We start from the raw sequence: 576,716 nt of genomic DNA on the forward strand, positions 1-576,716 counted from the left end.
CTGGCCACCTTTACTGTGGTTACATGTTCAGTATATGTATTGACCAGCAAACCCACTGCAGCCAACCTCACCAGCTCTCATCCCTGCTTTGGACAATGAATAGCATGAATCTCGTACTTTGCCCTTTTCCTTTATGGTTGAAATTAACGAAGAAAGGAGATATTATCTGTCTCTCTCCTACAGGAACTTTGAACTACCAATTATTGTAGATAAATATATCATATATAAATATTAAAGAAAAGGGTAAACACAACACTGGACTGAACCCCCTAATTGTCAAACTAATAATAATGTACAACAATATAGAAGATACATGACTAGAGGATATGCAATATGGGTGTATATCCACTGTATGCTTCTTAGGTGTGTAATTGAAATGACCAAGGAGCTATTGCAAATGTGAAACTATGAAAAATGGACGTTACACTGCGTGATTTTACAGTACACAAACAAGAGTGTGCAATATAGAAGGGTAGTCAGCGGACATTAGGTCACATGACCAAGGAGCTATTGAAATTCTAAATGTTGAAAAATTCATGTAAAACCATGTGAGATGAAAATGGACAAACTAAAGGGTGTGCAATGTGTAGGCCCACTGAGTGGACATTCTGAAACTTGTTTGAAGTCACTAGGTCACAAGACCAAGGAGCTATTGAAATTCTACATTTTGAAAAATTATTTTAAAATATTGTGAGATGAAAATGGACACACTAAAGGGTGTGCAATGTGTAGGGCCACTGAGTGGACATTCTGAACCTTGTTTGAAGTCACCAGGTCATATGACCAAGGAGCTAATGAAATTCTACATTTTGAAAAATTTGTATAAAACCATGTGAGATAAAAATGGACAAGCTAAAGGGTGTGCAATTTCGAAGGGTAGTCAGTGGACATTCTGCACCTTGTTTGAAGTCACTAAGTCACATGACCAAGGAGCTATTGAAATTCTACATTTTGAAAAATTATTTTAAAATCTTGTGAGATAAAAATGGACAAACTAAAGGGTGTGCAATGTGCGTCTATGCCATCGGGTTAGCTACAACCAGTTTTGAAAATGTTTGGAGTAATGGTTAAAGAGCTATTGAAATTCGAGAAATGTGATTTGTCACTATGTTGACGGTCCCTAACTGCTGTTGGTGGACGTAAGGAAAACTACAGGCGAATATCCAACCTGAAACTGTCTTTACCTCGGTGTAGGATATGGGATCAAACTTTTGCATCCGTCACTCTCCTCGCCCCAACCTGTTATTGAACCAGGGACACTCTGCACACATCAACAAGACACCATCGAAGCATCGTTACCCATCGCGCCATTTGTGGATTGGTGATTTACATTTGTGGAAAGTGATTTACATTTGTGGATTGGTATCTTACATTTGCGAATACATTTGGCATGATATTGATCCCATAAATCAATCACGTCGAGCGGTGATGACTCAAAAAGCAGTGACAGTCTCTACGCCCCCTGTGTATTATCGTAGCTAACAGCTAACTTAAGCAGTCACTCAACAGCAAACGGACTCTTAGTGATGATAGCTAGCTAGTTGCCTGGGGACCAGACTGAATTTCTAAATACACCGTCTGGAACATGACAGTGTTTGATTCTGGAAATGGTCCTCTCAGGTCATCTACAACTGTCAAACACTTATGTTCCAGACGGGGTATTAATAAATGGGTAATTCCACGGTAGTAACAAAATAAATACCAATGATTGCAAAGTTAAACGAACCATACAACTCTATGCACAAGGACTACTTACAAATTAGTGCTTACAAATTAAGCACTGAACCATACATACCAAAAGTAACATATAATACCAATGAGTGTTCCAGATGTACATTTATTATGTTACGTCTTGTCTATGAGATCAGGCTGAATACACAGACTCCCGATGTAGTGTCCCAAAGCTAGGAATAGCCCAAACTCCTTGTCTTGTCACCAGGGTAAGGTAAACCGCAACATTCAAACAAGGCTACAAAGAAAACTAATGGGACTGTAAGCGACTGTGTTGATGTCAAAATCGGGGGTGTGAACTAGGTTTCTATTCAGCGTTGATCAACATGGTAATGGCTCTATTGTATTGGAGAAAAGTTGAAAGAAACTGACCCTCCGTTACATCTTGACGTGTCATGTCGTAACGTACAGCACGCATAAAGCTACTTTTTCTGTCTTACAATCTCTCTCCACCAGGTGTAGCACTTCTATCATCCTTTAAAAACAAGAAATGGACAGTGACGGGGTAAGGGGGGATACCTAGTCATTTTTTTCACCATCATTGCATGGCGGTGTTCGCCTTAGCAATCTCACTAGGATAAAGACCACCTCCATTCCTGTCATTATTGAAAGAGATCATGATACCTCACATCTCAAAATAGGGCTACTTAATGTTAGATCCCTTACTTCAAAGGCAATTATAGTCAATGAACTAATCACTGATCATAATCTTGATGTGATTGGCCTGACTGAAACATGGCTTAAGCCTGATGAATTTACTGTGTTAAATGAGGCCTCACCTCCTGGCTACACTAGTGACCATATCCCCCGTGCATCCCGCAAAGGCGGAGGTGTTGCTAACATTTACGATAGCAAATTTCAATTTACAAAAAAAAAAATGACGTTTTCGTCTTTTGAGCTTCTAGTCATGAAATCTATGCAGCCTACTCAATCACTTTTTATAGCTACTGTTTACAGGCCTCCTGGGCCATATACAGCGTTCCTCACTGAGTTCCCTGAATTCCTATCGGACCTTGTAGTCATAGCGGATAATATTCTAATCTTTGGTGATTTTAATATTCACATGGAAAAGTCCACAGACCCACTCCAAAAGGCTTTCGGAGCCATCATCGACTCAGTGGGTTTTGTCCAACATGTCTCTGGACCCACTCACTGTCACAGTCATACGCTGGACCTAGTTTTGTCCCATGGAATAAATGTTGTGGATCTTAATGTTTTTCCTCATAATCCTGGACTATCGGACCACCATTTTATTACGTTTGCAATTGCAACAAATAATCTGCTCAGACCCCAACCAAGGATCATCAAAAGTCGTGCTATAAATTCACAGACAACACAAAGATTCCTTGATGTCCTTCCAGATTCCCTCTGTCTACCCAAGGACGCCAGAGGACAAAAATCAGTTAACCACCTAACTGAGGAACTCAACTTAACCTTGCGCAATACCCTAGATGCAGTTGCACCCCTAAAAACTAAAAACATTTCTCATAAGAAACTAGCTCCCTGGTACACAGAAAATACCCGAGCTCTGAAGCAAGCTTCCAGAAAATTGGAACAGAAATGGCGCCACACCAAACTGGAAGTCTTCCGACTAGCTTGGAAAGACAGTACTGTGCAGTACCGAAGAGCCCTTACTGCTGCTCGATCATCCTATTTTTCTAACTTAATTGAGGAAAATAAGAACAATCCGAAATTCCTTTTTGATACTGTCGCAAAGCTAACTAAAAAGCAGCATTCCCCAAGAGAGGATGAGTTTCACTTTAGCAGTGATAAATTCATGAACTTCTTTGAGGAAAAGATTATGATTATTAGAAAGCAAATTACGGACTCTTCCTTAAATCTGCGTATTCCTTCAAAGCTCAGTTGTCCTGAGTCTGCACAACTCTGCCAGGACCTAGGATCAAGAGAGACACTCAAGTGTTTTAGTACTATATCTCTTGACACAATGATGAAAATAATCATGGCCTCTAAACCTTCAAGCTGCATACTGGACCCTATTCCAACTAAACTACTGAAAGAGCTGCTTCCTGTGCTTGGCCCTCCTATGTTGAACATAATAAACGGCTCTCTATCCACCGGATGTGTACCAAACTCACTAAAAGTGGCAGTAATAAAGCCTCTCTTGAAAAAGCCAAACCTTGACCCAGAAAATATAAAAAACTATCGGCCTATATCGAATCTTCCATTCCTCTCAAAAATTTTAGAAAAGGCTGTTGCGCAACAACTCACTGCCTTCCTGAAGACAAACAATGTATACGAAATGCTTCAGTCTGGTTTTAGACCCCATCATAGCACTGAGACGGCACTTGTGAAGGTGGTAAATGACATTTTAATGGCATCGGACCGAGGCTCTGCATCTGTCCTCGTGCTCCTAGACCTTAGTGCTGCTTTTGATACCATCGATCACCACATTCTTTTGGAGAGATTGGAAACCCAAATTGGTCTACACGGACAAGTTCTGGCCTGGTTTAGATCTTATCTGTCGGAAAGATATCAGTTTGTCTCTGTGAATGGTCTGTCCTCTGACAAATCAACTGTAAATTTCGGTGTTCCTCAAGGTTCCGTTTTAGGACCACTATTGTTTTCACTATATATTTTACCTCTTGGGGATGTTATTCGAAAACATAATGTTAACTTTCACTGCTATGCGGATGACACACAGCTGTACATTTCAATTAAACATGGTGAAGCCCCAAAATTGCCCTTGCTAGAAGAATGTGTTTCAGACATAAGGAAGTGGATGGCTGCAAACTTTCTACTTTTAAACTCGGACAAAACAGAGATGCTTGTTCTAGGTCCCAAGAAACAAAGAGATCTTCTGTTGAATCTGACAATTAATCTTAATGGTTGTACAGTCGTCTCAAATAAAACTGTGAAGGACCTCGGCGTTACTCTGGACCCTGATCTCTCTTTTGAAGAACATATCAAGACCATTTCAAGGACAGCTTTTTTCCATCTACGTAACATTGCAAAAATCAGGAACTTTCTGTCCAAAAATGATGCAGAAAAATTAATCCATGCTTTTGTCACTTCCAGGTTAGACTACTGCAATGCTCTACTTTCCGGCTACCCGGATAAAGCACTAAATAAACTTCAGTTAGTGCTAAATACGGCTGCTAGAATCCTGACTAGAACCAAAAAAATTGATCATATTACTCCAGTGCTAGCCTCTCTACACTGGCTTCCTGTCAAAGCAAGGGCTGATTTCAAGGTTTTACTGCTAACCTACAAAGCATTACATGGGCTTGCTCCTATCTATCTCTCTGATTTGGTCCTGCCGTACATACCTACACGTACGCTACGGTCACAAGACGCAGGCCTCCTAATTGTCCCTAGAATTTTTAAGCAAACAGCTGGAGGCAGGGCTTTCTCCTATAGAGCTCCAATTTTATGGAACGGTCTGCCTACCCATGTCAGAGACGCAAACTCGGTCTCAACCTTTAAGTCTCTACTGAAGACTCATCTCTTCAGTGGGTCATATGATTGAGTGTAGTCTGGCCCAGGAGTGGGAGGGTGAACGGAAAGGCTCTGGAGCAACGAACCACCCTTGCTGTCTCTGCCTGGCCGGTTCCCCTCTTTCCACTGGGATTCTCTGCCTCTAACCCTATTACAGGGGCTGAGTCACTGGCTTTACTGGGGCTCTCTCATGCCGTCCCTGGAGGGGGTGCGTCACCTGAGTGGGTTGAGTCACTGATGTGGTCATCCTGTCTGGGTTGGCGCCCCCCCCCCCCTTAAGTTGTGCCGTGGCGGAGGTCTTTGTGGGCTATACTCAGCCTTGTCTCAGGATGGTAAGTTGGTGGTTGAAGATATCCCTCTAGTGGTGTGGGGGCTGTGCTTTGGCAAAGTGGGTGGGGTTATATCCTTCCTGTTTGGCCCTGTCCGGGGGTGTCCTCGGGGTGGGCCACAGTGTCTCCTGACCCCTCCTGTCTCAGCCTCCAGTATTTATGCTGCAGTAGTTTATGTGTCGGGGGGCTAGGGTCAGTTTGTTATATCTGGAGTACTTCTCCTGTCCTATTCGGTGTCCTGTGTGAATCTAAGTGTGCGTTCTCTAATTCTCTCCTCTCTTTCTCTCTCTCGGAGGACCTGAGCCCTAGGACCATGCCCCAGGACTACCTGACATGATGACTCCTTGCTGTCCCCAGTCCACCTGGCTGTGCTGCTGCTCCAGTTTCAACTGACCTGAGCCCTAGGACCATGCCCCAGGAATACCTGACATGATGACTCCTTGCTGTCCCCAGTCCACCTGACTGTGCTGCTGCTCCAGTTTCAACTATTCTGCCTTATTATTATTCGACCATGCTGGTCATTTATGAACATTTGAACATCTTGACCATGTTTTGTTATAATCTCCACCCGGCACAGCCAGAAGAGGACTGGCCACCCCACATAGCCTGGTTCCTCTCTAGGTTTCTTCCTAGGTTTTGGCCTTTCTAGGGAGTTTTCCCTAGCCACCGTGCTTCTTCACCTGCATTGCTTGCTGTTTGGGGTTTTAGGCTGGGTTTCTGTACAGCACTTTGAGATATCAGCTGATGTACGAAGGGCTATATAAAATAAATTTGATTGATTGATTGATGCGATCATCATTCTCAAAGCCGCTGTTTACTTCTAAGATCACTTTAACACCGCCCTAAAAACCTGATTCAAATTCGACACAAACCTTCAAATAGGTATGTAATGACACATTATACTTTACAGTGTTTTATTTACATTTGAGAGGTGATAAGTTGGACAGATCGAGTTTAAAAAAAAGCAATTTTCCCACACGAGTCTTATTAGTTTCGCTTACCCACCCGCCATTAAAAAAGACCCGACGGGGCTCATTGCCTGCTTGAATTATGCAGATACGGGCAGCTTTTAGGTCATGTAATTGATTCTGTTGGAAAGGGGAGAAATTGTGCTTTACACTGGTATTGACATTACAGTTGATCTGGAAGTATTACGTTTTTGGGGCGCTAAATTAAGGGAAATTGTACGGACCAAGGCGATGTACGAGTTTACGTTAACTTACCTAGCTAGCTAAGGTAAAGGCGAGTTAGCTTGGTAGATTGATACGTTATAGTTATACAGCAATAAAAAGCTAGTGTATACATCTACGAAAAACGTAGATACCGGTAACAACACCAAAGGCCAGGCTCAAAGTGAATCGCAAATTTGTTACAACATGTTAACCTAAATGCAATGGCTTTACCCTCATCTCTGCGGACGAAGACACACTGAAAGAGACACAACAGGGCTGTCATCATTACGTTTATTCTGTTGCAAAACGTTTACTCCGAAAGGAAAACGTTTTGCAATGAAAACGAGATTCTATTGGACAAATTCAGGTAAGTCCCTCGCCGTTTCATTACCTTTAGCTTCCGTTTTGTTCTTAACGGTTTCCGTTGTAAGACGTGATGACTGTGTATTCATCACGTTTTACAACGGAAACCGTTAAACCCAAGCAGCGAAGTCGGCAAGACAAAAGTTACGTAATTAGTAGGACTCTGTATTTTCATATGCTAAAGTGATGTTTTTTTATTTAAAAAAAATGCTTTATCTGCTTTCCCAATGAAAATATGTTTGAAAATTGTTTCTGGACATTGTTTCTGCTGGTAACATTGTTGAGCTGCACAGATTACTGTTCGATTTGAGAGCGCTCCTCCCTCACCGCTTTTTCGAACTCTCTCCATGACTCCAGCCACTGGGTGGTAGGAAAGACAACTTTTTTTGTTTTGTCGGTTGTTGATGATGATGAAGAAGAAGAAGCATTTCCGTCCGCCATATTGCAGTGATACAGCGAGATTTCCCATTTGTCTCAGCAAGTTGAAGAGTTCGGGTTTCCTTGCTAACTGCTATAATGTTTACGCAAGTTTATGGAGATAATGGGAAAATGAAGGAGTATCACTATACTGGACCAGTAGAGCACCGATTCTCTCCATATTCCTTCAACGGAGGGTAAGCGTCAATATCCAACTAACAATCGTTTTGGTAGCCCAAATGATAGCAAGCTACAGTAACGTTACCTAGCTAATGCTGTACATAATTGTGTTCTGCAGAATGGACACTGACTGGAGATAGCGTCTGACTAGTAATATGTCATTGTGCAAATAGCTAACACTTCATCAATAGATGTTCGTAGTTAAGTAACGTTAGCTAACTACGTGAACAACAATACATGTTTATCTGGTTTCGATTTCAGTTAGCTACAGTAGCTAACGTTAATTATCTGGTAGTTGAGTTAAGGTTTTGCCAAAACTAACGTCAACTTGTTTGTTAGGGCATCATGTCAACTGCCACTTAACTTTTTTGTGTGTTTTCAGGACTGTGCTTGCCGTTGCAGGTGAAGACTTCGCCATTGTGGCCTCAGACACCCGTTTGAGTGAAGGCTATTCAATCCACAGTCGTGACTCTCCAAAATGTTACAAGTTGTAAGTCAAGTGCACACAACTGTATTTCCTAGGATTACCGAAGGCAAATTGCCAGATGGTGTGGTTTAACCCCATTTACTGCCTCACTATTGCTGTGTTTAGACAGGCAGCTCAATTCTGATATTTTTTCACTAATTGGTCATTTGACCAATCTGATCAATCACAGATCTTTTTCTGAGCTGAACAAAAAAAACAATTAGTTGTGGAGAAATCATAATTGGGCTGCTTGTCTGTGCTTGTGAACATCATAATAAATTACATGTTAAATATTCCACCACTAAGTTACGGTGCTGTTACTAATAGATGTTTAATTTCTCACAGAACAAATACAACTGTCATAGGCTGCAGTGGATTCCATGGGGATTGCTTGACTCTGACCAAAATCATTGATGCAAGATTAAAGGTGAGATCATTTTGAGGCTGTTTCACTTTCATAATTTTCTTTCAAAATTGTTAGTTGAGCTGAAAGTTAACATTTGTAAATGTATAATTTTCTAACATCAGCCAATATCTGATGGGAAAATGTATTTTTAGATGTACAAGCATTCAAACAACAAGAGCATGACAAGTGGAGCCATCGCAGCCATGCTGTCAACAATCCTGTACGGTAGAAGATTCTTCCCCTACTACGTTTACAACATCATCGGTGGCTTGGATGAGGAGGGTATGACTCCTGCTCTATTGCTGCTATTACTTTTATCAGATGCTTGGTTCCATATGTGTAAGGTATTCACTGCATGTGTTAAGTCTAGTCCACTATTTATGACTCTCTAAACTGAGCTGGTTTGTTTTTGCTTTTCAGGTAAAGGAGCTGTTTACAGTTTTGACCCTGTGGGATCCTATCAGAGAGACACATACAAAGCTGGTGGCTCAGCGAGTGCCATGCTGCAACCTCTGCTTGACAATCAGGTAAATAAACCAAAAAGTGGTATAAGTTGAGCATTGCTATTAGCTTTTGAGGGCTTTGTTCCCCCCCAAAGCACCTATGTCCAATTTGACAGCACAATATGGCTTGAATGTTTGTATGCCAAATGTGTATGCAGAATTTAGCAGTGGCAAGGAAACCCTAGACATTCTAGTGACCAAGATATCTTTGGTTCGGGACAAACCATCTCTTTGTTTCTGTATTGCCCCTTAGTCTGTCTTTTATTCTTAATTTACAATTAGATTGGATTCAAGAACATGGAGGGTGTGCAGCACCTGCCCCTGAACCAGGAGAAGGCTGTGCAGCTGGTCAAGGATGTCTTCATCTCTGCTGCTGAGAGAGACGTGTACACCGGAGATGCCCTCAGGATCTGCATCGTCACCAAGGAGGGCATCAAAGAAGAAACAGTCCCACTCAGGAAGGACTGAACAACCTATTTCTGCCACCATTTCAAGCTACTGCTTTTGTCTGGATTTTTCATATTTTGGACCCTTCCCCTGCTTTTCTCTTTACATTCTTGCTGAAGAATAAAAATGTTCCCTGTAGTTTATTTTCTCATGTCAGTATATTTTTTTTTTTAAGAAACATGAAATGTTAAATGTATTTGATTACAATGAAGTCTGAACAGTTTCCAAATGTATCAAGACAATTCTTGCTCAACATACACTACCGGTCAAAAGTTTAGAACACCTGCTCATTCTAGGGTCTTTATTTGTACTATTTTCTACATTGTAGAATAATAGTGAAGACATCAAAACAATGAAGTAACACACATGTAGTAACAAAGTGTTAAACAAATTAAAATATATTTGAGATTCTTCAAATAGCCTTCATGACAGCTTTGCACACACGCTTGGCATTCTCAACCAGCTTCATTTTTTTATTTTTTTTATTTCACCTTTATTTAACCAGGTAGGCTAGTTGAGAACAAGTTCTCATTTACAACTGCGACCTGGCCAAGATAAAGCATAGCAGTGTGAACAGACAACACAGTTACACATGGAGTAAACAAACAAGTCAATAACACAAAAAGAGAGTATATACATTGTGTGCAAAAGGCATGAGGTAGGTGAATAATTACAATTTAGCAGATTAACGAGTGATAAATTATCAGATGGTCATGTGCAGGTAGAGATACTGGTGTGCAAAAGAGCAGAAAAGTAAATAAAAAACATTATGGGGATGAGGTAGGTAAATTGGGTGGGCTATTTACCGATGGACAATGTACAGCTGCAGCGATCGGTTAGCTGCTCAGATAGCAGATGTTTAAAGTTGGTGAGGGAGATAAGTCTCCAACTTCAATGATTTTTGCAATTTGTTCCAGTCACAGGCAGCAGAGAACTGGAAGGAAAGTCGGCCAAATTAGGTGTTGGCTCATACAGGTGTATCAGTGAGATACACCTGCTGGAGCGAGTGCTATGGGTGGGTGTTGCCATCGTGACCAGTGAACTGAGATAAGGCGGAGCTTTACCTAGCATGGACTTGTAGATGACCTGGAGCCAGTGGGTCTGGCGACGAATATGTAGCGAGGGCCAGCCGACTAGAGCATACAGGTCGCAGTGGTGGGTGGTATAAGCTGCTTTAGTAACAAAACGGATGGCACTGTGATAAACTGCATCCAGTTTGCTGAGTAGAGTATTGGAAGATATTTTGTAGATGACATCGCCGAAGTCGAGGATCGGTAGGATAGTCAGTTTTACTAGGGTAAGTTTGGCGGTGTGAGTGAAGGAGGCTTTGTTGCGAAATAGAAAGCCGACTAGATTTGATTTTAGATTGGAGATGTTTGATATGAGTCTGGAAGGAGAGTTTACAGTCTAGCCAGACACCTAGGTACTTATAGATGTCCACATATTCTAGGTCGGAACCATCCAGGGTGATGATGCTAGTCGGGCGTGCGGGTGCAGGCAGCAAACGGTTGAAAAGCATGCATTTGGTTTTACTAGCGATTAAGAGCAGTTGGAGGCCACGGAAGGAGTGTTGTATGGCATTGAAGCTTGTTTGGAGGTTAGATAGCACAGTGTCCAAGGAAGGGCCAGAAGTATACAGAATGGTGTCGTCTGCGTAGAGGTGGATCAGGGAATCGCCCGCAGCAAGAGCAACATCATTGATATATACAGAGAAAAGAGTCGGCCCGAGAATTGAACCCTGTGGCACCCCCATAGAGACTGCCAGAGGACCGGACAACATGCCATCCGATTTGACACACTGACCTCTGTCTGCAAAGTAGTTGGTGAATCAGGCAAGGCAGTCATTAGAAAAACCGAGGCTACTGAGTCTGCCGATAAGAATATGGTGATTGACAGAGTCGAAAGCCTTGGCCAGGTCGATGAAGACGGCTGCACAGTACTGTCTTTTATCGATGGCGGTTATGATATTGTTTAGTACCTTGAGCGTGGCTGAGGTGCACCCGTGACCGGCTCGGAAACCAGATTGCACAGCGGAGAAGGTACGGTGGGATTCGAGATGGTCAGTGATCTGTTTGTTGACTTGGCTTTCGAAGACCTTAGATTGGCAGGGCAGGATGGATATAGGTCTGTAACAGTTTGGGTCCAGGGTGTCTCCCCCTTTGAAGAGGGGCAGCTTTCCAATCCTTGGGGATCTCATACGATATGAAAGAGAGGTTGAACAGGCTGGTAATAGGGGTTGCGACAATGGCGGTGGATAGTTTCAGAAATAGGTAGTCACCTGAAATGCACCATAAATTCATTTGTGGAGTTTCTTCCCTTAATGTGTTCGAGCAAATAAGTTGTGTTGTGACAAGGTAGGGGTTGTATACAGAAATGTTCCTATTTGGTAAAAGACCAAATCCATATGGCAAGAACAGCTCAAATAAGCAAAGAGAAATGACAGTCTACTTCGAGTCAAGGTCAGTCAGGAAAATTTCAAGAGCTTTGAAAGTTGAAGTGCCGTCACACTTGGGGCTCCCAAGTGGGACAAGACGCTGCATCTCAGTGCTAGAGGCATGACTAGTGAGAAACTGGTTCAAATCACAACCAGCTGTGTCACAACCAGCTGGGATTGGGAGTCTCATAGGGTGGTGCACAATTGTCCGAATTTGGCTGGTATAGGCCATCATTGTAAATAAGAATTTGTCCTTACCTGACTTTTTAAAATTAAATCAAGCGTGATGCACCTTGGTCTGAGGAAACAGATAATATACATTTCAACCTACTATGTGTGCCAGTAGGTGTTCCTCAGGAATTCCAGGCCCTAAACAGGAATGATGGTTTATGGCACCTACTACCAATTCTTGGCCCTGCTATTGTGGATGCCAAACAGACCTCATGGATAAATATACTATAATCAACAACGTTTTGTTAACTATATCTGCTCTGTCCTTACTGGTATGGCTGAGCAATTGGAGGCTACTACCAGGACCGCCAGGCAGAATAGATTGACTTTAGATATGATCCTGGCCAGTCAGGGAGGGGTTTGCAAAAATTTTGGTGAACAATGTTGTACATTTATACCTAATAATATCCCAGATGGGAGCATATCAAAAGCATTGGTTGGGTTGGACGAGCTTTCGGCAGAAATGAAGGGCGTGGCTGGGGTGGAGGAGTCTGGCTGGATGTCTTGGATGGGGGTGTGGCTTGGTGAGTATGCATCACTGGTGGTTACTGGATTTCTGACCCTAATTCTTGTATTTTTATTATTGATGTGTTGTGTTGCTTGCATCATACCTTGTTTGAAGAAGTCTGTTACAGATGTGGTACAGGCTTCAGGTATGATGCCCTTGCTTGATGCTCCTGAAGGAGATGCAGATACGGAATCTAACTTCCGGAGAAAGATGGGGCTGACTGAGGATGACCCCTGGTTTGCTGTGGGTGAGGATGGGGCTGACTGAGGATGACCCCTGGTTTGCTGTGGGTGAGGATGGGGCTGACTGAGGATGACCCCTGGTTTGCTGTGGGTGAGGTCGTGGAATGATAACTTCTTAAATACATAACGTGTACGATATAACTTGTCCTCTCTTATGTGAAGGTTTAGAGTCCCTGGGTGGCAAGGAGCCCACCTGGTACAGGATAGGAGTAGCTGAGAGGACCAGATGGTTTATAATAATGCTTTGCTCTGCTTTACTCTGCTTTCCATGACCAAAGTTGTATCCTATATCTAACATGTCAATAAACAATTAAGTTTTATCCTATTTTTGGTAAGTAACACCCTTGTGGGTATCAAAAGGGGAGTCGAAAATAATATATAATTTGTTGATTTTTTTTCTGTTTTTCTGTAAAAAAAAAAAAGAATAATAAACTTTTTATTATTTTCATGAAATGCTATTAACATATTTGGGACCGCTGAAATAAAGGATAATGATTGTGGGTGTCAAAGGGGGGAATCAAAAACTCCAGTTTATATATATGTTAATCAACAAAGGGATGTGCATCACTTCATGTATTCGCAAAATAAGGTTTAAAGTTCTTGGGTTCATCAGCAACCTGGTATATCGGATGGTGTGGTTACACCCCACAGGGGTGTAAAAAGGGGGATTGTGAGGTTCTGTGTTATACACTATAGCCCTTACCATATCATATGTGATGGAATATTATTTGCTGTTGGCTTGTGTGGGTATATGTGTTATGCAATATAGCTGACTTGAGACATTGTTAACAGTTTCAGGGCCATGGGCCTTTCTTGTGATGGAAAAATACAGAATAACTTGAAGACAGGAACTGTGCAATGAGTTGTGAGGGCACATTCAGAATGTAGTGTTGCGGGAACAAACTGTCTTTTGTTAGATAACAGGAGCCAGGTGTGAGATAACTGTATTGAGTGTATAAGCGCATAGATATTCTACACAACTACAACGACTGACCGCTGAAGCGCCTAGGAGGCTGGGACCAGCCTGTGCACCAACAATCAACGATAGGCTGGGTGAGTTTAAACCCGCCCAGTCTCTGCTCTGACAGGCCGGCTCGGAAGCAGGAACTACTTCTGTCATCAGAGTATATTATGATATCTTTGTCAGGAACAAGTCAGTTCTCTGTTTGCCGTGCGAGGTGTGACAGAGAGCCCATATATACAAAAAATTGCATTTACCACTTATTGCTTAGCTAATAAGAAATACATAGCATACAATGCGGTGACTCATTGTCATATTTATCCTGATACCAGATTCGATTGACGCAACCCTAACAGTGTCAGAAGTGAAAGGTTGCGTCAATCGAATCTGGTATCAGGACAAGTCACCGATTTGATTCTATGTCGGCTTTTTATTAAGTAAGCAATAAATGGTAAATGCAATTTTTCGTATATACGGGTTCACTGTAACACCACGCAGGGTAGAACAGAGAACTGACTTGTTCCTGACAGAATTATTATAATATACTCTGACAGAGGTAGTTCCTACTTCTGAGCCGGCCTGTCAGAGTAGAGACTGGGCGTGGTTTAAACTCACCCAGCCTATCGTTGATTGTTGGCGCCCGAGCTGGTCCCAGCCCCCTGGGCGCTTCAGCGGTCAGTCGTTGTAGTTGTGTAGAATATACAGTTATCAGGCACCTGGCTCCTGTTATCTAACAAAATACTGTTTGTTCTCGCAACATGCACAGTTCCTGTCTTCATGTTATTCTGTATTTTTCGATCATGAGAAAGGCCCATGACCCTGAAACTGTTAACAATGTCTCAAGTCACCTATGTTGCATAACACATACATCCACACAAGCCAACAGCAGATAATATTCAATCACATATATGGTAACGGACTATAGTGCATAACACAGAATCCTCACAGAAGTAAAAACGTTGATAAAAGTTAGCCAGCTAGCTAGCTGACTTATGTGGCTAGCTACAGTAGGTGAGAACGGGGGTTGAAAATGCTTCGAGGGAATCTGAAAGTGAAGGTGGAGGTAGGGGACGATTATGACCAAGGAGGTGTGTGTGCATGGACGTCGGAGGATCTGGCTGAGGAGATCGCCAGGGCGTCGGAGCCCAGAGGCCGCTTGAGGGAGGACGTTAGAGTGATGGCGGCTGAAGCGGGCATGAGTTCTTCGTCGACTGTGTTTCGCACCGATTCTGGTGGGCGGCCCGAAGGGGTGACGTCGACGCGGCGGGAAGAGGAATCTGGGGCTCAGGATGTACAGAAACATAGCGGCGCCCAGTTCCCGGCTGCAGAAAGGGCACTGCAGTTGGCTTTATGCCTCACGGATGAAGCTCTGGCCTGTTTGATATTGATTAGCCCAGAGGACAGACATGATTATGGTGCTTTAGTGGGAGCACTGAGGAGGCGCTATGGACAGTGTGTACAGCCCGGGCTACTGCGCTCCGAACTGAGTAATAGACGCAGGCAGCCTGGAGAGCCTCTACGGGTGCTAGCTAATGACATTGAGAGCCTCTCTCGGCGGGCATATGCTCACATGCCCCCCTCCGTGCAGAGCGAGCTAGCATGGGACCAGTTTATACAGGCGCTCTCTCCTACGGAGCTGCGCATACAGACCCAGCTGGCGCTGAGTCATTGCAGATAGCCTTGGAGATGGCTTTGGAGAGGGAGCTGGTGTGGGCTTCAGCTGGGTCTTTGGTGGGGGTGCAGGGAGACAGACCTTCTGTACGAGCTGGGGGGCAGAGCAGACCGGAGACGGGGAAAAGCCTGCATGGGTGGCTGAAATGACAGAACTCATTCGTGCTGTGTCGCTATTAGGCGGCACAAAACACACGCCCTGGTCCCAGGGTCTGCTGGGGTTGTGGCCAGCCAGGCCATCTGAGCCAAGAATGGACCTGTGTTGGGGACTTTTGTCATGTCCCTGTCACTGTGGAGGGGGTGCCCTGCTCTGCCCTGGTGGACACTGGGTCCACAGTAACCCTGGTGAGGCCAGATATTGTGCCAGGTTAGACTCAGTGTGAGCCCACAACTGTGCAGCTCCGCACAGTCACAGTCGAGCTGGCACCCATGAAAGGGAAGGGACTAATGACTCTGACAGTAGGGGGCAGGTCTGTGCGTCATCCTGTGTGGGTGGCGGTGGTGCAGGACACTTGTATACTGGGGTTGGACTTTCTTAGGAGCACAGGCTGCCATTTAGACCTAAATGGGGGCACACTGAGCTTCCAGGGAGGGCCGGCAGTCACCATGGCCCCCCCTAATGTCACATTCACGCAACCCAACAAACCCCCTTTACCCCAACAGTTAAAGCAGCAAAGACTCATGGCTGCCCCCCCTCCCCCTCACATCTGTGTGTGACTTTTCCCCAGCCCCCCTGTCACCTACGGCTGTGTGTTACATTCCCCCAGCTACCTCCACGACACAGCCCTCTGTGAGCCCGGGCCGCACCCCCCCCCCAGCCCAGCTTCCCCAGATGGGAGAGGAGAGGACACTGTCTGCGGTGAGGGAGATATGGGGGAGGAACTGTGTTTGTCTTGACCCCGAGCAGCAGGAACGGTTGTGGCAGTTGCTATTTGAATTCAGAGACAGCTTTGCGCTGAGTGAGGAAGAGGTGGGTCAGACTCATCTGGTGCAGCATGAGATCGACACAGGTGATGCTCAACCCATCAAGATGCGTCCCCGCAAGGCTGTGTTGGAGACGCAGCGGGCAGACTTCATCAAGCCCTCAGACAGCCCCTGGGCGGTACCAGTCGTCATGGTTCCGAAGAAGGGGGGCAAGCTGAGGTTCTGTGCGGACTACATGCGGCTGAATGAGGTAACCAGGAAGGATACCACGTATCGATGAGTCGCTGGACCTGGTTAGGGGGTCATCCTGGTTTTCCTCACTAGACCTCCGCAGTGGCTACTGGCAGGTACCCCTCTCCCCAGAGGCAGGAGCCAAAACTGCATTCTCCACTAACAGAGGACACTGGCAGTTCAAGGTCCTGTGCTTCGGCCTGTGCAACGCTCCAGCTACTTTTGAGCGTTTGATGGACAGGGTGCTGGATGCCATCCCCCGGCAGCAGTGTTTGGTATACCTCGACGACATCCTGGCCCATGGCAGCTCCTTCCAGTCAGCCCTGGGGGCGCTACGGCATGTGCTGGAGAGGGTGGCTGCCGCAGGTCTGAAGCTCCACCCCGAGAAGTGCCACTTCAAGAGGAGAGAGGTGTCCTTCTTGGGCCATCGAGTGGGGAAGGAGGGGATCAGCACCATGGAGGACAAGGTGGGGGCTGTCAGAGACTGGCCCACCCCCACCGACCAGCGTCAGCTGAAGAGCTACCTGGGCCTGGCCTCGTACTACAGGAGGTTTGTACGGGGCTTCTCAAGCGTCGCTGCTCCCCTGAACAGCCTGCCGCCGAAGGACAAGGCCTTCACTTGGACAGTGGAGTGTGAGGAGGCGTTCAACTGCCTCAAACGTGGACTGATCGAGGCAGACAGTGGTGCACAGGGCAGCGGCACGCCAGTCCAACGCCATGTCCCGTCGGCCCTGTACTGCAGACGGCTGCCGCCACTGTGAGCGGAGAGAGGGATGGGAGAGAGACCTGTGTGCAGAGGAGAGGGTCTGTGCCAAAGTGTGTCGGGCGAGCGGGCCTGTCTGCTGTGAGCTGCAGACTGTCGACGTGGCTGAATGGGGGCAGCAGCAGGGACGGGACACAGACCTACAGCCAGTGTTACAGTAGGTAGAGGCGCAGGTGAGGCCACCATGGGAAGCGGTGACAGCGCTCTCACTCGCGACCAAAGGGTTGTGGTCAAAGTTTGAGAGAATGCGGCTGGCTGATGGCGTGCTACAGCGGGCATGGAAGGAGTCAGCTACAGGAGAGGAGAGGTGGCAGGTGGTGGTCCCAAAAGCATTGCGGGAGGCTGTGCTCCAGAGTACTCGTGGGGGGGTGGGGACTGGACACTTTGGGGTCACAAAAACACTCCACCGCCTCCGTCAGGGCTTTTACTGGGGGCAGCACAAGAGGGATGTAGAGGACTTTTGTCGCCGCTGTGACAACTGCACGGCGAGAAAGGGCCCTCTAGGCCGCACTCATGCTGAGCTCCAACAGTTCCCAGTGGGACCTCCCATGGAGAGGGTGGGAGTGGATGTAGTTGGGCCGTTCCCCACCACAGACAGTGGAAACCGCTGGGTGCTCACGGCCATGGACTATTTCACAAAATGGCCCGAGGCCTATGCTCTGCCTAACCAGGAGGCAGAGACCATCGTCGACGCCCTGACAGCGGGGATGTTCAGCAGGTTTGGAGCTGCGGAGTCCATCCACAGCGACCAAGGCAGAAACTTTGAGTCCCGTGTGTTCGCCACCATGTGTGAGAGGCAGGGTATGCACAAGACCCGCACTACTCCTCTCCATCCTCAAAGTGATGGCCTTGTGGAGCGCTTCAACAAAACGCTTGGACAGCAGCTGGCCATCGTCTCTTCCAAACACCAGCGTGACTGGGACAAGCACCTGCCTATGGTCCTCATGGCATGCCGCTCTGCTGTCCAAGACTCCACCTCCTGCACGCCTGCCCTCCTCATGCTGGCGAGAGATATCCGCACCCCTGCGGAGATGGCGTTTGGTCGGCCCCTAGATAGCCCTCATGTTCCCCCGGGGTCGGAGTATGCCCAGAGAATCCAGGACCGCCTGGAGACAGCCCACACCTTCGCCAGAGAGCAGCTGGTGAATGCAGTTGTGAGGCAGAAGAGGAACTATGACGTGCACACCCGGGGAAGGCACTTTGTGGCTGGGGAGCTGGTCTGGGTCTACAGCCCCCTAAGAAAAAAAGGCAGATGCCCCAAGTTGGACAGTCACTGGCTGGGACCCTGCAGTGTCCTGGAGAGGGTAGGGGAGGTTGTTTACCGGGTGCAGCTTCCTCCCAGGGGGAGAAAGGTGACACTGCACTGGGACATGTTAGCCCCATACAGAGGGGCCTCTTCTCCCCAAACCCCAGGAACCCCCACAATTCCCCTCTCTGGCAATGACATTCTCCAGGCACCCATCCCCAGGTGCCGCAGACAAGGCTCCAGACAGCCCACTCCCCCTGTCTCCCCCATGTGTCACCGCGTGGTTTACCCGTTCCCGCTTCCTTGTCCCCCATATCCCTGCCTTCATCCCCTGGTTCCCAGAGGAGCACGGCCACGCAGGCAAAGGAGACCTCCGGGTCGCTTCAGAGACTTTGTTTGTTCCCTCGGGGATGAGGGACTTTGTAGGGGGGGGGGGGGGGGGCAGCTGTGTGTTATGTGTTAGGCTAGTAGGTGGTTGAGTTGTACTTACCAGTACCCAGTGTTCGCGGGGTTCGACATGCCAATCAACCTGCTATCTGCCAATCACAGTAATCCCTTGAAAGTTATGATGCTTGGCATCCTGGCGGTTGGCGGAGTGGAGTGGAGAGGGGTTGGGCAGGGGGATGGAGCATTGGAAGTTAAGACCAGGTTTAGCCTTTGTTCTCTCTCTTACGTCTGGGCTTCACAAGAGAAGGTCACGATTGGCTTGTGGGTTATCTTTCATTTATTTGGCGTGGGCTACAGCCAAACAGTAGCCTGTGTAAAGTTGGTTTAATAAACCGTCAATTCGTAAACTCAAACCTCTGTCTGGACAATTGTTCCTTTATGATCTAGTCAGGTCATTACAATATAGACAAGAAAAAATGCAATAATTTGTGTGTTATTAGTTTAAGCACACTGTTTGTCTATTGTTGTGACTTAGATGAAGATCAGATCAAATTTGATGACTCATTAATGCTGAAATCCAGGTAATTCCAAAGAGTTCACATACTTTTTCACATACTTTTGCCACTGTATATGCCATCTTTCCAAACATTGGAAGTGTCTCCTTAGACGAGAATTGGTTAAGGCTTGCAATAATACTTTTAGCCAAATAGGGGTGTTTAGAGATTGAGCTTGAAAAGCGGGGACTGAATCTACTACCACCTGTGCCATAACTGACCAGGGGGCGGTTGTCGATAGTAATGGAATTTAGGTTTACGAGCTTTTTAACGATGCATCTTTCCTTCACCCGCCGAAGCTGTAATTCCGCATTCAGATGCTAGTCAGAACTAGTGTTGATGTTTAACTACGAGAGAAGGAGACCAAATCAAGACGCTGGACAGAGTGGAATCAAGTATAGCAAAAAGGCAGTTTATTAAAGTCAAAAGATATCTTGTCCTGCAGTTTAACGTGCACGGACCTATTCATATAGCTCAGAAGGAGTTAGCTGAAAAAGGGACCTAGACAAAGGTTGCAGCAGATTTTATACATGGAATCATGTAGGTGGAGTCTTGTCGTGTTGGTCTTCTGACTGGTCCCGAAGAGTTGGAGGCGGGCCTGCTCCAGCCAGAGCAGGCCCCATTGGTGCACAGCAGAGTCCTCTGCTCTTGGCACTCGACCAGTAGAGGGGGGAGTGAGGTGTGTGTGTTCGTGCGATGAAGTGTCTGTGTGTCCAGGAGTCGTGAGATAAGGGGAACTGAAACTGGCAGTTTATGGCTGGGGCTAGGGTGCTTCCTGTTTGGACAGGGGTGCGTGAAATGACTTGAGTCAGGCGGCTTAATATATGTGCTTGATATATGAGCTATGTATATGAATATGTGTATATATGACAAATCCCCCTCTTCACATCTATTAGACGTGAACAATAGAAATAGAATATGGAGCAACCAAACAATTTGGTAGAAACCACATTTTTGAGTCCCCCTCTTCACGTCTTTTAAGACGTGAAAACTATATAGAACCGAGAAGGAGGAGATGACGAAAACAAAAACCCCCTCTATTATGCAGCGAAACTAGGCAATAAAACAAGGACCAGAAAAGGCAACACTAGTGCTACACATGGAATGGGCAAGAGGAGAAGTCAGGAGGAAGGGGTTCCTCAAAAGGTGCAAACACTGCCTCAGGGTCATCACCCCCAAAGCGGGTACATATGGGCCTGGTCTGTAGGCATTGGGGTAATGGCAGTGGTAATCACTCTAGTGGCCAATGTGCGGGCGCAAGGAATACAGCAACAACCGCACAGGGTTAGGATAGCCACAAAAACAGCTACGGACACTAGGACAGAGGAGATCAGGGTCTTATATTTACCGAACGCATCCATCCAGGAGTCCCACATAGAGGTGTCTACCCCGGAGTGGTGCTTCATCTTCCCATTAAGTGTACGAAGACCCTCTAGGGCAACAGTAAGACTACCATCAGTTGCTGTGTTATTGGGAATAAAAGTACAACATTGCTCACCGAACATGTCACATACACCACCTCGTTCAGCCAACAGCATATCGACTGTGATTCTGTTTTGGAAGGCCATTAGGGATGTGACTGGAGAGAGTGATGTTAGGGACGGTGTCAGGGATAGGGGTAGGGGTAAGTGGAGTGGCAGGGTGAAATAGGTGTTCAATTAACCATGTGAAAGTGCCCAGGGACACCCCAAATATCAGTAGGAATATCACAAATAAGGGGCCAGATATCCCTAGCCTTGCCCAGGGAGAGAGAAATATCCCTCTAACTGGGCGAGGTTCCTTTGTCAGGGGAGATGGAGTTTGATACTCCATCACCTGAGTCAGGAGTGTCTTCATTTGGTATCGAAATTAGGCTGCTCAAATCATCTCAGACTTCAGTCAGTGTTCTGGAAGGAGTTGGGGCTGGAGTGCAATGTGTGAGGTGGTGCCAAGGTGCGCCTGATTTACCTTTGACCTGGACAGAGTGTGAAGTAACCTCCTTCACTTCGTACGGTCCAGTCCACCTGGGTTCCAGCCACTTTCTTTTGTGGACTTTAACCCTCACCCAGTCACCAACTTTTACCTTCAGTGGTGGCGTGTCCCCCGGCAGCTCCCCCTCTTGGACCTTGCGAACCTGGGTAGAGAGTGCTGCAGAGAGAAGCGTCAATTTTTTCACATAATCAGACATTACAATTTGTTGTACATCAAGAGCGGGCATATGACCTCCCTCCCTTGGTGGACCAGGCATGACTCTTCCAGTCATTTTCTCATGAGGAGAGAGATGGGTGCCTGCTCCTGGTGAGGCTCTCATAGCCATCAGTGCCATAGGCTTTAGCTATCTTAGCTTTCAGCTTTTGGTTTGACGTTCCACCAGATCCTGGGACCGGGAATGGTACACAGAACCGAATCTGTGTGTTATGCCAAATCTTTCTTCCACCTGTCTTAGGTGTTTGTTACTGAAATGTGAGCCACTGTCAATATACCTGGGTATTAGTTTGGTTTGTAGCCACTTAATGACCGACCTAGCATTCTCTGTTGCTGTTAGTATTGCTTCTAACCATTTGGACACCTATCTACCACAACTAAGAGATAGCGTTTTATGCTACTGTCCTGAAAATATGCATTAGGTATGTTTGATATGGTTTCTTCGGGTTGTGTCTGCCACAGATGCTGCATTTGTCACAAAATAAGTCAGTCATTACTTTAATTTGAGGGTGCCACCAGATGTGCGAGACCTTTTGAAGGGTCTTTAGTTTCACCAGTCCTTTGTTCTTTGTTCTTTGTTCTGCTTCCTTTCTGCTTCCTCCCCCTCTTGTTTCTGGAAAAGGACGGATGAGGTGAATTCGTCTTATACAGAAACATCCAACCGCAGATAGATCTGTTGTCAGTCGTGCAAAACCTGTTGATGATCCGGGTGCGAGGAGGTTCATTGGTATGGGGTAAAAAATTTTGTTGTTGTTTTTTTTCAGTAAGTTGGCTCCCTTCTCCTGCAGCGGGTGTGGGACATCTTCATTGCCAGGGCATAGCGTTCCCTGCCATATCTTGCTGTTGCTGTATGTGGCTGGATCCTGGGTGGTTGTATGTGATGTGTAGAGGAGGGGGTCCTCCTCTTCCTCTCCCTCTTCCTGGTGCTCCTCCACGTCCTGATAGTGAAGGAGGACAGAGTGGCATGGTACCTTTCAGTAGGGTAAGATCTGCGCAGTTCATCCCATAAAATGGTCCTGAAACGATCTAGGGGCAGGGTGGGTGGCTGGTCTCTGAGGTCGGCTGCTGTCATGATGCCGTTCATGGTGCCATGGTTGGTGGCTCTGGCTAGTAGTGCTTTCATGTCTCCTAGGCAGAGATCCAGACCGGAGGTCAGAGTCTGCAGCTGGAATAGCCATGCAGAGGCTCCTCCATGTAGGCTGGGCATCTGTTCCATCAGTGTGGTCAGGTCAGTCATTTTCCAGGGTTGGTACTCTACGTAGCGTGGATCAGCTGCTGGGCGTAGGGGAAACATGCAGGCTCCACCCCGTTTGGAGTCCCAGTGTTCTCTGGCGGTCACTCCTTTAGCTCTCAGTCCGGCCTGCCGGGCAGACATCCGGGTGGTGGTAGCCCTCTGGGTGTCGTCACGTCCGTCACCTTTCCCTTCACTATGCCTTCGATGTGGTATTCACCCATCCCTTCTCCTTCGACGCCCATCAATCCTCTTGCTAGGGCTATGGATTTATTCAGTTGTCTTCTTAGGTCTTGTATCTCATATTCTACCTCTACACTGGTGGGTGCGTGTCTGTTACTGTCCTCATCATCTTCCATTGCCTGGCTCACCTGGCTCTGGCAGGATCCTTCCTCAGCTTGCAGGCTGTGCGGGGAACACTCTCGGTAGTAGGCGGGGTTAGGAGGTGAGAGGAAGCGCACACCGCCATCTGTACTCTTCGGACTCGTGAGAGAGCGCACAGACCCCCTGAGGTCTATCAGGAGTGGTCCGGTTCCGGGGAAAGCCCCGGAGTTGCATTGTTGGTCCTGTTCCTGGGAGGTGTTCCCTGGACCTGGAGTACTGGTGGTGATTTGCTCACACATAATCTGCCCTCCTGTTATTCCAAAGCTCATAGCCCCTTTCAGCTGGCCTACCTGTACACTTAGAAGAGGGGCCTGAATTGCGGGCTGGGTCCTGGTGAGGAAAGGGTTGCCTTTGAACGGGTTGTGAGACGGGCCACGTTGATTGTGCCCCATTGAATATGGTGGAGGTTGGGCCACCTCTATTTGTATCTCTGGGTATAGTGAGGGAGGAGCAGACTTGGGGGGCTGTGGGAGAATAATCGTGTGGAGCTTTGGTATCTGCTGACGTTGCAGAGACCACGCCCATTATGTTTGGTTTCTTCTGCGGTTGCACCCTCCTACTCTCCTCTATCGCCCATGTCCCTATCTTTAGCTCTGCTTCTGCTCTCTCTCTCTCTCTAGTGCCTTCTTTTTTTGAACATGTGTATCTTGTTCCTCTCCGTCTCACTCGCTCTTGCTTTTTCTACTGCGTCCTCTAGCTCTTTCTGCAAAGATTGGAGTTTCCCCCCTGTAGGAGGTCCCCCGCTAAAGTAACCTGCTTGTGTCCATTTAAATTTTATCCGTTCCCACACTTTCTTCACTTTACTATACTGTTCTTTCCCCCCCGCTCTATCAATCATACTCTGATCTAAATATTAATTGAATTTGAGTTTGGGCGTGGTGGCTGCAGACATTTTATCTAGTTCGTCTGATAATGTGTATAATGCGTTATTTAGGTATATTCAACCCTTACTATGTGGTGTTTATTTCTATCGTTGTATGCTTAGCCCGTCCCTGGTCGAAACCAGGGATGTATTCGCGGTGTCGGCACAGAGTTATCTCTTGTGTCTCACCCTCGCACGCAAAGATTCATCAGTATGTGGTGCCAGCCACGTGTGTGTTTCTCCGGTAGTTTATTTGAATTTGTTCAGCGATTTATTTAGGTATTTTCTAGAAATGATTCGGTGATTTCCTTTTGGAACAATATATTAGTGAAATCAGGCGATTCCATAACAATTGTCAGAATAATTTTATCACTTTGGGAACCGGTATTTTTATTCGGATTTGTTAAGTGAATTATTTAAATACTTTCTAAAAATAATTCACCAATCACCTTTTGGAACAATATATTAGTAAATTCAAGCGGTTCTATAACAATTTTCAGAATAATTCTATCTCCTGGGGAATACCAACAGCAGAAAAAGGAAAATAGCAACCAGTCAGCATTCAGCACGGCGGCTGGGTTAATTCGCAGCTCGGCGGCTGGTATGGGCAGTATTTGGGCTCAGCGGCCGTCAATTTTACACCGTTTATGTATTCACAGTATGGCAAATTATTCCCCAACAAATGTTTTCTCTGAACTGGGCACAACAAAATTGCGGAACGTCAAAACTGGTTATATTATGTTATAGTTTGATGTGCAATGGTCACATCATTCCCGATCACTGTCTTGTGGAACGCCAAACTTACATATACTATTTCTACTCGACTACACCTCTTACACAACCTATTAGATAATATACAACTCATTTAATAGGACATTTTACATGCAGATTCGGTTCATTTAACCACACCTCATACAAGACCTATTCGATAGTACACAACGTATCAATAGGACATTTTACATGCAGATTCGGTTCATTTATAAATTAACTACACCTCTTACAAGACCTATTCGATAGTACACAACGTATCAATAGGACATTTTACATGCAGATTCAGTTAATTTATCTGTTAACTACACCTCTTACAAGACCTATTCGATAGTACACAACATATCAATAGGACATTTTACATGCAGATTCAGTTAACCAGTCTCTATTTATGCAAGATATCTTTTAACCATGCCTTAATTTCTTAAAAGTAATTTAACAGCAATTCATACTCACGCTCAGTACTACTGATAAAAAATTTGGCAATTGACTAAAATATAATATGCAGATTTTTGATTTAACAGGCTCTGCTTACCTTTTATGTCGAGCGCTCTGATCAGTTTCCTGAGGCAAGTTGAATGGCCGATGTCTCCTGGCGACAGGTCACTCTTCCGTCTGGTTTGCACCCAATGATTTGTCTCCTCTCACATCAACTTGTCATAGATCGAATTCAGATGTTGAGAACCATCCTCTGCTACCAAGTTTGGTTGATGTTTAACTACGAGAGAAAGAGACCAAATCAAGACGCTGGACAGAGTAGAATCAAGTATAGCAAAAAGGCAGTTTATTAAAGTCAAAAGATATCTTGTCCTGCAGTTTAACGTGCACGGACCTATTCATATAGCTCAGAAGGAGTTAGCTGAAAAAGGGACCTAGACAAAGGTTGCAGCAGATTTTATACATGGAATAATGTAGGTGGAGTCTTGTCGTGTTGGTCTTCTGACTGGTCCCGAAGAGTTGGAGGTGGGCCTGCTCCAGCCAGAGCAGGCCCCATTGGTGCACAGCAGAGTCCTCTGCTCTTGGCACCCGACCAGTAGAGGGGGGAGTGAGGTGTGTGTGTTCGTGCGATGAAGTGTCTGTGTGTCCAGGAGTCGTGAGATAAGGGGAACTGAAACTGGCAGTTTATGGCTGGGGCTAGGGTGCTTCCTGTTTGGACAGGGGTGCGTGAAATGACGAGTCAGGCGGCTTAATATATGTGCTTGATATATGAGCTATGTATATGAATATGTGTATATATGACACTAGGAAACTGACATTTCAGATTTGCTAACTGGTTGTTGTTATACACGTGCCGCGTTTAATTAATCAGCAAGTTGGACATTTCCTAGTTTCAACTAGTTTTTGAACGCAGCACAACATACATTTTCCAAAACAACAAGCAGAGAAAACGAACGTTTGCTAAGTGCGTTTTTGAAGCATGTGTCGGTACTGATATCGGATCAGTTTTCTCCATTCAGATCTTACCAATTACCATACCACTATAATTATTCCACAATACTGAGGAGGGATCAGCTCCAAGAAAGATATCACCTATGGCTGCAAATATTGAGTCGGCTTATTGCTTAACCTAAAATAATGCACTAAATCAAGATCATTGCGCACGCTAGGCTACACATGAAATATAGACACATTAGCCAACAGAGCATACAAGTAGCAAAATATAACTCAATTTATTGAGCATGAAATTTGTCAAATTAATGTAAGTATGCCTATAACCTATTGTATTATTTTATTGCAGTCATCTCGGTTTTAATTTGAAGCATTTTTTATACGTCGCTGGCTTGTTTTATTTGTAAAGACATTGGCAACTTTATTTGTAGTCAATTTTGTTCTGAAGTTATCGCGGGAACAGAGGCTAATGAACCACATGATTCTATGTTCAGTGAATATCTTGTGTATAAAGTTACACGGGAGGGCGAAAAATAATCGACCGATGCGTTTAGCTGTTCTACGAGTGGTCTGAGGCAAGCGTTAGATTACGAGCGTTTTCACATGCAACGTTAATAATGATGGTTTTGGGATACAGCTAGGAGATTTAACGATGGTCCTACGAAATAATGTATTATTTAGTGTTGTGTAGTGGCTTTGCTGGCATGCGTCCCACATATATTTTTTTGCTCCACCAAGATGTACATGCTAAAATCGGTACTGCCCCTATGCAACCAGGGGTAACGCTTCTGACAAAGGCCAGAAACCAGGGATAATTTTTCTGCTGCCACATATGTAAGGGTTGAGGGGGACTGCTGAAACAGGGATTGAAGCAAAGAAAATCACGAAAGAAAATGCATAATGCCAACCGTTTTTTCTTGAACAGCAATTTATTTCTGTTTTGAATTTTGGATAACCTTTGCCTTTGCTCCTGCCAGATAAAATAACCAAAAATGTTATGTGAACTTTGACACCGGAAGTGTTTAAGTACCATACCGGATATAACTTTTGAGCGAGTGAGCGCATGAACCAGTGAAAGCAGCGGCTAGGTTTTTAATGTGACATTTTAAGTGCCGTTTTAGGGACGTGGTGAGTATTTGAAAATGTTGTCCCATCTCAACTTCACCACTTAGTGTGCAAAACACTTATGACCACATGAGTGTTGACATGGAAGTAGCTAGCTAGCGTAAATACTACGCTAACGTTAGACTGGCCAGCTCTGCCAATCATCAATTCAGTTGCGATTTTTGCGCCAAACAAGTTGTACGCGTTCTGTGAACATTGGATTTAATTATTCCAATGTGTAATGTTAGTGCTAGCTATATTAAGAGGGATTTCGTGCGCCACTATTGCTGTCTGTAGCTAGCTGAAGGTTTGCAAAGGCTAAGTTTAACTAGCTTGCTAACGTTAGCGGTCAATAGTTTTTCGCTAGCTACTGCTGCATAATGTGGTCTAGTTGAGTCATGATCAAGTTTCTTGACAGCAGGGTTACTTGGTATCAATTTCACCGGTCTCGATGCTTAGCTAACTTTATGTATGTTTTTTTTCTTCTAATATTATTTCAGGTCAAAATTATCTAGCTAAGGGGTTCCCTGCTACGCTCCGTTCCAACACATGACTTTTGTCGGCATTTTCAGAATTGCTCCTAGTCCTAGGTCTCTGAATTTATTTCCTTTGAGAGGGTCAACCAACTGCCCACCTTCATAATTTGAGGACATGGAGCAGAACAACAGTTTGCCTCCTTTCCAGGGTCTTGCCTCCCCTCAGGTAACTAATTTGACTAATAATACATGTCAGTGAGATGTTTTTGTTGACAACACAGCTTTGCTCACATGTTCTAGATTCAACTAGCCTAATGGAGGGCTTGTTCTCACGTCTTTTCAAGGGGGCAATGACACCTGGAATGCCCATCTTCAGCCCCATGATGCCCTATGGCAGTGGTCTGACTCCCCAACCTGTGACGAACACCAACAGCCTGTCTCTCCTGGAGGAGCAGCATCGGCAACAACAGCAGCAGCAGGCTTCGACTCAGCAGGGTGGGGTGTCAGGGAGCTCGGGACAGACTCCACAGCTTTATCACTCCCAAACGGTCACCACCACCACACTGCCAGGAAACACCCCTCTCTACACCACTACACCGCTAACCCCCATGACACCCATCACACCTGCCACACCTGCCTCTGAGAGCTCTGGGATTGTCCCACAACTACAGTAAGTGTTCTTGAATAATGTGTTAGTCTCAACCACTATGTAGGTACAGCTATAAACCTGAAACACAAGAAGCTAAAAGATTAAGGTGAATAGTGATGGTTTGAATATGATTTTTATAGTGATGTGACCATATCAATAAGGAGAATCTCCCATCCTGATTGCATGGTTTATTTCCTTCTCTCTAGGAATATCGTATCCACTGTGAACTTGGGCTGTAAACTTGACTTAAAAACAATAGCACTCCGAGCTAGAAATGCTGAGTACAATCCAAAGGTAAGCATATTGTTATTATTAATTTGTTGCATACACAGATTAGCAGATGCTAACTATTTACCGTTGTGTGAATTGACCATGGTAGCAATAGAAAGGGAACAGTTTAGAGGTTATTGGAATTTTGGCAACAGTTCATCTGACTCATGACTGAAACTAAACATTACACTGTTGATTTGATGTGTATTTTACATTTGCTGTACTATAACTAAATCTGAAAATACTCTGAATACATTCAGTAACATAAACAATAACTGTGTTTTTTTGAGAGGACTAACTGGTGTCTCCAAGTGGCCACACACCTCTCCAATGTGCACAATTCCAAAGTAATTTCAATGCACTTTTATGACTCAGTCTTAAACTATAAGGTGCTTTTTATTTTTTTAGCTCTCCTGGCTGTGCCGTTGAGGAACTAGAGCAGCACACTTGTGGTTGTTTTGTTTGGACCAAATTCCCGCCATCACACAATTACTGTTTATGCAATCCAAAAGTGGTCCATTATAAATTGCAATCTGGGTCAGATGGGCATCATTTGAAAACCTGTTCTCTTGTCAACATGACTAGCTAAGTTATAATATAGGACACAACAGTGTTAGGCTTTCACAATGCAATTCAGGGAAACGGATCATCATTTTGGTGCGCATAGGGATCATGAGTGCATTCAGGTGTGTGTGCCGCGGTGAATTTTCTTCAACAGACTAACATTCTGTTCAGAACAACCCAGGGTATGTCGCCATGTAATCCTGTACATCAAACATTGTGATCATAAACCTTGACACTGTATATGAGTTTTTTGATCTGGAAATGTGAAGTGCACATTTGGACTCACAGGTGTTTGGCTTGCTTGTTTCAAATTATGTTGGTCACAATACACATGGTTAGCAGATGTTATTGCAAGTGTAGCGAAATGCTTGTGCTTCTAGTTTCAACAGTGCAGTAATATCTAACAATTCCACAACAAAAATCTAATACACACATGTCTAAGTGAAAGGAATAACAATGTATAAATATATGGGTGAGCAATGTGAGAGTGGCATAAGCTGAGATGCAATAGATATACTGTATTCTATGCTATGAGATGAGTAATGCAAGATATGTAAATATTGATGTATGACATCAGAGGCATTTATTATAGTTCTCAACATCTCATATTTGAAAATACATAGAGTCCTCTTAATTTACAGCATTTACCACAGACAATTATTTTTTTTTGTGCATAAGTTGCGGGAGGGATGGAGGCAATGTCTTGTCGTGGGAAGTGCTCAAGCTCTGAACCCATACAGTGCTGTGAAGCGCAAAGCCAGAGCTCTGATGTCATGTATGGCATTTTACTCTACAGCCACTGCATTCCAATTTAGCTGTTTATCAGTGCGCAAATCTCCTGTTTTCAACCCGCATATGGGTACGAGTGTAAAGTTAAAGCAGGTGCAGCGAAATGCTTGATTCTAGCTCCAGCAGGGTGTGTCCAAAAGTACAATGCTTAATACACAAATAATCCCCCCCGGCTTTGACAAAAAATAATCAAGAAATATCTGAAGAAGCAATGTCAGTCCGTAATATAAATATGCAGTGTGTGTGTGTATGGACAATATATAAGTAATGGGTATGCACATCAGTAGTCAGGTAGCCTAGTGGTTAAGAGTGTTGGGCCAGTAACCGAAAGGTTGCTGGTTCAAATCCCAGAGCTGACTAGATGAAAAATCTGTCTGTGCCCTTCAGCAAGGCACTTAACCCTAATTGCTCCTGTAAGTCATTCAGGATAAGTTTGTCTGCTAAATTATTAAAATGTAGTTAGTGCATTCATAAAGTATTCAGACCCCTTAACTTTATACACATTTTTACAGCCTTATTCTAAAATGGGTTATATTAGATGTTTTCCCTCATCTACAGAATCTTTTATAAAGTTTTATTTCAAGCTATACTATTTCAAGATACCTTATTTACACAAGTATTTGAGACTCAAACTTGAGCTTAGGTGCATCCTGTTATTATTGATCATCCTTGATGTTTCTCCAACTTGATTGGAGTCCACCTTAATTCAACATGATTTTTAAAATTTTATTTTTACCTTTATTTAACTAGGCTAGTCAGTTAAGAACAAATTCTTATTTTCAATGACGGCCTAGGAACAGTGGGTTAACTGCCTGTTCAGGGGCAGAACGACAGATTTGTACCTTGTCAGCTCGGGGGTTTGAACTTGCAACATTAATTCTTTGGTACCCTTCCCTAGATCTAACGCGCTAACCACTAGGCTACCCTACCCCTGATTTGGAAAGGCACACACCTGTCTATATAAGGTCCCAAAGTTGACCATGTATGTCGGAGCAAAAACCAGGCCATGAGGTCGAAGGAATTGTCTGTAGAGCTCAGAGACAGGATTGTGTCGAGGCACAGATCTAGGGAAGGGTACCAAAGAATGAATGCAGCATTGAAGGACCCCAAGAATGCAGTGTTCTCCATTCTTAAATTGAAGAAGTTTGGAACCACCAAGACTCTTCCTGGAGCTGGCTGCCTGGCCAAACTGAGCAATCAGGGGAGAAGGACCTTGGTCAGGGAGGTGACAAAGAACTCAATGGTCACTATGACAACTCCAGAGTTCCTCTGTGAAAACCTTCCAGAATGACAACCATATCTGCAGCACTCCACCAAGCAGGCCTTTATGGTAGCGTGACCAGATGAAGAGAAGCCACTCCTCAGTAAAAGGCACATGATAGCCCACTTGGAGTTTGTCAAAAGGCACCTAAAGGACTCTGTGACAAGATTCTCTGGTCTGATGAAACCATGATTAAACTTTGGCCTGAATGCCAAGGGTCAAGTCTGGAGGAAACCAGACACCGCTCATCACCTGGCCAATAGCATCTCTACGGTAAAGCGTGGTGGCAGCATCATGGTGGTGGCAGCATCATTCTGTGGGGATAATTTTCAGGGACTGGGAGACTCATCAGGATCAATGGAAAGATGAAAGGAGCAAAGGACAGAGGTCCTTGATGAAGACCTCAGACTGGATTGAAGGTTCACCTTCCAGCAGGACAATGACCCTAAGCACGCAGCCAAGACAATATAGGAGTGGCTTCAGCCAGAGCCTGGACTTGAACCCGATCAAATATCTCTGGAGAGACCTGAAAATAGCTGTGCAGCGACGCTCCCCTTCCAACCTGACAGAGCTTGAGAGGATCTACAGAGAAGAATGGGAGAAACTCTCCAAATACAGGTGCCCCAAGCTTGTAGCGTCATACCCTAGAAGACTCGAGGCTGTAAACGCTGCCAAAAGTGCTTCAACAAAATACTGAGAAAAGGGTCTGAATACTTATGTAAATGTGATATTTCAGTTTTAAATATTTGCAAACATTTCTAAAAAGCTGTTTTTGCTTTGTCAATATGGGGTATTGTGTGTAGATTGAAGAGACAATTTAATCAATTTTACGTTATAGCCTTATTCTATACATGTGGAAAAGGGGATTCGGAAAGTATTCAGACCCCATGTCGAGAATACACAGCTCATCCTATATAATAACTAGTGCTGTACATATCTTTTCCAAATCATTGTCAGGGCCCAGGGAAAGGTGAAATGGGACCAAGCTAAAATGCCAACTAGAATGGGCCTGAAAGGCATGTTGCTTCTGGTCTGAGAATGTCCCACCAAGACACTGTTGTTCTATTGAACAAATTCACAACTTTGTCTTACAGCGATTTGCTGCTGTTATCATGAGAATACGAGAGCCAAGAACAACTGCACTTATCTTCAGCTCTGGGAAAATGGTGTGCACAGGAGCCAAAAGGTTAGTATCTTCTTTCAACAAAGAAAAAACACAAAACATATGAGAACATCTATTTAAAGGCATCATGCTTCCCCTTCCCAGTGAAGAACAGTCCCGCCTGGCGGCCAGGAAATATGCCCGAGTCGTGCAGAAGTTGGGCTTCCCAGCCAAATTCCTTGATTTCAAGATACAGAACATGGTGGGCAGCTGTGATGTCAAATTCCCCATTCGGTTAGAGGGACTTGTACTAACTCACCAGCAGTTCAGCAGGTTTGTAAAATTCACTACTGCAATATTAAAGTCTGTAATAGCTGAGGAGATGCATTGTCATACTTGGAATTCTGTCATTTTGTTCATTATTTATAATACTGCGTTTGGTATTCCTAAAGTGATTTAGTACTGAGAGCAAAGATCATGTTTTTCAGTTATGAACCGGAGTTGTTCCCTGGGCTAATCTATAGAATGATCAAACCCAGAATTGTCCTGTTGATATTCGTTTCAGGCAAAGTTGTATTAACAGGTGAGTTTTTCTCCTTTTCCTAATGACATACAGTGCCTTGCAAAAGTATTCACCCCCTTGGTGTTTTTATTTTGTTGCATTACAACCTGTAATTTAAATAGATTTGGATTTCATGTAATGGACAAACACAAAGTCAATTGGTGAAGTGAAATTTAAGAAACTAACTTGTTTAAAAAAAGATATATGGAAAAGTGGTCCGTGCATATGTATTCACCCCCTTTGCTATGAAGCCCCTAAATAAGAAATTGTGTAACCAGTTACCTTCAGAAGTCACATAATAAGTTAGATTGCACACAAGTGGACTTTATTTAAGTGTCACATGATCTCTGTTCTGAAATGCCCCACTACCAAGCAAGCGGCACTATGAAGACCAAGGAGCTCTCCAAACCGGTCAGGGACAAAGTTGTGGAGAAGTACAGATTAGGTTTGGGTTATAAAAAATATCAGAAACTTTGAACATCCCACGGAGCACCGTTAGATCCATTATTAAAAAATTGAAAGTATATGGCACAACAAACCTGCCAATAGAGCGCTGCCCACCAAACTCACAGACCAGGCAAGGAGGGCATTAATCAGAGGCAACAAAGATAACCCTGCAGGAGCTGCAAAACTCTACAGTGGAGATTAGAGTGTCTGTCCATTGGACCACTTTACGCCATACACTCCACAGAGCTGGGCTTTACGGAAGAGTGTCCAGAAAAAAATCCATTGCTTAAAGAAAAAAATTAGCAAACATGTTTGGTGTTTGCTAAAAGGAATGTGGGAGACTCCCGAAACATATGGAAGAAGGTACTCTGGTCAGATGAGACTAAAATTGAGCTTTTTGGCCATCAAGGAAAATGCTATGTCTGGTAAAAACCCAACACCACATCACCCTGAGAACACCATCCCCACAGTAAAGCATGGTGGTGTGGATGTTTTTCATTGGCAGGGACTGGGAAACTGGTCAGAATTGTAGGATGGCGCTAAATACAGGGACATTCTTGAGGGAAACCTATTTGTCTTCCAGAGATTTGAGACTGAGATCGAGGTTCACCTTCCAGCAGGACAATGACCCTAAGCATACTGCTAAAGCATCACTCGAGTGGTTTAAGGGGAAACATTTGAATGTCTTTGAATGGCCTAGTCAAAGCCCAGACCTCAATCCAATTGAGAACCCATCCAACTGCTGGAGCAGTTTCGCCTTGAAGAATGTGCAAAAATCCCAGTGGCTAGCTGTGCCAAGCTTATAGAGACATACCCCAAGAGACTTGCAGCTGTAATTGCTGCAAAAAGTGGCTCTACAAAGCATTGACTTTGGGGGAGGGGGGGGGGTGAATAGTTATGCACACACGTTTTTTGTTGTCTTGTTTCATATTTAAAAAATATTTTGCATCTTCAAAGTGGTAGGCATGTTGTGTAAATCAAATGATACAAACCCCCGCAAAATAAATTTTATTTCCAGGTTGTAAGACAACAAAATAGGAAAAATGCCAAGGGGGGTGAATACTTTGGCAAGCAACGGTAGAAAAAGGGAATTTGTTGTCAATTTTTGTCAAATGTAACTTGCGTATTTTACTATTGTTGCTGCTTATTTCAAGGTGCAAAGGTGAGAGGAGAAATTTATGAAGCATTTGAAAACATCTACCCGATCTTGAAAGGATTCAGGAAGACGACGTAAATATTTGTCTGACATTATTTTAAAAATTTGTTTTAATAGTCACGGGGACACTTGTCCTTTTGTTGTGACCCGTTCCATTGGGACTCTGATTGTACCTGTACAGTTTAATCAACAAAGCAGGGACCACTCCTATTCACCTTAAAGGGATACTTCTGAGATTTTGGCAATGAGGCCTTTTATCTACTTAGTCAGATGACCTCGTGGATACCATTTTTATGTCTGTTTCCAGTATGAAGGAAGTTAAATGTAGTTTCTTGAGTTAATGCTAACTAGCTTTAGCATGCTAGCAGATACCCGTAGATTTCCAGTCACTGCACTAATGCTAGTTAGCATTGGCTCGCGAAAATACCTTTTAACTTCCTTCATACTGGACATGCATGGTATTTATGAGTAGATCTGCATCTGGGGGAGTAGATAAAGGTGATACTTGGAGAAATGCTGTATTTTAGCTTTTTTTTTTTTTTTTTTTAAGTGACTCTTGCTTATTAAATAAGGCAGTCTTGGCTGGCTCTTTAATTTTTCTAAAGTAGGTTTTATTGTTAACCTACAGTTTTTCAGTGCATCTTTGTCCACACATTCCCTACAGACATTTTAAGATTCATAATTTAAATGTTTTTTAGTCTTTTTCATTGTTGTATGAAGAATTTCACTTGGGATTGTATTGCAGCAAGGCTTAACTACCCAATTTGTCATTATTTTAACATCGTTTGGACGACTGGTACTGAAGGCAAGAAAATGGAACATTAATGATGCAGCCTTAGTCTGCATCTTAGGAATGTTATTAGTCATCTGTATGTACCTCATGTCTTATTTCTCATTCAGTTTTTGGTCATGATTGAAGAACCCTCATGTTTTAATGCTATAATGGACTAACTAGCCTAATTCACCATGGATTTTGTTTCATTTTACACACTATTTTTGGTCTACCATGAAAGCCCTGTCAGTAATTTGTTTGTTTTAAATGTTATTTTTCTACCTTGTGCACAGTTAAATGTTTCCTTACTAATTCTGATCTCCCTCCTTTAGTTTAAAAAGCTTTGTCTTCAGGGTATGGTAAGATTTACAACAATCCAGGGAATGACTACATGGATTTGAGATAGCATGACCAGTTTAATGAATGGACTCACAATGTCACATGACATTAACATGTTTTAATTTGAGCTTTAATGCTCAAAAGGACATTGCATTACATAAATGTTTTTAAACCAGTTGAAGCTATGCAAACTATTAGTCCTATGGCAAAACAAATGACATGTTTTTTTGCTTATGGTGATAAAGTAAGAATGTAACAACCTGAAGTAAGATTCCTCAAAACAAAATGTATGAGCGATTTGGAACAGATTGTGGCTGTTTATGCGTAGTTTCTCTAGGAAAGGAAATAGCCACTGAGACAAAGGGACAGTATAACTATGCAAAAACCCCACTAAATATTTTCTTAACTAGGTACATTTGGATTTTAATACAATTATTTCTGTTCTGTGAAATCTTGTTTCCAGATGAATTCAGAAGAGTACTTGTTGCCTTGGTCACAGCTGTCAGCACATGTGTAGACAGCCAAGGTTCCCCAGTCTATACTGGCATCAGGGCTGTCCACTTTCAGATCATTCAGTAGCTGGGGCATGACCTGTTGCGATGCAAAACACTATCAGCACATTGTCATTTATAAACAGCAAGCCTTAGACATCTGAAACATTAAGGTCTGGTTTTCCGGACCCAGATTAAGTTCTGTCCTGGATCAAAGATCTCCACTGAAAGTGTGGTTTAGTCCAGGATTAGGCTTAAGGGGTGTATTCATTAGTCGCAAACCACTGCAAAACATTTACTCTAGGATCTAAACAAAGAAATTGAGGGACCTACCTGAATTTGTTTAATAGAAACGGTTTCTGTTGCAAATACCTGAAATTCAAAGATACGCCTGGAACCACATGAACAATGTGGGATGCCCTTCTCCACAGGAACATGTTCAGACGAAACCCAAAGAGGAGAGCCATCTCTGAAATATCGCAAAACCTACAATAACACAATATTATGGTCTTCAGTAATTTAGGAAACCCAGAACTAAAATAATTTAATCAGATGCTTGATTAAGTTCTGAGGGAGATGTATGAAAATATACTAATAAGTCTCCACCCGGCTAAATGGAAACTCTCAGCCAGAGCATTCGCCGAATGTCACCTCTCCTTATGAAATTTGAAAGCTGTGAATACCTGCTAAATCGTGATTTGTCCAAATGATCAGTGACAGAAAAAAATATGAGTCTTTGCATCTGTCTTGACAGAAGCTACGATACCATCCTAAATGATGTGCGTCTGTGCACAAGCGATTTGTTTCAATTAAAAAATGATTAATTTCAGAGTTATCTACACGATGGTCAAATATATATTTGAGTAATTATGATGCTCTTCATGTCTGATGATTCTGCTTGAAGAGTTATGTTACCTGATGTGGCTCTGATGCAATCCTCCGTTTAAACTTCTGGAACACTTTGCCATCTTCTGTTTCTTGCATGGCCATGTTTTCAAGTTCTGTCTCAGCCAAATCTGTGGAATAGAAAGCATGATTTTATACAACAGAAATTGTAATCATGTATAGACTGCTATTTAGGTTGGGTCCAACGTCAACATTTTCTCTCATCCTCCTTTTGGTGTCTTAATGGATCTGAAAAGACTAGGCATGTAAATGCAATGCAGTCTAACTTCTTACCATCAACTAAGGAGGAGCATTCCACATTATTCTGTGCATCCCCCACCGTTTGACTAGACTCTTCTTTCTGATGTTCCTCAGGCTCTGTGACCAGTTCCAACTCGGGGAACAGGAATGGGGAAGGCACTGCACTGGACGGCACTAAACATGTATTGAAAGTTGAATTTTTATGTTTCAGGCGAGCAGAAAACACAATTTCATCATTATTACAAATAGTGTGACAGTTTATGGTAGCAGTATAATTACCTTGTTTGCAACACTCTTTCTTGTGACAGTGTTTCCAGTCTATGGTCTGGTGTTCTTTGCTGCAGTAGGACACTGCATGGCATTTAGAGCAAACTTTTTGACCAGGACAGCCACAGAGCTTGCATAGTTTAACCCCTGAACTGTGGACACAGGGGTCACGCTCAGTCCAATTGGGGTCTTCATCAGATGGAGGATTGTAGGGATAAAAGTCGTTTCTCCTTGGCAACTGGCTACGAAATACTAGAAAAGAGTAATCTCAATGTCAGCTTGAGCAGAATAAAAGCAGAGGAACATCATTCGTTTTATTAGTCGTATGTATAGGATAAACATGGTATACGCTGTCTTACTTGCAGGTTCCTTCTGGACAATGCAACAAGAAATAAAATAACATTAACATAAATGTCTCAATAGAATAAACATTTTAGCATAAGTATAATACAGGAAGGGACAATTTTATAGTCCAATATGTATGTGTATTGGGGAAGAGAGGGAATTGGGGGATAAGTGTTTAAATTGTGCAGTATTAGCAATAGTAATTAAGCGTTTGCTAGCAGCCATTGTGGTGTGTGTGCAGAGTCAGAGCAGGTGGTCAGTCCAGTTCAAGTGTTCAGCAGACTCTGCTCTAATGGCTTGTAGATATAAACTGTCTCTGAGCCTGTTAGTATCAGACCTCATGCTCCAATACTGTATGCCCAATGGTAAGGGAATGAATAGCTCGTGGCTGAGGTGTGTAGGGTCCTTGATGATGCTGTGGGACTTCCTCGGGCATTGTTTCAAGTAGATGTCCTCGATGGGTGGGAACACGGCCCCAGTGATGTGCTGGGCTGTCTTCACCACCTGCTGGAAGGTCGTGGACAGAGCAATTCCCTGTCCCAGGCTGTGATGTAACCGGTCAGGAAACTCGATGGTGCAGCAGTATTTGGAGAGGTCCCGGGGTGGCATGCCAAATTTCATCAGCCGCCTTTGGAAATATTGACACGGGTGTTGGTCCATGTGAAGTCCTTGGTGATGTGGACGCCAAGGAACTTAAAATTGCTGACTACTGCAGTCCTGTTGATGTGGATCGGGAATATTCCTGCCTATAATCACTAATGTTGCACATCATAACTACACTCAAGGCTCAGCTGGATAAGGAGATAAGGTTGCTTTTTGCAACTACCAAACCGCTTCCTCTTGCCAAGGGATGGATCTGGACCTTTGGTAGTGTCAAAGATCTGTTTAACTCGCCTATGGCCAAAGCCTGGAATTTTAAAAGGGAGCAGAGGGGGCAGAGCCAAGCAGGAGCTAGCGAGATCCTATTGGTGCGTTGTAGCATGTATTTGCATTTTTCTGTTAGGGAACGCCTACTCTGAAGTGCACGTGTGAAATAACTCAACGTGCACTACTTCTAAACTTTTTTTTTTAACTTTGGAAAAAGGTCAAATCTACTAAACTTAGTCCACCCTGTTTGATTATAGTTTTGAGAACAGAAAACTATTGACGTCAAACGTTTCATCCTTGAGTAAATTGGCATTATATCGGCCAAAATCCACCTGGCTCCATCTTCCACTGCCGACCACTGGGCTTCCTCTCACCATATTCCACTGCCGACCACTGGGCTTCCTCTCACCATATTCCACTGCCGACCACTGGGCTTCCTCTCACCATATTTGGTAGTGAGTGGAAACGCCAACCGGATGCTTCACACATCCAATCGGTGAAATATCTGGCTCATTGCTCCATCTGTGGTAATGTGCTTGCCCTCTAACAGGTTTGCAAATTCAAACCCCACTCCAACTGTTGCACCGCTGTAGCTAACTTTACACTGGTGGGAGCGGTGGATAATCCCAGCCTTTTAGTGTGCCCCTCTCCTTCCCTGACCATGTGACTATGGGTGTGATGTTGATGGAAATGCAATAGCTAGTTTGCTAACAGCCATTTACCTTTCAGACAACGGCTGTCGTTTCGTGAATAGCAGTCTGGTGTCTTGCAGCAGAATACAAAAATAGTTCGGTGAAAACTTCTATCCTGTCCAGTTATTGGAGCGTAAACTTGCATGAGAAATGCGGTAGGAAGATGGCATTTCCCACATTCTAACTCGGGAAGACCTGGGATGTCCAACTGACTCAACCATGCAGGTTTGCCTCCAACTTTGCTGGGGAACTGATGACTCTGTAGTTGCCAGTTTTCGGCCTCCTCCAAAAAGCCAAGAGCAACCCCTGTTTCTGCCATAGTGTTAATTTTACTAATTTGATCGTACTCTTTCAATCGCTGGCTAGCTGTCTCACAACAAATTCCAACGTGCGTCACTGTTGTAGCTTTTAAATATGTCCGGAGTGGAACAGTACTTTTAGAAGGCAAACGTTCCGTGTAACTCGCGCTCCTGCCATATCGCCTATTTGCAATTAAAACACTAGAGAGGGAACAGTGTGATGACCTTATTATAGTTGAAGAGTTCAATCGAATAAATGAACACCTTAAAAATCAGTCTCCTGGGACTGATGGTATATCTGCTGAGTTTTACAAACGTTTTATCAACAGTTAGCCCCATTTCTGTTGGAGGTCTTTTCTAAAAGCATTGCAAATAATGCTCTCCCAGTTTGACTCAAGGTCTGATTATATTAATACCTAAGTCCAATACATATTTGCTTCTCGATAATTGGCGTCCAATCTGTCTGCTCAATAACGACTACAAAATATTAGCCTCTATATTTGCAAAAAGAATGAAGGCAAAGTTGGGCTCAATTATAGAAGATACCCAATCTGGCTTCATGAGGAATAGACATATATCTAATAATATCCGACTGGTGTTAGACCTTATTAACTATTCTGATCTAAACTTCCATGATAGCTTCATTGTATAATTAAACTTTTATAAAGCCTTCATTACTGTGGAACTTGAGTTTCTATTTCTCTCCCTTGAGAAATTTGATTTTGGGGAATTATTTTGTAGCACTATTAAAATTATTTATATGAATGGGACAGTTCCATTAAATTAAAGCATGGCACTTCTAGATTTGATTTGAAAAGAGGAATTAGGCAAGGATGCCCAATTTCGATTTACCTCTTCCTGCTTGCAACCCAACTTCTTACCTGTTTTTTTTTAAATCCAGCGATATAAAATGGATCTCTATTGTTGACAGATATTATCATGTGAGCTTGCAGATGACCACTCTATTTTTGAAAGATACCAGGGCTCGAGAGTCCCATAGGGTGGCGCACAATTGTCCCAGCGTCGCCCGGGTTAGGGGACAGTTTGCCCGGTGTAGGCCGTCATTGTAAATACGAATTTGTTCTTAGAGATTTTCAATATAGCGTCTTTCATGTCACAGTCCACAAGATGGCAGACTTGAGCTACTGTATCATCGCTCAGCCATTTCATCCGAGAGAAGTATTGTTGGTGAGATCAAACAGGTTGAGGGATACAATTGTAAGAATTGTGCCCAATTTATGTAACAATTTAACCATCAATAGTAGAGCATTGGAAACCATTGAACAGACGAAGCCTTACAAATTAGTTCATAAAAAAAAACATTTTTGCACAAAAATAATCAAATTCTACCCCCAGAGTAGGATATTTTTGCAATCTACGGGGGGGCTTGCTTGTTGCTATTGGTCAATGGTGCAACGTTTTTTCTGACTCAGTGGTGTTTGATGATGTCATGTTGCTCACGAGTAGAAGGCTGAGCTTTTTTTTAGAGTCATAGGGCTGAGTAGGTGAGTGGAGTGCAAACTACAACTTTCGAAAATATTCAGGAAATACATTTCTTTTCATACGGGGTGGAAACATTTTCACCTATTGGATTTATTGCTTGAGGAATTTATTTCTGTACAATGGGGAATTGTCATCAAGGTGTCTACATCGTCTTTGTAGAAAGGCAAACCTTTTTCCAGCCATGGAACACTACAGAATATAAGGGACAGTTCTTGTGAAAGTCCCGTTGATGTCAAATCTAGGAAACGAATCGTTTGGCGTAACTAGGATTAACTGGTTGCTGGACAGTTCCATTGGCGATACCACAAGGCGATGCCACCCCAGGGCGACGGAGATTATAAACCTGTAGCGGGGTCGGCGGCGGTCCCACCGGTTCCTCCTCGGAGGGTTCGGAGCAGAGAGTCGTTTTCGGGCTCCAAGTGTCGGCCGGGTGGCGGAGAGCGCAAAGTGAAGTGTGTGCTTGTCGGTGACGGCGCAGTTGGGAAGACGAGCTTGATTGTCAGCTACACCACAAATGGATATCCAACTAAATATGTCCCAACTGCCTTTGATAATTTTTCAGGTAACTTGACAAATATGTGCCTTTTTTTAAGTCGGGTAGACTATTAGGACCTGTTGTGGTATTGGGCTATGCAATTAATTGTTTTTATCTGGCACTTTTAACAGCACAGGTGTTACCTGAAAAACAGGTATTGTTTTCTATGAATTCTATATTTGAACTGAGCCTGACTTACAACAATCTAAGTTTTTTTTTTTAAATTTCTGTCAACTGTCTGCTGCCTTACATTGGCAACAGGAACACCATGGTAATTGTTATACTCAATAGTTTGTCCATAACAACACTATTCTGGCCTTAACAGTATTTAATTGGTTGTGGTTACCAATTTATTCTTTGTTATATTGGCTGATTTAAATGTATAATTTGTTGTATTTTTTTCTTTCAGCGGTTGTGGCAGTTGATGGCAAGCCAGTGAAACTGCAGCTTTGTGACACAGCTGGGCAGGTTTGTCATTCAAATACACCTATAGGCCAGTTTCATGTGATCGCTACAACCATGGAAGTGTAAAGGATTCATTAAAAATAAACAAGTTGACCTTTTTGCTGTTCCTAAATGTCTCAAACGTCTTCTAACCCCCTAGGCAACTACACGTACGGAATGGGTTCAAATGGTCTACTAGTGTAGGGAAGATAAGGGATCTGTCTGTCTAAATTGATGCTCTACAGTAGTGTTTTTGTCCAGTCATGAGTCTGCACCAGAAATGAGCTTACTCAGATAAATACTGTCTTCCCCACATGTGAGGGGGTAACAAGCTTGGGGGGATTACAGAGAGGAAACTTTATAAGTGTAATGAATTGAATCTGAGCCTGGAAAGGAAACGCGAGATGGGTCTGTTTCTGAGGAGCAGAGCATGCTGGAGAGAGTCCGCAGTGGAAAACAGCCCAGGAAAGCAGGCAAAGAGAGTCAGAGTGGTTCTGTCTAGACACAGAGAGAGTCCCTGGCTGGAGGCTGAGCTCTGTGGGTTCATAGGGTTCTGCTTTGTCTCTTTGCAGAAAGAGCAGCGAGGCTCTGAGGCGATGGGCTTTTCATTAGACACCAATGATCTTTTCAATTGTTTTGAAATAATGTTTTACAAGACAATGCAAGCAATATCATAGTTATAACTTTGTTAAAACATAGTTAAACCTTGGTTACATTGAAATATAATCAAGATTACATTTCCGTTTGCATTAATATTTTGCTTTCATGAAACAGTCCAAAATAATTGTGAAAGCACATGCACCACCTGCCCGCCCAACCCCATGATGTGCTACAAATATGAGATAATGGCTGAGCCAATTCAACAAAATAATAGTTATTACCTTTTCAATGCTCAATGTCACCCTGCTCCTCTGGGCATAACTGAGTCCATGTAATTAGCATACTAAGCATGCAGAAGACTGTCTGAATACCAAATACAGGAACCTTCACTGTCAATGTTTTAGTATTTTATTGGGATCCCCATTAGCTTTTGCTGAAGCAGCAGCTACTCTTCCTGGGGATGTTGTTGACCTCATTGGGTTCCTGATACCACTAATTAACTCCCAGCCAATCAGAAATGATCTGGAGACCCTTTGCTGCTACCATCTGAGGAGGGAAATGCACTATTAAAATCTCAGGAAGCAATGGGTACACACAAGCTGGGTGTATCAGAGAAACAGATGAGAGTGATAGAATGCACTTTTGTCAATTAACAACAAAATATAATCTCAGTGGAATGCCACCGTTATCTTGCCTCCTATAGAACTAGATGTATTGGAGATGTGCAAATGTAATATGAACGTTGTGTAATAAGTTTGCCAGATAAAATGGCTAAACACATATTAGCGAAGATAAGCACACACTTATACCTGATATAAATGATGTCATCGCTCCACTTGGGCTCTAACTGGTAATGTAAATCATGTCACTGCTCCATTCAGGGGCTCTTTAACTGGTAATGTAAATGATGTCACTGCTCCATTCAGGGGCTCTTTAGCTGGTAATGTAAATGATGTCACCACTCCACTCAGGGGCTCTTTAACTGGTGATATAAAGATGTCACCGCTCCAGGGGCAGACAAAGTGTGGACTATGGTTCATGGTCTTATGTATACTAAACAAAAATATAAAGTGTTGTTTTCATGAGCTGAAAAAAAAAATCCCAGATATTTCCCATATGCACAAAAAGTTTGTTTCTCTCTAATTTTGTGCACTAATTTGTTTACATCCCTGTTAGTGACAATTTCTCCTTTGCCAAGATAACCCACCCACCTGACAGGTGTTGCATATCAGGACGCTGATTAAACAGCATGATCATTACACAGGTACACCTTGTGCTAGGGACAATAAAAGGCCATATGCAGTTTTGTTACACAACACAATGCCACAGATGTCTCAAGTTTTGAGGGAGTGTGCAATTGGCATGATGACTGCAGGAATTTCCACCAGAGCTGTTGCTAGATATTTGAATGTTAATTCCTCTACCATAAGCTGCCTCCATCATTTTAGAGAATTTGGCAGTCCGGCCTCACAACCACAGACCACGTGTAACCACACCAGCCCAGTACCTCCATATCCGGCTTCTTTGCCTGCAGGATCATTTGTCAAATCCATAGATTAGGGCCTAATTTCCTCATATGAACTGTAACTCAGTAAAATCTTTGAAATTGTTGCATGTTGCGTTTATATTTTATGTTCAGGGTAATTTTTTAAATCTATAATATAGTCATATTCTAGCAATTTAACAATGCTCTTTCTCTACAATTTAGCTATTGGTAGTTTTTCTATTTAGCCTTCATGCTAGTGTATTATATGCTGGTCGGCATGAACAGTACCTTCATTACTAAATTGCATGTCAGTCGGCAACATTAGAGGAAATTAAAATCAACTGTAGGCTACGCTGAAAGAGCTGTCCCTAATCAGAACCACTACGGCATGTCACGCTAACTGAAACTGATACAGGTGTCATGGGTTTTCAGGTTGTGGACACAGATTGTGTGTTCCTGCTTGCCAGAGACACTTTGTCATGAGGCTGAGGCGCCACTAGTTACAGACATGCACATGGTGACATAGCCAATGAGGGCAGGATTTTCCTTCTCTTGGCTATGATGATGCCCTTGTCAACCCTATACACTCTTGGAAAAAAGGGTTCTTCGGCTGTCCCCATAGGAGAACCCTTTTTGGTTCCAGGTAGAACCCTTTTTGGTGTTAGGTAGAACCCTTTTGGGTTCCATGTTGAACCTTCTGTGGAAAGGGTTCTACCTGGAACCATAAAAGGTTATTCAAAGGATTCTCCTATGGGGACAGCCAAATAACCCTTTTAGGTTCTAGATGGCACCTTTTTTTTCTAAGTGTACTCAAAGACCTTTTCACAAGGAGGGCTATTGAGTTGAGATTGCCCATTCTTGGTTCTGCTTGTTATCATGTCGTGTCATGAACCCCCCTCTCCTCTCCATTCCTCCCTGCAGGATGAGTTTGACAAGCTGCGTCCGCTCTGCTACACCAACGCAGACGTCTTCCTGCTGTGCTTCAGTGTCGTCAGCCCCTCCTCCTTCCAGAACGTAACAGAGAAATGGGTGCCGGAGATTCGCCGGCACTGCCCGCAGGCGCCGGTGGTTCTGGTGGGCAACCAGTCAGACCTGCGGGAGGATGTTAATGTTCTGATTGAGCTGGCCAAGTACAAAGAGAGGCCAGTGGAGCCCCAGGAGGCCCAGCAGTGTGCCGAGGACATGAGGGCCGTGTCATACATGGAGTGCTCCTCACTCACCCAGAAGAACCTCAAAGAGGTGTTTGACGCAGCCATCGTGGCCAGCATCCAGCACTCCGACAGTCAGCAGCAGCAGCATCGACTGAAAAGACGGACTCCAGACAAGATGAAGAAGCTTTCTAAATCATGGTGGAAGAAGTACTGTTGTGTGGTTTAGCCTCTATCTGTGTGTGTGACAGGACGGACGCATAGGTTCCAATTTTGCTTCCATGTCAGCACGTTAACAGACTTCAGGGGCAGTAAGGAAAACAGTGACTGGAATATGGACGCAGGTCTGGTCTGGAGTATCTGAGTTATGTGTAGGTTAGGCCTCAATGACCCCATGCTATTTTTGCTTTACCAACGTGAGCTGCACTGGAGACAGAGCTGACTTCCCTCAAAGAATACTCATTGACTTTCCACTGCCTTATATCCATGATCCTAGGGGGGACACAGCTTCTACATGGACGACTGTGGAAGATGAAGCCCTCTTGATTACCATTATGTTGTTATATCATTGTTTTATTAACCTGGTTTACTCTGACCTTTCCCATGGTAAGTGTACAGTATGTAAACTCAGATTCATTTAGCATATGAGATTGAGTCAACTTTCCGATGTGGGATTTACCATCTCTTTGATTTAGCTGTGTCTATGGTAAAAATAAAAACAATCTGTGCAGTAATCAGATAATGCGAGGAGAGTACTGTGTAACGTTCATTATTTGAATGCTTGTTCTTCCAGCCCATATTGGAGAGCCTCATTTGGCTTGTTGTCTAATGTACAAACCACTCAGAAACCTAATTTTTGTTTTCAAAAATAGTTTTTCAGAATTTCTAACTGTTGTTTACATTAGGACATGGGTTCTGTCTAAGCTCATATGAGGGTCACAGTCTCTAGCTATGTGCTGGAATTCTAACTAGACTTGTTGACCTTTGGTTCACTTCAACATAGCACCACCTGAGGAGTTTCAAACAAACACCTTACTCTGTACAGGGCTGACTGCAGCTGAGTCAACGTTAACTCTTAACTACCTTACTCTGTACAGGGCTGACTGCAGCTGAGTCAACGTTAACTCTTAGCTACCTTACTCTGTACAGGGCTGACTGCAGCTGAGTCAACGTTAACTCTTAACTACCTTACTCTGTACAGGGCTGACTGCAGCTGAGTCAACGTTAACTCTTAACTACCTTACTCTGTACAGGGCTGACTGCAGCTGAGTCAATGTTAACTCTTTACAGCTAGCAGAGTAAGGTAGTTATTAATGACTGAGCAAATTATTCAATATCTTTCTGAAACTAATACACTGGAAAGAGTATGTTAATTGTCCCAAGCAAGCTTAACAATACCATAATCTTTTATTATGTTGAAAAAAAGTTGTCAATACCTATTTTCCTATCACTGTGGCATGGGATGTCTACCTCTGTCAATGCAGTGTTCTGATTTAACCTATAGAGTTGAGGTTATTAGAATTTCAAAATGATAACCATAGAATTAGGAATTAGAATACTAAAATGGACATGAACATTCTTAAGATGGTCCAAAGGTCAGCCATTTTGGTCAGGGAGTTGGTCAACTATGGTTTGACAGTGCTGTGATAAGATATGGTGTGAAACAATGAATGTGTAGAATTTATCTGCACTGTGTGTTAGTTAGCTAGCTAGCCAGCCAGTTTTAGAGGAATTCTTCCATTAATTGTTCAAATTAAATGCCAATATGCCAACATTCCATTCAAACAATGCAGTCAAACCACAGCCGTACACTGGCCGAAATCAATCGATGATAGGACTGAGACAAGTTGTAAATGCAACAACTACTGATACTGCATCATAAAAGCACTCACAATTTTCCAAGAAAATAACATCCGAGACATTTATGGTCAGTTTACATATATTTTAGAGGCTATTTATACAGAAAGTTGGTATAAAACCTGTATAAACTCTATTTATAATTATGTGACAATATTTTTTGTTGATTATAATTCTATTTCTGATACATGCATCTCCTATGCCTCTACTGCCATTCATTCTAATTACACTGGTCTTGTCACGACTTCCGCCGAAGTCAGTCCCTCTCCTTGTTCGGACGGCGTTCGGTGGTCGACGTCACCGACCTTCAAGCCATCGCTGATCCATTTTTCATTTTCCATTGGTTTTGTCTTGTCTTCCATCACACCTGGTTCCAATCCCATCAATTACATGTTGTGTATTTAACCCTCTGTTTCCCCTCATGTTCTTGTGGGTGATTGTTTGATTGTATGTTATGTGCAAGTTATGTTCTGGTGTGCGACGGGTTTTGAACCCACTTTTATTATTTTGTATATGATGGTTTTCGGAGTTTGTGAGCATTTATTAAACGACTCCGTTTATACCAAGTTCGTTCTCCTGCGCCTGACTTCCCTGCCACCAGCACGCACCCCATTACAGGTTTTGTATTTCTCCCTGACCAATATGGCTACCATTTTGACCCCATTCTGTACCTTTGAGGTTTTATGACAGCCCCTGTAGTAATGTAATAGGATCTCTATGGTGATAACTGTCACCTCTTTCAGAGATTTGTTTTTCAAGCATTGTAACTCAAGCCTTGTAATAGCTCTTCCAGTAGAATGCCAAACTAAACCTTGGGCTAAACAATACAGTTTCATGTATGATCAGGTTCACCTCCTTAGATGTGTGATGGACCTCTGAAAGGGAATTATAGTGGAAGACAGACAATGGAGAAGTTAATGTTTTACTGGATCACTCTTAGTCGACCATGTTGCCTCAACGGTCAGTTCAATGTTAATCATAACCATGAATAAATAATATATACAGCTAGTGATTTTATCTCCTCCTTATGAAATACAAGGTACATATTTTCAAACTTCTTCCATGTCCAGTTTCTCAGTATTGCAGTATTTTGTGAGTCAAAAGTGTGGACACGCCTACTCATTCAACCATCAAGCGCTATGGTGAAACTGGCTCTCACGAGGACCACCACAGGAAAGGAAGAACCAGAGTTACCTCTGCTGCAGAGAATAAGTTCATTAGAGTTACCAGCCTCAGAAATTGCAGCCAAAATAAATGCTTCACAGAAGAGTTCAACAGGCACATCTCAACTGTTCAGAGGAGATCGAATTGTTGCAAAGAAACCCCTATTAAAGGACACCAATAATAAGAAGAGGCTTATTTGGACCAAGAAACACAAGCAATGGACATTAGACAGGTGGAAATCTGTCCTTTGGTCTGATGAGTGCAAATTTTAGGTTTTTGGATCCATCCGTTGTGTCTTTGTGAGATGCAGAGCAGGTGAACGGATGATCTCCGCATGTGTGGTTCCCACCGTGAAGCATGGAGGAGGAGGTGTGATGGTGTGGGGGTGCTTTGCTGGTGACACTGTCTGTGATTTATTTAGAATTCAAGGCACACTTAACCAGAATGGCTACCACAGCATTTTGAAGCGATACACCATCCCATCTGTTTTGCGTTTAGTGGAACTATCATTTTTTTTTAACAGGACAATGACCCAACACACCTCCAGGCTGTGTATGGGCTATTTGACCAAGAAGGAGAGTGATGGAGTGCTGTATCAGATGACCTGGCCTCCACAATCACCCGACCTCAACCAAATTGAGATGGTGTGCCATGAGTTGAACTGCAGAGTGAAGGAAAAGCAGCCAACAAGTGCTCAGCATTTGTGGGAACTCCTTCAAGACTTTTGGGAAAGCATTCCAGGTGAAGCTGGTTGAGAGAATGCCAAGGTTGTTCAAAGTTGTCATGAAGGCAAATGGTGGCTACTTTGAAGAATCTAAATTGTTATATATATTTTGATTTGTTTAACACTTTTCTGGTTACTACATGATTCCATATGTGCTATTTCATAGTTTTGATCTCTTCACTATTATTCTGCAATGTAGAAAATAGTAAAAATAAAGAAAAACCCTTGATTGAGTAGGTGTGTCCAAACCTTTGACTGGTACTGTATATCCTCAATACGAATGCATTTTACGACGATGCATTTCTTCAAATGCTTCTCTTTGTAACAGTGCAAATCACATGGTGTACTATACTCTTGTACTATACTGAGTGGACAAAACATTAATATTGAGTTGCACCCCCTTTTGCCCTCAGAACAGCTTCAATTCATCATGGCATGGACTCAACATGTTGTTAACAGCATTCCACAGGGATGCTGGCCCATGTTGACTCCAGTGCTTCCCACAGTTGTGTCTATGTCATGGAAAGAGCAGGTGTTCCTAATGTTTTGTACACTCAATGTATTTCCAAGTAAGCTATGACTTCCAGCAAACGTGGAGGTTCAAGGATCTCTGTTCAGGGCTCTGTAGGGGCTGGCGCTGTGGTGAAATAACAGCTTGCATTCAGTGTCATGTTAGGACAAAGATCCCGTTTGTCTGTAGTTTGATACCTTCGGAAAATAAAGAATGTTTGGTATACATGCTGGATTTTGTGTTTGTTACATTGGAATGGATTTGTTTCGGGTTTTGCCTCTGAAGCTCTTTTCCTTTGTGAGTTTTGTAATTACGTAGTTATTACAACTTAATGCTTGATTGATCGACCAACTATGGCTCAATAGTGGATAGTTTAATTGTACTAACAGAATCCATATACAGTTGTGCTTAGATCAATATTGTAGAAATGTAGTTCAATAAGGAGAGTTTATGCAGTTGAAATGGAAATATGAAGAAACAAGTTGATTTGGAAAGCCCTCTTATGCTTTCACTTGTAGTCACTACTCTATGAGCCGTTAGGCCAATTCATCTGGCGTCTGTGTGAGTCACTCAAACGTTCAGTAGTCTGCTCTTTTTTTCTCAGCCTGTAGCTGGCCCTGCTTAATGACTGAGACATTTTAAGGCCACTTTTTTGTGATTGTTTCATATTGCAAAGATGTGTGTGTGTTGGCGGTGCAATGTGTAGAGGTGTTGGCGGTGCAATGTGTAGAGAGAGGTGTTGGCGGTGCAATTTGTAGAGGTCTTGGCGGTGCAATGTGTAGAGGTCTTGCCCAACCATACAAAACCACATGACAAATAACTGCCTCAACTTAGAACAGAATACATGTGACAGATGTTTAGATGGTACAGATAACATGTTTTGACGTATGCACACTGATGCCCACAATCACCTATGAAGAAAGTCCCACAAGACAAGTTCCATAACTTCCTAAAGAGTGGGGGAGAGATACCGGTGGCCTGATAGATTTGCTAGAGTAGCTGTACAGCACAGCTGCAGAAAAGCCAAACGGTATCCCAGAGTTGCAAACGTGGTGCATAGAGCTGCAAGCAGAACAGAGGGACTTGGCAGATCAAGTAAAGCTGTGACTTCTAAGAGGCTCAAGTCTGGATGGATGTTGAAAAGTTATTGGGCTGCTGGCCAGGTCGTCACTAGCAGGAAGTTATGATCCACTTGTTTCTCTTTGCGTGACAGAGAAAGGCAACATTGAGGACTTAGTCTGAATACCCCAGACCTACTAATGCTCTTCTTTGAATACAGTGTATAAATACAAGATGGGTGACATGAGGGAAACATCATATGAAATTGTATTAGTCACATGCGCTGAATACAACAGGTGCAGACCTTACAGTGAAATGCTTACTTACGAGCCCCTAACCAACAATGCAGTTTAAAAAAATACGGATAAGAATAAGAAATAAAATTAACAAGTAATTAAGCAGTATAATAACAATAGCGAGACTATATACAGGAGGGTACCGGTACAGAGTCAATGTGTGGGGGCACCGGTTAGTTGAGGTAATATGTACATGTGGGTAGAGTTGTTAAAGTGACTATGCATAGATAACAACAGAGAGTAGCAGCGGTATAAAAGAGGGGGAGAGCAGGGGGGGCAAAGCAAAAAGTTGGGTAGCCATTTGATTAGGTGTTCAAGAGTCTTATGGCTTGGTGGTAGAAGCTGTTAAGAAGCCTCTTGGACCTAGACTTGGCGCTCCGATACCGCTTGCCGTGCGGTAGCAGAGAGAACAGTCTATGACTAGGGTGGCTGGAGTCTTTGACCATTTTTAGGGCCTTCCTCTGGCACTGCCTGGTATAGAGGTCCTGGATGGCAGGAAGCTTGGCCCCAGTGATGCACTGGGCTGTTCGCACTACCCTCTGTAGTGCCTTGCGGTCGGAGGCTGAGCAGTTGCCATACCAGGCAGCGATGCAACCATGCTCTCGATGGTGCAGCTGAAGAACCTTTTGAGGATCTGAGGTCCCATGCCAATACTTTTCAGTCTCCTGAGGGGGAATAGGTTTTTTCATGCCCTCTTCACGACTGTCTTGGTGTGCTTCAACCATGTTAGTTTGTTGGTGATGTGGACACCAAGGAACTTGAAGCTCTCAACATCCTCAACTGCAGCCCCGTCGATGAGAATGGGGGCATGCTTGGTCCTCTTTTTCCTGTAGTCCACAATCATCTCCTTTGTCTTGATCACATCGAGGGAGAGATTGTTGCCCTGGCACCACACGGCCAGGTCTCTGACCTCCTCCCTATAGGCTGTCTCGTCATTGTTCGGGGTTCAGGCCTACCACTGTTGTGTCATCGGCAAACTTAAAGATGATGTTGGAGTCGTGCCTGGCCGTGCAGTCATGAGTGAACAGGGAGTACATGAGGGGACAGCAGGCACCCCTGAGAGGCCCCTGGGGGCGGCCCGTCAGGAAGTCCAGGATCCAGTTGCAGAGGGAGGTGTTTTGTCCCAGAGTCCTTATCTAATTGATGAGCATTGAGGGCACTATGGTTTTGAACACTGAGCTGTAATCTATGAATAGCATTCTCACATAGGTGTTCCTTTTGTCCAGGTGGGAAAGAGCAGTGTGGAGTACAAAAGAGATTGCATCACCTGTGGATCTGTTGGGCCGGTATGCAAATTGGAGTGGGTCTAGGGTTTGGTGTTAATGGTGTTGATGTGAGCCATGGCCAGCCTTTCAAAGCACTTCATGACTACAGACGTGAGTGCTACAGGTCGGTAGTCATTTAAGCAGGTTACCTTAGTGTTCTTGGGAACAGGCACTATGGTGGTCTGCTTAAAACATGTTGGTTTTACAGACTCGGACAGAGAGAGGTTGAAAATGTTGGTGAAGACACTTGCCAGTTGGTCAGCGCATGCTCGCAGTACACGTCCTGGTAATCCATCTGGACCTGCGGCCTTGTGAATGTTGACCTGTTTAAAGGTCTTAATCACATCGGCTGCGGAGAGCGTGATCACACAGTCTTCCGGTACAGCTGGTGCTCTCATGCATGTTTCAGTGTTATTTGCCTCGAAGCGAGCATAGAAGTAGTTTGGCTTGTCTGGTAGGCTTGTGTTACTGAGCAGCTGTGCTTCCCTTTGTAGTCTGTAATGGTTTTCAAGCCGTGCCACATCCGACGAGCATTGGAGCCGGTGTAGTACGATTCAATCTTAGTCCTGTATTGACGCTTTGCCTGTTTGATGGTTCGTCGGAGGGCATAGCGGGATTTCTTGTAAGCTTCCGGGTTAGAGTCCCGCTCTTTGAAAGCGGAAGCTCTAGCCTTTAGCTTCGTGCAGTTGCCTGTAATCCATGGCTTCTGGTTGAGGTATGTACGTACGGTCACTGTGGGGACAACGTCATCAATGCACTTATTGATGAAGCCAATGACTGATGTGGTGTACTCCTCAATGCCATCGGAAGAATCCCGGAACATGTTCCAGTCTGTGCTAGCAAAACAGTCCTGTAGCTTAGCATCTGCTTCATCTGACCACTTTTTAATTGATCTAGTCACTGGTGCTTCCTGCTTAAATTGTTTTGCTTGTAAGCAGGAATCCGGAGGATAGAATTATGGTCAGATTTGTCAAATGGAGGGCGAGGGAGAGCTTTGTATGCATCTCTGTGTGTGGAGTAAAGGTGGTCCAGAGTTTCCCCTCCCCCCCTCTGGTTGTACATTTAACATGCAGATAGAAATTTGGTAAAACGGATTTAAGATTCCCTGCATTAAATTCGCCGGCTACTAGGAGCGCCGCCTCTGGGTGAGCGTTTTCTTGTTTGCTTACAGTGGAATACATCTCATTCAATGCTGTCTTAGTACCAGCATCTGACTGTGGTGGTAAACAGCTACGAAAAATACAGATGAAAACGCTCTAGGTAGATAATGTGGTCTACAGCTTATCATGAGATACTCTACCTCAGGCGAGCAATAGCTCGAGACTTCCTTAGATATCGTGCACCAGCTGTTATTTACAAAAATAGATACAGTGCCTTGCAAAAGTATTCGGCACCCTTGAACTTTGCGACCTTTTGCCACATTTCAGGCTTCAAACATAAAGATATAAAACTGTATTTTTTTGTGAAGAATCAACAACAAGTGGGACACAATCATGATATCCATAAAAAGTGTTGTTTAAAGTTTGCCACAAGCCACCTGGGAGACACACCAAACATGTGGAAGAAGGTGCTCTGGTCAGATGAAACCAAAATTGAACTTTTTGACAACAATGCAAAACGTTATGTTTGGCGTAAAAGCAACACAGCTGAACACACCATCCCCACTGTCAAACATGGTGGTGGCAGCATCATGGTTTGGGCCTGCTTTTCTTCAGCAGGGACAGGGAAGATGGTTAAAATTGATGGGAAGATGGATGGAGCCAAATACAGGACCATTCTGGAAGAAAACCTGATGGAGTCTGCAAAAGACCTGAGACTGGGACGGAGATTTGTCTTCCAACAAGACAATGATCCAAAACATAAAGCAAAATCTACAATGGAATGGTTCAAAAATAAACATATCCAGGTGTTAGAATGGCCAAGTCAAAGTCCAGACCTGAATCCAATCGAGAATCTGTGGTAAGAACTGAAAACTGCTGTTCACAAATGCTCTCCATCCAACCTCACTGAGCTCGAGCTGTTTTGCAAGGAGGAATGGGAAAAAATTTCAGTCTCTCGATGTGCAAAACTGATAGAGACATACCCCAAGTGACTTACAGCTGTAATCGCAGCAAAAGGTGGCGCTACAAAGTATTAACTTAAGGGGGCTGAATAATTTTGCACGCCCAATTTTTCAGTTTTTGATTTGTTAAAAAAGTTTGAAATATCCAATAAATGTCGTTCCAGTTCATGATTGTGTCCCACTTGTTGTTGATTCTTCACAAAAAAATACAGTTTTATATCTTTATGTTTGAAGCCTGAAATGTGGCAAAAGGTCGCAAAGTTCAAGGGGGCCGAATACTTTCGCAAGGCACTGTATATCTTGAGTCCACTCTCAGATCACTCTGGTAGAAGTCTACATAAGAGCAAACAAGACACCCCATGACGTCTTTAAATGGGTCCACATCAGACATTTTTGGTTATCCTCAAAACTCTACCCTGAAATTCTGCAAATACACAGTGTGTGCTGTTCAAGAGACTGGACCCATAGTTGTGGCAAACAATTCCAGTATATGTGATTGTTTATGGGGAGTTAGCACAGCTAGTTATTGGATCTGAGAGGCAAAGTTTGGGCTGTTAAAGTTAATAGTGGTTGGAATAACCACAAAACAGGTTGTGTGTGTGCGCTACTTTAATCAATTCCAAATGTTGGATGAGAAAAAGGCCCTGTTCATCATTTCCCTGAGGAGGAGAGTAACAGAGTAACAGATGGCTGTTCATCATTTCCCTGAGGAGGAGAGTAACAGATGGCTGTTCATCATTTCCCTGAGGAGGAGAGTAACAGAGTAACAGATGGCAGTTCATCATTTCCATGAGTAGGAGAGTAACAGATGGCTGTTCATCATTTCCATGAGGAGGAGAGTAACAGGTGGCTGGACTACCCCCTCTGCTAGCCTCATCTATACCGGATGTGCTGGAGATACATTTTGTATAACTGCTTAAGTAAACTCTTAATTTCCCCTCAAATCATATTTTTCTTTCCTTTTTTGTCTGTAACTCAGCTTTTATCTGTTAACCTTACTGTTCAGGTATGTATCATGTGTAAAGGTCATTGTGTTATTTGAATGGTCAATGCCTGCTTACTCTTGTAATACATTGCATCTGAAACGCCATAGGCTCAGTAGGAAACACAAGTCCTTTAATGCAGGCATGTTTTGCCTCTAAACTATGCCACAGTAACAAGTAGTCTAGATAAAGACCCATTCCCATGTAGAGAAAGGGTATTTTCAGAAAATTTCCAACTGCTCTCTTTCTCCCTCCTAGAATTACAGAATGCAGAATTTGCTCGGTACTCTGTAAACTGTAATGACACAGCACAGCCAGGGCAACATGCATTCTGACACAGGCCAAAAAGGAGGGCATTGCAGACCATTATGGTTTCAGGCACAATTACAACTCAACCAGTTATATGATATATAACCAAGGGAGGAACCAGGATCTTCACAGAAATGTTTTTTTTTATGGCCGAGGAACTAAAAAAATGATATCGGCCAGACATAACTCACATTGCAAGGCCCCTTAGTTTTGAAGATAGTGTAATACATGTGTTGCCATGTCATTTGGATGGAGTAAAAAGAACACTGAAGATGTAATAGCTTATTTAACAATTTGTTATTGTTTTGGTTTATTGTGTGTGTGTGTGTGTGTGTGTGTGTGTGTGTGTGTGTGTGTGTGTGTGTGTGTGTGTGTGTGTGTGTGTTAAATGAACGGGTCAAAAGACCTAGCCCAGGGAGACTGGCAGCAGATCATTTGTACTAGCATTGGCAAACTGCCATCTCTTTCAACCACCACCAACATAATTGGGTCCAGGCTTTTCAATTGTGTGGACAGTATCCACTTGAAATCATGAAAGAAAGCCTTTAGAATTGCCCTGTCCTCCTTGAGTTCACTGTCTTTAATAATTCCATTTAACTAACAATTAACCACACAACAATAATGTATTTATTAAGTTATTCTACAGAAGGGAGGCTAATGTAGAGAGCCAATGGCTCTCACACTACAATATCGTGTAGGCTATTGTCAACCCTTTGTGATGATGAAAGGAGCTTTACTAACTGCGCTGTTGATCAAACTTCACACTGTTTGAACAGTTTGTTATGCTTTGAGGCCTACAGCTGTGCTTAAATGTGGTAGGAATTACTGTAAGATAGTAAACAAGTACTAGCACCTTGCATGTTTCATAAGACAAACATTTCATGTTTGCAGCAAGCGGAAAAAGAAAAGGCGATTCCAATTATCACAACATCAAATTCCTTGAACAAACTCAGTATGTTTGTAAACTTCATACCAGTCGTTTAAACTCAGTATGTTTGTAAACTTCATACCAGTCGTTTAAACTCAGTATGTTTGTAAACTTCATACCAGTCGTTTAAACTCAGTATGTTTGTAAACTTCATACCAGTCGTTTAAACTCAGTATGTTTGTAAACTTCATACCAGTCGTTTAAACTCAGTATGTTTGTAAACTTCATACCAGTCGTTTAAACTCAGTATGTTTGTAAACTTCATACCAGTCGTTTAAACTCAGTAGGTTTGTAAACTTCATACCAGTCGTTTAAACTCAGTATGCTTGTAAACTTCATACCAGTCGTTTAAACTCAGTATGTTTGTAAACTTCATACCGGTCGTTTAAACTCAGTAGGTTTGTAAACTTCATACCAGTCGTTTAAACTCAGTATGTTTGTAAACTTCATACCAGTCGTTTAAACTCAGTAGGTTTGTAAACTTCATACCAGTCGTTTAAACTCAGTTTGCTTGTAAACTTCATACCAGTCGTTTAAACTCAGTATGTTTGTAAACTTCATACCGGTCGTTTAAACTCAGTAGGTTTGTAAACTTCATACCAGTCGTTTAAACTCAGTATGTTTGTAAACTTCATACCAGTCGTTTAAACTCAGTAGGTTTGTAAACTTCATACCAGTCGTTTAAACTCAGTAGGTTTGTAAACTTCATACCAGTCGTTTAAACTCAGTATGTTTGTAAACTTCATACCAGTCGTTTAAACTCAGTATGTTTGTAAACTTCATACCAGTCGTTTAAACTCAGTAGGTTTGTAAACTTCATACCAGTCGTTTAAACTCAGTATGTTTGTAAACTTCATACCAGTCGTTTAAACTCAGTATGTTTGTAAACTTCATACCAGTCGTTTAAACTCAGTAGGTTTGTAAACTTCATACCAGTCGTTTAAACTCAGTAGGTTTGTAAACTTCATACCAGTCGTTTAAACTCAGTATGCTTGTAAACTTCATACCAGTCGTTTAAACTCAGTATGCTTGTAAACTTCATACCAGTCGTTTAAACTCAGTATGCTTGTAAACTTCATACCAGTCGTTTAAACTCAGTACGCTTGTAAACTTCATACCAGTCGTTTAAACTCAGTACGCTTGTAAACTTCATACCAGTCGTTTAAACTCAGTATGCTTGTAAACTTCATACCAGTCGTTTAAACTCAGTATGCTTGTAAACTTCATACCGGTCTTTTAAACTCAGTATCCTTGTAAACTTCATACCAGTCGTTTAAACTCAGTATGCTTGTAAACTTCATACCAGTCGTTTAAACTCAGTATGCTTGTAAACTTCATACCGGTCTTTTAAACTCAGTTTGCTTGTAAACTTCATACCAGTCGTTTAAACTCAGTATGTTTGTAAGCTTCATACCAGTCGTTTAAACTCAGTATGTTTGTAAACTTCCTACCGGTCTTTTAAACTCAGTATCCTTGTAAACTTCATACCAGTCGTTTAAACTCAGTATGTTTGTAAACCTCATACCAGTCGTTTAAACTCAGTAGGTTTGTAAACTTCATACCAGTCGTTTAAACTCAGTATGTTTGTAAACTTCATACCAGTCGTTTAAACTCAGTATGTTTGTAAACTTCATACCAATCGTTTAAACTCAGTAGGTTTGTAAACTTAATACCAGTCGTTTAAACTCAGTATGTTTGTAAACTTCATACCAGTCGTTTAAACTCAGTATGCTTGTAAACTTCATACCAGTCGTTTAAACTCAGTATGCTTGTAAACTTCATACCAGTCGTTTAAACTCAGTATGCTTGTAAACTTCATACCAGTCGTTTAAACTCAGTACGCTTGTAAACTTCATACCAGTCGTTTAAACTCAGTATGCTTGTAAACTTCATACCAGTCGTTTAAACTCAGTACGCTTGTAAACTTCATACCAGTCGTTTAAACTCAGTACGCTTGTAAACTTCATACCAGTCGTTTAAACTCAGTATGCTTGTAAACTTCATACCAGTCGTTTAAACTCAGTACGCTTGTAAACTTCATACCAGTCGTTTAAACTCAGTATGCTTGTAAACTTCATACCAGTCGTTTAAACTCAGTACGCTTGTAAACTTCATACCAGTCGTTTAAACTCAGTATGCTTGTAAACTTCATACCAGTCGTTTAAACTCAGTATGCTTGTAAACTTCATACCAGTCGTTTAAACTCAGTATGCTTGTAAACTTCATACCGGTCTTTTAAACTCAGTATCCTTGTAAACTTCATACCAGTCGTTTAAACTCAGTATGCTTGTAAACTTCATACCAGTCGTTTAAACTCAGTATGCTTGTAAACTTCATACCGGTATTTTAAACTCAGTATGCTTGTAAACTTCATACCAGTCGTTTAAACTCAGTATGTTTGTAAGCTTCATACCAGTCGTTTAAACTCAGTATGTTTGTAAACTTCCTACCGGTCTTTTAAACTCAGTATCCTTGTAAACTTCATACCAGTCGTTTAAACTCAGTATGTTTGTAAACTTCATACCAGTCGTTTAAACTCAGTATGTTTGTAAACTTCATACCAGTCGTTTAAACTCAGTATGTTTGTAAACTTCATACCAGTCGTTTAAACTCAGTAGGTTTGTAAACTTCATACCAGTCGTTTAAACTCAGTAGGTTTGTAAACTTCATACCAGTCGTTTAAACTCAGTATGCTTGTAAACTTCATACCAGTCGTTTAAACTCAGTATGCTTGTAAACTTCATACCAGTCGTTTAAACTCAGTATGCTTGTAAACTTCATACCAGTCGTTTAAACTCAGTATGCTTGTAAACTTCATACCAGTCGTTTAAACTCAGTACGCTTGTAAACTTCATACCAGTCGTTTAAACTCAGTACGCTTGTAAACTTCATACCAGTCGTTTAAACTCAGTATGCTTGTAAACTTCATACCAGTCGTTTAAACTCAGTATGCTTGTAAACTTCATACCAGTCGTTTAAACTCAGTATGCTTGTAAACTTCATACCGGTCTTTTAAACTCAGTATCCTTGTAAACTTCATACCAGTCGTTTAAACTCAGTATGCTTGTAAACTTCATACCAGTCGTTTAAACTCAGTACGCTTGTAAACTTCATACCAGTCGTTTAAACTCAGTACGCTTGTAAACTTCATACCAGTCGTTTAAACTCAGTATGCTTGTAAACTTCATACCAGTCGTTTAAACTCAGTATGCTTGTAAACTTCATACCGGTATTTTAAACTCAGTATGCTTGTAAACTTCATACCAGTCGTTTAAACTCAGTATGTTTGTAAGCTTCATACCAGTCATTTAAACTCAGTATGTTTGTAAACTTCCTACCGGTCTTTTAAACTCAGTATCCTTGTAAACTTCATACCAGTCGTTTAAACTCAGTATGCTTGTATACTTCATACCGGCCGTTCAAACTCAGTATGCTTGTACACTTCATACCGGCCGTTTAAACTCAGTATGCTTGTACACTTCATACCAGTCGTTTAAACTCAGTATGCTTGTACACTTCATAACGGCCGTTTAAACTCAGTATGCTTGTACCCTTCATACCAGTCGTTTAAACTCAGTATGCTTGTAAACTTCATACCAGTCGTTTAAACTCAGTACGCTTGTAAACTTCATACCAGTCGTTTAAACTCAGTACGCTTGTAAACTTCATACCAGTCGTTTAAACTCAGTATGCTTGTAAACTTCATACCAGTCGTTTAAACTCAGTATGCTTGTAAACTTCATACCAGTCGTTTAAACTCAGTATGCTTGTAAACTTCATACCGGTCTTTTAAACTCAGTATGCTTGTAAACTTCATACCAGTCGTTTAAACTCAGTATGTTTGTAAGCTTCATACCAGTCGTTTAAACTCAGTATGTTTGTAAACTTCCTACCGGTCTTTTAAACTCAGTATCCTTGTAAACTTCATACCAGTCGTTTAAACTCAGTATGTTTGTAAACTTCATACCAGTCGTTTAAACTCAGTAGGTTTGTAAACTTCATACCAGTCGTTTAAACTCAGTATGTTTGTAAACTTCATACCAGTCGTTTAAACTCAGTATGTTTGTAAACTTCATACCAGTCGTTTAAACTCAGTATGTTTGTAAACTTCATACCAGTCGTTTAAACTCAGTATGTTTGTAAACTTCATACCAGTCGTTTAAACTCAGTAGGTTTGTAAACTTAATACCAGTCGTTTAAACTCAGTATGTTTGTAAACTTCATACCAGTCGTTTAAACTCAGTATGTTTGTAAACTTCATACCAGTCGTTTAAACTCAGTAGGTTTGTAAACTTCATACCAGTCGTTTAAACTCAGTAGGTTTGTAAACTTCATACCAGTCGTTTAAACTCAGTATGCTTGTAAACTTCATACCAGTCGTTTAAACTCAGTATGCTTGTAAACTTCATACCAGTCGTTTAAACTCAGTACGCTTGTAAACTTCATACCAGTCGTTTAAACTCAGTACGCTTGTAAACTTCATACCAGTCGTTTAAACTCAGTATGCTTGTAAACTTCATACCAGTCGTTTAAACTCAGTATGCTTGTAAAATTCATACCAGTCGTTTAAACTCAGTATGCTTGTAAACTTCATACCGGTCTTTTAAACTCAGTATCCTTGTAAACTTCATACCAGTCGTTTAAACTCAGTATGCTTGTAAACTTCATACCAGTCGTTTAAACTCAGTATGCTTGTAAACTTCATACCGGTATTTTAAACTCAGTATGCTTGTAAACTTCATACCAGTCGTTTAAACTCAGTATGTTTGTAAGCTTCATACCAGTCGTTTAAACTCAGTATGTTTGTAAACTTCCTACCGGTCTTTTAAACTCAGTATCCTTGTAAACTTCATACCAGTCGTTTAAACTCAGTATGCTTGTATACTTCATACCGGCCGTTCAAACTCAGTATGCTTGTACACTTCATACCGGCCGTTTAAACTCAGTATGCTTGTACACTTCATACCAGTCGTTTAAACTCAGTATGCTTGTACACTTCATAACGGCCGTTTAAACTCAGTATGCTTGTACCCTTCATACCAGTCGTTTAAACTCAGTATGTTTGTAAACTTCATATCAGTCATGGTTTCTAAGAAAGCAGTGATAAAATCTTAAAACGCCACTAATAATTGTGCTACAACTGTTTTGCAAAAAAAAAAAAAAAGGTGTAATAATTTATTTAGACAAGTAAAAAATATCTTTGTCCAAAAAATATCTTTATCCCTTTTGCCCCTCAAGCTCCCTCGAATGTATTCAGTTGTACAACTGACTAGGTATCCCCCTTTCCCATTCCATTGTCCTTATTAAAACCAGACTGGTCTCATAGACTAGACGTAACATAGTAAACGTACATTTGGGGCACCAAATTAGTATGATATGTTATGTTTGGTATGGTTACATAAGATTGAAGGTTATTTAAGGCAAAACGAAAAGAGGGTGGATGATCTAGCAACCCAAAGGTTGATTGTTAAAATCTTACCACAAATAACTTTAGCATTTTAGCTAATTAGCAACTTTGCAACTACTTACTACTTTATAGCTACTTTACAGCTACTTCGCATGTTAGCTAACCCTCCCCCTAAACTGAACCCTTTTAGCTAACCCTTCCCTTAACCCTAAACTTCACCCCTTTAACCTAACTCCTAACCTTAACCCCTAACCCTAACCTTAACCCCTAACCCCTAGTCCTAACCCCTAGCCTAGCTAGCGTTAGCAACCTAGCCACCTAGCTAACGTTAGCCACAAGAAATTGGAATTCGTAATATATCATATGTTTAGCAAATTCATGACATATTGTACGTTTTGCAAATTCATAACATATTGTAGGAATTTTAATTTGTAACATATTGTATGAAATGGAAGTATGGACATCCACAAATTAATACATACCATATGAAACAAATCATACTAAATGTAGTGTCTCGGATTTAAGTACAAAATGATACGAAATGCTCTGAGACCAGGTTGCAGCAACTGTGAGGAACCTCAAATGTTGTTTTTCTTGGATGGGATGATTACATAGACTAGAGGTTGTTTATTTCTGTGTGACTTGTGCATGTTTACTGTGTTGGCGGAACAGTTGGAAAGTGTCCCAAACACTTTTCAACAGCGTACCCTTGCCTTTAAGATGTCACTACCACTGTACTTTATCTTAAACCTGTCCCTTGTCTCACTGTCTCAGCAGTCATCCAAAAATAACTTCTGTACGCTTCTTATATTATATCCTTCCCAGAAAAATGAGGTGAGGATTCTGACATATTCACCTTTTGAAATTGTAAAGCAGCAGAGTGTGTAGACACAAAGTGTTGCTGGGAAAAGAAGACAAAAAACAGCCTCCCTCTGGTTTATTAAGTTTTGGCCTAGAAACCAGATGTAGCCACCATCAGGTCGACCCCCTCCACCCCCTCCTCTATGCCCACTGTCAGAGTCATGGCACTGGACCAGAACCAGTCAGAGTCATGGCACTGGACCAGAACCAGTCAGAGTCATGGCACTGGACCAGAACCAGTCAGAGTCATGGCACTGGACCAGAACCAGTCAGAGTCATGGCACTGGACCAGAACCTTTGTCTTGTTTTCCAAATTTGTGAGCTGACTCAAACGAGACAACAGGCAAGGCTTTTGAGGGAAAAACGAATCACCTACGTTCTCCTTCTTTAACCTCATAGCTTATGGCTCTCACATCCTCAAAGAATAGGCTCTGCAGAAAACAAACAAGATGAGAAAACAATTGGCAATCCTATTTGCATCCTATGAATATAGTTTTTCCACGACATACACATTTTAAGATCACCATATCTCCATCATTTTAGCAGGAATTATTTTAAATGAAAGATTATTGGAGAGAGTTGACACAACTCTCACACACTGCTAGGAACTATTGGTGTAATGAAATCCCAAACTGCATTAAACACATTGAATTACAGTATAATGCTGACTGAGACTGCAGTGTTTTGTCTATCTGATCCTTTTACCCCATATGACCAGCAAGTGGTTTACAATCGGTTGCCCCCATGTTCTTACTGGCTAATACTTTAAGCCACTGAGCCTCCAATAAACTGTCAGTTGGGATCTGATGACCTGGTATTGAGTGACTGATCTTGTGCTGATGAAAGGCAGGTATTGTTAACCCCAAGGGGTTAAGACATGATGGAACAATGTGAGTTGAATTTACAGTTTGAGCTGAATTTGACCCCAAGATTGGGAGGAATACGTTACAACCTCCTGGAGATGCCTGACATCAACATGTTTAGTTCATTTTCTATACCGGTTAGTTCCATTTGAATACATTCAATGAACTGATGTGATCAGACGTCCAGATCAAACGGAGCAAACCTGATCATCTGGGCCTGACCAATAGAAAATTAAGTATGAAAAACAATTTTGAATCAATGGATTACTCAAGCATATTAGTACCTGGGGTCAATAAAACAACACTGAAATGTATATGCATTAATTTCGATATTTCCATGCAGATACAGTGCCTTCGGAAAGTATTTATATCTGTTGACTTTTCCACATTTTGTTACGTTACAGCCATTATTTTATAAATGAATTTATAAAATGTATTTAAATTAAATATTCTCAGCAATCTCCACACAATACCCCATAACGACAAAGTGAAAACAGGTTGTTATAATTTTTCACTCATTTATATATATATAAAAAAAACGTATTTACATAAGTACTCAGAAACTTTACTCAGTACTTTGTTGAAGCGCCTTTGCCAGCTATTACAGCCCCGAGTCTTCTTGGGTAAGAATCTACAAGCTTGGCACACCTGTATTTGGGGAGATTCTCCCATTCTTCTCTACAGATCCTCTCAATCTCTGTCAGGTTGGATGAGGAGAGTTGCTGCACAGCTATTTTCAGGTCTTTCCAAATGTTTGATCAGGCTTAAGTCCGGGCTCTAGCTGGGCCACTCATTTTTACCTATGGTGTATTTTGTGTAGATTGATGAGGGAAATACATATTTAATACATTTTAGAATAAGGCTGTAACCTAACAAAATGTGGAAAAAGTCAAGGGGTCTGAATACTTTCCGAAGGCACTGTAAGTATGGTTGTATATGGATGCACACAGAAACAGACATTTGCTAAAAGCAATACCATCTTAAAAATGTCCACATCACTGGCACATTTACTGGAATTTTTACCTCTAACCATGAATTTTTCAGATCCTATAAGTTGTCACAAGTATCATTGTTTTCCATGGGCTGCACCCAGTTCCTCTATTTTGATGATTTTGCCCAGCACAGTGTCAGGGGAAGGGAGCTGCAGACAGCTGTTTTCTGCATAGATAGTGCAATGACCTAACCAGGAGAACGGTGATGGGGCCACGATTGGGCGGCAGGGGCTGCTGCCAGGACAGACCGTGTCTGGAGGCTGCAGACAGCATGTATTCCAACACTGCTCACAGGACCCAATCTGTTATCTGCAATGAGGTGGCTAATACAGTCATTCCACTGTCTTTCCCCTCTAATTTGGACATGATTATCTGGTGGTAGTTTGTTACAGCAAAAATAAAGAGGTGCCTCGGAACCTGGTGGACCAATCAAATCAACAACCTGGATTTTTATGGTAGCTTGTCTATTTCCTGTTTCTGGTGTAAATATGTGTGTCTACATTTATTCAACAGCATTTTTTTTTTATATACATTTTCAAAAACCCTTTACACCCTTCCCTGGTTTTATGAACTTTGATCCACTATGACCTGTGGGGTGAGAAACCTGCTGGGGCATCTCTTTTATGTAACTATAACAAATGTTAGACTTCAGGGTAGCCTAGTGGTTAGAGTCTTCGACAAGTAACGGAAAGGTTGCAAGTTCAAATTCCCAAGCTGACAAGGTACAAATCTGTCGTTCTGTCCCTGAACAAGGAAGTTAACCCACTGTTCCTAGGCTGTCATTGAAAATAAGAATTTGTTCTTAACTGACTTGCCTAGTTAAATAAATGTAAAATTAACCCACACTTTAAATGGAATATAGAGAGTCTCAGTGTGTGTGGTGATGATGTATTGAGGTGTGCCCAGGGGTTGATATCACATGCACTAGACTGATTGTACACACAGTTACCCTCTTCTACCAGATAGATGTTTGTAGGGAAAGAGCAGGGAGCACTGCTTTGTCACAGAATGTGATTGTCACAATAAAGGGAAGTTTCTGCTCCATCTTGTTGGAAGTGTCACCATTGTGCATTAGACAGGCCTCTGCGTGAACAATCCCTCTGTATGACGGGTTGCGGAGTAACAGATTACATGTAACAAAGACAATAATATTAAAAGGCCAATGTTTATACTGAGGGGTTGGTCTTTTAAATGAATTACCACAATCATGAATAGATCGGTTGGCTGAAATAAAAGGCTTTGTTGTCGGCAATACCTTAAAGATAAAGATATATTGGCAAAAAGTTGGAGGGAATGCTCAAGTTGGCCGGTTTTCATCTTTGTCAAATGTGATTGAATTTAGGAGAGGGAGGAAAAATGAAAAACAAATTGTATGGTTTATTGAAACCATCTACATCGCAGTCAAAACCACTTGATATAATAATACATATGTCTGTGATTATATTCAACGGTCTGTCTGCTAAAGGGAATTTGTAAGAACAAGGGGAATCCCACAAGTTGAATGTTCTTCATTGCCAATGAATATTCATATTCATTCAAAACTCACTGTAGCCCCTTGTTTGTGTCATGATCAGTCTTAACAAATTGCATTGTTAAGTCATTACACTTACATCATAAAATGGAGAAATCACAAATGTTTTTGTATTAGAACAGATCACTCTGTCAAAAAATATGTTTACCCTGCTGCCCTGAGTCAAGACCAATGTGAATTTCATGTTGAGTTAATATCATCTAAAGTTATCCAACCTAGTATAATAAGAAAAATTGACACGTTTGGATTTAATGACTTATTGAGTGAACTTGAAACTTTTAGTCATAAGTAGCATTCTTGTCAAATTTGTCAATACAATTATTACAAGTGTGCCCACTTTGGAGTCATCCTCATCTGGGATTTGAACTCACAACCTCTCAGTTGGGAAGCAACTTGACTTTCCTGCTATGCCACCAGCACCAGGTCTGTGGGTATGAAAGCGTTTGGCCACAGATTTATTGCCAAGAGTACATTAAGCACTTTGCTAAAACACTGTAAATGTTTGTGTTGAGTCACCTTAAAAAAGTGTGTTTCCCTGCTACCTTAAAAAATTAAGTCAAATCCAATCCAGATTTAAATTAATCTAAAATGACTTCAACCTGCTCTTACTGAAAAAACACATTTCCAGGTGATCACTTGATCTTATGTGAAGTTAATGTGATAATATTTGGCAACATGTAAAGCAACATTTGATAACATGTGAAGTTAATGTGATAATATTTGGCAACATGTAAAGCAACATTTGATAACATGTGAAGTTAATGTGATAATATTTGGCAACATGTAAAGCAACATTTTATAACATGTGAAGTTAATGTGATAATATTTGGCAACATGTAAAGCAACATTTGATAACATGTGAAGTTAATGTGATAATATTTGGCAACATGTAAAGCAACATTTGATAACATGTGAAGTTAATGTGATAATATTTGGCAACATGTAAAGCAACATTTGATAACATGTGAAGTTAATGTGATAATATTTGGCAACATGTAAAGCAACATTTGATAACATGTGAAGTTAATGTGATAATATTTGGCAACATGTAAAGCAACATTTGATAACATGTGAAGTTAATGTGATAATATTTGGCAACATGTAAAGCAACATTTGATAACATGTGAAGTTAATGTGATAATATTTGGCAATATGTAAAGCAACATTTGATAACATGAAACTACACGTGATCAAATGTAAAGTGTTCCAAAAACACATTAATTAGATTTTTCTGCAGGTCATAAAATCATGTAATCGTTTCCAAAGAAGAAAGCTTCAGTTTCATGTTATAGAGCTGAATGCCATTAATTACAAGTCTGTCTTGGGGAATAATGTCATTTCAGACTTCAAGGCTATGAAAACAAGTGAATCCACAATCACTAGGGAGATCTGTAAATGGTCTTTTTCACCTGTAGAATTTACATATGTTTTCATGTACCGTCTGACTCCTGCTGAACATGTTTATGATTTACGACACATTGTTTATTACATTATCATCAAGCCACTGTGTCATATCTCTGGCCCACTCTTGTGTTTTGGAATGAGATTCAGATAGCGGAAAGCCTGGGACATGACGTAATCTGCCAAGCACGTCCACAACAGATCTGTCAGATGTTTTTGTTTCCACATACTGAATTTTATCTTCTGTATCCCACACACTCCCTGCCACCCCCCCAGCCCAATACAGTCAAGCTTATGTGTGAGAAGGACATTCCAACAATACGACTAAGGATTTGTTCTCCCAACAGACTGGAGGTTGAAAGAGCAACTGTGTCTCTCTTCAAAATGCCAGCTATTGAGTCAACACACCATCTCTGCCTGAGGCTCTGCAAGAAACCAGGTCCAGTTGCTTTGTTAGATAGAGGACAAGGAACACTGTGGAAACCAGCTCCAGTTCCTTGGTTAGATAGAGGACAAGGAACACTGTGGAAACCAGCTCCAGTTTCTTGGTTAGACAGAGGACGAGAAACACTGTGGAAACCAGCTCCAGTTGCTTTGTTAGACAGAGGATGAGAAACACTGTGGGGAAAGCAGAAGACAACTGAGGTTCATGAAAAAAGCAGCAGGTTATAATGACAGTATTTCAACAAATGCGTGTTCCAATGGCCAAAGAGTCTACAGGAGACTAGACACATTTTCACATTCAACCCTAGAAATGCTAGAGGTGAGGCTGACAGCAGAGACATCCTAACTGTAACGAATCTCTTCGTCATCTGAGGAGGAGTAGGAAGGATCGGACCAATATGTAGCGTGGTAAGTGTCCATGTTAATTTATTAGACTGAACACACAAAACAAAATAACAAAGTGAATGGAAGAAACAAAACAGTTCTGTAAGGTGACATACACTAAACAGAAAACAACTACCCACAAATCATAGTGGGAACACAGGCTACCTAAGTATGGTTCTCAATCAGAGACAACGATTGACAGCTGCCTCTGATTGGGAACCATACCAGGCCAAAAGCAGAAATACAAAACCTAGAACAACACATAGAATGCCCACCCCAACTCACGCCCTGACCAAACTAAAACAGAGACATAAAAAAGGAACTAAGGTCAGGACGTCCCATACTCACACTCATCATCCATTCTGGTAATGGGGGGGTGGAGCCCATAGCATGTGCTACATTGGGACAGAGGGTGATTGACCATGAATGGAGGAAAATGAAGATAGGCTGAATTGGTTGGTAAATGAACCTGTGATGTCGTAGACCCTCTAATCCCTTCATCTTCGTTGTCAACTGTTTCTATGTGGTCTTCATGCTCCAACAGGCACTCCCCTAATGCTCCCTCAACTTCCCTTGTTAGATTCTAATTACAGCACACTGGGACTGTTCCCCCAGCCTCACTCCCCCTAATGCTTAATGAAATCTGAAAGGTCAATGCGTTCTGCACTGTGACGCGTTTGCATGGAGGAGGCGGCGAGGACTTTGTAGTCTCAACGGCAGAGCAGCACATTTGCTGTGATTTAGGGGTGTCTTGATTCAGACATTTTCATGTGAACCCAATGGAAGCCTCAGCCTCTTTCTCACTCTCTACAGGAATGCTTAGAGAACGTCCTCAAGCAGACCAAGCTGCAGTTAGACTGTTATTCTAGATGTTGCAACAAATGTCGAGGATCTGTACTACCGAATAAAGGGAAATGTTACTGTGAAGTTCTCTTTTGGTTGGAAGGTAACTTTGACCTGAGTAGATGGTCAACTACCTAACGGTCAAGTCTTTAGTGTTTCCCATGGATGTGTGTGGGTGTGTTGGGGGATGCTTCTATTCTCAGCAAGGGTGACCTTTAAAGAGAACTCTCATTGATCTAGTAAACAAGAATCCAAAGCTACATCTCATTGAAATCACCACATCTGATGAAGAGAATTACTGGTTCTATTGTTTTCCCAAGCACATTTTGCCTGCTTGAAGCCAGAGTACTACTACAGCACTTCCCCATCTTTAATCTGGCTATCACTGAGTTAAGTCAATTTGAAGAGTGTCCTCATGGGGAAACTATTTCCATTGACTATCCTACCCCACTGACAGCACATACCTGTCCTCAGTACGTAAGTCCTGAAAACAGTCTCCCATGAGTGTGAATGGGCGCAGGCTCTTTTCACTCCGCAGATCACCCATTCTAAAAGGGCTCAATAGGGCCACCAATGAAACAATTGACTTTTGGATCAGTAGGCTGAGAGCTGCAACTGCCCCATTTCATATTCACATCTCAGATGAGGGGGCCCTTGCTTGGTCACATTTTTTGCACAGTGACCGGTGTTCAACTTAATACACATTGTCCATTGCAGGGTGTCATGGTGTCCTTGGTCCTCAGTGCCCCCAACTATCAAACATTTACCAGCCAGCATCACCCAGCTCAAAGCCACTGCCCTCTGATGCTCAAACAATTAACTAGAGAGGGTGGAAGGAGGGTGGGTGAGAGATGAGGGGTTGGTGTGGTAGGCAGACAGGGGAGAGGCCATTCCTGTTATTGTGGAAGCCTCTGCTGGACTTTGTATCAGGCTCTGTCTTACTGACAAGGATGACACACAAAGTAGATATTCCATCCCCCAGCCCCTTCAAACACGGGGTATGACATGACAACGACAGGATGGAAATCTACCCAGGCTGGCGGTTTACGAATCAGCTCACATGACAACTTCCTGTTTCCTGTCTGACCTCTTAAGATTAGCAGTGCCAAGGTCCCCATCAGGACCCAGAATGCTCCCAGTGACCCTCAGTAGACATGCCAAGTGATCCCAGTTCCCTTTGTGTGTGTTTAGTGAACACTTAAGTGATCAAAAAGAGTGAAGTCACACGCCCTTGCTCTCCTCTTCCATGGTTGACTTTTTTGATGCTCTCTGTCCACTGCCTCCCAGGCTGTCCATCCCCCAATATTGATGTGAGGTGGAACAATGGCAAACTCTGTGTACCATGAAGGACTGTGGGGGCATCACTGCCTGAAAGAAGACATTCGATGGGCCTTTCAGAGCAGTAGGAGGGAATGTTTCTTTGATTGTTAATTTCCTTTCTGGTAATGCCAATTTAATGGAAAATACTACCGGCATCGATTCAAATGGATATGTACTGTACATGTAACAGTATAGCTTCCGTTCTTCTCCTCGCTCGAACCAGGGACCCTCTGCACACATCAACAACAGTCACCCACGAAGCATCGTTACCCATCGCGCCACAAAAGCCCCTCTGCAAGGGGAACAACTACTTCAGGTCTCAGAGCGAGTGACATCAACCGATTGAAATGCTATTTGTGCGCACCACCGCTAACTAGCTAGCCATTTCACATCGGTTACACTCACCCCCCCAAAGTTTAACTTCCGTCCCTCTCCTCGCCCCATCCTGGGCTCGAACCAGAGACCCTCTGCACACATCAACAACTGAAACCCACAAAGGATCGTTACCATCGCGCCACAAAAGCCGCGGCCCTTGCAGAGCAATGGGAACAACTACTTCAAGGCCTCAGAGCGAGTGACGTCACCGATTGAAATGCTATTAGGGCACACCACCGCTAACTAGCTAGCCAATTCACATTGGTTACACTCACCTCCCTTTTGACCTCCTCCTTTTCCGCAGCAACCAGTGATCCGGGTCAACAGCATCAATATAAAAGCTTAACTTCCGTCCCTCTCCTCGCCCCATCCTGGGCTCGAACCATGGACCCTCTGCACACATCAACAACTTACACCCACGAAGCATCATTACCCATCACGCCACAAAAGCCTCTGCAAGGGTAACAACTACTTCAAGGCCTCAGAGCGAGTGACATCACCGATTGAAACGCTATTAGCGCGCACCACCGCTAACTAGCTAGCCATTTCACATCGGTTACGTACAGTACATGTACTGAGTGCTAAAACTGTTTTGAAACTCTAAGCTACAGGTCATCATAGCACATCTAATATGTGGGATATTTGTCGTTATGCAATACAAATATCCCACATCTCGTAAGGTCTAAAAATACCAGGCAGACAGTGTATTATAATGGACTGGGAGGTCTGCAGATTGCAGTGACTATGAACATCAAGTCTTGTTTGCTTGTATCTGTCTTAAAAATATTCAGCAGACATATTTTAGCTGAGTAACTTGAGGAAAGCATTTCAGTCAGACTTCTCTAAATCTGGACTGCTGGGGGATCAAGAGGGGATGTACTTCCCTGACAAACTTGGGATGCAAGTAGTTTTCAACAAAATTAGACACTACTGGTTTGGAGTGGTCTTGACGCCAAACCATTTCAAGTCATCGTAACATTACAATATTATTGTCCAGGCATTACAAACTGTGGGCTTTTACAGGCCAGATCAGCTTATGAACACCTGCAGTGTGAGCCATTAAAGAGATGTTGTTGGCAGCAGACATTTCAAGCTGACTGTGCTCCTGTGATCCTAGGTTCCTAGTGCTCTGGGGTCCGTGTCCAGAGCAATCTGTCAAGTTTAAGGACAACTTGCAGTTTCTCTGGAGCCTGTACAAGGAGACCATTCAGGGCATCTGCGTCACTGTTTGACACTGGTGTTAAGAGTGCTAGGCTTCAGCTCTCCATCAGTTCCAGAGGAGTCATTCTTCTGTAGGGTAAATAAGGTTAATACCATTAGAGGTGGCCAGTTTGCCTGTGGGAAAGCAGCCCATCATATCCCAGCAGGGGTCAGCAATGTCTGCAGGCAGCTCAACTATGAGCCATCATTATTCATATACTGCCAGGAGTCTTAAGGTCTCCCCCAGTTTAAGTAACAAGTACTGTTTTGTTCAGTGTGGTGTCGAATGACCACGAGTCATATATCTTGTATGGAGGGTGTCTTTCCTCAAATCACTATCACCTGTTAAACATGACCAAAGAAAGATCATTATTTAGATTGCTTGGTTGTTTGGAATTTCTGTCACAGTGTTGATACTGTTGACAGTCTGGTCCCTTGTGGCAATGGAGAGCTGGTTGTTTTGAATTTCTGTCACAGTGTTGATACTGTTGACAGTCTGGTCCCTTGTGGCAATGGAGAGCTGGTTGTTTGGAATTTCTGTCACAGTGTTGATACTGTTGACAGTCTGGTCCCTTGTGGCACTGGAGAGCTGGTTGTTTTGGAGGGGCTATTTGTTTAAAGGGACAAAGTCCATTGGTGTGTTTATATTCACACTATTATTTCAAAAACATTTCTACAGTAACCCTAACTACAGAGGGCTTACAGTATTATGTTACAGGACCCAAGTCTGTGTGGTGAATGAGAGAGTATCACAACCAGTTCTACTCTGAAGATCTGAATAAGAAATTATATTAGTCCGTTATATTTGTTATATAGTTACGTACATCTGCCCACACAGGTAAAGCAACATCATTTACAACTCCGTCCCATTTCTCTGTTGCTCTTCCATAGCTGGAATATATGATCATACCCCAATTTAGATATTAGACCAGAAATAGATGTAACAAGTAGGAGCATATAGACAATGTCCACCACCCAGTCATTACCATGGTCTTTCCAGACCTTCAGTGTGCTCTACCCCAGGGTCTGACCTGAACACAGATGCTAGCCTCTCACTGATTCACAGAAAGAAATTTCCCATATTTTGGAACAACATCCTGATGACATTTTTAGATTCCAAGGACAGGTCATTTCCCCTCTTCCTGGTTTCTATTGTTTTCTAGTGATACCATTGGTCCTCGGGGGGAGCAGGTTCCATGGTGTTAAACCAGCTTACAAGTTGTGAAAGAGAAGACCTCCGTTTTAATTTTCAGGCTCTACAGTGGCCCGGTCTACTGTATATTGAGACTTCAGAGGCTGTTCTCAGTACGGCAGAAAGTTTGTAGTTTAATGTTACAACATGCTGGTTGTAATAATATTATATGGTTGTACTGTAGCATGAAGTAGGAGCCAACATCATTCATTTCCCCACCTAGAAATAAATAGCATCAAACTATTTTCTGTTGCAAAGGGAAAAGATTGTGAAAACATACAACACTAGAAGCTATCCAATGATAGTTTTGTCTATTTAAATACATTAATTTTCTCAAAACCTAGAGGTGAACTAATTGAATTTTGGATATGTTCTCTTTTTTTTTTTACCCCAGTGGCATTGGTAGTCTGCATTCTCTTATCTCAACATATTCGTAGTAGCACTTATCAGATCTCATTGAAATGTCAAGCAGATGTCCATAACATATACAGTACATTCAGGAGAGTCTGACTAAACAGGAAATCTGACATAGCGACAGTAAGACTTCTTTACACATCCTTAGGCATGATGTAACATAGCACTCCTATTCATCTGGGGATAGGCTACCTTGTTTATTGAATACTTGACAAAACAACTACTGTAGAATTAAATAATTTAATTGGCTACCAATAAACCCATTTTAAATCTCAAAATAACACCTGAGGTCCTGTCCTCATCATTTTACATCTGGGTGGGGGGAGGTAAGTGGAGGCTTGGGATGTCTAGTTATAACAGACCTTCATAGGTGTCATTCAGTACCTTTTCAAACCATAGGACCCAAGCCCTCAGAATTTAACACACCAGCTATGTGAAATCCAAAGGCGTGAGCAGTGTCCACATGGTGGTTCCTCAACCACTCTTTCCCCCTGCCTTAAGACATTTCTGCTTCTGTTGATTTTACAGAAGAAAAAAAAAATTATGGGGCCTGGATGTTGCCATAGGGGTCCTTGTGAGTCTTATCTGGGAAAGACTGGGTATGGTGTACAGGAATTTGAAGCAAACTGACTCATAGAATATGAATATGGCGGATATAGCTAAACTACTAGTGCACCCTTGTGGTGGTTTGGGTGTCTGCATTAGGATACTTTATTGCATGGAGTATTCACTTCACTCCAAATTTTGAACCATAAACATCTAAAAACATATATAAATATAATAACGTTGACGCTGCCTGAAGAAGATTGTCGTCAAACCGTGTTGCATGCGTCCTGATGTCTTGTAAACTGTAGGCTATATTTAAGCAATAAGGCGGGGTGGTTTGGTATATGGCCAATATACCACAGTTAACATTCCTGGACACAGCCCTTAGCCACGGTATATTGGACATATATCACAAACCCCTGAGGTGCCTGATTGTTATTATAAACTGGTTACCAACGTAAAATACTTATTTTCCACCATAATTTGCAAATAAATTCCTAAAAAATCCTACAATGTGATTTTCTGGATTTTTTTCTTCTCATTTTGTCTGTCATAGTTGAGGTGTACCTATGATGAAATTACAGGCCCCTCTGAGACTATCACAGTGCAGGTGCATTTATACGGAGACTTGATTACACACAGGTGGATTGTATTTATCATCATTAGTCATTTAGGTCAACATTGGATCATTCAGAGATCCTCACTGCACTTCTGGAGAGAGTTTGCTGCACTGAAAGTAAAGGGGCTGAATAATTTTGCACGCCCAATTTTTCAGTTTTTGATTTGTTAAAAAAGTTTGAAATATCCAATAAATTTCATTCCACTTCATGATTGTGTCCCACTTGTTGTTGATTCTTCACAAAAAAATACAGTTTTATATCTTTATGTTTGAAGCCTGAAATGTGGCAAAAGGTCGCAAAGTTCAAGGGGGCCGAATACTTTCGCAAGGCACTGTATATCCTTTTTATGTACATATTCTTATTCATTCCTTTACACTTGTGTGTGTATAAGGTCATTGTTGTGAAATTGTTAGGTTAGATTACTCGTTGGATATTACTGCATTGTCGGAACTAGAAGCACAAGCATTTCGCTACACTCGCATTAACATCTGCTAAGCATGTGTATGTGACAAATAAAATTGTATTTACTGAACCCACGATAGAGCGGGTTCAGTAACCACATTTGCCAAATCTGTATATTGTATCCCTATACAATCAGAGCCCACTGAATAAGGCGGCTGTTCTGATTGTACATTTGCCTAAGAAACAATAAAGGATTATGGTCCGTGAAGACCAGTACAGGCTAGGCACTGGAGCCTACATATTACTCAAACTGTAAGGCTAGCAATAAAGCCAGTGTCTCTTGTTCAATGGCGGAGTACCTTGACTGACATGAGTTGAACTTACAGGAGAAGAAACTGACGGGCCGATCCACTCCCTCTTCATCTTCCTGCAAGAGAACCGCACCCACCCCCACTATACTAGCATCTACCTTCAACTTAAAAGGTTTGTCAATGCTGGGGCGGCAAGCACTGGGGCACTACAAAGTAGCGCTTTGGCAGATTCAAAAGCATAGTTAGAGTCCTGGGACCACTTAAATGTTACTTTAGGACTGAGCAGAGATGAAAGGGGAGCTACTATCGTTGAAAAATTCTTACAGAACGTACGATAGTACTCTACCATCTCCATGAATCTGCGCAACCGGGGGAGAGTCGTGGGAGAAGGAAAAGCAACAATTGCTTCCACTTTGCCAGTTACTGGGCGCACTTGACCTCATCCCACTTGCTTCCCTAAGTTACAGTAGCCTTCGCAAACTCACACTTGGCAATATTGAGGGTTAAAGAAGCATTCTCCAACCGCTGAAACACACTTTAAGGTGGCGAGATGATCAGACCAAGTAGATGAATGATTCACCACATCGTCAAGGTAAGCAGTACAATTTGGCACATCCAAACAATGTTAACTTGGTGCTGAAAAGTAGCAGGTGCATTACACATTCCAAAGGGCATCACAGTGTATTGTACGAAGTTATCAGAAAGCCGAGATGTCAGAATCTCGAGAGGCCAGAGGCACCTGCCAATTCTTTCAATGCAGTCATCTAAGCGAGGTAGAGGAAAATAATCAGACTTTGTAATGGCATTTACACGACGATAGTCCGTACATAAGCGTTCACATTGTTGTAACGTATGGCGTAACTCCAATCCGTCCTCCTTATCCTCTTGGTCCCAGCCAGGCTTCAGCACCACTGCATACACACAGGAGATGGCGGGCTGGTCCGGCTTACCTGAGGAGCTGTCTGGAGAGTCAAGCATATGATATGCTTTCAGCATGTTAACATGACACACATGGGAAGAACACCTACAATCTGGGGTCTTTATCACATAATTGGTGTCACCGAGTTTCTTTTCCACAAGATATGGCCCAGAAAAACGTGCCGACAGAGAGGAGCCAGGGATTGCAAAAACTATAACTTGATCCCCTGGTGCAAAAGAAAGAGAAACCTCTTTGTCGAGGACGAGGAGAGAGACTTTTTGGCTAACGCACATGCGGCGTGCAGTCTCTCCTGCATCTTACTGACATAATCCAACACATTTTTAGGGGCGCTACTTGGTGTAGGATAGGATATGCTCCTTCAAAACTTTTAGCAGACCCAGGGGGTGTGTCCAAACAAGGTCAGCAGGGCTGAACCCTAAGGACTCTTGTATTGTTTCCCTAATAGCAAATACGACAAAGGGCACCTCCTCATCCCAATCGGTACTGGTATCCATGCAATACTTGCGTAGCATCGCCTTTAGCGTCTGATGCCAGCGTTCGAGGGCCCCTTGACTCTCCGGATGATACGGACTGGAGACCTGATGGGAAATACACAGCGTCTTATATATAATTGAGAACAGTTCACATAAAGATGGTTCCCTGATCAGTTTGGATTACTACAGGGAGTCCAAACAGAAGAACTTCACTTGTGCCTTCACCACAGTTGTAGCCATTATAGTGCGGAGAGGGATAGCCTCTGGGTATCGAGTAGCACTGCACATTATTGTTAGTAAGAACTGGTTACCTGACCTAGTTTTCGGAAACAGACCTACACAATCAATTATCACTCTACACAATCAATTATCACTGTTCAAACAGTTCCCCCACCACAGGAATCGGGCAGAGCAGTGCACAAGGAACTGTTTGATTCGCTTTCCCAGTGAGTTGACATACATGACATGTTCTAAAAATTGGACCACGTCAGACTTCAACCTGGCCAGAAAAAATGTCGAAGGACTCGGTTATAGGTCTTCATGATCCCCAAATGTCCTAACCACGCCTGGTCATGGGCGAGTGACAGCACTTGATGTTGGAACGGCGTAGGAACAACCACTTGACTCCAGTCACTAACGGTGTCATGAGCTGCCCATTTACGCATCAAAACTCCTGCTTCCTTAAAGTAGGCGATCTCCCTAGTTTTAGCTTCCTCAATGGAAATTACCAAAGCAAAACTTGCGAAGACCGGTGTCTTCTTTTTGACATTCAATCACCTTCTCGGGGTAACAGACAAAATAATGCAATGTAATTGTGGCGCGATTTCGCTTTTCCCTGCCTTAGTTTAAGGGGGTAAAAACCAGAGGCCTTGCAGAAAGAATACTCGGTACCTTGTCTTCTACCTCACCATTCTCAAAAATGGAACTAGACAAATCCACCACATCTCCCAGCTTGCGATATTGTGCCCTCATTAACACACAAGCAGAAAAAACATTGGGAAATGCTTGAACCAATTTATCATCTGCAGTTTTGATTTCTGGGTTGTCACAGGACTGACATTACCACCAGCGATATTGTTCCCCACTAGCAATGTGACTCCTCTTACTGGCAGTGTAGACACTCACCAACACGGAAACGTCCTGATACCAAGTCTGACTAAGTGGACCCAGTGTAATGGTACAAGTAAGGTTTTTGTCTCTATACCCTGAAATATGACATGTGAGCCCCAATACGTTTCAGGAGACCAGGGTAAAGCATCAGTAATGATTACTGACTGTGCTGCCCCAGTGTCTCGTAAGATTTGTATGGGCTTTTGATGAGCTTGTTCTCCAGTTAAGGAAACACAACCAGCAGAGATAAAACGGAGCATAGATAGGATCCAGTTTCCCAAATGCTGAATCAATAACTCGGTCCAACGGATGAGCCAGACTGGACTAAACCTATGCTTTTTAATTTAGGGGATGGTAATAGGGACTGTTTCGGTTTATTTTTCAAAACCAGGCAGTCCCCAATCACGTGACCCTTTTGGTGACAGTAAAAATATTCACGGAATTCATGCGACGGCTTAGGGTCGTCGGAGTAAAAGCGACTTCTGATGGCGTAATCGTTCGGCCTTCAAAACGAGGCGCACCAAAGACAGTCTTGCGTGTCAAAGCATACTCATCTGCCAACACTGCTGCCTGGGCCAATGTTGACACTTGGTTCATTTAAATGAACTACAATTCTATCAGGCAGGTTGCTTCTAAAATTATCCAACAGCATCAACTCCTGAATATCAGCAAATGTGTTAGCTTTGCTGGCTAAACACCAGCGATTAAACAGAGACTCTTTGTCCCTTGTAAACTCAAAAGTACGATGAAAGGGTTTTTTGTGGTTACTGAAGCGCTGCATATAAGCTTCAGGCACCAACTCATAAGCCAGCAACACGGTTGTTTTAACTATATCATATTGTAAACTGTCTTCCAGGGAGAGAGCGGCTACTACTTCCTGGGCTTTCCCAGACAATTTACGTTGCAACAGGAGCAGCCAAACCTCGAGTGGCCAATGCAGCGCAGCGGCCACACGTTCAAACGTAGAGAAATAGGAATCAACTTCCGACTCCTGGAATGAAGGGACTAAAGCAATATTTTTACTTACATCGAAGCGGGCTTGATGATGGGCAGGTTGTGGAGTCGCACTGGAGCCAGCGTCTAGCTCCAGTTGTCGGATCCTAACCTCCTTGTCGGCTTCCATTTAAATTTTCCTAATTTCTAAGTCAAACTCCATTTGTCTAAGGCGCTCTTTATCTTTTTGCTCCATTTCCAAACGGGCCAGCCTCACCTTTAGTCTATCGGTCCCGTCTGAACAACCCGATGCAGAAGATAGAAACGGGGCAATGTAAAAGGGGTATGACCAACCACTTCCTCCGTGGCGTCCGCTGACTTGGCATCGAAAGATCTACCAGTCTCCTCTGCTGAAGCCTCCCTCTCACCTTTCAATGAGAACATTTGTTTTCTCACTAAACCCTCCCCGATGAGCACCAAAAGCTCAGACTTAAGGGCTTTCTCAGGGACGAAGAGTCCATAATGGTCAGCTATAGCGCAAAGGTCTACTTTACACAATCCTAACAACCGATCAACAGGGGCGCTTCAATAAACTGGGAGACGGCTGAGGCAGCCATGGTACACAGCAGCCTATTAATCACACGCAAACAAAACAAGTCAGCCAAACTCACAACCTACCATCACACCTCAATCATCAATCACAGGGAGCTCAGAGCGTCGGGATCCGATGGGTTTAAAGATGCCATTGTGTTACCTACGCCTCTTGGAAGAGGAAACGCAACACCCTGCTACAACTCAACTCCCCATAGAGTTTAAGAGGTATGTGATTGTAGGTGCCGGTAAGGATGACAGAGGCAGAGAATATTGCCGTTAACAGGGGATTTATTTCCATAAGGTAAATGTGGGGAAAAGGGGCTGGACGGAACCAAAGCAAAGAAAGTAAAAATTTGTTTTTTTAAAACACACAAAAAAAAGTCCTCTCTCCTACCTTACCTGCCTACCCACTACTTACCTATTCTTAACGCCACGTATGTCCGCAGGCCTCTTGCCTAAACACTTCCAAGGTTTCTTCCCCTTCACCCCAGGGAACAAATTAAACAGAATAAGTCACCAAACTCAGTGAACAATTTGAATAAACCAAAAACACTAGGTACTATAGCAAACACATACCCCTGCTGGACCGGCTACAAAATACTTTTCAGCAAATTTACCAGACCAACAACCGGCACAGCACATACAAAGAAGCTCTCCTAACAAAGGAACACTGGCTTTTCAAGCTGCAGAAGGAGTTGGTAATTGCAGACAGCTGTATCCCCTGACGAGAGGGCAGGGTCAGAGCGCCAATCTGCAACGGGGCCGACCAATCAGCTGCTTGGAATCCAGGAAACCATCCTGAAACACACACACACAAACACATTCAAACCCAAAACAGCACAGAAACTGGGGAACGTAACAATATATAATACTGGATTAAATAATGATGTTGTAATAACTGCTTACTCACTTCTCTCCACTGATCTCCACAGTGACCTGCTCAAAGGGTTCCAGGACTCTGCACACCTCCTCCACCACCTCCCATTCCTCTAGGGTCAGAGCATCACCAGCTGTATTGACAATTGTCAGGGTAGAGATGATGGCATCATTTTACTCAATAAACCACTTCAACATATAAAATGTTGAATTCCACCTTGTAGTGCAGTCTTGTTTAGGCCTCAGCTCAGGCATCCCCACCTGTCGTTGTGTAGACTTTAGTTTTTCAGCACTTACTGTGCTTCTGTGGAAGTATTCCACAGCTGCTTTCACTTTGTCCACAGTGGGCTTCATCACCTTCAGAGCATTTCTTACAATCAGGTTGATTGTGTGGGCAAGACATGGATGATGGGTCCATTTAAACATTTTCATGGCTATGGTTATGGTAACTGCTTTGTTGCTAACACAACAGACCACTTTTCCATCAACTTGCCATTCTCTGGCCACTCTCAACAGTTCCTCTGCCAAGTTCTCTGAGGTGTGTCTGTCGCTGAACTCAAAGAAGTCCAGAAGACCGCTAGACATCGAAAAATCTTTAATGAAGTGACATGTAACTGACATGTAAGATGTGGTTACCCTTGATGTCTTGCAGTCAGTGGTAAGGCAAACTGCAGTAGCTTTTTGGATTATTTCCCTGCTCTCCTGCAGTTGTGGAATAAGTGATTTTGAAAGGGTTTTCCTGCTTGGAATTGTGTTCATTGGATTTAGACGATTGCTATAATTTCTAAAACCTCTCTCCTCCATGATCGAAAATGTCTGGAAATCGGTGGCAATCATTTTAGCCAATGCACTATCAATTTGGCCTTGTTTTGCTACAGACATAGACATTGGCATAAACTGGTCCATGGAAGACTGTGTTGCTGTGGGTCGTAGAGTAGGCCTACTTGACTGAGTGGATACATCTCCACGTGTGGAGGTGCTGGCTCCACCAGTATCACTAGCAGGCCTGCTAGTTTCTCGAAGCTCCGCTACAGCTAGCTTCACAGTTGGGTGCACAGTTCGCATATGCCGGTGTAGGTTGTGCGTAGAACAGGCTTTATATGAGATTTTGTTTTGGCAAATTCTACACTGTGCTCTAACATTGTCTACATTATTAAAATGCATCCATGTGCTACAGTGCTTCCGACTCATTTTCCAGCTGTTGTTTTCACAGCTGTCCTTTCTCTCTCTCCTCAGCTGCTAGGTGTGACTGTGAGTGAGAAGGCTCGGCCCTCCCTCACCTCACATATCTTTGGTTCATTGGTTGACACTGCGTGTCTGATTGACAGGGACAACAGGTCTATTGGTCTGAGCAGACAGTCAGAACAAATGTGTGCGCTTGAGCATTTAGGCCTATATTATTACATATATTTTTTCGTTCTTTGAATTAGTTCATTCTATTAATTTAAATCTTTTGATTATTCATATCTTAATTTGTTACATTTTTTATAAATAGATTAGGGTCTTCTGATATGCTTCGCGAACTACCCATCACTACAGCAGACTTTATTCATTCTTCAATGCGCTTCCCTTTGATTTTTCAGTGTCGCTGGACTATTATTGCCCTGCCAGAAGTATTTGGGTTAACATTTTAGTTAAAGGGAGGTTGCTTGCAAGTTTATTGTGTGTTGTTATTTGAAATGTATTGACATGTGGCCGAGGAGATTTTGGACACTTTAAGGCCTTTGTTTTGTCTATGAACACCCACAACACACCCATTCATACAGATTATTGCAAATCCTCAATTGTTGTTTACTGGGTTCGTTCTTGTCAATTATTTCTATGAAGTTTCCATTAAATTGCTTTGCCATTATTATTGTATGAAGTATTATTGGTGGGGTTACCCCTGTGCTGTGATGTGTCTTTTCTCTCTACTGGCTATCTGGAAAACAGGCTACAGTCTAGGCAGTCTCTTCTGCTGATGTGTGTGTGTGTGTGTCTGGTAGTGGTGCTCTATCCTAATATTTTCCTTTCGGCAGGGTTAATACCTGCATGGCGCCTGAAAGTTTTTATTTCAGCTTTTATTTCTTTCATCACGTTCCCAGTGGTCAGAAATGTACATACACTCACTTAATATTTGTTAGCATTGCCTTTAAATTGTTTAACTTGGGTCAAACATTTTGGGTAGCCTTCCACAAGCTTCCCACAATAAGTTGGATGAATTTTGGCCCATTCCTCCTGACAGAGCTGATGTAACTGAGTCAGGTTTGCAGGCCTCCTTACTCGCACACGCTTTTTCAGTTCTGCCCAAAATTGTTCTATAGGTTTGAGGTCAGGGCTTTGTGATGGCCACTCCAATACCTTGACTTTGATGTCCTTAAGCCATTTTGCCACAACTTTGGAAGAATGCTTGGGGTCATTGTCCATTTGGAAGACCCATTTGCGACCCAGCTTTAACTTCCTGACTGATGTCTTGGGATGTTGCTTCAATATATCCACATAATGTTCCTGCCTCATGATGCCATCTATTTTGTGAAGTGCACCAGACCCTCCTGCAGCAAAGCACCCCCACAACATGATGCTGCCATCCCCGTGCTTCACAGTTGGGCTGGTGTTCTTTGGGTTGCAAGCCCCCCCCCCCCCCCCCCCCTTTTTCCTCCAAACATGGCAATGGTCATTATGGCCAAACAGTTCTATTTTTGTTTCATCAGACCAGAGGACATTTCTCAAAAAAGTACGCTCTTTGTCTCCATGTGCAGTTGCAAACCGTAGTCTGGGTTTTGTATGGCGGTTTTGGAGCAGTGGCTTCTTTCTTGCTGAGCGGCCTTTCAGGCTATGTTGATATAGCACTCGTTTTACTATGGATACAGATACTTTTATACCCGTTTTCTCCAGCATCTTCACAAGGTGCTGAACGCGTCTCCTTCCTGAGCGGTATGATGTCTACTTGGTCCCATGATGTTTATACTTGTGTACTATTGTTTGTACAGATGAATGTGGTACCTTCAGGCGTTTGGAAATTGCTCCCAAGGATGTACCAGGCTTGTGGAGGTCTATAATTTTTTTATCTGAGGTCTTGGCTTATTTCTTTTAATTTCCCCATGATGTCAAGCAAAGAGGCACTGAGTTTGAAGATAGGCCTTGAAATACATCCACAGGTACACCTCCAATTGACTCAAATTATGTCAATTAGCCTACCAGAAGCTTCTAAAGCCATGAAATCATTTTCTGGATTTTTAGAAGCTGTTTGAAGGCACAGTCAACTTAGTGTATGGTAACTTCCGACTTCAACTGTACCACTATAGGCTATATATACCACTGAAGACTGAACTTCTCCTACTTATATGTATTCTTTGCATATATTATCTGTAAATGGTTTACTATAGTTTTCTGCATCGTATTGGCAGCCTACTTAGAGAGTCTATAAACATTGTGTGCAAAAGGCATGAGGAGGTAGGCGAATAACAATATCAATTTTATTCTGAGGCAAACATTATGCCTAGGTCTATACAGAAGCTCATGTACAATCTGATTCAATCATACATGAACCATAACTTGTGAAGTAATATTTATGTAATTGCCTTTGCATTTCACCTTCAATGTACATGTTCTTTACTCTGTAGGAATAGGGCAAACCATACAAGAAAATGACCTATAAACAAACAACCTGTTCTGCAGTATTAACTGTGTGGCACCGAGCCCTGAATGCTGATTGGCTAACAGCCGTGGTATATTAGACCACAAACAACCTGTTCTACAGTATAACATGTTTACCACCAAGCTTATATTCTTATGAGAAGCTGCAAGCAGCAGGTTCTTTATGTACTGATCAATCTTAATAGCTATCCTTTATTATAGATAGGCTGAACTAGACATCTAAATATAACATAGACCGAGACTAGACAAGCTAAATAGCTAAGTTCATTATATATTTAGGTCTAGGCCAACTAAATCAAACCAATCATACCAACTAGACATCTAACTTGTCTTTAGTATATCAGTATATAGACCAACATACTTGGCCTCCAGCCCTAGATCCAGACCAACTAGATTTAAGATTGTGGCTGTTGAAAGCCAGTCTGTTTATGCCATCATACAGATGCTTTGTCACTCATTGTCATGCCAAACATGTGTGGCTTGACAATGATAGCAGATCTGAGACCAGGCTAGCTCTAATCAAGACAAAATGCGAACAGCATGTCTAGCTAGACAATACATCGAAAACCAATAGTAATAGTTGAATAAAGCACACACATTTTCTGAATAAAATGTACCTATTCCAGTTTAAAATATAGATCTGGGTGTTAGAAATAGAAGTAATACAAAAGTAGCCTAATCCGATTCCTCTAAAATAGTAATACATTAAGTTAAATGTCTTTCAACATAACTGCAGTTGCTATAATATATAGATATTTTTATGTTGATTGATGCGACTTTTATTTTGAAAAAGCGTTCTACGGGAAGTGAGAGTGAAAATCCAGTAGGATTCACGGATATCATTAGGGATTTTCCTTCAATTATTATTTTTATTTCAAAGCTGCTTTGCCTCAAGAAAAACAAGTGGACATAACTATTTTAACTAGATAACAAAACACAACCCTGGCCATGTCTGAGACATACGGTAGGAAATCTTCACTAGTACAGTAAGGTCGCATTACAGTAGATATCCAGTTGCGACGATGGAGCAGGTGTAACGTCATGGCTATGTCTCTATCAAAACAAATAGCCTATGCTAGCTAGCTAACGTTAGGGTTTCCTGTTTACTCGTTGATGGGGCTATAGCTTTAGCTAGATAGCTTGCATCTCTGTCAAATGTCATCATTAGCTAATTGGTTTCTTATCTAGACAATCCTCTACATTTCAGAGAGCGACAGTAGCTAACGTTAATTAACTAACGTTAAATGTCGGCGAAAAAGTAGCTAGCTATACATGAAGCAAAAATAATGCGTTACTTCAGCTAACGTAAATTGTAGCAAGCTGATTAAGCCAGGTGCTGTGCTGCTGGATGATTGTTATTGCAAATGCGTTGTTTGTGTACACATGTTAACTAGCTAGCTATCCAACTAGCCTAATGAATATGCATGATCTAATGATTACAATGAATATGAAAAATGAATAAAATGAAGTTTGTTTTCCCTCTTCTAGACTTCCTGTTCAAATTCCTAGTGATTGGGAATGCCGGAACTGGAAAATCATGTCTTCTTCACCAGTTTATTGAGAAGAGATGTAAGTCCTGTCCAATGCCTGGATTCTACTCAATCAATCAATCAAATTTATTTTATATAGCCCTTCGTACATCAGCTGATATCTCAAAGTGCTGTACAGAAACCCAGCCTAAAACCCCAAACAGCAAGCAATGCAGGTGAAGAAGCACGGTGGCTAGGAAAAACTCCCTAGAAAGGCCAAAACCTAGGAAGAAACCTAGAGAGGAACCAGGCTATGTGGGGTGGCCAGTCCTCTTCTGGCTGTGCCGGGTGGAGATTATAACAAAACATGGTCAAGATGTTCAAATGTTCATAAATGACCAGCATGGTCGAATAATAATAAGGCAGAATAGTTGAAACTGGAGCAGCAGCACAGTCAGGTGGACTGGGGACAGCAAGGAGTCATCATGTCAGGTATTCCTGGGGCATGGTCCTAGGGCTCAGGTCCTCCGAGAGAGAGAAAGAAAGAGAGAATTAGAGAGAGCATATGTGGGATGGCCAGTCCTCTTCTGGCTGTGCCGGGTGGAGATTATAACAGAACATGGCCAAGATGTTCAAATGTTCATAAATGATCAGCATGGTCGAAAAATAATAAGGCAGAACAGTTGAAACTGGAGCAGCAGCACAGCCAGGTGGACTGGGGACAGCAAGGAGTCATCATGTCAGGTAGTCCTGGGGCATGGTCCTAGGGCTCAGGTCCTCCGAGAGAGAGAAAGAGAGAAGGAGAGAATTAGAGAACGCACACTTAGATTCACACAGGACACCGAATAGGACAGGAGAAGTACTCCAGATATAACAAACTGACCCTAGCCCCCGACACATAAACTACTGCAGCATAAATACTGGAGGCTGAGACAGGAGGGGTCAGGAGACACTGTGGCCCACTCCGAGGACACCCCCGGACAGGGCCAAACAGGAAGGATATAATCCCACCCACTTTGCCAAAGCACAGCCCCCACACCACTAGAGGGATATCTTCAACCACCAACTTACCATCCTGAGACAAGGCTGAGTATAGCCCACAAAGACCTCCGCCACGGCACAACTTAAGGGGGGGGGGGGGGGGGGGGGGGGGGGGGCGCCAACCCAGACAGGATGACCACATCAGTGACTCAACCCACTCAGGTGACGCACCTCCTCCAGGGACGGCATGAGAGAGCCCCAGTAAAGCCAGTGACTCAGCCCCTGTAATAGGGTTAGAGGCAGAGAATCCCAGTGGAAAGAGGGGAACCGGCCAGGCAGAGACAGCAAGGGTGGTTCGTTGCTCCAGAGCCTTTCCGTTCACCCTCCCACTCCTGGGCCAGACTACACTCAATCATATGACCCACTGAAGAGATGAGTCTTCAGTAGAGACTTAAAGGTTGAGACCGAGTTTGCGTCTCTGACATGGGTAGGCAGACCGTTCCATAAAAATGGAGCTCTATAGGAGAAAGCCCTGCCTCCAGCTGTTTGCTTAAAAATTCTAGGGACAATTAGGAGGCCTGCGTCTTGTGACCGTAGCGTACGTGTAGGTATGTACGGCAGGACCAAATCAGAGAGATAGATAGGAGCAAGCCCATGTAATGCTTTGTAGGTTAGCAGTAAAACCTTGAAATCAGCCCTTGCTTTGACAGGAAGCCAGTGTAGAGAGGCTAGCACTGGAGTAATATGATCAAATTTTTTGGTTCTAGTCAGGATTCTAGCAGCCGTATTTAGCACTAACTGAAGTTTATTTAGTGCTTTATCCGGGTAGCCGGAAAGTAGAGCATTGCAGTAGTCTAACCTGGAAGTGACAAAAGCATGGATTCATTTTTCTGCATCATTTTTGGACAGAAAGTTCCTGATTTTTGCAATGTTACGTAGATGGAAAAAAGCTGTCCTTGAAATGGTCTTGATATGTTCTTCAAAAGAGAGATCAGGGTCCAGAGTAACGCCGAGGTCCTTCACAGTTTTATTTGAGACGACTGTACACCCATTAAGATTAATTGTCAGATTCAACAGAAGATCTCTTTGTTTCTTGGGACCTAGAACAAGCATCTCTGTTTTGTCCGAGTTTAAAAGTAGAAAGTTTGCAGCCATCCACTTCCTTATGTCTGAAACACATTCTTCTAGCAAGGGCAATTTTGGGGCTTCACCATGTTTAATTGAAATGTACAGCTGTGTGTCATCTGCATAGCAGTGAAAGTTAACATTATGTTTTCGAATAACATCCCCAAGAGGTAAAATATATAGTGAAAACAATAGTGGTCCTAAAACGGAACCTTGAGGAACACCGAAATTTACAGTTGATTTGTCAGAGGACAGACCATTCACAGAGACAAACTGATATCTTTCCGACAGATAAGATCTAAACCAGGCCAGAACTTGTCCGTGTAGACCAATTTGGGTTTCCAATCTCTCCAAAAGAATGTGGTGATCGATGGTATCAAAAGCAGCACTAAGGTCTAGGAGCACGAGGACAGATGCAGAGCCTCGGTCCGATGCCATTAAAATGTCATTTACCACCTTCACAAGTGCCGTCTCAGTGCTATGATGGGGTCTAAAACCAGACTGAAGCATTTCGTATACATTGTTTGTCTTCAGGAAGGCAGTGAGTTGTTGCGCAACAGCCTTTTCTAAAATTTTTGAGAGGAATGGAAGATTCGATATAGGCCGATAGTTTTTTATATTTTCTGGGTCAAGGTTTGGCTTTTTCAAGAGAGGCTTTATTACTGCCACTTTTAGTGAGTTTGGTACACATCCGGTGGATAGAGAGCCGTTTATTATGTTCAACATAGTAGGGCCAAGCACAGGAAGCAGCTCTTTCAGTAGTTTAGTTGGAATAGGGTCCAGTATGCAGCTTGAAGGTTTAGAGGCCATGATTATTTTCATCATTGTGTCAAGAGATATAGTACTAAAACACTTGAGTGTCTCTCTTGATCCTAGGTCCTGGCAGAGTTGTGCAGACTCAGGACAACTGAGCTTTGAAGGAATACACAGATTTAAGGAAGAGTCCGTAATTTGCTTTCTAATAATCATAATCTTTTCCTCAAAGAAGTTCATGAATTTATCACTGCTAAAGTGAAAGTCATCCTCTCTTGGGGAATGCTGCTTTTTAGTTAGCTTTGCGACTGTATCAAAAAGGAATTTCGGATTGTTCTTATTTTCCTCAATTAAGTTAGAAAAATAGGATGATCGAGCAGCAGTAAGGGCTCTTCGGTACTGCACAGTACTGTCTTTCCAAGCTAGTCGGAAGACTTCCAGTTTGGTGTGGCGCCATTTCCGTTCCAATTTTCTGGAAGCTTGCTTCAGAGCTCGGGTATTTTCTGTGTACCAGGGAGCTAGTTTCTTATGAGAAATGTTTTTCGTTTTTAGGGGTGCAACTGCATCTAGGGTATTGCGCAAGGTTAAGTTGAGTTCCTCAGTTAGGTGGTTAACTGATTTTTGTCCTCTGGCGTCCTTGGGTAGGCAGAAGGAGTCTGGAAGGACATCAAGGAATCTTTGTGTTGTCTGTGAATTTATAGCACGACTTTTGATGATCCTTGGTTGGGGTCTGAGCAGATTATTTGTTGCAATTGCAAACGTAATAAAATGGTGGTCCGATAGTCCAGGATTATGAGGAAAAACATTAAGATCCACAACATTTATTCCATGGGACAAAACTAGGTCCAGCGTATGACTGTGACAGTGAGTGGGTCCAGAGACATGTTGGACAAAACCCACTGAGTCGATGATGGCTCCGAAAGCCTTTTGGAGTGGGTCTGTGGACTTTTCCATGTGAATATTAAAGTCACCAAAGATTAGAATATTATCCGCTATGACTACAAGGTCCGATAGGAATTCAGGGAACTCAGTGAGGAACGCTGTATATGGCCCAGGAGGCCTGTAAACAGTAGCTATAAAAAGTGATTGAGTAGGCTGCATAGATTTCATGACTAGAAGCTCAAAAGACGAAAACGTCTTTTTTTTTTGTAAATTGAAATTTGCTATCGTAAATGTTAGCAACACCTCCGCCTTTGCGGGATGCACAGGGGATATGGTCACTAGTGTAGCCAGGAGGTGAGGCCTCATTTAACACAGTAAATTCATCAGGCTTAAGCCATGTTTCAGTCAGGCCAATCACATCAAGATTATGATCAGTGATTAGTTCATTGACTATAATTGCCTTTGAAGTAAGGGATCTAACATTAAGTAGCCCTATTTTGAGATGTGAGGTATCATGATCTCTTTCAATAATGACAGGAATGGAGGTGGTCTTTATCCTAGTGAGATTGCTAAGGCGAACACCGCCATGTTTAGTTTTGCCCAACCTAGGTCGAGGCACAGACACGGTCTCAATGGTGATAGCTGAGCTGACTACACTGACTGTGCTAGTGGCAGACTCCACTATGCTGGCAGGCTGGCTAACAGCCTGCTGCCTGGCCTGCACCCTATTTCATTGTGGAGCTAGAGGAGTTAGAGCCCTGTCTATGTTGGTAGATAAAATGAGAGCACCCCTCCAGCTAGGATGGAGTCCGTCACTCCTCAGCAGGTCAGGCTTGGTCCTGTTTGTGGGCGAGTCCCAGAAAGAGGGCCAATTATCTACAAATTCTATCTTTTGGGAGGGGCAGAAAACAGTTTTCAACCAGCGATTGAGTTGTGAGACTCTGCTGTAGAGCTCATCACTCCCCCTAACTGGGAGGGGGCCAGAGACAATTACTCGATGCCGACACATCTTTCTAGCTGATTTACACGCAGAAGCTATGTTGCGCTTGGTGATCTCTGACTGTTTCATCCTAACATCGTTGGTGCCGACGTGGATAACAATATCTCTATACTCTCTACACTCGCCAGTTTTAGCTTTAGCCAGCACCATCTTCAGATTAGCCTTAACGTCGGTAGCCCTGCCCCCCGGTAAACAGTGTATGATCGCTGGATGATTCTCAAGTCTAATACTGCGGGTAATGGAGTCGCCAATGACTAGAGTTTTCAATTTGTCAGAGCTAATGGTGGGAAGCTTCGGCGTCTCAGACCCCGTAACGGGAGGAGTAGAGACCAGAGAAGACTCGGCCTCTGACTCCGACCCGCTGCTTAATGGGGAAAACCGGTTGAAAGTTTCTGTCGGCTGAATGAGCGACACCGGTTGAGCGTTCCTACAGCATTTCCTTCCAGAAACCGTGAGAAAGTTGTCCGGCTGCGGGGACTGTGCCAGGGGATTTATACTACTATCTGTACTTACTGGTGGCACAGACGCTGTTTCATCCTTTCCTACACTGAAATTACCCTTGCCTAGCGATTGCGTCTGAAGCTGGGCTTGTAGCACAGCTATCCTCGCCGTAAGGCGAGTACAGCGACTACAATTAGAAGGCATCATGTTAATGTTACTACTTAGCTTCGGCTGTTGGAGGTCCTGACGAATCGTGTCCAGATAAAGCGTCCGGAGTGAAAAAGTTGAGTAGGAAAAAACAAAAATATAAACGGTAATTAAAAAGTAAAAACCGTAAATTTGTCAGGTAGCAAAACAGGTTGGCAACAAAACGCACAGCAACTCAAAAACAAGTCTGCAAGTCGTGACATGTTCTTCCTATCTAGCTAGCTTTAACATGTATTTTAGGTACAAGCTACACTTTAAGGTTAAAAGAGCTTTGAATCAATAAATATGTTGTGATCAAATTATGTGTTGTGCTATTATTAACATGAAACCATTTAATTTAAATCACAGTCAAAGACGATTCGAATCACACCATTGGAGTGGAGTTTGGCTCAAAGATAATCAACGTGGGGAACAAATATGTCAAACTCCAAATCTGGGACACTGCAGGACAAGAGAGATTCAGGTATGATACAAGACAGCATTTCACATACCTACTCATACTGTGGAAGGGCAACAGACATTTTATTCAAACCAGATTGGACCGTTTCATCTCCAGCTGACCATTAGAGAACTGGTGCCAGATCCTTAGAACAGTAAGGGAATAAATAATGGCCGATATGGCCATTATTTATTTTAGCGCTGCTAAAATGCTGATGTCGGGGAATTACTAATGTGGAGTGCAGCTAAAATTCTGAAGCACTACTACTGAGCACCATGTAGGATTTTATTTTGTGACTTGGATGGCACCTGATCATCTTTGGAGGACCGCACTAAATGCCGTTATGTATAGCTAGCGAAATTTGGAGTAGGAGATAGATAATGTCAATTTAATAAATGCAGTTCTGATGTGTAAAATGTCCCAGTTGGTACAATGATGTATTTCAAAGTGATGTTACAATTGCTATTCTCTCCCAGATCTGTGACGCGGAGTTACTACAGAGGCGCTGCAGGAGCGCTGCTTGTGTATGACATCACCAGGTAAGAGGAGAAATAATACATGCTTTATTATGGGTTACCTTCAATACACAAAATAAAACAAAATAAAACAAAATCCTATTAGGTGGTACATGTATAGGAAGACAGCATATCGTCATTACAAGCAGTGTAGTTAAGCCAAAAATAAATATTGAGTGGAGTACAGCACAGAGTAGCAGCAGATCGTCAACCCAGTTAGCTGTTAGTGTCTTAACGACCGTTCCACAGGTCATTAATTGGTAATGGTTCAAGCATTGGAAACAGTGTTTAAACCCTTTACAATGAAGATCTGTGAAGTTATTTGGATTTTTATGAATTATCTTTGAAAGATCGGGTCCTGAAAAAGGGACGTTTATTTTTTTTCTGAGTTTAGATATATGACTCATTGTTAGCACATTGGCTCCTGTCATCTTTTTTTGGAAAACACCGCTCTAACCTTTCTAAAGTCAAATTTGATTCATTTAAACAGAACCATCTCATCTGTGTCTTCACTGCTCTCGTCCTCTCAATCTATTTTATCTATCTGACCTCATCGTCCTCAGCCGGGAAACCTACAACGCCCTGACCAACTGGCTGACAGACGCCAGGATGCTGGCCAGCCAAAACATTGTCATCATCCTGTGTGGTAACAAGAAGGACTTGGATGCAGACAGGGAGGTCACCTTCCTGGAGGCGTCTCGCTTTGCTCAGGAAAATGGTGCGTTTTAGTATGAATGATGATCCCTCTTAACACTGAAATCCAACGGCTGTATATATCGAGCGTCTGACTGGGAGTGCTGATTTAGGAGCAGGTCTTCTCTGTAATTTTATTAATTGTGTTCAAGAAAGCTAAGCTGATCCTAGATCAGCACTCCTACTCTAAAACGCTTGTTACGTATCACCCAAAAAAGTAGCTCCTACCCTCTAGACACTGCTGTAGACCTGAACATCTTGGAATTCCACAGACACCAAGGTGAAGCGATTACCATAATTTGAGTGTTTTCCATGCCCCACTAGAGGTCACTGTAGGACATCACTGTGTGAACTAGTGCACACAGAACCTTGGCAGTTTCATGTCCTCCACAGCTAAATGCTGATTTAGGGCTCTATTCAATCCGTATCACAGAAGTTCAGTGTTGCAGCGTGATTGAAATTTAAAGGCATTATCAGTGACTGTATTCATGGTAAACACTGCTTATGTCCGCTCCAGGTAGAGTCACTTTAACTCTGCCTGCATGTACATTACCTCGACAAACCGGTGCCCCCGCACATTGGCTCTATACCCGTATCCCCTGTATATAGCCTTGCTATTGCTGCTCTTTAATTATTTGTTACTTACATTTTTTATTTTTTTACTCATCTAGTTTTTACTTAACACTTATTTTTCTTAAAACTGCATTTTTGGTTAAGGGCTTATAAGTAAGCATTTCACTGTATTTGGAGCACATGACAAATAACATTTGATTTGATTTGAATCCATTGTGCATTCTGTATCACTTCAGCTTTACTTATTGAATAGAGCCCTGGGTTTCATATCCATCAAGGATAGTCAATGTTAATATTGTGTCCCGCTGTCTTGTCTGTTTCAGAGCTGATGTTTCTGGAGACCAGTGCTCTGACAGGGGAGAACGTGGAGGAGGCCTTTGTGCAGTGTGCTAGGAAAATTCTCAACAAGATAGAGTCGGGTATCTCTCGGCTATCAGTGTCTTCTCACCTTAACCAACAGCAATGAAAGCATAGATTACCAGCTGAACTGTTTCAGCTCAGGGAATTTATTTCAACCTTCCTTTCTCTTTCTCTCTCTCTCTCTTTGAATCTCTCTCTGTCTCTTCTCTTCCAGGAGAGTTGGACCCGGAGCGGATGGGATCAGGGATCCAGTACGGAGACGCGGCGCTGCGACAGCTGCGCTCCCCTCGCAGGGGACAGGCCGAGAGCGCCCAGGAATGTGGCTGTTAGTGAACAAGCTCAGTGTGACCAGATCCAAGGTGAGAGACTGCTGCCTACTGCAAAGGATTCTGGTCTGGGACTTGTCCTGGCGTTATCACACTAGTAACTCAATTAATAGCTCAGTTTAGTGACATCCAAACTGCCGCCTCTCAAAATAGCAGGCACAGATAAAGTTGTAATCGTAGATGTTGCTTTTCACGTGTTATATAAGAGGCCATTCAAAAGTCTTCTCCATTTCACAGTTGAGGCTGTTTCATTGCATGGGGCATTTTGAGATGCAAATCCATGAGCTTTAAAGATTTGTCCATAATTCACCAAATGCTGAAAGACTACTAGTTTGATCTCCATTATTGTTGTCAGTTTCATCTGTTAATTCAAGCTCATCACATGCCCCCTCGGAGACGGGTTCGAGCCCTTAACTACTTCATGAACCCCTCTCTATATCTGTTCGTACATTAAAATGGGGATCAGAACTCAAATAAAATAAAACATCGCCAGAATGCTGATACATGTTCTTCCCAAATGGTTACCCCCAATAGTTTGCAATGTTTTATTTTCTGTTGCTCCAAGGCGATCTCTGAAACTACTTCAGGGCTAAGTGTAAGGCTGTATCCCAAATGTAACTCCCTAAGTCTAGAGCCTCTTTATGGTACTGTGTCTCCTGTGGTAATGGGGGGGGGGAGTTGGATTGAGGCCAGGGGGCTGTTTTTAGGTATCTCACAGAGGGAGGAGCCATCTATTTATTTCGGTCCTCCAGCTCCCAAGTGGCTAATGTGTCGGTGATACAGAACCATAGCCATCCAAACCGACTCCACCTCTTTTGGTAGAGGGGAGGGTAAAGGTCATGAGAATGACGAGCCTCCCTACTAAGAAGCTGTCTGTATGCGGCTCCACACAACTGGGGTCGATACAGTGTTCCCTCTGGGCAGATATATATTTAACCCGGGATTCTCCTGACTCCTGTTGGGTAAAGGGTGTCTGAAGTGCCTTATTTGGGTGTTGTAGTATTTCACAAAAAATGCCAGGCATAAATAGAGGGGTACAATGTCTGCAGACAGGAATCATCAATTAGCTTGTTAATTACAGAGCGTAGAGTTGAGTAACTGCCAAGTATTGCCAGCCCGCAGTTGTAACTCTGTTAATTGCACATTGACACAGATGTGTATCGGCTAAAGGGGCTAATAAAGGGGCTACAAGATCCCTACTCACCTGTGTTCCTGGGTGTGTATTGGATTCAAAGCTCTCTGTCCTTGTTTCCAGGCAGGTTGGTGAAGACTCAGATGACAGATGTAGGGAACATGATACATCGTGGCGGAGCAACTCTTCCCTGACCTTTTTCTAACTTCCCAACTTCCGGATGTTCCATCAGTGATCCATAGAGAGTCCCGGATTTTTGGCCCCAATCTGGAATGCTGAGCTTGTTCCTGGACCCCTCAGACACAGGCAGAGATGCCCCTGTTCCAATCTCCTTTAAGAGTGGACCAAGCCCTTCAATCATCTAGGCCGTATTCGTAATGCGTCTCTAAGTCGGAGTGCTGATGTTATTTATTTTTCCTCTTAGATCATAATGAATAAGACAACATGGACAAGGGGACCTGATCCTCGATCAGCACACTTAATCAGAGACGCTAAATGATTACGGGCCCTGGAATTTTACTTACACCCCTGTACTGCTGCCCTATCCCTACCCACAGCATCTTGCATTATGTACAGTACTATCTGTATAAAGAATATATCATTTAAGTACCTCAAAGCATGTTTTATGGACTGAATATCACAGTATTTCATTATTAGCTGAAGAATAATCTATCGATTATGACATCACATTTTCCTTTGTCATGTTACAGTGAGAATTATCAATCAGCACTGTCTCATGCCTGCTGGTTTCATCGACCTGTTGTTTGTCATGTTACAGTGAGAATTATCAATCAGCACTGTCTCATGCCTGCTGGTTTCATCGACCTGTTGTTTGTCATGTTACAGTGAGAATTATCAATCAGCACTGTCTCATGCCTGCTGGTTTCATCGACCTGTTGTTTGTCATGTTACAGTGAGAATTATCAATCAGCACTGTCTCATGCCTGCTGGTTTCATCGACCTGTTAGTCATGTTACAGTGAGAATTATCAATCAGCACTGTCTCATGCCTGCTGGTTTCATCGACCTGTTGTTTGTCATGTTACAGTGAGAATTATCAATCAGCACTGTCTCATGCCTGCTGGTTGCATCGACCTGTTTGTCATGTTACGGTGAGAATTATCAATCAGCACTGTCTCATGCCTGCCGTTCCATTGACCCGTTTGTCATGTTCTTTGTGTTGATATTATTAGTTGTTTTCCCTAATTGTTATGACTCATACTTTAAAAAATTGATTCTCAATAATATAGCTACTCTTTTTTTTAAATAAAGTATAACAAAATTGTGTGACAAGGTGATTCCTCTCACTTTATTACGTGTGTCTGTAATATCCATTTCGAATACTTGGTAACACTAAAAATGAAGTTGATGTTCTACCTGTAATAAAACTGTAATTACTATAGTAAGTCTACCTGTGTAACACTAATTACTATAGTAAGTCTACCTGTGTAACACTAATTACTGTAGTAATATTCTACCTGTATAATAACACTTCCTATAGTAATATTCTACCTGTATAATAACACTTCCTATAGTAACATTCTACCTGTGTAATAACACTTCCTATAGTAATATTCTACCTGTATAATAACACTTCCTATAGTAATATTCTACCTGTATAATAACACTTCCTATAGTAATATTCTACCTGTATAATAACACTTCCTATAGTAATATTCTACCTGTATAATAACACTTCCTATAGTAATATTCTACCTGTATAATAACACTTCCTATAGTAACATTCTACCTGTGTAATAACACTTCCTATAGTAATATTCTACCTGTATAATAACACTTCCTATAGTAATATTCTACCTGTATAATAACACTTCCTATAGTAATATTCTACCTGTGTAATAACACTTCCTATAGTAATATTCTACCTGTGTAATAACACTAATTACTATAGTAATATTCTACCTGTATAATAACACTTCCTATAGTAATATTCTACCTGTATAATAACACTTCCTATAGTAATATTCTACCTGTATAATAACACTTCCTATAGTAATATTCTACCTGTATAATAACACTTCCTATAGTAATATTCTACCTGTATAATAACACTTCCTATAGTAATATTCTACCTGTATAATAACACTTCCTATAGTAATATTCTACCTGTGTAATAACACTTCCTATAGTAATATTCTACCTGTATAATAACACTTCCTATAGTAATATTCTACCTGTATAATAACACTTCCTTACAGTAATATTCTACCTGTGTAATAACACTTCCTATAGTAATATTCTACCTGTGTAATAACACTAATTACTGTAGTAATATTCTACCTGTGTAATAACACTTCCTATAGTAATATTCTACCTGTATAATAACACTTCCTATAGTAATATTCTACCTGTATAATAACACTTCCTATAGTAATATTCTACCTGTGTAATAACACTAATTACTATAGTAATATTCTACATGTATAATAACACTTCCTATAGTAATATTCTACCTGTATAATAACACTTCCTATAGTAATATTCTACCTGTATAATAACACTTCCTATAGTAATATTCTACCTGTATAATAACACTTCCTATAGTAATATTCTACCTGTGTAATAACACTTCCTATAGTAATATTCTACCTGTATAATAACACTTCCTATAGTAATATTCTACCTGTATAATAACACTTCCTTACAGTAATATTCTACCTGTGTAATAACACTTCCTATAGTAATATTCTACCTATGTAATAACACTAATTACTGTAGTAATATTCTACCTGTGTAATAACACTTCCTATAGTAATATTCTACCTGTGTAATAACACTAATTACTGTAGTAATATTCTACCTGTGTAATAACACTTCCTATAGTAATATTCTATCTGTGTAATAACACTTCCTTACAGTAATATTCTACCTGTATAATAACACTTCCTATAGTAATATTCTACCTGTATAATAACACTTCCTATAGTAATATTCTACCTGTAGAATAACACTTCCTATAGTAATATTCTACCTGTGTAATAACACTAATTACTGTAGTAATATTCTACCTGTATAATAACACTTCCTATAGTAATATTCTACCTGTATAATAACACTTCCTATTGTAATATTCTACCTGTGTAATAACACTAATTACTGTAGTAATATTCTACCTGTGTAATAACACTTCCTATAGTAATATTCTACCTGTGTAATAACACTAATTACTATAGTAATATTCTAGCTGTGCAAATCACCAAATACTATAGTAACATTCTACCTGTGTAATAACACTTACTAGTAATAGTAATTAATTACAGGTAGAATGTTATAGTAAGTCTACCTGTGTAGATCATCAAGGACATCAACCACCCGAGCCACTGCCTGTTCACCCCGCTATCATCCAGAAGGCGAGGTCAGTACAGGTGCATCAAAGTTGGGACCGAGGGACTGAAAAACAGCTTCTATCTCAAGGCCAGTAGACTGTTAAACAGCCATCACTAGCATTGAGTGGCTGCTGCCAACATACTGACTCAGCTTAAACCATTTTAATAATGGAAAAATTGGATGTAATAAATGTTTCAATTGTCACTTTAAACAATACCACTTTATATAATGTTTACATACCCTACATTACTCACCTCATATGTATATACTGTACTCTATACCATCTACTGCATCTCGCCATCTTTATGTAATACATGTATCACTAGCCACTTTAAACAATACCACTTTATATAATGTTTACATACCCTACATTACTCACCTCATATGTATATACTGTACTCTATACCATCTACTGCATCTCGCCATCTTTATGTAATACATGTATCACTAGCCACTTTAAACAATACCACTTTATATAATGTTTACATACCCTACATTACTCATCTCATATGTATATATTGTACTCTATACCATCTACTGCATCTTGCCTATGCCGTTCGGCCATCGCTCATCCATATATTCTTATTCATTCCTTTACACTTGTGTGTGTATAAGGTAGTTGTTGTGAAATTGTTATAATTACTTATTAGGTATTACTGTATGGTCGGAACTAGAAGCACAAGCATTTCACTACACTCGCATTAACATCTGCTAACCATGTGTATGTGACCAATAAAATTTGATTTGATTTAATAAAACTATAGTAACAGTCTAATTAGTAATATCTGTGTAATCATATAGTTATGGAGTTGTGCAGGTTTTGTTATTAAATAGGTGGATAAGCTGGCTCACAGACAGGAAGCTAATGCACGGTGATCTACTTACCTTTTGACACCTTGCACCAAAGTTAATATTGACGCCAGTCATTTCATTCAATGACCTTTTTCCCATTGCAGATCGGGACTTTTCAGTTCCCTGTTAGAAATGGCAGTCTCCAGAATGTCATTCCTCTGCTTAGATTGAAGTTTGCAGGAGCAAGATTGCGATATATTAATATGGTTCCCGAGACATGTAACACTTCTCCAGGCTCGACGTGACTGCAGAAATGACAACCTGCAATGCCACCATTGAGTTGAGATGACTGACAGTAAATCCACTGACCCCCCCCCCCCCCCCCAGGGTAGGACCGATCTACTACAGTTTTTTGAAGGTGATGACGTTCATCATGAGAGAAGGCACTGACAGTTACAGTACAGAAAATGCCCATCACTACTACATGATGGTATGTCCTCTCCCCACCTTCCCTCTTGTCCCCTTAATGTAACACATGAGCATAGTAATGGATGGCATTATTCATATTTTTGTTAATTGATATTCCAACATTAGATATAATTTGAGGCATATTTGTGGTTGTGCTGACGAATTGTTGAGTATCCAGGTGAAATATGCCTTTCAATCTCATTACTGTAATAAATATTTTCTGGTGGATGTTTTCCAAGTCACACATTTCAGTAAAAAAAAGTAGTTTATTCATTATTTTAAGCATAGCACACAATATCAAAATGCAATCTGATCTCAGTATCAGTACTTTTAAATGTGTAAAAGCGTAAACATTTAAGTTTGAACATACAAAATAACACTTTAACAAGAAAATAGTGGTGAGATTTTGAATCTGTTGGAGCTGGACATGAGCTCCCTCCTTACAGGTTGTCTGTGATCTAGACTCACTAGTCCTACTGGCTTTATTCCAAGTAATGTAGCCTCACATAAACATATTCACTTCAGCACCGACAGGTCATTATACTGACAGGAAGATGTCCCAAAGCTTTGAGTAAATCAAGACCTCCATGTAATGGCTGCAGTAAATTGTTATTGTTCTATACTTCACAACATGGACATTTTGTGTACTGCAGCTTACTCACACAGATATCAGTGAATCAATTGTTATCCGGTGCTGGTAGATTATTACATTTCATGCATCCTGTGGTTATGATCACTGTAATCGAAAGCATTGACCCTGTTGTAGCTATTTGAAACATAATATTAGTTATTTACAACTTATTGCATCTATTTATTGCACATTATTTAATCCAAATTAGTCCTAAACGTTGTCTTCTGGTCTTTTACAATAAAACCTGTGGTGTTAAAACATAATACTGACAAATAAAATGAATATATGACAACAGAAGACCATAACACAATACTGAACCACCCAAAAAAATAGATTTGACCATGAGAACATCCACATAAACTAAATTTTGACCTTCATTATCTACAGTATGTACAGAACATTGTCACTGAGGTCAATGTGCTATTGAGGTCACTTTTGGGAGAGGTTTATCAATGACATCTATGCTGTGTCCAGATTTTCATACCTTCACACGGTTCCTGTACCATACTGGGGTATACGGTATTACTTGCAGTGCACACAAGGAGCGCTATTTCTTTCCAAACTTAACAAAGAAGGCAAAAGGCTCATTTAGGCAGCAGGGATCTTGATACAGGAGGGAATTGATTGTTTCAGTTGTAACCAATAAGAGTGATCTTGCAGGTCAGCAAACCAAATGCATAGCTGGAGTCCTGAGTTGGAAATAATTTATTTGGCACGTTAGTTAACTTTTAGTTAGTTATAAGCAGTAGCGTAGCACGTGCCCTCTGCTAGATGGTTTTGAAAATCATACTGTCTGTATTTCAAAATACCCCGGTATACCGCCTAAGCCTAATGCCTCCTGAGAGTAACCCTTGGCTGGGGGATGGGGCCTGGCAGTGCAATAAGCTGAGACCAGGACTATCGAGTGTCATTCTGTGTATAAATACCTTTGGACGGTGATATTGGGTTTTCACAAACAGAGGACTATTTACTGCACATTGTTACTGCAAGATAAACAATTCCATCATTCAGAGGATTTTGTGCATGATCGTTGTAAAACTTGAATTAAGTTAATGCATGATTTGGATGCAATACTTTATAGGGACTAAGGAATATACAGTACCAGTCAAAAGTTTGGACACATCTACTCATTCAAGGGTTTTTCTTTATTTTTATTATTTTCTACATTCTAGAATAATAGTAAAGACATCGAAACTATGAAATAACACATATGGAATCATGTAGTAACCCAAAATGTTTTAAACAAATAAAAATATATTTTATATGTCAGATTCTTCAAAGTAGCCACCAGCTGCTTTTCCATAACTCTGCGGTCCAACTCATCCCAAACCATCTCAATTAGGTTGAAGTCAGGTCATTGTGGAGGCCAGGTCATCTGATGCAGCATTCCATCACTCTCCTTCCTGGTCAAATAGCCCTTACACAGCCTGGAGGTGTGTTGGGTCATTGTCCTGTTGAAAAACAAATGATAGTCCCACGAAGCACACACCACATGGGATGGCATATTGCTGCAGAATGCTGTGGTAGCCATGCTGGTTAAGTGTGCCTTGAATTCTAAATAAATCCCTGGCAGTGTCACCAGCAAAGCACCATCACACCTCCTCCTCAATTCTTCACGGTGGGAACCACACATGCGGAAATCATCCATTCACCTACACGGTGTCACACAAAGACACAGCGGTTGGAACCAAAAATCTCAAATTTGGACTCAGACCAAAGGACAGATTTCCACCAGTCAAATGTCCATTGCTCGTGTTTCTTGGCCAAAACAAGTCTCTTCTTATTGGTGTCCTTTAGTAGTGGTTTCTTTGCAGCAATTTGACCATGTAGGCCTGATTCACGCATTCTCCTCTGACCACATGATGTTGATGTCTTACTTGAATTCTGGGAAGCATTTATTTGGGTTGCAATTTCTGAGGCTGGTAACTCTAATGAAATTATCCTCTGCAGCAGAGGTAATTCTGGGTCTTCCTATCCTGTGGTGGTCCTCATGAGAGCCAGTTTCATCATAGCGCTTGATGGTTTTTGCAATTGCACTTGAAGAAACCATTGACTGACCTTCACGTGTTAAAGTAATGATGGACTGTCGTTTCTCTTTGCTTATTTTAGCTGTTTTTGACATAATATGGACTTGGTCTTTTACCAAATAGGGCTATCTTCTGTATAGCCATCCTACCTAGTCACAACACAACTGATTGGCTCAAACACATTAAGAAGGAAGGAAATTACACAAATAACCTTTTAAGAAGGTACACCTGTTAATTTAAATGCCTTCCAGGTAACTCCCTCATGAAGATGGTTGAGAGAATGCAAAGCTGTCAAGCCAACGGGTGACTACTTTGAAGAATCTCAAATATAAAAGATATTTTGATTTGTTTTACACTTTTTTGGTTACTACATGATTCCATGTGTGTTATTTCAGTTTTGAAGTCTTCACTATTATTCTACAATGTAGAAAATAGTAAAGATAAAGAAAAACCCTGGAAGGAGTAGGTGTGTACAGTCGTGGCCAAAAGTTGAGAGTGACACAAATATTAATATATTAATATTTCACCGTTGCTTCAGTGCCTTTAGATATTTTGTAATGTGTTAATATGTTACTACAAGCATTTCATAAGTGGAAAAGGCTTTTATTGACAATTACATGAAGTTGATGCAAAGAGTCAATATTTGCAGTGTTGACCCTTGTTTTTCAAGACCTCTGCAATCCGCCCTGGCATGCTGTCAATTAACTTCTGGGCCATATCCTGACTGATGGCAGCCCATTCTTGCATAATCAATGCTTGAAGCTTGTCAGAATTTGTGGGGTTTTGTTTGTCCACCCACCTCTTGAGGATTGACCACAAGTTCTCAATGGGATTAAGGTCTGGGGAGTTTCCTGGCCATGGACCCAAAATATTGATGTTTTGTTCCACGAGCCACTTAGTTATCACTTTTGCCTTATGGCAAGGTGCTCCATCATGCTGGAAAAGGAATTGTTCGTCACCAAACTGTTCCTGGATGGTTGGGAGACGTTGCTCTCGGAGGATGTGTTGGTACCATTCTTTATTCATGGCTGTGTTCTTAGGCAAAATTGAGTGAGCCCACTTTTGGAGGATGGCCTGGTGTCAAGAAGGGCAGCAAAGAAGCCACTTCTCTCCAGGAAAAACATCAGGGACAGGCTGAGAAGCAACCCCACATTAATGGTCTCAGGATGCTTTACTGTTGGCATGACACAGGACTGATGATAGAGCTCACCTTGTCTTCTCCGGATAAGCTTTTTTCCGGATGCCCCAAACAATCAGAAAGGGGATTCAACAGAGAAAATTACTTTACCCCAGTCCTCAGCAGTCCAATCCCTGTAACTTTTGCAGAATATCAGTCTGTCCCTGATGTTTTTCCTGGAGAGAAGTGGCTTCTTTGCTGCCCTTCTTGACACCAGGCTATCCTCCAAAAGTCTTCGCCTCACTGTGTGTGCAGTTGCACTCACACCTGCCTGCTGCCATTCCTGAGCAAGCTCTGTACTGGTGGTGCCCCGATCCCACAGCGGAATCAACTTTAGGAGACGGTCCTGGAGCTTGCTGGACTTTCTTGGGGGCACTGAAGCCTTCTTCACAACAATTGAACAGCTCTCCTTGAAGTTCTTGATGATTCGATAAATGGTTGATTTAGATGCAATCTTACTGGCAGCAATATCCTTGCCTGTGAAGCCCTTTTTGTGCAAAGCAATGATGATGGCACGTGTTTCCTTGCAGGTAACCATGATTGACAGAGGAAGAACAATGATTCCAAGCACCACCCTCCTTTTGAAGCTTCCAGTCTGTTATTCAAACTCAATCAGCATGACAGAGTGATCTCCAGCCTTGTCCTCGTCAAAACTCACACCTGTGTTAATGAGAGAATCACTGACATGATGTTAGCTGGTCCTTTTGTGGCAGGGCTGAAATGCAGTGGACTTGTTTTCTTGGGATTCAGTTCATTTGCATGGCAAAGAGGGACATTGCAATTAATTGCAATTCATCTGATCTCTCTTCATAACATTCTGGAGTATATCCAAATTGCCATAATACAAACTGAGGCAGCAGACTTTGAAAATGAATATTTGTGTAATTCTCGAAACTTTTGGCCACGACTGTACTGTATGAACATTAAAAAGTTTTAAAAGCTGTGAGAAAAGCATGGTGAATGCAAACTTTGGAAACAAAATAATTCTTTATGTTTTCGATTTGATTTCAAATACCATATTCCCCGTCCTATGTTAATCAAAAGTATTGCACTCTATATCTATCAGGACCTGGCAGAAAAGCAGCGCATGTACTCTGTCATCCAGGGGTCAAAGTCAGGTTTGGTTATGGTCACTTTCTCCAGCTCTGCAGACCGCACTCTCCACTTGTCCACTTTCTGCACCTGCTTCTCAACCTCCCGTCTGGTTTTGGCCCGTAATGCAGACTGGTGGATCTGAGGACCACAAGAGTTAGTGAAATTAAGTAAAGGAATACTATGGGCCAGTTACCGGAGATTCTCCATTGAACATTCCTTTTAGGTCTGGACTAGGCTTAATCTGGGTCTGACAAACCACCCCATTGACCTACTACACTTAAACACTTGACAGACCTTTTGGAATTTGCATTGGCTGTGAGTAATCACCTCCTTGGTTGATGCAGCTGGACCCACATTGTGAGTCTTCTTCCTAGCCATCTCAGCTGGCTTATCACCCCCTCCATACAGGGCAAATGGGTGCCTGTTTTTCTTGTCAGTCTCTTTGGGCTTCCGTAGCTGGCTCCATGCCCTGGGGGGCTTTCTGGACTGTTTGGTTTTAGTTTGGGCCTCTGGCTTCTTCCCTGACTCAGGGGCAATTAATCCTTGTCCCAGCTTCTCTTCCTCTGTCTCTCCACAGCCGACGTCCACAGCACCCTGTACATCTAGGAAGGGATGAGGAATACTCATGAGTTCAATAATTGTTTTAGTATACCTTAGTTTTTAATATGTGCAAGTGTTGTAGGAAGAAACAGTTAACAGTGTGATATAAATATTTTTTATCTTACCATGTTAACTTATCAGTATGAGAGTCCTATTGTTTCATTATTTATTTATTTTATTTTAACATTATTTGACCAGGCAGAGACCACGTACAACAAAAACACGAGTCTTAGGTAGCTGTTAGCTACTAGATTTAGCTAACAGCTAATTCCCATCTGCATAAACAGCTCAAATATATGGGTGAAATTGTGCAAGACATTGTAAGAAAATTACTGAGGATATATGTATAATGAAACAAACATTTAAATAGTTGATAATAAAACTGTAAACATTGACCTTAAACATGTTTACCAATGGGTGGCGAGGTCTCCGGAGAAGCAACTTCTTGCAGTTCTTCTGAAATGGGGATCTTCTGTTCCAATGGTTCTTTAGGTGGAATCTTTCTCGCACATTCTCGTTGTGAATCTTCTTTTAGGACCAATGGCTCAACTTTATTATTTTGAGGAGTGGACCTGCTGGATTCCGAGTCACTGTCATTGTTCCAAAACCACGGATTATGAGTTTGTTCCAAAAGCCTTCTCGTCAGTCTGTACTTTATCATCTCCTCATAACACTTGGCGTAGGTTTCCCATTCCGGGTCCTTGAATCTCTTCATATACTCCGTTCGGATCCTCTTTGTAACCATTCTTAATTTCCGTTTGTTAGACCCTTATCAAAAAGAAAATGTGTTTGAATTAATTCCTGCCTTGTTACAATGTAAAACTGTTACATAGTAGCGAGCAATACCAGACTATACCTAGCATACTCATCCCGCGCCAGACATTTAAACCAAAACATAGGGGGTGTAGTCCGAATCCTAGAGAGAAGACGCCAATGGCTGAACAGCTGTGTGATGCAAATTTGACGCACCCGTTAATGCGCCGCCCTCTTAAAAAACGTCGTCATACAGAGGACGTTCTTCAAACGACTCTTCTAGATTTTATGCCATAATATTTTCAGTGTAGAGAAATGGTTGTTTTTTTATCATTAATTCTTATTTGAAGCTCTAGCAAATTAGCCATAAAGCGTGTTGTAATGTAATCGTTATTGCATTGCATTCACTATGTAATTCATTATTAAACTGGTATAACATGATTATTATTGGAAAATTAAGCTGATAATAGCATATCAATCTCCATATTCTATTGTCAGAATACACTAAGTAGGACAATAAAACGACTATATAATGTAGGTAATGTAGCTTACACTGCAACGAATGCAAAATGTGCAAGATAACTAGATTATGCACACTGTAGCCTATGCGATTTAATTCTGCACAGGACTATAGAATGTCTGAAACTGTATTGCAAATCGTAGGTTTGAACATTCTAATGTATTATACTTACAGCATATAGAGTTACTGGCTCGGATTTCACGGAAGCAAAACACAACAGATGGTGTTTCGTGTGCTGTAATCATAGGCTTGCTACGTCTAAGCCCCGCCCGGAGTTGAGATCCATTTAGAATGCCATTTCCTCCCAACAGGTGGCCGAATATATGAGAATAGGGTGAGAATGCACAGACCAAATGAAACATGGTATAACATGAGTCTGATCAGATGCTTTTAAATAGGTGGTAAATGTTGCCTAGAATACAGGAATGTTGTGGCTAAAATGTATGTCTGCAGAATGCGCTGAGTAGCTCTACTCCTGGAGTGCTGGTGCGCAGGGTTTTGCTCCAGCCCTAATATGAGCAACTGATTAGTAACCTGCAATCAGTGTGCTAAATAGCTAGAGCAATGTTTGGTCAAAATCGTGGATAGGCCTACCTGTCTTTTCAAAAGGATGGATGGGGCGGGCGCTTTGAAGAGTTTGAAATGTGTGAAAGATTTGCTCTAAAACTGTGTTCAATTATTTGCCCATGTATTCTAAATGAAGAATATGTCCTTGGAATATGAGATTAGTGTCAAATCTGTGTTGCTGCGAAGTTTAAAGTACCCGGGAAGGAGCAAGCATAGCACATTCAAGCGAAGGAATAGCCGAGAGTCACCTTTCACTCTCTCCAAGCCAAATCAAGAGTCTTAAGACTCCACACAAGTCAGTTTGCATTAAGTTTTATCGCGTGCGTAAACGTCCGAATGTGTGACATTTGATAACAATTAATGTGGTTGACCTTGGTATTTCCAATAGCCTATTATCTCACAGTGCCATTGCATTCAGAATGAAAATCCTAAATTTGCCATGCAGTCTACCTGTGCATGTGCACGAGTAGCCAAGCCTATTGGTTCATTGCATGATGATCATGGTATGTCTTTTCTAACATAGGCTGTTCATTACAAAACAGAAATGTATGAAAATACCAAATAATGGACTTTAATAACTTAGTATTTATGTACATTCACGTTCACATGTTGAATAATAACATGGCATGTTTCGTTCTTGTTGATGTTGGTTGACATTTGCAGATTTTCTCCCCAGGTAACATGGTTACAAAATAAAAGCGTGGCAAAAAAAGTCCAGTAACAACATGTTGTTTCTCTTCGCGATCCAGAGAAAGCAGACACTGGAGACGATGATAGGTTTAGAAGCACTTGCGGTGGACAATGCTGGGGCCTGCCTCGTCGTATTCCTGCTTGGTGATCCACATGGCCTGGAAAGTGGACAGGGAAGCCAGGATGGAGCCACCGATCCAGACGGAGTATTTACGCTCAGGGGGGGCGATGATCTATAGAGAATGAAGTTGAGTATTAGTTTTAAAAGACATGACATATTAATATTGTATTGTTGAGATCTATTTTATTTTTCCAAAAAGTTATTTTAAATGTCAGAATATTGTCATTGGGTTGTCGATTATATAATTACCTTGATTTTCATGGTGCTGGGGGCCAGGGCAGTGATCTCCTTCTGCATACGGTCAGCAATACCAGGGTACATGGTGGTACCGCCAGACAGCACGTTGTTGGCGTACAGGTCCTTACGAATGTCAATGTCGCACTTCATGATGCTGTTATAGGCGGTCTCGTGAATACCGGCAGACTCCATACCTGTTCAGATCATATCATATTAGAAACATAATCTCTTTAATTCGACCAACATAGCAGGCATATATATTACCCCTACCCGTTATACGATGATTACGTACCAATAAAGGAAGGCTGGAAGAGGGTCTCTGGGCAACGGAAACGCTCGTTACCGATGGTGATGACCTGACCATCGGGAAGCTCGTAGCTCTTCTCCAGGGAGGAGGAGGAAGCGGCAGTGGCCATCTCGTTCTCGAAGTCAAGAGCCACATAGCACAGCTTCTCCTTGATGTCACGCACGATCTCACGCTCGGCTGTAATGAAGAAGTATTTTTGCTCAGAAAATGGAACAAATTATTGCAATTACGCACAGCCAAATGCGAACGTCTTGTGCGTCTTTTCTCATTTGACAGATTACGCATGGCATTCTCATGGTTAGTAAAACAAGGCAAACGAAATCTCACCAGTTGTGACGAAGGAGTAGCCACGCTCAGTGAGGATCTTCATGAGGTAGTCAGTCAGATCGCGACCAGCCAGATCCAGACGCATGATGGCGTGGGGAAGGGCATAACCCTCATAGATGGGCACGTTGTGGGTCACACCATCACCGGAGTCCAGCACAATACCTTCAACATAAACCAAAACGTCAATATTCATCTGAATTAACTCATAATAAAGAGACATGGTTGGCTACACGGAGCCGATATGTTGTTTCAAGTTATTTATTTAGATGCGTAAACTCTGCATTCCTTACCAGTGGTACGACCGGAGGCGTACAGGGACAGCACAGCCTGGATGGCAACATACATGGCGGGGACGTTGAAGGTCTCAAACATGATCTGGGTCATCTTTTCACGGTTAGCCTTGGGGTTCAGGGGGGCCTCAGTGAGCAGGGTGGGATGCTCCTCGGGGGCCACACGCAGCTCGTTGTAAAAGGTGTGGTGCCAGATCTTCTCCATATCGTCCCAGTTAGTAATGATACCGTGCTCGATGGGGTACTTCAGAGTGAGGATACCTCTCTTGCTCTGAGCTTCATCTCCTACGTAGGAGTCCTTCTGACCCATACCGACCATGACACCCTGGAGGAAAGAGGAGACTCGTTGGTTTATATGGGGACGTAGCCTATTCCCAGTCAAAACATTAAGTGTGAACGTATAGATGGACAATACAGGATTTACTGGGGGGGAAAATGCATAATATGGGCCTGTTGCAAACATCATTGGAGAGCAGATCTTACCTGGTGACGAGGGCGACCAACGATGGAGGGGAAGACAGCCCTGGGTGCGTCATCACCGGCGAAGCCAGCCTTCACAAGGCCGGAGCCGTTGTCGCACACAAGAGCAGTAGTCTCGTCGTCGTCACACATCTTGGGTTCTTAATAATTCAAGTAAAGATGTATGTTAATTTTTCTGCTTGGCGCACGCACGTCGGAGCTTTGTAACACATCACAGAACAAGATAGCGCAGGATGCACACCGAAACTGTATGTCCAACTTATTATGTATTGTACAAGCTAAATGTTATGATTATCTAAACAAGTCCTGTGTGTTAGCTGTCAAGCTAACACACAAGACTTGTTTAGATAATCATAACATTTACTCATGCTACTATGTCGATATTATTGTAATGAAACAGGCAGGGAGCAGGTCTCGAACCCTCGACCTTTTAGACCGAAGTACAGCGCACTATCGAATGTGCCGCGAAAGCATGCTCAAGCGACAAAGTCGATATCCGCGCTTATAAACCCAGGGTCGTTACACTACTCCCTCCTTTCAAAGAGCGGGTCCTCGCGCTAGTTTGCGACTCTTCGTTTTACAGGAACGCGCTCACCGGTCAAGCACCTGCACTGTCGTTTGACACTAATGTAATGAAACAAGCAGGGAGAAGATCTCGAACCCTCGATCTTCTAGCCCGAGAGATTCACCCATTGATGTTGTCGCCCGCTGAATTGCCTACAGGACATGTTCTCCTTATTGTATACCCATGTTATAGGCCTACACTAATTTGTTCTATGAGTGTAATGATCTCTGCAATTATTTGCAGAAATTACCAAATAATCTGATAGAAAGGAACATTTATATTTTATCGCTCTTCTACCCTTCCCCATGTTGTAGCCTATACAATTCCATTAGTAATTTCTTCAGGTGAAGAGCCTGTGACATCACTATCAGTATCTTGTGTAATATTAATTGGTCCCGCAGATGTAAAATAAAACCAAATAAGAGTATTTCCATTGAAATTAATCCATAAATAGTAGATCCAGTCTTTGAGGTTTGTGTTGATTCCAGGTTCTTACCTTGTCTGTCTCAAATGAAGCTCAGAACACGGAAAACAACTGCTGCTGGATCGAGCTACAGTGGCACTTCCAACCTTATATACTCACCGCGTTCGGCCTATTTCCCTTACCCACCGTTGGGAATGTCTACGTATTCCATTGGACATTTACCCAGCCGTCATCCATATTAGGTTCTTCGGGGTGACAGGGGGAGACTTCGAAGGCAGGTTACAGGGCTCCCCGGTTTCGAAGTGAGCTGCAGGGCTCTCCATGTATGGGACTGTTGTCCTGATTCCAAGCCACGGTGCCAGAGCCGTATATGGAGAGCCTGTGATTTGTAAGACACCCTCATAGCATAGCAAACTTTAACTGCAAACAGGATCCCGGTTGGAAAGCCCTTCCCTTATCAAGGACCCCAACCTTATAGCCATATAGGAATGACAACACCAAGGAAAGAAGGTAGTTTACGTTCTTGTTCTGTCAAACTACTGCAGGCTGATTACAAAAATGTGAATGTTCCTTTGAGAATGGAATTCCTTTCATATAATTTTAATGCAATTGCACAGCCGTTTTAACAATGGGTTGGTCTGTAATTTTTGCTAGTTTGATCTTTGGTATTTTACTCGGTTTAGAGCTCTAGATCACAGTGGGTTATCGAAACAATGACAGATGCCCCATTGACTCAGGCCTGTAGTAGCATACGTTTAAAGAACTATTTCCATGATGCTATTTGCTATTTGCATGCATACAAAGTTATCATTTTTTGAAATGTAGATTTTGTTAGAAGACCAAATAAAGGTATTATTATTCCATCAGTGTATTTATGGCCAGCGTCAGACAGATCCTCTGAAACGGATCATAACAGCGATACTAAGCATGTTATGGTAAGCAGCATAGTATGTTATTTATTGGGTTTAAAACCAGTTGTAGTAGGTCTAATACATTTATTATACAGTATATATATATTTTTTTTTAAAGAAATAGTCCAGGTCACCTGCTCACAGCAACACCCCAGTCAAATCATTTGTTGACAGAGACCACAGGAGGCCAGGGTTAATTCAGTGTTGGCATGACGACCCTGTCTAAACCGTTAGCAGTGTAGCCAGACCACATGACACGATAAGCTATCCAAGAATCTCATATCTAACCTTAGAATGTCTTTATGAAAATGAATAGCTGCTGAGCATTATTTTCTACTGAAATTCTGTGAAAATTAGTCCTTCCATTCACTTGATCTTATATATTGTGTTGTACAAAATAAATAAAGCGTTTTTTTAGTAGCTCTACATCCAAGGCTGGTTTGGTTTGACAAGGTCTGCAATCCCAGCTGCTGCCACTCAACTGTCTGCCCCAGCAGGTGATGCCCCAGTTTAGCCACTCAGAAGACCACTCCAGCCTGAGCTAGAGAACCTTACACTCTTAGAAAAAAAGTTCTAAATAAAAGTGGTTCTATTGCTTGTTAGTATATTATGTATTATGGCACCCCTAAAGGTTTTAATACAGAAGCCCAATTAACCCATTTTCTTGAACTGCCTAGAACCTTTAGGGGTGCCATATATGAAGCAAGTGATATAAACTTTTCTATAACCTTTTTTATATGAGTGTAATAGGGATAAACTAGGGCTGGGATTCAATCCAATCGCCTCATGAGCTTAGTTCAACTGTCGTACCCCATCAAAACCCCAAATATAATATTTGTATACCTCACAGTTAGTAAACAATGTAAATGTCAACAAACAGCCTCAAAATATGATTAAACTACTTTCTTTTTTTTTCTTCTTTTTTGATTAAACTATAGTGTTGATGTCATGGATGGCCAGTCTTTGCATCCATAGCTCTGTCTATGAATTTGAGAGTGGTTACATTTCTCCACGGCCATCCCTCAGATTTGTAGCAAAACCGAGATGGGGTGTCTGCTTTATTGTTTCAATTAAGGATTCTAGCTTTGATGAGGTTTAGAGGTCTCTTCTAGTCACATTAATTTGGCGCCTGTGTTTTCATGACAGATAGGCTGCACTTCATGGCCTGACCTACATTACATGGCCAAAAGTATGTGGACATCCCTTCAAATTAGTGGATTTGGCTATTACAGCCACACCTGATGCTGACAGGTGTATAAAATTGAGCATACAGCCATGCAATCCTCATAGACAAACATTGGCAGTAGAAAGGCCTGTACTGAAGAGCTCAGTCACTTTCAATGTGGCACCGTCATAGGATGCCACCTTTCCAACAAGTCAGTTTATCCCATTTCTGCCCTGCTAGAGCTGCCCCAGTCAACGGTAAGTGCTGTTATTGTGAAGTGGAAACGTCTAGGAGCAACAACAGCTAAGCCCCAATGTGGTAGGCCACACAAGCTCACAGAACGAGACCGCAGAGTGCTGAAGCGCGTAGGGCATACAAATCGTCTGTCCTCGGTTGCAACACTCACTACCGAGTTCCAAACTGCCTCTGGAAGCAACATCAGCACAAGAACTGTTCGTCGGGAGCTTCATGAAATGGGTTTCCATGGCCAAGCAGCAACACACAAGCCTAAGATCACCATGCGCAATGCCAACTGTAAAGTTTGGTGGAGAAGGAATAATGGTCTGGGGCTGTTTTTCATGGTTTGGGCTAGGCCCCTCAGTTCCAGCAAAGGGAAATCTTAACGCTATAGCATACAATAACATTCTAGACGATTCTGTGCTTCCAACTTTGTGACAACAGTTTGGGGAAGGCCCTTTTCTGTTTCAGCATGACAATGGCCCCGTGCATAAAGCGAGGTCCATACAGAAATGGTTTGTCGAGATCAGTGTGGAAGAACTTGACTGGCCTGCACAGAGCCCTGACCTCAACCCCATTGAACACCTTTGGGATGAACTGGAGCCAGGAGTAATCAGCCAACTTCAGTGCCTGACCTCACTAATGCTCATGTGGATGAATGGAAGCAAGTCCCCGCAGCAATGTTCCAACATCTAGTGGAAAGCCTTCCCAGAAGAGTGGAGAGGCTGTTATAGCAGCAAAGGGGGGACCAATTCCATATTAATGCCCATGATTTTGGAATGAGATGTTCGACCAGCAGGTGTCTACATACCTTTTATCATGTAGTGTATTAGGATTAGGCAAAAATCCAAGGAATTGTTTTGTATAGCCCAGATATCTGAACTGAAATTATGCTGTACAAAAATATAAACGCAACATGCAACAATTTCATAGATTTTACTGAGTTACAGTTCATATAAGGACATCAGTCAATTGAAATAATTTCATTAGGCCCTAGTCTATGGATTTTGCATGACTGGGCAGGTGCGCAGGCTATTTGCGGGGACTTGCTTCCATTCATCCACATGAGCATTAGTGAGGTCAGGCACTGAAGTTGGCCGATTACGCCTGGCTCCAATTCATCCCAAAGGTGTTCAATGGGGTTGAGGTCACGGCTCTGTGCAGGCCAGTCAAGTTCTTCCAGCCAATCAGAATGCGCTTTTTCCCACAAAAGAACTTTAATGCAGACAGAAATACTCCTCTGATGTGGAGGTCTGCGGTTGTGAGGCCGGTTGGACATAATGCCAAATTATCTAAAACGACATTGGAGGCAGCTTATGGTACAGAAATTAACATTCAAGCATCTGGCAACTGCTCTGGTGGACATTCCAGCAGTCAGCAGGCTATTTGCACGCTCCTTCATCACTTGAGACATCTGTAGCATTGTGCACAAGGTGCACTTGTGTAATGATCACACTGTTTAATCAGCTTCTTGATATGCCACACCTGTCAGGTGGATGGATTATCTTGGCAAAGGAGAAATGCTCACCAATTAGGATGTAAACAAATTTGTGCACAACATTTGAGAAAAATGCCATTTTTGTGCATATGGAATATTTCTAGGAATTTTTATTTGAGCTCATGAAGTATGGGACCAACACTTTACATATTGCATTTATATTTTTGTTACCTGTAGTTCAGGTAAAATTAGAACTTTTTTAAACACACTTTACACACACGGATTGGAGAGAAAAAAAAAAAAATAGGGTAATAGCACCCTCTTTTGGTATGAGGAAATATTTTCAGAGAATATGTGATGACTGAGTATGATATAAACCTGTCATGTAATGTCAGTACTGCATCTGCTGTATTAGTAGGGCTATAAGTGGGGGTTAATTTGAAAAAGTATTCACAGAATATCAATTAGAGATTTTATATAGATATGAGTAAAAGTGATGTAGGAACAGGTAACTCCAGTCCACGGGGGGCCAGAGTGGTGTCACACTTTTCCCCCACCCTTAGCAAAACACAGCTGATTAAATTAATTACATTCTACACTGAATATCATTATTAGTTGATTATTGGAGTCCGGTGTGTTAGCTAGGGCGATACATAGATTTGAATTAAATTTTACCTACTGAATGTTAGATTGTTTAGACATGTTCACCAAACTGGTAACAAAGTCCCAAAAGCACCTTTGAATAGCATAATATTTTCATGGAGAGGCACATCATTTTCACAACTGATCAGTGGATTTATCACCTGGAATATAAGATGTTATTTGATTATCTACATTTATGACAATGTAGCTTGTATTTCAGTTCTCTGTATGTTTGCCGTGTCTTGGAAATAGATCTGCCTAATTGACAATATTTACGTGACATACTTCAGAGTTTTAATGTCCTTCTTATTTTCAGGAAACACTAACCTCTTGAGGCTCCGCAATGAGTTGGGTGTCCTCAAGAAGAGAAGCCAACCCCATTGACCATCTCAAAATGAATCCCAGCAGTTATATGAGATATCTGCAGTACTCACATTTGACACGTCCAAAATCATCCATGATCTATTTGATATGCACATGCAGCTTCATCTGATTCACACACTGACGTACTGAGGAGTGTAGAAGAGCACATCACCACACAGCTACTGTAAAGGCACTTTCTCTACATTTAAAGAACTCCCCTATCCTCTGCTCTTTTCAACGCTTGCTTTTGCCCCTCTTAGAAGAAGGCTAGTTTCTCCATCAGCTTCCTGAAGAGGCCTTGGTAGTTGCCAAGGAGCTGTGCGTGCTGACCACACTCCACCACACACCGTTGGCCCAGCACCGCCACAGCGTCAGCGTTCTGGATGGTGGTGAGGCGGTGGGCGATGATCAGCACCGTTCTCCCATCCATGAGCTGCTCTAGAGCCTCCTGGACCAGGAACTCATTCTCTGCATCCAGGGCACTGGAGAATAGGGGAGGAAACATTATTATTTAAAAAAAATGTAAGTTAAAATTAATTGATTAGAATTAGATCAATCAAATCAAATCAAATTTTATTTGTCACATACACATGGTTAGCAGATGTTAATGTGAGTGTAGCGAAATGCTTGTGCTTCTAGTTCCGACAATGCAGTAATAACAAGTAATCTAACTAACAATTCCAAAACTACTGTCTTGTACACAGTGTAAGGGGATAAAGAATATGTACATAAGGATATATGAATGAGTGATGGTACAGAGCAGCATAGGCAAGATACAGTAGATGGTATCGAGTACAGTATGTACAAATGAGATGAGTATGTAAACAAAGTGGCATAGTTTAAAGTGGCTAGTGATACATGTATTACATAAGGATACAGTTGATGATATAGAGTACAGTATATACGTATGCATATGAGATGAATAATGTAGGGTAAGTAACATTATATAAGGTAGCATTGTTTAAAGTGGCTAGTGATATATTTACATCATTTCCCATCAATTCCCATTATTAAAGTGGCTGGAGTTGAGTCAGTGTCAGTGTGTTGGCAGCAGCCACTCAGTGTTAGTGGTGGCTGTTTAACAGTCTGATGGCCTTGAGATAGAAGCTGTTTTTCAGTCTCTCGGTCCCAGCTTTGATGCACCTGTACTGACCTCGCCTTCTGGATGATAGCGGGGTGAACAGGCAGTGGCTCGGGTGGTTGATGTCCTTGATGATCTTTATGGCCTTCCTGTGACGAGAGATCAGAGGTCCATTGAGTTCTCTTTCAAATACTTGTTTCGGTCTCTCACTATTGGGAAGCGAGAGACCTTACTCGTTATCAGATAACCAGGGTTAACGCAAGTAACCTCAAGTTATAGCTCACATGATATTGTTGGGTTGTTTGACTTTTGACATCACCCAGCTTATTGACCTTGCTTAACTGTCCAAAATGAAGAGGAAGAGGCTGAAATAAAACATGTGATGTGATTATGCACATCGCTTACCTTGTAGCCTCATCAAGTAGAAGTATCTTGGGGTTCTGAAGGAAGACGAGGGAAATAAACATTACTTCAGCTCATAACTAAAAACATCCATTGTTGACACATGCAATCGGGTGTAATTAAATTACCTTGAGCAGAGCCCTTGCAATAGCAATTATCTGTTTTTGACCACCTGTTGGTTCAAGTAAAATAAGTAATTCCATTCCAGCTGTTAAAGAAGCTATGATGAAGAACTCCATAAAAAAACCCACATCTGGGTATCAGATCATATCAGATCATTCAGGGTTGAGAATGTCCAAAAGTCCAACACCATCATTAGGAAATCTATGTAATTAAACAAATGTTTAGATGAGCTAAGCAACTGAGAATCTGTTTTTTATTTAAGTGTGATTTGTTCATTTATTAATGAGCTGGGTGGGGTTTTCCTAAGAATGCATGGATTGGAAATGAGACAATTATATGCACCCTACCTGCAATGCTAATGCCCACCCAGAAGGCGTACTTGAGGAATGAAGAGAGCTTTCCCACAGTTATGTGCTCGGTGGCCATCAATAGCCCTCCCTTCTACAGCACAGAGAGGATGATGATGTTACCACTGAGTCCTGTCTAAAAAAACAACATACGAAAGCAGTTACAACCCAATAGCCCCTGAAGGAATAGTCCAGGGCCAGAAAAACACAAGCTTCCATCACAGATAAGACAACTGTGATTCCTGTCTTTCAAAAGACCAAAGGGGTGGAGTACACTTCAACTGACGTGATTGACAAAATGTCAACCATCTCTTAGGGAAAATTGGGCAACATTGAATGGCTGAATGCTCACCACTCCAAAGAACCCGGCCAGCAAAACAGCTTCCTGTTTGGCCAGGTGGAGAATGTAGTTGGCCTTCTCTGTATACTTGGCCACTTCTGTCAGCTCCTTACCAAACACACAAACTGTCCTCATGTTGCTGATACGCTCTTCTGCCAACTACAAGAGGACAGAACAACAGAGTATGAGTCTGATCAATTGGTTTCAATTCAATATTTTGGGGTTAAAAGACCTGGATGTTGATTAGGTTGTATTTGTGCTCTGCTTGGAGAGTAATCTAGGGGAAACACTGCCTCAATAATGCCTGTAATGATGAGCAGTTAGTGGGCCTGGTCTTACCTGTGTGGCCTCGGCCAGAGAGTCCTGTGTGCATTTGGATACGGAGTGCAGGTATCTCCCGTATATGACAGCCAGGCCAGCCATAGGAGGCATGTTCAGAAGCACAAAAGCTGCTAAACTGGGTGACACATAAAACTGTTGGCAGAGAGGGAAGGAGAGGCCAGGAAACGTGAGGAGGCAATTCAGCTGAGTCTTTTAAGCTTTCTCTGTTACCTTTTGAACCAGTAAAGCCACTAATGACAAAAAAGGATGTGTGAACATATTTATCAATGTATTCAACTTGACTATATTTAGTGTAATAATTTGTAATGGATATTTTGCTGTATTCCTAGGAATACAGTAAACAAGGAAGAAACTCAAGTGACTTGCTAAATTTGTATTTCCTTGTTGTGACAGAAAGAACTGTGATCAAAACAGACAGTCAACAATCTACGTAGAGTAACCAGAACAATGAAGCCGTTTAAATCGGGTGTACATGACAAGATTTTGGCCATAATTTAGCGGTTCCAGACACGTTTTCGAGATGCGTTTGAGTAGGCACGGGGCCGTCACCTACACTCGTTTAATGTTTGCAGGTCAAAGACGCAATCTGAGGGCTACCGATCTCGTCTTTAAGTAGTCACAGACGTCCCAATATATATTTTCAAATATATTTGATTTTATCGGCACAAAATCGGCAATGCTCTTGTAGTGTGAGATGTACAACAACAAGTTTTGAGAGCGGTGATCAGCAATGGCAAATGAGAGCTCACTAGAGAAACCAGTGAGATTACGTTTTGCGTCACATAATGTGTACTCTCGAGCAGGAGCAATGGCTACTAATAGTATGCGTTTGTACTTGCATTTAACCAAAGCGAAAGTGTCAAATCGTTACAGGTCTGAAGTTCACAAGGAATGTTATTCAATTCAACTCTGTATGGTAAGAGTGAATGTCTGACTGAACGTGTACAAGGCTGCTTTGAGCCATAGCGCATCACTATTTTAGTGTGTGTGCTACAATGTTGGCAAGACAAACAACTACAGATAGTTATTTAATGTGAGAGAATCAGCGATGTTAGGATTTTAAAAGTTGTGTAGTGTCCACCCGAGGAAAGCTGTACCTGAAGGGATGAAAAAAATCCCATCTTCCTCATGACAATAAACCAGTTGACTTACATTCTGATGTGACTCACAATCTTAAAACTGACACCAGTACAGAGAAAACAAACCAGTTTACCTGTTTCTCACCACCATGCTGATCCCAGCTGCTGCGAGCGCGGAGCCCGCCGGAGAGGTTGTCAGTGAGGGAGTGCCCGATGACAGCCGTGTTGGCAAACAATGAGCTCCCCGGTAAGGGTCTTATCAAAGAAACCTGCCTCAGAATTGTGGAAAATAGAGATACGCGTAGATTTCTTACAATATGTTGCCCTGCAAGAGTCATAACCTAATTGTGTAACACATTTACTCTGTATGGCATCAAAGTGTAAAGTAAGTTAAGTTCCCTTATAGTCAGTCACCTGTGTAATCGCTATGGAAACCTCTGCATGCACTGGAAGCAAATGGTGACACACACCTGAGATTTGCATGAGGTAGACACGGGCTGCATTGGCAGCGCCCCCACAGAGAAACACCCATAAGAGCGTGATACACCGAGAGCAGAGGGAAGCACTGAATAGATGGTGTCAAGCACTAGAAACCACCAGGAAACCCACAGCCGCTGTGGAGGATAGCGTAGATAAAATATAAGAATCAAAACTGAAAGTTACTTCATTATTGTTAAAAAAAATATATAAACTTTCATGACAACAAATAGGGCCTAAGTAAGGAATAAAGGTTGTAATGAAGTCAACCCTACACAGGCACAAGTTAGTGATAACAGTGTTATTTCAGTGCCACGTTTGTCATTCTAGAAGTTGTCCCTGTTGTACAGTGAACCAGTGACATGTCCTACCAGACAGACGCAAGTTGGAGTTTGTTTTGTTTCTGTTGATTGCAGATCTTTGCTGTTAACTTCTTGTTGTGTTGCTTGTTCGGAGTCTGTGGAGGAGCTGTAGTTGGCTAAGTTGACCGTGGTTGTCCATGAGCTCCTCAACTATGCAAGTGGAACACAGTGCATCTCCGCCGGGGTAAAAGCGAAGCGCGTGCCAAAGGTTTGAACCTTTTCCACTTTACCTCTCGCCCACGGGACGTCTGGCATTCTAATCAAACTAGTCTATGTGTACGGGATTGAACATTGCGTTTCAAAAGATTTACGCCTAGACATCTTGACAACAGCAACAGTCCCATTCTGCAAGACAGTTAGCGAGCGACTAAGAGACAGAAAAGCAAGAACAATGACAACTCAAGTGCGCTAGCGTTAAGGAGACCTCTTTCTGAAGCTATTTCCTGGTTTTCAAACGTAAATGAACCATGTGTATATGTGTTTCCAATTAAACAAAACTTAATTGATTAAAGTCAAAATAGTGGGAATGAAATGGTGTTTGTTTTATTTGCATTATCTAAAACATTTTGGTGAATGGACGGAGGTCGTTCATAACTAAAACTCTGCTAATGCGATTTCCTCTTCCGATTGGTATTCCAGTAAAATGGTTTAACAAATTCACTATTTGGGTGATTCTACATCTTCGGGCACTTTAACCCGGCAAGCTTTCAGGAATTAAAATGTATTGAAACACCATTTTACCAGTATTATAATCATCTTTGATTTGTCTAGAAATAATATCCGATGATAGCTGCGATCGTATTATTCAGGAATGTATATATTTTCATTTTTCTCAGACAGCCATAGACAAATGTAATTTCCATCACATAATTAACATCCATTTTAGTTGAAAATGAAATATCATACAATTATTTTATAACACATTTCTTATACATTTGTACATTAACTTGCACTGAATATTATTTTAAGTGCTTTTTAAGGTTTTCCTAAAATTAATCATTCAACATAACGCCTGAATGTATAAACTTGCCTTTGTGACAGCTGAAAATATTTATTTATCATTAAAAAAAAGAAGATATTTCCACCCAAACGTTTAGTGAGATTATGATAACAACTATATGATTTCCCTATCTAAAACAAATCAATCAATGTAAATTAGACATAGTATACTAATTTACCTAAAACATATGGGTGTGGTGGAAATGACAAGGTGTGGTGGAAAAGACATCTATGTAAAAACAACAATATTTTATTGCAAACATTTTGAACAACAACCACTGTAAAACATGTAAATAACTTAAGAAAAAGTAAGATTCCAAAAGTGGGCAGAGCGCAAGGACATAGGCCAGTGTTTTTGAAAGATGAGCCCAGATTGCAGAGGGGTCATCCGCATAGAAGAGCTCAGTGAGCAAAGTGAAACGGTATCATTTGTGGTATGTCCAACACAGGTGTGGAGGGTCACCTGCATGTGAGAATCACCAAAGTGAACTGCCTGGATTTCACTGGTGTATTTACGCACGTAGTTCTCTCAGTGGCACAACTTTGATTTTAGAAGTGGGGGGAAAATAATAATCATAATTAGTTTAATCCAGTCGGATAAACATTACAAACAGCCTACCCGACCGCTCGGAGGTGTCTGCATGGTCCTAAAGCACACTGTTGCCTCATCTTGTATTACATTCAAATGATAAAACTGAAGGGGACAAAAATGCAATTTCAGAATGTGAGGGGGCCATATCCGTCCCCATCCCCAGTGAAAGTTGTGCCCCTGAGTTCTCTGCAAAGTCAGTATGCACAATGATCTCCTCTTTCTGCAGATTCTCTTAATTCTCTCAGTTTGGAGTATTGGTGTCGAATGTTGTACATATGTTTCCCCAACTTCTGTTTCAATCCTTTGGAGAAATTCGCCAGTAGAATATGCAGTGTGTCACACACCTTTTCTTATACTGTCAAATGTACAGTGAACTTCTCCATGTTTCCCTTCTTTGCTTTTCCTTCTCTCTCTCATCAGCTTTGTTTTTCCACTCAAACCACCATGTCTGCTCACCAGCATCAAATTCAGATGTTATAAGCTCTTTGGCTTGGCAAAGGGAGCACTCTCTATACATACACTCTTAATTCAGGTTCTCACAGCACAAAGACTCAATAAGGTTCCCATTGTTGCTGCAACTTTGTAATTTTGTGACTTTGCAACTTTGTGACTTTGTGATACTGTAGTTTGTCCGCCATGAACTGGACATTGGCTTGGGTTTTGCATGTGGCATGTGTCCCTATCCTGGACTGTTGACTTGACAACCCAAAAATACATCCTTTAAAGAATTCATGGTAGGACATTTTAATATCTGAATTTTCCCTCTTAAAATCCTGATAAAGGTTCTGAATTGTGCCATTCAAGAAGCACTTCTGCTTTTTTTTCTTGTTCCTCGTTAGTGTGTCCTTTTCCCCTGTTGTTGCTCTACTGTTGACATCACGTTCATAGAATCTAGTGATTTTCTCTTCTGTGGCTGTGCTAATTAATTATGTTACACTGCTTTTACCTGGAGTATTGAAGACTGGTTGGCCTGTTTCCCTCAATGCATTTGCTGAAAATCCAAATTCTCTGTTTGCAGCTTTGACCAGGCCATACTTTCTCAGGATGTTGCCTCTGAGCATTTTTGAAGCCACTTGTTTGTCCTTGGCACTGCACATTTTTTGATAATTTTGCTTTAACTCTGCAATGATGGCATTTTGAAACAATAAAATCCTTCTCAAGTTCTTCGGAGTTCCCTTCATTTTTCTGTTTTATCTTTGTCTTTGGGGAATCTTATCTCTCCATTTTCTTCATCAGTTGTTTATCCGGCTACCCGGATAAAGCACTAAATAAACTTCAGTTAGTGCTAAATATGGCTGCTAGAATCTTGACTAGAACCAAAAAATGTGTGATCATATTACTCCAGTGCTAGCCTCCCTACACTGGCTTCCTATTAATTAAGGCAAGGGCTGATTTCAAGGTTTTACTGCTAACCTACAAAGCATTACATGGGATTGCTCCTACCTAATCTTTCTGATTTGGTCCTGCCTTACATACCTACACGTACGCTACGGTCACAAGACACAGGCCTCCTAATTGTCCCTAGAATTTCTAAGCAAACAGCTGGAGGCAGGGCTTTCTCCTATAGAGCTAATTTTTTTATGGAATGGTCTGCCTACCCATGTGAGAGATGCAGACTCGGTCTCAACCTTTAAGTCTTTACTGAAGACTCATCTCTCAGTGGGTCATATGATTGAGTGTAGTCTGGCCCAATAGTGTGAAGGTGAACGGAAAGGCTCTGGAGCAACGACCCGCCCTTGCTGTCTCTGCCTGACCGGTTCCCCTCTTTCCACTGGGATTCTCTGCCTCTAACCCTATTACAGGGGCTGAGTCACTGGCTTACTGGTGCTCTTTCATGCCGTCCCTAGGTTGGGTGCGTCACTTGAGTGGGTTGAGTCACTGACATGATCTTCCTGTCTGGGTTGGCGTCCCCCCTTGGGTTGTGCCGTGGCGGAGATCTTTGTGGGCTATACTCGGCCTTGTCTCAGGATGGTAAGTTGGTGGTTGAAGATATCCCTCTAGTGGTGTGGGGGCTGTGCTTTGGCAAAGTGGGTGGGGTTATGTCCTTTCTGTTTGGCCCTGTCCGGGGGTATCAGCGGATGGAGCCACAGTGTCTCCTGACCCCTCCTGTCTCAGCCTCCAGTATTTATGCTGCAGTAATTTATGTGTCAGGGGGCTAGTCAGTTTGTTATATCTGGAGTACTTCTCCTGTCTTATCCGGTGTCCTGTGTGAATTTAAGTATGCTCTCTCTAATTCTCTCTTTCTCTCGGAGGACCTGAGCCCTAGGACCATGCCTCAGGACTACCTTGCATGATGACTCCTTGCTGTCCCCAGTCCACCTGGCCGTGCTGCTGCTCCAGTTTCAACTGTTCTGCCTGCGGCTATGGATTCCTGTCACCTGTTCACCGGACGTGCTACCTGTCCCAGACATGCTGTTTTCAACTCTGTAGAGACAGCAGGAGTGGTAGAGATACTCTTAATGATCGACTATGAAAAGCCAACTGACATTTACTCCTGAGGCGCTGACTTGCTGCACCCTCGACAACTACTGTGATTATTATCATTTAACCATGCTGGTCATTTATGAACATTTGAGCATCTTGGCCATGTTCTGTTATAATCTCCACCCGGCACAGCCAGAAGAGGACTGGCCACCCCTCATAGCCTGGTTCCTCTCTAGATTTCTTCCTAGGTTTTGGCCTTTCTAGGGAGTTTTTCCTAGCCACTGTGCTTCTACACCTGCATTGCTTGCTGTTTGGGGTTTTAGGCTGGGTTTCTGTACAGCACTTTGAGATATCAGCTGATGTACGAAGGGCTATATAAATACATTTGATTTGATCATACCTTTTTTTGTATTTCTCAGTTTTCCTGTTAAGCTTTTGTCATGCATTTGGCATTTGGCATTTGGCATTTGTCATGCAAAGATCTCTATGTTTTTGAGCGACCACTTCCAACCTTTTTCCTTCCAATATGTATTAGACTTCTCATTCCTGTTGCAGACGATGAGGAAGGGGTATCAGGGCGTGCATCAGGGGCAGGTAAGTTAGGGGGCAGGTATGATGGCCTCGTGTTCTGGTTGCAAGTCATCTGGTGACTAAGGTGTTGTGTTGCCTGATGGGTAGGTCTCCATTGCAACTGTTCTCTTTAAAGTCTGTCTTCTATTCTGTTGGTTGGATTTCTATAGCCATCTCTTGCTTCTTTGTACTCTCTTTGTAAGCTCGAAGATAGATATCACTTCTCCCTTCTTTTTTTTCTTCTAGTATCTCTTCCTGTCTTTTTGCAGATGTTCCTTGTATCGTATAGGATCATTTTTAAAATGTTGTTTCTATGTCTGTGACCTCTGTGCTGTTTGATGTGGCATCTTCTAAAAACAAAGAATAATACTCAAGTTTTCCAATTGTGCACACCTTGGATACTTTTCTATATTAAAGTAATTTATAACATGATTAAATAAGCCTAACGTTTTTAAAAAGTAAAAAGTAAAAACATAATAGATTTTTGTAATTTCCACCATGTTCTGTCATTTCCATCAGAGTTAAGTTTGTGATGGAAATGACACTTCTGCTGTTTTTGGAGAAAAATTACAGACTGCTTAGCATGCTTTGGGCAACTACGGGAACTTCTATGTCCTCAGGGTCAATTTTGTGGATTTTATAAAAAAATATATGTTTTTATTCTTTATATGTTAAGTTCACACGACAATCACCCCATATTGTTTTCAACATCTCTCTATCAAGTATTTTAGCTACTTTTCAGATGCATTTTATACCTCAATTTCACTGTTTTGCCCTTGTCCCTGACCCAGACTTTTGAGCTACTATGTTTTTCTATGAGAAAACATGAATAATTACACATGATGTAATGTTATCTTCTAGAGAAAGAGTCAATAAAATCAAATCTATATCAATATGTATTGTGAGTATGCCCTTTATATTGTTATTTCCACAAAATATACTTGTCAGTGGTGTCATTTCCACCACTGAGGGCAAATAATAATAATAATAATTAATAAAGTTTTGTCAAGAGAATATCTTTAACGTTTGTTTGCGGACCACCATTTTATCATAGAAGATGAAGAAGAACACAATTTTCTAACAAACACATAATTGTGCATTTTATTAAAATGAGCAGCGTTTGAATTGTTCAGACATTGCCTCATCTGCACCATGCTTTCTTGATAAAATAGGTTCATGTGATTCTCGTTTGTTCTTACTAGCGACTCCTTGAGTTTTGTTACAACCTCATGACTAAATATGAATGACATTCACATGTATTTATTAACCTCTTTGACCTGACAGGTCATTTTGACAGATGTCAGCATTGCAGCAACAATCTTATACCTTAGTTATAGTTATATAGTAGCTCATCAGGTTTCTCTCTATGTTTTCTGCCTATGTTTTCTCTCAGGCTGATACAGAGAGACTCATCCATGCTTTTATTACAAGCAGGCTTGACTACTGCAATGCTCTCCTGTCTGGTCTACCTAAAAAAAGCCATTGGTCAACTGCAAAATATACAGAATGCTGCAGCGCAGGTACTGACCAAGACCAGACAGAGAGCACACATTACACAGGTTTTCCAGGTCTGCACTAGCTGCCTGTGAGATTTAGAATTCATTTTAAGAATCTTCTATTGGTTTTTAAATAAATCCATGATTGTTCACAATACATGTCAGACATGCATTTAAGTTATGTACCCAGTAGGTCCCTCGGGTCCTCAGGCACTGAGCTTTTAACTATCCCAAATCCTAGAACCATTACAAAAAAAGATTGCAGTATTTGCATGAGGTAGACACGGCTTCCAAAATAACACTGTTTTATTTGCTGCAGTAAGTTTGCAATGTAAGAGTGCAGTAAAACTGCTGTTCAACTGCAGTACACTACATTTATTATTAAAACACACCTTTTTAGCTTTGCTTTTCCTTAAGAGGCTTTTTAGCCATTCCATTCGTGTTATTCTTTAGTTTTTATCCTCATGTTTGTTGTGTAGTAAATGTTTCAGTTTTTATTTTCATTGTCATTATTCGTTTTTCCTGTGAAGCTCACTGTGTTGCATTCCATGTCTGAAATGTGCTGTAGAAATAAGGCTTGATTTGATTTGATTGGGTATTGGCTACGTTTTATATTTAAAAAGAAAAATCTGATTACAAGTTTATTTGACCAGTACACTCCAGGCATGGTACATTTATATTTCACAATCATGAGGATACTTCCTATTTCAAGCCCATTCACCAGCTCCATTATTCCAAGTTGTCATAATTTAACTTTAAGGAAACGACTCCCTCTGCTGGCCAAATAAGATAACATTCCTTTTGTCTCAGAACTGTATTGACTCAGGTCAATCTCTCCCTTTCGACAGGCCTTGTTTCATGTACAGTAGGGCTTCCATTTACTCTGGTATTCACATTAAGCTGAAAAAAACCCAAGACACCCCGGGTAGAAAAACTGAACCATGCCCATTTTACACTGATGATACAACTGTTTTATTAAATGTCATGATTTTAATTTTTTTTTTTTATCTCCAGGTTATAATTGAAAGGATTCAGGAACTGCCTCAGAGACCTCCTCAGCATCTGTCTCCACTGTGCTGAGCTTCTGTAAGGGCATCCTGCAAATCACAGACCCCCTGACACAGGTGTTTGAGGTCTTTCTTCTTACCCTGATCAGGTACCTGTTGAGTCTGTCCAGAGGTAGCAGGCCAATGTCAACCGTGTGTTTGTCCAAGTCACAACACACATGCTCCCGCACCTCCCCCTGCTCAGGGACCTACTGACCATCAGGGCCTAGATGGCCGAGAATGACCCATGTGTTGGCCAGCACCTGAGTAGGGACATCCGTGGTAAGGTGGACACCATCCGGCAGTCTGCCCTGTTCCTGCCAGACCACCTCCAGGCGTATAAGGAGGAGCCAGGAATGAAGAAAGGGTTGGCAAGGAAGGGCCTACTCTCCCTAATCCACTCAGTAATTACAAAGCTCTGTGACACCACTCTCCATTACGGGGTCAGGTGGAGTTCCCTCCCGCTGCTCTTCAGGTTCTCATTGGTCGCCTACTGTAAAGGAGAGGATAATAAAGAACACAGTTAATCACCGCGTGGATTTCATAAACGTGGTGACTCTCAAAGACACGTTTGATGGTGAAAACTACAGCTTAGCTCTGCTGGCTTTGGAGAACCTCTTGAATTTATGCTTGACGGCTGACAGGATAAAGAACAAGGAGGTTCAGTGGATTTTTTATAGGAAGGTGGTTAAGATGTTGTTTGACAATGCCAATCCCATTATATCAGCATGGTACCGCTGTCTAAAAGCCCTGCTCAGTCTCAACCACCTGATCATAGAGCCGGACGTGGACGAGCTGCTGTCGGCCGGATGGATCAACTCCGACTGCACAGAGCCACTGGTTAGGAAGGCACACGAGGCCCTCATCTCCTCTGTTCTCCTGACCTACGCCAAGCTGAGGAGCTCCTGGCTGTCATCTGCCGCCCAGCAGTGGATGAGTTCCGACAGCCTGTTCCTCCAGTGGCAGTGCAAAGGACGCTCAGCAGTGGATGAGTTCCGACAGCCTGTTCCTCCAGTGGCAGTACAAAGGACGCTCAGCAGTGGATGAGCGCCGACAGCCTGTTCTTCATAGGACGCTCAGCAGTGGAAGAGCGCCGACAGCCTGTTCTTCATAGGACGCTCAGCAGTGGAAGAGCGCCGACAGCCTGTTCTTCATAGGACGCTCAGCAGTGGAAGAGCGCCGACAGCCTGTTCTTCATAGGACGCTCAGCAGTGGAAGAGCGCCGACAGCCTGTTCTTCATAGGACGCTCAGCAGTGTATTTTTTCTTCACAATTATTTAACCAGGTAGGGTAGTTGAGAACAAGTTCTCATTTACAACTGTGACCTGGCCAAGATAAAGCAAAGCAGTTTGACACATACAACAACACAGAGTTACACATGGAATAAACAAACATATAGTCAATATCACAATAGAGAAAAAGTCTACAGTGCCTTGCGAAATTATTCGGCCCCCTTGAACTTTGCGACCTTTTGCCACATTTCAGGTTTCAAACATAAAGATATAAAACTGTATTTTTTTGTGAAGAATCAACAACAAGTGGGACACAATCATGAAGTGGAACGACATTTATTGGATATTTCAAACTTTTTTTTTAAATCAAAAACTGAAAAATTGGGCGTGCAAAATTATTCAGCCCCTTTACTTTCAGTGCAGCAAACTCTCTCCAGAAGTTCAGTGAGGATCTCTGAACGATCCAATGTTGACCTAAATGACTAATGATGATAAATACAATCCACCTGTGTGTAATCAAGTCTCCGTATAAATGCACCTGCACTGTGATAGTCTCAGAGGTCCGTTAAAAGCGCAGAGAGCATCATGAAGAACAAGGAACACACCAGGCAGGTCCGAGATACTGTTGTGAAGAAGTTTAAAGCCGGATTTGGATACAAAAAGATTTCCTAAGCTTTAAACATCCCAAGGAGCACTGTGCAAGCGATAATATTGAAATGGAAGGAGTATCAGACCACTGCAAATCTACCAAGACCTGGCCGTCCCTCTAAACTTTCAGCTCATACAAGGAGAAGACTGATCAGAGATGCAGCCAAGAGGCCCATGATCACTCTGGATGAACTGCAGAGATCTACAGCTGAGGTGGGAGACTCTGTCCATAGGACAACAATCAGTCGTATATTGCACAAATCTGGCCTTTATGGAAGAGTGGCAAGAAGAAAGCCATTTCTTGAAGATATCCATAAAAAGTGTTGTTTAAAGTTTGCCACAAGCCACCTGGGAGACACACCAAACATGTGGAAGAAGGTGCTCTGGTCAGATGAAACCAAAATTGAACTTTTTGGCAACAATGCAAAACATTATGTTTGGCGTAAAAGCAACACAGCTGAACACACCATCCCCACTGTCAAACATGGTGGTGGCAGCATCATGGTTTGGGCCTGCTTTTCTTCAGCAGGGACAGGGAAGATGGTTAAAATTGATGGGAAGATGGATGGAGCCAAATACAGGACCATTCTGGAAGAAAACCTGATGGAGTCTGCAAAAGACCTGAGACTGGGACGGAGATTTGTCTTCCAACAAGACAATGATCCAAAACATAAAGCAAAATCTACAATGGAATGGTTCAAAAATAAACATATTCAGGTGTTAGAATGGCCAAGTCAAAGTCCAGACCTGAATCCAATCGAGAATTCAAAGTTCAAGGGGGCCGAATACTTTCGCAAGGCACTGTATGTACAGTGTGTGCAAATTAGGTAAGATAAGGGAGGTAAGGCAATAAATAGGCAATTGTGGCGAAATAATGACAATTTAGCAGTTAAACACTGGAGTGATAGATGTGCATCGGTGTTCTTCAAGGTTCCGTTTTAGGACCACTATTGTTTTCACTATATATTCTACCTCTTGGGGATGTCATTCGAAAACATAATGTTAACTTTCACTGCTATGTGGATGACACACAGCTGTACATTTCAATGAAACATGGTGAAGCCCCAAAATTGCCCTCGCTAGAAGTCTGTGTTTCAGACATAAGGAAGTGGATGGCTGCAAACGTTCTACTTTTAAACTCGGACAAAACAGAGATGCTTGTTCTAGGTCCCAAGAAACAAAGAGATCTTCTGTTGAATCTTACAATTAATCTTGATGGTTGTACAGTCATCTCAAATAAAACTGTGAAGGACCTTGGCGTTACTCTGGACCCTGATCTCGCTTTTGACGAACATATCAAGACTGTTTCAAGGACAGATTTTTCCATCTACACAACATTGCAAAAATCAAAAACTTTCTGTCCAAAAATTATGCAGAAAAATTAATCCAAGCTTTTGTTACTTCCAGGTTAGACTACTGCAATGCTCTACTTTCCGGCTACCCGGATAAAGCACTAAATAAACTTCAGTTAGTGCTAAATACGGCTGCTAGAATCCTGACTAGAACCAAAAAAATGTATCATATTACTCCAGTGCTAGCCTCCCTAGACTAGCTTCCTGTTAAGGCAAGGGCTGATTTCAAGGTTTTCCTGCTAACCTACAAAGCATTACATGGGCTTGCTCCTACCTATCTCTCTGATTTGGTCCTGCCGTACATACCTACACGTACGCTACGGTCACAAGACGCAGGCCTCCTAATTGTCCCTAGAATTTCTAAGCAAACAGCTGGAGGCAGGGCTTTCTCCTATAGAGCTCAATTTTTATGGAATGGTCTTCCTACCCATGTGAGAGACGCAGACTTGGTCTCAACTTTTAAGTCTTTACTGAAGACTCATCTCTTCAGTGGGTCATATGATTGAGTGTAGTCTGGCCCAAGAGTGTGAAGGTGAACGGAAAGACTCTGGAGCAACGACCTGCCCTTGCTGTCTCTGCCTGGCCGGTTCCCCTCTTTCCACTGGGATTCTCTGCCTATAACCCTATTACAGGGGCAGAGTCACTGGCTTACTGGGGCTCTTTCATGCCGTCCCTTGGAGGGGTGCGTCACTTGAGTGGGTTGAGTCACTGATGTGATCTTCCTGTCTGAATTGGCGCCCCCCCTTGGGTTGTGCCGTGGCGGAGATCTTTGTGGGCTATACTCGGCCTTGTCTCAGGATGGGAAGTTGGTGGCTGAAGATATCCCTCTAGTGGTGTGGGGGCTGTGCTTTGGCAAAGTGGGTGGGGTTATGTCCTTTCTGTTTGGTCCTGTCCAAGGGTATATTTCGGATGGGGCCACAGTGTCTCCTGACCCCTCCTGTCTCAGCCTCCAGTATTTGTGCTGCAGTAGTTTATGTGTCGGGGAGCTAGGGTCAGTTTGTTATATCTGGAGTACTTCTCCTGTCAGTTTTACGAGGGTGTGTTTGGCGGCATGAGTGAAGGATGCTTTGTTGCGAAATAGGAAGCCAATTCTAGATTTAATTTTGTATTGGAGATGCTTAATGTGAGTCTGGAAGGAGAGTTTACAGTCTAACCAGACACCTAGGTATTTATAGTTGTCAACATATTCTAAGTCAGAACCGTCCAGAGTAGTGATACTAGACGGGTGGGCAGGTGCGGGCAGGGATCGGTTGAAGAGCATGCATTTAGTTTTACTTGCATTCAAGAGCAGTTGGTGGCCACGGAAGGAGAGTTGTATGGCATGGAAGCTCATCTCGAGGTTAGTTAACACAATGTCCAAAGAAGGGCCAGAAGTATACAGAATGGTGTTGTCTGCGTAGAGGTGGATCAGAGAATCACCAGCAGCAAGAGCGGCATCATTGATGTATAGAGAAAAAAGAGTCTGCCCGAGAATTGAACCCTGTGGCACCCCCATAGAGACTGCCAGAGGTCCGGACAACAGGCCCTCCGATTTGACACACTGAACTCTGTCTGAGAAGTAGTTGGTGAACCCTGCGAGGCAATCATTTGAGAAACCAAGGCTGTTGAGTCTAAGAATGTGGTGATTGACAGAGTCGAAAGCCTTGGCCAGTTCAATGAATACAGCTGTACCGTATTGTCTCATCGATGGCGGTTATGATATCGTTTGGGACTTTGAGCGTGGCTGATTTGCACCCATGACCAGCTCGGAAACCAGATTGCATAGTGAAGAAGGTACGGTGGGATTTGAAATGGTTGGTAATCTGTTTTTTAACTTGGCTTTCGAAGACCTTAGAAATGCAGGGTAGGATAGATATAGGTCTGTAGCAGTTTGGGTCTAGAGTGTGTCCCATTTGAAGAGGGGGATGACCGCGGCAGCTCTCAAATCTTTGGGGATCTCAGACGATACGAAAGAGAGTTTGAACAGGCTAGTAATAGGGGCTGCAACAATTCCAGCTGATCATTTTAGAATGAGAGGGTCCAGATTGTCTAGCCTTGCTGATTTGTAAGGGTCCAGATTTTGCTGCTCTTTCAGAACATCAGCTATCTGGATTTGGGTGAAGGAGAAATGGGGAGGCTTGGGCAAGATGCTGTCGGGGATTCAGGGCTGTTGACCAGGTAGGGGTGGCCAGGTGGAAAGCATTGCCAGCCGTAGAAAAATGCTTATTGAAATTCTATATTATAGTGGATTTATCGGTGGTGACAGTGCTCCATAGGATATAACCCCACCCACTTTGCCAAAGCACAGCCCCCACACCACTAGAGGGATATCTTCAACCACCAACTTACCATCCTGAGACAAGGCCGAATAGAGCCCACAAAGATCTCCGCCACGGCACAACCCAAGGGGGGGCGCCAACCCAGACAGGAAGATCACATCAGTGACTCAACCCACTCAAGTGACGCACCCCTCCTAGGGACGGTATGAAAGAGCCCTAGTAAGCCAGTGACTCAGCCCCTGTAATAGGGTTATAGGCAGATAATCCCAGTGGAAAGAGGGGAACCGGCCAGGCAGAGACAGCAAGGGAGGTTCGTTGCTTTACAGTGGATGAGCTCCGACAGCCTGTTCTCCATAGGGCACTCAGCAGTGGATGAGCTCCGACAGCCTGTTCTCCAAAGGGCACTCAGCAGTGGATGAGCTCCGACAGCCTGTTCTCCATAGGGCGCTCAGCAGTGGATGAGCTCCGACAGCCTGTTCTCCATAGGACGCTTACAGTGGATGAGCTCCGACAGCCTGTTCTCCATAGGACGCTTACAGTGGATGAGCTCCGATAGCTTGTTCCCCATAGGACGCTCAGCAGTGAATGCTCTCCGACAGCCTGTTCTCCATAGGACGCATACAGTGGATGAGCTCCGACAGCCTGTTCTCCATTGGACGCTTACAGTGGATGAGCTCCAACAGCCTGTTCTCCATAGGACGCTTACAGTGGATGAGCTCCAACAGCCTGTTCTCCATATGACCCATCTCTTGCAAAAACTGCTCACTCTCCAACAAATGAAGAAAGTTATCCTAAGCATGAGCTATGGGACAGACTAGAGCTTCAGATGTCCTCCGCAGAGCAGTTAAGTACAATGTGGGGAGAGAAGATCCTCAACTTGGCCTGCATAGTGAACAACTATGGCACTGCCAGGTCAGTAGTATGGATGCCATCACCTACCCAGTAGCACATTGGTACCTAGTTACCACAAACCTACCAATGATCTCGCTATACCTCTCAGAGGACGAAGTGCTCTATATAGCTGAAGTTCTCCTCAGCTCCCTACTTCAGAAGACACTAGACGACACCACTGAGAGGCTGTCTGTCTCTCTCATTTCCAAACATCTGCTTGAGAGCCTCATTCTGGTCGAGTTACCCATTACTCACTCTGCTGTGGTTAGATTGTGGGGATTCTCAGCAGCACCCCAGACATGACCCCAGTCCATCCAGCACTCATGAAGTTAAGTGAAAGTCAGTTGTTCAACAGCTGAAGACAAAATAAGTAACTCAGTCAGACGGTGATGTCACTGAAGCCCCTTCTGCTTTGAAGAGACTGGAGGCCACATACTGAGCTCTAGTACGACTGGAGCCTCTTTAACCCTATCTGAAAGTCAAGTCAATAACCTTTTAAGCTTACTTCAAGTCACCAATGCTCTTAACCCAGATCGAATGTCATCTGAAGACTTTTCAGGGCTCTTTTTGTTCTTAATTCCTCATGGCCACAGACACACAGCTACATAATGACGTGAAGCCTTCAGTGACAAGATATCTGCCGAATCAGATCTTCAGTCTCATGGGGTCACTTCTGGCAGGGAATAATTCCCATTGTGTTTTAAAGATTGTGCATAGGAGTAGCCTCTTGGAGGCAGCTTTGGCAGCTCTCCTTTCACACTGCAGTAAGGGCCTCTCAAACTGTGGACAGCTCTGCTTGGCTGACTTTCTTAAAAACCATCCAGGATTTCATCCAGTCCCTGATTCTTTTTATAATCCATAGAAAGAGTCGTGTCTGTCTCAACCAATCGAAATGCACAGGTGGTCGTTATGGCTTTGTCTACTGTCCCAGGAAACACTGTTGTCTGTACAGCTCCTGCTTGCATCTTTGAACACACTGTGCCAGGCCATGACCTCCAGCCTCAGCAAAACCAAGCAGCTAGATGAGACCCTGAGCCACTTGCTGGGGAAGAGCACTGCTGTCATGGGCCCTGCCATCAAGGCCTGCTTGACAGACAGTCTGCTAGGCCAGACCTTCACTGTGGATGTGATGACCGGGATGGTGAAGAGCGAGCTGACCTGCGCTTGCCTACAGGATGAGCCTAGTGAGGGCATCACCCAGGAGAGTCTAAGTCACATGGGTCTCTATAGGAACTTCAGCCAGCAGATCCTGCGAGAGCTGTGCCCATCCTAGCACCCCATGGACTTCCTGGTCTCATCGCTCCACTTCTTTTCACTCTCTTATTACACAACAATGCACGTTTCTTTTTCATTTTTAGATTGACAATGACATTTTAGTCATTTAGCAGACACTCTTATACAGAGCCACTTACAGTTAGTGCATTCATCTTAAGATAGCTAGGTGGGACAACCACATATCACAGTCATAGTAAGTACTATTTCCTTAACAAAGCAGCTATCAACAAAGTCAGAGCTAGTAAAAGAAAAAGAGATCAGACTTGGTAGTGTGTTCTGAGACGGTAGTGTGTTCTGAGATGGTAATGTGTTCTGAGATGGTAGTGTGTTCTGAGATTGTAGTGTGTTCTGAGATGGTAGTGTGTTCTGAGATGGTAGCGTGTTCTGAGATGCTCACCTGTACATTGTGGGATTTCCTGCTCCTGATAATAGCTGTAATAACCCTCCAGTAAATGTCCAAGTAAATTTCCTGTAGCATCAATGACAGACCGTCCAGTAAATGTCCAAGTTAACTTCCTGTACCGTCACTGACAAACATAGGTGACTAAAACAGACATCATTCAGAATTTCACAGAATTTCTCTTGAAAACAAAATAATAATAAAATACAACGAATAACGAAGTTTCTTGCCAGCTGCCTGATTCCAGAAAGCTGCTTAGAGTCATTCTGACTCATTGCGTCTCAGATGATGTCTGCCGTGGTAGTAACTATTCACTGTGACTTTTGATGTGCTGTGCTTTATTGAGGACTGTTCATCCAAATAAATGAATGCCGCTGAAAGATATTATTTGAGGTAGAATCATGCAAAATCTAGTTATGGTAAAGGCACAATGTGTCCTCACTTACAACCCTGCTTCCATGCTTCAAGAGGGACAAAACAAAGCATTGGATTGGCTTTGGCATTGACTTAACATGGAATTGAAGGGTAAATGTGTTTCCTATTTAGTGTAGAAACCCCCTTAGGGCATTGCAAAAAGAAACACAGTGTCGTGTCTTTGGCTATGCCGGATTAAGTGATATGACATGCTATTCTATAAAATAATTTATCCGTAATTAATATGACCTGATTGAGCTAATCATGTAAATGTAATTAACTGGAGAGTCGGGCAACACAAAATTATATTTATAGAGCTGTTATCTTCTGAATAAACTCTTAAAGACCTAGTAATATTTTACCTCAATAGCAGTCAATATTAGTCGTCATCTTAATTCAGTCTCATCTGAAAGTTGTAAATTCTTGGTTATCTGCATGAACCCTGGCTAACAAGTTGAATCAGCAATACAAAATTGGGTTTAATAATTTTTTTCTAAATTACCGCCCATTTGGAAAAGGAAAATGTAATAAATATTTACTCTGAGCTGCGCTTCGGTAGGTTGGTGGTAGATGGAAGGCCATGTTGCCCAACCGAGTCATTCGTCCTTTGAAGAATGTCTCTGCTGGTAAATTGAATACGTTGTAGTAACGTCGTTGTCTGGTAGACGGGATACTCTGTCTGTTCCTTCCTAACCCTCGTTTTCAGCGGTTGTTGCTAACTCAACGGCTAGGAGGTATCACTTCTGTAGTGAATAAGAGTTCAAAGTTCATACCATTCGCAACCAAAGCTCACGCTGATGTTGGCTTCGTTCTGTAGTTATTATCTGAACCGTTCTGACACCGGACCGTCGTCCTCACGTCCTCGGAACAGGAGGTTATATTGTCGTCAAGGGCTTATATAGGAAGGGAGAGGAGGGCGTGTTTGAAAAGTTTTGTAGCCCATGTCCCTTCACAGGGGCAGGCCAATGATTGAGCAGTGGCCTGCAAATCTCACATTTTAGAAGCTAAAATCACATTTCATCCCATCATGAATAATTTCATATTCAAACGTTTAAATTGAACAACAATTTCATGTGAATGCGATAACTCTGATGTGTAGACTTTCCACTGTATAGTTTTGTCATCTTATCATTGATGAGAATGTCTCAGATGACAACCGAACTGACATCATATTCATTAAGTACCACCGCATGTGTTCAATTGGTCGGATTACCAGAATATAGTTAATTTCCCCCACCTTCTGATGTTCCCAGAATCTCTATGTTAACCAAAGGGTTTGCAAATGTAACATCAGTAGGGTAGAGAGAGGAAAAGGTGGGGGGGGGAGGTATTTATGACTGTCATAAACCTACCCCCAGGCCAACGTCATGACAACAGTCTGGCAGTCCGTTACAAAGCATGTCACGCTTCTCCTGCTCTGCACTGTCTCCCATGTCCTGGATGTGATTTGGGGGAAGGATTGGTTTAGCTGGGGAAAGCCAATTTTGTCTCCCTGTCTCAGTCTCAGTGTGCAGCAGGGAGAGTGACTACCTGTCCCATTTAATCAAGCTGAATCTGATTTCATTTATTGATATGGCCCACTCTCAACTCACTGCAACTCTGCAGGAAGAACTAACATTAGGTGTTACCACACACAACTACAATCCCTCACTGTGTCCACAAGACTTACAAACAGGAATGTTGTCTCACCCCAATTGGTGTTCCAGTATTTCTGTTTTTCTCTGTTCTCTCTCTCTGGGTGACATTTAGTACATTGAGAACCCACACAGGATGTAGTACTTCTCTCTCTTTCTGTCCTTTGTCTCTGGTTCAACTCCCATTGTCCTCTCTTCTCTCAGTTTCTAGTGAAGGAGTCTGGCAAGCAGACAACCCTGACCGCTGCTCTGACCATGCCAGTGCCGGACACTCTGCTCTGTCACGGGGAGGAGATGCTCTCCAACCCCCATGACGTGACCCTGGTGCTGGGAGCCCTGCAGTTTGTCTCCCTTGAACATCTGATCATGGAGGTCTACCACACTACTTTTGAGTCCATCCACGAGGCTCTGTTTGCAGTCATCCAGTGTCTCCCGCAGGTTAGTGGCCTAGGTTCGATACATGTCACTTCATGCATCTTTTTATGTTTTTACCCAATCCTTGGGCATAAGAATGGTTCTTTCTGGGGATGTTTTTAGTGGATGTCATTGTGATTATGAAACCTATATTTGATTCCTTTATTTTATCTCTCAATATTCCCTTTGTCCATGGAGTTCTTTGATGTATTTTGGAGGACGTCTTGTTCTGAATAACACTACAGCAGAGCACATTTTGCCTGTGGTTTGATAACACTACAGCAGAGCACATTTTGCCTGTGGTTTGATAATACTACAGCAGAGCACATTTTGCCTGTGGTTTGATAACACTACAGCAGAGCACATTTTGCCTGTGGTTTGATAACATTACAGCAGAGCACATTTTGCCTGTGGTTTGATAACACTACAGCAGAGCACATTTTGTCTGTGGTTTGATAACACTACAGCAGAGCACATTTTACCTGTGGTTTGATAACACTACAGCAGAGCACATTTTGCCTGGGGTTTGATAATACTAGAGCAGTGCACATTTTGCCTGGGAATTGATAACACTACAGCAGAGCACATTTTGCCTGGGGTTTGATAATACTAGAGCAGTGCACATTTTGCCTGGGAATTGATAACACTACAGCAGAGCACATTTTGCCTGGGGTTTGATAATACTAGAGCAGAGCACATTTTGCCTAGGATTTGATAACATTACAGCAGAGCCCATTTTGCCTAGGATTTGATAACATTACAGCAGAGCACATTTTGCCTAGGATTTGATAACATTACAGCAGAACACATTTTGCCTAGGATTTGATAACATTACAGCAGAGCACATTTTGCCAGGGGTTTGATAACACTAGAGCAGAGCACATTTTGCCTGTGGTTTGATAACACTACAGCAGAGCACATTTTGCCTGTGGTTTGATAACACTACAGCAGAGCACATTTTGCCTGTGGTTTGATAACATTACAGCAGAGCACATTTTGCCTGTGGTTTGATAACACTACAGCAGAGCACATTTTGCCTGTGGTTTGATAACACTACAGCAGAGCACATTTTACCTGTGGTTTGATAACACTACAGCAGAGCACATTTTGCCTGTGGTTTGATAACATTACAGCAGAGCACATTTTGCCTGTGGTTTGATAACACTACAGCAGAGCACATTTTGCCTGTGGTTTGATACCACTACAGCAGAGCACATTTTGCCTGTGGTTTGATACCACTACAGCAGAGCACATTTTGCCTGTGGTTTGATACCACTACAGCAGAGCACATTTTGCCTGAGGTTTGATACCACTACAGCAGAGCACATTTTGCCTGCGGTTTGATACCACTACAGCAGAGGACATTTTGCCTGGGGTTCGAAAACACTACAGCAGAGCACATTTTGCCCGAGGTTTGATACCACTACAGCAGAGTACATTTTGCCTGTGGTTTGATAACACTACAGCAGAGCACATTTTGCCTGGGGTTTGATACCACTACAGCAGAGCACATTCTGCCTGGGGTTTGATAATACTACAGCAGAGCACATTCTGCCTGGGGTTTGATAATACTACAGCAGAGCACATTCTGCCTGGAGTTTGATAATACTACAGCAGAGCACATTCTGCCTGGGGTTTGATAATACTACAGCAGAGCACATTCTGCCTGCGGTTTGATAACACTACAGCAGAGCTGGTTTGCCTGGGATTTGATAACACTACAGCAGAGCTGGTTTGCCTGGGATTTGATAACACTACAGCAGAGCACATTTTGCCTGGGGTTTGATAATACTAGAGCAGTGCACATTTTGCCTGGGAATTGATAACACTACAGCAGAGCACATTTTGCCTGGGGTTTGATAATACTAGAGCAGTGCACATTTTGCCTGGGAATTGATAACACTACAGCAGAGCACATTTTCCTGGGGTTTGATAATACTAGAGCAGAGCACATTTTGCCTAGGATTTGATAACATTACAGCAGAGCCCATTTTGCCTAGGATTTGATAACATTACAGCAGAGCACATTTTGCCTAGGATTTGATAACATTACAGCAGAGCACATTTTGCCTAGGATTTGATAACATTACAGCAGAGCACATTTTGCCAGGGGTTTGATAACACTAGAGCAGTGCACATTTTACCTGGGGTTTGATAACACTACAGCAGAGCACATTTTGGGGTTTGCATCACTTCTCTGAAGTACAACACAAGGAGCCCTGTTTTGTGCACTTCTAATCTCTGGTTGGGGATTAGTTTCATATTCACAAGTAGGGTCTTCTGATTTTCCTTTTAGCCAGACACCCTCAGGGTGTGAAGATCAATCATTGTCAGTGCTGTGGATTCCTTCTTTTCATTCCTTCCCCTGAACCACAACTCAAGCCATGCTTCTCGGTAATCGAAAGCCCTAGCACTTTAATATGTCCATGTACAGAGTGTCTGATTTGTGTTTAATTTGCTGTTCACGATAGAAAAAACAGTACTTCTGTTATTGTGTCATAAACAATGGAATACAAGGCTTAGACAGGTAGATGGAAACAGTACTTCTGTTATTGTGTCATAAACAATGGAATACAAGACTTAGACAGGTAGATGGAAACAGTACTTCTGTTATTGTGTCATAAACAATGGAATACAAGGCTTAGACAGGTAGATGGAAACAGTACTTCTGTTATTGTGTCATAAACAATGGAATACAAGACTTAGACAGGTAGATGGAAACAGTACTTCTGTTATTGTGTCATAAACAATGGAATACAAGGCTTAGACAGGTAGATGGAAACAGTACTTCTGTTATTGTGTCATAAACAATGGAATACAAGGCTTAGACAGGTAGATGGAAACAGTACTTCTGTTATTGTGTCATAAACAATGGAATACAAGGCTTAGACAGGTAGATGGAAACAGCGGCTGCATGCTAAGGTGCTAGCACAGACAATGTGCACTGCAGCAAAGGGAATATTAGAGTTGCTGTCTTGGCAAGCGAAATGGTTGGCTTGCCTAGTGTTTTATCCTGCAGCCAGGAAATCCATTTTTATGTAATTTGGTGCAAACATCAGTGTCCATTGATCCACGGTGTGGACTGACCCGTAGAAAGATTTAGTCTTGTTCATAATAATAGTTCTCGCTGAAGCAAATTTGAATCATACCTTTTCACTACCAAAATCACATTAACTTTATTCAATTTACAATACTTTGACAATAGCAAGCAACTCTATGCTATATGGTTTTTCATTCTCAAGCCCTTGTAATCTCTCTGTAATGATGCGTCTCCTGAAGGCTTCACTTCTCCCTGAAATTATGCGTCTCCTGAAGGCTTCCCTTTTCCCTGCAATGATTCGTCTCCTGAAGGCTTTTGACACTGTGTAGGTGTTGCCTTGGGAGGCCTTATACTTGCATGGACAAATAACATCTGTCTACACACCTGTCACACAGGTTTACCTAAACGTTAATACAGAATCTTCCTGGCAGATGCTGCTCCAATTTCTCTAGCTTGATTCAGCCTATCACACAAGCACAAAACGGAGTGACTAGCTTACCCCTTCCCCATTTGCCATGACTATTATACTCAGTCAACCTTGGATCTTGGCCAGCACCTAAGTTAGCCCATTTCCACTTGACATTGAACATATTTTGGGGGTGCTAACCAAAGAAAACATCCCACTGCCTCCCACTGTAGGCAATAAAACAGAATATCTTCAGAATCAATTTCTGAAAAGGGCTGTTGGTCTGTGCCAGATGGGTGCTTAAGTGGAGGCAGATGTGCTCTGGAGAAGTGCACGTCTTTGGCGTGAACACTGGAGGATGTGTGGAAATGATTACCTTGCCAACTGATGACTCATAGGAACATGGTAGCTCCTGAGCCTGAGAATTGAGGGCATTTTTTCTCTTTCTCTCTCATTGGGAGACTGATAGCACATGGCACCTTCCTCTCCTCGACCCATACCAAAACAATTACAGACATCCAAGAACAGGGTCTAACAACCGTCTGAAAAATATAGACCCACGCTTCAGTTTGATTATGTATTACATTTTTTTCCTCAAATGTAAAATGCTTTAAAAGCATGCTATAGCTAAATGTAATAGAATCTAAATGTCTTTCAAATGTAAAGTTGTCGAAGTTGAACTTTTTGTAACGTGGCCCTTTTTTGGAATGTGCCCAGGTGAAAGCGATGCAGTCTTACCTCAACTGTTTGTACCGCCTGGAGGCCTCCTCATTCACGGGGGAGACAGAAGGGTGAGAATGAGAAAGGTAAGGTCATCGGTTCATTTAATCATTTATTCACTCACTCAGCCAGTACTTCGTATGTTAATCCAAGTATTCACCCATTAACTCATAATCTCAATTGATAGGAATGACATTGGCATTTACAGGAATTGTGTGCATCCTATATATTATTCAGCAGTTTCTATTTTCCTGCTGGTTCCCATTAAAGAACAGCAACCAACCATCTTCATGTGTACTGAATGTCTTCATGTGGACTAAGTGTCATGTGCACTAAATATCTTTATGTGGACTAAGTGTCTTCATGTGGACTAAGTGTCTTCATGTGTACTAAATGTCTTCATGTGGACTAAATGTCTTCATGTGGACTAAATGTCTTCATGTGGACTAAATGTCTTCATGTGTACTGAATGTCTTCATGTGTACTGAATGTCTTCATGTGGACTAAGTGTCATGTGCACTAAATATCTTTATGTGGACTAAGTGTCTTCATGTGGACTAAGTGTCTTCATGTGTACTAAATGTCTTCATGTGGACTAAATGTCTTCATGTGGACTAAATGTCTTCATGTGGACTAAATGTCTTCATGTGTACTATATGTATTTTTCAGCCTAAAAACGGCCATAATTAAATCATGCAACCCTGCTGATGTAAGAACTACAGGCCCATTAGTATATCACCTGTGGTGTCCAAGGTGCTGAAAAGTGTGTAGCAGAGCAACTGATTGCCCACCTCAACAACAGCCGCCTCACAGTACCTGCCATGCAGTCCAAGATGGACAAAGCGTTGTTGGGGCTGAATTTCTAGACCCAAGGAAAGCTTTTGATACTGTTAACCATGTGGTTCTCATCACAAAACTGTCCAAGAACCTGCCCAGGAACTGGGGTTGAAAATTAGCCGCCTGGCTAAAACTGGCACTTTTACTGAAATGTTGATTAATGTGCACTGTCCCTGGAAAAATAAAAATAAACTCAAACTCGTGCTGTCACCAGGCTAACCAGTCCTGTTAGTAGGGCAGGAGTATTGCAGGAAAAAGGAGAATATGATAGGTGTGTTTTATCATGTTATATTATGCTATTTCACACGTGAAACTGGGCCTATTTTAAATCAGCAGAGCTCATCCAGTGGAAAGAGAGAAAGGAAGAAGAATGGTTTCGCCTTTAGTAATGTTATATTTCTGTAGCTGGTTGTATGCCTTGCTGGTCCCCGAGGACTGGATCAAAAGCAATGTGAGGGAAATCTAACATTCCCACTGAGGATGACAGAACTGTCGTAGGAGACATGAAAAGCACAGTGCACAGCAGGAGTCCAGTACAAGCTCGTGGATGGACACCTTTTAAAGTCCTGCACTGCTGCAAGCATCCCTGATGAGTTGAATCAGTGTTGAGGAGCTGTATTCAGCTTTGTGATCAACATATTCAGGGATACATTATGTTTTCCTGTTTCTAAAAGGAGCAGCATAATCTCAACATCAAAGCCTTCCTGACGTTGCTCACGAAAAGGAAATAATGACATATTCAATTATGCAACAGTAATTGTCTTCAGATGGGGTTTATTTTTAGAAATCATATATAACACGTTGTAAGTGTTCGTCTTCCTCAGCCAAAGGAGGCCAACTCTGTACACATCTAGGCAGACCTCCCCTGTTCCAGGCACAGGAGGAAGGGTCAACAAGAGGAGATGGAGAGGAGCAGCTTGTTGATTTGAACTAGCATATAAGGCTCAGTGCATCATGTCCTGGCTGGCCCTGTGAAATATAGTAACCATCACAGGTGACAAATTACATGGAGACTGGGTTGTTTAACAACACCTCTCACCCTGACAACAGTGGCCATATTTCTCCTCTGTTTGTTTTCAGCAAGTGAGCTGTGCTTTACTGTACATCTAATCAGTCAAGAGAGGAAAGCAGGGATGGAGAAATTGTTCCAGCCGGGCTATACTGGGCTATACTGTTTGTTTTATGCAGACTGTGAGCATAAACATTAGTTTATACACAATTAGAATGATTAAATAGCGTTTGTTGCTCCATATTCTGCTCTTAACTATCATGATTAATGTCTCAGCTTATACAAAACCCTGTTGTTATTGTTCTACTCTGTCACAATGCATTGAACATATATTCATTCTCAGCCGCACCCTGGAGATTTGATTCAAATGCTGTGCTGTCATCAGTTATATCCAGCCTACGTCTGTGTCAGGAGCACAGTGCACTCTGAACACCCACTGTGCTGCATCAGTTATATCCAGCCCACGTCTGTGTCAGGAGCACAGTGCACTCTGAACACCCACTGTGCTGCATCAGTTATATCCAGCCCACGTCTGTGTCAGGAGCACAGTACACTCTGAACACCCACTGTGCTGCATCACTCAAAAGTCCCCATTTTGTAGAAGTTGTCCCACTTCTAAAGTTCTGTCTGAAATAAAAGTTTAACCGTCAGTGTTTGGCGCGGTCTAGTTTTCTAAAAGCTCTCCTCTTCTATTCCCCAGCCCCTGAGACCGATGCAGTGGTGCTTTTGAAGTGTACTCGCCTGGTGGAACGCATGTACTCCCACACCGCTACCACAGCCGAGGGCTTCACTATCCTCTCCTCCTTCATGACAGCACAGTACATCAGCGAGTTACAGAAGGTAAGATCTTTGGTTTTCTCTCATCATCAAGGACGATGGTGATTACGATGGGCAATATGAACAAAAATCCATTAAATTGACTGAATTATCACGGTAACGATCAATTGAACGATAAGTTTTTAATATTTTCTACAGATGTTTTTTTTTAAATATTACCCTTAAATCCACTACTACTACTTTGAATGCTGTAGCTATCAATTGTTCCTTTTAAGAATCACCCATATGTAACGATTCTCTTCTTGTGAAGTAGAGGCGGACCAAAGCGCAGCGTGGTGGTTGTTCATTGTAATTTATTGACGACACTATACATGAACAAACTAACGAAAAAACAAGAAACGTGAGAACTCAAAACAGCCCTGTCTGGTGCAAACACAAAAACAGGAACAATCACCCACAAACACACAGTGAAACCCAGGCTACCTAAATATGGTTCCCAATCAGAGACAATGACGAACACCTGCCTCTGATTGAGAACCATATCAGGCCGAACATAGAACTAGACAAACTAGACATGAAACATAGAATGCCCACTCAGATCACACCCTGACCAACCACAACATAGAAATATACAAAGTAAACTATGGTCAGGGTGTGACAGTACCCCCCCCCCCCAAGGTGCGGACTCCGGCCGCAAAACCTGAACCTATAGGGGAGGGTCTGGGTGGGCATCTGTCCGCGGAGGCGGCTCTGGCGCTGGACGTGGACCCCACTCCATAATAGTCTTTGTCCACCTCCTTAGCGTCCCTAGATAGGTGACCCTCCTAAGAGACAGCTCGGGACAGAGGGACAGTTGCTCGGGACAGAGGGACAGCTGCTCGGGACAGAGGGACAGCTGCTCGGGACAGAGGGACAGCTGCTCCGGGCGGAGGGGCTCTAGCGGCCCCTGGCTGACTGGCGGCACTGGCGGCCCCTGGCTGACTGGCGGCCCCTGGCTGACTGGCGGCACTGGCGGCCCCTGGTTGACTGGCGGCACTGGCGCTGGGCTGACTGGCGGCACTGGCGGCCCCTGGCTGACTGGCGGCACTGGCGGCCCCTGGCTGACTGGCGGCACTGGCGGCCCCTGGCAGACGGGCGGCATTGGCGGCCCCTGGCAGACGGGCGGCGCTGGCGGCGCTGGGCAGACGGGCGGCGCTGGCGGCGCTGGGCAGACGGGCGGCGCTGGCGGCGCTGGGCAGACGGGCGGCGCTGGCGGCGCTGGGCAGACGGCGGCGCTGGCGGCGCTGGGCAGACGGGCGGCGCTGGCGGCGCTGGGCAGACGGGCGGCGCTGGCGGCGTTGGGCAGACGGGCGGCGCTGGCGGCGTTGGGCAGACGGGAAGCTCCGGCAGAGGCGCCGGACAGGCGGGAGGCTCCGGCAGAGGCGCCGGACAGGCGGGAGGCTCCGGCAGAGGCGCCGGACAGGCGGGAGGCTCCGGCAGAGGCGCCGGACAGGCGGGAGGCTCCGGCAGAGGCGCCGGACAGGCGGGAGGCTCCGGCAGAGGCGCCGGACAGGCGGGAGGCTCCGGCAGAGGCGCCGGACAGGCGGGAGGCTCCTGCAGAGGCGCCGGACAGGCGGGAGGCTCCGGCAGCGGCGCCGGACAGGCGGGAGGCTCCGGCAGCGGCGCCGGACAGGCGGGAGGCTCCGGCAGAGGCGCCGGACAGGCGGGAGGCTCCGGCAGAGGCGCCGGACAGACGGGAGGCTCCGGCAGCGCTGGAGAGGAGGAAGGCTCTGGTAGCGCCGGAGAGGCGGGAGACTCCGGCAGCGCTGGAGAGGAGGAAGGCTCTGGACGGATGGGCCGGAGAGACAGCCTGGTACGGGGAGCTGCCACCGGAGGGCTGGGGTGTGGAGGTGGTGACGGATAGACCGGGCCGTGCAGGCGCACTGGAGCTCTTGAGCACCGAGCCTGCCCAACCTTACCCGGTTGAATGGTCCCGGTCGCCCTGCCAGTGCGGCGAGGTGGAATAGCCCGCACTGGGCTATGCAGGCGAACCGGGGACACCGTGCGCAAGGCTGGTGCCATGTAAGCCGGCCCAAGGAGACGCACTGGAGACCAGATGCGTAGAGCCGGCTTCATGGCACTTGGCTCGATCTCACTCTAGCCCGGCCGATACGCGGAGCTGGAATGTACCGCACCAGGCTGTGCACCCGCACTGGGGACACCGTGCGCTCCACAGCATAACACGGTGCCTGCCCGGTCTCTCTAGCCCACCGGTAACCACAGGAAGTTGGCGTAGCCATACTCCCTGTTAGCCCCCCCCCAAGAAATTTTTGGGGCTGACTCCCGGGCTTCCATCCACGACGCCGCGCTGCCTCCTCATACCAGCGCCTCTCCGCTTTCGCCGCCTCCCGTTCTTCCTTGGGGCGGCGATACTCTCCTGGCTGAGCCCAAGGTCCTTTACCGTCTAATTCGTCCTCCCATGTCCATACCTCCTCGCGCTGCTCCTGCTGCTGCTTTTTCCTTTGCCCATTACCACACCGCTTGGTCCTGTTGTGGTGGGTGATTCTGTAACGATTCTCTTCTTGTGAAGTAGAGGCGGACCAAAGCGCAGCGTGGTGGTTGTTCATTGTAATTTATTGACGACACTATACATGTTGTCGGTTTGGTCATTGTCGATGTCGATAAGTTGTCGGTTTGGTCATTGTCGATGTCGATGTCGATAAGTTGTCGGTTTGGTCAGTGTCGATGTCGCTAAGTTTTCGGTTTGGTCAGTGTCGATGTCGATAAGTTGTCGGTTTGGTCATTGTCGATAAGTTGTCGGTTTGGTCATTGTCAATAAGTTGTCGGTTTGGTCAGTGTTGATGTCGATAAGTTGTCGGTTTGGTCAGTGTCGATGTCGATAAGTTGTCGGTTTGGTCATTGTCGATAAGTTGTCGGTTTGGTCAGTGTCGATAAGTTGTCGGTTTGGTCAGTGTCGATAAGTTGTCGGTTTGGTCATTGTCAATAAGTTGTCGGTTTGGTCAGTGTTGATGTCGATAAGTTGTCGGTTTGGTCAGTGTCAATAAGTTGTCGGTTTGGTCAGTGTCGATAAGTTGTCGGTTTGGTCAGTGTCGATAAGTTGTCGGTTTGGTCAGTGTCGATAAGTTGTCGGTTCGGTCATTGTCAATAAGTTGTCGGTTTGGTCAGTGTCGATAAGTTGTCGGTTTGGTCAGTGTCGATAAGTTGTCGGTTTGGTCATTGTCAATAAGTTGTCGGTTTGGTCAGTGTCGATAAGTTGTCGGTTTGGTCAGTGTCGATAAGTTGTCGGTTTGGTCAGTGTCGATAAGTTGTCGGTTTGGTCAGTGTCGATAAGTTGTCGGTTTGGTCAGTGTCGATAAGTTGTCGGTTTGGTCAGCTCTAACGATTAGGCTATTATTATACAGGTTGGAAACAACATGACATTTCAGATCTTCTCTCATCATCCCAACAAGCCCTTACATCTGAAGGGAATACACTCTATCTGCAAATTGAATTCAAGGATTTTTATTTGATCCATGGCTGTTTGTATTGTGGTGTTACACTATACATGGGACCATTTAGAGCTACTAAGGCAAGTCCTCTGGACTTCTCCGATTTGAAGGAGAGAGAAGTCAACATTTCATTTCCTCCATAATCTTGTGTCCCGCCCTGCGCCAACTTGTCCTCGAAAGGACTGTACTTACTGTAAAGTCTAGTAGACCGTTTTTCCGTCGATGTGATGCCATTATGTGATGCCATTATGTGATGCCGTCTGAGCATGTCTGGCACTGTCTCAGTTTTTATTTTCCATGGAACATGCAGAGAGGGAAGTTGCATGAGGATTACCTTGGAATGTAAAAATCCATGGGAAACTCTTTGAGTAAGGATCTAACAAAGGATTGATTAAAGAAATAGTTTAACACTGTCATGGTTCTTTCCAGGTAGACTAAGTGCTTTTGTTGTCCAGTTTCCAGCTGGCAGTACATTGTATTCCTACCAGGCTTTCAAAACTGCCTCGGCTGAGTACACAAACAAAGGTGTAAGGAAAAGGCAAAACACAGATCAGCCATCTCACTCATCACACCAACATTATGACGGTTACATTTTAATACCCCTTCCCCAGCCTCAAACGCTCAGTCAAATTGAAACCATTTTTTGGGGGCCTGCCTTTCAAAGATAATGTCTACTTTTTTAAAGATATTTGAAGATGTGCATGCTTTTCCCTGAGAGAATAACTTCACTGGGCTGTTTGTCCACTTCTATCTGAAACATCCTGGTTGGTACTGCCTCTCCCTCGCCTCCCCTCCACTCCTCTCTCCTCCACACCCTCAAGGTGACTCTGCAACCAGACATCAAGAGGCACCTGACAGAGGGAGTCTGTGTTGAGCAGGAGGTAAGGTTTCTGAATAACATCCTCCAGATGGGTCTCAGAGAAGTGTTCAACGAGCTCTACGGTAGTTACACTCCTTACCATAAAACCCAGTGGCAAGGAGAGGAGAAATATACTGCCTGGGACTCTCCTCTATCGTCTCCCTTTCCAGAAAGATTGTCTTTATTATAGGCACATTTTTTCTTAACAAAACAACTGCTTAAACGTGTAAATTGTATTTTTTATGTCATATGGTGAAAAAGAACAAATCATTTGTTGGTCTGCTGAGGATGAGAGTAGATGATTGTAATACCAAAAGCAAATTGTGGAAGTGATTTCTAATGCTTCTAGGTGATTCTGGAAATGGTTTAAACCTGTATATATAGTGGAGGTGAATGTCATTAACATAGCTTTATCACATGCATTCCTTATGAAACCGTGTGCCTGAAACTTTCCCTTGTGATTAGCTGTTGTTATTAACTACCAGACAAGGAAAGCTTAGGAGAAATCTGTATTATACTTGGGGTGAGCTTTCGCAGATGAATACAGGAATAGGATAATTTATTTTCACATATATTGAGCAGAATGACATAGATCTGGTTTTCAGTGGAATGTCATTATGGATATTCCACTGTTGTCTAACATGATCATTTTCCAAAAGGGCTAATCAGGTGAATGTAAACCCTCCAGTAGGAGTCAATATAATCATTTTGCAAGGGTTGTTTTCTTTTCTTCTGCTTCAAAATAAGTATTTGGACCCTCAAGTGTAAACACGAGACATTTCTTAAGTGTTTGTTGACTGAATGTCTTCCGTCATAAAATGTTCAACCCCTTTGTTAAGTCAAGCCTAAATAAGTTCCGGAGTAAAAAGGTGCTTAAAGGTCACATAATAATTTGCAATAATAGTGTTTTGACATGATTTCTTAATGACTACCTCATCTTTGTACCCCACACAAACAATTATCTGTAAGGTCCCTCAGTCGAACAGTCAATTTCAAACACAGATTCAACCACAAACACAACGGAGGTTTTCCAATAGCTCACAAAGAAGGGCACTATTGCTTGGCAAAAAAAACAAAAAAATACATTGAATATCCCTTTGAGCATGGTGAAGTTGTTAATTACACTTTGGACGGTGTATCAAGACTCACTACAAAGATACAGGCATCCTTTCTAACTCAGTTGAAGGAGAGGAAGGAAACTGCTCAGGGATTTCACCATGAGGCCAATGGCGACTTTAAAACAGTTACAGAGTTTAATGGCTGTGATGGGAGAACTGAGGATGGATCAACAACATTGTAGTTACTCCACAATACTAACCTTATTGACACAGTGAAAAGAAGGAAGCCTGTACAGAATACAAATATTTCAAAACATTCATCCTGTTTGCAACAAGGCACTGAAGTAAAACTGCAAAAAAATTGGCAAAGAAATGAACTTTATATCCTGACTACAAAGCGGTATGTTGGGGGCAAATCCAACACAACACATCAGTGAGTACCACTCTTCATATTTTCAAGCATGGTGGTGGCTGCATCATGTTATGGGTATGCTTGTCATCGGCAAGAACTAGGCAGTTTTTAGTTTAAAAAGAAACAAATAGATCTAAGCACAGGCAAAATCCTAAAGGAAAACCTGGTTCAGTCTGATTTCCAACAGTCACTGGGGAGATGAATTCACCTTTCAACAGGACAATAATCTAAACACAAGGCCAAATATAGACTTAGGTTGCTTACCAAGACGACATTGAATGTACCTGAGTGGCCTAGTTACAGTTTTGATATAAATCGGACTGAAAATCAAATCAAAGTTTATTTGTCACGTGCGCCGAATACACCTTACAGTGAAATGCTTACTTACAGGCTCTAACCAATAGTGCAAAAAAAAAATGTATTAGGTGAACAATAGGTAGGTAAAGTAATAAAACAACAGTAAAAAGACAGGCTATATACAGTAGCGAGGCTATAAAAGTAGCGAGGCTACATACAGACACCGGTTATTCAGGCTGATTGAGGTAGTATGTACATGTAGATATGGTTAAAGTGACTATGCATATATGATGAACAGAGAGTAGCAGTAGCATAAAAGAGGGTTCTCTCACCCTGACAACAGTGGCCATATTTCTCCTCTGTTTGTTCCCTCCTGACTTTGCTAAAATGAGCGTTCTGCTGGCTGCTTTCGCATTCTCAGTTCTTCTAAAGTCATAAGCCTGATGTTGCCTCACAGCAGAAAGAAATTAGAACATGAACTGTCTGCTGGTTCTCAACAGGGTTGCTGGGTGTCATCAGGGTTTATTGGGTGTCAACACGGTTGCTGGGTGTCAGCAGGGTTTATTGGGTGTCAGCAGGGTTTATTGTGTGTCAGGAGTGTTTATTGGGTGTCAGCAGGGTTTATTGTGTGTCAGCAGGGTTTATTGGGTGTCAGCAGGGTTTATTGGGTGTCAGCAGGGTTTATTGGGTGTCAGCAGGGTTTATTGGGTGTCAGCAGGGTTTATTGGGTGTCAGCACGGTTGCTGGGTGTCAGCAGGTTTTATTGGGTGTCAACACGGTTGCTGGGTGTCAGCAGGGTTAATTGGGTGTCAACAGGTGCCAGTTATGGGCCCAATTGTGTGAGTGAATACCCCTTATTTATTAATAGGTACAGTGCCTTGCGAAAGTATTTAGCCCCCTTGAACTTTGCAACCTTTTGCCACATTTCAGGCTTCAAACATAAAGATATAAAACTGTATTTTTTGTGAAGAATCAACAACAAGTGGGACACAATCATGAAGTGGAACGACATTTATTGGATATTTCAAACTTTTTTAACAAATCAAAAACTGAAAAATTGGGCGTGCAAAATTATTCAGCCCCTTTACTTTCAGTGCAGCAAACTCTCTCCAGAAGTTCAGTGAGGATCTCTGAATGATCCAATGTTGACCTAAATGACTAATGATGATAAATACAATCCACCTGTGTGTAATCAAGTCTCCGTATAAATGCACCTGCACTGTGATAGTCTCAGAGGTCCGTTAAAAGCGCAGAGAGCATCATGAAGAACAAGGAACACACCAGGCAGGTCCGAGATACTGTTGTGAAGAAGTTTAAAGCCGGATTTGGATACAAAAATATTTCCCAAGCTTTAAACATCCCAAGGAGCACTGTGCAAGTGATAATATTGAAATGGAAGGAGTATCAGACCACTGCAAATCTACCAAGACCTGGCCGTCCCTCTAAACTTTCAGCTCATACGAGGAGAAGACTGATCAGAGATGCAGCCAAGAGGCCCATGATCACTCTGGATGAACTGCAGAGATCTACAGCTGAGGTGGGAGACTCTGTCCATAGGACAACAATCAGTCGTATATTGCACAAATCTGGCCTTTATGGAAGAGTGGCAAGAAGAAAGCCATTTCTTAAAGATATCCATAAAAAGTGTTGTTTAAAGTTTGCCACAAGCCAACTGGGAGACACACCAAACATGTGGAAGAAGGTGCTCTGGTCAGATGAAACCAAAATTGAACTTTTTGGCAACAATGCAAAACATTATGTTTGGCGTAAAAGCAACACAGCTCATCACACTGAACACACCATCCCCACTGTCAAACATGGTGGTGGCAGCATCATGGTTTGGGCCTTCTTTTCTTCAGCAGGGACAGGGAAGATGGTTAAAATTGATGGGAAGATGGATGGAGCCAAATACAGGACCATTCTGGAAGAAAACCTGATGGAGTCTGCAAAAGACCTGAGATTGGGACGGAGATTTGTCTTCCAACAAGACAATGATCCAAAACATAAAGCAAAATCTACAATGGAATGGTTCAAAAATAAACATATCCAGGTGTTAGAATGGCCAAGTCAAAGTCCAGACCTGAATCCAATCGAGAATCTGTGGAAAGAACTGAAAACTGCTGTTCACAAATGCTCTCCATCCAACCTCACTGAGCTCGAGCTGTTTTGCAAGGAGGAATGGGAAAAAATGTCAGTCTCTCGATGTGCAAAACTGATAGAGACATACCCCAAGCGACTTACAGCTGTAATCGCAGCAAAAGGTGGCGCTACAAAGTATTAACTTAAGGGGGCTGAATAATTTTGCACGCCCAATTTTTCAGTTTTTGATTTGTTAAAAAAGTTTGAAATATCCAATAAATGTCGTTCCACTTCATGATTGTGTCCCACTTGTTGTTGATTCTTCACAAAAAATACAGTTTTATATCTTTATGTTTGAAGCCTGAAATGTGGCAAAAGGTCGCAAAGTTCAAGGGGGCCGAATAATTTCGCAAGGCACTGTAAATGATTAGCTGAACTTTTTCTCTTGTTATTCTAATGAAATTCACATTATTATTTGGGATAGATGAAGTGCCATTATTTGCATTGTGGATCACCACCTGCCTCATTATCTTTTCAAGATGACACGAGCGGTGAATTAATCCTCTCTCCTATTCACCCCATCTTGATGTGACAGCTCGACAACCCCTCGGATGTCTGAGGTGGTGACTGAAATGAAAGGGTTCATTCTGAGACTCAGAAGTCAGTTGGACACCCCTTCAATATTTATTAACCTGGGTCTTTCCACATGGTTTGCAGCACGTTTGCCCTCCAACAGTCCTTGAAGTCTACTTGACAACCCTTGTTAAGCCCTTCTAACTTCAATGAGGGTAACCTCCATTTTTCTGGCAGAACTACCATGCTTCTTCTTGTCAATGGTAATTACAGCTCCGGAGCCCTGCTTCTCCTACTTGCTCTGTCTTTGTGAGTGGCTTGAGAATCCTGGGATCAAACAGAGACACCATATTCTGGGTTTGAATTGGGAGTTTGGAAGTCCTACCTAGACATGCAGACCTCTGTAAGTCATTTATTCTGTAGTAACAGATGCCAACTGTCCATAGGTGTTGATGAATTGCAAGGAAACACTCTCTGCTTTTTCAACAAGAAACCTAAGCAGGCCTACAAAAGTAAGCGGTCTCCATTTCATCAATCTACATATAAGCCCAATTGAATAATGAAATCCATTTTGATGTGGGCTTACCTCTCACTGATGTCTGGTGTTCATTTGTATGGTTCATTAAGCTGTTTGTATGCTGAACTAAATTGACTGAGATCAAGGAGGCACGCTAAGCCTCATATTAATACTTATTACTACGTTGTGTGCCCTCAGCACAAGGGTAAGGTTATTTAGAGAAATGCCCTCTGACGGAAAATGGAAGGCAACAATAGATTCTGCTTGATATGGCTAGAACGTATTATTCATAGTTGAGGAAAAATACCTATTAGAGGACAACAGGGTGGTAAAATCTTTTACATTCTTTTTTTCTGTTAGCTAAATACATTTAGTAAAACATTTAATTGGGAAAGACTTTGGCGATTAGGCGGTGCTGGGCCAAGTTGCAGAGATGAGTACAAAGAGTTGTGGTGGCTACAAAGTCTTCATGATGAGGAGAATATGATCTATAATTATGTGTACTTCTATGGCCCTTGCAAAGCCTTACCAATCCCACGTCAGTAGGCTAGGCTGTGATACTTAGAGACCACATGAGTTAGGCCCCTATAATTCATTATTTTAGTGCCAGAGAAGGATTAACAGATTAACGTGAAGTTAACAACATTTAAGGTTTAAGACGTGAAGTAGGTATCACTGCTGCCTTTTCAATCATCATCATGCAATTGCGGGAAACAAATAGATGACCTATATGAGCACCTATTCACTAGTTGCGTTAGCCAAAATGCTCAATCAGCCTTTTCACTGTGGGTCAACAGATTGTTGATATGATAAAACTTGTGAATATTGGAAATGATATAAATATAATTGGATCAGGATCTCCAGTCAGTCCCCCAGTAATCAATTTGATTGATAGGAAAATATTTTCCTTCCATAAAGCACCAGGCAGCTACTGGATTTCTGTTTCCTTACATCACATACTGCCACTCATTGCCTAATTTTACAATTGGATCCCCCACCCCTAATTAGGCTTCTGGTTTAACCCGGTCCTCAGAAGCTGGGGTTGTGAGGAGAACAGAGACATTACATATCGCTCTTCTGTCTCTTCTTAACCAGTCCTGAGACCCCAGCAAAAATCTGCTTTTCATTTATCTGACATTAATTTATCTGCATGAACAGACCTTATATTTAGCCTCACAATGAAGTGTCTGAAGTGTTTTACCATGTTCTTTTCAGGACAACCAGGGCAACAAGTAGAACACACAACTATTTGACATAAACAGTTGCTTTCAGGAGTTTTATTGACAAATGTCAATACAAAAACCTGATACAAATGAATGTCTATGAATGCTGTAAGTACAAAATGTTTTACTCACCAGGAAATTAATATCTAACTAGTCAGTGACAACTGTGTGGAGTTTGTAGTTTGTTACAGCAACTATGTGAGCTTCTTACAGTATTATATACACTATGTCAAATCAAATCAAATGTTATTTGTCACATGTGCCAAATACAACAGGTGTAGACCGTACTGTGAAATGTGTACTTACAATTCCTTAAACAACGATGCAGTTAAGAAAAATTATATTTACTAAATAAACTAAAGTAAAAAAAAGTAACTCAATAAAATAACAAAAACGAGGCTAAATACAGGGGGTACCGGTATCGAGTCAATGTGCTGGGGTACAGGTTAGTCGAGGTAATTGAGGTAATAGGTACAGTACCAGTCAAAAGTTTGGACACACTTACTCATGCCAGGGTTTTTCTTTATTTGTACTATTTTCAACATTGTAGAATAATAGTGAAGACAGAAAATAGTAAAGACATCAAAACTATGAAATAACACATATGGAATCATGTAGTAACCAAAAAAGTGTTAAACAAATAAAAATATATTTTATAATTTAGATTTTTCAAAGTAGCCACCCTATGCCTTGATGGCAGCTTTGCACACGCTTTGCATTCTCTCAACCAGCTTCATGAGGCAGTTACCTGGAATGCATTTCAATTAACAGGTGTGCCTCTTTAAAAGTTAAATAGTGGAATTTCTTTCCTTCTTAATGCGCTTGAGCCAATCAGTTGTGTTGTGACAAGGTAGGGTTGGTATACAGGAGATAGTCGTATTTGGTAAAATGACAAGTCCATATTATGGCAGGAACAGCTCAAATAAGCAAAGAGAAATTACTGTCCATCATTATTTTAAGACATGAAGGTCAGTCAATGCAGAACACTTCAGGAACTTTGAAAGTTTCTTCAAGTGCAGTCGTAAAAACCATCAAGCACTGTGATGAAACTGACTCTCATGAGGACCGCCACAGGAAAGGAAGACCCAGAGTTATCTCTGCTGTAGAAGATAAGTTCATTAGAGTTACCAGCCTCAGAAATTGCAGTCCAAATAAATGCTTCACAGAGTTCAAGTAACAGACACATCTCAACATCAACTGTTCAGAGGAGACTGTGTGAATCAGGCCTTCATGGTCAAGAAACCACTACTAAAGGACACCAATAATAAGAAGAGAGTTGCTTAGGCAAGGAAACACCAAAATTATTGGATCTCTTGATAAAGATGAGCAAAAAGGCTGTATAAACTAAATAATATACATGCTGAGCTGTATTGCTGACAGGTGTATCAAATCGAGCACGCAGCCATGCAATCTCCATAGACAAACATTGGCAGTAGAATGGCCGTACTGAAGAGCTCAGTGAACATCAACGTGGCACCGTCATAAGATGCCACCTATTAAACAGTTCATCAAATTTCTGCCCTGCTAGCACTTCCCCGGTCAACTGTAAGTGCTGTTATTTTGAAGTGGAATCGTCTAAGAGCAACAGCGGCTCAGCCGCTAAATGTTAGGCCACAAAGCTCACAGAAAGGGACTACCGAGTGCTGAAACACGTAGCGCGTAAAAATTGTCTGTCCTCGGTTACAACACTCACTACCGAGTCGGAGGCAACATCAGCACAATAACTGTTCATCCATGGCCGAGCAGCCACATACAAGCCTAAGATCACCATGCACAATGCCAAGAATCAACTGGAGTGGTGTAAAGCTCGCCGCTATTGGGCTCTAGAGCAGTGGAAAGCGTTCCCTGTAGTGACGAATCACACTTCACCATCTGGCAGTCCGATGGACATATCTGGGTTTGGCAGATGCCAAGAGAACGCTACCTGCCCTACTACATAGTGCAAACTGTAAAGTTTGGTGGAGGAGAAATAATGGTGTGGGGCTGTTTTTCATGGTTCGGGCTAGGCCCTTTAGTTCCAGTAAAGGGACATCTTAACGCTGCAGTATACAATTACATTCTAGATGATTCTGTGCTTCCAACTTTGTGGCAACAGTTTGAGGAAGGCCCTTTCCTGTTTCAGCATGAGAATGGCCCCGTGCACAAAGCGAGGTCCGTACAGAAATGGTTTATCGAGATCGGTGTGGAAGAACTTGACTGGCCTGCAGAGAGCCCTGACCACAACTCCATCAAACACCTTTGGGATGAATTGGAACGCCGACTGCGAGCCAGGCCTAATCGCCAAACATCAGTGCCCAACCTCACTAATGCTCTTAGTGAATGAAAGCTGAATGAAAGCAATTCCCCGCAGCAATGTTCCAACATCTAGTGGAAAGCCTTCCCAGAAGAGTGGAGGCTGTTATAACAGCTAAGCTAAGGTAGGACCAACTCCATATTAATGCCTATGATTTTGGAATGAGATGTTAGACGAGCAGGTGTCAACATACTTTTGGTCATGTAGTGTATATTGTATGCTCAAATTATATTATTTTAGAAAAATACAATTGCCCTGAGAAATAGATTTTTTTTAAAGTATAATAAAAAACTAATTAATATACGTAATATAATTGGACCAAATTATCGGGGGCCCTAGAATCCAATGATCCCGATACGCAACACAAAGTTAGGATCTTGGGCATTACCTTTCAAAGTTTGCAGTTTCAATGTCTTGTTATAGCGCCACCATCTGGCCAATCAGTGTAATTTTGTAAATGCCGGCTGTATACCGCAAGACTCATCATTTGCCTCGTTCAAGTGCTAGTCGGAACTAGGTAACTCGGAAATCTCCGATTTTTTAAACTGGTTGTAGTTATACACGTGACGCATTGAACAAATCAGCAAATCAGACATTTCCGAGTTTCCTAGTTCCGAATAGCATAGGAACGCGACAATTCACCCACATTTCGTCAAAATCTGGCCAGTTTCCTCTCTAAAATATCGCGTGTGACTGACATACGAATAAACGAACATACCAACGAATAACGTATGGACGGAAACGGATCCACAGTTCCCTCCCCGATTTCATCGTGGGGGACAGTGAACAAAATAACCCTCTCTGTTACTCTTATATTATGGATTACAATACCATATACACAGGCCGCAGGGTCCGCTTAATCTGATACACAAACTGGGTCGTTTGAAAATCCGCGGCGACAATGTTGCAGAAGCTAAAATGATGAATTCACTAATACATCTACACAAGACTGCAACAATGTTTCTTCTGTCAATGTCAAGAACGCTTGCAGAGCGACAAACGTACCAACCCCCATCACTCCTCCTTCCACGGAGCGTGATTGGATTAGAGACGGCCTTTCCCCTCTAACCTCGTGATGTTGGCTGTTTCCTGCTTTTTCTGCTGGACTGCCAAAGCTGCACTGAACATTGCTCGTCGATAGCAGGCACACAGCTCGGATATAGGACGCTTTAATCAAAGCATAAGGCTATCGGACATTTATTTCACATTCAAACAGACAGCAATGCGAAGGAAATCGAGAATGTTACTATGCTTCGCGGTCCTGTGGGTGCTTGGCATAGCATATTATTTCTATTCGGGAACAACGTTAAATCGAAAGGTATGTTAACCCCCGACACTTTTTGCTCTTATTGAAAATGCATCAGGGGTGTATTCATTACGTCGATTCTGCTGCAAAACGTTTCTTAAATGGAACGAAGCGATTTGCGACCTAACTGAATTTGTCCAACATAATTAAGTTTCTCTCTGTTTGATTCCGTTTGGTTCTTAAACGGTAAATCGTTAACGTAATAAATACACCTCATAGCTCGCTTTCAGGAGATTTTAGTCCGTGGAATCCTTTCAAGACTAAAGCAAAAAATAATGTGAAGATGTTTAACAAGTGGCTATTTTGATAGGCGGTTTATATTATGAAATATTATATCGTTCCAAAATCTGTTTCCATCATCAACTAGATTATTTTAATTTGCTTGAAAAGAGGGATATAGTTCTTGTATGATTTGAACGTTGCTCTGTCTGCTATCGTATCATTTTGCTGTGATTGAATAGCTGGGCGGTTGTAAACACTTTATGAAGAGCTGCGTTTCACGCACACAAAGCTTACTTAGTCGACTATTTAGGAAGACCTCAACAGTGAAGTATATCTGCTACAAATACTTAATTGTTGAAATATATTCCCCCGATATACTGGCAGGAAATGTATAGGCTACATTGTAACAAAATATGCCAACCTTATGGGTCCGTCTGCCATTGTTAAAATCCCTGTTTATTTATGGTCATACAATTTCAATTGAGGAATAGGCTAATGCCTGTAGTATATAGCCTAAGAACTATAGTTCTCTCCGAAGCCTTTCATTCTTATTTCTCTGATACCTTAATATACAGGATTGACGAGGTCAAACACGTCACTTATAGTTGTTATAGTTGTTTTTATCATGTAACCAACCCCAGTGATAACACCAACGCTCTTAACCGCTCCTCTTGTCATTTTGTGATCAGTCATTCTGTCCCTTACATTTGACATTAGGCTGATAGGTGGTGCAGCTAGATAAGGACTCATGGGCATTCTGATTTGATTAACAAAGGCCTAATCTCCAGTTATCAGTGAGCAGTTACCTATTTCCCTGGCGAGTACAAGGCAGTGGGACGCCTCAAGGCCAAATCACAGGGTACCTCTCACAAACGACACTGCTGAGCTAAACTCCCACATTGTACTCAAATAGGGGTGATAAAGTTGCCACTCGTATGCTTCCTGTGGGAAGGGGGCATCTGAAGTCTGACTTTTGTTATGGAAGGAGATGAGCCTGCAAAATAATGCACTTTCATTGTTTTTCTATCCATGTGTAAGACAAGCTATATCTACAGTTAGGCCTACAGCTGTAAAACTGTGATTTTGTCTGTGATTTGGGTGGATGCTGCTTTGCATTGTTGCAGGAGAACAACAGTAATAGGAGACCAGTGGTTGAGAGCGCAACAGAATTAAGCTTCCTCCTGCTATTCCAGGATCCTCTGTTTTGGACTGTGTACAGGCTCCTGCTACTGCAGACTGGAACCCTCTGTTTCGGACTGTTTACAGGCTCCTGCTATTCCAGACTGGAACCCTCGGTTTTGGACTGTGTACAGGCTCCTGCTACTGCAGACTGGAACCCTCTGTTTTAGACTGTGTACAGGCTCCTGCTACTGCAGACTGGAACCCTCTGTTTTGGACTGTTTACAGGCTCCTGCTACTGCAGACTGGAACCCTCTGTTTTGGACTGTTTACAGGCTCCTGCTACTGCAGACTGGAACCCTCTGTTTCGGACTGTTTACAGGCACTTTGAGATTTATTTTAAACTGCAAAACCCTTACGTACCACTGCACTTTGTATACCAGGGTTGGCTGGCCTTCTTTAGTCACTCGTAGGCTCAGGCACGGGTATACTTTTATTTACAAAGCCATTTTGGGTTTACTACCTTTTGTATTTGGGCATTTTTATTGTTCAGAAATGTGGCGGGTACTCTTTGTTCGCTGGACTTTATCCTGCTAACTGTTCCAAATGTCCGAACTGAATTTGGTGAAAGGGCTTGTATGTACTCTGCGCTATCGTCTTGGAACGCCTCACAACATACTTTTAAATTGGAAGAACTTGTCCCGATTGGTATTTTTAAATTACTAATGAGTGATCTTGAGACTGATTCCTTGACCTGTCAATGTTTTTAAATTTGCTGTTTTTGATTTTGTTACACTCTTGTGAATTCTATGCTTTTTACTAGATTACTTGTAGTTTTTCATGTTGTTTGTCTGTAATTTTTGTAATGACTTGGTGCTGCCTATCTTGGCCAGGACGCTCTTGAAAAAGATATTTTAAATCTCAATGAGCCCTTCCTGGTTAAATACATTTTAAAAATTGTGTGTATTTCAATTGAACAATACACTTATGAAAAATTGTAGTCATTTAGCAGGGGCTCTTTTCCAGACCGACTTACAGGAACACTTAGGGTTAACTACCTTGCTCAAGGGCGGTCTTAGGCACTGCATCTGTGCTAGGGGTGTCACTACAGACCCTGGTTCGATTCCGGGCTGTATTACAACTGGCCATGATTGGGAATCCCACAGGGCGGTACACAATTGACAGAGAGTCGTTAGGGTTTGGCCGGGGTATGCAGTCATTGTAAATAATAATTTGTTCTTAACTGACTTGCCTAGTAAAATAAAAACACATTATAAAAGGGCACAGACAGATGTTTCACTTAGTCTGCTTTGCAATTTGAACCAGCGACCTTTCAGTTACTGGCCCAACGCTCTTAACCGCTAGGCTACCTGACCCTTTTTTGCATCTTACAGTAAATGGTGTGATGGAATGTACATCAGACGTTCAGGCTTCTGTCTGTACTCACAGCTCAGGAGGTCTAACTATTTAAATATAATCAAATTTGTTGCTCTCCACCGAGCAAGTTCTTGTTTACAGACATTTTGCCCAAAACATCTCCCAGACATTTACAGTTTCAACCCAACACTTTGGAGACTTAACATGATAACCTAAACAGAGAAAATTGCTGCCTTGAACTGACTGAGTAAACTATATACTGAAAGGCCTTAAATTAGGCCTCTATGCAGTCATGCAGGTCGGTGTTTAGCAGACAGGTCGGATGATGGATGCTTTCCCGACCTGTCACATTGTATTCGGAGCTGCTGCGGCTTGGTGAGAATGCACTCACTGGACTTGTATGGTAACCAGATTGGCAGCTTTTATCTCTGGCTCCAATGTGTTTGATCTGATCTCCGCTCTGCAACACAATTATTGACAAGCTGGTTGTTCTGCTCTGGCTCAGAGGACAACATTGTAGCTGCGCCTGCGAGTGTGAATGGCCATGCTGTGCTTCCTCAGCTTTTTAAATCAAAGCTCTCTTTGGAATAAAAATGAGTTGGGAAGTGTACATAAAAAATATCAATTGTGTTTTAAAGCAGAGGGAGTTTCTTCATTTTCTGCTGATGTCATAACTGAATCCTCAGGTTCCATTTTGAACAGCTCACTGGATGTTTAATTCATTTGCTGAAATAATGTTTGTAATAATAATCGTATTCATTCACAAATGTATTCTGATATTTGAGTGTTCCTAGTAGAGGTCAACCCATTATGATTAACGCCGATACCGATTTATTGGAGGACCAAAAAAAACGATACAATTGGCCGATTTTACAATTCTAACTCAATATAATACATCAATAAAATCAATTTAGCCTCAAGTAAATAATGAAACATGTTCAATTTGGTTAAAATAATGCAAAACAAAGTGTTGGAGAAGAAAGTAAAAGTGCAATATGTGCCATGTAGGAAAGCTAATGTTTCAGTTCCTTGCTCAGAACATGAGAACATATGAAAGCTGGTGGTTCCTTTTAACATGAGTCTTCAATATTCCCATGTAAGAAGTTTTAGGTTGTTGTTATTCTAGGAATTATAGGACTATTTCCCTCTATACCATTTGTATTTCATTAACCTTTGACAATTGGATGTTCTTATAGACACTTTAGTATTGCCAGTGTAACAGTATAGCTTCCGTCCCTCTCCTCGCTCCTCCCTGGGCTCGAACCAGCAACACACCGACAATTAGCGCGCTAACTAGCTAGCCAATTCACTTCGGTTACACCAGCCTCATCTCGGGAGTTGATAGGCTTGAAGTCATAAACAGCGCAATGCTTGATGCACAACAAAGAGCTGCTGGCAAAACGCACGAAAGTGCTGTTTGAATGAATGTTTTGCGCCTGCTTCTGCCTACCACCGCTCAGGCAGATACTTGTATGCTCAGTCAGATTATATGCAATGCAGGACACGCTAGATAATATCTAGTATTAATCACCAACAATGTGTAGTTAACTAGTGATTATGATTGATTGATTTAAGATAAGTTTAATGCTAGCTAGCAACTTACCTTGGCTTACTGCATTCGCGTAATAGGCAGCCTCCTTGTGGAGTGCAACGAGAGCGAGGCAAGTCGTTATTGCGTTGGACTAGTTATGGTTGCCCCGAGCTGACAAGGTGAAAATCTGTCGTTCTGCCCCTGAACAAGGCAGTTAACCCACTTGTTACGAATCCCTTTTGGCCCGACAGTCTAGGGGAGATGGTAACGAGACCGTAACATAACTCATGCAATTTATAATAGTGAAAGTAAAAGTGAGAATGAAATAACCACGACAACTGAAATCTACCGTCAAACTCTGGGTTTATTAGTAAACACACGGTAATGGGGGGGGGGGGGGGGGAGAGAGAAAGGGGCTGAGCTGGACCCAAGGAAAGAAACAATAAGCATCCAAAACACCCCTACGCTAGACTAGCCTATTTTAACAACAGCTAACTAACCAAAAATACAGTGGGTGGTCCGCCCAGTTCTAACTAGTGTATTTAACAAAGTCTACCTACGGGTAGTGTATGCCCATGGGTGACTTGTCTTGTTTCCCCCTTTTCCCACCAGCAAACAAACACCATAACCAAAAACAATACTCACAGGTTAGGACAAAGTGATATGGAGGTGCTCAAACAAAAGATAGCTCAATATATAAAGAGCGATAGAGAGACATAGTAGGAGAGGGTGAACCAGAGCGATCTACAGACATATGGCATTTACAGAGCAATTGAGCTCTAGAGCAAACAACTGACAGGGTTTTTAAACCAAGGGAAAGGACCTGTGATTGGGTAGGAAACATGAGGTGTGTCTTCTGATTGATGATTGGTGACTGATTGGGGAGTGATTATTTTCACCTGTGAGGGGAGTAGGAGAGAAAAACACACACACACACACACAGGATACCTGTATCCGTAACACCACTGTTCCTAGGCCGTCATTGAAAATAAGAATGTGTTCTTAACTGACTTACCTAGTTAAATAAAGGTGTAAAATCTGCAAAAATACCGATTTCCGATTGTTATGAAAACTAGAAATCGGCCCCAATTAATCGGCCATTTCGGTTAATCGGTCGACCTCTAGTTCCTAGTCCTCCTGGAATACTATTCCCTCGGTCAGAGCCAACACCTAGTCCTCCTGGATTACTATTCCCTCGGTCAGAGCCAACACCTAGTCCACCTGGGTTACTATTCCCTCGATCAGAGCCAACACCTAGTCCACCTGGGTTACTATTCCCTCGGTCAGAGCCAACACCCAGTCCTCCTGGGTTACTATTCCCTCGGTCAGAGCCAACACCCAGTCCTCCTAGGTTACTATTCCCTCGGTCAGAGCCAACACCTAGTCCTCCTGGAATACTATTCCCTCGGTCAGAGCCAACACCTAGTCCTCCTGGAATACTATTCACTCGGTCAGAGCCAACACCTAGTGCAGTTTTATTCTCCTCAGACAATTTATAATGATGTGACATGTTGCAATCTCTGTTTACGGAATAACTCGGCATAGAATAAACCCGGCATAGGACCCGAGTCCGTTTTTTGAAATCCCCCAAAATATTTTTTCCCGCTATGTATGTGTCTAGTGTCGTAGGATGCACTTGGGTTGATTCATATGAATAATTGTGTGGAAATGACGCTAGGTTGTTGTCTCTTACCACCACTCCCACTGTTTATCTTTAGCCTACCTGTGAGGGGAAATGTGTTGTCATGTGGAGAGCACATTGCTTTTGATGCCCCTGCTCTATCCTGACCTTTGCCTTGTATGTGGTTTAACATGGAGCCAGAAAAAGTGTTTAGAGAGCATTCCAGGCCCTTCCAGTTTCTGCCCTTTTGATCCAACAGAGCGATCCCTGATCTAATATTGACTAGGCTGAATAAAGATGGACTGGATGGGCCAGTTGATCACAAAGTGTTAAATCTCTCCCCTGCTCTGCTCCTGATCAGCAGGAACTACTGTTTTTGTGGGTTGTTGTCTACTTGTCTTTATCCTGTGTGTGTTGCTCTTACAGTTGAAGTCGGAAGTTTACATACACTTAGGTTGGAGTCATTAAAACTAGTTTTTCAACCACTCCACAAATGTATTGTTAACAAACTATAGTTTTGGCAAGTCAGTTAGGACATCTACTTTGTGCATGACACAGGTAATTTTCCCAACAATTGTTTACAGACAGATTATTTCACTTATAATTCACTGTTTCACAATTCCAGTGGGTCAGAAGTTTACATACACTGAGTTGACTGCTTGGAAAATTCCAGAAAATCATGTCATTGCTTTAGAAGCTTCAATAGGCTTATTGACATCATTTAAGCCAGTTGGAGGCGTACCTGTCAAACTCGGTGCCTCTTTGCTTGACATCATGGGAAAATCAAAACAAATCAGCCAAGACCTCAGAAAATATATTGTAGACCTTCATAAGTCTGGTTCATCCTTGAGAGCAATTTCCAAATGCCTGAAGGTACCACGTTTATCTGTAAAACAATAGTATGCAAGTATAAACACCATTGGACCATGCAGCCGCCATACCGCTCATGAAGAAACGTGTTCGGTCTCCTAGAGATTAACGTACTTTGGTGCAAAAAGTGCGAATCAATCCCAGGACAACAGCAAAGGACCTTGTGAAGACGCTGGAGGAAACGGGTACAAAAGTATCTATATCCACAGTAAAACGAGTCCTATATCGACATAACCTGAAAGGCCGCTCGGCAAGGAAGAAGCCACTGCTCCAAAACCGCCATAAAAAAGCCAGACTACCGTTTGCAACTGCACATGGGGACAAAGATCGTACTATTTGGAGAAATGTCCTCTGGTCTGATGAAACAAAAATAGAACTGGTTGGCCATACTGACCATTGTTATGTTTGGAGCAAAAAGGGGGAGGCTTGTAAGCCAAAGAACACCATCCCAACCGTGAAGCACGGGGATGGCAGCATCATGTTGTGGGAGTGCTTTGCTGGTGCACTTCACAAAATAGATGACATCATGAGGCAGGAAAATGATGTGCATATATTGAAGCGACATCTCAAGACGTCAGTCAGGAAGTTAAAGCTTGGTCGCAAATGGGTCTTCCAAATGGACAATGACCCCAAGCATATTTCCAAAGTTGTGGCAAAATGGCTTAAGGACAACAGTCAAGGTATTGGAGTGGCCATCACAAAGCCCTAACCTCAATCCTATAGAAAATGTGTGGGCAGAACTGAAAAAGCGTGTGCGAGCAGGGAGGCCTACAATCCTGACTCAGTTACACCAGCTCTGTCAGGAGGAATGGGCCAAAATTCCCCGAACTTATTGTGGGAAGATTGTGGAAGGCTACCCAAAACGTTTCACCCAAGTTAATTTAAAGGCAATGCTACCAAATACTAATTGAGTGTATGTACATTTCTGACCCACTGGGAATGTGATGAATGATTTATTTAAGCTTTTATTCTTTCTCTCTACTATTATTCTGACATTTCACATTCTTAAAATAATGGTGATACTAACTGACCTAAGGGAGGGACTTTTTACTAGGATTAAATGTCAGGAATTGTGAAAAACGGAGTGTAAATGTATTTGGCTAAGGTGTATGTAAACTTCCTACTTCAACTGTATCTGTTTCCTGGCTAAGCCATATAAATGGACCTAGTTTGGAGCTGATCTGTCTTCTTGCAGTGCTTGAGGAGCTCCACTGATGTACATCACTGTCAGTGTTTTTCCATGATTGTTTTGTTCGATAGGGTGGTTTGGGTGCTTAGAGCTCGTCACCTCCAGCAGTGGTAGTACTCAGTGCCATGACGAGGAAAGGTGCCTACTCTGAAATAATTTTCCACTGTGAGCTTTTAAATTATGACTTTTATTACTTTCTGACTTTTTCTTCTTCTGAGGAATATATAACTTGTGAGAAATATGTAACTGACCTTTCTATGGATCCATGAAAGATGAAAAATGCTATTTTTAAAAAAATGATTGAGACAGTTGGTTAGGCATACAGTGTTTTGACAAGTACCACTACTTCTGAATTGAGACATTTGACAAGGCGAAGACAAAAGTGAGGGATGAATGCTGCTTTGAGTGGTGAAATGTTTATGCAGCTTATTAGCCGTAGTCATTACATTCTGAATTGCAAATGCTTCACCACCATATATTTCTGTCAAGGGAGCCAGAGGCTGTTTGGGCAAAACTCCACTGGTCTGCGCTGCCCAGTACACAATGGCTCCATTTTCCATAGGACCTGTCGATATAAAGATACAGTAAACCACAGGCATGTGAGGAATTGGCGTTGACTCTCGTAATAAAGCATTCATAGGACACATTCATTACTACTTACAGGTAATGAGTGTAAATCAAGTCCAATTAATGTAATGACTAAAGATAATTCAGACTGGTGTGCCTAATGGTCAAAGAAATACATTTCCTCAATGCTTACTCCATTTTTCATTTTGTCATCTTTGATTTCCTGATAAGGTTTACAATAGTGTGTCAAGTCTATTCTAGTGATGAAGTATTAACATAATGCTTTCCAATGCTTAGTCTCTCTGTAGAACAGGAGGCAGTAAAACCCCTTGGACACACATGGTTGTAATACTTGGATAAGTAAGATTGTCTCCCTGACAGTATTATGTCTAACAAGGTGCAGATGTGCTCAAGCCACCATCCTGTAAGACAGTAATATGACTCTGAAGGGACTGGCCAGGGATGGTACCAGCAGGAATGTGTACTTTGGCATGAGGACTTATAACACACAGGCCATCCTCACTACTCTGCTGACTAAACAGGGTTTTCCTTCTGGGCTTTAACTGTTTATGTGTAGAGAGAGGGCTACTGCCCTGAAAGGTCTCACACTTTCTGTTTGTATTTATTGGCCCTCTGTCAAGTGTGAACATTGTGACTCTTTGTAACCAACTTGTTCTCAGTTTTGACAAAACAATCTCATGTGTTTGAGAGACTGCACTTCCCAGAAGAGTTTGGGATTGTGTGAAGAGCACAGGTCAGGAGTGGTTCTGAGGACGACCAACACTAACTGGAATAGAGCCTCTTTGTGCTTTTAATGAAAGTGCTGCTGCCTCAGATTTGCCCTAAGACCCTGTTTCAATTTATTTTCCTTGGGCTAATCATGTTTTATGGAAGAGGGCAGATCCCATTCTTACCCTTCTTCAACAATGTGCTTTGTTTTATTGGAAGGATGAACAATGGATTTGCCAGTAGAATTTTAGCGTTATTGTGTTTTCTGGATTTTTTTGAGTTTACAAATACTCCCCAGCTCTGCTTTTGCATAATTGATATTCAGATTTCCATTTGCTGTCTGTGGATGTTCCCTCTCACTGTGATTTGAACAGAATGCACCCATTACATTCTAACACTCATGGCGTACTGCTCCTGCCCCATGCCCATATACACATTTTGATGCCCTCTGTAGATCTGGGGGAACTGGGTCTACCTCGCCTACCTACCAGATGCTGAAGATCTATGAGGACAAAGTCTATTTTTATATAGCTTGAGTTACTTATTACAATTGGTCAATCCTATAGTATTTAAGAAAATTAATGTGTGCAGTTATTGTATGAGTGAGGTTTAGAGACAGTGTTTCTTAACTTTGTAAAATGTGGAGTTGGGTTTCGTTTCCTTCCTTTACAGCAGTAAGTGATCGTTTTACAACCCAAGTGCCCCGCCCAGGTCTAAGTTTCAGATGGCACTCATAAATTTGCTTGTTGCCTTAGACACAACAATATCACTGTTTGAAGAACATTGTCAGTTCCAGGTCTTATTGGAAATGTACAGGCTCACAGGCAAAGCCTAAGGGAAGACATGATCCTAACCGTGTTGGCTTGTCTTAGTGTACCACTGTGGAAATCTAGAACAACCAAGGCCATGCAGATGAGGAACAAATGTGAACAAAGCCACTGTAAATGTGGTGTGTTTATTGACATCTGTGGGAATTCACTTTTGACTGAGGGATAAGGCAACTGTTCAATAGTTTGGAGTTGTTCAGAAGACTAGAACTAATTTCAAGAGTTGTTGTATCTCTTGCCGCTGTGGTCTTTTAATTTGGGTAAAACCTTTTCTAAGACTTGAGTCATACCAGAACTATTTTGTGTGCTGATGGCATCCTCCCTTTTAACCACACTGCCTTCAGAAAGTATTCATACCCCTTGACTTATTCCACATTTTGTTGTGGAACTGTGTTACTGTTTAAAATATATTTTCTCTCACCCATCTACACACACTACCCCATAATGACAAAGTGAAAACATGTTTTTAAAAAACTTTTTTGCAAACGTATTGAAAATTAAACAGAAATTTAAATGAGATAAGTATTCACACCCCAGAATCGATACATGTTAGAATCACCTTTGGCAGCGACTACAGCTGTGAGTTTTTCTGGGAAAGTCTCTAAGATCTTTTCACACCTGGATTGTACATTTCCCATTATTCTTTGCAAAATTCTTCAAGCTCTGTCAAATTTGTTGATTGTTGCTAGACAACAATTTTCAGGGCTTGCCATAGTTGCAAATCTGTTTGAAAATCTAACCCGGCCACTCAGGAACATCCACTGTCTTCTTGGTAGCAACTCCAGAGTAGATTTGGCCTTGTGTTTTATCTTATTATCCTGCTGAAAAGTGACTCAATCACCCAGTGTCTGGTGGAATGCAGACTGAACCAGGTTTTCCTCTAGGATTTTGCCTGTGCGTGGCTCCATTCCGTATTTAAAAAAAAAAAATCCTGACCTAGTCCCCTGCTCGGGGACCTTACAGATAATTGCGTGTGTGGGGTACAGAGATGGTTGAACAACCAAAGTCCATTCAACTTATGTGACTTGTTAAGCACATTTCTACTCCGGAACTTATTTAGGCTTGCTTTAACAAAGGGGTTGAATACTTAAGGCATTTCAGCGTTTCATTTTTTATTAATTGGAAAAATAAAATAAAAAAACATAATTCCACTTTGACATTATGGGGTATTTTTTGTAGGCTATATAGACAAAGTCTATATTTAATCAATTTTTAAATTCAGGCTGTAACAACAAAATGTGGAATAGTCAAGGGATGTGAATTCTTTCTGAAGGCTCTGTAGCTAGTACTGTACATACCCTGTTTTACCTGATTTTACTTTGTAAACTTTAAAATATTACCTTTAACATATTGGCAAATGAGAAATGATTAGAAAAAAGTTTTGTCAAGGTTGTTAGTCGTCTATGTCAATTCTCTGTGCAGGCTACTATTTTATCAATTTAAGTTGTCAACCAATGAAAGCAATAATACGTACAGCACTTGTCAAAAGTTTGGACACACCTACACATTCAAGGGTTTTTCTGTATTTGTACTATTTGCCACATTGTAGAATAATAGTTTTCTTAACTATGAAATAATACATGGAATCATGTATTAACCAAAAAAGTGTAAAACAAATCAAAATACGTTTTAGATTCTTCAAAGTAGCCACCCTTTGCCTTGATGACAGCTTCGCACACTCTTGGCATTCTCTCAAACAGCTTCACCTGGAATGCTTTTCTGACAGTCTTGAAGGAGTTCCCACATATGCTGAGCACTTGTTGGTGGCTTTTCCTGCACTCTGCGGTCCAACTCATCCCAAACCATCTGTGGCGTACGGCATTAACATCAAATAGCCCCTGCGATATGCAACTCTTCAGGGAAGTTAGGAACCAATACACACAGGCAGTTTGAAAAAGCTAGCCTTTGCTTTCCTAACAGAAATTTGCATCCTGCAGCACAAACTAAAAAAAAGTTCTAGAACACTGTAAAATTCATGGAGAATAAGAGCACCTCATCCCAGCTGCCCACTGCACTGAGGCTAGGAAACACTGTCCCTACTGATAAATCCACAATAATTGAGAATTTCAATAAGCATTTCTCTATGGCTGGCCATGCTTTCCACCTGGCTACCCCTACCCCGGTCAACTGCCCTGCATCCCCGACAGCATCTTGCCCAAGCCTCCCCCATTTCTCCCCTTTCTCCCCTACAAATCAGCAGGGCTAGATAATCTGGACCCTCTCTTTCTAAATTTATCAGCTGAAATTGTTGCAACCCCTATTGCTAGCCTGTTCAACTTCTCTTTTGTTTTGTCTGAGATCCCCAAAGATTGGAAAGCTGCCACGGTCATCCCACTCTTCAAAGGGGGAGACACTGTAGACCTATATCTATCCTACCCTGCCTTTCTAAGGTCTTCGAAAGCCAAGTTAACAAACAGATCACTGACCATTTCAAATCCCACCGTACCTTCTCCGCTATGCAATCTGGTTTCCAAGCTGGTCATGGGTGCACCTCAGCCAGGCTCAAGGTCCTTAACAAGATCATAACCGCCATTGATAAGAGACAATACTGTGCAGCCGTATTCGTTGACCTGGCTAAGGCTTTCGACTCCATCAATCACAACATTCTTATCGGCAGACGCAACAGCCTTGGTTTCTCAAATGACTGTCTCGCCTGATTCACCAACTACTTCTCAGAGTTCAGTGTTTCAAATCGGTGGGCCTGTTGTCCGGACCTCTGGTAGTCTCTATGGGGGTGCCAAAGGGTTCAATTCTCGGGCTAACTCTTTTCTCTGTTTTTCATCAATGATATCGCTCTTGCTGCTGGTGATTCTCTGATCCACCTCTACGCAGACAACACCATTCTGTATACTTCTGGACCTTCTTTGGACACTGTGTTAACTAACCTCCAGACGAGCTTCAATGCCATACAACTCTCCTTCCGTGGCCTCCAACTGCTCTTAAATGCAAGTAAAACTAAGTGCATGCTCTTCAACCGATCGCTGCCCGCACCTGCCCGCCCGTCTATCACTACTCTGGACGGATCTGACTTAGAATATGTGGACAACTACAAATACCTACAGTGAGGGGGGACAAGTATTTGACCCGCTGCTGATTTTGTATGTTTGCCCACTGACAAAGAAATTATCCATCTATAATTTTAATGGTAGGTTTATTTGAACAGTGAGAGACAGAATAACAACAAAAAAATCCAGAAAAACGCATGTCAAAAATGTTATAAATTGATTTGCATTTTAATGAGGGAAATCAGTATTCGACCCACTCTCAATCAGAAAGATTACTGGCTCCCAGGTGTCTTTTATACAGGTAACGAGCTGAGATTAGGAGCACACTCTTAAAGGAAGTGCTCCTAATCTCAGTTTGTTACCTGTATAAAAGACACCTGCCCACAGAAGCAATCAATCAATCAGAATCCAAACTCTCCACCATGGCCAAGACCAAAGAGCTCTCCATGGATGTCAGGGACAGGATTGTAGACCTACACAAGGCTGGAATGGGCTACAATACCATCGCCAAGCAGCTTGGTGAGAAGGTGACAAAAGTTGGTGCGAATATTCGCAAATGGAAGAAACACAAGAACTGTCAATCTCCCTCGGCCTGGGGCTTCATGTAAGATCTCACCTCGTGGAGTTGCAATGCTCATGAGAATGGTGAGGAATCAGCCCAGAACTACACAGGAGGATCTTGTCAATGATCTCAAGGCAGCTGGGACCATAGTCACCAAGATAACAATTGGTAACACACTACGCTGTGAAGGACTGAAATCCTGCAGCGCCCCGCAAGGTCCCCCTGCTCAAAAAAGCACATATACATGACCGTCTGAAGTTTGCTAATGAACATCTGAATGTTTCTGAACTGGGTGAATGTGTTGTGGTCAGATGAGACCAAAATGGAGCTCTTTGGCATCAACTCAACTAGCCGTGTTTGGAGGAGGAGGAATTCTGCCTAGGACCCCAAGAACACCATCCCCATCGTCAAACATGGAGGTGGAAACATTATGCTTTGGGTTTTTTTTTCTGCTAAGGAGACAGGACAACTTCACCGCATCAAAGGGGCAATGGACGGGGCCATGTTCCGTCAAATCTTGGGTCTGAACCTCCTTTCCTCAGCCAGGGCATTGAAAATGGGTCGTGGATGGGTATTCCAGCATGACAATGACCCAAAACACACCGCCAAGGTAACAAAGGAGTGGCTCAAGAAGAAGCACATTAAGGTCCTGGAGTGGCCTAGCCTGTCTCCAGACCTTAATCCCATAGAAAATCTGTGGAGGGAGCTGAAGGTTTGAGTTGCCAAACGTCAGCCTTGAAACCTTAATGACTTGGAGAAGATCTACAAAGAGGAGTGGGACAAAATCCCTCCTGAGATGTGTGCAAACCTGGTGGCCAACTACAAGAAACGTCTGACCTCTGTGATTGCCAACAAGAGTTTTGCCATCAAGTACTAAGTAATGTTTTGCAGAGGGGTCAAATACTTATTTCCCTCATTAAAATGCAAATCAATTTATAACATTTTTGACATGCGTTTTTCTGGATTATTTTGTTGTTATTCTGTCTCACTGTTCAAATAAACCTACCATTAAAATTATAGACTGATCATTTCTTTGTCAGTGGGCAAACATACAAAATCAGCAGGGGATCAAATACTTTTTTCCCTCACTGTAGGTGTCTGGTTAGACTGTGAACTCTCTTTCCAAACTCACATTAAGCATCTCCAATCCAAAATTAAATCTAAACTTGGCTTCCTATTTTGCAACAATGCATCCTTCACTCATGCTGCCAGACATACCCTCGTAAAACGGACTATCCTGCCGATCCTTGACTTCAGCGTTGTCCTTTACAAAATAACCTGCATCCGGTTGCTTAGTGTTGGAGGCTATCACAGTGCCATCTGTTTTGTCACCAAAGCCCCATATACTACCCACCACTGCAACCTGTATGCTCTCATTGGCTGGCCCTCGCTTCATATTTGTCATCTATAAATCTTCGCTAGGTAAATCCCCGCCTTATCTCAGCTTACTGGTCACCATAGCAGCACCCACCTGTAGCACGCACTCCAGCAGGTATATTTCACTGGTCACCCCCAAAGCCAATTCCTCATTTGGCCACCTTTCCTTCCAGTTCTCTGCTGCCAATAACTGGAACGAATTGCAAAAATCACTGAAGCTGGAGACTCATATCTCCCTCACTAACTTTAAGCACCAGCTGTCAGAGCAGCTCACAGATCACTGCACCTGTACATAGCCCATCTGTAAATAGCCCATCCAACTACCTCATCCCCATACGGTTATGTATTTTTTTGCTCCTTTGCACCCGAGTGTCTCTACTTGCACCTTCGTCTTCTGCACATCTATCACTCCAGTGTTTAGTTGCTAAATTGTAATTATTTTGCCACTATGGCCTATTTATTGCCTCCCTTAGCTCATTTGCACGCACTGTATATAAACATTTTTTTCTCTTGTGTTATTTACTGTGTGTTTGTTTATTCCATGTGTAACTCTGTTTGTTTCGGTCGCAGTTGTAAATGAGAACTTATTCTCAACTAGCCTACCTGGTTAAATGAAGGTGAAATAAAAAATATCTCAATATAGGTTGAGGTCAGGTGATTGTGGAGGCCGGGTCATCTGATGCAGCACTCTGTCACTCTCCGTGGTCAAATAGCGCTTACACAACCTGGAAGTGTGTTGGGTCATTGTCCTGTTGAAAAACAATTATAGTCCCACTAAGCACAAACCAGATGGGATGGCCTATTGCTGTTGTAGCCATGCTGGTTGTGTGCCTTAAATTCTAAATAAATCAGTTTCACCAGCAAAGCACCATCATACCATCACCTCCATGCTTCAGAGTGGTAACCACACATGCCGAGAATCTGTTCACCTGCTCTGCGTCTCACAAAGACATGGCATCTCAAATTTGGATTCATCAGACCAAAGTGCACATTTCCACTGGTCTAATGTCCTTTGCTCGTGTTTCTTGGCCCAAGCAAGTCTCTTATTGGTGTCCTTTTATTAGTGGTTTCTCTGGAGTCATTCGACCATGAAGGCCTGATTCATGCAGTCTCTTCTGAACAGTTGATGTTGAGATGTCTGTTTCTTGAGCTCTGTGAAGCATTTATTTGGGCTGTAATCTGAGGTGCCTTTTAATCTAATGAATTTATCCTCTGCAGCAGAGGTAACTCTGGGTCTTCCTTTCCTGTGGCAGTCCTCATGAGAGCCAGTTTCATCATTGCACTTCATGGTTTTTGCGACTGCACTTGAAGAAACATTCAAAGTTCTTGATATGTTCCCTATTGACCGATCTTCATGTCTTAAAGTAATGATGGACTGTCGTTTCTCTTGCTTATTTGAACTGTTCTTGCCATAATATGGACTTGGTCTTTTACCAAACATGGCTATTTTCTTTCTACCTTGTCAGAACACAACTGATTGGCTCAAACACATTAAGAAGGAAAGACATTCCAAAAATGTACTTTTAACAAGGCACACCTGTTAATTGAAATGCATTCCAGGTGACTACTGTACCTCATGAAGCTGTTTGAGAGAATGCCAGGCGTGTGCAAAGCTGTCAAGGCAATGTGTGGCTACTTTGAAGAATCTAAAATATATTTAGATTTGTTTAACACTTGTTTGGTTACTGCATGATTCCATATGTGTTATTTCAGTTTTGATGTCTAATAGTAAAAGTAAAGAAAAACCTTGGAATGTGTAGGTGTCCAAACGTTTGACTGATACTGTGTGTGGAATGCATGACTGGCCCTCATGCTGACTGCTGTAGGCTGTTTCTTGGGAAAAAAACATGGCAGCCACATGAGCCAACAGATTTGGTGGTTTTGCAGGTTTTTGTCATGAGCCAAAGGCTAAAAAGGCTAAAGGCTAAAAACATTGATCAACACCCAGAAATGGAGAGTAGCCCTAGTATTTTCAGTAAATTAAACCCCCTGTGTGGATACTATATTCTTACTGGAAGTTGAGCAAATTAAATCGAACTTTCCCTGTGATTTGTTTCATCCTTTGAAAAGGACTGAATGCTTTACATCTTCTTGATCAGGAATGACAAATAATCCCTCTGGAGAAATTGAGACTCTCTGTGTGTTGTAGGCAACTGAACATGTCTTTCCTATTCTAAAAGCAAGACGCTTGCCTATTGGAGGCATGCATTGAAGACATTAAAGGACATTGACAAACACAAACTTCCAATAATTAATTTACAGAGGATACCCATGTTTGTATAACTGATGTGATCATACTTCATAACTCTCTTGCGTTGTGTTTTTAAAGAAAGGACTGTCTGGCCGTCGATCCCAGTTGATTGGTGTTTATTCTGACGATAGACACAAGGAAGCACATTAGATGTGCAGGACAACAGGATGTTGATGGCTGTAGATTTGTGATTTGTCTGTTTAACATGGAAATAAGTGAATTAGCAGGGGCTAATGTCATCATTACAATTTAGAGCATGCTTACAGCAATAACATACAAAAGCTAATCCCAGGATGCCCCCAATATCTAACTGGTACCTTATACCTACAGTATACACACATCAGGCGATGTACCTGACTCGTACATATTGTAAATATGACAATAGAATCCAGTTTTTCAGAACTTGACCTACCGCTTGCATGGCAGTATCTGACTGGGAAGAATTTACATTTGCGATCTCCCCCTATCTGCATGCATGACCAATGGCATAACGCCTTATTGATATGTACATTTAACCAACCAATAGAAATACAGTCGTATGAAAAAGTTTGGGCACCCCTCTGAGGCTGCATAATAATTTACTCTGTCGTCACAGAAAATCATCACAGTGGCATGCCATTCATTTTCCAATGAAATTTGAGTACTGGGGTATTGACCAGACAAAGATTTTTAGTGTAGCAATATAAAGTTGTATGAAATTAAATCAGATGTGAAAAATAGGCTATGCAAAAATGTGGGCACCCTTGTCATTCTGTTGATTTGAATACCTGTAACTACTTAATTGGAACACAATTGGTTTGGTGAGCTCATTAAGCCTTGAACTTCATAGACAAGTGCATCCAACATAGGAAAGGGTATTTAAGGTGGCCAGTTGCAAGTTGTTGTTCTCTTTGACTCTCCTCTGAAGAGTGGCAACATGGGGGCCTCAAAGCAACTCTCAAATGACCTGAAAACAAAGATTGTTCAACATTATGGTTTAGAGGAAGGCTACAAAAAGCTATCGCAGAGATTTAAGCTGTCAGTGTCCACTGTGAGGAACATGGTGAGGAAATGGAAGACCACAGGGACAGTTCTTCTTAAGGCCAGAAGTGGCAGGCCAAGTAAAATATCGGAGAGGCAAAGGTGAAGGATGGTGAGAACGGTCAAAAACAGCCCACAGACCACCTCCAAAGACCTACAACATCGTCTTGCTGCAGATGGTGTCACTGTGCATCGTTCAACAATTCAGCGCACTTTGCACAAGGAGAAGCTGTATGGGAGAGTGATGCGGAAGAAGCCTTTTCTGCACACACGCCACAGTCGCTTGAGGAATGCAAACACACATTTGGACAAGCCAGCTTCATTTTGGAATAAGGTGCTGTGGACTGATGAAACAAAGATTGAGTTATTTGGTCATAGTAAGGGACGTTATGTATGGCGGCAAAAGAACACAGCGTTCCAAGAAAAACACTTGCTACCCACAGTAAAATTTGGTTGGGGTTCCATCATGCTGTGGGGCTGTGTGGCCAGTGCCGGTACTGGGAATCTTGTTAGAGTGGAATCTATGCGACTTTCAACTTTATCAGCAGATTCTTGGGAATAATGTTGAAGAATCAGTCACAAAGTTGAAGTTACGCCGGGGCTGGATATTTCAACAAGACAACAACCCAAAACACTGCTCAAAATCTACCCGGGCATTTATGCAGAGGAACAAGTACAATGTTCTGGAATGGCCATCCCAGTCCCCAGACCTGAATATCATTGAGAATCTGTGGGATGATTTGAAGCGTGCTGTCCATGCTCGGCAACCATCCAACCTAACTGAACTGGAGACGTTTTGTAGGGAGGAATGGTCCAAAATACCTTCATCCAGAATCCAGACACTCATTACAGGCTATGGGAAGCGTCTAGAGGCTGTTATTTTAGCAAAAGGAGGCTCTACTAAATATTGATGTGATTTTTCTATTGGAGTGCCCAAATTTATGCACCGGTCTAATTTTGTTTTGATGCATATTGCACATTTTCTGTTAATCCAATAAACCTAATTTCACTACTGAAATATTACTGTGTCCATCAGTTATTTGATAGATCAGAATGAAATTGCTGATCCAAACACCCAATTATTTATAAATGGAAATCATGGAAATTGTCAGGGGTGCCCAAACCTTTTCAAATGACTGTACATGAACATTGAATACATATTTATTCAGTGTCAAGTGGAAACATAACCAAGCCTGTTTCATTTGTATAACAAGGCCACATTTTGATGTCAATATTTTTGATATAGTACCATATTTTGAGATCACATTTTGAGCATAGGAATAAGAAGTTAATTCAATCTAATTGGATCTTAAACTCAGTTTCCAACTAACCTGATCTTGTTACTGTGAGTAGCACTGTCCAACTGCACAAAACCCAGGGGATTAGGTACTAGCAGAGAGATGTAAGAAACATCCAGGGACTTTATCAGTTGATATACTGTGAATTATATGTCACATTTGAGCTTTCTCGTATATATTGTCAGTTAACAATTTGGCTTAGCAATGAAAAATGGGAGCGACTTTGAGACATCCAGAGAGAGACAGTGGTTGTCTCTAACGAGCTGAAATTACTGTGGTGAACAATGCTATCGCAGTTAATACACAATCAAAAATAAAGTTGGTTATTATGCTAATTTGACAGCAAATGAAACGGCTGTTACAGCTATGTGATGAAGATGGATATTTAACCTAACCAGTGTTCTCGAGCCTAACCAGTGTTCTCGAGCCTAACCAGGGTTCTCGAGCCTAACCAGGGTTCTCGAGCCTAACCAGTGTTCTCGAGCCTAACCACTGTTCTCGAGGCCATGATTAGACTGAGCAATAAAGAGCACAAACAGAAGTCCTACATTTCACCCATCTTATGCCTGGTTCCCACACGACATTAAGACAACACAAAAAGATTGTTAGACTAGCTCAACTGTGTTAATAGAATAAGAATAGTTACTCCTGTCTCCAACAGCACAGTGCAAAAATGATTGCCCCATTTTTCCAAAATCATTCTGATTTGAAACTGATTCCATTGCAGAGGGAAGGTCCAACAGCATGTCTATCTATGCTTTACATAACTTGTGTCTAGAAAGGATGGAACCATAATGAGGCCATGATTCCCATCTTATTCTATAGATTACTTTAAGCCTGACTGAATTCTCCCTCCAACAACATGCTGTAGATATTTATGAGCCCCAGTCTATACAGTGTGGATTGCCCTATGCTGATTTCACTGGAATCCGGTGTTGTCTGCTCTGTGTGTCTGAGGGTTCAGCGAGAAAAGGACATGTATTTTTTATCTTTCAGATTTGGCTTTATTTTCTCCCAGTGGTGCATAACTGAATCAATTAGAGTCATTTTATTGGTCTGATAATTAGAGGTTGACTTATTTTTATTTTTTATTTTTATTTATTTTATCGGAATGGCCGATTTAATTAGGGCCGATTTTCAAGTTTTCATAACAATTGAAAATATGTATAATTTTGGACACCGATATGGCCGATTTAAAAAAATAATAATAATAAATTACAAAAATACAAAAATTACACTTGTTTATTTAACTAGGCAAGTCGGTTAAGAACATATTCTTATTTTCAATGACGGCCTAGGAACGGTGGGTTAACAGCCTCGTTCAGGGGCAGAACTACAGATTTTCACCTTGTCAGTTCGGGGGATTCAATCTTGCAACCTTAGCCAGTCCAACGCTCTAACCACCTGCCTCTCATTGCACTCCGAGGAGACTGCCTGTTACGTGAATGAAGTTAGCCAAGGTAAGTTGCTAGCTAGCATTAAACTTCTTATAAAAAACAATCAATCATAATCACTAGTTAACTACACATGGTTGATGATATTACTAGTTTATCTAGCGTGTCCTGTGTTGCATATAATCGATGCACTGCGTATCGTTGTGCCTATGTGTACCTAACCATGAACATCAATGCCTTTCTTAAAATCAATACTCAGAAGTATATATTTTTAAACCTGCATATTTAGCTAAAAGAAATCCAGGTTAGCAGGCAATATTATCCAGGTGAAAGTGTGTCACTTCTCTTTCGTTCACTGCACGCAGAGTCAGTGTATATGCAACAGTTTGGGCCGCCTAATTTGCCAGAATTTTACGTAATTATGACATAACATTGAAGGTTGTACAATGTAACAGGAATATTTAGACTAATGGTTGCCACCTGTTAGATAAAATACAGAACGGTTTCACTGAAAGAATAAACGGCTTGTTTTTGAGATGATAGTTTCCGGATTCGACCATATTAATGACCTAAGGCTCGTATTTCTGTGTGTTATTATGTTAGAACTAAGTATGATTTGATAGAGCAGTCTGAGCGATGGTAGGCAGCAGCAGGCTCGTAAGCATTCATTCAAACACTTTTGTGCGTTTTGCCAGCAGCTCTTTGTTGTGCGTCAAGCATTGCACTGTTTATGACTTTAAGCCTATCAACTCCCGAGATGAGGCTGGTGTAACCGATGTGAAATGGCTAGCTAGTTAGCGGGGTGTGCACTAATAGCGTTTCAAACGTCACTCGCTCTGAGACTTGGAGTGGTTGTTCCCCTTGCTCTGCATGGTTAACTGTGCTTCGAGGGTGGCTGTTGTCGTTGTGTTCCTGGTTCGAGCCCAGGGAGGAGCGAGGAGAGGGACGGAAGCTATACTGTTACACTGGCAATACTAAAGTGCCTAAAAGTACATACAATAGTCAAAGGTTAATGAAATACAAATGGTAAAGAGGGAAATAGTCCTATAATTCCTATAATATCTACAACCTAAAACTTACCTGGGAATATTGAAGACTCATGTTAAAAGGAACCACCAGCTTTCATATGTTCTCATGTTCTGAGCAAGGAACTGAAACATTAGCTTTCCTACATGGCACATATTGCACTTTTACTTTCTTCTCCAACACTGTTTTTGCATTATTTAAACCAAATTGAACATGTTTCATTATTTATTTGAGGCTAAATAGATTTTATTGATTTATTATATTAAGTTAAAATAAGTGTTCATTCAGTATTGTTGTAATTGTCCTTATTACAAATAAAGAAATAAAAAAAAAAATTGGCCGATTTTATCGGTATCGGCTTTTTGGGTTCTCCAATAATCTGTATCGGTATCGGCGTTGAAAAATCATAATCGGCCGACCTCTGCTGATAATAAGCACCATCTTTCTTCTATGGGTATTAGAAATGCGTATTTACCCAAAACTGGAATTGAAGTATAATGACCACTTTAATTGTTTGTTTTGAAATGAGCTGGCAGCATGAATTGTTATACGCACCATTTCCAGAAGGACTTAACCCTCAAGGCTGGCAGTAAGGGTGGACTAGCACAGTTGGCCAAGGAAAATGTTCTTGGAGTAAAGAGGGAGGGATTGGCAAATGAAGAGAGAAGGAAAATAGTGGTTTGTTTCCATGGGTCCTGATGGATTGACAGTTGAGGGAGCCATCTGCCTGTCTTTGAGACCCAGGGTCTAATGAGAGAATGTTTCCTGCTCCCTGTATCTGTCACGATTCTGAGCACTCCCACTCCTCTTCTCACGCAGCCCATCCAAAATGGCTGCATCCCAATTCAAATAAGATATTTTGAGGATGCCAAAGTAATTAAGACTACTGCTGGGCAAATGTTCAGGTCATGACATTCAGTGGTTGATGAACTTCAAGCCATCAATGACTGTAGCTAAACACTAATTGCTTTTTTCCCTACATGTCAACTATTTTATTCAGGCCCCCAAATTGTATGACACCACGGAATCAGGCAGACCACATGACTTGTCAAACTTTTTAACCTCTGTCTAGTAAAATATGCACATCATGGCCACTCAGTGGAGACATGAGCAACAGTTGCTATGCTGACTCTCGTTGGCTGCGCTGTGGGCAACCTTCCTGTCCCAGGTTGTGACCTCAGACCTGGAGACTGCAGCTTGGCGGTTTCAGTTGAGACAATACCATGGGAAAGGACCAGGATTACTTGAGAAATCTGAAACTTAGTCTAACTGGGCTGTGTTTTTATATATGGGGATGAATTAAGATCTTGTTTGCATCTCATGGAATGAATACTAAGCAAGTGACCAAAACATCTGGAGTTTTCATTCAAATTCTATTAATCCAAAACAGTTTTGATTAGGTTTCATTGAATCCTTTTGTTTGTCATCATACAATGCTCGTAACGTGTCTAGTCACTTTCATTTGATGGGTTTACATGTATACAGACTTCTCCATGGAGTTTATAAGCTCTATTTAATGTTATCAACTGATCTGCCCCTAAGTGGTCACTTTACCATCCACAGTCCTCATCCAGCTAGCTACTGTTTACAGGACCATCTGATGGGGACTGGCGACTAATTACAGGACCATCTGATGGGGACTGGCGACTAATTACAGGACCATCTGATGGCGACTGGCGACTAATTACAGGACCATCTGATGGCGACTGTATTTACAGGACTATCTGATGGGGACTGGCGACTAATTACAGGACCATCTGATGGCGACTGGCGACTAATTACAGGACCATCTGATGGCGACTGGCGACTAATTACAGGACCATCTGATGGCGACTGGCGACTGTAATTACAGGACCATCTGATGGGGACTGGCGACTGTAATTACAGGACCATCTGATGGGGACTGGCGACTAATTACAGGACCATCTGATGGGGACTGGTGACTGCATTTACAGGACCATCTGATGCTTTCAGGACATATTTCCTGGGTGCGGGAGCTGGAGACCAGCCTGCAACTTCCTCAGTGCTGGCCATGCATCATCACCTGAGTCCCTTGCCGCCCAAACTTTTCATTTTGTCACACAGAGCCTGACTGCCACCTCCCCCCATTCCACCGACCCCACTCAGCTCGGCAGCCTTGTCTGCCAGCACAGAGCTGCCTGCTCCTCACCAATCTACACAAACCGTTAAGAAGTAATCAACAACATGCCGTTACCTTGACAAGGTGAACAAACGTACAATGAATTATTCAGTCATGATTATGAAATATTGCCTTTTAAAGAAAATATTTAAAACTATCTGCTACTTGTTGGCTCATGATTCTCAATCATTCCACTGCGTATTGTGCTTCTGGTCCTTCAAGAACGATGTGGCTATTTATTGGATGGTATCCCTGATCATCTCTTGTGATCTTGGTGGAAAATTAGGGCATTTTATTCCGTGCCATTTTTGTTCATGAGAGTTGGCCTTGGTCAATCTAGGCACTTGCATTCCACAAGTGAGCTCTACTTCATGTACATTGACAATTACCAATGGCTGGAGTTTAAAGGGAAGACTGGCCAAGCTCAACCTATTTCATTGGATTGAATAAATGATTGGAATCACAAAGGCAGATGCCCTGCAGGATCAAATTATGAAAACGAGAAAATCTTTTTCTCAAAGTCAACTTTATGACCCGCCCCCAAAATATTAGATTTTCTCTATTGATGTTTGAAGTATCCCTTTGCTCTCAACATCAGCTTGCTAGGCGTGTATGAAATGTGTTTCATTTCAGAGGCAATCCAGGACTGGAGTACAGTACAAGTTACTACCTTTATGGAGTTTATGCCTGAAACCCTATGCCTCTCAAAATGTCAACCTTGCTATTTGCAAAGACTTATTTCTAGGAATCACAGTTAGTCTTTGTACATTTTCCTTGCTCCTCTCCATCTCCACAATATTTCAGTTCAACGGTTTGGTTAGAAAGACATAATGTGTATGAAGCAGGCTCATTGCAATTCAGGTCGTTTTGCCTCGGCACCACGCTTCAAATTCCCTGAGTCATCCACGGCTACACACCCAAGTGCAGGAGATGATTTGGGATTCTGTTCGATGGGTGAAGGACGACACCATTGGAACACTGATCAGAGAGGCCAGGCCTGATTGACACACTGAGGAGGAATGTGTCCAATTTGCACTAGTCTCCAGTAACAGAATAAACACCCTGTGTGTGCCCAATATAAATTAATCCTCCCACCTGCTTCTGTTTCCCTTCACAACCAGTCGTCCCCTTCATATCCGTGTTGGTGTGATTTGCTGACAAGGAGTCTGATTCATTTTGGCGTAATACCTTTATGTTTAGCTTGTTTCATTTCATTATGATTTGGTAGCGGCTGCTAAATAGTAACCACTCCAACTGTAGGATTGGAAGAATGTCTCATGCTCCACAGGCCATGGCTTTAACAGGGCATTTAAATCATTCCGGTTTCCGAGAGCCAAAGAAAAATAAATATTCACCTTTATTTAACCAGGTAGGCAAGTTGAGAACAAGTTCTCATTTACAATTGCGACCTGGCCAAGATAAAGCAAAGCAGTTTGACACATACAACAACACAGAGTTACACATGGAGTAAAACAAACATACAGTCAATAATACAGTAGAAAAAAATAAGTCTATATACAATGTGAGCAAATGAGGTGAGATGGGAGGTAAAGGCAAAAAAAAGGCTATGGCGGCGAAGTAAATACAATATAGCAACTAAAACACGAATGGTAGATTTGCAATGGAAGAATGTGCCATGTAAAAATAGAAGTTATGGGGTGCAAAGGAGCAAAAGAAAGAAAGAAATACAGTAGGGGAAGAGGTAGTTGTTTGGGCTAAATTATAGATGGGCTATGTACAGGTGCAGTAATCTGTGAGCTGCTCTGACAGCTGTTCTTAAAGCTAGTGAGAGAGATATGGGTCTCCAGTTTCAGAGATTTTTGTAGTTCGTTCCAGTCATTGGCAGCAGAGAATTGGAAGGAGAGGTGGCCAAAGGAAGTATTGGTTTTGGGAGTGACCAGAGAGATATACCCGCTGGAGCGCGTGCTACAGGTGGGTGCTGCTATGGTGACCAGCGAGCTGAGATAAGGGGGGACTTTACCTAGCAGGGTCTTGTAGTTGACGTTGGCGACGAGTATGAAGCGAGTGCCAGCCAATGAGAGGGTACAGGTCGCAGTGGTGGGTAGTATATGGGGCTTTGGTGACAAAACGGATGGCACTGTGATAGACTGCATCCAATTTATTGAGTAGGGTATTGGAGGCTATTTTGTAAATGACATCGCCGAAGTCGAGAATCGGTAGGATGGTCAGTTTGTCAAGGGTATGTTTGGCAGCATGAGTGAAGGATGCTTTGTTGCAAAATAGGAAGCCTATTCTAGATTTAACTTTGGATTGGAGATGTTTGATGTGAGTCTGGAAGGAGAGTTTACGGTCCAACCAGACCCCTAGGTATTTGTAGTTGTCTACATATTCCAAGTCCGAATCATCCAGAGTAGTGATGTTGGACGGGCGGGCAGGTGCGGGCAGCGATCGGTTGAAGAGCATGCATTTAGTTTTACTTGTATTTACGAGCAATTGGAGGCTACAGAAGGAGAGTTGTATGGCATTGAAGCTCATCTGGATGGTTAACACAGTGTCCAAAGAAGGGCCAGAAGTATACAGAATGGTGTCGTCTGCGTAGAGGTGGATCAGAGACTCACCAGCAGCAAGAGCGACATCATTGATGTATACAGAGAAGAGTCGGTCCAAGAATTGAACCCTGTGGCACCCCCAGGGTCCCGGACAACAGGCCCTCCGATTTGACACACTGAACTCTATCAGAGAATTAGTTGGTGAACCAGTTGAGGCAATAATTAGAGAATCCAAGGCTATCGAGTCTGCCGATGAGGACGTGGTGATTGACAGAGTCGAAAGCCTTGGCCAGGCCATTGAATACGGCTGCACAGTATTGTCTCTTATCGATGGTGGTTATGATATCGCTCAGGACCTTGAGCGTGGCTGAGGTGCACCCATGATCAGCTCTGAAACCAGATTGCATAGCGGAGAAGGTATGGTGAGATTCGAAGTGGTCGGTAATCTGTTTGTTGACTTGGCTTTCAAAGATCTTAGAAAGGCAGGGTAGGCTAGATATGGGTCTGTAGCAGTTTGGGTCTAGAGTGCCCCCCCCCCCCCCCCCCCTTGAAGAGGGGGATGACCGCAGCTGCTTTACAATCTTTGGGAATCTCAGACGACATGAAAGAGGTTGAACAGTATAGGGGTTGCAACAATTTCGGCAGATCATTTTAGAAAGAAAGGGTCCAGATTGTCTAGCCCGGCTGATTTGTAGGGGTCCAGATTTTGCAGCTCTTTCAGAACATCTTCTGACTGGATTTGGGAGAAGGAGAAATGGGGAAGGCTTGGGCGAGTTGCTGTGGGGGGTGCAGTGCTGTTCACCGGGGTAGGGGTAGCCAGGTGGAAAGCCAGCCATAGAAAAATGCTAATTGAAATTCTCAATTATAGTGGATTTATTGGTGGTGACATTGTTTCCTCGCCTCAGAGCAGTGGGCAGCTGGGAGGTGGTGTTCTTATTCTCCATGGACTTTAGTGTCCCAGATATTTTTTGATTTTGTGTTGCAGGAAGCAAATTTCTGCTTTAAAAAGCTAGCCTTGGCCTTTCTAACTGCCTGTGTATATTGGTTTCTAGCTTCCCTGAAAAGTTACATATCACGGGGGCTGTTCGATGCTAATGCAGAAAGCCGTAGGATGTTTTTGTGTTGGTTAAGGGCAGTCAGGTCTGGAGAGAACCAAGGGCTATATCTGTTCCTGGTTCTAAATTTCTTGAATGGGGCATGCTTATTTAACTTCTTATGGCTGCAATCCCGTTAACGGGAGCGATATGACAACAACCAGTGAAAGTACAGGGCGCAAAATTCATAACAGATCTCAATTAAAATTCCTCAAACATACATGTATCTTATATAGTTTTCAAGGTAGTCTTGTTGTTAATCCCACCACAGTGTCCGGTTTCAAATAGGATTTACGGGGAAAGCACCACAAACGATTATGTTAGGTCACCAACAACTCACAGAAATACACAGCCAATTTTTCCAGCCAAAGAGAGAGAAAAAAAGCACAAATAGAGAAAATGAATCACTAACCTCAAATTACCTTCATCAGATGACACTCATAGGACTTCATGTTACACAATACATGTATGCTTTGTTTGATAAAGTTCATGTTTATCAAAATATGAGTTTACATTGGCGCGTTACATTCACTAGTTCCAAAAAACACCCAGGACTTTTGCATAGCCACATCATTCAACAGAAATACTCATCATAAATGTAGATGATAATACAAGTTATACACATGGAGTTATAGATATACCTCTCCTTAATGCAACCGCTGTGTCAGATTTCCAAAAAACTTTACGAAAAAAGAAACCCATGCAATAATCTGAGACGGCGCTCAGAAGTAAAAATCACCACAGATGGCGTCAACATAAACAAGAAATTACATGATAAATATTCCCTTACCTGATCTACATCAGGAAACACTCCAGGAATCCCAGGTCCACAATAAATGTTTGTTTTGTTTGATAATGTCTGTTATTTATGTACAAATACCTTCTTTTGTTAGCGCGTTTTGGTATACATATCTAAACACTCATTCTGGTCAGCGTTACATCGGACAAAAACTTCAAAAAGTTATATTACAGGTCGAAGATACATTTCAAACTAAGTACAGAATCAATCATTAGGATGTTTTCTAACATATAGCTTCAATAAAGTTCCAACCGGAGAATTCCTTCCTGTCTCCATGAGCAATGGAACGCAAGTGGGTACCATGAGGAATAAGCGTGATCAGAAAATGGCTGCTTGATAGACACCTGATGCATTCTGCACTCATTCACTCCCACAACACCATAGAAGTCTCATTAAAATGTCTATTATTGGTTGACATCGAGTGGAACCCCTAGGCAGTGCAACATCATTAATATCTCAAGGGGATTTCATTGGTGAATACATACAAAGCTCAGATTTCTCACTTCCTGTTTTGATTTCAACTCAGGATTTTGCCTGCCAAATGAGTTCTGTTACACTCACAGACATCATTCAAACATTTTTAGAAACTTTAGAGTGTTTTCTATCCAATACCAATAATAATATGCATATATTAGCAACTGAGACTGAGGAACAGGCTGTTTACTTTGGGCAACTTATTCATCCAAGATACTCAATACTGCCCCCCAGCCATAAGAAGATTTAAGATGGTGAGGAAGGCATTTAAAAAAAATAACAAGGCATCCTCTACTGACAGGATGAGGTCAATATCCTTCCAGGATACCCCGGCCAGGTCGATTAGAAAGGCCTGCTCGCTGAAGTGTTTCAGGGGAGTGTTTGACAGTGATGAGTGCAGGTCATTTGACAGCTGACCCATTACGGTTGCAGGCAATGAGGCAGTGATCGCTGAGATCTTGGTTGAAAACAGCAGAGGTGTATTTAGAGGGCAAGTTGGTTAGGATGATATCTATGAGGGTGCCTGTGTTTATGGCTTTGGGGTTGGTACCTGGTAGGTTCATTGATAATTTGTGAGATTGAGGGCATCAAGCTTAGATTGTAGGATGGCTGGTGTGTTAAGCATGTTCCAGTTTAGGTCGCCTAGCAAAATAAGCTCTGAAGACAGATGGGGGGCAATCAGTTCACATATGGTGTCCAGAGTACAGCTGGGGGCAGAGGGTGGTCTATAGCAGGCGGCAACGGTGAGAGACTTGTTTTTAGAGGTGGATTTTTAAAAGTAGAAGTTAAAATTGTTTGGGTACAGATCTGGATAGTAGGACAGAACTCTTGCAGGCTATCTTTGCAGTAGATTGCAACGCCGCCCCCTTTGGCTGTTCTATCTTGTCTGAAAATGTTGTAGTTTGGGATGAAGATTTCAGAATTTTTGGTGGTCTTCCTAAGTCAGGATTCAGACACGGCTAGAACATCCGGGTTGGCAGAGTGTGCTAAAGCAGTGAATAAAACAAACTTAGGTAGGAGGCTTCTAATGTTAACATGCATGAAACCAAGGCTATTATGGTTACAGAAGTCATCAAAAGAGAGCGCCTGGGGAATAGGAGTGGAGCTAGGCACTGCAGGGCTTGGATTCACCTCTACATCACCAGAGGGAACAGAGGAGGAGTAGGATAAGGGTATGGCTAAAAGCTATGAGGATTGGTCGTACAGAACGTCCGGAACAGAGAGTAAAAGGTGGTTTCTGGGGGCGATAAAATAGCTTCAAGGTATAGTGTACAGACAAAGATATGGTAGGATGTGAATACAGTGGAGCTAAACCTTGGCATTGAGTGATGATGAGAGATATATTGTCTCTAGAAACATCATTGAAACCAGGTGATGCCATCACATGTGTGGGTGGTGTAACTGAAAGGTTGGATAAGGTATAATGAGCGGGGCTAGATGCTCTACAGTGAAATAAGCCAATAATCACGAACCAGAACAGCAATGGACAAGACATATTGACATTGAGAAGCATGCATAGTCGAGTGATCATAAGGGTCCAGTGAGTAGTGAGGTTGGTTGGGGTAATGGCGATTCAGACAGCTAGCCGGGCCATCGGTAGCAAGCTAGCATAGGATGGAGGTCTGTTTTTAGCCACCTCGTGTGTTTCATTCGGTAGATTAGTGGGGTTCCGTGTGGTAGAGGGGATCAATCCAATTGGCAATATAGATATAGTTATAGTGACCCCAAAAAATTGTCCGATAGACCTATTCAGATAGCAGCCGATAAGACCGCTAACGATTAGCGGACCGCAGATGGGCGTTCAGGTAACGTCGCGACGGAGGGGCCAGTTGGATAACTACCTCGGGCAGATAACGTCGGTAGTCCAGTCGTGAAGGCCCGATGGGGCTCCGCTTTGGCAGTAAAACGGGTCCGGATAGGTGATTGTAGCCCAGGAGTGGCTGATGGAACTCTTCAGCTGGCTAGCTCTGGAATAATTGATGTCTGCTCCGGGACCGATGTAAGCCAATAGGCACTTGGATAGGAGCTAGCTAGCTGCAAGATCCAGGTGTAAATGTCCAGAGCTTGCGGTAGAAATCCGGGGATATGGAGAGAAAATAGGTCCGGTGTACTCTGGTCTGAATTGCGTTGTACAAAACTGCCAATTGCTTTTCGAGCTAAAGGATAGCTGATGACCACCAACCGTGGTTAGCTGAATACTAACGTTAGCCAGTAAACTGGCTAGCTTCTGGCTATGAGCTCAAAAGCGGAGCAGTTGCTCCCTACTGCAAGTCAGAAGTTAATACTGATTGTGTGCGGCGTGCTGTGCTGTGACGAAGCAGTTGGCTGTATCTCTGCAGTCATCACCTGTGTTTAGCCTTGCCCCGTTCCAAGCCAATCTTCACACAGAAGGCCGTTTACAATGAGATCTATCATCTTTAATACTGCTGGGCATGACTGGGCATGCTCTGACTGTTGCTTCTTCTTACGTCAACTGAGCCTGCCTTTCACTGGCAGCATATCCTTGGTGAATTCTAACAGCAATGCTCAGTAGTGGTTTAAAACATCAGCCATGCAATGTGGTGGTTTATTAGGACATTGCCTAGATTTGGTTGAATATGGTTTAGGGTGCTGTCAGAGTTGTAGAGTTTGATAATAGCAGTTAAGGGAGTACACCTTACTGACAGTCAAAGAAGGAAGGACTTGCTGGCATAATGGGAAGTAAGATTTCATTTCTAAAAGTGTCCTAGTTTGCTCAAAAAGAGCCCTGCTTTCAAAAGGGAAATACTATACATAGTTTGATCAATTATTGTTGCACCATATATAGCGTTTTCTCTGAATACAGGTGCCACCGAGAAATACTTCTGAAATGGTGTCTGAACCATCTGTTTCTCCTGTTGTGTTTCCACTTCAAGTACAGTAGTGAGTGATCAAAACCACAACGTTCATCCTTTCCACCTCACACTGTGTGAAAACCGTGTTCTTCTGAAGAGGCTGAAGACCTCCCGTTGAGCAGCTAAGGGTCACAAAGTGTTTATTTTCTAAGAATAGGAAATAGATGACTGTCTTGAGCATTCCTATTATCAGTATTTGAAATCAAATGCTCTGTGAATGTGAAGCAGACAGGAGTTCCCCCAAACAGCTCATTGTTGTTGCCCTTTGGGAAGAACACTGGCTAGTGTAGATTATCCAGATTTAAATCCATCCTCTCAGTAGTTGGCTTGTATTGCAAATGTGTTACTTTATTTCATAGCAACATATTGTTAGCAATAATGTGCTTACCTGTACAAATTAATCAATAATATAGAATACAAACACATCCTACCAATTTAACTTACTGTATAGTCAAGCCAGATGCCGACAGATTTAAGAGTCTATTGATGGGTCACATGTTAATACTGTCACAGGAAGCCCAAAAAGATAATCAATAACAACAACCACCCGGGCCATTGCCTGTTCACCCCGCTATCACCCAGAAGGCGAGGTCAGTACAAGTGCATCAAAGCTGGGACCGAGAGACTGAAAATCAGCTTCTATCTCAAGGTCATCAGACTGTTAAACAGCCATCACTAGTACATTAGAGGCTGCTGCCTACAGGCATAGACTAGAAATCACTGGCCACTTTAATAAATGGAACACTAGTCACTTCAATGTTAGCATATCTTGCATTACTAATCTCATATGTGTATACTGTATTCTATACTATTCTACTGTATCTTAGTCTCTGCTGCTCTAACATTGCTTGTCCAAATATTTATATATTCTTAATTCCATTACTTTGCTTAGATGCGTGTGCGTGTGCGTGTGCGTGTATGTATGTGTGTGTGTGTGTGTGTGTGTGTGTGTATTGGATATATGTTGTGAAATGGTTAGATATTACTTGTTAGATATTACTGCACTGTCGGAGCTAAAAGCACAAGCATTTCGCTACTCCCGCAATAACATTGATTTGATTTGTTAACATGCTGATCACTTCCACCATGTCTCCAGATTATCAAAAGTCTTTGTTGGGTCACATGTTAACATGCTGATCACTTCCATCGGGATCATTCAACGTAACCATATAGCTAGTCCTTCAATGTTGAGCTTGATGCCAGATGTATGATCAGCGTGAGGGGAGGTAGACTGTTAGTCTGGCACAGTGTTTCTGTTGCAGGGCATTCATTGTAAAAAGTTACAATTGCTCTGAGTCAGGCCACATTTCACAGAGAATTGATGTAATAAAAAATTTAGATACACTGTTGCCATATGGAAATGTGCTCTGTGAAAACTTCTAAACTCTGTGTGCCAAAACTCTCAGAATGTTATTTTATCCTAAATTGGTAGCTGCCAGACGTGCGAGGAGAGCGGCCCCAGTTTGGATGCCAGGTCTTTTGTGTTTTCTACCTTCAATGTTTATTTAACATTTTTTACCATGTGTTACATCATCACTGGCATGATTTTGACTTTATTTCTAAACCCAAATGTCCATCTGCACTCAGCATTGAATAGCCTCTCTATAGTTTGTCAATTTCAGATCCCTCTTTCAACAAACAATTTTAAGGCTTCATGGAGCCTTCATAAACCCTTTCATAAGCAAATGTTATGTATGTTTTGCTATTTTCCATCTTCCAAGTTGTTTTGTTTACTTAAAACGATCAAGCTAGCTTTCAAAATTCACAGCCCCACTCTTCCAATGCATTGTGGCTCTGAAATTCCTGAAAAGTGTGCATTGAATTCTACTAGATGGAAATTTATAACATCCTGGCATTTTAAGCAAACTATTTTCAAAAATTAACATACTATAAAACTTTCATTTCGCATTAAAAAGTCCTGCATGATTGCATTTGTTCCCTCTAGCTGATTTTGATATCACATATCTATTTGAGCTACTGTTAAAACCGAAATTTTTGACATCATTTCGGTTTTAACAGTAGCTCAATTAGATATGCGATATCAAAATCAGCTAGAGGGAACCAATGCAATCGCGCAGATAGTCAAACAGCCTACTATTTAGGATGCAAGTATGGGTATTCGGACACGGCCCCTGATTCTTTTTTTCCCGTCTTGTTTTATGCCATGAACAGGACAAATGATGAAAGCAGGGGGTGGAATCATTTGCACCCTGAAAAGTTATGCTTTGTCATGACGTGGTTGAATTAGTTAAGATGGTGACTCCTGAGGATGGAACTGCAGGCTGGTGTCTGCTATCCACTGAGTCAAAAGAGAACTTTGAACGCTTTATCGTAAGTCTGGCTGTGAGTGCGAGTTATCGATAACAGCAGCTTGGGTAATTCTAAACTGAAGGAAAAATTCTGGGTTAATACAGAAATCATTGAAAAGGAAAATATGTAACGCTTGTTTAAAAACTAGGGATGCGCCAATACCGATATCTGATATTTTCCTTGCCCAGAAAAAAGATACCGATTTTTATTAAAAATTTTAGCAGCCCTTTTCTTTATTCTAGTACATTTTGTTACACACACGTGGAGGCATTACGGCACTGCATCTCAGTGCAAGAGGCATCACTACAGTCCCTGGTTTGAATCCAGGCTGTGTCACATCTGGCCGTGATTGGGAGTCCCATAATGCGGCGCACAATTGGCCCCGCGCCGTCTGGGTATGGCCAGGCAGGCAATCATTGTAAATAAGAATTTGTTCTTAACTGTCTTGCTGAGTTAAAAGGTTACACACACACACACACACACCACACTGACCAAAAAGTTATTTTGTTGGCATTTACGTATGTCCCCATTACCAGTAAAACATCATCAAAACCTATTTCTTTCACTTACTTGCTGTGCTGTTTCGTTGTTCAGTCGTTTCATTCACAACCAGGATTTCACCATACATGTCAAGCAGTGAAGTTTCAGCTCTGTCTGTCCATGGCCTCTTTTCCTCGGTGCACACTGTCACTGTGTCTGTTTCCAGCTTGTCCAGCTGTGTATGTAACATTTCACGCAACCCTGTTTGTCTGCATCGAAGTAGTGGTCCTTGTACCGAACATCAAGCATGGTGAAGAGTAAAGAGGCTCAGAGAGAATGCCACTGAATCACTTGTTCACAGTCAAGTACTTTTGCAAGTTTTAACCCCTGTCTGTGTCGGCAGTTTTGTTGAGCATGCATTTCAATGCCATGACAGAGGGTATCATGTCTGCTGCAGACGCAGTTGACTAGCTTATTTCTCCAGTCAGTTGTTTGAATGGCACTAGGAGTGTGTTCATGTTTTAAACATGTTCTCAAATGACATTTGAAATGGCAACAGCGGTGTGAGATCCAACACATTCTTAAGCATGCAATACGGCTTTCCTCAGTACGAAATCCTTGTTGACCCACTGTGCTGTCAGACTCAGCATGCTCATTGGTCTGACGTCGCTTGAACAATACTGTAACTACAGTAGGGTAACATCTGAAAAAGTATGTGTACCGGGGCTCGACCAGTCGGCAAAAGCCAACTTCATCCCCGACAGAGAAAGGTTGATTGTAAAGGTCAATGTATCCAATTATCTTGGCGTTAATACTGCCCCCTACCCAAGAGAAGTTTTCACGTCCGCATGAAAAGCGTGCCTAAAGTAAACTGCCTGTTACTCAGGCCCAGAAGCGAGGATATGCATATAATTGGTAGATGTGGATAGAAAACACTTTCTGAAACTGTTAAAATAATGTCTGTGAGTGTATATATAACAGAACTGATATGGCCGGCGAAACCCTGTGGACAACCCCCCCCCCCCCCAAATAATTCCGCCTACCACTATTTTCAATGGCTGTCACTTTTTATTATAAGGCGATGTCCTCCCAAATAGCAGTTCCTAGGTTTTCCACTAGATGTCAACATGTCAACAGTCTTTAGAAAGAGTTTCAGGCTGGGTTTTGGAAAAATGAGCCAGAACATCATCAAAGGTAAGGCATTTATTATATCGTTATTTCTGACTTTCGTGTCGCACCTGCCTGGTTGAAATATGTTTTTCATGGTTTTGTATGCGGGGCGCTGTCCTCAGATAGTCGCATGGTGTGCTTTCGCCGTAAAGCCTTTTTGAAATCTGACACAGTGGCTGGATTAACAAGAAGTTAAGCTTTATTTTGATGTATTAAACTTGTGATTTTATGTAAGTTAAATAAATTTATAATTCTGTAGTTTGAATTTCGCGCTCTGCAATTTCACCGAATGTTGGCCAGGTGGGACACACCTACCCATAAGAAGTTAATGGATTTAGCTTTTGAGTTGTCTTGATGAAATGTTCTTACTCTTTCAAATGACTGCTCGACATGAACTTGTTTAGTTGTTGGAAGTGTGCGCTTAGTATTTTTCTGTTTTTGTTCTGTGTAGCACTGTATTTTTTTGTGGCGTCATTACATCATCTACCTACGTTATATTAGGTATGCACGTCATCTACCTACGTTATATTAGGTATGCATGTCAGCTTTGACATCGGTTTTGCACATCGCCGTTAAACTAGACATTGGCCTGATGTTGGCATTTTTAGCTAATATCGTCCGATTCCGATATGCTCACCGACTATATCATGCATCCCTATTGAAAACATGTTGTATTTAAGCAAATATTAACAGCTTGGCTCATCCTACCGTGCCTGACAGGACATCAATTGACAGGGTCATTCTTCAACCATAATTAATCTCTAGTTTACTCCTCCCCTAACCTGTGAGCCAATGAAAATGTGGCTTCTTCTGAAGACTTTTACTTTGAGGGAAGTTCTCTGGCATACTTCCATCCCCCTACCCTGCCTGGGTCCAGCTGGAGCAGGTTTGCTCACTGACCTTCAGGAACTGCATTCCCTAGAGTAGGTGGCCCTCATGGGTTGAACTGTGGGTAACGCTCCACTACACATGTGTCTGTGTGACTCCCACACAGCCGGGGCCACTGACTGAGAGGAGGCACAGATGGACTTCCATTTCTTGGTGTGGAGAGCGGCATTCTCTCCTCACTTGTCACACTTCCTCTTTTTCTCCATCTCCCCATGGGCAGAGCAAGAGATGGGGAGTGATTAGATTACTGCACGGCTGAGTTGGGCACTTGAGTCTTTGTGGCTTAACCCGTGCTATCACTTCCTCGCACAGTGCTCATGGCAGGAATATTGGATAATTCTGTAACCTGCTCATTCAGTCCATCCTGGGATAACTCTGACCTACTCATTCAGTCCAGTTCGTTACTCACTCTGTGTTCTTTTGGTGAACAATGCTTTCTGGCATTTTGGCAGCATGACCTAACCCTAACCTATGGGCAGGAATGAAGTGAAAACATTTCCCAGTAATGAGATCATTTTGCAACTGGACTAGGACTAGTAGATTATATTTGAGAGATCGACGTGAACTACTAGACTATTTGCCGTTGCTTTAATGTGCCAAAGCAGCTGAAAATTCGATTTTGTGATTCATATCAGGGGTTTGTGTCAATTTAATGTGAAGTCTTGTTCAGAAAATGTAGTCATCTCAATTCCCAAGTTTAAAAATGTACTAATAAACATGAAAATGAACTACATTTGACCTGTAATGGAAAGATTAGTCAGCCAGAACATGTTCTGTGGCACATGTAGGCCAGTCCCAGGCCGGCTATGGGAATGAGAGAGAAGCCAAGGAGAGGCTGTCCCCAGGTTGGCTATGGGAATGTGAGAGAAGCCAAGGAGAGGCTGTCCCCAGGTTGGCTATGGGAATGTGAGAGAAGCCAAGGAGAGGCTCTCCACTGGGTGTGTTTAAATTTGTTTTATATGTATGTATGTGTGTGTGTGTGTGTGTGTGTGTGTGTGTGTGTGTGTGTGTGTGTATAAATAATATATTAGTTCACATTTATTTAACCAGGTAGGCTATTTGAGAACAAGTTCTCATTTACAACTGCGACCTGGCCAAGATAACGCAAAGCAGTTCGACACAACAACACAGAGTTACACATGGAATAAACAAACACACAGTCAATAATACAGTAGAAAAAAAGTCTATATACATTGTGTGCAAATGAGGGAAGATAAGGGAGGTAAGTAAGGCAATAAATAGGCCATAGTGGCGAAATAATTACAATATAGCGATTAAACATTGGAGTGGTAGATGTGCAGAAGATGAATGTGCAAGTAGAGATACTGGGGTGCAAAGGAGCAAGATAAATAAATAAATAAATACAGTGTAGGGATGAGGTAGTTGAATGGGCTATTTACAGATGGGCTATGTGCAGTGATCTGTGAGCTGCTCTGACAGCTGGTGCTTAACTTCATATGGCTGCAGGGGCAGTATTGAGTAGCTTGGATGAAAAGGTGCCCATTGTAAACAGCCAGCTCCTCAGTCTCAGTTGCTAATATATGCATATTATTATTAGTATTGGATAGAAAACACTCTAAAGTTTCCAAAACTGTCAAAATATTGTCTGTGAGTATAACAGAACTGATATTGCAGGCGAAACCCTGAGGAAGATCAAAACAGGAAGTGGCTTCTATTTTGAAACCTCCATGTTCCATAGCCTCCCTTTGCTGGATTTAAAGGCATATGAACCAGATTCCTTTTACAATCGCTTCCTCAAGGTGTCAACAGTCTTCAGACATAGTTCCAGGCTTTTATTTTGAAAAATGAGCCAGAACGATATCATCGCGTCAAGTGGTCACATGAGTTTTGCTTGCGCAACAGAATTTGGACAGTCATTGTTTTCTCCTCTCCTACTGTGAAAGACATTTGCGGTTGATATATTATAGATTATATATTTTAAAAACAACATGAGGATTGATTATAAAAAACATTTGACATGTTTCTGTGAACATTATGGAAACTATTTGGAATTTTTGTCTGCGTTGTCGTGACCGCTCTTTACTGTGGATTTCTGAACATAACGCAACAAAAAAAGGGGGTATCTTGGATGTAAAAATCATCTTTATGGAACAAACGGAACATTTGTTGTGTAACTGGGAGTCTCATGAGTGAAAACATCCGAAGATCATCAAAGGTAAATTATTAATTTGATTGCTTTTCTGATTTTCGTGACCGAGCAACCTGATGCTAGGAGTACTTAATGTTTTATCGTGCGATCTAAAAACTTAAACGCTTGGATTGCTTTCGCTGTAAAGCATAATTTCAAAATCTGACACGACAGGTGGAATAACAAAAGGCTAAGCTGTTTTCCTATATTGCACTTGTGATTGAATATAAATGTAATATAAATGTAATATAAATATAATATAAATGAATATAAATATTTATAGGAATATTTATTGTATGTAGCGCTATGCTATTCAGCGGTTGTTGATGACACTTATCTCTATAGGGGGATTGCAGCCATAACAAGTTAAAGCTAGTGAGGGAGATATGTCTCGAGCTTCAGTGATTTTTTTTGGAGTTCATTCCAGTCATTGGCAGCAGAGAACTGGAAGGAATGGCGGCCAAAGGAGGAACTGGCTTTGGGGGTGACCAGTGAGATATACCTGCAGGAGCAAGTGCTATGGATGGGTGCTGCTATGGTGACCAGTGAGCTGAGATAAGGCGGGGCTTTACCTAGCAAAGACTTATAGATGACCTGGAGCCAGTGTGTTTGGTGACGAGTATGAAGTGAGGGCCAGCCAACGAGAGCATACAGGTCGCAGTGGTGGGTAGTATATGGGGCTTTGGTGACAAAATGGAAATTGGAATCTGATTCTAGATTTATTTTTGGATTGGCGATGTTTAATGTGAGTATGGAAAGAGAGTTCACAGTCTAACCAGACACCCAGGTATTTGTAGTTGTCCACATAATCTAAGTCAGAACCGTCCAGACTAGTGATGCTGGACGGGCGGGCAGGTGTGGGCAGCGATTGGTTGAAGAGCATGCATTTAGTTTTACTTGCATTTAAGAGCAGTTGGAGGCCACGGAAGTAGAGTTGTATGGCATTGAAGCTCGTCTGGAGGTTTGCTAACACTGTGTCCAAAGAAAGGCCAGAAGTATACAGAATGGTGTCGTCTGCGTAGAGGTGGATCAGAGAATCACCAGCAGCAAGAGCGACAATTGTGTGTGTGTGTGGCTATGGGAATGATAGAGAAGCCAAGGAGAGGCTGTCATTAGATGTCCTTGTTTCCTCTCACCAGCTTTATTATGAAGGGTCTGATTGTCAGTGAGCGTCCTCAGAACTCTTGTATCTCTGACCCGCTACGTCTCTCATTCAGGCCACTTATAGAATGGCACGGTGCCAAGTGAAAGATCTGCTTTTACTTTGTGCCCCGCTGAACATAAAATGATGTCTGTGTCAGTTGGGAAGAAGCGAGGCAACTGAGGGATGTAATGTAAGTGGTTAACAAAAGCATCTTGTAAATCAGCCTGGTTTTTCAGGCAGGTGTATACACATCAGGTGTGAAGGCCAAGAGACTTGGTGCTATTGATATACAGAGTGGCAGGTGTATACACCAGGTGTGAATGCCAAGAGACCTGGTGCTACTGATGTACAGAGTGGCAGGTGTATACACACCAGGTGTGAAGGCCAAGAGACCTGGTGCTACTGATGTACAGAGTGGCAGGTGTATACACCAGGTGTGAAGGCCAAGAGACCTGGTGCTACTGATGTTGTGTGGCAGGTGTATACACATCAGGTGTGAAGGCCAAGAGACCGGGTGCTACTGAAGTACAGAGTGGCAGGTGTATACACATCAGGTGTGAAGGCCAAGAGACCTGGTGCTACTGATGTGTATACACCTGCCACACAACATCAGGTGTGAAGGCCAAGAGACCTGGTGCTACTGAAGTACAGAGTGGCAGGTGTATACACATCAGGTGTGAAGGCCAAGAGACCTGGTGCTACTGATGTGTATACACCTGCCACACAACATCAGTAGCACCAGGTCTCTTGGCCTTCACACCTGATGTGTATACACCTGCCACACAACATCAGGTGTGAAGGCCAAGAGACCTGGTGCTACTGAAGTACAGAGTGGCAGGTGTATACACATCAGGTGTGAAGGCCAAGAGACCTGGTGCTACTGAAGTACAGAGTGGCAGGTGTATACACATCAGATTTGAAGGCCAAGAGACCTGGTGCTACTGATGTTGTGTGGCAGGTGTATACACATCAGGTGTGAAGGCAGATCAAAGTAAAAAAATACTATGCTGAGTTAGCTACATATTGAGTGTGTGACAAATGGTCCAATTCAACTGAAACATCCAAAAGTATAGTCCCCATTTACCTCAAAAGCCTGTCATTTTCTGCAGGTCTAATGAAAAGTGATTCTGCCACTGCCCTCCTGGTTATTTCAGGTGTGCAGGAGGCATGCTGCTACAGCTTAGTGAGTGGCAGTTCAAAACCAAAGGCCTGGCATTTTGAAGATAAAAGGTCTTGCCTCACTGACTGAAATGATCAATGGTGCATTTTCCAGCCTCGTCAGTTCATAGTTTGATTAGCTTGACCAGCATTTGATTAGCTTGACCAATACGTTCTGAATTAAAGCCTTTGTCAGGTTTGTTCAAATGAGTGGGAAGAAAAATGCAAGCATCTGGCACGCTCTGTGTTAACTAACGTTTTTAACATTAGTGGCGTGTAGGGGCTCCATCACTGTTTTTATCATATCATACAGGTGAAGAAGCTGCCACATTTTGAAAATGTGTCTAAGAGTGACATCTTAAAAGATAAACAACTTGCAGTGCTTTGGACTGTCATGCTGTCACCCGCTAGCCAAACATCAAGCTGAAATGTCAAATCTGTAATGGCAGCCCAAAAAAAGAACAATGACAAAGATTCTTCTAGCCCTTGTCCGCTGTCATCTCCACTAGCACATGACTAGAAGTTATTAAGTTCAATGGCTGCATTAATGGGTGAGGTACATCCTTCACACCCTTTAGGACTAAAAACAGCCCATACAAAGCTCATTTATAAAAAAGGGGAGGATAAATTCTACCACAATTCACTGCACCAGCCCTTCAATTGGGCATTTTCCAATCAAATCAAAGTTTATTGGTTGCATACTAGGCTACCCTGGGGCGGCAGGGTAGCCTAGTGGTTAGAGCGTTGGACTAGTAACCGGAAGGTTGCGAGTTCAAACCCCCGAGCTGACAAGGTACAAATCTGTCGTTCTGCCCCTGAACAGGCAGTTAACCCACTGTTCCCAGGCCGTCATTGAAAATAAGAATTTGTTCTTAACTGACTTGCCTGGTTAAATAAAGGTAAAAAAAAAAATACACAGTTTGGCAGATGTTATAGCGGGTGCGGCTAAATGATTGTGTTAATGATTGTGTTACTTGTCCCGAACACCTCTGTAAAATTGTCAAACAAGTAGGTATTTTGAGGCCACATGTTAGGCAATATTGAGTCAGCTCAGCCACATACATTTAATCTGATAAGAGGAAACAATTCCCTAGTCAATAAAACCATTGCAGGGAGTCTGGGAGTGAATTGATTCAGACCCGGACTGCTACTGCCTGCTGCTGGGAACTGGGAGAGCACTGTTCAACAGGCCTGAAGGCTCTTTGTGTGGTCAAGCCATTTTAGATAGAGCCTCTGCATAGTTGTTTTTGTGCATAGTGATCCATCTACGTCTATTCAGAAGCTCAAAAATGCACTCTGAAATATTTTCAGTGTTCTCGCTTGGCTCACAGTGATACTGCAAACGGAATGCCAAATGTTGGTCTTCTATCCTAACTGAAGCTTTACCATTGGTGAAATGGTGCCCAATCATCTAATTTGCAAATCAATTCCAATTAGGCCAATACACTTTTATTACATCCTGAAGAAGACAAGAATTCAAACAAACACCTTGTTGTACAATCATTCAGAGAATTGTAAATACTTAGGACACAAAATAGCTCCAATAAACTGTTCAGTTGGACATTAAATTGATCCAGATCTCAGCAGCACAGCAAGTTGGATACTCACTAGGGAGATGAACTGAGAGCAGCGGTGGCAGCAACCTGAGCCACCTGAGAAGTATCCCTGCTACGAAAGACTACAACAGCTCTACCTCTCAGGTCAGGGACCAACACACACTGCCTGGACTAACACCAGACCCAGCCAGGCAGGGATTTCAAATCATATGAAGGAGGGGATTTTGTGCTTTTCAAATTGCTTCACTTCCAAGTAAAATAAACCATTGAGGGTGATAAACTAGGAGAGCTCTGACCGTGCTGGCTGGCCTTCCCCTACCAAGGTGTAGCAAGAGTTGGGAGCCAACTGCGTGCAGAAGCCCTCCATAATGCTCCCTGCTGAAACTAAAGACTCCGCAAACTGTGAGATGTCACTCTGGCATGCAAGTCTAAGAAGGAAGCAACTCAATGGGGCAATTGTGTGTGCTGGCCCATTGCCTGGACCCCCATCTGCATGAGGAAACCAGACTGCAGAGTCCGGGGAGTACAAGTGGAACCAGACTGCAGAGTCCGGGGAGTACAAGTGGAACCAGACTGTAGAGTCCGGGGAGTACAAGTAGAACCAGACTGCAGAGTCCGGGGAGTACAAGTAGAACCAGACTGCAGAGTCCGGGGAGTACAAGTAGAACCAGACTGCAGAGTCCGGGGAGTACAAGTGGAACCAGACTGCAGAGTCCCGGCAGTACAAGTGGAACCAAGACTAAAGCAACCCAAACTAGCCATCAACACCACCCTGCTGTCAGCAGTAAGACTTGGAGAAGATGTGTGGCACAAGAATAGCCGTGTCTTAGCTAGAGCATCACCTTTTGGAGGATCGAATGCACATTATCCTTTTGGATAATGTTTAGGCCTACCAGCTACAATTGACTAGGAACACCATAGAAGCACAGCCAGCCCTTACTAAATTACCAAATATTTCCTATGATAAAAATTACAGACCTCTACATGCTTTGTAAGTAGGAAAACCTGCAAAATCGGCAGTGTATCAAATACTTGTTCTCCTCACTGTATATACTACCTCAACTAATGTGCCCCTGCACATTGACTCTGCACCGGCACCCCCCTGTATATATTGTTACTTCTTTACTCCTCCTCTTTAATTACTTGTTACTATTATCTCTTATTTTTATCCATATTTTTTTAAACAGCACTGTCTGTTCGGGCCTCGTAAGTAAGCATTTCACTGTACGGTGATTGTGGAGGCCCGGTCATCTGATGCAGCACTCAATCACTCTCCTTCTTGGTCAAATAGCCCGTACTGTACACAGGCTGGAGGTGTGTTGGGTCATTGTCCTGTTGAAAAACAAATGATAGTCCCACTAAGCGCAAAGCAGATGGGATGGCGTAACGCTGCAGAATGCTGTGGTAGCCATGCTGGTTAACCTCTCTGGGATATTCGGGACGGTAGTCGCACCTCAACAACAACCAGTGAAAGTGCAGGGCGCCAAATTCTAAACAAAAATCCCATAATTAAAATTCCTCAAACATACAAGTATTTCACACCATTTAAGATAAACGTGTAAATCCAGCCACAATGTCCGATTTCAAAAATGCTTTACGACGAAAGCACACCAAACGATTGTTAGGTCAGTACCTAGTCACAGAAAAACCCAGCCATTTTTCCAGCCAAAGAGGAGTCACAAAAAGCACAAATAGAGATTAAATGAATCACTAACCTTTGATGATCTTCATCAGATGACACTCATAGGACTTCATGTTACACAATAGATGTATGTTTTGTTCGATAAAGTTCATATTTATATCCAAACATCTGTTTACATTGGCACGTTATGTTCAGTAGTTCCAAAACATCCGGTGATTTTGTAGAGATCCACATCAATTTACAGAAATACTCATAATAAACATTGCCAAAAGATACAAATGCTATGCATGGAATTTTAGATCCACTTCTCCTTAAAGCAACCCGCTGTGTCATTTCAAAAAAGCTTTACGGAAAAAGCAAACCATGCAATAATCTGAGTACAGCTTTCAGACAACAAAGCAGCCAAAAAGATATCCGCCATATTGGGTAGTAAACATTAGTCATAAATAGCATTATAAATATTCACTTACCTTTGATCTTCATCAGAATGCACTCCCAGGAATCCCAGTTTCACATTAACCTTTCTAGGGCAGGCGTTCCGCAAGTGGAAACCCTCAAACATTCCACTGAAAAGGCAGTGCGCGAAATTAAAACTTTCACACATTTAACAAGTCCAATACAGCAAATGAAAGAAACACCTTGTTAATCTACCCATCATGTCCGATTTCAAAAATGCTTTACAGCGAAAGCACAACATACGTTAGGTCATAGCCAAGTCAAAAAAACACAGCCATTTTTCCAGCCAAAGATAGGAGTCACAAAAAGCAGAAATATAGATAAAATGAATCATTAACTTTTGATATTCATCAGATGACACTCAGAGGACATCATGTTACACAATAGATGTATGTTTTGTTCGATAATGTGCATATTTATATCCAAAAATCTCAGTTTACATTGGCGTGTTACTTGCAGTAATGTTTTGGTTCCAAAACATCCTGTGATTTTGCAGAAATACTCATAATAAACATTGATAAAAGATACAAGTCTTATTCACAGAATTAAAGAAGTTCCAAAATACTTTACGGAAAAAACATAATCTAAGATCGACCCTCAGAGCCCAAACCAGCCAGAGAAATATCTGCCATGTTGGAGTCAAAAGAAGTTAGAAATAACCCTAAATATTCACTTACCTTTGATCTTCATCAGAAGGCACTCCCAGGAATCCCAGGTCGACGATAAATGACTGATTTGTTCCATAAAGTCCATCATTTATGTCCAAATAGCCACTTGTTGTTAGCGTGTTTATCCCAGTAATCCATCTTCATGAGGTGCGAGCACTTCGTCCAGACAAAAACTTGAAAAGTTCCATTACAGGTCGTAGAAACAAGTCAAACGATGTATGGAATCAATCTTTAGGATGTTTTTAACGTTACACTTCAATAATATTCCAACAGGAGAATTCCTATGTCTGAAGAAAAGCACTGGAATGAGAGCTAACTCTGTTGGGAGTTAGCATCACGAGGAGAGCGAGCAGCCTGAGACACTCTGCCAGACCACCGACTCAAACAGGTCTCATGAGCCCCTCCTTTATAGTAGAATCCTCAAACCAGTTTCTAAAGATGGTTGTCATCTAGTGGAAGCCGTAGGAAGTGCAACTTGACACTGTGTATTCGGTAGGCCAAGCTTTGAAAAACTACAAACCTCAGATTTCCCACTTCCTGGTTGGATTTTTCTCAGGTTTTCGCCTGCCATATGATTTCTGTTTTACACAGACATCATTCATACAGTTTTTAGAAACTTCAGAGTTTTCTATCCAATACTAATAATAATATGCATATATTAGCAACTGGGACTGAGGAGCAGGCAGTTTACTCTGGGCACCTTTCATCCAAGCTGCTCAATACTGCCCCTGCAGCCATAAGAAGGAAAGAAATTCCACACATTTTTTCCCCACATTTTGTTAGGATACAGCCTTATTCTAAAATGGATAACTGTTTTTCCCCTCCCCAATCTAAACACAATACCCCATAATTACAAAGGGTAAAACAGGTTTTTAGAAATGTTTGCAAATGTTTGCAAATGTGTGTGTGATATATATATATATATATATATATATATATATATATATATATATATATATATATATATATATATATATATATATATATATATATATATATATATATATATATATATATATATATATATATATATATATATATATATATATATATATACACACACACACACACATTTGCATAAGTATTCAGACCCTTTACTCAGTACTTTGTTGAATAACATTTGGCAGCAATTACAGCCTCGAGTCTTCTTGAGTATGACGCTACAAGCTTGGCACAGCTGTATTTGGGGAGTTTCTCTTATTCTTCTTTGCATATCCTCTCACGCTCTGTCAGGTTGGATGGGGAGAGTTGATGCACAGCTATTTTCAGGTCTCCCAAGGAATACTCAATCAGATTCAAGTCTGGGCTCTGGCTGGGCACTCAAGGACTCCTGCATTGGAGCCACTCCTGCATTGTCTTGGCTGTGTGCTTAGGGTTGTTTTCCTTTTGGAAGGTGAACGTTCGCCCCAGTCTGAGGTCCTGAGTGCTGTGGAGCAGGTTTTCATCAAGAATTTTGGCCCATTCCTCCTGACAGAGCTGGTGTAACTGAATCAGGTTTGTAGGCCTCCTTGCTCGCACACACTTTTTCAGTTCTGCCCACAAATTTCCTATAGGATTGAGGTGATGGCCACTCCAATACCTTGACTTTGTTGTCCTTAAGTCAACTTTGGAAGTATGCTTGGTGTCATTGTCCATTTTCAAGACCCATTTGCAACCAAGCTTTAACTTCCTGACTGATGTCTTGAGATGTTGCTTCAATATAGCCACAAAGTTGTCCTACCTCATGATGCCATCTATTTTGTGAAGTGTACCAGTCCCTCCTGCAACAAAGCACCCCCACAACATGATGCTGCCACACCGTGCTTCATTTTTGGGATAGTGTTCTTCGGCTTGCAAGGCTCCACCTTTTTTCCTCCAAACATAACGATGATCATTATGGCCAACCAGCTCTATTTTTGTTTCATCAGACCAGAGGACATTTCTCCAAAAAGTACCATCTTTGTCCCCATGTGCAGTTGCAAACCATCGTCTAGCTTTTTTGTGTGTTTTTTTGGTTGAATTTTACCCCTTTTTCTCCCCAATTTCGTGGTATCCAATTGTTTTAGTAGCTACTATCTTGTCTCATCGCTACAACTCCCGTACGGGCTCGGGTGAGACGAAGGTTGAAAGTCATGCGTCCTCCGATACACAACCCAACCAAGCCGCACTGCTTCTTAACACAGCGCGCATCCAACTCGGAAGCCAGCCGCACCAATGTGTCGGAGGAAACACTGTGCACCTGGCAACTGCGCCCGGCCCGCCGCAGGAGTCGCTGGTGCCCGATGAGACAAGGACATCCCTACCGGCCAAGCCCTCCCTAACCCGGACGACGCTAGGCCAATTGTGCGTCGCCCCACAGACATCCCGGTTGCGGCCGGTTACGACAGAGCCTGGGCGCGAACCCAGAGTCTCTGATGACACAGTGCCCTTAACCACTGCGCCACCCGGGAGGCCTCGTCTGGCTTTTTTGTGGTGATTTTGGAGCAGTGGCTTCCTCCTTGCTGAGTGGCCTTTCAGGTTAAGTCGATATAGGACTCGTTTTACTGTGGATATAGAATCTTCTGTACCTGTTTCCTCCAGCATCTTCACAAGGTCCTTTTCTGTTGTTCTGGGATTGATTTGCACTTTTCACACCAAAGTACGTTCATCTCTAGGAGACAGAACGTGGCTCCTTCCTGAGCAGTATGATGGCTGCTTGGTCCCATGGTGTTTATACTTGCATACTATTGTTTGTACAGGTTAACGTGGTACCTTCAGGCATTTTGAAATTGCTCCCAAGGATGAACCAGGCTTGTGGAGGTCTACAATTTATCTTCTGAGGTCTTGGCTGATTTTGTTTTGATTTACCCATGATGTCAAGCAAAGAGGCACAGAGTTTGACGGTAGGACTTGAAATAATTCCACAGGTACACCTCCAATTGACTCAAAAGTTGTCAATTAGCCTACCAGAAGCTTCTAAAGCCTTGACATAATTTTCTGCAATTTTCCAAGCTGTTTAAAGGCACAGTCAACTTAGTGTATGTAATCCTCTGACCCACTGGAATTGTGATACAGTGAAATAATCTGTCTGTAATTAATTGCACAAAGTAGATGTGCAAAGTAGAGTGGTTGAAAAACTAGTTGTAATGACTGCAACCTAAGTGTATGTAAACTTCCGACTTGAAGTGTATATAGAAGTATGTGGAAATTAGTGTATTCGGCTATTTTTAGCCGCACCCATTGCTGACAGGTGTATAAGATGTAGCAAACAGCCATGCAATCTCCATAGACAAACATTGGCAGTAGAATTGCCTTACTGAAGAGCTCGGCTACTTCAACGTGGCACTGTCATAGGATGCCACCTTTCCATCAAGTCGTGAAATTTCCGGCCTGCTAGGCCTGCCCCGGTCATATGTAAGTGCTGTTATTGTGAATTGGAAATGTCTAGGCGCAACAACGTCTCAGCCGCGAAATGGGAGGCCACACAAGCTCACACAACGAGACGGCCGAGTGCTGTAGCGAATAAAAATTATCTGTCCTTGTTTGCAACGCTCACTAATCAAATCATTAGTTTTTGGTCACATACACTTGATTAGCAGATGTTATTGCAGTTGTAACAAAATGCTTGTGCTTCTCGCTCCGACAGTGCAGTAATATCTAATAAATTACACATACCCAATTCACACAAATCTAAGTAAGAATGAATTAAGACTTTATAAAAAAATAAATCAGTTAAAGAACAAATTCTTATTTAAAATTACGGCGTAGGAACAGTGGGTTAACTGCCTTGTTCAGAGGCAGAATGACAGATTTTTACCTTGTCAGCTCGGGTATTCGATCTAGCAACCTTTCAGGTACTGGTCCAAACGCTCTAACCAGTAGGTTACTTGCCGCCCCACTATATGTATGTGTGTGTATATATGTGTATGTGTATGTGTATGTGTGTGTGTGTGTGTGTGTGTATGTATATATCTTAGTCCGTTCCGCTCTGACATCGCTCGTCCATATATATATTTATCTATATATATGGACGAGCGATGTCAGAGCGGAACGGACTAAGATACCGTAGAGTAGTATATCAAACAGTATATAGATATGAAAAGAGTAATGCCAGATATGTAAACGTTATTAAAGTGACTAGTGTTCCGTTCCTTGAAGTGGCCAGTGATTTCTAGTCTATGCCTGTAGGCAGCAGCCTCTAATGTGCTAGTGATGGCTGTTTAACAGTCTGATGACCTTGAGATAGAAGCTGTTTTTCAGTCTCTCGGTCCCAGCTTTGATGCACCTGTACTGACCTCGCCTTCTGGATGATAGCGGGGTGAAAAGGCAGTGGCTCGGGTGGTTGATGTCCTTGATGATCTTTTTGGCCTTCCTGTGACATCGGGTGCTGTAAGGTGTCCTGCAGTGCGGGTAGTTTACCCCCTGGTAATGCGTTGGGCAGACCTAGCTGACCTCTGGAGAGCCTTGCGGTTGTGGGTGGTGCAGTTCCCGTACCAGGAGGTGATACAGCCCGACAGGATGCTCTCAATTGTGCGTCTGTAAAGGTTTGAGGGTTTAGGTGACAAGCCAAATTTCTTCAGCCTCCTGAGGTTGAAGAGGCTCTGTTGAGTCTTCACCACACTGTCTGTGTGGGTGGTCTATTTCAGGTTGTCAATGATGTATACGCCAAGGAATTTGAAGCTCTCCACCTTCTTCACTGCTGTCCCTTCGATATAGATAGGGGGGTGCACCCTCTGCTGTTTCCTGAAGTCCACAATCTTCTCCTTTGTTTTGTTGATGTTGAGTGAGCCGTTGTTTTCCAAGCACCACACTCCCTGGGCCCTCACCACCTCCCTGTTGACTGTCTTGTTGTTGTTGTTAATCAGGCCCATGACTGTTGTGTCGTCTGCAAACTTGTTGATTGAGTTGGAGGCGTGCTTGGCCACCCAGTCATGGGTGAATAGGGAGTTCAGGAGGGGGCTGAGCACGCACCCTTGTGGGGCCCCATTGTTGAGGATCAGCTGAGTGGAGGGCATGTTTCCTACCTTCACCACCTGGGGGCGGCCCGTCAGTAAGTCCAGGACCCAGTTGCACAGGGCGGGGTTTAGACCCAGGGCCTTGAGCTTAATGATGAGCTTGGAGGGTACTATGGTGTTGAATGCTGAGCTTTAGTCAATAATCAGCATTCTTACATTGGTATTCCTCTTGTCCAGATGGGATAGGGCAGCGTGCAGACTGATTGTGAATGCATCGTCTGTGGATCTATTGGGGCGGTAAGCAAATTGAAGTGGGACTAGGGTGGCAGTTAAGGTAGAGGTGATATGATCCTTGACTCGTCTCTCAAAGCACTTCATGATGACAGAAGTGAGTGCTATGGGGCTATAGTCCTTAAGTTCAGTTACCTTTGCATTCTAGGGTACAGCATCAATGGTGGCTATCTTGATGCATGTGGGGATAGCAAACAGGGATAGAGAGATTTGAATTTGTCCGTAAACACACCAGCTAGCTGGTCTGCACTTGATCTGCCGTCTGGGCCGGCAGCCTTGAGGGTTAACATGTTTAAATGTTTTACTCACGTTGGCCATGGAGGAGAGCCCACAGTCCTTGGTAGCGGGCCGCGTCAGTGGCACTATGTTATCCTCAAAGCATGCAAAGGTGTTTATCCTGTCCAGAAGCAAGACGTCGTTCTCGATGACGTGGTTGGTTTTCCTTTTGTAGTCCATGCCACGTGTCTGAGCTGTTGAATTGCGACTCCATTTATCTATTTTCTGGTGTTTAGCCTGTTTGATTGCCTTGCGGAGTGAATAACTACACTGTTTATATTCTGCCACATTACCAGTCACCTTGCAATGGTTAAATGCGGTGGTTCGCACTTTCAGTTTCACGCGAATGCTACCATCTATCCACGGTTTCTGGTTAGGGTAGGTTTTAATTGTCACAGTGGGTACCACATCTCCTATACACTTCCTTATGAACTCAATCACCTTATCTGTGTATGCATCTAGATTATTTTCTCAAGCTACCCGGAACATATCCCAGTCCACGTGATCAAAACAATCCTGAAGTGTGGATTCCGATTGATCAGACCAGCGTTGAATTGTGTGAAGCACGGCTACTTCCTGTTTGAGTTTCTGCCTAATAGGACTGGAGGAGCAAGATGGAGTCGTGAGCAGGGCCTTGTAAGCATTCCAGAAGTTTGAATAGCAATGGTTGAGAGTCTTAGCAGCGCGAGTAGTACAGTCTATACGTCGATTAAACTTTGGCGCCTAGTCCTCAAATTAGCTTTGGTAAAATCCCCAGCTACAATAAATGCAACCTCAGGATATGTGGTATCCAGTTTGCATGAAGTCCAGTTAAGTTCTTTGAGGGCCGTCGAGGTATCTGCTTGAGGTGGGATGTAAACGGCCGTGGCGATGACTGAGGAGAATTTTCTTGGGCGATTAATATGGTCGGCATTAAATTGTGAGCTATTCTAGGTCGGGTGAACAAAAGTAGTTGAGTTACTATATGTTCCTGGAATTACACCGTGAGTCGTTAATCATGAAACCCACCCCTACGCCCTTCTGCTTCCCGGAGAGAGATTTATTCCTGTCTGCGCGTTGTCCTGAGAATCCCGCTGGCTTTACCGAACCCGACGGAGTTTCCCAAGAAAGCTATGTTTCCGTCAAACAAAGTATGTTACAGGCACCGATATCTCTCTGGAAATAAATCCTTGCTCTAAGCTCATCAACTTTGTTATCCAAAGACTGAACATTAGTGCATAATATACTCTGAAGTGGTGGGTGGTGTGCGCGCCTCCTAAGTTGAACCAGCAGACCGCATCGAGTGCCTCTCCTTCCCCGGTGATGTTTTGGGTCTGCCTCTGGAATATTTAATTTGCTATGGGGAGCGTGAACATAGGATCTTCTCCAGGGAAGTTGTATTCCTGGTCGTAATGCTGGTCGTTCTGGTGAGTTACCGTCGCTCTTAATATCCAATAGCTCTTCCGGGCTGTATGTAATGACACACAACATTTCCTGAGCTATTAATGTAAAAAATTGTGCATTAAAAAAACAAAATACTGCAAAGTGTCCCAATTTCCAAACTGCCTCAGGAAGTAACGTCAGTACAAGGACTGTTCGTCGGGAGCCTCATAAAATGGGATTCCATGGCCGAGCAGCTGCACACAAGCCTATGATCACGATGCACAATGCCAAGCGTTGGCATTGTGCAAAGGAATTGAAGCTCGTCACCATTGGACTCTGGAGCAGGGGAAACACGTTCTCTGGAGTGATGAATTACACTTCACAACCTGGCAGTCCGAAGGACAAATCTACCTCAATGCATAGTGCCAACTGTAAAGGTTGCTGGATGAGGAGTAATGGTCTGGGGATGTTTTTCCTGGTTCTGGCTAGGCCCCTTAGTTCCAGTGAAGGGACATCTTAACGCAACAGCACACAATGACATTCTAGACGATTCTGTGCTTCCAACTTTGTTGCACCAGTTTGGGGAAGGCACTTTCCTATTTCAGAATGACAATGCTCCTGTGTACAAAGGAAGGTCCATAGAGGAACAGTTTGTCGAGATCTGTGTGGAATAACCTGACTGGCCTGCACAGAGCCCTGACCTGAACTCCTTTGGGATGAATTGTTCCAACATCTAAGGGAAAGACTTCCCAGAAGAGTGCAGGCTGTTATAGCAGCAAAGGGGAGACCAACTCCAAATTTAATGGCCATGATTTTGGAATGAGATGTTCGACGAGCAGGTATCCTCATTCTTCTGGTCATGTGATGTATCTTAATGATTGGTGGGTTTTTGGTAACGGAATTACAAGGCAATATTTCTTAAACTTGTAGGATGCCTCTAGCACGGAGATGCAGTGCCATAGACCTCTGCGCTACTCGGAAGCCCTAACTCTGCTATCTGTTAATCCAGAAATCAAAGACTTTGCTTATGCCTAATTTTTAAGATTGAAAATGGTCGAAAAATATATATATGCCTTCATTTCCCCAGAATATGGACTTAGGAGCATATCAAATGAAGCTATGAACTTCACATGTTGGTGCTCATGGAACCTTTTACATGGAAATGCCCTGCTAGGACTGATGTTAGTTTGATACATTTTTCTCATGGCTTCTTAGCCTCTATGGGTCAACTAGATATGAACTTTCTGATTGTCGCAGTCAGATATGAGGGATCAGGATAGCACTATCATCTTGTCCGTGATCCAGTCTGCCCCTCAACTCCTACAGTAGCTCTTTCTGTTTACAGGCGTGTTGTTCCCTTCTGCTTCTTTCTCAGTAAATTGACACACCACCAGCAGCTCTGTTGTGTCTGCGCTTCAGTGTGCAGCCACTCAGTTCCACTCCGGAAGGCATCCTTATTTGCACCTCTATGAAAATGCTAGGTTAGATTATTTGTTACACACCATTTACTATCATGAAGGTGGTGCCTTTGAAATAATGTAGGTGTACTTTATATAGGTTATACTACTTTATATAGGTTAGACCCCAGCTATGTCATTCGACCATTTCTCTGAAGTGTAAATGTAGACTTCAACTTGGGCTTTATTAGCCTGATCTGTTCTCACATATTCACATGCATGATGGGATTCAATGATGAGGACAGGGTAGAGCAGAAACGGTAGATCCCTCAAAAAGCTATTTTTGTCCTATGGAAATCCCAGTTGGTATTTCTGAAGAGGGTATTGGGTAGCTGGCATCTTGATGTGCCGCTGATGGTGGCAGCAAATTTAGTGAAGTCCGAGTCCACCTCTATGCCCCCAGCCCCAACTGCGTTCAAAGGCCTCAAGGGTCCCACTGACAATGCTTTTGGTGATCAATTAGAAGCAGCTGGGGTCCTGAAGGAATATCTCTGTGTTCATTCCGACGTGGTGGATGTCAAAACATGAGCTGGTGGTAGTAACCATAGTAACATGACTTCTCAGTGAGCTTTGTTTAGACCCTAACGAATGAACTTAACATGTACTACATCTCTGAGATTACGGCTTCACATGCAAAATATGCAAGACCAATGATTAGGCTACTTTTGAGATGTTAATTTCACTCTCCCGCTCCCACTCATCTGTTCCTATCGCACTTAGAGATGAAGAGTTTGATATGGTTAAAAAAACAGCTGTTCTGAGTGTTTTGACTGGATGTTATTATTAGAAAATTATGAATTGCATCAGATTCCTGATATGTCTAAACGGTTTGTCATACACATGCATTATGAAACTAAGCATGTCACGGGTTGGCTATATGAGCATCTTAGGTTGATGCTATAGCCCCGATAATCATTTTGGCTGGTGTTATTTTTTTCTGTAGCATCCAGGGAAGAATCGTTTGTTTTAAGGCACTTACAGGTTGTCATAGTTTAATTCATTGTTAGTTTCTGTGAAGGGTTATTACTGTGTTTCTGTGAAGGGTTATTACTACTCTTATTGTAGAGGGGTGACAGGTAATTTTCTGCTGAGGTTTTTAACAGCATTTCACTGAGGAATTATGCTTCAGTGATCTCACTGATTTGGAAGGACATGAAATAATCGGAGGAGATGGAATGAAAATCAAGTGATAGCCTTATTACTTTTTAAAGTACTTTTTTAGCACTATCCTGTTGAGCGGTTGTTACCCTTTTTTATATTAAAAACAAAATGTATTAAAAAAATGATCATACTTATAAAAGGATGAAAACATTAAACAGGATTAGGATACTGTAGTTTGTGATATTTTACCATAAACCTAGTGCTTCAAAATACGACTTCCAGATCTCCTTCATAAAGATGGTTCTGTTCCCTCTCTCACATGGTAGCACACTGTCAGTCAGCCGCTTGTCCTCCAGCAGTAATGTGTCACATTGGTGGGTGGGTGACTGACTCTCAACTCAGGCAACAATAGTACTTTGACACCACTTCTATTAAAGGATAGCCTTAAAGAATGTGTAAATGTCATGTGAATGAAAGGTGTGGTGGCCACTCCCTCAATGCCCTTCCTCCAATCTGTGATTTTAAATGAAATGGTTACTCATCAACAAAATATATTGTTTTTGGAAATAGGTTTGGGCGGTATCCAGATTTTCATATCGTCATACCGTGCGTCTCTCATATCGGGATTTACGGTATTACCGGCTTAGTACACAAGGAGGTGCCCAAAATGCAAAAAAAAGCCCTCTAGGAGTCTATAACCAGAACGCTAAAAACATTTGCAAAAGTAATATCACATTTCCACTGAGGCTGCTAGCTAAAAATGCCTTCTAGCGTCATCGAAAAGAAAGGAATCGCAAAGACAAGGCAATACAGGTTATACATATGTAGGTAGGAGCTACCAAATGTCATTTTTGGTGAGTTTGGACATTTTACAAGCGAATGTGAACGAGAGGCATTGTGCAGGAAGAACAGTACTGTGTAGTCGCAAGGGCAACGGGCCCGCTTGCTCTGCTCAGAGAAGATGGGGGAGGAGCAAACTCAGAACAGAGAGGAAAAAAAACGCAAGGAAATCAAGCTGCAGAGGCAGCTGTACAGAACTCATCCAAAGGGCTCTGACTAATAAAACATGGCAGATAACTAACACAATTCAGCTACAAGTTAAACTTAGGGGTTTCCCTAACTCATAATTCTTGTTTTTTCATGCAGCAAAAACGCATAACTATCTTGCTGCGTTTTTGTAAACGGCGATCTAAAATGTTGCTTATTGGAATTTCTAGTCGGCATCGGACTAATTTTTTGCTTCAGTTGCACTTCTCCACTCGGATGAAAATGAAACACTCCATGTTTAACACATCGTACCCTTTTCTGGGTCTGAAGCAGTGGATCCCGCAGTCATGTTTCATGGCGTAATCAGTGTGCATACCAGGTCCTGTGGGATGTTAAATCTCTGTTGCGTTCCAGAGGTGAGGCCACACAAGGCAGGGGGACCCTTGTGATGACTTGGGAATAACTGTGATTCCAGAGGTCAAGGTGAACTGACACAGTGGGCCGTCACATCAGAATGGATCATTCCAGAGGTCAAGATTATAGAATGGTGTCTGGAGAACCCTACGGGTTAATAACACCTCTCAAGTTAGAACCATGACTGATTTTGTCCTGTCCACCGGTGATATAACTGTATGGCAGCTTCATGTTCACACTTTCTGTGCTGTATGGCTTTGACCGTGAGTGGTGAATTGTGTGTCTTCTGGACAACGTATCTGGAGGATACGGATGGGGTGTGTGTGTTCCAGGTTGGCTCTTAAACTGTAAATGGAACAGACTGGATGCCAGGCATTAATCTCCTAGAAAGATTGACTGCAAGAAGATTAGTGGCTCATTCATTTTGTCTCTCTGCCACCGAGCTAGGACTTAATTACGTCTGCCACCGAATACTGCTAGTCCCAGAGGCTCCTCTCCTCCGGAATCCTGCTAGTCCCAGAGGCTCCTCTCCTCCGGAATCCTGCTAGTCCTGAGGCCCCTCTCCTCCGGAATACTGCTAGTCCCCGAGGCTCCTCTCCTCCGGAATCCTGCTAGTCCCAGAGGCTCCTCTCCTCCGGAATCCTGCTAGTCCCGAGGCCCCTCTCCTCCGGAATACTGCTAGTCCCCGAGGCTCCTTTCCTCCGGAATACTGCTAGACCCGGAGGCTCCTCTCCTCCGGAATCCTGCTAGTCCCGGAGGCTCCTCTCCAACTGAATCCTGCTAGTCCCAGAGGCTCCTCTCCTCCGGAATCCTGCTAGTCCCGGAGGCTCCTCTCCAACTGAATCCTGCTAGTCCCAGAGGCTCCTCTCCTCCGGAATCCTGCTAGTCCCGGAGGCCCCTCTCCTCCGGAATCCTGCTAGTCCCGGAGGCTCCTCTCCAACTGAATCCTGCTAGTCCCAGAGGCTCCTCTCCTCCGGAATCCTGCTAGTCCCGGAGGCTCCTCTCCTCCGGAATACTGCTAAGCCCGGAGGCTCCTCTCCTCCGGAATACTGCTAGGCCCGGAGGCTCCTCTCCTCCGGAATACTGCTAGGCCCGGAGGCTCCTCTCCTCCGGAATACTGCTAGTCCCGGAGGCTCCTCTGTTTTCTGACTTCAATGTTTTAAAGTGATGGTATGGATTTATCTCCTGTGCATTAGTGACAGCCTGCAAATGGACAACTCCATGTTTAACTCATGAACAGCGAATCTGTGGCAATGCACCGATCCAAACTGACAGGGAAGCAGACTCCTAACAGACTGTTATCACCCACGTTAATACGAACACAGATAGTCATTACCCCAGCTAACACACCAATTTTCTCCTAACAGAGCCTCAAGAGACAGAATGGAATATAACGGCTTCAGATTTGTTTCGTTACAAAATACTTAAATATTTGACAATTGTATGAACAAAACATCTACTGTTATCATGGTGTTGCATTTGCAAACTTGATCAAGTGAATCTTCACAATATGGAAATGAGTCTGTTTGTTATTCTTGTAATTAGAATAGCAAAAATGTGCATCCTATTTGCATCCATCGAGGGTACAAATCTCACTTGACAGGCGCGAGCATGCCATTTGAATTAGTACTGTATCTTCGGGTCAGAGCCGCTGCCATCCCAGATAACATTCCCAGAACAGGCAGGACTCTGGTGGCTCAACACAGGGCTTAAGTGGCTTTATAATCGGAGCGAGTTGGAAAATGAGAGCATTGAGGCGGCATGTCACCATGAGGAGGAGACAGAGGATGCCTTGGCCTGATCTACTGACTGTAGCCATTACAGTAATGCAGTTGTTTTGGACCTGATTAGAGGTTCTGACTCTGGGCAGGAGTAAGGCAGCCAGACCTGGGCTCTGCAGTGGCTCAGTGTTCAATGTGTGGGACTGGTGGTATTTATTAAGCCCTCTACTTTCTCAGAACCAGGGTCCCGGACAGAAAGCTGATGGAGAAGACAACCATCACTTGGAAAGATAGCCAAAAGATGACAATTTTAAATAGGCCCACCGTTGTGTAATGTTGTGACATGTGGGCCCAAGATGACTTCAAAATGCTGTAGTTATGAATATTGGTTTGATGGATTGTGTCACCAGCTTAAAAAAAACATTTTGTGTGCTGTCAACATTTTACAATGAAAAGATAAAGTATATGTTCCCGGAGACCATTACCAGACGGAGTTGAATGATTAATTGGGTGAAAGTCCTGCTATAAAGTGCTTTCATAATCAAATCTGAATACAGCCCAGTGTCCTACCATGTGATGGTTGAAAAGAAAGATCACTGTGCGCACTAGTGTTTAAAGATGCACTATGCAGAAATCGTTCAGCCATTTCCTGGTTGCTAAAATTATAATACTTATAATTTCAGTTTGTGACAAAACAAGCAATTATCAATCACATGTATTTATAAAGCCCTTTTTACATCAGCAGATGTATACAGAAACCCATCCTAAAACCCCAAACAGCAAGCAGTGCAGATGTAGAAGCACAGTGGCTAGGAAAAACTCCCTAGAAAGGCAGGAACCATGCTCTGAGGGGTGGCCGGGGGGAAGTGTAAAAATGGCCATTAAGGCTAGATTATTGTTCAAGATGTTCAAATGTTCATGGCTGACCAGCGGGGTCAAATAATAACCACAGTGGTAGTAGAGGGTGCAACACGTCAGCACCTCGAGAGTAAATGTCAGTTGGCTGTTCATAGCTGAGCATTCAAAGGTCAAGACAGCAGGTGAGGGAGTGTGTGAGGGAGGGGGGAGAGATGTAAACAGTAGGTCTGGGCCTCAGGTAGACTAGCGGTTAAGATCATTGGGCCAGTAACCGACTGGTCGCTAGTTTGAATCCCTGATCCGATCTGTCGATGTTCCCTTGAGCAAAGTACTTATCCCTAATTGCTCCCTTAAGTCCCTCTAAATAAGAGCGTCTGCTAAATGGATTTTTTTTAAATGTCCGGGACACGGCTTTACGTCCATATAGTCATAGTGTAGAGAATCATTGTGCCATTTAAACCTGTGAAATGTGTTTTCCAAAACCAACATTATTGAATTTTCAGCTGTGTTGAAGCTGGTGTACAAAAGTAAAAGATGTAAAAACAAAACCCAAGAACAAGAAGCATAGAAATAGGGCATATAGAACATATCTCCCGCATCCTAGACTTGCTTTCATTGAGAATGACAGATCTAAAACATACTTGTATGTGGATTAACCATCCTGACTGGTTTGCATCACTGGCTGGTATGGCAATTGCTCGGCCTCCGACCGCACGGCACTACAGAGGGTAGTGCGTACGGCCCAGTACATCACTGGGGATAAGCTGCCTGTCATCCAGGACCTCAACACCAGGCAGTGTCAGAGGAAGGCCCTAAAAATTGTCAGACCCCAGCCACCCCAGTCATAGACTGTTCTCTCTACTACCGCATGGCAAGTGGTACCGGAGTGCCAAGTCTAGGACAAAAAGGCTTCTCAACAGTTTTTACCCCCAAGCCATAAGACTCCTGAACAGGTAATCAAATGGCTACCTTTACTACTTGCAGTATGTGCCCCCACCTACCTCAATCAGCCTGAGTAACCGGTGTCTGTATGTAGCCTTGCTACTTTTATAGCCCGCTATTGTATATAGCCCCGCTACTGTATATAGCCTGTCTTTTTACTGTTTTATTTCTTTACTTACCTATTGTTAACCTAATACCTTTTTTGCACTATTGGTTAGAGCCTGTAAGTAAGCATTTCACTGTAAGGTGTATTCGGCGCACGTGACAAATAGACTTTGATTTGGTCAGTTCGCCAAAAAGCTAGAAATTGCAGCTTAATCCAGCATAGTGTCTTACAGAAGGATAATAAGGATGTTTGGCAGAACCATTGACATTTCTATTACATAAATGCTATAGTGTGTGGAGCTGTGATCACATTAGTGGTATCACTCCCTCATGTTGCTCCAAGAAAGCTGTACAATTATAGACCACCATCCCCCATTGGACTGCCAAGTTTCCAGATGATAATCATTGAGGCTTGTGGGTATGAATGAGCCAATTATCCTTTGTGGTGGCCATAAGAATATGTGAAATGTGGTCATAATCAACCCAAGGCTTCCTGCTGCAAGTGAGGGAGATCTCTTGGTGGCTAACCATATGGAGGGAAATCTCTTGGTGGCTAACCATATGGAGGGAGATCTCTTGGTGGCTAACCATATGGAGGGAGATCTCTTGGTGGTTAACCATATGGAGGGAGATCTCTTGGTGGCTAACCATATGGAGGGAGATCTCTTGGTGGCTAACCATATGGCGGGAGATCTCTTGGTGGCTAACCATATGGCGGGAGATCTCTTGGTGGCTAACCATATGGCGGGAGATCTCTTGGTGGTTAACCATATGGAGGGAGATCTCTTGGTGGCTAACCATATGGCGGGAGATCTCTTGGTGGCTAACCATATGGCGGGAGATCTCTTGGTGGCTAACCATATGGAGGGAGATCTCTTGGTGACGTTTGATTCATTTTTCCTGAGCCTGCCCAGCGTGTGCTGCGTATTACTCAAACTTCTGTTTGAAATCAGGCCCAGAACCGAAGACTCGTCAGACTGACTTAGAAAAAACTAAAAAGATTGCACCGAATAATTTAGCCATCGGTGGCAGCAGGTTGGTTTTTGCAGAAGGACAGCCTTTCATCGTTTTTCTTTTTCTAATTGATTCCTTGATTAAGTGAAGCTTATGCTGACCCGTTCACCTGCCCATGCCAGAGGAGTCCTTAATGAGGATGAAATATGACCCGTTCACCTGCCCATGCCAGAGGAGTCCTTAATGAGGATGAAATATGACCCGTTCACCTGCCCATGCCAGAGGAGTCCTTAATGAGGATGAAATATGACCCGTTCACCTGCCCATGCCAGAGGAGCCCTTAATGAGGATTAAACATGACTCGTTCACCTGCCCATGCCAGAGGAGCCCTTAATGAGGATTAAATATGACCCGTTCACCTGCCCATGCCAGAGGAGTCCTTAATGAGGATTACATATGACCCGTTCACCTGCCCATGCCAGAGGAGTCCTTAATGAGGATTAAATATGACCCGTTCACCTGCCCATGCCAGAGGAGCCCTTAATGAGGATTAAATATGACCCGTTCACCTGCCCATGCCAGAGGAGCCCTTAATGAGGATTAAATATGACCCGTTCACCTGCCCATGCCAGAGGAGCCCTTAATGAGGATTAAATAAAGCTGGATGTTTTTGTTGCACTGAGTTTGAGTTTGATGATTAGCTAAGCTATATTTATCATTCTGGGCCAAGCAGAAAGGTTCAAGTCTACGGCCGCATTCATGAACATTAAGAGAAATATATTGTTAGAACAGAACAGGACATCGTGCCAGCTCTATTCATGGTATTTCTATCTGCAACTTTCATTACATTGAACCTGATTTCAGTTGACGTGTGAAGCAGGTTTTCTTGATTTGCATCCATTGTTAGCAGTGGTGGTTAGGTCTAGGTGTTGTGGTTCGTCATGTTCATGTCTTCATTGACTGTCTCAAGGCCAAGGCTGACTGCATGGCTCATGGAAAGTACACAGTAAACGGTTTAGCTAAATGAGAAATGTAAAGCTTGTCTGAGGTAGGCTGTTACTCTAATGCTGTTGGGTCACTATGCATGGCTGTTGAAGTTTGAATAAACCTAAATGGTTGACATCTCGCTTTCAGTAGTTTGCTCCATCACCATCTTGTAGCTTGACAGCATCTGGAAATGACCTTTTGTAAATCACTCCATTGCTGTCATTTGGTAAATGAAAGACCTTTTCAGTTGTCCACCGGTAGGGCACTAACACACACTAACCACACACAGGGCTGTGGCGGTCATGACATTTTGTCAGCCGTGATTGTCAAGCGAATAACTGCCGCTCGCACGGTAATTGACCGTTAATTAATATACAGTAAACACGTTTAGCATCTCCTGGCTTCCATGCATAGCCTACAAGCCAATGGTGCAGGCCTTTTGGAAAATGTCTAAATCGTTGTAATATAACCTACTCCATAAAAATAAATCCATTATTTATTTTTAGACGGGTCAAAAGAAACGTATGAAGAAAATGTAGTCTATTTCAGAAGAACAGAATAGCATACTCTGAGTTGTCCTTGTTAGGCCCTGATATGGCTGTGGGCTACACTGGTTCATTTAGCAGACAAGATTTGCTTATTTTATAATATGAAAAATACAATTGAACATGAATAAAATAGAAAGGATATGTTTTCCAAGGAAGTGCGCTCATGCGGCTATTCTGTGTTGAGTGGTTAACAAAGAAACATGTCTTCCCATATGCTTGATTTAGAGTTATTTATACAACTTTATTTGTGATGCAAACGTTGTTTTTATGTTTAATACATTCTAATGTATTAAATGATGTGACTCTAATTTGAAAAAAATTGCATGAAAGGCATGAGCTCTGATTTGTTTCTTGTGCAGGCTGCATACACTTCATCAGTCTCTCATTCACAATTTGACAAGCACTTGATAATATTCTCACCTGGCCTTGAATTTCCCGGCGGCAGACCCCTGTAATGTCCCCTAAAACATCCATGGCTTTTTCACCAAAGTGGCCGTTGTGCCCTTGGGCTGAATATAATAATTATACAGTTGAAGTTGGAAGTTTACATACACTTAGGTTGGAGTCATTAAAACTTTTTCAACCACTCCACAAATTTCTTGTTAACAAAATATTGTTTTGGAAAGTCGGTTAGGACATTTACTTCGTGCATGACACAAGTCATTTTTCTAACAATTGTTTACAGACAGATTATTTAAATTCCAGTGGGTCAAAAGTTTACATACACTAAGTTGACTGTGCCTTTAAACAGCTTGGAAAATTCCAGAAAATTAGTTCATGGCTTTAGAAACTTCGGATAAGCTAATTGACATCATTTGAGTCAATTGGAGGTGTACCTGGATGTATTTCAAGGACTACCGTCAAACTCAGTGCCTCTTTGCTTGACATGGGAAAATCAAAAGAAATCAGCCAATACCTCAGAAAATAAGTTGTAGACCTCCACACCAAGGAAGAATCCACTGCTCCAAAATGGCCATAAAAAAGCAGAGAAATGTCCTCTGGTCTGATGAAACAAAAATAGAACTCTTTGGCCGTAATGACCATCGTTATGTTTGGTGGAAGGGGGGTGGGGGCTTGCAAGCTGAAGAACACCATCCCAACCGTAAAGCACGGGAGTGGCAGCATCATGTTGTGAGGTTGCTTTGCTACAAGAGGGGGAAAAAAAAAGTGTGTGCGAGGAAGGAGACCTACTAACCTGACTCAATTACAAAATGTTTGACCCAAGTTAAACAATTTAAAGGCAATGCTACCAAATACGAATTGAGTGTATGTAAACTTCTGACCCACTGGGAATGTGAGAGAAATAAAATCTGAAAAACCTTCTCTCTACTATTATTCTGATATTTCACATTCTTAAAATAAAGTGGATATCCTAACTGACCTACAACAGGGAATTTTTACAAGGATTCAGTGTCAGGAATTGTGAAAAACTGAGTTTAAATGTATTTGCCTAAGGTATATGTAAACTTCCGACTTCAATTGTAATTCCCTTCTGCCAGCTATCGTGCTCTGAAGCACCTCACTCACATGGCTCTCTCAGATATCAATATTCTTATTTCCCAATGACCGTCATGTGATCGGATCCTTCTCACAGGCATCTCAGCTAAGAAGTAGGCTACAAGTGAAGACCGTCACATCAGGGACGCAACTTTGTGAATTACAAGGCGCATATTGAAGATGTTTGACGAACTGTCCACGTTTACTTTTTGTCAGCCAACAAGCGGAGGAGTAGGCCTAATGAACAGCAAAAGCACTAGCCTATGTCAATCTACTATCCCCCGTAGTACAAAGGTTAACCTATTCTATTGGTCAACCTGTCCTTCTGTGCAAGAAATATACATTCCAAACATAATCTGAGACAATTGTGGGATGCGATTTAGATCCCAAATTAACACAACCACTCGCATCAAAAAGCCTTTTGAAAGCAAGGAGGTTGATGAAACCATTGCTTAAAGAAAAAAATAAGCAAACACGTTTTGTGTTCGCCAAAAGGCATGTGGACGACTCCACGAACATATGGAAGAAGGTGCTCTGGTCAGTGGGGATGTTTTTCATCGGCAGGGACTGGGAAACTGGTCAAAATTGAAACGATGGATGGCGCTAAATACAGGGATATATTTGAGGGAAACCTGTTTCAGTCTTCCAGAGATTTGAGACTGGGACGGAGCTTCACCTTCCAGCAGGACAATGACCCGAAGTATATTGCTGAAGTAACTCTCAAGTGGTTAAAGGGGAAACATTTACATGTCTTGGAATGGCCTAGTCAAAGCCCAGACCTCAATCGAATTGAGAATATGTGGTATGATTTAAAGTACACCAGCAGAACCCATCCAACTTGAAGGAGCTGGAGCAGTTTTGTCTTGAAGAATGGGCAAAAATCCCAGTGGCTAGATATGCCAAGCTTATAGAGACATACCCCAAGAGACTTGCAGCTGTAAATGCTGCAAAAGGTGGCTCTACTAAGTATTGACTTTTTTGGGGATGGGGTGTGTGTGAGTAGTTATGCAAGCTCAAGTGTTCTGTTATTTGTCTTATTTCTTGTTTGTTTCACAATAAAAATATATTTTGCATCTTCAAAGTGGCAGGCATGTTGTCTAAATCAAATGATACAACCCCCCCCCCCCAAAAAAAGATCAATTTTAAGTCCAGGTTGTAAGGCAACAAAATAGGAAAAATGCCAGGGGGGGGGGGGGGGGGGGGGGGTGTTGAATACTTTCACAAGCCACTGTAGGCCTGTGGGCTAGGCTACATGAGGTGTGGGACTATGATTTGATCAAGTCGCAAAAAAAAGGCATGTGCTTTTTCTTGCCTTAATGCACAAGCTGGGCATCATTCACAAGTGATAGGTTAATACTGTCACCCATCAGACAATTCTTGATTTAATGTTGTCTTTATGTACAGTATACAAAATAATATCTGTTAACATTTGTTAAGATTTAAAATGGACCATGTCATGCACTTGTCTCATCTATTCACTTAAATAGCAAATGGAGAGTGATTTTCCCCATGGTTCATTTCCATGCCAGTGAGGTAGGCTATACTCCTGTAAAGCGAAGCAATGTGTGTAATATTTGCTTTATATTAGGAACGTTAATAAATATAGTAGGCCAAGCCTTTTGAAATGTTGTGCAACATGTGCTCATGGGCTCTCATGAAGTGTTTGATTTAGATTTTCGAATACATTTGCATTGACGTCCGAGGGATTAGAGGGATGATAGCGTGCTGAGTACCAGGCGGTTAGCAAGTTTTTGGTAGGCTAAATTACATAAAATCAAATTTTATTTGTCACATACACATGGTTAGCAGATGTTAATGTGAGTGTAGCGAAATGCTTGTGCTTCTAGTTTCGACCATGCAGTAATATCTAACAAGTAATCTAACCTAACAATTTCACAACAAATACCTTATAACACACACACAAGTGTAAAGGAATGAATAAGAAAATGTACATAAAAATGCTGTGAGCATTAGAAGGATCAGAGCTTGGGGAAGCCTAACTAAATGGACATGTGCAGTTTAACTGTCATCAATCAATCAAATGTATTTATATAGCCCTTTGTACATCAGCTGACATCTCAAAGTGCTGTACAGAAACCCAGCCTAAAACCCCAAACAGCAAGCAATGCAGGTGTAGAAGCACAGTGGCTAGGACAAACTCCCTAGAAAGGCCAACACTTAGGAAGAAACCTAGAGAGGAACCAGGCTATGAGGGGCGGCCAGTCCTCTTCTGGCTGTGCCGGGTAGAGATAATAACATGGCCAAGATGTTCAAATGTTCATAGATGACCAGCAGGGTCAAATAATAATAATCACAGTAGTTGTTGAGGGTGCAAGCACAGGTCATCACCTCAGGAGTAAATGTCAGTTGGCTTTTCATAGCCGATCATTCAGAGTATATCTACCGTTCCTGCTGTCTCTAGAGTTGCCGCAGGCAGAACAGTTGGAACTAGTAGTTCTTGTGATCATTTTGACCCCACGGGGTGAGATCTTGCGTGGAGCCCCAGATCCAGGGAGATTATCAGTGGTCTTGTATGTCTTCCATTTCCTAATAATTGCTCCCACGGTTGATTTCTTCAAACCAAGCTGCTTACCTATTGCAGATTCAGTCTTCCCAGCCTGGTGCTCTTTGGTCTTGGTCATAGTGGAGTTTGGAGTGTGACTGTTTGAGGTTGTGGACAGGTGTCTTTTATACTGATAACAAGTTCAAACAGGTGCCATTAATACAGGTAACGAGTGGAGGACAGAGGAGCCTCTTAAAGAAGAAGTTACAGGTCTGTGAGAGCCAGAAATCTAGCTTGTTTGTAGGTGACCAAATACTTATTTCCACCATAATTTGCAAATAAATTCATAAAAAATCCTACAATGTGATTTTCTGGATTCTTTCCCCACATTTTGTCTGTCATAGTTGAAGTGTACCTATGATGAAAATTACAGGCGTCTCATCTTTTTAAGTGGGAGAACTTGCACAATTGGTGGCTGACTAAATACTTTTTTGCCCCACTGTACTTATATGTTTGAGAAATTTGATTTATGAGATTTCTGTTGATTTGTATTTGGTGCCCTGCAATTTTATTGGCTGTTCCGCTAGCGGAACCCTATTCCCAGACAGGTTAACATAGTGTCCAAAGAAGGGCCAGAAGTATACTGAATGGTGTCGTCTGCGTAGAGGTGGATCAGAGACTCACCAGCAGCAAGAGCGACATCATTGATGTATACAGAGAAGAGAGTCGGCCCAAGAATTGAACCCTGTGGCACCCCCATAAAGACTGCCAGGGTCCCGGACAACAGGCCCTCCGATTTGACACACTGAACTCTATCAGAGAATTAGTTGGTGAACCAGTTGAGGCAGTCATTTGAGAAACCAAGGCTATTGAATCTGCCGATGAGGATGTGGTGATTGACAGAGTCGAAAGCCTTGGCCAGGTCAATGAATACGGCTGCACAGTATTGTTTCTTATCGATGGCGATTAAGATATCGTTTAGGACCTTGAGCGTGGCTGAGGTGCACCCCCATGACTAGCTCTGAAACCAGATTGCATAGAAGGTGCAGTGGGATTCGAATAGTCGGTCATCTGTTTGTTGACTTGGCTTTCGAAGACCTTAAAGGCATGGTAGGATAGATATAGATAGATCTGTAGCAGTTTGGGTCAAGAGTGTCCCCCCCCTTTGAAGAGGGGGATGACCGCAGCTGCTTTCCAATCTTTGGGAATCTCAGACGACATGAGAAGTTGAACAGGCTGGTGTAATAGGGGTAGCAACAATTGATTGGATGATTTTAGAAAGAAAGGGGCCAGATTGTCTAGCTGATTTGTAGGGGTCCAGATTTTGCAGCTCTTTCAGAACATCAGCTGACTGGATTTGGGAAAAGGAGAAATGGGGAAGGCTTGGGCGAGTTGCTATGGGGGGCACAGTGCTGTTGACCTGGGTAGGGGAAGCCAGGTGGAAAGCATGGCCAGCCGTAGAAAAATGCTTAATTGAAATTCTCAATTAGTGTTTCCTTGCCTCAGTGAAGTGGGCAGCTGGGAGGAGGTGTTCTTATTCTCCATGTTGCAGGAAGCAAATTTCTGCTTGAAAAAGCTAGCCATGGATTTTCTAACTGCCTGTGTATATTGGTTTTTAACTTCCCTGTAAAGTTTAATATCACGGGGGCTGTTCGATGCTAATGCAGAAAGCCATAGGATGTTTTTGTGGTTAAGGGCAGTCGGGACTGGAGAGAACCAAGGTCTATATCTGTTCCTGGTTCTACATTTCTTGAATGGGGCATGCTTATTTAAGATGGTGAGGAAGGCTTTTTTTTAAAATAACCAGGCATCCTCTACTGATGGGATGAGGTCAATATCCTTCCAGGATACCCGGGCCAGGTCGATTAGAAAGGCCTGCTCGCTGAAGTGTTTCAGGGAGCGTTTGACAGTGATGAGTGGAGGTCGCTTGACCGCTGTACGGATGCAGGCGATGAGGCCTGCAGTACTCACTGCTTTAGCACACTCCGCCAAACCTGATGTCCTCGCCGTGTCTGAATCCTGGCTTAGGAAGGCCACCAAAGATTCTGAGATTTCCATACCCAACTACAACATTTTCCGTCAAGATAGAACTGCCAAACGGGGAGGAGATAGCTTGAAAAGTTCTGTCATACTTTCCAGGTCTATGCCCAAACAGTTCAAGCTTCTAATTAAAAAGATGAATCTCTCCAGAAATAAGTCTCTCACTGTTTCCGCCTCTTATAGACCCCCCTCAGCTCCCAGCTGTGCCCTGGACACCATATGGGAATTGATTGCCCCTCTATCTTCAGAGTTCGTTCTGTTAGGTGACCTAAACTGGGATATGCTTAACACCCTGGCAGTCCTACAATCAAAGCTAGATGCCCTCAATCTCACACAAATCATCAAGGAACCCACCAGGCACAACCTTAAATCTGTAAACATGGGCACCCTTATAGATATTATCCTGACAAATTTTCCCTCCAAATACACCTCTGCTGTTTTCAGCTGGTCAGCTTTGATTTATCTTGTCCAGGTCGCTGTTGTAAATGAGAACTTGTTCTAAACTAGCTTACCTGGTTAAATAGGTGAAAAAAAATATAGGTGAAAAAAAAATAAATATATATATATATATATATATATATATATATATATATATATATATATATATATATATATATATATATATATATATATATATATATATATATATATTTTTTTTTATATATTACTTTCCAAATAAATGTTATATTTCCATGGAAATACATGTGTAGCCATGAGAGAGACCCCCCCCCCCCAATAGTGATTGATTATTGAGGATGGCTATCGGGCGATGTAGGCTTGTACATAATCGCCCAACCTTAACACACACACTGTTTGTCTTTCAGCCAGCCAGCGTATGTCAATGGTTTTAGGAACAGCTGTAACTTAAGTAAGGATTTAGGCTACCAGTTGTAGCTCAATCTTGGTTGCAATGATGATACACTAGTAAAGTAAAAAAATATATAGCTGTCGGCTATATTAGCCACGACTTACTGTTCTTTGTGCAGCTTCAAATGTCGAACAAAGTTGGAAATTGTTGCGCCTCCGTGTGTCATTTTCTTCCCGCATGTTTTGCAAGTTGCAATCCATTTTTTTTTGATACAGCGTCGTGTTTATAACCCAAAATAATTATTTTCGGAATCTTTCCAAGGGCTCCATCTGAATTCACCTGCCGACGTTCCTCTGCACTGCCACGCACAACTATTTCTCAGCTGGCACAATTTGATTGGCTGCTGTCAGATTCAAACTGTAATCCGTTAAATGAAGAGTTGATGCGCTGCACACTTTATAATAGCATCATTTAAAATATTTGGGCTTGAGGAGGGTATCAAGTCAGATCAAGACATAAGGCTCAAGTTTAAGTCAAGTCACGAGTCATTGGTGTCAATGTCGAGTTGCAAGCCATCATATTTGTGACTCGAGTACCATAAACCAGTGTGTTCAAGAATACCCTCATCTTTAACCTGACCGAAGTTGCCAACTGAAGATAGATTGCAAGAGACTGCCAACTCCATCTCTGCATAATAAGACTTGTGAGTACTGTGCATACGCATGTCCCAGTTCTGCAGCCCTGTTTAGCACGTGAAGATGATCCAAATCGTCACTTTTTGACACTGCAGATCTGACTGATAATAAAAACACAAGTCTGTTAGTACAGACAAGGACAGTTCAGAGTATGATTTTTCAAAACCGGTTATTGGAGGACCACAAAAGCCGATACCGATTAATCGGCAGATTTTTTTTAAATGTATTTGTAATAAGGACAATTACAACACTACTGAATGAAGTGATTATAATTCATTGTTTTTTATAAGATAAGTTTAATGCTAGCTAGCAACTTACCTTGGCTTACTGCATTCGTGTAACAGGCAGTGCAACGAGAGAGAGGCAGGTCGTTATTGCCTTGGACTAGTTTAACTGTAAGGTTGCAAGATTGGATCCCCCAAGCTGACAAGGTACAAATCTGTCATTCTGCCCCTGAACAGGCAGTTAACCCACAGTTCCTAGGTCGTCATTGAAAATAAGAATGTGTTCTTAAGTGACTTGCCTAGTTAAATAAAGGTATAATTTTTATTTTAAACAGCGCCCAAAAATACTGATTTCCGATTGTTATGAAAACTTGAAATCGGCCATTCCGATTAATCGGTCGACCTCTAGTTCAGAGTGCGAGGTCATCATACCTGTTCTATCTGCAGGGCCTGTAAATATTGAAATGGATGTTAGTGTTCCAGTGGAAGACTCTACTTGAGGAATCCCGCAGTGTTCTTTCAACTGCTACGTTCCCTGCTTGCTTTTACAGTAGTTAAAGCTTGTCATGACCTCACATACGGTAGACCTACATAACCCTACCAGCTGTGTCAGATACATTAACATTTCCTGATCTCTGAAGAACACTCCAGAGCTACTCTACTCTCTTCCCTACCGTCTTCTACTCTCAACTTCTCCAGTTCCAGGTACCAACTTAAGCAGCAGCCCCCCAGCATCCTCAGAGAAGATTCTTGGTTGAATTTTCCTCCTCTTCATCATCTGCTCCAGACCAGCCTGAAAGACGAGAGATTGGGGGCTTGGTAAACTTCCAGTTTAAGTCTCTCTAGTCTGGCTGCTTCCTCCCTGCCAATGCCCCCTGACAGGGCATGTAGGGCTAAGTGAGGGGGAACAGTTGCCGTGGGGTTACTCCATGCCAACTGAGATGGATGTTCCTCTGGGCTCTCTGCATTCACACCTGCTCTCTCCTCCCGATTGGCTCCCAGACCTGAAATGGCCCTGAATCACAAAGATTACATCATGGGAATCAAGCAGGCCAAAAGTAAAATAGAATTGACTGTAGTAGTCTACCACTGTACCAGGCAGATGATGTATGGTTGATGATAGATGGTAGCATTGCTGTTCTTACCTGCTGGTGCGGCAGGGTAGCCTAGTGGTTAGAGCAACTAGTAACTGAAAGGTTGCAAGTTCAAATTCCCGAGCTGAATAGGTACAAATCTGTCGTTCCGCCCCTGAAAAGGCAGTTAACCCACTGTTCCTAGGCCGTCATTGAAAATAAGAATTTGTTCTTAACTGACTTGCCTAGTTAAATAAAGGTAAAATAAAATATTAAAAAATAGCAGAGCGTAAGCACTTCAGTGGCATATGTAATAGCAGAGCACAGCAGGGACCAGGAGAGCTAAAAGCTAAGTTAAGTGGAGCATCATGGTGTGGTTTGACGGTGGAGCATGACGGCGTAGTATGCACCCAAGTTGTATGTTAACTTTGTGTGGTAACAAACTAGGCCTGGGTTATTGCCAGGAACCTCACCATACAATGCCATCGCCATGCGATGCTATACCATCACCATGCTATACTAGCACCATGCTTAGGTGCTGATATGTATGTTTAGAGATTCAATACTGCTACATGTATTACAGTTTGATGTTCTAAAAAAGATTGCTCAATATATGTCTGCTGCAGATAGACGAGAGAGCATGAGAACTAGTTTTGATCAGTCATGGAAAAGAAAGTGCTGAAAACATGTTGGCTCACTATTTAAAATGAAGATGGCGAACGAGCTATGGGATGAAAATTACCAGCGTTTTGGCGCCGGTACAGCCGACTAGCGCTAGACCTAGAAGAGAGAAAAAAATGGATACTTGGAGTCAAAGTATATCGTCCAAAATGATATTGTAACTGTATAGAACTTTTACCCCCCGATCACTATAAGAAACCTCGCCTCCAAACTAAAAGTCAAAACACTTTTGGTCTGGCTAAGAGGATGTATGGTTGACTTTATTAAAGGTTTGAATAGCATTAGGTTGTTACAGTAACACTTCTATCACTCATCTTAAAACTAGTGCTTTCTCAGGTCTCCCACCAAGAGACCCATCCGGTGGCTTGGTAATGAGTTATTCATTAGCCAGACGCTACCTCTGTGATGACATGCCGTGCTATAGGAGAGTCGTGTGAATTCCTCCCATAGTGCTACCTGTAATGTTAATGGCCGCACAATAATTGTTCCCATGTTCTGCCAAGTGTGAGAAACGATGAACAACTGTGACTTCATGAGAATCACTCTGGAAATCACGTTAACGTAGGCTGTTTGTCAGCGAGATGACTGTAAATTTCACACACAAACAAACCGAACAATGTTGACTCATTTTACATGTTAAAGTTTTTCTTTCTGGAATTACCTGTGATTGTAAACGGTGTTGGTATTGTGGTTTTGCAGAGCAGAATTAATGAAGTGGAATATGCACATCATTCATTAGAATGACTATAGCGATCTACATCTGTGTCAGCTGCAGCTCACCACCACCACCATAACTCCCCTCCACCCCTCTTATTGTGAAATAACTTCAGAACATGTCATTTTGCTCTAGAAGACATGCGTCAAATTTTTCTTAATCGTTCTCAGGACATGATGTACTTATTCGTGTTCCTCTGTCTAAAGATATAGATTTTTTTTAATAAGGTTTGATCATTGATTTGATAAGTTTATGATAAAATGCTGAGCGTCTGAATGCTATTGGTTGCCACAGCCACCAGTTCATTTTGGCCTGAAGGAGCAGGCGACCAGAGCAGATGTTGGTTGTGTTCGGCAGAGCGAGGGCTTCTGGACTTCAGTAGCTTGCACTCTATCCATACCATCCCGCCTGTTGGTTTATTTACTGCTAACCTTAGCAAGAGTACTTCCTGTTTGAGTTTTTGCCGGTCTGGCCTGCGGTGTGTTACAGGCTTGCAGTGCTGCAGTGGCTTGACCCATGCTGTCATTGTCAGTGCGGCCATATTTCCCAACAGTTGGTTATAGAGACAGGTGAGATTGAAGCCAAATTTGACATGATTTTCCATTAAGTAAAATGTATCTGCTCTTACAAAAATTTCCATGAAATATAATTCATAATAATTCACATTTCCTGTTGCTGCAGTAATGTTTTTCCTGCTGTAGCAAATGAAGATCCTACATCTGTACTCTTCACTGGATTTATTTTGGCACACAGCTCCTGTGTGTTTTTAACACTGATGGAAATCCCATCTGGCTGTTTAGTCACAGACTGTCCTTCTGCTTTTGATGTTGCCGTGACATCAGAACAGCAACCGTATGAGAATAGGCAATCGACAATTCCTCTCCATCGCACTCTGTTCTGTGAATCCTCACAAAACGTATTGTTGCGGATCAATCATGCACCTGGCGATGATTGGAAAGTTCAAGAGCACCTGCACCAGAGTTATTGTATAATTCTGTTTTCTTACCTTAAGTCTGGAACATTTCTAAAATGTTCTCCTGGTGGTTATCAACAGGGAGACGATGACATGTGTTTTGTCCATTATATAGTATAAAACATTGTTTTTCTTTTTATATTGGGTGTAATTTACAGGCTGTCGGTGTGTCTGATCCAACATGCAGAAATACTCTTGGTCTGCCTCTTGAGAAGATCTAATGTGGTCTGCATGACTCGACATACAAATTGTGAAGTTATTTGAATGGCTGTGAGCCCTAAGATAAAATAAAGCCCTCTGTCCTTCCTCTGTCCATCTGGTTTTGATGAGTAGCCTACGTTCTAAGTTCTTGAATGGAATAATGGTCTACTGCCATGGGACCACGGACCCTTTTTCTTCATCAAAATGCTTTTGACAAACTCACTGACATTTTAAAAGCTGCTCGAAGTAGAGCAATAACAGTCAGGGGCACCTTGTTGCCACAGTAACATGATGATGCAAATCATGTGTTTATAATTCCACAGCCAACCTTGAAGAAATAAATCAATAGCACCAACAGGGAACTTAGGAAGACTACAATATTTTAAACGTTTTCTAACCATTTGCTTTCAAAATTAGTCTGGGAAATGTGCTTGTCATTCTCGGTGTTTGACATACCGCTATTTATGAACATGGGGGTTTTCTATCATTAGATCATCCTTTTCTGAGGAGGGACAAACATTTTCCACTGAATGTAGATTGTGACCTTGTCTACGTGTTTCTATATTAATGTGTCTTTGTGTTTCTTTGGCAGGATGACTGGAATGCTATTGACTCATCAAATCAGGCCCAGGTCCACCGCAACGCAGATGACCAAACCCACAGCCTGGAGACACTACCCTCAGGTAAGAGCCAGATACCCAGCCAGGCATCCCACAGCGCTGTCCATTCTGGTTAGCCCCCCCCCCCCCTCCCATTTACAGACATGATGAGAAGATTAGTCAACACAGGACTCCAGGTTGACATGTTGTTCAACTGACTGTGCAATAGTGGAGGGTTCCAGCTGTGGTTCTGTTTAAAACTAGTAAACTACCTTTACTGTTTACAAGGTCAGGGCTAATTATGCAAGGTGTGTATAGGAATGCTATGAAAATAATCTGAATTCATCTGGGGTTTTTTCAGAGTTTCTGATCTTCATCAATGGGCCAATCACCCAAATCTCTATCGTACCAATTTGCGAGCCCATGTTCACAACTGAACCGGGATCCAATTTAGCAGAGCTGCTTTATGCATTAACCTGTCTGGGAGCGGAACCCCTCGCCAACAGCCAATGAAATTGCAGGGCACCAAATACAAATCAACATAAATCTCAGAAATCAAATTTCTCAAACATACATGTATTAGGCACCATTTTAAAGATACCATTCTCGTTAATCCAGCCACAGTGTCTGATTTCAAAAATGCTTTACAGCGAAAGATCCACAAACAATTATGTTAGGTCACCACCAAGTCACAGAAAAGCCCAGCCATTTTTCCAGCCAAAGAGAGGACTCACAAAAAGCACAAATATAGATAAAATGAATCACTAATCTTTGATGATCTTCATCAGATGACACTCATAGGACATCATGTTACACAATAAATGTATGTTTTGTTCGATAATGTGCATATTTATTTACAAAAATCTCAGTATACATTGGCGCCTTACTTTTGATTCCAAAACATCCGGTGATTTTAGCAGAAATACTCATAATAAACATTTATAAAAGATACTAGTGTTATTCACAGAATTAAAGATGGACTTCTCCTTAACTTCTTGACGCTATGCATCCCTTAAGCGGGATAATTGTTATCAGCAACCGCTGAATAGCATAGCGTCACATTCAAATAACATTACTAAAAAATATTCATATTCATGAAATCACAAGTGCAATATTGCAAAACACAGCTTAACCTTTTGTTAATCCACCTGTTGCCTCAGATTTAGAAATTATTCTTTACAGCGAAAGCAATCCAAGCGTTTGTAAGTTTATCGATAGCATGACAAAACATTATGTACACTAAGCATTAAGTAGCTAGGTCACGAAAATCAGAAAAGCAATCAAATTAATCGTTTACCTTTGATCTTCGGATGTTTTCACTCACGAGACTCCCAGTTACACAACAAATGTTCCTTTTGTTCCAATAAATATAATTTTTATATCCAAAATACCTCTGTTTGCATTATGTTCAGAAATCCACAGGAAAGAGCGGTCATGACAACGCAGACGAAAATTCCAAATAATATCCATAATGTCTACAGAAACATGTCAAACATTTTTTATAATCAATCCTCAGGTTGTTTTTAAAATATAAATTCGATAATATATCACCTGGGAGTGTAGTTTTTTTCAATAGGACCAGGAGAAACAATGGCCACTTTACTCTGGGGCGCAAAACTCACTGAGAGCCCCCACCTGTCCACTAACGCAATGTGATCTTTCTCGCTCATTTTTCAAAATAAAAGCCTGAAACTGTCTAAAGACTGACACCTTAGGGAAGTGGCACTTCCTGATTGGATTTTCCTCAGGTTTTTGCCTGCAATATCCATTCTGTTATACTCACAGACAATATTTTGACAGTTTTGGAAACTTTAGAGTGTTTTCTATCCCAATCTGACAATTATATGCATATTCTAGTTTCTAGGGCTGAGAAATAGGCCGTTTCAAATGGGTACGTTTTTTAGCCAAAAATGAAAATACTGCCCTCTACACGCAGAAGGTTAATGCAACTGCTGTGTCAGATTTCAAAAAAACTTTACAAAAAAAGCATAATCTGAGAACGGAGCTCAGAACCCAAAACAGCCAGAGGAATAGCCACCATTTTGGAATCAACAAAGTTAGAAAAAACACCATAAATATTCACTAATCTTTGATGACCTTCATCAGAAGGCACTCCCAGGAATCCCAGTTCGACAATAAATGACTGAAATAGCCACTTGTTGTTAGCGTGTTCAGCCCAGTAATCCATCTTCAAGAGGCGTGAGCATTTCATCCAGACAAAAACTCAAAAGTTCTGTTACAGTCCTTTAGAAACATGTCAAACGATGTATGGAGTCAATCGTTAGGATGTTTTTAACAATAAACATCAATAATGTTCCAACCGGAGAATTCCTTAGTCTTCAGAAAAAGCACTGGAACGAGAGGTAACTCTGTCGGGAGCACGCGTCATGAGACCAAGGCTCTCTGCCAAGACCACTGACTCAAACAGGTCTCATGAGCCCCTCCTTTATAGTAGAATCCTCATTCAACTTTCAAATGACAGTTGACATCTAGTGGAAGCCCTATGAAGTGCAACCTCATCCATATATCAATATGTACTTGGAAGGCCAAGCTTTGAAAAACTACAAACCTCAGATTTCCCACTTCCTGTTTGGATTTTTTTCTCAGGTTTTTGCCTGCCATATGAGTTCTGTTATACTCACAGATAGCATTCAAACAGTTTTAGAAACTTCAGAGTGTTTTTTTTATCCAATACTACTAATAATATGCATATACTAGCATCTGGGACTGAGTTGGAGGCAGTTTACTCTGGGCATGCTTTTCATCTAAAAGTGAAAATGCTGCCCCCTAGCCCAAACAGGTTAAGCTACAGGTGTAAGCATATGCTGACGTTACATAGACTTGTCCTGCATTTAAAACAGCATGCCGTGTATGGAGGGATATAAATTACAGTAGTTTTACCATCAGAACTGTTACATATTCTCTCCTTGGCAAGGTAGTCCTTAGAGAGCTGTTCCATTTAATTTATGTCAGAAACATTGTGTTTTCTGTAAAGGTAGGGCAGGCAGACATCTTTCTGCTTTTGTATCCTGAACAATATGTAGAAAGAATACTCTGGGGTGTACAGTAGTTCCAGGGAATCATCACTATTCAGATACCTTGTTTCAATGCCTCACACTATTTGGGCCACTCCGCTTTACACTCAAGTTGGACCGAAAAACAGAATTCACAGTAGGGTTGCAGTTTTTAATTAAGCGGATTTCCAGATGGCCTAATATACAGTTACTCCTTTTTAGACTGTAAGTAAGTATGCCATCAGAGCTTAATTTAGACATATCCTACACCATCCATTCCTAAATGTACATTCCCATATTACTACTGTACAATACGGTATACGATCTGCTAGCAACTCCTTGACATATGGAGCTGAAGATCCATCCAAAATGTGGGTCCAAATGTGCCTCAGTGAGGGGCCTTCCCCTCTATCTGTAGGACTTTGTGCTCCTCCAAGCTGCCCATCAGCCACAGTACTGTGTTTCAGCTAGAGAGCTCATCACAGAATAACAACAACAAAATCCAGAAAAACGCATGTCAAAAATGTTATAAATTGATTTGCATTTCAATGAGGGAAATAAGTATTTGATCCCCTCTCAATCAGAAATATTTCTGGCTCCCAGGTGTCTTTTATACAGGTAACAAACTGAGATTAGGAGCACACTCTTAAAGGGAGTGCTCCTAATCTCAGCTTGTTACCTGTATAAAAGACACCTGTCCACAGAAGCAATCAATAAATCAGATTCCAAACTCTCCACCATGACCAAGACCAAAGAGCTCTCCATGGATGTCAGGGACAAGATTGTAGACCTACACAAGGCTGGAATGGGCTACAAGACCATCACCAAGCAGCTTGGTGAGAAGGTGACAAAAGTTGGTGTTATTATTCGCAAATGGAAGAAACACAAAATAACTGTCAATCTCCCTCAGCCTGGGGCTCCATGCAAGATCTCACCTCGTGGAGTTGCAATGATCATGAGAACAGTGAGGAATCAGCCCAAAACTACACGGGAGAATCTTGTCAATTATCTCAAGGCAGCTGGGACCATAGTCACCAAGAAAACAATTGGTAACACACTACGCTGTGAAGGACTGAAATCCTGCAGCACCCGCAAGGTCCCCCTGCTCAAGAAAGCACATATACATGCCCGTCTGAAGTTTGCTAATGAACATCTGAATGATTCAGAGGACAACTGGGTGAAAGTGTTGTGGTCAGATGAGACCAAAATGGAGCTCTTTGGCATCTACTCAACTAGCAGTGTTTGGAGGAGGAGGAATTCTGCCTATGACCCCAAGAACACCATCCCCACCGTCAAACATGGAGGTGGAAACATTATGCTTTGGGGTTGTCAAAAGGGATCAAAGGGACAATGGACGGGGCCATGTACCGTCAAATCATGGGTGAGAACCTCCTTCCCTCAGCCAATTTGCAACCAGAGCTCACGCTGAGGTTGGTTAAGTTCCGTAGTTGATATTAGTCCTTCTAAATGTATGGACAGCAGCCCTCACGTCATCGGGAACACTAGGTTGACTTTCGTCAATGGGCTTTTCTGGTGGGGGAGAGAAGGGCGTGTTTCATAGTTTACAACCAATGCCTGTTCACTTGGGCGGGGCCACTGAGTAAGCATAGTTCACTTATGAAAACAATTCTCTCATTTAGAAGCTAAAATTACATTTGATCTTTTCACAAATAATTTAATACTTAAACATTTAAATTGCACAACAATTTCCTGTGAATCTGATAACTAGAATGTGTAGACTTCCCAAGATACTTTGTTGTCCTATCATCCGTAATAATGTCTTGGATGACAACTGATCATATTCTCTCATATTCCACCATGGCCACCTAATCATCCCCTTCATTCATAATTGGCATATATGACTCCTCACCTCGCCACCTGATAGCTGGTATGTGGTGAGCCTTCTGGCACAAAAAGGTTACCGTGCTTCACTGAGTTGGGAGCAGCTCATTGGTGTGTCGTTGAAATTCTAATCAAGTAAGGGAGAAGAGACTTTCAATTTCTTCAAACAATCAACCTTTTAATATCGATTATTTATTGCAATAATGGAGCTGGTCAATGATCGTTGAGGAAATTCAAAGGGTTTATATAGAAACCCCAAAACTGCTCAGTCATGGTTGGTTCCACCTCTCCTCGGCAGATCGGGGCATCGTAAGCTACCTTGTTTTCTTCTTGTGGCTATGTGTATCGGGTGTGTGAGGTCATAACGCACAAACAAGTGATAACGGCAGTTCCGTTACTCCTTTCTCAACCAAGCTAGCCTCTGTTCTCTTCATATCTCCACACAGCGGTGCCCTTGGAAGATAGTAGAAGAACAGGATGGAATGAAGAACTGTGGTCACTCTGAGGCTCTTTGTCTTATGCTGTGTGACCAAGTTACTCTGAAGTAAAGATGTTTCGAAACAATAACAGGTTGTTTTGTCCATTTAAGTTCTCTATTCCGCAGTTGCCCCATGTCCTTGACTTCACGCCTAGACGAGCTGCGGGGAGTGAATGTGGAAAAGCGGAACCAACCCTGAGGCTGGGGAAGTGGTGAAACGAATGTGTATGTGGAGGGCAATATGCCTTCTTAATTCCTTTAACTTCTTATGGTATAGGGGACGCTTGCGTCCCACTTGGCCAAAAGCCAGGGAAATGCAGCGCAGCAAATTCAAATAAAATGATATAAAAATCTAACTTTCATTAAATCACACATGTAAGATACTAAATTAAAGCTACACTCATTGTGAATCCAGCCAACATGTCAGATTCTAAAAAGGCTTTTCGGCGAAAGCATAAGAAGCTATTATCTGATGATAGCACAACAGTAAACAAAGAGGGTAGCATATTTCAACCCTGCAGGCGCTACACAAAATGCAGAAATAAAATATAAAACATGCCTTACCTTTGACGAGCTTCTTTTGTTGGCACTCCAATATGTATAAACATCACAATTGGTCCTTTTGTTCGATTAATTCCGTCCATATATATCCAAAATTTCCATTTATTTGGCGCGTTTGATAAAAAAAAAAACAGCTTCCAAATTGCGCATCGTCACTACAAAATATTTAAAAAGTTGCCTGAGAACTTTGCCAAAAAATGTCAAACTACTTTTGTAATACAACTTTATGTATTTTTAAACGTTAATAATCGATCAAATTGAAGACGGGTCTATCTGTGTTCAATACAGGAAGACAACAAACCAAGCTACTTTTCAAGTCTTGCTCATCTCTCAACAGTGTTACGCAGTTCCTAGATGGCCGTACATCTTCATTGCACAAAGGAATAACCTCAACCAAATTCCAAAGACTGGTGACATCCAGTGGAAGCGGTAGGAACTGAGAACAAGTTCCTACAAAATATTGTTTCCCAATGAGAGCTCACTGAACAGACAGAGACCTAAAAAAACAAAACAATTCTGAACGGTTAGTCCTCGGGGTTTTGCCTCACAGACATGATTCAAACAGTTTTAGAAACTTCTGTGTTTTCTATCCAAATCTACTAATAATATGCATACCTTATATTCTTGGCATGAGTAGCAGGAAGTTGAAATTGGGCACGCTATTTATCTAAAAGTGAAAATGCTGCCCCATATACCTTAAGAAGTTAAGCAGAGAGCTCTTTACCATCACTAAGCTCCTATTATAAAGCTACAAATAATTATATAGGTACATCAAATGCATCTTGCAAACACAGAATTTTTCCTTCACAGGTGAGTTTCCCCCTACTCTATAAAGCGCTTTTGAGTATCTCAGTTGGCAGAAAAGTGCTTTATAAATCGGATCAATTATTATAAATGATTATTTGTATATGATCACATATGTCTTTCTATTATGTGTGTGAATACTTGGGAACAGATTTCCAACATGTAAATCACTTGGAGCTAATTTCCTGATGGTTTTAGTCTTTTATGGCCAACAATAAATAAAACATAAATACATGTTTTGGGGATCAGGAAACAGGTGCTGTGTGCTTTTCATCCAGTACAGTAATGTAGTGTACAGTGTTTTGCTGTGTACTTTTCATCCTGTACTGTAGTGTACATTGTGTATTGTGTGCTGTGTGTTTTCATACACTGTGCACTACACTACAGTACTGTATGTGCTGTGAGGGACTTTCCTCCTGGATCCAGATGTGAAGACCACCCAGTTTCTGAGTCATTCGATGCTTTGTTCCTGTTTTCTTATTCATTAACAATGTTATTATATGCAGTGTTTTGATGAGGAATCTGCTGACCGACACACCAGGCCACAGACCGTTAGTCTTCCTCCGCTGTGGCTGTTCTGCTCAAGAAGTGCCATGGAATATTCCTCGTTAGTTAGAAGGCTTCATGATGGCCTGCACAATGTACAGCAATGTGCTGTAGTTTACTAGGGTTGAGTTCTGTAAGGTACACCATACATTTTGCACTGCCCTGATCTACCTGGCCTTATCTCTCTCAGAGATGCTGTTCAGACTCCTATTATATCTTAATGGATTCCTACCACCTGAGCATCAACAACAAAAAAACACCGGTTTCAAAGCTTTTTGTCTAGTAAGCACAGCCAGAGGAGGAATGTTCCAGCTAGAGAGATGGGTGGTTGAACTGTCTAACTTTCACAGCAAGGAGAAGCTATAAAGGAGAGACGCACCTTGTCCTTAACTTGTTTCTTAGGGCAGGATCGCAAATCTGGGCATGAACCAGTTCCTCAGTTCTTTAAAGTGAAGATACTATATAAGGGATCATTTTATACCTTATGTTCAAATGGTGGAACATGCTTCCCCCTACTCGCTCTGACTTTGCTGATAAATACTTTCAGGTCAAATGTACTTGATACGATTGTCATATGTGGTTGTCTCACTTTGCTATCTTAAGATGAATGCACTAACTTAGTCGCTCTGGATAAGAGAATCTGCTAAATGACTCAAATGTAAATGTAATGTTCCAGAATTTACTGCAGTGGGCATGAAGGATTTGATTTCCTCTTTACAAATCTAGTCTCATCATTACCAGCAGGCCATGCCCATTAACACAGCCTTAACAGGCTTAACTGCTGCTATTAGCAAAATAACAAGTGACCTAATAACGTAATGTCTTACATGTTTATTTTATTTATTAAACTAGGCATTAAGGTATGTGAAAATATTTGATGTAAAAATAACAGATTACAACAAAATGTGCTACTGCATGTCTGTAAATTGTGATGACATAAGACTGAACTATTTAATAGACTGCACCATTCATTTCATAGATGGTCATCTGTGGCTTCTGTTAATCACGGAAATGATAAGGTCAACTGCTTTTTTTGTCTCCAAACTTAGTCGGTTATACTAACCCCTGCATGCAATTTACCATTTCTGTGGAACAATTAGCATCTGAGACAGATTATTCTCAGACCTTCCTAATTGTCATGCTGAAGACAAGCTGTCAGAGCTCAATGAGATGAATTACTCATGGTCTTTTTTCTCTGCGTGCCCCTACCCTGTCTGACAGATAATGTAACCGAATGCTGCCGTATGTTTTAGAGGCTTCATTAACATAACAGCTGCATTAGTGTTTAGTCACACTGATATCCAGTGTTTATGTGGGGACATATTTTGTTTTCATATGTTGTTGTGACAAGAATTACAATTACACATGGCATTTTATTTCGATTTTTATTTAAATGCATAATGATCTGACTAGGCTGTGTGAGTGGTTGCTCCTACGAGAGAAGTGTAGCTGACTGCAGGCTGTTATTAGGGTTTGGGAAAGTCTTTGTAGTGTAGCTGACTGCAGACTGTTATTACAGTTTGGGAAAGTCTTTGTAGTGTAGCTGACTGCAGACTGTTATTAGGGTTTGGGAAAGTCTTTGTAGTGTAGCTGACTGCAGACTGTTATTACAGTTTGGGAAAGTCTTTGTAGTGTAGCTGACTGCAGGCTGTTATTACAGTTTGGGAAAGTCTTTGTAGTGTAGCTGACTGCAGACTGTTATTAGGGTTTGGGAAAGTCTTTGTAGTGTAGCTGACTGCAGACTGTTATTACAGTTTGGGAAAGTCTTTGTAGTGTAGCTGACTGCAGACTGTTATTAGGGTTTGGGAAAGTCTTTGTAGTGTAGCTGACTGCAGACTGTTATTACAGTTTGGGAAAGTCTTTGTAGTGTAGCTGACTGCAGGCTGTTATTACAGTTTGGGAAAGTCTTTGTAGTGTAGCTGACTGCAGACTGTTATTACAGTTTGGGAAAATCTTTGTAGTGTAGCTGACTAGAGACTGTTATTACAGTTTGGGAAAGTCTTTGTAGTGTAGCTGACTGTAGACTGTTATTACAGTTTGAGAAAGTCTTTGTAGTGTAGCTGACTACAGACTGTTATTAGGGTTTGGGAAAGTCTTTGTAGTGTAGCTGACTGCAGACTATTATTACAGTTTGAGAAAGTCTTTGTAGTGTAGCTGACTGCAGACTATTATTACAGTTTGAGAAAGTCTTTGTAGTGTAGCTGACTGCAGACTGTTATTACAGTTTGAGAAAGTCTTTGTAGTGTAGCTGACTGCAGACTGTTATTAGGGGTTGGGAAAGTATTTGTAGTGTAGCTGACTGCAGACTGTTATTACAGTTTGGGAAAGTCTTTGTAGTGTAGCTGACTGCAGACTGTTATTACAGTTTGGGAAAGTCTTTGTAGTGTAGCTGACTGCAGGCTGTTATTACAGTTTGGGAAAGTCTTTGTAGTGTAGCTGACTGCAGACTGTTATTACAGTTTGGGAAAGTCTTTGTAGTGTAGCTGACTGCAGACTGTTATTACAGTTTGGGAAAGTCTTTGTAGTGTAGCTGACTACAGACTGTTATTACAGTTTGGGAAAGTCTTTGTAGTGTAGCTGACTACAGACTGTTATTAGGGTTTGGGAAAGTCTTTGTAGTGTAGCTGACTGCAGACTGTTATTACAGTTTGGGAAAGTCTTTGTAGTGTAGCTGACTACAGACTGTTATTACAGTTTGGGAAAGTCTTTGTAGTGTAGCTGACTACAGACTGTTATTAGGGTTTGGGAAAGTCTTTGTAGTGTAGCTGACTGCAGACTGTTATTAGGGTTTGGGAAAGTCTTTGTAGTGTAGCTGACTACAGACTGTTATTACAGTTTGGGAAAGTCTTTGTAGTGTAGCTGACTGCAGACTATTATTACAGTTTGGGAAAGTCTTTGTAGTGTAGCTGACTACAGACTGTTATTAGGGTTTGGGAAAGTCTTTGTAGTGTAGCTGACTGCAGACTGTTATTACAGTTTGAGAAAGTCTTTGTAGTGTAGCTGACTGCAGACTGTTATTACAGTTTGGGAAAGTCTTTGTAGTGTAGCTGACTGCAGACTGTTATTACAGTTTGGGAAAATCTTTGTAGTGTAGCTGACTGCAGACTGTTATTACAGTTTGGGAAAGTCTTTGTAGTGTAGCTGACTGCAGGCTGTTATTAGGGTTTTGGAAAGTCTTTGTAGTGTAGCTGACTGCAGGCTGTTATTAGGGTTTGGGAAAGTCTTTATAGTGTAGCTGACTGCAGACTGTTATTAGGGTTTGGGAAAGTCTTTGTAGTGTAGCTGACTGCAGGCTGTTATTACAGTTTGGGAAAGTCTTTGTAGTGTAGCTGACTGCAGACTGTTATTAGGGTTTGGGAAAGTCTTTGTAGTGTAGCTGACTATAGACTGTTATTAGGGTTTGGGAAAGTCTTTGTAGTGTAGCTGACTGCAGACTATTATTACAGTTTGGGAAAGTCTTTGTAGTGTAGCTGACTACAGACTGTTATTAGGGTTTGGGAAAGTCTTTGTAGTGTAGCTGACTACAGACTGTTATTAGGGTTTGGGAAAGTCTTTGTAGTGTAGCTGACTGCAGACTGTTATTACAGTTTGGGAAAGTCTTTGTAGTGTAGCTGACTACAGACTGTTATTAGGGTTTGGGAAAGTCTTTGTAGTGTAGCTGACTACAGACTGTTATTAGGGTTTGGGAAAGTGTCAAATTATCTGTGAGCTCTGGAATGTGCAAAATAAACACAAAGGTGCACTTGTGAGGAAACTGCAACCAGAAGGTGCTAGCAGCTGTTTTCTGCCCAGTAACAGGGAGGGAGGTTAGAACATGTTTATTTACTGTGCTGCAGTCCATTGTACTGTCTTCATTTCCTCTCCTGTGTCTCTGCTCTGGTCTGCAGGCAAGGTGAGATGGCAAGACTTTGACCAGGACCTATATGTTGGTGCTACGGTGGTGCGGCCAGGGCAGGATCCCTACGCCCGCAACAAGTTCAACCAGGTGGAGAGTGACAAGCTGAGGATGGACCGCGGAGTCCCTGACACCAGACACGACCAGTAAGTCTCCATTCCACCTCAGTCATGGGTGGAATTGAGTGGGGAACACATGAGTACAGAGTGAAAGAATTTTAGCTCAATGCATGGTGATTTTACTGCAGTGAGTAGTCAAGTGATTGGCCCCGAACATCAGTGCACTTACCTATTAGTAATGTCTTATGGGGAAAGACTGGGACCTCATGCTGTCATCTGATTATCAGGAGGGCAACATTAATCAGAGACAAGTATACATTTTTATTTTTCCACCTCCGTAGCCTAACAACAGGTTTTCTTCTTCTGCTGGCGCCTCAATATAACCTAACTAAGCCTCAGAGTAACACTGGACAGAGTTTCTTCTGCTGGCGCCTCAATATAACCTAACTAAGCCTCAGAGTAACACTGGACAGAGTTTCTTCTGCTGGCGCCTCAATATAACCTAACTAAGCCTCAGAGTAACACTGGACAGTGTAGCAGAGACCTTTGGCACAATCATCTGAAGCTACCAATTGGCTCACCCACTCACTGCCCAAAGATCAAAGTAAATGCAGGTCTTCTGGAAAAAAATGCAGGCGAATAGATAGCTTATTGTGGGAGGTCATGATGGTAGATTGATAGTGAATTACCCTTCAATTTTCTTCCTTGTTGAAGCAGTTGATGATGAATCCATGGTGTCTGTTAGCAGTTCATGCTGCAGTTGGTGCCTGTAGTTCTTTGAGGTCCAACAGTGTCCAACTTTATTTATGTCTGTGCTTTTGATGTTTGCTCAGGGTGGGCCAGGGCTCAGTTTCCCAAAAGCATCTGAAGGCTAAGTTCATCGTTAGAACCTTCGTAGGAGCATCAGTAAATCTCTGAGCTGTTTCTCAAAACCATTGTTACCAAATATTTTGTATTTGTGTTTATAATGGAGCCCCATGTAGCTGCTGCTTTGGCAACAACTATCTTCCTGGGGTACAGCATAATTAAGGCAGTTTATACAATGTTAAAAACATTATAATACATTCACAGATTTCACAACACACTGTGTGCCCTCAGGCCTTCTCCACCACTACCACATATCTACAGTACAAGATCCATGTGTAGGTATAGTGCGTATGTTATCATGTGTGTATGCATGTCTGTGCCAATGTTTGTTGCTTCACAGTCCCCGATGTTCCATAAGGTATTTATATAGTCATGGTTTTCTGTAGTACTGTGTGCCTCCCATAGTCTGTTCTGGACTTGGGGACTGTGAAGAGACCTCTTGTGGCATGTCTTGTGGGGTATACATGAGTGTCAGAGCTGTGTGCCAGTAGTTTAGACAGACAGCTAGATGAATTCAACACCTCTCATAAATGAAAGAAGTGATGAAGTCAATCTCTCCTCCACTTTCAGCCAGGAGAGATTGACATGCATATTAATAATATTAGCTCTCTGTGTACAGCCGTCCTGTTCTGAGCCAATTGCAATTTTCCTGAGTCCTTTTTTTTGGTGCACCTGACCACACGACTGAACAGTAGTCAAGGTGCGACAAAACTAGGCCCTGTAGGACCTGCCTTGTTGATAGTGTTAAGAAGGCAGAGCATCGCTTTATTATAGACAAACTTCTCCCCATCCTAGCTACTACTGCATCAATATGTTTTGACCATGACAGTTTACAATCTAGGGTTCCTCCAAGCAGTTTAGTCGTCTCAACTTGCTCAATTTCCACAATATTTATTACAAGATTTATTTGAGGTTTAGGGTTTAGTGAATGTTAGGTTCCAAATACAATGCTTTTAGTTTAAGAAATATTTAGGGCTAACTTATTCCTTGCCAACCACTCTGAAACTAATTGCAGCTCTTTGTTGAGTGTTGCAGTCATTTCAGTCGCTGTAGTAGCTGACGTGTATAGTGTTGAGTCATCCACATACATAGACACTCTGGCTTCACTCAGTGGCATGTCGTTAGTAAAAATTGAAAAAAGGGGCCTAAACAGATACCCTGGGGAATTCCTGATTCTAACTGAATTATATTTGAGAGGCGTCCATTAAAGAACACCCTCTGTGTTCTATTAGACAAGCAACTCTATATGCACATTATAGCAGGGGGTGTAAAGCCATAACACATACGTTTTTCCAGCAGCAGATTATGATCGATAATTTATTTTTATTTTATTTATTTTACCTTTATTTAACCAGGTAGGCAAGTTGAGAACAAGTTCTCATTTACAATTGCGACCTGGCCAAGATAAAGCAAAGCAGTTCGACAGATACAACAACACAGAGTTACACATGGAGTAAAACAAACATACAGTCAATAATAAAGTATAAACAAGTCTATATACAATGTGAGCAAATGAGGTGAGAAGGGAGGTAAAGGCAAAAAAAGGCCTTGGTGGCAAGGTAAATACAATATAGCAATTAAAACACTGGAATGGTAGTTTTGCAATGGAAGAATGTGCAAAGTAGAAATAAAAATAATGGGGTGCAAAGGAGCAAAATAAATAAATAAATTAAATACAGTTGGGAAAGAGGTAGTTGATAGGGCTAAATTATATGTGGGCTATGTACAGGTGCAGTAATCTGTGAGCTGCTCTGACAGTTGGTGCTTAAAGCTAGTGAGGGAGATAAGTGTTTCCAGTTTCAGAGATTTTTGTAGTTCGTTCCAGTCATTGGCAGCAGAGAACTGGAAAGAGAGGCGGCCAAAGAAAGAATTGGTTTTGGGGGTGACTAGAGAGATATACCTGCTGGAGCGTGTGCTACAGGTGGGAGATGCTATGGTGACCAGCGAGCTGAGATAAGGGGGGACTTTACCTAGCAGGGTCTTGTAGATGACATGGAGCCAGTGGGTTTGGCGACGAGTATGAAGCGAGGGCCAGCCAACGAGAGCGTACAGGTCGCAATGGTGGGTAGTGTATGGGGCTTTGGTGACAAAACGGATTGCACTGTGATAGACTGCATCCAGTTTGTTGAGTAGGGTATTGGAGGCTATTTTGTAAATTACATCGCCAAAGTCGAGGATTGGTAGGATGGTCAGTTTTACAAGGGTATGTTTGGCAGCATGAGTGAAGGATGCTTTGTTGCGAAATAGGAAGCCAATTCTAGATTTAACTTTGGATTGGAGATGTTTGATATGGGTCTGGAAGGAGAGTTTACAGTCTAACCAGACACCTAAGTATTTGTAGTTGTCCACGTATTCTAAGTCAGAGCCGTCCAGAGTAGTGATGTTGGACAGGCGGGTAGGTGCAGGTAGTGATCGGTTGAAGAGCATGCATTTAGTTTTACTTGTATTTAAGAGCAGTTGGAGGCCACGGAAGGAGAGTTGTATGGCATTGAAGCTTGCCTGGAGGGTTGTTAACACAGTGTCTATCAGTGTTTATCAGTGTTATCAGATAAACAGTGTTTATCTCAGCCAATCATAAGTAATTTGTGTAAGTGCTGTGCTTGTTGAGTGTCCTTCCCTATAAGCATGCTGAAATTCTGTTGTCAATTAGTTTACTGTGAAATAGTTTTTGACCAGATAAAATGCTATTTTTTTCCGAGATGTTTACTAAGGGTTGGTAACAGGCTGGTTGGTTGGCTATTTGAGCCAGTAAAGGGGGCTTTACTATTTTTGGGAAGCAGAATGACTTTAGCTTCCCTCCACGCCTGAGGGCACACACTCTCTAGTAGACTTAAATTGAAGATGTGGCAATATCGTCTGCTATTATCCTGAGTAATTTTCCATCCAGATTGTCAGCCCCTGGTGGCTTGTTGTTGTTGTTGATAGACAACAATACTTTTTTTACTTCTTCCACACTGACTTTACGGAATTCAAAAGTACAATTATTGTCTTTCATAATTTGGTCCAATATACTTGGATGTGTAGTGTCAGCGTTTGTTGCTGGCATGTCATCCCTAAGTTTGCTTATCTTGCCACTGAAAAAGTCATTAAAGTAGTTTGCAATATCAGTGGGCTTTGTAATGAATGAAGGAGCCGAGTTGGCTTTTTCCCCCAAAATGTAATTTAAGGTGCCTCAACTTTTTACTATCATTCTTTATATAATGTATCTTTGTATCATAGTGTAGTTTCTTTTTTTATTTAGTTTAGTCACATGATTTCTTTCTTATTTGCAGTATGTTTTCCAATCAGTTGGGCTGCCAGACCTTATTGCCATACCTATTGCCTCATCCTTCTCAATCATACCATTTTTAAATTCCTCATCAATCCAAGGGGATTTAACAGTTTTCATAGTCATTGTCTTAATGGGTGCGTGTTTATTAGTAACTGGAATAAGTAGTTTCATAAATGCGTCAAGTGCAGTGTCTGGTTTCTCCTCATTACCCACCACAGACCAGCAAACATTCTTTACATCATCAACATATGAATCACTACAAAACTTTTTGTATGGCCTTTTATTATTACGCCCAGCCTTTGGAACTTTGTTTTTCCTAGATATGGCTATTATCAAATCAAATTTCCTAGCACGGTGGCTAGCTGTGTTAGTTGTGGAGTGGGGGCCTGAGGGCATGCAGTGTGTTGTGAATGTATTGTAATGTTTTTACATTTGTATAACTACCTTAAATTTGCTGGACCCCAGGAATTGTAGCTGCTGCCTAGGCAGGAACTAATGGGGATCCATAACAAATACAAATGAAAACAAGATAAATGCATTAAAATATAAATATATTTCAATCATATTTAAATACATGTCATGTTCAATCAATTTGAGTTCTATTTTGCGAATTGTAGTCAAATTTTTGCTCAATCTATTTAATTTATTAAACGTTCTCTCTGTGTGGCATTTTGGGAAACACGTTACGTCTTCAGCGGTTGTAGGAAAGATGCATCATTAAAACACTCGTGAGTCTGACTTCCATCGCTATCGGGAAACCAGGCCCTGGTCAATAGATATTAGATACTCCAGGGAGAACCTTCAGATAACAGGAAGCCCACTCTGGAAGAGTTCCTCCATTACCATATAATCATGTCACTCATAATCCAGTTAGACAATCACTCTGCTGTTTTATTTGCCTGTGGAAACCTCTGTGGCCTCGCTCTTATACCCTCAGATATCCAAAACGTTTGAATATCGGACAATGCAAAGCGAATAAGCATGAGATTTATCCCTGTGTATAATGGATTCTTTATCTCTTATGGAGGGTGTGGGTCCTTTTTTGAGGGAAATTGCTGTGACTAGGGCAGGTGCCCAGGGACTTCCCCAATAGTGCATATAATATTGAACTGGAAGTGCCCCTTTTGATCTCTGATGCCCATTCATCCCACATTTACATTTTAGTCATGTAGCAGACACACTTACCCAGGGCCACTTACAGTTAGTGCATTCTGTGTTTGAGGCCTTCTGGCCCTGTGGCACAGAGCGTGTTACAAGAGGAAATATCGAAGACCGTGAAGGGGGGCGGGGGATACATGGAAGTGGATACAATTGACGAGGGACAGGGGGTGGAAGAGGGGGAGCACAGAGGCCAGTGTGTTGGAACGCTAATGAGAGGGAGTGGTCGATGGCTGTAACAAAGTAGCTTTCCCTCTGACATTCTGATCAATGTCTTCAGGGGGCCCAGGAGTCTCCCCTGCTCCTCTGCTTTATCTGCCACATTGGCTCCCTCATGTCAGCCAAAGGAGCGCTGGTCAAAGGTACAATTGATTGTTCTCCGGGCTGGTCTGCCCTCCTGTGCTCCCGGGAACCTGGGCACGATCCCTGCCAAGATATCGGGACAGGAGGGCCAAATCCATACGGTTTGAGTAAGCCTATGAGTTGTTGTTTTGGCCCTCAGCGGTGGGTTTAAATGCCAGGTAAGTCTAGTACTCCTTTTAAATGGGAACTGATCTGGTAGGCACAGGAGACATGGTTTTCTCTATAGAGCTGGTACAGTACATGTCGACTCGTGAGATTACACTTCGTGCTATTCTTCTGAGCATGGACCAAATACGACATTTGCCAGATGTAGCAGGCAGTGAAGCAATGTTGATTGAGGTACAACATTTTGATTTAGCTACAATATAATATGACATCTGATCAATATTCTCCACCATTAATGCTCATGGGTCATGTTGACAGCAGTGTTCTTCAGTGGCCACGAATTAATATATTGAGGTAAGCATTTCTTCCACTCTGTGAAAACACTTTCTCCCGCTGTCCCATCGGACTGATGTAAATATATTGGTGGGTGGGCACTGGTTAGTAAACAAAACTCCCTGGAAGTCAATCCATAGGTATGTCATTGCTGGCCGCAGTTAAAGCCTGATTATTCAAAAGCATCATTATGGTGTGAGTAAAATATGTCTGTGTACTCACAGCTGTTGTCTCTACTTCCCATGCTGTACCTGCATATCTAAATGCAAATTGGCAATTGTTCATTTGACAGTAACAAATATGAAATGGATTTTTTTTTTTTATTGTTTTTTTTAATCATAATTTTCCTGTTCGTCTCTCATTACATTTTCCTGTTCGTCTCATTACATTTTCCTGTGCGTCTCATGACATTTTCCTGTGCGTCTCATGACATTTTCCTGTTCATCTCTCATGACATTTTCCTGTTCGTCTCTCATTACATTTTCCTGTTCGTCTCTCATGACATTTTCCTGTTCGTCTCTCATTACATTTTCCTGTTCATCTCTCATTACATTTTCCTGTTCGTCTCATTACATTTTCCTGTGCGTCTCTCATGACATTTTCCTGTTCATCTCTCATTACATTTTTGCTGGTCTTTGACAAACATTCTTGTCTGCTGTTCTAGATTAATTAGTAGCTTGATTATGGTTGTTCCTTGAGCTGCAGGATTATTATTGGTGCTGCTTACTTTGGCATCATTAAACTTAAGACTTATTTGTAGTTTATCAAATCAATTCAATTTATCAAATCAATTCAAATCAATTAACTAATCAGGTAGATGTAATTAACTAGGAAGGCGGAGCACCAAGGAATATATTCAGATTACAAAGTTATATTTTTCCTAATATACATTTCTGATATTTTAATATCTGATCAATTAGTCTTCTCATTAATTAATTATTCTTTACCTCACGTTAGTCTCATTCCAAACGTCGTAAATTGTTGGTTATCTGCACGAACCCAGTCTTCACTGAGTCATCCATATATCAATTGTCTTACATAATTTATTTACTAACTAAATATTCACAGAAATGCACAAACAGTAGATGTAGTTACAAGGGAATGATAGCGGATGTGCCCTAGTGGGCTGAACCGGCATCACGGCTTGGTGGACAAAATGGAAGTGGGGGTCGACTGAGATAAGACACTACAAATGGATAATTCTAACAATTGAAATGTTAATCCTTTGCACATGAACGCTCACTCATTCGGGAATAATTGCAATTAATATATTTATATTTACGCTCAGTGTGTCGTCCTGATATCTGTTGGAAAGTTTGTCTGCCCTCTCTCTCTCTGCCATGGTTTGAATGGATAGTTCAGAGTAACATTCAGCAATGTCGTTATAGAATAGATGTTTCGGCGGTTGTCGGTCTTCGCGTTCAATGATACCGAATTCCTAGCTGCAGACTAGTAATTAGTATCAAAGATTTGTTCTTATTCTGTCGGTTCGATAGTCTGAGTTAACCACGTGGTATGGTTAAGAATTCAGCAATGGGCTCAAACCTTAGCCCTCTCGTAATTGAGAGAAGCATGGTCGGAAGATAAGATGGTGCTCGCTGTACCCAAAGAGGGAAACGTCATGACATTACGTTAGTAGTTGTTCCCAGAATTAACTTGACATATCCAACTGAAGGTACTTTTGGCATCTCTAGGGAGAGCGCTGTAGTATAACTTATTTCACCAGCGAGTTATGGTCTGGGAAGGCCTGTGGTGGTCTTAGCTAACACAGAGTTCACCATCTCTCATGATCGTCTGTGCCTGGAGTTTGACATTACTCAACTCCGTCTCCGCAAAGACATTAATGACTCTTTAAAAAGCAACAAATCCCTTTTGAAAACGGCCTATGTGGCATCCATATGAGGCATTGATATGAGTCAGAAACAGTTATTCTAGTGTGTAAATAGGGTTTGGAACATCTATGCGTCACAACGGGAAAATTAAGGTTTTGATTTGACGATGTCCATTTGCCCGCTGACATGGGGTGAACAGCTGCGGTGATTGCTCTCTATCCAATAGCATAGATAGTGAGACAGACCCGCCCAGCAGCTCTGACTTTGTTTACGTAAGACGCCACGCAATTGTGAACTTTAGAAATGTCAAACTAAAACATCCTCGGTAAAAACGTCAACATTATTACATATTGAGTTATCTTAGATTCATTCTGGGGATTTTGAAGAAGGGAAATAGGATTCCGCATCAACAGTGTCTCATGCCGGACAAACATCCTTAAACAAAGGCGGAATCGGTCAGGAAACACACTTCCAAGACTAAAATCTAATTTTTCTAATGAACAACAGAAAAACGCGTACCAATCAGTGTGTTCAGTGGCTCTTTAAAGTACCTAAAATATACTCTTGAGTTGTAGCATGTGACTTGACTATCTCATTCATGTGTCTTACACTAAGCATTTAGCCACACCACTATAGGTTTCCCATGAGCGCCTGTGGTTTATGACTGGATGCAGGATGTTTGGTCAGGAAGGTCTCTGCCCCCCAACCCCACACCACCCCCTGTCTGTTTTCAGACCATTCAAGTTCTTCCACACCGATCTTGACAAACCATTTCTGTATGGACCTCACTTTCTACACGGGGCATTGTTTTCTACACGAGGCATTGAAACAGGAAAGGGCCTTCCCCAAAATGTTGCCACAAAGTTGGAAGCACAGAATCGTCTAGAATGTAATTGTATGCTGTAGCATTAAGATTTCCCTTTACTGGAACTAAGGGGCCTAACCCGAACCATGAAAAACAGCCCCAGACCATTATTCCTCATCCACCAAACTTTACAGTTGGCACTGCATTGGGGCAGATAGCGTTTCTCCTGGTATCCGCCAAACCCAGATTTGTCCGTCGGACTGCCAGATGGTGAAGCATGATTTGTCACTCCAGATAACACTCCTCCAGAGTCCAATGGCGGCGAGCTTCACACCACTCCAGCCAATGCTTGGTATTTTGCATTGTGATCTTAGGCTTGTGTGCGGCTGCTCGGCCAAGGAATCCATTCTATAAGCGCCCGACGAACAATTATTGTGCTGGCGCTGCTTCTAGATACAATTTGGAACTTGGTAGTGAGTGTTGCACCTGAGGACAGAAGTTTTTTACATGCTACGTGTTTCAGCACTCGGCGGTCCCGTTCTGTGAGCTTTGTGGCCTACAACTTCGCGGCTGAGCCATTGTTGCGCCTAGACGTTGCCACTTCACAATAACAGCACTAACAGTAGACCGGGGCAGCTCTTAGCAGGGCAGAAAACTGACTTGTTGGAAAGGTGGCATCCGATGACGGTGCCACGTTGAAAGTCACTGAGCTCTTCAGTAAGGCCATTCTACTGTCAATGTTTGTCTATGGAGATTGCATGGCGGTGTGCTCGATTTTATACACCTGTGTGGCTGAAATAGGAAAATTCACCAATTTGAAAGGGTGTCCACATACTTTGTGTATTTTTGGTGTACTTTGTATCCTGATTTTCTCAAGTGTTTCCTTTATTTTGGCAGTTAACTGTATGTTGGTCATAGATGTCAAAGAATTTCAATCATCCTGCATGGAAATGCTAATTGACAGCATTCTCTTTGTGGGTCTGTCTGTATTGTGGGGCGGCAGGGTAGCCTAGTGGTTAGAGCGTTGGACTAGTAACCGGAAGGTTGCAAGTTCAAATCCCCTAGCTGACAAGGTACAAATCATTCTTCTGTCCCTGAACAGGCAGTTAACCCACTGTTCCTAGGCCGTCATTGAAAATAAGAATTTGTTCTTAACTGACTTGCCTAGTTAAATAAAGGTAAAATAAATAAATTGTCTGAGTAATTGAAGTTAGATATGGCTATGTATTGTTTGGGATTGCTCTGCCAACTATAATGGCACATGGTGAATCAATTACGTCTCTTCAACTTGCTGTTGTTTAGTCTTGGCTAGCAGCGGTCTCCATCCTCCTCCTGCTCAGCTTCTTTCAAGCCCGTCATTTCCTTGAGTGGATGAGCACAGGCCTCCTAACGATCCTTTTGACAAGTCGGCCCATACTTTCTCAGGAGTTGCAGTTCAGTAACTGACGCTGCCTGTGTTCAGTGCGCCTGCAGGAAAGTTCTCAAGGGAATGCAGGGTCACTTATACTCCAATAAAGCAGTCACCAGGAACCAGGAACCCGGCTGGGGGTAAAGCAGTCACCAGGCTGTGGGTAAAGCAGTCACCAGGAACCAGGCTGTGGGTAAAGCAGTCACCAGGAACCAGGCTGGGGGTAAAGCAGTCACCAGGAACCAGGCTGGGGGTTAAGCAGTCACCAGGAACCAGGCTGGGGTTAAAGCAGTCACCAGGAACCAGACTGGGGGTAAAGCAGTCACCAGGCTGGGGGTAAACCAGGAACCAGGCTGGGGATAAAGCAGTCACCAGGAACCAGGCTGGGGGTAAAGCAGTCACCAGGAACCAGGCTGGGGAATAAGCAGTCACCAGGAACCAGGCTGGGGAATAAGCAGTCACCAGGAACCAGGCTGGGGAATAAGCAGTCACCAGGAACCAGGCTGGGGAATAAGCAGTCACCAGGAACCAGGCTGGGGAATAAGCAGTCACCAGGAACCAGGCTGGGGAATAAGCAGTCACCAGGAACCAGGCTGGGGAATAAGCAGTCACCAGGAACCAGGCTGGGGAATAAGCAGTCACCAGGAACCAGGCTGGGGAATAAGCAGTCACCAGGAACCAGGCTGGGGAATAAGCAGTCACCAGGAACCAGGCTGGGGAATAAGCAGTCACCAGGAACCAGGCTGGGGAATAAGCAGTCACCAGGAACCAGGCTGGGGAATAAGCAGTCACCAGGAACCAGGCTGGGGAATAAGCAGTCACCAGGAACCAGGCTGGGGAATAAGCAGTCACCAGGAACCAGGCTGGGGAATAAGCAGTCACCAGGAACCAGGCTGGGGAATAAGCAGTCACCAGGAACCAGGCTGGGGAATAAGCGGTCACCAGGAACCAGGCTGGGGAATAAGCGGTCACCAGGAACCAGGCTGGGGAATAAGCGGTCACCAGGAACCAGGCTGGGGAATAAGCGGTCACCAGGAACCAGGCTGGGGGTAAAGCAGTCACCAGGAACCAGGCTGGGTGTAAAGCAGTCACCAGGAACCAGGCTGATGTGAAGCAGCCAGGCTGAATGTGAACATGGATATTTCAGGTTTTTGTCTTCTCTCCTCTGTCTTTGCCGTGTAAAGGAGTATTGTGATGAATGCTACAACTACACTAGTCTTTAATTTGTTCCATATCATATGCACTCTTTCAGCGTTCACTCTGTCCTGTTAGTTTCAACATGGAAAGGGGGTAGAATTCACAGTGATTGATTTGTTTATTCCAGAGGTACCGCATGCTGGTTAATTTCCCTTGTTTAATTTCCCTTGTTTGTGTCTGTAGAGAGCGGTAACTTCTAGGAGGGGATTGAACTGTATCTCTCAGTTGTCAGTGTGTCAGGATCACAGTATGTGCTCCGGTTAAAAATTATTTCATGCAGAGGTCTCTGTATTCATAGTGGATTGATATCAATGCCTGGGGGTGGCACATTGATTTGTTTGCCTCACCAGCTTGGCTCCTCTCTCTCGGTGTGTGTGTGTGGGGGTTGAAGTATGAATGCTGGTTCACCATATATGGCCATAGTGATAGTCAGTGTATTTGAATCAAGGATACGTTTCCTCTATAGTTGACATAAAATACATTTCTAATTTGGTATGATTAGGGAAAAACATATTGACTGTATATATTGGTTTCCATGACACCCTTCATGATTAGGCCAGTGTCTTTGAAAGTGTTGTCTTCACTGAAAGTTTGAGCTCTCCCAGAGTTTCTCCGGCTGACATGGTTAGCAGACAAGTGAAAGATGCCCACAGTATGCCCAACATTTGCATGCATTACATGCATATATTTCAATACATTTGAAGCTCTTTTATTCCCACGTCAATGTGAGCTGTGTCTACAGAGCCACAGGGAGGTTACCCCGAGTGTCTGAACCATGTCTACTACAGTACCATTAGTACAAATAGGTTTAGGATTTATTTCAACTCAACTGTTGTTTTTTCTTGTCCTGGACTCTTTCTTGGCACCAGTAGAAGATGTCTCACCTATTTTATTTGTTAATACACCTCCTGAGCCTTGGCTCGAAGTACAGTATTTCCACTAGAAGAATTCCCCCACAATCTTTCCAACATTCTGCTTCAAATTGTCACATTTGTTTTCAACTCACCAGAGTTCTAAATGAGGAAAGGCCCAAATGCCCAAGGTTTATATACAACACGTAGATGTTCATATGAAATCATAAGAATAAAACTAGAAGTCCTCTTCAGAAAGTGAAAAGAAAACTGAACATAAAATCACTTTACTTCAGAAGAATGGACCCGCCAGTACGTCGGGTTAGAATGGACCCGCCAGTACGTCGGGTTAGAATGGACCCGCCAGTACGTCGGGTTAGAATGGACCCGCCAGTACGTCGGGTTAGAATGGACCCGCCAGTACGTCGGGTTAGAATGGACCCGCCAGTACGACGGGTGACAATGGACCCGCCAGTACGTCGGGTGACAATGGACCCGCCAGTACGTCGGGTTAGAATGGACCCGCCAGTACGTCGGGTGACAATGGACCCGCCAGTACGTCGGGTTAGAATGGACCCGCCAGTACGTCGGGTGACAATGGACCCGCCAGTACGTCGGGTGACAATGGACCCGCCAGTACGTCGGGTGACAATGGACCCGCCAGTACGTCGGGTGACAATGGACCCGCCAGTACGTCGGGTTGGAATGGACCCGCCAGTACGTCGGGTTAGAATGGACCCGCCAGTACGTCGGGTTAGAATGGACCCGCCAGTACGTCGGGTGACAATGGACCCGCCAGTACGTCGGGTGACAATGGACCCGCCAGTACGTCGGGTTAGAATGGACCCGCCAGTACGTCGGGTGACAATGGACCCGCCAGTACGTCGGGTTAGAATGGACCCGCCAGTACGTCGGGTTAGAATGGACCCGCCAGTACGTCGGGTGACAATGGACCCGCCAGTACGTCGGGTTAGAATGGACCCGCCAGTACGTCGGGTTAGAATGGACCCGCCAGTACGTCGGGTTAGAATGGACCCGCCAGTACGTCGGGTGACAATGGACCCGCCAGTACGTCGGGTGACAATGGACCCGCCAGTACGTCGGGTTAGAATGGACCCGCCAGTACGTCGGGTGACAATGGACCCGCCAGTACATCGGGTGACAATGGACCCGCCAGTACGTCGGGTGACAATGGACCCGCCAGTACGTCGGGTTGGAATGGACCCGCCAGTACGTCGGGTTAGAATGGACCCGCCAGTACGTCGGGTTAGAATGGACCCGCCAGTACGTCGGGTTAGAATGGACCCGCCAGTACGTCGGGTTAGAATGGACCCGCCAGTACGTCGGGTTAGAATGGACCCGCCAGTACGTCGGGTGACAATGGACCCGCCAGTACGTCGGGTGACAATGGACCCGCCAGTACGTCGGGTTGGAATGGACCCGCCAGTACGTCGGGTTAGAATGGACCCGCCAGTACGTCGGGTTAGAATGGACCCGCCAGTACGTCGGGTGACAATGGACCCGCCAGTACGTCGGGTGACAATGGACCCGCCAGTACGTCGGGTGACAATGGACCCGCCAGTACGTCGGGTGACAATGGTCAGTACCAAAGCAGAAAGGGATAATTGCCTCTTAGGATTTCTACAATGTACACAAATGTATTTAAATACATTAATGAACACTTCTTGAACACGTCTTCATGATATGACCTTGCCACGAGCAGCAGGATGTTAGCATCTTTTGAATAACGAAAGGCGAGGGGACATTTTGCCCATAGACTTGACCTTGAAACTTGCAAAGAATGGGGGGTGGAGCTTCTGTCCTGCTTTCCGCTCCGCTTTCTAGTACCCCCAGAACCTAGTCGAGCATTCGACGCAATACGCGCAATTTTAGTTCTGAGTTTCTGAGATTACTCCCTGCCTAAGTACCACTATCCCTACTGTACTGTATGTAAGGTGCTAGACATATGGTCACATCAGTGACGTTTTCTGTACAACTCTCTTTATCAGTTTCCTATCACTGTTTGATGTGAGCGAGAGCTCTTTCGGTTTTCTAAATTCAGCTCAGCTTCCTTTCTTCCCCATCTCTGCTCTGCCTGCGGCTGTCTGCCAGGCACCATCAAACACTTAGGTGGGAGATTACTCCTGATTCTCGTCACAACAGAGCCGTGTGTCTGTTTAGAGCCAATCAAAATGGAGGCTTTTTATTTCAATGTCCTTTTTTAGACAAGCTTAAATTGCTTGGTTTCTTGTTTACTCTTCAGACAGAGCGTTACCTTGGATGGCAGGAGGCCTGCTGGAGGCTACGGGTCTTAATGAGAATGTTTTATGTATCGTCTGTCGACCCAGCGGGGACTCTGTAACCGTTGTCTGGCATTTTAGCCACTGTTTCCCATTCTAATTAAGTGTTCTCAGTGTACACTGCCGGATGAATATTTCATGAGAAATGTGAGAGGGTCGCATTGAAGCGCTGCATGGCGTGCACGTGAAGAGGCCACCGAAGGACCAGGCATTAGGCTATACAAAGCAACTCATCAGCCGTGCTTGTTTTGTCTTCAAACTATGTCTAGTCTTTCATATCCCCTCCCCACAGTGTCTTGTTACTGACACCTCGTTTCTATTACGCAGCTCAGAGGGAGCTACATTACATGAAGTATGATGTTGTCTGTGCAAAGAAAAGTGCCGCAGTTTGTTTGTTTGGTACACATCCGGTGTCAAGGGCTTGGTTAAGCCGGGGTTGGTTTACTTGACTACTTTACATCCATTCGAAGAAGCATGGACTTTAATGTGAATGCAGTCCTAACAGTAATGTAGGTTAGGAATCATCCTGTGGAGGGTGTACATGTGCTATGTTCCAATCAGGCACAGGCTGTACACGTTTGCCTGTAGCTCAAATGAAATGGCCTCTTCTTCAGTGCCATCGTGTTATAGAGCCTACCAGATCTGGATTCAAATACATGCGTTTTTAATGATTTTTTTTCCCTTCTCTGGTGTGTATTTGAAGTTTTTTTTTTCAATAATTTCCTAGAAATACTGGGGTATGTGAAATTACAGTATATACCCCTAAAACTAACCAGACCTGGGTTCAAATACATACACTATTTGAATTTGAAAATACATTTGGAAAGTATAAAATATGAATCGATTTCCAAATACATTCCAATATTCAAATATTTGTATTTTCAAATACATTTTTTCTAAATACTTACTTTGAAATGTATGTGAAAGTAATACAATGTATTATTTCAATGACAAATATTTGAACCCATATCTGGTGCCTAGACATATCCACTGACAGGTATCTGGAGCAGGATCTGGAATTTATACTGTACGCTTATGGAAACATAGTGAAATGCATATAATATTAAAATGCCGGAGCCTTGCCGGTACATTGCTAAACACCCATATTCCGTTTCATGTTATACCCGCTACGTGTCATCTCAAACATGTTATAGACGGTTTACCTCTTTATGACCGACTGAGTAGGCAGAAAACACCATCTCCAAGGAAGGTTAAAAATGAATTGCTCAGTCTGTGTCAATGTAGTTCCCCTAACAGCCCTAACTTGATTACTGTAGGAGACACCAGGCGGTAGGTCATGGTCTAAGGGGAGACCTGCTGGTGTTCAGCAGGGGCACTAAATAGTCCACTACTGAAGTTGTGTGTGGTTCAGGTACTGTCTGTAAAGTAGATCAGGCATCCATCGATCCAGCAGCTTTAGGAGGTCCTCTCTAGGCCCAGGTGGTATCATAGTTGACCTCTGCTCTGTCCAGCTATTTTATTCCTTTAGTTCTCCTAAAAAAAGGTAGAGACGTGTCATGTCTTGTAACTCCTGTAGGAAGCATTGATTGATGTCACAATCTTACTCTAGTGTTGTCTCTCGCTCCCTCGCTCGCTCACTCTCTCTTTCTCTCACTCCATGGAGGCTCATCGTGGGCACTCCGTGTCAATGGCGTTGACATGGGGAGTCGCTGCGCTCTCTCACCCATACCCGTAGCTGCTGGTGATTGGGCTCTAGTGGATTTGTCATATTGTCATATTCATCTGTCATATTGAAATCTGTCTGGTCTGAGGCGCCATCGTTTACGCAAGCAAGACTTGCCTTCCATTACAGCTTCACCAAACCTCACGAGAGTGTGTAACCTTTAAAAAAAAAATCTGTAACCTATTTTTTGGGGGCCCCGGAGATTTCAACATCAAAGCTAAAGTTATTCAACCAGCGAATTGGAACACAACACCAGCTAACCCTTGTTTCTCTCTTTTAAAGGCAGATAATTGGTCCTTTTTGGCCATTGATTGTTTTCAGTGTCCTAATGACTTCGTGTTCCCTTTCTTCCTCAGCTGCCGGCATAAACAGTGGAAGACAGAGCTGCCTGCTTCTAGTGTGATCATCACTTTCCACAATGAGGCCCGCTCAGCTCTGCTCCGCACCGTGGTCAGGTGAACACACACACACACACACACACACACACACACACACACACACACACACACACACACACACACACACACACACACACACACACACACACCCTCACTCTCTCTCTGACAGACTAGGCCTGGAGATGCTAACCCATGTCTAACCCTCTCCTCTGCCCTCCCTCTCCCTCCAGTGTTCTTAAGAAGAGTCCCCCCCACCTTGTCAAGGAGATAATCCTGGTTGATGATTACAGTGACAACCGTGAGTTGCTGTTTGAGTCTTAACTCTCTCATTTGCCCTGTGCCTCTGTCACTCTGGATCAGTACTGGCACTGGTTGACAGGCTCCAGGTCCTTCTCTCCCTCGCCACCCGGTCTGTAAACTAAAGCCCCTGTCCTGAACCATCTCTCAGGCTCCGTCCCTCTAAACTCTGGGTGACCCTTAAGGGCACATGCCTCCAGCTCAGGTATCACACCTATCATTCATCTTTACGTCCTGAGTTTTCATAGAGGTCTCTTGTACCCGTCAGCCTTTTGAAGTAGATTAAAGCGATCTTTGAGTCGTTCTAGAGTTGTCTGTTAGACAGTGTCGGTGTCACTGGAGGGCCACTAAGTAAACCATTGGTTCCGCTTTAAATGAAACATAACTTTTATGGCTGAAAATAAGTATTCATAAAGCCCTTATAAGTCCTATATAGATGTTTATTTGATGTGTATATGTATATAAATGGTTTATTTTAGTAACCAAGTGTTGTGTCTCGTGGTTCAGCTGAAGATGGAGCCTTGTTGGGGAAAATTGAGAAGATCCGGGTTCTTCGAAACGATCGACGAGAAGGTGAGTGTATAAATGGGAAATACATTTGAAGGAATAAAAACTGCTTTTTGAAAATGATTGGTCAGGCTTTAGTCATCATAGTATTTGATGCCCATTGTCCTTGACCTTGTCCAACACTGCATGTACCCTACCTAATCAAATCAACTGAAGTGATTTGCCACTTTTAACAGCAGAGAAGGATCATTAGGGCTAGGAAAGGAAACCTCTGAACAGGTTTATTGGGGCCAATGGGGAGAAAATATACACTCCAAAACAATGAAGAGTTTGTAAGAACGAGTATATTTTTGGAAAGTGCTTTGTGTCCTCTCCAATAGAATGAATATTAGGTCAAAAAGACTTGGCTGCAGTCCTCTGTTCATTATTGCTATCTCTGCAAAACTGATTGTCTTTTACAACTCCACAATAGCACACCACACTCTGCTCCTCTCAACCAATAGCACACCACACTCTGCTCCTCTCAACCAATAGCACACCACACTCTGCCCCTCTCAACCAATAGCACACCACACTCTGCTCCTCTCAACCAATAGCACACCACACTCTGCCCCTCTCAACCAATAGCACACCACACTCTGCTCCTCTCAACCTATAGCACACCACACTCTACCCCTCTCAACCAATAGCACACCACACTCTACCCCTCTCAACCAATAGCACACCACACTCTGCTCCTCTCAACCAATAGCACACCACACTCTGCTCCTCTCAACCAATAGCACACCACACTCTACCCCTCTCAACCAATAGCACACCACACTCTACCCCTCTCAACCAATAGCACACCACACTCTGCTCCTCTCAACCAATAGCACACCACACTCTGCTCCTCTCAACCAATAGCACACCACACTCTGCTCCTCTCAACCAATGGCACACCACACTCTGCTCCTCTCAACCAATAGCACACCACACTCTGCCCCTCTCAACCAATAGCACACCACACTCTGCTCCTCTCAACCAATAGCACACCACACTCTGCTCCTCTCAACCAATAGCACACCACACTCTGCTCCTCTCAACCAATAGCACACCACACTCTGCCCCTCTCAACCAATAGCACACCACACTCTGCTCCTCTCAACCAATAGCTCACCACACTCTGCTCCTCTCAACCAATAGCACACCACACTCTGCCCCTCTCAACCAATAGCACACCACACTCTGCCCCTCTCAACCAATGGCAACCAGTCTGCCCCTCTCAACCAATGGCATACCACACTCTGCCCCGCTCAACCAACTAAGCAATATTTGAATGATCTAACTCAGATAATGTCGCTCTAGATAAGTGTCTGCTAAATGACTAAAATGTATAAAGTCAATTTAACCAATTTAATCAGGGGGTATTTTTAAGATGTATATTACTATTGTGAAAAGTTTCAATGTAAATAAATATTTAAATATGAGTAGCCAACGATTGTGATATGCACATCCCAAACTTCAGCGAACCGGTACTGTATACGTAGAAATGACACACATGAATAAACCATTGTGTATTTGTAGATGACATATTGATAAGAGCATCAGGCGTGTTACTCCTCCACAGGTCTGATGAGATCGCGGGTGAGAGGGGCCGACACAGCCACTGCCAGTGTTCTCACCTTCCTGGACAGCCATTGCGAGTGTAATGATCACTGGCTGGAACCACTCCTGGAAAGGGTGGCAGAGGTCAGTGTGTACCATAGACATCAAAACTCTGAAATAACACATGGAATCATGTAGTAACCAGTGTTAAACAAATCAAAATATATTTTATATTTGAGATTTGTCAAAGTAGCCACACATTGCCTTGATGACAGCTTTGCACACTGCTGGCACGCTCAACCAGCTTCACCTGGAATGCTATTCCAACAGTCTTGAAGGAGTTGAGCCCTTGTTGGCTGCTTTCTCTTCACTCTGCGGTCCAACTCATCCCAAACCATCTCAATTGGGTTGAGGTCGGGAGATTGTGGAGGCCAGGTCATCTGATGCAGCACTCCATCTCCTTCTTTGATCAAATAGCCCATGCACAGCCTGGAGGTGTGTTGGGTCATTGTCCTGTTGGAAAACAAATTATAGTCTGACCAAGCTGAAACCAGATGGAATGGCGTATTGCTGCAGAATGCTGTGGTAGCCATGCCTTGAATTCTAAATAAATCAGACAGTGTCACCAGCAACGCACCCCCACACCATAACACCACCTCCTCCATGCTTCACGGTGGGAACCACATATGCGGAGATCATCTGTTCACCTACTCTGCGTCTCACAAAGACACGGCGGTTAGAAAAAATCTCAAATTTGGATTCATCAGACCAAAGTACAGATTTCCACCGATCTAATGTCCATTGCTTGTGTTCCTTGGCCCAAGCAAGTCTCTTCTTCTTATTCGTATCCTTTAGTAGTAGTTTCTTTGCAGAAATTTGACCATGAAGGTCCGATTCACGCAGTTTCCTCTGAACAGTTGATGTTGAGATGTGTCTGTAACTTGAACCATTTCTGAGGCTGGTAACTCTAATGAACTTAGACTCTGCAGCAGATGTAACTCTGGGTCTTCCTTTCCTGTGGCGGTCCTCATGAGAGCCAATTTAATCATAGCGCTTGATGGTTTTTTCGGACTGCACTTGAAGAAAGTTATTGGAAATGTTCCATATTGACTGACCTTCATGTATTAAAGTAATGATGATGGACTGTCGTTTCTTTTTTCTTATTTGAGCTGTTCTTGCCATAATATGACTTGATCTTTTACCAAATAGGGCTATCTTCTGTATACCACCCCTACCTTGTCACAACACAACCGATTGGCTCAAACGCATTAAGAAGGAAAGACATTCCACAAATTCACTTGAAACAAGGCACACCTGTTAATTGAAATGCATTCCAGGTGACTACCTCATGAAGCTGGTTGAGAGAATGTCAAGAGTACGCAAAGCTGTCATCAAGGCAAAGGGTGGCTACTTTGAAGAATCTCACAAATAAAATATATTTAGATTTGTCTAACACGTTTGTGGTTACTGCATGATCCCATATGTGTTATTTCATAGTTTTACACACATACAGTGCCTTCGGAAAGTACTCAGACCCCTTGACTTTATCCACACACACACACACACACACACACACACACACACACACCCTGGACATGCGATCTTATCCCAGAGGCCGACCCAAAACAACGTGGTCGCCGCATGAGAGGCAAACGGAGCGGCCTTACTGGTCAGACTCAGAAGGCCTTACTGGTCAGACTCAGAAGGCCTTACTGGTCAGACTCAGAAGGCCTTACTGGTCAGACTCAGAAGGCCTTACTGGTCAGACTCAGAAGGCCTTACTGGTCAGACTCAGAAGGCGAGCACACCATCAACCTCTTCCTAGCATATTACTCGGCAATGTCCAAACTCAAGATAACAAGGTGGACGAAATTTGGGCTCGAGTTGCTTTCCAGAGAGACATCAGAGATTTTAACATTCTCTATTTCACGGAAACTAGACTCACTCGGGATACTTTGTCAGAGTTGGTACAGCCAACCGGATTCTTCACGCATCTCGTCGACAGAAACAAACATCTCTCTGGTAAGAAGGGCAGGGGTGTATGCCTTATGATTAACGATGCATGGTGTAGAACAACAACAACCTACAGGAACTCAAGTCCTTATGTTCACCTGTCCTCGAATTTCTTACAATCAAATGCCGACTGCATTATCTTCCAAGATAATTATTTTAGATTATAGTCACAGCTGTGTATATTCCTCCCCTCCCCCCCAAGCAGATACTGCGTTGGCCCTAAAAGAACTTTGGTGGACTCTATGTAAACTGGAAACCATACATCCTGAGGCTGCATTTATTGTAGCTAGGGATTTTAACAAAGCTAACCTAAGATCAATACTCCCTAAATTCTATCAGCATATCGAATGCGCGACACGAGCTGGCAGAATTCTGGATCATTGCTACTTGAACTTCCGTGATGCATAAAAAGCCCTCCCGCGCCCTGCCTTCGACACATCTGAACATGAATCAATTTTGTTGCTCCCAGCCTATAGACAGAAACTAAAACAGGAAACGCCTGTGCTCAGGTCAATACAACGCTGGTCTGACCAATCGGATTCCATGCTTCAAGATTGCTTCGATCACGTGGACTGGGAAATGTTCCGGATAGCCACAGACAACATTGATGTGTGCGAGTTTATTAGCAAGTGCATTGGAGATGTCGTACCCACTGTGACTATTACAACCCCTAACCAGAACCGTGGATTAATGGCAGCATTCGCGCAAAACTGAATGCCTGAACCTCCACTTTTAATCATGGCATGGCGACCGGAAACATGACTGAATACAAACAGTGTAGCTATTCCCTCCGCAAGGCAATCAAACAAGCTAAGCATCAGTATAGAGACAAAGTAGAGTCGCAATTCAACGGCTCAAACACGAGACGCATGTGGCAGGGTCTACAGTCAGTCATGGATTACAAAAAGAAAACCAGCCCCAATGCGGACATCGACTTCTTGCTCCCAGACAAATTAAACAACCTCTTTGCTCGCTTTGAGGACAATACAGTGCCACTGACATGGCCCGCTACCAAAGCCTGTGGGCTCTCCTTCTCCGTGGCCAACGTGGGTAAAACATTTAAACGTGTTAACCCTCGCAAGGCTGCCAGCCCAGGTGGCATCCCTAGCCGCGTCCTCAGAGACCAGCTGGCTGTATTCAACCAATCCCTATCCCAGACTGTTGTCCCCACATGCTTCAAGTTGGCCACCATTGTTCCTGTTCCCAAGAAAGCTAAGGTAACAAACTAAATGACTATCGCCCCATTGCACTCACTCCTGTCATCATGAAGTGCTTTGAGAGACTAGTCAAGGATCAGATCACCTCCACCCTAGACCCACTCCAATTTGCTTACCGCCCCAATAGGTCCACTGATGATGCAATCGCCATCACACTGCACACTGCCATATCCCATCTGGACAAGAGGAATACCTATGTAAGAATGCTGTTCATTGACTACAGCTCAGCATTTAACACCATAGTGCCCTCCAAACTCGTCATTAAGCTCGAGAACCTGGGTCTCGATCTCGCCCTGTGCAACTGGGTCCTGGACTTTCTGATGGGTCGCCCCCAGGTTGTGAGGGTCGGAAACATCTCCACCCCACTGATCCTCAACACTGGGACCCCACAAGGGTGCGTTCTAAGCCCTCTCCTGTACTCCCTGTTCACCCATGACTACGTGGCCATGCACGCCTCCAACTCAATCATCAAGTTTGCAGTCGACACTACAGTGGTAGGCTTAATTACTAACAACGACGAGACGGCCTACAGGGAGGTGGAGAGGGCCCTCGGAGTGTGGTGTCAGGAATATAACCTCGCACTCAATGTCAACAAAACAAAGGAGAGATGATCGTGGACTACAGGAAACAGCAGGAAACACTCCACCCCATCCACATCGACGGGACAATAGTGGAGAAGGTGGGAAGTTTTGAGTTCCTCGGCGTACACATCACAGACAAACTGAAATGGTCCACCTACACAGACAACGTGGTGAAGAAGGCGCAACAGCGCCTCTTCAACCTCAGGAGGCTGAAGAAATTTGGCTTGTCATCTAAAACACTCACAAACCTTTACTGATGCACAATCAAGAGCTTCCTGTCAAGCTGTATCACCGCCTGGTACAGCAATTGCACCGCCATCAACCGTAAGGCTCTCCAGAGGGTGGTGCGGTCTGCACAACACATCACTGGGGTCAAACTACCTGCCCTCCAGAACACTTTCAGCTCCCGATGTCACAGGAAGGCCAAAAGATGATCAAGGACAACATCCACCCGAGCCACTGCCTGTTCACCCCTTCTAATCATCCGGAAGGCGAGGTCAGTACAGGTGCATCAAAGCTGGGACCGAGAGACTGAAAAACAGCTTCTAAAGGCCATCAGACTGTTAAACAGCCATCACTAACATAGAGAGGCTGCTGTCAACACAGACTCAAATCTCTGGCCACTTAAATAAATGGATTTAATAAAGGTATCACTAGTCACTTTAAATAACGTCACTTTAATGATGTTTACATATCCTACATTACTCAACTCATATGTATATACTGTATTCTATACCATCTACTGCATCTTGCCTATCGCTCATCCATATATTGATATGAACATATTCTTATTCATCCCTTTACATTGGTGTGCATAAGGTAGTTGTTGTGAATTTGTTAGATTACTTGTTAGATATTACGGCATAGTCGGAACTAGAAGCACAAGCATTTCGCTACACTCGCATTAACATCTGCTAACCATGTGTATGTGACCAATACCATTTGATTTGACACACACTCCAGGCTCCGACATTGCTCATCCTAATATTTCTATATTTCTTAATTCCATTATTTTAATTTTAGATGTGTGTGTATTGTTAGATATCACTAATCTGTTGGCGCTAGGAACAGAAGCATTTCGCTACACCCGCAATAACATCTGATAAATATGATTATGTGACCCCAAAAATGTTACTCTAACTCACCATTGGTTTGACAAAACTTCAATGGAAACACAGTCACTGCTGTAGGTCTGCTGCTCCATCAAGACTTGGAATAGTTCTGGAATAATCCAATCCATCTGATTTATGTCACTCTCAGCAGATCTTGTACTTCCCTCTTGGAAATCTATTTGTGTTCTGGCTGTGTTAAGCTCATATCTTTAAGTGAATATGTGGACAAGCGTTTGACTCTCCACAGATCTGTTTTGGACTGTAATTTGTTATTCATCTTTTATCTAGTGCTTGGTTGTGAAATGATGTGGTGGTTTTGACTGATTATTTCAGTCCCTGAGTCTTATTTCAATATAATCTAGTGGAACACTGCATATTTGTGTCCCATCTTTCTCTCTGTACTTCTCCCACAGGACAAAACGCGTGTTGTTTCCCCCATCATCGACGTCATCAACATGGACAACTTCCAGTACGTAGGCGCCTCGGCCGATCTCAAAGGAGGTAAATCCCACTCATCTATACCTGCAGCTTTCTTTTCCTCTCCAGGGCAGGCTGGAAAATCACATGGCAGTTTTCACTCTGTACCCAATGTCACCTTCTGCCAAAGAAGTATTTTTCTTGGAGTGTGGCTGGCTGACGGACTGACTGGCTGACTGAGTGGCTGGTTGGTTGGCTGGCTGGCTGGTTGGCTGCATGTGTGTGAGAGCAAAGGAGAGAATAAGCGTGTGATAAATCTTGAAAAAGGCACCGCCTTCGGAATGGAAACTATTTGATTGATTTGTCTAGGGATATAGGCAGATTACATTGTGCACTCCCATGGCTCCTGCACTCTATAGGGCTTATGAGAAGTGTAATGTACAGCCATATGGGGCGGCAGGTAGCCTCGTGGTTTGAGCGTTGGGCCAGTAACCGAAAGGTTGCTAGATCGAATCCCCGAGCTGACAAGGTAAAATTCTGTCGTTCTGCCCCACTGTTCCTAGGCTGTCAATGTAAATAAGAATTTGTTCTTAACTGACTTGCCTATTTAAATAAATAAAAAATGTATCTAAAAATGTAGATAGAGGGAACGCCACAGATGTGTAATATAATACCTATCAGTTAGGCATTGTGTGTGAAAAGGATAGGAGTGTTAGGAGAAATACAAACACTGACAACCAGCTTTTCCTGTTATCAAAATGAATCTACTCTTGTTTACTTGAAATCCCTTAACCTAATCAGTACCTGTTTTTCCCACTCTAGGATTTGATTGGAATCTGGTCTTCAAGTGGGACTATATGACCGTGGAGCAGAGGAGGGTGCGCCAAGGAAACCCCACTGCTCCAATCAAGTAAGCCTGTCTCACCTCTGGGTTCTTTCTGCTGTCCTCTCCTCTGCCTCATAGCCAGGGCCCCCTGGAGGAGAGGCTGAGGCAGGCAGCATTAGATATCAGTGTGCATCCTCCTCTGGGGAACCTCTGGGGAATATAGCCAAAAGCTCCTGAAAAGAAACACCACCTTTGAGCCTCTGTTCTATTTTCTCCCTGATGTCCACGGTGCCGTATGATATCGCAGGGTGAAGTAAACACAGACAGAGGTGATTGAAGGCGTTCTCATCTTATCCAGCTTTGTCTTTAAATTGTGTATGGTGATGATGAGGGAGAAGATATTGATGTGAAAGGAAGATCAGAAGAGAGCAAACACTTTGATTTGTTCAATCAGTATGAGATCACAGAAATGGTTCTGTTTTACGTAATAACCAAATGTCAGATGCATTCTCTCAGTAAACATATTGGTAACCAACAGAGGGCAGCATTTAATCAATATCCAAAGGCTAGAATTAGAATATGGTTCTTCATTGCCTATAATGCATCTTGTTCCTCTTCACAAGGTGATGGAAATTAACCCAAAGGGTGACTCAAGTCATTTTTTTTATTGTAATTGGCATTTGGTGTTTGAAAATATGTAATTTGTTTGTGACAGGTTTAGAGAAAACAATAGGATAAGCTGTTCTGGTTAAATTGTCTTCTATATCTGCTTTGGTATCCCTGCATTATCCATGTTAGATCCATGTCCCTGTCGACCAGATCTTCTTAGATCCATGTCCCTGTCGACCAGATCTTCTTAGATCCATGTCCCTGTAGACCAGACCTTGTTAGATCCATGCCCCTGTAGACCAGATCTTGTTAGATCCATGTCCCTGTAGACCAGACCTTGTTAGATCCATGTCCCTGTAGACCAGACCTTGTTCGATCCATGTCCCTGTAGACCAGACCTTGTTCGATCCATGTCCCTGTAGACCAGACCTTGTTAGATCCATGTCCCTGTAGACCAGACCTTGTTAGATCCATGTCCCTGTAGACCAGACCTTGTTAGATCCATGTCCCTGTAGACCAGACCTTGTTTGATCCATGTCCCTGTTGGGCTGGGCGATATGGCCAAAATATTATATCATTGTATTTAAAAATAATTGGACGGTATGACTGTATTTTTAGTTTTTGAATAATAAAAGTTCTACATTTGCTTTATGAGTAGTGAGTGATCCTAGGGTGGCAACACATACAGTTGAAGTCGGATGTTTACATACACCTTAGCCAAATACATTTAAACTCAGTTTTTCACAATTCCTGAAATTTAATCCTAGTAAAAATTCCATCCCTTAGGTCAGTTAGTATCACCACTTTATTTTAAGAATGTGAAATGTCAGAATAAAAGTAGAGTGATTTATTTCAGCTTTTATTTCTTTCATCACATTCCCAGTGGGTCAGAAGTTTACATAAACTCAATTAGTATTAGGTAGCATTGCCTTTAAATTGTTTAACTTGGGTCAAACGTTTCGGGTAGTCTTCCACAAGCTTCCCACAAAAGGTTGGGTGAATTTTGGCCCATTCCTCCTGACAGAGCTGGTGTAACTGAGTCAGGTTTGTAGGCCTCCTTGCTCGCACAAGCTTTTTCAGTTCTGCCCACAAATTTTCTATAGGATTGAGGTCAGGACTTTGTGATGGCCACTCCAATACCTTGACTTTGTTGTCCTTAAGCCATTTTGCTACAACGTTTGAAGTAGGCTTGGGGTCATTGTCCATTTGGAAGACCCATTTGCGACCAAGCATTAACTTTCTGACTGATGTCTTGAGATGTTGCTTCAATATATCCACATATTTTCCTGCCTCATGATGCCAACTATTTTGTGAGGTACACCAGTCCCTCCTGCAACAAAGCACCCCCACAACATGATGCTGCCACCCCTGTGCTTCACGGTTGGGATGGTGTTCTTTGGCTTGCAAGCCTTCCCCTTTTTCCTTCAAACATGACGATGGTCATTATGGCCAAACAGTTCTATTTTTGTTTCATCAGACCAGAGGACTTTTCTCCAAAAAGTACGATCTTTGTCCCAATGTGCAGTTGCAAACAGTAGTCTGGCTTTTTTATGGCAGTTTTGGAGCAGTGGCTTCTTCCTTGCTTAGAGGCCTTTCAGGTTATGTCGATATAGGACTCGTTTTACTGTGGATATAGATACTTTTGTACCCGTTTCCTCCAGCATCTTCACAAGGTCCTTTGCTGCTGTTATAGGATTGGTCCCATGGTGTTTATACTTCTGTACTATTGTTTGTACAGATGAATGTGGTACCTTCAGCCGTTTGGAAATTGCTCCCAAGGATGAACCAGACTTGTGGAGGTCTACAATTTCTTTTTTGGCTGATTTATTTTGATTTTCCCATGATGTCAAGCAAAGAGGCACTGAGTTTGAAGGTAGGCCTTGAAATATATCCACAGGTACACCTCCAATAGGCTAATTGACATAATTTGAGTCAATCTGAAACTTCTAAAGCATGACATAATTTTCTGGACTTTTCCAAGCTGTTTAGAGGCACAGTCAACTTAGTGTATGTAAACTTCTGACCCACTGGAATTGTAATACAGTGAATTATAAGTGAAATAATCTGTCTGTAAACAACTGTTTTAAAAATGACTTGTGCATGCACAAAGTAGATGTCCTAACCGTCTTGCCAAAACTATAGTTTGTTAACAAGAAATTTGTGGAGTGGTTGAAAAACGAGTTATAATGATGCCAACCTAAGGGTATGTAAACTTCTGACCAACTGTACATTCTTAGTGATTTCAATGAGTCTTTCTCCATTATGATTGTTTTATACTGTTCAATTCAACTTCAACCAAAACAAGTTTATGTGCTTTTATCATTTCCTGAACTCAACTGCAGTGGTAAGAAAAGTATCCAACTGTCATACTTGAGTGACAGTAAAGATTAATTAATAGAAAATTACTCCAGTATAAGTGAAAGTCACTCAGTGAAATAATTATTGAGTAAAAGTCTAAAGGTATTTGGTTTTAAATATACTAAAGTATCAAAAGTAAAAGTATAAATCAATTTCACGGATAGCCAGGGGCACACTCCAACACTCAGACATAATTTACAAAAAAATTATTTGTGTTTAGTGAGTTTTCCAGATCAGAGGCCCAGGGAGTAGATGACCAGGGATGTTCTCTTGACAAGTGCGTGATTTGGACCTTTTCTGTCCTGCTAAGCATTCAAAATGTAACGAGTACTTTTAGGTGCCAGGGAAAATGTATGCAGTAAAAACTACAGTATTTTCTTTAGGAATGTAGTGAAGTAAAATTAAAAGTTGTCAAAAATAGTAAAGTACAGATACCAAAAAAAACGACTGAAGTAGTACTTGAAAGTATTTTTATGTAAGTACTTCACACCACTGCTCAATTGAGATCATTTCCACACTGCCACGTAGGGCTGCACGATATGGGAAAAATATCTATTTATAAAAATAAACAATTAAGATATGAATAATCAAAATATTTAAATTAATATAATTAACTAATTCAAAGAAGCAAAAAATAAATAAAAATGATATAGGCCTAAATGGTCAAGCGCACATTCGTTTGGATTGTCTGCTCAGACTAACAGCCTCACCCGTTGTTCCTGTTGAGGGAGGGCCGAGCCTACTCACACAGTCACACACTTAGCAGCCGATGAGAGAGAGGAAGGACAGCTGTGAAAACAGCTGAAAATGAGTCGAAAGCACAGTAGCATTTGGATGCATTTTAATAATGTAGACAATGATAGAGCACAGTGTAGAATTTGCCAAAACAAAATCTCATATAAAGCCGGTTCTACGCACAACCTACACCGGCATATGCAAACTGTGCACCCAACTGTGAAGCTAGCTGTAGCGGAGCTTCGAGAAACTAGCAGGCCTGCTAGTGATACTGGTGGAGCCAGCACCTCCACACGTGGAGATGTATCCACTCAGTCAAGTAGGCCTACTCTGCGACCCACAGCAACACAGTCTTCTATGGACCAGTTTATGCGAATGTCTGTAGCAAAACAAGGCCAAATTGATAGTGCATTGGCTAAAATGATTGCCACCAATTTCCAGACATTTTTCTATCATGGAGGACAAAGGTTTTAGAAATTATAGCAATAGTCTAAATCCAATGTACACAATTCCAAGCAGGAAAACTCTTTCAAAATCACTTATTCCACAACTGTACGAGAGCACACAGGCTTCAGTGTGGAAAATAGTCCAAAAAGCTACTGCAGTTACCTAGACATCAAGGGTAACCACATCTTACATGTCAGTTACATGTCACTTCATTGAAGATTTTTCGATGTCTAGCGGTCTTCTGGACTTCTTTGAGTTCAGCGCCCACACGTCAGAGAATATGGCAGAGGAACTGTTGAGAGTGGCCAGAGAATGGCAAGTAGATGGGAAAGTGGTCTGTTGTGTTAGCGACAAAGCAGCTAACATAACCAAAGCCATGAAAATGTTTAAATGGACCCATCATCCATGTCTTGCCCACACAATCAACCTAATTGTAAGAAATGCTCTGAAGGTGATGAAGCCCACTGTGGACAAAGTGAAAGCAGCTGTGGAATACTTCCACAGGAGCACAGTAGGTGCTGAAAAACTAAAGTCTACACAACGACAGATGGGGATGCCTGAGCTGAGGCCTGAACAAGACTGCACTACAAGTTGGAATTCAACATTTTATATGTTGAAGCGGTTTCTTGAGTCAAAGGAGGCCATCTATACCCTGACAATTGTCAATACAGCTGGTGATGCTCTAACCCAAGAGGAATGGGAGGTGGTGGAGGAGGTGTGCAGAGTCCTGGAACCCTTTGAGCAGATCACTGTGGAGATCAGTGGAGAGAAGTGAGTAAGCAGTTATTACTACATCAATATTTAATCCAGTATTATAAATGTATATGAGCAGTAGATGAGAATGTAGTATCAGTAGACAAAACATGAACCTGAACTAATAAGTTACTGTGATACTCCTGATGTAAAATGATACTACTGTGTAAGGGTCTGCAGCGAATCACAGCCAGCCGCCAGAGAGAAGCAAATGTAACTACAGGACATGTGACAGAGTTGATGGACACCCTATGCTCATCAATGGACAGAAAGTCCCACAGAATGGAATATAATCACCTGCTATCAGAAACCGCTGCACTTGACCCCAGGTTTAAGAAGTTAGCCTTCAGTGATGCCAGAGCGATTGAGGCTCTTCAAAGAATAACCTCAGCAGCAGGGAGGGACAGCCCCAGTAGTCAGCTGGCTCAGGCACCAGGACAACAAGAAGAAGAGGGAGCAGATGGAGCAGAAGCACCAGCAGTAGTGCCACAAACGTGCTGTTTGACAAGAGAGCAACTGGGATACAGCAGGAAGGAATCCCTCAGCAGATGCCATAATGGAGGTCCTCCTCCAAAGATCTACAGATCCTCTGAGCTGGTGGGAGAACAAGGCCTCTGTCCATCCACGGCTCTGAATAGTGGCCTCATCCGGTCTTCTCTAAAACAGGACAAATAATTACTGGGAGAAGAAACCGCATCAGCACCTCAAGTGAGGCAGCTTGTATTTCTGAATGCAAATCTCTCATAAAAGCTAAATATGGTCAGCATTGCTGTGTGCTGCTGGTTATAACATGGCAATAAAGAAGAGAGAGAAAAGAGGGACCAGTTTAATGATTTAAGTGGGATGCTGCAGTTTGGCACATTTATTTATTTTTCTTTGATACTGTATGGTGCAATATTCTATTATTATGTTGTTCAGATTGTATTAGTTTTGAATTGTTAGATTTATATGCACTTTGTTTATATACATTCAAAAAGTTATACTTTAAATGCAAATGTTTAATAGCATTATTTTTCATAACAAACCAATGCATTTTTAAATACATTGTGGTTAAGGTAGTGTGTGATTTAATTTCATTAGAATTTGTTTTAACACCAATCATAGTCAAACTATCTCAAACTGTTTGACTTGAAAAAATACAAAACATATATATTTTTTATAGAGGCGTTTGGGAGCCAAAAGAGCTGGCTATTTTTGGTGAGCTGAGCTGAATGAGCCGACTCACTGAGAAGAGCCAGAATGCCCCTCACTAATGCAGACTGAACGCAAGTGTCTCGTGGTTGAGGAACATCAAATGCGCTCCTTGAGTGACAGGGGGCGTGGCTAGTTCTGTGTGGAAAGTGGTACAGAGATAAAGAGCGGAGAGAGATGACTCAAGAAGCGAAGTAAACAATAAAAATGTACATTGCACATGGCGTTTCACATTTAACAAACCAAACATTCAAATACCGGTATAGAAGGTAAAGTAAAAACCCAAACCGGTCCCTGCATCAACACCGGTATATCATAAAATGCGGTATACTGCCAAGCCCTATGTCCTTGAAGACCAGACTTTGTTTGATCCTTTTCTTTGTTGACCAGACCTTGTTTTTGTTTTGAGACATGCATTTTTGTTCAACAGGCTTTTGTCCAAGATGCTCATTGATGTTTTTCTTCCTTTCGAAAACAAAATGGCCTCTGAGGAAAAGTGAAGTGTTGTATTATTCCATCTAAACAGCCAGAGGTCAGGACACCACAGCTCTCTCCCGCTGCCGGGTTTCAGGGCCAGCCTACCTCCCGCTGCCGGGTTTCAGGGCCAGCCTACCTCCCGCTGCCGGGTTTCAGGGCCAGCCTACCTCCCGCTGCCGGGTTTCAGGGCTCTGGGTATCACATGCAAATGAGAGGACTGTAGGAGAGCTGAACTTGGCAGAACGGTCTCTGGTTTGTCTCATAACCCTAGCTACTTTCTGTCATACCCCTATCTCAGGACTCCCATGATTGCCGGCGGCCTCTTTGTCATGGACAAGGACTACTTTGAGTTGCTGGGGAAGTACGACATGATGATGGATGTGTGGGGTGGAGAGAATCTGGGTAAGTGGACACAGAACACTCGGAATGTTTGAGCTTGTTTGTCATTGTGTGGGGATGGAAGAGGGAGTGGGATGCCTTTTCTGGATTGGTTTATGATGTCTATATGTCATTATATGACACCATTTTCTGATTGAAATCGTATTGACATTGAAGATGCCAACTGTGGGAAGTTCTAGCACATTGAATTGTCACTGTAAAACCTTGCCCTAAACTGTTATATTAATGTGTGTGTTTTTCGTATTTGTCTTTGGACATTGCAGAGATCTCTTTCCGCGTGTGGCAGTGTGGCGGCAGTCTAGAGATCATTCCCTGCAGTAGAGTGGGCCACGTCTTCAGGAAGCAGCACCCATATACCTTCCCTGGGGGCAGTGGCACTGTGTTTGCTAGGTGACTATTGATTGTACCTGTGACGTGAGGTAGACTTGGCTAATGTCTGACTTCTTGGAGTCCACAGGGGACTAACCTCTTCTACACTGCTCAAAAAAATAAAGGGAACACTAAAATAACACATCCTAGATCTGAATGAATGAAATATTCTTATTAAATACGTTTTTCTTTACATAGTTGAATGTGCTGACAACAAAATCACACAAAAATGATCAATGGAAATCAAATTTATCAACCCATGGAGGTCTGGATTTGGAGTGACACTCAAAATTAAAGTGGAAAACCACACTACAGGCTGATCCAACTTTGATGTAATGTCCTTAAAACAAGTCAAAATGAGGCTCTGTAGTGTGTGTGGCGTCCACGTGCCTGTATGACCTCCCTACAATGCCTGGGCATGCTCCTGATGAGGTGGCGGATGGTCTCCTGAGGGATCTCCTCCCAGATCTGGACTAAAGCATCCGCCAACTCCTGGACAGTCTGTGGTGCAACGTGGCGTTGGTTGATGGAGCGAGACTTGATGTCCCAGATGTGCTCAATTGGATTCAGGTCTGGGGAACGGGCGGGCCAGTCCATAGCATCAATGCCTTCCTATTGCAGGAACTGCTGACACACTCCAGTCACATGAGGTCTAGCATTGTCTTGCATTAGGAGGAACCCAGGGCCAACCACACCAGCATATGGTCTCACAAGGGGTCTGAGGATCTCATCTCGGTACCTAATGGCAGTCAGGCTACCCCTGGCGAGCACATGGAGGGCTGTGCGGCCCCCCAAAGAAATGCCACCCCACACCATGACTGACCCATCGCCAAACCGGTCATGCTGGAGGATGTTGCAGGCAGCAGAACGTTCTCCATGGCGTCTCCAGACTCTGTCACGTCTGTGACGTGCTCAGTGTGAACCTGCTTTCATCTGTGAAGAGCACAGGGCGCCAATGGCGAATTTGCCAATCTTGGTGTTCTCTGGCAAATGCCAAACGTCCTGCACGGTGTTAGGCTGTAAGCACAACCCCCACCTGTGGATGTCGGGCCCTCATACCACCCTCATGGAGTCTGTTTCTGACCGTTTGAGCAGACACATGTACATTTGTGGCCTGCTGGAGGTCATTTTGCAGGGCTCTGGCAGTGCTTCTCCTGCTCCTCCTTGCACAAAGGCAGAGGTAGCGGTCCTGCTGCTGGGTTGTTGCCCTCCTACGGCCTCCTCCACGTCTCCTGATGTACTGGCCTGTCTCCTGGTAGCGCCTCCATGCTCTGGACACTATGGTGACAGACAGCAAACCTTCTTGCCACAGCTCGCATTGATGTGCCATCCTGGATGAGCTGCACTACCTGAGCCACTTGTGTGGGTTGTAGACTCCGTCTCATGCTACCACTAGAGTGAAAGCACCGCCAGCATTCAAAAGTGACCAAAACATCAGCCAGGAAGCATAGGAACAGAGCAGTGGTCTGTGGTCCCCACCTGCAGAACCACTCCTTTATTGGGGGTGTCTTGCTAATTGCCTATAATTTCCACCTGTTGTCTATTCCATTTGCACAACAGCATGTGAAATGTATTGTCGATCAGTGTTGCTTCCTAAGTGGACATACTGGCACTGTGGACTAACCTCTTCTACATACTGGCACTGTGGACTAACCTCTTCTACCTACTGGCACATAACCAACCAGCTGGAGTGTACATAGTTTGAAATGAGAGCCATAAAAAAGGGCAACAGTACAGGCTAACTGGCAATTGAGTTTACTCACTAACCCTACAGTAACTTTACCCACATGTTACCCTTAACTTTACCTTTCTCAAAGACCCAATGAAATCCAAGCTGAGGCATTGAGATGAAAACCTGCTAGTAGCCTGTAGGGAAGGGCTGTTTCATTCCTTTGCAATTCACATTCTAATACTGTTGTTCAAAGTCTAGCTTAGCTGCAGTCATTAAATTTGAGGCTCAATCAGGACAGAAGCCTCAGCTCTGCTCTCGTCTTGGCTTCACCCCTGCAGTGTCAACACTGTTTCGCATCTGGGTGATTCATCAATGAGATGAGAGAAAGTGACCACTCCCTCACTGCCAGTCTATCACATAGCACTGAAAACCCCACAGATTGCCAAGTCTTAGGATGTGTGCTCATATCTCAAAATAGCTTCGAGGACTGTCACTCTCCTCCTGTGTTTTCTGAAGCTTGAACTGCATCCTCACTGTCTCTTGCCCTGTACATATTTTAACAGACATCCATCCTTCTATTGTATAAATAACACGTAATCAATTGAATCTATAACATTGCCTATAGTTTTTAGGCTACTGCACTGAAATTATTACATTATTTCAGATCAGTGATTATTTCAAGGACTGGAAGAAGGAACAGGAAGAATGCATTTTTTAAAGTATTCTAGCATGGTGTGTATCGGTCTGTCCACAGGAACACGAGGCGAGCAGCAGAGGTGTGGATGGATGAGTTTAAGAACTTTTACTACGCCGCTGTGCCCTCGGCCCGAAACGTGCCCTACGGCAAGTAAGTATCCTTTTAGACGCCCTTCTTCCTGTGCCCTACGGCAAGTAAGTATTGTTTCAGACACACTTCTTCCAAGATGCCATCACATATGTCCTTTTATAGTCCTTGTATAGAATAACAAAATACATTTCCCCATTTCTGACACCTCCAGAAGGTCAGATGGTACATCCAGAGATGGCTGGTAGTTAGATGAGTCATGGTTTAATCTCTGTCTGGCAGCATTCAGAGCAGGATGGAGATGAAGAAGAGGCTTGGCTGCCAGCCATTCAAGTGGTACTTGGAGAATGTGTACCCTGAGCTGCGGTAAGTAGAGAAACCACACCGCCACAGTGGAACAGACTTTGCGGGCCTTTGTATTCCACTTGGAAATTCAACTAGGGGAAAGACATTGGTGGTGGAATATACTCACGTCTTGTGATTTGACATCCCCCTGACTTGTGCTGTTTTGTCTGGCCCTTCAGGGTCCCTGACCATCAGGACATTGCCTTCGGAGCTCTGCAGCAGGGAGGGAACTGCTTAGACACTCTGGGACACTTTGCAGACGGAGTGGTGGGGGTCTACGAATGCCACAATGCTGGGGGAAATCAGGTACCATTCAGGGCTCAGGTACTGCTCAGATCCATTACACATAACCAAGCTGTGCACTGGGCTGGGTAACACACTGAGGTGGGTTTACTTTTGGTCAGGTTCTGGACTGGACAGTCCACTATCAGGAGCTGGACTGGACATTCAAATATTGCTTTGATTGGGAGTCTCTGATTCATACTGATGAAATCCATTTTGATGTCCCACTTCCCACAACATATTGATTATATTACTGCGCTGGAGGAGGGGATTATGGGAGAGTTAAGGCCCTGTTGGTCTATATAGGTGTGATTTACAACAGACAACATGCAAACACCGCATATTCACACTTGACAAAGACACACACTTTACAAATAGATCTACATAATCATTGAGGAGTACCTAAACTGACTGTCTCCCTCTCTTTCTCCTCAGGAATGGGCGCTGACCAAGGACAAGTCAGTGAAGCACATGGACCTGTGTCTGACGGTGGTGGATCGCACTGCTGGCTCACAAATCAAAATGCAGGGCTGCAGGGAAAACGACAGCAGACAGGTGAGCGAGCCGAGCACTGAGTCGATCAGAAAGCACTAGTAGTAAATGAGAGACTGACAGCAGTCCGGCTGTTAGAATGGAATTAGAACATTCATTTAGTGGATTATGATGCTTTTCTGGATTGGGATGATCCCTTTGGATTTGCACCATAAACTCACTATCAATAGAAACCATTAGTGATCATAGGATTATTGGGTTTTTGGTTAATAAAACTCACATGACATAAAAACATGTGACTGATTTGTAGACCTTTGTTTCCTCCCTCTCCCAACCCTTCCCTGACCGCACCTCGTGTGTCTCCAGAAATGGGAGCAGATTGAGAGCAACTCCAAGCTGCGGCACGTGGGCAGCAACCTGTGCCTGGACAGCCGCAGCGCACGTAATGGGGGGCTGACAGTGGAGGTGTGCAGCCCCAACCTCAACCAGCAGTGGAAGTTCACACTCAACCTCCAGCCCTAGAGAGAGAGAGAGCGATGGACAGACAAACAGAGAGAGAGTGTATCCCCCACCAGCACCACATCCTCTCCTCCCCGGAGCCAAACAGACTAGAGCCACCTATTACCAACACGCACACAGACGGACGGACAGACTGAGGTCCCCGGAGGGGCCACAACACACAGAGGGAAGCAGGATATTGAAACTACAGACTACCAAGTGGGATGATGATGATTTTAATGTTGATGATGATTTTAATGTTGGTGGTGGTGGTGATGATGCTTTCCCTCCAACTATATACCTCAGCATTTCATCTTTAGTCCCGCTCTTTGGAATGTGAGAAAGTCATTTTTCTTATTACAGTCGAAAGAAACTTTCTGGATGTTTTTTTATTTTGTGCGTGTCCTTTGTTCTCTCTTTCCACTGAAGTTCTGAAATGGATAAGACTATTAATTAGTAGTTTTTCTCTCTCTAGTAATCTGTCTTTGTTGAATGTAAAATACGTATTCTACAGAGGTTCCCTGACTAGACAAACTGGCCAGGAAGAAAGTGGATTGTCTCAGCTGGTTTTGACCCCTTAAAGTCCTGCTGGTAGAAGGGAAATGACTCTATCTATGCACTGTTCCTCTCGTTCACACAAACGCCTCTCTCCTGATTGGTGGACTGCTCTGCCAGAGTTGAAAAGAGATTTAAGAAAATTAACAATTTACAGAGTTTTCATTGCTCCTGTCACGCGTGTTGTAAGAAGGTACGTCATCCGATCAGAAGTGTTCTCTTCGCAGGCCTCTCATGGATACTGGTGGGGCCAGGAGTTGTCGAGGGTGTGGATGTATCGCTGCTGAATCGTCACAGATTGTAGCACTGGCTGCTACGGCTCCTCAGTGTTTGTCCCCTTTGTACATCACAATTGAATGGAACCCACCCCCAACAAAATTATTTTATATATATATATATATATATATATATATATATATATTCATTATGTTTTTCTTTGCAAAAGCAGTAGTGTCCAAGTTTATTGTAGTTTTATTTTATTTCTAGCAGACATTGAAAAATGTGTTTTGTGTTCAATTATACTGTAGAATAATCAGTAACACAGTAAATTGGACAGGTATTTCTTTGTACTATTGTTGCATTCTGACAGTTCTCTTGTGAGTAAAAACAGATCTACTTACTTTCTAAAAAAAAAAAAAAAGTTGTCCTTTTCAGTGTCGGTGTTACCATTGCATCCAAATCAGTATTGGTGAAGAGTTTATTACAGGGTAATGTTGGAACCGTCATTTCCATTCTCAGAAGTCGACAAGTGTTGTCTCACACAGTGTATGTATTTGTGATTTGACATTTTAGAAAATGCCACATGTTCAGCGCGCTAAGTGACAGACAGCATGTACACGGTACATGGCGAGGCCTTGCTGCATGTTCTACCAATACTTCTACGGCTTTTTTCTCCTACAGTTTCTCTTTCTGTCCATTTGTTTCTCGACATTACTCGCATGCTTTGTGAATGATGTCTTTGCCTTTTTTGATATCCATCCCATTTAAAAGAGAATGTGTCTGTGTGCTAGTGAACAGCTTTCAACAGGTTTCATGAAGGAGGGCAGGTCATTCGGCTATAGTTAACTGCACTCACAAGGGAGAAAAGCAATAAGATATTCCTATTTCAATGTCATTGTTGTGCATTTAGCATCTGCTTCGGGACCATTCTGATTGGGTTTCTACATGTAGCTTGTGCTATGTGGTACTTTAAACGTTACTGTTTGTTTCTGAGGGGCAGCAGAACCCACCTTTAATGTGATGGCCAAAGGAGCCTATAACGACTTATGAAAGCAACAATTAATCCATTGACGTGACATTGGTTTTGTCTCGTGGGGGTTCCCCTGATATCAATGGAGATTAATTTATTCTAGAATAGCAAATTACTTATTCTTTTGGAAGCCCTCATTATATATGCATAAAATGTAGGGTTATGGTAATCTGTGTAAGTCCTACACATCAGTCCCTGTGTGTTCTACACCATTCTGGTCAAACTTCCTGATACAAAAGGAATCTCCAACCATCAGTACAGGAATGAGCATCACAGCGACGGAGCATATGCAGCAGTCCCTATCTGACGCTTGTGGAAAAGGTATTGCATTTACAAAATGCCAAAGAGAGGTGTCCCACAGTAAGAGAGGTGTCCCACAGTAAGAGAGGTGTCCCACAGTAAGACAGGTGTCCCACAGTAAGAGAGGAAACAGACCATAATATTTTCTCTGCAGTTGAAGAATGTGAGATCCGTGTGAGAGCAGGACTATGAAATCATGAGATGAGTTGGGGGTTGTAACCTCCGTTATGAGTTGAGTTGGGGGTTGTAACCTTCCGTGTGAGATGAGTTGGGGGTTGTAACCTCCCGTGTGAGATGAGTTGGGGGTTGTAACCTCCCGTGTGAGATGAGTTGGGGGTTGTAACCTCCAGTGTGAGATGAGTTGACAAGTTTCACATGGTAAGAGCTTTGTCTGTTATCATGTACGTCACTGTTGAAATTGAAACAATTCTAATGTGAAATTCAGGTGGCCTCTACAGTACTAAAAGGGATTGCTCGGGTGAACATAGTCTACATGGTGGCAACGGTTGTTCAAGTATTGAATCAAGCCTTTTTTGTAAGATTTGTGTGAAAATGACAAGTTTGCTGTTCACTTTAGGAGAAAAAAAAGAATCCTAGCATTACAGCCACATTTTAATTGGATGAAATGTTTACATAGCACAATGTGCCAAAGTTATTTACTTTACATTGTCAATACAAGGTGAAGGACGTGCCATTGGCATAATGATGACGAATAATAAACCAAATCAAGAAAATAATAGTTTGTGTATCAAATATGATTTGTTCCTTTGATAAAACGGTTTGCTGTAGGATTCAAATCACAGGGGAGGCAGCATGGGGGTAACCAATGTAAAAGTGTATGTTTGTATATACACTACGTTGATCTACTGTACAGTATGAACAAGCAACACCAGTGAGTGGATCGTCTGTATAACGCTGGGAATTGTTCACTGTTTTATAGCTATGGCAAAACTTTTACTTTAAATTAGGAAAAATGTACTTAAATAAATGCATTTATATATGAGAGATGTGGCCTTTCTTTACATTCCTTGAAGACTTGGTTAATTAGCAATTAGAAATAAGGTTTGGAAGACGGAGTTTTGTTGACGGCTGTAACTAAATCATTCAGTCAGTTTTCCTGGCCTGCTTGCTCTCATTGCTATGCAGAGTCCTCCTCGGGGGAAAACAGGACAGTATTGTCATGGAAACAGCCTCTAACAAAGATCCAGCCCTGGCTGTTCTCCAGTGTCTCAAATTTCCACTCAGCAAATTGTGGACATCTCTCTCATATTAGGGGTTCTCAAACCTCTCCTCGGGGACCCCCATCTGATCCATGTAATAGGATCCATTTCAGAGCTTGCACACCAGAGTCAACTAATTCTCAAGCCCTTGTCTGGGAGAATTAGTTCAGGGCTTCAACACACCTGGGAAATGTCTGGGGGTCCCCGAGGAGAGGTTTTAAGAACCAATCCTAGCCCTGGGGACCTCAGGTAGACATTTGTTTCAGCCCTTGTACATCAACTCATCAAGCCTTTAATTAGTTGAATCAATTGTGTGAGTGTTAAACCAGTATTTACCAGGATTGGGAAACACTGGTTTAGATGCAGGTGCAAAGGGAGGGTTGTTTTAGTACGCATAAAGGTCCAGCTCTAATACCTGCTGCATGAGGAAGAGGAAACTAAAGGGAGCGTTACACATATGTACAAACCATCACATCCCAGTGTAATGTAACAGACATTAAAAGCCAAGTGCAGTCAGAAGTCTGTTTTTTCCTGTGTTTTGTATTATATTGTACAACAGCTGATGAAACTAACACTGTAAAAGTGTGGAAACATTTGATCGGTGTTATTTCCTGATAGTTGCTGGTTGAAAATACAATATACACAGGACCTTCTAATCAGCAAGTTTGCATGGGTGGAAGTTTTGGCTTTCCATGATGACATCACCATGCGGTAAATTAGTTAGGATTGTCGATCTCTTTTTATTGGTCTATCAAAATTCTTGCATGAGAATTTTTTTCCCAATTTTTGAATGGAAGTCTATTACAGTAAGGTACTTAATTGTTACCCAGAAATGTTTTGATATTGATACAAAACTGTCTGCATTGGACCTTTTTTTTAAAGATGCAGAGTCACCAAAGATCAGCAGCTCTATTAAACAGACCCGCTGTCGCCCACTACTACTACTACTACTACCAACAGCACATTTAACATCTGGAGACTAGACATGCACCATACTCCTAGCCCACAGGGGGCGCGAGCCTGACATGCACCATACTCCTAGCCCACAGGGGGAGCTAGTCTGACATGCACCATACTCCTAGCCCACAGGGGGCGCTAGCCTGACCTGCACCATACTCCTAGCCCACAGGGGGCGCGAGCCTGACATGCACCATACTCCTAGCCCACAGGGGGCGCGAGCCTGACATGCACCATACTCCTAGCCCACAGGGGGAGCTAGTCTGACCTGCACCATACTCCTAGCCCACAGGGGGCGCGAGCCTGACATGCACCATACTCCTAGCCCACAGGGGGCGCGAGCCTGACATGCACCATACTCCTAGCCCACAGGGGGAGCTAGCCTAGACATGCTCCATACTCCTAGCTCACAGGGGGAGCTAGCCTAGACATGCACCATACTCCTAGCCCACAGGGGCGCTAGCCTGACCTGCACCATACTCCTAGCCCACAGGGGGCGATAGCCTAGACATGCTCCATACTCCTAGCCCACAGGGGGCGCTAGCCTAGACATGCTCTATACTCCTAGCCTGACATGCACCATACTCCTAGCCCCCAGGGGGTGTTAGCATAGGCATGCACCATACTCCTAGCCCCCAGGGGGCGTTAGCATAGGCATGCACCATACTCCTAGCCCGCAGGCTGAGCAAGCGTGATATGCCCATATTCGTCACGCTTTAGATAAAGTATAATTTTATAAAGCGTATAAGGTTAACGAAGCCTTCGTAAACCCTTCACAAGGCCTACATAAACACTTGACACTGGTGGTGTATAAAATCATGAACATTTATTAAATGTGTGCAACATGGTGTAAATGCTCATCAACATACGATTCAAAGTCAGTCATGGCCCAGTTTTTCAAAAGATGGATTTCTATCAGATTGGATTAAATGCATAGACATAGAATGAACAGAACAGAAAATGGGGATGTGTTCTATTCATTCTATTTCTATGCATTTAATGCTATCTGATAGGAGAAATCTAGATAAACAACTTTTGAAAAACTGGGCCCAGGGGGGTGCACAGTTAACATGGAGATTACAGAGGGAATACACAATGAGGAGTGTACAAACATGACACAGCTATCACTTTCCTCCACCGATGAAAGACACACAGGACGAGAAGCAGTTTCTGCAACACAACATTCTCAGAGCAATCATACATTGCAGTTTGTTTTGTACATGTTTTTGACATTACATTCTTATAGAATGAATCCGATACGTTAGGATGTTTGGTCCAGTTTACATGAGCTATTTACACATTAGTACAATGTGAAATATACTATGCTGAAACTAGATTTAATTTCATCAACTTCCCTTATTATTCTTGACCAATGTACTACTGACCAATGATTGAGAACATTATGATAACTATTTCAATATTATCTACTAGAATTCTTTACAGTATTTTGATAGCACCGTATGTTATTAGGTTATTGTATTTATTTTTTATTAACCTTTGAATATCAAATAATGATGCCCTGAGGTCAGCAAAGTTAATTTTCTTTCCTTGAAATGAGTGTCTCCACCATACATCTTTGTTTCAACTTTAGACTTTCAATTACCACATTGCACTATAGGCCTACAGAAAGACATAACAATGAGGTCTCAATGTTCCTGCAGATGTGGCAGCACTATTATTTTGAGAGAGGCTTGAAAATGCAAAGAAGCCAATAGGCAGAGTTAAGGTTACTCATGACACGACATGAGCACAGTTCACTGAGCTACTTCTATTAAACTTCACAGTTCACTGAGCTACTTCTATTAAACTTCACAGTTCACTGAGCTACTTCCATTAAACTTCACAGTTCACTGAGCTACTTCTATTAAACTTCACAGTTCACTGAGCTACTTCTATTAAACTTCACAGTTCACTGAGCTACTTCTATTAAACTTCACAGTTCACTGAGCTACTTCCATTAAACTTCACAGTTCACTGAGCTACTTCCATTAAACTTCACAGTTCACTGAGCTACTCCCATTAAAGTTCACTGAGCTACTTCCATTAAACTTCACAGTTCACTGAGCTACTTCCATTAAACTTCACAGTTCACTGAGCTACTTCCATTAAACTTCACAGTTCACTGAGCTACTTCTATTAAACTTCACGGTTCACTGAGCTACTTCTATTAAACTTCACAGTTCACTGAGCTACTTCTATTAAACTTCACAGTTCACTGAGCTACTTCTATTAAACTTCACAGTTCACTGAGCTACTTCTATTAAACTTCACAGTTCACTGAGCTACTTCCATTAAACTTCACAGTTCACTGAGCTACTTCTATTAAACTTCACAGTTCACTGAGCTACTTCCATTAAACTTCACAGTTCACTGAGCTACTTCCATTAAACTTCACAGTTCACTGAGCTACTTCCATTAAACTTCACAGTTCACTGAGCTACTTCCATTAAACTTCACAGTTCACTGAGCTACTCCCATTAAAGTTCACTGAGCTACTTCCATTAAACTTCACAGTTCACTGAGCTACTCCCATTAAAGTTCATTGAGCTACTTCCATTAAACTTCACAGTTCACTGAGCTACTCCCATTAAAGTTCACTGAGCTACTTCCATTAAACTTCACAGTTCACTGAGCTACTTCCATTAAACTTCACAGTTCACTGAGCTACTTCTATTAAACTTCATGGTTCACTGAGCTACTTCTATTAAACTTCACAGTTCACTGAGCTACTTCTATTAAACTTCACAGTTCACTGAGCTACTTCCATTAAACTTCACAGTTCACTGAGCTACTTCTATTAAACTTCACAGTTCACTGAGCTACTTCCATTAAACTTCACAGTTCACTGAGCTACTTCCATTAAACTTCACAGTTCACTGAGCTACTTCCATTAAACTTCACAGTTCACTGAGCTACTTCCATTAAACTTCACAGTTCACTGAGCTACTCCCATTAAAGTTCACTGAGCTACTTCCATTAAACTTCACAGTTCACTGAGCTACTCCCATTAAAGTTCACTGAGCTACTTCCATTAAACTTCACAGTTCACTGAGCTACTTCCATTAAACTTCACAGTTCACTGAGCTACTTCCATTAAACTTCACAGTTCACTGAGCTACTCCCATTAAAGTTCACTGAGCTACTTCCATTAAACTTCACAGTTCACTGAGCTACTCCCATTAAAGTTCACTGAGCTACTTCCATTAAACTTCACAGTTCACTGAGCTACTTCCATTAAACTTCACAGTTCACTGAGCTACTTCCATTAAACTTCACAGTTCACTGATCTACTTCCATTAAACTTCACAGTTCACTGAGCTACTTCCATTAAACTTCACAGTTCACTGAGCTACTTCCATTAAACTTCACAGTTCACTGAGCTACTTCCATTAAACTTCACAGTTCACTGAGCTACTTCCATTAAACTTCAGTCTCACTCAAAAATATAGACTCCATGTTGGCTATTATACTGTATTTACAGTATTTTATCAGTCTTGATCACTTATGCAGAGTGAAGACTAAATTGAATGAAAAACATTCACAAAATAGTGAGTAAAAAAACAAACTATTAAGAACACAATGGGCATGGGCTGCCTGACTAGCCAAAGAGATGCAGTGTATGGTAATATCCTTATTTGCATGCAGTCTCAGATTGTCCATTAAGAGCTTAGTTTAGAGGTAGAGGTGGGTGCACTGGAGTGGTACCGCCCCGTGGCACTCACGTCCGTAACCATGAAGTGCTTTGACAGGCTGGTCAACAGCATCCTCCCGGACACCCTAGACCCACTCCAATTCGCATACTGCCCCAACAGATCCACAGATGACGCAATCTCAATCGCACTCCACACTGACCTTTCTCAGCTGGACAAAAGGAACACCTATGTGAGAATGCTGTTCATTGACTACAGCTCAGCGTTCAACACCATAGTGCCCACGAAGCTCATCACTAAGCTAAGGACTCTGGGACAAAACACCTCCCTCTGCAACTGGATCCTGGACTTCCTGACGGGCTGCCCACAACACATCTGTCATGCTGATCCTTAACACTGGGGCCCCTCAGGGGCATGTACTTAGTCCCCTCCTGTATTCCCTGTTCACCCAAGTTTGCTGACGACACAACAATGGTAGGCCTGATCACCGACAACGATGAGACGGCCTATAGGGAGGAGGTCAGAGAACTGGCAGTGTGGTGCCAGGACAACAACCTCCCTAAATGTAAGTCAGACAAAGGAGCTGATCGTGGACTAAGGGAAAAGGTGGGCTGAACAGGCCCCCATTAACATCGACTGGGCTGGAGCGGGTCGATAGTTTCAAGTTCCTTGGTGTCCACATCAACAAACTATCATGGTCCAAACATACCAAGACAGTCGTGAAGAGGGCACGACGAAACCTTTTCCCCCTCAGGAGACTGAAAAGGTTTGGCATGGGCCCCCAGATCCACCGGTTACATCATTGCCTGGTATGGCAACTGCTCGGCATCTGACCGTAAGGCACTACAGAGGGTAGTGTGAATGGCCCAGTACATCACAGGGGCCAAGCTTCCTGCCATCCAAGAAGCTTGACGGTGTCAGAGGAAAGCCCATGAAATTGTCAGAGACCAACCCCACTGTTGGTTAAGGGCTTGTAAGTAAGCATTTCACGGTAAAGTCTACACTTGTTGTATTCGGCGCATGTGGCAAATAAAATTTGATTTGATGGTCTTGGAGCTGCACTCACTGTCAGACATACTTTATGGGCCAGAGAGCAGCAGTAGCTAAATACCAGAAGGAAAGAACGATGACGATAGATTGAGAGGCCTGTCAATCAACTGACCTCATGAATTTGACAGAGGAATGGTAAATAAAAATTGCCTCAGATGCTATAGGGAATTACAGTGATATCAGACTGACACAGACATTACAGGAAATGAGAAATGGCCATGGATGCTAAAAAAGAATGATAGGATGTGGCCTCAGGTACTGAATATGACTTGGCTGTCTGTGTTGTAAGGGTTGAACGTAAAACCTAATAGTAGAATCATGGAGTGAGAAAATTAATGAAATTCATGAACACATGCATTATACAAATAGATTAACAAATGACAGTTTGTCATGTCAATCTTGAATAAATTATATATTTTTCTATGCAGAAGACATCTGAAATCGCCAAATGATACTGGTATCAAATGCCTTTGTGGTTTTGTCCATATTGCTCTCTCCTTTATAAAAAATAAATCCTCAACTGATTTTTTTTAACATACCAAAAGAACAAAACATGTTATGTACAAGGCACTGAGAAAATATCTAATACATGGCTGAGTAGAAGTGTTTATTTTGAACAGTTGTTGACTGTATCATGCATACTTCTTGGTGTCTATCAATATAACAATTCAGAAGAAAAGAGCATTGTTATGAACATTATCAACCGATGTATGGCCTGTCAGAGCTTCTTTCAGACAGTGATCAGTGCACAGAACTAGTGGCTCACACAAACATACACAAGAACGACAATGTTTTTTGGGGGAAAGAAAATGTGAAAAATGACAATCATTTGTCTTACCTATAAGTGAAGACTAATAGAACTATAATCATACACTAAAAAAAATATAATCGCAACATGTGAAGTGTTGGTCCCATGTTTTATGAGCTGAAATAAAAGATGGCAGAAATGTTCCATACGCACAAAAAGCTTACTTCGCTCAAATTTTGTGCACACATTTATTTACATCCCTGTTAGTGAGCATTTCTCCTTTGCCAAGATTATCCATCCACATGACAGGTGTGGCATATCAAGAAGCTAATTACACAGCATGATCATTACATTGATGAGAATCGCAGAAGGGTGAACTTAACTAAACGACTGAGAGTTTTGACTGTGTGATATTAGATTGCTTCTTGTGTAAATATTTTCTGTCTGGATTTTAATGATTTGTATGTACATTACAGCACCTTGTGCTGGGGACAAAAGGCCACTAAAATGTGCAGTTTTGCCACACAACACAATGCCACAGATGTCTCAAGATGAGGACGCGTACAATTGGAATTCTGACTGCAGGAATGTCCAACAGAGTTGTTGCCAGAGAATTTAATGTTCATTTCTCTACCATAAATGTTGTTTTATAGAATTTGGCAGTACGTCCTCACAACCGCAGTTGTGTGGGCGAGTGGTTCACTGATGTTAACGTTGTTGGCAGAGTTCCCAAATGGTGGAGGTGGGTTTACTGCATGGTATGGGCAGGCATAAGCTATGGACAACGAACACAGTTGATTTTATCGATGGTCATTTGAATGCACAGAGATACCTTGATGAGATCCTGAGGCCCATTGTCGTGCCATTCTTCAACCTCATGTTTCAGCATGATAATGCACTGCCCCAAGGATCTGTACACAATTCCTGGAAGCTGAAAATGTCCCAGTTCTTCCATGGCCTGCATACTCACAAGACATGTCACCCGTTGAGCATGTTTGGGATGCTCTGGATCGACGTGTACGACAGTGTGTTCCAGTTCCCACCAATATCCATCAACTTTGCACAGCCATTGAAGAGGAGTGGGACAACATTCCACAGGCCACAATCAACAGCCTGATCAACTCTATGTGAAGGAGATGTTGCGCTGCAAGAGGCAAATGGTCACACCAGATACTGACTGGTTTTCTGATCCACGCCCCTACCTTTTATAGTTGTTATCTGTGACCAATAGATGCATATATGTATTACCAGTCATGTGAAATCCATAGATTAGGTCCTAATGAATTTATTTCAATTGACTGATGTCCTTATATGAACTGTAACTCTGTGAAATCTTTCAAATGGTTGCATGTTGCCTTTATATTTTTGTTCAGTATACATACCTGATCTGCACACAAAAACACATTTACCACAATTGCCTATGCACATATATATTTAGGTAAATATTCAGAACATTTTCAATTTCATTGGTTTTTAGTGTTCATCATCTACTTTAGTTGATCAGCAATATCCCCTTTAAATCATTCCTACATAAATATTGTAGCGCTAGGTTGCATAAGTCAGCACTCAATAGACACTCATTTCCCTTTCTAGTAAACTTTGATTTCCTGCTTCTTCAAAGAATATTCGAGCACTCAATAATTAGGGAGGAAACTTAGCAGTTAAACAGCATTAAATCTTCAGTATTCTGTGACAGAGCATGGATTTACACAATAGTTATGGAGTATTAATGTGCATAATTTAACTCCTATTTTCTGAGGAAGCATTTAGTACAACCATTAATTAAAGGGATTCATCATAGCTAGGGATATTTAGTAAACATCAATAGACCTTTATTGAATCACTTTAAAGTGCAAGACGATCGAAAGTGCATGAGTAGTGCCCTAGTTAGGACAAATCTCACAAACACTTCACACATCAATAAGACAGTCACAGTGGCAAGGAGTGGACAAGCATGAATGTATGTTATCGGCCAAGGGATAAAATAGGCCTGTGTGTGTGGACTTTGGAATTGCACACTTTTACACTGACATAAGTCTATTGGCCAAGAAGACATTATTAACCCACAGTGACATTCACTTCACTGACTTAAACAGCTCCACATACAACACATTGGGGTACTATTCTGTCTCCACACAAGATGCAAGACAGCACCCTCTCAAAGTCATTACAGAACAGGAGAATCCATTCTCCAAAGCACATTTGGAAGGAATAACGTTGACAAACTTCTGTGGGTCTGGTGTTGTCTTCTCTCCATCTTTTAGTGACATCATTGGACTGAGAGTCATTGGCTGATGGTATGAAATGTTTAACTCAAACTCAAATCACATACTTTATAGATCAATGTCAGGCTTGCTTCCAGGGAATGCGCTGTGGACGTGACCAGCCGAGCCAGAGACCCCGCCCTATTCAGTAGACCTGAACTGGGAACAGCCCATGTCTGTGTGGTCTGTCAGTGAGTGAGTATGGCTGTCAGCGTGTATATCTAGAGTTGAACTGAACTGACCCCTGCAGCTCTCGATGATCCAAGACTATGCCACATTGAGACTGCGTCCATGCTGTACATTAACAGTACGCCTCATCCAAACCAACGTTCATGTGGCCAGCATTGGCAAGGACTGGTATCGTTTATCATATCATCAAACCTTCCCTTTGCAGTCTGAAAACCTGACCACAAGTCACACCATCCAGTATTTCCAATGATGTTGCAAATATAAGGACTGCCAGTCATATAATCTGATGACAAGTTGAAAGGTTCCTATTGACTGAGATATGGAGTTGAGTACAGTAAGCACAACCCTGATAAGTAGGAGATTTCCCATTCCAGGTATGAACCATCAGCAGAAAGAGCTCTGGAAGGAAATAGTAACGTAGGTCTACTTCTCCTCCATATTTCATTTAAACATCATGGATCCTGGGCATTATGTATATATACAGTATATCTGCTTAGTGGTTCAGGTCTATCTTGGAGAGAAAATCCCAGATTTTGCTCGGTAGGTGGTCCAATAGAATCATAGCTTGACATTACAGAGTGACATTGCGCTACATGGAAATAACGTTTAACCCGGTCAGAAAAAAATGAGAAACATTCTGCACATTTGAAGAGTAAATTATCCAAACACTTTTTTGTCATGCAGCCTGTGACACTAACATTATGAGGCATGTGGATAGTACAATGGCTTTGCTTTGTGCCTCAGTAAAGAAACATCTCTCTTGAGTTCAGACTCAGATATAGAGACCTGCGCTCTACACCTAGAGGTTTTGTCCCCAAACCCATTTAACACAGACACTATTAAAATATGGTTTCATTTAAGGAATTACGTATTCCAGTGTCTGTAAAGAAAATATGTGTTAGTGGGTGTGGTTAGTGTGCGTTAGTGGTTTGCGTGTGATGAACAGTGTGTGTTTGGGTACGTGTGAGACGTGAAAGTGTGTGTGTGTGTGTGTACACACGTGTTTGGGTACATGTGAGACATGACAGTGTGTGTGTGAGATGTGACACTGTGTGTGTGTGTGTGAGATGTGACACTGTGTGTGTGTGTGTGTGTGTGTGTGTGTGTGTGTGTGTGTGTGTGTGTTCACGTGTGAGACGTGACAGTGTGTGTTGGTACGTGTGTGACGTGACTGTGTGTGTGTGTGTGTGTGTGAGTGTGAGAGAGAGAGAGAGTCGTGACAGTGTGTGTGTACGTGTGAGACGTGACAATGTGTGTACGTGTGAGACGTGACAGTGTGTGTACATGTGAGACGTGACAGTGTGTGTGTGTGTGTGTGTGTTCACGTGTGAGATGTGACAGTGTGTGTTGGTACGTGTGAGACGTGACAGTGTGTGTGGGTACGTGTGTGACGTGACAGTGTGTGTGTGTGTGTGTGTGTTCACGTGTGAGATGTGACAGTGTGTGTTGGTACGTTTGAGATGTGACAGTGTGTGTGGGTACGTGTGTGACGTGACAGTGTGTGTGTGAGAGAGAGAGAGTCGTGACAGTGTGTGTGTGAGAGACGTGACAGTGTGTGTGTACGTGTGAGACGTGACAGTGTGTGTGTGTGTGTGTGTGTGTTCACGTGTGAGACGTGACAGTGTGTGTGTGTGCACGTGTGAGACGTGACAGTGTGTGTGTGTGTGTGTGTTCACGTGTGAGATGTGACAGTGTGTGTTGGTACGTTTGAGACGTGACAGTGTGTGTGTGTGTGTGTGTGTTCACGTGTGAGATGTGACAGTGTGTGTTGGTACGTTTGAGATGTGACAGTGTGTGTGGGTACGTGTGTGACGTGACAGTGTGTGTGTGTGTGTGTGTGTTCAAGTGTGAGACGTGACAGTGTGTGTTGGTACGTGTGTGACGTGACTGTGTGTGTGTGTGTGTGTGTGTGTGTGTTCACGTGTGAGACGTGACAGTGTGTGTGGGTACGTGTGTAACGTGACTGTGTGTGTGTGTGTGTGTGTGTGTGTGTGTTCACGTGACAGTGTGTGTTGGTACGTGTGTGTGGGTACGTGTGTGACATGACAGTGTGTGTGGGTACGTGTGTGACATGACAGTGTGTGTGGGTACGTGTGTGACGTGACAGTGTGTGTGGGTACAGTATGTGGGTGTATATGATAAAGATTACGTGGTCTCCTCACTGGGTGGGGGAGCAGTCATCTAAATCCAGCAGCTCCCTCACCAGTCTCTCACCAAACTGAGCTCGGCTGTAGCGCTTGATGTGGTAGGCATCGGACATCTTGTACAGAATATAGGCGTTGTTTATGGCCATGCTGATGGTCAGCCAGAACACCTGCTGCCACGTCTTGTTGGGCTTGTGGAAGATAAAATACCTGAAAGAAAATACCAAACCTGATTGGCTAACTGGGATCTTGACAAATTGGTCATTTTATAATATGTGTCAGATGTATATCACATCCAGCTGATAATCTGAAATTAGACAGAGTTACGACGGACGGAAGGGCACATAGACCGACAGTTGGGAGGATATCTTGTCTCCATGACTATGTGTGAGGCATTGGTTAGCAGTGAGGAGGAGCGATATTCAGCTAAAGTTCCGGTTTCTGGCTCTCCAGATGTAATCTGCAGTTCTGCACACCCACAAGTGTTGTCCTTTGAGGTACAGAACAACATCTAATTACTGTCCAATCTCCATACTAATTGGAGGCAGAGAGAGGTTAGAGAGGGAGAGAAGTAAAGTGACATTCTCCCTGGTGTGTGTGTGTGTTGAGCAATATGCCATCTATCCCTCCTCTTGTCCCCTTAATTGAAGGCTTCCATCTTTGACCGGCGTTAACATCACTTGGCGCTGTTCTCCATTTGGGGCATAGGAATGCGCCATGCTGTGCATATCAGTAGATTGCTAAATCATATTAATGCGATTCTTGAAACATTTCCTTCTCCAGGTGTTGGAAGATCGAATCTGGAGCACGGGGGGAGTCAGGCTGACTCTCTGAACAGCAGCACTGGGGGAGTCAGGCTGACTCTCTGTACAGCAGCACGGGGAGAGTCAGGCTGGCGCTCTGTATAGCAGCACCGGGGGGAGTCAGGCTAACGCTCTGTACAGCAGCACGGGGGGAGTCAGGCTGGCGCTCTGTACAGCAGCACCGGGGGGAGTCAGGCTGGCGCTCTGTACAGCAGCACCGGGGGGAGTCAGGCTGGCGCTCTGTACAGCAGCACCGGGGGGAGCCAGGCTGACTCTCTGTACAGCAGCACCAGGGGAAGCCAGGCTGACTCTCTGTACAGCAGCACCAGGGGGAGCCAGGCTGACTCTCTGTACAGCAGCACCAGGGAGAGTCAGGCTGACTCTCTGTACAGCAGCACCGGGGAGAGTCAGGCTGGCGCTCTGTACAGCAGCACCGGGGGAAGCCAGGCTGACTCTCTGTACAGCAGCACCAGGGGAAGCCAGGCTGACTCTCTGTACAGCAGCACCGGGGGGAGTCAGGCTGACTCTCTGTATAGCAGCACCGGGGGGAGTCAGGCTGACTCTCTGTATAGCAGCACCGGGGAGAGTCAGGCTGACTCGCTGTACAGCAGCACGGGGAGAGTCCGGCTGACTCTCTGTACAGCAGCACGGGAGGGGAGTCAGGCTGACTCTCTGTACAGCAGCACGGGGAGAGTCAGGCTGGCGCTCTGTACAGCAGCACGGGGGGAGTCAGGCTGACTCTCTGTATTGCAGCACGGGGGGAGTCAGGCTGGCGCTCTGTACAGCAGCACGGGGGGAGTCAGGCTGGCGCTCTGTACAGCAGCACGGGGGGAGTCAGGCTGACTCTCTGTATTGCAGCACCGGGGGAAGGTTTATAGCTGACACAGCTATCATGTCCCAATGAAGCCGTAGGGACCTCGCAATATTCATGAATTTGGAACAGCATAATACTTTGCCATATCAAAATAATTTCACTAGACCAACAGTAATCCAGGACGGCAGACTCATGGAGAGCTACTGGGTAGGCATGTTTTTGCTCCAATCTCGTAACACAGCTGATTCAGCTAATCAATGTCCTTGTTAGCAGCTAGTAGAATCCGGTGTGCTATAGCTAGGGTTGGAGCAAAAGCCCTGTAGCTTCTCAGGAGACGGGTTGGCCAGCCCTGTGCTATGATGATGAACATTGATATAGGCAAACACCTTTCTCCCAGGATGACAAATTAGTACACATTACTACAATAAATCCAGTATGTCAACTAGTGGGCTAATTAGTGACTCACTTGCTGTACTTGTCGTCATACTTGCAGATGTAGCTGAGGTGTGCAGCGAAGGCCTCCACAGCCAGCGGACAGGGAATCTCACCACTTTTCCTCTTGATGATCACCCCTGGAACCCAACACATGACTCAGAGAAGGCTAATGGGAGCTGGAACCCAACACATGACTCAGAGAAGTCTAATGGGAGTGGGAATCAAATTTCACGGAGTTAAAAACAGAAGTATTATGTAAACAGATGTTCAGACTCGGTGACAAAGTACAATACAGGTGAAATTTGGGGCATAATATCTTAACAGTAAAGTATAGCCTATCTGTAACTGGATAAAGAGTGATGCTGTACATAACTAAACTGCAGGCCTCAAAATCACATTTGGATGGTTTCTCACTATAGCGCCAAAATAACCAATATATTCTGCAGAAAATACCTTGATCTGAAACAAGAAAAACAGGACTGAGTGCTTACTAGCATAGCTAGGAGAAACGCATTTTAAAAAGTATCAACCCAATACCTAAAATAAACTGATTACAGGTGAAGCACCACATGAAAAATAGATGAACATGAGGAGTTAGTGTAATTATGGAGGTAGCTGCGAGGGAACGAGTCTAGTAGTCCCCTGGATCCCAATTGAACCATTAGCAGGCCTTTGATACGATTACCTTGACTGAACCTCCGTCTGTAGCTTCCATAAAAATTATCCTCAGGAATTTTATGCTAATTACACTACAAGTTGGAAAGTTACTGGAGGGTAATTTGAAAAATAAATGCGAGATCAGAGTAACCTCATATCAGTCAGGAAACACAATGGATTTTTTCTTAACAGAATTTAAGAATATAATTTAGCAGCAGCCCTGGCAAGGTCTCAATTTGGAAATATTTCTCTGACTCTCCCTCACCATTGCCTCAGCTTCAGTCGTTCACATGATTACTTCATTTCACAGCCATTTCACAAATGATACAGTGTTATATTTATTCAAAGGTCAGATGGCTTTCTCTGTAGCTATAATGAAATGCTATGACCACCACTTAACCATCCAAAGAAAATAATGACTAGTATGTATAAGAAACGATTGAAAAGAAAACAGAAGGGTGGGAGGGGGTTGTGTTTTGCTGTATTTTGGGTTTTTATATTATCAGTAGTGAGATCATTTGTACTGGATTGAGGGACAATGAAAAATACCTACATCCTCTCTTGGATTCATTCAGATTGGGTAGATTTTCATGTTTTTATTTGATTTAGCCTTGATTTAACTAGGTAAGTCAGTTAAGAACAAATTCTTATTTACAATGACGGCCTACAGCGGGCCGACCCGGACGACGCTGGGCCAATTGTCAATATGGAACTCCCAATCACGTCCGGTTGTGATTCAGCCTGGAATCAAACTAGGGTCTGTAGTGACGCCTCTACCACTGAGATGCAGTGCCTTAGACCGCTGCACCACTCGGGAGTGGGAATATTAACTCTCCATCGATTCCACTCATCTACTCTGGATCCATGCTGTTTATCTATCCAGATATAATGCATTTTCTCACCTCTTATTTTACAAATGGGATTAAATGTGTCTGAGGTGAGAAACCTTTTCACGTGCCAAACAACAGGGATTTTCTCATTATCTCTGATCATCGCTCCATCCTCATACAGGGAGAGAGAATGATGAGGTGTTTCATGACGGTTCCCCAGCAGTCTACAGGGTAGATTATGAGTGCATTAACACCTAGGAGTTACTTTGATCTGGGAAATCCATATCATGTCAATGGTGGGTGGTGACTCATTTTGTATCAGTCAGCCCTAAAGAGCTTCATAATGATGCTCCATTTCAGAACATTCTAGTGATGCAGTAGGTTGACATGATCAAAATAAGGAGAAATGTTTTGCTTTAAAATTGAAGGCAGTTCACCACAAATCTATGCCCATGATTGAACACAGTTTAAACATCCACCTGAACGCATCTTCTGAATGAAAAGGTATGAAAAAGAAAACGTTGTTAATATAACACTGGTTGCAGAGCGGGAGTCCTCACCTTCCTTGGTGGGTGAGTAGGCGTTGGTAAGGAAGCGGAAGTGTCCCTTGTTGTACCAGCTGATGAGGGAGGTGTTGCCTCTCATCATGCTGCGGGACTGGCCTCTCTGCTGTGGGCTCTCAGGGTTCACCAGCATGCACTGGGGCAGGCCGGTGCAGTCACTCTTCCTGGTGCTTAGCAGCCCACAGCAGTAGATCTCTGGCAGAGGACAAACACACAACTTTAGACATCTTCGTCACGTTCAGGATGGTGCAACATTCAAAAAAGGATTTTCAGCTAAATGTTCCACCACACTGCTAAATCTACTTCCGTGTGCACAATGTAATGTACTTGTGGGTGCTTTGATCCTGATGTGTGCTGAATATTAACCCTCTTCTTTCCTATAACCCACCCTCCTGCTGTAATGAGAGATGGCCCAGATTAGGCTGGACAAAGTTGAATGACTGTTTAACAGATGCCCCGCCTCACTTTTCTCCACACACCGAAAAAAAAATCTGATGTTTGGCCAACGCGGCTCTTTGTTTATCATGCACTGTCCGCTCTCCTTTGAGGCTTTCCCAAGTTGATGCCCAAGAGACCAAGCAGCCTCAGATCATGTGCAAGCCTCGGAATGGACAGTGAAACACACACGCTCACACCTGCAGGCGACGTGCAGATGTTTAATTTCTCTCTCATGCAGGCGTGGCTGAAGCCAGCGCAAATTCCAACTATTTGTGTCCAGGTTAAACGTGGGACGTCCCTCATTATAAACAAACAGTTGGTTAAATGCATTGTTATCTTGTTAGGGCTAGGGGTTCCGCTAGCCCTATCTTGTATTCACAAGTGCAATACACCAAATTAAAGCTTTAACTTCTTATTAATCTACCCATTGTGTCCGATTTCAAAAAGGCTTTACAGCGAAAGCACAACATATGATTATGTTAGGTCAGAGCCTAGTCACAAAAACACATACAGACATTTTCCAGCCAAAGAGAGGAGTCACAAAAAGCATAAATAGAGATCAAATTAATCACTAACCTTTGAGGATCTTCTTCAGATGGCACTCATAGGACTTCATGTTACACAATACATGTATGTTTTGTTCGATAAAGTTCATATTTATATCCAAAAATCTCAGTTTACATTGGCGCTTTATGGTCAGTAATGTGCCTCAAACATCCGCAAATTTGCAGAGAGCCACATAAATTTACAGAAACACTCATAATAAACTTTGATAAAAGATACAAGTATTATCCACAGAATTATAGATATACTTCTCCTTAATGCAACCGCTGTGTCAGATTTCAAAAAAGCTTTACGGAAAAAGCAAACCATGCAATAATCTGAGTACGGCGCTCAGACACAAAAACAAGCCATGCAGATACCCGCCATGTTGTGGAGTCAGTAAAAGTCAGAAATAGCATTATAAATAATATACCTTTGATGATCTTCATCAGAATGCACTCCCAGGATTCCCAGTTCCACAATAAATGTTTGTTTTGTTCGATAAAGTCCATCATTTATGTCCAAATACCTCCCTTTGTTAGCGCGTTTAGTAAACAAATCCAAACTCATGAGGCGCGGGCAAGTCCAGCCGAAAGTTCAGACGAAAAGTTCAAACGATGTATAGAATCCACCTTTAGGTTGTTTTTAACATAAATCTTCAATAATGTTCCAACCGGAGAATTCCTTTGTCTTTAGAAATGCAATGGAACACAGGTCGCTCTAACGGATGCGCGCATGATCAGCTCATGCCACTCTGGCACACCTCTTACTCAATCAGCTCTCATTCGCCCACACTTCACAGTAGAAGCCTCAAACAAAGTTCTAAAGACTGTTGACATCTAGTGGAAGCCGTAGGAAGTGCAATATGACCCCATGGACACTGTATATTCGATAGGCAATGAGTTGAAAAACTACAAACCTCAGATTTCCCACTTCCTGGTTGTATTTTTCTCAGGTTTTCGCCTGTCATATGAGTTCTGTTATACTCACAGACATCATTCAAACAGTTTTAGAAACTTCCGTGTTTTCTATCCAATACTACTAATAATATGCATATATTAGCTTCTGGGCCTGAGTAGCAGGAAGTTTACTCTGGGCATGCTTTTCATCCGAACATGAAAATGCTGCCCCCTATCCCAAACAGGTTATTGTATCATTTGCAGATCTATTAGAAGCAAATAATAGACAAAACAACAATGTAATTTCACCAATTGACTGGCCAGAGATCAGGGCATTCATCAGCAAAGACACAGTTCAAACGGATAGTATTTTGGACAACCAAATTGAACTCAAGGTGATTCATGAATTGAAGTGTGTAAGCTGTATGGTGATTTGCGATTCATAACTTACATTTTACCGGTACGACCAGTAGTAGTAAACCAACTAATAACACCACGACGGAATGCGTTTGAAGTGATGATGCGCCGCGGAGAACAGCTACCAAGGCCAGCAAAGTACATCACCAGTGGCACGTACACACTTCGTGCAGATCAGCAGGTGGGGGCTTTTCGTGGCAGCAAGACGAGACAATCTAAGGAGGATGCGGTCAGCAAAGTTACTGGGCTCGAAGTTACTGGGCTCTAATTTTCGGAACCCAAACCGGCTGCGCGCGTGCGCCATCGTGCATAAATGTATTTTGTCCCCCCACACCAAACGCGATCACGACACGCAGGTTAAAATAGCAAAACAAACTCTGAACCAATTACATTCATTTGGGGACAGGTCGAAAAGCATTAAACATGTATGGCAATTGAGCTAGTTAGCTTGCACTTGCTAGCTAATTTGTCCTATTAAGCTAGCTTGCTTTTGCTATCTAATTTGTCCTGGGATATAAACATTGAGTTGTTATTTTACCTGAAATGCACAAAGTCCTCTACTCCGCCAATTAATCCACACATAACACGGCCAACCAAATTGTTTCTAGCCATCTCTCCTCCTTCCAGGCTTTTTCATCTTTGAATTTAAATGGTGATTGGCAGTGTGGGTGCAATAACTGAATAACTTGGATTTCTAAATGTATTTTGCGACGCTCGCGCACCAGACGTGTCCGGTCTGGTCAGCATGTAATGTATTTTTTCCAATGCTACATTACATTTGGCAGACCTAACTTGATTGACCATCTTTCTACAAGGCCTACTAGTCAATGAGAGGCCTAATCATATTTGTAGGAATATTTTGTTAACGCCTAGGCTATAGTGATGCATTCACATAATTAACTCATTATTATGCAACATTTTAAATTTGATTACAATTATTTATTGTCAATTATTCTTGAATTTGTTAGGCTATACAATTAAGTAGATTAATGAACTGATAATACATTCATACATCATTTTATTTTATCATTTTTTAATATGATAGAATATTGCATTCTATTATACATCCTATGTGAATAATGTTCATTACTGTTCATTTGTGTATTCATAATAATAATAATAATAATAATCGCTAAATCTGTCTGAAATTGAAGATTTCGCCTATTGTTCATGTCCATATAGCCTAGGACAATGTTGTAAAGTACTGTTTTTCCTTATCCACCTAATGAACAAATTTGTTTTTTTTGTGATTTTTTCGCTCTCTTGCCTCACTTTTCTGGGGGGAAAATCTGTTAAACAGTGAATCAATTTTGTCTGGCCTTACAGGTGCTCAGTCAGTGTTGAGATTGAGAGCAGAGGATAAAGCCTAGTGGAGGGCACTGAGGACAGACTCTCCCTCTACCATCTCTTACTCAACAAGGGGTGAACGAAAGACAATGGCATTTCTCATTTTTAAAGAGCTGTTTGCTCTGTTTATTAACAATAGGATGAACTGGTGCTCTCGGTTTCCAAAATAAGAATCAGGAGAATTTTATGTACGTCATCTTCACAGTTTACTGTATGGCCAGTTACGCAGCTTAGTGGGTGGTAGGCATGGAAGCAGAATACACACAATTTACATATTGGTTCTCAGGGAAGTCTCAAGGTGAACTTCAATTGACAGTCTTCAATTTCAGTGCTACAGTAGCCGGAGGTCGTTTATGGTAATTAAAAACGGCAGAGGATCAGCAGGAAGGAGATTACAGTACTGTAAAGAGTGAGAGGGCAGAGAGCGTGAAAGAGAGGAAAGAGGTAGATGGAAAGAATGAGGAGTAAAGAGATAAATGGGATGAAAGATCTACCCTGTTTCTCAAACTCCTGGTACAGGTTGAGGCTGGTGATGCTGGGCCCGGTGAAGATGATGCTGTTGCGGCCTGAGAGGTTCTGACACAGCTGTTTGGCCACCATACTGTGGAGCTGAGGCTTGTTCTTCAGGGTGGCCAACCCATCAGGACCCTGGCCCTCCTTCAGATGCACATAGATCTGGAAGAGAGACAGAGACAGTCAATACCACCACAATCAGGTATCCTAGCGTTTAAGAGCATTGGGCCAGTAACCAAAAGGTCACTGGTTCGAATTCCTTGAGCCGACAAGGCAAAACAAATCTGTCAATATGACCTTGAGCAAGGCACTAATACTAACCCTGTAGTTTTCCATTGACAATACTACTGGCCCTGTAGTTTTCCATTGACAATACTACTGGCCCTGTAGTTTTCCATTGACAATACTACTAACCCTGTAGTTTTCTATTGACAATACTACTAACCCTGTAGTTTTCCATTGACAATACTACTAACCCTGTAGTTTTCCATTGACAATACTACTAACCCTGTAGTTTTCCATTGACAATACTACTAACCCTGTAGTTTTCCATTGACAATACTACTAACCCTGTAGTTTTCCATTGACAATACTACTAACCCTGTAGTTTTCCATTGACAATACTACTAACCCTGTAGTTTTCCATTGACAATACTACTAACCCTGTAGTTTTCCATTGACAATACTACTAACCCTGTAGTTTTCCATTGACAATACTACTAACCCTGTAGTTTTCCATTGACAATAACACTAACCTTGTTGTTTTCTATTGACAATACTACTAACCCTGTTGTTTTCTATTGACAATAGTACTGACCCTGTAGTTTTCCATTGACAATACTACAATACTACTATTGACAAAATGAACCCTGTAGTTTTCAAGTAAGAGAAAGCTACACAAAAAAAGGACATGATCGATTGATTCTTCTTCCCACCAACTGGGACAAGGCCCGTGCATATCTACACATTCTCATGTCTTCCTGGATCTGTTTGAGGCATGGGGCAGCAGTCATTTGGCGTATCATACTCCCACCAAGAACAGAGAGCAATTATACTAAGTGGACTGGCTCCTTCTCCTGGGAATCAGTAATAAAACATTGGTTCTGGAGACTGATTGAGGGACTGGATAGTCCCACATCAGTCATCCAATCACAGTTTGTCTGGATCTCTCAGCTGTGTCTGAGTGAGGGGGAAGGGCATGGTCTGATTGTCCTGTCCTGCAGTGTTGGTGTCCTCTACAGTCTAGACCAATTGCAACTAGTCCTGTGAAAGCCCCAGTGTGGTTGTACTGGGTGTAATTGAAGGTGGACAGTCTTTGTCACAAAGTTGGCTAAGTACAGTACTAGCTCCCAGATATAAGAGTAGAAAACCAAGAGGCTGCAGTCCCTCCCTCCCCTCATTCTTCCTCCACTGCTCACGCCATCTCCCTTTCTCTCATTTTCTTCTTTCATGCGCACGCACAGTACCTGACAGATGAAACCAGTGGATGTGCACTGGCGGACCCACAGACTGAACTTCCTCTTCTTCCTCTTCCTCAGCTCTCTCTCTGTACAGGTGGTGATGAACACTGGGTCCTCATCAATAAGGGGCTCATGGAGCACCTATGGGACAGAGGGAAAGCATCAGTATTACACCATGGAGCACCTATGGAACAGAGGGAAAGCATCAGTATTACATCATGGAGCACCTTTGGGACAGCATCACCTAACCAACATGTCAATCTTTCCCCTAGCAGTTTGTACAGTTAATATTCAAAGGCATCCTCAAGTGTATCAGTCGTACAGTATGTGCAGGATACACATGGTATACATCGTCCAACGTAATGCTTACTTGCAGGTTCCTTCTGGACAATGCAACAACAACAAACAAAGTAAACCGGTCCTTCAGCCACGAGCAGGTGAATAACCAGGGATGTCTCCTTCAGCCACGAGCAGGTGAATAACCAGGGATGTCTCCTTCAGCCACGAGCAGGTGTATAACCAGGGATGTCTCCTTCAGCCACGAGCAGGTGAATAACCAGGGATGCCTCCTTCAGCCACGAGCAGGTGTATAACCAGGGATGTCTCCTTCAGCCACGAGCAGGTGTATAACCAGGGATGTCTCCTTCAGCCACGAGCAGGTGAATAACCAGGGATGTCTCCTTCAGCCACGAGCAGGTGTATAACCAGGGATGTCTCCTTCAGCCACGAGCAGGTGAAAAACCAGGGATGACTCCTTCAGCCACGAGCAGGTGTATAACCAGGGATGTCTCCTTCAGCCACGAGCCCATGAAAAACCAGGGATGACTCCTTCAGCCACGAGCAGGTGTATAACCAGGGATGTCTCCTTCAGCCACGAGCAGGTGTATAATCAGGGATGTCTCCTTCAGCCACAAGCAGGTGTATAACCAGGGATGACTCCTTCAGCCACGAGCAGGTGTATAATCAGGGATGTCTCCTTCAGCCACGAGCAGGTGTATAACCAGGGATGTCTCCTTCAGCCACGAGCAGCCACGAGCAGGTGTATAACCAGGGATGTCTCCTTCAGCCACGAGCAGGTGTATAACCAGGGATGTCTCCTTCAGCCACGAGCAGGTGTATAACCAGGGATGTCTCCTTCAGCCACGAGCAGGTGTATAACCAGGGGTGTCTCCTTCAGCCACGAGCAGGTGTATAATCAGGGATGACTCCTTCAGCCACGAGCAGGTGAATAACCAGGGATGACTCCTTCAGCCACGAGCAGGTAAATAACCAGGGATGACTCCTTCAGCCACGAGCAGGTGAATAACCAGGGATGACTCATTCAGCCACGAGCAGGTGAATAACCAGGGATGTCTCCTTCAGCCACGAGCAGGTGAATAACCAGGGATGACTCCTTCAGCCACGAGCAGGTGAATAACCAGGGATGTCTCCTTCAGCCACGAGCAGGTGTATAACCAGGGATGACTCCTTCAGCCACGAACAGGTGAATAACCAGGGATGACTCCTTCAGCCACGAGCAGGTGTATAACCAGGGATGACTCCTTCAGCCACGAGCAGGTGAATAACCAGGGATGACTCCTTCAGCCACGATCAGGTGTATAACCAGGGATGACTCCTTCAGCCAAGAGCAGGTGAATAACCAGGGATGTCTCCTTCAGCCACGAGCAGGTGAATAACCAGGGATGACTCCTCCAGCCACGAGCAGGTGTATAACCAGGGATGACTCCTTCAGCCACGAGCAGGTGTATTACCAGGGATGTCTCCTTCAGCCACGAGCAGGTGTATAACCAGGGATGACTCCTTCAGCCACGAGCAGGTGTATAGTGTATAACCAGGGATGACTCCTTCAGCCACGAGCAGGTGAATAACCAGGGATGACTCCTTCAGCCACGAGCAGGTGAATAACCAGGGATGACTCCTTCAGCCACGAGCAGGTGTATAACCAGGGATGACTCCTTCAGCCACGAGCAGGTGTATAACCAGGGATGTCTCCTTCAGCCACGAGCAGGTGTATTACCAGGGATGACTCCTTCAGCCACGAGCAGGTGTATAATCAGGGATGTCTCCTTCAGCCACGAGCAGGTGTATAACCAGGGGTGTCTCCTTCAGCCACGAGCAGGTGTATAATCAGGGATGACTCCTTCAGCCACGAGCAGGTGAATAACCAGGGATGACTCCTTCAGCCACGAGCAGGTGAATAACCAGGGATGACTCCTTCAGCCACGAGCAGGTGAATAACCAGGGATGACTCCTTCAGCCACGAGCAGGTGAATAACCAGGGATGACTCCTTCAGCCATGAGCAGGTGTATAACCAGGGATGTCTCCTTCAGCCACGAGCAGGTGTATAACCAGGGATGACTCCTTCAGCCACGAGCAGGTGAATAACCAGGGATGACACCTTCAGCCACGAGCAGGTGTATAACCAGGGATGACTCCTTCAGCCAAGAGCAGGTGAATAACCAGGGATGACTCCTTCAGCCACGAGCAGGTGTATAACCAGGGATGACTCCTTCAGCCACGAGCAGGTGTATAACCAGGATGACTCCTTCAGCCACGAGCAGGTGAATAACCAGGGATGTCTCCTTCAGCCACGAGCAGGTGAATAACCAGGGATGACTCCTTCAGCCACGAGCAGGTGAATAACCAGGGATGACTCCTTCAGCCACGAGCAGGTGTATAACCAAGGATGACTCCTTCAGCCACGAGCAGGTGTATTACCAGGGATTACTCCTTCAGCCACGAGCAGGTGTATAATCAGGGATGACTCCTTCAGCCACGAGCAGGTGTATAATCAGGGATGACTCCTTCAGCCACGAGCAGGTGAATATCCAGGGATGACTCCTTCAGCCACGAGCAGGTGTATAACCAGGGATGACTCCTTCAGCCACGAGCAGGTGTATAATCAGGGATGACTCCTTCAGCCACGAGCAGGTGTATAATCAGGGATGACTCCTTCAGCCACGAGCAGGTGAATAACCAGGGATGTCTCCTTCAGCCACGAGCAGGTGAATAACCAGGGGTGTCTCCGTCAGCCACGAGCAGGTGTATAACCAGGGGTGTCTCCTTCAGCCACGAGCAGGTGTATAACCAGGGATGTCTCCTTCAGCCACGAGCAGGTGAATAACCAGGGATGACTCCTTCAGCCACGAGCAGGTGAATAACCAAGGATGACTCCTTCAGCCACGAGCAGGTGTATAACCAGGGATGACTCCTTCAGCCACGAGCAGGTGTATAACCAGGGATGTCTCCTTCAGCCACGAGCAGGTGAATAACCAGGGATGTCTCCTTCAGCCACGAGCAGGTGTATAACCAGGGATGTCTCCTTCAGCCACGAGCAGGTGTATAACCAGGGTTTCTCCTTCAGCCACGAGCAGGTGTATAACTAGGGGTGTCTCCTTCAGCCAAGAGCAGGTGTATAACCAGTGATGTCTCCTTCACCCAAGAGCAGGTGTATAACCAGGGGTGTCTCCTTCAGCTAAGAGCAGGTGTATAACCAGGGATGTCTCCTTCAGCCAAGTAGGAGACAGGTGTATAACCAGGGATGTCTCCTTCAGCCAAGCAGGAGACAGATGTACAGTGGGGCAAAAAAGTATTTAGTCAGCCACCAATTGTGCAAGTTCTCCCACTTAAATTTCATCATAGGTACACTTCAACTATGACAGACAAAATTAGAAAAAAAAATCCAGTAAATCACATTGTAGGATTTTTAATGAATTTATTTGCAAATTATGGTAGAAAATAAGTATTGGTCAATAACAAAAGTTTCTCAATACTTTGTTATATACCCTTTGTTGGCAATGACAGAGGTCAAACGTTTTCTGTAAGTCTTCACAAGGTTCACACACTGTTGCTGGTATTTTGGCCCATTCCTCCATGCAGATCTCCTCTAGAGCAGTGATGTTTTGGGGCTGTTGCTGGGCAACACAGACTTTCAACTCCCTCCAAAGATTGTCTATGGGGTTGAGATCTGGAGACTGGCTAGGCCATTCCAGGACCTTGAAATGCTTCTTACGAAGCCACTCCTTCGTTGACCGGGCAGTGTGTTTGGGATCATTGTCATGCTGAAAGACCCAGCCACGTTTCATCTTCAATGCCCTTGCTGATGGAAGGAGGTTTTCACTCAAAATCTCATGATACATCATTCTTCCCTTTACACAGATCAGTCGTCCTGGTCCCTTTTCAGAAAAACAGCCTCAAAGCATGATGTTTCCACCCCCATGCTCCACAGTAGGTATGGTGTTCTTTGGATGCAACTCAGCATTCTTTGTCCTCCAAAAACGACGAGTTGAATTTTTACAAAAAAGTTATATTTTGGTTTCATCTGACCATATGACATTCTCCCAATCTTCTTCTGGATCATCCAAATGCTCTCTAGCAAACTTCAGACGGGTCTGGACATGTACTGGCTTAAGCAGGGGGACACGTCTGGCACTGCAGGATTTGAGTCCCTGGCGGCATAGTGTGTTACTGATGGTAGGCGTTTGTTACTTTGGTCCCAGCTCTCTGCAGGTCATTCACTAGGTCCCCCCATGTGGTTCTGGGATTTTTGCTCACCGTTCTTGTGATCATTTTGACCCCACGGGGTGAGATCTTGCGTGATTCAGTCTTCCCAGCCTGGTGCAGGTCTACAATTTTGTTTCTGGTGTCCTTTGACAGCTCTTTGGTCTTGGCCATAGTGGAGTTTGGAGTGTGACTGTTTGAGGTTGTGGACAGGTGTCTTTTATACTGATAACAAGTTCAAACAGGTGCCATTAATACAGGTAACGAGTGGAGGACAGAGGAGCCTCTTAAAGAAGAAGTTACAGGTCTGTGAGAGCCAGAAATCTTGCTTGTTTGTAGGTGACCAAATACTTATTTTCCACCATAATTTGCAAATAAATTCATTAAAAATCCTACAATGTGATTTTCTGGATTTTTCCTCCTCATTTTGTCTGTCATAGTTGAAGTGTACCTATGATGAAAATTACAGGCCTTTCTCATCTTTTTAAGTGGGAGAACTTGTATAACCAGGGATGTCTCCTTCAGCCAAGCAGGAGACAGGTGTATAACCAGGGATGTCTCCTTCAGCCAAGCAGGAGACAGGTGTATAACCAGGGATGTCTCCTTCAGCCAATCAGGAGACAGGTGTATAACCAGGGATGTGGGGGTACTGAACCATTAAATGCCTGAGGGTGGCAGTATGGTAGCACACAGACACACAGACACACGGCAGGCCGCCTGAAGTACCTAAAAATGTATTGTAGGTCTGCAGGAGAGCCTGAGCTGATCAGGGAGCAGGTATTTCAGACATGTATTGAGCACTGTAGAGAAGGCATGATGTGACCGGTTGTTCCAGGTTGTTTTCCACTGTGTTTGAGACATTGATAGTTATCCACAGGTCACCCTCATTAAACAGATCTTGAGCATCAAAAGGATTCACAAAAGGATTTTCTAAATTATTCAGTTATTCCTACATGGGTGAAATCAGTCACAAATCTGCGTAGTGTCTGACTTTTCACTGCTGCCTGAAATATGACAGTATGGCTATAGACCTGTCCTTTAGAACCTGTGCTCTACAGATATTACTACAGTCGGTTAATGCTCGGTTAGTCTTTGGCCTGTGGAGGATGGATGTATATCAAACCCATTTCTCAACCCCAATGACTTAATCTCAGTGGAGGCCATGACAAAGATGAATTCTATCTGTCTGACAGCTACTGCATTAGCTAAGATGAGAAGACAGAGATGGAAACAAAAGGTACACCTTCTATTTGCCAGACGTGCTAGATCTCTAAACAGAGGTGTTTGTGTTGTGTACGTTAATGAGAGAGAGAGTAGCATTGAACAGCAAGCTAAGCAGAATTGTTAGTGCCACAAAGCTCAGCAATTTGAATGTACTTTCCAAAGAACCCCTGCTATGCCAGAGATGCACTGGAAGGGTTTGACATGCACCTTTTCTTTCGTCTTAAAGTAGAAACTTCACTTAATGAGCTGTCTAAAAGGGTGAAGAAAAAACATTTCTATAAAGGCTTCTGTTATTCTCATTATAACAGGCAGAGGCGGAAGGAGGTAGGCTTCACAGACAGAAAAAAACAGTACATGGAACATTTTGGTAGACACTTTTTCTTGGCCACAGCTAGGGAAAAGGCATTCATTATTCAGACAGAACATCCATCCCCAGGCTGTGCTGATCAGAGCCCCAGACAGAGGCAGCCCAATCAGAGACAGGATATCACCAACCCCCCCACTGTGGAGCTATGGAGGGCATATTTCACTTCATACCTCTACAGCTACTGGACTCTGTGATATAAATGTCCCTGGAACTCAGCAGTAAGTGCAGATAATAAAGTGAATGTCTGGGTGAAAGTATTTGCATTGGAAAATGATGAGGGTTTTGAACAATGCCTGCTGGTTTTTACACACACACACAGAGAGAGAGGGGGGAGGGAGACAGAGAGAGAGAGGGGGAGAGAGAGAGAACAAGGAAACCAGATGTGCTATGCTGTGTCCAGACACCAGCCTTTGGGGCCCTGACTTCTGGGCCAGAGGATGTGGTGTGAAGGTGGATTCCCTTTCCCTCAGCTCTGACTGAGTGGGTCTGCCTCATTTCCATCTAGACTCCTAGGAGTGGAGTGGAGGGGAGGGGAGCGGAGGGGATCAGAGTGGAGTGGAGAGGAGGGGAGCAGAGTGGAGGGGAGCAGAGGGGATTGAAGTTGAGGGGAGTGGAGCGGAGGAGAAGGAAGGTGCCCACTCAACACTCCTTTCCTCCCCTGTCAGCTCTGGGAGGCAGCAGCGAGCCGATTTGATCCGCCATGTCTGACAGGGAATTTACATGCGGAACTTTACATTTACATGTGGAACGCCTGATGGTCACCAGGGAACACGCTGAGGCAAACTGTCAGCCTCCTGTACACTATGTATATAGTTGAGAGTACACTACACCTTGACTGACACATTGGGCACATCCCAGAGTTATTCCATTTAGAACATTTGAACAGGCATTTCAAATAAGACAATGCAGCCTTATTATTACCTTACTAAAATGTTATATTGGTTGTTGTATTGGTTGTTATATTGCCAGTTATATTGGTTCTTATTTTGGTTGTTACAGTGCCTTCAGAAAGTATTCAGACCCCTTTACATTTTCCACATTTTGTTACACTACAGCCTTATTCTAAAATGGGTTTAAAAAAATACCCCCCAAAATTACAGCAATCTACACAGAATACCCAATAATGACAAAAAGAAAACAGTTTTCAAATTTTTGCAAATGCATAAAAAATAATTAACATAAGTATTCAGACCCTTTGCTATGAGACTCAAAATTGAGCTTGGATGCATCCTGTTTCCATTGATCACCCTCGAGATGGTTCTACCACTTGATTAGAGTCCACCAGTGGTAAGCTCAATTGATTGGACATGATTTGGAAAGACACACACCTGTCAATATAAGGTCCCACAGGTGACAGTGCATGTCTGAGCAAAAATCAAGCCATGAGATGGAAGGAATTTTGTCGAGGCACAGATCTGGGGAAGGGTATGTAAAAATGTCTGCAGCATTGAAGGTCCCCAAGAACACAGTGGCCTCCATCATTCTTAAATGGAAGAAGTTTGGAACCACCGAGACTCTTCCTAGTGCTGGCCGCCCAGCCAAACTGAGCAATCGGGGGAGAAGGGCCTTGGTCAGGGAGATGATTGTCGATCTGATAGAGTTCCTCTATGGAGATGGGAGAACCTTCCAGAAGGACAACCATCTCTGCAGCACTCCATCAATCAAGCCTTTATGGAAGAGTGGCCGGACGGAAGCCACTCCTCAGTAAAAGGCACATGATAGCCCACTTGGAGTTTGCCAGAAGGCACCTAAAGGAGTCAGACTATGAGAAACAAGATTCTCTGGTCTGATGAAACCAAGATTGAACTCTTTGGCCTGATTGCCAAGCATCCCGTCTGGAGGAAACCTGGCACCATCCCTACGATGAAGCATGGGGTTGGCAGCATCATGCTGTGGGGATGTTTTTCAGCAGCATGGACTGGGAGACTAGTCAGGATTGAGGGAAAGATGAACGGAGCAAAGTACAGAAAGATCCTTGATGAAAACCTGCTCCAGAGCTCTCAGGACCTCAGACTGGGGCGAAGGTTCACTTTCCAACAGGACAACGACCCTAACCACACAGACAAGACAACACAGGAGTGGCTTCGGGACAAGTCTGAATGTCCTTGAGTGGCCCCGCCAGAGCCCCGCCTACCCAAGAAGACGTGAGGCTGTAATCGCTGCCAAAGGTGCTTCAATAAAGTACTGAGTAAAGGGTCTGAATACTTCTGTAAATGTGATATTTCCTGGGGTTTTTTCTTCTGTTGTTGCTTTGTCATTATGAGTATTGTGTGCAGATTGATGAGGGGAAAAAACGATGTGATCCATTTTAGAATAAGACTGTAACATAACAAAATGTGGAAAAGGTCAAGGGGTCTGAACACTTTCTGAATGCACAGTATATTGTTATATTGGTTGTGATATTGTTGTATCAGTTGTCATATTGGTTGTAATATTGTTGTATTGGTTATATTAGTTGTTATATTGGTTGTTAAATTGTTACATTGGTTGTTATACCGGTTGTAATATTTTTATATTGGTTGTTATATTGGTATATTCATTGTGATATTGGTCATTATCTTGTTATATTAGTTGTTGTATTGGTTGTAATATTGTTATATTGGTCGTTATCTTGTTATATTGATTGTTGTATTGGTTGTAATATTGTTATATTGGTCATTATCTTGTTATATTGGTTGTTGTATTGGTTGTAATATTGTTATATTGGTCATTATCTTGTTATATTGGTTGTTGTATTGGTTGTTGGATTGGTTGTGATATTGTTGTATCAGTTGTCATATTGGTTGTAATATTGTTGTATTGGTTATATTAGTTGTTATATTGGTTGTTATACCGGTTGTAATATTTTTATATTGGTTGTTATATTGGTATATTCATTGTGATATTGGTCGTTATCTTGTTATATTGGTTGTTGTATTGGTTGTAATATTGTTATATTGGTCATTATCTTGTTATATTGGTTGTTGTATTGGTATATTCATTGTTATATTGGTCATTATCTTGTTATATTGGTTGTTGTATTGGTTGTAATATTGTTATATTGGTTGTTGTATTGTTATATCCATTGTTATATTTGTCATCATCTTGTTATATTGGTTGTTGTATTGGTTGTAATATTGTATTGGTTGTAATATTGTTGTATTGGTCATTATCGTGTTATATTGGTTGTAATATTGTTATATTGGTCATTATCTTGATATTGGTTGTTGTATTGATTGCAATATTGTTGTATTGGTTGTAATATTGTTATATTGGTCATTATCTTGTTATATTGGTTGTTGTATTGGTATATTCATTGTTATATTGGTCATTATCTTGTTATATTGGTTGTTGGATTGGTTGTAATATTGTTATATTGGTTGTAAAATTGTTATATTGGTCATTATCGTGTTATATTGGTTGTAATACTGTTATATTGGTCATTATCTTGTTATATTGGTTGTTGGATTGGTTGTAATATTGTTATATTAGATATAATATTGTTATATTGGTCATTATCTTGTTATATTGGTTGTAATATTGTTATATTGGTCATTATCTTGTTATATTGGTTGTTGTATTGGTTGTAATATTGTATTGGTTGTAATATTGTTGTATTGGTCATTATCGTGTTATATTGGTTGTAATATTGTTATATTGGTCATTATCTTGTTATATTGGTTGTTGTATTGGTTGTAATATTGTATTGGTTGTAATATTGTTATATTGGTCATTATCTTGTTATATTGGTTGTTGTATTGATTGCAATATTGTTGTATTGGTTGTAATATTGTTCATTATCTTGTTAAATTGGTTGTTGTATTGGTTGTAATATTGTTGTATTGGTTGTAATATTGTTGTATTGTTGTATTTGTTGTAATATTGTTATATTGGTCATTATCTTGTTATATTGGTTGTTGGTACTTCCGGCGCCGACAGAGATGGCCGCCTCGCTTCGCGTTCCTAGGAAACTATGCAGTTTTTTGTTTTTTTACGTGTTATTTCTTACATTGGTACCCCAGGTCATCTTAGGTTTCATTACATACAGTCGAGAAGAACTACTGAACATAAGAGCAGCGTCAACTCACCATCAGTACGACCAAGAATATGACTTTCGCGAAGCGGATCCTGTGTTCTGCCTTTCACCAAGGACAATGGAATGGATCCCAGCCGGCGACCCAAAAAAACGACTTCGTAAAAGGGGGAAACGGAGCGGTCTTCTGGTCAGACTCCGGAGACGGGCACATCGTGCACCACTCCCTAGCATTCTTCTCGCCAATGTCCAGTCTCTTGACAACAAGGTTGATGAAATCCGAACAAGGGTAGCATTCCAGAGGGACATCAGAGACTAACGTTCTTTGCTTCACGTAAACATGGCTCACTGGAGAGACGCTATCGGAGTCGGTGCAGCCAACTGGTTTCTCCACGCATCGCGCAGACAGAAACAAACATCTTTCTGGTAAGAAGAGGGGCGGGGGCGTATGCTTCATGGTTAACGTGACGTGGTGTGATCATAACAACATACAGGTACTCAAGTCCTTCTGTTCACCTGATTTAGAATTCCTCACAATCAAATGTCGACCGCATTATCTACCAAGGGAATTCTCTTCGATTATAATCACAGCTGTATATATTCCCCCCCAAGCAGACACATCGATGGCTCTGAACGAACTTTATTTGACTCTTTGCAAACTGGAATCCATTTATCCGGAGGCTGCATTCATTGTAGCTGGGGATTTTAATCTGAAAACAAGACTCCCTAAATTTTATCAGCAAATCGATTGCGCAACCAGGGCTGGAAAAACCTTGGATCACTGCTATTCTAACTTCCGCGACGCATATAAGGCCCTGCCCCGCCCTCCTTTCGGAAAAGCTGACCACGACTCCATTTTGTTGATCCCTGCCTACAGACAGAAACTAAAACAAGAAGCTCCCGCACTGAGGTCTGTTCAACGCTGGTCCGACCAATCTGAATCCACACTCCAAGACTGCTTCCATCACGTGGACTGGGATAGGTTTCGTATTGCGTCAGACAACAACGTTGACGAATACGCTGATTCGGTGAGCGAGTTCATTAGAACGTGCGTTGAAGATGTCGTTCCCATAGCAACGATTAAAACATTCCCAAACCAGAAACCGTGAATTGATGGCAGCATTCGCGTGAAACTGAAAGCCCGAACCACTGCTTTTAATCAGGGCAAGGTGACCGGAAACATGACTGAATACAAACAGTGTAACTATTCCCTCCGCAAGGCAATCAAACAAGCTAAGCGTCAGTATAGAGACAAAGTAGAATCTCAATTCAACGGCTCAGACACAAGAGGTATGTGGCAGGGTCTACAGTCAATCACGGATTACAAAAAGAAAACCAGCCCCGTCATGGACCAGGATGTCTTGCTCCCAGGCAGACTAAATAACATTTTTGCCCGCTTTGAGGACAATACAGTGCCACTGACACGGCCCGCAACTAAAACATGCGGACTCTCCTTCACTGCAGCCGACGTGAGGAAAACATTTAAACCTGTCAACCCTCGCAAGGCTGCAGGCCCAGACGGCATCCCCAGCCGCGCCCTCAGAGCATGCGCAGACCAGCTGGCTGGTGTGTTTACGGACATATTCAATCAATCCCTATCCCAGTCTGTTGTTCCCACATGCTTCAAGAGGGCCACCATTGTTCCTGTTCCCAAGAAAGCTAAGGTAACTGAGCTAAACGACTACCGCCCCGTAGCACTCACTTCCGTCATCATGAAGTGCTTTGAGAGACTAGTCAAGGACCATATCACCTCCACCCTACCTGACACCCTAGACCCACTCCAATTTGCTTACCGCCCAAATAGGTCCACAGACGATGCAATCTCAACCACACTGCACACTGCCCTAACCCATCTGGACAAGAGGAATACCTATGTGAGAATGCTGTTCATCGACTACAGCTCGGCATTTAACACCATAGTGCCCTCCAAGCTCGTCATCAAGCTCGAGACCCTGGGTCTCGACCCCGCCCTGTGCAACTGGGTACTGGACTTCCTGACAGGCCGCCCCCAGGTGGTGAGGGTAGGCAACAACATTTCCACCCCGCTGATCCTCAACACTGGGGCCCCACAAGGGTGCGTTCTCAGCCCTCTCCTGTACTCCCTGTTCACCCACGACTGCGTGGCCATGCACGCCTCCAACACAATCATCAAGTTTGCAGACGACACAACAGTGGTAGGCTTGATTACCAACAACGACGAGACGGCCTACAGGGAGGAGGTGAGGGCCCTCGGAGTGTGGAGTCAGGAAAATAACCTCACACTCAACGTCAACAAAACTAAGGAGATGATTGTGGACTTCAGGAAACAGCAGAGGGAACACCCCCCTATACACATTGATGGAACAGTAGTGGAGAGGGTAGTAAGTTTTAAGTTCCTCGGCGTACACATCACAGACAAACTGAATTGGTCCACCCACACAGACAGCATCGTGAAGAAGGCGCAGCAGCGCCTCTTCAACCTCAGGAGGCTGAAGAAATTCGGTTTGTCACCAGAAGCACTCACAAACTTCTACAGATGCACAATCGAGAGCATCCTGTCAGGCTGTATCACCGCCTGGTACGGCAACTGCTCCGCCCACAACCGTAAGGCTCTCCAGAGGGTAGTGAGGTCTGCACAACGCATCACCGGGGGCAAACTACCTGCCCTCCAGGACACCTACACCACCCGATGTCACAGGAAGGCCATAAAGATCATCAAGGACAACAACCACCCGAGCCACTGCCTGTTCACCCCGCTATCATCCAGAAGGCGAGGTCAGTACAGGTGCATCAAAGCTGGGACCGAGAGACTGAAAAACAGCTTCTATCTCAAGGCCATCAGACTGTTAAACAGCCACCACTAACATTGAGTGGCTGCTGCCAACACACTCACTCAACCAGCCACTTTAATAATGGGAATTGATGGGAAATGATGTAAAATATATCACTAGCCACTTTAAACAATGCTACCTAATATAATGTTTACATACCCTACATTGTTCATCTCATATGTATATGTACAGTGCCTTGCGAAAGTATTCGGCCCCCTTGAACTTTGCGAACTTTTGCCACATTTCAGGCTTCAAACATAAATATATAAAACTGTATTTTTTTGTGTAGAATCAACAACAAGTGGGACACAATCATGAAGTGGAACGACATTTATTGGATATTTCAAACTTTTTTAACAATTCAAAAACTGAAAAATTGGGCGTGCAAAATTATTCAGCCCCCTTAAGTTAATACTTTGCAGCGCCACCTTTTGCTGCGATTACAGCTGTAAATCGCTTGGGGTATGTCTCTATCAGTTTTGCACATCGAGAGACTGACATTTTTTCCCATTCCTCCTTGCAAAACAGCTCGAGCTCAGTGAGGTTGGATGGAGAGCATTTGTGAACAGCAGTTTTCAGTTCTTTCCACAGATTCTCGATTGGATTCAGGTCTGGACTTTGACTTGGCCATTCTAACACCTGGATATGTTTATTTTTGAACCATTCCATTGTAGATTTTGCTTTATGTTTTGGATCATTGTCTTGTTGGAAGACAAATCTCCGTCCCAGTCTCAGGTCTTTTGCAGACTCCGTCAGGTTTTCCAGAATGGTCCTGTATTTGGCTCCATCCATCTTCCCATCAATTTTAACCATCTTCCCTGTCCCTGCTGAAGAAAAGCAGGCCCAAACCATGATGCTGCCACCACCATGTTTGACAGTGGGGATGGTGTGTTCAGCTGTGTTGCTTTTACGCCAAACATAACATTTTGCATTGTTGCCAAAAAGTTACATTTTGGTTTCATCTGACCAGAGCACCTTCTTCCACATGTTTGGTGTGTCTCCCAGGTGGCTTGTGGCAAACTTTAAACAACACTTTTTATGGATATCTTTAAGAAATGGCTTTCTTCTTGCCACTCTTCCATAAAGGCCAGATTTGTGCAATATACGACTGATTGTTGTCCTATGGACAGAGTCTCCCACCTCAGCTGTAGATCTCTGCAGTTCATCCAGAGTGATCATGGGCCTCTTGGCTGCATCTCTGATCAGTCTTCTCCTTGTGTGAGCTGAAAGTTTAGAGGGACGGCCAGGTCTTGGTAGATTTGCAGTGGTCTGATACTCCTTCCATTTCAATATTATCGCTTGCACAGTGCTCCTTGGGATGTTTAAAGCTTGGGAAATATTTTTATATCCAAATCCGGCTTTAAACTTCTTCACAACAGTATCTCGGACCTGCCTGGTGTGTTCCTTGTTCTTCATGATGCTCTCTGCGCTTTTGACGGACCTCTGAGACTATCACAGTGCAGGTGCATTTATACGGAGACTTCATTACACACAGGTGGATTGTATTTATCATCATTAGTCATTTAGGTCAACATTGGATCATTCAGAGATCCTCACTGAACTTCTGGAGAGAGTTTGCTGCACTGAAAGTAAAGGGGCTGAATAATTTTGCACGCCCAATTTTTCAGTTTTTTATTTGTTAAAAAAGTTTGAAATATCCAATAAATGTCGTTCCACTTCATGATTGTGTCCCACTTGTTGTTGATTCTTCACAAAAAAATACAGTTTTATATCTTTATGTTTGAAGCCTGAAATGTGGCAAAAGGTCGCAAAGTTCAAGGGGGCCGAATACTTTCGCAAGGCACTGTATATACTGTACTCTATATAATCTACTGCATCTTTATGTAATACATGTATCACTAGCCACTGGAACTATGCCACTGTTTACATACTCATCTCATTTGTATATACTGCACTCAATACCATCTACTGTATCTTGCCTATGCCGCTCTGTACCGTCACTCATTCATATATCTTTATGTACATATTCTTTATCCCCTTACACTTCTGTCTATAAGGTAGTAGTTTTGGAATTGTTAGCTAGATTACTTGTTGGTTATTACTGCATTGTCGGAACTAGAAGCACAAGCATTTCGCTACACTCGCATTAACATCTGCTAACCATGTGTATGTGACAAATAAAATTTGATTTGTATTGGTTGTAATATTGTTATATTGGTTGTTTTAAGTTGTATTGGTTTGTTGCTGTATTGGTTATTGGTTATTGTATTGGTTATTGTTATAAGTTGTATAAGTTGTATTGGTTGTTATATTGGCTGTTGTATTGTTATATTGGTTGATGTATTGGTATATTGGTTGTTGTATTGTTATATTGGTTGTTGTATTGGATGTAATATTGTTATATTGGTCATTATCTTGTTATATTGGTTGTTGTATTGGTTGTAATATTGTTATATTGGTTGTTATAAGTTGTATTGGTTGTTATATTGGTTGTAATATTGTTAGAAGTTGTATTGGTTGTAAATGTTGTATTGGTTGTAATATTGGTTGTTATATTGGCTGTTGTATTGTTATATTGGTTGTTATATTGTTGTTATATTGTTTGTTGTATTGTTAAATTGGTTTTTATATTGTTCATTATCTTGTTATATTGGTTGTAATATTGTTATAAGTTGTATTGGTTGTAATATTGGTTGTTATATTGGCTGTTGTTATATTGGTTGTTGTATTGGTATATTGGTTGTTATATTGGTTGTTGTATTGTTATATTGGTTGTTATATTGGTTGTTATATTGTTATAAGTTGTATTGGTTGTTATATTGGTTGTTGTATTGGTAGTTATATTGGTTGTAATATTGTTGTTATATTGCTATATTTGTAGTTATATTGGTTGTAATGTTGTCATATTGGTTGTTAAATTGGTTGTAATATTGGTAGTTCTAACATTTAATCCAGGTAAAAAGTCCCTGTCAGTTAGGATCACCACTTTATTTTAAGAATGTGAAATGTCAGAATAACAGTACAGAGAATGATTTATTTCAGCTTTTATTTCTTTCAACACATTCCCAGTGGGCCAGAAATGTATAAACACTTAATTAGTATTTGGTAGCATTGCCTTTACATTTCGTAACTTGGGTCAAACGTTTCGGGTAGACTTCCACAAGCTTCCCACAATAAGTTGGGTGAATTTTGGCCCATTTCTCCTGTAACTGAGTCATTATTGTAGGCCTCCCTGCTCCCACACGCTTTTTCAGTTCTGCCCACACATTTTCTATAGGGTTGAGGTCAGGGCTTTGTGATGGCCACTCCAATACCTTAACTTTGTTGTCCTTAAGCCCTTTTGCCATGACATTGGAAGTATGCTTGGGGTCATTGTCCATTTGGAAGACCCATTTGCGACCAAGCTTCAACTTCCTCACTGATGTCATGAGATGTTGCTTCAATATATCCACATATTTCTCCTTCCTCACGATGCCATCAATTTTGTGAAGTGCACCAGTCCCTCCTGCAGCAAAGTACCACCACAACATGATGCTGCCACCCCCGTGCTTCACGGTTGGGATGGTGTTCTTCGGCTTGCAAGGCTCCCCCTTTTTCCTCCAAATATAATGATGGTCATTATGGCCAAACAGTTCTACTTTTGTTTTATCAGACCAGAGGACATTTCTCCAAAAAGTACAATCTTTGTCCTCATGTGCAGTTGCAAACCGTAGTCTGGATTTTTTATGACGGTTTTGGAGCAGTGGCTTCTTCCTTGCTGAGCAGCCTTTCAGGTTGTCGATATAGGACTCTTTTAACTGTGGATATAGATAATTTTGTACCCGTTTCCTCCAGCATCTTCACAAGGTCCTTTGCTGTTGTTCTGGGATTGATTTAAACTTTTCACACCAAAAGTACATTAATCTCTAGGGAGACAGAACTCGTCTCCTTCCTGAGTGGTATGACGGCTGCGTGGTCCCATGGTGTTTATACTTGTGTACTATTGGTTGTACAGATGAACGTGGTACCTTCAGGTGTTTGGAAATTGCTCCCAAGGATGAAGCAGACTTGTGGAGGTCTAAAAAAATATTCTGAGGTCTTGGCTGATTTCTTTTGATTTTCCCATGATGCCAAGCAAAGAGGCACTGAGTTTGAAGGTAGGTCTTGAATGGTACATCTGCAATTGACTCAAATGATGTCAATTAGCCTATCAGAAGCTTCGAAAGCATTTTCTGGAATTTTCCAAGCTGTTTAAAGGTGTCATGCACAAAGTAGATGTCCTAACCGACTTGCCAAAACTATAGTTTTGTTAACAAGAAGTTTGTGGAGTGGTTGAAAAACAAATTTTAATGAGTCCAACCAAAGTGTATGTAAATTTCCGACTTCAACTGTATATTGGTCGTTATATTGCTATATTTGTTGTGATAGTGCTTGTTATATTGGTTGTTTTACTGGTCGTAATATTGGTATATTTGTTGTGATACTGGTTGTTATATTGGTTGGCTATTTTACAAAGTTGGGTATGTCTGTGTCAAAGTAGTAACTTAAAACTGAAATAGAACAGAGGACAGGTGGAGAAATCCCTGACATGGCTACGTCAGACATTCATTGATGTGAAAATACCCTGTGCAGTAACTAGTAGGCTTAGGGACACATTCTAAATCAGTTAGAAATACTCTTTGGGTTCAGAAACTGCAGTCTGAAGTCACTATGGATAAAAAAATGGATCACTAATCTGACCCTCTCTTTGATACCAAAATACAGCATAACCTTCTAACATGTAACACAGAGGCAGTCATACGTAATTATTTCTGTGAAGGCAACAACATTTCGACTTCGCATCCTCCCAGCCCACTGTGTCCTCCCAGCCCACTTTGTGTCCTCCCAGCCCACTTTGTGTCCTCCCAGCCCACTTTGTGTCCTCCCAGCCCACTTTGTGTCCTCCCAGCCCACTTTGTGTCCACCCAGCCCACTTTGTGTCCTCCCAGCCTACCAGCCCACTTTGTGTCCTCCCAGCCCACTTTGTGTCCTCCCAGCCCACTTTGTGTCCTCCCAGCCCACTTTGTGTCCTCCCAGCCCACTTCTTCCTAGCACAGAAAGAGAAGACAGGTTGTCCTCCTTTCAGAAAAGTTCACATTGCCAAGATTCTGAATGAGTTGGTGGAATCCCCATGGGAGGGTGCAAATTGGCTCATGTCAATCAATTCAAATTGCAGCAAGGATATTCAGTGCGCATTAGCTTGTTTCTGAACTTAATCTTAACCAATACCTCTTAATTTAACGGCCCAAATAAACATTATTCATCTGCTGACAGATATTAGATTAACATTTGAATAGAGTTTAATTAGACAGAAAACAAGTTTACTCTTCACAGATAAATATGCAGCTCCCAAAGAAGTTAACTATGAGTCTGTTCTAAACTAGAACAAACATGGACACAACGTACTATTGTTCCAGGAATGTTTGTCCAAATGACAACCTACCTATCTGACCACTGTGTTGTATTTTGAGTCTGCTCTAAAAGTACCCAGAGCCGAACACACCAAGCTGCCCGCTGGGCACAGATGTCAACAAATTTGAATTGAAGGTAGTCACTTCAGGAAGTGATTTTAATTTAAAATTAAAAAATTAAAAATGGAAAAACTTGAAATAAAATTAAAGTTCACTCGAATTGACCCCAGCCCTGTCATCTGTACTAAACATGTCCAAAGCTGAACAGTACACACAGCAGCCTACTGCCATACCTGAGTCTGTGAGGGGCGGAAGGTGCTGCAGCCGAACGACTGCTGCAGTGAGTCCAGGAAGGGCTGGATCTTGTAGAGGCCATGGCTGCCGTGGCTGGAGCGGAAGGCCACAATGTGGAAGTACTTGAGGATCTTCTCGAAGCGCGCCTGGCTCATCTTGAGGGCAATGCTGCGGTTGCTGAAGAAGCCACTGCTCCAGATACTGAGCACTGACTCACAGCGGTGAACGCTGGTGGAAGTCACCAAGCCTAGGAAGGCCTTCATCTCGGCCGCCGTCACATTCCGCCAGCCCTCGTCGCTGCCGAAGCGCTCCTGGTACTTCTTGGCGTACATGTTGGTCTGCGTCACCATGTTCTGGATGGCGTTGTCGGGCACAAAGAGCTGGAAGAAGTCCATGCAAGTGGCTGTAGCTGGCATTCTCTGGGTAGGGCCTGGTGACAGGGAGAGAGACAGACAGATGGAGCTGCAGTCAAAGCATCACTTGCTCATTAAAACTTGCCTCTCAGATTGTTATTTTCATTTGACAGCATCAATCACACATTACTTGTAAATGGAGTCTTACTGTGTAAACGACTATGATTTCTAAAAAGGGAATTACAATACTTTGAAAGTATGGAGCTATTTTGTGCTTTGAGTTCATTTGTAAATTAAAAAAGCACAACGTGTAGCATTTCTTTCCCGTCTGTTATTTGGATTGTGCTGTCAACCCTAGGGCCGCAATCAATTTCTATTCAACATGACAGTAACCATAAAGTAATCGAAATAAGAATCAAGCTTTTTGGGCTTGAGGGAAGGGTTCATTATTATCATGTGCAACACTATAGTGGATAGAAAAAGTATTGTCTCGTCTTGAACGTGTCAGATGAACATTCCCACTTATGCAAGCCGACAACTATAACCGTTTGGAAAAGCCCACTCATCGACATTGACTGTAGTTTCCAATGCATGGTCATCCGCACATCCAACAACGCATCTGTCAAACTTCTCAAGTTTGCAGATGACACCACTCTGGTCGGTCTCATCACCGACGGCGATGAGTCCATGTACCGTGGAGAGGTCAACCGGCTCTCCACTGGGCACAGACGTCAGTTAAATTTGGTTGAGTTGTCAACTAACGTGAATTCAACGCGAAATCAACAAAAAATGTCACCTCGTCATTGGATTAGGTTAAAAGTTGGGTGAAAAAAAGACTAAATTTTCTTACGTTGATTACTTTTTTTGGAATCCAATCAGTTTTCCATGTTGATTTGTATTTTTTTATGACATGGAAACAACATTGATTCAACCAGTTTTTTCCCAGTGGGTAGTAGCATGGTGCAGTCACAATAACCTAAAACACAGACAAAAGCGTGGAGATGGTAGTTGACTTCAGAAAACGCCCATCACCATCGCACCCCCTCGAGATTGATGGCTCAAGTGTTAGCACAGCTGAATCATTCAAATTCCTGGGGATGGCTCAAGTAGGAGGACAACATCACATCACCAACCGGCCATCTGGCCCATAGAGACTATGCAGTCTATGCTACAGTTTATTAGGTATACCACCCCATTCACGAAAATGGTTCGCTCCTACAGACATTTGAGTCACATGGCGGTGGCTTGCTATATAAAGCAGGCAGACGGGAATCGAGGCATTCAGTTACTGCTCAATTGAACGTTAGAATGCAAGCTAACAGGCGGACCAAACACAGGCAAATAACAGCACAGTACAACAGTGGTGTGCAGAACGGCATCTCGGAGCACACAACTTGTCGATCCTTGCCATGGATGGTCTATTGCAGCAGACCACCACACCAGATTCCACTCCTATCAGCTAAAAACAAGAAGTGGCTCCAGTGAGCATATGATCACCAACACTGGACAGTTGAGGAGTGAAAAACATTTGGTCCGACACCTGGTCTGACGAATCCCGGTTCCTGTTGCGTCATGCTGCTGGCAGAGTCAGGATTTGGCGTAAGCAGCCATGGCCCCATCCTGCCTGGTGTCAATGGTACAGGTTGGTGGTGTGGAGAATGTTTTCCTGGCACACGTTAGGTCCCATGATACCAAGCAACGTTTCCATGCCCCGAAGAATTGACTGTTCTGGAGGCAAAGGGGTACTAGATGGATGTACCTAATAAACTGGCCACTGAGTGTATATTCTTACTGATACTGTAAATTTGTACATTCACTGTATACCCACTGTATATCAACCGTAAACCCAAGAATAGAACCTTGATTAAAACTGCAGCACTGAGCTGTCACAGGTCATCATCACATCTGTTAATTAACTGTGTAAACTGTGGGTGTGAAGTATCCCTGGACTTAAGCAGGCCCTGGATTAGAGGAGGGTTTGGCTGGGGTAGGCCGTCACTGTAAATAAGAACTTGTTCTTAACGGACTTGCCTAGTTAAATAAAGGTTAATTAATGACACATCACAAAACCAGTGATGAAACTCATTGAACTGTCGCTCTCTAATCTTGTAAAGTCAGTGAGGGAGTACAGCACCTCAACCAAGGTGCAGCCAAAAATCACAAGAGAGCTCATCTAAGAGCTCTCAATTAAAAGCTGATGAACCAAAATAGGTAATAAAATGATCCGCTTTTAATTGTGAGAGTCACACCTATTTTTCTTGGCACACTTGTAAAGTATGCACATTCACTGGAGTGAGAAAGCGTCTCTAAACAGAAGTAGAAGTTCAGGCCCAGTAAACCAGTATTTATCTCATTCTCTGGAACAAATTGATATATCTGAAACAAACTCTATATCTGAAAGTTTGGATTGGCCAACTGCTAAAAGCCTAGAGATAAGGAAAATGTTGGGTCTCAAAAGGACCATAATCAACTAGTTTGGTTTGCTGAAGAAATAAACACTTTTTATTTTACTACTCTTGCACTGAGTGTACACGTCACGTTGACAGAGCTAAAAGTTGTTACTTTTGGGCCCTTAGTTCCTCAAAATTAGGCTACAGGTCAAATGGTGGGTCACACTACAGACCTAGACACGGTTTCAAAAACCACTTCTTTAATCCAGTAGACTTTCAAATCTGGCAGCAAAGTGCAAAATACAGGATGACTGCCTTAGAGGCAGGGATTTCCAAAGACAGATGCCATCAAATCACTACAGTAAACAGAAGTCTGGCCAAAAATGGGAACTTATGGAATAGAATAGTTTTATTCGCTTGATTAAGAATTCCATTGTGGGAAATTCCTGACAACACAGCGGTAGAATGTCTAAGTTGAACATACTGTAGATAATGCATGTGCCATTCAATAAAGTGGAATGGAGCTTGATTGATTCTAAAGCCTTTTCTATCATAATTATGTTACATAATAGATTATACGGTAATAGATTATACAGTATTATATTGTAATCCAGGGGGGTTGTCCTAACGTGCATATACACACTGCAGAGATTTTACTAGGATAATGAAATGAACTAAAAAAACGACATTTCAGACCCATGGACATGCTTATTAAGTACTGCCTATCCCTGCTATAACTGTGGGATTTTCATATCGGACTAAATATCAATTATACAGACTCCATCTCTCATTTTCCCAATTAAAAATGTATGTTTTGGTTTATTTATGTATGATAGCTAGTGTCCTGTAGAAGGGATGTTATAACTCTAGTTTCTCCTTGAGACGTGGACTGGACAGTCGTCTCCTCAGTGAGCACCAGCTTGCTGCATGGAAACCTTCAGTTGACCTAACCTTAATGACAAAACCACCTCATGTTCATCTTTCCTGGCCACACTGTGTCTTGCCTATTTGCTCATACACTAATGGTTTGGACACAGTCAAGCTTTTACTGCAATTTTGCTGGGGAATTCGTTTCAAATACACCTGCCAACACTATTGTTTGTGTCAACAGTCTCAAATAACTTAGTGGTGACTGTGAGAAAACAAACCATTTTCTAGTGGAGACAGAGACCGCCACACATACTGTAGTGTAGACTATAAAGTACAAAGACTTCTGTATGCTGAAGTGATTCCCAAGGCAATGTCTTGTGCCGGAAATGTATTGTCTAACGCCACCACCTGTCATTGCCAGTGATGAAGCCCATACCAAAGCCTACAGGCAGATGGCATGATTTTCTCTCACGTCGTGACAGTGGCACAAGGCACCACCCAGACCACCTTGGAGAGAGAGGGAGGCATTTATTTGCAAGTCAGTGAGAGAGTGTTCAAACAGAGTAATGATGAAGGGAGGAACCTCACCCTACACATGCTTTTTTAGTTACATTTGACATACAGTATCTATCAACACCACCTATTATACGACTGACCAGAACTGTAATACATTGATAATTTTACAGGACATTTGTAAGGACAACAATATGACATTTGGTTAGGTTGTTGGTACTAGAATGGGTTTAACTCCTGAAGTATGACTGGTAACTACTAGGTATTACTTTACAGTGGCAACACTGGGAAACCATTTTTTTTAAAAACATTTTATTCACTTTAAAGTCCCAGTGCAGTCAAAAACATGATTACCGGTGTTTTAGATATATTTTCCCTCTATGAGGTTGGATTAATACTTTGAAATTGTGAAAAGGATGCTAATGCCCTTTTAGTGTAAGAGCTGTTGGAACAGACCACCTGAAATATCGGCCTGTATTGCTGAGATGGAGTTTCGGCCTGCTTGGTGACATCTCCAGGCGGTAAATTACTTAATGGACCAATTAGAATGAGAGTTCCAAACCCCTGCTAATAACAGCAAGTTTTCAGTTTTCCCCTCCCCACACAGACCACTACCAGACAGTCCTAGCAAAATTTTTGTTTTACAAATTGCTCTTTGCTAAGAAGCTATTTTTGACCAATTTAATCTTAAACAATCTCAGTAAGGTTCTTAATTGTTACACAGAAATGATTTGATATTGAGATCAAATAAAGGCTACATTGGTCCTTTAAACTCTGCCTTGGGCATGCAATAGGAGACTGAGATAATGGAATAAACATTACCATTACTTTACAGGCCCTCCATCATTGATCGTAGCAGCTGACCCTTCCATGAAGATGTAAGCGGGGAGATGGTCATTCATCTCCACTTAAAGAGTTAATTTGTCATGGCTGCTAGTGCCTCGCCTCTCTCTCAACCTATGATGTTTGAACAAACAGTGCTCCCTGGTTCATACCCAGCAGCCACACACAGATAGGCCTACAATCTTCACTATTAACAGTGATCTAGGGGTGCTTTCAAGATGTGCACCACTAACATGTTCTACACAGCAGCTCTTAATATACCGCCATAGACTACCTAGGTCACCTTACAGTATATTGCCAATGTAAAAAAATACTAAATATTCCTGCCAATGAACATCCTCTATTGTATTTTTACCTTTCTTGGAGGTCCAAAATTCACATTGGCACATCAATGCCTTAGTTGGCAAATACATGTGGCTGAACAGGCAAAGATGTTGCACAACGTTATTAGTCTCTGGAGATGCAGTGAGAGGAACAGAGAAGCAGAGAGGCTCCTCTGCAACTTGTCCCCTGTGTCCATTTACTGTTTGCTCCCCATGACAGTGCAGTGTTACAGTGTGGGCTATTTCATTTGGATAATTAAATAGCCAAATTCATATAAGCCACAATTCTCCAAGAAATCAATCCATATTGTGACATGATCCTTTATTAAAGGACACTTGGGCTTTCTTTCTCTCTCCCTCTTTTTCTTGACCTGTTGTTCAATCAGGAGTCAGGACCTACAATCATAGGCTACTTACCACACACACACACACACACACACACACACACACACACACACACACACACACACACACACACCTTAGATGATGGAGAAGATCAGATCATGATCCTATTCATTATGTCAAGCGAGGCTTTATTCTTAAAATGAAATACCATATGTCTCGTTGTATGGGGCCACCGTGATATCTTGCAGGGTGTCGCTCCATCCATCCTCTTCTGCTTGAGTTATTGAGACGGAGCCGGGTGGACCTCCGCTTTGACAACTCACAGTCTCACCTGACCTTTGATCGTCGCCGGCCTCCATGCAGCAGTTATCCGAATTCGAGTCACCCGAAGTGCTGTAAAAAGGATTGTCGCTGCTGTCATCTCCCGATTCCCCAAAAACATCATCTGAGATCTGCAAGCTCTCGTAGCGTGAGCGAGCCGCCTCCAGGACAGACAGCGCCTTCCTCCCACATTCCGCCATCTCTCGTCGATGCTTTTTGTAGCTTACAACACGGCACACTATTCGGCATACAACTATCCACGACTGGGAAAACTCGTACCACACACACCTACCTACGTCCACTCCCACTGTACGTTTTTAGAATTATGCTAGGCCTACTGCAGACTTGTGATGTGATAACTTCTATTCTCCCCTTTCTTCAAAGCATGTTCCGGAGAGGAGCTGTCCTCATCAAGGATACTTAAATACCTCTAGGCGCTATGCACAGAGACCGAAATCATCAATATTGATCACACCTCTGCGTATCCGGGTTGGGCCAGCTATTTCGTTGGTGGCTCGTAAAATGGGCTCGTACTGTGTAGAGATTTCAATGAATACGCGGCATCATGATCAGCTGACCTGGGTTGCTCTCATGTGCTGGCCAATAGCGTTGATAATAGCGCTGTATATCTCACTATAATGTCAAATCTTATGATATTAAAGCAGAATTGTCTTCTGATGCGGTTAGAAAATGCATATACCCCATCAATTGTGTATTGCTTATGATACGAATATAAAACACATGTTTGACTAATGCGTTCGTTTATTAATGTATTATTAATGCATTCGTTTATTCAGACAATGTAATTACATGAACTCTTTCAAATCAGTTTTGAAAACGTTTAATGAATTTATGTGGAAAGGAACACAACAGCAGGACAAGATATTTATTTTTAAGACCACCATATTTTTTGAAAAACCCAAGCAGCGCTCCCCTTAGTGCCCTGTGGGGGGTGCAGTAGACTGGTTCGCGGAAGTCATCTTGCTTTTTGGTGTGGTACCCTGTCATGTTTGCGGAAGTATACTTTGTCTTCTCCCCTCTGTCATTCTTCAGAAAGTATTTTGCAACATTCGTTACTTTATAGTATAACTACATGTCCAGGCTTTTCTGATTTCAAAGATAGTACAAAAGAAAGATGAATCTGCCAAAGGGGCCGGATTATCTGTGTTTCGACAAGGACGTGTTTATGAAGGTAAGAATTTGCCTTTTGAAACTAGCTAGCTGGCTAGCAATGCCATAGGTTAGCTAGCAGTGATCAGCCAAACTGGCTTCATCACTTGTTATGAAACGACTTATATAAGTTTGTCTCGTAGTATTTATCTACCTAAACCCTATTAGAAATGGCAAGTTAGTTTCTGCTGTACATAATTTGCAGAATCTTAGCTAGCTAGCTAGCTAACTAACTACATGATCATTCATGACATGTTTACATCATCTGTTGCATTCAGGATGACTTCGACGTGGATCAGTTTGTTGCAGATTGCAGAAAGCATGTCCAACTGGAGGAGATGCGCGAGGACCTTGAGATGTATTACAAACAGCTCAAAACAGCCATGGTTGAGCTCATCAATAAAGACTATGCTGACTTTGTCAACCTCTCCACCAATCTGGTGAGTTTCTATGGCTGACACGTTCAAGATGCTGCAGTGTCCCCCACCCATACGCTGCATTAGGGAATGTTTACAACCATGCATTTTCAGCCAAATAACAAGATAGCAATCATATTTTACGATGATGTCACTCAAAAGAAACTAGGAGCAACTGAGAGCAACAGCAGGAATCTGCTCAATATAGATAGATGTAGGATAATGATGATGTCAGTTTGTTCTTCCTAACAGTTGTTCCAGCTAGGATCAGGACTTTTACATGTCAAATAGGCCTAATAGCTACAGTAGCTAGATAATAATGGATATCATTTATTTAGGTTGGAATGGACAAAGCCCTGAACCAGCTATCAGTACCACTGGGTCAGTTGCGTGAAGAGGTGCTGGTATGTGCTCTGTTTCACTCTATTTTTTTCATATTATGATCAATTGGATTTACCTTCATTTCTGTTGACTTGGTCACATGTTGTCCTTTTTCTATTGACTTGGTCACATGTTGTCCTTTTTCTGTTGACTTGGTCACATGTTTTCCTTTTTCTGTTGACTTGGTCACATGTTGTCCTTTTTCTGTTGACTTGGCCACACACACTGTCCTTTTTCTGTTGACTTAGCCACACACACTGTCCTTTTTCTGTTGACTTGGTCACACACGCTGTCCTAAATCTGTTGACTTGGTCACATGTTGTCCTTTTTCTGTTGACTTGGTCACATGTTGTCCTTTTTCTGTTGACTTGGTCACATGTTGTCCTTTTTCTGTTGACTTGGCCACACACTCCTTTTTCTGTTGACTTGGTCACATGTTGTCCTTTTTCTGTTGACTTGGTCACGTGTTGACCTTTTTCTGTTGACTTGGTCACATGTTGTCCTTTTTCTGTTGACTTGGCCACACACTGTCCTTTTTCTGTTGACTTGGTCACATGTTGTCCTTTTTCTGTTGACTTGGTCACATTTTGTCCTTTTTCTGTTGACTTGGTCACACACGCTGTCCTTTTTCTGTTGACTTGGTCACACGCGCTGTCCTATTTCTGTTGACTTGGTCACACGCGCTGTCCTATTTCTGTTGACTTGGTCACACGCGCTGTCCTATTTCTGTTGACTTGGTCACATTTTGTCCTTTTTCTGTTGACTTGGTCACACACGCTGTCCTATTTCTGTTGACTTGGTCACACACGCTGTCCTATTTCTGTTGACTTGGTCACATGTTGTCCTTTTTCTGTTGACTTGGTCACATGTTGTCCTTTTTCTGTTGACTTGGTCACATTTTGTCCTTTTTCTGTTGACTTGGTCACACACGCTGTCCTATTTCTGTTGACTTGGTCACACACGCTGTCCTATTTCTGTTGACTTGGTCACATGTTGTCCTTTTTCTGTTGACTTGGTCACACGCGCTGTCCTATTTCTGTTGACTTGGTCACACGCGCTGTCCTATTTCTGTTGACTTGGTCACACGCGCTGTCCTATTTCTGTTGACTTGGTCACATGTTGTCCTTTTTCTGTTGACTTGGTCACACACACTGTCCTTTTTCTGTTGACTTGGTCACATTTTGTCCTTTTTCTGTTGACTTGGTCACACACGCTGTCCTATTTCTGTTGACTTGGTCACACGCGCTGTCCTATTTCTGTTGACTTGGTCACACACGCTGTCCTATTTCTGTTGACTTGGTCACACGCGCTGTCCTATTTCTGTTGACTTGGTCACACGCGCTGTCCTATTTCTGTTGACTTGGTCACACGCGCTGTCCTATTTCTGTTGACTTGGTCACACGCGCTGTCCTATTTCTGTTGACTTGGTCACACATGTTGTCCTTTTTCTGTTGACTTGGTCACACACGCTGTCCCATTTCTGTTGACTTGGTCACACGCGCTGTCCTATTTCTGTTGACTTGGTCACACGTGCTGTCCTATTTCTGTTGACTTGGTCACACGCGCTGTCCTATTTCTGTTGACTTGGTCACACACGTTGTCTTATTTCTGTTGACTCGGCCACACATGTTGTCCTATTTTTGTGTGTTGTGTTGGTGTCCTTTTTACTTCTCAGAACTTGAGAACATCTGTAAGTGAGGTGGTCCAAGCCATTGACAACCAGCTATCCAAGCAAAATGATTTGCAAAACAAAAAGGTTTGTTAACCTTCTGTCTACCATTTCAAACAATAGTTTTTCTATGACATACAGTACATTTGTATGTGTGTAGCTGGATGCGTACACTTTTGCAATTCATTTAGACAAAAGATTATGATTCAAAGAAAAGTTAGACGAATTTCTTTAAACTGTCATGTTTCTCTTTTCTTCGTTTAAACCAGATCAATGTCATGAAACTCATACAAGTTGTTCGATCAGTAGAGAAGATTGAAAAAATCCTACATTCTCAGAACTCAAAAGACTGGACATCTCTTGAGATGAGCAGGTCCGTTTAAAAAGAGTTTGCATCAGCTTTTTGCTGATTTGACATAGGCTATTTACCATACGAATGTATCTGTTAATGATGAATACAGTCTATTTACCATACGGATGTATCTGTTAATGATGAATACAGTCTATTTACCATACGGATGTATCTGTTAATGATGAATACAGGCTATTTACCATACGAATGTATCTGTTAATGATGAATACAGTCTATTTACCATACGGATGTATCTGTAAATGAAGAATACAGGCTATTAACCATACGAATGTATCTGTTAATGATGAATACAGGCTATTTACCATACGGATGTATCTGTTAATGAAGAATACAGGCTATTTACCATACGAATAAACCTGTTAATGAAGAATACAGGCTATTTACCATACGAATAAACCTGTTAATGAAGAATACAGGCTATTTACCAATCGGATGTATCTGTTAATGAAGAATACAGGCTATTTACCATACAGTTGGAGTCGGAAGTTTATATACACTTACATACACTTATGGTTGCTGTACAGACAGATTATTTCACTTATAATTCACTATCACAATTCCAGTGGGTCAGAAGTTTACATACATTAAGTTGACTGTGCCTTTAAACAGCTTGGAAAATTCCAGAAAATTATGTCATGGCTTTAGAAGCTTCTGGTAGGCTAATTGACATAATTTGAGTCTTTTGGAGGTGTACCTGTGGATGTATTTCAATGCCTACTTTCAAACTCAGTGCCTCTTTGCTTGACATCATGGGAAAATCAAAAGAAATCAGCCAAGACCTCAGAAAAAAAATTGTAGACCTCCACAAGCCTGGTTCATCCTTGGGAGCAATTTCCAAACCCCTGAAGGTTCCACGTTCATCTATACAAACAATAGTACCCAAGTATAAACACCATGGGACCATGCAGCCGTCATACCACTCAGGAAGGAGACGCGTTCGGTCTCCTAGAGAAGAACGTACCATGGTACGAAAAGTGCAAATCAATCCCAGAACAACAGCAAAGGACCTTGTGAAGATGCTGGAGGAAACGGGTACAAAAGTATCTATATCCACAGTAAAAATAAGTCCTATATTGACATAACCTGAAAGGTCGATCAGCAAGAAGCTCCTGCTCCAAAACCACCATAAAAAAGCCAGGCAACTGCACATGATGACAAAGATCGTACTTTTTGGAGAAATGTCCTCTGGTCTGATGAAACAAAAGTAGAACTGTTTGGCCATAATGATCAAGGAGCAAGGAGGCCTACAAACCTGACTCAGTTACACCAGCTCTGTCAGGAGGAATGGGCCAGAATTCACCCAATTTATTGTGGGAAGCTTGTGGAAGGCTACCTGAAACCTTTGACCCAAGTTAAACCATTTTAAAGGCATTGCTACCAAATACTAATTGAGTGTATGTAAACTTCTGACCCACTAGGAATGTGATGAAAGAAATAAAAGCTGAAACAAATCACTCTACCATTATTCTGACATTTCACATTCTTAGAATATAGTGGTGATCCTAACTGACCTAAGACAGGACATTTTTACTAGGATTAAATGTCAGGAATTGTGAAAAACTGAGTTTAAATGTATTTGGCAGAGGTATATGTAAACTTCCGACTTCAACTGTATCGCTGTTATTAATGATGGATACAGTCTATTTACCATGCGGATGTATCTCAGTTAAAGTTTGCCGTTTCTTTTGCTTTGTAGTCCTCTCTTAGCTGGCCAGATTCTGGAGCGGATTGCCACAGAGTTCAACCAGCTGCAGTTCCATGCTGTCCAAAGCAAGGGCATGCCCCTGCTGGACAAAGTCAGGCCTGTACGTCCCATCACATCATTCAATATTGACGGCCCCATTGGATTTGTGGAGTTGATTTTCAGTACACAAACTAGACTAAGGTTAATGGCTGAAAATGGCCATGCCTGTCCATTGCAAACATCCCTTTACTGACACTATGCCTGTCCATTGTAAACATCCCTTTACTGACACTGTGTCTGTGTACGATTTGTGTTGTAGCGTATTTCTGGCATCACGTCCACACTACAGCAGTCTTTGGAGGGGCTCCTCATACAGGGCCTCCAGACCTCTAACGTGGACATTGTGCGTCACTGTCTACGCACCTATGCCACCATCGACAAGACCAGGGACGCAGAGGCACTGGTGGGACAAGTCCTGGTCAAGCCTTATATGGACATGGTGAGGTTGTGTTTTATCTGAACCATCAAGATCAGAAGAGCATTTAGTGCTGGTGTCCCGTACCCAGATTGAACCTACTCCTGGATTTAAAAACTGAATTTTATTTGCTTTTAAATCCAGAAATAGGCTTTATCTTGTTTCTGATAATCCAGCTCTTAGTGCCCAGCTCACCAATATCTTTGTGAAACGATGCAGAAATTGACAGTTCAATAACTTTGTGCCGTGTTCTGCTTCGGAGATGAAGTCAATGTTTCCCTCTCTATAGAAACAGTACTTCAGTTACTATTTTGTTATCAACAGGTCATTGTTGAACAGTTTGTCAAGTCCACCCCCAATGGCCTTCAAATATTGTACACCAAGCTCCTACAGTTTGTGCCACATCACTGTAAACTGCTGCGCGAGGTGACTGGAATGGTCATTTCAAGGTAAGCCCCATAGCTGTCCACAAAGGCAAAGTTCTAAATGCTTCTCTCCCTTCAGATATAAGAAAGTACATGACAGAATGGTAGTTACACATTGAAAACCCAGAAAGTACATGGTAGAATGGTAGTTAAACATTGAAAACCCAGAAAGTACATGGTAGAATGGTAGTTACACATTGAAAACCCAGAAAGTACATGGTAGAATGGTAGTTACACATTGAAAACCCAGAAAGTACATGGTAGAATGGTAGTTACACATTGAAAACCCAGAAAGTACATGACAGAATGGTAGTTACACATTGAAAACCCAGAAAGTACATGACAGAATGGTAGTTACACATTGAAAACCCAGAAAGTACATGACAGAATGGTAGTTACACATTGAAAACCCAGAAAGTACATGACAGAATGGTAGTTACACATTGAAAACCCAGAAAGTACATGGTAGAATGGTAGTTACACATTGAAAACCCAGAAAGTACATGACAGAATGGTAGTTACACATTGAAAACCCAGAAAGTACATGGTAGAATGGTAGTTACACATTGAAAACCCAGAAAGTACATGGTAGAATGGTAGTTACACATTGAAAACCCAGAAAGTACATGACAGAATGGTAGTTGCACATTGAAAACCCAGAAAATACATGGTAGAATGGTAGTTACACATTGAAAACCCAGAAAGTACATGGTAGAATGGTAGTTACACATTGAAAACCCAGAAAGTACATGGTAGAATGGTAGTTACACATTGAAAACCCAGAAAGTACATGACAGAATGGTAGTTACACATTGAAAACCCAGAAAGTACATGACAGAATGGTAGTTACACATTGAAAACCCAGAAAGTACATGGTAGAATGGTAGTTACACAATGAAAACCCAGAAAGTACATGGTAGAATGGTAGTTACACATTGAAAACCCAGAAAGTACATGACAGAATGGTAGTTACACATTGAAAACCCAGAAAGTACATGACAGAAGGGTAGTTACACATTGAAAACCCAGAAAGTACATGGTAGAATGGTAGTTACACATTGAAAACCCAGAAAGTACATGACAGAATGGTAGTTACACATTGAAAACCCAGAAAGTACATGGTAGAATGGTAGTTACACATTGAAAACCCAGAAAGTACATGGTAGAATGGTAGTTACACATTGAAAACCCAGAAAGTACATGACAGAATGGTAGTTACACATTGAAAACCCAGAAAGTACATGACAGAATGGTAGTTACACATTGAAAACCCAGAAAGTACATGACAGAATGGTAGTTACACATTGAAAACCCAGAAAGTACATGACAGAATGGTAGTTACACATTGAAAACCCAGAAAGTACATGGTAGAATGGTAGTTACACATTGAAAACCCAGAAAGTACATGACAGAATGGTAGTTACACATTGAAAACCCAGAAAGTACATGGTAGAATGGTAGTTACACATTGAAAACCCAGAAAGTACATGGTAGAATGGTAGTTACACATTGAAAACCCAGAAAGTACATGACAGAATGGTAGTTACACATTGAAAACCCAGAAAGTACATGACAGAATGGTAGTTACACATTGAAAACCCAGAAAATACATGGTAGAATGGTAGTTACACATTGAAAACCCAGAAAGTACATGACAGAATGGTAGTTACACATTGAAAACCCAGAAAGTACATGACAGAATGGTAGTTACACATTGAAAACCCAGAAAGTACATGACAGAATGGTAGTTACACATTGAAAACCCAGAAAGTACATGGTAGAATGGTAGTTACACATTGAAAACCCAGAAAGTACATGGTAGAATGGTAGTTACACATTGAAAACCCAGAAAGTACATGGTAGAATGGTAGTTACACATTGAAAACTCAGAAAGTACATGACAGAATGGTAGTTACACATTGAAAACCCAGAAAGTACATGGTAGAATGGTAGTTACACATTGAAAACCCAGAAAGTACATGACAGAATGGTAGTTACACATTGAAAACCCAGAAAGTACATGGTAGAATGGTAGTTACACATTGAAAACCCAGAAAGTACATGGTAGAATGGTAGTTACACATTGAAAACCCAGAAAGTACATGACAGAATGGTAGTTACATATTGAAAACCCAGAAAGTACATGACAGAATGGTAGTTACACATTGAAAACCCAGAAAGCACATGACAGAATGGTAGTTACACATTGAAAACCCAGAAAGTACATGGTAGAATGGTAGTTACACATTGAAAACCCAGAAAGTACATGGTAGAATGGTAGTTACACATTGAAAACCCAGAAAGTACATGACAGAATGGTAGTTACACATTGAAAACCCAGAAAGTACATGGTAGAATGGTAGTTACACATTGAAAACCCAGAAAGTACATGGTAGAATGGTAGTTACACATTGAAAACCCAGAAAGTACATGGTAGAATGGTAGTTACACATTGAAAACCCAGAAAGTACATGACAGAATGGTAGTTACATATTGAAAACCCAGAAAGTACATGACAGAATGGTAGTTACACATTGAAAACCCAGAAAGCACATGACAGAATGGTAGTTACACATTGAAAACCCAGAAAGTACATGGTAGAATGGTAGTTACACATTGAAAACCCAGAAAGTACATGGTAGAATGGTAGTTACACATTGAAAACCCAGAAAGTACATGACAGAATGGTAGTTACACATTGAAAACCCAGAAAGTACATGACAGAATGGTAGTTACACATTGAAAACCCAGAAAATACATGGTAGAATGGTAGTTACACATTGAAAACCCAGAAAGTACATGGTAGAATGGTAGTTACACATTGAAAACCCAGAAAGTACATGGTAGAATGGTAGTTACACATTGAAAACCCAGAAAGTACATGACAGAATGGTAGTTACACATTGAAAACCCAGAAAGTACATGGTAGAATGGTAGTTACACATTGAAAACCCAGAAAGTACATGGTAGAATGGTAGTTACACATTGAAAACCCAGAAAGTACATGACAGAATGGTAGTTACACATTGAAAACCCAGAAAGTACATGACAGAATGGTAGTTACACATTGAAAACCCAGAAAGTATATGACAGAATGGTAGTTACACATTGAAAACCCAGAAAGTACATGGTAGAATGGTAGTTACACATTGAAAACCCAGAAAGTACATGGTAGAATGGTAGTTACACATTGAAAACCCAGAAAGTACATGACAGAATGGTAGTTACACATTGAAAACCCAGAAAGCACATGACAGAATGGTAGTTACACATTGAAAACCCAGAAAGTACATGGTAGAATGGTAGTTACACATTGAAAACCCAGAAAGTACATGGTAGAATGGTAGTTACACATTGAAAACCCAGAAAGTACATGACAGAATGGTAGTTACACATTGAAAACCCAGAAAGTACATGACAGAATGGTAGTTACACATTGAAAACCCAGAAAATACATGGTAGAATGGTAGTTACACATTGAAAACCCAGAAAGTACATGGTAGAATGGTAGTTACACATTGAAAACCCAGAAAGTACATGGTAGAATGGTAGTTACACATTGAAAACCCAGAAAGTACATGACAGAATGGTAGTTACACATTGAAAACCCAGAAAGTACATGGTAGAATGGTAGTTACACATTGAAAACCCAGAAAGTACATGGTAGAATGGTAGTTACACATTGAAAACCCAGAAAGTACATGACAGAATGGTAGTTACACATTGAAAACCCAGAAAGTACATGACAGAATGGTAGTTACACATTGAAAACCCAGAAAGTATATGACAGAATGGTAGTTACACATTGAAAACCCAGAAAGTACATGGTAGAATGGTAGTTACACATTGAAAACCCAGAAAGTACATGGTAGAATGGTAGTTACACATTGAAAACCCAGAAAGTACATGACAGAATGGTAGTTACACATTGAAAACCCAGAAAGTACATGACAGAATGGTAGTTACACATTGAAAACCCAGAAAATACATGGTAGAATGGTAGTTACACATTGAAAACCCAGAAAGTACATGACAGAATGGTAGTTACACATTGAAAACCCAGAAAGTACATGACAGAATGGTAGTTACACATTGAAAACCCAGAAAGTACATGACAGAATGGTAGTTACACATTGAAAACCCAGAAAGTACATGGTAGAATGGTAGTTACACATTGAAAACCCAGAAAGTACATGACAGAATGGTAGTTACACATTGAAAACCCAGAAAATACATGGTAGAATGGTAGTTACACATTGAAAACCCAGAAAGTACATGGTAGAATGGTAGTTACACATTGAAAACCCAGAAAGTACATGGTAGAATGGTAGTTACACATTGAAAACCCAGAAAGTACATGACAGAATGGTAGTTACACATTGAAAACCCAGAAAGTACATGGTAGAATGGTAGTTACACATTGAAAACCCAGAAAGTACATGGTAGAATGGTAGTTACACATTGAAAACCCAGAAAGTACATGACAGAATGGTAGTTACACATTGAAAACCCAGAAAGTACATGACAGAATGGTAGTTACACATTGAAAACCCAGAAAGCACATGACAGAATGGTAGTTACACATTGAAAACCCAGAAAGTACATGGTAGAATGGTAGTTACACATTGAAAACCCAGAAAGTACATGGTAGAATGGTAGTTACACATTGAAAACCCAGAAAGTACATGACAGAATGGTAGTTACACATTGAAAACCCAGAAAGTACATGGTAGAATGGTAGTTACACATTGAAAACCCAGAAAGTACATGGTAGAATGGTAGTTACACATTGAAAACCCAGAAAGTACATGGTAGAATGGTAGTTACACATTGAAAACCCAGAAAGTACATGACAGAATGGTAGTTACATATTGAAAACCCAGAAAGTACATGACAGAATGGTAGTTACACATTGAAAACCCAGAAAGCACATGACAGAATGGTAGTTACACATTGAAAACCCAGAAAGTACATGGTAGAATGGTAGTTACACATTGAAAACCCAGAAAGTACATGGTAGAATGGTAGTTACACATTGAAAACCCAGAAAGTACATGACAGAATGGTAGTTACACATTGAAAACCCAGAAAGTACATGACAGAATGGTAGTTACACATTGAAAACCCAGAAAATACATGGTAGAATGGTAGTTACACATTGAAAACCCAGAAAGTACATGGTAGAATGGTAGTTACACATTGAAAACCCAGAAAGTACATGGTAGAATGGTAGTTACACATTGAAAACCCAGAAAGTACATGACAGAATGGTAGTTACACATTGAAAACCCAGAAAGTACATGGTAGAATGGTAGTTACACATTGAAAACCCAGAAAGTACATGGTAGAATGGTAGTTACACATTGAAAACCCAGAAAGTACATGACAGAATGGTAGTTACACATTGAAAACCCAGAAAGTACATGACAGAATGGTAGTTACACATTGAAAACCCAGAAAGTATATGACAGAATGGTAGTTACACATTGAAAACCCAGAAAGTACATGGTAGAATGGTAGTTACACATTGAAAACCCAGAAAGTACATGGTAGAATGGTAGTTACACATTGAAAACCCAGAAAGTACATGACAGAATGGTAGTTACACATTGAAAACCCAGAAAGCACATGACAGAATGGTAGTTACACATTGAAAACCCAGAAAGTACATGGTAGAATGGTAGTTACACATTGAAAACCCAGAAAGTACATGGTAGAATGGTAGTTACACATTGAAAACCCAGAAAGTACATGACAGAATGGTAGTTACACATTGAAAACCCAGAAAGTACATGACAGAATGGTAGTTACACATTGAAAACCCAGAAAATACATGGTAGAATGGTAGTTACACATTGAAAACCCAGAAAGTACATGGTAGAATGGTAGTTACACATTGAAAACCCAGAAAGTACATGGTAGAATGGTAGTTACACATTGAAAACCCAGAAAGTACATGACAGAATGGTAGTTACACATTGAAAACCCAGAAAGTACATGGTAGAATGGTAGTTACACATTGAAAACCCAGAAAGTACATGGTAGAATGGTAGTTACACATTGAAAACCCAGAAAGTACATGACAGAATGGTAGTTACACATTGAAAACCCAGAAAGTACATGACAGAATGGTAGTTACACATTGAAAACCCAGAAAGTATATGACAGAATGGTAGTTACACATTGAAAACCCAGAAAGTACATGGTAGAATGGTAGTTACACATTGAAAACCCAGAAAGTACATGGTAGAATGGTAGTTACACATTGAAAACCCAGAAAGTACATGACAGAATGGTAGTTACACATTGAAAACCCAGAAAGTACATGACAGAATGGTAGTTACACATTGAAAACCCAGAAAATACATGGTAGAATGGTAGTTACACATTGAAAACCCAGAAAGTACATGACAGAATGGTAGTTACACATTGAAAACCCAGAAAGTACATGACAGAATGGTAGTTACACATTGAAAACCCAGAAAGTACATGACAGAATGGTAGTTACACATTGAAAACCCAGAAAGTACATGGTAGAATGGTAGTTACACATTGAAAACCCAGAAAGTACATGACAGAATGGTAGTTACACATTGAAAACCCAGAAAGTACATGGTAGAATGGTAGTTACACATTGAAAACTCAGAAAGTACTTGACAGAATGGTAGTTACACATTGAAAACCCAGAAAGTACATGACAGAATTGTAGTTACACATTGAAAACCCAGAAAGTACATGACAGAATGGTAGTTACACATTGAAAACCCAGAAAGTACATGGTCGAATGGTAGTTACACATTGAAAACCCAGAAAGTACATGGTAGAATGGTAGTTACACATTGAAAACCCAGAAAGTACATGGTAGAATGGTAGTTACACATTGAACACCCAGAAAGTACATGACAGAATGGTAGTTACACATTGAAAACCCAGAAAGTACATGGTAGAATGGTAGTTACACATTGAAAACCCAGAAAGTACATGGTAGAATGGTAGTTACACATTGAAAACCCAGAAAGTACATGACAGAATGGTAGTTACACATTGAAAACCCAGAAAGTACATGACAGAATGGTAGTTACACATTGAAAACCCAGAAAATACATGGTAGAATGGTAGTTACACATTGAAAACCCAGAAAGTACATGACAGAATGGTAGTTACACATTGAAAACCCAGAAAGTACATGGTAGAATGGTAGTTACACATTGAAAACCCAGAAAGTACATGGTAGAATGGTAGTTACACATTGAAAACCCAGAAAGTACATGACAGAATGGTAGTTACACATTGAAAACCCAGAAAGTACATGGTAGAATGGTAGTTACACATTGAAAACCCAGAAAGTACATGGTAGAATGGTAGTTACACATTGAAAACCCAGAAAGTACATGACAGAATGGTAGTTACACATTGAAAACCCAGAAAGTACATGACAGAATGGTAGTTACACATTGAAAACCCAGAAAATACATGGTAGAATGGTAGTTACACATTGAAAACCCAGAAAGTACATGACAGAATGGTAGTTACACATTGAAAACCCAGAAAGTACATGACAGAATGGTAGTTACACATTGAAAACCCAGAAAGTACATGACAGAATGGTAGTTACACATTGAAAACCCAGAAAGTACATGGTAGAATGGTAGTTACACATTGAAAACCCAGAAAGTACATGGTAGAATGGTAGTTACACATTGAAAACCCAGAAAGTACATGACAGAATGGTAGTTACATATTGAAAACCCAGAAAGTACATGACAGAATGGTAGTTACACATTGAAAACCCAGAAAGCACATGACAGAATGGTAGTTACACATTGAAAACCCAGAAAGTACATGGTAGAATGGTAGTTACACATTGAAAACCCAGAAAGTACATGGTAGAATGGTAGTTACACATTGAAAACCCAGAAAGTACATGACAGAATGGTAGTTACACATTGAAAACCCAGAAAGTACATGGTAGAATGGTAGTTACACATTGAAAACCCAGAAAGTACATGGTAGAATGGTAGTTACACATTGAAAACCCAGAAAGTACATGACAGAATGGTAGTTACATATTGAAAACCCAGAAAGTACATGACAGAATGGTAGTTACACATTGAAAACCCAGAAAGCACATGACAGAATGGTAGTTACACATTGAAAACCCAGAAAGTACATGGTAGAATGGTAGTTACACATTGAAAACCCAGAAAGTACATGGTAGAATGGTAGTTACACATTGAAAACCCAGAAAGTACATGACAGAATGGTAGTTACACATTGAAAACCCAGAAAGTACATGACAGAATGGTAGTTACACATTGAAAACCCAGAAAATACATGGTAGAATGGTAGTTACACATTGAAAACCCAGAAAGTACATGGTAGAATGGTAGTTACACATTGAAAACCCAGAAAGTACATGGTAGAATGGTAGTTACACATTGAAAACCCAGAAAGTACATGACAGAATGGTAGTTACACATTGAAAACCCAGAAAGTACATGGTAGAATGGTAGTTACACATTGAAAACCCAGAAAGTACATGGTAGAATGGTAGTTACACATTGAAAACCCAGAAAGTACATGACAGAATGGTAGTTACACATTGAAAACCCAGAAAGTACATGACAGAATGGTAGTTACACATTGAAAACCCAGAAAGTATATGACAGAATGGTAGTTACACATTGAAAACCCAGAAAGTACATGGTAGAATGGTAGTTACACATTGAAAACCCAGAAAGTACATGGTAGAATGGTAGTTACACATTGAAAACCCAGAAAGTACATGACAGAATGGTAGTTACACATTGAAAACCCAGAAAGTACATGACAGAATGGTAGTTACACATTGAAAACCCAGAAAGCACATGACAGAATGGTAGTTACACATTGAAAACCCAGAAAGTACATGGTAGAATGGTAGTTACACATTGAAAACCCAGAAAGTACATGGTAGAATGGTAGTTACACATTGAAAACCCAGAAAGTACATGACAGAATGGTAGTTACACATTGAAAACCCAGAAAGTACATGACAGAATGGTAGTTACACATTGAAAACCCAGAAAATACATGGTAGAATGGTAGTTACACATTGAAAACCCAGAAAGTACATGGTAGAATGGTAGTTACACATTGAAAACCCAGAAAGTACATGGTAGAATGGTAGTTACACATTGAAAACCCAGAAAGTACATGACAGAATGGTAGTTACACATTGAAAACCCAGAAAGTACATGGTAGAATGGTAGTTACACATTGAAAACCCAGAAAGTACATGGTAGAATGGTAGTTACACATTGAAAACCCAGAAAGTACATGACAGAATGGTAGTTACACATTGAAAACCCAGAAAGTACATGACAGAATGGTAGTTACACATTGAAAACCCAGAAAGTATATGACAGAATGGTAGTTACACATTGAAAACCCAGAAAGTACATGGTAGAATGGTAGTTACACATTGAAAACCCAGAAAGTACATGGTAGAATGGTAGTTACACATTGAAAACCCAGAAAGTACATGACAGAATGGTAGTTACACATTGAAAACCCAGAAAGTACATGACAGAATGGTAGTTACACATTGAAAACCCAGAAAGTACATGACAGAATGGTAGTTACACATTGAAAACCCAGAAAGTACATGGTAGAATGGTAGTTACACATTGAAAACCCAGAAAGTACATGACAGAATGGTAGTTACACATTGAAAACCCAGAAAGTACATGGTAGAATGGTAGTTACACATTGAAAACCCAGAAAGTACATGACAGAATGGTAGTTACACATTGAAAACCCAGAAAGTACATGACAGAATGGTAGTTACACATTGAAAACCCAGAAAGTACATGACAGAATGGTAGTTACACATTGAAAACCCAGAAAGTACATGGTAGAATGGTAGTTACACATTGAAAACCCAGAAAGTACATGACAGAATGGTAGTTACACATTGAAAACCCAGAAAGTACATGGTAGAATGGTAGTTACACATTGAAAACTCAGAAAGTACTTGACAGAATGGTAGTTACACATTGAAAACCCAGAAAGTACATGACAGAATGGTAGTTACACATTGAAAACCCAGAAAGTACATGACAGAATGGTAGTTACACATTGAAAACCCAGAAAGTACATGGTCGAATGGTAGTTACACATTGAAAACCCAGAAAGTACATGGTAGAATGGTAGTTACACATTGAAAACCCAGAAAGTACATGGTAGAATGGTAGTTACACATTGAAAACCCAGAAAGTACATGGTAGAATGGTAGTTACACATTGAACACCCAGAAAGTACATGACAGAATGGTAGTTACACATTGAAAACCCAGAAAGTACATGGTAGAATGGTAGTTACACATTGAAAACCCAGAAAGTACATGGTAGAATGGTAGTTACACATTGAAAACCCAGAAAGTACATGACAGAATGGTAGTTACACATTGAAAACCCAGAAAGTACATGACAGAATGGTAGTTACACATTGAAAACCCAGAAAATACATGGTAGAATGGTAGTTACACATTGAAAACCCAGAAAGTACATGACAGAATGGTAGTTACACATTGAAAACCCAGAAAGTACATGGTAGAATGGTAGTTACACATTGAAAACCCAGAAAGTACATGGTAGAATGGTAGTTACACATTGAAAACCCAGAAAGTACATGACAGAATGGTAGTTACACATTGAAAACCCAGAAAGTACATGACAGAATGGTAGTTACACATTGAAAACCCAGAAAGTACATGGTAGAATGGTAGTTACACATTGAAAACCCAGAAAGTACATGGTAGAATGGTAGTTACACATTGAAAACCCGGAAAGTACATGGTAGAATGGTAGTTACACATTGAAAACCCGGAAAGTACATGGTAGAATGGTAGTTACACATTGAAAACCCAGAAAGTACATAGTAGTATGGTAGTTACACATTGAAAACCCAGAAAGTACATGGTAGAATGGTAGTTACACATTGAAAACCCAGAAAGTACATGATAGAATGGTAGTTACACATTGAAAACACAGAAAGTACACGGTAGAATGGTTGTTACATGTTCAAACCTAGAAAGTACATGGTAGAATGGTAGTTACGAGTTCATAACCTAGAAAGTACACTGTAGAATGGTTGTTACGTGTTCATAACCTAGAAAGTTCATGGTAGAATGGTAGTTGTGCATTCATAACCTAGAAAGTACGTCGTAAAATGGTAGTTACACGTGCAAAACCTAGAATGGTATTTACGCATTTAAAATCTAGAAAGTACATGGTAGAATGGTAGTTGTGCATTTATAACCCAGAAAGTATGTGGTAAAATGTTAGTTACGCATTCATAACCTAGAAAGTTCACGGTAGAATGGTCGTTACGTGTTCATAACCTAGAAAGTTCATGTTAGAATGGTAGTTACATGTTCATAACCTTGAAGTACGTGGTAAAATGGTAGTTGCGCGTTCATTATCCAGAAAGTATGTGGTAAAATAGTAGTTATGCGTTCACAACTCAGAAAGTATATGGTAGAATGGTGGTTAACCATTCATTATCTATGAATTTCTTGTTTGTTCTTTCTCATGTCTTTGCTTTCGGCTGTCTGTCCAGTGAGAAGGCAGACATCGTCCCGGGATACGACTTCTTGGTGAACTCAGTGTGGCCGGAAATCATCAAAGGTATCGAGGAGAGAATCGCATCTCTCTTCAATGTGGGCAACCCTGACACCTTTTATGACGTACGTACTCTAACTACCCAATCATGTTCCTCTGGCATCAAAACTGTCAAATCAACAACAACAAAAATCCAACAGAGCTTGGAAATGGAATAGTAGGGGAAACGCTGACCCTGAGAAGTCCTAGTCTGTACAAGTAGGAGAGGGAGGCTACATTCTCATTCGGTTCATGTTTGTATGTATTTTGCAGAGATACACTATCAGCATTGACTTTGTGAGAAAGTTTGAGAGACAGTGTGGCTCCCAAGCCAGTGTGAGGAGACTGAGAGCTCACGCCTCCTATCAGAGCTTCCACAACAAGTGGAACCTACCTATCTACTTCCAGCTCAGGTGAATAGCTGTGTGCTCCTGCATTGCTTGCTGTTTGAGGTTTTAGGCAGGGGTTCTGTATAGCACTTTGGGACATCAGCTGATGTAAGAAGGGCTTCATAAATACATTTGATTGATTGATTGCTCCATGACCTTTGACCTCTCTGCTTCCTGTACTGACCCAGTTATGTGCATGCATTACAGTAGTGTCACCTCAACAACTCAATCTGCCACAGTGCTGTCAGAAATGATATACTCTGGTAACCTCCCTGGCAGGGGGTGTTTCCTTTTTATTTCATTCATTTCATGTTATTTTTAAAACTTGCATGAATTTATGTATTCTGAAATCTATTAACAAGAATATCTACAACAAAAACACTTTGGATTTTGCTCCCTTTATAATTGTCACCTACCCTACTGATGTCCAGTCATCCATTTTACTTCCTGGAAATTGTGCTGTCCACATTATATGTTGTTACAGATAAGAAGAAGATATTTACGGGCTATGCGTCATAATATGTTGTCAGATTTGAGAGGTACTTTAGCATTGTGTCCAACACAAGTCTGTTTTTTTGCGTAAGGCCTGATGAATACTCCCTCTAAGGGAATATTGATTTTCTCTAGAGTCAACTTGAAGGTTGTTGGACACTCTGCCTTGCACTGTTTGTCAACCCCGGCACATTTTACAATGGAATATACATCATGCTGCACATACTCAACACTGTGTAATAAAAACAACGACATGTTTTTGATCAATTCCAACTGTTTTGCTCATAGAACAGCAAGCTGGCTTATATGTGTTCAACAGCCAGGCATTGACCTATTGTTCCCCATCTCTGTCACAGGTACAAGGAAATTGCTGCATGTTTAGAGAATGCTATTGCTGATGGGTTAGAGGCAGCACCAGGTTAGTAGCTATATCCAACTGTAATAACACGACAGACCCTGGTTCGATTCCAGGCTGTATCACAACCAGCCGTGATTGGGAGTCCCATAGGGCGGTGCACAATTGGCCCACCGTCGTCCAGGTTAGGGTTTGGCCGGGTTAGGCCATCATTGTAAATAAGAATTTGTTCTTAACTGATTTGCCTAGTTAAATAAAAGTAAAAACATTTTTTTTAAATATACAAATGGATAAGTTATTTTATTAGTCATTACCATAATATACAATATTACCTGATGGCTTCAATTATTTTCTCCCTTCCTACACTCTCTCTTCCTCCCCCCCACCCTCCCAACACACTCTCTCTTCCTCCCTATACACTCTCTCTTCCTCAGCAGGCAGCTCCTATCACCTGCTGGTGTCCCAAGTGCTGTGGAACAGCTTGGTCAGGTGCTGGGCGGAGAAGGTCTATCTGCCCCCGCTGGTTCACCGCTTCTGGAAGCTCACCCTGCAGCTGATCTCACGCTACTCCAAGTTCCTCACTGAGGTACAGCCTCCAACATGGCAATCCAACCTTCCTCCAACATGGCAACCCAACCTTTCCACTACAATATTAATGATAGTGTGCATAGTGTCTATAGATTCAGTGATACCTCTATTAATCTAGTGTTCAATGTAGCCTGCAGTGTCAGTATTCCAGTATTTTAAATGAGTCCTATAAAAGGAAATGCTGGTCACATTAAGTTGTCATGATTGGTGTTTCTGGACCCTGTCTCCTAGATGCTGACTAAATCTCCCTCCACGGAGGTCAGTAAAGACCCCGTGAGGCTCCTCCCCAGCTCCGCCTCCTCCACGTCCAGCCGCACCTCTCAGGATGATGGGGGCAGCGAGAGCGGCAGCCCAGCAACCCTCTCCACCAAACAGCTGGTCTTTATAGCCTCTGATGTGAACCAACTACAAGACCAGGTAGTGGTATGGACCATCTAGAAGAAAAAGAAACGCACACCTATTAAGACGAGGTGCTGGCTAGCGGAGTAGAAAACTTGAAAATAAAAGAGAGCCGCACACTCTAGGAGCTCAGATGCAAAAATGTAATTACCAACGTTTCGACAGCCAAGCTGATTATACCCTGATGAAGACAGCTTGGCTGTCAAAACGTTGGTAATTACATTTTTGCATCTGAGCTCCTAGAGTGTGCGGCTCTCTTTTATTTTCAAGTGGTGTGGACCAATCACAAGACCAGTTAGTGATATGGGCCAATCACAACAAGCCAATGCAGTTTTGTATTGTATTTACCTTACCTAGAAGCCAAACGGAATTGACACAAATCTTAATAATGCTGTTTTTAACAGTTGCTTTTAGGGTTAGGCAACATTAGACATGCTATTGCATGAACCTTAATTTGTTCATATTTTTCTCGACTATTAAAAGTTTGCCTTTCTCACAGATTACGGAACTTTCTGAGATGATTAAGCATAGACTGGAGATCATTGGGTACAACAACTTTGTAATTGTTGCAGGTATGTCATCATCATGCTTGAAAGATGAAAAGCACACATTGATACGTTGTTCCAGACAAGTGTTTAATCATGGTACTTATTCCATCAGCTCTTACTGCATGTTAGTTGATATATTGCCTTTTGATTGCCTTTTTGACAAGTGTCCCTCCCTGCCTTGTGTTCTCTCTCCAGAGGCCCTAGAAGACTCCAAAGCCTCCCTGTCTGGCTGCATTCCCACCTTGAACCGCAAGATGACTCAGCATTTAACCGAGAGGTGCTTCCGCTTCCTGAAGAGTGCTTCTGAAGTCCCCCGACTGTACCGCAGGACCAACAAGGTGAGACAGCCCGCCCCTCAGGTCCCTTCCTCTCAGAACAATGGAACAATGGTCCCATTAGGCTTCAACGTTGCTGAGATTATTAGAGAACATCTGCTGTACAGTACCAAAATACTGAAGAGTGCACCACCCTCCACACTCACAGGCTTGAAAACGTGCCTGTTCTTCATCCCTTGTATAGGAACTTCCCTCCAGAGCCTCTGCCTACATGGACAACGCCCTGCGGCCGCTGCACCAACTCCTGAGCGACTCCAAAGACATGGTGAAGCCCTCCATCTCCCAGGACTGGCTACGGATCACACTCAATGACTGCACTCACAGGTAGGGGGACTCTGCTGTCTGTTAGACTTCCTGAGTAACACTGCTGTAGTTGCCTACACATCTCCAATCCTCCAGTATCCCCAACAGCACACGCTTTTGTTTTTAACCTGTCTAGGACGGAACCCCTCGCCAACAGCCAATGAAATTGCAGGCCGCCAAATACAAATCAACAGAAATCTGATAAATCAAATTTCTCAAACTTACAAGTATTAGGCACCATTTTAAAGATACAATTCTTGTTAATCCAGCCACAGTGTCTGATTTCAAAAATGCTTTACAGCGAAAGCTCCACAAACGATTATGTTAGGTCACCACCAACTCACAGAAAAACCCAGCCATTTTTCCAGCCAAAGGGAGAAGTCACAAAAAGCACAAATAGAGATAAAATTAATCACTAACCTTTGATGATCTTCATCAGATGACACTCATAGGACTTCATGTTACACAATACCTGTATGTTTTGTTCGATAAAGTGCATATTTATATTAAAAAAATCGAATTTTACATTGGCGTGTTACGTTCAGTAGTTCTAAAACATGCGGTGATTGTGCAGAGAGCCACATGAATTCACAGAAATACTCATTACAAATGTTGATGAAAATTCAAGTGTTGTCCATGGAACTTTAGATACACTTCTCCTTAATGCAACCGCTGTGTCAGATTATTTTTTAACTTTACAGAAAAAGCATAATCTGAGTACGGCACTCAGAGCCCAAACCAGCCAATATAAATATCCTCCATGTTGCGCAGTCAACATTAGTCAAAAATAGCATTATAAATATTCGCTTACCTTTGATGAGCTTCATCAGAATGCACTCCCAGGAATCGCAGTTCCACAATAAATGTTTGTTTTGTTCGATAATGTCCATAATTTATGTCCAAATAGTTTCTTTTGTTAGGGCATTTGGTAAACAAATCCAAACGCGCGTTCAGGGCCAGTCGGACGAAAAGTTCAAAAAGTTATATTACAGGTCGAAGAAACTTGCCAAACTAAGTATAGAATCAATCTTTAGGATGTTTTTATCATAAATGTTCAATAATGTACCAACTGGAGAATTCCATTGCCTGTAGAAAAGCAATGGAACGAGAGAGACCTCGCATGACTGAGAACAAGGCTGCTGCCAGACCCCTTAGTCACACAGCTCTCATTCGCTCCCACTTCACAGTAGAAGCCTGAAACAATGTTCTAAAGGCGGTTGACATCTAGTGGAAACCTTAGAACGTGCAAAATTACCCATATCCCACTGTGTATTTGATAGGGTCTGAGTTCAAAAACTACAAACCTCAGATTTCCCACTTCCTGTTTGGATTTTTTCTCAGGTTTTTGCCTGCCATATGAGTTCTGTTATACTCACAGACATAATTCAAACCGTTTTAGAAACTTCAGAGTGTTTTCTATCAAATAATAATAATAATATGCATATATTAGCATCTGGGACTGAGTAGGAGGCAGTTTACTCTGGGCACGCTATTCATCAAAAGTGAAAATGCTGCCCCCTGTCCCAAAGAAGTTAACCCCAGACAAAAACACCTGATTCAACTTGTTGACAAGTAGAATCAGCTATGCTTGTACTGTTGGGGATACTGGAGGACCGGAGTTGGGAAACACATAACTAGAGTATACTGGCGACTGCTGAATGGGAAAAGGAGATCTTGTAAGGCGAATTCTGGTCCACATATACATATTCTACATTGAATGCATGCCTTAGTTTTTAGTCCTTGTATTGTGTTAAAATAATATTTAATACAATTTTAGGTATAGTCTTCTGCTTGCTCCCTCTAGGGTCAATGCAGTGAGTCACAATGTTTTGTCCAAAGAATGGCACCACACAAGGTCACCAACTAGCATTGAATTGAATTCCATGGCAGTCAACCGCACTAACTTAAGTAGCTTTTTGTTCTGCCCCACCAAGCACAGAAGTCTGTAATTTTCCATCTTGACTTTGGGCAGATATTTTGAAACCATATCAGATGTTTTGAGTTCTGTGAAAAAAATGGAGGAGAGTTTAAAGAGACTGAAGCAAGCAAGGAAAACAGTGACCACCAACATGACAGACACCACCGGAGGCCCCACAGACGACAGCAAGATCCGCCTGCAGCTGGCTTTGGATGTGGAGTACCTGGGAGAGCAGGTAGGGTTCACCCTGTTAGAGAATACCAACCGTATCTTGTAATTGTCCTTTGACTATGTTTTAGAAAGACAGCCTGTTTAACTCAAACAGTGGGAAGGAAGGAATGCATGTCAGGAAAATCCCCAGAATGATTGTTGTGATGGTAAGCTTCTAATACCATATTGATGTTTGTTTCCCATGATAGATTCAGAAGATGGGTCTGCAGCCTGCCGACATCACCATGTTCTCAACACTAAATGACTTGGTCCAAGGAGCACAGGACGGGACTCCATCAGAGCAGGCTGGACCATAATCCTGCACCAATGTACCTGTATGCTTGTAGAAAGAAAGCCCAGTGAAGGACTGGTTCATATTTATGTTGAACACTGATCATATGGGACATGGCATTGAAAATCAGGAGAATTTCTAAATGTCATTGTACAATAGCAATGAAATATTTCCTACTGGCTCCCTGGCTGTTCATAGCAGCAAATGTCTCATTTAAATGGTGCCTAAAGGGGTTAACCCTAACCCCTTTAAATATATTGTATGTGGTCAACAGAGTTGGTGAATGATGAGATATATATTGTACATTTTAAATAAAATGAATCAACGTTTTATTAACAGCTTTGAATTATTGTATGTTGTGTAAATGTGATTCAAGTGACCTAATAAGACATCTGTCTACGTTCAGCTGTTATGAGGGGTAACATAATAAAGTATCTCTCTAAGTTCAATGACAGTCAGTTCATTTGCTAGACAGGGATCAACCATCATTATTTTCTGGTCTGGTTTTGGGAAGAGGTTGTTCATTATTTTGTCTCAGGAGAAATGTAGTCACTAGCTATTCATTTTTGTTCTAGAGGATTTGTCCCAAACAAAAGAGATCCACAATATTCAGAAACTGTAATATTCTTACAATCACAAAACAAAAATTCTTAGGATAATAGAAATAAATACATTTAGACCTTTCAGTAATCATTTGTCCATCTTTATCATAGCGTACAGTACACTGCTGTAACCTACAATGTATACTACCGTTCAAAAGTTTGGGGTCATATAGAAATTTGTTTTTGAAGGAAAAGCACATTTTTCTGTCAATTAAAATTACATAAAATTGATCAGAAATACAATGTAGACATTGTTAATGTTGTAAATGACTATTGTAGCTGGAAACGGCTGATTTTTTTTATGGAATATCTACATTGGGGTACAGAATTCCATTATCAGCAACCATCAGTCCTGTGTTCCAAAGGCACGTTGTGTTAGCTAATCCAAGTATATCATTTTAAAAGGCTAATTGATCATTAGAAAACCCCTTTGCAATTATGTTAGCACGGCTGAAAACTGTTGTTCTGATTAAAGAAGCAATAAAACTGAGCTTCTTTAGACTAGTTGAGTATCTGGAGCATCAGCATTTGTGGGTTTGATTACAGGCTTAAAATGGCCAGAAACAAAGCACTTCCTTCTGAAACTTGTCAGTCTATTGTTCTCAGAAATGAAGGCTATTCCATGCGAGAAATGGCTATTCCATGCGAGAAAGAAACTGAAGATCTCGTACAATGCTATGTACTACTCCCTTCACAGAACAGCGCAAACTGGCCCTAACCAAAATAGAAAGAGGAGTGGGAGGCCCCGGTGCACAACTGAGCAAGAGGACAAGTACATTAGAGTGTCTAGTTTGAGAAACAGACACCTCACAAGTCCTCAACTGGCAGCTTCATTAAATAGTACCCGCAAAACACCAGTCTCAACCTTAACAGTGAAGAGGCGACTCCGGGATGCTGGCCTTCTAGGCAGAGTTGCAAAGAATAAGCCATATCTCAGACTGGCCAATAAAAATAAAAGATGAAGATGGGCAAAATAACACAGACACTGGACAGAGGAACTCTGCCTAGAAGGCCAACATCCCGGTGTCGCCTCTTCACTGTTGATGTTGAGACTGGTGTTTTGCGGATACTATTTAATTACAACTTGATTGGAGTCCACCTGGAGTCCACCTGCGGTAAAGTACTTGATTGGACATGATTTGGAAAGGCACACACATGTCTATATAAGGTCCCACAGTTGACAGTGCATGTCAGAGCAAAAACCAAGCCATGAGGTCGAAGGAATTGTCCGTAGAGCTCCGAACCAGGATTGTGTCGAGACTCAGATCTGGGCAAGGGTACCAAAAATGTCTGCAGCATTGAAGGTCCCCAAGAATACAGTGGCCTCCATCATTCTTAAATGGAATAAGTTCGGACCCACCAAGACTCTTCCTAGAGCTGACCGCTCGGCCAAACTAAGCAATATGGGGAGAAGGACCTTGGTCAGGGAGGTTACCAAGAACCCGATGGTCACTCAAATCAAATCAAATCAAATTTTATTTGTCACATACACATGGTTAGCAGATGTTAATGCGAGTGTAGCGAAATGCTTGTGCTTCTAGTTCCGACAATGCAGTAATAACAAGTAATCTAACTAACAATTCCAAAACTACTGTCTTGTACACAGTGTAAGGGGATAAAGAATATGTACATAAGGATATATGAATGAGTGATGGTACAGAGCAGCATAGGCAAGATACAGTAGATGGTATCGGGTACAGTATGTACAAATGAGATGAGTATGTAAACAAAGTGGCATAGTATAGTATAAAGTGGCTAGTGATACATGTATTACATAAGGATACCGTCGATGATATAGAGTACAGTATATACGTATGCATATGAGATGAATAATGTAGGGTAAGTAACATTTATATAAGGTAGCATTGTTTAAAGTGGCTAGTGATATATTTACATCATTTCCCATCAATTCCCATTATTAAAGTGGCTGGAGTTGAGTCAGTGTCAGTGTGTTGGCAGCAGCCACTCAGTGTTAGTGGTGGCTGTTTAACAGTCTGATGGCCTTGAGAAAGAAGCTGTTTTTCAGTCTCTCGGTCCCAGCTTTGATGCACCTGTACTGACCTCGCCTTCTGGATGATAGCGGGGTGAACAGGCAGTGGCTCGGGTGGTTGATGTCCTTGATGATCTTTATGGCCTTCCTGTGACATCGGGTGGTGTAGGTGTCCTGGAGGGCAGGTAGTTTGCCCCCGGTGATGCGTTGTGCAGACCTCACTACCCTCTGGAGAGCCTTACGGTTGAGGGCGGTGCAGTTGCCATACCAGGCGGTGATACAGCCCGCCAGGATGCTCTCGATTGTGCATCTGTAGAAGTTTGTGAGTGCTTTTGGTGACAAGCCGAATTTCTTCAGCCTCCTGAGGTTGAAGAGGCGCTGCTGCGCCTTCTTCACGATGCTGTCTGTGTGAGTGGACCAATTCAGTTTGTCTGTGATGTGTATGCCGAGGAACTTAAAACTTGCTACCCTCTCCACTACTGTTCCATCGATGTGGATAGGGGGGTGTTCCCTCTGCTGTTTCCTGAAGTCCACAATCATCTCCTTAGTTTTGTTGACGTTGAGTGTGAGGTTATTTTCCTGACACCACACTCCGAGGGCCCTCACCTCCTCCCTGTAGGCCGTCTCGTCCTTGTTGGTAATCAAGCCTACCACTGTTGTGTCGTCCGCAAACTTGATGATTGAGTTGGAGGCGTGCGTGGCCACGCAGTCGTGGGTGAACAGGGAGTACAGGAGAGGGCTCAGAACGCACCCTTGTGGGGCCCCAGTGTTGAGGATCAGCGGGGAGGAGATGTTGTTGCCTACCCTCACCACCTGGGGGCGGCCCGTCAGGAAGTCCAGTACCCAGTTGCACAGGGCGGGGTCGAGACCCAGGGTCTCGAGCTTGATGACGAGCTTGGAGGGTACTATGGTGTTGAATGCCGAGCTGTAGTCGATGAACAGCATTCTCACATAGGTATTCCTCTTGTCCACTCTGACAGAACTCCAGAGTTCCTCTGTGGAGATGGGAGAACCTTGCAGAAGGACAACAATCTCTGCAGCACTCCACCAATCAGGTATTTTTGGTAGAGTGGCCAGACGGAAGCCACTCCTCAATAAAAGGCACATGACAGCCCACTTGGAGTTTTCGAAAAGCACTTAAAGGACTCTCAGACCATGAGAAACAAGATTATCTGGTCTGATGAAACCAAGATTGAACTCTGGCCTGAATGCCAAGTATTTTGACTGGAGGAAACATGGCACCATCCCTGTGGTGAAGCACGGTGGTGGCGGCATCATGCTGTGGGGATGTTTTTCAGCGGCAGAGACTGGGAGACTAGTCAGGATCGAGGCAAAGATGAACGGAGCAAAGTACAGCGAGATCCTCAATGAAAACCTGCTCCAGAGCGCTCAGGACCTCAGACTAGGGTGAAGATTTATCTTCCAACAGGACAACGCCCCTAAGCACACAGCCAAGATATCACAGGAGTGGCTTCGAGACAAGTCCCAATGTCCTTGAGCGGCCCAGCCAGACCCAGACTTGAACCCGATCTAACATCTCTGGAGGGACCTGAAAATAGACGTGCAGCGACGCTCCCCATCCAAACTGACAGAGCTTGAGAGGATCTGCTGAAAAGAATAGGAGAAACTCCCCAAATACAGGTGTGCCAAGCTTGTAGCGTCATACCGAAGAAGACTCAAGGCCGTATTCGCTGCCAAAGGTGCTTCAACAAAGTACTGAGTAAAGGGTCTGATTACTTAGTGGCAAGGAAAAGTATGCAAAACATTTGGAAATACCTGAATTTCTGCATAAATTGGTCATAAAATTTGATCTGAACTTCATCCAGGTCACAACAATAGACAAACAGCCTGCTTAAATGAAAAATACAAACAATTATACGTTTTCATGTCTTTATTGAACACGCCGCATAGACATTCACAGTGCATGGTGGAAAAAGTGTGTGAGCCATTGGATTTAATAACTGGTTGACCCTCCTTTGTCAGCAATAACCTCAACCAAACGTTTTCTGCTGTAGTTGCGTATCAGACCTGCACAACGGTCAGAAAGAATTTTGGACCATTCCTCTTTACAAAATTGTTTCAGTTCAGCAATATTCTTGGGATGTCTGGTGTGAACTGCTCTCTTGAGGTCATACCACAGCATCTCAATTGGGTTGAGGTCGGGACTCTGACTGGGCCACTCCAGAAGGCATATTTTCTTCTGTTGAAGCCATTCTGTTGTTGATTTACTTTTTTGGGTTGTTGTCCTGTTGCATCACCCAACTTCTGTTGAGCATCAATTGGCAGACAGATAAGTATAATGTTAGGCTGTCTATTTTTTACTTAACACTTAAAGCATTGTTGGTTAAGGGCTTGTAAGTAAGCATTTTACTGGAAGGTCTACACCTGTTGTATTCGGCGCATGTGACAAATAACATTTGATTTGATTTGACATTCTCCTGCAAAATGTCTTGATAAACTTGGGAATTAATTTTTCCGTTGATGATTGCAAGCTGTCCAGGCCCTAAGGCAGCAAAGCAGCCCCAAACCGAGATGCACCCTCCAGCATACTTTCTAGTTGGGATTAGGTTTTGATGTTGGTGTGTTGTGTTGTGCCTTTTTTCCTCTAGACATAGACTTGTATGTTCCTTCCAAACAACTGAACTATAGTTTAATCTCTCCACAGAATATTTTGCCAGTAGCGCTGTGGAACATCCAGGCGCACTTTTGCAAACTTCAGAAGTGCAGCAATATTTTTTTTGGACAGCAGTGGCTTCTTCCATGGTGTTCTCCCTTGAACACCATTCTTGTTTAGTGTTTTACGTATCGTAGACTCGTCAACAGAGATGGTAGCATGTTCCAGAGATTTCTGTAAGTCTTTAGCTGACACTAGGATTCTTCTTAACCTCACTGAGCATTCTGCGCTGTGCTCTTGCAGTCATCTTTGCAGGATGGCCACTCCTAGGGAGAGTTGCAACAGTGCTGAACTTTCTCCATTTATAGACAATTTGTCTTACTGTGGACTGATGGACATCAAGGCTTTTAGAGATACTTTTGTAACCCTTTCCAGCTTTATACAAGTCAACAATTCTTAATCTTAGGTCTTCTGAGATCTCTTTTGTTCGAGGCATGGTTCACATCAGGCAATTCTTTTTGTGAATAACAAACTCAAATTTTGTGAGTGTTTTTTATAGGGCAAGGCAGCTCTAACCAACATCTTCAATCTCGTCTCATTGATTGGACTCCGGGTTAGCTGACTCCTGACTTCAATTAGCTTTTGGACAAGTCATTATCCTAGCGGTTCATTAGAGACCTAAACTGTGAATGTATAAATGATGTATTCAATATAGACAAGAAAAATACAATAATTGGTGTGTTATTAGTTTAAGCACACTATGTTTGTCTATTGTTGTGACTTAGAAGAAGATCAGATTATATTTGATGAACAATTTATACAGAAATCCAGGTAATTCCAAAGGGTTCACATACTTTTTCTTGCCCCTGTATGTAAATGTGATATTTCAGGGGGGTTTTATTCATACATTTGCAAAATTCACAAGGCACTCGCACATCTGAGCTATCTTATCTCAAAACCTGAATATGAATAACTTTGCTGTAAATGTGCAGCAAAGTTATTTGGGCCCAACAAGTGGCAGTAGTCTTTGAAGCATCCTCTGAAACCCCCTCCTGCTGTTTAAATACCATTCACTGGCATTTTCTACAAGAAATCTGCCTCCAGAAATAAAAGCTTCTCCCAAGTGGGTGTGACACCTACTCCTGTTGCCTGCTGCACTGCTGCTTGGATTCCACCTGGCGATCTGTTCACCGTCTGCCCTGGCCTGTCTCCACCTGTCTGGTACAGGTACCCCCACCACACTCACCCCTCTCTCCCTGGCCTGTCTCCTCCTGTCTGGTACAGGTACCCCCACTACACTCACCCCTCTCTGTTCACCGTCTGCCCTGGCCTGTCTCCCCCTGTCTGGTACAGGTACCCCCACCACACTCACCCCTCTCTTTTCACTGTCTGTCCTGGCCTGTCTCCCCCTGTCTGGTACAGGTACCCCCACCACACTCACCCCTCTCTCCCTGGCCTGTCTCCCCCTGTCTGGTACAGGTACCCCCACCACACTTACCCCTCTCTCCCTGGCCTGTCTCCCCCTGTCTGGTACAGGTATCCCTCCTCACTCACCCCTCTCTCCCTGGCCTAACTCCCCCTGTCTGGTACAGGTATCCCTCCTCACTCACCCCTCTCTCCCGAGCTTTCACTCGCCTCCAGCACTCACACACTGTTGGGGAGAGTGACTCTGAACATACAATGGCTAGCCCCAAGTCATTATATATTTTTTTTTATTGTGCTTTTTGCTATTTGCCTCATGACTCCTGCATACTTTGTTGACTACAAACTTTCTTTACCCAACCGTGGGACACGGTTGTTCCCACACTCGGGACTCTGACTCTCTATTGGTTACACAGACTTTTGGCCTCCCATCCCATTCTAACCACCTCTCACCGGCTTTGTATTCATGTTACCCGATGACATTGCTGTACAATATGATCTTGTTGCCATCTGATGCACATTCAGATGTCATAAATCAGCACTGCTGAGCTCTCCCTGTCCTCTGCCGTGCCTTGATTGTTTTACTGTTGATGATATCTGGAAATGTGCATGTACACCCTGGCCCATCTACTTGCCCCAATTCTGAATTGTGCTCTGATATCTGCTTCACTGATTTCTGCTCTCGTAAAAGCCTGGGTTTTCTGTACGTTAACACTAGAAACATATTACCTAAAATGGATCAATGGAAAGTGTGGGTTCACAGCTCCAATCCAGATGTGTTGGTCATTACTGAGATGTGGTTAAGGAAGAGTGTTTTGAATACTGATGTTAACCTTTCTGGTTATAACCTTTTTTGGCAAGACAGATCTTCCAAAGGTGTGGGAGTGAAAATCTTTACCAAGGATCACCTTCAGTGCTCGGTTGTCTCCACCAAGTCTGTCCCCAAACAATTTGATCTGCTGGTTTTAATCATTAAACATTCAAATAGCTCTTTGTTGACTGTTGCTGGGCACCGGCCTGTACCCTACCTGCCCTAAGCTCTCTCCTGGCCCCTTGCACTAAGTCTGAATTTGTCCTGCTAGGTGAACAAAACTGGGACATGCTTAAACCATCTGACCAAGTCCTAAAGCAATGGGACTCCCTAAATATTTCTCAGATCATTACCAATCCCACAAGGTATGACTCCAAATACCCAGAAAAGGCTACTCTCCTCGATGTTATCCTCACAAATAACCCTGATAGGTATGAGTCTGGTGTTTCTGTAATGACCGTAGTGATCACTGTTTTACAGCCTGTGTTCGTAATGGCTGCTCAGTGAAATGACCTGTCCTGATTTGCCATAGACGCTTGCTAAAAAAACTTGAATGAGCAAGCCTTCCTTCATGAACTGGCCTCTGTAAAATGGTATAGAATCAGCTTGATCCACTCTATCGAAGACACTTGGACCTTATTTTTTGATATTTTCAGTGGTATTGTTAACAAACACATAAAGAAAATGAGAATTAAAAACAGGTTCAGCCCCTGGTTGGACAGTAATCTTGCAGAGTTACTCCACCTCAAGAACTGCATTTGGCTAAAGGCTCGGCATACGCATACTCAGGCTGACTGGCTATTGTTCAGGCAATTGAGAAATAAGTGCACTCAGGCTATCCGGAAGGCCAAAGTTAGTTACTTTAAGGAGCAGTTCTTTGTCTGTGGGTCTAACCCCAAGAAGTTCTGGAAAGCGGTTAAAGACTTGGAGAATAAACCCTCCTCCTCACAACTGCCCATGTCCCTTAATGTTGATGTAGTTGTTACTGACACGAAGCACATGGCTGAGCTCTTTAAATCCCCACTTCTTAAGTTAGGATTCCTATTTGACTCAGCCATGCCTCCTTGCCCATCCAACATTTCTTCATCTCCCACCCCTTCTAATGCGACTATCCCCGGTGCTTCTCCCTCTTTTTCCTCTGCCCCGCTACAAAGTTTCTCCCCGCAGGCAGTCACTGAGTCTGAGGTGCTAAAGGACCTCCTTAAACTTGACCAAAAAAGTCATCTGGGTCAGATGGTTTAGACCCTTTCTTCTTTAAGGTTGCTGCCCCTATCATCGCCAAGCCTATCTCCAACCGTTTTAACCTGTCTCTCCTTTCTGGGGAGGTTCCCATTGCTGGAAGGCAGTCACGGTTTGTCCTTTAAATAAAGGGGAGATCAAGCTGATCCTAACAGTTATAGGCCTATTTCTATTTGCCCTGTTTATCAAAAGTGTTGGAAAAACTTGTCAATAATCTATTGACCGGCTTTCTTGATGTCTATAGTATTCTCTCGGGTATGCAATCTGGTTTCCGCTCAGCTAATAGATGTGTCACTGTAACCTTAAAGATCCTCAATGATGTCACCATTTCCCTTGATTCTAAGCAATATTGTTCTGCCATTTTTATTGACTTGGCCAAAGCTTTTGATATGGTATGACATTCCATTCTTGTGGGCTTGCTAAGGAGTATTGGGGTCTCTGCGGGGTCTTTGGGCTGGTTTGCTAACTACCTCTCTCAAAGAGTGCAGTGTATAAAGTCAGAAAATCTGCAGTCTCAGCCACTGCCTGTCACCAAGGGTGTACCCCAAGGCTTATTCATAGGCCCCACGCTCTTCTCAATTTTCATCAACAACATAGCAACAACAACATTTATGTACAGATGATACAGTCTTATACTCAGCTGGCCCCTCCCCTGATTTTGTGTTAAATGCTCTACAACAAATCTTTCTTAGTGTCTTAGTGGCTTTCTCTACCGTTAACCTTGTTCCAAACACCTCCAAAACAAAGGTTGTGTGGTTTGGTAAGAAGATTGGCCCTACTCCCACAGGTGTTATTACTACATCTGAGGGTTTAGAGCTTGAGGTAGTCACCTCATACAAGTACTTGGGAGTATGGCTAGACGGTGCACTGTCCTTCTCTCAGCACATATCAAAGCTGCAGGCTAAGGTTAAATCTAGACTTGGTTTCCTTAATCGTAATCTCTCCTCTTTCACCCCAGCTGCCAAACTAACCCTGATTCAGATGACTCTCCTACCCATGCTAGATTGTGGAAACATAATTTATAGATAGGCAGGTAAGGGTGCTCTTGAGCGGCTAGATGTTCTTTACCATTCGGCCATCAAATTTGCCACCAATGCTCCTTATAGGACATCACTGCACTCTATAAACCTCTGTAAATTGGTCATCTCTGTATACCTGTCGCAAGACCCACTGGTTGATGCTTATTTATAAAACCCTCTTAGGCCTCACTCTCACCTCTCTGAGATATCTACTGCAGCCCTCATCCTCCACATACAACACCCGTTCTGCTAGTTACATTCTCGCTCCTCTTTTCAGTTCGCTGCAGCTAGTGACTGGAACGAGCGGTAGCAAACACTCAGACTGGACAGTTTTATCTCAATCTCTTCATTCAAAGACACAATCATGGACACTCTTGCTGACAGTTGTAGCTGCTTTGTCTGATGTATTGTTGTCTCCACCTTCTTGCCCATTGTGCTGTTGTCTGTGCCCAATAATGTTTGTAAAAAAAAATTGTGCTGCTACCATGTTGTTGTTATGTTGTCTTGCTACTATGCTGTGTTGTCTTAGGTCTCTCTTTATGTAGTGTTGTCTTGTCTTTCTTGTTGTGATGTGTGTTTTGTCCTATATTTAGATTGTATTTATTCTTTATTTTTAATCCCAGGCCCCTGTTCCCGCAGGAGGCCTTTTGCCTCTTGGTAGGCCTAGAGTAGGTAGGTAGGCCTTTTGCCTCTTGGTAGGCCACTAGAGCTAAAGAACAATCTGTCATGTTCACAACCACTTTCAACTCACGAAAAATGGGAGATGCTGTCAAGAAACAGTGGCATGTTTTATCATCGGACCCAGCTTTTCCAGCTGAATTTATGAATCCACCACTTATTGTATATAGGAGAGGTCACAATTTATGCGATAAATTGGTCCATGCCAACTGCCAGCCTCAAAAGAAAATCAGCCAGGCACTTTTGCGCCCTCTTCCGAATGGTAGCTATAAATGCTGAGGTAGTGCACAGTGCAACAATCTGATGAAGTATTTCTGCCACCCACATACAGGAAAACGGTTCCCAAATAAATGACATTATTACGTGCTCCACCACCCATGTTATTTACATTATTAAATGTCCTTGTGGGCTGTGCTATGTAGGTATGTAGGTAAAACCTCTCGTTCTCTCAAACTGTGAACATAAAGTTCAATTAGGAGAAATTACAGGGATTATCCAGTCGCAGTACATTTTATTAATGACCTAAAAAATGACATTTCTACATTTAGATTTTGTGGCATAGAGAAAGTTAAGATATCAGACAGGGGAGGTGATATGAATAATACTCTGAGCAAAATAGAATGTTTTTGGATTTTCACCCTCCAGACATTATTTCCTAAAGGTCTTAATGATGAAATGCCTACGTGTGTTATGTTGTAAATTTTAACATGAATTATGCCCCTATTTCAGATTACTCTGACGTTTTTCTTGCGCTGTACCCAATGATTTATGAAAACTTTCTTGGTAGGTCTATGTCCTCATTGTGGTTTTACAGACGTGTTTAATACATTTTATGTACACACTTTATTTTAATATTTATGAAATGCATATTGTTTTATTTGGTAGCATTTATTTGTTTTCCCTCGACTCCAACCCCATTCGTTGCGTGGAACGGATGTGCGTGGGGCTAGGTCTACATAAGGGTGCTCATTTAAAAAACTCACAAAAGTTCTGATGAAGGCCGTGAGGCCGATAAGTAAAGTTTATTAAAGACTAGTGATACTATCAAGAGCAGTGCGCGGGTTTCCTCTTTCTCTTTTCTCATTTTATTCATACGTTTGCAAAAATTTCTAAAAAACAGTTTTTGCTTTGTCATTATCGGGTCATTTTAGAATAAGATTAACGTAACACAGTGGGAAAAGTCATGGGGTCTGAATACTTCTGAATACGTTCTCGAATGCACTGTATAGTGTATTTTGTGATAATTGCGTTGCTTGCTCTATAACCCATTAGTTTATACACCACGTGATATACAATAAGGCCATACAACAAAAGGACAACAGTCACACGGTGGCAAAATAAATTCAACTAAGCATATGTTTGTTTAATCCCAAAACCAGAGAGCAACATCTGTCAGGTGCATGCAATATTTGCTTTGTGGACTAAAAACAGCTATCACCTGCTGCATGGTCAAACAAGTTAATGTTTTCGACAGTTTACTAAACAACTACTGATTTAGAACTACAGAGTTACCACAAGTCAACTCAAAGACAACAGGAGCACTGCTATTCCAGCACTATTTCAATTTAAACATCATTAAATCAATAAGGCTATATATTCTTAGTTTAATACACTGAAAGCAAACTTAAATATACCACAAACAATTTAGCTCAATCAATATTGCTGAATATCATGTGGATCTTCATGGTACTGATTTCTGTGTTCACAGCAATTAAAACTTTTTTTTTTACTCACCCTACCTGTAGAGTAGTTGAACGCCAATGCCATCCTCTTTCATGTTCGCAAAACGATCTATGGCTCTCTCATACAGTACACTTTTAATTTTTGTTGTTGTTAATAGGCTACCTAGCTAAAATGCTTGCTAGCCTGACTGCCTCGCATGGGCAACAATGAACCAGCTAAGTTAGCTAGCTAGTTAACGTGAACCTACTAGACTACATATTGAACTTCAATCGTTTCACGCCAGTGGCACAACATATTGATTTATGGTTAGATCAAAATCGTCATCATAATCATTGGCCTGTGCAGAGAATTAAGACAAAACCACAAGTCCAAATCCCCATATAAGGAAAGGGTCGACTTAGCAAGCTAGCTACTGCAGGACTTCAACACAAGCAGACCAAAAACAGACATGTTTTTCTGAAAATTACATTTTCAAAGGAAGTGATTTGATTGGTCTGAAGCCAAATCCAAACTGGCCTCCCTTGGGAGGCGTTTTGTTGCACCAGAACAACCAACAGTTGAGCTCAGCTTAATGCTGATTTGCTTATTTTATTTGGGAAAAATATAAAGTGAGGCCAAATGCTTGATGGCATCAATCAATCAATCAAATGCAACATGTTATACTCTTTTGGTCCAGACAGCATCAGATACATGGACAGAGGGGCGCTGTTTCCCTCACTCGGATGATTTCTCCGGTGAGATTCAGCCAATTGCGAATTGACGGGAAATTATGAAAACACAGAGAGATTTGGGAAAGCCTGGCTTCCCTTTGCATCCATGAATACACACCTCTGTCACTAACTCCTCAAACCTGCTTCCCAGGATACCACTCTGCTTAGTTTCAGAGCACACCAGCAGAGGGATGCAGGGTGCTATGTTGCTGGAATGAATGTGCTAAAGCTTGCAACTGTGCTAAAACTTTCACGTGGAATTGCAAGTTTACATGAAAAACTTTCACATGAAAATGTCACTTTTACATGTGAAACTGCAATAAAAAATATAAAATAATAAACATGTTTTTCTCCTCACACGTGAAAAGTTGGTGTTCACATGTGAAATTTAAGCTCAACATATGAACACAGTTATTTCACTTTTTTTATACTGGTGATTAAATAGGCCTTCTTATCCATAGATACCACCTTTAGCTTTTAATGATCACTTCACTCCATATTGTTACATAAAAATAGCCAATGAAATGTACTTTATTCTTTGTATTGGATGACTACCAAGTGATGAGAGTGCTGGAAATGCAGAACTAACACAAGATCCTCCTCATTCTAGGAGTGCATGGCCTGGATTAATGATAAGGTTAACAGCAAGCAAAGAGATGGTCAAATAAAAACTCTGAAATTCCTTTTTTCTTGCACTTTGTTTGAATGTTTCCCTTCTCCTTACATTTTCTAAAACAAGGCACACAATACTTTCCCAACAAATACAGTATTACTAAGTAAACCCCAGAAATATTTCTAGAGTAGATCAATTTACTTTAATTTAAAACTTGAAGACATTCACTATCTTGATAAACAGTGGACAGGTCTCCTCAATCACAACTTAATGACACACTATAAAGCCTAAACGATTTATGTACCAGTACATTTTGCTTGCTGAGGCTGTAGCCTAACTGAGATCACCAGTGGACTTGCTTTCTGTTTTAACAAATTAAGTCACCACCCCTGAGTTACTCTTTAACCATTGAGTCACTGACTATTCTGTGATGATCCAGAGTTTTTTCCCACATGAAAAATACTACAGTTTACTATAGCATACACAGTACTTACTATAGAATTCTATAGTAAACTGTAGTACACTGTAGTATCCCTCAATTATGTATAGTACGTACTATATAATGTTGTAGAATACTACACTAAATACTACAGTGTTATCCACAAAAATAAACCTGTAGTAAATACTACAGTAATGTCCAAAAACACTACAGTCTGCAAAAACACTACAGTCTGCAAAAACACTACCCTTGTTTAACTATAGTGAACTCTACAGTATTCAATGTACATATACCCTGCCCATTCCCCCCCCCATGTCACATTTTGTGCCACCCAGGTTATAGAAAAAAGCAGAAGTGCTGAACTGTCCATTCACACCCCAGTCCTATCTACATACAGGTTATGGAAAATGAGCTCTTTCACTATTTCTCCTGTAGGTTTCTTGAAGAAAACCTTCACTTCTATATCAAAGATAACAAAACAAAAACACCATAGTAAATATTACAAATAAGTCTGCAAAAACACTACAGTAAATATTACAGTGTACCACAGTCTGTAAAACACAACAGGAGTACAGCGCCTTCAGAAATTATTCAGACCCCTTGACTTCTTCCAAATTTTGTTACGTTATAGCCTTATTTTAAAATTGATTACATGTTTTGCTCATCAAACTAAACACAATACCCCATAAGGACAAAGCAAAATTAGGTTGTTAGAACATTTGGCAAAATACCCTTGGCATTCAGGCCAAAGAGTCAAATCTTGGAGATGGTTGTCCTTCTGGAAGGTTCTCCCATCTCTACACAGGAACTCTAGAGCTCTGTCAGAGTGACCATCGGGTTCTTGGTCCCCTCCCTGACCAAGGCCCTTGCTCAGTTTGGCCAGGCAGCCAGCTCTAGGAAGAGTCTTGGTGGTTCCAAACTTCTTCCATTTAAGAATGATGGAGGCTACTGTGTTCTTGGGGACCTTCAATGCTGGAGACATTTTTTGGTACCCTCTCCCAGATCTGAGCCTCGACACAGTCCTGTCTCTGACCTCTATGGACAATTGCTTCGACCTCATGGCTTGGTTTTTGCTCTGACATGCACTGTCAACTGTGGGACCTTATATAGACAGCCTTTCCAAATCATGTCCAATAAATTGAATTTACCATAGGTGGACTCCAATCAAGTTGTAGAAACATCTCAAGAATGATCAATGGAAACAGGATGCACCTGAACTCAATTTTGAGGCTCATTGCAAAGGGTCTGAATACATATGTAAATAAGGTATTTCTGTTTATAAATTTTATTTTATTTGCTAAAATGTCTAAAAACCTGTTTTCCGCTTTGTCAACATGGGGTATTGTGTGTAGATTGCTGAGGATTTTTTATTTATTTAATCCATTTTAGAACGTAACAAAATGTGGAAGGCATTATATACTACAGTCTGTAAAAATACTACAGCAATTACTATAGCATATACTACAGTTCTTTTACTACAGTATTTATACTATAGAAAGTGCAAATACTACAGTACACTACAGTACACTTTAGTCCGTAATGGTATTTATAACAGATGCTGATGGGAGGAGCAATATGAGGACGGGCTCATGGAATAAAACCATTACAATGAGCCTGTCCTCCTATCGCTCTTCCCACCAGCCTCCTCTGATTTACACCATAGTATACTATTTGCTCTATGTGTTATTGAAAAATTCCACACGTTCTTGGTTCATTGCGGCCAACCTTTATAGGAAAAGGTCAACATTATAGTTTGGCTACACCCTCTGAATATCTATTGTTCTTCCATCAAAAAAACACTTTGTTGTCAGGGCCCTAAAAATTTTTATATCACGCATTTTATTGATCGATATAATAACTGCCAATGTCAACTTATGTCAACCACTACATGTTATGCATTACTTAAATAATTTGTAAAATAGCCCCAGAAGGGCCCCAATAAGTGTCAATAAGTGTCAAAATTGTTATAATAATAACTGTCAAAAATCAGACTATTTTTGCTGAAACAATACTGCCACCAAATGAATTGTTTTGGTAACTTCACTTGTGGCAAATTATACCACAATTAAAATGGCAGGCCTAAATCCCTTATTGATAAAAATATATCTAATATAAAATTGGGTTATGGTGGATTATGTTAATCGTTTAGGGTGGATTATGTTATTTTGTCTTTATCACTAATCTAAATATTATGACTATATATATATATTTAGACAGATCATATTTCCTCTCTCATATCTTCTTAATTCCCAACTTTATGACACACTATTAACCCAAATACTGTATTTTTGTACAAGTACATTGAAAGTGAATTGAGTGAATTGTACAGCAATCTTCTAGAGCGGAACAACAAGTCGAGGGGAGGGGTTACTGATCTTCTTAAAAGCTGTCGCTGTCCCCTGTCATTGTCAGCACATCCGACAATACTGTATATATCACTCGGTGTTCTATGGATCAGATGGCCAATGAAGACAGTTTCCCCGATTTGAAGACGTTCTCTCCGATTTGCAGAGTTCGTTCTCACAGTGACACGTCTGGTTTCAGGTCTAGAATACTGTTGAGATTGCGAGGCGCACATTCAGGTGAGTATTTCAATAGCCTACACGCGCCAAATATGTATAACCTCGTCCATATTTTGCAAATTTAGTTTTGTTTAAATAATAGTCAATTATTGCAGTCAAAATGAAAAATGTAGAACTTAATGAAAAACACTGAAAATGGTTGTACCACAGATGAAAGCAGAGTTAGTTAAAAGTATATTTGGAAGAAATTGAATGGCAGGGCTTGACATGCATATAATTCATAATTAAAGTTTTTGAATGCATTATACTACACCTCTCTGTGATCAAATGAGGATATGCAGTCATTTTGATTGTGGGTTTATTATATATATATATATATATATATATATACAGTGCCTTGCGAAAGTATTCGGCCCCCTTGAACTTTGCGACCTTTTGCCACATTTCAGGCTTCAAACATACAGATATAAAACTGTATTTTTTTGTGAAGAATCAACAACAAGTGGGACACAATCATGAAGTGGAACGACATTTATTGGATATTTCAAACTTTTTTAACAAATCAAAAACTGAAAAATTGGGCGTGCAAAATTATTCCGCCCCCTTAAGTTAATACTTTGTAGTGCCACCTTTTGCTGCGATTACAGCTGTAAGTCGCTTGGGGTACGTCTATCAGTTTTGCACATCGAGAGACTGAATTTTTTTCCCATTCCTCCTTGCAAAACAGCTCGAGCTCAGTGAGGTTGGATGGAGAGCATTTGTGAACAGCAGTTTTCAGTTCTTTCCACAGATTCTCGATTGGATTCAGGTCTGGACTTTGACTTGGCCATTCTAACACCTGGATATGTTTATTTTTGAACCATTCCATTGTAGATTTTGCTTTATGTTTTGGATCATTGTCTTGTTGGAAGACAAATCTCCGTCCCAGTCTCAGGTCTTTTGCAGACTCCATCAGGTTTTCTTCCAGAATGGTCCTGTATTTGGCTCCATCCATCTTCCCATCAATTTTAACCATCTTCCCTGTCCCTGCTGAAGAAAAGCAGGCCCAAACCATGATGCTGCCACCACCATGTTTGACAGTGGGGATGGTGTGTTCAGCTGTGTTGCTTTTACGCCAAACATAACGTTTTGCATTGTTGCCAAAAAGTTCAATTTTGGTTTCATCTGACCAGAGCACCTTCTTCCACATGTTTGGTGTGTCTCCCAGGTGGCTTGTGGCAAACTTTAAATGACACTTTTTATGGATATCTTTAAGAAATGGCTTTCTTCTTGCCACTCTTCCATAAAGGCCAGATTTGTGCAATATACGACTGATTGTTGTCCTATGGACAGAGTCTCCCACCTCAGCTGTAGATCTCTGCAGTTCATCCAGAGTGATCATGGGCCTCTTGGCTGCATCTCTGATCAGTCTTCTCCTTGTATGAGCTGAAAGTTTAGAGGGACGGCCAGGTCTTGGTAGATTTGCAGTGGTCTGATACTCCTTCCATTTCAATATTATCGCTTGCACAGTGCTCCTTGGGATGTTAAAGCTTGGGAAATCTTTTTGTATCCAAATCCGGCTTTAAACTTCTTCACAACAGTATCTCGGACCTGCCTGGTGTGTTCCTTGTTCTTCATGATGCTCTCTGCGCTTTTGACGGACCTCTGAGACTATCACAGTGCAGGTGCATTTATACGGAGACTTGATTACACACAGGTGGATTGTATTTATCATCATTAGTCATTTAGGTCAACATTGGATCATTCAGAGATCCTCACTGAACTTCTGGAGAGAGTTTGCTGCACTGAAAGTAAAGGGGCTGAATAATTTTGCACGCCCAATATTTCAGTTTTTGATTTGTTAAAAAAGTTTGAAATATCCAATAAATGTCGTTCCACTTCATGATTGTGTCCCACTTGTTGTTGATTATTCACAAAAAAATACAGTTTTATATATTTATGTTTGAAGCCTGAAATGTGGCAAAAGGTCGCAAAGTTCAAGGAGGCCGAATACTTTCGCAAGGCACTGTATATACAGTTGAAGTTGGAAGTTTACATACAGTTAGGTGTATGTTTACCAACCAGTCCACACATTTCTTGTGAACAAACTATAGTTTTGGCAAGTCGGTTAGGACATCTACTTTGTGCATGACACAAGTAATTTTTCCAACAATTGTTTACAGACAGATTATTTCACTTATAATTCACTGTTTCACAATTCCATTGGGTCAGAAGTTTACATGCACTAAGTTGACTGTGCCTTTAAACAGCTTGGAAAATTCCAGAAATTATGTCATGGCTTTAGAGGCTTCTGATAGGCTAATTGACATAATTTGAGTCAATTAGAGGTGTACCTGTGGATGTATTTCAAGGCCTACCTTCAAACTCAGTGCCTCTTTGCTTGACATCATGAGAAAATCAAAAGAAATCAGCCAAGACCTCAGAAAACATTTTGTAGACCTCCACAATTCTGGTTCATCCTTGGGACCAATTTCCAAATGCCTGAAGGTACCACGTTCATCTGTACAAACAATAATACGCAAGTATGAACACCATGGGACCACGCAGCCTTCATACCGCTCTAGAATGAGATGCATTGTGTCTCCTAGAGATGAACATACTTTGCTGCGAAAAGTGCAAATCAATCCCAGAACAACAGCAAAGGACCTTGTGAAGATGCTGGAGGAAACAGGTACAAAAGTATCTATATCCACAGTAAAAGGAGTCCTATATTGGCATAACCTGAAAGGTCGATCAGCAAGGAAGAAGCCACTGCTCCAAAATCACCATAAAAAAGCCGGACTACGGTTTGCAATTGCACATGGGGACAAAGATTGTACTTTTTGGAGAAATGTCCTCTGGTCTGTTGAAACAAAAATATAATTGTTTGGCGATAATGATCATCGTTATGTTTGGAGGAAAAATGGGGATGTCACGGCTTTCTTCTATCTCCTCCTCGGACGAGGAGGTGTAGCAAGGATCGGACCAAAATGCGGCGAGGCAATTGAGATTCATGTTTAATAAAATAACGTAAACACGAATCAATACCAAAACAATAAACGTAACTTGAAAACCGAAAACAGCCTAAACTGGTGCAAACTAACACAAGAGTTACAAGGACAATCACCCACGAAACACCCAAAGAATATGGCTGCCTAAATATGGTTCCCAATCAGAGACAACGATAAACACCTGCCTCTGATTGAGAACCACTTCAGACACCCATAGACTTCACTAGAACACCCCACTAAGCTACAAACCCAACACACCACATACAAAACCCCATGCCACACCCTGGCCTGACCAAATAAATGAAAATAAACACAAAATACTTCGACCAGGGCGTGACAGAACCCCCCCCAAGGTGCGGACTCCCGGACGCACACCAAAAACCATAGGGGAGGGTCCGGGTGGGCGTCTGTCCATGGTTGCGGTTCCGGTCGCGGGACGTGGACCCCACTCTATCAAAGTCTTAGTCCCTCCTCCTCGCGTCCCTGGATAGTCCACCCTCGCCGCCGACCATGGCCTAGTAGTCCTCACCCAGAACCCCACTGGACTGAGGGGCAGCGCGGGACTGAGGGGCAGCTCGGGACTGAGGGGCAGCTCGGGACTGAGGGGCAGCTCGGGACTGAGGGGCAGCTCGGGACTGAGGGGCAGCTCGGGACTGAGGGGCAGCTCGGGACTGAGGGGCAGCTCGGGACTGAGGGGTAGCTCGGGACTGAGGGGTAGCTCGGGACTGAGGGGCAGCTCGGGACTGAGGGGCAGCTCGGGACTGAGGGGCAGCTCCTGACTGAGGGGCAGCTCGGGACTGAGGGGCAGCTCGGGACTGAGGGGCAGCTCGGGACTGAGGGGCAGCTCGGGACTGAGGGGTAGCTCGGGACTGAGGGGTAGCTCGGGACTGAGGGGTAGCTCGGCACTGAGAGGAAGCTCGGCACTGAGAAGAAGCTCAGCACTGAGAGGAAGCTCAGGCAGGTAGTTGGATCCGGCAGATCCTGGCTAGCTGGTGGTTCTGGCAGATCCTGTCTGACTGGCGGATCTGGAAGAGTCTGGTTGACTGGCGGATCTGGAAGAGTCTGGTTGACTGGCAGATCTGGAAGAGTCTGGCTGACTGGCAGATCTGGAAGAGTCTGGCTGACTGGCAGATCTGGAAGAGTCTGGCTGACTGGCAGATCTGGAAGAGTCTGGCTGACTGGCTGCTCTGGCTGCTCCATGCTGACTGGCTGCTCCATGCTGACTGGCAGCTCTGGCTGCTCCATGCTGACTGGCTGCTCTGGCTGCTCCATGCTGACTGGCTGCTCCATGCTGACTGGCGACTCTGGCTGCTCCATGCTGACTGGCGACTCTGGCTGCTCCATGCTGACTGGCGGCCCTTGCTGCTCCATGCAGACTGGCAGCTCTGGCGGCTCCATGCAGACTGGCAGCTCTGGCGGCTCCTTGCAGACTGGCAGCTCTGGCGGCATCCTGCAGACTGGCAGCTCCTTGCAGACTGGCAGCTCCTTGCAGACTGGCAGCTCTATGCAGACTGGCAGCTCTATGCAGACTGGCAGCTCTATGCAGACTGGCAGTTCTGAACAGGCGGGAGACTCCGGCAGCGCTGTAGAGGCGGAAGGCTCTGGCAGCGCTAAACAGGCGGGAGACTCCGGCAGCGCTGAAGAGGAGGAAGGCTCCAACTGCGCTGAACAGGCGGGAGACTCCGGCAGCACTGTAGAGGAGGAAGGCTCTGACAGCGCTAGATAGGCGGGAGACTCCGGACAGCTGGACAAGCGAGGCTCACTGTAGGCCTGATGCGTGGTGCTGGCACTGGTGGTACTGGGCCAAGGACACGCACAGGAAGCCTGGTGCGGGGAGCTGCTACCGGAGGGCTGGGGTGTGGAGGTGGTACTGGGTAGACCGGACCATGCAGGCGCACTGGAGCTCTTGAGCACCGAGCCTGTCCAACCTTACCCGGTTGAATGGTCCCGGTCGCCCTGCCAGTGCGGCGAGGTGGAATAGCCCGCACTGGGCTATGCAGGCGAACCGGAGACACCGTGCGCAAGGCTGGTGCCATGTAAGCCGGCCCAAGGAGACGCACTGGGGACCAGATGCGTAGAGCCGGCTTCATGGCACTTGGCTTGACGCTCACTCTAGCCCGGCCGATACGCAGCCCCCCGGTAAGCACAGGGAGTTTGCGCAGGTCTCCTACCTGGCGTAGCCATACTCCCTGTTAGCCCCCCCCCCCCCCCCCAGAAATATTTGGGGCTGACTCTCGGGTTTCCATCCGCTCTGCCGTGCTAGCGCCTCATAATGCCGCCTCTCCGCTTTCGCCGCCTCCAGCTCATCTTTGGGGCGGCGATATTCTCCTGGCTGAACCCAGGGTCCTCTTCCGTCTAATTCGTCCTCCCAAGTCCATTTCTCCAAGTAGTGCAGCCTCTCCCACTGCTGCTGCTGCTCCTGCCTGTCACCACGTCGCTTGGTCCTGTTGTGGTGGGTGATTCTGTCACGGCTTTCTTCTATCTCCTCCTCGGATGAGGAGGTGTAGCAAGGATCGGACCAAAATGCGGCGAGGCAATTGAGATTCATGTTTAATAAAATAACGTAAACACGAATCAATACCAAAACAATAAACGTAACTTGAAAACAGCCTAAACTGGTGCAAACTAACACAAGAGTTACAAGGACAATCACCCACGAAACACCCAAAGAATATGGCTGCCTAAATATGGTTCCCAATCAGAGACAACAATAAACACCTACCTCTGATTGAGAACCACTTCAGAGAGCCATAGACTTCACTAGAACACCCCACTAAGCTACAAACCCAACACACCACATACAAAACCCCATGCCACACCCTGGCCTGACCAAATAAATGAAAATAAACACAAAATACTTCGACCAGGGCGTGACAGGGGAGGCTTGTAAGCCGAAGAACACCATCCCAACCGTGAAGCACGGGGGTGGCAGCATCATGTTGTGGGGGTGCTTTGCTGCAGGGGGAACTGGTGCACTTCACAAAATAGATGGCATCATGAGGTGGAAAATTATGTGGATATATTAAAGCAACATCTCAAGACACCAGTCAGGAAGTTAAAGCTTGGTTGCAAATGGGTCTTCCAAATGGACAGTGACCCCAAGCATACTTCCAAAGTTGTGGCCACTCCAATACCTTGACTGTTGTCCTTAAGCCATTTTGCCATCACAAAGCCCTGACCTCAACCCTATAGAAAATGTGTGGGCAGAACTGAAAAAGTGTGTGCGAGCAAGGAGGCCTACAAACCTGACTCAATTACACCAGCTCTGTCAGGAGGAATGGGCCAAAATTCACCCAACTTATTGTGGGAAGCTTGTGGAAGGCTACCTGAAACGTTTGACCCAAGTTAAACAATTTAAAGGCAATGCTACCAAATACTAATTGAGTATATGTAAACTTCTGACCCACTGGGAATGTGATGAAAGAAATAAAAGCTGAAAAAAATCATTCTCTTTACTATTATTCTGACATTTCACATTCATAAAATAAAGTGGTGATCCTAACCAACCTAAGAAAGGGACTTTTTACTAGGATTAAAGGTCAGGAATTGTGAAAAACTGAGTTTAAATGTATTTGGCTAAGGTGTATGTAAACTTCTGACTTCAACTGTAAATATATATATATATTTGTTTTAAACATGCAAGGCATCTGGTGCTCCTCATTGTGATTCCGGTCACAAACTTCAACTTTAAAACACTTACGTTCATGCTTTCTATCTAATATAGGCAGGCCTCAACATAAAAAGTCCAACAATGTATAATGTGTTGTTGTTGATTAACAATCAATCATGAATTATGATTTCCCTTATGCAGTGGGGTAAAGTGAACAAAAATACTACTTAAGCCATTTTTTGGGGCATCTTATCTATACTGGACTATTTATATTTTCGTCTACTTTTACTTCACTGCATTCCTAAATAAATTATGTTACTTTTTACTCCACACGTTTTCCTTGACACCCAAAAGTACTTGTTACAGTAATGCAGAAATTAACAGAAATTCATGCACTTATCAACCGAACATCACTGGTCATCCCTACTTCCTCTGATCTGGTGGACTCACTAAACCGACATGCTTTGTTTGCCAATTATGTCTGAGTGTTGGAGTGTGCCTGTGGCTTTCCATAAAATAAAATAGTCCCATCTGGTTTGCGTAATATAAGGAATTTGAAATGATTTATACTTTTCTTTTGATACTTAAGTATATTTTAAACCAAATACTTTTATACTTTTACTCAAGTAGAATTTTACTGGGTGACTTTTACTTTTACTTGAGTCATTTTCTATTAAGATATCTTTACTTTTACTCAAGTATGACAGTTGGGTACTTTTTCCACCACTGCCCTCATGTTTTTCAATTAATGGATGTACTTGATATCATGAACTGACCATGACAAAGATAGCATAATGAGATCACGTTTCCAAGAGAGAAGTTGCTGAGTCCCCTTCTCTAGAATGACCTTTATATAGAACTAAGGTGCCCAATGCTGCAGTGGTTTCCTGTTGTCATTTCTGCAAAGTGCACAGACCTTCAAAGAGCTATAATGCCTCTAGTCTTGATGTCCTATGGAGCTGTGTTCCTCTGAGGTTTAATAGGCTCTGGTGAGAATGGGCTGTTAATCGTCACAGTAAAGGCCTTGTTCTTTATTCCACATATATTATTTCCTATAGAAGAAGGACTTTGTTTGTGAGATATTCCATATCGTTCAGAAGTGCATTATGAACACCATATCTGTATTATTTCTTCATTGTCACAGCTGTGTGGGTTAAATGTTCACATATTTCACATTGATGTGGTCATAAGGTTCTCATACAGTATGTACAATGGCAAGGCTTTCGCAAACAATTTACTGACATTAGTCCCCAGCTTTACCATGCCTCCTCTATCAAATGTCACATCAGTACATTATGTCTACTGACAGTCCACTTCCTGTCATCAGTCAACTTTGTTTTCCACTTCTGTCCTTCTGCCCTTTCAGAGTAGTCTAGTTAAGTGGATCTTGAATTCTTGCATGCTACAGTACAGCTGTAGGATCTTCATTTGAGCCAGTTTGCTACAGCAGGAAAAGAATCCTGCAGCAACAGGAAATGTGAATGATTATGTGGATTATACATTTGTAGGGGTTGATATATTTTTCAAATGTCTAAACGGAAATTACAAACTTCAGAAGTCGTTTTAAACCTCAAATACACAATACGTTTTAAATGTCCTGCATTGCAGGAAACTCCTCCTGCAGCAGGGTGTTTAAATTAAGATTCTACATCTGTATATTATCATCGTCTGTATCTAGCCAAAGTCTGCCGATTGGTGTCTGTGTGTTGCCTTGCCTTGTTAATAAAAATAACCTGAAACTAAATGATCTAGATCACATTACCTAAACCAGAAATATTTTGCAGACAAAAGTCGGGTTATGTATTGCCATCATTCATTCTTTGCACTTTATTGCAGCAGGAAGTGTGATAACACATGTAGAGTAATAGCAGGAAATGCTGGCTATTGTCTGGTAGTTTCTCAAATATCCACAAGAGGGGGGGAAAGCTCCTTTTGTTGGAGCTCATTTCCTGTGTCTGTTGTATCTCAGTTGTAACTCAGGCCAAGTTGTTTTGAAAAGGTTATATATACACTACCGTTCAAAAGTTTGGGGTCATTTAGACATTTCCTTGTTTTTGAAAGAAAAGCTATTTTTTGTCCATTAAAATTACATCAAATTGATCAGAGATACAGTGTAGACATGGTTAATGTTGTAAATGACTATTGTAGCTGGAAACGGCTGTTTTTAATGGAATATCTACATAGGCGTACAGAGGTCCATTATCAGCAACCATCACTCCTTTCTTCCAATGGCACATTGTGTTAGCTAATCCAAGTTTATCATTTCAAAAGGCTAATTGATCATTAGAAAACCCTTTTGCAAATTATGTTAGCACAGCCAAAATCTGTTGTGCTGATTTAAAGAAGCAACACAACTGGCCTTCTTTAGAATAGTTGAGTATCTGTAGCATTAGCATTTGTGGCTTCGTTTACAGGCTCAAAATGGCCAGAAATGAAGAACTTTCTTCTGAAACTCATCAGTCTATTCTTGTTCTGAGAAATGAAGGCTATTCCATGCAAGAAATTGCCAAGAAACTGTAGATCTGGTACAAGACTGTGTACTATTCCCTTCACAGAACAGCACAAACGGTCTCTAACCAGAATAGAAAGAGGAGTAGGAGGCCCCAGTGCACAACTGAGCAAGAGGACAAGTACATTAGAGTGTCTAGTTTGAGAAACAGATGCCTCACGAGTCCTCAACTGGCAGCTTCATTAAATAGTACCCACAAAACACCAGTCTCAACATCAACAGTGAAGAGGTGACTCCGGGATGCTGGCCTTCTAGGCAGAGTTCCTCTGTCCAGTGTCTGTGTTCTTTTGCCCATCTTCATCTTTTATTTTTATTGGCCAGTCTGATATATGGCTTATTCTTTGCAACTCTGCATAGAAGGCCAGCATCCCGGAGTTGCCTCTTCACTGTTGGCGTTGAGACTGGTGTTTTGGTTAGTTGGCCATACACCACAAACCCCTGAGGTGTCTTATTGCTATTATTGCTATTATAAACTGGTTACCAATGTCATTAGAACAGTAAAAATAAATGATTTGTCATATCCGTGGTATACGGTCTCATGTACCACAGCTTTTAGCCAGTAAGCATTCAGGCTGGAACCACCCAGTTTATAAATATATATACAGTATGTGGTCTTCTAATAAATATAACAGTACAGGGCCACACATCACCACAATAAAGGCCTACATGGAAATGATCTAGTTAATATACCATTTATATATTGTTTTGCTTAATAAGAACTTGTCTTGAAAGTGTACTATTTGTCTCTCATTTGAGTACCTCTGACCTTTCCAACTCAGAGTTGTTGCGCTCTCTCAAATAATAATGGAAGGGGTTTCAGACTCTTAGAGAAGCTCTGGGAAGTAATGATTTGTTGTGATCATTATAGGTTTTTGCCCCTTCAGAATCAAGTGTAGGGAGGAATACTGTTCCTCCCTACACTCAATTAGTCATGTAATTACACTGTAAGGGAGCTAGGCAGTGTAGCACGCTGTGCACATTGTACCCTTTCTGGACAATACTCCCAAAATAGACATTCAGTTTGAATTTGACACTCCAAATTACTAAGTATCACACTTTCTGTGCCCTTTGCTACTGCCTGTGTTTAACACAATGCAGCTGGTCATAATTGTGTTTCCAACATATCCAGCATTGCATTCAATCTTAGCTAGGTCATTATAACAATGTACAGTACCAGTCAAAAGTTTTAGAACACCTACTCATTCCAGGGTTTTTCTTTAGTTTTACTATTTTCTACATTGCAGAATAATAGTGAAGACGTTAGAACTATGAAATAACACATATGGAATCATGTAGTAACCAAAAGAGTGTTAAACAAATCAACATATATTTTATGTTTGAGATTCTTTAAAGTAGCCACTCTTTGCCTTGATGACAGCTTTGGGCACTCTTGGCATTCTCTCAACCAGCTTTATGAGGTAGTCACCTGGAATGCATTTTAAATAACAGGTGTGCCTTTTTAATTTGTGCATTTGTGGAATTTCTTTCCTTCTTAATGCATTTGAGCCAATCAGTTGTGTTATGACAAAGTAGGAGTGGTATCCAGAAGATAACCCTGTTTGGTAAAATGCCAAGTCCATATTATGGCAAGAACAGCTCAAATAAGCAAAGATAAACGACAGTCCATCATTACTTTAAGACATGAAGATCGGTCAATAGGGAACATTTCAAGAACTTTGAACGTTTCTTCAAGTGCAGTCGCAAAAACCATCAAGCGCTATGATGAAACTGGCTCTCATGAGGACCGCCACAGGATAGGAAGACCCAGAGTTACATCTGCTGCAGAGGATACATTCATTAGAGTTACCAGCCTCAGAAATTGCAGCCCAAATAAATGCTTCACAGAGTAACAGACACATCTCAACATCAACTGTTCAGAGAAGACAGCGTCAATCAAGCCTTCGTGGTCGAGTTGCTGCAAAGGAACCTCTACTTAAGGACACCAATAATAAGAAGAAACTTGCTTGGGCCAAGAAACACATGCAATGGACATTAGACCGGTGGAAATGATGATCTCTACATGTGTGGTTCCCCCTGTGAAGCATGAGGGAGGAGGTGTGATGGTGTGTCGGTGCATTGCTGGTGAAACTGTCTGTGATTCATTTAGAATTCAAGGCGCACTTAACCAGCCTGGCTACCACAGCATTCTGCAGTCATATGTCATCCCATCTGGTTTGCTCTTAGTGGGACTATCATTTGTTTTTCAACAGGACAATAAACCAAAACACACCTCCATGCTGTGTAAGGGCTATTTGACCAAGAAAGAGAGTGATGGAGTGCTGCATCAGATGACCAGATGACCTTGACCACAGAGTGAAGGAAAAGCAGTCAACAAGTGCTCAGGATATGTGGGAACTCCTTCAAGACTGTTGGAAAAGCATTCCAGGTGAAGCTGGTTGAGAGAATGCCAAAGTATGAAAAGTTGTCATCAAGGCAAAGGGTGGCTACTTTGAAGAATCTAAAATCTAAAATAAATGTTGATTTGTTTAACGCTTTTTTGGTGACTAGATGATTCCATATGTGCTATTTCATAATGTTGATGTCTTCACTATTATTCTACAATGTAGAAAATAGTAAAAAATAAAGAAAAACCCTTGAATGAATAGGTGCGTCCAAACTTTTGACTCGTACTGCATATCATGTAAATGATTCTCAGACTACATTCTAAGAGAGTTTGTACTGTAGCAGTCTTGTTGGTTTCTCAACAAGGCTAACTGGTCTGGTAAGGTAGTATCAATGAACATCAAAACATGCTATGTTTGTGTGTTAATTACTATGGTTACAACTGGATTAGTTAAGGTAACCCCATTTTCTGGGAAAGTACAACCCCTCACAAGGACCTGTAGTCACTGCAGTGTTGGTAGAGTGGAACCAAGGGAAGTGATCTTCCTCTGACACTAATCAATCTCTAGACTGGGAAGGAACTGAAAGTGAAAGAGGGGTAATCTAAGCAGTTGGCCATAAAAATATAATTAGAACGTGTTACAGTATCTCTAGGCAGGCAGCTGTGTGGGTGCAGATGTCTGCTTCTAACTAAGATCAGTTCAGTGATTCCGACTGAAACGCAATATTAATTTGTCTCTGGCTGGCTGGGACTATTTCAATGCCGCTGAACAACATCACATAATTCCCTTCCCCTGAAATGATCTTCCCTCAGATGTCGATCATATCCGCTCATCGATTTGAGGACTTGGCTGATATTCATTCCAGATCCATTCTATTCCTGTTTTATTGTCAATATTTTGGAGTCATATCCTCATCTTGAGTTGTGATGATCAACACATACAGAGGGAAGCTTCTGGAATAAAGACATTGAAGTTCAAACTTCAATATCTCCTCTGTTTTGAAGGGCCTGCCATTATGAAGTATTCTGTCTCCCTGCATAACGTTACAGTAAATAAGTATTTTTGAGTCTGTACCTCAGGCAGCGACATGAGAAGACATGTATTCCTGGGTTTACCCCCACTGACCTGTGGGGGAGGCAGGGAAAACACCTCGAACATCTTCCTTGATCATCTTTCCAAGCCTAAAGCTCTCTGCTCCCTTGAATGCAAAATCGTGGCCCTGTGAGACGGCGATGCCAAAAGACTCAGCATCAAACACACAAAGGGTTGCTTTGTAAGAGGGGTCTTTCATCACTCATTTCCATGCTGCCCTGGTTATCTTTGTAACCAGGGTAGCAGTCTGGGTTTAGTACAGTGTGACAGCATATGAAGTAACAGACCAGTCTGGGTTTAGTACGGCACAGATTCTTTCATCACTGATTTCCAATCTGCTCTGGTTATCTTTGTGAGAGGGGTCTTTCATCACTGATTTCCAATCTGCTCTGGTTATCTTTGTGAGAGGGGTCTTTCATCACTGATTTCCAATCTGCCCTGGTTATCTTTGTGAGAGGGGTCTTTCATCACTGATTTCCATGCTGCCCTGGTTATCTTTGTGAGAGGGGTCTTTCATCACTGATTTCCATGCTGCCCTGGTTATCTTTGTGAGAGGGGTCTTTCATCACTGATTTCCATGCTGCCCTGGTTATCTTTGTAACCAGGGTAGCAGTCTGGGTTTAGTACAGTGTGACAGCATATGAAGTAACAGACCAGTCTGGGTTTAGTACGGCACAGATTCTTTCATCACTGATTTCCAATCTGCTCTGGTTATCTTTGTGAGAGGGGTCTTTCATCACTGATTTCCAATCTGCTCTGGTTATCTTTGTGAGAGGGGTCTTTCATCACTGATTTCCAATCTGCCCTGGTTATCTTTGTGAGAGGGGTCTTTCATCACTGATTTCCATGCTGCCCTGGTTATCTTTGTGAGAGGGGTCTTTCATCACTGATTTCCAATCTGCTCTGGTTATCTTTGTGAGAGGGGTCTTTCATCACTGATTTCCAATCTGCCCTGGTTATCTTTGTGAGAGGGGTTTTTCGTCACTGATTTCCATGCTGCCCTGGTTATCTTTGTGAGAGGGGTCTTTCATCACTGATTTCCATGCTGCCCTGGTTATCTTTGTGAGAGGGGTCTTTCATCACTGATTTCCATGCTGCCCTGGTTATCTTTGTGAGAGGGGTCTTTCATCACTGATTTCCATGCTGCCCTGGTTATCTTTGTGAGAGGGGTCTTTCATCACTGATTTCCATGCTGCCCTGGTTATCTTTGTGAGAGGGGTCTTTCATCACTGATTTCCATGCTGCCCTGGTTATCTTTGAAAGCCGATAGGATATTTTCCCATGTGTTTGTTTTTCAGTGGTTTATTTTGCTTTGATGTCTTTATATATATATATATATATATATATATATATATATATATATATATATATATATATATATAACAAGTCCTAACAAGTCCTTAGCCCTTTATGGTCCTAACAAGTCCTTAGCCCTTTATGGTCCTAACAAGTCCTTAGCCCTTTATGGCCCCTAACAAGTCCTTAACCCTTTATGGTCCTAACAAGTCCTTAGCCCTTTATGGTCCTAACAAGTCCTTAGCCCTTTATGGTCCTAACAAGTCCTTAGCCCTTTATGGTCCTAACAAGTCCTTAGCCCTTTATGGTCCTAACAAGTCCTTAGCTATATATATATATATAGTTATGACTCGTCATCATGGGTCTGCATCTATTCTGCAGCCACATACTTTGTCCAATGACCATATGGGTTACAAGTTCCAACATAGTAAAACTCAACCTTTAATACGGTACGGTGTGACTTTAAGTTACACAACAACCTGACTGTGCCAGGTCAGTGGCTCACTGTGTTTATCATTCCTTAAAGAGTCTAAAAATACAAACTTGTTTCCGCTGTCACTTTCAAAACTATGTAAATGCAATTTCCATCCCAGTCGAGCTGACCCAGTTGTCAAACAGTAACCCAGCTCAGTTAATGTCACACTGTTGGTCATTAATATCCGCAAGACCAAAAGGACATGGAGGATATTGTCAACATAACTTGTAATAATGCTGTTCACACAATAATGATTAAATACATTCAATTACATCATGTGTTGAAACACTGGCAGAAATTTAACATGGACTTTGACTCTCAAATATGACCTGTGTGAGTATTGAGTATATGCAGCTACTTTAATAATGCAGTTCAGTTTTAGCCCCATCAGGGAGAGTTAGCAGGGCACAAGTTTGCACCTTGTTCAGATTGCTATAATTTACTTGCCGTTCTAAATTAGTCATTAAGGACTTGTTAGGACCATAAAGGGCTAAGGACTTGTTAGGACCATAAAGGGTTAAGGACTTGTTAGGACCATAAAGGGTTAAGGACTTGTTAGGACCATAAAGGGTTAAGGACTTGTTAGGACCATAAAGGGCTAAGGACTTGTTAGGACCATAAAGGGCTAAGGACTTGTTAGGAGGCCTTGGAGGCCTCTTCTCATCTCAACCCCCATGGCTCTTTAGCTACTTATCAGGTGCTGGTTCCTGGGAGACTAGACAGGTTGTGAGTGAAATTCTTAAGTGGCAGCACTTTCAGTCGTTATCTTGTCAATAGCCTAACAATAATCTAGGACACCAGATACTAAAATCTTGCATTATTGCGTAAGATTCTTGATTAGGTTACTTGCATCTGTCCATGAGAGATTATCCTAACAATGAAATATACCCTTACCTGCCCAGGCTTCATACTGTATGCTTGCTCTGTTCTATATTGCAATGCCATTTACAGCCTTCTTATAGACTCCTGGCTGAGCCAGAGATCTAAATACCCTCAAGTGTTTGTTCTCTGAAAGCCCACTCTGAAGTGTCTGCTGCCAGAGAAGAAAATATCAGCTACTATGACTCATTCCTTTTAGAACGTTGGCTAATTTCAACACTGCGCTTCAAAATAGACTAAACTGTTTTTTTTTCAGAGACTTTCCACACAGCCCTCGAACCCACTGGTTCACCGACTTCAACCTCACATAACTTTCCATTCTGCCTCTGAACGTCGTGATGGGTATTGGCACATGGAGTCTGGGGTGCAGAGAGAATATTTTTTTTAGGTGAATAGCAGTAATGAAATCAGCCTGGCTTTAATGATAGTTGCAGAGCCCCCCCCCCCCCCCCCCCTCTCTATCTTCCTCCCTGTGGCCTCAGGTTGCAGCTAAAAGCCTCAGTGGACAGGGAGGCTCCATTTGATGGTTCCAGACTGGCTCAATCAAGCCTTGCTAATGGAGGTAATGGTTGTTGTGTGCTCACTGGGCTGCTTCATGTACAGGAGGTTGGTGGCACCTTAATTGGGGAGAACGGGCTCGTTGTAATGGCGGAATCAGTGGAATGGTATCAAATACATCAAACATGGTTTCCATGTGTTTGATACCATTCCATTTGCTCCATTCCAGCCATTATTATGAGCTGTCCTCCCCTCAGCAGCCTCCACTGGCTTCATGGTCATGTCCACTGCAGAGAGGCATGCAGCAAGGAACACTGATGAACATTAGAGAGCCAGCTCCCTGCAAAGGAAGGGTTAGAGGGAGAGAGGGAGAGAGATAAAGAGAGAGAAAGAGAGAGGAGGGAGAGAGAGAGAGGGAGGGAGGGAAAGAGAGTTATGAGGAAAAGAAAGGATCAGCTCACAAGGGTGATCATTTTCTTCCAGTCATGGAGCATGCTCGTGAGTCCCCTTTAGTCTGTGTGTCTGTGTCTGTGTGTCTATGTTTCTGTGTGCGTCTATGTTTCTGTGTGTGTCTGTGTTTCTGTGTGTGTCTATGTTCCTGTGTGTCTGTGTGTATTTGTGTGTGTGAGAGAATTTATTGTCCTTGTGATTGTTGTGTGTGTGCTGTTACAGTAGTTGGTAGTAGGAGTTCTCTGTTGGATACATTGCCCCTGGACTATGCATGAAGAGGGTTGCCGAGAGACAGTTGGGATTGCTATCTACCCTACTTATTGAGGAGGAACCTTTTGACTTTCCCTCTGTGTATTCAGATCAGCTGTTTAGGGAACACTGCCAGGCAAAAACCCATTCCTGTAATGTCATTTTGTTGGATTAGAGTTGTTTAAATAACTTAGCTTGTGCCTAAATTGTTTAAAAACCTGTTTTGTATTGTACTTATTTGATTTTTTAAAGATACACATAAAGCCTTATCACTTAGAGAGATTACCGCTAAGAATATTATATTCATCATCTCATAACATATTATATAGTTACATCTAGTGACAGAGTAGTCAAAGCTAGTGACAGGGTAGTCACAGCTAGTGACAGGGTAGTCACAGCTAGTGACAGGGTAGTCACAGCTAGTGACAGGGTTGTCAAAGCTAGTGACAGGGTAGTCACAGCTAGTGACAGGGTAGTCACAGCTAGTGACAGGGTAGTCACAGCTAGTGACAGGGTAGTCACAGCTAGTGACAGGGTAGTCACAGCTAGTGACAGGGTTGTCAAAGCTAGTGACAGGGTAGTCACAGCTAGTGACAGGGTAGTCAAAGCTAGTGACAGGGTTGTCACAGCTAGTGACAGGGTAGTCAAAGCTAGTGACAGGGTAGTCAAAGCTAGTGACAGGGTAGCCAAAGCTAGTGACAGGGTAGTCACAGCTAGTGACAGGGTAGTCACAGCTAGTGACAGGGTAGTCACAGCTAGTGACAGGGTAGTCACAGCTAGTGACAGGGTAGCCAAAGCTAGTGACAGGGTAGTCACAGCTAGTGACAGGGTAGTCAAAGCTAGTGACAGGGTAGTCACAGCTAGTGACAGGGTAGTCACAGCTAGTGACAGGGTAGTCACAGCTAGTGACAGGGTAGTCACAGCTAGTGACAGGTTAGTCACAGCCTGTGACAGGTTAGTCACAGCTAGTGACAGGTTAGTCACAGCTACTGACAGGTTAGTCACAGCTAGTGCAGGCTAGTCACAGCTAATGATAGGTTAGTCATAGCCTGTGACAGGTTAGTCACAGCTAATGACAGGGTAGTCACAGCTAGTGACAGGGTAGTCACAGCTAATGACAGGGTATGATGACTCTGTGTCTTGTAGTGGATTACAGTCAGTCTATATTTAGGCAATGCCATTTGATAAGTTTAATTAAGTTTGCCACACTGTGAATGTCATAACATTTCACTGTTTGTTAACTCATGTCATAACTTCCAGCTTAACTCCTAACTTTCTCTAGTGGAGAAATTGGACTCACACGGAGGGCTAGGTACATAGATCTCACAGACAGAAATATAAGTCAAGTTCACCTGTGATAATACTGCAGTATTGATCTATGATGTGATGCATAGAAAGATAAGATACGAAGCCATATGTCATGACTTTGTGAGTCTGTTATAGGTACAGTATGTATATTTCTTTACACATGATTTCATATGGTCCAGGTGGATTCTTAACAGTAGATTGTCAAATCAAATCATATCAAATTTTATTAGTCACATGCGCCGAATACAACAGACCTTACAGTGAAATGCTTACTTACGAGCCTCTAAGCAACAGTGCAGTTTCAAAAAATATGGATAAGAATAAGAGATAAAAGTAACAAGTAATTAAAGAGCAGCAGTAAAAATAACAATATATACAGGGGGTGCCGGTACAGAGTCAGTGTGTGGGGGCACTGGTTAGTTGAGGTAGTATGTACATGTAGGTAGAGTTAATTAAAGTGACTATGCATAGATGACAACAGAGAGTGGCAATGGTGAGGAGGGGGGGGGCAATGCAAATAGTCTGGGTAGCCATTTGACTAGATGTGTTCTTAGATTGTGTTCTTCAATCTGTGTTTTACAATGCAAAACAGAATTTGTATATGGTATCATATGAGTCAGGTTGTCCACATTTGCATAGCCTCAGACCACAGTGATTCAGCAGTGTCGTAGTGTTGTAGAAAATCCTGATGCTCAACAAGGCTAAAGGCTACCCTGTGGCATTACTTTATTCTGTCACAACCAACCCTATCCCAGAATAGATGTACTCAATGGCGGGAAATGTGGCACTACTTCCATTGGGGAATTAACCAATGCAGTCTTACAAATGTTATTTTGTCTAGTCTTATGTTGTCCTTTCAATTGAACTTGTAATTGAAACAGCTTTAGTACAGTGTGACAGCATATGAAGTAACAGATCAGTCTCAGTCCAAACAGTGTAATGGACCAAAGTAACTGTAAGAATTGTGAAAATCAATGACACTAAGCCAACGGTTTTGAGCCAATCCACATCTTTAATGTACAACACATCAATAAGCTTAGCAGCATGTCTGAACAAAAACAATTGGATTCCAATTGAGGAAAATCAGATCTGTCATTTGCTACAGATAGTGGTAGTGATTTTTCAATGAAGACAAACAGTCCGACATCGTCATGGTCTATTTTGACGTGGATGAGCAATGGGTGGGTAGACCTCTGTCTCTGGCTGTCTACTGCTGCTCTCCTCTCTCTCATAGTGAACCTTTATGTGATCATAAGCCCCGATGTCTCTGGCTGTCTGCTGCTGCTCTCCTCTCTCTCATAGTGAACCTTTATGTGATCATAAGCCCCGATGTCTCTGGCTGTCTACTGCTGCTCTCCTCTCTCTCATAGTGAACCTTTATGTGATCATAAGCCCCGATGTCTCTGGCTGTCTACTGCTGCTCTCCTCTCTCTCATAGTGAACCTTTATGTGATCATAAGCCCCGATGTCTCTGGCTGTCTACTGCTGCTCTCCTCTCTCTCATAGTGAACCTTTATGTGATCATAAGCCCCAATGTCTCTGGCTGTCTGCTGCTGCTCTCCTCTCTCTCATAGTGAACCTTTATGTGATCATAAGCCCCGATGTCTCTGGCTGTCTGCTGCTGCTCTCCTCTCTCTCTTAGTGAACCTTTATGTGATCATAAGCCCCGATGTCTCTGGCTGTCTACTGCTGCTCTCCTCTCTCTCATAGTGAACCTTTATGTGATCATAAGCCCCGATGTCTCTGGCTGTCTACTGCTGCTCTCCTCTCTCTCATAGTGAACCTTTATGTGATCATAAGCCCCGATGTCTCTGGCTGTCTACTGCTGCTCTCCTCTCTCTCATAGTGAACCTTTATGTGATCATAAGCCCCGATGTCTCTGGCTGTCTGCTGCTGCTCTCCTCTCTCTCATAGTGAACCTTTATGTGATCATAAGCCCCGATGTCTCTGGCTGTCTACTGCTGCTCTCCTCTCTCTCATAGTGAACCTTTATGTGATCATAAGCCCCGATGTCTCTGGCTGTCTGCTGCTGCTCTCCTCTCTCTCATAGTGAACCTTTATGTGATCATAAGCCCCGATGTCTCTGGCTGTCTACTGCTGCTCTCCTCTCTCTCATAGTGAACCTTTATGTGATCATAAGCCCCGATGTCTCTGGCTGTCTGCTGCTGCTCTCCTCTCTCTCATAGTGAACCTTTATGTGATCATAAGCCCCGATGTCTCTGGCTGTCTACTGCTGCTCTCCTCTCTCTCATAGTGAACCTTTATGTGATCATAAGCCCCGATGTCTCTGGCTGTCTACTGCTGCTCTCCTCTCTCTCATAGTGAACCTTTATGTGATCATAAGCCCCGATGTCTCTGGCTGTCTACTGCTGCTCTCCTCTCTCTCATAGTGAACCTTTATGTGATCATAAGCCCCGATGTCTCTGGCTGTCTGCTGCTGCTCTCCTCTCTCTCATAGTGAACCTTTATGTGATCATAAGCCCCGATGTCTCTGGCTGTCTACTGCTGCTCTCCTCTCTCTCATAGTGAACCTTTATGTGATCATAAGCCCCGATGTCTCTGGCTGTCTACTGATGCTCTCCTCTCTCTCATAGTGAACCTTTATGTGATCATAAGCCCCGATGTCTCTGGCTGTCTACTGCTGCTCTCCTCTCTCTCATAGTGAACCTTTATGTGATCATAAGCCCCGATGTCTCTGGCTGTCTGCTGCTGCTCACCTCTCTCTCATAGTGAACCTTTATGTGATCATAAGCCCCGATGTCTCTGGCTGTCTACTGCTGCTCTCCTCTCTCTCATAGTGAACCTTTATGTGATCATAAGCCCCGATGTCTCTGGCTGTCTGCTGCTGCTCTCCTCTCTCTCATAGTGAACCTTTATGTGATCATAAGCCCCGATGTCTCTGGCTGTCTACTGCTGCTCTCCTCTCTCTCATAGTGAACCTTTATGTGATCATAAGCCCCGATGTCTCTGGCTGTCTACTGCTGCTCTCCTCTCTCTCATAGTGAACCTTTATGTGATCATAAGCCCCGATGTCTCTGGCTGTCTACTGCTGCTCTCCTCTCTCTCATAGTGAACCTTTATGTGATCATAAGCCCCGATGTCTCTGGCTGTCTGCTGCTGCTCTCCTCTCTCTCATAGTGAACCTTTATGTGATCATAAGCCCCGATGTCTCTGGCTGTCTACTGCTGCTCTCCTCTCTCTCATAGTGAACCTTTATGTGATCATAAGCCCCGATGTCTCTGGCTGTCTACTGATGCTCTCCTCTCTCTCATAGTGAACCTTTATGTGATCATAAGCCCCGATGTCTCTGGCTGTCTACTGCTGCTCTCCTCTCTCTCATAGTGAACCTTTATGTGATCATAAGCCCCGATGTCTCTGGCTGTCTGCTGCTGCTCTCCTCTCTCTCATAGTGAACCTTTATGTGATCATAAGCCCCGATGTCTCTGGCTGTCTACTGCTGCTCTCCTCTCTCTCATAGTGAACCTTTATGTGATCATAAGCCCCGATGTCTCTGGCTGTCTACTGCTGCTCTCCTCTCTCTCATAGTGAACCTTTATGTGATCATAAGCCCCTCTGTCTCTGCACTGTGAAATATAATGCTCTCGATTTGCTCTGCAATGAGCTATTTTTAAACAGCCTAGATTTCAAAATAAGAGCCATCCAGACCAGGGAAAATAAACTAGTTACAGACAGGATAACACATTGATTTGTATACAGTACATACAACATTTCAGTGTAGGAAGTGAAGTGGTCCAGTAATGAGAGATACCTGCTATCCAAACAAAGTAACAAAGTAACTGATATCAGTTTCAATAATGGTTTGTTTGTGGAGAAGGTCAAATCTAATCTGTGTATAAAGTAGCCCATTCTGATATGTCAATGTTAAGGTTTTCTCAACATACTTGTACCATACATACAGTATTTATGTAATCACTTTTGATTTGGGTATGTAAAATTATATGAAACGTTGAGGTTGCAGCATACTTTTAATTGTCCCACAATGGTGAGACAATTCAAAATATGGTGCAAATTACACATCCAAAACATACAGTTGTTTCAATTTTATGACTTTTGTCAGGTGCGTGAATGAGGACCCAAAAGCGAATTAACAAACAGAGTTTCTTTAATGATGAACACACGTGGGCTCAGATGGACAGGTAGATTCCGACAGGACAGGACAAGGTTGCAGCAAACACGATGATAGTCTGGTTCAGGCATGAGACACACAAACAAGAATCCGACAAAGACAGGAGCAGAAACAGAGAGAGATATAGGGACCTAATCAGAGGGAAAAAGGGAACAGGTGGGAAAAGGGGTGAATGAGGTAGTCAGAGAAGACAAGGAACAGCTGGGGGAAAGAGGGACAGAAACGGTAACCTAGTACGACCAGCAGAGGGAGACAGGGTGAAAGGAAAGGACAGAAAGACACAACATGACAATACATGACAGTACCCCCCCACTCACCGAGCGCCTCCTGGCGCACTCGAGGAGGAAACCTGGCGGCAACGGAGGAAATCCTCGATCAGCGCACGGTCCAGCACGTCCCGAGAGGGAACCCAACTCCTCTCCTCAGGACCGTACCCCTCCCAATCTACGAGGTACTGGTGACCACGGCCCCGAGGACGCATGTCCAAAATCCTACGGACCCTGTAGATGGGTGCGCCCTCGACAAGGATGGGGGGGGGGGGGGGAAGACGAGCGGGGGCGCGAAGAACGGGCTTGATACAGGAGACATGGAAGACCGGGTGGACGCGACGAAGGTATCGCGGAAGAAGAAGTCGAACTGCGACAGGATTAATGACCCGAGAAATACGGAACGGACCAATGAACCGCGGGGTCAACTTGCGAGAAGCCGTCTTAAGGGGAAGGTTCTGAGTGGAGAGCCAAACTCTCTGACCGCGACAATATCTAGGACTCTTAGTTCTACGCTTATTAGCAGCCCACAGTCTGCGTCCTATAACGGCAAAGTGCAGACCTGACCCTCTTCCAGGTGCGCTCGCAACGTTGGACAAAAGCCTGAGCGGAGGGGACGCTGGACTCGGCGAACTGAGATGAGAACAGCGGAGGCTGGTACCCGAGGCTACTCTGAAAAGGAGATAGCCCGGTCGCAGACGAAGGAAGCGAGTTGTGGGCGTATTCTGCCCAGGGGAGCTGTTCTGACCAAGACGCAGGGTTGCGAAAAGAAAGACTGCGTAAGATGCGACCAATAGTCTGATTGGCCCGTTCTGCTTGACCGTTAGACTGGGGGTGAAAGCCGGAAGAGAGACTGACGGAAGCCCCAATCAAACGGCAAAACTCCCTCCAAAATTGAGACGTGAATTGCGGACCTCTGTCCGAAACGACGTCTGACGGAAGGCCATGAATTCTGAAAACATTCTCGATGATGATTTGTGCCGTCTCTTTAGCAGAAGGAAGCTTAGCAAGGGGAATGAAATGAGCCGCCTTAGAGAACCTATCGACAACCGTAAGAATAACAGTCTTCCCCGCTGACGAAGGCAGTCCGGTGACAAAATCTAAGGCGATGTGAGACCACGGTCGAGAGGGAATGGGAAGCGGCCTGAGACGGCCGGCAGGAGGGGAGTTACCGGACTTAGTCTGCGCGCAGACCGAACAAGCAGCCACGAAACGACGCGTGTCATGCTCCCGGGTGGGCCACCAAAAACGCTGGCGAATGGAAGCAAGCGTACCCCGAACGCCAGGGTGGCCGGCTAACTTGGCAGAGTGAGCCCACTGAAGAACGGCCAGACGAGTAGGAACGGGAACGAAAAGAAGGTTCCTAGGACAAGCGCGCGGCGACGGAGTGTGAGTGAGCGCTTGCTTTACCTGCCTCTCAATTCCCCAGACAGTCAACCCGACAGCACGCCCCTCAGGGAGAATCCCCTCGGGGTCAGTGGAGGCTACTGAAGAACTGAAGAGACGAGATAAAGCATCAGGCTTGGTGTTCTTAGAGCCCGGACGATAAGAAATCACGAACTCGAAACGAGCGAAAAACAGCGCCCAACGCGCCTGACGCGCATTAAGTCGTTTGGCAGAACGGATGTACTCAAGGTTCCTATGGTCAGTCCAAACGACAAAAGGAACGGTCGCCCCCTCCAACCACTGTCGCCATTCGCCTAGGGCTAACCGGATGGCGAGCAGTTCGCGGTTACCCACATCATAGTTACGTTCCGACGGCGACAGGCGATGAGAAAAATACGCGCATGGGTGGACCTTGTCGTCAGAGAGGGAGCGCTGAGAAAGAATGGCTCCCACGCCCACCTCTGACGCGTCAACCTCGACAACGAACTGTCTAGAGACGTCAGGTGTAACAAGGATAGGAGCGGATGTAAAACGATTCTTGAGGAGATCAAAAGCTCCCTGGGCGGAACCGGACCACTTAAAGCACGTCTTGACAGAAGTAAGGGCTGTGAGAGGAGCTGCCACCTGACCGAAATTACGGATGAAACGACGATAGAAGTTCGCGAAGCCGAGAAAGCGCTGCAGCTCGACGCGTGACTTAGGGGCGGGCCAATCAATGACAGCTTGGACCTTAGCGGGATCCATCTTAATGCCTTCAGCGGAAATAACAGAACTGAGAAATGTGACGGAGGAGGCATGAAAAGTGCACTTCTCAGCCTTCACAAAAAGACAATTCTCTAAAAGGCGCTGGAGGACACGTCGAACGTGCTGAACATGAATCTGGAGTGACGGTGAAAAAATCAGGATATCGTCAAGGTAAACGAAAACAAAGATGTTCAGCATGTCTCTCAGGACATCATTGACTAATGCCTGAAAGACAGCTGGAGCGTTAGCGAGGCCGAAAGGAAGAACCCGGTATTCAAAGTGCCCTAACTGAGTGTTAAACGCCGTCTTCCACTCGTCCCCCTCCCTGATGCGCACGAGATGGTAAGCGTTACGAAGGTCCAACTTAGTGAAAAACGTGGCTCCCTGCAGGATCTCGAAGGCTGAAGACATAAGAGGAAGCGGATAACGATTCTTCACTGTTATGTCATTCAGCCCTCGATAATCTATGCAGGGGCGCAGAGACCCGTCCTTCTTCTTGACAAAAAAAACCCCCGCTCCGGCGGGAGAGGAGGAGGGGACTATGGTACCGGCGTCAAGAGCTACAGACAAATAATCCTCGAGAGCCTTACGTTCGGGAGCCGACAGAGAGTATAGTCTACCCCGGGGGGGAGTGGTTCCCGGAAGGAGATCAATACTACAATCATACGACCGGTGTGGAGGAAGAGAGGTGGCCCTGGACCGACTGAACACCGTGCGCAGATCGTGATATTCCTCCGGCACCCCTGTCAAATCACCAGGCTCCTCCTGTGAAGAAGAGACAGATGAAACAGGAGGGATAGCAGACATTAAACATTTCACATGACAAGAGACGTTCCAGGAGAGGATAGAATTACTAGACCAATTAATGGAAGGATTATGACAAACTAGCCAGGGATGGCCCAAAACAACAGGTGTAAAAGGTGAACGAAAAATTAAAAAAGAAATGGTTTCGCTATGATTACCAGAAACAGTGAGGGTTAAAGGTAGCGTCTCACGCTGAATCCTGGGGAGAGGACTACCATCCAGGGCGAACAAGGCCGTGGACTCCCTTAACTGTCTGAGAGGAATGTCATGTTCCCGAGCCCAGGTCTCGTCCATAAAACAGCCCTCCGCCCCAGAGTCTATTAAGGCACTGCAGGAAGCTGACGAACCGGTCCAGCGTAGATGGACCGACAAGGTAGTGCAGGATCTTGAAGGAGAGACAGGAGTAGTAGCGCTCACCAGTAGCCCTCCGCTTACTGATGAGCTCTGGCTTTTACTGGACATGAAGTGACAAAATGACCAGCAGAACCGCAATAGAGACAGAGGCGGTTGGTGATTCTCCGTTCCCTCTCCTTAGTCGAGATGCGGATACCTCCCAGCTGCATAGGCTCAGCTCCCGAGCCGGCAGAGGAAGATGGTAGTGATGCGGAGAGGGGGGCAACGGAGAACGCGAGCTCCTTTCCACGAGCTCGGTGACGAAGATCAACCCGTCGCTCAATGCGAATAGCGAGTTCAATCAAGGAATCCACGCTGGAAGGAACCTCCCGGGAGAGAATCTCATCCTTTACCTCTGCGCGGAGACCCTCCAGAAGACGAGCGAGCAAAGCCGGCTCGTTCCAGCCACTGGAGGCAGCAAGAGTGCGAAACTCAATAGAGTAGTCTGTTATGGATCGATTGCCTTGACATAGGGAAGACAGGGCCCTGGAAGCCTCCTCCCCAAAAACAGATCGATCAAAAACCCGTATCATCTCCTCCTTAAAGTCCTGATACTGGTTAGTACACTCAGCCCTTGCCTCCCAGATTGCCGTGCCCCACTCACGAGCCCGTCCAGTAAGGAGAGATATGACGTAGGCGACACGAGCAGTGCTCCTGGCGTAAGTGTTGGGCTGGAGAGAAAACACAATATCACACTGGGTGAGGAACGAGCGGTATTCAGTGGGCTCCCCAGAGTAACACGGCGGGTTATTGATTCTGGGCTCCGGAGATTCGAAAGCCCTGGAAGTGGCCGGTGGATCGAGGCGGAGATGGTGAACCTGTTCTGTGAGGTTGGAGACTTGGGTGGCCAGGGTCTCAACGGCATGTCGAGCAGCAGACAATTCCTGCTCGTGTCTGCCTAGCATCGCTCCCTGGATCTCGACGGCTGAGTGGAGAGGATCCGAAGTCGCTGGGTCCATTCTTGGTCGGATTCTTCTGTCAGGTGCGTGAATGAGGACCCAAAAGCGAATTAACAAACAGAGTTTCTTTAATGATGAACACACGTGGGCTCAGATGGACAGGTAGATTCCGACAGGACAGGACAAGGTTGCAGCAAACACGATGATAGTCTGGTTCAGGCATGAGACACACAAACAAGAATCCGACAAAGACAGGAGCAGAAACAGAGAGAGATATAGGGACCTAATCAGAGGGAAAAAGGGAACAGGTGGGAAAAGGGGTGAATGAGGTAGTCAGAGAAGACAAGGAACAGCTGGGGGAAAGAGGGACAGAAACGGTAACCTAGTACGACCAGCAGAGGGAGACAGGGTGAAAGGAAAGGACAGAAAGACACAACATGACAATACATGACAACTTTAAAAAAAAAAGTGTGTTTCATGCACAACTACCATCAAGTCTCTACCACTGGGATGAGGACATGCTTGCACCTCTCTGTCTCATATTATGATAGTCATTTTTGCCTTTTTACCTGTGGCTAGCTATGGAATGGCATGCAGTAGTGGTATGTATCATTTCTTAAAAACCTCCATAACAGATAATATTAGCTTGGTCCATCACATAACATTCACATCAATGTGTACTGTACTGCAGCCGGTAATCTGAATGCACTCAGTGACTAGCAACTAGACACACTCTAGTTGACCATCCCATCATTGCACAGTGCTTGATAGAGAAGCTAGACCTTTGCTCTTCGGATCTAATAGCAATTACCTGTGTGGACAAATGGCCCTGTCTGCTCCACTTACTCTATATGCAAAACAGATCCTATAGTATGAGACCAATCTGAATGTATCAAATGTTGTTCTGAAAATATTCACCTTAATGTAGACTACATCATAGACAAAGTATGATACTCTCTACTCTACAATACAGATTAGAACTATGGTTTTACTGTCATTTTAGACAGATACAGTAGGTAATATAAAACAAAGTTTACCAACACATAGGAACTCACCTCGAAGTCTGAGGTTAATAAAGAAATCATCTAAAAAGAGGAAGAACTAAGAAGCACCACATAAACAATAATTACCTTGGCTGAGATTGCTGGTTAATCATTTATGACTCGTTCCTTTTTTCCTCCACTTGGACATCCTGTTACCTTTTTGATCAATGAGTGGGGTATACTGTAACAACATAAATACATATATCCATTAGTCAATGAGTGAGGTATACTGTAACAACATAAATACATATATCCATTAGTCAATGAGTGGGGTATACTGTAACAACATAAATACATATATCCATTAGTCAATGAGTGGGGTATACTGTAATAACATAAATACATATATCCATTAGTCAATGAGTGGGGTATACTGTAACAACATAAATACATATATCCATTAGTCAATGAGTGGGGTATATTGTAACAACATAAATACATATATCCATTAGTCAATGAGTGAGGTATACTGTAACAACATAAATACATATATCCATTAGTCAATGAGTGGGGTATACTGTAACAACATAAATACATATATCCATTAGTCAATGAGTGGGGTATACTGTAACAACATAAATACATATATCCATTAGTCAATGAGTGAGGTATACTGTAACAACATAAATACATATATCTATTAGTCAATGAGTGGGGTATACTGTAACAACATAAATACATATATCCTTTAGTCAATGAGTGAGGTATACTGTAACAACATAAATACATATATCCATTAGTCAATGAGTGAGGTATATTGTAACATTGTAAAGACATACAGAACCAGTCAAAAGTGTGGACACGCCTACTCATTCCAGAGTTTTTTTTTATTTTTACTATTTTCTTCATTGTAGAATAATATTGAAGATATCAACACTATGAAATGACACATGGAATCATGTTGTAACCAAAAAAGTGTTAAACAAATATATTTCAGATTTGAGATACTTCAAAGTAGCCACCCTTTGCCTTGATGACAGCTTTTGGCATTCTCTCAACCAGCTTCAACTCATCCCAAACCATTTCAATTGGGTTGAGGTCGGTTGATTGTGGAGGCCAGGTCATCTGATGCAGCACTTCATCACTCTCCTTCTTGGTCAAATATCTCTTACACACCCTGGAGGTGTGTTTTGGGTCATTGTCCTGTTGAGAAATAAATGATAGTCCCACTAAGCGCAAACCAGATGGGATGGTGTATTGCTGCAGAATGCTGTGGTAGACATGCTGGTTAAGTGTGCCTTGAATTCTAAATAAATCACAGACAGTTTCACCAGCAAAGCACCCCCACAACATCATAACTCCTCCTCCATGCTTCACGGTTGGAACCACACATGCGGAGATCATCTGTTCACCTACTCTGCATCTCACAAAGACACAGCGGTTGGAAAAATCTCAAATTTGGATTCATCAGACCAAAGGACAGATTTCCACCGGTCTAATGTCCACTGCTTGTGTTTCTTGGCCCAAACAAGTATCTTCTTCTTACTGGTCTCCTTTAGTAGTGGTTTCTTTTCAGCAATTCGACCATGAAGGCCTGATTCACGCAGCCTCCGCTGAACAGTTGATGTTGAAATATGTCTGTTACTTGAACTCTGTGAAGCATTTATTTGGGCTGCAATTTCTGAGAATGGTAACTCTAATGAATGTATCCTCTGCAGCAGATGTAACTCTGGGTCTTCCTATCCTGTGGCGGTCCTCATGAGAGCCAGTTTCATCATAGCGCTTGATGGTTTTTGCGATGGCACTTTCTACAAAGTTTTTGAAATGTTCTGTATTGACTGACCTTCATGTCTTAAAGCAATGATGGCCTTCATTTCTCTTTGCTTATTTGAGTTGTTCTTGACATAAATGGACTTGTTCTTTTACCAAATAGAGCTATCTTCTGGATACCACCCCTACCTTGCCACAACACAACTGATTGGCTCAAACGCATTAAGAAAAAATAAATTCCACAAATTAACAAGGCACATGTGTTAATTGAAATGCATTCCAGGTGACTACCTCATGAAGTTGTTTGAGAGAATCCAAAGAGTGTGCAAAGCTGTCATCAAGGCGAAGAGTGGCTACTTTGAAGAATCTCAAATCTAAAATATATTTTGATTTGTTTAACACTTTTTCGGTTACTACATGATTCCGTAAGTGTTATTTCATGGTTTTAATGTCTTCACTATTATTCTGCAATTTGGAAAATAGTAAAACTAAAGAAAAACCCTGGAATGAGTAGGTGTGTCCAAACTTTTGACTGGTACTGCATATCCATTATCCATTTCCCTTCCTACTACTGGGCCTTCTTCATAATGATTAACTAGGATTATACTGAGTAGTAATTGATACTAGCATAGAATAGTGATTAGACCAATCAGAACTACCTTTCACGTATTGAAACAATATACTTTTTGTACGGATTGTGACCTAGTATTTAAAGTATTTACCTAGTAATTTGTAAAAGTAGGCTATGTGTTGCCAACATCTCCTATCAATACATTAAGGGAATGACGGAAGGCACAGAGGATAAGTAGTGAGGCTGTCTGGGGGATCAGTGTATTAGCATTGATAGATTCATAGGGCTGTATTTGGGTTCTTGTGGCGAGGTTGAGTGGTAGAGGATCTAGTCTGCCATATGCACTTAGACTGCACTTTGGTTATAGTCGTTAGTGATTTCCTCCCTATGCCACGGCAGGCTTTCATCTCACGAGCAATGTGCCACTTTACTTAAAGCTGACTGGCAATGCTTTTCTTGTTAGAAGCGTGTATGAGCCTTGATTCGTGTTTGATAATATAAGGTTAATGTTATGTTTCTGTATGTACTTTGGGACATTTTGTTAAGACTTTTCTTAAAGATTTTGCCTTTTACTTAAAGATTTGTCCATACCTTTTTGCCGTTAAGTTGATTGATGGTATGGTTTCTAGAATATCCTTGTTGACAGAATGTTCATTGGACAGTAGATGTCACCCTTGCACCTAAACCAAACAGTCTGCAAAGGTCAATGGATTTTTACAACCTCTCTCAGATACTCTGTATCTATCAACTCACCATAGACCCTACTGTGTACATACATTCATGTCATTAATCATGATTATAATGATCCCTCTTGTCAACATTACAATAGTTATTTAATTGAGCTTCTATATATAGTAGTTTGCCCATTACAATGTATCTACACTCACAGTTTCCCTATATGTACAATGGCAATGCTCTTACTCAACGTGTAGGCTGTAATCAGTGTGTGCAACAGTGCTGGATGGTTTAGTATATCCATGTTTTGGTATGTAAAAGTATTTTATCTCCTGATAACACACATCACACAGCTAGAGTGTCAGCTGAGGCCCTGCCATAGGGCCCCTGCGAGTACTATGACATCAGAATGGTATCGCCCATGTCAAAAGCTGGAGCTCACTGCAACAGAGGTCCACTCAGGGGTTGAGCCTCATGCCTTGAAAGGAAATAGAGCCAGCCATCTATGGTGTATTTTTAAGTGGTGTGAACAAGCTCAGGGGTGGTGATCTTTTAGTTTAGTATTAGCATTTAGGGCCAAAGTAACAGCATATGCTCATTGTACAGTGCTGCCTTTGTGTGCTGTAATAACAGAGATATTGTACACGGTTTAGGAGGTGGGAGGACGAGGAGATGGGTTATGGTGAGGCGTTCACAGTGTAGCTGCCTGTGACACAATGCTCAGGGAGGGTCTGGAGGCAGGAGAGGGCTGGTTTCCGTCAGCTCTGGGCGGGAATTGGAGAGCCTTCCTGAGAGGTTCCCACCCACTGACCATATAGCTCACTCAGGGCTTTGTTCTTCTTCTCAGGAAACCGTAGCCTAAGAGGAACAATTCAGATGACTGTAACAGTGTAAGCAAGTTTTGCAGGTAGCCATAATATGTAGATTTAAGATTTCCATTGCCCAAATATAGTATTAAACTAACTTTCTATTCAGTTTTCAAAGACCTGTTTGAAGATTTGTGTTGATTTTATATGTATTACTAAGTTACTAAAACTATGCCATGATATTTTGGATTTTAGAAATTGATGTTTGCAAACATCAAACTGCCATGAATTTCAAGATTTTGAACACTGGAATGATATTGTGGTGTCAGTAACTGTGTGTTCGAAAAATGTCTCTATACTGTAGGGATGAAATCCTGGTATCTACATCTCAGTTGTAGGCTGTTGGGGAGGTAGGCTACAGAGACTGCCTCCCCTCGACCTCTGACGGGTAGTAGACTAATCTGCATAAAGGAATGACAGGCATTGTTGAGCTGAATCAGTGGTTTTGAGACCCAGCGGTTTTTTCAAGAGTTTTATCCCAACAATTGTCCACTGCCTGAAGTAGGTGAAATGAACTTTAGGATTAGGCGATGGCTACGATTTTGTGGTGAAAAAAACAGTTCCCCGGGGAGCGCGTGATTGTTGCTTTTTCGGTCAATTGAAGACAGAATGGGCCAGACGTCTGTCTCTACCTTGTCTCAAAATGCGAGCGGTGGTGAGTCTACTTTCCTCGTTCAAGCGCGTACCGCTATCTAATTGTTTAGGAAGTCGATGTCTGACAATTTTCACTCTTATATTATTTTTTCTAACTTTACCCTATTGAAATGTAGCTTTTCAACAAGTTTGAGTTGGTTTGCCGGAAAAAAACATCTGTCTTATTTCCCATCACTCCAATGTGCTCGTGAATATGCAGCTACATCATTGCAGCTGATTCTGAATGCATGTACATGTAACAAGCTGCTGGAAGTAATTGTCTTCCATCAGGCGAAACGAAAGTAACATTTACTTTGACAAGAATCGAATACTTTGTATCACTAACGGTTACGTTATGGCCATCAGTGATGGACTCAACAATTACTCATATTTGAACCCTGTTTAATATAGACACAACTAAATGACAATGCAAACTGGAAGACATGCAAAATATTGATTGTTTGTTCAATAGTGAACTAACCCTAACCCGTAAAAAATCGAGTACAACACAGCTCTGGATCAGGCGACGTACGTGTTGTACTCGATTTTTTTTTGACGGCGCAATAACAGTTCACTATTGAACAAACAATCAATGTTTTGTACTTCAATCTGGCCCGCGAGACATCAAAAAATAAATATATATATATATAATCGAACCCGGGTCTGTAGTGACACCTCAACCACTGCGTTGCAATGCCTTAGACCGCTGCGCCACTCGGGAGGCCCCTGCAAACTGATTTTAACAAATAATTGGTCACCCCAAAAAATGTTGCTTTCTGTTGAATTTCACAATCCCGATGTGGCCCTTGAGCCAAAAAGTTTGTCCACCCCTGGGCTATAGCGCTATCAACTACATCTTCAATGGAAGAGATACTGATCAGCACATCTGTTTTCTTTTCAAAAGAGAGTAGGGACATATAGGTGTGGTGAACAAGCTAGCCTACACCATAAGTAACCTAACCTTGACTGAGCCCTAAGAGCTTATGCCTTACGGCTTTAGCTCAGTGGGCTAACACAGTAGTCTTGCAGACAACCTGGGTTCAATACCTAGTTGGTCACACATGCCCAAGCAAACAGACATTGCTGTATTGATGTCAAAGTTAGTATGTGAGTGGTGTTGAATAATGGTCCATAATGGCACAGTTAATGCAGTGGGAGATGTTCAACAGGGTGGATCAGGATGCAACTTCAGTACCATACCAACCACAAAGCTTACTTAAAGGCCCAGTGCAGTCAGACGTGATTTCCCTGTGTTTTTATATGTATGCGCTGTTGTGCCTTCTTCACCACACTGTCTGTGTGGGTGGACCATTTCAGTTTATCTGTGATGTGTACGCCAAGGAACTTACAACTTTCCACCTTATCCACTGCTGTCCCTTCGATGTGGATAGGGGGTAGCTCCGTCTTCTGCTTCCTGAAGTCCACGATCATCTCTATTTTGATGACGTTGAGTGTGAGGTTGTTTTCCTGACACCACACTCCAAGTGCCCTCACCTCCTCCGTGTAGGCTGTCTCGTCGTTGTTGGTAACCAACCCCACTACTCTTGTCTCGTCTGCATCTGCATACTTGATGATTGAGTTGGAGTCGTGCATGGCCACACAGTTGTGGGTGAACAGGGAGTACAGGAGGGGGCTGAGCACGCACCCTTGTGGGGCCCTAGTGTTGAGGGTCAGCGAAGTGGAGATGTTGTTTCCTACCTTCACCACCTGCTTGGCAGCCCGTCAGAAAGTCCAGGACCCAATTGCACAGGGCGAGGTTGAGACCCAGGTCCTCTAGCTTGATGATGAGCTTGGAGGGTACTATGGTATTGAATCTCAGTAAGGTACTTAATTGTTACCCAGAAATGATTTGATATTGAAATAATAAGGGCTGCATTGAACCTTTAACAATAACATTACTAACAAGTTCATACAGGCCTGACGTTTCAATTCTCCAGGGCCTAAATAAGCTTATAGTGCAGCCACATTGGGGCTCCCGAGTGGCGCAGCGGTCTAAGGCACTGCATCTCAGTGCTAGAGGCGTCACTACAGACCTTGGTTCTATTCCAGCCTGTATCACAACTGGCCGTGATTGGGAGTCCCATAGGGCGACGCACAATTGGCCCAACGTCGTCTGGGTTAGGGTTTGGCCGGGGTAGGCCGTCATTGTAAATAAGAATTTGTTCTAAACTGACCTCCCTAGTTAAATAAAAGTTAAATAAAACATAACCTAAGGTGTTATAGTTATGAGTTGACCTTGCAAGGCATGTATTCTCTTAAACAAAATTGTTCTCTCCCTGTTCTCTTCCTGTTCTCTTCCCTCCTATAAGAAATCATAGTCCATAATTTTCACTATTCGTAATAACAATGTCAGCTTTTCACATGTTTGGTCAATTACACAAAATGTGAGAAAATTCTTATATGTCAAATAGCATGTGATCTTAAAAACCTTGGCGTTTAAGTGTGTAAGCCCTCTACAGTGACTGGATAAACCCTCCCCAGTGGCTTCAACTGAGGAAACCTCTCCCTATTTCCCCTTGACCAAATGTTTTTCTTGTTGCCCGTGGCACATAAAGAAAGACAATGGGAAAAACATCTGGTGAGCAAACAGCATGGCTGATCGAATTTAACGCAAACAGATGGATGTGAATGAATGCTTTTTGATTTGGTGTGTAGTTTCATCATATGTTATTTGGCTACTCAAAATTCTGTTTTCGAGGGCCCATACAGTATTAGTGTTTTTGGTTATGAAACTCCTTTCCAATGACGTCATCACAGAACTAGAATCACGTCAGTATGAGTCACAGCCTGGAGTTTACAAAAAGGGTTGACTAAATTGTATGGCAAGTGCATCAGTAAACACATAGGACCGGACATGTGTTTTGACCCTCCTAACGTAGCATTGTGGAAGTATCAATTTCATACTATTCATGATTTCGGTGTACTCCATCTGTGATGTTTATTTTGGCTGATTCTCCTGATACCTCATAAACATTAATTATCAGCCTGACTGAGGCATGCTGGTCCTTTATTGAAAGTCTTATAGGCCTCTTGTTTTCTCTTGAAATGAAATGTCTTGATTGTTGTCTCATTACAGCTGAAGCTGATATAGAACTACTGATGACATTTAAGTCATCTCAAATCGTAGATGGATTCTGTATAGTCCCAGTCATTCATTTGTCTATGGCTGAAATTTACACAGACAGCCCAATTCCAATCTTTTTTTTCACTAATTGGTCTTTTGACCAATTAGATCGGAAAATATCGGAATTGGCTCCCTGTGTAAAAGCAGCCATAGACAAATGTAGTGGAGCGGGTCGAGCGTTTCAAGTTCCTTGGTGTCCACATCACCAACAAACTATCATGATCAAAACACACCAAACAGTCATGAAGAGGGCATGACAACATCTTTTCCCCCTCAGGAGACTGAAAAGATTTGGCATGGGTCGCCAGATTCTCAAAAGGTTCTACAGCTGCACCATCTATTCTATCGCATCCTGACAGGTTGCATGGTATGGCAATAGCTTGGCATCCGACCGCAATTGCTTGGCATCCGACCGTAAGGCACTACTGAGGGTAGTGCGTACGGCCCTGTACATCACTGGGGCCAAGCTTCCTGCCATCCTCGACCTATAGTGAAAGTATTCACCCCCCTTGGCATTTTTCCTATTATGTTGCCTTACAACCTGGAATTAAAATGGAATTTGGGGGCGGTTGTATCATTTGATTTACACAACATGCCTACCACTTTGAAGATGCAAAATATTTTTTATTGTGAAACAAACAAGAAATAAGACATAAAAACAGAAAGTGTGGATAACTATTCACCCTCCTAAAGTCAATACTTTGTAGAGCAACCTTTTGCAGCAATTACAGCTGCAAGTCTCTTGGGGTATGTCTCTAAGCTTGGCACATCTAGCCACTGGAAATGTTTGCCATTCTTCAAGGTGAAGCTGCCCCAGCTCCTTCAAGTTGGATGGGTTCCCGCTTCTGTACAGAAATCTTTAAGTCATACCACAGATTCTCAATTGGATTGAGGTCTGGGCTTTGACTAGCCCATTCCAAGACATTTAAATGTTTCCTCTTAAACCACTCGAGTGTCGCTTTAGCAGTATGCTTAGGGTCATTGTCCTGCTGGAAGGTGAACCTCCATCCCAGTCTAAAATCTCTGGAAGACTAAAACAGGTTTCCCTCAGTAATTTCCCTGTATTTAGTGCCATCCATCATTCCTTCAATTCTGACCAGTTTGCCAGTTCCTGCCGATGAAACATCCCCACAGCATGATACTGCCACCACCATGCTTCACTGTGGTGACGGTGTTCTCGGGGTGATGAGAGGTGATGAGAGGTGTTGGGCTTGCGCCAGACATAGCATTTTCCTTGTTGGCCAAAAAGCCCAATTTTAGTCTCAACTGACCAGAGTTCCTTCTTCCATATGTTTGGGGAGTCTCCCACATGCCTTTTGGTGAACACCAAACATGTTTGCTTGTTTTTTTCTGGCCACTCTTCCATGAAGCCCAGCTCTGTGGAGTGTACGGCTTAAAGTGACCCTATGGACAGATACTCCAATCTCCGCTGTGGAGCTTTGCAGCTTCTTTAGGGTTATCTTTGGTCTCTTTGTTGCCTCTCTGATTAATGCCCTCCTTGCCTGTGAGTTTTGGTGGGCAGCTCTCTCTTGGCAGGTTTGTTGTGGTGTCATATTCTTTCCATTTTTTAATAATGGATTTAATGGTGCTCTGTGGGATGTTCAAAGTTTCTGATATTTTTTTTATAACCAACCCTGATCTGTACTTCTCCACAACTTTGTCCCTGACCTGTTTGGAGAGCTCCTTGGTCTTCAGTGTCCCTTGCTTAGTGGTGTGGCAGACTCTGGGGCTTTCAGAACAGGTGTATATATACTGAGATCATGTGACAGATCATGTGACACTTAAATAAAGTCCACCTGTGTGCAATCTAACTAATTATGTGACTTCTGAAGGTAATTGGTTGCACCAGATCTTATTTAGGGGCTTCATAGCATAGGGGGTGAATACATATGCACGCACCACTTTTCAGTTTTTATTTTTTAGAATTTTTTCATTTCTTTTCCATTTTTTCAATTTCCTTTCACTTCACCAATTTGGACTATTTTGTGTATGTCCATTATATGAAATCCAAATAAAAATCTATTTAAATTACAGGTTGTAGTGCAACAAAATAGGAAAAACACCAAGGGGGTGAATACTTTTGCAAGGTACTGTATATACTAGGTAGAATATACCTCGTATATGCAGGTATATACTACCTATATACAGGTATTTTCTACCCCTCCAAATGACATTGACTAACCTGTACTCCTGCACATTGACTCGGTACCGGTACCCCCTGTATATAGCCTCGTTATTGTTATTTTATTGTGTTACTTTTTATTTTATTTTTTACTTTAGTTTATTTTGTAAATATTTTCGCAACTATTTTTCTTCAACTACATTGTTGGTTAAGGTGTCGTAAGTAAGCATTTCATGACAAGGCCTACACCTGTTGTATTCGGCGCATGTGACAAAGAACATTTGATTGATTTGATGTATGGCTGGGGCTATTCTGAGGTGCCATTTTCTGTGACTTTCATTTCATTATGGCTCCAAGCCATTCTCCTTGGGCAATGTAAGAGCCGAAGACTATTCACTTATTTTCTGCATCTGTGTCCCTAAACCATTTTCTCCCCTGTCCAGCAGCTGTTTGAATTATTGTTGTCCTGCAGTACGTTGTTTGATACTGTGTGTGAGTTATACCTCCACCTCAACATGAAAGCTGCTGCCTGGACTATAACAGAGATTAGTGCTGCACACATTTTAGGATTTGTATACTGAATGTGCTAGCAGATTCACATGATGTATAATGTAATAATATAACATAATGTATTATGTTGTTCTCCTAGCAGATGGGCATTTATCTGTATATGGCCTAGATGTTTGTGCTGTCAGTGCAGTCTCAATCAATTGTTTGGTTGGTTTAGCACCATCAATTAATTCACAAGAAAATCCAAACAAAAATTGAGAAGGGCTACTGTTTCCTCTGTCAATTAAGTTAGCTTGTCTAAGAATGGAAGAAAGGTGACATGACAGTAGTGACAGCAAAATGCCCATGTGCTAGGAGAACAACATTATTAATGACTTGATGTCATGTGGATATAAAGCTCTGTCCTAAATCAGTTCTTCCTAATAGTCAACCTCTCTAACACTCTCCACTAAGCAGCAACAAGTGGAGCCACTGTCCATTTTCTCCCAGGCAGTTCTAGTCTTTTTATTGAAGAGTCTAATGGTGATAATTGTGAGCATTACATATTTTCCTGCCATTAACCACACAAAGAACCTGCTGTAACGTTCCCATTGTTCTTAGTTTATATCAATCTGGAAATGAAACCATGGGATCGGAAGTTTGGAGTGCAGCTGGCCCCTCATGGGCCACACCTCTTTCCTATTTGTTTGTTAGCTTGATTAATTGAGGCTACATGTGATAACTGCGGAAGGACATTATGAGTCCTTCTATAGGCTTAACCCAAAATTCCCTAAACAGTTTGGGGTTGTTTTTAGTAGCTGTTTGGAGTATTGAGTGTCATTCTGGGAAATTAGTAGGACCTGATTAACAACTACTTCATTGTCCACTGTTTTGTCCCTCCCTTATGCTAGAGAAAAATATATTTCTAGTAAAACTTTGATTTGCATCAGAAATTAACATTCACTTAAAATTCCTTGTCAGAGTTGAGGAGCAAAGTCTCATAGGAAGATATTGACTGATCTACTGTAGTGGTGTATGATATGTTCCTGCACTATTCAATGCTCATCACCTCAGGCCTTTTTAATATTGAATGTCAGGCCTCAGGCAAGAAGTTGTTATCCCTGCTGGTCTGGTCATTCATGACTAATAATCATTAGTTATCATGGTTGTGTGTTGTTGTTTTTTATCGTATCAATGTTTGGTAACTGCCATCTGCAATGATATATATATATATATATACATAGTTGTATAGTTTTCTGTTTGTATATAGCTTATCAGTTTTTATATGAGTAGGATGTTTAAACTTGTAACCGGAGCTCTGTTGGAAAGATGATTAGAAATTGGAAAAGATATGTCGCCTGTGTAAACACAATTTGGGCTGTAAAGCTGTCTGATGGCTTTAAATGTTGTTTTCATTGCAATGACATAACAAGGTATTATTAGCCTTAGAATGATGGACAATTATGTCGTGCTCAAATCAAAACCCTGCGCTCGAACAGTGTCACAAAAGCTAGTTAGACTAAAACAAGCTCAGCTGAAATGGAGGTGTTAGCTCAAGCTGTTGGAAATCACACTTGCCTCATGCTGTACTTCTCTTCACATTGAAACACTTGCCATATATAACCACTGGCTGAGACATAATGATTATTTATTTAGCTTGTTACCGGTCATTTGTTCACTCAAAATGTCATGCAGACATGATACCATTCAGACCTATCTATAAAATAATATGTACATAGAGTAGAATCGAAGACAGATGTATTTATCTGTCTTCGATTCTACTCTATGTACATATTATTTTTTTGTCATTTATCAGATGCTCTTATCCAGAGCAACTAGGGAGTTAGTCCTTTGCTCAAGGGCACATCAACAGATTTATCAGCTGGGTGATTCAAACCACCAACCTTTCAGGTATTGACCCAACACTCTTAACCACTAGGCTACCTGCCAGATGTATTCTACTAGGTTCTATAGATGTGTTCTGCTCTATAGATGTATTCTACTCTATAGATGTATTCTACTAGGTTCTATAGATGTGTTCTGCTCTATAGATATATTCTACTCTATAGATGTATTCTACTAGGTTCTGCTCTATAGACATATTCTACTCTATAGATGTATTCCAGTAGGTTCTACTCTATAGATATATACTACTAGGTTCTACTCTATAGATCTATTCCACTAGGTTATACTCTATAGATCTATACTACTAGGTTCTACTCTATAGATCTATACTATTAGGTTCTACTCTATAGATCTATTCTACTAGGTTCTACTCTATAGATCTATACTACTAGGTTCTACTCTATAGATCTATACTACTAGGTTCTACTCTATAGATCTATACTATTAGGTTCTACTCTATAGATCTATACTACTAGGTTCTACTCTATAGATCTATACTACTAGGTTCTACTCTATAGATGTATTCCACTAGGTTGTACTCTATAGATCTATTCTACTAGGTTCTACTCTATAGATGTATTCCAGTAGGTTCTACTCTATATATGTATTCCACTAGGTTGTACTCTATAGATCTATTCTACTAGGTTCTACTCTATAGATCTATTCTACTAGGTTCTACTCTATAGATCTATTCTACTAGGTTCTACTCTATAGATCTATACTATTAGGTTCTACTCTATAGATCTATACTACTATGTTCTACTCTATAGGTCTATACTACTAGGTTCTACTCTATAGGTCTATACTACTAGGTTCTACTCTATATATGTATTCCAGTAGGTTCTACTCTATAGATGTATTCCACTAGGTTGTACTCTATAGATCTATTCTACTAGGTTCTACTTTATAGATGTATTCCAGTAGGTTCTACTCTATAGATGTATTCCACTAGGTTGTACTCTATAGATCTATTCTACTAGGTTCTACTCTATAGATCTATTCTACTAGGTTCTACTCTATAGATGTATTCCAGTAGGTTCTACTCTATAGATGTATTCTACTAGGTTCTACTCTATAGATGTATTCTACTAGGTTTTACTCTATAGATGTATTCCACTAGGTTCTACTCTATAGATGTATTCCAGTCAGTTGTACTCTATAGATCTATACTACTAGGTTCTACTCTATAGATGTATTCTACCACGTTCTACTCTATAGATCTATTATATTCGGTTCTACTCTATAGATCTATTCTACTAGGTTCTACTCTATATATCTATACTACTAGGTTCTACTCTATAGATGTATTCCAGTAGGTTCTACACTATAGATCTATTCTTCTAGGTTCTACTCTATGGATGTATACTACTAGGTAGAGCTCGACCAACTATTTTCAACGCCGATACCGAATATTGGAGGACCAAAAAAAGCAGAGACTGATTAAATCGACCATTGTTTTTAAATATATATATATATATATATATATATATATATATATATATATATATATATATATAATTTTTTGTTTGTAATAATGACAATTACTACAATACTGAATGAACAATGAACACTTTTATTTTAACTTAATATAATAAATAAAATATAATATAAATAAAATCTATTTAGTCTCAAATAAATAATCAAACATGCTCAATTTGGTTTAAATAATGCAAAAACACAGTGTTGGAGAAGAAAGTAAAAGTGCAATATGTGCCATGTAAAAAAGTTAACTTTTAAGTTCCTTGCTCAGAACATATGAAAGCTGGTGGTTCAATATTCCCAGTTCTTCAATATTCCCAGTTAAGAAGTTTTAGGTTGTAGTTATTATAGAAATTATGACGCGTCAACTATTTCTCTCTATACCATATACCTTTGACTATATGATCTAATAGGCACTTTAGTATTGCCAGCCTAATCTCGGGAGTTGATAGGCTTGAAGTCATAAACAACGCTGTGCTTCTAGCATTGCTAAGAGCTGCTGGCAAACTAAAGTTTGATTGAATGCTTACGAGCCCGCTGCAGCCTACCACTGCTCAGTCAGACTGCTCTATCAAATATAAAATCATAGACTTAATATAATAAACAGAAATACGAGCCTTTGGTCATTAATATGGTAAAATCCTGAAACTATCATTTAGAAAACAAAAGTTTATTCTTTCAGCGAAATACGGAACCGTTCCATATTTTATCGAACAGGTGGCAACCCTAAGTCTAAATATTGCTGTTACATTGCACAATCTTCAATGTTATGACATTATTATGTAAAACTCTCTGGCAAATTAGTTCACAGTTCGCAACGAGCCAGGCGGCCCAAACTGTTGCATATACCCTGATTCTGGTTGCACTGAACGCAAGAAAAGTGACACAATTTCCTTAGTTAATATTGCCTGCTAACATGAATTTCTTTAAACTAAATATGCAGGTTTAAAAATATATACTTCTGTGTATTGATTTTAAGAAAGGCATTGATGTTTATGGTTAGGTACATTTCTGCAAAGATTGTGCTTTTTTTGGCAATGCTCTTTTGTTAAATCATCACCCGTTTGGCGAAGTTGAAGTAGGCTGTAATTCGATGATAAATTAACAGGCACCGCATTGACTATATGCAACGCAGGACAAGCTAGTTAACCTAGTAATATCATCAACCATGTGTTAACTAGTGGTTATGTTAAGATTGATTGTTTTTTATAAGATAAGTTTAATGCTAGCTAGCAACTTACCTTGGCTCCGTGCTGCACTCGCATAACAGGTGGTCAGCCTGCCATGCAGTTTCCTTGTGGACTGCAATGTAATCGGCCATAATCGGCGTTCCGAAAGGCTGAATACAGATTGCTATGAAAACTTGAAATCAGCCCTAATTAATAAGTCAACTTCTACTAATAGGTTCTACTCTATAGATGTATACTATTATGTTCTACTATAGGTCTATACTACTAGGTTGTACTCTATAGATGTACAGTGGCTTGTGAAAGTATTCACCCCCCTTGGCATTTTTCCTATTTTGTTGCCTCTCAACCTGGAATGAAAATAGATTTTTGGGGGGTTCGTATCTTTTGATTTACACAACATGCCTACCACTTTGAAGATGCAAAATATTTTTTATTGTGAAACAAACAAGAAAGAAGACAAAAAAGCAAAAAACTTGAGCGTGCGTAACTATTCACCCCCCCAAAGTCAAAACTTTGTAGAGCCACCTTTTGCAGCAATTACAACTGCAAGTCTCTTGGGGTACGTCTCCATAAGCTTGGCACGTCTAGCCACTGGGATTTTTGCCCGTTCTTCAAGGCGAAACTGCTCCAGCTCCTTCAAGTTGGATGGGTTCTCAATTGGATTGAGGTCTGGGCTTTGACTAGGCCATTCCAAGGCATTTACATTATTCCCCTTAAACCACTCAAGTGTTGCTTTAACAGTATGCTTAGGGTCATTGTCCTGCTGGAAGGTGAACCTCCTTCCCAGTCTCAAATCTCTGGAAGACTGAAACAGGTTTCCCTCAAGAATTTCCCTGTATTTAGCGCCATCCATCATTCCTTCAATTCTGACCCGTTTGCCAGTCCCTGCCGATGAAAAACATCCCCACAGCATGATGTTGCCACCACCATGCTTCACTGTGGGATGGTGTTCTCGGGGTGATGAGAGGTATTAGGTTTGCGCCAGACATAGCGTTTTCCTTAATGGCCAAAAAGCTCAATTTTAGTCTCATCTGACCAGAGTTCTTTCCTCCATATGTTTGGAGAGTCTCCCACATGCCTTTTGGCGAACCCCAAACATGTTTGCTTATTTTTTTCTTTAAGCAATGTTTTTTATTCCAGCAAATTTTCCGTGAAGCCCAGCTCTGTGGAGTGTACGGCTAAAGTGGTCCTATGGACAGATACTCCAATCTCCGATGTGGAGCTTTGTAGCTCCTTCGGGGTTATCTTTGGTCTCTTTCTTCCCTCTCTGATTAATGCCCTCCTTGCCTGGTCCGTGAGTTTTGGTGGGCAGCTCTCTCTTGGCATGTTTGTTGTGGTTCCATATTCTTTACATTTTTTAATAATGGATTTAATGGTGCTCTGTGGGATGTTCACAGTTTTGGATATTTTTTTATTACCCAAACCTGATCTGTACTTCTCCACAACTTTGTCCCTGTCCCTGACCTGTTTGGAGAGCTCCTTGGTCTTCATGGTGCCGCTTGCTTGGGGGTGCCCCTTGCTTAGTGGTGTTGCAGACTCTGTGGCCTTTCAGAACAGGTGTATATATACTGAGTAGAGGTCGAACGATTATGATTTTTCAACACCGCTACCGATTATTGGAGGACCAAAAAAAGCCGATACCGATTAATCAGACGATTTTTAAATGTATTTATTTATTTATTTGTAATAATGACAATTACAACAATACTGAATGAACACTTTTATTTTAACTAATATAATAAATAAATCAAATCAATTTATCCTCAAATAAATAATGAAACATGTTCAATTTGGTTTAATTAATGCACAAACAAAGTGTTGGAGAAGAAAGTAAAAGTGCAATATGTGCCATGTAAAAAAGCTAACTTTTAAGTTCCTTGCTCAGAACATGAGAACATATGAAAGCTGGTGGTTCCTTTTAACATGAGACTTCAATATTCCCATGTAAGAAGTTTTAGGTTGAGGTTATTATAGGAATTATAGGACTATTTCTCTCTATACCATTTGTATTTCATATACCTTTGACTATTGGATGTTCTTATAGGCACTTCAGTATTGCCAGTGTAACAGTATAGCTTCCGTCCCTCTCCTCGCCCCTACCTGGGCTCGAACCAGGAACACATCGACAACAGCCATCCTCGAAGTATCGTTACCCATCGCTCCACAAAAGCCGCGGCCCTTGCAGAATAAGGGGAACAACTATACCAAGTCTCAGAGCAAGTGACATTTGAAACGCTATTAGCGTGCACCCCGCTAACTAGCTAGCCATTTCACATCGGTTACACCAGCCTAATCTCGGGAGTTGATAGGCTTGAAGTCATAAACAGCGCAATGCTTGAAGCATTGCGAAGAGCTCCTGGCAAATGCATGAAAGTGCTGTTTGAATGAATGATTACGAGCCTGCTGCTGCCTTTCACCGCTCAGTCAGAATGCTCCATCAAATATCAAATCATAGACTTAATTATAACATAATAACACACAGAAATACACATTAATATGGTCAAATTCCGAAACTATAATTTCGAAAATAAAATGTTTATTCTTTCAGTGAAATACGGAACCGTTACGTATTTTATCTAACGGGTGGCATCCATCAGTCTAAATATTCCTGTTACATTGTACAACCTTCAATGTTATGTCATAATGACGTAAAATTCTGGCAAATTAGTTCGCAACGAGCCAGGCGGCCCAAACTGTTGCATATACCCTGACTCTGCGCGCAATGAATGCAAGAGAAGTGACACAATTTCCCTAGTTTAATATTGCCTGCTAACATGAATTTCTTTAAACTAAATATGCAGGTTTAAAAATATATACTTCTGTGTATTGATTTTAAGAAAGTCATTGATGTTTATGGTTAGGTACATTCGTGCAATGATTATGTATTTTTCGTATATGCGCTTTTGTTAAATCATCCCCCGTTTTGCGAAGTTGGCTGTCTTTGTTAGGAAGAAATCGTTTTCACAGTTTGCAACGAGCCAGGTGGCCCAAACTGCTGCATATACCCTGACTCTGTTGCACAGAACGCAAGAGAAGTGACACAATTTCCCTAGTTAAAATAAATTCATGTTAGCAGGTAATATTAACTAAATATGCAGGTTTAAAAATATATACTTGTGTATTGATTTTAAGAAAGGCATTGATGTTTATGGTTAGGTTCACATTGGTGCAACGACAGTGATTTTTATGCGAATGCGCTTGTTAAATCACCCATTTGGCTATGATTAAGTAGGCTATGATTCAATGATAAATTAACAGGCACCACATCGATTATATGCAACGCAGGACAAGCTAGATAAACTAGTAATATTATCAACCATGGGTAGTTAACTAGAGATTATGTTAAGATTGATTGTTTTTATAAGATGCGTTTAATGCTAGCTAGCACCTTACCTCGGCTCCTTGCTGCACTCGCATAACAGGTAGTTATCCTGCCACGCAGTCTCCTCGTGGAGTGCAATGTAATCGGCCATGATCGGTGTCCAAAAATGCAGATTACCGATTGTTATGAAAACTTGAAATCGCCAATTCAGATTAATCGGTCGACCTCTAATACTGAGATCATGTGACAGATCATGTGACACTTAGATTGCACACAAGTGGACTTTATTTAACTAATTATGTGACTTCTGAAGGTAATTGGTTGCACCAGATCACATTTAGGGGCTTTATAGCAAAGGGGCTGTATACATATGCATGCACCACTTTTCAGTTTTTAATTTTTTAGAATTTTTTCATTTAATTTAAATTTGTAATATTTCCTTTCACTTCACCAATTTGGACTATTTTGTGTATGTCCATTATAAGAAATCCAAATAAAAATCCATGTAAATTACAGGTTGTAATGCAACAAAATAGGAAAACGCCAAGGTGGATGAATACTTTTGCAAGACACTGTATATGTCTAGGTTATACTCTATAGAGGTATACTATTAGGTTCTACTCTATAGCTCTATACTACTAGGTTGTACTCTGCACACACTGTACATGGAATTTTCTATTGTGTTATTGACTGTACATTTGTTTATGTTAAACTCTGTGTTGTTGTTGTTGTCGCACTGCTTTGCTTTATCTTGGCCAGGTCGCAGTTGTAAATGAGAACTTGTTCTCTACTGGCCTACCTGGTTAAATAAAGGTGAAATAAAAAATAAAGAAATAATATATATTCTACTAAGTTGTACTCTGTAGATGTATACTACTAGGTTCTACTCTATAGATGTGTACTCTAAGGTTGTGTGTGACTTTGAATGAACGGAGTGAACAAGGATGATCTGATCAATTGAAATACCATTATCTTTCTGCTTGTCTTTTCCTTGTGACTGTTCCTCACCTCCTTACCTTGAACTAAATTATGTTTTAGTTCAAGGTAAAGTCATATTGAAAGAAATAAGGTCACATTTTACAGCCTAGGAATCTGAAAGCGACCTAGATCAGCAGTGGGTTGTTTACATAGAGATATATAGAGGACTCTAGTGCCCAAATGCCAGATTTAGCATGAGCAGGGCCATTGAGGCCTGTCACCATTTTATAGTAGTCAACTGGATGGGACTTCCTATGGGTTAAGGAAGGATCACATAATTCCATCCAGGTCACCAGGAGTCAGACAATGAATTATAATCATGAGCAAACATTCCAAAACTGCAATGGGCAGTAAATCACCAATCTTGGCATTATACCTGTTCAAACACACTTCAGGTGGCAGTATGCACCCTTTCAGTTTGTTTACCAACTCATAGAAGTAGTAGAATAAGAAAATGGATTACTTCAAAATGAAGATGGCCTCATTGGTGCTGCCCATGCTCTCACAGACACCATAATGGGACGGATACAATGTTGCGTCCTCTAACTATCTCTATGGTTGTTTACAGGCAGGTGAATCGACTGCTCACTAGATCTTGGGGGAGTGTCCTTGGGAGGGAATGTGGGTGTGTTCCTCTCAGACTGGTGTGGAGGAGTGCTGTTTAGTCTCCTTGTCTGACCCTTCACACAGCATAGAACCACTAATGAAATCTATCATAAGGTGGCTGTCACAAGGTTCCTGGTAATTACGTTGTTAGGGATAAGATACCCTTGAGGGCTATACAACAAAGCAGAATCAATGAGTTAGCCAGCTAACTCTGATAAACAACCAGAAAGAACCACTTATATTCTGATTCATTTAGAATGCTAATCATAGAGATGTGTTTTTGGTTGTTGAGTCAATTAGATCATGTCCATTGCAAGCTTATCATTCTAAAAAAATAAAAGTTATTTCTGAATATTTTTGCAAGTAACTCATTGATCCTGGTTTGTTATATTCCCCTCTAGTCTCATGATCTTTGGAGAGCCAAACCTCCTGAGGTAATAATGTTAACCTATATGGCCTTTTTTGATGCTCAAATTGTCGCCTCCAGAAATCGACCTTTGAACCTACCTTCTGCTTTTGAATACTTGAGAACATTTTACTTACAGGCATCATAATTTTGCACTGAACAACAGTGAACAGGACTGAACAGCAAATCAAACAATAAGTGTAAAGTATAAGAGAGACGCTGGTGTGCTGTAAGTACCATGGCTTGAATTTTTGACACTTCCTGTTTCTCAAGCACATTATTTTACACTGTCTTGTTGATGTTTATTTTGTGTCAATGGGAACCTCCCATGTTTTGCTGTGTCAATGGGAACCTCCCATGTTTTTCTGTGTCAATGGGAACCTCCCATGTTTTTCTGTGTCAAGGGGAACCTCCCATGTTTTTCTGTGTCAATGGGAACCTTCCATGTTTTGCTGAGTCATTGGGAACCTTCCATGTTTTGCTGTGTCATTGGGAACCTTCCATGTTTTGCTGTGTCATTGGGAACCTCCCATGTTTTTCTGTGTCAATGGGAACCTCCCATGTTTTTCTGTGTCAATGGGAACCTCCCATGTTTTTCTGTGTCAATGGGAACCTCCCATGTTTTTCTGTCAATGGGAACCTTCCATGTTTTGCTGTGTCATTGGGAACCTTCCATGTTTTGCTGTGTCAATGGGAACCTCCCATGTTTTGCTGTGTCAATGGGAACCTTGCATATTTTTCTGTGTCAATGGGAAACTCCCATATTTTTCTGTGTCAATGGGAAACACCCATATTTTTCTGTGTCAATGGGAAACTCCCATGTGTTTCCTTTATTTGGACAGGCCTTCATCCACTTCCCCTCCATCAGACAGAGACCCCCGGTTTTATATACATTAGTTCTGCTTATTTACAGATACTTGGACATTAAATTGAACTGAGCTTGCATTGTTCTCGAGATGGTCTGGGATTCTATCCCATGATGTGTTCAAACACCCCTTTATTCTTTCAACCATTTAAATAAAAAAACTTTAGGGTGCCATTTCTCCCTCTCCTTCAGGGTGTTTCTGAAGGAGAGGGAGTCCGGGGTTGTTTTATGTAGATACAGTGCATTCTGAAAGAATTCAGACCCCTTGACTTTTTCCACATTTGGTTACGTTACAGCCGTATTCTAAAATTGATTAAATTGTTTTTTTCCCCCCCTCATCAATCCACATACAATACCCCATAATGACAGAGCAAAAACAGGTTTTTAGAAAATTTTGCACATTTATTTAAAAACCCCCAGAAATATCACATTTATGTAAGTATTCAGACCCTTTACTCAATACTTTGTTGAAGCACCTTTGGCAGTGATTACAGTATTGAGTTCTTGGGTGTGATGCTACAAGCTTGGCCCACCTGTATTTGGGGAGTTTCTCCCATTCTTCTCTGCAGATCCTCTCAAGCTCTGTCAGGTTGGATGGGGAGCGTCGCTGCACAGCTATTTTCAGGTCTCTCCAGAGATGTTCGATCGGGTTCATGTCCGGGCTATGGCTGGGCCACTCAAGGACATTCAGAGACTTGTCCCGAAGCCACTCCTGCGTTTGTCTTGACTGTGTGCATAGGGTTGTTGTCCTGTTGGAAGGTGAACTTTCACCCCAGTCTGAGGTCTTGAGCAGCTTTTCATCGAGGATCTCTCTGTACTTTGCTCCGTTCATCTTTCCCTTGATCCCGACTAGTCTCCTAGTCCCTGCAGCTGAAAAACATCCCCACAGCATGATGCTTTCACCACCATGCTTTTTACATTTTAAAATTTAAATTTGACCTTTATTTAACCAGGTAGGCTAGTTGAGAACAAGTTCTCATTTAATACTGCGACATGGCCAAGATAAAGCAAATCAGTTTGATACATACAACAACACAGAGTTACACATGGAATAAACAAACATACAGTCAATAATACAGTATAAAAAAATAAGTCTATATACAGCATGTGTAAATGAGGTAGGATAAAGGAGGTAAGGCAATAAATAGGCCATAGTGGTGAAGTAATTACAATATAGCAAATAAACACTGGAATGGTAGATGTGCAGAAGATGAATGTGCAAGTAGACATACTGGGGTGCAAAGGAGCAAGATAAATAAATACAGTATGGGGATGAGGTAGTTGGATGGGCTATGTGCAGTGATCTGTGAGCTGCTCTGTCAGCTGTTGCTTAAAGCTAATGAGGGTGATATGAGTCTCCGACTCTCATATCAAAGGGTCTGAATACTTATGTAAATAAGCTATTTTTAAAATGTTTTTTTTTATACATTTGCAAAAAAATCTTTTTTATTTAATCCATTTTTGAATACGGTCCTAAGATGAAGCCTTGAGAGACACCACAGGTGAAGCCTTGAGAGACACCACAGGTGAAGCCTTGAGAGACACCACAGGTGAAGCCTTGAGAGACACCACAGGTGATCATGGTTGGTTCTGACTTGTCATTTCCTATGACAACATATTGTGTGCATTTGAAAAGGTTCCCACTGGTGAACCAGTGTAGGACGATACTGTCGAGACCTATCTGTTCCTTCAATCGATCCAGGAGGATGCTGTGGTCAACCGTGTTGAAGGCGGCATTGAGGTCAATGAACACGAGGATGTTCAGAATTCCACTGTCAGCTGACACGAGGAGGTTGTTTACCACGCTGACGAGGGCCATTTCTATGGCCTGGACGATACCAGTACTGCAATATTTTTTCCATGGCAAAACTGAAAACACGAAGCAGACCAAACTTTTTGATCCTTAAAAACCTGCTCTATGTAAAATAGTGTGTGATATAGCTTGGAAAATAAATAAATGTGACTCTGGATGAAAATGATGTTTGTTTCCAACATTAGGGCTGTTTTCCTAGTTAATTCTGCTTTGTGTTTTGTTCCTTTGCCAAGATACTAAAATGTATCGCGATACAGGTATCGTCCCGGTCCTAGGTGTTTCTCTACATTGGTTAGGCCTGAAACCGGATTGGAAATTCTCATAGTCTGAGTTTACACAGGCGATGATTGCACTTCTTGTGGTGTTAATCTTTTTGAAGAAGTAGGTGGAGAATCTTCCGCAGTCCTCTGTGGTCGTCCTCTGTGGCAGTCCTCTGTGGTCGTCCTCTGTGGCAGTCCTCTATGGTAGTCCGCTGTGTCAGTCCTCTGTGGTAGTGTCTGTGGCAGTCCTCTGGAGTAGTCCTCTGTAGTAGTCCTATGTGGTAGTCCTCTGTAGTAGTCCTCTGTGGCAGTCCTCAGTGGTATCAGTGTTGTATGTAGAGTGTGAATTAATGGTGCAGATAAAACATTCAACAGCCATGGGCCATAGAACCTCCCTATTCTTGAAAAGTGAGGCATGAGTAAATGCCACACCTTATCTTTCCCCTCCAGCCTCAGTGTTTCCGGTCTGTTTCCATTCCCCGGGCTTCTTACTTTGAAACAGGAAAGGGAAGGATTAGGGAAGGACAAGAATCTGCTCCCTAAGCAAGTGAATCACTGTGAAAACCCTGGTGCAGCACTGTATGAGAAGACTTCATTTTCTACCCTAGTACAGAGCTGTATGAGAAGACTTCATTTTCTACCCTAGTACAGAGCTGTATGAGAATACTTCATGTTCTACCCTAGTACAGAGCTGTATCAAAATACTTCATTTTCTACCCTAGTACAGAGCTGTATGAGAAGACTTCATTTTCTACCCTAGTACAGAGCTGTATCAAAAGACTTCATCTGCTACCCTAGTACAGAGCTGTATGAGAAGACTTCATTTTCTACCCTAGTACAGAGCTGTATCAAAATACTTCATTTTCTACCCTAGTACAGAGCTGTATCAAAAGACTTCATTTTCTACCCTAGTACAGAGCTGTATCAAAAGACTTCATTTTCTACCCTAGTACAGAGCTGTATGAGAAGACTTCATCTGCTACCCTAGTACAGAGCTGTATCAAAATACTTCATTTTCTACCCTAGTACAGAGCTGTATCAAAAGACTTCATTTTCTACCCTAGTACAGAGCTGTATGAGAAGACTTCATTTTCTACCCTAGTACAGAGCTGTATGAGAATACTTCATTTTCTACCCTAGTACAGAGCTGTATCAAAATACTTCATTTTCTACCCTAGTACAGAGCTGTATCAAAATACTTCATTTTCTACCCTAGTACAGAGCTGTATGAGAAGACTTCATCTGCTACCCTAGTACAGAGCTGTATCAAAATACTTCATTTTCTACCCTAGTGCTGCGCTGTATCAGAAGACTTCATCTGTTATTTTGCTCTGCTATGGAGATTATAATTTGTTTTGCAAAGAGGAGAAATTACTAAATGCACCAAAGTTGGGATAATCGTTGACAGAATTTTTGGCCTAGAAAGTCCAATTAAAGTCAAGTGAAAGTACAGTTTATTACTGATATGTACTGACTTGAATATACCATTGTTCAATATCCACAATTTCTAATTTTGTGTTCAGTGATTCTTGAAGCCTTATGTTCCACATAGTAGTGAACAGTAAACATGTTCATTTTTTCTGATCAGGTGTTCTTGTGTGATTTCCCACAGTTGACGGACTGGAAAAATGTTCTCTGGCCAGCTGTGATGTTGTGGTGGGCAGCACCCAGACTCCTCCACTGAAGCAGAAGGGGAAGCTCTCCACTATAGGGAAGATCTTCAAACCCTGGAAATGGCGCAAGAAGAAAACCAGTGACAAGTTTCAGGACCTATCCATATGTATGTCTGAAGTAGCCTCATCACATACTGTTTCATTATGCTGTAGCCAACTCTTTCATCGTTGTCATTCCACATGTTTTCATGTATTATGCTGTAGCCAACTCTTTCATCGTTGTCATTCCACATGTTTTCATGCCAAACATGACGTGAAACTGCCATTCGCTATCCCCTCACATGATCAACATCCCCGCAAAGTTTCAATCTATTGGTTTGCATCTTGCGTGACTCTGCCATGCCGGACAAACTACATAGTGTATACCCTAACTAAAGTATATCTTGTGGATTTGACATTTATGTAAAAATTTGAAGCTTGATTATAAGAATATCAGCAGGCTAGGGGCAGGTTTGACAGAAGTGAGTGTAATCATGGGTTTAATTTCTCAAGCATCCTCCACTGTTTCTGTACTATGTAACACAGAACTAAATTAAGTGATATCTGATCATCATATGCAATCATGTTGAGCTATTCATGTCATACTAGACCTGGCTTCAAATAGTTTGTTTTATTTCAAATAGTTTGACCATTTGATTGAGCCTGTCTGAATGCCAGCTGGGTCGGACAGCTATTTAAAGAAAAACAATACTACTGGAACCCAATTCTGTCGTCTGTGCCATACCTGTCTGGCTAGTAGTAGGAAGGCCTTCTCAAGTTTATCTCTTGGTGTGATAATCGACTTTTGAACACAAATGCTGTTATCATAATTTTTTTGTACAGAATTTACATATTTAATGGTCTACTTTCCCTACTGCATCATGGCTCCATGACCCTAAGCTGTCCATCTGTCACATGGTCTGTTCTAGTTGTAATCTTCTGTGTAATGTTTCCTGGACTTTTATTTCATCCCTGCCGTACATATAGTGTGCGTGCGTGCGTGCGTGCGTGCGTGCGTGCGTGCGTGCGTTGCGTGCGTGCGTGCGTGCGTTGCGTGCGTGCGTGCGTGCGTACACACTGGGTAATATCCTACCCAGTCATTGCAAAGATCACAAAATGAATGACTACATCTGGCCAATGATTAACTCTGCCTTGCTCATCTCCATAGTTCTGGAGAGGAAAATCTCCACGAGGCAAAGTCGAGAGGAGCTGATAAGACGAGGAGTCCTCATTCCTGATCAAGGTGAGAGTTACGGTGGGAAAATGAATGTAATTAACAGTGTGCATTTGTTTAAGGCCCTCGCCCAACCCCCTGTTTCCCTCTGTGGCATTGTCATGCCAAAAACCACTCTCACAAGAGCTGCTGTCCTCTGCTAACAATTTACCTGAATCAACAAGTTTGTGTTTTTATAACCAATGGAAAACTCCCTGATGTTAGCTGTTGCTACGATGGGGAAGAAACCCAAACTGCAGTACCATCTAAGTTGTTTGTCCTCCTGGTAGTCACTGAAGAGCAAGAGTAATGAGGCCCAGGAGAGGACTCTGTTGCTGCCCTCAGTAACATCCCCTTCCCCCTTCCCCCTTCCCCCTACATTGTTACATTCTAATTTAACATTACTTCAAATCTTCAAGGATGAAAAATGACATTTTGTTCTTAAGGGAGTTAATCTTATGGTAAACGTAAATGTCTCAAGCCAGAAGCCTCCTTGTATTCCTCGTGTGTACTGTATACTGAGTGGATGTAAAATAGCTTCATATCACCCCCTGCTTACTGTTAAATGTTTCCTTAGGACCAGAGGACCCAGTGAACCCTGAAACTCTAAATGGCCACGCCACGCTTAGTCTGGGGTCAGAGGAGGTCAAAGTTGACATAGAGTCTCCTGAAACGCCTTCAGAGGAGAAGACCGAAGAGTCAGAGAATTCTGAAGACAAAGCAGGTGGAATGCGTTTAACATGTTTGTCTGCAAGCAGGCCAAAGCTAAATGAAATGGCATGGTCTAAGTCCATTCAGTGTTTGATTGAATAATGTGTCCACTAGCGCTTCCTATTTTGGCTTTGACCTCCAAGCATGAGTCTGAACAGAGCAATAACCCATCCACTGATGGCCAATATTACCCTGTTAGACCTGCAGGAGTATTGCCATCTGAAGCTTTTAATGTGTTGTGGGGGTTTCTCAATTCAATTTGTATTGGTTTTTCCACCCCATATCCATTAAGATGTCTCCATCGCTGTTCATCTTTTAGCAGATGGCTGATCGGCACATTGCTGCACACTCCAGCAGAATGTATCCAGATACACCTTCAATGTTAAATCCCCTTGATGCTTGGATAGAGAAATTAAAGAGTAGAAATCCCCTATTCTTAAGACCTGCAGGTCAATGGAGTCTGTCACTTCTGCAATGATTAAATGCCTTCTGTACTCTTACTGATCATACCACTGGAGCCAGAGTTCTGGCCTCTTCAGATCAATAGTAAGCCACTCCACTGCTCCCCACTTAAGACCAAAGACAAACTGGAATGACGGGCTAGATCTCTCTCCAACGACACATTCAGAGTGGTTCAGCTGGTCAATGCAGGTCAGGAAAACTGATTCAATTGAGTTCTCAGTTCATTACAGAGATCAGACTATGCCTCATCTACAGTGCCCGAGCACTGAGGGCACTGCCTGGCAATAATAATGTGCTGCTTTAATGAATGCATCGGGAGAATGGTCGTGACAGCTCAGATGAGTAAGAATGTGGAGAGAAATTCTCCTATGTTGACCCCACAAGATATACTTTATAAGTCCATACTAGATGGACATTTGTCTTCTACTTTTGTCCCCTCCGATATAAACACACACGTTAGGTTAGAGGTCAAGTCACATCATAAAGGTTTGTTAGACCTTTCTTCATACCTCCGATATACAGTGGCTTGTGAAATGATTCACCCCCCTTGGCATTTTTCCTTTGTTGCCTTACAACATGGACTTAAATTGTTATGCTGGAAGGTGAACCTCCATCCCAGTCTAAAATCTCTGGAAGACTAAAACAGGTTTCCCTCAGTAATTTCCCTGTATTTAGAACCATCCATCATTCCTTCAATTCTGACCAGTTTGCCAGTCCCTGCCGATGAAAAACATCCCAGCATGATGATGATGGTGGTCTTATCTAACCAGAGTAACCATCTTCTCAAATCATATCAAATTTAATTTGTCACATACACATGGTTAGCAGATGTTAATGCGAGTGTAGCGAAATGCTTGTGCATCTAGTTCCGACCATGCAGTAATAGCTAACAAATAATCTAACCTAACAATTTCACAACAACTACCTTATACACACAAGTGTAAAGGAATTAATAAGAATATGTACATAAAAATATATGAATGAGTGATGGCCGAACAGCTTAGGCAAGATGCATTAGATGGTATAGAGTACAGTATATACATATGAGATGAGTAATGTAGGGTATGTAAACATTATATAAAGTGGCATTGTTTAATGTGGCTAGTGATACATTTATTACATCCAATTTTTTATTATTAAAGTGGCTAGAGTTAAGTCAGTATGTTGGCAGCAGCCCCTTAATGTTAGTGATGGCTGGTTAACAGTCTGATGGCCTTGAGATAGAAGCTGTTTATCAGTCTCTCAGTCCCAGCTTTGATGCACCTGTACTGACCTCGCCTTCTGGATGATAGCGGGGTGAACAGGCAGTGGCTCGGGTGGTTGTTGTCCTTGATGATCTTTTTGGCCTTCCTGTGACATCGGGTGGTGTAGGTGTCCTGGAGGGCAGGTAGATTGCTCCCGGTGATGCGTTGTGCAGACCTCACTACCCTCTGGAGAGCCTTGCAGTTGAGGGCGGAGCAGTTGCCGGTCCAGGCGGTGATACATTTCGTCTGCCTTCTGAGGTTGAAGAGACCACGCTGTCTGTGTGGGTGGACCATTTCAGTTTTTCCGTGATGTGTACGCCAAGGAACTTAAAACTTCCCACCTTCTCCACTACTGTCCCGTCGATGTGGATAGAGGGCTGCTCCCTCTGCTGTTTCCTGAAGTCATCTCCTTTGTTTAGTTGACATTGAGTGTGAGGTTATTTTCCTGACACCACACTCCGAGGGCCCTCACCTCCTCCCTGTAGGCCGTCTCGTCGTTGTTGGTAATCAAGCCTACCACTGTAGTGTCATCTGCAAACTTGATGATTGAGTTGGAGGCGTGTATGGCCACGCAGTCATGGGTGAACAGGGAGTACAGGAGAGGGCTGAGAACGCACCCTTGTGGGGCCCCAGTGTTGAGGATCAGCAGGGTGGAGATGTTGTTACCTACCCTCACAACCTGGGGGTGGCCCGTCAGATAGTCCAGGACCCAGTTGCACGGGGCGAGGTCGAGACCCAGGGTACTATGGTGCTAAATGCTGAGCTGTAGTCGATGAACAGCATTCCTACATTGTCTCCAACATGCCTTTTGGCGAACACCAAACGTGTTTGCTTATTTTTTTCTTAAGCAATGGCTTTTTTCTTGCCACTCTTCCGTAAAGCCCAACTCTGTGGAGTGTACGGCTTAAAGTGGTCCTATGGACAGATACTCTAATCTCAGCTGTGGAGCTTTGCAGCTCCTTTAGGGTTATCTTTGGTCTCTTTGTTGCCTCTCTGATTAATGCCCTTCTTGCCTGGTCGGTGAGTTTTGGTGGGCGGCCCTCTCTTGGCAGGTTTGTTGTGGTGTCATATTCTTTAAATGTTTTAATAATGGATTTAATGGTGCTCCGTGGGATGTTCAAAGTTCCAGATATTCTTTTATAACCCAACCCTGATCTGTACTTCTCCACAACTTTGTCCCTGACCTGTTTGGAGAGCTCCTTGGTCTTCATGGTGCCGCTTGCTTGGCGGTGCACCTTGCTTCGTGGTGTTGCAGACTCTGGGGCCTTTCAGAAAAGGTGTATATCTACTGAGATCATGTGACACTTAGATTGCACACAGGTGGACTTTATTTAACTAATTATGTAACTTCTGAATGTAATTTGTTGCACCAGATCTTATTTAGGGGCTTCATAGCAAAGGGGGTGAATACATATGCACGCACCACTTTTCAGTTTTACATTTTTTAAATGTTTCTTTTCACTTCACCAATTTGGACTATTTTGTGTCTGTCCATAGCATGACATCCAAATAAAAATCTATTTAAATTACAGGTTGTAATGCAACAAAATAGGAAAAATGCCAACAGGGGTGAATGCTTTTGCATGGCACTGTAAACACACGTTAGGTTGGAGGTCAGGTCACAGCTTAAGGGTTTGTTAGACCTTTCTTCATTCCTCCGATATGCACATAATGCACCGACTATATGTTCCCCACTTTTACGATTATTAGTGAGACTGTGTCTGTCCGACTCCCTCCATCTGGGTGTTGGTAAATGACAGGAGAGGTTGCTCTGCTCCCCCTCCTCTACCCTCGTAGTGACAAATGAAAACAAAGCTACTCCAAATGGGAACCAGGCCAGAACGAACCAGGCCAGAACGCGGGAGGCCCCCCAAAAAAGCCCTACCACTGCAACTCCCAAATCAGCTGGTGGGGTTACAGCAGGGCGCAGGGACGGAACCATGGGCGGTAAAAAGCTGGCCAAAAGCACAGGCAAGCAAGCTACTGCTCCCACAAACAAAACCCTCAAAACAATTACCGTGGGAGCGGTGAGTATCAGTGGTGCTGGTTGGTTGGGAGAGAGAGAGAGAGAAGCCTGTTTGCATGCAAAACCCGTCTTCGCATGTGGAAGGCCTCCCTCCGTCCATCAGTCCATCCATCCTTGTCCCCCCTCAGGAATGAATGGTAGTGTCCATACTAGAATAGGCTGAGGATTTACAGTAGTTGAAAGTTTTGTTTTTTTTGTAGCAAAAAGGGAAGTGAGAAGAGTGTGTACAGAGTGTTGCCTGCAAAGACTTTTACACAGCAGAGCACTACAATGAGACAATGTGTCCCATTTGTGTTCCCCTGCTTGCTGTCTGCCTGCTGCCTGCCTGCTGCCTTCCTGCTGCCTTCCTTCTGCCTGCCTGCGTCTGTCTGTTGTTTGCCTGCTGTCTACTTGCTGTCTGCCTGCTGCCTTCCTGCTGCCTACCTGCTGTCTGCCTGCCTGCCTGCTGTCTGCCTGCCTGCCTGCTGTCTGCCTCTGAGAACCCTTGCTCATGTGGTTTCTTTTTGTCTTTGGTGCATGAGGATCTGGTTCATGGATCGTTTGGTTCCCCAGGTCCTGTGTGGCCATGTCGTGTTTGTGTGTGTCTGTCCTGTCTGTCTGTCTCTGTCTGTCTGTCTGTCTGTCTGTCTGTCTGTCTGTCTGTCTGTCTGTCTGTCTGTCTGTCTGTCTGTCTGTCTGTCTGTGTGCCAGCGTCTGTGCACATGTCTCATTTGACCCCATTAGAATAAACTATGCTAACTATGCTCAGGGCCAATAGTGTTGCATGTGATGGGCATGCCTGCCAAACTATGTATTTTATGAGTTTCTGTAAAGAAATGCCATATTTTGGGCTCTCCATATTTCTGTTTTATGTCCATTGTTATCCTCTGGCTATAGTAATCTTTGAGTTTGCATTGTTATCTTGTTGAGTGACAGTTTATTGAGATCACATTGTTCTCTTGTTGAGTGACAGTTTATTGAGTTCACATTGTTCTCTTGTTGAGTGACAGTTTATTGAGTTCACATTGTTCTCTTGTTGAGTGACAGTAGTTTATTGAGTTCACATTGTTCTCTTGTTGAGTGACAGTAGTTTATTGAGTTCACATTGTTCTCTTGTTGAGTGACAGTTTATTGAGTTCACATTGTTCTCTTGTTGAGTGACAGTTTATTGAGTTCACATTGTTCTCTTGTTGAGTGACAGTAGTTTATTGAGATCACATTGTTCTCTTGTTGAGTGACAGTTTATTGAGTTCACATTGTTCTCTTGTTGGATGACAGTTTATTGAGTTCACATTGTTCTCTTGTTGGATGACAGTTTATTGAGTTCACATTGTTCTCTTGTTGAGTGACAGTAGTTTATTGAGTTCACATTGTTCTCTTGTTGAGTGACAGTTTATTGAGATCACATTGTTCTCTTGTTGAGTGACAGTAGTTTATTGAGATCACATTGTTCTCTTGTTGAGTGACAGTTTATTGAGTTCACATTGTTCTCTTGTTGGATGACAGTTTATTGAGTTCACATTGTTCTCTTGTTGAGTGACAGTTTATTGAGTTCACATTGTTCTCTTGTTGAGTGACAGTTTATTGAGTTCACATTGTTCTCTTGTTGAGTGACAGTTTATTGAGTTCACATTGTTCTCTTGTTGAGTGACAGTAGTTTATTGAGTTCACATTGTTCTCTTGTTGAGTGACAGTTTATTGAGTTCACATTGTTCTCTTGTTGAGTGACAGTTTATTGAGTTCACATTGTTCTCTTGTTGAGTGACAGTTTATTGAGTTCACATTGTTCTCTTGTTGAGTGACAGTTTATTGAGTTCACATTGTTCTCTTGTTGAGTGACAGTAGTTTGAGTTCACATTGTTCTCTTGTTGAGTGACAGTAGTTTATTGAGTTCACATTGTTCTCTTGTTGAGTGACAGTAGTTTATTGAGTTCACATTGTTATCTTGTTGAGTGACAGTAGTTTATTGAGTTCACATTGTTCTCTTGTTGAGTGACAGTTTATTGAGATCACATTGTTCTCTTGTTGAGTGGCAGTAGTTTATTGAGTTCACATTGTTCTCTTGTTGGATGACAGTTTATTGAGTTCACATTGTTCTCTTGTTGAGTGACAGTTTATTGAGATCACATTGTTCTCTTGTTGAGTGACAGTTTATTGAGATCACATTGTTCTCTTGTTGAGTGACAGTTTATTGAGATCACATTGTTCTCTTGTTGAGTGAGAGTTTATTGAGATCACATTGTTCTCTTGTTGAGTGACAGTTTATTGAGATCACATTGTTCTCTTGTTGAGTGGCAGTTTATTGAGATCACATTGTTCTCTTGTTGAGTGACAGTAGTTTATTGAGATCACATTGTTCTCTTGTTGAGTGGCAGTAGTTTATTGAGTTCACATTGTTCTCTTGTTGAGTGACAGTTTATTGAGTTCACATTGTTCTCTTGTTGAGTGACAGTTTATTGAGTTCACATTGTTCTCTTGTTGAGTGACAGTTTATTGAGTTCACATTGTTCTCTTGTTGAGTGGCAGTAGTTTATTGAGTTCACATTGTTCTCTTGTTGAGTGACAGTTTATTGAGATCACATTGTTCTCTTGTTGAGTGGCAGTAGTTTATTGAGTTCACATTGTTCTCTTGTTGAGTGACAGTTTATTGAGTTCACATTGTTCTGTTGTTGGATGACAGTTTATTGAGTTCACATTGTTCTCTTGTTGAGTGACAGTAGTTTATTGAGTTCACATTGTTCTCTTGTTGGATGACAGTTTATTGAGTTCACATTGTTCTCTTGTTGAGTGACAGTAGTTTATTGAGATCACATTGTTCTCTTGTTGAGTGACAGTTTATTGAGTTCACATTGTTCTCTTGTTGGATGACAGTTTATTGAGTTCACATTGTTCTCTTGTTGAGTGACAGTTTATTGAGATCACATTGTTCTCTTGTTGAGTGACAGTAGTTTATTGAGATCACATTGTTCTCTTGTTGAGTGACAGTTTATTGAGTTCACATTGTTCTCTTGTTTAGTGACAGTAGTTTATTGAGATCACATTGTTCTCTTGTTGAGTGACAGTTTATTGAGTTCACATTGTTCTCTTGTTGAGTGACAGTTTATTGAGATCACATTGTTCTCTTGTTGAGTGACAGTTTATTGAGTTCACATTGTTCTCTTGTTGAGTGACAGTAGTTTATTGAGATCACATTGTTCTCTTGTTGAGTGACAGTTTATTGAGTTCACATTGTTCTCTTGTTGAGTGACAGTTTATTGAGTTCACATTGTTATCTTGTTGAGTGACAGTTTATTGAGATCACATTGTTCTCTTGTTGAGTGACAGTTCATTGAGTTCACATTGTTCTCTTGTTGAGTGACAGTTTATTGAGTTCACATTGTTATCTTGTTGAGTGACAGTTTATTGAGTTCACATTGTTCTCTTGTTGGATGACAGTTCATTGAGTTCACATTGTTCTCTTGTTGAGTGACAGTTTATTGAGTTCACATTGTTCTCTTGTTGAGTGACAGTTCATTGAGTTCACATTGTTCTCTTGTTGAGTGACAGTTTATTGAGTTCACATTGTTATCTTGTTGAGTGACAGTTTATTGAGTTCACATTGTTCTCTTGTTGAGTGACAGTTCATTGAGTTCACATTGTTCTCTTGTTGAGTGACAGTAGTTTATTGAGATCACATTGTTCTCTTGTTGAGTGACAGTAGTTTATTGAGATCACATTGTTCTCTTGTTGAGTGACAGCAGTTCATTGAGTTCACATTGTTCTCTTGTTGAGTGACAGTTTATTGAGTTCACATTGCTCTCCTGTTGAGTGACAGTAGTTCATTTGGTTTTGAATAGCTTCGGTATATCTACCAAATGGCGTTTCCACAATACAACCTATATCCATAATACTGCCTGTATCCACAATACAACCTCTATCCACAATTCGGCCTGTATCCAAAACACAACCTATATCCACAATTCGGCCTGTATCCACAATACGGCCTGTATCCAAAATACGGCCTGTATCCACAATGCGGCCTGTATCCACAATGCGGCCTGTATCCACAATGCGGCCTGTATCCAAAATACGGCCTGTATCCACAATGCGGCCTGTATCCACAATGCGGCCTGTATCCACAATGCGGCCTGTATCCACAATACGGCCTGTATCCACAATGCGGCCTGTATCCACAATACGGCCTGTATCCAAAATACGACCTGTATCCACAATGCGGCCTGTATCCACAATGCGGCCTGTATCCACAATGCGGCCTGTATCCAAAATACGACCTGTATCCACAATGCGGCCTGTATCCACAATGCGGCCTGTATCCACAATGCGGCCTGTATCCACAATACGGCCTGTATCCACAGTACGACCTCTATCCACAATACGGCCTGTATCCACAATACCACCTCTATCCACAATATGACCTTTGGAGCACCTTAAATGAAATTTGAGGCAAAAGGGCAAATTCCCACTTCCATCATTCACTGAATCAGATTGCTCATTCAGATTAGCAAATTTAGGCATGACATGCCAGCAACAAACGCTGGCACTACACATTCAAGTATATCTGACCAAATTATGAAAGACAAATAATATTTAACTCTGTAAAGTGAGTGTGGAAGAGGTGAAAAAATAGTTGTCTATCAAAAATGGCAACCCACTGGTGGTCTGACAACTGGGATAGAAAATGACTGAGGATAATAGTGGACGATATTGCCACTCCCATTTGCCATATCTTCAATTGAAGCCTACTAGAAAGTGTGTGACCTCAGGCCTGGAGGGAAGCAAAAGTTTTTCTCCCACCTAAGAACAATAATGCCCCTTTAACTGTCTTAAATAGCCGACCAATTGGCATATTACCAAACCATAGTAAACTTTTTGAAAAAATTGTGTTTGACCAGATGCAATGCTATTTTACAGTAAACAAATTGACAACAGACTTTCAGCACACTAATAGGGAAGGGCATTCAACAACCACAGCACTTACAACAATGACTGATGATTGGCTGAGAGAAATTGATGATAAAAAGATTGTGGGGGCTGTTTTGTTAGACTTCAGTGTGGCTTTTGACATTAACGATCATAGTCTGCTGCTGGAAAAACGTATGTGTTATGGCTTTACACCCCCTGCTATATTGTGGATAAAGAGTTACTTGTCTAACAGAACACAGAGGGTGTTCTTTAATGGAAGCCTCTCCAATATAATCCAGGTAGGACATCTGTACTAGGATTACGTGTCAGAAATTGAGAAAAACTGAGTTTAAATGTCTTAGGCTAAGGTGTATGTAAACTTCTGACTTCAACTGCACATTTAAACTCAGTTTTTCACAATTCCTGACATTTAATCCTAGTAAAAATGTCCTGTCGTAGGTCAGTTGGGATCATCACTTTGTTTTAAGAATGTGAAATAATAATAAGAATTAATAATAATAAAAATAGTGGAGAGTGATTTATTTCAGCTTTTATTTCAGTCATTACATTCCTAGTGAGTCATAAGTTTACATACACTCAATTAGTATTTGGTAGCATTGCCTTTAAATTGTTTAACTTGGGTCAAACGTTTCAGGTAGCCTTCCACAAGCTTCCCACAATATGTTGGGTGAATTTTGGCCCATTCCTCCTGACAGAGATGGTGTAACTGAGTCAGGTTTGTAGGCCTCCTTGCTCACACACGCTTTTTCAGTTCTGCCCACAGATTTTCTATGGGATTGAGGTCAGGGCTTTGTGATGGCCACTCCAATACCTTGACTTTCTTGTCCCTTAAGCCATTTTGCCACAAATTTGGAAGTATGCTTTGGGTCATTGTCCATTTGGAAGACCCATTTGCGACCAAGCTTTAACTTCCTGACTGATGTCTTGAGATGCTGCTTCAATATATCCACATAATTTTATTTTCTCTTGTGAAGTGCACCAGTCCCTCCTGCAGCAAAGCACCCCCAGAACATGATGCTGCCACCCACGTGCTTCACGGTTGGGATGGTGTTCTTCAGCTTGCAAGCATCCCCCTTTTTCCTCCAAACATAACGATGGTCATTATGGCCAAACAGTTCTATTTTTGTTTAATCAGATCAGAGGACATTTCTGCAAAAAGTACAATCTTTGTCTCCATGTGCAGTTGCAAACCACAGTCTGGCTTTTTTATGGCGGTTTTGGAGCAGTGGCTTCTAGTGGTCGACCGATTAATCGGAATGGCCGATTAATTAGGGCCGATTTCAGGTTTTCGTAACAATCGGAAATCTGTATTTTTGGGCGCCGATTTATTTAACTAGGCAAGTCAGTTAAGAACACATTCTTATTTTCAATGACGGCCTAGGAACGGTGGGTTAACTTGTTCAGGGGCAGAAGGACAGATTTTCACCTTGTCAGCTCGGGGGATCCAATCTTGCAATCTTACAGTAAACTAGTCCAACGCAATAACGACCTGCCTCTCTCTTGTTGCACTCCACAAGGAGACTGCCTGTTACGCAAATGCAGTAAGCCAAGGTAAGTTGCTAGCTAGCATTCAACTTATCTTATAAAAAACAATCAATCATAACCACTAGTTAACTACACATGGTTAATGATATTACTAGATATTATCTAGCATGTCCTGCGTTGCATATAATCTGACTGAGCATTCAAGCATACAAGTATCTAAGTATCTGACTGAGTGGTGGTAGGCAGAAGCAGGCGCGTAAACATTCATTCAAACAGCACTTTTGTGCGTTTTGCCAGCAGCTCTTCGTTGTGCTGACCATGGCTTACCCTGACCCTGGCCGTGACCCCACTCTCCGAGGGTGTGTCAGGGAGAGTTGGGATATGCAAAAAACGCGTGCTTATAATACACTCAAATTATTATTATTATTTTACTCTTCTATTTCTATCACATGAGCACAACATTCTATAGAACATATATATATATTTGTTATATCATTGACTGTTAATGTTCCAGATTTAAACAAAAGGCTCATGTTCGTCTGAAGTCCCTGGGCTCGTCATTTAAAATGACAGCAAAAACAAAAGCGCATAAAATACAACAGGACATCAGCCAGTTTTTGCTGTTGTTTCAAATAAACCTAATGAAGTTTCTTCTCCTCTTAGCCAAATCCTCTCATCCTAAGAAAACTGGAGGCACATCCAAGACCACGGCCCAGTCCTCATCCTCCTCATCGTCCACACAGTGTAACACAAAGATCTCGAAGGACAGGCCTGCCAATCCAACCGGGACAGAGAAGACCAACAAGCGCGAGCTCCAACTAGCAACTGACCCTTCCCGCTTCTCTGGAGCCCCCAAGGCCTCCCCAGACACAGACAGCCTACCAGGTGAAAGACGGCTCACGGGTCCTGGGGATGGGAACCAGGGGGGTAAGGAGGATCCCTCTTCTGGCCCAGAGGGCAGGCCTGCTGCTCAGGATAACTCCTCTCTGCCTGGGGTGGATAAAGACGATGCCTCAGGTGCTGGCCCTCAGGACCCTGGAGAGAAAGCACCCCTTGTCAACAGCACCACTGAGGACACTTCCTTCACTGAGTCTCAAAGTGAGAGCTCCACGGAGGAAGCCCTGGGGACTGGGAAAGATGGAGGAGGTGACCATGAGCAACAGTCGGGGGACGAAGACCATGACTTAGAGAAAAATCGGAGGTATGTCTCTAGTGCAGAAAAGCCATTTTATGGGGTTTCGTACAGAGAAAAAACAGCACAGAACATGTTATTGTTCATTAATGCCACAAAGCCACTTCATAAGGGTATGAACAACAGAATTATAAGAACATTTATATTGTATGAACATTCTTGCACACAGAACCATATAGCTGAAGTCTCAATATATTTGAAGTATGTTCCCAGGCTGTACTGTGGTATTCTGCTAGCTACTGTACTCCAGACACCTACTGGAGCAGCTGAACAGATGCTTGCTGAAAATCTATATTGAAGCATGGCAATGTTCTTTCATCATCTCAGAGAACGACATTCATCAGAAAGGGTTGCGCGTTTTGAGACGCATCTGATTAAGCATGGCCTTGTTTATCATGAGCATCCTGCTACAGATGTAGGGTCTTAATTTGATCACCCTGGTACTTGAGAACTTTCCTGCAATGCAGGACATTTTAAACTTATAGTGTACTTGAGGTTTAAAAAGTATTCTGAAGTTTGTAATTTCCACTTAGAAATCAGACTTGATTTTCCCTTACGAAAAATGTATCAACCCCTACAAAAAATGTCCATTAATTATAATCCACATAACATTTCACATTTCCTGTTGCTGCAAGATTTTTTTCCTGCTGTAGCAAACTGGCTCAAATTAAGGTCTTATGCGGGAAACACACTCCGTCATATTGTACATGCAGGAATGGAAGGGAAACTAGTTCTAGCTGTCTCCTGCTACAAGGGTTTTGAGTTGTGCACTTTGCGTCCATATAGCAGGTCTGAGTTCATAAAGTGAAGCAGACCTGGGTCAAACACAGACATATTTCAAAGTATTTGAGATATTTGAGGTACATTTTATGTAGCTTGAATTCTGCACTTTTGGGATCATTCCATTTGTTCTATCAAACCAGGCCAATTAAATCAAGTGCATTTCAAGTATTTGAAAGTAGTTGAGTTATATATTTGACCCAGGCTGGTAGTAGCTGAAGAAAATATAAGGGTGTCTTACATCATGTTTGCTCTTACGAAACTTTGGAATGAAATCAGGTGGTATTGGTAGGAAAGCTCTTTACTGCAATCACGATTACATAATAATACAGTATGCTGTACAAAACTCCATCGAAGGGATGATGTAAGTCTTACTGCACGTGTAAATGGTCAGCAGCATTGGGAGTCGAGACAGTACTGCAGATTCAGAAGACAGCACAGCAGTGTAAAAAACTATTCTGTGTGGAATATTGTACTGTATAATTTACTGATATACACTTATTCTCCCAGAGAAGCTGGATCATTTGCCAGGGGTATTGCACTTGGTCATGCGTGGGATGTTCCCCAATGCTGGAAGGGGGGCTTGAGTGAAAAGTTTGGGAACCCCTGTTGTAAGTCACAGAACCCTGTCTGTGAAGTATGCCTTCAACCATTGGATATAGGATAGTTTACCTTGCATGATGCCAGGTTCATGAGGAAAAACCTTTTGGGAAAGAAAAGGCCTGTTTTCACCAGCGTTTTGGTCTATACACCCTTAATCTACATTTTTTAATCGCCATTTTCCATTATGCAACGAGGACAACAATGGACATGATAAATCAATCAATAGACAAGAATCAATCAAGTAAAAACGCTTTATCAGTTTTGATGATATGATTCCAGGCCTACCAATGGGATTGGTGAGAAGCTCCACAGTGTTAACCTGGAGAGCCCAGAGGTTACAGTCATCCCAGACAGTACTACGGAGTCTGACTACCACTCCATAGTCAGCGACTCTGACTCAGATGGGCCCATCCTCTACCGAGACGAAGAAGAGGACGAGGATGAGGAGGACGAGTATACCACAAGTAAGGAATCCGTCACAGATATAGAAGCTTACAGCTAATTGTGTTCTAGCCTTTAGTCAGTCAGTCTTCATGTATGCTGTCCAGCCTTTGCAACAAATTCATCCATAGCCACTAGTGCACTCACTGCAAAAAGTGAAATCTAAGCAAGCCTAAATATCTTATATTGATGGATAATTCACTTAAAATAAGTGTTGTTCTTTTCTTACCAAGCTAAATGATCTTACGGCAGATCTTTTTGCTGATTTGATTTTATTAACCAAGATATTTTAATTGTCTTAAGGTAAAATATCTTGAAACATATCTTAATTTAGCTTATTTCTAATTAACAACAAAAAATTATCTGCCAATGATGTGAGATAATTTTGCTTGGTAAAACAAAAAAAAAAAAACATATTTTAAGTGAATTATCCCTCTATAAGATATTTAGGCTTGCTTAGATTTCACTTTTACCGTGATAGAAATACGGAAAACACCCATGAAACAAGACTAGAAACAAGACTAGAAACAAGACTAGAAACAAGACTAGAAACAAGGACTAGACACAAGACTAGAAACAAGACTAGACACAAGGACTAGACACAAGGACTAGAAACAAGACTAGAAACAAGACTAGAAACAAGGACTAGAAACAAGGACTAGACACAAGGACTAGAAACAAGACTAGAAACAAGACTAGAAACAAGGACTAGACACAAGACTAGAAACAAGGACAAGGAACAACCAAAACACAGTTGAAAACAATGTCACTTCTTGTGTTTCTTTCTGGGAGGTTTTATATGTACTAGTATATGTACTGCACAGAACACTTTCCTACAGTATAAAACTGGGGGGCTAGCTGGATTTACATGACTATTATTGGTTTTGTAGGCTCTCTAGCCAGTAAGATCCGCCGCAGGGACACCCTGGCCATCAGACTTGGCAACCGGCCCAGCAAGAGAGAGCTGGAGGAGAAGAACATCCTGCCTCGTACCTCTGAGACCGAGAGGCAGGAACTCCGCCAGCAGATTCACTCCAAGCTAGTGAGGTACAGAGTACACCCCTGGAGTCATGCACACATATACACACACAGACACACACAGACACACACAGACACACACAGACACACACATACACACACAGACACACACAGACACACACACACCGGGGTTTCCGCTGCACTCATTTTCCTGTGGTGCTGCGCAACGGCAAAATCATTGCCGCCACGCAACAATGGAACATGAATTCCTGTGAAAACAAAACAAACAATTAATAGAAAAATCTAACAACCCCATAGTAGAATAGTTGATCTATTTAACTAGTCGGCTAGATAAATCTTTTTAACAAGTCGGATAAATAAATATTCCTCTCATGGCTCATTCATGTTATAAGTGCCACAGGGATGGAAACATGCATTCTGACAAGTAGTCAATGCACAACAATTCTTGCAATCGTGAAAACAACAGTTTTAATGGCTTTTGTTTGGGAATCTCAGCTTTTCATTCCTACTTTATTTATTTCTCAACTCATAAATATGCGTGAAATACGCCATTTTAAACCTGGGGTTTTTAACAGACGCATGGTTACACATTACCACTCCACAATTCGCAGTGTGCATAGGGGAGAGTGGGGCTGAATGTAACACTGGTTAGTTGTAGGCCTCTCTACCTCAAAATAATTTATTTGGAATGACATAAAAAAATTGTGATGAGAGATAATATTTTTTGTTGAGCAAGAGTAGTGGAAACAGGGAAAGTGTTGGGGGAAGAATTGTGACATGAAGTGGTTTCTGTGAGAAGTACAGGCTTTTTACTCCAGGTGGCAAGTTACCCTAGATTACCCTAACAGGTAGACCTAAATCATATTCAGAGTTTATGCACGTTTTTTGGGACATAAAATGAATCAATATGATAATAACTAGTTAAAAGATCACATTTGAGATCTGGCTAATGATTAGCCCAATAGGGTAAATGCAGATAGGCAAACCCATGCTTCAGCCTATTTATTTGCGTTTGGCAGCTTCAGTTGGGAATAAGGTGATAATGTTTATTGCTAATAGCATAGCTGATAATATGGACCATGCATAGGATATATACTGTACATGGCCCAATATATTAAAATAATTTTACTAATGTGTTATTGGGCTAATTTCTGGAGGTGGAAATTCTATTTTAGATGGTGTCAGCATAATTTTTTAAATTCATCCTTTTAAAAAGTCACCAGAACTGAGCTCCTCAGTCCTTCAACATACAAATTATAGGAGGGACCCACCCTCTTCAACCCCCCTCCGCAACCTTTTCCCCTCACTCCTTTTCCCCACTGCTACACATGTTTCCAGAGGAAACACTGACACACACCACTGTCTGAAGCAGCAGTAGGTGTCTCTAGCTTTGGGATCCACCACTCCAGAAGACCCGGCATGACTTGCTGTGGGTATAACCCGAGGCTTCTTCTAAGTTTCCACTCATCAGTGGGGGGTTGATAACATTACCCTGTGCTATTAAAGTTCTGGATAGAATAATGAGATGTGTTGGAGCCAAGTCTCCAAAACCTACAGTATTTGTTTGTCATCAAGATTATATCTAATATGAAATAACTGTTCGTTCTGGTGTGAGATTCCTGAAGATTTGGTAGCACTAAAATCATCTTTCATCCAAGGGACTTAAAATGATCCTAGTGCTACAAAGCTTTTGGGGAACAAATCACAGTGGTGTTGTCTCACTTCCTTCTCCCTCTCTGTCCCTCACAGACAACTTAGTCAGAGGCCCAGTACTGAGGAACTGGAGCAGAGGAACATTCTGAAACGTGAGTGATCACAGACAGACAGCACCACAGACTGCACCACACTGGACCCAGTCAGACCACAGACAGACAGGACCACACTGGCCCCAGTCAGACCACAGACAGACAGGACCACACTGGCCCCAGTCAGACCACAGACAGACAGGACCACACTGGCCCCAGTCAGACTACAGACAGACAGGACCACGCTGGCCCCAGTCAGACCACAGACAGACAGGACCACACTGGCCCCAGTCAGACCACAGACAGACAGGACCACACTGGCCCCAGTCAGACCACAGACAGACGGGACCACACTGGCCCCAGTCAGACCACAGACAGACAGGACCACACTGGCCCCAGTCAGACCACAGACAGACAGGACCACACTGGCCCCAGTCAGACCACGGACAGACAGGACCACACTGACCCCAGTCAGACCACGGACAGACAGGACCACACTGGCCCCAGTCATACCACAGATAGACAGGACCACACTGGCCCCAAGCTGGTTGAGAGAATGCCAAGAGTGTGCAAAGCTGTCATCAAGGCTCTCAGAGACGCTATGCACAGCCTCTCAGGGACGCTATGCACAGCCTCTCAGGGACGCTATGCACAGCCTCTCAGGGACGCTATGCACAGCCTCTCAGGGACGCTATGCACAGCCTCTCAGGGACGCTATGCACAGCCTCTCAGGGACGCTATGCACAGCCTCTCAGGGACGCTATGCACAGCCTCTCAGGGACGCTATGCACAGCCTCTCAGGGACGCTATGCACAGCCTCTCAGGGACGCTATGCACAGCCTCTCAGGGACGCTATGCACAGCCTCTCAGGGACGCTATGCACAGCCTCGCAGGGACGCTATGCACAGCCTCCCAGGGACGCTATGCACAGCCTCGCAGGGACGCTATGCACAGCCTTGCAGGGACGCTATGCACAGCCTCTCAGGGACGCTATGCACATCCTCGCAGGGACGCTATGCACATCTGTTAGAATCTCAACAACTACCTGTTGAAGAATAGAACAATTGTCTATGCTGGGCTCGGGTTTAAAGGGTTGACTATGTATGGTTAACAAAATACAACTCTAAAATCAAAGTTTGTCAGATGTTTTCAGACCTCAAAAGCAGACTTCTGTTGAGATAATTCCATATTCCAGGACATCAGTTTTGTAGATGTAGCCATAAGGCACACTCCAACATCAATTGGAAAGATAAGCACCGTATAATTTCCAGATCTATCTTTTCCATCCATTTGTAGACCACATTGCTTAATTAATAATCGCTATATTGGGCAGTGAAGTACCACCCCAGCCTACTTACTTCTTTTTAATTTCACTGCAGAGACAAATGAAGCTGATCAACATGAAGCCATACAAGAGATTAAAAGGAGACTCTCCCGAAAGGTACTGTCATTTATACTATGTTTAGGTAAGCCTGCTGAACGTCTGCATCTCATTGAGTTTATGGCTGATGACTTGTGTTGATATTTGTGGTACACAGATCCATCTGGTGGACATAGCCGGAACTGAATTAACTGGAACCAAACACATTCAAACTCATATTCACTGAATTACCAGATAATGTCTTAGGTTCTGAATTACCAATAAAATTTCAATCTCATTGACTGAATTACCAAACAGTTTATGAATTTATGAATTACCAAACAAATGTCAAACTCATTTAGGGTTATACAATGTGAGGGGGTGCACACATTGTCACATTCAGAACCCACATTGAAGGTGGAGGAAGATGATTGTGTTTATTCCATTGTTTTAAAAAAGTATAATAGAAAATAACAAACTCATCATTTTAGAGTTTTTTGACAAGCCAAAATGCAGCAACTGTATGACTCAGTTGCCACAGTGCATACTGTAGGGCATACCAGCTCTGTGTGAGAAGCATGCCACAGTGCATACTGTAGGGCATTCCAGCTCTGTGTGAGAAGCATGCCACAGTGCATACTGTAGGGCATTCCAGCTCTGTGTGAGAAGCATGCCACAGTGCATACTGTAGGGCATACCAGCTCTGTGTGAGAAGCATGCCACAGTGCATACTGTAGGGCATTCCAGCTCTGTGTGAGAAGCATGCCACAGTGCATACTGTAGGGCATACCAGCTCTGTGTGAGAAGCATGCCACAGTGCATACTGTAGGGCATTCCAGCTCTGTGTGAGAAGCATGCCACAGTGCATACTGTAGGGCATACCAGCTCTGTGTGAGAAGCATGCCACAGTGCATACTGTAGGGCATTCCAGCTCTGTGTGAGAAGCATGCCACAGTGCATACTGTAGGGCATACCAGCTCTGTGTGAGAAGCATGCCACAGTGCATACTGTAGGGCATACCAGCTCTGTGTGAGAAGCATGCCACAGTGCATACTGTAGGGCATACCAGCTCTGTGTGAGAAGCATGCCACAGTGCATACTGTAGGGCATACCAGCTCTGTGTGAGAAGCATGCCACAGTGCATACTGTAGGGCATACCAGCTCTGTGTGAGAAGCATGCCACAGTGCATACTGTAGGGCATTCCAGCTCTGTGTGAGAAGCATGCCACAGTGCATACTGTAGGGCATACCAGCTCTGTGTGAGAAGCATGCCACAGTGCATACTGTAGGGCATACCAGCTCTGTGTGAGAAGCATGCCACAGTGCATACTGTAGGGCATTCCAGCTCTGTGTGAGAAGCATGCCACAGTGCATACTGTAGGGCATTCCAGCTCTGTGTGGGAAGCATGCCTCAGTGTAGTATCAGGCTGCTTGAAATTCCTCAGATTGCTCGCCCCTGTGGTGGCTGGGGGAAGAGGGAATTTTCCAGGGTTAGGCCAACACTGCTTGACCTTAGATATAATAAAGAGAACTGGAGTGTAGTTTCAACACAATGCCCCTGTATGGCATTGTGGAAGGACTTAAACTCTTCCGACAACTCTCCATCCATCTCCCGTGCCGCAGCTGTCTTGTCTAGAAGTCACACTTTACAGTTGTCAATCACTGGCTACTTACACTGAGTATACCAAACATTAGGAACATCCCCTCAAAACAGCCTCAACTCGTCAGGGCATGGACTCTACAAGGTGTCGAAAGCGTTCCCCAGGGATGCTGGCCCATGTTGACTCCAATGCTTCCCACAGTTGTGTTAAGTTGGCTGTATGTCAAGTTGGCTGTATGTCCTTTGGGTGGTGGACCATTCTTGATACACACCAAGCAACGTTGCAGTTCTTGACACATACTGATGCACATGGCACCTACTACCATATCCCATTCAAAGGCACTTAAATCTTTTGTCTTGGTCTTTCACCCTCTTAATGGCACACACACACAATCCATGTCTCAATTGTCTCAAGGCTTAGTCCTTCCTTAACCTGTCTCCTCCCCTTCAGCCACACTCACTGAAGTGGATTTAACAAGTGACCTCAATAAGGGATCATATCTTTCACCTGGATTCACCTGGTTAGTCTATGTCATGGAAAGAGCAGTTGTTCCTAATGTTTTGTCCACTCTGTATATTTCGTGTGTGTTTGTATAGCTGAGTGTGAGGCCGACAGTAGCAGAGCTGGTGGCTCGGCGGATTCTGCGCTTCAATGAGTACGTGGAGTGCACAGATGCTAAGGACTATGACCGCCGCGCAGACAAACCCTGGACCAGGCTCACTCCAGCTGACAAAGTGGGTTCCAGACTCCTACCGTATAATGTTATTGCTAAAGCGACTAAAACACATGACATTCATAATGCCATTAAATACTTGGAATAAGAGAGGTTATAAAAAGGCATAATTTAAAAAAAAATTGTTAGCATTTTCTTCCTCATGTATTCCAGCTACCTGAACAATGCTGTAAATACATTATTCACATATAATGAGTTATCTACCATTTAATCTTCAGTTATATTAAATGTGTTGCCTGTCTGAAGCTATTGACGGTCTGATAGTTTGACAATTAATTCATATATTTGACAATTAATCTATGAATCCCTCAGGCTGCTATCCGTAAAGAACTGAATGTTTATATTCCCTCAGGCTGCTATCCGTAAAGAACTGAATGTTTATATTCCCTCAGGCTGCTATCCGTAAAGAACTGAATGTTTATATTCCCTCAGGCTGCTATCCGTAAAGAACTGAATGTTTATATTCCCTCAGGCTGCTATCCGTAAAGAACTGAATGTTTATATTCCCTCAGGCTGCTATCCGTAAAGAACTGAATGTTTAGATTCCCTCAGGCTGCTATCCGTAAAGAACTGAATGTTTATATTCCCTCAGGCTGCTATCCGTAAAGAACTGAATGTTTATATTCCCTCAGGCTGCTATCCATAAAGAACTGAATGTTTATATTTCCTCAGGCTGCTATCCGTAAAGAACTGAATGTTTATATTCCCTCAGGCTGCTATCCGTAAAGAACTGAATGTTTATATTCCCTCAGGCTGCTATCCGTAAAGAACTGAATGTTTAGATTCCCTCAGGCTGCTATCCGTAAAAACTGAATGTTTATATTCCCTCAGGCTGCTATCCATAAAGAACTGAATGTTTATATTCCCCCAGGCTGCTATCCGTAAAGAACTGAATGTTTATATTCCCTCAGGCTGCTATCCGTAAAGAACTGAATGTTTATATTCCCTCAGGCTGCTATCCATAAAGAACTGAATGTTTATATTCCCCCAGGCTGCTATCCGTAAAGAACTGAATGTTTATATTCCCTCAGGCTGCTATCCGTAAAGAACTGAATATTCCCCCAGGCGGTTATCCGTAAAGAACTGAATGTTTATATTCCCCCAGGCGGTTATCCGTAAAGAACTGAATGTTTATATTCCCCCAGGCTGCTATCCGTAAAGAACTGAATGTTTATATTCCCTCAGGCTGCTATCCGTAAAGAACTGAATATTCCCCCAGGCGGTTATCCGTAAAGAACTGAATGTTTATATTCCCCCAGGCGGTTATCCGTAAAGAACTGAATGTTTATATTCCCCCAGGCGGTTATCCGTAAAGAACTGAATGTTTATATTCCCTCAGGCTGCTATCCGTAAAGAACTGAATGAGTTCAAAAGCAAAGAGATGGAAGTTCATGAAGAGAGCAAACAATTTACCAGGTAACAACTTGAACGTTATTGATCCCCAGCCATTACACTTCATTATGAGTGATACAAGATAATAAACTGCTGTTTGATTTAGGCCTAGTAACAGTGTGCTATAAGGTGCAGACTTCAGTTCTGATCCAACAGTGTCTGTTTCCCTGTGCCTTGGCAGATTCCATCGGCCCTGAGGCATTTCTCTCTCCAGTGGGGGTGCTGGTCGGCTGCCGGCACTGCCTAAAGGCTCTCTCTCCCCGCTGCGGGCTTCACCATCGGGCTTTTCCCCGGAGCCTCGGGCCTGGATGCCCTTAGGCACGGACACATGGACACCGTCTCCCAGGGCCAACCTGGCTCCAGCTCTACAGATCAATAGAGGTTGATAACATTGGGCCACACCTGCTTACACAGACCAGACCAGACTGGGCTTTAGTGCTGTGTGAAAAGAGACAGACCGAGAGAGAGAGGCCAGTATCCATGAAGGACAAAACTGTTGCACGTTGTAACACAGCACTGATTTAATTACCCACATTCTTTTTGGCTTCCCTAAAGCACCTTAACAGGCCTTGACCAAGTCCCCATGGGACTGGAAGGGAAATGGTTTTGCAACTATGACAATGTTGTAGGTTAGGCAAGTCCAGCCAAAGGTAACAGTAATCAAATCAATGTTTATTTGTGATATACACAGGATACAATGTAAACCGTGCAATGCAATGCTTACTTGCAAGCTTCCTCAACAGTGCAATGACAAATATAACCAAATCAGACACATAGTCCTTAACTTAACGTAATCTTGGAAGTGCATGGCAAGGTGTTAAGAATGAATGGTTAGTTTTACTGCCATGTGGTCTTGATGGTGGAAATTAAGGTGTTTGGGTCTTGTTTTAAGGGGTGATTGTTGATGCTGATCTCAAAGTGGCTGGGACTACATGAATTTTGCCTAGATAATAAGGAATATGTATCATTACTGTATTTGTCATGTTTTCTAGAACACTTACCATTATTGAGCATATATTTTACAGGGACAGAGCAGAGTGGACCCTATTGATCTATGTAGGCTATTCTTCCACTCCCTCTTTCCAAATTTAGGGCAAGTTCAGAACAAATTGGTCTGCCCTTCAGATTGGTTGAGCTATTAATAATGGATGGTCTGTGTAGTTTGAAAGTATATGATAAATGTTAGTATTTTACAGTCCCAGATGAATCCATTGAGCTTTTTTCCTGGTCATAAAATGTGAAGCATTTCTTTGATATTTCTGTGATGAGGTGCACCAATCAATTTACATTCATTTCAGACTGCTAAGGGCAGCTGTAGAATATAGGAAGAGAACCATAGTATTCATGCTAATGTTTTTCTCATTCTATGGATTTTTTGTACATAATGTATATCAGTTGCATGATCACAAGTTTACTGCCAATTACCCTATAGATTTTTACATTGATGTGATGTACAGGATGAGTTTTGTATTGATGGCGCTATGTGCTGTTCATATGTGAGTACTGTATCTTTGAATTATGTCAGTACATAATATTAATGTATATACAGTACCAGTCAAAAGATTGGACACATGCTCATTAAAGGGTTTTTCTTTATTTTTACTATTTTCTACATAGTAGATTAATAGTGAAGACATCAAAACTATGAAATAACACATATGGAATCATGTAGTAACCAAAAAAGTGTTAAACGATTCAAAATATATTTTGGATTTTATATTCTTGAAAGTAGCCACCCTTTGCCTTGATGATAGCTTTGCACATTCTTGGCATTCTCTCAACCAGCTTCATGAGGAATGCTTTTCCAACAGTCTTGAAGGAACCAAAAATCTCAAATTTAGAACAAAGGACAGATTTCCTTCGGTCTAATGTCCATTGCTCATGTTTCTTGGCCCACGCAAGTCTCTTCTTCTTATTGGTGTCCTTTAGTAGTGGTTTCTATGCAGCAATTCAACAATGAAGGTCTGATTCACGCAGTCTCCTCTGAACAGTTGATGTTGAGATGTCTGTTACTTGAACTCTGAAGCATTTATTTGGGCTGCAATTTCTGAGGCTGGTAACTCTAATGAACTTATCCTCTGCAGCAGAGGTAACTCTGCGTCTTCCTTTCCTGTGGCAGTCCTCATGAGAGCCAGTTTCATCATAGCGCTTGATGGTTTTTGCGACTGCACTTAAAGAAACGTTCAAAGGTATTGAAATTTTCCGTATTGACTGACCTTCATGTCTTAAAGTAATGATGGACTGTCGTTTCTCTTTGCTTATTTGAGCTGTTCTTTACATAATGTGGACTTGGTCTTTTACCAAATAGGGCTATCTTCTGTGTACCACCCCTACCTTGTCACAACACAACTGATTGGCTAAAATGCATTAAGAAGGAAAGAAATTCCACAAATTAACTTTTAACAAGACACACCTGTTAATTGAAATGCATTCCAGGTGACTACCTAATGAAGCTGGTTGAGAGAATGCCAAGAGTGCAAACTGTCATCAAGGCAAAGGGTGGCTACTTTGAAGAATCTAAAATAGAACAAATATTTAGATTTGTTTAACACTTTTTTTGGTTACTACATGATTCCATAAGTGTTATTTCATAGTTTTGATGTCTTCATTATTATTCTGCAATGTGGAAAATAGTCAAAATAATAACATTTATGTGAACCATCAACGGTGTATGCTCAGGAAGAAGATGCCATAACCCTTCAGTATTAGCTACATAGACTAAAAGTGACCCCATGGCCACTTAAATGGTGTAATATGTTGACTTAAGGCTCTATTCAATCAGATCCGCTTAAAAATGTCAAGATTCACACACTGAATAGGTGCAGTGAAATGTGTTGTTTTACAGGGTCAGTCATAGTAGTACAGTCCCCATGGAGCAAATTAAGGTTAAGTGCCTTGCTCAAGGGCATATCGATAGACCTTGTTGACTCGGGTATTCGAACCAGTGACCTTTTGGTTATTGGCCCAGCGCTCTAACTACTAGGCTACCTGCGAAAGCTTCTAATAACCTGTTTTTGCTTTGTCATTCTGGGGTAATGTGTGTAGATTGATGAGGTAAAAAATTAATCTAATCCATTTTAGAATAAGGCTATAACGTAACAAATGTTGAAAAAGTCAAGGTGTTTGAATACTTTCGGAATGCACTGTATATATTTATATATAAAAATATGTATGTATATATATATATGTGTATGTGTGTGTATATATGTGTGTGTGTGTGTATATATATATACACTGCTCAAAAAAATAAAGGGAACACTTAAACAACACAATGTAACTCCAAGTCAATCACACTTCTGTGAAATCAAACTGTCCACTTAGGAAGCAACACTGATTGACAATAAATTTCACATGCTGTTGTGCAAATGGAATAGACAACAGGTGGAAATTATTGGCAATTAGCAAGACACCCCAATAAAGGAGTGGTTCTGCAGGTGGTGACCACAGACCACTTCTCAGTTCCTATGCTTCCTGGCTGATGTTTTGGTCACTTTTGAATGCTGGCGGTGCTTTCACTCTAGTGGTAACATGAGACGGAGTATACAACCCACACAAGTGGCTCAGGTAGTGCAGCTCATCCAGGATGGCACATCAATGCGAGCTGTGGCAAGAAGGTTTGCTGTGTCTGTCAGCGTAGTGTCCAGAGCATGGAGGCGCTACCAGGAGACAGGCCAGTACATCAGGAGACGTGGAGGAGGCCATAGGAGGGCAATAACCCAGAGCAGGACCGCTACCTCCGCCTTTGTGCAAGGAGGAGCAGGAGTAGCACTGCCAGAGCCCTGCACAAGGACCTCCAGCAGGCCACAAATGTGCATGTGTCTGCTCAAACGGTCAGAAACAGACTCCATGAGGGTGGTATGAGGGCCCGACATCCACAGGTGGGGGTTGTGCTTACAGCCCAACACCGTGCAGGACCTTTGGCATTTGCCAGAGAACACCAAGATTGGCAAATTCGCCACTGGCGCCCTGTGCTCTTCACAGATGATAGCAGGTTCACACTGAGCACATGTGACAAGAGTCTGGAGACGCCGTGGAGAACGTTCTGCTGCCTGCAACATCCTCCAGCATGACCGGTTTGGCGGTGGGTCAGTCATGGTGTGGGGTGGCATTTCTTTGGGGGGCCACACAGCCCCCCATGTGCTCGCCAGAGGTAGCCTGACTGCCATTAGGTACCGAGATGAGATCCTCAGACCCCTTGTGAGACCATATGCTGGTACGGTTGGCCCTGGGTTCCTCCTAATGCAAGACAATGCTAGACCTCATGTGGCTGGAGTGTGTCAGCAGTTCCTGCAAGAGGAAGGCACTGATGCTATGGACTGGCCTGCCCGTTCCCCCAGACCTGAATCTAATTGAGCACATCTGGGACATCATGTCTCGCTCCATCCACCAACACCACGTTGCACCACAGACTGTCCAGGAGTTGGCGGATGCTTTAGTCCAGGTCTGGGAGGAGATCCCTCAGGAGACCATCCGCCACCTCATCAGGAGCATGCCCAGGCGTTGTAGGGAGGTCATACAGACACGTGGAGGCCACACACACTACTGAGCCTCATTTTGACTTGTTTTAAGGTCATTACATCAAAGTTGGATCAGCCTGTAGTGTGGTTTTCCACTTTAATTTTGAGTGTGACTCCAAATCCAGACCTCCATGGGTTGATAAATTGAATTTCCATTGATAATTTTTGTGTGATTTTGTTGTCAGCACATTCAACTATGTAAAGAAAAAAGTATTTAATAAGAATATTTCATTAATTCAGATCTAGGATGTGTTATTTTAGTGTTCCCTTTATTTTTTTGAGCAGTGTGTATATATATATATATATATATATATATATATATATATATATATATATATATATATATATATATATATATATATATATATATATATATATATATACTGTGTTTCACCATCATTGTGTATAGTTTTGTGTATTGACAGACCAAGCCATGAAAACACAAGTTTATATTATTATTTACATTTTGTTGGACTGTTTCTGTCCCATTGTGCATAATCGATTTAATGTGGTCAGGATCCGAATGTTGTAGAAGTGTGTTTGTGTTGAAAATCATCTGTGCGGTGGAAAGTCATTTGTCTGCCTGGCCTTAATCCACCTTGCAGTCAACTGTGAAGTCACTGAATGGCACTCAGTTCCAATGGCATGTCTTTGTCTCTGGTTCTTGTCCATTGATCACAGTTGAAAGCACCTCTGTGGATATAGGCAGCAGCAAATGCCAAAAGCAATACGTTCAGTCTCTTAGAAGGGTCAAAGTGACAGGCAGGACCCTTGAACAAAGACCACACGTCTCAAGTAATATTAATTGCGTAATATTTTGAAGCAGCATATCTCTGTGAGGGAAATATGAGTAGCTAATATGTTTGTGGAAAATACTGTATGTTAACATCTATTGGAGTGGGTTACTGGCCAGCCTTTTGTGCCAACTGCTAAACCCACATTTTATGGAAACAGATGGTTTAAAGCTCACTTAAATGTCTCATTTTTCTAGAAGAATCCTAAGTTAGATGGAGTATGTCAATTTGTATCACTTTCCATTGGGTTACAGCAATAAAACTCTGATGGGGTTGGGGTTTATTGGTTTCAGGTTACTGTGGGAGAAGCAGTCAAACAGACATTGCTTGCACTTACATTAGTGTACATATGTCACATTTTCCACTGGTTGCCAAGCTCAGCAATATAACCTCATCGTACGGTACACAGCCAGGCGACTTCCTGTTTACAGGCATGAACAACAACAGAGGGGGTGAGCTAATTTTGCACAGCCGGGGCGTCAATGATTAGAAGTTGGTTTGTATCCACCACCCCTGATAGCTTGCCTTGTCATCAATGGTCAGTGTACACCGCCGGGCCCCTAAAGCCCTGTTTATACCTGGTTCTAACATCCTTTGTTCTGATCTTGTCAACATTCTGATTGTGCGCACATTTTTAGACAGGTGTAGATGATTAAGTCTAATTTTGATCACAACTTAAGATAGTCAGGGATCTAATGTGTCTGGATATCTTACAAGTGTAGACGGTTTTAGACAGTGAAACCATTTAAATCATCATTATCCCGTCTTCTAAAATCTTTGCCCTGTGATGCCATTGACTTATGGCATCAATATATGTCTTCAAATGAATAATTAAATATTATTTTAGAAGAAATAATAAATAATGAATAATTAAATAATAAATAATACATAATTTGCTTACGGGGGGACCCGATATCTGATTACAATGCAGGCACAATGGGGGAAATGAGACACATTTGTGCAACAGATACAATGTGGGCACAATCAGAATGAGGACAATATCAGGACAAAGGATGCATTTTAGCACCAGATATAAACAAGGCTTTAATCCCCCACCCCCCGCAGTCCCCAACAACCAGATGTTCCGGTTTTCAGGAGGAATGGAAATAATGGAGAGAGAGCCTGTGACGCAACTTTTTTTTTCTTCTCATCAAGACCAGAATATAGGGCATGGTTTCCCAAACATGGTCCTGGGGACCCCAAGAGGTGCACATTTTGTTTTTTGCCCTAGCACTACACAGCTGTTTCAAATAACTAATTGTCAAGCTTTAATCATTTGAATCAACTGTATAGTGCTAGGGCAAAAAACTAAAGGTGCACCCCTTGGGGTCCCCAGGACTGGGTTTGGGAAACACTGCTCTAAGGGATCTAGCTTCAGGCATTTATTTTACACCTGTTACATTATGCTATGCAAAACAAGCTCGCCCATTTCAAAACTGCCTCTATTGCCCGGGTCGTTCCACCAATTCAGTGCCGTTTTGAAGAGCGTAACTTGGTAAAAAAATAATGATTTGACCTAATTAACATCCTGTCATAAAGAGCATATGTTCAACTTAATAAAAAATGAGTTTTCCCATCTCAAAGGGTTAAATAAAAATATATACTGTAAGTTCCTATTAATGCCAAATAAAGTAACAGGGTTGACCATAAATGGGTTGACCCTAACAGAGTTGACCCTAACAGGGTTGACCTTAACAGGCTTGAACGCAACAGGCTTGAATGTAACAGGCTTGATAATGATCTTAAACCAGCCATAAATCCCCTTGTGAAAGGGGGAATGGAAGCGTGTTGTGTGCAACAAGGGGTGGCAATTGAATTCAGAGTGGTTAAGTGGGTTAAAATCTTCCTAAAAGTCAGAGGGTGCAGAGAGGGACATGTCAAATGCTGAAATTTGGCACTTTAGCAAGTCTTTATTCATATAGCAAAATCAATTTGATTGAATTGTCCATGTGGTCTATATTAAGTTGAACTTAATTTAACATACCAGCCTCATTAGTGCAGAATTTCTACTTAGAATATCAAAGGGGCAGAAAAGGCACTATTTTTGTGGAACGGCCCTATTCCAAAACGGGGCGGCAGGGTAACCTAGTGGTTAGAGTGTTGGACTAGTAACCGAAAGATTGCAAGTTCATATCCCCGAGCTGACAAGGTAAAAATCTGTCGTTCTGCCCCTGAACAGGCAGTTAACCCATGGTTCCTAGTTGAAAATAAGAATTTGTTCTAAACTGACTTGCCTAGTTAAATAAAGGTAAAAATAAAAAACTGTGCCCTCCATGTCTACAATGGGAAGAGCCAATAGTAGCAGACTTGGCAGATGGTTATTGAACTCTATAAGCAGCAGAATGCCCTCCCATGTGGGAGGATGTCATACTGATGAGTAAGCTGTAACCAGTGGAGAAGCCAAAGAGAAGATGTCCATATTGTACAACCTTCCCTTGAAATAGTGTAACTCTTTCTACTAACTCCCCTATCAAATCTGTTTTGATCAAAACAGCGTACCCTTCTATCGTCAGAGGCGCCAGGCCTGTAATAGAATATTTCATGGATATTAAGAAAACATCTATCTGCCTGTTGTTTACTAGCCTGGCTGACGCGACTCACATGGTACACAGCTAAAGAGAGCCGTGACGCACAAGTCCAGGGATCATCAACTAAATTCAGTGCAGCCTGATTTTTTCTTGAGCGGATGTTCAGGAGGGCAGAACATAATTAGAAATAATTTGTAGACTGCACATTGACCGCAAGAAACCCAACCCGATGTAATATTAATACATCATAATTTAAAACCATGATTACATTTGTATATGATCACGTGCCTATTGTGCGTGGGAATAGTTTGAAACAGAATACCCTAATTAAAATCACTTCGATGTGATTTGCTGGCGTTTTGACAGTCTAATGTCCAACAATGCAGGGAACCACTTTAGATACGCTTTAGCCGACATCCGCATAGATGATGTTTGGATGATGTAAGAGGTGGAACTTGCATTAGAGCTGTAAAATCCACAAGCGGCTCCTGGCATTATACCTGGGCATTGCCATTGGCTACACGGAGTCGCATTAAGAGAAATCCCATGCAGCCTTGTTTACAAGTACAAACACTGGAATGTGAGATGTGATCTACACCTCGATTAGGCTGATAAAAATACTCAGTATTTTGTTTAATGGTTTTCAATGTGAGTCATTATTTCTATATAGCCTACACTTTCTCTTTCTGAACTTCTAACGCGAGTGAGACTGATGTGGCTTCATGACAATGATCAAAAGAGCAGCTGCACACCGATTTGACAGTTCCAATGCAGAAATTAATCAAATACAAAAATGAAAGGCTAATTTCAAAGTCGGAACAAATCCAGCCTGAATATAAATAGTTGGTCTTGGTAGTAATTTCCGACTAGATTAGCTAAATCTATGGTATGGTGATATACTGCCCTGAACAGGTTGCAAATGAATTTACAAGAGAAATAAATTCTTCCCCCTACTAAATACCACTATACAAGTTTGAAAGTTATTGTATTGTAGCGGATAAATGCTATGTTCAAAGCTTGCTAAAGGAACCGCAAGTCCTCTCTGTGCTCCTCACAGACTGCATGACACTTTAATAGGTCACAGACTGCTACTAAAGTACATTAAAGGGATTAGACACTTTTTTTCAATTTTCGCATAAAATGACATACCCAAATCTAACTGCCTGTAACTCAGGCCCTGAAGTAGGATATGCATTTTCTTGGTACCATTTGAAAGGAAACACTTTGAAGTTTGTGGAAATGTGAAAAGAATGTAGGAGAATATAACACATTAGATCTGGTAAAATACAAAGAAAAAAACAACATATTTTTGCATTTTTTTGGTGCCATCATCTTTGAAATGCAAGAGAAAGGCCATAATGTATTATTCCAGCCCAGGTGCAATTTAGATTTTGGCCACTAGATGGCAGCAGTGTATGTGCAAAGTTTTAGACTGATACAATGAACCATTGTATTTCTGTTCAAAGTGTTGTATCAAGACTGCCCAAATGTTCCTAATTTGTTTATTCATAACTTTTCACATTCAAAACTGTGCACTCTTTTCAAACAATAGCATGGTATTATTTCACTGTAATAGCTACTGTAAATTCTACAGTGCAGTTAGATTAACAAGAAGCTTAAGCTTTTTGCCAATATCAGATATGTCAATGTCCTGGTAAATTTTCTTGTTACTTATATATATATATGCTGATCGCATTAGCCTACGTTAGCTCAACCGTCCCGCAGGGGACCCACCAATCCCGAAGAGGTTTTAAAAGATAAATTGATAACAGCATTTAGAAACAGCTCATCTGCCATATCAGCCTGCCAGTTATCTTTAGGGCTTTGGCGGCCTGTGTGTAATGTTAGTGCTTTTGTGAACAACGTGAGGGAATAAATGTATTTTAGCCAAGGCCCTGCTAAATTATGTTACGTTCGCTCAATCAGCCCTAGAGCTGTTGTTATAAACCTCAGTGTGTCTTGTAGATGTCATGCACCTGGAAAATGTGATTTCACAGGCAGTAGGACTTTTTTCCCTCTGGCACTCTGCCTACCTCAATATGCCATCTTGGTTCAATCAGTTTTTCACCCAGACGGATGAAGACAAGAAGCGTATACCTCTTTGTGAACCTGAGATTCATCTGTTCGAATGTTTCCAATACTTACTATTGAGTTTAGAGAATCAAATCAAATCAAATTGTATTAGTTACATTTGGCGAATACATCAGGTGTTGGCTTTACAGTGAAATGCTTACTTACAAGACCATAACTGACAATGCAGTTTAATAAAATTAGGATAAGAATAAGAAGTAAATGTAACATGTAATTAAAGAGCAGCAGTAAAATAACAATAGCGAGGCTATATACAGGAGGGTACCAGTACAGAGTCAATGTGCGGGGCCACCTGTTATTTGAGGTAATATGTACATGAAGGTGGAGTTGTTAAAGTGACTATGCATAGATAACAACAGAGAGTAGCAGCGGTGTAAAAGAGGGGGAGAGCAGGGGGGTCAATGCAAATATTCCGGGTAGCCCTTTGATTAGGTGTTCAGGTGTCTTATGGCTTGGGGGTAGAAGCTGTTTAGAAGCCTCTTGGACTTAGACTTGGCGCTCCGGTACCGCTTGCTGTACGGTAGCGAGAGGACATTCTATGACTAGTGTCATGACGTTGACCTGGGGGGTAGGTTTATGACAGTCATAAATACCTATTCCCCCCTTTTTCCTCTCTCTACCCTACTGATGTTACATTTGCAAACCCTTGGTTAGCATAGAGATTCTGGGAACATCCGAAGGTGGGGGGAAATGAACAATATTCTGGTAATCTGACCAATTTAACATATGCGGTGGTACTTAATGAATATGATGTCAGTTCGGTTGTCATCTGAGACATTCTCATCAATGATAAGATGACATAAACTCTACAGTGGAAAGTCTACACATCAGAGTTATCGGATTCACATGGAATTGTTGTTCAATTTAAATGTTTGAATATTAAATTATTCGTGATGGGAGGAAATGTGATTTCAGCTTCTAAAATGTGAGATTTGGGTTTTCATAAGATAGGTCTCTGCTCAATCAGTGACCCGCCCCTGTGAAAGGACATGGGCTATAAAACTTTTCAAACATGCCCACCTCTCCCTTCCTATATAAGCCCTTGACGGCAATAGAACCTCCTGTTCCGAGGACGTAAGGACGACGGTCCTATGTCAGAATGTTTCAGATAATAACTACAGAACGAAGCCAACATCAGCGTGAGCTTTGGTTGAGAATGGTATGAACTTTGAACTCTTATTCACTACAGAAGTGATACCTCCTAGCCGTTGAGTTAGCAACAGCAGATGCAAACGAGGGTTAGGAAGGAACAGACAGAGTAACCCGTCTATCACCCAACGACGTTACTACAACGTATCCAATTGACAACCAGAGACATTCTTCAGAGGACTCGGTTGGGCAACACGGCTTTCCATCTACCGCCAACCTACCGAAGCCCAGCTCAGAGTAAATATTTATTGCATTTGCCTTTTCCAAATGGGCGGTAATTTAGAATGCATAAGATACTGTATTTACGATAGCACAGCTTATTCCCTTTGTTCCTCAGTCTTCCCGCTCTTTCACTCAAACCCAGCCCTTTTCTTTTGTGTAACAAGCTGTCATATCTGTTCTGCCCGCTAGGGATGTTTTCCTTTATGACGTAATTTGTAATCTAGTTATGATTTAATTATGTGTATGTGTAATTCTGTGTGATTTGTTTGGTATTTAGTAAATCATTAATTAAACCCAATTTTGTATTGCTGATTCAACTTGCCAGGGTTCGTGTAGATAACCAAGAATTTACAACTTTCAGATGAGACTGAATTAAGATGACGATTAATATTGACTGCTATTGAGGTAAAATATTACTAGGTCTTTAAGAGTTTATTCGGAAGATAACAGCTCTATAAATATTATTTAGTGGTATTATTAGTGGTATATTATTTAGTGGTGCCCGACTCTCTAGCTAATTACATTTACATGATTAGCTCAATCAGGTAATATTAATGACGGAGAAATTATTTTATAGAATAGCATGTCATATAATTTAATCCGGCATATCCAAAGACACGACACCAGGGTGGCTGGAGTCTTTGACAATTTTTGGGCCTTCCTCTGACACCGCCTGGTATAGAGGTCCTGGATGGCAGGAAGCTTGGCCCCAGTGATATACTGGGTCGCTCGCACTACCCTCTGTAGTGCCTTGCGGTCGGAGGCTGAACAGTTGCCATACCAGGTAAAATCAAATCAAATCAAATTTTATTTGTCACATACACATGGTTAGCAGATGTTAATGCGAGTGTAGCGAAATGCTTGTGCTTCTAGTTCCGACAATGCAGTAATAACAAGTAATCTAACTAACAATTCCAAAACTACTGTCTTGTACACAGTGTAAGGGGATAAAGAATATGTACATAAGGATATATGAATGAGTGATGGTACAGAGCAGCATAGGCAAGATACAGTAGATGGTATCGAGTACAGTATGTACAAATGAGATGAGTATGTAAACAAAGTGGCATAGTTTAAAGTGGCTAGTGATACATGTATTACATAAGGATACAGTCGATGATATAGAGTACAGTATATACGTATGCATATGAGATGAATAATGTAGGGTAAGTAACATTATATAAGGTAGCATTGTTTAAAGTGGCTAGTGATATATTTACATCATTTCCCATCAATTCCCATTATTAAAGTGGCTGGAGTTGAGTCAGTGTCAGTGTGTTGGCAGCAGCCACTCAGTGTTAGTGGTGGCTGTTTAACAGTCTGATGGCCTTGAGATAGAAGCTGTTTTTCAGTCTCTCGGTCCCAGCTTTGATGCACCTGTACTGACCTCGCCTTCTGGATGATAGCGGGGTGAACAGGCAGTGGCTCGGGTGGTTGATGTCCTTGATGATCTTTATGGCCTTCCTGTGACATCGGGTGGTGTAGGTGTCCTGGAGGGCAGGTAGTTTGCCCCCGGTGATGCGTTGTGCAGACCTCACTACCCTCTGGAGAGCCTTACGGTTGAGGGCGGTGCAGTTGCCATACCAGGCGGTGATACAGCCCGCCAGGATGCTCTCGATTGTGCATCTGTAGAAGTTTGTGAGTGCTTTTGGTGACAAGCCGAATTTCTTCAGCCTCCTAAGGTTGAAGAGGCGCTGCTGCGCCTTCTTCACGATGCTGTCTGTGTGAGTGGACCAATTCAGTTTGTCTGTGATGTGTATGCCGAGGAACTTAAAACTTGCTAACCTCTCCACTACTGTTCCATCGATGTGGATAGGGGGGTGTTCCCTCTGCTGTTTCCTGAAGTCCACAATCATCTCCTTAGTTTTGTTGACGTTGAGTGTGAGGTTATTTTCCTGACACCACACTCCGAGGGCCCTCACCTCCTCCCTGTAGGCCGTCTCGTCGTTGTTGGTAATCAAGCCTACCACTGTTGTGTCGTCCGCAAACTTGATGATTGAGTTGGAGGCGTGCGTGGCCACGCAGTCGTGGGTGAACAGGGAGTACAGGAGAGGGCTCAGAACGCACCCTTGTGGGGCCCCAGTGTTGCGGATCAGCGGGGAGGAGATGTTGTTGCCTACCCTTACCACCTGGGGGCGGCCCGTCAGGAAGTCCAGTACCCAGTTGCACAGGGCGGGGTCGAGACCCAGGGTCTCGAGCTTGATGACGAGCTTGGAGGGTACTATGGTGTTGAATGCCGAGCTGTAGTCGATGAACAGCATTCTCACATAGGTATTCCTCTTGTCCAGATGGGTTAGGGCAGTGTGCAGAGTGGTTGAGATTGCATCGTCTGTGGACCTATTTGGGCGGTAAGCAAATTGGAGTGGGTCTAGGGTGTCAGGTAGGGTGGATGTGATATGGTCCTTGACTAGTCTCTCAAAGCACTTCATGATGACGGATGTGAGTGCTACGGAGCGGTAGTCGTTTAGCTCAGTTACCTTAGCTTTCTTGGGAACAGGGACAATGGCGGCCCTCTTGAAGCATGTGGGAACAGCAGACTGGTATAGGGATTGATTGAATATGTCCGTAAACACACAGGGCCAGCTGGTCTGCGCATGCTCTGAGGGCGCGGCTGGGGATGCCGTCTGGGCCTGCAGCCTTGCGAGGGTTAACACGTTTAAATGTCTTACTCACCTCGGCTGCAGTGAAGGAGAGACCGCATGTTTTCGTTGCAGGCCGTGTCAGTGGCACTGTATTGTCCTCAAAGCGGGCAAAAAAGTTATTTAGTCTGCCTGGGAGCAAGACATCCTGGTCCGTGACTGGGCTGGATTTCTTCCTGTAGTCCGTGATTGACTGTAGACCCTGCCACATGCCTCTTGTGTCTGAGCCGTTGAATTGAGATTCTACTTTGTCTCTGTACTGGCGCTTAGCTTGTTTGATAGCCTTGCGGAGGGAATAGCTGCACTGTTTGTATTCGGTCATGTTACCAGACACCTTGCCCTGATTAAAAGCAGTGGTTCGCGCTTTCAGTTTCACACGAATGCTGCCATCAATCCACGGTTTCTGGTTAGGGAATGTTTTAATTGTTGCTATGGGAACGACATCTTCAACGCACGTTCTAATGAACTCGCACACCAAATCAGCGTATTCGTCAATGTTGTTATCTGACGCAATACGAAACATCTCCCAGTCCACGTGATGGAAGCAGTCTTGGAGTGTGGAGTCAGCTTGGTCGGACCAGCGTTGGACAGACCTCAGCGTGGGAGCCTCTTGTTTTAGTTTCTGTCTGTAGGCAGGGATCAACAAAATGGAGTCGTGGTCAGCTTTTCCGAAAGGGGGGCGGGGCAGGGCTTTATATGCGTCGCGGAAGTTAGAGGAACAATGATCCAAGGTCTTTCCACCCCTGGTTGCGCAATCGATATGCTGATAAAATTTAGGGAGTCTTGTTTTCAGATTAGCCTTGTTAAAATCCCCAGCTACAATGAATGCAGCCTCCGGATAAATCGTTTCCAGTTTGCAAAGAGTTAAATAAAGTTTGTTCAGAGCCATCGATGTGTCTGCTTGGGGGGGGGATATATACGGCTGTGATTATAATCAAAGATAATTCTCTTGGTAGATAATGCGGTCTACATTTGATTGTGAGGAATTCTAAATCAGGTGAACAGAAGGATTTGAGTTCCTGTATGTTTCTTTCATCACACCATGTCACGTTGGCCATGAGGCATACGCCCCCGCCCCTCTTCTTACCAGAAAGATGTTTGTTTCTGTCAGCGCGATGCGTGGAGAAACCCGTTGGCTGCACCGCTTCGGATAGAGTCTCTCCAGTGAGCCATGTTTCAGTGAAGCAAAGGACGTTACAGTCTCTGATGTCCCTCTGGAATGCTACCCTTGCTCGGATTTCATCAACCTTGTTGTCAAGAGACTGGACATTGGCAAGAAGAATGCTAGGGAGTGGTGCACGGTGTGCCCGTCTCCGGAGTCTGACCAGAAGACCGCCTCGTTTCCCTCTCTTTCGGAGTCGTTTTTTTGGGTCGCTGCATAGGATCCACTCCGTTGTCCTGTTTGTAAGGCAGAACACAGGATCCGCGTCGCAAAAAAACATATTCTTGGTCGTACTGATGGTGAGTTGACGCTGATCTTATATTCAGTAGTTCTTCTCGACTGTATGTAATGAAACCTAAGATGACCTGGGGTACTAATGTAAGAAATAACACGTAAAAAAACAAAAAACTGCATAGTTTCCTAGGAACGCGAAGCGAGGCGGCCATCTCTGTCGGCGCCGGAAGTCAATGCAACCAGTCAGGACGCTCTTGATGGTGCACCTGTAGAATGGTGCACCTGTAGAACCTGTAGAACCTTTTGAGTATGTGAGGACCCATGCCAAATCTTTTCAGTCTCCCGAGGGGGAATAGGTTTTTGTCGTGCCCTCTTCACGACTGTCTTGGTGTGCTTGGACCATGTTAGTTTGTTAGTGATGCAGACACCAAGCAACTTGAAGCTTTCAACCTGCTCCACTGCAGCCCCGAATGGGGCGTGCACTGTCCTCTTTTTCCTGTAGTCCACAATCATCTCCTTTGTTTTGAGGGAGAGCTTGTTTTCCTGGCACCACACGGCTAGGTCTCTGACCTCCTCCCTATAGGCTGTCTCGTCGTTGTCAGTGATCAGGCCTACCACTGTTGTGTCATCGGCAAACTTAGTGATGGTGTTGGAGTCGTGCCTGGCCGTGCAGTCATGAGTGAACAGGGAGTACAGGAGGGGACTGAGCACGCACCCCTGAGGGGCGCCTGTGATGAGGATCAGTGTGGTGGATGTGTTGTTACCTACCCTTACCACCTGGGGGTGGCCCGTCAGGAAGTCCAGCATCCAGTTGCAGAGGGAGGTGTTTAGTCCCAAGGTCTTAAGCTTAATGTTGTGCTTTGAGGGCACTATGGTGTTGAACCCTGAGCTGTACAAAAAGATGTTGAACAAACAGAGAGAGATACAATGTGAAAGGGCTGTGCTTCTTGTGTTGCAAGGAAGTGGAAAGGAACTAGTTATATGCTGATCAACCTGGCTCTGCACGTGCGTCTGCGTGCACCATCGTGCACATGTTGATTTCGTCTATCCCCACCAAAATCAACTGTGAACCAACAGGTTGAAACTGTAGCTTGCTGTTGCTAATTTTTGTCCTGGAAGATTAACATTGGGTGTGCTCTCTACTCCAACAATTCATCCACAGATAAAAAAGGGGAAACCTAGTTAGTTCTCTTCTTCTTCTTCTTCTTCTTCTTCTTCTTCTTCTTCTTCTTCTGTGAATTTGATATGGCGGTTGGCAACAAACTTTATGGTTCACTACTGCCTCCAACTGGACTGGAGTGTGGACCTCGCTCATCTTTCAATCACCCACGTGGGTATAATGCTCCTAAAAACCAATGAGGAGATGGGAGAGGCGGGACATGCAGCACTTTAAGCATCTAAAATAGAACCAAGTTCATATTTTAGCGCCCAGGTACACAGATGCCCATTGACGCGCGCAAGTAGTTAGGATGAGATGATTGAATAACATGGATATGCTCATTTATTTTGAAACGCTTGCGCACGCAACATGGCCGGTTTGGTCAATACCTTATTCAACATCTTATTCATCTTATTCTTCATAATTCATAAAGGTCAAGTTAACTGACTGATATTATCTCATAGAACAAAACCTATAAGATCTTTTAAACCTGTGTTCAACTTAGACCTTATTTTTAGGGTTTATCCCAAAACCCTGTTCTTTCCCCATTCAACCAGAGGTAATTAATGTACTTTTTTAGGCGTACAAGCTGGCCAGCTCCATTCTGACCTCGACCTAAGGCTTCAATCTGTATCGCAGAAATTCAGCACTGCAGCCCAATTGAAATTTAAAGGATATGTTGCTGTGTTGACAGAGACTGCATACAGTGCTTTCAGAAAGTATTCACACCCCTTGACTTTTTCCACGTTTTGTTGTGTTTCAAGGTTTAATTAAAATGGATTTAATTGTCGTTACTTGTCAACGATCTACACAAAATAGTCTGTAATGTCAAAATGGAAGAAAAAAGTACATTTGTAAAGAATTTATGAAAAAAAAAAGCTAATATATCTTGAGTACATAAGTATTCAACCCCCTGAGTCAATATAGGAATTATAGCTGTTAGTCTTCCTGGGTAAATCTCTGAGCTTTACACACCTGGATTGTACATTATTTGCACATTATTCTTTTTAAAAATCTTGAAGATCTATGCTTGAAGTTCTGTGCTTCAAGTTCACAGCTCAACTGAGAGACCTTGCATATACTGTAATTGTATGTGTGGGGTACAGAGATGAGGTAGTCATTAAAATCATGTTAAACACTATTATTACACACAGAGTGAGTCCATGCAACTCATTAAGTACATTTTTACTCCTGAATTATTTAGGCTTGCTTAGGGTTGAATACTTATTGACTCAATATAATTCAGCTTTTAATTTTTTATAAATTTGTAAAAATGTCTAAAAACATAATTCCACTTTGAGATCATTTAGGTATTGTGTGTAGGCCAGTGACACAAAATCTCAATTTAATCCATTTTAAGATCAGGCTGTAACACAAATCTCTCTCTCTCTCTCTCTCCTCTCTTCTCTCTTCTCTCTCTCTCTACCTCATTCTCTCTACCTCATCTGTTGTCTCGGCCTCACCTGTTCTAAATGCTCGGCTATGAAAAGCCAACTGACATTTACTCCTGAGGTGCTGACCTGTTGCACCCTCTACAGCACATATGTCAGAGTCAAGGCCCGCGGGCCACATCCGGCCCGCAAGAAGGTTTTTTACGGCCCCTGGGATGATCTTGATTTATTATTAGAACCGGCCCGCAGCAAGCCGGCAGCCCGCAGATCTTTTACACGCACCAATACTACATTTCCCACAATGCAAAGGTGACGCACCGAGCAGTAGGCTGCTTCATTTCAATATTTATTGGCACAGCAGTCGTCAGCATCACAGTAAAATTAACTTTCAGATACCCATCAAAAATGGCAAAACGGAAGGTGGATACTGAGAACCGGGGGTTTCAAACAAGGTGGGAGTCGGAGTATATGTTCACGAAGGTAGCTGGAAAACCTGTGTGTCTTCTGTGTGGAGAAAGTGTGGCGGTACTGAAAGAGTATAATCTGAGACGACATTATGAAACGAAACACGCGGACAAAAACAAGAATATGGACATGGAACAAAGGCTACAAAAGGCAGAGGAATTAAAACGAGGCCTCAAATCTCGACAGGCTCTGTTCAAAAAAGCCAAATCACAAGGCCAGGCTGCTGTCAAGGCCAGTTTTATTTTGGCAGAAGAGATCGCTAAATCAGCCCGGCCATTTACGGAGGGGGATTTCATCAAAAACTGCATGATTAAAGTTTGTGACGAAGTTTGCCCAGAAAAAAGGCAACTCTTTTTAAATGTGAGTCTGAGCAGAAACACCATTGCCGAGAGAGTAGACCAGTTGTCCATCAATCTAAAAGAGCAGCTTGTGAAAAAGGGAAAAGATTTTATTGCATATTCCTTGGCTGTGGATGAGAGCACCGACATTTCTGACATTGCCCAGTTGTCAATTTTCATCCGCGGAGTGGACTCCAACCTAAGCGTGACAGAGGAGTTTTTGGCTTTACGTCCTATGCATGGCACAACTACGGGGCATGATTTGTATGAAGAGGTGTCAAGATGTGTAAATGAGATGGAGCTGCCTTGGGAAAAACTCGTGGGTTTGACAACCGACGGAGCACCTGCGATGTGTGGACACAGGAGCGGACTGGTGGCGAAGATACGGGAAAAGATGCAAGAGGAAAACGCGACAGGTGAGCTGACAGCTTATCATTGTATCATACACCAGGAAGCGTTGTGCGGTAAAGCCTTGAAAATGGAGCATGTAATGAGCATCATCACGCGCACAGTTAACTTTATCAGAGCCAAAGGTTTGAATCACCGCCAGTTCAAGGCATTTCTGACGGAGTTAGAAACGGAGCATGGTGATTTGCCTTATCACACAGAGGTGCGATGGCTAAGCCAGGGAAAGGTGCTTCAAAGATGTTTCGAGCTTCGTGAGGAGATTTGTCTGTTCTTGGACAGCAAAGGGAAAGACACAACACAACTCCGAGACGAAATGTTTCTGTGTGAAATGGCTTTTCTGTGTGACATTACGAGTCATCTGAATGCAATAAACTTGCAGCTGCAGGGTCGGGATCGTGTCATCTCTGATATGTACAGTACAGTGAAGGCATTTAAAACCAAACTGACTCTGTGGGAGACGCAGATGCGGAAAGAAAATTTGAGCCACTTTCCCAGCTGCCAGACCATGAAAGAGAAGCTCTCTACCAGTGCGTTCCCGAGCACACAGTTGGCTGATAAAATAGCTATGCTTGCCGCTGACTTTCGACGCCGATTTGCTGACTTTGAAGCACAAAAAAGCAGGTTGGAACTGCTCGGTAACCCATTTGCTGTTGACGTGGAAAGCTCACCACCAAACCTCCAAATGGAGTTGATTGACCTCCAATGCAATGATGCACTGAGGGCAAAATATGCGGCAGTGGGTGCTGCGGAGTTCGCCCGTTTCCTCCCCGGCACAATGCCCCAGCTGCGCATCCAGGCTGCTCAAACGTTGTCTATGTTTGGCAGCACATACCTGTGTGAACAACTGTTTTCTTTGATGAACCTGAACAAAACATCACACAGAAGTCGACTTACTGCTGAACACCTCCACTCAATTCTGAGGATTTCTTCAGCTCAGAGCCTTACCCCGAACATTGATGAACTTGTGGAAAAGATGGGACACCACCAAGTATCACCCTCAACCTCAAACAAGTGAACATTACTGTGCAATCACATATTTAGAGTTTTTACTCAGTTCAAGTTTAAAAGTTAAAATTTAATATTTGTTTTCACTGCATGTTACTTCTCCTTAAACAAAGTGTTGTTTTTGATTAATAGATTTTTGCACTTTATTTTTTTGTATTTCAATCCAATTATATTTTAAAAATATTTCAGTTGAGTGGATGATAGAAAATTGCTATTATTGTTTTTTCTTTGAAGTAAATTTAGCCCACTTTTGCTAAAATAGAAAATATAGTCTACTGATGGTGCCTTGAATACCGGTTTCTTTCATTTAATGTTCATGTTATGGGGATATTTATATAAAGGAAATTTGTCTTTTGTGTCTGTTGAAAATTAAAGATTACTGACAGAGCCATAAGAAAATATTGCTTTATTTATCTGATCATATTGTAATATATTTGTTAGGTTTTCAGTAGGTTCAATTAGGTTCACTAGACTATATGCGTCATTTAAAAATTTTTCAATGAACATTCGAACAGTCCGGCCCTCGTCTTGTAGCTGATTTTTTTATTTGGCCCTCCGTCCATTTGACTTTGACACCCCTGCTCTACAGCCACTGTGATTATTATTTGACCCTGCTGGTCACCTATGAACGTTTAAACATCTTGAAGAATGATCTAGCCTTAATGGCCATTTACTCTTATAATTTCCCCCCGGCCACCCCTCAGAGCATGGTTCCTCTCTAGGTTTCTTCCTAGGTTCCTGCCTTTCTAGGGAGTTTTTCCTAGCCACCATGCTTCTACGTGAGCATTGCTTGCTGTTTGGGGTTTTAGGGTGGGTTTCTGTATAAGCACTTTGTGACATCTGCTGATGTAAAAAGGGCTTTACAAATACATTTGATTTGATTCAGTTATACAGATTTAATAGAGACCTTAACCCCCTTATGCTTAGAGACCTTATGCTTCTGTATATATTTGTGGGTTTGATTACAGGCTCAAAATGGCCAGAACCAAAGACCTTTCTTCTGAAACTTGTCAGTCTATTCTTGTTCTGAGAAATGAAAGCTATTCCACGTGAGAAATTGACAAGAATCTGAAGATCTCGTACAACACTGTGAACTACTCCCTTCACAGAACAGCGCAAACTGGCCCTAACCAGAATAGAAAGTAGTGGAAGGCCCCGGTGCACAACTGAGCGAGAGAACAAGTACATTAGAGTGTTTAGTTTGAGAAACAGATGCCTCACAAGTCCCCAACTGGCAGCTTCATTAAATAGTACCCACAAAACACCAGTCTCAACGTCAACAGTGAAGAGGCGACTCCAGAATGCTGGCCTTCTAGGCAGAGTTGCAAAGAAAAAGCCATATCTCAGACTGGCCAAAAAAAAGAAAAGCTGAAGATGGGCAAAAGAACACAGACACTGGACAGAGGAAAATTGGGAAAAAAGTGTTATGGACAGACTAATCTAAGTTTAAGGTGTTCGGATCACAAAGAAGAACATTCGTGAGATGCAGAAAAATATGAAAATATGCAGGAGGAGTGCTTGACGCCATCTGTCAAGCATGGTGGAGGCAATGTGTTGGTCTGGGGGTGCTTTGGTGGTGGTAAAGTGGGAGATTTGTACAGGGTAAAAGGGATATTGAAGAAGGAAGGATATCACTCCATTTTGCAACGCCATGCCATACCCTGTGGATGGTGCTTAATTGAAGCCAATTTCCTCCTACAACAGGACAATGACCCAAAGCAGAGCTCCAAACTTTGCAAGAGCTATTTAGGGAGGAAGCAGTCAGCTGGTATTCTGTCTATAATGGAGAGGCCAGCACAGTCACCGGATCTCAACCCTATTGAGCTGTTGTGGGAGCAGCTTGACCGTATGGTATGTAAGAAGTGCCCATCAAGCCAATCCAACTTGTGGGAGGTGCTTCAGGAAGCATGGGGTGAAATCTCTTCAGATTACCAGATTACAAATTGCTGCAAATGGAGGATTCTTTGACAAAAGCACATTTTGAAGGACACAATTATTATTTAAATTAAAAATCATTATTTATAACCTTATCAACATCTTGACTATATTTCCTATTCATTTTGCAACTCATTTTCATGGAAAACAAGGACATTTCTGAGACCCCAAACTTTTGAACGGTAGTGTATATACTTTAGAGACCTAGATATTACAGGCAACATAATGACTATGGAGAATACTTTGTAGTGAAACCTCATGATCTTGCTCCCACTATTTACTTGGCTTTATTGCGTACATATTTCTAAGCTTGGGAAAATAGAAAACATTAACAATAACGTAATCTGGCCTCAGGGAGCCCAGTTGGACAGAAAATGCTGCAGCATCCCAATGTGTTCAGCCCTGACACAGCAGAAATAGCATCGCCACATCCATGATTCAAACTGTAGGGGCAGCTGGCGGGGACAGCTGGTGAGGACTTACCCCAGCTAGGTGATGTTCCTGCCAATTGGCACTCATACACTTCACAGGAGACTTCCCCAGCAGTGGGGGCACCAAGACGTAATCTCTCCCTCTCTCTCCATTCAATGTTGAATCATCAATGTCCTCTCTTCCGCTCGCCTGGGGATGTTTGGACAAAACATGAGAGCGACCAAGCGGACTTTGATGACCAGCATCCCATTGACAGTCTGGCCCTCATCTTAAACCCTGTAACGGCAACCTAATTCTAATTAACCAATGCGAAAATGAAATGTTGATTTGCACGACTTTCCCCAAAAAAACATATCTGAGGGGAGGCATTACACTTTTACACCTCTTAGATTGTTGAATTACTTTTTTAAATCATACTTTCCTCTGACAAGGTTAGCTTGAATAACAAGGTACCCATTTCCTTGGCAAAGAAATGCTAATGAAACCAACCAGCCATTTTTTCAGTAGGGCAACAGTAGGGCAACACATGGCAAAGTAATGGTTCTGTGTGGGCGTTTGAATGGTCAGATGTAGTGTGTGGGTGGACAAGATAATGAGGTGAATATTTTCAACCAGAACCAACATAACCATTACAGTTTAATAGACAATAGATGAAATGGCCAAGAATAGACAGGGCAATAACTTTCTACATGAAGAAACTAACAGGAATACTGAAGCTAAACCACTGACTTCCTGTATGTAACTAGAACTGCATGACTCTGGCCCTCCACATGTTCCCTTCAAACTGTGAGTAAAAAGAGAGAATTTTCAGTCCCACATCTTCAGCGAATGAAGCTATCACCCCAGAATAATAATAATGCAGATTATTATCGCTCCCACAATAATAATCTCACTGGTTGACAGGGAAACACTGGATAGGTTGAAAAGCACCTCGTATGTTGCACCTTTGTGCAATTAAATCATAACCTTTTCTGAAACCAGTCATGCTGACCTGGGTCAAATATGTATTTCAGACATTTTAAGTATTTTTGCTTGATTAAGCTTCTCAGACACAATAGAAACAATGACTCTGTGCATTTTAATCAACTATGCTGGCTATAGTTGGAGGAAAGGGTTGTACAAATTCAACATAATTACTGACTAAGCCCACAACTACCTAGACAATTATTTTATTAGAGATGTTCATCAGTTCAATGCACATGCCAGAGACTCTAACATTGATTGTTTCAAACACCTTTCTGTATACCAGCACAGTGCAGTGGAACAAAACCACAACAACTCAAAGCAATAACAATAAATTATTTTTAAAACAATGTCCAAATCTGGTTTATGACTGAATGCTCATAGCAGCTCAGTAGTGTGTCTGTTTATGTCTGTATAGGTAATTTATATTATGTATTGAACCATGCACTATAAGATGTCTTCAATGGAAATAAGTCATTTACTTTTTAATGTATGTCCTGTCTGTACATTTTTCCATTTAAATGTGTCATTTAGCAGACGCTGTTATCCAGAGCGACTAACAAGGACCTTGCTCAAGGGCACATAGACAGATTTTTCACTTAGCCGGCTAAGGGATTCGAACCATAAACTTTTTGGTTATAAGCCCAATGCTTTTAGCAGTTAGGATACCTGCTGCAAATAAACTAAATCAAATAATCCCAAAAGTGCAAACTCATGCCAGGTAAGATAGATCATGTGAACCTCAAGTATTGACATATTCCACCCAGGTCTGTGGTCATATCACTCTCTAGACAGTTTTCTGGGCGTTAGGCCTAATTTGATCAATATCAGTTAAAGGAACACACTCTCAGATTGACAGAAACTGTATTCAGAAACAGTAACTGTTTAGATAACTGTTGAAGTCATTGATAATGAGTTCTTATAGGGGTGCAATGTACAAAACATTTTACAATTATCATTCTCAAACCTCACTGTCAGTTGTAACCACAAGATGATGGCGGTAAGGGAAAATGACAATTTTGGGGGGACAAATAAGGACACCTGACCACAACCACTTTATCCCCAATGTTTATTTTCTATGCAAACATCACACTGATGGGAAACTTATACATTGTTCATAAACATTCCTTCCGTGTCATGCATCTCAAGCCTCAAGCTTCTTATCAACAATGAATACATTTGGACAGCCGAACAGTAAAAACACAAAGTTATACATATTCTCAGTTTAAGTCCTTAGCCTAGTAATTGTCAGGTTTGTCCGAAGGTGGGCCACAGGATGAGATTGAAGCGCACTCGGGCTTTGCTCTTGTTCTCAGCAACAGAGAAGTAATTCAACAGGTCAAAGTGACCCATATATGAACAGTATGAGTCCTGATGCTGGTTCACCAACCACTCCCACTTCCTGGTGTCCGCATAGTCTGTTACAATGTATTTAGATTGAAGATGCTCCAACTGGCTGTGAAGGTTGTAGCTGTCTGTCATCTTCAGGCAGATGTCTGGACAAGGAAGGAAAATTATTTCAGTGCATATAGCTGTTATTTAGCCAATGTTACAAACTTAGCAATACCCTGATGAAGACAGCTTGGCTGTCGAAACGTTGGTAATTACATTTTTGCATCTGAGCTCCTAGAGTGAGTCTTTTATTTTCAAACAACCTTAGACATTTTTGTAATTTGCTTTGTATAGCCAGAAACTGTCCTTTAAACTTTGCCAGTTGTCCACCTATTTGGTCCTTATGCCGTTGGAAATTTAAACCAAAGAAACAGGAGAGTTTTATCACACATACTTTTACTGCCATTATGATTTATATCACCCAACAGACGCAAAACCATGTAAACACCTGAATGAGCTTGGCTAGTACACATGCATCACGTGTATTTAGCTTTTACATTGTGAGTGTGTAACAGACATCACGCTGCTTGCTTAGCGAGTATCGCTTCCACCGGATTCAGCTCACACCGAATTCGGCTCAAACCAAACTCTGAACCCAGGAACTCTGCCTTGCTAGCACACGAGACCACCCTACTGGGGTCTTACCAGTCAATCCACGTGAAAAGCTAGCTATTCAGCGGCGCAAGTGGAGACACTTCAGGCTGAGGAGTGAGCTTCACACATCCCCATGTGCTATATTCTCATGCCTCAGGTGATCAACAAACCCTGAGAGCCACACACTGACCCGCCTTTTGAAGTGTGATATTAACTACAGCATAATAAGGAAAACAAGGAAAGGGTGTCCAAGGGTGTATAGGGTGTCCAATCAAAAATGCATATGTTAGATGGGTAGATCAGAGATGGGCAACTCCAGTCCTCAGGGGCCTGATTGTTGTCACACTTTTCCCCCAGCTAACACAACTGACTCCAATAATAATCAACTGCCTACCTGACAGGCTCACTCTCCCATTGAACTCGTCATCTTTCTACTGGCTACCTGACAGACTCACTCTCCCGTTGAACTCGTAATCTTTCTTCTGGAATCCACAGAACACAAAAAAATTGCAACAAATATTAAAATGTACTTAAAAAATATATGGTATTGAAAAACCATCCCTTGGCTATTTCCAAATACCCTGGTATAAAGTATACCGCCCAAGCCTGTTTCGTAACCTAATACAGTACATCCAATAATAATTACTGAGCTTTGTTGACATAGCAGTGCAGGTTTCTCGTAACAACTCTTGAGGATTTTACATTTTATGGTCGTCGTCTTAAAAGTTGTTTTCGTGGGTTGCAAAATTAGCATGACACTAGCTGAATTAAATATAAAAGGCTTTGACATTTTACAGAGATGCTTGTTTTTGTGAGAAGTCTTCGAAAAATAACAGGAAATTCAAATTAATATGAAAGCGCATACTAAAATATGAAAACATGTCATGTCTCAAAATCTATGTCCATCTTACGTCCTAGCGTCTATTGTTTTAAGTGAATACCTGCAGTCAATTTGTGCAATACGTTAGGAGATAATGCTGATCACATTCTTAATTTCATCTGTCACATTATTTCACATTGTGAAGATGACTTAGTTCCCCAGAACAGTTGAGCCAGTCACGTGTTTGTTTGTTAATAGCACAACAGGAGAAAGCAGGAGCAGGTGAGCCCAGGTGTGTATTGACAGGGGTTGTGTTTTATATTGAAAATTAAGTGGGTTTTTTCTTCAATAGAGTGATCAGGGACATGCAACTATAGTTTTCCTTCACAGAAAATACATTAGTGCAACATATTTGAAATAAAATAGCTTCATTTTTATCAAATGACAATAGTATTTTGGCTGGCAGCCACACAAGTAAATGTGGCTTACAATGCAGAAGCGATGCATGGCCATCATATTTCTAATGTTTAGCCCTATCAAATAAAGTATTTAGCCAGTTACATTTCCTAATGTTTTGCTTAAAGTCAATCAATATATATATATATATATATAAATAAAGGCTGGCTACACAGAGAAACATACAGGGAGAAAAGTAGCTCAAATCAAATTTTATTTGTCACATACACATGGTTAGCAGATGTTAATGTGAGCGTAACGAAATGCTTGTGCTTCTAGTTCCGACAATGCAGTAATAACCAATGAGTAATCTAACCTAACAATTCCACAACTACTACCTTAGACACACAAGTGTAAAGGGATAAAGAATATGTACATAAAGATAAATGAATGAGTGATGGTACAGAACGGCATAGGCAAGATGCAATAGATGGTATAGAGTTGAGTATATACATATGAGATGAGTAATGTAGGGTATATAAACATAAAGTGGCATTGTTTAAAGTGGCTAGTGATACATTTTTACATCAATTTCCATTATTAAAGTGGCTGGAGTTGAGTCAGTATGTTGGCAGCAGCCACTCAATGTTAGTGGTGGCTGTATAACAGTCTGATGGCCTTGAGATAGAAGCTGTTTTTCAGTCTCGGTCCCTGCTTTGATGCACTTGTACTGACCTCGCCTTCTGGATGATAGTGGAGTGAACAGGCAGTGGCTTGGGTGGTTGTTGTCCTTGATGATCTTTATGGCCTTCCTGTGACATTGGGTGGTGTAGGTGTCCTGGAGGGCAGGTAGTTTGCCCCCGGTGATGCGTTGTGCAGACCTCACTACCCTCTGGAGAGCATTACGGTTGTGGGCCATACCAGGCGGTGATACAGCCCGACAGGATGCTCTCAATTGTGCATCTGTAGAAGTTTGTGAGTGCTTTTGGTGACAAGCCGAATTTCTTCAGCCTCCTGAGGTTGGAGAGGCGCTGCTGTGCCTTCTTCACAACGCTGTCTGTGTGGGTGGACCAATTCAGTTTGTCCGTGATGTGTACGCCAAGGAACTTAAAACTTACTACCCTCTCCACTATTGTCCTGTCGATGTGGATAGTGGGGTGCTCCCTCTGCTGTTTCCACAATCATCTCCTTTGTTTTGTTGACGTTGAGTGTGAGGTTATTTTCCTGACACCACACTCCGAGGGCCCTCACCTCCTCCCTGTAGGCAGTCTACACATCATACAGAGTGCTGTCTGCTGATAGAATGCCTGTTCATGAATTCTCATCAGAGTTTAGAAGTGTAAAATTAGTCTGATGCCGAGCAGAAATTACAATAACAAGAATTTTAGATCTGTGTTTACAAAATGCAGCAAGATATTACTTATGTGTTTTAAGTAGCTAAATTAATACGGTGACAGGGCATCATATTATGTTAGCTTTCTGCCGTGTTTGAGAAGTCAAAGCCCTTTCGATTAGTTATTTGTACAGCTGCCACTGTTATCTTGATTACCTTGCGTTTTTCTCCTCTCAGTTCTCCATGGTCTTCTCCTCCCCCCTCTTCTCCAAGCAGTCAGGCCCGTTGCCCTAGCAACTCCAGACTACACACAGACACAGCCTGTAGACATGTTGTTAGAGAGCTAGTACTGCATGTGTCAAAACTTTCTTCATTTGCACAATGTCTCTTGTTCAATTTTGCTTGTAAATGTCCAAACTCACCAAAAATGACATTCTTCAGTTTTTTCTTCAGTTTCTTGGCAATTTCTCGCATGGAATAGCCTTCATTTAGCCTTCATTTCAACAAGAATAGACTGACGAGTTTCAAAAGAAAGGTATTTGTTTCTGGCCATTTTGAGCCTGCAATCGAACACACAAATGCTTATGCTCCAGATACTCAACTCGTCTAAAGAAGGCCAGTTTTATTGCTTCTTTAATCAGGACAACAGAGTTCAGCTGTGCTAACATAATTGCAAAAGGGTTTTCTAATGATCAATTAGCCTTTTAAAATGATAAACTTGGATTAGCTAACACAACATGCCATTGGAACACAGGAGTAATGGTTGCTGATAATGGGCCTCTGTACGCCTATGTAGATATTCCACAAGAAATCAGCCGTTTCCAGCTACAATAGTCATTTACAATATTAACAATGTCTACACTGTATTTCTGATCAATTTAATGTTTTTTTAATGGACAAAAACAAGGACATTTCTAAATGACCCCAAACTTTTGAATGATTGTGTATGTATAACTTTATGACCTGGATTGACTGTCTTTGCGATTCATTTATTTTCGTTTGCGCTTGTTAGCATATTTAGCTAGCAGCTTCCATGGAAATTCGCTATTATTTGTGTACTAAACCGGCAATACCATAAATCCCAGGGTGAGAGAAGGACTGTATGATGATATGAAAAAAGAACATCTGAAGAAAATACTCTACCTATTGATTCAGAATTGTCTTTCAAGCAAAAACGACAAGAATTCAGTAGCTACAGCCTTACAATCGATAGAAACATAGCATTTTTTATTTATTTGACTTTTATTTAACCATGTAGGCCAGTTAAGAACAAGTTCTCATTTACAACTGCGACCTGGCCAAGAGAAAGCAAAGCAGTGCGACAAACACAACAACAAAGTTACACATAAACAAACGTACAGTCAATAACACAAAAGAAAATAAAAATAGAAAGATCTATGTACAGTGTGTGAAAATGTAGGAGAGTAGGGAGGAAGGCAATAAATAGGCCATAGAGACGAAAATAATTACAATTTAGCATTAATACTGGAGTGATAGATGTGCAGATGATGATGTGCAAGTAGAGATACTGGGGTGCGAAAGAGCGAGAGGATAAGTAACAATATGGGGATGAGGTAGTTGGGTGGGCTATTTACAGATTGGCGGTGTACAGGTACAGTGATCGGTAAGCTGCTCTGACAGCTGATGCTTAAAGTTAGAGAGGAAGATATAAGACTGCAGCTTCAGATATATTTGCAATTGGTTACAGTCAATGGCACCAGAGAACTGGAAGGAAAGATGGCCAAAGAAAGTGTTGCTATGGTGACCAGTATGCTGAGATAAGGCGGGGCTTTACCTAGCAAAGACTTACAGATGACCTGGAGCCAGTGGGTTTGGTGATGGATATGTAGTGAGGGCCAGACAACGAGAGCATACAGCTGGCAGTGGTGGGTAGTATATGGGGATTTGGTGATTTGGTGATTAAACAGTTTGCACTGTGATAGACTACATCCAGTTTTCTGAGTAGAGTGTTGGGGGCTATTTTGTAAATGAAATTGCCGAAGTCATGGATCGGTAGGATAGTCAAATCAAATAAAATGTATTTATATAGCCCTTCATACATCAGCTGATATCTCAAAGTGCTGTACAGAAACCCAGCCTAAAACCCCAAACAGCAAGCAATGCAGGTGTAGAAGCACGGTGGCTAGGAAAAACTTCCTAGAAAGGCCAAAACCTAGGAAGAAACCTAGAGAGGAACCAGGCTATGAGGGGTGGCCAGTCCTCTTCTGGCTGTGCCGAGTGGAGCAAATGTTCATAAATGACCAGCATGGTCAAATAATAATAATCACAGTAGTTGTCGAGGGTGCAGCAAGTCAGCACCTCAGGAGTAAATGTCAGTTGGCTTTTCATAGCCGATCATTAAGAGTATCTCTACCACTCCTGCTGTCTCTGGAGAGTTGAAAACAGCATGTCTGGTACAGGTAGCATGTCCGGTGAACAGGTCAGGATTCCATAGCCGCAAGCAGACCAGTTGAAACAGGAGCAGCAGCACGACCAGGTGGACTGGGGACAGCAAGGAGTCCTCATGCAAGGTAGTCCTGAGGCATGGTCCTAGGGCTCAGGTCCTCCGAGAGAGAGAAAGAAATAGAGAATTAGAGAGAGCACACATAAATTCACACAGGACACCGGATAAGACAGGAGAAGTACTCCAGATATAAGAAACTGACCCTAGCCCCCCGACACATAAACTACTGCAGCATAAATACTAGAGGCTGAGACAGGAGGGGTCAGGAGACACTGTGGCCCCATCAGATGATACCCCCTGACAAGGACAAACAGAAAGGATATAACCCCACCCACTTTGCCAAAGCACAGCCCCCACACCACTAGAGGGATATCTTCAACCACCAACTTAAAATCCTGAGACAAGGCCGAGTATAGCCCACAAAGATCTCCACCACGGCACAACCCAAGGGGCGCGCCAACCCAGACAGGAAGATCACATCAGTGACTCAACCCACTCAAGTGACGCACCCCTCCTAGGGACAGCATGAAAGAGCACCAGTAAGCCAGTGACTCAGCCCCTGTTATAGGGTTAGAGGCAGAGAATCCCAGTGGAAAAAGGGGAACCGGCCAGGCAGAGACAGCAAGGGCGGTTCGTTGCGCCAGAGCCTTTCCGTTCACCTTCACACTGGGCCAGACTACACTCAATCATATGACCCACTGAAGAGATGAGTCTTCAGTAAAGACTTAAAGGTTGAGACCGAGTCTGCGTCTCTCACATGGGTAGGCAGACCATTCCTTAAAAATTGAGGTCTATATGAGAAAGCCCTGCCTCCAGCTGTTTGCTTTGAAATTCTAGGGACAATTAGGAGTTCTGCGTCTTGTGACCGTAGCGTACGTGTAGGTATGTATGGCAGGACCAAATCAAAGAGATAGGTAGGAGCAAGCCCATGTAATGCTTTGTAGGTTAGCAGTAAAACCTTGAAATCAGCCCTTGCCTTAACAGGAAGCCAGTGTAGGGAGGCTAGCACTGGAGTAATATGATCAAATGTTTCGGTTCTAGTCAGCAGCCATATTTAGCACTAACTGAAGTTCATTTAGTGCTTTATCCGGGTAGCCGGAAAGTAGAGCATTGCAGTAGTCTAACCTAGAAGTAACAAAAGCATGGATTAATTTTTCGGCATCATTTTTGGACAGAAAGTTTCTGATTTTTGCAATGTTACGTAGATGGAAAAAAGCTGTCCTTGAAACAGTCTTGACATGTTCGTCAAAAGAGAGATCAGGGTCCAGAGTAACTCCGAGGTCCTTCACAGTTTTATTTGAGACGAATGTACAACCATTAAGATGAATTGTCAGATTCAACAGCAGATCTCTTTGTTTCTTGGGACCTAGAACAAGCATCTCTGTTTTGTCCGAATTTAAAAGTAGAAAGTTTGCAGCCATCCACTTCCTTATGTCTGAAACACAGACTTCTAGCGAGGGCAATTTTGGGGCTTCGCCATGTTTCATTGAAATATACAGCTGAGTGTCGTCCGCATAGCAGTGAAAGTTAACATTATGTTTTCGAATGACATCCCCAAGAGGTAAACTTTGAGGAACACCGAAATTTACAGTTGATTTGTCAGAGGACAAACCATTCACAGAGACAAACTGATATCTTTCCGACAGATAAGATCTAAACCAGGCCAGAACTTGTCCGTGTAGACCAATTTGGGTTTCCAATCTCTCCAAAAGAATGGTCAGTTTTACGAGGGTATGTTTGGCGGCGTGAGTGAAGGAGGCTTTGTTGCGAAAAAGGAATCCGATTCTAGATTTAATTTTGGATTGGAGATGCTTAATGTGAGTCTGGAAGGAGAGTTCACAGTAAAACCAGACACCTAGGTATTTGTAGTTGTCCACATATTCTAGGTCAGAACCATCCAGAGTAGTGATGCTAGTCGGGCGGGAGGGTGCGGGCAGCGATCGGTTGAAGAGCATGCACTTAGTTTTACTAGCATTTAAAAGCAGTTGGAGGCCACGGAAGGAGTGTTGTATGGCGTTGAAGCTCGTTTGGAGGTTTGTTAGCACAGTGTCCAAAGAAGGGCCAGATGTATACAGAATGGTGTCCTCTGCGTAAAGGTTGATCAGAGAATCACCAGCAGCAAGAGCGACATCATTGATATATACAGAGAAAAGAGTCAGCCCGAGAATTGAACCCTGTGGCACACCCATAGAGACTGCCAGAGGTTCGGACAACAGGCCCTCCGATTTGACACACTGAGCTCTATCTGAGAAGCAGTTGGTGAACCAGGCGAGGCAGTCATTTGACAATACCAGTGAATTGAAAATGTTTCCCATCTATCTTTTTGTGCAGCTGGCTAAGAGCTCACTGCCTCTTCTGTGCCTAGGCTAATTATTTGCTGCAGTTTATCACTAGCTTAACTCATCAACACCAAAAATAACATTACAATGTAACCAAACTCACATGTAGGCCTACCTGGGGGTAAGCTGTACTGAACAAAAATATAAACGCAGCAAGTAGTGTTGGTCAGATGTTTGTTTCATGAGCTGAAATACAAGATCCCAGAAATTTTCCTTAAGCACCATTTTTTTTTCTCAAGTAAAATATGCACAAATTTGTTTACATCCCTGTTCATGAGCATTTCTCATTTGCCAAGATCATCTATCCACCTGACAGGTGTGGCATATCAAGAACCTGATTAAACAGCATGATCGTTACACAGGTGTACCTTGTGCTTGGGACAGGGCATAAAATGTACTTTTTGGTCCACCAGTCACAATGGCAGGTAGATCAAAAAAATCTACCAGCCACTCAGACCTTTTACCAGACAAAATTACACCAACACAAAACACAGAGAAACAGATTATAATGCTTTGTAAAGTTTAGAAAACAAATGTGTTACTAGTAAGAAGTAGTGGTATATTGTTTTTCATTTTTGTGACCAAAATATGTTCTGTCAGAACTATGAAAACAGCTACTGCATAATTTATTTTACTATAAATGTGATTAGAAATGCTTGCACTATCTCGGGGAAGCTCATCTGCGTGCTCATCGTCCTCACCAGTGTCATGACCTAACTTCAGTTCGCCATCACAACCAACTTCAATGGACAAATGCTCAACTTCGTTGGCCACTGGCACACTGAAGAAGTGTGCTCTTCACAGATTAATCTCAGTTTCAACTGTACCAGGCAGATGGCAGACAGCATGTATGGCGTCATGTGGGTGAGTGGTTTGCTGATGTCAACGTTGTGAACAGAGTGACCCATGGTGGGGGTAGGATTATGGTATTGGAGGCATAGGATACAGACAACGAACACAATTCAATTTTATTGATGGCAATTTGAATGTACAGAGACTATGACAATATCCTGAGGCACATTGTCGTTTCATTCATCCACCACCATCACTTTACCTTTCAGCATGATAATGATGTCGCAAGCATCTGTACACAATTCCTGGAAGCTGAAAATGTCACAGTTCTTCCATGGCCTGCATACTCACCAAACATGCCACCCATTGAGCATGTTTGGGATGCTCTGGATCAACGTGTACGACAGCGTGTTTCAGTTTCTGCCAATATCCAACAAGTCATCACAGCCATTGAAGAGGAATGGGACAACAGCCTGATCAACTCTATGTGAAGGAGATGTGTCACATTGCATAAAGCATGTGGTGGTCACACCAGATACTGACAGCTTTTCTGATCCATGCGCCCACCTTTTTTGAAAGGTATCTGTGACCAACAGATGCATATCTGTATTCCCAGTCATGTGAAATCCATAGATTAGGGCCTAATGAATTTATTTCAATTGACTTACATTTATATTTTTGTTCAGTGTATGTTATTAGACTATGTTACATTTCAGACTTAAGATGAAATCACATGGAGACGCCCGTCAATGGCATGATAGTTGCGTGCGAGAGTAGCGAGCGTCAATTCACATACACTGTGTAGCATATGCCAACATCATTGTCATGAAAATCCTTAATGAACAGTTGTATTTGTTTGCTACTGTACGTATCCCCTGAGAGTTCTTGCTGTGAGTTCCTTTTGACTTTTGATGTCCCACAGGAGCCACTGTACCTGGGCTGATAGCCTCTTTGACTGATAAACCTTAGTTTACAGACCAATATATTTTAAACTACATCGTTAGTTTACTTAGCATAGGGAAGATCATAATAACTTTTCTACAAACGACCCACACAATTTATTCGCTTATGTTACCAGCATTGCACCGTGTAGATGCGAGAAAAATAGACTTGATGCACTATGATGCCGTAGATGCCGTTTGAATTTAGCTTTAGTGTGCGTCTGTGTTAAGCTGTGTGTGTGTCTTGTTAGTCTATGTGTGATGTGGTGTGTGTTGGTGGGGGTGCTGTGTGAGTGTGTTGGGATGCTGAGAAGTGTGTGTCTGTGATAGGCTGTGTGTGTTTGTGTGTGTGTTTTGGTAGGGGTGCTGTGTGTGAGTGTGTGGAGATGTGTGGTGTGCGTAATTAATATCTAATTTACATAATGCAGAAAACCTGTATTGTAATTTCATGAATTGTTTCAAATTGTTTCAAACTACGTTTTGCATAACAGTAATATGACCACCCTACCTTGAAATATTGCACAAAAATGTAGTGCCATTATTGACTAGGGATTAACATTTACCTGTCTGCAACTGTTGACCTTTTCTGGTAACTTGAAAATAAGATCTTAGCAATTGTAAATCCTATCCCCATGAAATAAAATGTTGTGTGTTCTCTATAACATGGAATACAAAGTATAACACCAGAACCAATGTTTTATTTAGTCCCATAACACCCCACCCTAAACATTGTGGCGATACAAGGCAAGTTAGCTATGAACATTTCAATGAGGCCAAGCTAATCAGCAAGCTAGCTATTGCTATTAGCTACGTCAGGAAGCCAGCAAACCTGGCAATAGGTTTACAGACCTGAGGGGTATACTATAAAGCCATATTAATTAGTTAGCTAGCCAGCTAACTTTGCTGAACAACCAGAACGATCTAGCTAGCTATTGATTTTCTGATTCATTATGAAAGTTAAACCTAAATGTGTTTTTGATAACGTTAGTTTAGTCAATTATATAATTCCCGTTAGCTATCTTTCAAAAAAATAGAAGAAAAGAAATTGCTACGAAAACTTGGGGGGCCAAATAAAACCTCTTGCAGGCCAAATTTGGCAAGAGGGCCGCCAGCTGAGGAACCCTGCGATAGGACGTGTACTGTTGTTGTCACCTTATTGCCATATGATTTCACATGTTGTGTTGTTTAAACACTTTTATCACACTGATTTGTGAGTAACAAGTAGGTAACTAACAAATGAATTAGCTAGTTGAGTTTACACACTTCCCATGCATTGTTTATACTCCGGCTAGTCTAAATAGCTAAGTTTAGCTCGAAGGGTTAGCTAGCATGTGTTTTCGAAAATAACAAAATCTATTTAGTTATTCACATTGATAATGTTCTGTCATAGCTAGCTACTTACTCAAACTCAAGACGTTTTTTCAAATATGTACGACGACGTCTACAATTTCAGTTCAGCGCGTCATTCACAGAGGAATTGGGATCATATCGGAACGTCTCGTATGTGTAAAATAGAACGATGTCGGGTGGGAAACAAAGCCAGCCACATAGAGAACCTATAATTCATATAATTCATTACTACCATTTGTACTAAAATCATGACGGATTTGATGCACGCATGAATTTGTTAAATTGAACATTGTTTGCAATCAATCCAACTGAGTGTATTGCATAAAAATCATACAGATTGAAATAACATTGCAGTTGTAATATAATCCCATATAATTCTAGATATGACAAAAGCAATTAAAAAAACTTCCTTGTGAATGTGAACCAAGGTCTTATTTCAATGAACAGGGAAGTATCCTGTAGAAGTAGTTATTGATTTTTTTTGTCTGTATTTAATCCTAATTCATATTTCATCAAGTGCAAAGGCCTCCATTTTTGGGTCCATCTAATTGTCCATCTCTTGAGGCCTAACTGTCACAAGCCAAGAGAGGAAGTGATCTGTATTGGCCACTAATCTACTGTAAACTGTGTGAACCTGATGAGAAAAAGGCATGCCACCATAACCACCTATATATAAAGAATATTGATGGATAAAGCTATCATCATTTTTATTACACGCCAACATTGATATTTATGAGGAGAACTCATCTGACAGAGGGAACTGTTGCATCAATCATAATCACAGTAACAGAAGGCTGCTGTGGTTCAACTGTGAGAAATATATCTGTTTAGAGCACAGTTTCATGATCAATTACTCTTGTCACACAGGTTGTAAAACCTTATCACAATTATATAAACATCACATACATTTATTGAAGGCCATGAAAGTCCTTCATTTTCACTTTGCTGAAAATAGACTATCCAATTAAAATGAGAGAGAGAGCGGGGCCTGTGTTGCTCTTTCAATGTGCTCATGTTTTCTGGAGTGTCACTGAAACTGGAGTGTAGTTTTGTGATGGGGACTGTGTTGCCATAGTAATGAAATATACGGGGCTCTTAGAGCAAGACGAATAATGCCAAAACTATTACCTAACTTTCCTCTGTGCCTTACAATGTTTTTACCATGTTTGTGCTGCTACCATGTTGTTCTTCTGCCATGTTGTGTTGCTACCGTGTTGTTGTCGTACTGTGTTGCTACCATGTTGTGTTGTTGTCTAAGGTCTCTCTTTATATAGTGTTGTAGTGTCTCTCTTGGATGTTTTGTCCTACGTTTACATTTTTAATCCCAGCCCCCGTTCCCACAGGAGGCATTTTGCCTCTTGGTAGGCCGTCATTGCAAATAAGAACTTGTTGTTAATTCACTTGCCTAGTTAAATAAAGGTTCAATAAAATAAAATACAAATTCTCAGAATCCCATTTCACTCACTGTAGTATTTACCACCAAATAAGAGTTTCTTCTGTCTCCAAGGGAACATACTGTACACTTTTAGAAAAAAGGGTTCCAAATGGGTTCTTTGGCAGTCCACATAGGATAACCTTTTTTGGTTTCAGGTAGAACCCTCTGTGTAAAGGGTTATACATTAAACCCAAAAGATTTCTACATGGAACCAAAAAAGGTTATACAAAGGCTTAACAGCCGAATAACCCTTTTAGGTTCTAAATGAACACCTTTTATTCTGAGAGTGTAGGTACAGGAGATGCAGGTGTTGACTCTAAATGAACACCTTTTATTCTGAGAGTGTAGGTACAGGAGATGCAGGTGTTGACTCTAAATGAACACCTTTTATTCTGAGAGTGTAGGTACAGGAGATGCAGGTGTTGACTCTAAATGAACACCTTTTATTCTGAGAGTGTAGGTACAGGAGATGCAGGTGTTGACTCTAAATGAACACCTTTTATTCTGAGAGTGTAGGTACAGGAGATGCAGGTGTTGACTCTAAATGAACACCTTTTATTCTGAGAGTGTAGGTACAGGAGATGCAGGTGTTGACTCTAAATGAACACATTTTATTCTGAGAGTGTAGGTACAGGAGATGCAGGTGTTGACTCTAAATGAACACCTTTTATTCTGAGAGTGTAGGTACAGGAGATGCAGGTGTTGACTCTAAATGAACACCTTTTATTCTGAGAGTGTAGGTATAGGAGATGCAGGTGTTGACTCTAAATGAACACTGATTGCCTCTCTGACTTGTAGTTGTAATGAGAAAAGAAGTGGTTTAATTGTACTGTAAGTGCTTTTTGGCGAAATGCCAGAACTCTTAAAGGTAATACATTCATATTTCATATATGCTCACACACTTTTGAAAAGAGATTTGGATCAATAGCCTGCGCTTTATATTCATCAAACATTTTACACCGTTTTATAGATTTGCTTTATGTAAATATGCTTCAGACTTGCAATATAAACTAAATAAAGAATACTTCATTGATATAAATTGTGGCAATTGGAAAGAAACACAGTCATTTGCTTTTTATGAGAGGCGAACAGATTCCTTGGCAACGAATAGAGTGCTTAATATAGTGCCTAGAAGGCCCTGGGTTTGGTGGGCATACGGCTTCCTTTCAGGTTCTTACAAGCTGCCCATAACACAAGTCACTCTGTCAACAGAGAGTTCAGGCTACATGGCTTAGTGCTGGACTAAGTGTGTGTGTGTGTGTGTGTGTGTGTGTGTGTGTGTGTGTGTGTGTGTGTGTGTGTGTGTGTGTGTGTGTGTGTGTGTGTGTGTGTGTGTGTGTGTGTGTGTGTGTGTGTGTGTGTGTGTGTGTGTGTGTGTGTGTGTGTGTGTGCCACTCTGGACTGGATAATGATCCTGTGCTTGGCGGTCTGCTTGAGTGGTGGGCCCCAAAACCACCAACAAGCCTGCTTCATCAGACAGAGAAGAGACTTGATCTTACCATTCAGTTGGATGTATTGGTCCAGATCCTTCTAAAAATGGTAGTGATTTCCAGTTACTCATAGTTAAAACAATAAAAACAAATTACCATGAATTATGAGTGTGATGTACTGTAGTGTCTAAAGTGCTGCAGTGGTTGAGCGATGTTCCTCAAACAAGGTGCTTTCTTCAGCCGGCAGGCACGGAGCCTGTAGGGAGGAGATTATTACAGTCTCCTCCACTATGACATACTGTACTGCCTTTGACATACTCCTCAGGCAGCCTCATTCAGTAGGGAAATGCAATTTTCCCCTCACTGAGATTGGGTGATGATCTGGCTATTTCTCAAAGTGTAAAATTTGTTATGTTTCAGTAGCTTCTAAAAGCATAGAGTGAGAAGTGAGTGCAGGGGTTTCTCTCAGGAATAAATGATTTTTTATATATGCAGTATATTTGACATAAAGATAACGTACTGTATAATGTATGTGGGGATATGTACATGTTTCGACGTGTTATTCTCAGGAATAAATGTGTGTTTATTTGACGACAGGAAGGCATCTAGCACAGAATTCCATCCAGGACCTAGGTACAATCTGCAGTACTGTTGTTCAAAGGACATTGCAACTAAGCTAACCTATTAATTCTTGAAGAATTTAACAAAGAAATGCCAAATGAGCTGTCTTACCCCATAAGAACACAACATATAAAGTATATTTTTGCCCCAATGTATGTCTTTTGTTATATTTTGAGGATTTATTTTGAATACATTTTTTATTTAAGAATATAGCTTCAAAAGTTTATAACTATCAAACTGATATCATGGACTGTCAGTCATTGCATCCATAGGATCCATTGAATTCGGAAGTGGTCACATTTCTCCATCCCCATCCCTCAGCTTTATAACAAGTCAGGTGACTATACTGATTGGCTTGAGGTTGTCAATTAATGAAATCCAACAAAGAACGGATTAGGTTGAATTTTGAATGGTTACTTCCCGCCTCCAGACAACAGTGGACAGACTGACACATTCTTTGAAGAACCAAAAGAGAATAAACACTTAATTCAAAGTTCATATATTTCAACCACTTGCTATTGACCTTCTGTTCTCTTTCCTTTGAGCTCTACAACAGCTTGATAGTCAAATAAATTGATCACATATAGTGGCGATTTTATCATGTAAATATTTGTAGATGCATGCCAGCAAAGCCACTACACAGCACAACACTAAACAATACATAAAGTGCACTATAATGGTGACAAATGGTGCCCTCAAACTGTTAGTCCCAACACCTTACCACTGCTACACCTGGCTATCAGCGGAGCCTTGTCTGGCAGCGAAACAGTTCATTCAGCCTCATTTACTGCCTTTAAAAAAAACATGGCTGATATGGCTGACTTGCTTAAACAAATGTGGTTTCTACTGACAATTGAGATGTACAAACTATGGCATAAGGGGACGATCAGTGGATGAAATGAGTGAGCTAGGACGGATGTAGTCAATATAACTATTTGTTGAGCACTTTTGAAATGTACAGCGACAAAATTCAGAACATGGGCCATTCTTACAGTATTCTCCCTGTACACTAAGTCAGAACTGTAGGATAAATAAAGGGGGCATATAAGCAGACAATGAAAGCTCTTACAATATTTGATGATGACATTTCTCTTAAACAGGCTATAGGCTACATGTGCACCACCAAGTCAGAACATTATGATGGGAAAAAGGACCACATTTTTAGGGTGATGATGCACATGGGCTACTAACAGCTTACTACACAACATATACTTAGTGCTTTCTTAACTACAGTATACATATCTCCCTGGCATATTACGTCATTTATGGAGCAGCATACAAGGCATTTTTGGACTCATGTTGTGCTGTTCTCAATTGAACAGAAAGGTGGTGCAGTGGCCCTTTGTGGGCAAATTTTGTCATCAAAGTCTGGATTTATGGTGCATTCAAGACAACTGGAGAGGTCGAATCATGATGATGTCAGTGTTCTTCAGGTCGGAGCTCTCAAAAGAGGCCCGAGTTTCCGACTTGCAATACCGAGTTGGATGAACGTAAAAAAAAAAAATCCCAGTCAGAGTTTCAGTTTTCTTGAACTCACTGAAGTCTGAGATTTCCCAGGTCCGAATTTCCAGTTTTTTTGAGCGCGGCAAAGTCATGCTGGATTGACCGCATGGCCAATGTTGAATGTTTATCCTTTAACTTCTTTGGGGTACCTCCCTTCTTCTCAATTTCTGCCTAAAGACATACCCTAATCTGTAGCTCAGGCCCAGAGGCAAGGATATGCATATTATTGGTATCATTTGAAAGGAAACACTCTGAATTTTGTGGAAATGTGAATTGAATATAGGAGAATATAACACAATAGATCTGGTAGAAGAAAATACAAGGAAATAAACATACATTTTCTGTTTTTTATTGTTGCTGCATCATCTTTCAAATGACCAAGAAGAGCCAAACATACTGATAGGATGCTGTGGATGATTTGAATGAAGAACATAAAATGGCAAAAATAGCTGAGCAAAGTTTTGGACAGATAACTTCAAAAATGAGCAAGCTACATGACATTGAGCATGAAGGTGTCCTACACAAATGTACCCAAATGTACCCAAGTGGCCGAATTGGTACAGTGATACATTTTGAAGGAAAGAACTATATACAAAATACATAAATGCTATTCTAACACACACACACCCAAAAAAATTGATTAATTAAAAATTCATATATAAAAAAATAGTGATTAAAATAATAATAATAATAAAACAAACAATTAACAAGGCTAACTATTTTTTCCTTTTTTTCTATTTACAATATTGTGAAGACCCTCAGTCCTCTACACAATATTGTGCTGCTGGTGCCATACCCCATAGCAGTCGCATTCTGCTGTAATACAAAGGCTTACTGAACAGGTGGTGCAGGTGATGGGGCATTTCCTGTGACAAAGGGCACAACGACGTCTCACTACTGTGCCCTTTTTGCCCTGAGGCACAATAATGCCTGCAGAGATGAATCTGGGCAGGTGAACACCACTGGTTGGAGCAGATGGGACAGAGGTAGAGGGGACAGAAGGTGCTACAGTGGACTTGCTGTAGCTAGCAAGCTCCGGGATGAGCAGCTCGCTGAAGGCTAGCTGTGAGATGGGGGGCTGTCCACAGCTCTTAGCCATTTCCTTCAGGAGGATGAAGGCATTCACCACAGCAATGTCAATGAAATGATAGAAAAATGTCTTGTACCATTTCATGGTCTTGTGGACAACATTGTAGTATCCTATCAGAGCATCTGACAGGTCCACACCTCCCATGCTCTTGTTGTAGTCCTTCACAGCAGCTGGAATGGGGACATTTTTTGTGTTCCATGCCCCGGCACCGTCCTTCACACACCTGACGACGTGATCTCCACTGAAGGACTTGTGGATACTGGAGCACAAGACCACCTCTCTGGTATCCATCCACTTCACAGATCCATCGCAGAGCAGGCCATCTTCACGGATCCATCGCAAGGTACCCCGCTCAGCCCGCTTAGGCATGTCGTTCACCTTTGTTTTTGGAAAGCCCACTCTGTTGGTCCGAATGGTGCCACAAGCCCACACATCCTGCTTCCTCAGCTCTGTAAACAGGGTAGGGCTTGTGTAGAAGTTGTCCACAAACAGTTTGTAGCCCTTCCCATAACGGAATCATAACTCAGTCCATTACCGGTAGCAAAACTGTTTTTCTCCTCATAAACAAAAAAAATGCAAGTGTAGGCACACACAGAATCAGCCGAAACAAACAGCCTGTAACCCCACTTAGTTAGTTTGTTTCTCATGTATTATTTGAGGCTGATTCTGACCTTTGAGGCTACCATCCTCTCATCGATGGAGAGGTTCTGAGCGAGCTGAAAATAGGTCTTGCAGGCCTCAACGATGTTGGGGTAGAGAGGTTTGATTTTGCACAGCCTATCAAACCTTGGTGTGCCTCTTCTTGTCATTCTCCTCATCAACTTCTGGGTCACTGATGTGAAGTGCCCGTGAGATAGTCAGAAACCTTATACAAGACATGACAGTCATGGGGAAAGGCAGTTGATAGAGAGCTGACATTTTACAGTAGTCCCTTGGAGTTTTCAACTTCACCAGCCCCATATAAATGACCATTGAGACGTAGCAGAAAAGGTCTGACATGGAAATGGTCTTCCATGCCTCTTTCTTTCCTGCCTGCTTTTTAGCCCCGTACTTATTGGTATCCAACACCAGGGAATCAACAACTGATGAGGTGAAAAACAGTTGAAAAAGTTGAAGGGGGCTATACTTGGCAGTCATGTCTAGTTGAGGTCCTGGCTGCCTTTTGGGTCTAAAAACTGGTGGATTTGGTTCCACGTCATCTTCTAACACAGAGTGCCAACGACCCTCTGGCCCTCTGTCTGCAGGTTACTCTCTTCCCCACCTCCGCTTCTTTGTCACTGACTTCACATCTCTAGATGGCCAGGTAGGTGTGGAGCCGGAGACAGCTGGGGTCCGGCTGGATGAACCAGCTTCAGAGGGAGATGGACACCTAGACATTGGCGGCTCATAATCAGAATCACTGCCACTGTGAAAGATTTAAAAAAATCAGTAACAATACTTTCACGTATGAGCCCTGTATCAACACGTAAAATAAACAGATATATATAGAGTACAGGGAACATAATCACTATGGTGAAGTGGTGAAGGGCTGTTCCATTCCATGTTTATGTAAAATAACATTTTTAAATATATCACACGCACACACACACACACACACACACACAGTATAGCCAATGTGTAATTTCATTACAGATGATATTTTTATATATTGCAAATAAAATAAGAAAATCAAAAAAAAAATCTAAAATGAATAATATTTGATATTATTAATTTCAAACAATGACATTAGCATTAGAACTTACCAATCCAGCATGGCATCCTCTCCATGCAGAAACTTGTCCTCCGCCTGGGAGTCAAAACTAGCTTCGCTGAAAGATTCAAATTCCTGAAGCAACTTGGTCTCGCTTTATCTATCTATTTCCTCTATAATTTGGGTTAACTCTGTATACCTAGACTTTGTTTTAGCTTTTCCTGATTTATTCGCCATATTTTAAATATATAAACTTTTTGAAGATGCTATTGAATACGTACTGCTATGCATAACACTGTGGCTCCATCAAGTAGGATTTGCAATGGCGAATCAACCTCTTTTACGCCAGAGTTTACGACAAAGGCTGGTCTTCAAACGTATAACCATTACATATTGCTGTTTACCTCAGCTCATTGGCTTCTTACAAGCTAGATTTCAAGATGATCAGTGGTCATTGGGCCACAATACAGTCAATCAACGATAGAACGGTCCTACCATTAGTGCGCAATGATGTCCTTGATTGGTGTCTTCAAAGCGGTTTGTTTCGGTCAATACGTCCCGGGAAAAGAACCATCAAGTATGGTTGTGTTAGTAACAACCAGAGGATTGCAATGAAACCTACCATGACTGGATAAACGTTTGTTTAGTGTGTGTAATTACCACGAACGCATCGTCCAAAGTTGAAAGAGACGGATATCATGATGCAAGCGGTTTACAAAATTGATTTTATCAAACAAAACGAACATTCACTGTGTAGTTAGGACACTTGGCATTGCAACCAGAGGAGGATCTTCAATGCTAAGCGATTTATTTTATTGTTATTTCTGACTTTCATGACGCTAATGCTTGGTTGGAAAATGCTAGTAATACTTGTGTGTGTGTGGTGCAGTCCTTAGAAAATAGCATGTTTGCTTTCGTAGTAACGGCTTTTTGAAATCTGACACAGCGGCTGGATTAATAAGACATTAATCTTTTAAATGATGTAAGATACATGTATTTACAAGAATGTTTACTATAACAAATGGTGTATTTAGAATGTTAGCTCTCTGCAGTTTCAACGGATGTTGGCATGGTGGGACGTTAGCGTCTCACCTACCCTAGAGAGGTTAAGCTTGGAAAAGATACCCTTAAAACTTGTTAGGGCTAGGGGTTCCGCTAGCGGACAACATCAGCTGAAAAGGCAGAGCGCGAAATTCAAAAATATTTAACTTTCATACATTCACAACATACACCAAATTAAAGCTTAACTTCTTGTTAATCTACCCATCGTGTCCGATTTCAAAAAGGTTTTACAGCGAAAACACACCATATGATTATGTTAGGTCAGAGCCTAGTCACAAAAACACATACAGCCATTTTCCAGCCAAAGAGAGGAGTCTCAAAAAGCAGAAATAGAGATAGAATTAATCACTAACCTTTGATGATCTTCATCAGATGACACTCATAGGACTTCCTGTTACACAATACATGTATGTTCTGTTCATTAAAGTTCATATTTATATCCAAAAATCTCAGTTTACATTGGCGCTTTATGGTCAGTAATGTTGTGCCTCGAAAACATCAACCGAATTTCCAGAGAGCCACATCAATTTACAGAAATACTCATAATAAACTTTGATAAAAGATACAAGTATTATGCACAGAATTATAGATATTCTTCTCCTTAATGCAACAGCTGTGTCAGATTTCAAAAAAGCTTTACGGAAAAAGCAAATCATGCAATAATCTGAGTACGGCGCTCAGACACAAAAACAAGCCATGCAGATACCCGCCATGTTATGGAGTCAATAAAAGTCAGAAATAGCGTTATAAATATTCACTTACCTTTGATGATCTTCATCAGAATGCACCCCCAGGAATCCCAGTTCCACAATAAATGTTTGTTTTGTTCGATAAAGTCCATCATCTATGTCCAAATACCTCCTTTTGTTAGCGCGTTTAGTAAACAAATCCAAACTCACGAGGCGCGGGCAAGTCCAGGCGAAAGTTCAGACGAAAAGTTCAAAAGGTTATATTACAGTTCGTAGAAACATGTCAAGCGATGTATAGAATCAATCTTTAGGATGTTTTTATCATAAATCTTCAATAATGTTCCAACCTGAGAATGCCCTTGTCTTTAGAAATGCAATGGAACGCAGGTCGCTCTCACGGGTGCGCTCGTGATCAGTTCATGCCACTCTGGCAGACCTCTGGTTGAAACAGCTCTCATTCGCCCCACTTCACAGTAGAAGCCTCAAACAACTTTCTAAAGACTGTTGACATCTAGTGGAAGCCTTAGGAAGTGCAATATGACCCCATAGACACTGTATATTCGATAGGCAATGAGTTGAAAAACTACAAACCTCAGATTTCCCACTTCCTGGTTGTATTTTTCTCAGGTTTTCGTCGGCCATATGAGTTCTGTTATACTCACATACATCATTCAAACAGTTTTGAAACTTCAGATTATTTTCTATCCAATACTACTAATAATATGCATATATTAGCTTCTGGGCCTGAGTAGCAGGAAGTTTACACTGGTCATGCATTTCATCCGAACATGAAAATGCTGCCCCCTATCACACAGATTTAGACTACTCACCCACTCCACTGAATAGCAGGCTAGTGATTACTTTACAATGCTTGCAGTTAGCCACCGATTCCTTCCAAACCACTCATTGTTGAATTTGCGATTTCCAACTTATTGTGTAGTGTTTATGTCCAATGGCCGATGAGCACCGATACATTTTATCTATAGTTTCTCTTCATATGACAAGGATTGAAAATAATTTGCCAGTAGATTATCGACTTGATTCATGATGATGACTGGTTGTTTCCTAGCTAAGATGTTGAAAGTATGATGTTGACATGATCAGTCCAATCAAAGTTACAGTAGATATAACGTAATTTGCCGTAATTTTATCTGTGACCAATGACCTTAAGCCTTCTTGGATGGACACTTCTAATGTGACTCTATGGCAGCACCCAAGGGGCTTGAATCTTCAAGCTCTACCCAAGCTGAAAAAATCTATTTAGGCCTAATTTAGTCACTTCTTCTAGTCCGATGGCATTACATACTTTCTGTGTACTGATGTATTGGTAAACTGCCATGATGGTGGATTTAGAAATGGGAACTTGTGAAATAGTCATGTGCTATTCTGATAAGTTAACTTTTATGGATATAAAGAGAAATTAAAAGTCGGAATCAATTAGCACGGTAACTGACCGTAAAGAAATGCATTGAACCTGACTCCTATTTAATTTCCCTAATGCTGCAAAGCAGTGTGTAAAGATGGCGCTGCAGTGGATAGTAGCTGTTTTATAGGATCCTGACCAATTCTGCTATTTTGTGAGTGTTTTTACACTGATCTTAATTTTTTTTGTACATAATGTCTCTGGCATAATTTCCTATGACCGAAAACAGCTTCTGGACATCACCACAGTGATCACTAACCTCGATTTCGATGACAATTTCTACTTCAACGAGTCATTCTGCTTACTCCGGACCAGGCTCTAATCCTAGGACCTCGAAAGAGGAAGCGACAGTGCAAGAAAAGTACACGAGCCAGCATCCTGACGACACTACGCTGGCTAGCAAATAAACCGCTTCTACCCTCCGTTCTATTGCCGAACAGAAAATCACTAGAAAACAAACTGGACAAGCTGTTCGAGACTATCTTACCAATGGGACCTGAAGAACTGTAATATTCTATGTTCTATGTTTCTCTGAGTTGTGGCTGAACAAGGACATGGATAATACACATTTTGCTGGTTTTCCCATGCATCGTCAAGACCGGTCGGCAGCTTCGGGTTAACAACAGCCGGTACGCAATCTCTAATGTTAAGGAAGTCTCAAGTTTTTGCTCGCCTGAGTTAGCTGTAGACCAATAGCTGTAGACCATAGTTTTTACCAAGATACTTTTCACCTATATTTTTCATAGCTGTCGATTCACCACCACAAACCGATGCTGGCACTAAGAGCACACTCAACGAGCTGTATAGGGCCATAAGCAAACAACAAAATGCACTCCTAAAGGCAATGCTTCTCATGTCCTTAACGATTACAAGCATACCCATAACTGTCACACACTGATCTGTTTCACCTGTCTTTGTGCTTGTCTCCACCCCCCTCCAGGTGTCGCCAATCTTCCCCATTATCCCCAGTGTATTTATACCTGTGATCTCTGTTTGTCTGTTGCCAGTTCGTTTTGTTTCCTACCAGCGGTTTTCCCCTTGCTTCTCTCTGTTCTAGTTCCTGTTTTCTAGTTTTTCCCGGTTTTGACCATTCTGCCTACCCTAACCCTGAGCCTGACTGCCGTTCTGTACCTTGCAACAACACACTGGATTATTGGCCTGCTCTCACCCTGAGACTGCTTGCCGTTCTGGACCTTTTGCATCCTATCTGGATTGCTGACCTCTGCCTGCCCTTGACTTGTCGTTTTGCCTGCCCTTGTACTAGTAATAAACTTTTGTTACTTCGAAACTGTCTGCATCTGGGTCTTACCTCAAACGTGATAGTACGAACTGGCCATGACTGAACCAGCAGACTCGGACCTGCTCCACAATGCCATATCCTCCCAAGGAGCCACCATTGGAAGGCATGAGGAGTTGCTTCCTGGTCTTATAGAAGGGTTCCAGACCTTGGACGAACGCCATGACCAAGCATTGAACACATTGCTGGAGAAATTCAGCGGGTTGTCTGTTAGACAGCCTACCACGACAGTAACCTCCCCGCCCCTCAGTAACCTGGCTGTTAGCAGCACTGCCTCCCCGGTCGCCCCGGTTTCCCGGGAATCCCGCTTAACTCACCCGGAACACTTCGATGGAGAGTCAGGCATCTGTCGGGCGTTTCTCGCTCAGTGTTCCCTCATCATTGAGCTGCAGCGCTCCTCCTTCCCCTCGGACCACTCTAAGGTAGTGCACCTCATCACGCTGATGTCCAGAAAGGCTCTCGCCTGGGCTACGGCAGTACTGGAACAACAGTCGGCCGGATGCGTCAGTCTGGAGGAGTTCGTGGCATTGGTAAAGAAAGTATTCGATGCTCCATTGTCCAGGAGAGAGCCTGCCCGGAAGTTACTCCAGCTTTGACAAGACTACTGCAGTGTGGCAGACTATGCAGTGGTTTCTACACGTTGGCAGCTGAGCGCCTGGAACCCGAAACCACTGTTCGACATGTTCCTGTACGGAGTATCAGAGGAAGTAAAGGACGAGCTTGCAGCCCGGGAACAACCTACGGATCTCGACTCGCTCATCGCCTTGAACATTCGAATTGATAGGCGACTGCGGGAGCGAAGGAAGGAGAGGAGATTCGATTTCACTCGCCCGTCCAAGGATTCCACCTCGCCTCCGCGGCATCCCGGACGTCCCCGACAGCTCCGTTGCCGAGAGAACCCAAGGCTACCTAAGTTCCCCTGAGAGTCTCAGAAGACTGCTGATTCACCTCTTCTAGAGCCTATGAGCCTGTCATGGTACCTGGAAGAGAGCCCAGTCGGCCCTTCTCAAGACCACCTCCAGGTTTCGACGACAAGCGCATCGCCACTGGACCCCAGCTAGCCGGTATCGTCTCGGGCAGAAGGTATGGCTGTCCAAATGGTATCTGCCCCTCCGGGTGGAATCACGCAAACTCTCCTCCCGGTTTATCGGCCCTTTCCCATCTCCAAGGTCATTAGCCTCTCTGCTGTTCATCTTCTGTTGCCCCGTACCCTCTGTATACATCCTACTTTTCATGTTTCCAGAATTAAACCCATGTCTCACAGCCCTTTGTCTCTGGTTTCTGTTCTGAACCTTTTGCACCCTGTCTGGAATACTGACCTCTGCCTGCTCTTGACTTGTCTTTTTGCCTGCCCCTGTACTAGTAACAAACTTGTGTTACTTCAAAATCAAATCAAATATATTTATATAGCCCTTCATACATCAGCTGATATCTCAAAGTGCTGTACAGAAACCCAGCCTAAAACCCCAAACAGCATGCAAGGCAGGTGTTGAAGCACGTTGGCTAGGAAAAACTCCCGAGAAAGGCCAAAACCTAGGAAGAAACCAAGAGCGGAACCAGGCTATGAGGGGTGGCCAGTCCTCTTCTGGCTGTGCCGGGTGGAGATTATAACAGAACATGGCCAAGATATTCAAATGTTCATAAATGACCAGCATGTTCAAATAATAGGTCTGGGACAGGTAGCACGTCTGGTGAACAGGTCAGGATTCCATAGCCGCAGGCAGAACAGTTGAAACTGGAGCAGCAGCACAGCCAGGTGGACTGGGGACAGCAAGGAGTCATCATGCCAGGTAGTCCTAAGGCATGGTACTAGGCCTCAGGTCCTCTGAGAGAGAGAAAGAAAGAGAGAAAGAGAGAATTAGAGAGAGCATACTTAAATTCACACAGGACACTGGATAAGACAGGAGAAGTACTCCAGATATAACAAACGGACCCTAGCCCCCCCGACACATAAACTACTAGGGCTCAGGTCCTCCTCCGAGAAAAAGAAAGAGAGAACTAGAGAGAGCATACTTAAATTCACACAGGACACCGGATAAGACCCTAGCCCCCCGACACATAAACTACCGCAGCATAAATACTGGAGGCTGAGACAGGAGGGGTCAGGAGACACTGTGGCCCCAACCAATGATACCCCCGGACAGGGCCAAACAGGAAGGATATAACCCCACCCACTTTGCCAAAGCACAGCCCCCACACCACTAGAGGGATATCTTCAACCACCAACTTACCATCCTGAGACAAGGCCGAGTATAGCCCACAAAGATCTCCGCCACGGCACATCCCAAGGGGGTGCGCCAACACAGACAGGAAGATCACATCAGTGACTCAACCCACTCAAGTGACGCACCCCTCCTAGGGACGGCATGAAAGAGCACCAGTAAGCCAGTGACTCAGCCCCTGTAATAGGGTTAGAGGCAGAGAATCCCAGTGGAAAGAGGGGAACCGGCCAGGCAGAGACAGCAAGGGCAGTTCGTTGCTCCAGAGCCTTTCCGTTCACCTTCACACTCCTGGGCCAGACAAGACTCAATCATATGACCCACTGAAGAGATGAGTCTTCAGTAAAGACTTAAAGGTTGAGACCGAGTTTGCGTCTCTCACATGGGTAGGAAGACCATTCCATACAAATGGTACTCTATAGGAGAAAGCCCTGCCTCCAGCTGTTTGCTTAGAAATTCTAGGGACAATTAGGAGGCCTGCGTCTTGTGACCGTAGTGTACGTGTAGGTATGTACGGCAGGACCAAATCAGAGAGATAGGTAGGAGCAAGCCCATGTAATGCTTTGTAGGTTAGCAGTAAAACCTTTAAATTAGCCCTTGCTTTGACAGGAAGCCAGATTAGGTGTCACGACTTCTACCAAAGGTAACTACTCTCCCTGTTCGGGCGGCGCTCGGTTTACTAGCCGCCAACGATCCCTTTTTCCTTTTCTGGTTGTTTTGTCTGTGTTCCTTTTCACACCTGGATTCATTTGCGTTTATTTCTGTGTGTATATAGGGCACCTGTTGCCTGCCTTAATTCGTGCTGGATTAAGTTTGTGTGTATTTGCGCTCGATTATCTTTGATGTTTATTGTTTTCACTATTACGCACTTAAGTTTCGGAACTGAGTTTGTTCCTCCGTGTGTTGGCACGAGTTTCTGTTCCTTTGAGAGCGTAGTTTTGGATTTTCGTCTGTGCCATTTTTGTATTGGTGGACTATATATATATATATATATATATAGTACACTCTTCTCAGAAATCCCTGCTCTCCTGCGCCTGACTCCTACACCTCTCACCGAGACGCACCTTATCACAGTAGGGAGGCTAGCACTGGAGTAATATGATCAAATTTTTGGGTTCTAGTCAGGATTCTAGCAGCCGTATTTAGCACTAACTGAAGTTTATTCAGTGCTTTATCCGGGTAGCTGAAAGTAGAGCATTGCTGTAGTCTAACCTAGAAGTAACAAAAGCATGGATTAATTTTTCTGCATCATTTTCGGACAGAAAGTTTCTGATTTTTGCAATGTTACGTAGATGGAAGAAAGCTGTCCTTGAAACAGTCTTGATATGTTAGTCAAAAGAGAGATCAGGGTCCAGAGTAACGCCGAGGTCCTTCACAGTTTTATTTGAGACGACTGTACAAACATTAAGATTAATTGTCAGATTCAACAGAAGATCTCTTTGTTTCTTGGGACCTAGAACAAGCATCTCTGTTTTGTCTGAGTTTAAAAGTAGAACGTTTGCAGCCATCCACTTCCTTATGTCTGAAACACAAGCTTCTCGCGAGGGCAATTTTGGGGCTTCACCATGTTTTATTGAAATGTATAGCTGTGGGTCATCCGCACAGCAGTGAAAGTTAACATTATGTTTTCGAATGACATCCCCAAGAGGTAAAATATATAGTGAAAACAAGAGTGGTCCTAAAACGGAACCATGAGGAACACTGAAATTTACAGTTGATTTGTCAGAGGACAAACCATTCACAGAGACAAACTGATATCTTTCCGACAGATAAGATCTAAACCAGGCCAGAACTTGTCCGTGTAGAACAATTTGTAGTTTTTTATATTTTCTGGGTCAAGTTTTGGCTTTTTCAAGAGAGGCTTTATTACTGCCACTTTTAGTGAGTTTGTTAGACATTCGGTGGATAGAGACCCATTTATTATGTTCAACATAGGAGGGCCAAGCACAGGAAGCAGCTCTTTCAGTAGTTTAGTTGGAATAGGGTCCAGAATGCAGCTTGAAGGTTTAGAGGCCATGATTATTTTCATCATTGTGTCAAGAGATATAGTACTAAAACACTTGAGTGTCTCTCTTTATTCTAGGTCCTGGCAGAGTTGTGCAGACTCAGGACAAATGAGCTTTGAAGGAATACGCAGATTTAAAGAGGAGTCCGTAATTTGCTTTCTAATATTCATGATCTTTTCCTCAAAGAAGTTTATGAATTTATTACTGCTAAAGTGAAAGCCATCCTCACTTGGGGAATGCTGCTTTTTAGTTAGCTTTGCGACAGTATAAAAAATACATTTCGGATTGTTCTTATTTTCCTCAATTAAGTTGGAAAATAGGACGATCGAGCAGCAGTAAGGACTCTTCGATACTGCGCGGTACTGTCTTTCCAAGCTAGTCGGAAGACTTCCAGTTTGGTGTGGCGCCATTTCGTTCCAATTTTCTGGAAGCTTGCTTCAGAGCTCTGGTATTTTCTGTATACCAGGGAGCTAGTTTCTTATGAGAAATGTTTTTAGTTTTTAGGGGTGCAACATCCAGGGTATTGCGCAAGGTTAAATTGAGTTCCTCAGTTAGGTGGTTAACTGATTTTTGTCCTCTGGCGTCCTTGGGTAGGCAGAGGGAGTCTGGAAGGGCATCAAGGAATCTTTGTGTTGTCTGTGAATTTATAGCACAACTTTTGATGCTCCTTGGTTGGGGTCTGAGCAGATTATTTGTTGCCATTGCAAACGTAATAAAATGGTGGTCCGATAGTCCAGGATTATGAGGAGAAACATTAAGATCCACAACATTTATTCCATGGGACAAAACTAGGTCCAGAGTATGACTGTGACAGTGAGTAGGTCCAGAGACATGTTGGACAAAACCCACTGAGTCGATGATGGATCCAAAAGCCTTTTGGACTGGGTCTGTGGACTTTTCCATGTGAATATTAAAGTCACCAAAGATGTGAATATTATCTGCTATGACTACAAGGTCCGATAGGAATTCAGGGAATTAAATTAGGAACGCTGTATATGGCCCAGGAGGCCTGTAAACAGTAGCTATAAAAAGTGATTGAGTAGGCTGCATAGATTTCATGATTAGAAGCTCAAAAGACGAAAACATATATATATTTTTTGTAAATTGAAATTTGCTATCGTAAATGTTAGCAACACCTCCGCCTTTGCGGGATGCATGGGCGATATGATCACTAGTGTAACCAGGAGGTGAGGCCTCATTTAACACAGTAAATTCATCAGGCTTAAGCCAAGTTTCAGTCAGGCCAATCACATCAAGATTATGATCAGTGATTAGTTCATTGACTATAATTGCCTTTGAAGTAAGGGATCTAACAATAAGTAGCCCTATTTTGAGATGTGAGGTATCACGATCTCTTTCAATAATGACAGGAATGGAGGAGGTCTTTATCCTAGTGAGATTGCTAAGGTGAACACCGCCATGTTTAGTTTTGCCCAACCCAGGTCGAGGCACAGACACCGTCTCAATGGGGATAGCTGAGCTGACTACACTGTGCTAGTGGCAGACACCACTAAGCTGGCAGGCTGGCTAGCAGCCTGCTGCCTGGCCTGCACCCTATTTCATTGTGGAGCTAGAGGAGTTAGATCCCTGTCTATGTTGGTAGATAAGATGAGAGCACCCCTCCAGCTAGGATGGAGTCCGTCACTCCTCAGCAGGCCAGGCTTGGTCCTGTTTGTGGGTGAATCCCAGAAAGAGGGCCAATTATCTACAAATTCTACCTTTTGAGAGGGGCAGAAAACAGTTTTCAACCAGCTCATAGAGCTCAGCTGTAGAGCTCATCACTCCCCCTAACTGGGAGGGATCCAGAGACAATTACTTGATGCCAACACATCTTTCTAGCTGATGTACACCCTGAAGCTATGTTGCACTTGGTGACCTCTGACTGTTTCATCCTAACATTGTTGGTGCCGACGTGGATAACAATATCTCTATACTCTCTACACTCGCCAGTTTTAGCTTTAGCCAGCACCATCTTCAGATTAGCCTTAACGTCGGTAGCCCTGCCCCCTGGTAAACAGTGTATGATCGCTGGATGATTCGTTTTAAGTCTAATACTGCGGGTAATGGAGTCGCCAATGACTAGGGTTTTCAATTTGTCACAGCTAATGGTGGGAAGCTTCGGCGTCTCAGACCCCGTAACGGGAGGAGTAGAGACAAGAGAAGGCTCGGCCTCAGACTGCCACTGGCTGCTTAATGTGGAAAACCGGTTTAAAGTTTCTGTCGGCTGAATGAGTGACATCGGTTGATCATTCCTACAGCATATCCCTTAAGAAACCTTGAGAAAGTTGCCCGGCTGTGGGGACCGTGCGAGGGGATTTATACTAACGTTACTATCTGTACTTACTGGTGGCACAGATGCTGTTTTTTTATTTATTTTTTATTTCACCTTTATTTATCCAGGTAGGCTAGTTGAGAACAAGTTCTCATTTACAACTGCGACCTGGCCAAGATAAAGCATAGCAGTGTGAACAGACAACACAGAGTTACACATGGAGTAAACAATTAACAAGTCAATAACACAGTAGAAAAAAGAAGAAAAAAGATAGTCTATATACATTGTGTGCAAAAGGCATGAGGAGGTAGGCGAATAATTACAATTTTGCAGATTAACACTGGAGTGATAAATGATCAGATGGTCATGTACAGGTAGAGATACTGTTGTGCACAGATGCTGTTTCATCCTTTCCTACACTGAAATTACCCTTGCCTAACGATTGCGTCTGAAGCTGGGCTTGCAAAACAGCTATCCTCGCCGTAAGGCGATTGTTCTCCTGTATATAATGAGTACAGCGACTGCAATTAGAAGGCATCATGTTAATGTTACTACTTAGCTTCGGCTGTTGGAGGTCCTGACGAACCACGTCCAGATAAAGTGTCCGGAGTGAAAAAGTTGAATGAAAAAAAGTTGAGTGAGGGGAAAAACCAAAAATATAAATGGTAATTAAAAAGTAAAAACCGTAAAGTTGTCAGGTAGCAAAGTAAGGTTGGCAACAAAACGCACAAAACGCACAGCAACACATAAACAAGTCTGCAAGTTGTGACCAGAAATGGCGTCAGCAATGCAGCAATCAAAAGTATGACAGCTGTAGCTCTAGCTTCAAGACTGTCTGCATCTGTGTCTTACCTGAAACGGGATACATAACATGATGCAGCCACCACCATGCTTGAAGATATGAAGGGTGCTACTCAGTAATGTATTAGATTGGATTACCCCCAAACATAACACTTTCTATTCAGGACAAAAAGTGAATTGCTTTGCACATTTTTGTGCAGTATTACTTTAGTGCCTTGGTGCAAACAGGATGCATGTTTTGGAATATATTTATTCTGTACAAGCTTCCTTATTTTCACTCTGTCGATTAGTTTAATATTTTGGAGTAGCTACAATGTTGTTGATCCATCCTTGTTTTCAACTATCCACACCATTAAACTCTGTAACTGTTTTAAATACACCATTGACCCATTGGCCTCCACCTTTCCGACAATTGAGTTAGGAAGGACATGAGTATCTTTGTAGTGACTGGGTGTATTGATATACCACGCACCAACTTATTATGTGACTTGTTAAGCACATTTTACTCCTGAACTTATATGCCATAACAAAGGAGTTGAAAACTTATTGACTCAAGACATTTCAGCTTTTCATTTTTAATTCATTTGTAAAAGTTAAAAAAAAACATAATTCCACTTTAACATTATGGGGCCAGTGACAAAAATCTAAATTTGATGTATTTTACATTCAGGCTTTAACAAATTTTTTGGGGGAAAAAAGTAAAGGGGTGTGAATACTCTCTGAAATAGCTACCTGGGCTATCTGCATAGACCCTTTTTGCACAAACTCTTTGACATGTTTATTATCTATCCTGTTGCTTAGTCACTTTACTAACTAACTATAGGTGCATATACAGTGCATTTGGAAAGTATTCAGACCCCTTGACTTTTTCCACATTATGTTACATTACAGATTTATTCTGAAATGTATTAAATACATGTTTTCTCTCATCAATCTACACACAATAACCCGTAATGACAAAAAGAAAACAGGTTTTTAGAAATGTTAGCAAATTTGTTTAAAAAAATAAAAACAGAAATACCTTATTTACATACAGTAAGTATTCAGACCCTTTGACATGAGACTAGAAATTGAGCTCAGGTGCCTCCTGTTTCCATTGATCATCCTTGAGATGTTTCTACAACTTGATTGGAGTCCACCTGTGGTAAATTCAATTGATTGAATTTTGAATGATTTGGAAAGGCAAACACCAGTCTATATAAGGTTGACAGTGCATGTCAGAGCAAAAACCAAGCCATGAGGTCGAAGGAATTGTCCATAGAGGTCAGAGACTGGATTGTGTTGAGGTACAGATCTGGGGAAGGGTACCAAAAAAATCCTGCAGCATTGAATGTCCCCAAGAACATAGTGGCCTCCATCATTTTTTTTGTACCTTTATTTAATTAGGCAAGTCAGTTAAGAACAAATTCTTATTTTCAATGACGGCCTAGGAGCAGTGGGTTAACTGCCTGTTCAGGGGCAGAACAACAGATTTGTACCTTGTCAGCTCGGGGATTCGAACTTGCAACCTTTCGGTTACTAGACCAACGCTCTAACCACTCCTTATAAAGGATAAGTGGGAAGGGAGGAAAAGACAGACTGATGTATAAAAAAATAAAGGGGAGGCGTCTATGCACGCACCCCACGGATACGACCCTGCCGCCTTTTTTTAAATGGACGAAGTTTGGAACCACCAAGACGCTTCCTAGAGCTGGCTGCCCGGCCAAACTTAGCAATCGGGGGAGAAAAGAACCCTATGCTCACTCTAACAGAGCTGCCTCCTCATACCACCTCCGCTCAGCTTTCGCTGCCTCCAGCTCTGCCTTGGGGTGGCGATATTCCCCAGCCTGTGCCCAGGGTCCTTCTCCGTTCAAAAACTGCTCCCATGTCCAGGAGTCTTGAGATTTCTGCCGCTGCCCATTACCACACTGCTTGGTCCTTGGTTGGTGGGTAATTATGAAACGCTCGTCTTCCTCCTCTTCTGAGGAGGAGTAGTAGGAAGGATCGGAGGACCAATGCGCAGCGTGGTACGTGTTCATGATGAATTTATTGAACACAGAACACTAAAACAAAAATGACGAAGAGAATGAAACGAAACAGTCCTGTCTGGTTACATACACAAAGACAGAAAACAATCACCCACACCACACAGGTGGGAAAAGGCTACCTAAGTATGATTCTCAATCAGAGACAACTAACGACACCTGCCTCTGATTGAGGACCATACCAGGCCAAACACAAAAACACCACATAGAAAAAGGAACATAGACAACCCACCCAACTCACGCCCTGGCCATACTAAAACAAAGACATAACAAAAGAACTAAGGTCAGAACGTGACACTTCCGAATATACTCTTAAAGACCTAGTAATATTTCACCTCAATAGCAGTCAATATTAATCGTCATCTTAATTCAGTCTCATCTGAAAGTTGTAAATTCTTGGTTATCTGCACAAACCCTGGCTCACAAGTTGAATCAGCAATACAAAATTGGGTTTAATTATTTACAGTGCCTTGCGAAAGTATTCGGCCCCCTTGAACTTTGCGACCTTTTGCCACATTTCAGGCTTCAAACATAAAGATATAAAACTGTATTTTTTTGTGAAGAATCAACAACAAGTGGGACACAATCATGAAGTGGAACGACATTTATTGGATATTTCAAACTTTTTTAACAAATCAAAAACTGAAAAATTGGGCGTGCAAAATTATTCAGCCCCCTTAAGTTAATACTTTGTAGCGCCACCTTTTGCTGCGATTACAGCTTTAAGTAGCTTGGGGTATGTCTCTATCAGTTTTGCACATCGAGAGACTGAAATGTTTTCCCATTCCTCCTTGCAAAACAGCTCGAGCTCAGTGAGGTTGGATGGAGAGCATTTGTGAACAGCAGTTTTCAGTTCTTTCCACAGATTCTCGATTGGATTCAGGTCTGGACTTTGACTTGGCCATTCTAACACCTGGATATGTTTATTTTTGAACCATTCCATTGTAGATTTTGCTTTATGTTTTGGATCATTGTCTTGTTGGAAGACAAATCTCCGTCCCAGTCTCAGGTCTTTTGCAGACTCCATCAGGTTTTCTTCCAGAATGGTCCTGTATTTGGCTCCATCCATCTTCCCATCAATTTTAACCATCTTCCCTGTCCCTGCTGAAGAAAAGCAGGCCCAAACCATGATGCTGCCACCACCATGTTTGACAGTGGGGATGGTGTGTTCAGCTGTGTTGCTTTTACGCCAAACATAACGTTTTGCATTGTTGCCAAAAAGTTCAATTTTGGTTTCATCTGACCAGAGCACCTTCTTCCACATGTTTGGTGTGTCTCCCAGGTGGCTTGTGGCAAACTTTAAACAACACTTTTTATGGATATCTTTAAGAAATGGCTTTCTTCTTGCCACTCTTCCATAAAGGCCAGATTTGTGCAATATACGACTGATTGTTGTCCTATGGACAGAGTCTCCCACCTCAGCTGTAGATCTCTGCAGTTCATCCAGTGATCATGGGCCTCTTGGCTGCATCTCTGATCAGTCTTCTCCTTGTATGAGCTGAAAGTTTAGAGGGACGGCCAGGTCTTGGTAGATTTGCAGTGGTCTGATACTCATTCCATTTCAATATTATCGCTTGCACAGTGCTCCTTGGGATGTTTAAAGCTTGGGAAATCTTTTTGTATCCAAATCCGGCTTTAAACTTCTTCACAACAGTATCTCGGACCTGCCTGGTGTGTTCCTTGTTCTTCATGATGCTCTCTGCGCTTTTAACGGACCTCTGAGACTATCACAGTGCAGGTGCATTTATACGGAGACTTGATTACACACAGGTGGATTGTATTTATCATCATTAGTCATTTAGGTCAACATTGGATCATTCAGAGATCCTCACTGAACTTCTGGAGAGAGTTTGCTGCACTGAAAGTAAAGGGGCTGAATAATTTTGCACGCCCAATTTTTCAGTTTTTGATTTGTTAAAAAAGTTTGAAATATCCAATAAATGTCGTTCCACTTCATGATTGTGTCCCACTTGTTGTTGATTCTTCACAAAAAAATACAGTTTTATATCTTTATGTTTGAAGCCTGAAATGTGGCAAAAGGTCGCAAAGTTCAAGGGGGCAGAATACTTTCGCAAGGCACTGTATTTACTAAATACCTAACTAATCACACAGAATTACACATACACATAATTAAATGATAACTTGATTACAAATTACGTCATAAAGGAAAACTTCCCTAGCAAGCAGAACAGATATGACAGCTGGTTACACAAAAGAAAAGGGGCTGGGTTTGAGTGAAAAAGTGGGAAGACTGAGGAACAAAGGGCGAAGCTGTGCTATCGTAAATACAATATCTTATGCATTCTAAATTACCGCTCATTTGGAAAAGGAAAATGCAATAAATATTTACTCTGAGCTGCGCTTTCCTTTGTCCTTTGAAGAATGTCTCTGCTGGTAAATTGAATACGTTGTAGTAATGTCATTGTGTGGTAGACGGGATACTCTGTCTGTTCCTTCCTAACCCTCGTTTGCAGCGGCTGTTGCTAACTCAACGGCTAGGAGGTATCACTTCTGTTGTGAATAAGAGTTCAAAGCTCATACCATTCACAACCTGTCACGTTCTGACCGTAGTTCTGTTATTTTATTCTTTGTATTGGTATGGTCAGGGTGTGAGTTGGGGTGGGCAGTCTGTTTGCTTTTCTATGTTGGGTTTTGAGTTTGGCCTAGTATTGTTCTCAATCAGAGGCAGCTGTCAATTGTTGTCCCTGATTGAGAATCATACTTAGGTAGCCTGAGTTTCACTTTTAAGTTGTGGGTGTTTGTTTCCGTGTGAGTGTTTGTTGCCACACAGTACTGTTTCGGTTTCTGTTCATGTTCACGTTTATTGTTTTGTATTTCATAGTGTTCAGTTTATGTCTTAAAATAAACGTTATGGACACTTACCACGCTGCGCATTGGTCCTCCGATCCTTCTCGCTACTCCTCCTCGGAAGAGGAGGAAGAATGCCGTTACACAACCAAAGCTCACGCTGATGTTGGCTTAGTTCTGTAGTTATTATGTGAAGCGCTCTGACATCGGACCGTCGTCCTCAAGTCCTCGGAACAGGAGGTTATATTGTCGTCAAGGGCTTATATAGGAAGGGAGAGGAGGGCGTGTTTGAAAAGTTTTATAGCCCATGTCCCTTCACAGGGGCGGGCCACTGATTGAGCAGAGACCTCTTATGAAAACCCAAATCTCACATTTTAGAAGCTAAAATCCCATTTCATCCCATCACGAATAATTTCATATTCAAATATTTAAATTGAACAACAATTCCATGTGAATCTGATAACTCTGATGTGTAGACTTTCCACGGTAGAGTTTGTCATCTTATCATTGATGAGAATGTCTCAAATGACAACCGAACTGACATCATATTCATTAAGTACCACCGCATATGTTCAATTGGTCAGATTACCAGAATATAGTTCATTTCCCCCCACCTTCTGATGTTCCCAGAATCTCTAAGTTAACCAAGGGTTTTGCAAATGTAACATCAGTAGGCTAGAGAGAGGAAAAAGGAGGAAAGAGGTATTAATGACTGTCATAAACCTATCCCTAGGGCAACGTCATGACATGCGTCATACCCAAAAAGACTCAAGGCTGTAATCGCTTCAACAAAGTACTGAGTAGAGGGTCTGAATACTTATGTAAATGTGATTTTTAAGTTTTTCTGTTGAAATACATTTGCAAAGAAATCTAAAACCTGTCTTTGCTTTGTCATGTGTCATGTGGTATTGTGTGTAGATTGATGTGTGTAAAAAACGATTCAATCCACTTTAGAATGAGAGAGAGAGAGAATATCATATTATAGACCCTCTACAGCCGGTGGGGGTCCCTTGTCAAGTAATTAACAGCCTGGGCAATAACTGAACACAGCTGCTGCTTTCTGGGCTTTGTTTTGTTTCCAGGCTACAAGGTGCTATCTAGAACCTAAAATCCGGCCGTGATTGGGAGTCTCATAGGGCGGCGCACAATTGACCCATCGTCCCGGATTTGGCCAGGGTAGGCAGTCATTGTAAATAAGAATTTGTTCTTAACAGACTTGCCTAGTTAAATAAAGGTTCAATTAACAAACAAAAATGATTTACTCTGCATCATTCATCGTTACCTAACAAAACACATTTTCAAATGGTGTCCTTTACGCATAAAATACGCATGACACATTGGCTTGGGCTGTAACACCCCTGTTGATACTGAATGTGATACCAAGCCACAATGTCAAATGCTTTGACAGCTTTGACATGATAAGTAGATTGGATGGGGGAAACTGATTTGTCATTCATATGAGATCTAAAATGTTTGATGCAGTGCATCTCAACCAAAACCTTTTTTTTGCTGCAGTATAGAGAGGGAAGGTGTGCAGATTTATTGAACATGACCATGTTGAACTAATACTTTCTACAGATTTGGATAGATAATGGTTTATTTGAGTGCTTATAAAAAACATTCATGATATGACAAAATTCAGAATTGAAGTATATTTAGAAAAACAACATTTTCTCATTAACATGCACATTTCTAAATTTGGCCTGAAACTATGAGTAATTTGATATACTGTCCATCTTAGATATTTTGAATCAAAATCACATACTCAGTTTCAAATTCACAACAATAATTTAGAAAGTACAGGCAAGTACATTCACCGTGGTAACATTACATTTTAAGACAATTTTGTCAAAGCACCTGTAATTGCAAAATTGTTAATACAGAAAAATGACACTTTTACAATAAAATGTTACATGATAGACTATTGTATGTCCCTGAAAAGCGACACAGGCATAATAAGACCATAATATACATCTGACAAAGCCTAATGGCATCCCTATCTACACATGCTTTTTAAAATCATTGAATGGATTGACCTAAAAAATGTATATAATATAGAAATATATCAAGCAAGTACATCGAGTTTGGAATGAACAGCCACACCCTAGACCTGGGTTCAAATAATATTTAAGGGATTTCAATTACTTTCACATTTATTTCAAAGTAAATATTTTGATACTTGTTCTTTGGAAATACAAGTATTTTCTACTACTTCAAATATAAGTAGTTGATTTGGGCACATTATTTGAAAATACTCAAATACACAGAAAATAAGTATTTAAAATATAAATACTTAATTAAGCATGCATTTGAACCCAGGCCTGCCACAATCCAATGGTTAGGACTTTGTCTCTGTAAACCTGCAAGCACTGTAATATATCAGCAGCATTATCATGTTGATGGCACATTCTGGATGTGGGCAAGTCATCTGCCAAGTTAAAAATGACAAAAAAAAGTATTGAATACAATATCTGGATATAACTAAATGTAATCATTTTTTAAAATCCCTTTTCAGTTTTGATATTCTGCACTGCTACAGTAAAGGCAATATGTATTACTTTTTTTTTTATTTCACTTGTACTTATTTAGGGGATCCCAATTGAGGCCAGGGTCTCATTCATAATAGTGCCCTGAGAACAAACAAATCACAAATCAACATAATTAAATAAAACAGCAAAAAATGAAAATATATGACACAACAGATACATTTCAACAACACAAATAAATCATTACAATCAACCAAAACACTCGCAAACCTCAGAGAATGTTCCACATCAGCGTTCTAAACTGCCCTGCTGGCAGGGATTCAAGATGTAATGAGGATTGTAAATTATTCCAAACATGAGCGGCATTAAAACTAAGGGCTAATTTACCTAGGTTGGTTGGCGTAATGTTTTGATAACCATGTAAATCTCTCTAGGACAATGTGACTTTTAGCAATATATTTGCCTCTATTTACTCTCAGTAGACGTCATGCAAAACTACAAATCTCAGCAGGCTCCTGCAAGTCAACTCTAGCTGACACCTTTGCTAACAGGTATTATGTCAATTTAAAACTTGCACAAGACAGTTCACAGACTTGTCAATTTACAGAAATTTAGACAATTTATTAATTACAAAATGTAGCTAACATTAGATAGTTAATCTAGAGATGGTTACCTTTGCCTCAATTCGGCAGGCTCGTCCAGATCATCATGGCATTTGTAGTTTTTTTTAGGATAGCCACATTAGCAGCTAATTAGCATTTCACTTTTGGGGGGTAAAAATAACCGGAAAATATATTGATAAAAGTATCCTTGTCCTAGAGATTTACATGGTTATCAAAACGTCATGCCAGGGTGAGCCTACATGAAACACAGCTCTTATTTGAAGTGTTTCTAAAATCCACTATGGGAAAAATGAATGGTGGAAAAACGATTGGTAACTTGACTTGACACCATTGTGCCCTGTCTGTGAACATTTGAACGAAAACCAAATTAAAGGAGACATAGACGCTATTGAAAAACAACTGACAATGCAATATTAAAACAAATGGGTGGAGATTAATCATAAACCCAAATTGACTTTGTGACTTTGTGTGTGAGATATATATATTATGTACAACCTACATAAAAGCAAGTGTTCGCTATGTGCACATGTAAGATCAGGGATATTGCCTCTGCGTATTGAAACAGGTAAGATCAGGGAAATTGCTTCTGTGTATTGAAACAGGTAAGATCAGAGATATTGCCTCTGCGTATTGAAACAGGTAAGATCAGGGAAATTGCCTCTGTGTATTGAAACAGGTAAGATCAGAGATATTGCCTCTGAGTATTGAAACAGGTAAGATCAGGGATATTGTCTCTGCGTATTGAAACAGGTAAGATCAGTGAAATTGTCTCTGTGTATTGAAACAGGTAAGATCAGGGATATTGTCTCTGCGTATTGAAACAGGTAAGATCAGTGATATTGTCTCTGCATATTGAAACAGGTAATATAAGGGATATTGTCTCTGTGTATTGAAACAGGTCGGTTTGTGGTTAAATGGAAGCGGAAACACTATGTAACTATTGTGACGTCGAAGAGAGAACTCAATTCATTTTATCCTCTATTGTCCTTTCTACCACGATATACGCTTTCAGAAATTCCACCAGATCTACCCTGGCATTATGTGGCTGAGCGATGAAGAGAAACTGAAATAGTTTTTTGTCTGTTGTGTATTTCTGTTTGCAGATTTTGTTTTATAAAGCTTGGAATAAAAAAAAAAGGGTGACAGAATGAAATTCAAAGTGCACATATGTATATAGATTGTGTATATCACTCACAATAGAAGGGCTTGTAAGTAAGCATTTCACAGTAAGGTGAAACACCTGTTGAATTTGGTGCATGTGACAAATAAAATTAGATTTGATTTAAATCTTCTCTTTGTGCCAGACCGGGTTTAAATGCCATTTGCTTTATTTCTTTTGTAATTAATTTGTATTATTTTTTACAGCTCTAGGGTTGTTATTATTATTGCTTGAATAACCTTATTTACTATTATTAATTTTTCATTCTTTATGCAGTGCACACTGCACAGAACACTGGAAGAATTATCACTGAATAATCACTGTGAATCATTGTAATGTTTGTTTATGCGTCAGTAAATCCAGTAAGGGATGGGTTGCCAACTGGCGATTTGACAAGGAAATACAATATAAATGATTAATTTGATAGTTCCCAAACCACTTGCACATCATATACACATATAATAAATAACAATTTAGTACAGAACATACAGTATATAAAAGCTGCTATACATACAGTAGATGTAAAGCAGATTGGTAGGCTACATCCATTTTCTGACTTTAAAATTAATAATATAAAGCCATTGACTCTGGAAGCAAACAATAATGTAATTGTAAACAAACAAACAGATCATTTTGATCTCATGGATGGTCAGTTCTTGCATCCATAGCTCTGTCTATCAATTTGACAGTGGTTACATTCCTCCAGTCCCATCTCTTAGCTGTTTACCAAAACAAGTGGTGGGGTGGCCGCCTTGTTTTTTTGAATCGCCACTTGACCCTTAAATAACAATCTTCTTGAATGAGTGTCTTGAAATAAGTGCTCTCAATCAAGAGTTTCTAATTGTGAATGATGTTGACCACAGAACATTATCCTATTACAGTATGTTCAATATACTAGTCTACAAATATACTGTGTACATAATAGTTGATGTGTCTTCATTTCAGTGTTCTGCCTAATGTTCAACATTTTAATAATGCTACCTGACAGAAGGCTTTATGCGGAGTGTCATTCTGCATTCAAATACTCGTCAGCCTCTCCAGAAAGAGGCGACAGTACGATCGATGGTTGTGATACGTTGCACTTCAGTATCTTGGCGCATCATGTGTCAGAGCTTTGTGTCAGAGCACTGTGGTTACCTGGGTGACTTCCGAGCTCATGTCATCATTAGGCTGGTAGCGTGAGTCCAAAGACAACATCTCCATACCTAGTCATACCTGTTGATTGGACCTCTCCACCCTGTTGGCGCTGGAGTGCTGATCGCGCTGGTGCTGCTGGTGGGGGCGGGTACGAGAAGAATTCTGCAGCTCCAACACAGAGGGACTCAAGGGGATGCAGAACTCGCGGAAGCAGCGTTTGAAGTTCTCGTCCAGGAAGGCGTAGAGGACGGGATTCAGGCAGCTGTTTGTGTAGCCCAGAGCGATGCAGAAGTGCCAGGTGACGGACTGCAACAGGGAGTTGGGGATATTGATTAGGGCTTTGATGATGACGTAGATGTGGATGGGCGTCCAGCAGATGATGAAGACGGCCACCACCACCAGGACCATGCGGGTGATGCGCCGCAGGTTGCGGTCCTTCTCCTTGGAGCCGGACAACATGCGCACGCTCTTCAGGCGCAAGATCATTAGCCCGTAGCATACGGTAATGATGAGGACCGGGATGATGAAGGCAAAGATGAAGACGCAGATTTTCAGGAGATTCTCCCAGTACCAGGATGGGTGTGGGAAGATCAAAGTGCAGTCGATGAATCCTGAACATGTGGAGATTGAGTACAAGACACAGTTGAAGGAACGTAGTACATGAGGAAACCAATAGCTTCACGGCAGTCTTTTTCACATTTAAACAGTTTTTCACAATTCCTGACATTTAATCCTAGTACAAATTCCCTGTGTTTAGGTCAGTTAGGATCACCACTTTATTTTAAGAATGTGAAATTTCAGAATAATAGTAGAGAGAATTATTTATTTCAGCTTTTATTTATTTCATCACATTCCCAGTGGGTCAGAAGTTTACATACACTCAATTAGTATTTGGTAGCATGGCCTTTAAAATGTGTAACTTGGGTCAAACGTTTCAGGTAGTCTTCCACTAGCTTCCCACAATAAGTGGGGTAAATTTTGGCCCATACCTCGTGCTACAGCTGGTGTAACTAAGTCAGGTTTGTAGGCCTCCTTGCTCGCACAAGCTTTTCAAGTTCTGCCCACACATTTTCTATTCGATTGAGGTCAGGGCTTTGTGATGGCCACTCCAATACCTTGACCTTGTTGTCCTCAAGCCATTTTGCCACAACTTTGGAAGCATGCTTGGGGTCATTGTCTATTTGGAAGACCCATTTGCGACCAAGCTTTAACTTCCTGACTTATGTCTTGAGATGTTGCTTCAATATATCCACATAATTCTCCTTCCTCACAATGCCATCTATTTTGTGAAGTGCACCAGTCCTTCCTGAAGCAAAGCAGCACCACAACATGATGCTGCCACCCCCGTGCTTCACGGTTGGGATGGTGTTCTTCAGCTTGCAAGCCCCCCCTTTTTCCTCCAAACATATGGCCAAACAGTTATCTTTTTGTTTCATCAGAACAGAGAACATTTCTCCAAAAAGTACAATCTTTATCCCCATGTGCAGTTGCAAACCGTAGTCTAGCTTTTTTATGGCGGTTTTGGAGCAGTGGCTTCTTCCTTGCTGAGCGTCCTTTCAGGTTATGTCGATATAGGACTCGTTTCACTGTGGATATAGATACTTTTGTACCTGTTTCCTCCAGCATCTTCACAAGGTCCTTTGCTGTTCTGGGATTGATTTGCACTTTTCGCACCAAAGTACGTTCATCTCTAGGAGACAGAACGCGTCGCCTTCCTGAGCGGTATGACGGCTGCGTGGTCCCATGGTGTTAATACTTGCGTACTATTGTTTGTACAGATAAACGTGGTACCTTCAGGCGTTGGGAAATTGTTCCCAAGGATGAACTAGACTTGTGAAGGTCCAGAATTTTTTTTCTGAGGTCTTGGCTGATTTATTTAGATTTCCCCATGATGTCAAGCAAAGAGGCACTGAGTTTGAAGGTAAGCCTTGAAATACATCCACAGGTACACCTCCAATTGACTCAAATGATTTCAATTAGCCTATCAGAAGCTTCTAAAGCCATAACATTATTTTCTGGAATTTTCCAAACTGTTTAAAGGCACAGTCAACTTAGTGTATGTAAACTTCTGACACACTGGAATTGTGATGCAGTGAATAATCTGTCTGTAAACAATTTTTGGAAAAATTACTTGTGTCATGCACAAAGTAGATGTCTTAACCGACTTGCCAAAACTATAGTTTGTTAACAAGAAATTTGTGGAATGGTTGAAAAACAAGTTTTAATTACTCCAACCTAAGTGTATGTAAACTTCCGCCTTCAACTGTAGATAAAGCTACATAGGCCCCGAAGCATTGCTCATAATGTTAGCCATAATAGTCAGCTATTTGTTAAACAACCTTGTGCTGCCTGCTTCTATTCCCCAAGCTGACATCAGATAGAGTTCCTTCAAGAGACTGCAAATAACACCCATTCTCCTCTAACCAATAAAAAGAGCTAAGATGGTTTTTACAGGCATTTTGAAAACCTAATTCAGGAGAAGCATCACTAATTTTTCTGACAAGTTTCCATCCCACTATTATACTGAAATGATGCATGGACTTTAAGACTATTATACATGGTGGAAGCTGCTAGTCTATGGTTATATTAGCCATCTTTAAAGTCTACATGGTGGAAGCTGCTGGTCTATGGTTATATTAGCCATCTATAAAGTCTACATGGTGGAAGCTGCTAGTCTATGGTTATATTAGTCATCTATAAAGTCTACATGGTGGAAGCTGCTAGTCTATGGTTATATTAGTCATCTATAAAGTCTACATGGTGGAAGTTGCTAGTCTATGGTTATATTAGTCATCTATAAAGTTTACATGGTGGAAGCTGCTAGTATATGGTTATATTAGCCATCTATAAAGACTACATGGTGGAAGCTGCTAGTCTATGGTTATATTAGTCATCTATAAAGTCTACATGGTGGAAGCTGCTAGTCTATGGTTATATTAGTCATCTATAAAGTCTACATGGTGGAAGCTGCTAGTCTATGGTTATATTAGTCATCTATAAAGACTACATGGTGGAAGTTGCTAGTCTATGGTTATATTAGTCATCTATAAAGTCTACATGGTGGAAGCTGCTAGTCTATGGTTATATTGGTCATCTATAAAGTCTACATGGTGGAAGTTGCTAGTCTATGGTTATATTGGTCATCTATAAAGTCTACATGGTGGAAGTTGCTAGTCTATGGTTATATTAGTCATCTATAAAGTCTACATGGTGGAAGTTGCTAGTCTATGGTTATATTAGTCATCTATAAAGACTACATGGTGGAAGCTGCTAGTCTATGGTTATATTAGTCATCTATAAAGACTACATGGTGGAAGCTGCTAGTCTATGGTTATATTGGTCATCTATAAAGTCTACATGGTGGAAGTTGCTAGTCTATGGTTATATTAGTCATCTATAAAGTCTACATGGTGGAAGCTGCTAGTCTATGGTTATATTAGTCATCTATAAAGACTACATGGTGGAAGCTGCTAGTCTATGGTTATATTAGTCATCTATAAAGACTACATGGTGGAAGCTGCTGGTCTATGGTTATATTAGTCATCTATAAAGACTACATGGTGGAAGTTGCTAGTCTATGGTTATATTAGTCATCTATAAAGTCTACATGGTGGAAGCTGCTAGTCTATGGTTATATTAGTAATCTTTAAAGATGCACTATGTAGAACTCGCTCTGCATTCTCATGGCTGCTAATTTCAGTTTATGTGACAAAACAAGCAAGTATAGTGTAGGGCCTCCATACTCAACTGGCCAGAACCGGAACCAGAACGGGGTCAATACGGACCCCAGGTTCCAAAGAAACATTTTTGTATTTATTTATTTATTTTTTACATGTTTCGGACCCCTGGTATCATATAAACACACATAACTCACATTTCTATGTGAAGTTGGTTGGGTCACCCCAAAAGTTACATATTGCAGCTTTAAAGCATTATATTGATGAATAGAGTTGGAAACCTACATTATGGCCAATTAGGGATGAACACTTACAAAACATGACTTAATATAGCCTCTGATTTGCAGTTTTAAATCCAGCATTATGTAAAAGTTAATGTCACACGTAAACCTAAATAAAGGAACTGAAAGTGTTCTCATTATATGATCATTTTAAAAAAGCTTCATAGCTAACATGGCACTTTCTCTCTATGACTTAGACCCAGACCATGTGTAGAACAGCAAAGTGATAATTTGCCGAATTCCATTCACTTCACAGAAATAAAATGAAGTGTAAAACATAATTGTTACTCTCTCGCTACTGTGGTGTACTCACTGACATTATAGATAGGCTGCCTACAATAGAGGATCAAAGAAAAACAGCATGGGGAAACGTACTGTCATACTTGCCATTATCAGTTACAGTAGTTAAGGCGGTGAACATGACAGGCAGACCGATGGCAGAGGACAGGATCCAGTTGCACACGTTGACAATCTTTGCGTTACGGGGCGTGCGGAAGTCTAAGGCCTTGACGGGGTGGCACACTGCAATGTAACGGTCAATACTCATGGTGGTCAATGTGAAGATACTGGTGAACATGTTGTAGTAGTCGATGGATATCACTATCTTGCACAGAATGTCTCCAAACGGCCAAGTCCCCATCAGGAAGTTGACACTCTGGAAGGGCAGTGTACTGGTGGCTAGTGCATCAGCCAAGGCCAGGTTGAAGATGTAGATATTTGTGGCGGTTTTCATTTTAGTGTATCTGGAAAGATAACATACAGAAAGAAAAATGGAGAGACCAAATTAGGGGATGCTTATCAGAAGACAAATAATCTGGACAGCAGCTTGTCTATCTCAAAACCATAAGCTCAGCAATGTCTTCTGTTCATCTTGCCGTTCATGGCAACATCTTATCGCTGTGTCTCAGTTTCTCAGACAAATCATACCACCAAGAACAGGTTTACAAAATATTGGATTCATAAGGAATTTATATTACAAACAAACACACAAACACACAGACAGATGGTGTATTGACATAGAGGAACATACACAACTGTTAATTAATTCTAATCCAATTTCTCTTTCTTACAGCGTCACCTACTGGGTAGCTCTCGGAAACCCTTCTAAATTATCTGTGGGTTTTCAGAGGTTTGCGTCGCACACGGTTGACTGCGTGTCAACTACAATTCTTCGGACAGTGTGTTTTAACGTTTAGAAATGTCAAAAATCATTGCTTGCGAAACGGTTTTCGAAACATGCTGATATACCTTTTATATTTCATACAGTGCATTCGGAAAGTACCCCTTCCCTTTTCCACATTTTGTTACGTGACAGCCTTAAAAATAGATCAAATACGCTTTTCCCTCGTCAATCTACACACAATACCCTATAATGACAAAGCGAAAACAGTTTTTTTGAAACTTTAGCAAATATAACCAAATTTATCAAATAAAATAATCAATACCTTATTTACATAAATATTCAGACCCTTTGCCATGAGACTCGAAATTGAGCTCAGGTGCATCGTGTTTCCATTGATCATCCTTGAGATGGTTCTACAACTTGATTGGAGTACCTTCATGGTAGTGTGGCCAGACGGAAGCCACTCCTCAGTAAAAGGCACACGACAGCCCGCTTGGAGTGCGCCAAAACGCACCTAAAGCCTCTTGAGAAACAAGATTCTTTGTCTGATGAAACCAAGATTGAACTATTTGGCCTGAATGCCAAGAGTCACGTCTGGAGGAAACCTGCACAATCCCTACAGTGAAGCATGGTGGTGGTAGCATCATGCTGTGGGGATGTTTTTCAGCGGCAGGACGTGGGAGACTAGTCAGGATCTAGTCAGCGAAAGATGAACGGAGCAAAGTAAAGAGAGATCCTTGATGAAAACCTGCTCCAGAGCGCTCAGGACCTCAGACTGGGGAGAAGGTCACCTTCCAACAGGACAACAACCCTAAGCACACAGCCAAGACAACTCAAGAGTGGCTTTGGGACAAGTCTCTGAATGTCCATGAGTGGCCCAGCAAGAGCCCCGACTTGAACCAGATCAAACATCTTGGAGAGACCTGAAAATAGCTGTGCAGCAATACTCCCCATCCAACTTGACAGAGCTTGAGAGGATCTGCAGAGAAGAATGGGAGAAACTCCCCAAATACAGGTGTTCCAAGCTTGTAGAGTCATACCCAAGAAGACGTGAGGCTGTAATCGCTGCCAAAGGTGCTTCAACAAAGTACTGAGTAAAGTATCAGCAAGAAATACTCGTTCAAATAAAAAATATACACTTACTGTAGCAGTTTTTCACAGATCCACAAGCAGTGTGTGCCTCCAGTTGACAAACTACACTTCCTCTCCAGTTAAGTTTACACACAGGTGTTGAGAATTCTCTACGCTAGATAGCTAATTAGCACAGGTGGCTGCCTATGTCTTGCACCTGTCTTCCGTAAACAAGTGATGTAACGTGGAGATATGGCCGTGTAGGAACACTAACCCAATTAAGGTGTGTAGTAATTTAAAAAAATATATATTATTATTATTTTGCGCTGATATGAATGATACGTTCCTTATGTTTCCAAAACCGTACCGCAAGCGATACCTTTTAACAGTCAGAACGATCCTAAAAAAACTCCCCCGGCCAGAAGATACTATCGTCAATAGGCGCTAAAGTTAAAGTACGTTATTGTTAAACAAACAGACAGTCATTGTAATGGAAATGGTATTTTTACTTGAACAAATATTTGACCAGCCTAAATCCTCTCATGACAGGCACTGACAATAGTTCATCAAAATGATTGGCTCCAAATACATAAAGACAGTGTTGGGTGGATCATGAACGTCATTTCCACCCATTAGATACTACATTGATCTCTTACGTATCATATCAGAGCACTTATGATGCAGTTGGTCTTATTATACCAATTATGCAGGGATACCATAGGTAGTGTCGTCCATTGTGTTTATTCAACGGAGCAGACTAGATCTTTTATCCGTATTAATAATTTCAATCAAAAACATAGTGTTCACTTGGAGCTTATTGTGCGCCGTTACACAAAGAACGTATTGTTGCATAATGAAGTAGTGTTCGCTTTTGTTGTTTCTTAATTTTCATTATTTCTCATTATGAGGCATCATTTGTAGGTTTCATTTTGTTACTTTCTAGGTTCAGCATATTCCTGAACACAAATAAAACTAAAAGGAAACCATTTTCACTTGTATAACTATTCTGCAATCATTTCTTTGTAGTAGTACAGAGAGTAAAGGTGTGTTTACATTGTGGAGATGCAGAATGACTACAAGGAACCGTCGCTTATATGTGAATTAGAGTTTCAGAGCAGTCTGACCCTGTGCCGGATGCCTTTCTAATCCAAATTGCCCGGGCAATCTTGTGGACCGACCTGCCAACATTTTACGTTTGCGTGTGCTGCGGATTACCATTAATGACATATTATATAAAAGTTATAAATTGAGTTTTGGATGCGTGGGGGGGGGACTCAAGTGTGACGGAGCTTGAACTGTCGTTCCTGCGTCTCCGCAATTAATGGATAGTAATAACGTATTCCTGTTGAACTTCCCATAATGCCCAAAAAGAAAGAGTGGCATATCTTAAACAGATAGAATAGCTTGTGTATTTGGCTAATATAAACAATATTATATAACGCTTGAGAATAGCAAATACAATCCCATTATGCTCATCCACATCATTCTGATTGGTTTTTCATGAGAAAATGTTTCATTAATTTCCAATGCCACATTAGCAGTCTGGGATTGTCTCATTTCTTCTCGTTTCCAAAACTCTTTATTATCTTCTAATGTCAATGAGATTTTCAGAACAGATAACAGCAAATCATCTTTTTTATTTTGGAAAAATCTCCCTGATCACACTGTTTAGATAGATTACTAAAATGTACCATGGCCCTGATTAATAAGGGGGATATCTAGTCAGTTGTACAACTGAATACCTTCCAACTGAAATGTGTCTTCTACATCCACGAATTTGATAAAGGGCTTCATTGACAAAACCCCGAAGTATCCCTTTAAGATACAAGGCATTTTCTGGATAAATACAATCTCAAATTGGCCGCAGGTAGCCTAATGGTTAGAGAGGCTAGACAGCATTTTGAAATTCTGGGTCTGATGGGAAGAATCTGCCAGGAAGGGAATCCTGGATGCCATTGCCTGCTGTTGTGCCCTTGAGCAAGGCACTTACCCCCCCCCCCCCCCCCCCCCCAACAACTGCTCAACAGGCGCCAGGGTGACAGACGCCTGCTCCAACCTCTCTGACCTCTATATGTCTGTGTGTCATTTGGAGGGGTTGGGATAAAGAGGAAGTACAATTTCAGTTGAACCTCGTGTACAATTGACAAGTAAAAGTGAACTTGATCTCAAATGAAGGACTACTCCAAAATAAAAAACAGCAGCACAGTAACCCAAACAATGAAAAGACGAAGAATTCAATCAAAGGCACATTGTAAACAAATGCACTGCATTTTACTTTTAAATGTAATTTATTCTTGAGCCAACATCCGCAGCGTTTACTCTGAATGCAATCTCTGAGAACATCAGGGAAGTTGCCTTGTCGATAGTGCATTGCACTTGGAATGAATCCTGGCAGAAGATTGAGGTGACTGGGGAATGCATGCCAAAATAAATGTAACTATTTTATTTTAAAAGATAATTCATTTTTTGTCTACTATGTTTGCGCATGGAGTTGTGCATTATACGTAAGCCATGGATGTACACAAGGAACCGGATGTCTTGAGCTTTAAGCATAACATTGTCCGTGTCTGATTGATGGGTCTGATGTCATCAGTGTAAAAGCCCAGGAAGGAGCCAAGGGCAGGGTGTTTTGTATTGCACATTCTGGAACACAACATGTCTGTCTACAACAACACCATAAAACACAGCAGGGGAGAATTGTTGATAAGGTGAAGTTTGAGTCTCTCAGACAAAAAATTATGATTGCCTACCAGTTCCAGGGAGAGAAAGTGAAAATGTGGCTCCCAATGTACTCTCTTTGTAAGGAAGACTAATACTGGACAGAAGGGATATCTGGATCTGGACAGAAGGGATATCTGGATCTGGGCAGAAGGGATATCTGGATCTGGACAGAAGGGATATCTGGATCTGGACAGAAGGGATATCTGGATCTGGGCAGAAGGGTTATCTGGATCTGGGCAGAAGGGATATCTGGATCTGGACAGAAGGGATATCTGGATCTGGGCAGAAGGGATATCTGGATCTGGGCAGAAGGGATATCTGGATCTGGACAGAAGGGATATCTGGATCTGGGCAGAAGGGATACCTGGATATGGACAGAAGGGTTATCTGGATCTGGACAGAAGGGAAATCTGAATCTGGACAGAAGGGATTTCTGGATCTGGACAGAAGGGTTATCTGGATCTGGACAGAAAGGATATCTGGATCTGGGCAGAAGGGATTTCTGGATCTGGATAGAAGGGATATCTGGATCTGGACAGAAGGGATATCTGTATCTGGGCAGAAGGGATATCTGGATCTGGATAGAAGGGATTTCTGGATCTGGACAGAAGGGATATCTAGATCTGGGCAGAAGGGATATCTGGATCTGGGCAGAAGGGATATCTGGATCTGGGCAGAAGGGATATCTGGATCTGGACAGAAGGGATATCTGGATCTGGGCAGAAGGGATATCTGGATCTGGACAGAAGGGATATCTGGATCTGGGCAGAAGGGATATCTGGATCTGGACAGAAGGGATATCTGGATCTGGGCAGAAGGGATTTCTGGATCTGGGCAAAAGGGATGTCTGGATCTGGGCAGAAGGGATATCTGGATCTGGGCAGAAGGGATATCTGGATCTGGGCAGAAGGGATATCTGGATCTGGGCAGAAGGGATATCTGGATCTGGACAGAAGGGATATCTGGATCTGGACAGAAGGGATATCTGGATCTGGACCTAGTGCTGTTGCGGTGACTGTATTACCGCCACACCGGCGGTAACGAGTCATGACGGCAGTCAAATTCCATGTGACCGTTTAGTCACGGTAATTAGGCTTCTCCAAGCTCTGATGCTGCTGATGGTCATTAGTACCTATCAAACTTGCTAACTGACTGGCACTCTATAATCACTCTGACATCAACGCAAATGTGTTCGAAACTCTAATCAAACACTTCACGAGAGCCCATGAGCACGTTGGGCAACATTTCTTTGCAATTGCACGAGAAAACAAAGTGATAGCCTCTGTTAAAAAGAGGAGGATCCCATCAGCTTTCTATAGGCTAGACCTACTATATTTATTTATAAACTTTCCTAATATTAATCACATTGCTTCTGTTTAAAACAGGAGTATAGCCTACCTGACTGGCATGAAAATAAACCACAGGAATAGCGTCCTCCATTTGCTATTTAAGTGCATAGATGACATGTATTTTTTCGCTGCTTCCCCTGTTTTGAGACAGGTGCATGATAATGGTCTATTCTAAATCAAAACTAATATCACACCTATATTATTTAGTGTATGTGAAGACAAGATTAAAACAAGAATAGTCTGATGGGTGAAAATATTAGCCTATCACTTGTGAAATATATATTGTCACTTGTGAATGATGCCCAGCATAAGAAACTGCCTTTTTTGTGACTTTTTCTAATCATAGTTGCACACCTCATGTAGCCTAGCCCATAGGCCTATATGTTTTAATAATGTTTACATAACTAATAAAGTACCAAAATTAAGCACATTAATGCGCTTCACAAAGGGTTTAGAGCCTAACTGGCATACAAGCAGCACAGGTTTCAAATTTGGGGAAGTTCATTTTCACCATAACAATGCACCTTTATAATAAAAGCATTACATGCATTTGCGGTCACTTTTGATAATGGTGTTTTCCGCTAATGGAACATTCGTGCTTATAGCCTACTGCCATGTGTGCATTGCTGCGCTTATAATGTGAAGAAATAGAATATGAATATGTGGACAACTACAAATGTGGACAACGACATAGGATATGTATATGAATATGTGGACAACTACATAGGATATGTATATGAATATGTGGACTGCGACGACCCTCCCACTCTGTCTGCCGTATTCTCTCTTTGTTGTTTCCTTATTAGGATGCTGGTGGGCGGAGTTGGGAGGGTCGTCAGCTACATGGGAAACACCTGGGCCCGGTGTCTCCCAGGATAAATACACCACTTCCCCATTCATTGAGGAGACTCTCTCCATGCAGACACCTTTATAGATTTTGTTGTGTTTCTTGGTGGTTTTTTGGTTGTTTGCTTTAGCATCTTTCAACACCCTGCATTATCACATTCATGCATGCAAAACACTCACTTACACTACTGATTCCTGATTACACACAACATTGTATATTATACTTAGTTACTTATTTAATAAATATATATATTTTGTTACTCCTTATCTCCACGTTGTCTCCCTTTTGTTACGGGCTTTGAGCCGGTTCATGACAGGACAACTACATAGGATATGTATTTGAATATGTGGACAACTACATAGGATATGTATATGAATATGTGGACAACTACATAGGATATGTATATGTGGACAACTACATAGGATATGTATATGTGGACAACTACATAGGATATGAATATGTGGACAACTACATAGGATATGTATATGAATATGTGGACAACTACATAGGATATGTATAGGAATATGTGGACAACTACATAGGATATGTATATGAATATGTGGACAACTACATAGGATATGTATATGAATATGTGGACAACTACATAGGATATGAATATGTGGACAACTACATAGGATATGTATATGAATATGTGGACAACTACATAGGATATGTATATGAATATGTGGACAACTACATAGGATATGTATATGAATATGTGGACAACTACATAGGATATGTATAGGAATATGTGGACAACTACATAGGATATGTATAGGAATATGTGGACAACTACATAGGATATGAATATGAATATGTGGACAACTACATAGGATATGTATATGAATATGTGGACAACTACATAGGATATGTATATGAATATGTGGACAACTACATAGGATATGTATATGAATATGTGGACAACTACATAGGATATGTATAGGAATATGTGGACAACTACATAGGATATGTATAGGAATATGTGGACAACTACATAGGATATGTATAGGAATATGTGGACAACTACATAGGATATGTATAGGAATATGTGGACAACTACATAGGATATGTATATGAATATGTGGACAACTACATAGGATATGTATATGAATATGTGGACAACTACATAGGATATGTATAGGAATATGTGGACAACTACATAGGATATGTATATGAATATGTGGACAACTACATAGGATATGTATATGAATATGTGGACAACTACATAGGATATGAATATGTGGACAACTACATAGGATATGTATAGGAATATGTGGACAACTACATAGGATATGTATATGAATATGTGGACAACTACATAGGATATGAATATGTGGACAACTACATAGGATATGTATATTAATATGTGGACAACTACATAGGATATGAATATGTGGACAACTACATAGGATATGTATATTAATATGTGGACAACTACATAGGATATGTATATGAATATGTGGACAACTACATAGGATATGAATATGTGGACAACTACATAGGATATGTATATTAATATGTGGACAACTACATAGGATATGTATATGAATATGTGGACAACTACATAGGATATGTATATGAATATGTGGACAACTACATAGGATATGAATATGAATATGTGGACAACTACATAGGATATGTATATGAATATGTGGACAACTACATAGGATATGAATATGAATATGTGGACAACTACATAGGATATGTATATGAATATGTGGACAACTACATAGGATATGAATATGTGGAACACTACATAGCATATGTATATGAATATGTGGACAACTCCATAGGATATGAATATGTGGACAACTACAAATACCTAGGTGTCTGGTTACACTGTAAACTCTCCTTCCAGACTCACATTAAGCATCTCCAATCCAAAATTAAATCTAGAAACAGCTTCCTATTTCGCAACAAAGCCTCCTTCATTCATGCTGCCAAACATACCCTAATTAAAACTGACTAGCCTACCAATCCTTGACTCCAGCGATGTCATTTACAAAATATCCTCCAACACTCTACTCAGCAAACTGGAAGTAGTCTATCACAGTGCCATCTGTTTTGTCACCAAAGCCCCATATACTACCCACCACTGCACCTGTATGCTCTCGTTGGCTGGCCCTCGCTTCATATTCGTCACCAAACCCACTGACTCCAGGTAATCTATAAGTCTTTGCTAGGTAAAGCCCCGCCTTATCTCAGCTCACTGGTCACCATAGCAACACCCACCCGTAGCATGCGCTCCAGCAGGTATATTTCACTTGTCACCCACAAAGCCAACACTTACTTTGGCCACCTTTCCTTCCAGTTCTCTGCTGCCAATGACTGGAACGAATTGCAAAAATATCTAAAGCTAGAGTCTTATATCTCCCGCTCTAACTTTAAGCATCAGCTGTCAGAGCAGCTTACCGATCACTGTACCTGTACACAGCCAATCTGTAAATAGCACACCGAACTACCTCATCCACATATTGTTACTTACCCTCTGGCTCTTTTGCACCCCAGTATCTCTACTAGCACATCATCATCTGCACATCTATCACTCCAGTGTTAATGCTAAATTGTAATTATTTCGCCTCCATGGCCTATTTATTGCCTTACCTCCCTACTCTTCTACATTTGCACACACTGTACATAGATGTTTCTATTGTGTTATTGTACGTTTGTTTATGTGTAACTCTGTTGTGTTGTTGTTTTTGTCGTACTGCTTTGCTTTATCTTGGCCAGGTTGCAGTTGTAAATGAGAACTTAAATAAATAAAAGAAAAAGAAATAGCCTAATAGTTTATCAACATTTTAAGCTAAATGTTCTGATCTGTTGCGTCAGCCACATTGCGTCAACAAGTTTGATGCAAGTGGTTGTATTAATTTGGGATCTATTGCATCCCACAACTGTCTCAGACTATGTTTGGAATATTTATTTCTCACACAGAATAGGTAAACGTTTGTACATTCGTGGCCAAAAGTTTTTAGAAAGACACAAATATGAATTTTCACAAAGTCTGCTGCCTCAGTTTGTATGATGGAAATTTGAATATACTCCAGGATGTTATGAAGAGTGATCAGATGAATTGCAATTAATTGCAAAGTCCCTCTTTGCCATGCAAATGAACTGAATCCCCCAAAAACATGTCCACTGCATTTCAGCTCTGCCACAAAAGGACCAGCTGACATCATGTCAGTGATTCTCTCGTTAAGACAGGTGTGAGTGTTGACAAGGACAAGGCTGGAGATCCCTCTGTTATGCTGATTGAGTTTGAATAACAGACTGGAAGCTTCAAAAGGAGGGTGGTGCTTGGAATCATTGTTCTTCCTCTGTCAACCATGGTTACCTGCAAGGAAACACGTGCTGTCATCATTGCTTTGCACAAAAAAAGGGCTTCACGGGCAAGGATATTGCTACCAGTAAGATTGCACCTAAATCAACCATTTATCAGATCATCAAGAACTTTAAGAAGAGCGGTTCAATTGTTGAGAAGAAGGCTTCAGGGTGCCCATGAAAGTCCAGCAAGCGCCAGGACTGTCTCCTAAAGTTTATTCAGCTGCGGGATCAGGGCACCGCCAGTACAGAGCTTGCTCAGGGATGGCAGCAGGCAGGTGTGAGTGCATCTGCACACACAGTGAGACGAAGACTTTTGGAGGATGGCCTGGTGTCAAGAAGGGCAGCAAAGAAGCCACTTCTCTCCAGGAAAAACATCAGAGACAGACTGATATTCTGCAAAAGGTACAGGAATTGGAATGCTGAGGACTGGGGTAAAGTCATTTTCTCTGATGAATCCCCTTTCTGATTGTTTGGGGCATCCGGACAAAAGGTTGTCAGGAGAATACAAGGTGAGCGCTACTATCAGTTCTGTGTCATGCCAACAGTAAAGCATCCTGAGACCATTCATGTGTGGGGTTGCTTCTCAGCCAAGGGAGTGGGCTTACTCACAATTTTGCCTAAGAACACAGCCACGAATAAAGAATGGTACCAACACATCCTCCAAGAGCAACTTCCCCCTTAACCATCAAGGAACAGTTTGGTGACGAACAATGCCTTTTCCAGCATGATGGAGCACCTTGCCATAAGGCAAAAGTGATAACTAAGTGGCTCTGGGAACAAAACATCGATATTTGGGTCCATGGCCAGGAAACTCCCCAGACCTTAATCCCATTGAGAACTTGTGGTCAATCCTCAAGAGGCGGGTGGACAAACAAAAACTCACAAATTCTGACAAACTCCAAGCATTGATTATGCAAGAATGGGCTGCCATCAGTCAAAATGTGGCCCAGAAGTTAATTGACAGCATGCCAGGGCGGATTGCGGAGGTCTTGAAAAACAAGGGTCAACAATGCAAATATTGACTCTTTGCATGAACTTCATGTAATTGTCAATAAAAGCCTTCGACACTTATGAAATGCTTATAATTATACTTCAGTATTCCATAGTAACATCTGACAAAAATATCTTAAGACACTGAAGTAGCAAACTTTGTGGAAATTAATATTTGTGTCCTCAACTTTTGGCCATGACTGTACTTGTACTATGGAGGATAGTAGATTGACATAGGCTAGTGCTTCTGCTGTTTGTTAGGCCACCGCATCTTGTTGGTTGATGAAAAGTAAATGTGGACAGGTCTTCCAATAACTTCAATATGCATCTCGGGATCGGATAAGGGCGCGCGCAGTTGCGTCCCAGATGTGTCTGTCTTCACTTGTAATTCATAAAAAATCTTACAATGTGATTTTCTGGATTTTTTTTCTCATTTTGTCTGTCATAGTTGAAGTGTACCTATGATGAAAAAATCTTTAAAATCTCATCTTTTTAAGTGGGAGAACTTGCACAATTGGTGGCTGACTAAATACTTTTTTGCCCCACTGTATTTATTCGTTAACCGTTCAACACAGGACAGCTGCATGTGCGCAATCTCTCAAATCGTTTGGAGAAAATATTTATATTTTATTCAGCTATGTTCAATTGTATTCTTCATACTATAAAATAATGCCAAGTAATTCTAAGGAAATCTTGCTGTTAAATGAACTCGTGTAGCCCCCAGCCATTTGGCATAGACCTAACTTAAGGGCAACTCAGAGTATGCTATTCTGTTCTTCTGAAATAGACTACATTTTATTCATATCATGCTTCTTTAGACGTGTCTAAAATAAATAACGGATTTATTGTGAAGGTGTAGGCTATATTACATGGATTTATTATACTTTTTACAGTGTGGAAGCCAGGTAGCCAGCCAACAGTGTGGAAGCCATGAGATGCTAAATGTGTTTATGTTGATTAACAGTCAATTACCGTGAGACCGACAGTTATTTGTTGGACAATCACCAGCTGACAAAATTTTGTGAGCCCCACAGCCCTATCTGGACCTATGTATGAATCTTCCAGAGTGTACAAAAAGCCATGCCAACATGCTCTGCGGTTTTCATTATTCTCATATGTGACCTTGGATTTCATTATTCTCATATGTGACCTTGGGTGCTAACAGAAGGGAAGTTCAGAAGTATGATCAGTAATCAGTAATGGGCGACAGTGACAGCTATGGTTGGAGTTCACTTATTCATATTAAATGCTCTACTACGCTCATCCTGTCTCTCACACAAGAAATTTCACAGGAAAAGAGAAAATGATTGATGGTTATAACACAGCAGACTGGAAATCGTCCCTGTGCACAATCCTGTTAAATGAGCTTTTAGTGCCTTTTTTCAATAAGATATTTGTTCCTGGTTTTAGATGACAAGCCAATTACAAGTAGAGCGAATGTGCATCAAAAGCCTTTTTTTCTCTTAAGTTGGATGAATTTAACTGGTCCTTCCTCATTAAGGAAATTGTCCCCATAATCAGGGATTCCCAGATGAATCATCTCCCAATATTCTTTAGTCTGGCTCCATATTCTTTGAGGTGGAGAGTTATTCTTATGTATCAAAGGATTGATGAACCCTCTGATGCAGCATGGAGAGAGGATAGCAGTTGCACACCATCAAAAACAGATTCTTTCCACCTCTGGAAATGACTCTCTCTGCTGTGATTTGAGGTTAGTGATTATTGGTGAGTCAGGCCCTTAGAATTCAATAGCCATCAAACCTCTCTAACATCTGCTGGGGGACAAATTCATTTGATGCCAACACAACAACCTGTTCCCACAGACTTTGGCCGTAGTGTATTGGAGGAGAAGTCTCCTGCCCAACAGCTTTCATTTTTGTCGTTTAGCAGACACTCTTATCCAGAGCAACCAGGGTTAAGTGCCTTGCTCAAGGGCACAACATATTTTACATAGTCGACTCTGAGATTCAAACCAGCAACCTTTTAGTTACTGGCCCAATGCTCTTAACCGCTGGGCTACCTGCTGCCCAGCATAAAAGTGTGTAGCAGGGAGCAATGGCACAGGACTCCTCCTGCAACAGCGCTGTCTGCCTCTAGTCAGTGGAAACCAGTTCGCTATGAAAGAGGGAGCACAGCCATCACAGCATCGATTAAGATAGACAGCAGCTTAACACTAAAACACTTCAGTTGTCTCATAGTAACTGCCTCTGCAATTACTGAGTGTGATGGTCCGCTCAACTGGCAGACATGATCACACTGGTGGCAGTTACCTCCAATCAAATAGAGCAGATATCCCTGCGCAGCCAGCAGTTTTTTCTCATTATTCAGCAGATGATGTCTAGTGGAACGGATTTGCAAATACTTTTGGATATTCACCGCTGACACATGGCTCCAGGCATAAGCGACATAAGCTTATGTCGAGGTCCCAACTTACTGTTGATTGTTACAATAGCAGAATGCCCTAGGTGCAATTTCAAAATGTGGTTGTGCATCAGCAGAGAAACTCTTGTTATGTCAGTCACTGACAGTCACTTAATTAGCATGTCAGCTAACAATTTTTAGATTGTTAAATGAGTCTAGCCAGCAATCTAAACGTGTAGTAATCATGGCCGAATTCCAACCAGGCACGCAGGGCAGGTGCCCTGACCTCCCGGGGGCCCCTATTGATTTTGATAGTTACTCTCACTCAGATATCATTAACATGGCATAAGTTGTGGCAAAATGTGTATAATAGCAGAAAGCTTGCTTTATAACTGCTACATTTTCTCCACTCCCCATGGCAAAATGTGTCCAATTGCAGGAAATTAACTTTAAAACGTACATTTTATATCCACCGTCAAGAGGTGGGCCTCCAAAATGTTTTGACTGTGAGGTGGGGGGGTCCAGCAACCAAATCTTGCTTAGGGCCCCCAAAAGGCAAGGGCCGGCTCTGCAAATGGCCTTTGAGCATGGCATGTTGTAAGGCCTAATGCTCATGCATAGTGACAGTTGACATAGAGCAGACATAAACAAGCCTTTTCACAATAGCTCTGAACTCATCAGAGCCACACTAGTGAAATTGATGTTGTCCCCTAACCGGCTTTCACCCGGTTACTCAACCCTGCACGTTAGAGACTGCTGCTCTATATACATAGACATGGAATCACTGGTTACTTTAACAATACACTAGTCACTTGAATAATGTTTAATGTTTACATACTACTTTACTCAGATCATATGTATATACTGTATTCTATTCTACTGTATTTTAGTCAATGCCACTCCAACATTGCTCATTCTTATATTTATATATTTCTTAATTAGATTATTTTACTTTTATATTTGTGTGTATTGTTGTGAATTGCTGGATACTACTGCACTGTTGGAGCTAGGAACACAAGCATTTCGCTACACCCACAATAACATCTGCTAAATATGTGTATGTGACCAATAAAATGTGATTTGATTTGAAAACATTTCGATAGTGTGGATATAGAGCAGTAACACACTATGGTATGGTGAGCCTGTTTACAAAACATTGGTTAGTTTTGATTATCTCTCAAAATGCAGTTCGATTTTAGGAAATGAATGGTAGTATAACCACAGAAACAGCGCAGCAGGGTAGCCTATAGCAATCAAGGCTTGTTGCTAAGGAACAACCGGAACATCGCCTCTTACTTTTTGTGATTACCTTCTCCCTATATCAAATCATACAGCCACAGATAGAACAATGAGCCAGATGTTTCACTAGAGTAGAAATCTGAAGCATCCGGTTGGCATTTCCACTTAACACCAAATATGGAAGCCCAGTGGCTGGCAGTGGGAGAAGATGGATCGAGATGGATTTTGGCCAACATTCTACACATTTTCTCATTAATGAAACATTGGATCTCAATACAGTTTTCTGTTCCCAAAACTAAAATCTGTTACGAACAGACTGGAATAAGTTTAGTAGACTTTACTGTTTGCCAAAGTTTCTAAAAATTGTGTTGTTTAGAAGGAGTGCAAGGGCGAATTGAGTTATTGCACACGAATACTTCACAGAGTAGGCTTTCCCTAATGTAAATATGCAAACACATGCGAGAACGCGACAATAACATCTCACTAGCTCGTGCTTGGCTCTGTCCACCTCCTTGCTTGTTTTTTGCCCACTATGATTAATTTGCTCCCATTGGAAACAACAGGCTGTGGTCTATCTTGGGTTTGTTCAAAAAATATATGATACAACCTTCCATTACATTCAGGCTGAGACAGTGTTTCTCCTAGATTGTTTCAGGCGGGGTCCAAAGCCCCCCAAAATCAACATGGGCCTCTTTAAACTTTTGAATTGAAATCAATTTCCCTAATACCCATAGGACCCCACCTAAATAATGGAAACAATGTGGTGAGATCCTTTGGTACGAACCAAGTTCTGATGAATATTCAAATGTAAAGTGGGCAATTTAGACTCTGACATCTTTCTTTTTCCAGCGTTTTAAAACTGGAAAGCTTTGTCGAAGGGACAATACATTATTCAGTTGGAAATGTCAAATACATGTTCTCTCAAAAACCATCATCACAAAATCTACAGTTAATATAGGAGCCAAAGAAAACAGTAATGAGTCCAATTAAAAACAAAAACAAATTCTGAAGTGTGACATTTTTTACGGCATCTCCTGAATTGTAATCCATTCAATGGCGGAGAAAACCAAGATAAGAACTATCTTAATTTGATCACCCTGCACAGCAGGGAACGCAAACTTGTATTGTGTTTGAGGTTTAAAAAGGCTTCTAAAATGTGTAACTTCCACTTGAAAATGTCAGACTGGATTTGCACTAACCCTTACAAAAATGCCCATTAATAAAAATTCACACAATAATTCACATTTCCTGTTGCTGTGAAAAACTGATCAAATTAAGATCACACATCTGTACTATATAATGAGTGGAGACTGAATCAATGTCAGTCATGCATTCATTGACAAAGCTACTACTATCAATCATATTGTGAAGACACATTTACTGTTCAGGAGCAGTCCTATTCTTGTCCTCATCTTACCTTGAGGAAAGACAATCCCTATGGGAGGGAGGCAATGGTGGAAATACAATTGTTCACCACAGCTGACCTTTCAAGAACAATATTGTTAATCTCCCTTAATAAAGATAGAAGGTAATTGAGCATAAGAAGATGGAGATTGCCCTGAATGCTTCATCCTGCCAACAGACATCAGGAGTTAATCATAAGGAGAGCCAATATATTGAGCCAAAAACAATGTGACATTAGCTGCCTGTTGGCGATCCATAGGTGGCTGAGTTTGCGTGGACGTCAATTCTATACAGTGAGGGAAAAAAGTATTTGATCCCCTGCTGATTTTGTATGTTTGCCCACTGACAAAGAAATGATCAGTCTATAATTTTAATGGTAGGTTTATTTGAACAGTGAGAGACAGAATAACAACAACAAAATCCAGAAAAACGCATGTCAAAAAATGTTATAAATTGATTTGCATTTTAATGAGGGAAATAGGTATTTGACCCCTCTGCAAAACATGACTTAGTACTTGGTGGCAAAACCCTTGTTGGCAATCACAGAGGTCAGACGTTTCTTGTAGTTGGCCACCAGGTTTGTACACATCTCAGGAGGAATTTTGTCCCACTCCTCTTTGTAGGTCATTAAGGTTTCGAGGCTGACGTTTGGCAACTCGAACCTTCAGCTCCCTCCACAAATTTTCTATGGGATTAAGGTCTGGAGACTGGCTAGGCCACTCCAGGACCTTAATGTGCTTCTTCTTGAGCCATTCCTTTGTTGCCTTGGCTGTGTGTTTTGGGTCATTGTCATGCTGGAATACCCATCCACGACCCATTTTCAATGCCCTGGCTGAGGGAAGGGGGTTTTCACCCAAGATTTGACGGTATATGGCCCCGTCCATCGTCCCTTTGATGCGGTGAAGTTGTCCTGTCCCCTTAGCAGAAAAATAACCCCAAAGCATAATGTTTCCACCTCCATGTTTGACGATGGGGATGGTGTTCTTGGGGTCCTAGGCAATATTCCTCCTCCTCCAAACACGGTGAGTTGAGTTGATGCCAAAGAGCTCCATTTTGGTCTCATCTGCCCACAACACATTCACCCAGTTGTCCTCTGAATCATTTAGATGTTCATTGGAAAACTTCAGACGGGCATGTATATGTGCTTTCTTGAGCAGGGGGACCTTGCGGGCGCTGCAGGATTTCAGTTCTTCACGGCGTAGTGTGTTACCAATTGTTTTCTTGGTGACTTTGGTCCCAGCTGCCTTGAGATCATTGACAAGATCCTCCCGTGTAGTTCTGGGCTGATTCCTCACCGTTCTCATGATCATTGCAACTCCACGAGGTGAGATCTTGCATGGAGCCCCAGGCTGAGGGAGATTGACAGTTCTTTTATGTTTCTTCCATTTGCGAATAATCGCACCAACTGTTGTCACCTTCTCACCAAGCTGCTTGGCGATGGTCTTGTAGCCCATTCCAGCCTTGTGTAGGTCTACAATCTTGTCCCTGACATCCTTGGAGAGCTCTTTGGTCTTGGCCATGGTGGAGAGTTTGCAATCTGATTGATTGATGGCTTCTGTGGACAGGTGTCTTTCATACAGGTAACACGCTGAGATTAGGAGCACTCCCTTTAAGAGTGTGCTCCTAATCTCAGCTCGTTACCTGTATAAAAGACACCTGGGAGCCAGAAATCTTTCTGATTGAGAGGGGGTCAAATACTTATTTCCCTCATTAAAATGCAAATTGATTTATAACATTTTTGACATGTGTTTTTCTGGATTTTTGTTGTTGTTGTTGTTGTCTCTCACTGTTCAAATAAACTTACCATTAAAATTATAGACTGATTATTTCTTTGTCAGTGGGCATACGTACAAAATCAGCAGGGGATCAAATACTTTTTTCCCTCACTGTACATGTTATTCACTTGAGTTTGAGAGGATGGAACTACTAGTATTAGCCTGTATTCTCTGCCCATTTACCTGATGCTGTTTGGCATAGAGTACTGTGTGGAGCCTATTCAAACAAATTTCTATCCCCATACGACATCCAGCACATGGACGTCTTTGAAGTGGCTTTATGAAACCAACTAACATCATGAAATGAGGAGATGAGATGTGTTATTACTGAAGGGTTGTTGAATGATCGATCAGGTAACACTTACAAAAAAAAAAATTGTATCCATTTGAAGTGGCTTTATGAAACCAATTAACATCATGAAATGAGGAGATGAGATGTGTTATTGCTGAAGGGTTGTTGAATGATCGATCAGGTAACACTTACAACAAAAAAAAATTGTATCCATTTGAAGTGGCTTTATGAAACCAACTAACATCATGAAATGAGGAGATGAGATGTGTTATTACTGAAGGGTTGTTGAATGGCCAATCAGGTAACACTTACAGAAAAAGTTATTTGGCATTTTGCTCAGAACCCTCCTTTAAAACTTCTTCAGGATTGATGGGTCCCCTGTGGGATGTTTGAGCTAACATAGACTAATACAATTAGCATGAGGTTGTAAGTAACAAGAAGATTTCCCAGGGCATAGACATAACTGATATTGGTAGAAAGCTTAAATTATTGTTAATCTAACTGCACTGTACAATTTACAGTAGCTATTACAGTGAACAAATACCATGCTATTGTTTGAGGAGAGTGCACATTTTTTAACATGAAAAGTTATAAATTTGGAACAAAAATACAACGGTTCATTGGATCAGTCTAAAACGTTGCACATGCACTGATGCCATCTAGTGGCCAAAATCTAAATTGCACCTGGGCTGGAATAATACACCTGGGCTGGAATATGGCCTTTCTCTTGCATTTCAAAGATGATGGTACAAAAAAATACAAAAAAACAGTTGGTTTTTTCTTTGTATTATATTTTACCAGATCTAATGTGATATATTCTCCTACATTCCTTTCACATTTCCACATACCTCAAAGTGTTTCCTTTCAAACGGTACCAAGAAAATGGATATCCTTGCTTCAGGGCCTGAGCAACAAGCAGTTAGATTTGGGTATGTCATTTTAGGTGAAAATTGATAAAAAGGGTGTGATCCTTAAAATAATTGGACCTGACGTATTAGGCATACATTGTAGCAACCTGTTGATAAGAGGACAATTAAATGATAAATCTTTAATTTTATTTGTGCATAGAGGGACATGTTAGCCTGAATTGATTTCCCTACCTCGTCATGTTTTGCACCCTTCAAAATGATGATAAAATACAAGCATTAGCCTGATAACAATAAACCACCGTTTTTGTTCATCAAGGAACATATGGCCATGAAGGGTACAGGACCCTTTTGAATGCATTGTTTGTGACCCAAAAATGTAAGTGTTAACAGCAATTCAGGGAATGGATCACACCTGGTGTTTTATTGTACTGCAAGAGGCTGACTGGGGGAAGGGATGGTCTGGTAGGCTGACTGGGGGAAGGGATGGTCTGGTAGGCTGACTGGGGGAAGTGATGGTCTGGTAGACTGACTAGGGGAATGGATGGTCTGGTAGACTGACTAGGGGAATGGATGGTCTGGTAGACTGACTAGGGAAAGGGATGGTCTGGTAGGCTGACTGGGGGAAGGGATGGTCTGGTAGGCTGACTGGGGGAAGGGATGGTCTGGTAGGCTGACTGGGGGCAGGGTGGTCTGGTAGACTGACTGGGGGAGGGAGGATTTGGTAGGCTGACTGGGGGAAGGGATGGTCTGGTAGGCTGACTGGGGGAAGGGATGGTCTGGTAGACTGACTAGGGGAATGGATGGTCTGGTAGACTGACTAGGGGAATGGATGGTCTGGTAGCCTGAATGTGGGGAGGGATGGTCTGGTAGACTGACTAGGGGAATGGATGGTCTGGTAGACTGACTAGGGGAATGGATGGTCTGGTAGACTGACTAGGGGAAAGGGTGGTCTGGTAGACTGACTAGGGGAATGGATGGTCAGGTAGACTAACTAGGGGAATGGATGGTCTGGTAGCCTGATTGTGGGAAGGGATGATTTGGTAGGCTGACTGGGGGAAGGGATGGTCTGGTAGGCTGACTGGGGGAAGGGATGGTCTGGTAGACTGACTAGGGGAATGGATGGTCTGGTAGACTGACTAGGGGAATGGATGGTCTGGTAGCCTGAATGTGGGGAGGGATGGTCTGGTAGACTGACTAGGGGAATGGATGGTCTGGTAGACTGACTAGGGGAATGGATGGTCTGGTAGACTGACTAGGGGAAAGGGTGGTCTGGTAGACTGACTAGGGGAATGGATGGTCTGGTAGACTAACTAGGGGAATGGATGGTCTGGTAGCCTGAATGTGGGAAGGGATGATTTGGTAGGCTGACTGGGGGAAGGGATGGTCTGGTAGGCTGACTGGGGGAGGGATGATTTGGTAGACTGACTGGGGGAGGGATGATTTGGTAGACTAACTAGGGGAATGGATGGTCTGGTAGCCTGACTGTGGGGAGGGATGGTCTGGTAGGCTGACTAGGGGAATGGATGGTCTGGTAGACTAACTAGGGGAATGGATGGTCTGGTAGCCTGAATGTGGGAAGGGATGATTTGGTAGACTAACTAGGGGAATGGGTGGTCTGGTAGACTGACTGGGGGAGGGATGATTTGGTAGACTGACTGGGGGAGGGATGATTTGGTAGACTAACTAGGGGAATGGATGGTCTGGTAGCCTGAATGTGGGGAGGGATGATTTGGTAGACTAACTAGGGGAATGGGTGGTCTGGTAGACTGACTGGGGGAGGGATGATTTGGTAGACTGACTGGGGGAGGGATGATTTGGTAGACTAACTAGGGGAATGGATGGTCTGGTAGCCTGAATGTGGGGAGGGATGATTTGGTAGACTGACTAGGGGAGGGATGATTTGGTAGACTAACTAGGGGAATGGATGTTCTGGTAGGCTGATTGGGGGAAGGGATGGTCTGGTAGGCTGACTGGGGGAGGGATGATTTGGTAGGCTGACTGGGGGAGGGATGATTTGGTAGACTGACTGGGGGAAGGGATGGTCAGAGAGAAAGCCTTGGTGTCTCCATGACAACAAAAAGCACTCTGCACTATTTTCCCTGCAGTTTCCTGCAGTTTTTCTGACAACTAGAATGGATTTTCCAAGAGTGTGCAGATATCATTCTGTGGGTGACACTGATTGTCATTTGTTTGTGCTTGTGAGAGTTTCTGGATGAAAGAGCTGATCTAGTGGAAGATTGAGGGTGGGTTAGGTGTTGTTGTTAATGGAATGAACATTGTCCACTGTGTAGCTGTTTTTAACATATAAAGTTTCAAAAGGTCTTTGCAGTTACTAGAGCTATTAAGTTGGTACGCACTTAGGAAAGAATCCAAATTTGAGATAGGAATGACTAACTTGATTTTGTGTACATCATGCATTGACGTCAATGCAAGATTTTCACGAGTTATGCACAGCAATCTCAGGCTACATGTCTTTAAAAAAAAGTTGAATCATAATGCCAATCAGTTCACCACCACGGCGTTCATTGGGGTAAATGGAGGACTTTGTGAGTGGATTCTGAATTCCCCAAGGGAGTTGACTCTCTTGAGGTTGTGCTTAAAGTAGCTTACATGCCTCTGGGTCATAGTGAAGTGTGGCAATGTGGCACATGTTCAGTAGGGAACACCGTAATGAAACTTGTGCTGTGATTAATTAATATCTGTGTTCTTATTGGACAAGCTGAGGTAGTAGTTTGTCTGGATAAAACTGAACTCTACTCAGGAGTCTTAGACTACTGTATGTCATCAGCAGAGATCAGTAGGTTGTCATCTCCTCTTTTGATCAAAGACTAAAAGAAGCAGGCGAATGCTGATGGGCTACTAAGTCCACACCGGCTGAGGAAGACATTTCTGAGAAACAGCATTGATTTACTGCTGGCCTTGAGCATCTTTCAATGACAGTGTGGGATTGTGGCTGGTGACTGGAGATACTCAACTGTTTCAAAGCGTTAGGCTCTTAACACCTTTGGTATAATATGAAGGACATTAGTGAAGCTGTTTAATTAAAAACACATCTCTGGCAACAGCATGCTAAAAGATGCATGAGCTCCCTTCAATCAACCCACCTGTGACTAAAATATTTTATGTCTGTATAGAAAATGGTGTGACGCATGCTGGGACCGGTAACAAAGTAACATGTGTAACCGATGTCAAATGGCTAGCTAGTTAGCGGTGATGCGGGCTAATAGCGTTTCAATCGGTGTCGTCACTCGCTCTGAGGCCTTGAAGTAGTTGTTCCCCTTGCTCTGCAAGGGCCACAGCTTTTGTGGTGTGATGGGTAACGATGCTTCGAGGGGTGGCTGTTGTTGATGTGTGCAGAGGGTCCAGGTTCGAGCCAAGGGTGGGACGAGGAGAGGGACGGAAGCTATACTGTTACACATGTACACATGTCAATCAGAAAGCTATCAGCAGTCTTGTAGCCAATCCATCCTCTCAATGTCTCCATGCAGGCCAGACTGCTGCTCAGTCTCACAAGGGCAAATCAAGGGCTACACATACAATACATTTCTAATGAGCCTTTATCCTAGTGAATCATTTTTCATTGAAAGGGTATAGGCCATACTACTATTGACATATAGCCAGGTTCAGTGTAATAATAGTGCAATTACACATTGTTATATTGTACCTGTTAAGCCTGTAATTACTGTATTTTCCTTTAATATTATTGCAAAATAAAAGGCCTTGTCATTTTTCTGGCCAATTTGACATGCATTTTGGAAGGGTGGGGCATATGCTCCTTAAAATATCTCTATATATGTTATCAAAGTAAAGTGTTTATGACAGTTAAATACCAATAATTACAAATAATGTTAAACTCCTATGTAGCCAATTGTTTCTACTGTGCCACAACAATGGTTTCTATGGCAGCTAATGTTATGATGGTGACTATGAGGGTCTGGAAATCCGTTGCATTTTAGCCTAAATTCCTTAACAACTGGAGTTGTAAATTGTAATTGTCTGATTAACATGTGATTGCAATGCTTTTTCTTGCAGCATTTTATTCTGACTAGGCTACATGAGATTACACATGGTGCAGTGCTCTGCCTATTGACAAAAATAATGCAATATGCTTTATTTTTATGATGGCCTTCAGCACATGTTGTAATGAATTCCCTAATGAATTACGCAGGCTAAATAATGTAGCAATTTGCTGGTCAATATCATGATTTACATGCGCCTCACTCCCGGTGCCATTCCTTCACATGCTCTGTTCAGATTAATTATTGAGCAGGGTGCCATATTCATCTATAAACAACCTGTTTCTTACAATTTACCACATACTATTCTACATTATTTAAAATGCAACAAGTTACTTATGGTGTCCCCGTTTATGGCGGGTTACTGTCCATTGATGTCCCTATTACTTTGAAATTTACAAAGACTAACCTAGACTAGGCTAGGATTTAACAAACATCTGGACAATTGTCAGGGCAGTGTAGACTATAAAACATGGGATTAGTTTGTGATATCTTACCTGATAATGACATACATGACGAGTACGTTCCCCACCAGACCAAGCACACACACGATAGAGTAAAGAGTCGTGATTATAATCGCGATGATCACTGGTGTCGAGTCTTTGGCTAGGTTGTCTGTTCTCTCACATTTTGCCTCTACACTCACGTTATCGCTGAAGTTCCGACAAAAAACACTATTGTTCATCATGGCCAAATGTGAGATATGGTACGGAATGTCCGATGTGTTGCCACCGCTTCCCATCGTCCACTGAATAATGATGTGTTGATTTGAAATGTAGGCTATCACTGGCGCGACTTGCTGTATCGCTTTTTGTTGCAGATCCACTGAAGCTGTCTGTGCTGAGGCGCTCAGCACAAGAAATCCCGGAACGATTCTCTCACCTTCCAGGCTGCACAGTGTGAGTTTGAAGGCGCTTTTGTGTCACACCACGTTAAGTACCCGTAAACACGAGTGACGGAAGGAGGATGAACATGAATGAATATTACCAATTTCCCTTAATGCTTTTTCTCAATTTATCAAAAAATGACGTCACTCCATGAACCACCTGACGCACGGGCGTTAGAAAGTGTTTAGAAAGTGGTAATTGTCTGTATATATATTTTTTAAATTACTTAATTTAAGTGCGCTACAGTAGACTGCATACATTTTTCAAACACCAAACCCAGTCGCAGGTCAATCTGAAGCGCAGCTATATACCCTGGCATATAGGCTACAATTGAAAGTCTAGTTGAAAGTGTAGGCTAGTAGCAAGCTACCAATATCAGAAAGATATAGGCTACAATTGTACAACAATGTGGTGGTGGTGTTGGTGATGATGAGGGCGGTGGAGGAGGTGGTATCCTCTTAAGCAACAGGTGTACTTCATGCACCAACAGTCAAAGCATTATACAAGGTTTCACTAACTCCCAGTGCAGTGTAATGCTTGATCACGTACTGTATCTACATAGTAGATCACACATAACACTTTTACGCACGTAATCTCCTTTTGACACTTGTAGAATGATTTGAGGTATTCTTATATTTAATGTTTTGTGTTGCATTATAAGTGAAAGAGGTCTGGTACCCACTCCTATAATCCAATAGGCATTGATTTGAATCATGGTAATGTAACTCTGTGTTACATTGCTGTTTCTGGTAAATGTTAAGTGGATGACATTCATTTGTTAATGTGTTGAAGACCGAACAAAGTTTTACAGAACAAAGCAGCTGCAGTTGCGAGACTCAAAAACATTTGATTAAATTAGGACAAATGCCACAGTGAGTCCTCTGTTTTGAATAATTTACCAACTGCTTCTGTGATGTTATTATTAAAATATATCACTGCTGTAGATCACAAGCACAGTTTTTAGTTACATCAAAACATATGTCCATGTCTTTGAAGTAGTGTATTCTGCTGTAGATCGCGCCGAGAGTGCGGCAGGTACAGTAGCCTAGTAGTTAGAGCATTGGGTAAGTAACCGAAAGAATACCTGAGCCGAGAAGGTGAAAATACGTCGGTGCCCTTGAGGAAGGCACTAAGTCCTAATTTGCTCCGGAGGTGCTGTACTATTATGGCTGGCCGTGTAATACAACACATTTCACTGCACCTATCCAGTGTATGTGACAATACAACATAATGTTTTGTATTATTATTTACGTGTTATGTACTGTACCGTAAAGGGCCCATATTACATTGCTATCTGATTAAGGTTATACAATGTGTGGAATTCAAGCAAGTAGCTGGCATCTTATAGTTAACAGATATTTTTGTTCTCGACTATTCACTTATCCCTGTTACAGTAAGAACACATTCTTATTTCCAAGGCAGGCCTGGCAAAGTATTTGTTTGGGTAGGCATGCTGTTTAAAGAGAATAACGTTTTCTCTTTATTCAGTATGGCTAGTGTTAATTAGTATTTTAAATATAACTAATTATATTTGAACCAAGGTAGAGCCCTCAATAGAGCCCTATTAGTGAAGATCCATTGAGATTGTAATTACAGTATGTCCTATGGAGATTCACTTTTAGGAGCTTCAAAAGCATGCCTCAAGCATCAGATTGGAACCGTGGTCTTCCTTAACAATATAGACCATATTGTTCTCTTGACATTTAATTATCTTCAAGTAATGTATTCTTATTCAGTTAAGAGGTTTGCTGTTTGATGTTTGACTAGGTTTTCAATATGGCTAAGACATAAAAAATGAGATTGTAATGTCCATTTGACATTTTGGTCATTTAGGAGACACTCTTATCCAGAGCGACTTACAGTCAGTGCATTCATTGAAGGTAGGTGAGACAGCCACATATCAATTGACCTTTTAACCCAACTCCCTGAGAAACACACACACACACACACACACACACACACACACACGCACACACACACACACACACACACACGCACACGCACACGCACACGCACACACACACGCACACACACACACACACACACACACACACACACACACACACACACACACACACACACAACCTGAGCAGTTGGAATCCAGGTTTTATTATAATTTTTTACAGCTCAGTGGACCAATCCCAATCGATTAGAGACTTTTACAAAAACACATACAATTGACAAATGGAAACATGAGAATGTCATGAAACTGTAAATACGTTCCTTTCTCAAGGTAGGTGGCATCTAGGATACAATTGCTAGCAAACTTTCCACGCCAGATTTGGGATCTCTAACCTCTAGGCTAAATACAGTGCCTAGAGTATTCAGACCCCTTGACGTTTTCCACATTTTGTTACTTTACAGCCTTATTCTGAAATTGATTCAATTGTCTTTTTCCCTCATCAATCTACACACATCTACACACGATCATGATAAAGCAAAAACTGTTTTTTAGCAACGTTTGCTAATTTATATAAAAAAAAACACAAGTTTTCAGACCCTTTACTCAGTACTTTGTTGAAGCACATTTGGCAGTGAATACAGCCTTGAGTCTTCTTGGGTATGATGCTGCAAGCTTGGCACACCTGTATTTGGGGAGTTTCTCCCATTCTTTGCAGATCCTCTCAAACTCTGTCAGGTTTGATGGGAAGCGTTACTGCACAGCTATTTTCAGGTCTCTCCAGAGATGTTTCATCTGGTTCAAGTCCAGGCTCTGGCTGGGCCACTCTTGGACATTCAGAGCCTTGTCCCAAAGCCACGTTGGGTCGTTGTCCTATTGGAAGGGGAACCTTTGCCCCCAGTCTGAGGTCCTGAGTGGTATGGACCAGGTTTTCATAAAGTATCTCTCTGTATGTTACTCTATTCATCTTTGCCTCGATCCTGACTAGTCTCTCAGTCCCTGCCGCTGAAAAACATGATTCTGCAACCACCATGCTTCACTGTAGGGATGGTGCCAGGTTTCCTACAGACGTGACGCTTGGCATTCAGGACAAAGAGTTCAATCTTGCTTTCATCAGACCAGAGAATCTTGTTTCTCATGGTCTGAAAGTCTTTAGGTGCCTTTTAGCAAACTCCAAGCGGGCTGTCATGTGCCTTTAACTGAGAGGGGCTTCCATCTGGCCACTCTACCATAAAGGCCTGATTGGTGGAGTGGTGCAGGGAGGCCACTGTTGTCATGTACTGTCATGTTGTGTCTTGTTTCTGTCCTTTCCCTTCACCCTGTCTCCCTCTGCTGGTCGTTGTTAGGTTACCTTTTCTCCCCCTCTTTTCCCCAGCTGTGCCTTGTCTCCTCCTAACTACCTCGTCACCCCTTTTCCCACCTGTTCCCTTTTTCCCTCTGATTAGGTCTCTATATCTCTCTCTGTTCCTGCTCCTGTCCTTGTCGGATTCTTGTTTGTGTTGTTCATGCCTGAACCAGACTATCGTCATGTTTGCTGCAACCTTGTCCTGTCCTGTCGGAACCTGCCGGTCCATCTGAGCCTACGTTTTGTTTTGTTATTAAAGAAGCTCTGTTTACGTTAATTCGCTTTTGGGTCCTCATTCACGCACCGTAACAGAAGAATCCGACCAAGAATGGACCCAGCGACTTCGGATCCTTTCCACTCAGCCGTCGAGATCCAGGGAGCGATGCTAGGCAGACACAAGCAGGAATTGTCTGCTGCTCGGCATGCCGTTGAGACCCTGGCCACCCAAGTCTCCAACCTCACAGAACAGGTTCACCATCTCCGCCTCGATCCACCGGCCACTTCCAGGGCTTTCGAATCTCCGGAGCCCAGAATCAATAACCCGCCGTGTTACTCTGGGGAGCCCACTGAATGCCGCTCGTTCCTCACCCAGTGTGATATTGTGTTTTCTCTCCAGCCCAACACTTACTCCAGGAGCACTGCTCGTGTCGCCTACGTCATATCTCTCCTTACTGGACGGGCTCGTGAGTGGGGCACGGCAATCTGGGAGGCAAGGGCTGAGTGTACTAACCAGTATCAGGACTTTAAGGAGGAGATGATACGGGTTTTTGATCGATCTGTTTTTGGGGAGGAGGCTTCCAGGGCCCTGTCTTCCCTATGTCAGGGTAATCGATCCATAACAGACTACTCTATTGAGTTTCGCACTCTTGCTGCCTCCAGTGGCTGGAACGAGCCGGCTTTGCTCGCTCGTTTTCTGGAGGGTCTCCGCGCAGAGGTAAAGGATGAGATTCTCTCCCGGGAGGTTCCTTCCAGCGTGGATTCCTTGATTGAACTCGCTATTCGCATTGAGCGACGGGTTGATCTTCGTCACCGAGCTCGTGGAAAGGAGCTCGCGTTCTCCGTTGCCCCCCTCTCCGCATCACTACCATCTTCCTCTGCCGGCTCGGGTGCTGAGCCTATGCAGCTGGGAGGTATCCGCATCTCGACTAAGGAGAGGGAACGGAGAATCACCAACCGCCTCTGTCTCTATTGCGGTTCTGCTGGTCATTTTGTCACTTCATGTCCAGTAAAAGCCAGAGCTCATCAGTAAGCGGAGGGCTACTGGTGAGCGCTACTACTCCTGTCTCTCCTTCAAGATCCTGCACTACCTTGTCGGTCCATCTACGCTGGACCGGTTCGTCAGCTTCCTGCAGTGCCTTAATAGACTCTGGGGCGGAGGGCTGTTTTATGGACGAGACCTGGGCTCGGGAACATGACATTCCTCTCAGACAGTTAAGGGAGTCCACGGCCTTGTTCGCCCTGGATGGTAGTCCTCTCCCCAGGATTCAGCGTGAGACGCTACCTTTAACCCTCACTGTTTCTGGTAATCATAGCGAAACCATTTCTTTTTTAATTTTTCGTTCACCTTTTACACCTGTTGTTTTGGGCCATCCCTGGCTAGTTTGTCATAATCCTTCCATTAATTGGTCTAGTAATTCTATCCTCTCCTGGAACGTCTCTTGTCATGTGAAATGTTTAATGTCTGCTATCCCTCCTGTTTCCTCTGTCTCTTCTTCACAGGAGGAGCCTGGTGATTTGACAGGGGTGCCGGAGGAATATCACGATCTGCGCACGGTGTTCAGTCGGTCCAGGGCCACCTCTCTTCCTCCACACCGGTCGTATGATTGTAGTATTGATCTCCTTCCGGGAACCACTCCCCCCCGGGGTAGACTATACTCTCTGTCGGCTCCCGAACGTAAGGCTCTCGAAGATTATTTGTCTGTAGCTCTTGCCGCCGGTACCATAGTCCCCTCCTCCTCTCCCGCCGGAGCGGGGTTTTTTTTTGTTAAGAAGAAGGACGGGTCCCTGCGCCCCTGCATAGATTATCGAGGGCTGAATGACATAACAGTGAAGAATCGTTATCCGCTTCCTCTTATGTCTTCAGCCTTCGAGATCCTGCAGGGAGCCAGGTTTTTCACTAAGTTGGACCTTCGTAACGCTTACCATCTCGTGCGCATCAGGGAGGGGGACGAGTGGAAGACGGCGTTTAACACTCCGTTAGGGCACTTTGAATACCGGGTTCTTCCTTTCGGCCTCGCTAACGCTCCAGCTGTCTTTCAGGCATTAGTCAATGATGTCCTGAGAGACATGCTGAACATCTTTGTTTTCGTTTACCTTGACGATATCCTGATTTTTTCACCGTCACTCCAGATTCATGTTCAGCACGTTCGACGTGTCCTCCAGCGCCTTTTAGAGAATTGTCTTTTTGTGAAGGCTGAGAAGTGCTCTTTTCATGCCTCCTCCGTCACATTTCTCGGTTCTGTTATTTCCGCTGAAGGCATTAAGATGGATCCCGCTAAGGTCCAAGCTGTCATTGATTGGCCCGTCCCTAAGTCACGCGTCGAGCTGCAGCGCTTTCTCGGCTTTGCGAACTTCTATCGTCGTTTCATCCGTAATTTCGGTCAGGTGGCAGCTCCTCTCACAGCCCTTACTTCTGTCAAGACGTGCTTTAAGTGGTCCGTTTCCGCCCAGGGAGCTTTTGATCTCCTCAAGAATCGTTTTACATCCGCACCTATCCTTGTTACAACTGACGTCTCTAGACAGTTCATTGTCGAGGTTGACGCGTCAGAGGTGGGCGTGGGAGCCATTCTTTCTCAGCGCTCCTTCTCTGACGACAAGGTCCACCCTTGCGCGTATTTTTCTCATCGCCTGTCGCCGTCGGAACGTAACTATGATGTGGGAAACCGCGAACTGCTCGCCATCCGCTTAGCCCTAGGCGAATGGCGACAGTGGTTGGAGGGGGCGACCGTTCCTTTTGTCGTTTGGACTGACCATAGGAACCTTGAGTACATCCGTTCTGCCAAACGACTTAATGCGCGTCAGGCGCGCTGGGCGCTGTTTTTCGCTCGTTTCGAGTTCGTGATTTCTTATCGTCCGGGCTCTAAGAACACCAAGCCTGATGCTTTATCTCGTCTCTTCAGTTCTTCAGTAGCCTCCACTGACCCCGAGGGGATTCTCCCTGAGGGGCGTGTTGTCGGGTTGACTGTCTGGGGAATTGAGAGGCAGGTAAAGCAAGCACTCACTCAAACTCCGTCGCCGCGCGCTTGTCCCAGGAACCTTCTTTTCGTTCCCGTTCCTACTCGTCTGGCCGTTCTTCAGTGGGCTCACTCTGCCAAGTTAGCCGGCCACCCTGGCGTTCGGGGTACGCTTGCTTCCATTCGCCAGCGCTTTTGGTGGCCCACCCGGGAGCATGACACGCGTCGCTTCGTGGCTGCTTGTTCGGTCTGCGCGCAGACTAAGTCCGGTAACTCTCCTCCTGCCGGCCGTCTCAGGCCGCTTCCCATTCCCTCTCGACCGTGGTCTCACATCGCCTTAGATTTTGTCACCGGACTGCCTTCGTCAGCGGGGAAGACTGTTATTCTTACGGTTGTCGACAGGTTCTCTAAGGCGGCTCATTTTATTCCCCTTGCTAAGCTTCCTTCTGCTAAGGAGACGGCACAAATCATCATCGAGAATGTTTTCAGAATTCATGGCCTTCCGTCAGACGTCGTTTCGGACAGAGGTCCGCAATTCACGTCTCAATTTTGGAGGGAGTTTTGCCGTTTGATTGGGGCTTCCGTCAGTCTCTCTTCCGGCTTTCACCCCCAGTCTAACGGTCAAGCAGAACGGGCCAATCAGACTATTGGTCGCATCTTACGCAGTCTTTCTTTTCGCAACCCTGCGTCTTGGTCAGAACAGCTCCCCTGGGCAGAATACGCCCACAACTCGCTTCCTTCGTCTGCGACCGGGCTATCTCCTTTTCAGAGTAGCCTCGGGTACCAGCCTCCGCTGTTCTCATCTCAGTTCGCCGAGTCCAGCGTCCCCTCCGCTCAGGCTTTTGTCCAACGTTGCGAGCGCACCTGGAAGAGGGTCAGGTCTGCACTTTGCCGTTATAGGGCGCAGACTGTGAGGGCTGCTAATAAGCGTAGAACTAAGAGTCCTAGATATTGTCGCGGTCAGAGAGTTTGGCTCTCCACTCAGAACCTTCCCCTTAAGACCACTTCTCGCAAGTTGACCCCGCGGTTCATTGGTCCGTTCCGTATTTCTCAGGTCATTAATCCTGTCGCAGTTCGACTTCTTCTTCCGCGATACCTTCGTCGCGTCCACCCGGTCTTCCATGTCTCCTGTATCAAGCCCGTTCTTCGCGCCCCCGCTCGTCTTCCCCCCCCCCCCCCCCCCATCCTTGTCGAGGGCGCACCCATCTACAGGGTCCGTAGGATTTTGGACATGCGTCCTCGGGGCCGTGGTCATCAGTACCTAGTAGATTGGGAGGGGTACGGTCCTGAGGAGAGGAGTTGGGTTCCCTCTCGGGACGTGCTGGACCGTGCGCTGATCGATGATTTCCTCCGTTGCCGCCAGGTTTCCTCCTCGAGTGCGCCAGGAGGCGCTCGGTGAGTGGGGGGGTACTGTCATGTACTGTCATGTTGTGTCTTGTTTCTGTCCTTTCCCTTCACCCTGTCTCCCTCTGCTGGTCGTTGTTAGGTTACCTTTTCTCCCCCTCTTTTCCCCAGCTGTGCCTTGTCTCCTCCTAACTACCTCGTCACCCCTTTTCCCACCTGTTCCCTTTTTCCCTCTGATTAGGTCTCTATATCTCTCTCTGTTCCTGCTCCTGTCCTTGTCGGATTCTTGTTTGTGTTGTTCATGCCTGAACCAGACTATCGTCATGTTTGCTGCAACCTTGTCCTGTCCTGTCGGAACCTGCCGGTCCATCTGAGCCTACGTTTTGTTTTGTTATTAAAGAAGCTCTGTTTACGTTAATTCGCTTTTGGGTCCTCATTCACGCACCGTAACAACTGTGTCCTTGGGGACCGTCAATGCTACAGACATTTTTTGGTACCCTTCCCTGATCTGTGCCTCGACATAATCCTTTCTCGGCGCTCTACGGACAATTCCTTCGACCTCATGGCTTGGTTTTTGCTCTGACATGCACTGTCAACTATGGGATCTTATATAGACAGGTGTGTGCCTTTACAAATCATATCCAATCAATTGAATTTACTACAGGTGGACTCCAATCAAGTTGTAGAAACATCTCAAGGATGATCAATGGAAACAGGTTGCACCTGAGCTCAATTTAGTGTCTCATAGCAAAGGGTCTGAATACTTATGTAAATAAGGTATTTCTGTTTTATTTTATGTAAATTCGCAAAAATGTCTAAACCTGTTTTTGGTTTGTCATTATGGGGGTATTGTGTATAGATTGCTCAGGATTTTTTTATTTACTCCATTTTAGAATAAGGCTGTAACGTAACAAAATGTGGAAAAAGTTAAGGGGTCTGAATACTTTCCGAATGCATTGTATATACCTACATTTAAAACATTTAATTATTTAAAATGGTAGTGTTTTTCTCCTTCTGTGTAATGACAGAACAGAGCAGATACCCATTTTGTGTGGCAGTACAGATATAGGATCTGAATTTGAGCCAGCAGGAAAATTATCCTGAAGCAAGAGGAAATGTGAATTATTATTTTGATTATAGTTCATGAAAATGTTTATCGGGGGTTGATACATTTTTCATAAGGTAAAATCCAGAAGCCTTTTTAAACCTCAAATACACTACAATTTTAAAATGTCCTGCAATGGACAGTTCTCCTGCAACAGGGTGATCAAATTAAGATCCTACACCTGTACAATCATGGATCGTTCAATGCAAGTGACCTGAGATATCTCTGTTTTCTTTATATTTTGGTTAGGTCAGGATCTGACTAGGGTGGGTACGCTAGTTTTGTATTGTCTATGTTTTTTGTATTGTCGAGGGTTTTTGTATGTCTAGGGTTTTGTAGGGCTAGGGGTTTTTGTAATTCTATGTTGGCCTGATTTGGTTCCTTATCAGAGACAGCTGTTTATCGTTGTCTCTGATTGGGGATCATATTTAGGTAGCCATTTCCCTTTGGTGTTTGTGGGATCTTGTTCTATGTTTAGTTGCCTGTCTGCACTATTCGTATAGCTTCACGGTTCGTTCGTTCGTTTGTTTTGTTTCGGTGAGTTTCGGTTTTATTAAAAACATGTGGAACTGTACTTACGCTGCGCCTTGGTCTCATTCATACGACGAACGTGACAGCAAGAATGAGGATAATGTACGGGTTAACCACATTTTTTGGAGCTCCACACTGTTACCTTTTGATTGTCATTCTGTGGGTTGTTGACTATAACTCTACCTCTTATCAGCTCACTCTGCATACCAGCTGTTGGCATAGAGAGGCTTGCAGAAGTAGCTAGTCATCCACACTAAATCAAAGTCTTACAGATCTCCTCACACACAATGCAACATGATCCATTACAAATCAGTGATCTGTTTCTCACATCTTGATCTGCAGTACTTCAAACACAACTCTACTGTTTGCTTTTGTTGTTGCTCTTGTACTGTTTGTCAGAATGTGCTAAAAAGTCCAATAGAATTAGACATTTTAATGCATTCAATCTATAGATGCAGTTATATGTAGTTCATTGTATGTACTGCCTGTAATGAGGGGGTGATTGAAAGTCTAACTGGTTCCAGTTATCCATGAATAATAGAATGTGTACTCATGGAACATAGTTTATTTTCCTCTTGTTCCTCCACTGTCTCTCTCTGACGCCACACACACACACACACACACACACACACACACACACACACACACACACACACACACACACACACCTCATACACACACATACCTCATACACACACATATACACACACACACACACACACACACACACACACACACACACACACACACACACACACACACACACACACACACCTTATACACACACACCTCATAAACACACACATTATACACACACATACACACAGACTCCTGTTCTCATATATACACTCACACACACTTTTTCTAGTTTTTTCATATTATTATTTGTGTACTTGTTTGACATTTTTACTGCATTGTTATAACATCTGCCAAATTGTGTACACGACCAATAAACCTGATTTGATTTGACACACACACACCCTTGTGAAAAAAAACGTCACATTTGCAGTTTCACATGTGAAATAGCTGTTTTCACATGTTGAGCCTAAATTTCACATGTTACATTTAGAGTTCACATTTTAACACCAACATGTTTTCACCTCACATGTGAATTGCAGTTTCACATCTGAAATTTGTGGTTTCACTTTTCACATTTGAGAGTCAGATATGCAGTTTCACATGTGGAATTTATAAGGGCACACATGCACCTGTGAACACACACAAACAAAGTCTCTCTATTCTCTCTCTCTCTCTCTCTGGGTTTTTCACCTCTGTGTACTAAAGAAGCACTTACAGAGACATATAGATTATCTTCTTCTACATTGCATTGCTTGCTGTTTGGGGTTTTATGCTGGGTTTCTGTATAAGCACTTTGTGACATCTGCTGATGTAAAAAGGGGTTTATAATTAAAGTTGAGTTGAGTTGATTTGATTTGATCCTCTTAATTTCCTTGCACCGCTAATAGGGGACACTAGGGGAAATTGCATTAGTTGCATGCTCGCTATTAGTAAGAGGGGCCCGGCGGAAATTGTAAAATATATAGATTTTTTAAATCTGTTATTCAGAGACCAGCTTTGGTCATGCATTTTTTCATCATTCTGAATGACTAAATAATCCATATGTTCTGAAATATGAACACAGCATCCACATGTTCTGAAATATGAACACAGAATCCATATGTTCTGAAATATGAACACAGCATCCATATGTTCTGAAATATGAACACAGAATCTATATGTTCTGAATTATGAACACATAATCCATATGTTCTGAAATATGAACACAGAATCCATATGTTCTGAAATATGAACACAGAATCCATATGTTCTGAAATATGAACACAGAATCCATATGTTCTGAAATATGAACACAGAATCCAAACATAAACACAGAATCCATATTATCTGAAATATGAACACAGAATCCATATGTTCTGAAATATGAGCACAGAATCCATATGTTCTGAAATATGAACACAGAATCTACATGTTCTGAATTATGAACACATAATCCATATGTTCTGAAATATGAGCACAGAATCCATATGTTCTGAAATATGAACACAGAATCTACATGTTCTGAATTATGAACACATAATCCATATGTTTTGAAATATGAACGCAGAATCCATATGATCTGAAATATGAACACAGAATCCATATGTTTTGAAATATGAACACAGAATCCATATGATCTGAAATATGAACACAGAATCCATATGTTTTGAAATATGAACACAGAATCCATATGAGCACAGAAATACAAAACTTATTATAGTAGTAATCTGACAAAATTACAATCACGATCTTTGATTGGACTTGCATTGTTCTGGTCTTGACTCTGTCTCCCTCCAGCCTCGATTTGCTCCGGTCCTGGTCTTGAATTGGTCTCGATTTGCTCCGGTCTTGGCCTTGACTTGGTGTTGCTTTGGGTGGTCTTCTAGAGAACACAGCACTGCATGTTTGTAACCCTAACCCCAGGGGTGCTGGATAACCTGCCTTTTTGCCCTCCTATGAAAAATGTTGGTGGCGCTAAAACAATAATGACCTTTCTCTTTAAGTTGATTTTTTTTCTTGTAACAGAACAAGTTGAAATCTATGAATGGAATTATGGTAATTTTTTAGAGGTGGGGGTTTTGTCCTTTTTCACTTTAAGCACCTGCCCCACCAAAGCTCTGTGCACAGCACTGACTCATGCTAAACGATTTAAGGAATGTTATAGAGGAAGGGCAACTACTTTCAATAGTTTCCCCTGTTCCAGCAGATCGAACTTAAAGACGCTGCAAATGTTGTCCTCAGTTCAAATTGAGTTCAAGGAACCTGTGTGGAAAAGCAATTTAGGAGACTCAATGAGCCTCATTACAGCAAATTCAAAATGTCTTCATTTTTACAATAGAACATCCTCATGAATGGAGTTCTCGTCATTGTCTTATTCCATTTAGTCTGTGACTGAAATGCAATATTAATTTGACTAACAACAGCTTCATGGTCTCTCCATAATAATAAAAAAACATTTTATTACTAGATATTGTAGACATGATACTCTCTTATGTTATTCTCATTACATATACTGAGGTGTTATGTCTGACCATTTTAAATAAATCAGATCTACTTTCAAGGTCCATAAATTAAATGATCACTTTTCCCAAGTTAGAGAAAAGCAATCTTAAAAAGTTGGTCAGCAAGCATGTAGACAGGATTTGTAATCTATCAGTGACTACTTCTTTCTTCTTCACACTATAGTTTTAAATGACAAGGGTTGACAGCTCCAATTTGTCGGTCTGCTGTGTTATAGCTTTACCATGTATCACACAACCCCTTTGGTAATATTCTGCCCTGGGTTCTCACTATTACCACTGTCATTGAGTTCTTCAAAGTGCTCAAAGGTTAAGTCCAGCAGGAGCAGCAGTCCTGGATATGGAGTATGAGTTAGTGCTAACAAGATCTCCATGATCACCATTCACAGAAAACAGAGCACAATGTTCTTGTTGCCACATTAAGCTGGTCACCTGACTGTTTTTAACAACCTTTGAGGTGAATGCGGTTGGATGACCAATTAGATGCTAAAATCATTTTGGTGCCTTTTCTTTTGTTTCCCCGGTGAACAGGGTGACAGAGCTCAGATCACAGCTTAAAATTCTTCCATTCCACATTGTTCCAAACAATCTGCAGAGTGTTCTGAGTTTACTCATCTTGGACATAAGTCTTTCTGTTTAAGTAAATATTTAGTGGAAAAACTGGCGTAATAACAACATCATGTCATGTTCATTGTCTAAATACAGTCAAACATTTCATAAAACAGACTAACAGACCCACAATGACTTTGCAGCAAATCTCCTCAGCCTCATGGTTTCTAAACTCGAGTCTTCCTTTATTTTAACCAACTAAATGGTGTTGCAAAAGTTGTATTGCTATTTTTATAGCATATTATATTCATATAAGCAAGTCATGCTGTCATGCTTCCCCAACTATATTATGGGAAAGTAATGGCAACCAGCACTTCAGAATGCTTCCTTTGCATGTAGGCTACTGTATAGTATTGCGAGGTTAGTATGTAAAGGATCATGCTTTGCTTCAATGGTAGAGAAATTGCTGTGTTTTTCCCTGCCGGGTACATTCATCTTCAGTGCTTTCATTTGTCACTACTGTGCTGCCTGGTTGATAAAACATTACATGTGGTGCTCATGTAATGCAGACTGACCAGGGAAAGAGGACGCTGCACTTCAGTGTTCCAAGAGACTGCACACACTGCACTGCTTAGAGAAACAATCATTTTGATCCAATGGATGGACAGTCCTTGCTCTGTCTATGAATTTGAGAGTGGTTACATTTCTCCAACCCCATCCCTCAGTGTTTACCAAAACAGTGGCTGGATGAACGCTTTGTTGTTGTTTGAACAGCAGATTGCACTTTTAATGATAGATAGTTATTACAGTATTGCTATTATGTATTCATGACTTGCACAATGGCTAAATGCGTCTGATTAATTCAATCTTTCACTCAATGTCATAGGAATAATTCTCTTGAGATACTGCCTGAACCCAGGCAAGAGTATATTAATTAAAATTAAATCTTTGGATTGTTATTTAAGATTACAGTAATACAGGGAGTTACGTTATTCAGCAACACAGAATGAAAGCCTTGGAGGCAATATTCTGGACAGTAACTACAGTACAGAGGCAAATCAGAAGGAACTGGCAACCTAATCTAATCCACCTAATTTAGACTAAACTCATATACTGTGTGTAATTTTTCTTATCAAACAACCAGGTAAGGGATGATAATGTTGTTCCTGTTGGCCGTTGTAAAACATTGTTCACCCTGCTTAGAAGCAATTTATGAATGATGATGATAAAAGTTAGCTATACTGTATATCAAGAATACATATGAATGGAAAGTGTGTGTGTGTGTGTGTGTGTGTGTGTGTGTGTGTGTGTGTGTGTGTGTGTGTGTGTGTGTGTGTGTGTGTGTGTGTGCGTGCGTGTGGGTCATGTGTTCATTAGTCTACTTAGTTACAAATGCCGTCCATCTATACTATGTTACTCTAATAAGTGTGTCATTACTGAATGTCCCCCTTGAAACACACACACACCCACACACACACAGACACACACACACACACATGGGCATCATGCACCCATTATTTTAGAGGACAACTGTGTCCTGTCGTACCAAAGCCCATGAAGTGTTTTAAATACTTAGCATACATTCAGTTGAAGTCAGAAGTTTACATACACTTAGGTTGGAGTCATTAAAACTCATTTTTCAACCACTCCACAAATTTCTTGTTAACAAACTATAGTTTTGGCAAGTCAGTTAGGACATATACTTTATGCATGACACAAGTAATTTTCCAGCAATTGTTTACAGACAGATTATTTCACTGATAATTCACTGTATCACAATTCCAGTGTGTCAGAAGTTTACATACACTAAGTTGACTGTGCCATTAAACAGCTTGGAAAATTCCAGAAAATGATGTCATGGCTTTAGAAACTTCTGATAGGCTAATTGATATGATTAGAGTCAATTGGAGGTGTACCTATTGATGTATTTCAAGGCCTACCTTCAAGCTCAGTGCCTCTTTGCTTGACATCATGGGAAAATCAAAAGAATTCAGCCCAAAAATTGTAGACCTTCACAGGTCTGGTTCATCTGTAGAATCAATAGTACGCAAGTATAAACACCATGGGACCAAGCAGCCGTCCTACCTCTCAGGAAGGAGATGCATTCTGTCTCCTAGAGATGAACATACTTTGGTGTGAAAAGTGCAAATCAATCCCAGAACAACAGTGAAGGACCTTGTGAAGATGCTGGAGGAAACAGGTACAAAAGTATCTATATCCACAGTGAAACGAGTCCTATATCGACATAACCTGAAAGGCCGCTCAGCAAGGAAGAAGCCACTGCTCCAAAACCGCCAAAAAAAGCCAGACTATGGTTTGCAACTGCACGTGGGGATAAAGATTGTACTTTTTGTAGAAATGTCCTCTGGTCTGATGAAACAAAAATAGAACTGTTCGGCCATAATGAGCATCGTTATGTTTGGAGGAAAAAGAGGGAGGCCTGCAAGCCGAAGAACACCATCCCAACCGTGAAGCACGGGGGTGGCAGTAAAGGTTGACTGATTAATCGGAATTGCCGATTAATTAGGGCCGATTTCAAGTTTTCATAACAATCGGTAATCGGCATTTTTGGACACCGATTATGGCCGATTACATTGCAGTCCACGAGGAGACTGCGTGACAGGCTGACTACCTGTTACGCGAGTGCAGCAAGGAGCTAGCTAGTATTAAACTTATTTTATAAAAAACAATCTTTATCTTTTTTTGACCGTATTAATGACCTAAGGCTCGTATTTCTGTGTGTTATTATATTATAATTAAGTCTATGATTTGATATTTGATAGAGCAGTCTGACTGGGCGGTGGTAGGCAGCAGCAGGCTCGTAAGCATTCATTCAAACAGCACTTTCGTGCTTTTGCCAGCCACTCTTCCCTTTGCTTCAAGCATTGCGCTGTTTATGACTTCAAGCCTATCAACTCCCGAGATTAGGCTGGCAATACTATAGAGCCTATAAGAACATCCAATAGTCAAAGGTATATGAAATACAAATGGTATAGAGAGAAATAGTCCTATAATTCCTATAATAACTACAACCTAAAACTTCTTACCTGGGAATATTGAAGACTCATGTTAAAAGGAACCACCATCTTTTTCACGTTCTCATGTTCTGAGCAAGGAACTTAAACGTTAGCTTTTTTACATGGCAAATATTTAACTTTTACTTTGTTCTCCAACACTTTGTTTTTGCATTAGTTAAACCAAATTGAACATGTTTTATTATTTATTTGAGACTAAATTTATTTTTATTGATTTATGCAACTAGGGGGCAGTATTTAAATTTTTGGATAAAAAACGTTCCCGTTTTAAACAGGATATTTTGTCAGGACAAGATGCTCGACTATGCATATAATTGACAGCTTTGGAAAGAAAACACTCTGACGTTTCCAAAACTGCAAAGATATTGTCTGTGAGTGCAACAGAACTGATGTTACAGGCGAAAACCAGATAAAAATCCAACCAGGAAGTGCCGCATTTTTTGAAACCGCTTCATGCCAATGACTCCTAATATGGCTGTGAATTGGCTACGAATGAGCTTACGCTTTCTACGTATTCCCCAAGGTGTCTACAGCATTGTGACGTCTTTTTACGCATTTATGTTGAAGAATAGCCGTAAGGGACCACATTGAGCAAGTGGTCACATGATGGATCCCGCAGAAAATCTTGCGTAAAGTACTGAGGTAGCCATTTTTTCGCTTCTTATGAGAAACCAATTGTCCCGACGGATATATTATCGAATAGATATGTGAAAAACACCTTGAGGATTGATTGTAAACAACGTTTGTCATGTTTCTGTCGATATTATGGAGCTAATTTGGAAAAAAGTTTGGCCTTGTAGTGACAGCATTTTCCGGTCAATTTCTCAACCAAACATGACGAACAAACGGGGCTATTTCGCCTACAAAAATAATATTTTGGGAAAAAAGGAACATTTGCTATCTAACTGGGAGTCTCCTGAGTGAAAACATCCGAAGTTCTTCAAAGGTAAATTATTTAATTTTATTGTTTTTCTTATTTTCGTGAAAATGTTGCCTAACAAACAAAACTATTTTTAAAAAGGAGATCTGATTTCTCATATAAAAAGGTCTTATTGGCCATTTCAGAGGAAGTCCCAGGCTGTATAAAGCAGTTTAATTCAATGTGATGTTGACTAAGCTAACATATATCATTGTTCTAAGGTCAGATTTACAGATTCACTACAATGATATATGTTAGCTTAGTAGAATGAATGGGCATGGCAGTGTAGATCAGCTACTGGTCAGTCACACACACAAAAAGTAAAAAAAATATAATGTCTGCCCTATATCTAAGGTATATAAGAAAGATCAGGAAACAATATATATTTTTTTACATGTATTTAACCCCTTATTTTTAGTACTAAACTATCTCCATACATACTTCCATTCATATTTTTAACTGTTAACTGGGTACCTTCAGACAAGTCTTGTGAGGCTTTTGGGCGTTTGTGAGCGTCTCACCTTTCCACTGAGGGGTCGTATTAGTGTGTAGTCCAAACTAATGTGCCAGAGGGCACGTATTAGTGTGTAGCCTAAACTGTTAGGATGCTACAGACAGAAGCTGGCAGATCGGCTGTACCGACTTCAGACAAGTCCGAAGATGCTTGTGGGGGTCGTAGAGCAAAACGCAAACACCGCTCTAGCTCTGTCACCTTTCACAGCAGATGTGGAAGTGCGACATCTGCGGATGTGGTGGATTGAGACACATCCAATGCATACAAAAAAAATGTGTGGTTATGGTCAGGGTATGGTTAGGTACAGGTTAAATAAACATTCTGAAGCCAAAACTAAAACTAAACTAAAACATGTGTATGGCTGTTACCTCACGATGTAGAACATCTTGGGCAAATGTTTAACGGAGAGCTGCACTTCCTGATTTGGCCTAGTTTTTTGGCTTGATCATTAACCCAACAAGGTTTTTGGTACCCTTGATATATCCTGAGTATCCTAATTCTGATGAGTGAATGTACTCATTTTGACAAGCTTTGTCTCCTCTAAAGAATGTAATATTGCAACGTTACAAAATCCGATGTGTGCGGCCATTGTAAAACATTCAATATCAGCCAGAGCTTGTGAAATTAAGCTGTTCTCAGAGGAATCTGCTGTAAAATATTTCTAATTGATATTTCTTTGTCTTTTTTTTATTTGGATTCAGCCTGGTTAAATAAAAACCCAAGGCTGCTTAGTGAGTATTTGGCATGGATCCTGGAATGCAAATGAAAGAGGCAATCAGAAAAAAGTGATGACACACTAATCAGATACGCTCCCAGTTCTCCAGTGACTCAGCAAGGCCTCAAGCAAGAAGCCCTTTTCAAGGTCAATGGGAGAAATGGGAACACCATCAAGATCACCTGGGGTGCGTTCGATAGGTTAAACTTTTTGCTACTTGTTGCAACTGTATGTACAGAATATCAAGTTTTCCTAAAAAATGTGCACTTCAAAGAAATGTTTACCAAAATAAAGTGACTGGGTGACTGTTTTATTGTTATTTGAATTACAGACTGCAGCTTTAAGATCCTAAAGTGTGAAGCTTAAGAAATCAGGACAGTTTCACTAACTAAGCATTTGCACCCAAGCAAAATTTGCATCTAATATTTCAGATGGAAAAAACAAACCAAACGAATGGCACAGTCTGTTACTTCTCAGAGTTTACCAATTTTAAGGCCTGCACTGGGTTTTCTTTGTCAGTACTGAATAAAATGAATACATTTGGGGGAAGCCATAGTCTGTTGAACAAGAAGGAAAAAAGGGAAAGAGTGTAGGATTAAACACCATATTTGGGCCTCTCTAGCGAGGCTTTAGATTCCGACTTTGTATAATGTAATGATACAGGGATTCAATCACATCAGCCATGCTGTACAGCCCATTTTTGGCAAATGGGATTATATCCTTGGAAATTAGCCTCCCAATCAATTACACATTGCTCAGCAATTTAACCGCCCCCCTTTTTATCTGGTTGTCTCCATGGAAACAACACTGTGGTTCATTGCACTCATATGCATCTACTTCAGCTAAAAATGTAAATAAAAGGAGTATTGTGAAGTATTTCATGCTTTCTAGGAAGAATCCTTATGAAGACAAATGCATGTAATGGGTAGCAGATGGTCTAGTAATAACTTTAAAATTGGTGTCTTGCAGGCACTTCAACAGATGGGGCTCTCAATTAGGCAGTCTGACTGGTGAAGTTGGCTCTTGTAAACTGTCAATTTGTCAAGGAACCTATCACTCTGAGGATGGAGACCATCTTTATCCATCCACCAGGGGGAGACAACCAAGACCTGTCCTGCTCTGCTGTCCTCAGAAAACCAATCAAACTCATACGGTCGCAGGGAGATTTCGGAGGTCTGGATTGGATGCATGTAGAAACTGTCCCATCACTGAAAATATCCTATCTTTGTACATAAAATGAACACCCTATAGTATTTTTCCGTGCCCCACTGAAATCTAATTAGCATAATACAAATTCCCCTTAAAAATCTGTCAATTTAAACTAGTCTCAATCCACCCATTTGCCGATGTTGCACTTCCGCGTCTCCAGTGAAAGGTGACAGATTTGGAGAGATGTTTGTCAGACCATGAGACATCCCAAAAATCGTTCTTCTCACAAAATCGTATGTAGTGTCCGAACGGTTTGGCCTACAAACTATTATGACCCCTTTACGACCCCCACAAGCGTCTTGTTATTCTACCCACAAGCAAGCATACAAGGCCCTCCCTCATCCGCCATTCGTCATTTCCGATCATGACTCTGTTCTCCTGCTTCCTGTTTACGAGCATAAACTCAAACAGGAAGTACCCGTGACTCCAATGAGACATGGTAATCAGAGATTATGCTACAGGATTGCTTAGTTAGTGCTGATTGAAATATGTTTAGAGACTCCACCGATAACATTGACTAGCTAGCCCCAACCGATCCATCCGTGACGCAATATCAATTGCTCGCCACAGTGCCCTCACCCACCTAGATAAGAGGAAAACCTATGTGAGAATGCTGTTCATTGACTACAGCTCAGCGTTCTACACCATTGTCCCCTCCAAGCTTGTCCCCAAGCTTAGGACTCTGGGTCTGAACACCTCCCTCTGCAACTGGATCCTGGACTTCCTGACAGGCCGCCCCCAGGTAACAACACATCCGCCACATTGATCCTCAACACGGAGGCCCCTCAGGGGTGTGTGCTCAGTCCCCTTCTGTGCTCCCTGTTCACTCATGACTGCAGACTCCAACACCATCATCAAGTTTGCCAATAACACAGCAAAGTTCTGCTTTTCTGATGTATCTAATACTTATGTCATGCAATAAAATGCAAATTAATTACTTAAAAATCATACAATGTGATTTCCTGGATTTTTGTTTTAGATTCCGTCTCTCACAGTTGAAGTGTACCTATGATAAAAAAAATTACAGACCTCTACATGCTTTGTAAGTAGGAAAACCTGCAAAATCGGCAGTGTATCAAATATTTGTTCTCCCCACTGTATTACAACAACAAAAATACCATGCTATTGTTTGAGGATAGTGCACAACAACAAAGCACTTTCATCACGGTAACTGGTTTGATACATTCACCTCTGAAGGTAAATAATGTACTTACATTCAGTAATCTTTCGCTGATTTGTCATCCTGAGGGGCCCAGAGATTAAATAGAGTTGCAGGTAGCCTAGTGGTTAGAGCGTTGGATTAGTAACTGAAAGGTTGCAAAATCGAATCCCCGAGCTGACAAGGTAAACATCTGTCATTCTGCCCCTGAACAAGGCAGTTCCTAGGCCGTCATTGAAAATAAGAATTTGTTCTTAACTGACCTGGCTAGTTAAATAAAGATTTAAAAAATGTAGTTTTGTTTGAAAAAAATCTATTTTTATATTCAAATGTAGGAACTGGGTTAGTGTCTTTTCTGTAAGGAAGCTAATGATCCATCATGTATGACATTCCTGGGAGTGTGTAAACTTAAATGTTTCATTACCATGACATTTTGTATGTTCTCTATATTGACCAATTCTGCACTTTTGGGCAAACTCCTGGCAGACTTGATACAAAATGTTGTGTGGTGATGTAATTCTTCACAGGACTAGTCTGAAACTTTGCACATACATTTGATACCATCTTGTGGACAACATCTAAATTACACAGAAATCCTATCTGAGTGTATGGCCTTTCACTTCCATTTCAAAGATGAATAGAAAACACATGTTTTTTGTTTGTATTATCTATTTCCAGATCTAATGTATTATATTCTCCTACATTAATTTCACATTTCCTCAAACTTCAAAGTGTTTACTTTCAAATGGTATCAAGAATATGCATATCCTTGCTTTAGGTCCTGAGCTACAGGCAGTTAGATTTGGGTTATGTTAGGCGAAAATTGACAAAAGGGTCTGAACAACAACTTTACTTTGATACATTTTTTCACTGTTTTTCCATGTATGACTCTGTTATTCAATGCATTTCTATTGGCTAGTAGCAGTAAAGCCAAATGTTATGTTTCATCAAATCATTTTGTAATCTTTTTTGTATACCTAAAGGGGTCCTAAAATTCTAAATCAAATAGCAAAATTATCCTTGATTTGACCATTTTAAAACAATCTATATGTTAGCTATACCCCCCCGCCCCTTGCTCAGACTCTTAAGGATTAAATCAAAACTGTAACTCAGACACTCAGGAACATTCACTGTTTTCTTGGGATCCAACTCCAGTGTAGATTTGGCATTGTGTTTTAGGTTATTGTCTTGCTGAAAGGTGAATTTGTCTACCAGTGTCTGATGGAAAGCAGACTAAACCCAATTTTCCTCTAGGATTTTGCCTGTGCTAAGCTCCCATCCATTTATTTTTCATTCTGAGAAACTACCCAGTCCTTAACGATCACAAGCATACCCATAATATGATGCAGCCACCACCATGCTTCAAAATATGAAGAGTGGTATTCAGGAATGTGTTGTATTAGATTTGCCCCAATCATAACACTTTGTATTCAGGACAAAAAGTGAATTGCTTTACCACATTTTTACAGTATTACTTTAGTGCCTTGTTGCAAACAGGATGCATGTTTTGGAATATTTGTATTTTGTACAGGCTTCTATTTACTCTGTCAATTATGTTAGTATTGTGGAGTAACTGTAATGTTGTTGATTCCTCCTCAGTTTTGATCCTATCACAACCATTAAACTCTGTAACTGTTTTAAAGTCACCATTGGCCTTATCGGGAAATCACTGAATGGTGTCCTTCTTCTCCGGCAACTAAATTAGGAAGTACACTACCATTGAAGTGACTGGGTGTATTGATACACCATCCAAATTGTAATTAATAACTTCACCATGCTCAAAGATATATTCAATGACAGTTTTTTTTACCCATCTACCGATAGGTGCCCTTCTTTGTGAGGTTTTGTAAAACTTCCCTGGTCTTTGTGTTTAAATCTCTGTTTGAAATTCACTGCTCGACTGAGGTATCTTACAGATAATTGTATGTGTGGGGTACAGAGATGAGGTAATGATTTAAAAAATCATGTTAAACCACTATTGCACACAGAGTTCATGCAACTTATTATGTGACTTAAGATCTTTTTTACTTTTGAACTTATTTCAGCTTGCCATAACAACGTGGTTGAATACTTATTGACTCACAACATGTAATGCTCCGGGTGTCGTGGGTGTGGAGTCAGACGCAGGAGACAGAGAGTGCAATGTTGTGCTCTTTAATGTACCAACGCACCACAGGGTGCTCACAATAATAACGGCCCCAAACATGGGGAATGAAAAATGTACAACTGAAACACATGACCAGGAACAAACACGTACCTCTACTACAGAGCCGAAGGTCACAATAATTAATCCCGCACAACAAACAGGCGGGCCGGCTGTCTAATAAAGCCCAACTAATCATCACAAACAGGTGCTACCAATAAACATACAAGGAGGGGGAGGAAAGACAATCAGTGGCAGCTAATAGGCCGGTGACGACGACCGCCGAGCGCCACCCGACCGGGAAGGGAAGCCACCCTCGGTCGGACTCGTGACACAACATTTCAGCTTTTAAATGTTTTATTAATTTGTAAAAATTCAGAAAAATATCATTCCACTTTGACATTATGGGATATTGCGTGTAGGTCAGTGACTAAAAATCTAAAGGTAATCCATTTTAAATTCAAGCTGTAACACAACAAAATGTGGAAAAAGGGGGTCAAGGGGTGTGAATACTTTCTGATGGCTCTGTATACACAGGAAACACTGAAGGTTGACTGCACTGGGAATTTAAGCCCTCTGTCTTGATAAATAATGCAGAGCCCTCAGCAGATACAGGTTGGGTAGGCTACCTAGATGATGAGATTCCTATCATGGACAAAATAGCAATATTATTTTTATTTGTCAAATGGCAGCCAAGCATCAATCATCATGTCACCAGAATAAGAAATAAGACGTACCCTCAATATTTATTGGAAAGCAGCATCTAGCTCATCACCTTGCACTTTCACCACCCTGTGGTTATTTCATCAGTATCCTGATAAACTCCATATTTGTTCATCCGACATGTACTTTACTCGCCTAAAAAGGTTGGATGGAAACCTAGTTATTGTTATAGATTAGGTTAGAGTAAGACCAAAATGATGGAAACGCCATGCCCGCCTCACCCCTGTAGGGGATAGATCCAGAATCTCCTCATATCCTCATTAAATTGACTGTGTACCGAGGGAGCTTACTGCACTCTCCTCCCCCGTAACCCCAGCCACACCGCTCACTCACTTGAGTGGACCACCCTGTCCGGCAGTCATGCCCCACATGCCAGTGCTATCTTGGACTCTTAGCTGGAAATTCTCCCACAGCTTAACCACAACGCAATGTTCACCATCTCAGGGCTGCTGAGCTGTCACCCATCTCTACCCCTACCACTCCCAGGACCACCAGACTGCACACAAACACAGTACAAAGAGCAAAAGCAAACAAAACCTGCCTGTGCTCCACAGCTGCCGACTCAGTGACTCAGATCTTGCCGACTACGCCAAATGTCAAGAGATGGAAAAGTGACAGGTTCTTTTAGATCTGAGTTGAGTAGGCAGAGTGAAGTAGAGACCAAACAAAGGACCAGTTTCAGCATTTAATAAATAGCGTTTACAAGTTCCCTTTTTTAGCAGTGGCCTTTCTCACTGGCCCAGGAACATTCACAAACCATGCAATCTTAAATGAAAATAACAAAAAGGCACAGAAATCAGTACAGCTCAGGAGACAGGGGTCCATCTTGTTTCGCTCATCAAACTCACAAGACTCCATTTCCCTCATACTCCCGGAAACCACCATACCTCTGGACTGCATCAACTCCCCTAAAACATAAAGAAACAGGGGTTTAATACAAGTCAGAAACCACAATTAACCAATGAGATTACTTTGAGAGTTAATGAGGCAATCAGTCACACCTGTGAAAGTAACCTATTATCTTTATAGTGTATTACTTTTTATCAGCGCCCTGTGAAAAGTAGTGCCCTACACAGGGAATAGGCTGCCATTTGGAACACAGTGTTGTATTGTAAGGAAGGCTACTGGCTGACCAAGGGAGTAGCAGCATCATAACGAGTGTTGTGAATTAGAATTTTTTTGCCATTTCTCTAGGTTTGTATACGTGGCTACCCATCCACATCACTATGACCAATTGCCACGCCCACTAACGTTTCTTCTCCATGATGAGTCTGGACTTGCCTCTCTCCCCGACGACTTCTGGAACGCGAACACATTCTAACCGTTCTGATTGGTCCCAGAAACCAATGAGTTGGCAAGCACTGGCCTACAGGATGACGTTATCAACTTTGATACTCTGATTGGTTGGATTTTTTAGGGACGATCCAATTACTGATGAATTTGTTTTGTACAACGCTCATCATTTTGACATCACACAAACGACTTCTAGGGTGGCAGGTTCAGACTGAATGTAAATAGCGATCAATAGATCAGCGGAATTAAATTCAGGATAAATTGTCAGGCAATAGATTCGTAGAATTCAGGTACATAATGTCAATTTGACTATCCTTGTCCTTAAGATGCAGTTCTGTTTGTCAACATAATTCATGAGGAATTTATACAATCTTTTAATAGAAGCTAAGCTAATAGGGTTTCTTATCCTAGAGGACTAATATCGGCAACAGAGAAATATCTGCCTATTAGAGATTACAGAGGACAGAACATTTGTAGAAGCATTTGCCTTTATACACTGAACAAAAAGTATTGGATCTATGTTTCATGAGCTGAATTAAAAGATCCTGTAAATGTACCATAAGTACCAAAAGCTTATTTCTCTCAAATTTTGAGCACAAATTTGTTTACATCCATGTTCGTGAGCATTTCTCCTCTGCCAAAATAATCCATCCTCCTAACAGATGTGGCATACCATGAAGCTTATTAAACAGCATGATCATTACACAGGTGCACCTAGTCCTGGGGATAATAAAAGGCCACTCTAAAATGTGCAGTTTTGGCATGCGGGCTGCAGAAATTAGAGGTCGACCGATTATGATTTTTCAACGCCGATACCGTTGCCGATTATTGGAGGACCAAAAAAAAGCCAATACCGATTAATCTGACAATTTTTAAAATGTATTTGTATTTGTAATAACAATTACAACAATACTGAATGAACACTTATTTTAACTTAATATAATACATCAATAAAAATCTATTTAGCCTCAAATAAATAATGAAACATGTTCAATTTGGTTTAAATAATGCAAAAACAAAGTGTTGCAGAAGAAAGTAAAAGTGCAATATGTGCCATGTAAAAAAGCTAACGTTTAAATTCCTTGCTCAGAACATGAGAACATATGAAAGTTGGTGGTTCCTTTTAACATGAGACTTCAATATTCCAAGGTAAGAGGTTTTAGGTTGTAGTCAATATAGTATTTATAGGCCTATTTCCCTCTATACCATTTGTATTTCATATACCTTTGACTATTGGATGTTCTTATAGGCACTTTAGTATTGCCAGTGTAACAGTATAGCTTCTGTCCCTCTCCTCGCCCCTACCTGGGCTCGAACCAGGAACACATCGACAACAGCCACCCTCGAAGCAGCGTTACCCATGCAGAGCAAGGGGAACAACTACTCCAAATCTCAGAGCGAGTGACGTTTGAAACGCTTTTAGCGCGCACCCCATTTCACACCGGTTACACCAGCCTCATCTCGGGAGTTGATAGGCTTGAAGTCATAAACAGCTCAATGCTTGAAGCATTGCGAAGAGCTGCTGGCAAAACGCACGAAAGTGCTGTTTGAATGAATGCTTACAAGCCTACCATCGCTCAGTCAGACTGCTCTATCAAATATCAAATCATAGACTTAATTATAACATAATAACAAACAGAAATACGAGCCTTTGGTCATTAAAATGGTAGAATCCGGAAACTATCATTTCGAAAACAAAACGTTTATTATTTTAGTGAAATACGGAACTGTCAGGTATTTTATCTAACGGGTGGTCTAAATATTCCTGTTACATTGTACAGCCTTCAATGTTATGTCATAATGACGTAAAATTATGGCAAATTAGTTTGCAATGAGCCAGGCTTCCCAAACTGTTGCATATACCCTGACTCTGCGTGCAATGAACGCAAGAGAAGTGTCACAATTTCACCTGGTTAATATTACCTGCTAACCTGGATTTATTTTAGCTAAATATGCAGGTTTAAAAATATATACTCTGTGTATTGATTTTAAGAAAGGCATTGGTGTTTATGGTTAGGTACAGTCGTCCAACGATTGTGCTTTTTTCACAAATGCGCTTTTGTCAAATCATCCCCCTGCGTTGCATCGATTATATGCAACGCAGGACACGCTAGATAAACTAGTAATATCATCAACCATGTGTAGTTAACTAGTGATTATGATTGATTGTTTTTTATAAGATAAGTTTAATGCTAGCTAGCAACTTACCTTGGCTTCAACTGTATTCGCGTAACAGCCAGACTCCTCGTGGAGTGCAATGAGAGGCAGGTGGTTAGCGCGTTGGACTAGTTAACTGTAAGGTTGCAAGATTGAATCCCTGGAGCTGACAAGGTAAAATTCTGTCATTCTGCCCCTGAACAAGGCAGTTAACCCACCGTTCCTAGGCCGTCATTGAAAATAAGAATGTGTTCTTAACTGGCTTGCCTAGTTAAATAAAGGTGTAAAAAAAAATTGGGGCCAAATCGGTGTCCAAAAATACCGATTTCCGATTGTTATGAAAACTTGAAATCAGCCCTAATTAATCGTCCATTCCGATTTAATCGGTCGACCTCTAGCAAATTGTCCACGAGAGCTGTTGCCAGATAATTTAATGTTAACTTCTTTACCATAAGCAGCCTCCAAAGTGGTTTTAGAGAATTTGGCAGCAAGTCCAATCGGCCTCACAACCACAGACCATGTGTAACCACACCAGTCCAGGACCTACAAATCCTGCTTCTTCACCTGCAGGATGGTCTGAGACCTGCCACCAGGACAGCTGGTGAAATTCTGAGTTTGCTCAACTGAATGATTTCTGCACAAACTGTGAGAAAAAAGCTCAGTGAATCTGATCTGCATGCTCTTCATCCTCACCAGGGTCTTGACCTTTATTGTATTTTTTATTTCACCTTTATTTAACTAGGCAAGTCAGTTAAGAACAAATTCTTATTTACATTGATGGCCTACCAAAAGGCAAAAGGCCTTCTGCGGGGACGGGGGCTTGGATTAAAAAATAAAACAATTTAAATATATAAATATAGGACAAAACACACATCACACTACATAAAGAGAAACTTAAGACAGCAACATAGCAAGGCAGGAAACATGACAACACAGCATGGTTGCAACACAAAATGACAACAACATTGTAGCAACACAACATGGTAGCAGCACAAAACATGGTACAAAAATGAATGGGCACAGACAACAGCACAAAGGGCAAGAATGTAGAGAACAATACATCACACAAAGCAGCCACAACCTGACTGCAGTTGGCTGTTGTAACCGACTTCAGTGGGCAAATGCTCACCTCCAATGGCCACTGCTACGCTGGAGAAGTGCGCTCTTCACAGATGAATCCCGGTTTGAACTGTACTGGACAGATGGCAGACAGCATGTATGGTGTTGTGTCGGCAAGCGGTTTGCTGATGTCAATGTTGTGAACAGCGTGCCCCATGGTGGCGCTGGGGTTATGGTATGGGCAAGCAAAGGCTACGGACAATGAACACAATTGCATTTTATTGATGGCAATTTGAATGCACAGAGATACTGTGATGAGAGCCTGAGGCCCATTGTCGTGCCATTCATCCGCCACCATCACCTCATGTTTTAGCATGATAATGCATGGCCCCATATTGAAAGGATCTGTACACAATTCCTGGACGCTTAAAATGTCCCAGCTCTTCCATGGCCTGCATACTCACCAGACATGTCACCCACATATAATATAAAAAAAGGTAGGGGTGTGGATCAGAAAACCAGTCAGTATCTGGTGTGACCACCTCATGGAGCGTCACATATCTCCATCACATCGAGTTGATTAGGCTGTTGGTTGTGGCCTGTGGAATGTTGTTCCATTCCTCTTCAATGGCTGTGCGAAGTTGATGGCTATTGGCGGGAACTGGAACACGCTGTTGTACACTTCAATCCCGGGGCTAAGGTGGGGCTTGACCGATACGTGGGGAGCTAAGAAAATAGTTGATTTTCAGGACTTCAGAGTTATAAGAAAGTTCTCGTTTTTTCAATAAAAGCAGATATGGCACACAGCACATGTAGTTTAATTGAATTTGGCCAAAGAATATTTAACAAAATAGCTATAAGCCTAATACACGTGACCACAAGTGCATGAAGTGCAATGCATTTACCCTATGCCTGTTAACTGTGCACACACTTGTAAAACAAACAGGCTATCATCACAATCTTAGTGATTATATTTCTATTGCAAACAAAAATAACTTGTAGGCCGACGATATACATGCGTCCTGCTGTGAATTGGTTATAATGTTACGGATTACATGTCTATCACAACATCGGAAATGAAAGGGGTAATATCCACAGTGCAGCCACATCGAGAAGTGCATTTACCCTATGCCTGTCGACTGTGCACACATGGTGTAAAACAAGCCGTCTATCATCACAATCCTAGCGATTATATTTCTATTGCAGTAATATTTATAGGCCGACTGGTCGACAATATGCATGTGTCTTCTTGTTCCATCCAGATCCAGTTTAGATTGAATCATGTTCCCACCACCAGACAGGCGCTCTGTCAATAAATAAAAGGCCTTTCAGTTACTCACCAAGTGTTGTTTAATAGAAAGAGGATGCGTCTGTTGTGGTTCAGTGCAAATGAGTGTATAATCTTCTGGACATCCAGGGCCTTGGTTCATTCTGCGTGTATGTGACAGGTAGGCAAGGTTGCTGAGTCGAGGGTTTGCCCAGTATTTCATTCTGTACATCATGACGCGTGTACATAGCATCTCTAGTCTTATCTGAGATTTTCTGTGCAACTGTTTTGTCGAATTTGCCTATGACCTGTAAAAGTTCAAGGAAGTTTCCCTGGTTGACAGCCATGTCGTTTTCTATGTCTCCTCTCTGTGAAAGTCCCTGGTATTCAGTGTAACACAATGACTCCATGACTGCTCTCATATACTATCTGTGAAAGTCCCTGGTATTCAGTGTAACACAATGACTCCACGAACTTGTCGCCTTCTTCCAGTTCTGGTAGCCATCGTGGGTAAATGCCGCCTTCCCTCCACCATGGTTTCCTGGACGTTGAAAGTGGCGGTAGGCAAAGCAGAAAGCAGGGTCCTTTGAAATAGAATATTCCAGCCATTTGTAATCCTCATACCATCTACGATTGAAGTAGAGATCCTGCTGTCCAACTTTTGTGGCTGGATAACGCCGAAGAAGAGGGCATCTTGGTGCTTCAACAGGTGACTGGCTTAAATCAGAGGGAACGGTGGCTGTGCTAACAGTGCAGCTAACATTGGCTGTGGAGCAGCTAGCAGCAACGAACCGCTCTGGTGCTCCCTCACGTCGTTGATCAAGAGTTTATCTCTTTGACTCATCTTTCTTATCTCTTTCTTCTTATTTGGCCCCCTTGGAGACATGGTCTGGGTCTGGATTTTCAATTTCTACCCGCAGTCTTCTCTCGATCAGAAAACGGTCCAATACAATGGGGCGAGATGGGCGACAAGCTAGCTTGAAGTTAGCTCACATAACGTAGTAGCATACCGTGCGCGAGCACACACACCACGTTCCACATGTTGTTGTATTACAGCCTGAATTACAATGGATTACATTTAGATTTTTTTTGTCACTGGCCTACACACAATACCCCATAATGTCAAAGTGGAATTACGTTCCTCAATTTTTGGGGAAATTACAGTGTATTCGGACAGCATTCAGACCCCTTGACTTTTCCCACATTTTATTATGTTACAGCCTAATTCTAAATGGGATTAAATTGTTTTTCACTCATCAATCTTTTTTAATTTTTTTTATTTTACACACAATACCCCACCCATAATGAAAAAGCAAAAACTGTTTTTTCGAAATATTTGCAAAAAATAAGAAATATTACAAAGAAAATTACATTTACATAAGTATTCAGACCCTTTACTCAATACTTTGTTGATGCACCATAGGCAGCGATTACAGCGTCAAGTTTTCTTGGGTATGAGGCTACATGCTTAGCACACCTGAATTTGGGGAGTTTCTCCCATTCTTATCTGCAGATCTTCTCAAGCTCTCTCAGGTTGGATGGGGAGCATCGCTGCACAGCTATTTTCAGATCTCTTCAGAGATGTTCGATTGGTTTCAAGTCCGGGCTCTGGCTGGGCCACTCAAGGATGTTCAGAGACTTGTCCCGAAGCCACTCCTGCATTGTCTTGGCTGTGTGTTTAGGGTCGTTGTCCTGTTGGAAGGTGACTGTTACGGATACAGGTATCCTGTGTGTGTGTGTATGTATCCTGTGTTGTTTTCTCTCCTTCTCCCCTCACAGGTGAAAATCATCACTCCCCAATCAGTCACCAATCCAATCAACAATCAGAAGACACACCTCCTCCTGTTTCCTACCCTATCACAGTTCCTTTCCCTTGGTTTAAAAACCCCATCAGTTGTTTGCTCTAGAGCTCAATCTCTCTGTAAATGCCATGTCTGTAGGTCTCTGTGTTTCACTCTCTCTTTGTGTATTAACCTCTCTTTTGTTTGAGCACCTCCATAGCACATTGTCAACACCTGTGAGTATTGTTTTTGCTTATGGTGTTTGCTGGTGGGAAAAGGGGAAACCAAGACAAGTCGCCCATGGGCATACACTACCCGTAGGTAAACTTTGTTAAATACACTAGTTAGAACTGGGCGGACCACCCACTGTATTTTTGGTTAGTTAGTTAGCTGTTGTTAAAGTAGGCTAGTCTAGCTTAGGGGTGTTTTTGAATACTTATTGCTTCTTTCCTTGGGTCCAGCTCAGCCCCTTTTCCTGCTCCCCCCATTACCGTGTGTTTATTAATAAACCCTGAGTTTGACGGTAGATTTCAGTTGTCCTGGTTATTTCGTTCACACTTTTACTTTGTCACTATTAGAATTGCATGAGTTATGTTACGGGACTCATTACCATCCTCCCTAGACTGTCAGGCCAAAAGGGATTCGTAACAGTGAAACTTTGCCCCAGTTTGAGGTGCTGAGCGCTCTGGTGCAGGTTTTCATCAAGGATCTCGCTGTATTTTGCTCCATTCATCTTTGCCTCAATCCTGACTAGTCTTCCAGTCTCTGCCACTGAAAAACATCCCCACAGCATGATGCTGACACTACCATGCTTCACCGTAGGGATGGTGCCAGGTTTCCTTCAGAAGTGACGCTTGGCATTCAGGCCAAAGTGTTCAATCTTGGTTTCATATTTTAGGTGCCTTTTGGCAAACTCCAAGAGGGATGTCATGTGCCTTTTGCTGAGTGGCTTCCGTCTGGACACTACCGTAGAGGCCTGATTGGTGGAGTGCTACAGAGATGGTTGGCCTTCTGGAAGGTTCTTCCATCTCAACAGAGAAACTCTGGAGCTCTGTCAGAGTGACCATCAGGTTCTTGGTCATCTCCCTGACAAAGGCCCTTCTCCCCCGATTGCTCAGTTTGGCCGGGTGACCAGCTCTAGGAAGAGTCTTGGTGGTTCCAAACTTCCATATGAATGATGGAGGCCGCTGTGTTCTTGGGGACCTTCAATGCTGCAGACATTTTTTGCTATCCTTCATCAGGTCGGTGCCTCAACACAATCCTGTATCGGAGCTCTACGGACAATTCCTTCAACCTCTTGGTTTGGTTTTTGCTCTGACATGCACTGTCAATTGTGGGATATTATGTAGACAGGTGTGTGCATTTCCAAATCATGTCCAATCAATTTAATTTTTCTACAATCAAGTTGTAGAAAAATCTAAACAGGATGCATCTGAGCTCAATTTCGAGTCTCATAGCAAAGGTTCTGAATAATTATGTAAATAAGGTATTTCTGCTTCTTATTTTTAATACATTTCAAAAAATTGTGTAGATTGATGAGGAACATTTTTAATTTAATCAATTTTTGAATAAGGCTTTAACGTAACAAAAAATTTAGGAAGTCAATGGGTCTGAATATTTTCAGAATAAACTGGATGTTGGGATTACTGCAGTTTCTCAGACCAATGCATGGGTCACCATGGTTAGAAGCAAAATAGGTACAAATGGGAAAATCGGGCCTGGTTCCACGAAGGGACTAAAGGGGGCTTAGCCCCCTGAGTTTAAACTTGAGCCGCCTTAGTTTTAGTTTTATGTCCCTTTATAAAAATAGCAAAAAAGTTACAATGATTTAGTGACAGGTTGGTGCAAAAAAATTATATATCTCCGTGACAGGGCACACTGAAGTGTGTGCAGGGGGCTATGGAAATCCAGTGATTACAACTTTGGGTATCCATAAAAAGCTGAAAAAAACTATTCTCATCTGGGGGGGGCCTATGTAACTGCAAGGGTAAGGGCTAAGCATATAAAATCTAGGGGTTCCCCCTAACGTAAGGGCTAAGCATATCAAATCTAGGGGTTCCCCCTAACGTAACTGCAAGGGTAAGGGCTGAACATATACAATCTATGGGGCCCCCCTAAGGTTACTGCAAGGGTAAGGGAGGGCTAAACATATCAAATCTAGGGGGGTCCCCTAAGGTAACTGCAGGGTTAAGGGGGGGCTAAACAATAAAATATTGGGGGGCCCACTAAGGTAACTGCAATGATAAGGGCTAAAAAGATAAAATCTTCAGAGGAACCTTTGACTTGAAAAAAGTATATTTTTCTGTGTCTGAGCCCACTTACTTTAGAGCTGATTACAACAACAATACAAAACATAAAACACCTGTGTTACTGTATGCATTTTTGAACAGTTACCAAAAAGTAAAGTTAAACATAAATATTGATAGTTGATATTTCCCACTATCTCTATATTTCCTAAATGCTTTAAGATAATATAATGCTGTTTGTGTATGTAGTGCAGACAATTGACTAATTGTATTGCAAATTTTTGCAATATCAGAGCAAGCAATATTGTGCTACATGAGCGTGCCATGAAGACGTTGCTCTCTGACCAAATACGGTGTCCTATAGAATATACTACACCCCTAATGATATAGTGAAGTCTTGTTAAGTTATAGAATCTCTGAGGAATACATACGAACGTGATTTGACTCGTTGAAACAACGTTTAGGGTGAGATTTTCACTGAATATTCCTTTCTTTGCAAATGGATGAGTAGAAATACAAAATCGATTGTGCATGCTATATGGACCTTTTTAACATATGAAAAATAATTTTATCTAACAAAACGCACTTCATGTTATCTCTGGGACCCTTTGGATGATAAATCAGAGCAAGATTTTAGAATGTAAGTATACATTTCATCTTCATAGGTGAATTTATCAACCTATTGTGGTGAAAAAAGTGTTTTGTTGTTAGGAGCTCTCCTCAAACAATAGCATGGCATTTTTTTTCACAGTAATAGCTACTGTAAATTGGATGGTGCAGTTATATCAACAAGAATTTAGCTTACAGCTGATATAAGACACTTATATGTACCGACATTTTTTGTTTGTCTAAAATCTGCGATGGTGACACAAGATGCTGCATGATTTACAACTGTCCCTTTGACGGGACGCCAATCCCACTGTTCCTAGGCCGTCATTGTAAATAATAATTTGTTTTTAACTGACTTGCCTAGTTAAATAAAGATAAAATAAACATACAGTACACTCTTAATACACTGACACATACAGTACACGCTTAATACACTTACATTAACACTAACACTGAAACATACCGTACACTCTTAATACATTAACACTGACACTCTTAATACACTCACATTAACACTGACACACAGTACACTCTTAATACATTAATATTGACACATACAGTACACTCTTAATACACTCACATGAACATTGACACATACAGTACACTCTTAATACATTAACATTGACACATACAGTACACTCTTAATACATTCACATGAACACTGACATTGACACATACAGTACACTCTTAATACACTCACATGAACACTGACATTGACACATACATGGAAAGCCAGTGTCAGGTAGCAGTAAATGTGAATTACTGAGGGGAGCAATTTTCTCTAGTGAGGGATGTTATGGTTTTTAATCTGTTTGTTTTGTGTAATATAATTATGTAGAGCTCTCTTAATAAATGTGTTGTACTTTCACTATTTGTCATCGCAATTAACTATTCAATCAAGTTGGTAATTACAATGTGATAATGTTGATCCCAGCCTTTCATATCTATTGCCCATGTTGTGATGCGGTTGAGTAATGTTATGTTTTACAGCCATTTAAATAATTATGGAGATCATTTCGATTAAATTTAAAACTTATTTCCAAGAAATTACTTTTCTGTTTCAACTGCTAATTGGTGTTTTAGGATTTGATAAAGCGAGAAAGTGGCTATGATGACAGACACACCAGAGTGGATCTGGCCTCCAGGGAGCACACGTTGTTTGTCAGTCATCTGACAGCTAGAGTCAACAGGTTTCCCATGGCTGCTCAACACCCCCCCTCCCACCCCCTGTGGGGGCAGCTTAGCCCCATTGGAAGAGGATTTTCAGAGTTTTAATCAGTGTTTTTAATTAGGCTTTTTAATCACAGAGCCACTTTTCACAGAGAGTCCATGAGTGAGGTAACTCTTGAATGGAGACGATAGGGGAAGTTGAGCACTTGTCAATGTTGCCCTTTCTCTCTCTCTCTCCCAAATGGGATTCCAAATGCAGGAATGTTTTCTAGTTTTTGTGAACGCATGGGTGCTTTGAGCCAAGAACTGAATTTGTGTTTTTGTTGGAGGGATTTTCTTTCTAATTTGAAGCTTCTTTTGCATTTCCCTTGATAGCTAAGAAGTTAATACAACAATGGCTTTTGAATGCATCCGTATGGTTTCAAGTTATATGCTTGAATGGGATGAGAATAACTGTCCAGACATGATATCCACAAGAAAAGGATGAGTATCAATGATTAAGGACAAATCTTTTGTTTACACAAGGACATTTAAACGTGAGATATATTGATTTGCAACAGAGGGATGGTATATTATAAAGCAATGCATTTGAATGCTTTGGTTTTGTTAAACAAATACATTGTTATCTCTGCTCACATTTGGGAAGAGCCAATAGTGGCAGTTTGAGAAGGCCCAATAGTGGCAGTTTGGGAGGGACCAATAGTGGGGGTTTGAGAAGGTCCAATAGTGGCAGTTTAGGAAGGGCCAATAGTGGCGGTTTGGGAAGGGCCAATAGTGGCGGTTTGGGAAGGGCCAATAGTGGCGGTTTGGGAAGGGCCAATAGTGGCGGTTTGGGAAGGGCCAATAGTGGCGGTTTGGGAAGGGCCAATAGTGGCAGTTTGATCTTCAGTTTCTTGGCAATTTCTCTCATGGAGTAGCCTTCAGTTTCAGACCATTTCTGGCCATTTTGAGCCTGTAATTGAACCCACAATTGCTGATGCTCCAGACACTCAACTAGTCTAAAGGAAGTCAGTTTTATTGCTTCTTTAATCAGGACAACAGTTTTCAGCTGTGCTAACATAATTGCAAAATGGTTTTCTAATGATCAATTAGCCTTTTAAAATGATCAACTTGGATTAGCTAACACAACATGCCATTGGAACACAGGAATGATGGTTGCTGATAATGGACCTCTGTACACCTATGTAGATATTCAATAAAAAATCTGCCTTTTCCAGCTACAATAGTCATTTACAACATTAACCATGTCTAAACTGTATTTCTGATCAATTTGATGTTATTTTAATGGCCAAAAAAGGTTGTTATTTTTAAAACAAGGACATTTCTAAGTGACCCCAAACTCTGAATGGTAGTGTAGGTCTCTGTCCACATTCCTCTTTCTGTTTTGGCTGCATATAGGCAACTTACAGTAAGCCCATAAAACAGATAAGGACTTCTCTTTAGTGTATGGGTCGCACAGGTGGGTGTCTAAGGTATAGGGTTGGGGACCGTTTCATCATGATAGGACAATAAATAAATAAATTAGATGTATAATTTATTTTAAAATTGAAAGCTCTCTCTCGCAAACCCTGCTCACAGACACACATTGGTTCTGGGCTATGCGAACATATCCTTTCTCACTCACTTAATTCCACACTTTTCCAAACACAAAACCCACCACACCTTCCATCACAATACATCCACACATACTGTGCCTTCTATGTCTTCTGTTTGCTATGTTTTTATCTCCACCATTTTGGTTGAGTACTTTTGTGTTCCAATTCGTTATTTTTGAAGATGTATTATTTTGCTGGTTATCCTTTCTTCTAATGCCATCTTATCCATTTATAAAATACTATAAATGGTAAGTTAAATAATTATTTTACAACACTCCCTATCTTGAATGGTATAGTGTAGTTGTAGTTTATTTAACAATTGTTGAATTCTATTGATGTTCTATCTATTTAAAAAAAACACATTACAATCCCTACCACAGCTAGTATTTGGTGTTCCATTATTTGACTACTCTGAGAACTTTGTAATTTCTAGAATAGCCATGGAGTAGTCTTTGTGTCTCGGAATATTTGGTTGTCAATATACAGTTTATGGACAACGAGAGCTACACACTTCCCTTTTAATCTATTCTCTTTGAAGATTGTGTACAGAACTTTGCTCCCTTGTGCACACTGCACTTCTAATGATTACCATATTACCAGATGTGCACAGTTCAGCCACATGACCAACAACCACAATTTAAACTGGATCCAAAACCACAGAAGATGCTGGCGCTGTGTCGGAAACCATCAGGCTTGCAAATGTAATTTAATCACCCCATGGACATTGTAACGATTCTCATTGGTGGAAGGAGAGGAGGACCAAAATGCAGCGTGCTAAGTGTTCGTCATATTTTAATTGAAAAAAACTGAACACTACAACAAAATAACAACAAAGCGAAAACGAAACTGTTCTGCCAGGTGAACAGACACTAAACAGAAATGAAACACCCACAACCAAAATGGGGAAAACAGGCTACCTAAGTATTATTCTCAATCAGAGACAACGAACGACACCTGCCTCTGATTGAGAACCATACTAGGCCAAACACATAGAAATATAACAACATAGAAAAAGGAACATAGACTACCCACCCAACTCACACCCTGACCAGCCTAACACAAAGACATAAAAAAGGAACTAAGGTCAGAACGGGACAGACATGGGGTGATTAAAGGTTGTCACCCACAGATCTTCAGCTAATCCATCGCCAAACCCAAGAACCAAGTCAAACCCATTCTAGACCAAGTCCATGACACTCTCAAGAAGGTGGCTGTTGTGAAGGCTCATGTCCTCACCCCTAACCACATGTTCTCCAACAAATAAAAGGGATTCGCACACCCTCTCGCTCTCTCTGTCTCTCTCTGTCTCTTTCTCTCACTCTCTTTCTTTCTCTTTCATTCTCTCTCTCTCTCTCTGAAAGTGGAAAAATGAATAATACATAAGACAATGTGTTAAT

The 576,716-nt window shown here is 42.2% G+C and overlaps 12 protein-coding genes and 3 pseudogenes across 21 annotated transcripts; 8 read left to right on the top strand and 7 right to left on the bottom strand.

Annotated features, from left to right (window-relative positions):
• Window positions 1-7,447: 7,447 nt before the first annotated feature.
• LOC110502967 (proteasome subunit beta type-1-B) lies at window positions 7,448-9,693 on the top strand. Its single transcript, XM_021581317.2, has 6 exons — window positions 7,448-7,665; window positions 8,031-8,138; window positions 8,460-8,541; window positions 8,673-8,802; window positions 8,941-9,047; window positions 9,306-9,693. The coding sequence occupies exons 1-6, from the start codon at window positions 7,568-7,570 to the stop codon at window positions 9,489-9,491; spliced, it is 711 nt and encodes a 236-aa protein (XP_021436992.1). The 5' UTR covers window positions 7,448-7,567; the 3' UTR covers window positions 9,492-9,693.
• A 17,743-nt stretch (window positions 9,694-27,436) lies between these two features.
• Window positions 27,437-36,196, top strand: tbp (TATA box binding protein). 2 transcript variants are annotated; one of them, XM_021581318.2, is made up of 8 exons: window positions 27,437-27,568; window positions 28,045-28,246; window positions 28,365-28,690; window positions 28,876-28,963; window positions 32,648-32,739; window positions 32,821-32,988; window positions 33,144-33,238; window positions 34,819-36,196. In XM_021581318.2, exons 2-8 carry the CDS (start codon window positions 28,196-28,198, stop codon window positions 34,896-34,898), a joined length of 900 nt encoding a protein of 299 aa, XP_021436993.1. In that variant the 5' UTR covers window positions 27,437-27,568; window positions 28,045-28,195; the 3' UTR covers window positions 34,899-36,196. The 2 variants fall into 2 exon arrangements, with proteins under 2 accessions (XP_021436993.1, XP_021436994.1); XM_021581319.2 differs by having other exon boundaries at window positions 27,480-27,568; window positions 28,117-28,246.
• Window positions 35,349-40,164, bottom strand: pdcd2 (programmed cell death 2). Its single transcript, XM_021581320.2, has 6 exons — window positions 39,770-40,164; window positions 37,848-38,087; window positions 37,602-37,742; window positions 37,338-37,438; window positions 36,795-36,908; window positions 35,349-36,522 (listed from the first exon to the last, which is right to left on the bottom strand). The coding sequence occupies exons 1-6, from the start codon at window positions 40,056-40,058 to the stop codon at window positions 36,364-36,366; spliced, it is 1,044 nt and encodes a 347-aa protein (XP_021436995.1). The 5' UTR covers window positions 40,059-40,164; the 3' UTR covers window positions 35,349-36,363.
• On the top strand, window positions 40,162-48,177 carry LOC110502970 (rho-related GTP-binding protein RhoU). Its single transcript, XM_021581321.2, has 3 exons — window positions 40,162-42,103; window positions 42,486-42,544; window positions 45,528-48,177. The coding sequence occupies exons 1-3, from the start codon at window positions 41,854-41,856 to the stop codon at window positions 45,981-45,983; spliced, it is 765 nt and encodes a 254-aa protein (XP_021436996.1). The 5' UTR covers window positions 40,162-41,853; the 3' UTR covers window positions 45,984-48,177.
• Window positions 48,178-85,372: 37,195 nt separating this feature from the next.
• Window positions 85,373-96,773, top strand: LOC110502971 (ras-related protein Rab-4A). The gene is made up of 8 exons (XM_021581322.2): window positions 85,373-85,544; window positions 86,069-86,149; window positions 91,787-91,901; window positions 92,354-92,416; window positions 92,956-93,110; window positions 93,982-94,077; window positions 94,233-94,377; window positions 95,600-96,773. The coding sequence occupies exons 1-7, from the start codon at window positions 85,529-85,531 to the stop codon at window positions 94,346-94,348; spliced, it is 642 nt and encodes a 213-aa protein (XP_021436997.1). The 5' UTR covers window positions 85,373-85,528; the 3' UTR covers window positions 94,349-94,377; window positions 95,600-96,773.
• Window positions 96,774-104,708: 7,935 nt separating this feature from the next.
• ccsapb (centriole, cilia and spindle-associated protein b) lies at window positions 104,709-107,734 on the bottom strand. 2 transcript variants are annotated; one of them, XM_021581325.2, is made up of 4 exons: window positions 107,059-107,734; window positions 106,025-106,381; window positions 105,341-105,615; window positions 104,709-105,151 (listed from the first exon to the last, which is right to left on the bottom strand). In XM_021581325.2, the coding sequence occupies exons 1-4, from the start codon at window positions 107,246-107,248 to the stop codon at window positions 104,981-104,983; spliced, it is 993 nt and encodes a 330-aa protein (XP_021437000.2). In that variant the 5' UTR covers window positions 107,249-107,734; the 3' UTR covers window positions 104,709-104,980. The 2 variants fall into 2 exon arrangements, with proteins under 2 accessions (XP_021437000.2, XP_021437001.2); XM_021581326.2 differs by lacking the exon at window positions 107,059-107,734 and having other exon boundaries at window positions 106,025-107,030.
• Window positions 107,735-108,000: 266 nt separating this feature from the next.
• LOC100135949 (actin, alpha skeletal muscle 2) lies at window positions 108,001-111,118 on the bottom strand. Its single transcript, XM_021581324.2, has 7 exons — window positions 110,967-111,118; window positions 109,909-110,045; window positions 109,426-109,750; window positions 109,136-109,297; window positions 108,794-108,985; window positions 108,514-108,695; window positions 108,001-108,376 (listed from the first exon to the last, which is right to left on the bottom strand). The coding sequence occupies exons 2-7, from the start codon at window positions 110,035-110,037 to the stop codon at window positions 108,233-108,235; spliced, it is 1,134 nt and encodes a 377-aa protein (XP_021436999.1). The 5' UTR covers window positions 110,038-110,045; window positions 110,967-111,118; the 3' UTR covers window positions 108,001-108,232.
• Window positions 111,119-114,800: 3,682 nt separating this feature from the next.
• Window positions 114,801-120,644, bottom strand: LOC110502973 (annotated as a pseudogene).
• Window positions 120,645-124,776: 4,132 nt separating this feature from the next.
• LOC110503035 lies at window positions 124,777-149,174 on the top strand (annotated as a pseudogene).
• Window positions 149,175-158,522: 9,348 nt separating this feature from the next.
• LOC110502975 (polypeptide N-acetylgalactosaminyltransferase 2) lies at window positions 158,523-284,011 on the top strand. Of its 2 annotated transcripts, none has more exons than XM_036960792.1 (16): window positions 158,523-158,754; window positions 233,157-233,247; window positions 244,296-244,449; window positions 260,893-260,991; window positions 261,165-261,232; window positions 261,739-261,804; window positions 263,348-263,469; window positions 268,662-268,749; window positions 269,488-269,575; window positions 276,360-276,463; window positions 276,724-276,850; window positions 279,256-279,348; window positions 279,568-279,651; window positions 279,810-279,954; window positions 280,348-280,467; window positions 280,771-284,011. In XM_036960792.1, exons 1-16 carry the CDS (start codon window positions 158,659-158,661, stop codon window positions 280,924-280,926), a joined length of 1,701 nt encoding a protein of 566 aa, XP_036816687.1. In that variant the 5' UTR covers window positions 158,523-158,658; the 3' UTR covers window positions 280,927-284,011. The 2 variants fall into 2 exon arrangements, with proteins under 2 accessions (XP_036816687.1, XP_021437005.1); XM_021581330.2 differs by having other exon boundaries at window positions 158,524-158,754; window positions 279,810-279,936.
• An 11,088-nt stretch (window positions 284,012-295,099) lies between these two features.
• On the bottom strand, window positions 295,100-330,035 carry LOC110503036 (piggyBac transposable element-derived protein 5). Its single transcript, XM_036960793.1, has 7 exons — window positions 329,391-330,035; window positions 323,545-323,975; window positions 304,954-305,088; window positions 303,469-303,649; window positions 299,328-299,525; window positions 297,312-297,417; window positions 295,100-295,438 (listed from the first exon to the last, which is right to left on the bottom strand). The coding sequence occupies exons 1-7, from the start codon at window positions 329,701-329,703 to the stop codon at window positions 295,243-295,245; spliced, it is 1,560 nt and encodes a 519-aa protein (XP_036816688.1). The 5' UTR covers window positions 329,704-330,035; the 3' UTR covers window positions 295,100-295,242.
• Window positions 330,036-330,437: 402 nt separating this feature from the next.
• LOC110502976 (conserved oligomeric Golgi complex subunit 2) lies at window positions 330,438-353,903 on the top strand. Of its 3 annotated transcripts, none has more exons than XM_036960794.1 (18): window positions 330,438-330,695; window positions 330,952-331,113; window positions 331,428-331,493; window positions 333,146-333,226; window positions 333,409-333,512; window positions 335,209-335,317; window positions 335,516-335,695; window positions 335,996-336,120; window positions 347,698-347,824; window positions 348,012-348,151; window positions 348,976-349,037; window positions 349,412-349,560; window positions 349,794-349,979; window positions 350,461-350,533; window positions 350,705-350,847; window positions 351,029-351,168; window positions 353,120-353,300; window positions 353,485-353,903. In XM_036960794.1, the coding sequence occupies exons 1-18, from the start codon at window positions 330,639-330,641 to the stop codon at window positions 353,590-353,592; spliced, it is 2,193 nt and encodes a 730-aa protein (XP_036816689.1). In that variant the 5' UTR covers window positions 330,438-330,638; the 3' UTR covers window positions 353,593-353,903. The 3 variants fall into 3 exon arrangements, with proteins under 3 accessions (XP_036816689.1, XP_021437006.2, XP_036816690.1); XM_021581331.2 differs by having other exon boundaries at window positions 330,439-330,695; window positions 349,409-349,560; XM_036960795.1 differs by lacking the exons at window positions 330,438-330,695; window positions 331,428-331,493; window positions 333,146-333,226; window positions 333,409-333,512 and having other exon boundaries at window positions 330,982-331,113; window positions 349,409-349,560.
• A 15,891-nt stretch (window positions 353,904-369,794) lies between these two features.
• Window positions 369,795-446,487, top strand: LOC110503037 (phosphatase and actin regulator 2). Of its 4 annotated transcripts, none has more exons than XM_036960796.1 (12): window positions 369,796-369,969; window positions 421,919-422,086; window positions 423,127-423,201; window positions 423,749-423,895; window positions 434,665-435,202; window positions 436,856-437,040; window positions 437,908-438,064; window positions 439,766-439,821; window positions 441,141-441,202; window positions 443,319-443,456; window positions 444,795-444,871; window positions 445,029-446,487. In XM_036960796.1, exons 1-12 carry the CDS (start codon window positions 369,837-369,839, stop codon window positions 445,042-445,044), a joined length of 1,752 nt encoding a protein of 583 aa, XP_036816691.1. In that variant the 5' UTR covers window positions 369,796-369,836; the 3' UTR covers window positions 445,045-446,487. The 4 variants fall into 4 exon arrangements, with proteins under 4 accessions (XP_036816692.1, XP_036816691.1, XP_036816694.1 ...); XM_036960799.1 differs by lacking the exon at window positions 369,796-369,969 and adding an exon at window positions 386,029-386,101; XM_036960798.1 differs by lacking the exon at window positions 369,796-369,969 and adding an exon at window positions 401,522-401,769.
• A 22,851-nt stretch (window positions 446,488-469,338) lies between these two features.
• LOC110503071 lies at window positions 469,339-473,179 on the bottom strand (annotated as a pseudogene).
• A 35,783-nt stretch (window positions 473,180-508,962) lies between these two features.
• On the bottom strand, window positions 508,963-538,855 carry LOC110502978 (mu-type opioid receptor). Of its 2 annotated transcripts, XM_021581332.2 has the most exons (3): window positions 538,312-538,855; window positions 514,809-515,176; window positions 508,963-511,086 (listed from the first exon to the last, which is right to left on the bottom strand). In XM_021581332.2, exons 1-3 carry the CDS (start codon window positions 538,554-538,556, stop codon window positions 510,548-510,550), a joined length of 1,152 nt encoding a protein of 383 aa, XP_021437007.1. In that variant the 5' UTR covers window positions 538,557-538,855; the 3' UTR covers window positions 508,963-510,547. The 2 variants fall into 2 exon arrangements, with proteins under 2 accessions (XP_021437007.1, XP_036816696.1); XM_036960801.1 differs by lacking the exon at window positions 538,312-538,855 and having other exon boundaries at window positions 508,963-511,117; window positions 514,855-515,176.
• Window positions 538,856-576,716: the final 37,861 nt, after the last annotated feature.

Source organism: Oncorhynchus mykiss, chromosome 23, assembly GCF_013265735.2.
Source record: "Oncorhynchus mykiss isolate Arlee chromosome 23, USDA_OmykA_1.1, whole genome shotgun sequence".
Lineage (NCBI taxonomy): Eukaryota > Metazoa > Chordata > Actinopteri > Salmoniformes > Salmonidae > Oncorhynchus > Oncorhynchus mykiss.

What these genes read in the sequence shown, in the direction of transcription:
- LOC110502967 (XM_021581317.2), top strand. Translation starts at nt 7,568, where the DNA reads ATGTTTACGCAAGTTTATGGAGATAATGGGAAAATGAAGGAGTATCAC. An exon ending in TCATTGATGCAAGATTAAAG is followed by an intron (nt 8,542 to 8,672) that starts GTGAGATCATTT and finishes ATGTATTTTTAG; the next exon opens with ATGTACAAGCATTCAAACAA. An exon ending in AACCTCTGCTTGACAATCAG is followed by an intron (nt 9,048 to 9,305) that starts GTAAATAAACCA and finishes ATTTACAATTAG; the next exon opens with ATTGGATTCAAGAACATGGA.
- tbp (XM_021581318.2), top strand. Translation starts at nt 28,196, where the DNA reads ATGGAGCAGAACAACAGTTTGCCTCCTTTCCAGGGTCTTGCCTCCCCT. An exon ending in AGGGTCTTGCCTCCCCTCAG is followed by an intron (nt 28,247 to 28,364) that starts GTAACTAATTTG and finishes CGTCTTTTCAAG; the next exon opens with GGGGCAATGACACCTGGAAT. An exon ending in GGGATTGTCCCACAACTACA is followed by an intron (nt 28,691 to 28,875) that starts GTAAGTGTTCTT and finishes CCTTCTCTCTAG; the next exon opens with GAATATCGTATCCACTGTGA.
- pdcd2 (XM_021581320.2), bottom strand. Translation starts at nt 40,058, where the DNA reads ATGGCAGAAACAGGGGTTGCTCTTGGCTTTTTGGAGGAGGCCGAAAAC. An exon ending in ATGCTCCTCCTTAGTTGATG is followed by an intron (nt 37,439 to 37,601) that starts GTAAGAAGTTAG and finishes TCTATTCCACAG; the next exon opens with ATTTGGCTGAGACAGAACTT. An exon ending in TTGCATCAGAGCCACATCAG is followed by an intron (nt 36,909 to 37,337) that starts GTAACATAACTC and finishes GTGTTATTGTAG; the next exon opens with GTTTTGCGATATTTCAGAGA.
- LOC110502970 (XM_021581321.2), top strand. Translation starts at nt 41,854, where the DNA reads ATGCCACCCCAGGGCGACGGAGATTATAAACCTGTAGCGGGGTCGGCG. An exon ending in TGCCTTTGATAATTTTTCAG is followed by an intron (nt 42,104 to 42,485) that starts GTAACTTGACAA and finishes TTTTTCTTTCAG; the next exon opens with CGGTTGTGGCAGTTGATGGC. An exon ending in TTTGTGACACAGCTGGGCAG is followed by an intron (nt 42,545 to 45,527) that starts GTTTGTCATTCA and finishes TCCTCCCTGCAG; the next exon opens with GATGAGTTTGACAAGCTGCG.
- LOC110502971 (XM_021581322.2), top strand. An exon ending in CCAGTTTATTGAGAAGAGAT is followed by an intron (nt 86,150 to 91,786) that starts GTAAGTCCTGTC and finishes TTTAAATCACAG; the next exon opens with TCAAAGACGATTCGAATCAC. An exon ending in CTTGTGTATGACATCACCAG is followed by an intron (nt 92,417 to 92,955) that starts GTAAGAGGAGAA and finishes CATCGTCCTCAG; the next exon opens with CCGGGAAACCTACAACGCCC.
- ccsapb (XM_021581325.2), bottom strand. Translation starts at nt 107,248, where the DNA reads ATGTTTCATTTGGTCTGTGCATTCTCACCCTATTCTCATATATTCGGC. An exon ending in AGCCAGTAACTCTATATGCT is followed by an intron (nt 106,382 to 107,058) that starts GTAAGTATAATA and finishes CTTTTTGATAAG; the next exon opens with GGTCTAACAAACGGAAATTA. An exon ending in CAGCTGCATCAACCAAGGAG is followed by an intron (nt 105,152 to 105,340) that starts GTGATTACTCAC and finishes TGTGGTCCTCAG; the next exon opens with ATCCACCAGTCTGCATTACG.
- LOC100135949 (XM_021581324.2), bottom strand. Translation starts at nt 110,037, where the DNA reads ATGTGTGACGACGACGAGACTACTGCTCTTGTGTGCGACAACGGCTCC. An exon ending in TTGGTCGCCCTCGTCACCAG is followed by an intron (nt 109,751 to 109,908) that starts GTAAGATCTGCT and finishes TCTTTCCTCCAG; the next exon opens with GGTGTCATGGTCGGTATGGG. An exon ending in CGCCTCCGGTCGTACCACTG is followed by an intron (nt 109,298 to 109,425) that starts GTAAGGAATGCA and finishes TTTATGTTGAAG; the next exon opens with GTATTGTGCTGGACTCCGGT.
- LOC110502975 (XM_036960792.1), top strand. Translation starts at nt 158,659, where the DNA reads ATGCGAAGGAAATCGAGAATGTTACTATGCTTCGCGGTCCTGTGGGTG. An exon ending in AACCCCACTGCTCCAATCAA is followed by an intron (nt 269,576 to 276,359) that starts GTAAGCCTGTCT and finishes CCCCTATCTCAG; the next exon opens with GACTCCCATGATTGCCGGCG. An exon ending in CGAAACGTGCCCTACGGCAA is followed by an intron (nt 279,349 to 279,567) that starts GTAAGTATCCTT and finishes TCTGTCTGGCAG; the next exon opens with CATTCAGAGCAGGATGGAGA.
- LOC110503036 (XM_036960793.1), bottom strand. Translation starts at nt 329,703, where the DNA reads ATGGCGGAATGTGGGAGGAAGGCGCTGTCTGTCCTGGAGGCGGCTCGC. An exon ending in CCACTGGTTTCATCTGTCAG is followed by an intron (nt 303,650 to 304,953) that starts GTACTGTGCGTG and finishes TCTCTCTTCCAG; the next exon opens with ATCTATGTGCATCTGAAGGA. An exon ending in CCAGGAGTTTGAGAAACAGG is followed by an intron (nt 299,526 to 303,468) that starts GTAGATCTTTCA and finishes GTCCTCTGCCAG; the next exon opens with AGATCTACTGCTGTGGGCTG.
- LOC110502976 (XM_021581331.2), top strand. Translation starts at nt 330,639, where the DNA reads ATGAATCTGCCAAAGGGGCCGGATTATCTGTGTTTCGACAAGGACGTG. An exon ending in ACTGGAATGGTCATTTCAAG is followed by an intron (nt 336,121 to 347,697) that starts GTAAGCCCCATA and finishes CTGTCTGTCCAG; the next exon opens with TGAGAAGGCAGACATCGTCC. An exon ending in TGGAGTACCTGGGAGAGCAG is followed by an intron (nt 353,301 to 353,484) that starts GTAGGGTTCACC and finishes TTCCCATGATAG; the next exon opens with ATTCAGAAGATGGGTCTGCA.
- LOC110503037 (XM_036960796.1), top strand. Translation starts at nt 369,837, where the DNA reads ATGGATCAGATGGCCAATGAAGACAGTTTCCCCGATTTGAAGACGTTC. An exon ending in GTTTCAGGACCTATCCATAT is followed by an intron (nt 422,087 to 423,126) that starts GTATGTCTGAAG and finishes TCATCTCCATAG; the next exon opens with TTCTGGAGAGGAAAATCTCC. An exon ending in GGCTCACTCCAGCTGACAAA is followed by an intron (nt 443,457 to 444,794) that starts GTGGGTTCCAGA and finishes ATATTCCCTCAG; the next exon opens with GCTGCTATCCGTAAAGAACT.
- LOC110502978 (XM_021581332.2), bottom strand. Translation starts at nt 538,556, where the DNA reads ATGGGAAGCGGTGGCAACACATCGGACATTCCGTACCATATCTCACAT. An exon ending in GTCATGTATGTCATTATCAG is followed by an intron (nt 515,177 to 538,311) that starts GTAAGATATCAC and finishes TTATCTTTCCAG; the next exon opens with ATACACTAAAATGAAAACCG. An exon ending in TGATAATGGCAAGTATGACA is followed by an intron (nt 511,087 to 514,808) that starts GTACGTTTCCCC and finishes CCACATGTTCAG; the next exon opens with GATTCATCGACTGCACTTTG.